The sequence below is a fragment of the Microcebus murinus genome, chromosome 11 (genome assembly GCF_040939455.1).
Source record: "Microcebus murinus isolate Inina chromosome 11, M.murinus_Inina_mat1.0, whole genome shotgun sequence".
Classification (NCBI taxonomy): domain Eukaryota; kingdom Metazoa; phylum Chordata; class Mammalia; order Primates; family Cheirogaleidae; genus Microcebus; species Microcebus murinus.
Window position 1 is genome coordinate 41,575,180 of NC_134114.1, and position 420,456 is coordinate 41,995,635.

The 420,456-nt window shown below is 38.7% G+C and overlaps 3 protein-coding genes and 1 long non-coding RNA gene across 10 annotated transcripts; 3 read left to right on the top strand and 1 right to left on the bottom strand.

The window, feature by feature from the left end:
• Positions 1 to 11,989: 11,989 nt before the first annotated feature.
• PLK2 (polo like kinase 2) lies at positions 11,990 to 18,029 on the bottom strand. Its single transcript, XM_012775643.2, has 14 exons — positions 17,629 to 18,029; positions 16,926 to 17,033; positions 16,666 to 16,782; positions 16,350 to 16,479; positions 16,032 to 16,119; positions 15,460 to 15,555; positions 15,153 to 15,351; positions 14,916 to 15,063; positions 14,480 to 14,577; positions 14,032 to 14,161; positions 13,539 to 13,779; positions 13,280 to 13,409; positions 12,909 to 13,019; positions 11,990 to 12,776 (listed from the first exon to the last, which is right to left on the bottom strand). Exons 1-14 carry the CDS (start codon positions 17,896 to 17,898, stop codon positions 12,585 to 12,587), a joined length of 2,058 nt encoding a protein of 685 aa, XP_012631097.1. The 5' UTR covers positions 17,899 to 18,029; the 3' UTR covers positions 11,990 to 12,584.
• A 23,425-nt stretch (positions 18,030 to 41,454) lies between these two features.
• LOC142873791 (uncharacterized) lies at positions 41,455 to 80,711 on the top strand. Its single transcript, XR_012921766.1, has 3 exons — positions 41,455 to 41,499; positions 74,708 to 74,861; positions 79,951 to 80,711. It is a non-coding gene; the product is annotated as an uncharacterized LOC142873791 (long non-coding RNA).
• GAPT (GRB2 binding adaptor protein, transmembrane) lies at positions 42,029 to 46,768 on the top strand. Of its 6 annotated transcripts, none has more exons than XM_076008037.1 (3): positions 42,038 to 42,134; positions 44,359 to 44,457; positions 44,795 to 46,768. In XM_076008037.1, exon 3 carries the CDS (start codon positions 44,806 to 44,808, stop codon positions 45,667 to 45,669), a length of 864 nt encoding a protein of 287 aa, XP_075864152.1. In that variant the 5' UTR covers positions 42,038 to 42,134; positions 44,359 to 44,457; positions 44,795 to 44,805; the 3' UTR covers positions 45,670 to 46,768. The 6 variants fall into 6 exon arrangements, with proteins under 6 accessions (XP_075864151.1, XP_075864152.1, XP_075864153.1 ...); XM_076008038.1 differs by having other exon boundaries at positions 44,798 to 46,768; XM_076008041.1 differs by having other exon boundaries at positions 44,897 to 46,768.
• An 11,066-nt stretch (positions 80,712 to 91,777) lies between the features above and the next one.
• RAB3C (RAB3C, member RAS oncogene family) lies at positions 91,778 to 329,384 on the top strand. 2 transcript variants are annotated; one of them, XM_012775641.3, is made up of 5 exons: positions 91,778 to 92,028; positions 116,820 to 117,047; positions 218,100 to 218,218; positions 301,630 to 301,754; positions 321,621 to 329,384. In XM_012775641.3, the coding sequence occupies exons 1-5, from the start codon at positions 92,011 to 92,013 to the stop codon at positions 321,806 to 321,808; spliced, it is 678 nt and encodes a 225-aa protein (XP_012631095.2). In that variant the 5' UTR covers positions 91,778 to 92,010; the 3' UTR covers positions 321,809 to 329,384. The 2 variants fall into 2 exon arrangements, with proteins under 2 accessions (XP_012631095.2, XP_012631096.2); XM_012775642.3 differs by lacking the exon at positions 91,778 to 92,028 and adding an exon at positions 92,652 to 92,844.
• Positions 329,385 to 420,456: the final 91,072 nt, after the last annotated feature.

Consider the following 420,456-nt stretch of genomic DNA (forward strand, 5'->3'; position numbering starts at 1 on the left):
ACAGTTTGAGTCAAAGTTATAAGTGTGCCTATCACCCAGATAGATGGTGTGTATTGTACCTGTTAGATGTGAATTTACTCAACCTCTCCTCTCCCTCCCATCTGCTTGATTTCTAATGAGTTTTATTCCCATCTGTGCATATAAGTGTTGTTTGATTAGTTCCAATTTAACGGTAAAGTAGTATGGAGATGCCTCAAAGAATTAAAAGTAGAAATACAAGTTGAACCAGCTATCCCACTACTGGGTATTTAACCAAAGAAAAAAGGACATTTTGTAAAAAGGATACCTGCACCCAAATGTGTATAGCAGCACAATTCACAATTGCAAAGCTGTGGAAGCAACCCAAGTGCCCACCAATACATGAGAGGATTAATAAAATGCATATGTGTATACCGTGGAGTACTACTCAGCCATAAAAAAATGGTGAACTAATACCTCATGTATTAACCTGGATGGAACTGGAGACTATTCTTCTAAGTGAAGTATTATATGAACGGAAAAATAAACACCACATGTGTCAATTTGTTTCAAATGGTCCAATATTGTTGGAATAGTAACATCAAACCTTGCTGCTAATTCATGTGTGGGTTTAGATGAATTTGCTTCCACTAGATCTTTCAACTCATCATTATCCACCTTGGTCTCAGGTGGCACATGTGGCTTATTTTCAATATTAAATAACCATAACAGAACATCTCAAACCATCGATGTTCTATGCATTCATTAGCCACATCCTTCCCAAACACTGTTGATATTTCTGGCTGTCTATGCAGCATTGGTTCCACGAGGGAAATCATATTTGAAAATGGCACGAATTTTTGACTTATCCATGGTTTCACAAATATTGCTCTAAAAATTTTTTGAAAGATAATCACAAGCCAAAATGTGCGCTTGAAAGAATGAGGATGTACCTTCACAATAAAAATAAAACAAGAATTATCGAAGTGAAATGTCAGAGATATCAACTATCAAACTTAGTACTTAAGGAAATTGGACATTTCATATTTAGTAACCTAATATCGCTAATAATAAACATTGAAATAGTGCAAGGATTACCATATTGTGACACAGAGACACAAAGTGAGCACATGCTGTTGGAAAAATGGCACCAATAGACTTGCTCCACACAAGGTTGCCACAAACAATTTTTGTGTACATATATATACATATATATTTGATATATATGTCTCCCCAATATTGTCCTTTGTAAACTGTCTGATAAATAATGTTTTAAACATTTCTCACTCTGCTTTTGATGCCTTTGTTTTTCAGTTTTCCATTATGTGTGGGTTCCTTGTGCATTATCAGTAGTAATTCATACTTTGATTAGCAAGGCCTGAGTTTATCTCCTTAATACAGCATGTAATTGTCTTTGGCCCAAGAAGTCAACTGACATTGTAATTACATTCAAGTTAATACATGGTTTAGGAAGCAATCCAAAGAAAACAGGTCAACACAATAGCAGCCACGTAGGTGCCAGGAAGGGGCTAGACAGGGGCTGTTACTCGGACCTTATCATTTGTTTTCTGTTTTGTTTTCTGTTTTGTTTTTTTAAGTGTTATGCTTCTGACATCTTTAGGCCTATAGATGAGAAAACTTTCTCATTGCTTCTTATGGCTATGACCATTCCAGGGATTCCTAATAGAGGGAAGAAAATATAGGCACAGGCAGAAGAATTTCATCGTCACAGCCAAAGCTGTAAGCTGATTGACAGGATATATTAAGGAGAATAGTCGTAGTATACACAAATGCACACATTCATACACACATACACGCATGTGTGTGTGTGTGTGTGGTTTTGTGTCCTTTGGAAGAGGGACAGGAAGCTTTCTTTGTTCAGTGTCAGCAGTACCAGAATTGTCATGTTGGTCATGATGGGCAGCTGAGACAAAGGAACCCAAAAGAGAGCCTTTTGAGTTCCCAGGAATGATGCCAAGGTTAGGACTCTCCCCAGGTGTAGAAGTCAGGCTCTGGGATTTACCCTAGACCCATCCCACCTACCCCTGTCCTGCCCTTGAATGAAAGCTGGCCAATGAAGAGTGGTCCAGCCCCTCTTGGCCCAGCCTTTCTTTGCCCCTAACAGAAGCATGAACTTTGAGTTCCTCATAGCTCCATATGGGTATCCTCCCCTCCCCAGGTCCCTCAATAGAAGAATCTTCTGCCTACCTTGGCTTTGCTATGACACCCATGACAATGATTATTAACTGTATCTCATTTTGGTAGAACACTTTGCATTCTACAAAAATATTTCAAGCCTGTAATCCAGTGTGATCCTCACAATACCCCCGACATTAGAGTTAGTGTGGTTTTATCCTGATTTGCAGATGAGGACCCGGACTTAGGAAAGGTCTTGTTTTAGATGAAACAGCTCATGGGTGGCAAAGCCAGCTCTGGGAATGTGCAGCAACTTCCCTTACCACAGCCTATGCTGCCCCTCTAGCTGTGGCCACGCTTCTGAAAAAACTTAACACCCACGCTGCTGGGGAGATTCATTTTTTAAGCTATGTTTATCCCAATGAATTCAGTGGAAGTGTGTCCTCTTTAAATTTTCAGATGAAGCGAACAAAGAGATAAACTCTCTCTATTTTATTTGCACTCTTTGTCTTCAGGGTCTGTTTACCACTAACTGTGCAATGATGAATAAATTGTTTACTTCTGTGATGATCGATTTCTGTCTTTAAAATGGAGAGGATAATACTTGCCGCCCACTACCATCACTAAATGAAGGAACTACTGCTTTTAAAGTGCTGCGAAAGAGCTGCTCTAGAAATAGAAATGTGAGATTTATATTGAATACATTTAAATGTGATTTTTAACTGAAATTAAGGTTTCACCAAAGATTCCTGCCACACTAAACTAACCACAATTTGTGTTATTACTATTACTATTTTTTTTTTCACTTGAAGTGCCAAGGTGGTAAATGGACTTTCTAAGTGCATAGATTGTGCCATTTTACAGCCCACTGCTGGTGGCTTCAATCCCCTTACCATGTATCTATCCTCCACCCAAGACTTCATCTTACTTGGTTTGTACCAACTATGGACATAAACATTGGCTATCTTGCTCTACATAGGTAACATCATGTTGTTTAGACACTGGCTGGCTCAGAACAGAGAGCAAAATGATGAAGCAGGCTTTGCTTTGACACTAAAAGCGCCACATTGCTACATAATCCATCAATGGCACAACAGTATTGCTGGGCCAGGCGACTGTCTTCATTAGTCAGGTTGGCAGGCCTTCTGCTCAGGGGGACTGCAGGATGTGCAACCTCTCCAAAGAGACCCTGAGGTGCAGCAGCCAGACAGCTGAGGCCTTTCTAATGAATGACTCTACTTTAACAAGCCAGTGTTACTAGGGATAAAACCATTAAGCCGTGGAGACAGCTATGGCTTACGAATTTGATGTGGTATGCTAATGCTTGAGAGGACATTTTGAGATAAGAAATGCAAACTTTCACACTGGATTGGATTGTCTAAAGCACCTGAACCAACAAAATGTTTTCCATAAAAGTGCTATTGACTATCAAGGTTGACTTTGAAATGATACAGAAGCACTGTAATCTGGGAAATCTGAATGAAAATTTTAAATTGCTATATAGTATATTACACCATATTATCTACTCCCCTAAAGCAAACCAGCTGTTATATGCCTTACATAAAGCACATTCATACTTTTAATTATTAGCTAAGCCCATAAAATATGTCCACTGAATTGCAGTTTTAAATGTATCAGTAAATGTTACTAAGTTAAAGGTGAAATTCTTTTGATATATCTAGAAACTCAGAAGACTATTATTTCATAACTTCCTTTCCTGGATAAATAACTATGACATCTTGTTATGTTTAGTTAGCATTGGCATTTCAGCTAATATTGACCAAAGAAGCTAGTGTGGCTATATTTAAACTCTTATCTCCTTAAGAGTTTCACTGCCACTCTCCACAGCATATTTTAGGTATTTTAAAATCAATGAGACCTATTATTCTCAGACCACAATTCAAATTCATTCATTTTTCCTCTCAAATTATTTTTCCAGTTGTGTTTACCTAAATTGAGGAAATCACTTTTATTTGAAACAAGGATTTTGTATTTCTATTTCAGTTCTTCCTCTCAAGGCCAGGATGAAATAATATTGCTGTTTAATACAACCAACCATATGCCTCTAAGTTGAAATAACAAGGAATTTTTTTTTAATTCAAAGTATTATGGGGGTAAAAATGGTTTTGGTTACATGGATTGCTTTTGTAATATTTGAGTCAGGGTTTTAAAAATGTGCCCATCACCCAAATAACATTCATTGTACCTGTTGGGTAGGTTTTCACCCATCCCTTTCTCCCCTCCTCCTCCCTGCTAGATTTTCATCGGGTTTTATTTCCCTCTGAGCACATGTGTGCTCATCAGTTAGTTCCTTTTGCAACAATTTGGATGAAACTGGAGACCATCATCCTAAGTAAAGTTATCTAAAGAATGGAAAAACAAACACCACATATACTCACTATTAAATTGGAACTAACTGATGAGCACACATGTGTGTACTCTTGAGGAAGGAAAAATCTGAGAGAAATATATCAGGTTCTACAAAACTCAAAATATTTTTTTTCTTTAATAATTTAAGTAGGAAGAAGTTTAATTTGGAGGAAGATTTAGTTGCCTCAACTCAAAGTATATTATTTCAATAAACCAAAAAGCCTGGTGCTTCTTTTGGGCCAATTTCAGTCACTGGCCCTTCCCTATGACTAATCTGTATTGAGAATATTCCTTGGAATTTAATCCTTAATCTCTCTGTAGCAGAACTCTCAGGCATACCTACAGAACAGTGAATAGAAACATGAAGATTTGTCACATTAAAGAATTCATGTTGCACCTGGAACGAAGGGCCAACAAAATTAAAAATAATAATAAAATAATAAAAGAATTCATGAAGTCAAGTCCACACATGGCAGGTGCAACTTGCTGCTACACAGCTGCCCCTTCACCATCCATACATGTTGCTTCACCGATAATGATTATGTTACTCTCTCTCTCTGTCGATATAGTCAAAGGAAGGAAGAGATTAGCCACACCAGCCCACACAGCTGATCCAGACATTTCAGATCAGTTAAGTGAGTCTATCAACAAGCCTAAAGATTATGGCAATTGCTAATGAGGTTTCTATTTGAACCATCAGAATAATTAAGCAAGGAACTATCTCTTGTTTCTAGTTTACTAAACTTACGAATTCACTTTTATCCTAAATTTCATCATGAATTTAAGAGAATGTTATGAGATGAATTTAGTAACCTTGGGAGTGGGGGCAAAAAAAAAAAAAGAATTTAATAACTTTATGTTGATTGGATGAGAATCCATGAAGAAAAAAAATCACCCATGTTTTGGGAGAACTTATGAAGACTGTGGTAGGTCTTCATTTGTCAGGCTTATTCTTTCTTTTCTCTTCAGGACTCCTTTAACACCTTTAACGCCACTTAAACCAGTAACACTTAAAATGCCCAGAAAGGAGCTTTTGATGAAGCCCACACTTTCCCTCAAATCATCCAAAATACACTTTGTAGAAATAAAGCCAGGTTTCATATAACAGAATTTGAAAACAGACAGTTCCCGTGAAAGTTTCACCTGACTCTGTGAAACGGGTTCACGTTCAAAGTCCAACCCAGTGAAGCAGTCAAGGGAAGCTCATGGAAAGGCCTTGCCCCTTCTCTGGGGATAGGTGCTTATTAGCTGCAACTGGTTGTTGATACATAGATATGCAAATTCAATATTGCCTGATCGTGAAGTTTTTCAAAAGAAGTTGGAAATTTTAATTTTTTTCTGAAAGTGCCCAGTGACTAAGGGATGACAGTTATTCGTTACTTGAAAGCATTTTAAAACCCTCTCTAAAACTTTCTGTACTCCAACCACATGTCTATTCTCTGGCAATATCCAATCTTGGCTCTAAATGTTTGCCTTATTCTTTATTTGGATTCCACCTTCCCCTTTCATTTCTACTCACTTTATGTTCTCAAAAGCATATTACTGGAATAAAATTACATGACCGTATCAGAATATTATATTGAAATTCATCTCCAAACACAAGTTCCTAGGAAAACAGTTTGCCAATAATATTTATTGGCAGAAATATATTTGGTTTTAAGAAACCTAGCATTCAGGATCCTTAAACATCTAGTTCTTCTTTGCACTTTTAAATTTAGTATTAAAAATTCACATTCTATTTTTATATTTCAACAAAAAATTTTAAGGAAACTTTAAGATATGATACTATTAATAAACTTAAACTTCCCTAAATATTTTATATTACATGTATAATATATTTTACTTTCTTTTAAAATACAGTATTGTAATTATCTGATATAGCAAATATTCTCAAGTATGTAAGCATCCTTATTAATTAAATAAATTATAATTATAGGCATGAGAAATTTAAATTCTTATATAGTATAATACTAAATATAAATTCATAAGATTTCAGCTTAAGATTCTAAATATGTATCAGCTACTAAAATTTCACTTTTTAATTTGGATTATAGTACAAATGCATTACTATGTATGAAGTATTAACATGCAGCTCTAATGTTGGGCCTAATATGTAGAGATTCTTTAACAAAAGTTATTAATTCCATTATTTTGAGTATCTTAAATACTTATGTGCTTAATGCCAAATCTTCTCGAGATTAAAAGGCACTTTACTAGTAAAGAAACTATTATGCCATCTAAACAATTTGTTTGTAACATAGGTTGGCTGAGATTTTATATATAACCAGAGCTATAGAGCAAGATACTTACTGCAGTACTGTCTGAGTTGTCTAAAGAATATATCAATCCCTATTAACTATTCAGAATCTAGGGGTGCTATCCTAGTCCACATCCTCAGTTTTGAGTTATTACTATTGCTGTGCTGCAGTCGGTGTACACAGGTTCATGAGAACTCATTGTTAAAATTTCAAGAATTGTGCAAGCCGGTTGTTAAACACACCCATTATACGAATTACATAAACTTACAATTAAATAAATTATATAAAACAAAGGCAATAAATGCTCAAAGCTCATCACTAATTGTTTCACTACATTTTATTATTATCTATTTCTTGAGGTAGCTTATGTCTGTTGCATCTGTGTAGTGGAAATACTTTATAATGGTGTACTGCTGGGCATCACTTTCCAACTCTTCGTTCAGTGACATCAATCTGGTAGCTTGAAATCAGTCACGGAAAAAGAATTTACACTATAGAAATTGGCAAATGCAACAAATCAGTGTTCTCGCCACCTCCAGAAGAACTGGTTGTAAGACATTTACCAGTTCACCACAAGTTATATTATTACCAAATTCTCTGTCTGCAATCCTTAACAGATGTTTGGATTTTAGGTTTCTTTAGCTCTTGAAATATTTAAACATTTTCCGTGTAGTTCCAAAGTTCTTTGAAATTCACATATTCCTACATTTTTCACATTTTTTTCTGTTTGGTAGGATCACACTAATCATAGAATAAATTGATATCTCAATAAAACTCTTGACATATCTGACTATGTGATCACAACTTTTAAGGTCATTCAGCTGACACTGATTTCAAGGGAGTACAAAAGAAAGTCATTGTTTACTTTATTTCTTTTAGGCCTATTGCCCGATTTCTCACAGTCTAATTTTTTACAGGCCTAAAAGAGAGAATTTGTTCTAACTTGCATGGTTGGGTTAAAATATCTAATCATTCAGTGTTTCATAACAGAAATAGATCAGTAACTTTATCTCAACTTGGAAGTGAAGTCACTGCACCTCAGTCATTTAAGTCAAATTTGTTTTATATATAAAGGTATTATAAGGCTAATCCCAGAGGCAAAATCCATATATTTTATTCAATTGAATTCCAAACATTGATGAACCATGATATTGTATTCTAACACTGCATATGGAAGCTTAATTTTTTAATTTGAGTTCACTAATATAATTAAATTGTGGCAATTCAAAAAGATGCTTTCCATTACAAAAGTTAATAAGGCATAATAAAGAAGTGCTAGAACAAAGTATGAATCTAAGCATGTATCGGCTAGAATCTTTTCCAAGTCAAAGAAAAAAAAAGTAGAATCTACAGGTTTCTGTTCATAGAAAGGTTTATTACAAGCTTTAGAAATGTACTGACTCTCTCATGTGTGGAATTGGCATAAAATACCAACATTGATTTTTCTGTGTACTTTGTAAAAATGCATCTATTTTCATTAGATTAGGATGCTACAAATCACAGAGGCCTAAAGTGAGAAGCGAGAATGACTCTGGTCTTAATGTCTCTCCACCCTACTTAATTTGTTCCTTCTCCAACTTTCCACTTCCTGTCATCCTTCTGCCGAGCAAACTATAGCTCTTAGCAATCATATCACTTTAAGATTTAAGAGAAAGAGGAGATAGAAGAGGTACAAAATTAGGCTGGGCTCAGTGGCTCACACATCCTAATACTATTGGAGGCTGAGGCAGGAGGTTAGCATGAGCTCAGGAGTTTGAGACTAGGCAGATCAAGAGCAAGACCCTATCTCAACAAAAAAATAGAAAAATTAGATGGGTTTCCTAGTGTACGCCTGTAATCACAGCTACTCAGGAGGCTGAGGTAGGAGGATCTCTTGAGCCCTGGAATTTGAGGTTGCAGTGAGCGCTAATGACACCACTGCACTCTACTCAAGGTGACAGAGTGATAAAAAAAAAAAGAAAGAAAAAGAAAGAAAAGAAAAAAGAAAGTGGTATGAAATTAATGGAAGAGGAAAAATTAAGAAAGGAAGGTGGGCCATTCATTTGCCTGTTAAAGCTCAGAAATATTCTCTCCCCTTCTCTTGCTTTGTTCTGCAATATAAGAATAACCCTTGAAACTACATTTCTCAGGTTCCTTGCTACTGGCTTCTAGCTCACTTGGTCAGTGAAAGACGGGAAGACAAAGGAAGGAAGAATCCAGAATATTTTGTCCCCTTTCTTTCTCACCCAAATATGTACAGGGCCATCTCAAGCATTTGCTCTATAATCTCAAAATCCTGGTTAAGCAGTGACCACTATGATTCTAGCTTTTGCCAGAAGACCCCAGTTCTGGATTCTGGTAACACCACTTTTCCTCTGGGTCTCTCTAGCCATTGGGTGTGGCTTCCTGTGGCTGCAAATTTCTGGGTTGCCTCACCATCCAGCTCTATAATCAGTGATCTCCACTACCTTCCTTCTCTGTGAAAGTCCGCAACTGAGGCCTTGAGAGTCGAGGTATTTCCTGAAGATTGCATTGTTAACACATGGCTGAATAGGAGTTTGAACTCAGAACTAATTCCAAAGCTTTTCCACTGTAGCCTGCTTTCTCCCTTGTAGAAATAGTTACATGCAGAAATAGTTCTTGAAGGGTTGAGGGAACTAAGATATAAAAGTAGTAAGTATCAAATAACCTGAGATCCAGGTTACTGCCATGGCCACTCCATGCTTATCTGAAGATAGCTACTCCATCTTTTAAAGATTGCCCTCTTTTTCTCAGCCTATACCCTGTTAGAATTTATGAGGGCTAATGTAGAAACACTTTGGAAGATCAAAGATGTTCATTAAAGACATCTGTTATTTTGGAGTCTTTTTTTTTTTTTTTATTTCAGGATCCCTTCATTTCTAAGAGTCATTTATTTGGGGATTTATTATTCTCTTTCCCCCATGGTAAAAATTTATCGACACTGCTGTTTTATAAAGATGTCACCTATACCAAAAAAATGCTTTTGAGTAGAAAAGATGACAGGAATCCACCCTTATGTGCACTCATCTACTCCCATGATGTTATCCAAACCCTTACTCCCAAATCTTGCTCTGTCTTGAGATGTACACAGGTATATCCAACTGCTTTCAGAATCTATTTGGGTATCCTAAATTCAGGACATTTCCCTGACTATAAGGTTCCTCCATCTATATTCCTAATAACTGCAGCCAATGGCCCCACAGTATATACCTTTCCTCCACAAATCATTGCTCCAGTTAATCATCCTATGCCCCACACTTTTTCTCGGGCTCCACATTCAATCAGGCTCCAAATTCTATTAAAATCAACTTTCTAAGTCCTTGTCAAATGTACCCTTATTTATTCATTCAGTCAATATTTGCCCCATGCCAGGTCTTGCGCCCAGTACTGGGAACACCGAATGAACCAGATGGGCCAAAAGAGATGCTGCCTAACTCTTCCTTTGCCCCTTTTCATCAAGTCTCAGGTCCTTTCTCACCTGAATCATGGCATGAATTTCTTTACTGTGTGAGCTCTCTCCATCTTGCTTCCCCCACCTCTCACATGTAGTCCCAGAATGAATTTTATCAATTTTAAATGCTATGTCGCTCTCCTCCTCAAAATTTTTCACTAGCTGTGCAGAGCCTTCAAGATAACGACCTAAAAGCTTTGGGCAGCATCTCTTTCCTCTCTTCCAGCCTTTACCTATAGTACCGCAGACTAGCACACCCGCTTCTGCTGTGAACTCTTAACTCCTCAGGCTTCTGTACATGCTATTTCCACTGCTATAACTCTTCCCCAGCTCACACTTCCACTGAACACCCACTTATCTTTCAAAACCCAATAAAAAGAATTTCCTCCTCTAGAATCTGTTATGAGTCCACCCCATGCCTGGGGCTTCTTCCTCACGATTCCTTGCTGTCAGTTCCCACAACACCCAGTACATACCTTTACCATAAAATCACTGCACTTATCAGACTAATAGGTAAATGCACTGTCTCCTCCACTCCACTGTCACTTCCTTGAGGGAAAGGAGAGGCTTGGGTTTACTCTACATCTCCAATGCCAGGCCCTGGATCTGGCACGCGGCAGATGCTTAGTACATTTAAGAATGGATAAATCTGTGTATCTTACGAAACCATGGAGAAATCTACAGTCTTACACTGTGAAACTCCACAGTGATGGAATGTTTTTCACTATTTGCAAACTCTATTGTTCTCTTCTTATAAAAATTAGTTTCTACTTTTGCACCCCTCGCTGCCAATTATTCAGTTTTCTTGAGCTATTACTATTAGCCATTTAACAAAGACTGAATTTGTATACATGACCAGAGAATTCCAGTCAGCAAGACTTCATCAGGATCTTGTGAAATACCCATAACACTTTCCCCAGATTTGGTTTTTATTAATACAGTATACCAGGTAGAGTTTGTAAAAATTTTAGAAAAATGTAGTGTCTACACTACCACTGTACACGATCATAATGTAAACACAGCCTTAATAAATCCAAGCATTTTTCACAGGACAGTATTTTCCTTATAGTGGGATTATAACCAAAAAAACATTTATTTGCATCTTATACAGATCACTGTAAGTTCAGAATAACAGGATAGGCAGCTTTTCTTTACACCTGTCAAGAGTAGATCCCACTGAATGAGAAAACTTCAGATTTGACTCTGGGGTAATTTAGTATTAATAGTTTAAAAGATCGGCCCCAAACCATAGCTTGGTTTCCATACCACTCCTAAACCACCATGCATCAGAGGGAAAATAAAATGACTTATTTACAAAGTATTTCCCACTACTGGAATTATGTGCCAGTACTGCCAGAGGCACTGGAAGTGTTTAGGCAGGTTGGAGCTGAGTAATGCATTTAGGTGGTGCACATATTCTAATTCAGAGTTTTGCCCATATTAAGATAAACTTCCTGTACCTATTGACACTAAGTAACAGAGATCTGTTTACACAGGATTACTCTGGCTTTCAGCTCCAAGCTAAATGAATTTTAAGGAAATACTCCAGAGAGAAATTGGTTTTGAATTTTGTAGGATGACTATACTTTGGTTGTGACAGGAGTGGTCTTCTCAAGCTAGATTAGCCCAGAAAGTTTATGATTGGACTTTTGGTACAACACACGGACTTCCTAGAAACTACGATTAGAAAAATTAAAGACCTAACTTTCTAGTGTGCTTCTATATTCAATGTCATGCTAAACAGTGCCAAGAATCCATTATCGAAGAATGTCATGATGTGGTAACGCATGGTACTAAAGACAGGAGACAACCACCGTTTCTGCTTTTTCATACTCTTTATTGCCAACAGTTTAAAATGGTCAACATAAAAAAAAATTTCATAATAAATACTGCTCTTTGGGCTGTAATAAATAAAAAGTTTATTAACAAGGAATGCACTTTTCCAGCCACAAGTGTCTTCAAAAATTAACGAAAAAAAAATTATATATGGCCATAGTTCACAGTTAAGCAGCCAAAAGCTGCTCCAATTACAGCCTTTAAACAACATGGGAGCTTCCTCCCTTCTCCCTCCCCTTCAGGAAGTATATTCACAGTTCCAAGTCCTCTGGCTGAAATGCTCTCAACAGAGAGAAGTTAAGAGTCAATGCACCTTTCTGCGATATTGTCCGAAAAGCCTTTTAAAACAAGTATCTCAAGGAAAACTGCATTCTGGTTCACTCTCGGATTGTCCGAAGTCAATAATGTATGCCTCAGCCTGGTCTGGTTCCATCCAGTCCAGCAGGCCAGAGAGGAATTGTTTTCGTACCACCACCTGTCCATCTTCTTCAACATGCTCTAGATCATTCTACTGGCTTCCCTGTAGATCTCACAGTGGAAAAGAGGAGTCCCATAGGGTCCATTCAAAAAGTCTTTCAGTTACATCTCTGTAAGAGCATGTTCAGGGCATATTCCATTCGATTTTTTAATTCTAATGAACAGCCAGACATCAGTAGCGTCGTCAGTCTGAAAGTTGTAGATATCCTATCCTCATTGATGTAAGTGAGAAGGTATTCTTCATTTTGGCTACAGATGATTATTTTTGTATGATCATGGTAGAAATTCACCTTAAAAAATAAACATAGATATTAGATCTCTCTAAATATTCAAGAATAAGAAAAGTTCAATGACTAAACCATCTAAGTAAAAATAATTTTTTTTTAGAACCTAAACATGCACTTTCTGAAGAGTTCGTTTACCTGAAAGGTGCCATCATTAAAGAGCATCATTAGGGCCTTATCAGATTTTAGCCACTGAAGGAGGTAGAGCCGAGGTCTTCGAATATCAGTAACACTAGGTAAATCTCCACCCTGGAAGAGATGAGCAGATTGAGTCAGTGCCTATAAAGATTTTGCAATTCTATTCTTCAAAGCAAAGGCCTCTCAAACATAAGTAAGCATCAGAATAACATGGGGATTCCTAGCTCCACCTTCCAGATATTCTGATTCAGTAGCTACAGGGTAGAACATGAGAATCTGCACTTCTAACAAGCTTTAGAATCACGCAGATGCTATTGCTTTGTGGGCTACACTTTTTCAATATATCACCACTCTACAGCCATAGTACTTACATCCATGAGGTTCTCCTCCATGTAATGAGAAAAGTATTTCAGCACCGTCACTTGACTAATAAATTGCTCAGGGGCGTCCGTTGCTGGGAAAACAGAGCATTGGCCAAGCTCTGCGTAATAGTGAACTGTTCTAAAAAACAGGAATGGTAGAGAAAGAGGAGAAAAAAAAAAAAAAAAGAAACAGTTAGTCACTGTTTTTAGATTCCTTTAGTGTAAGATTTAGAAAATTGACAGTATTTCATTAATCAGATACACTTACTTTTTGTCTGGAAGGAGGCTCATGTGAGCACCGTTGTTGAAAAGGACACCGACAGTGTGGTCTGAGAGCTGGTACCCAAAGCCGTATTTGTTAGAGTAATCAACCCATTTGGTGACCCACTGAAATGATGTGCTCAGCTGCTCTTTGGGAATGGAGTCAGCTTCTGGCATGTTTTCTAGACATCCCCGAAGAACTCTTGCTACTGTGTCTGCAACGCTTCCCATGGTACTGTCTTCAAGGCCTGAAAAGTCAAACAGAGATGTAAGTTATAAAATATTTAGCAAGAAAACTTCAAGTTTTGGCAGATGCTAAGATTCCCTCTACTAATTCTAAAAACATAGAGCTCAGGATTATTCCTTATCTTTTTCGAATTCCTCTAATCTTGCTTCCTCTATGTCAAATTAAGCTTCAAAATAAATTTACTTCAATTACTTTGTATTTAGCACTGGAATTTATAGTTTCACTATTTAAAATATGATTGACAACCACTTACATTCGCTGCTACTGCTGCAGCTGCCAAGAGTCCCTCTGACAATCATTCGAATAGCATCTCCAATCTGCTGTTTGTTTTCTACTGCGGGTGTTCCAGATCTGGCAACGGTAGTGGCAGGTGGCTGGAGCTCCTAAGAAGAGAGAAAAGTCACGCAATGAGTCAAACATCTAAATTCATTTAAAGCTGAGAATTCCAGGTTATGGTGAGATTGGAACAATTGCTGGGAAAGCTTATCAAAAACGAATGGACACAAGCTAGACAAAAGATATCGCAGTAACTCAATTGAATGCATTTTAAAACTAAAAGGCATTATCTTTCCTTTCAAAGGGTTAAAAAAAGCTTTAAATACAACATGCTTGAAGCATGATAATCACAGTCCTCGTGTTTATCAACAAAGAACAGAAATGATATGAAGTGTTTATATCTGTTTTTTTCTTTCCCAACACACCTCATCTGTCCTGTGTTTGCTGGGTTGTTGAGTTATTGAAGTCTTTTTCAAATCATGCCTAAGCTTGTAAATTTCTTCATCTTCTTTAGACACTCTATCTATAAATCAAGGAAAAGAGTTATAAGTATTAGTCTATGACAACAAGGTAGGAACATAGCTAGCACATTTCCTCTTTTTTGCATTATTACCCAGTTTATGAGCATCCAAAGCAAAAATAGGATTTTATCCAATTGCAATTACCCAAAAAGCACACTTTGTTGTTTACAAAACAAAATACCATCAATCACAAATTAAAGGTGTGGGTTTATTATGCTATAAATGTCAAAATTCAACAGTATGCAAAAATACTGGCTAAGTTATAATAATATAAAATCTCTTTTCTTAAATTTAATTATAATATTAGGTACAGAAAAGGGGGAGAAGTCTTGTAACTTACTATGTGTGTCAATATATCTTGCTTTGTCTTTTTTGCCACCAAAGAGAGCAGCAGCTGCTTTCTTAAAGAAATTCTTAGCTGGGCTTGATAAATGGAAATCTGGAACCGTGTGACAACAGCTAGAAGAAAGTCTGTCTGGAGTGAAGCCCTGTGGAGTATACGAAAAGGCCTTCAGTAACCTGCCAAATAACTGGGATCAATGGTATGTAATAAAAAGATGTAAGATGGTACACCAACCTGCAAAAAGAAGTCATGTCGAATGATGTCATCCAAACTGGGACGATCCTCTGGGTTTTTGGACAACATGCTAGCTATTAAGTGCTTGGCAGGAGCTAGCAATGAAGATGGCATTGTATACCTTGCTTCTCTTATGCACCTGTAAGTTTCTTTCAGATTTGTAGTTTCAAACGGGGGCCTTCCTAGTAACATTGTATACCTGTGTGCAAAGAAACGTACCTTTAGCAATGGCCATAAAGCAACTCTTTTCGAGTGTTAAAATCTAAATTCAAATTTGATTTTTAATTATTGTGGTGCATTTACTTACATTACACAGCCTAACGCCCAAATATCTGATTCACAGCCATGTCCTTGTTTATTAAGAACTTCAGGAGAGAGATAATTTGGGGTACCACATATTGTTCTGGAAGACAAAATATCAAGAGCTCCTTAGGAACGATTCCAGTGTTTAAACTTAATTTTATTGATGTAACTTGATGGCCTTAAAAATACTATATTGAATTTCTGTTTGAAAACATTTGACTTTTAGCATTTGAACAACTGACATTTGACCAATTGACTTATGATAATTTTTTTAATGCATGTACAATACTTCAGCTCACATGATAAAGTATTTTTATCCAACTGAGATCAGGGACATTGTGATATTTTTATATATTTCAAACAAAGATAAGATTTATTTGACTGCTTTAATTATCAACTTAGAGGTATAAGGTGTTCTTTCTAGTCCACAGTAGGTACTTAATAAGTGTTTCTTTACATTAACATTGCTGTGGTTTACAGATTTTTAGTATCAACTGACCTCCAAAACATTAACTGCAAAATAAAGGTAACTGGTCTCCACAAAATCCTGGTAGGATGCATCTTTCTGACTCTTACCTCCTTCTGTGTTCCAAGGGTTCCAGCCTGGCTGCCAAACCGAAGTCCCCAACTTTTAGTTCCATGGCTTCATTAATAAAAAAATTCCCTAGACAGAAAACAAAACAAAATGTGAATCCCTTTGCAAAGGTGTTCTAACCAAGTACATACACATTCACTTGGAGGCAGACAGCCAGTTGGTATATTAAAGTCACCCATTTAAAAGCAAGATTGCATAGGCTAGATCCCAATTAAGAATATTAATATGTAAAAAGGAAGAGAGGAGAAAAGAACATTTCTCTCTAACACAAAACTCAGCATTTGACATCAAGGGCTTACCTAGTTTGAGATCTCTGTGCAAGATTTCTTGTTCATGAAGGTACTTTAGTCCAGACACAATCTGCCTGAGGTAGTATCGGACTTCTGGCTCTGTCAACACCTTCCTTGCCTTCAAGATATGAGCCATTGACTAGGAAGAGGAGATGGAAAAAAGAGAATCTGTCAAACAAAGTTACCAAAATTCAGGATGAGCCATGAAAGTTAATGTTGCCATATAGTAAGTACTGCCACAGTTAAAATCCCAGATTAAATGCTATTTAACTACGATGTTAAATTTGGGGGAAGCAAATGGTCTCGCACAGGAGTTAAGGCTTACCCTTCTACTGCAGTATTCCAAGAGAATGTAAATGTTTTCTTTGTCCTCAAAGTAGTGGTAAAACTGCACTACATGCTTATGATGAAGAATTCTGTGAAGCTCTATTTCTTTGTCAATCTATAAGAAAAAGCAAGATAAGGCTTATTAGCCTCCCATTCCCTCTGAAAAGCTAGTGCTTACACATGCAGAAGACATTTTCCCAACAGGGAAGGGCCATCCCTGCACACAAAGAAAATACTTTACTCAACAGTCATACACACCTTTTCCCTTTGATGAGGTTTAGCTACTCTGCTGTGAGGAATAATTTTTGCAGCGTAGACTTTGTTATTCGTCAAATCTGTCATCTCGTAACATTTGGCAAAGCCACCCTGAAAGGAAACAAAGCCAAGACAGAAACTGAGTATGGCAGAAACATGGACGGCAGAGATTTTAAATAAATAATTAAATAAATCAAGCCATCAAAAGAAAGAAGAAAAAAAAAAAATTGGGGGAATGGAGGGGTGGACCAAGGGATGCAGTCTACTTTGTAAAAAGCTCCTTCCTAAAGGGAAACGCATTCCTGAAAACAGCAAGTTCAAACAGTTTCTCTCCTTCCTTTTACAAAGGGGAGCTTTAAGGAGGGAGTTGGGGTAGGGGAGACACGAAAAATAATGTCTGAAGAGACTTGTCGAGAAAATTCCCCCGGGGAGCAGGTGGAGAGAGCCAGGTCTGGCACAGAAAGCCCCTGCTGCTGGACTCAGGACCAATTTCCCCGGGCGGCTGCGGGAGGCTCACGGCTCCGCGGCTGAGGATGGAGAGCTGATCCCCGGCTCTGCCAGCGCACAAAAGCCGGCGGGGCAGGTGCGGGGCCCACGCCGCGCCCGGACCGGAGCCCCGAGAAACCGAGCAGCGGCGGGCGCGGGCCCCCGGCTGGCCCCCGCAGCCCTCCCGCCCGCCCGGCCGCCGGCGCCCGCCGCTCGTCACCTTTCCCAGCACTTTGCCCCGGCAGTAGCGCTTCCCCGTCGTGGGGTCGACGATAATCCGCGAGATCTCGGGTCCCGAGTGCGAGTGGTGGTGGTGGTGGTGCGGGCCGGCCGGCTGCCCGTGCGCCTGGGGCTGCGGCGCCTGGGGCTCCTCGGGGGGCTGCTGTGGCCGCTTCTTCTTCGAGTCCCCCCCGCAATTCTTGCCCAGCGCCTGCTCGCACATCTTGGTGCTGGCCGCCGGCTGGTAGGTGATAGTCCGCAAGAGTTCCATCGCCTCCTCGCCGCCTGGCACCGCCTGCTGCCCCCTGCGAGGCGCGGACACACGTCCGAACCGGCCCTGGACCTCGAGCCGCGCCTCTGTCGCCAACCCGCGCCCGACACCCCAGTCCACTTGTGCGAGTGCGAACGCTCGGCGAAGCCTTATATACGCGCGGGCGGGCAGGGGGCGGGGACGCGAGGCGGAATGTCGCGTCACGGGCGACGCCCCGCCCACCGGCCGCCCGAGCGCGCTCGGCAGAGAGGGAGACCGCGCCCGGCCGGCCGCTCGGGTTCCGCTTCGGAGCGGCGAGGCTCAAACGCCCCCGGCCGGAGCGCTGGCCGCCACCCGGAGGCTGGCAGCGGCGTCGGGCCGTGCGCGGGCCCGCCGCCCCATTCTTCGAGTGCTCCGAGCCTCGGCGTTCAACTCGGAAACCCGAGGGCCGAAGCCTGGTCCCAGCCGTGCCCCGCCGCCTGGTGGCGGGGCCGCGGAGTGACCCGAGCCCGGTGGGCGCGGGTGTAAACGCAGGTCCATCCCCCCGCCCCCCGCACAGCCCTTTCTGACCGCCCGCGACCTGACGCGGGGACCAGGCGCGAGTGTGCCCGGAGCCCGCTCACGCCGGCGTGTGGAAGGGTCGGGCGCCGGCGTCGGTTACCGGACCCGCTCGCGTCTGGGGGGGCGGTGCGGAGACGCCGAGCCCGGGAAAGGCCAGGGTCCCCGAGCGCGGCGTCCGGGTTCACGCCGCCGCCGAATGAGGCGGACTTTCGCTCGCAGGGTGGCGCCCCGGGGGCGATCGCCCGACGGCGCCAGGATCCCACCTGAGCCCGTTACCCGAGCGTGAGCCGCTGCCCGAGGTGGGACCCTAAACCTTGGAGAGGGAGGCCGGCGCCCGGCACGCCTTCGTCCCCGGCTGCCAGAGATCGGAGAGCAAGGGCGCCATCTGGTGGAAGTCTCAGAAGTGCGGTTAGCTGTCTGAGGGGCAGTGGGGAATAATGTGGGCCCCCTTTGGGAGTCAGTGGTTTAAAGTCGATGCTAGTTATGATTTTTGCAATCGAAGTCATCCAGGACCACTTCCGAATACGTGTGTTCACATGGATCGGTAGATGCCCTGGTGCTGGGAGAGTCGATGCAAGACTTTCTGGGGTCGGGGAATTGGTAGGTGAGGAGGAGCTAGGCAGGTGAGCTAAAACATGGCTAGTCTCCCACTTCCAGATTTTACTGTGTGGTTTTACTTACCTGGGAGCACGGTTTTTTCTTGCTCGAATTACATTAGTGTAACATTTATTGAGCACTGTTCGGTAAGTGCCTTATTTAATCTTACAACAATTCTGAGTGGGAAATATTGTTATGTAAGGGAGGAAAAATAATTTTCTGTACTTTTAAATTTGGGCCTGGGTCCCTGTAACCAGGCAGATTAACAAGAGGAAAATAAACAGGTTCATTAACATGCATATTTCATATGTACATAGGAGATAACCAGGGAAATGAGTAACTCAAAAAAGATGGCTTAAAATTGGGGCTTAAACACCATTTTTAGCTAAACCAAAAGAAAAGAGTGTGGGGAAGGCAAGTTAAAGAAAGGTGACCAGGAAAAATATGGTAAATAGAAGTCTGGTTTGTTTTTCTCCATTGATAAGAGGCTCTAGTGATTTAGTATCACCCTTTCTTCCTGGTACAGAGGAGACGTTGTTACAATTGGAGATTTTTTCTTTCGGTGAATATCAGTTTCCCTTACAAAAGGGTAATATGCCATTTTCAGAGCTTCTGAACTGTGTCTTTTTTCTCAAAATAATCAGCTTAAAACAATCCTTATCCCAAAGCCATCTTTGGGGTGGCACACTCTCATCTCCTACATTATTATTTCCATTTAACAGATGAGGAAACCAGGGCTTGGAGAATTTAAGTAACTATTCATTCTATATTTTTTAGTAGATCATCCAAGTTATGTTAATTAGCAGCATACTTGAATCTTTTCACCTATGTTAACAAGATATATTAAACAGTTTTTGATACTAAGTTCCAGAGACATTTATAATATCGATTAATGAACCCCTGGAAGGTACTTAGAAAGATGTTTGCTACAATCCACTATCAAGTCTAGATCTGTGTGGTATCAGTTAACACATTGACTGCCATGTGAGTTGTGTTTAACTTAGGCTAGTTTTGAGCCTGGGGTCTTCTGAAGCAAAGCCCTGCAATTGGTCGTGAAAATCTTGCTTGTTGATGTTTTTACTGTTACAATTAATATTGACAGTTTAATTCCAAAAAATGTGGGTTGTGTTGCATATAACTCACACACAGAAAACAATACAAAAATAGTAAATTAGAAAGGATCGTTTTGTTTTAATAAAACACTCTGGCCCCAGGGAAAATTTTCTTTTCTAATGTGGCAGTCAATGTGTTAATCAAACATTTACAAAGACATTCTGTCTCACATACTTCCTACAAAATGTAGAAAGGCTTCATTAGCATTACAGAGTAGAAAGGGAAAGTGTTTTCAGTCTTCCTGCTTTTTTTTTTGATTCATTAAAGAGTTCAGGGCAAGTCCGGGCATGTTTCTCATAAGTGACAGTAGATTTTTAACCCCAAGATTATCAGGGCTAGACTAAGGGGTGGCGCTGAGGGGTGGAAATTAAGAATTACGTAATCCTCCCTTTTATTTATAAACCTAGGGAGGACCTTTGCTCCCCAGATTTATGCAAATCTATTCACCAGCCTGAAGAGGGCTTGCCAGTTTGGAAAATACTACCTGAATTTCCCAGAGCTAATTTTATACACCATGTCTTTTATTTTATTGGTTGATAATTATATACATATACATATATATAATTATATATGTGCATTTGCCTATGCCTGAAATAAAAGGATTTTGAAGAATAGATTGTCATGAATTTTTAAATATTTGATTATCATGTAATATGGTTTATATTATTACCAAATAGACTTCAATATTTAATAAACTATTGAACATTTCATATGAAATTCAGGTTTATGTTCCATAACATGCAGGTATTTTATAAAGCATTGACACTGCGGTAAGTCTTAAGGCACCTTCTCGCCAACTGTGAAAATGTGATTTTTCAGGTTGTGCTGCCATCATGTGGACAGAACCAAAATTGTAGTCCATAGACCAAAAAAGGAAATCAGTGTACTTTCTGTTGGTGATAAACCTTTTGCAAAATATTTCTCAGTAGATCTATAAATTTAATGCAGATGCAGTTGAAATCTTAATAGGATTTTTAGTGAAATTTGACAAGTTGATTGTAGGATTTATATGAAATTGTGTAGGGAACCAAAAATAGAGTTGCTTTAACTACTTCTGTACGGCGCTAACTGGCCGAGAAACCTTGCCCACAGCCAACACTCATAGTCCCCACAATAGTTTGTGCTCTGCATTGATGGCAAATTCATTTTGCTCTTGTGTGATGAGGAAAGCTTGAAAGCTTGTTTTACTTTACAGGCAGCTTTAGGAAAATAACTATAATAACTTCTACTAAGGGCTTGTTAAAAGGTCACAGATTTGTAGTAAATTATTAGCTGAACGTGCACACTGCATCTGCAGAGATAAAAGTAAAAGCTTTTGGCTGTTGACTAAAGTCGTCGCTTGGCTGTGAGCCTTCATATCATGGCTGTCGGCTAAAGTCCACGCTGGAGTTTATCTGTGGCTGTCGGCTAAAGTCAATGCTCAGCTGTGCGCGTTCATCTGTGGCTATCAACTATAGTTGACACTGGTAAAGAAGTGGTTAGAGAAGAATAAAAGGGGGAGGATCTCTCTACTACGTATCCAGACTTATAATGAAGGTAAAGGAATTAAGAAAATTTGGTCCTCCCGTAGAGATTGACAACCTGACCAGAGGAATAGAATAAAGAGCCTGGAAGTAGGTCCACATGTATATGGAACTTTGATATATGACAGATAGAGGCATGATAGATTAGTGAGGGGAGGAGGGACTGTTCAGGAAATGGAATCAGAATCAAATTGGTTTTTGTTTCTCCTGATGCCCTCTGTGTGTTCAAATTTTATCTTACACAGACAGCAGTCAGACTGCATTAGGGCCTACCCCTATGACATCATTTAACCTTAATTATCTCTTTTAAAGCCCTAACTTCAAAACAGTCCTCTTCTGAGGTACTGGGGATTAGAACATATGAATATGAGAGGTGCACAGTTCAACCCATAACACACACCATATGTAAAAAAAACTTACAGATGGAGTAAGGACTTAAATGTCAAGAGTTAAACTTGAAAATATTAGTAGAAAATATAGGCAATTAATTTTTGACCATAAAAGAAAGATTTCTTAACATGTAAAAAGCACTAACTCTATAACAAGAATGATAAATTTGACCAAGTTAAAATTAATAGCTTTGATTCATCAAAAGACACCTAAAATGACCAAAGATAGGCTATAACTTAGTGGAAGGCATATCTGTTAAAGGATAAACTTGGGCACATTAAAATGTTAACGTTTATTTGAACATTCAATGATTCATGAATCAAGCACCATCAGACTGCAAGCAGTTTTGCACTCCACTGAGGAGTGAGAGGAAATTTACAAGTGGGCAAGGAAGGAGACAAAAAAATATGCCTGATTGGTTAAAGTGGAAAGTCCCTCCTTAAAGGTTGGTCGGTGGTTTCTGATTGGTTAAGTATAAGTTTCATTTTACTGTTTACATTGGGCTTTGGTTTGCTTCTATAAGAACCCAAGGTGCTGAAGCCCTATTATTAGAGGAGGTTAGCTTAATAACCTCCAAATTTAATTTTATTTTTAGTACCTATAGTCATCAAAGAATTAGTACAAGAATATACAAAGGTCTCCTTTTTTATTAGGTCAAAAACAACCCAATAGAGAAATGATTGAAAGACATAAACAAGCATTTCATAGAAGAATACCTACTTACAGTCAATAAACAGGAAGATATTCTCAAAGCCATTAATAATCAGAGAAATGCAAATCAAGACCATTTAAACTCATTCTATTGGTGAAAATTAGGAATCCTAATAATATCAAGTGTTGGAGAAAAAGTGCATCAAGAATTAACTTATACAGTTATGCCAAGAGAGTAAATTGATCATTCTCACATTCTATAAGAGAAATGTTTACACACGTACACCAGAGACATGTACAAGCATAGTCAGGGCATCACTTTAGTAATCCTCAAAATGGACACAACACAAATGCTCATAGATAGGAGAATGCATAAACAAATTATGGTACATACACATAATGGGATATTATGTGAAAATCAATGAATTATAGATATTCATGTCAATATGGATGAATCTTAATAATGTTGCATTAAAAAGGCAAATCAAGAATTCTTTTCATAAAATGCAAGAACTAAATCAATTTTGTCTAGACATACATATATATCTAATTTAAAATGCTACTTTAAAAAGACATTTTAAGCACAAAATTTAGGATTCTGCTACCATGTATAGATGAGGCAAGGGAAAAGGAAAGGGAAAGAACATACAAGTCCATGTATATTGTTGGTGATTTAGCTCTAGGGTTGGATTTTGGGAATACTCAAAAGGGGCATGCATACATGTAGAGACCAGTGATAACTATGTGATTAGCTAAGGAGTATAGTTAATTCAATTTTGTGTGCCTTAAATATGGATTTAAAAAGTAATTATTTCTGATGAACACATGATGGAGGGAAGTGACCCAATGAGACAAACACTTTGATTTATGAGTATGTTGCCAAGAAGTTGGGTTGGCAAATTCGGGTAGATTAAGTCTGAGTTGAAATATATATCCTGGGTGTCTTAATCCATTCCTGCTGCTATAATAAAATACCTTAGACTGGGAAATTTATGAGCAAAAGAAATTTATTACTCAAAGTTCTGGGAGCTAGGAAGTCCAAAATCAGGGTGCCAGCAGATTTGGTGTCTGGTAAGGGCCTCATAGATGGCACCTTCTCACTGCATCCACACATGGTAGAAGGGGCAGTGCACTCCCTTCAACTTCTTTTATAAGAACAGTAATCCCATTCATGACAGCACAACGTTTATGACTTAGTCACTTATGGAAAGGCCATACCTCTTTATACTATGACATTGGGTATTAGTTTCCAACATATGAATTTTTTTTGTATTTATTCAGACCATTGAACTGGGCATCTACAGCTTCAATATGTGTCACCAAGCATCTGTGGTTCAGTGGTAAAATTCTCTAAAGCTTCAATCTGAAATGTGAAAAGAGCCCAAACCTCATTTTATATTTATCACAGTATTTGTAATTGATTGGACGTTTCAATTTAATATCTAACTCTTTGAAAAATAGCATAACAAAAATAAAGCAAAGAGTTAATTTTAGGATTTACACTTAAATATTAAATATGTTTAATACCTTTTATGTGATGCTGGTATTTTGACATACTAGTATTTTGTAAAAGAATAAAACCTTGTGGCAAATCCTACCATTAATCTTTGATGGAGGCTTATATTGTACAGTTATCAAAATATTTGGCCAAAATTTATCTTCTTTATTACTTTTATTCATTCATCCAGCTATCTTCTATCTCTAATTTCTAGACATAGTATAATGCTATTTAAGAGCAACTTTTTCCACTATTCATTTTTTCACAAACTACTAATTTATTGCAGTAGACTTAGATCTCCCTCTGCTGGTGAAAAATGAATATAACATAAAGGAAAACAAGCCATAAAGGTGTTTTAGCTTTTCTTCATTCTTGGAAGTGAAAATCTTTTGTAAGTATTAATATGAAGACCTTGACATCTTAAAAATATTTTCTACATAACATCCTCATCTCTATTCCTTTTGGATTCTTATAGTTTGTTACCTACATACTTCTGAATTTTCTCTTCTTTTAAGACCATGTCTTCAACTGTATGCTTGAACAATAATAGAGAATTTTTTCCTTAACAATTATCTGAGCCTAGACTTTTCAGCGTATTAGCCCTATCTTCACAATAAAATCCCATTCAACTGGAATTTTATGCGCAAATCAATATCAAACTATAGACCCTTAAAAACAATTCTTGAAAGTAAAGAACTCGCTTTTGTTAATTCTATTTTAGTACTGACCTTTTATGATAGCATGCTTTAATATATTAAAAACTATTTTTTAAAAATTGATCAATTATTGTTCATTAACCTTGAAAAGTTATTTTATTGGGAAACATATGAGTGTGGTAAGCGGTAAGTCACAAACCAGAGGGGAAAAATATCTGGCTAGATTTGGTTTTAGCTTCCCACCAAAGTTTTCAACATAACACAAAGACACAGGTGGACATTATTAGAATTATTGCAAAACACTGCTCCACACAAAAGAATTAAAGTAATTATGCTTATAAATGTACAGTAGCAAACTCAAACTTTTATTAAACACAGGATACTGAGCACATGCTAACAAAGTGCATGCCATCTCTTTCAATGGATGGATGTTTTGTTAACTAGTTCAACTCAAAGAGTCCCCACTTTGGTGGCTGCTGTTAACCTCAGGGACTTTTTCCCCACTAGAGGAAGTGTTTTCACAAAGGAGGGTTGGCATATGTACCTGTGAAGCTGGTTTTTGTTTCAAATGTCCTACTCTGAGGTGCTGTTTTGTTCCTCCTGGGGAAGCATCTTCCATAGGAGGCAAGGAGAATTACGACTCAAATTTGCTGAAATGCTTCAGACACAGGTCACTGTGGAGCAACCAGAGTTAACAAAGAAAGAATCCACCTTGTGCTTGCCTCCCTCACCGAACCTAACATTGACCTTACATTCTTATCCTTTCTGTGGGAACTGAGCTGTTTTTTTAACTAAAGGCTTTCTTAAGAAATATGTATGTTCTCCCTGTTATCTATGGGATCTTTGGCAAGGTATTTTGATCCTGTCTAGAAATTGGAAATAATAATACCTGCCAAACAGGGTTGTTAGGAAGATTAAATAGTCTTTATAAAATGCTTTGAAAATGCTTGGAATATATTATGTACAGCAAATATTAACTATGAGAAACTTTCTATAGCAATGGCTATGTAATGTAGCCTTTTTCATTTCTAATCCAGGGAACCGTCTAAAAGAAGAATGCATAATAAAACAACAAACTCCATTTTTAGTAAAACTAGGGATTAAGACTCCAAAATATGTATATGGACTGTTGAAAACAACCATAGCTTTTCCAGAATCTGTATTTGAAAGTCTATCTTAAATAACAAATGGATCACATAAAAAAATTTAAACCCAAATCTAAATTTTAGAACACATAGAAAAAATAATGAAAAGTCACTATCACAGCAGTGGTTCTCAACTGAGAATCATGCCCCTCCCTGCCCCCAGGACCTTCACCAATATCCAAAGACATTTTTGATTGTCACAACTGGGGAGGCAATTACTGTTAACATCTAACAGGTAAAGACCAGGGATGCTACTCGACATTCTGGAATGTACAAGAAAGCCCCCCAAACCATCAATTACCTGGCCCAAAATGTCAGTACTAAGGATGAGAAGCCCTGAGCTAAAATAATGCTCAGAGGCAAGTCCCTGGCCTTAAATACTTATAAGTAAATAAAAAAGAATCCACATATTATGTTTATTTAGGAAACAGTAAAACAGACAAACTGTTAGCTAATCCTGACTCCCCTGCCTCCTATCCACCATCAAAATAAGTGGGTGGCAGAGAAAGAACATGTATTTAAATAGAATAAACATAGAAGAAATTTAAAGAATAATTGGAAACTATCACCGGCCAGGCGTGGTGGCTCACGCCTGTAATCCTAGCACTCTGGGAGGCTGAGGCGGGTGGATTGCTCGAGGTCAGGAGTTCAAAACCAGCCTGAGAAAGAGTGAGACCCCATCTCTACTATAAATAGAAAGAAATTAACGGGCCAACTAACAAATATATAGAAAAAATTAGTCAAGCATGGTGGCACATGCCTGTAGTCCCAGCTACTCGGGAGGCTGAGGCAGTAGGATCGCTTGAGCCCAGGAGTCTGAGGTTGCTGTGAGCTAGGCTGATGCCATGGCACTCACTCTAGCCTGGGCAACAGAGTGTCTCAAAAATAAAAAAGAAATCTAGGCAAAGAGATTCTAAAGTTCATATAAAAGTTAGTAAAAATATCAAAACCATAAAATAAAGAAAGAGCATTGGAGGACATTAGTCCTACCAGGTACTGAAACATACCATAAAGTTCTAGTAATTAAAACAGTGCCATCCTGGCACATGGCTGGTCAGGTAGATCAATGGAACATACTTGAAAGTCCAAATATAGGCCCAAATATATAGAACATTTTAATATTTTATAAAGGTATCAACTGAAATCAGGGAAGTTTATCTCACTGTTTAGGCAAAACATTTACTAAACATTACGGGGTCAATTTGGAAACCAGTGGGAAAGCAAGAAAAATAGATGCATACTTTATATCTGACCTAATTGTAAACAGATGAAAGCTTGAAATGATACAGTGTGAGAGAGTTGTTTTATAATAGCCTTTGAGTGTGGTACATATTTAAACTATTTCACAAAATCCAGAATCCTTAAATTGATCAATGTGACTATATAAAAACAAAACCTTTTCATTGATTAAAATAAAACCCACCATAAACAAAGTTAAAGTACAAATAGAATAACAAACTAGAAAAATTATTTTCAACTCATATCACATAGAATGGGCTTATTTTCACTTTATGTAAAGAGCTCCTACCAGTTGATAAAAAAAAAAAAAAAATTAGCTGATGGAAAAGTAACTTCATTTGTAAGAAGAGAAATTGAAATTAAAACTACCCTGAGATACTCTTTTCTACCTACAAATTGGCAAAACCCCAGAAGTTAGTGTGAAGATACTGTGTTGGTGAAGTGTAAGGAAGCAGTACTCCATATATTGCTGTTGGGAATGGAAATTGATACTATCTCAGTGAAAGGTAGTTTGACAGAATTTATCAAAATTAGAAATTCATGTATTCTCTTAATTATGGAATTTATTCCATGGATATCATATATATATATATATATATATATATATATATATATAAAATAATGTATGACAGGCATCAACAAACCACAAAACCCTGGCCGAATCAAGCCAAATGTCTGCTTTTATAAATAAGGTTTTATTGAAAAACAACCACACCCATTTGCTTACATAGACATTGTCTATGGCTGCTTTTATGCTACAATAGCAGCGTGTAGTTGTGACAGAGACCATGTGGCCTGTAAAGCCTAAAATATTTACTAGCTTGCCCTTTACAGAAACAGTTTGCTGACTCTGATGTATAAGGTTATTCATTGCACATTTGCTTGTAATAACTAAAGGCTAGAAACAGCCTAAGTGCCTAGCAATAGAGGACTGGTTAAATAAATGATGATACATTCATACACTGAAAATGTAGGCAGTTGTGAAAATAAAATGAAGAAGATTTTAAAGTATTGATATGGAAAAATCTCCAAAATAATTATTGTCAAAGGCAAATATAGGACAGTGTATGGTATACATACATGCATATTCCTTTGAGTAAAAAGGAAGGGAAAATAATATGTTTTATAGTCCTTAATATGCATAAAGCATAAAATTTCAGGAAAGATTAATAGGAAATGGATAAAAAGTAGGATTTTTCCACTTACTTGTTCACATATTTATTTTTGCAAGTAGACTGTTTTCTGATCATTTTTATATGTTTACTATTTGAACCAAGAGAATAAATTACTATTCAAAAATACATATACAAATATTTTTTAATAACAGGGTTCAGTTCCTTAAAGGTGTCTTCTCATTCTACCTCTGTTATTCTCTATCATCTTATCAAGATCTGTGATATATACCTTGCTTTATATTACTTAATTACTTGGTTATTATTTTTTTTCTGCACAGGTATAAAAGCTCCAGGAGGACAGGTACATTGTTTAGTTCAGTGCTATATTCCCCATGTCTAGAAGAGTACACAGAATAAGAACTCAATTATGTGTTGGATAAGCACACATAAATATAAAACTATTGAAAAGACTATATACCTCCTGGATTTGATATTGCACAAATTATTGAACCTCTCTGTGCCTCAGTTTCCTCTTTTGTAACAAAAAGGTTACAATATTTTATAAGGTTGTTGCAATAGTCTGAATACTTTTGTGCCCCCAAAATTTATATGTTGAAATCTTCACACACCCCCAGGTGTGAAGGATTTTAAATTGGCATTTATTAATTGAAATTTGGCTTATAGGGTTTTATTTAACTATTTTGATTTTATACTGATCTCATGAGATGAAAATTTTATTTTATAATGATAATGACAATCATTTATTTTCATTATCGCTATAAAACACATAAAATGATTTCAAAATAGCAATGCTAATATTACTATTAACAAAAAAAACTACTGAATTTGAAGCTTATTTTGTCCTGAGAATGTATTTTTCGAAGGGCTGTCAGCAAGAATACTACATTTTAAAATCAACTAAAATAATTCTTTCCTCTGTATAGTTAGGTTAAATTTTGATATATGTATATATAGTTAGTGTCTTTTTTAATAAATTCAAATTTAGGGATTACTTTTTTGAATGTGTAAAATATTTTCATGATTAAAAAGTCAAAATTGCATAAAACTACACTCCAAGAAGGTTTACTTCAATTTCTGTTCACTTAACCCTGTTTATGTCCCCATCCCCATCTCAAACCAGTAAGTATTTTCATTAGTTTCTGGTCTATCTTCTAGTGTTTTGTTTTGAAAATATAAGCAGATCTATCTATTTACCTCTACTTACCTACCTACCAACCTACATGCATGTATTTAATATCTTATATGTGTATCCCTATATTTTCCTTCCCTTCCTTTCTCACACAAATTGTAGCATGCCTACTGGTTACTCTGCACCCACATGATGGTCTGGAATATGATGGTTTCTAATGATGAGCTGTGTAGAAGTCATGTTTTTAACAAAGACAGTAATAACTGGGTAAGCATACAAAAAATTGGGTGTAAGAAACACACACACACACACACACACACACACACACACGCACATGCACATTACCAAACCAAGATTTTACACCAGTAGAGGGAAGCCTTCTCTAGATTTTTGGTTTTAGAACATTTGTTTCTGAAACGTACTGGCACTTAACTTCTACAGTAATTTCTTTTTTATCTTTTTTTATCCTAGGTGATATCGGTGTCAGAGATAAACAAAGCTAAAGTGATAAAGACAAACTGTAATCAGGTTTTTGTCAGGCCTATTTTAATAATATTGCAATAGGGAAAAGAGCCCAGCATGGACTGAACTCAACTTTCATGTGTACAAAGGTGACTGGGCACTTTAGAGAGAAAGAAGGAGGGAGCGGGGACTCAGTAGAGTCAGGGAGAGTTGGTCCTGGTGAAACCCATCTGAGTTTGCTGTTGGTGCTTATTGAAGTTAGTCTCCTACTCTCTCACAGAGACTGGGAGACTGAATTTTAGTGTTTGTTCTTGTCTTCATAGGTTGAAGTTGATGCCTCATTGAGAAAATGCCCAGAGAAGCCTGGCTAGAGTTTGGTCAAGAAAAACGTCTTGGTATGAATGTCCGGCTTGGGAAAATTGCAGATTAGTGGTGGCCTCCAGGCTCTCTGCTCCCAGAGAGGGAGGTGAAGAACTGGGATGGCTACACATGAGTGGATCAATCCCTCCCCCTACCACCCCAAGGACAGCGTTGGGAATCTGCACAGAAACAGCATGGGACACACAGCACAGGAAAAAAGGTGAAAGGGAGATACATTCTCAAAGACTGCAGAGTGTAAGAAATACAATAGGGAACAGAGTGCAGTGTGGGAGGACACCCGGCTCCCCCACAGACCTCCACACCCATCAGATGGGATGTGCCTGAAGTCAGTGCAAAGTCATGGCTTGGGATGACAGGCTCTGTGGAGAGGAGAAAATTTCAGGAAACATTTTAAACATTCTGGTGCTATGTGCTAGGACCACACTGGGCAGAGGAAGGACTGGTCTGAGTGGTTACTCCATGTGACCACAACCACAGGAGGGAGTTTGGAGACAGGCACCTTTCCTCTGGTGGGCACCGGGACCAGCACACAGGAGGTGAATGCTGAAAAGAAGACTCTGCCCTTGGAAACCACTGATGATTCTGCTGCCTCAGGGCAGGACAAAAAGAGCTGTGCTGTCTATGTGACAGATGTGAGACTATGGGACTGTGATGCAAAAGTAACAGCTGGCAGCCTATTAATTCAGCCCACTGGACTGGCCTCTGCCAATTCTTGAGTGGCTGCCCCCAATGCTAGCTGTCCAGGGGAAGATGGCCTCCATCTTTTGAATCCCCAGCCAGGAGATACAGCTGCATAGAGCAATTTTGGACAACACCCCTCCCATAGCCCAGGGGCTTTTGTGCTGGGCATGGCAGACTCCACCTTTGGAGGTAGGGAGAATAGAGAAAAGCCACTTACTCTGTGTGGTTGGCATAAATCTGTGGGACTTTGGAACTGAAAAATAGTTGGCACCCTGTTGATTCTGCCCACTGGACCAGCTTAGGTCATCTAATAAGAACATAACTCCAGGTTGCTTTCTGGGTTCTGGTGGTCACCAACATTGGGGATTACAGGCAGGGAAGGAAAAACCTGGCCAGAGACCTCAGCAATTATATCAATTGACCCCTCCCATCAGGAGCAGCTTCCCAAGTGTGGTGAAAGAGCCTTGAATAACATATTGGTGACTTGCCCTAGTGGAAGGTCAAGCAACCATAGAAGCACACATACGCAGGCTTGCAGACACTAGCTGCAATCTATCTTTTCCCTACTGCCATCTTAAGGGGAAGCAGGGTCCAAGCAACCCTCTGGAGTAGCAAGGCCTCTCCCAGAGATTGGGGCATTCATACACCTCATGTGGGGGATCAGGGCCTACCACAAAGAGATCAGATTACCTCTATAATTGGCTCCTCCATGCAAATTACAATCAATGACAGAGAGTGTAATCCAATAATTTAACCACAGTGTCTTTCATCTCAAGCTATTAGAGGGTAGTGGAGTCATACCCACAAGAGCAATCCACCAGCGTGGAGCTTAAGCTGGGGGACCAAACTCACTAGCTTCCATTGGCAAGAAGTGAAAACAACAGATGAGAGGTAACTCAACTTGCTAAAATATCCCTAAGGCAATACAGGACCATTGTGCCTCTTCCCAGCACTGTCAAAGAAAGTCCCTTTGGGAAGTTAGAGATAGGGCCATAAATCAGTCCTAGCACCCGCAGTTCATGATGAAGAAGCCTGATGAGAAAGAATCAGTGAAATAATGCAGGAAACATGAAAGACCAGAGAGAAAAGTCATCTCTAAAAGAAATCATTAGATCCTCAACAGTGGATACCAACATAACCAAAATTATTAAAATGACAGAGAAAGAATTCTGAATATGGAATGTAAGAAAACTCAATGGAATTGAAGAGAAAATAGAAACTCAACACAAAGAAACCACAAGAACAGTTCAGGAAATAAATGAAAAATTCTCTAAAGAAATCGAAGAATTATGAAAGAAACAAACAGAAATACTGGAAATGAAAGAGGCATTCAAGGAACTACAAAACACCATGGAAAGCCTCAAGAATAGGTTGGATGATGCAGAGGAAAGAACCTCAGAGCCTGAAGATAATGCCTATATGCTAAACAAATCAGATGAAGAAAAAGAACACAGAAGCAAGAGACATGAACAAAACATACAAGAAATGTGAGATTATGTAAAGAAACCAAATATAAAAATATAGGCATCTCAGAGAGAGAAGAAGAAAATACACAAGGGCTGGAAAATCTATTTCTTGGAATAATGGAAGAAAACTTACCTGACCTGGCCAGAAATCTATATATCCAGCTACAAGAAGCACACAGAACTGGGAGACTCACTGTGAAAAGGCAATCACCATGTCACATAGTTATTAGGCTGACCAAAGTAAACATAAAAGAGGCATTCCTTCAAGTAGTAAGACAGAAACAGCAGATAACATACAAGTGAAAACCTGTCAGACTAACTGAAGACTTCTCAACTGAAACCTTACAAGCCAAAAGGAACTGGGGAGCTATCCTCAATCTTCTAAAACAGAATAATGGTCAACCTAGAATTCTTTATCTGGCAAAACTAAGCTTCATATATGAGGGAGAAATAAAGACTTTCCCAGACAAGCAATCACTGATGGAATTTGCAAAGACCAGACCTGTCCCGCAGGAAGTACTCAGAAATGCATTATACACTGAACACCTACCAGTGTAAAATCACTCAAGAGTTAAAGTCCAGAACCCTGATTCCGCAGTGGCTTGAGAGGTAAAATAAAACAATAAGAATTTATCCAACAGTATGAACAGAAATCTACCCCAAATATTAATTATCTCAATAAATGTGAGTGGCTTGAATTGTCCACTGAAGAAACATAGACTGGCTGAGTGGATTAAAAAAAAAAACACAAGCCAATTATCTGCTGTCTGTAGGAAACACATCTTACCCACAAAGGCACTTTCAGACTCAAGGTGAAGGGTTAGAAAACAATCTTCCAGGCAAATGAAAACCAAAAGAAATTTGGAGCAGCTATTCTTATATCAGATAACAAAAACTTTAAAACAACAAAAGTAAAGAAAGACAAAGATGGTCACTAAATAGTGGTGGAGAGAAAAATCCAACAAGAAGACTTAACAATTCTTAATGTTTATACACTCAACACAGAAGTACCCAGATACATAAAGCAAATCCTCTTTCATCTAAATAACACAATAAACAGTAATGGCATAGTAGCTGGGGATTTCAATAACCCACTGACTGAACTGGACAGATCCTCCAAGCAGAAAATAAGCAAAGAAACAATGGACTTAAACAGAGCTCTAGAACAAATGGGTTTAACAGACATCCACAGAACATTCTACTCAAATAAAACTGTATATACATTCTTCTCATCAGCTCATGAAATTTTTTCTAAAATTGACCACATCCTAGGCCACAAATCAGATCTCAACAAATTTTAAAAAAATATAAAATATACCATGTATCTTCTCAGACAGAGTAAAATTAGAGATCAATTCTGCTGCCTAATATCCATCCCCATACTTCTAGTCAAAACCCTACAATTTCTGTTGTCAAACCATGCATAGGAGAAGGAAGAGGAGTAGTTAGACTCCTTCTTTAGCTCAGGGTGGGTGTGTGAGCCTGGTCTAACCCATCAGAGCACCACACACCTCTAGCCACAGGGCGCTATAAGAATTGGCTTAGATCCTGACTCAGTCCTATGGCCCATTCAGGAACTTCTGAAACTGGAGGAGACAAGCTTTCTTCCACTGTCCTACCAGTGGATCAAGCCTGGAACTGAAGGGGCTTTCTGGAGGAAAGAGAACCAACCAAGAAAAGGAGAGACCAAGTCTGGTGACAATTCTCACACCCTGGGATCCACACTTCACATTTGTTCTATTTTGTTTTGTTTTATTTCATTATTAAACATTTCATATAGTCAAGAGGATTATTATAATGAGCATCTATGTACCCACCAGGAAGTTGAAGCAATAAAATTAGGCCCATAGACTCTTCAGTTATGTAGGTCAAATAAATCCACTTTGTGTAAATCCTTTTGAGTTGCAGCTCTGCCCCTTGAAACAAGAGTTCAAATGGAATTTATCCTTATCCAATAAAGTCTGTTTTAGGTCGGCCCAAAGGCACAATGTAAAAATAAATAAATATTACATGATAAATAAATAAATATATATATATATATAGGGTACCAGTCACAGCTTGGATTCTATTCAAGTGATTTTGTATCCTTTTTAAGCATAAGGACAGAATGCCCCAGTGAGCTTGGCCTCTATACTTGCCTACACTTGGCTTGTCTTACAATATGCTGTTTAGATCACCATAGGGCCTTTTTCACCTCACTGAAATGTTGTGGGTTTTTTTGACCAATCCTGGAGGCCATATTTAGAAGCAAAAAATACAAAGCAACCCCTGGCTCTGACCTTGTCTCCACTGGCCATGAAGTATCTGGTTCACACAAGAGCCCTGCCTGGTGCCTGATGCACTGTGCATTTCTAATGGCACTTTCCAGACCTATCCCACTGATCCTGATTCTCCCAGACATGGCTTTGTAAGGTCTCAGCAAGCTGGGGCAGCCTGTGTTCCCCTGGCTCAACATGGCTTTTCTTCTGAGAGCCTCATCTAAGAGCCAGATCTCACCATTTCTGCTCCAGTTTTCCAAAACAATTTACAGCACATATTTAGGTGCACAAGTATATATATAAAAGGTGAGAATGATTAACAAAAAATCTTGATGGTGGTTACTCTGGAGATGAGGGATAATAATGTCATGGGGTGGGCAAATTGGTTCTTCAAAAATAGTGGCGATTTTCAATTTTTTACCTGAGGGTTAATACATTGGCACTTACTTTAAGATTCTCTAAACTACATGTATGTATGTTTGTGTATAAATATTTGATATATACAAATGTTTTGTATACTTTCTGATGTGTATTTATGCTTAACACCAAAAAATCTATTGTTTTAGCCCAACGGTTACTCTCCCAGAATAATCCCTGTCTCTTTCATTTATCAATAAACATTTATTGAACCCCTTCCACCTGATATTCCAGACACTGGTGAAAAATAGAGCAGTGAACAAGAAAGACATGGTCTCTGTTCTCATGAACTAAGTTCATGAGAGATAAAAGAGTAAACACAAAATATCCAAGTACTAGATACATACTATTATGAAAATAAAACAAATAGTATGAAAGTGAGTATCAGCACATATGGGGTAACAGTAAGTGACAATGTGTGTCTGTGTGACAGTGAGTGAGAATGTATGTAGGGGTGATAGTGATAATGTGTGTGTGACAGTGAGTAACATACATAGAGATGACAGAAGGTGACAATGTGTGTCAGGGTGACAGTGAAAGACAATTTGTGTAAGGGTGATAGTGGAAGCATGTGTAAAGGTGACAGTGCATAACAACACGTATGGGGTGACAGCAAATGAGTGTGTGTAGGGCTGAGAGTGAGTAACAAGGTGTGTGTGATAATAACATGTATTATAAAGATGACAACAAGTGACAACATACATAAGGGTGGCAGTGAGTGACAATGTGTAGAAATGATAGTAACAGTATGTGTAGAGGTGACAGTGAGTAGCAATATGTATGAAGTGACAACAAATGAGAGTGTGTGTAGGGTTGACAGTGTGAACATGGTGTACGAGTAATAGTGATTGACAGTGTGTGTAAGGGTGACAGTGAGTGACTGTGTGTGGGGATGCTAGTGAGTGACAGTATGTATAGGGGTGACAGTGAGAACAAGTGTAGGGTGAAGAATGTTTGTGGGGGCGAGAGTGAATGACAATGTGAAGGGTTGACAGCAAGTGAGAGCATGTGTTGGGGTGTACCTCAAACTGCAGTGGTCAAGGAAATCCTCCCTGTGGAGGGGACATGGAAGACAGACGCAGGCCTGGAGGAGCTGGGAGAAGAACATCAGGGCAAAGGGCACAGCTAGTGCAGGGCCCAAGGCAGGAGAGAGCGGGCACACTGGCAGAGCAGAGAGCGGCAGGTGTCTGGAAGCTAGTAAGCTAGGGGAGAAGCAGGAGGAAATAATAGCAAGAGGCCAGGGCCAGACCACGGGGAGCATTATAGGCTGTCGTAAGGGTTGGAGTTGAATTCTAAGACGATAGGAAGCCACTAAAGGATCTTAACACATTAACTGCCATGTGAGTTGTGTTTAACTCATGCTAGTTTTGAGCTGGGGGCCTCATGAAGCATACACAACAGCAGTTGATTCATGAAAATCTTTGATGTCCTTATTGTTACAATTAATATTGATAATTTAATTGCATATAACTCACAGAAAACAATAAAAAATAACAAATGTTTTATTCAATTAGGATCGCTTTGGTTTCCAAGTTTTTACTCTATTTTCATAAGAAAACACTCCAAGGAAATTTTTTGGCAATCAATGTGTTAAGCAGGCAGGGGGCTGATGTGATATGACTTACAGTTTGAGAAATATCACTCTGTCACCTTAAGGATGACCAGGGTAGAACAGGAAGACCAGTAAGAGGCTAAAACAGTTGTTCAGACAAGAGATGGTGTGGTCTGGGGTAGGGACATGTCTTTGCATATGCAGAGAAGAGGGCAGCCTCTATTTGGAGCAGCTTTGTAAGGCCAGTCAAAGCTCAACCTGAGATGATTTCCATCATTCTCCATAGTAGTAAAAAAGGTTACAATAATCCAGCCCCAGTTAGAACACACCACCCTCAACTGTGAGCTGGACAGAAGAGAGATTCTTAATAATGAGCTTTATGATCTTACATCTCAGCCTCTCATTTTTATATCTCCTCTATTACCTACTGAAACTCTTCATACTTCCTTAAAACCCAGGCTAGAGTTCTGCTCTAGTCTGTCAAACTGTAACCTTTCACAGTCAGGGCTATTGTCTTTAGCTCAGGCCAAATATTCTGAAATAGGTAGGGATTCAACTGTACACTCTTTGGAATAAAGTGGATTTTAATCTGGACTTCATCACAGGAATCTGGATATATCATTTAAAAGAAAGAGAGAAATTCATAGTACTGCAGAGTTTAAAAGCACAGGCTCTAGACTCCAGTCACATGGTCTACATTTGAATTCGATCTCTGACATCGGCTATAATTAACCTGTCTATGCCTCAGTTTCTCATCTCCAAACTAGAAAATAGTACTCTCCCTTTGCGTGGTGTAGGAATTCAAAAAGATAACTCATTCTAAGGGATTAGAAAAATGTCTGATATGTTCAAATGCTTAATAAGTGTGAATTATTAGTGCTACTTTAGCCAGTATGCAAATTCCTGGGGTTTTTTTTTTTTAGTAGTGCATATTCCTCTGATGAACTTTAGGCACTTTACAGATTATTTTCTTTCTGTTGCAAAACTGTCTCTCAAGTTCCCTTTTCATGGTGAAGAAAACCAAAGTAAAGAGTTAAGTGGTTTGCTGAAAATGATTCAGCAGAGAGTCATAGAATATTCATTCAAAAGAGCCTTTGGTGCTCAATACGGGTTTGCTGGAGACTTTTAAATGTCTGGGGAACTTTTAAAAATAATATTAATACTCAAGTTACGCCCTCAGAGATTGTGCTTTAATTTTATTTTTAAAAGATTCCCCGAAAATTCCAATGAGCAACTAGACTTAAGAATCATTGACCGATTAAAATCCATTTTACAGATGAGGAAGTTGAGCTGCTCCGTGACTGAATGACTGGACCAAATTTGTTAATACCAGAGATAGGGATAGACTCAGGACAAGGGACAAGGCGGTAGACTTAAAATTCTAATAAAGTTACTTATACAAGGAGCATGTCATGGTGAGAGATATGCCTCTTAAGAGAAGAAAGAACAGTGTCACTTTAGCCTAATCTATCGTTGGTGTATCTATACAGAAGGTGGGGGTCTACATGGATGGACAAAAGCAGGTGTAGCAGGAGCATCACACTGGCTTCCTCAAGACTACTAACCATTTAGAGCCCACACTGACACTCTTGAGTTCTGGGTGAATGTTTACCAATGCTCATCAGAAGGTGTATTGGCTTCCCAAGCATGTTTGCCACAGGGAGATTAAAGGGGACTATGATTATCAGGGCTGTTTTAGACAGGTCCCTTGCCCTACCCACTCTGTTTGTATTTGTTTTCTTGTTTCCTTTACCCTCTGCTACCCTCCATGGGAACAGAGTTACACAGGGCGCCATCTCATTTTGTAAAAAGAGTGGATCTAAAGCAGCTACTGCTTTCTGCCTCCCTTTCACTGATTCTCACTCAGAATCAGTTTACAGCTCACGGAGATCGCTCAAGGTCTTAGAGTAAAGGGCTTAGATTAGTGCTTTCCCCTGACAAGCAAGCCCCCTACTCAGTCTGAAATGATAATAGTGTTTGACATTGTCCAGGGGAGGGAGGTCTCTGAATCTAGCAGCTCTCACATCTGGTCTTCCTATAGTGTGCAGTTTCAAAATATGCCTAGTCATTTTAAAATTATGGCATGTTAAAGTATGCCTTTCAACAAACACCAAAAGAGTTGGCAGAATCTAATGATGACTGATTTGGTATCTATTATGAATCCTAGTTTACAGTACTTTTTTCCTCAAAATAAAAAAATCTGTCATAATAGTGTAAAAATTATATAACTTGTGAAGTTGTATACACAGTCTGAGATGAATGGTGTATCTGCTATAATAATACTAAATTGTGTAATTTTCAATTTTATTCATGAAGAAGTAAATTGTTTCAAATTTTTTTTTCATATTCAATGGTTATTCAATGTTTTAATGTCTACTTATTTTTAACTTAAGGAATAAAAAGAGAAAGAATGGGGGAAGAAGAGGGTGTGTTAGCTGAAGTTGAAGCAAGCCTCATGTTTTGTTATCTGATCTGCATAGCAATTAGGAAAGACTTATCATGAAAAAAAGGGAGTTGGACTAAAAGGAACTATATATTAAATATGAAAACCAATTTCAAACATTCTCTTCCAAAGAGCCATGTTTATATTGGTCATTTTGATGTAGCAGAATTTGAAAGAATCTCAGGGACAACCCCATCCATTGTTGTCTTATGGATGAAGAAAGATTCAGAGGAGTTGCGCTACTTGACCAAGATGCCAAAAAAAATTTTTTTTTAGGTAAAATTGCTTTATACCTATGTGTTTTTAGGTTATATATTATTTTAGGAGAACACATCCCTTGAGTAAGTTAAGGTATGCCAATGAGAGACCATATTCATGATCTCAGAAAGTAGAAACCCCCTGCTTTGCCTGGGCTGAAGCCCAAAATTCATTAATAACTCCCATCTTCCTTAACACCAGCCTCACTAAGCTTCAGGCCCAAGAGATTCCATATAAAGTTAGAAATAATTCAGCTCAAAACCTACCTACAGTTTAGTAAAGAATTCCTTCACTCAAACTAATAGACTACCCTTAATAAGTAACACGGGGTCTGAGAGCTCCTTCCAGAGTATCCAGGAAGATGCTTTTAGCCTCCAAGTTTTCAAATAAAGTCCACATGCAGAAACATTTCTCCATGTCTACTATCATTGATATTACTCGGTTCAAGTATCTGAAGGACATGTTTAAAATAAATAGATACTAACCAACAAATTGCTAGGAATTTAATTCGCAAGTAAAGTGGTTACTATCATCAGTGAATAGGAGAGGAAGGTTTACTTGAATAAACTATCCAGTCTAAATTATCGTATAGAATATAAATTACTTCCTAGGCCTTTTACCATCAACACTATATAATGGTAGAAGAAAAAGCAGGAAAAGAAAACCTAGACATAGTTGCTGTGATTAAAAAGGAACTACAAGACAAAAAAAAATGTGCCTTGCTAAACCAAAGATTAGAAAGTAAGAAAACATAGAATTCAAGACATAAAACCTAATCCATACAAATGGTAATTATATAGTAATTGTATTTTGAATTTATACAGCATTTCTTCTATAAACTAAAAGAATGGTCATATTTATTACCTTAAAAATCTCCTATTCGAGTAAAGTACCAGCCAATATCCCTCCATTTTATTTATCCATAGAAAAACTTAAGTAATAAGGGGGTTGGACAACTTTCTTAAATTCAAAGGGCAAAACTGGATGAACACCCAGTTGTCCTGACTTCTAGAATAAATCCCATAATTTTACACAAATATTATATTTATTGTATTATGTGTGGGTTGTGTGCATGGGCAGGGGTGTGTGTGTATTATTCAGAGGGTGGTTAATATTGCAGTTAAATATACTGGTGAGACTGTACAGCACATCAAGTTCATAGCTTCATAACTTCCTTCACTACGAGATATTTTCCTGGAACATTCCTATTCTGTCTTGGTCACCTTATTACATGAGGCTTAGCTTGGGTCTCACCTTCCCTGAGCTCCCTCAGCTGGATGCCTCTTTTCCTTGCTCCCACTGTCCCTGTCCATAACCATGTCCTCCTTAGCCACAGTGATCTGAAATGATCTGTGGGTGCAGCAACCCCTCTGCTAGACTAATTGCTTCAGGGAGCTTATTCACTGTTGCAGCCATGTCACTTAGCACAATCCCTGCCTCAGTGTCAATGCTCAATATGTATTGATAACATATGCCGTTCTTCCAATGCCCAGTAGGTATTTCAGTAACTAAATCCTTTTATTTTAAGCCACCTATCCAAAGTTAATCCTCTATGGCTAAAAATGTTCCAGTACAATTTAGAAAGGCAAAATTTCCATTGCTTCTTCATCTCATCTGTCCAATTCATCTACACTCTAAGTTAGCATCTCCCTCTTTTGTATTCCATGGAGCTTGATTCTGAGAGATGCTGTCAATATGTTCTATTTGGTTCTATGTGGAAAACATGTTATTCAATCTAGCAAGGCAGGAAATATAGTGGTTTGGGACACAGGTGCTGGGGGCAGACTGCAGGCCGTGAGAGGGAAGTGATTATTTTATTTCTCTGTTCTTCCATTTCTTCCCCTGTAAAATAGGACTAATAACAGAGTTTCTCCCTCCTAGTGTTGTTGTCAAGATTTACTGAGTATTCCACAAAAGGCTTAGAATAGGTATTAAGTGCTAAGTACCAGCTGACTAGTATTATGATGCAAAATTGAACAGTTTTTCTTTCTTATTTAGCTTTATTTTGTTTGCTTGCTGTAGGACTGCTGGGACTTTAATATACTGATAAGCCTATGAATCTCCAGGTAAGCAGAATTTCCGAATTTATTTAATGGAAAGCCTACTATCATATCCCAGAAGTAGTGAATCTCAGAATACACTTTAGGCAACTCCTATTTAATAAATTTGAAATAATACTAACATTTTCTAAACCAAAATTAGGACATTGATTTGACAGACAAGTATGAATGTAACATGATATTTGAAGTGAGGACTGTTCTAGCAATCATACTAACAAACAAATAAAAAAAACAAGACCTATGTGTGACTACACTTAAAAATATTTCTTTACTAAAAAATTTGAAGTACAAGTGAAATGACTTTTATTGATTCGAGGGTGAAGACTGCAAATATTGCTCAAATAAAAACCCATCTAGACCTTATGCACCATTTTCTGATCTAGTTGAAAAATTATTACTTGTTAAAACATAAAGGGCCAAACTTCCTTATTCAAAGACTCCTGCTAGTTTTCTTACTTCTGGTGCATCTGATAAGAACTTCCTCTAGAGCCAGGAAACTTTGCAAGTATTAAAAAACCTGAAAGAAGGAGTAAAGAAGGAAGTGACTGACCAAGTGAAAAAGAGGAACAAGTTCTCAACCAGAGCAAGTTTAAAACATAAGCAAAAGAACAAAACAGCGAGCTTGGCACATCAATCTTGAGGTAAGTTACAACCTGATTTAAGGTGTTTGGGCAATGAAAAACTTTAAGAAACATGTTTGTTTTTGATTGATCAATGATTTTTTTTTTATCTTGTCAAATACAGTTTTCAGAAAAATTACCTTAGGTAGCCATAAGGGGAAAAGCTGATTTGCAAACTGAGAATGATGTTATTGTTTCTTTATGAGTATATATGCTCACAAGTATATGATTATGCTGTGCTGTCACCTTGTTCACAGACAGAAAGCCATTATCTTATTTGAAAGTTTATCAATAATTTGTGATTTTAAGAAAAATTATTTCTTATTTCAGGTTATCAGGTAACCTGTTGGAAATGTTTTCCAATATTAAAATAGAGTCTTACTTGACATTGGACAAAGTGAAACTTACTGAGATGTTAAGCCATATCTGAAGGGCTATTGTTTAAAATATACTTTTCATTATAGTAGGTCTTTGTTTATGTCTTGCAGGGTTTTCCCTATAATGTTATTTTCAAGAAAGGGAAACGATATATTTCCTTTCTTGTAAAAAGTCTTCTTGTCTTTATCTCATTGAATACCTCTGAGATAAATAATTTTAACTTTTAATGTCTTCTCTACATAGGATAACATAGATAGTAAAAGTAAATTCTCCTCTTGGAAATTAAGAGGGCAATTTATTACCTTATCCTCAGTTGCAGAGGGGCCCATAGTTAGACTTCTCCATCTCTCATTCCCACTTCTGCTGCAGGCCTAGTGCTTCTTAAAAAGTTCATTAATTTCCATTAATATTTGAAATTTATTTTATAAGTTTATTTCAAATATTCTGGTAAATAATTGCTGAAGTGAATAATCATTTATACCATGAAAGTTCTTATATAGTATTCATTCTTATCTGTTGCAGAAAGCAAATGGGTCCTAAGGGTTAAAATCATTTGCCAGAGTTTTGCCCTTGAACGCAAGCATAGTGTCTGGCCTTCTAGAGGAGGGAACTCTCCTGATTGTAAATCTTATGTGGTAGACGATACAGTTCTCAACCCCAACATTACTCCCAAAAGTTTCAAGGAAACTAAAAGGTATCTAGATCTGGGCTGTATGTGCCAATATTTTTATCAAATAAATTTTATAAATTAACCATATTTCATATTCAGTTTGGTTATATGAAATGCCAAACTGAAAATTCGCACATTGATATATTCTAATCTTGAGCAAATGTGTAAAAGTTCACTATTGTAAATGAATACTCAGTGAGACCAGGGCACCACTTTGTGGGTTTTTGTTTTTTCTCTTTATCATTACTATCGTTATCCTATGAGCAGATTGCTCCATTCATTAACAAATATTCAATAAATTAGTTATTCTGTGCCTAGTGTTGGTGTTGGTTACACAACGATGAATAATATATGGTTCCCAGCCCTCAAGAACCTCAGAGCTAATCACACTATACAAATTTAGTGATAGATGCACCTGATGGCCATTTACAGATATTTGGGTAAATATCACCTTGGGGAAAATTTTACTTGAATCCTCATTCAGTCACATCTTAATTGTTGAGAAAGTTACTTAACCTTTTTAATCCTCTCTTCTCCTCTATAAAATGAGGATAACAATTGTACTCACTTCATATGGCAGCTGTAAGATTAAATGAGATAACCCATAAAACAGTTTTTAGAAGTTGGCCCCAAATAAGCTCTTAACTAAATATTATTGATGACAACATTCAATAGATGGTAATAACCATTCCACAAGCACTATTAACACTATTTATTGTAACCATTTCCGTGTCTAGGCTAAAAACATACAGTAATATACTTTTGTTGATAAAATTATAGTAGAACATTCAACCTAGTTGAATATTCTCCTTTCTTCCTCCTTGCTATTTTAAAGCATCATCAGAAAACAATCTAAAATAATCTTGAATGAAAGTAAGTTGCTGAAAGTTGTGAGAAGACCTGTGCTAGAAAAGCTTTCAAAAATATTTAGTTTTACTTTAAAATTCTCTTTCCGTGTTTTAGTTATAAACTATATGCTTTAGAAGATATAGCTTGAGTTTTAAACTAGAGTCTTAAGAATTAGATGCTGAAATTTGGAGTCATTTTTAAATCTAATCCTTTATTCAACAAATATTGAGTGATTGAAAGCCTTTTCTGTGCTAGGTGTTATGCTATCTTCTAAAAATATAAAGATGAAAAGGTCTGATCTTTGCCCATTTAACCAAGTAAGAAGACATACAATTCTCTGTCATTTAGGTTATCATGTTATAAGACAGAATGGACTCATTCATATGGGATTACAGAGGAAGGAGTGATTAAGAAAAAGACATCAGTTTCTGTCCACTCCAACAAAGGGTAAGGAAGGCTTCACAGAGGAGATACTAGGTAACAGAAATGTTTCCACATGTATGCACTTGTCCCATTCTTTCTATTGCATTCAGAACATTATCTTTCACTTGAAAAATTGTTATTCTTATTGTCAAAAACCACGTTGAGATCTAAGTAATAAAACCACTGAGACTTGGGCAGGGACAGGTTCTTCTAACTCTTTTTCATCCTTCACAATAGCTAGTGTATTCTATATTGAAAGCAGGAACTCACTGAATGCTAGTGTTTAATGTATTGGTGGAAATTGGTAGATCTTTAGTTATGCTGTTTAATAAATATGTAATTAATATATTTTTAATTTTAGCAGGTTTCTGAATGGCAGATTATTCAATCTCCCTTTTCTTGGGTTTTCTACTCTGCTATTATCTTCCACTCATTTCTGCTTCATTTTGTGATTCATTGACAGAAAAGGAAGTGCAATGGAATAAAATCCCCCCTGATACGGTACAATTATACATTAATGGTTGTAAGGTGAATAGCATCACATACAAAGAGAGCCAGCCTCCAAAAACAAGTTTACACAATCTCTCCTCCAATTGCATCAGGACTTTACCGTATAATGTTCTTCCAAATCTGGAAACGAAATGCCTAAAAGAGCTTCCAAATTCATTTCTGAACAATACTAGTCTACAAGGAATTACATTGGTCTGTACCTGTGAATTCATTAAGGGAAACACCAAACTGTTAAACATAACTGCTTGCTCAGAAATGTTGAAAAGCTGTGGAAATAGTTCAGTGGCCATTACTGTAGGAATTTCCCTTCTTTTACTCATGATCATTTGTGGAATTGGGTGTGTTTGGCACTGGAAACACCAAGAGACCACACGATTTACCTTACCGAGGTTTTTGCAAAGAAGAAGCAGCAGGAGAAAAGACTATACTAAAACATTCTCCTGGAGTCACCACATTATTGGCTTATGGCGTAAAAGCCCAACTGAAGCCCGAGACCAGAGATCTACTGCTGCAGGAACTGACATGCAGGAGAACTATGAAAATGTGGAAGCAGGTCCCCCCAAAGCTGACATAGAAACTGATAAGGAACTGTATGAAAACACACGGCAATCTAACTTCGAGGAACATATCTATGGAAATGAGACATCCTCGGACTATTATGACTTCCGGAAGCCTCATACTTCTGAAATTCCTCAAGATGAAGATATATACATTCTCCCAGATTAATGGTAGCTTTTCAAAATGCCGAGTGTTGTTATTAGAAGATAAATATTCACTGTGACTTTTATTGTACTGATGCCATTATCAATCAAGCTCTGATGAAATCAGATGGTCTCTCCTTTCTCTGCACCTTTTTGAATTCTCTCTGTATGTATCTCTCCTTCCTTGCCCTGGACTAAATCTGCATTATGCTATATTGATTCTTCCTTCTAAATGTTGCCTGTTATCTCTTTCTTTTATTTCTACCTTTACTATCTTTTTCTGACTCAGAATTATTGTCACAGTCCCCTAAGTGGTCATCCTGTCTCTAGTTTCTACTTAATTAATTTCCCATGATACTGGCAGATTTATCTTCAGAAAAATAGCCACATTACTTTATTGCTTAAAACCTTTTAATACCTCATCTTTGCAAAAGACATAACACTTATAACTCTAACTCCATAATTCACAATTTTCCACAATTGGTTCCAATTCATTTTTCCAGTGATTTCTCCTACTAATCCCGCACTTCTCTGCTTTCGTCAGAATCATCTCGAGACCTGTCAAAGCCATCCCTCCTCTACAGCTTTGCTCATCTGCTCCTCTTTCAAATCTGCCTCAGATCATAGCTTCTTCAGCAAGTTTTCTGAATCATTCCAAACATGCATTTACCTTTTTCTTTTCTGATGACTTATAGTTTTACTGCCTCTTCAATCCTTAGTACATTTAAACATACGAATATCTTTGTCATGACATTTTATTACTTAACTTCATATGTCTTAAATAACCACCTAAACAGAAAGGAATTGCCTCATAGTCATATTGTTAGCCCAAATGCCTACAATATTTCATGAGGCACTAAATACTTTATCCATTGACAAGAATTGAATTGTACATTGTCCTAAGTAGTTTTGAGAAAAAAAAATCTAATAAATCTATCCATTATCATCCATCCCAGGAATAGTTACTGAGTACCTTCTATCTGCTTGTGCACATGGGGGACAGAGGTTGGGGGCACTAAAAGGCAAAAGGAGAGACATGGTCCTGAACACATACTGTCCAGTGGGAATTAAAAGACAATAAACAAATGAACGAACAAATAAATACTATGCTTTTTATGAAGCTATGATATGTCCTCTTTAAATCCACGCTTTTATATACAGCTCTGAATTGCTCTGCCTGAAACTGCAAACATTCCTCTTTTGCCAGGTGGATCCATTTTAGGCTCTACCAATAGGGGGCGCTAAGTAAGATCCGAAGACAATAAGGAGCAGAAGGGACTTGTTCCTTCTTGTTCCTTTCGTCTCCAGCAGGTGCTGTTGCCATGTAATTCACCCCAGTATCACTGGTTATTTGCAGTTTTCTAGTTTCTCCCTTCACTCCCAAAACCAGCTTCGCTGCATCCTGCCAGAAGTGCCAGCACGACCCAGGCAGCGCCCTCCCTTAGACTCCTCCAAGCTCTCGAGGTGCCAGCAGGAGACAAGAGTCCTGCCAGCTCCGCAGGGCTCCTCCTGTGAGGTCTGATATCCCCCGCCCTAAGGATGGCAGCTGCTTCCTACAATAACTATCTCTGGGGTACCTGTGTCCCCTTTTGGTTTGTCGATACCCATTTAGCTAATTTTCTATATGAAATTATCTCTGTTAAAACAAACAGATGGTTTCTATTTCCCTAAGTGGGCCCTGTATGGCACACATAAAAATGGTAGTAGGTGCTTTAAAAAAAAGAAAAAAGCTTTCAGCTTTTGAGAGTAGTGGGGTTGTGTAGTGAATAGGATTTTAATTTAATAAGATAGTCAATGGAGGCCTCTCTAAAGACACACATAAGCTGAGACTTGAGGGTTAAAAAGGAGCTATTCATGTTAATGAGATGGGCTGAGTGTTAAGGATGGGACCACCATGTAAAAGAACCTGAGGCACAAACAAATTTATGATGCTCTGGGAACAAACTGAAAGAAAGCCATCGTGGCTGGAGCTTCCCAAGAGAGGATCGGAGTGACTCCTGATGGGTTGGTGAAGGAAGGCGTAGAAGACCATGTAACTAGTATGTAGAAGGAAAAGCACACGAGGAAGGAAGTACCTTTGAGGAAAAGTCAGATAATATAGGGCTTTATATAGTAAGTTAGGGAGTTTGGACTTTATCCTAATAAATCTGATTTTCATGTCAGAATATGATCTTAGAAGGCAGAAAAGATGCTGATTTTTTTCCGAAAACTACAAGGTATTGCAAGCAAAGAATTTCTAAGCTGCAATAGGATATGGGATGCAAGATTCTGAAGTTCAGGATACAGGGCTGGATTTTAAGAAGCACATGTCAATGAATTATAAGATAAACAGTGCTCTCCAGCATTTTATTAAAGGCTTCACAGCTTTTAATTTAAATTCAGTTCCTGTAGTTTTGCATTTTGAGAGTCTCCCAATAGAGAAGGGAATTAGGCAAATGAGAGAGACTCAAACAAAAGGAAGCACAGGAGATGGTACATTGCTGAATGCAATCAAGGCTGGTGGAGGTGTAACAGTAGCTATTGACCTGTGTTGTTGCCATGGAAACCAAAGCTCGGTGGTCTTGGAGTGCTTTCCCTTTTTAAGGACATAGACTGGCTTTAGTGAATAGCTCAGACTCTGCACGTTATGGAAGTTGCATCATCCATTGGCACACGTATTCTAAATTCTTGTTAGTGACAGAGACAATGGCTCCCTGGGTCTGAGGTAAACTCCCCAGAAGCTGAGGGGCTGTCAAAGACATAACATTGAAGCTCAGTGAAGGGCAGGATTTGGCTATTGCCTCAGGCCCACTTCCCCAGCTCCACTCTAGGCCACACTGACATATTAATTGTAAGTGATAGCCAGAATTTAGGAGGAGGAATACAGTGAACTAGGTTTGATCTAGTAACATATGATTTTTTTTTTGAGACAGGGTCTTTCTCTATCACCCAGGCTAGAGTACAGTGGCATCATCATAGCTCAGCACAACCTCCAATTCCTGGGCTCAAGTGATCCCCCTACCTTAGCCTACTACAGGTGGGCACCACCATGCCTGACTAATTTTTAAAAAAAATTTTTTTGTAGAAATGGGATCTTGTTATATTGCTCAGGCTGGTCTTGAACTCCTGGCCTCAAGCAATCATCCCGTCTTGGCCTCCCAAAGTGCTCAGACTACAGGCATGAGCCACCACTTCCTGGCCAACAGATGATTTTTTAAAAAATATCATATTAGGAGATTTGAAACTTATCAAACAAATAAATACAAGTTTATGTTTGGGTTTTCTCCCTAGGTATTTCTGAGAAGACTGTGGTCCACATTAAATGCTCGCATTATAGTGCCTTCTGAGCACCATGCATCAGACTCAGGCTTTATGCAAATTGTCTTTCTTAGTTCACCAAAAACCCCAGTCTCATAGATATTGTTAATATCCCCATGTTACAGATGAGGTGATTGGGACTTAGAGAAGTTAAAATTTGATCAAAGATCTTAAAGTTAATAAAAAAAATTTGAACCCAGTAATCCTGATGAGAGTGATCTGCTCAGATTATGTTATTGCAGCATTATTGGTAGATGATAATATCTCCTGGCTTAGTACCATGGAATTTCAGATCTACAAAATAACTTGGAAGCCTCTAGGCTGACTTCCATATTTTGAAAATGGGAACAATGAGCCCCAGAAAGTTTAAGTGACTTTCCTAAGGTCACACAGTGAGTTAGAGATGTTAACCAAGATCAGAACTGAGCGCTCCTGGCTCCAAGGTGATTTTCAATATATTCCTCTGCCTCCATATTGACTGGGAAAACACAAAGTGTTTTTGATTTTTGTTTCCATTTGTTTTTATTTTTGTTTGTTTTTTAACCCAAGTCTTCCTCATAGCATCCCTTTGAGTCCCATTTTATAGGACTTTTGCTTTTTCTCTGTTCTGTTTTAGCTGGATATTCTCTTCTTTGTATCTAGAAATGACTCTGATTCTTCCAAATATTATGCAAAGATAGGCCTAAGAGAGCAGAGTATACAGATTTCTTAATGCCTGTGGCTTTTGTGTGGCTGGAGCTAAGTAATGAAGGCAATTAATCAGGAGTGGACTGGTGTACAATATGTCCTCTTCTGGTCATTATTTCTTAAAATGTACTCCTTTGTCATCTTGTCTCATCTGGCAGAATTTGTCTAGACTATATACGCTTTTAACTCAATTATCTGATGTGAGAAAAACATAATCAAAAGAAGAGGAACATTCCTGGTGAGAGGCAGAGGGAGGGAGTGGGGGTATGTCGGTGACAACCACATTGCAATAAGAATATTCAAACAGCTAGTGACAAAGTAAGTATCCTCTTTGGCCTGACATCGAAGGGGTCTAGAAGCTATCTTAAGTCTCTTTGTTCCAGAAGAAGATCAAGAAGAATATTTTGAAGTACCTAGGCAAGAACAAATCTGACATTGCATTTCAGGGAGAGTCTCTTTTTAAAATCAAATGATGAAAACACAATAGCAAAGTAATAATTACTTTTTAACTTGCTAGAACAGCCAATTAAAGCTTAGAGCAAAATGACCGGAAAAATGCATGGGAGAAACAAAATTTAGATAAAGGACAAATGAAGAGATGCACAATAAAACAAGGTTTTGATAGAGTTAATAGAGTCTCTTTGGTGGTAATCAAAAGAAAGAAAGTTCCATCAAAAGTTGAAAACTCAGACATCTACAAGGGCTAGGTGGAGCACATATAGTTATGAAACAGGCCTACAGAAAGGCCGTGGTGCCAAGACACTTGTATGTTGAGCAAGCAGAAAAGTCACCATAGTTGAACTATCTTTTCAGATATGACGCAAGCCAAACAATAACCAAACATATATGCACCTTTGCTCTAAACCAAGATGTAGTTGCTTGTTTCTTCTATTTCTAATGCATCATGCAGGGCTGTAATGAGGCTTTAATTTTACCTTTTACTAAAAGTCACTTCTAAAGAAACATTTGTAATTCAAAGATGCATAGTATTAAAGGAAACCAAAGGGGAAGTGGAACTTTGCTCATTTAAGAATGATTTTCATTTCCTCTTTTAATTAGCTGTGTTGCTTAATATACCAATACTTTCTCCCACACATGTTGAAAAGAAAGCTGTAAAGCTTAAATTAAGATGCATCATCTTGGTTGCACGTGGTGGAAAGAAATTAAGTCTATAATAAAGTTTATATGTTTTCAATATACAGCCTGAGATCTGACTCTTGCTTCCTTTTCAGAGCCCAGATTAAATCCCAGCTCTTTCATGAAGTCTTTCTCAATACAGCAGTCCAAATGATCTATTCATTTCCTGATTTCTTGCCTTATTTTCTCTATCCATTTATTTATATGTCTAGTTATCTACCCACCCAGCAAATATTTATCAAGGGCCTATTTATTCATTGTTAGGTACTGTGATAGGGACTCAGCAGTGAATAAACACGTACCATGGCCACAGCCTAGATGAAATACCAAAAAAATTCACACAATAAATGTATAATTGGAAGTACAAATTAAAAAAACCACGGTGGTATGAAAGCTTTTAATAGAGGAACCTGAACTTGACTTATGCAAGTAGTCAGGGCAGGCTACTTAAAATGGATTACTAATGTAAATTATATAAGCAGAATTTACCTAGAAAGAAAACAAGAATTAGTGACTACCTTTCCACAAAAGAGGCTCATTATTGCAGAACATTATTATTTCTGTTAGCTTGTTTACTTAAAAGAAATGGCAAAATCTCAAATTGCTTTGAAGGGTTTTTAAACTGCTATTAATAATAATTGGAAAGAAACATGAAAATATTAGTCAAGAAAATTTCATAGAGATTAGTGTTCTACATAGGTCTGGTATGAACTTAAATATTTCTGGGCAATGTAATAGAGTGGAAAAAATAAATGCTGTAACATATAGCAGACATATTTTAATCACAGCTTTGGTGGATGTTAGTTACGTGACTTTGCAAAAGTTATTTATCTTCTCTGAATGAGAAAGTCCACAGATGACAAATGGTAATACAAGAACCATGAGAGGTTACTGTGAAAATTGAATGAGGTAAGGTATGAAAATGCCTCAAACATTACAGTTATTCAGAAAGTAAGATGCATGTAAAACATTAATCTATATTATTTGTCTCGGTTGTGCTTCCTACATATTGTTGCTACACTTATCACTACTCAAGACTACCTTTTGTGATTTTTATTTGTCAAAGACTTTATGCTTTCAAATATTTTGGTCAATAAAATAACTTTAGTGAATATATAATAGTTTTTTAGAATCATTCCATTGTATTCAATAATAAGAACTTCTGATCAACAACAGAGCTTCTGATTACACTGACCTTATGAAATTTCACATTAAAAAAAAGAACTGCTTGTACCATTTTTTTTTTCTAATTCAAAATAGCTACTCCTCATGTGAACAATGCCTTCAAAGCAGTTCTTGCCCAAATTCCTTTTCAGGAAAATCAAGGCAAGAATGCTGATCCAAGAGCAAAGATAAGGGGGGCTAGGGTGGAGATAGATGCGATATTATAACTGCCCTTATTTGGACCACAATGTGATGGCATGAGGTGACCTCTCTTTAATCACCAAGATTGATGATAAGCCATGGAGTTATTAATATTTCCCCCCATGATGACATGCTAGTGTGAGTGTGTTCACTTGCCTATGGGTAACATTGGCAGAAGAGGTTGTTTGTTACCTGAGCCTAGGTAATTCGGTGTGTCAAAAGTCTCACCCATCCCTCCTGCCTGTCATAGAATCTGAAAAGCACGCCATGACAGAGTTTTCCTCTGCCACCAGGAGTCTCTAGGATTTCTTTATTTAAATGTGCACATCTTCATATGATAAGCTCTTAAACCATTATCCACTACTTAATACATTCAAGAGTTAGTGTTTCAGGTTGGTAACTAGGGTTTGGACAAGAAATACCAAACATCTGAGCCACTAATTAATTGCTTTCTTCTAAAACAAGTGGTAACTTAGTGTAGGAGTTCTGGGAGTCTGGTCTGGGTTCAGTGGGAGGATTCAAGATTAGAGGGGTTGGGGTAAAAGGATGCCATTGCGGCAGTTAATGGAATGTCCTCATACTGCTTTGAAATTTCAGCCTTTTTAATTCCTTACTTTTTTTTTTATCATGTCTGCTTAATTGACAGAATTAGTCCCTGAAATCCCTCTGCACAATATTGAGCTGAGCATACAGACATGAAGTGCTAATCTCTGCCCTTGAGGAGTTTACAGTCTGCTGAACCTTATATTATGGGCTAATATTGCCACCCACCTGGTAATTTGCATTATTAAGCCTGCAAATTCTTGGAGCTTAATATCATTCTAAGTATAACATTCATTGCTTTATGTTAAAAAATAATAGTTTACATATACCAAGGACCACTCTAGTCTACTGTGACAGAACAATAATGTCAAGTAACTCATAACTGACTACAAAGCCACATACATAAACTAACAGTCTAGTTCGATATAATAAAATATGAGCAAAGAATGATCAGGAAACCTAATTCTGCCTGAAAGAGTCAAATGTATCTTCAGAAGGAAAGTCATGATGAGCTGAGTTTGGGGGACAACACAAGACTTTATGACCTTGAAAGTCCCTGGAGATGTTAGATAAAAGGTAAATATATTTGACATGAAAGATAACCTGAGCATGGCCCCTATGGGGACCCATCAAGGCATCATGAGCAATAAAGAGCAAATTCTGAGCAGCCAGAGATCAGAGGGAGTTTTGATGTTTGGAGAACACTGAAAGTGAGAAAGAAATCCAAGAAAGAGAGGTAGGAACCTGGTAAAAGGTAAATACATGCCTTTTCTAAGTGTTTTGTAGAAAATATATGTGTGAGTGAATATAGGCAATTTAAGTAGAGGGGGTTTAATAAAGAAATTGGTTTCAAAGGTGAGGACTGCAGGAAGAAAAAGAAGGTAAGTTTACTCAAAAGATCAGAGCTGTAAAAATCCAGTCCCTTCTGTACAGCAGAGAGATCTAGCGAAATGGAACTGCCAAGAGCCCACAATTACCGTGACCCTGAACCTGCTGCTCACGAAATCAAGCTGTGTGAGCTGGCGCTCAGGAAGTGACACTCATCAACCACTATTATTGCTGCCATCACTGCAGGGGCACCCACAGAAAGCAGAACTCATGGCTTCTTACTTCATCCCTCTTTCTAATCTAACTAAAAGCCAGCTGGCAAGTGAGTTTGAGAAATATAGTGTGCAGGTTCCTATCCCCAGTAGTAGAGAGGAGACTATAGAAAAATGACTGTAGAGCCAAGAGGCAAAAGACACCAACTAGCAACCACGTGTCTTCTGACTTAAGAATCTCTTGCCCTTACCTCCCTTCTCTCCTCTCTCTAGGCCTCTATCAATGAAGAACAACACAGAAGACACACAAACACACACACACACGTTTTTATTCTTATCATCGCCTACGTACATAGTCATATCTACTTACAGGAAATTGAAATTGTTCTAAGTATGTACTGGAAATAAATAAAGGAAAGTTTGAATATATAGCAGCAATATAGGCTAAGAAGTAAACCTTTCAACCAAGCAAAGGCTAGTAATGATTATCTCAGAAAAAAAAATAGTCTCCTCCATTCCCAATTTCTCTTTCACCAACACAAATAAAAAACATATCCACTTATTTGGCAAATTTATCTTCTGTCTCTCTTTATTTTTAATTTTCTAGGTCACTGTATCTACTTAGCTCCCACCATTAAAGACTTGAGTAGGAAATAAGTTGTATTTTTCCAACCCAACAGTCTCCATTAATGAAATGTGACAAAGCTAAACCTAATAAGAAGCTATTCAAGTTGTTTAAATGTGCTCTATTGTACATATTTAGATAGAAAAAATAAGATGTAGCTGCTTCAAAAGAAGATTAAATGGCTAAAGATTAAAGAACAATGACAACTGGAAAACACAGTTGGAGAACAACAATAGATACAGAGCCAAAGAAAGAAGTCTGGGTTTTCAATTTAATTTATGAAAGAGTTCTGCTTTTAGGAATAAATAATTGCATTTCTTGCTATTTAAAAGATTAATTTTTAGAAAGAAATTAAACTAAAAACAGCAATATTATTTTCTGTTTTTGCTTTTACATTTTTATTTCCTCAGTGTAACATTAATTTTTAAAGGTATAGCATGTTAGTGGTATACAATGATACAATATTCTTTAGGGTATATTTTAAATGGTAATTGGTGCCACTTGATTGAAAATCTTGTTTGAGGAATCAGATGATGAAAGTACTTAGAGTATAAGGCAAAGTTCTTACCCTTACAATGACTTTGCATTATTATAAAAGCATCCTATAACTACTGGATATTTGGGAAGAGGCAATTTTCATGGCATTGATTCTTAATAGACATATTCAAAGAATAGTAAGAATCTTATCTTAATCTCATCTCTAAAGGTAATTTCACAAATCCAAGATTAGTGTCTTCCAGAACTTTTCTCTACCTATTTCCTCTTCCTGGTACGCTCTTCCCTCAAGTATTCATTTGGACTATTCCACTTGTTCATAGCCAGTGGCCCATTGGCTAGACTATTTCATTCATTTTATAATAGTAACTAACAATTATGTAACACAGCCAAGAATCATAGAACATCAGTTGACTAAAAGGGGCGATTTAATAAGTAAATTTTAAAATTTTAATTGTTATATACTTACAGGGTTCAAAATTCAAAAGGTACAAGAGTATGCATAGTGAGATTTTTCTTCTAGCCCCACTCCACTCCCTGCCATCTCTTGACACTAGCAAAACCAGTGAGCTTAGGGGGCATAACTCATACATTAGTGGCGGATCATATTAGTGAAGGAGGAAGCTTACAGATTGTTTCTTTTTAAATAAAAATATGGAGAATTTACACTATTACATTCCCTTGAGACATGTTACACAATTTAACAGACTAAGATATCTCATTTTCTCGCTCATGTGAAAATTATTTAAAAGAAGTCTCTGGAGCACCAAGATGCTACATTGCGATGTAGCAGGAATGTTATTTCTTTCGGGAGCAGTGTGACTGTTACTCACATATTCTCCTCCATTCCCAATCTTTCTTTTACCATCACAAATAAAAAACATATCCACTTATTTGATAAATTTATGTTCTGTCTCCTTTTTTTTTAAATTTTCTAGGTCACTGTGTCTACTTAGCTCCCACCATTAAAGACTTGAGTAGAAAATAAGTTGTATGTCCAGATATCCAGATATTCTCTATGGCATGTAATCTAGTACCTTCCAATAATATCCTGGTCCTCTTAGTTGAGAACCATAATAAAATGAAAAAACTGGGTGCTGAGATTGCACGAGAATATTGATGGTGGCCAAAAGTTTCTTCTGCATCTGATTCATCTTCATTAGTGACACAGGTAAAATTTATGTGTGTGTATATATATATACATGTATGCATACATACACTTCTTTTTAAGGCAGGAGTTCACACTACATTTTCTAATTTAAATGTGTGAAGTTTCATCAACACTAAGACTTTCTTCTACACAAAAAGGATATTTTGATGGTCAAAACCTGATAGATATCATATACTAGATAAGAAAATGTTTAAGCTAATGATAATTTTAAGCAATTTACAATGTCTCTGCTAAATGATTATGTCTAACTTTAATCCTACAAGCAATTCAATTTTCAAAGCTGATGAATTTACAGAATGCATTTTCCCAGAATCTCAATTTCCCTCATCAAGGCACACATGGGTGGCCCCTGAGCAGTTGCACCAGGCCTTACAATCAGAAGAGCCCCACACTTGGTTTAATCTCTTTTGCAGCTGTTTTGAAAATCTAAATCATTTTTGAAAAAGAGGTTCCTCATTTTCATTTTATACTACTTGGCTCTGCATATTTATCCCGCGTCCTGCCTATAACGCATAAACTGTTAGATTAGAATTTAAGGTCCTGATTCCTTCACCTTTTTGTGCATCCCAAGTAACAGACAAATTCTTAGCAAGTCCCCTTCCAAGAATTACAAATTATATTAAATCCCAAAGACACAATTTTCCACTGTGATTCAAACCCTTTATAAAATGTCTCATTGCAGACTGAGGAAAATTAGCCGATAATGAATACTTTAAACATTTGATCATTAAAAGTCTCTGGTAGGCTTAAAACTGTGAATTTCAGGCTCCTCCGCAGACTGAATCCAAATCTTTTAAGGCTGTAACAGAGAAATCTGTATTTTTTAAAAAGAATCTCTAGCTTTTTTTTTCTTTGTTTGTTTTTAACTGGTTGGGAGCATGAAGCAAAAGGCTTAATTAGGCTGTTGAAAGTCATAGTGTGAGAGGCTTGTGCTACCAAATTTAGTTTCTATTAGGTATTAACCTGATATAGCTTCTGCCTGTTTCTAATCAACCAGCAGGGTACCCACCAGGAAGAAACTGATTAAGTACCACCCTATCCACTGTGGATGTGACACCTCTTAGTGCTTGGAATCATGCTCATCTAGCACTTATAGGGAAATGTTGGCAGGATAAATAATTGCTGAGTTCTAATTTTATTACACCTTTTCCCACTTGTTTCTCTATTTCCTATAGTGATTATTTGGGCTCAGTTCATTATAAGGTATTCCCCTTTCTCTTTCCTGCATCTTATCTTAATTACAGCTGATACTGTCTTCTGCTCAGTCTTGTCATTTTTGTGAAAGAGACAGAAGGTAATAGCCAAGCAGAAGCAAAGTACCAACTTTATACGGACACCTGTGAAGTTTCTGGTTCTCTGCTGACACTCTGCATACTCACCACACAAGGGGTGGATTATTTCCTCCTGTGCACTTTCATTTAGGTAGAAAGCCTAGGGTATGTGAGCTTTTCAAGGAACCATGGCCTTTAGACAAACAGTGAAGAAAAGAAACTTTGACTCTAAAATGCACCAAATAAAACTACAAAATCAAAATTAGTAAGGACTAATTTAGTGTATAGTACATTTACTTGTTAGTATTAATAATCACAAAAATTACATTGTCTTCAGAAATAATTTGTAGAGTAGCTTTTCCTCACTTTCCAACTCCTAAGTTTACATGATGATTACTGAGAAATCATAGCCAAATGTCAAATGCGTTATCCATAGCCAAATAATTTCAAAAACAAAAATTCTAAAATTCATTTCAATTTTTTTAATTAAAAAAATTTATTTAGGGACACAGGAACCAATTGAAAGAGCTTCAGTGGCAAAACAAGAAATTTGAACAAAATAAAGTAGTATAAGATTATAATCTAAAGTATAAAATAAATAGCCACTCATCAATTCATGAGTGGATTAACAAAATGTGGTATATATCTGCCATGGAATACTACTCAGCCATAAAAAGAAATGAATTAATGTCCTTTTCAGCAATATGGATGGAACCAGAGACCATTATCTTAAGTGAAGTATCTCAGAAAGGGTAAAACAAACACCACATGCACTCTCTGATAAGCTGGAACTAATTGATGGTCACAGAGGGAAGTAAAAGTAATTGGAAATCAAGAAGGGGGTGGGGGAGGAGGGCAGTAAAAACCTACTTAACAGGTACAATGAACATTATTCAGGTGACGGGCACACAAATAGCCTGGACTCGAGCATTATAAAAGCTATCCATGTAACCAAAACAATTGTACCCTTTTGATATTTTGAAAAAATATTTCAAATGACTAGCCATGAATCCATACTGACATAAATAAGTCATTGAATAAAAAATTTAAATATATTTAATGTGGGATGTCAGTAATTTTAACATGTATAGTGTAATATGTGGATACCACTAAACTGTTGAATGTCAAAAGTCCACTAAGGTCTTAAAACATCACCGTTAGGGCAAATTTCTATTAGGATCACCCTAAGGCTTTAATACAATTCTGGAAAGTCAGATTATAGTTGACGTAGTAAACAATTATCACAACCTGCTACGTTATAGGGGTAATTCCAAAAGTTTTGCTAAAACAAAATCTTATGCAATACCCAATAGTTTAATTTTTAGTATTAAAAATATGTCAATGGATAGACAGAAAAATTGAGAAAAAGAGAGAAAGGGAGAAAGAGAAAGAGAAGAAGAAAGGAAGGAAAGATGAGATGAAAGGTAGCAGAAATTCTCTGCCCCTTACCTGCCTCAACAGCCCTAAGCAGCTCTGCAGAATTCTGATCTCCTGTGGAACTCAGTTTGTAATTTTTTGATGTAGTGGGAAAAGCTGAACTTTTGAAGGCAAGCCATAGGGTTGGAGATACTAATATAGCACAGTATCCGAGATATATAATAAAATCTTACAACTCAATAAGAAGACAAAAATCCCAAATAAAAAATGGCACAAGATGTGAAGAGACATGTCACCAGAGAAGATATATGGAGGACAAATAAGCATATGAAAAATGTCTCAACATCATTAGTCACTAGGAAATGCAAATCAAAACAAGTTTCCATTGTACGCCTACTAGAATGGACACAATTAAAACGACTCCATGCCAAGTGTTGAAGAGGTTGCAGGGCAACTGGAACTCTCATATGTTGCAGGAATGGGAAATGGTATAGCCACTTTTGAAAAGAGCTTGGCAGCTTCTTATAAACATACACTTACTATAAGATGCAACAGTATCACTCCTAGGTATTTCCTGAAGATAAATGAAAACCTATGGCCATACAGTGACCTGTAGATGAAAGTTTATAGCAGTTTTACTCATAGTAGCCAAAAGTGAAAACAGCCCAAATATCCATCAACTGCTGAAAGGATTAAAAATGTATGGTCCATCCATACAATGGAATATTACGAAGCAATAAAATATAAGAAACTATTGATTTATCCAACAATATTAATAAATCTCAAAAGAATCATGTTAAGTGATAAAAGCATATTTGAGTCCATCTATGAAATCTGGAAAAAGGCAAAAGCAATAGAGACAGAATTCAAATCAATGGTTGCCAGGGACTGGGATGGGGCAGGGGATTGAGGGCAAATGCATGTGAGAGGACTTTGGGGAATGATAAAACTGTTCTATATCATGATTGTAGTGATGGTGAAATGACTACATATATTTGCCAAAGAAGGGTAACATTTACTAACTATAAATTACACCTCAATAAATCTGACCGCACCCAAATAGAATGACATATTGAAAAGGATGTGGCACGTGATAAATGCCTAATAAATGTCAATTTACTTTAAGAATATCTTTAGAAGATGTAACAAATTTTTTCCATTCTAAGAATCATACATATTCTTTTTTCTCTCCTGTATAGTTTATTTATTTATTTTTCCAGAATATTACAGAGGCACAGTTTGGTTACATAAATTGCTTTTGTACCGTTTGAGTCAAAATTATAAGCATGCAAACCCCCCAGATAGTGTGAATTATACCCCTAGTTAGGTGTGAATTTACCCATCCCCAGCTCACCTCTCCTACCTAAAAGATTTTTTTTAAAAACTGGAACTACTTCTAGCTTTTTATCAGTGTTAACCTGACAAATAGAGTTAAATAAAGGAATAGTCCTGTATTACTCCTCTTTTTACCAGGTTTGTTCTGTCTTTCCCATCACCACCTCTATAGATTTTACCCCGAGAGATAGAAACAGAGATTATAATTCCATTATGACTCTTTAGGTTAGCAGGAAAAACCTGATTTATTCCAGGTATAAGTCATGTTCCAATTGCTTCCCTTTGGAGGAGAAGACAAGCTATCCCACATCTGAATATTTATTTATTAGAAAAAAGAAACTCAAAAACAAACACGATGTTCACAAGTTGCCTTTGCTGCAAAATTAGAGATTCAAAAATCTGAATTGACTACAGAATGTTGGTTAAAAATAAAATATTTCTTCCCAAACAAAATATCATGGACACTTTAATACACAGTTTAGGCTTTTAAACATCACAAACTCATTGCTTAATGTATTCAATGGGATAGGAAATGCTAGCTGATTCCATGTGTGTTTTCTTAAAAAAAAAAAAAAAAGACGTAACTTGTTAATAGCATTTTTTCAAGTTACATTAATATTATCTATCTAAAGTTATATAGATAATCTATCTATTATTATCTATAATAATATCTATCTAAAGTTGTATAGAATTCATATTTTAAAAATTAATATCATTAGATTTAGATGACCACGTTAACATGGATAAAAGACAAAGTGAGCTGACATGTTGGGTAATAATGGATTTATACCTACCGGGACTTATACATGGCAGAATGTTTTCTTTTTACACTTCAGGCACCAGGAGAGAAATGATAGTGCAAAGCCTTTAGGAGGCAGTTTCCTAGCAGGAATTTTTAAAGTCTTCTCATGGTAGAGCTTCCCCATTAGTATTTACTTAGAATGAAATTGTTAAACATTTGTTAAGTAAGCACTTTTATATTTCCTGTTTTCTATATCTTCAGCTACAACTGGAAATGTTTTCACAGTTCCTTTGGGATGGATTTTTAAAATTCTCCTGCATTTCTTTTAAGTGATATAGTGGAATCATTTAAGCATGAGAATTATTTGTTGTTCTTCTAGGAATTTTAATTTATCCACCATGTACCCAAGTGAGTTTGCAGCCCAGTGTTTGTGCCTTTCTTCTCCTCACTATGTATTCTGTTTTCCTCAGCTAACTGAATTCTGAGTAACTTTTCTTGCTTCCTACCTAAAAAGTTATCTGTGGGAGTTTTGAGGGTCTCAAAGAAAGGGAAAGTGTGTTGTTTTATAGCCATATATAAATATCTTGCGCAAAATTATGGAAAGAAGCAAGTGATTTTATATTTGACATTTCTTATCTTCCCTTTCAGCGCAGGTCATCCCCCCCCTCCCCCTTTCCTGGAGTCTTTTCTCTTCTCTTCTCCATCTCTAGCTCCTGGGCCCAAATATCAGCTCCCTCAGTACAAATTAATGTGCTTGCTTGTCACCAAGAAAGACAAACTGCATTGGAAAGGAACTCCAACAACCAATTGTAGAATTCAAACATCTTTGGTTACTTGATAGGGAGCTAAAAAGGGAAGGAAGAAGGAAAGGGGTGGGAACAGGGAAAAAGATTCTCAGTTTTCTTCCCCAGTTAAAATGTACAGATTACTAACTACTTCATTGATGCATTATGCAGGGCCAATGATGCCTTGCTAGATTCATTGGAAAAAGGATTGAGGTCATCACTATAATGAAAATGTGCCTAGAACACCATGTAAATATTTAATGTAAAAGCCCACAATTTAATTTATATAATGTAAAAAGAAAATCCTTGAAAAATTATGGTGAGGCTGTGCTATCTTGATTTGTTTCTTGTACATTTCTTTCACTTCTCAAAATAAACTGAAACTCAATATATTTCTCTCTCTACCACCTCCATTTCTCTCTTGTCCACATTTACTACAGGGTTCCACTAGGAGGTGATAGCATATGTCTTCTAATTCTCTCTAATCTATATGTATATCATGTGTATATATGCAGGTGTGTGTATGTGGGGAGAAATAAAAACTGTACTGTGTGTCTGTGTCAAGAAAGGTAGAGGAGAATAGGAAAAATTCTGTGACCTCTTAATATATAATTAACTACTCTTGTAGCTCTTATCGTATCATTGGTGCAACATAGAAGCCCTGATGATGCCAATCTTAGTGCTTCATCCTGGGTACATTTGATGAGAGATTGATTGTTGTTGGGTTTTGAGGGGATCTGATAAATATTAATCCCTATCCTTACTCAAGTTCTGAATTGAATAAGAAAGTCAGAAGAATAAGGAAGATGGAGAGTAGCGTCCAGCATTTATTACTGATATTGATCTGTTGGAGAAGTGGTTTGGGGTCCATTAGGCAGGTGGGTTTGCTAATACTGCACCCACAAATTTGAAGATTTACACTGTCAGCTACAAGCACAACCGGATGTCCACCACCCTTCCTTGTGGGAGCTTGCCCTTATAAAACACTGGGCTTGAAGTAAAATGTGTGGGTCTCTGTGAGCAACTGGATCATGAAAGAGGAAAGAGAAGGAAAGTGCCTGAGACATGTATGCCCAGTGTCTCTTTCCCAGGTCAGCAATATCCCTGGAAGAGTGACTGGGAGGGTGGAAGGGAAGAGCTAAGGAATGTACAACCACAGGAAAGAAAAAATAAGTGGGATATAAAGGTACCCCATTAAGTGACCAACATAAGCCTTGAAGTCAATAGAAAGGCAATATCACATTGGCCTTATTGGAGTAGATGCTATGTATGTATGCTGTGAATATATTTGAAGACTCTTCTGTTGACCCCATTAAAGGTACCTTGAGTTTTGCTTAACATCATGATTATACCTCAGTATCATGTGGAAGCTCTGTGGCCTAAAAAAGAGAAGATATCCCAGAAGTATACTTTCCTTGAGCCTGTTTAGAAGCTAGATTTAACTTTTGGTTCAGGATAATTCAATCGATGCTTCAGAAGAGGATTGTTTCCATTTATTGATTGTGGTTTTGGGAGAGTGTTTAAAATTCCAATAGATATTCCTGGCATGAGAGCTTTTACTATCTATCATTATTTCAGCATATATTGTCAAAATGATTTATTATTTTGATATTTGCCTCAAAGATTCTGCAGTCATGGTTAAGAATCGAGGAATACATTCTTTCATAGTGATAGTTGGCCATTACATTGTTATCTTGTCCTGTGATGTCTCCCTGACTTTCAGCATTAGCTGTGTTGATAATTTGTCACATCAAGGGATATTACCTTCCTTTGAATTCTTATAGTACTATATTTGCACCTTTCTTGTGGTATTTATTCCATGGCTTGTCTTATGCATACTGGGATCTATTTGTACCAATACTATAAAATTGTGAGTTTCCAAAGGGCTGGGATCATATCTAGGTCAATTTTTTTTTTTTTTTATCACAGTGCCTGACACAGAGTAAATACTCAATAAATGTTTCTTGAATGCATGAGTAATCATGCGGCAAAAAGAATTTCCTATCTTTTTCTACTCAGATTGTTTGCTGTGTTTTTCTCTTACTATTATTCTTTCCTATGCAAACCTTTCTGCCACAAAAGGTTCTTTGTTTTCACATATTTTCTCTAACATAATCTTTGTTGACTAGTATGTGATTTCGTTCTATCTATTTCTATATCCTCTAATCTCCAGATTTTCTAGGCTTAAAATATAGCAACAAAGAAAAAAGGATTAGTCAGAGAAAATATACTAAGTTAAAATATTTTTGTACTGCTTTAAAATACCTGCTTTATCACAATAATACATGCATAGTAGTTTTAAAAAAATCAAATTGTATAGAAGAGCCTATAGTAAAAAGAAATAACTGGCACCACATGTTTGTCACAGCCCCATTTCCCTCCCTATTTGCAACCATTTTTAACAGTTTTTAGATCTTTTTATAGATACTATCACATTTCTAAATATGCTTATATCACAATTTGTTGGCTCTTCATATGATCGATGAGGTGCTATCTCACTTTGACAATCACCCCAATCTCTCCTCTATCTCCTACATGTATATATGTATTTTACATCAATTACCATTGCAACATTAAATGCATGCTTGAACCTTTTATTCTCTCACCTATAAATAGTATCTCTTAACTTTTCAAATTTAGTGCCCCTATCATAACTTTCCCCTAAGGCCACCTATGATTATGAATAACATGTTTGTGTCAAATAGGAAAAGATATTCTTTCAGGTAGACTCAATCCATGTAGGCATGGCTGATAGCTCTTTTGTACAAAGAAAACATGCCCCTTCTCCCAGGTGTTGGCCTTCAATCCTCCATGCACCATTAGCTGGGCATCTTGGTGCAGTGCACAAACTGTACAACCACACACTGAGCCCTGATGTCACCCCTCCTTTCTCTCTTTCTCCTTTAATTTCCCACTATTATCAAATGCGCTTTACTTTTCAACCTTTACATTCTATTTTATAACCATAATCATCTTTATTTTATATATAGGTTGAATATTAGTGTAAAACATTTATATTACTATATTAATATATAGGGGAAAAGTTGTGATTATATATCCTTTCTTTTGTTTTCTCGAACTTGCCATTTTAAAATTGCCTGTCTCCCTTTCTTCTTCTCATTTGGAGCTCTGTAGCCCTTGCTTCAACCTTGAGTAATTAATTGATCTTGGCACCTGCTGCATGTGGGTGTTTCCTAATTGTTTTCATAGGTTGACGCCGTTATTTCCTGGATCTTGTGATTTTAAAAACATTACTGTCTAGTTCTGCCAGGTTGGAGCAGAGTCTCAAGTAACTACTTACAAGAAGAGATAAAATTTCTCATTTCTCACACATGTAAATTTTTCTGTTGTCTTCAGATTTTGTTGATAATTTGACTGAGAACAGAATTCTTCATTGAACCCCACCCACTTCTCTCAGAATCCTAAGTCATGGCTCCACTATTTCCTAGCATTCAATATAGTAAATGAGATGTCTGTTCTCTGTCAAATCTCATTTTGTCTGTTTTTTTTTCCTGCCTTGTTTCATCATCATAGTTTGACCCCCAATAGAAATTTGTTCTCATTTTTGCTCTAAAATTTCACAGTGCTATGTCTAGGTGTTGTTCTTTTAAAAATCAGGTTCCATGGCATTCTAGTAAGCCTTTTCAATATGAAATTTTGTGTCTTCCTTTGGCTAGGGAACTTACCTTTTAAAATTTATTTGATAATTTCTTCACTTCTATTTTCTCTGCTCTTCATTTTTGAAACTCCTGGAAGTCAGGTATTAAATTGCTTGGTTGCAAACCTTATCTTTCTTTTCATATTTTTACTCCCTTGTATTTTAGAAGCATAATGGATTCTGAAACAAGACTGCATGGATTCAAATCTCATCTCCCACTTACCATCTGTATGACTCAGGGCAGTTTCTCAACCTTTCTTGCTTGTATATCCTCATCTATGGAATGGACTAATAGTGACGTGTTCCACGGGGTTGTTCAGACGACTAAATGAGTTACTACATTTATCACAGGGCCTACCACATAGTAAGCACTTAATAAATGTTAGTTATTACTGGAAATAGTGTAGCATGCTAATTAAGTTCATGGACTCTAGAGGTAAACTATCTGGGTTCTAATATTGGCTCCATAGCTAAGTGACCTTGGGACAGTTGCTTTATGCCTCAGCTATAAATAAAAACAATATACTATTATCTAACATGATAGGCTTGCATGTCAATAAAGTACTTAGAACAGTTTCTGGCTATTTGGAAAATGTAAACTGGCCAGGCGTGGTGGCTCACGCCTGTAATCCTAGCACTCTGTGAGGCTGAGGTGGGAGGATTGCTCAAGGTCAGGAGTTCAAAACCAGCCTGAGCAAGAGTGAGACCCCTGTCTCCACTATAAATAGAAAGAAATTAATTGGCCAACTAATATATCTAGAAAAAATTAGCCGGGCATGGTGGCGCATGCCTGTAGTCCCAGCTACTCGGGAGGCTGAGGTAGTAGGGTCGCTTGAGCCCAGGAGATTGAGGTTGCTGTGAGCGAGGCTGATGCCACAGCTCTCACTCTAGCCTGGGCAACAAAGTGAGACTCTGTCTCAAAAAAAAAAAAAAAAAAAGAAAAGAAAGAAAATGTAAACTATTTGGAAAAGTTCTTTGATCTTATCTTTAATACCTGATAATAATTTTTATATTTTTAATCATATTTTTTCAATGATATTTTTAATTTCTAAGATCTCTTTCATATTCTCTGACAGTTCCTTCTTCATAGCATCCTGTTCATGCTTTGTGAATATGTATCTTCTCAAATCTCTCTGTAAATATTGATTCGACATTCTATTCCCAGAATAATCTTAATTCCTTTCTGAGCAATTCTTAAAATGTGTTTGTTGTCTACTTTTTCTGTCATTTAGAAGTCTGTCCTAAAAGGCCTGGTAAGCTTTAATCGGTCATTTTGTGTTTCAGAACCAGGTCAGATGAAGGCTGACCTGGGGTTCTGTGGACTGGAGTGATGTATGTTAATAATTACTATTGCTTTGGAGGGAGTGGGTGAGAAGCTAGACATTATGTTGGGTAGGCCCCAAATTCCAGGAAGCGGTGTATTTTTCTTTATTATGACAATATTCACACTGTCTGCCATGGTTCTCCCAGACAGTTTTTGTTCCCTTTCTTTAGAGAAGACCCCTCATGTCTCCCCTCTGGGATAAATGCCTGGCTTCTGGCTGTCAGGATTGATGGGTTGAGGAAATCAGCTATTCTGTATTCAGATCCTCCATTAGGCCCCCATTTTTCACTCCTACTTCTGGGTCTTGAGTCTGCAGCCTTGCCAGTGCTCCCCTGGCAGGCTGTGTGCTTCTTTGGTAGCAGCACCTGTAGCGTGGATGGATTCAGCTTCCTCCCATTCAGCCTCTGTAATAACCATCACCTTTATCTTTCTGCCTTCCAGAAACTTACTGAAATATCTATTCAGTTGAAAGCCTCTCTCCCATTCTATGTGTTGTTATGGGCAAACATATTTTTTATTTTTTTCCTACTGATCGAATCGGGACTTGGGACGGAGAGGAGATAAATGCATAAGTCCAGTCTGCCGTATATAATGAGCACTGTTAGAGATGCGTTTCAAAAGGATTCCTTGGTTGACCTCAGCCACATTTTGACACACTTTGGTTTCAATGAGTTAGTCCCCGAAATAAATCATTCCCCCAAATAAAATATGGTATGTAAAGAGGTATAATCAACTGTAAAGGCATTTTGTCCTAAGTTTGTAAATACTGAGTATAGTGGCCTCTCTCTGACTCTTGGTAACTCCTCGGTGTAAGGAAACTCTCCCTTGCTGGTTTCATGCTTTATTCAGTCTTCTTTTGATTATTGCAGTAACTCCAAGAAGACATAGTTCCAGGGATATTGGCAATATGCACATTTCTATTGCTAACTAACATTTCTCTTCTCCCTTCCCCAAATCCCTATCTAGTCTCTTATCCTGATGATATGGGCTAGATAACAAAGAACTTTCTAGAAACACATTTCATATAGCCTGGAAAAGAACTAGTTCTAAGAAACACAATAATTTTTTATTCTTTTATTGGAAAAAATGTTTTGGATATTTATTATGTATGAAGCATAGGAGACACAGTGGAGAACAGGATAGATATATTCCCTCCATGACATGGCTTCATTCTATACAATCCTTTTTAGTCCAGACTCAACTAGTTCTTACCAGCTTTTCTGACTTGAGCACCTCCCAGACGAATGTACTTCCAATCCCACCTTCTATTCTGAGAGGAAAAAGGAGCCAGTAAGAGTCCAACAGGAAAAAGCTTGGGTGCATTTTGCTGCTCCCACCAAAGGCTGTGTTATTTGTTCTCTTGCACATTCGTAGGGGCTTTCTGAGTGGCGGTTGATGAGAGGTAAGCAGAGTGTGTTCCCAGCTGAACTAAATGTCTTTAAAAGCTTTTAAAAACACTTTACCCAGCATTTAAAACTGGGCGTGAGAGGAAGGTAAAAATCACATTTTCTGGAACAGTATATATTAACCATCTCAGTTTCATCAGGGAACCTCTTGTGGTACTAACTCAATAATAGATACAAATAAAGTCAAGAAGTACCAACGTCACTGTTTCTTTATTATAGAATCCACTCACCTTTGAGTCACTCCAAAACTCCCTGTCACAAAAAGGAGGCAGCCTTAGAACATCACGTTTTAAATTCTGAGCACAGAGCTCTTCGGATGAGATAGCAGTTGTTTCTTCTTTTCCCAATGAGGCTGGCGGCCACTAGAGGCCCTCCGAGTCCAGAACTCAACAATGGAATGGGCATGCTAACCAGCAGCCGGCAGTGCAGTGAGTTGGCCCAGAGGTAACTGTGGGGCCGATTAATCAGTATGAAAGCACACATTTGCCCATCGTGCCCACAAGTGGCATGTTATTTATCTGCGACTTGCCATGTAGTCTTTAAAGGCTTCTTTTCCGTAAAGCCCTGGCTAACATCAACACTCATTTCTGGGTTCATTGGTTCACTTTTTATCCCTTTCCTGAAATTTTTTTTTCCTGAATGTTCTTCTGCTTCAAAACAAATTCTCAGTGTTTGCTGTCTCTTGAGAGGGAAATCACATCCTGGCAAAGATGACTCTGCTTTTTCAGTGCTGATAATACTCATTGTTATTCCGGAAAGGTTTGGCGGAAGATGCTTCACTGTATGTCATGAATAATAATGCTGAGGTTTTGATTCACTGAGTCAGCCAGGCGATTGAGGCTGACAAGCCTGGGCCATCCTTCCACAGTCTACCTTGCCTGTGCCTGGGCACTCAGAGGTCTAGTTATGGAATAGTCCAGGACAGAACTTAATGGTCTGTTTCATTCTGCACATAGGCTCCAACAGCAGGAGAAGACAGCTGTGTACAGGCTTGATTCTTTCAAGGCTGGGAGCCAAACAACCTGCTGAACATGCCAATGTGGCGTAACTGTGGACTAGAGAAACACCTTCAACCTAAATGGTCGAGGCCAGGAGTAAGGAGGGCTGAAGACCTCCCTACAACCTACCACCTCAACATTGAGGGTTTGTAATAACTCATTCCTCACTAAACTTTATCTCACTTCCAGAGTGTCTCAGAGTTAGCTGCCGGTCAACTCCCCTTTCAACCCATCTTCATCATGGCATCATATTATCTTCCCTACAATCTTCCCATACAATCTTCCCGGCATTGTCGCATCACTCCTCTTCTCTGAGTACTTTGATGACTCTCTATCACTATTTGGATAAGTCCAGACATCTTTATCATATTCCAGGTTACCTTTTGCTGCTTTCCCCAATCATAACTTCTCTAGTATATTTTTCACATTTCCTTTTTTCATTGGCTTTTCTGTCCCCAGCTCCTCTTTGCCGATGTGGTTCAACTACGTGGAATTCTCTAACAGGTTTCTGCAACAAGAACTCTAGTCAGAAAGTTCTGTGATACTGGGTTCTATGAGTATCTCTTTGAGTGGGAGTAAACCTAAGCCAAGAGGGGTCTTCCAGAGTAATTCCATTCTTTTTTTTTCCTTTTATTTTATCATATTATGGGGTTGCAAATATTGTTAGGGTTACATATATTGCCCCTGCCATTCCTCCCCTCGTCCCCCACCTTGCCAAAATATCAAGCGTGTCCAACCCCCAGGTGGTGTGAACTGCATCTATTTTGTAAGTATATAAACTTCCCCTCCTCCCCCCTACCATCTGCCCATCACCCAATAAAAGTTTTTTTTTTTTTTCCTTTTTTGACCTTTTGGTTACATTGTATATTTTTGCCTCTCCCTACGAAGGGTTAGAGGTATTCCCTTCCCTGCCCACAATGCTTGCCACAACCCTAAGATGTGTATCTCCTCCCACCCCTCAAACCCTGGTGAACACTACCACCTTTTGAGCACCATAGCTTTAATCAGTCAGTACCAATTTGATGGAGAGTAGATGTGGAGCCCATTTTCTTGATCTTGTGTCACCTCACTTTGGATAACAGGCTTAAGCTTAATCCAAGATAGCATAAATGGTGCTAGCTCACTGTCATTTCTTAGAATTGAGTAGTATTCCATTGTGAGCATATACCAAATTGTAATTATCCACTCATGGATTGACGGACACTTGGGTTGTTTCCATGATCTTGCAATAGTGAATTGTGCTGCCATAAACATTCGGGTGCAGATGTCTTTATAATAGAATGTCTTATGCTCTTTTGGGTAGATGCCCAACAATGCTATTGCTGGGTTGAATGGTATTCCTAACATGCTTCCCTGGTGAGGCTCTAAGAGCCCCAGGACATGGCAAATACACTTGGCTTCTAGGGAGCTGGGCTGCCACGTTTACATAAGGGTGTTTGTCCTTTGCAAGATACCCTAGAGCACTGAAACATTTCACCTTGCCTTATTACAGTGGAACTGAGGAGTATGGCTTGTAAACCTCAATGTTGAGAAATTTAAATATTAGTTTATTTTAACTTCCCTAAAAGGGCATAAAATTGTGATCATCTCAAGAAAGGAGAGTACTGGTAGATAGCTCCTTCTTTGACATTAATTGGAACTATTGATTCTATGATTGAACACATTATTCATGTCGTGTTTTGGATTTGCACTGCTGTCTAAGTTGCTTAGAAGAATAAAATTTTAAGAGCTTTTCAAGAGAAGAAGGTTTTTCAGATTTTTTATCATATTAGCCTGATTTATAATAGGATATCAAAATATCAAGGTTCTGATCTTAATCAAATGACCTTACTTCATCCTAGGGAAAAAATTTGGAAGTACCTGGTTCAGTTCTTCTCAAAACTTTTATTTCTAGTATGATGCTTTATAAGTTCATGGGCAAGTAGTCATTTTCAGGAATTTGATCTTGATTTGTATAGAAATGACCCAGCCATTATGACTTCCCAAATCTGCAAGAACATGTCTTGCACATTAACTTTGGTGAACTGTTCCCTATAATTGATTCCTTGTGCCTTGTTTCAGAGGGTCATTGACTACTTGCTATGTTTCTTTATTTTTATTTTAGCAGTCAAAGATTAAAATGAGCTATTGCTTACCACATTCAGATATGGGGATTGTAACAGAGCATAGTATTAATAGTTTGCTTCTGTTGTGCAACCTCTGATGCTGCACATCTAATGACCACTGAAAAGAGTCTGAGAATGAAATTTGTAATGATTACCACTGGCTGCTGTTTTTGTGAGGCTGCTGGGAAACTAAGTGGAAGGGAAGAGAGAAAACTAAAGCTTTTACATTTGCAAATTTAACATATGTATAGGGAAGACTTGTTTCAAGGCATCTATATACCAGCTTTTAACAATAATAGCAATATTTAGTGATATTTTAGGTGAGGATTTATATTTGGAGCTGATAATCTCAGGAATTATTTAGAGAAACACACACAGAGTATGAGATAGAAAACATGTAGCATTTGCCAGAAAGCTATAACTATATAACTATAACTCAGTAAAATGAGTTGGCTATCCCACATGAAAAGTCTTGGTTACTAAAGCTAGGATGTACTTATAAATCCAAAGAAGCCCTGAAGTGGACAAATCATTGCTGGAATTCATTACTTCTTTAGGCTTAATAGCTCAATTTCTTTTTATTATTTAGTGAAAGTCACCATGAGTTTATCAAGTGATTAGCTAAAAATCACAGATGTCATAGATTAATTTACATTTAAGGATAAGCCACATTGTTTCAAAAGCTTTCTATCTCCTTTATATAATACGTTTCTCCATCTTCTTAACTAGAACTCATTAGAGCCCAAATTAAAATCTCTTGGTAATTTGTATACTTAAAAATGGTTAAAATTTTATGTTATACATATTTTACCACAATAAATAATTTGTGACCGGGTGCGGTGGCTCACGCCTGTAATCCTAGCACTCTGAGAGGCCGAGGCAGGCGGATTGCTCGAGGTCAGGAGTTTGAAACCAGCCTGAGCAAGAGCGAGATCCTGTCTCTGCTATAAATAGAAAGAAATTAATTGGCCAACTAATACATATATAGAAAAAATTAGCTGGGCATGGTGGCACATGCCTGTAGTCCCAGCTACTTGGGAGGCTGAGGCAGGAGGATTGCTTGAGCCCAGGAGTTTGAGGTTGCTGTGAGCTAGGCTGACGCCACGGCACTCACTCTAGCCTGGGCAACAAAGTGAGACTCTGTCTCAAAAAAAAAAAAAAAAAAAAAAATTGTGAAATCACCTGGAGAGTATTAATATAAATAAAACCTAAACATCCAAGCTTTACCTGTAGACGATGGGATTTAATTACTCCTGCCTGCAAAGCCTACACATTCATTAAACATTCTACAAATGTTTCAGATGCCCCCACGGTTACTAATGTTTGACTCAGCTGATTCCTCTCTTTGCCGGCCGCTTTCCCTTGCAACTTATCCTGCACAGTGATGTCATGTTAAAACCCCAAACGTCTTTTTATAACATCACTCCCCTGTTCCAATTCTTTCACTTGCTCCCCATTACTGGACAGTTATCAACTGTTTAAACCAGGGGTCCTCAAACTTTTTAAACAGGGCGCCAGTTCACTGTCCCTCAGGCTGTTGGAGGGCTGTTGGAAAGTGTGGCACACATTCCACACATGCACACTGTGGGCCCAGGACTAGTCGGCTGCTAAGCAGGACAGGCAGCAGTGGCAAAAAACCCAGCAGGCCACATGTGGCCTGCAGGCCATAGTTTGAGGACGCCTGGTTTAAACAGTAACTTCTGTGAATGCTTAAGGCTCCATTGTACATAATTGTCAGAATTTAGTATCAATTTTAATGCTGGGAAAATATTTTAAATCTTCAAAACTGATACATAGCATGATATATGAGCCTGGATTTCCTGGGTCAGAGCTAGGTCCATGGTTTGTGAAATATATAGTTATCCATGGGGGATGAAAAATTTCTCACTTGGTGGTTCAAGTCTAGAAAACTGAAATTCCAGCATCAAGACTTCGTTTCTTTGGGTTAAAGAAGTAGATAATATTAAAATGCAAATATCCATGAGAGAGAAGTCTGACATGAATTGTCTTTCCTTTCTAGCTGGACCACTAACTGAAAGGAAGATGTGATGAGGCATTGGTAGAGAGACGGAGAACACTGGGCATCTCCAAGAACTCCCAGCATGAGAAGCCCATGCAAGAGAAGGAGTTGAAATGCTGGAAACCAGCTCTCTCTCCATCACCCTTTTCCTACAACAGCTTGGCTTTGAAGTATGTGTATATGTGTGTGCCTGCACTTGTGAAATCTGCGTAAGAGAGTGTGGAAAATATCATTTAAAACCACAACTCTCTTCTAAAAGTAGATAGTTGTCAAATAATAATACTCTAGTTCAAAATTTTAAAAATGAGCAATAAAGGGGAACCTCCTCAATCAAACATTAAAAAATACTATAAAGTTTCTAAAACTGAAGTATCATGGAAATAGTGTTGACATATACAGCAAGATAAAGGACCAGAGAATGTCAAAAGGCAGATTCAAGTATACAAAGATATATGTATATCTGTCTGAAAGGTCTGTCTGAAAAGCATCCAGCCATGTAATATGAAAAATAGAGACATTGTACATAGGACAATAACATCTCAGTCCCCTTCAAAGTAGGCACCTTGGGACTTCACACAGTTCTCCCAGCGTCTCTTAACCTAACCCGTACAGCATTCTCAGGTGTTCTGCTTGTTGCAGGCCTTCCAGAACATGGATCATTTTCAACAGATTCTCGACCACCTTTGAAGCCTTTGTGCCACACTTTTATGTACTGCATTCATTACATCATCCCCGAAAGCCTTCTGAATCATCTGAATAATTTTCACCGAGGAATGTTTAAGCTTAACGCAAAATTTGATGCAGATTCTCCTCTACTTGCTCAGTCATTCTGGCCACTCTCCTTGGCTGCCAGGCTACATTGATATAGTGCTAACCATTCTTGTTATATTAACAATGGCTGGGTACTTTCCCGACAGGACTCGTGTGTGTGTGTGTGTGTGTGTGTGTGTGTGTGTGTGTGTGTGTGTGTGTGTGAGAGTGTGTGTGTGTGTGTGTGTATGTATTATTTAGTAGATGATAAAGATGGCATAAAATCATGAAGCCATTAGAATGTAGAAATTATTTGTTGGCATAGGAAGTTAAAGTAGGAGTCTCTTCATTTACACATATAGATAGATATACAGATAATTCTAAAAAAAAAAAAACAATAAAAAAGGAATTATCTCCAGGTGGTGGTACTTTAGATAATTTTAATTTAATTATTTTATTTATATGGATTTTTAAAATATAAGTTATACTCATGTAACTTGTATAAAAATGCTTTATCATTTAAATGGCTGAAACTGAAAAGATTTTCTTTTTATATCAGAAGCTTATAACACAGTGATAATTTATTCTGATACTATTTTATAATTACTGCAGGGTTTGCTGGAGCTTAGACTGCTTATAAAAATAGAAGCCCAAGGAATATAGATCCACATCTAAAAAATGTGTTTCTAAAATCTCAAAGGAAGATTGTATAAATGAAGTAAATACTAGGTTTATAGAATAATATGAACAAAGGGATTATCCTCCAGTAAAGCAGGCACCGTAGGCGAGACTTACACAACTTTTATTGAGGCACAGGAACTATAAGCTAGGTTGGAAGAACTTATTTTATCAATATTTCAAGATCAAAGAGGTCAGAACAAGGGGAAAATAAAATTATTTTTTTGCCTGTAATTCTTTCTGTCCTTTTTCAGGAGCAACCAGGAATGATTGAAAATGTGCAGAGAATACTGTTGTTGAGGGTGGTGGCAAGGTGTCCGCAGGAGTGAAATGGCCTGAGAGCCCACACGAGGATTAAGGCAGCAATATTTCCCTGCAAGCCTGTGCTTCTATTGCTAAGGGGACTGTGTAAGTCAGATAAATGTTAAACTCGTAATTCACCCAGACACAGCTCTTATACCAGCCAGGCCAATCTAATTATCTCAGAGCAGGGATGATGGGAACAGTGCATGAGTGTGTGTTAGACAGTTTTCTACTAGCAAATGAGGCGAGGAATACAGAAATTCTTCATTCCCACGCATAGGGCAACCACATAGCTGTTAGCCAAGAGAGTTTCTAGCTTTTATCCCTCAGCCCAAATCCACCTTCCTGACTATGGGAACACTCTCCTTCTAGAGCAAGACCAAACTCAAATTAAGTTTTGCATATGCTACATCTTGAATCAAAATAAATGCCCTCCTATGTGTCACAATGGCTCTAAATAATAACAGCTAGCACTTCTTAAGAGCTTACAGCATTATTCTGAGCCATGCACAATTGTGAACTTACTTAATGCTCATAACTCAATGCTGTAGATACTGTTCTCATCTCCATTCCAAGTATAAGGACACACGGGCACAGAGAGATGAGGTAACGTGATTAAGATCTCACAGCTAGTAAGTGGCAGAGCTGGGAGACCAACAGGCAAAGCCTTCTCTTTAACCTTCACAACTGTATTTTGAGAGAAAAAATTGGCTTAGTATAAGCATATTTCTATTCACAAAGCTCACACCACAAAAGAAGATCAAATTAGCATCCTCCAATCTGCCCCAAATAGAGCAGAGGTTCACCTCCTTGAGTGTGGAGAGGGCAATGAGCAGGAAAAGAGAAGCAAGGATTGAGGAAGAATGAAGAGAGGAATGAAGGATTGAGTAATCAGGGCCCACATTTGAGAAACACACTGAGACATCCACACGATGGAATACTACCAAGCAAGAAAAAGGAACATATTAGACCAATACTTGAGATGAAAGCTCAAGTGTGTTCTGCCGAGCGTTAGAAGCCAGGCACAAATGGCTACATTCTGTATGATTCCATTTAAATGACATTCTGGAAAAAGCAAAACCTTAGGGATGGTAAACACTCCTTGCTAGGGTATGAGTTGGAGAGGGTGGGATGAATATAAAAGTGTATCAGGTAACTTTTTGGACAATAAACCAGTGTATGCATTTGTCAGAAGTCTCAGAAATGTATACTAAAAAGTTGACTTTTGCTGTCTCTAAATTATACCTTAATTTAAAAAAATACACACAGAGAGAACCCAGAACAGCTTCAAAAATACTGATTCTCTCATTTGGCATTCAGTAACCATTCAGGTTAGAACATAGCCCTGTTTGTGATGTATAGTGGGATGAAGCTTCTTTTCTTTTGACATTGGGTTCATTAGGAATTTCCTTTGAAAATTATGGCCTTGAAAATTGATTCTAGGATAAGGATAATAAAGTAAATAATGACGATAAGGAACTATAGCCTATTGAATAAATAAGAATATTAAGTCCCTACTGATACTAAATAAATGAATACCTAAATGGGGAGAAGAGAAAGCTCTTCTTTAACCATATAATTCAGTTAAAAATGTAAAAACAATAATGAATTTTTTAAAAAAAATCATCATTTAAAAAAAAATCACCATTTTGTTGCTGCCATAGTTATAATTGATACAACAAGAATCACCAATGGATTGTAAACGTAGTTGGTAAATGTTGGATGAGAAACAAGATATCTCCACATAGCCAAAAAAAGTATATTGCCACATACGACTTTTTAATTACAAATGGGAAGACAGTAACTATAAAATGTAAAAACCTTAATCAATGTTCAGTTAATATCACCAATACTGACACAAATTGACTTCACACACCCCTTGACATGATGTCAGGAGTACATATCACTAGGTAGTATTCTTGCTCAAAATGCATAACCTGAATCTAATCATAAGTAGAGCTCAGACAAACCCAAACTGAGGGACATTTGACAAAATAATTGGCCTGTACTCTTCAAAAATGTCAAGTTCAAAAAGTTAATAAAAGTCTGATTGAAAAAGAGGAAAGAGACATGACTACTCATAAAATGTGTGAATCCTGTGACTGGATTCAGGGCTGGGAAAAGAGCAACAAACGACATTATTAGGACAATTGGTGAAGTTTGAATATGGTCTGCCAATTAGGTAATAGAATTATATCAATGCTAAATTTCCTAAACTGGATAAATGTATTCTTGTTATATAAGAGACTATTCTTATCTACTTTCAAAAGATTCAGAAAAAATAATCTATAAATTTATGAATATATATATATACACACGCCAAGAATGATAAAGCAAAAGTGAAAGTGTTAACAATCAGCGCACTGAGGTAAAGAGTACATGAGATTTTTTTGGTATCCCCTTGCAATTTTTTTGCAAGTTCCAAGTTGTGACAAACAAAAAAGTTACCTCAAAATTCAAGATTCAGAGAAGTTAAATAATTTATTCAAGGTCGCAAAGCTGGTGCATGGATAGCATTAGGATTTCAACTCTGGGTGGTCTGATTACAAAGACCACACTCTGTCCCCTGAATTCATGCTGTTCCACACCATTAGTCAAACAGTCTGTCCCTGTGCCTCAAGTTTCACTTAGAGAGTAAACAGCAAAATGTAATGCTGTAGATAATTCATGTAACAGTTCTAGTGAAAGCAGCTTGGCCAACATTGGGAAAACGTGACAAAAATATTGAGATTTAAGAAGCTAAGGGGGAGGCAATAACAATAATCTGCTATTTTCATAATCATGGCTTGGTCAAATGAATTCATCTTCTGCATTCCCAGCAGGAAATAGCACAATAGCAGCTAGCTGTGGTAGGAGCGGTTCTATGTGGTCAGGTTTGAGGAAGCCAGTTATTCCTCACTAGTCTGTGTATGTGAAGGTTACAATAGCAACATCAGAAAAGGGAAAAATTATTTTCTTGAAGTTCTTCAACCTCTCTGAAAACCAACAACGATACTAAATAAAAGCTGGCATTTATTGGTACATACTATGTATCAGACACTTTCTGAGCACATTACCCATGTAAACTCATCAATTCATCATATAATGTGAATAATGTACTGTCATCCCCATTTTCCAGACGAGGAAACCAAGGCACAGAGAGAATAGTTAATTTATAGCTAGAAAGAAAGAACTAAGATTTGTTGGTCTGGCTGTAGAGTCTCTGCTTTAGACCACTACTCTTTGCAACCTCCCAGGAAAGAAAATGCATGTTAATCGCCCTGAAACAAAATGTGCCTTCAATGCTGTGGGCAAGTTTATCGCCTAGCAACAATTATATCTAACTTCAAAGATAGAATGATATATCCCTTGGAAATTACTTAAAATATATATAGTCGCTATTGAAAAAAATAACCATGTGATGAACATAATTTGATGAAACTCAATTTGCTTTTTTGTTCTACTTAGGACAAAGTGAAGCAGGTACCCAATTATCACTCTGATGGGACATGGTTACTACGATTTAGTATAATATGTCACATTTCATTGATTCTGGGATGCAGTTTTTTATGTTTTTTTTACCTTTTAACATATTTGAACTTGGAATGCAATTTATAGTTGATAATAAGTCATGGTTGTTTAGCAGAGATTTTTTCTTTTGTTATTAACAGTAAATAAAAGAATGGTCTATCTTGCACTCAATTGATGGCATCTTAGAACTGATGAAATACGCTAACCTTCCTTCTTCCTGCCTCTGATCAAACTGAAGAATATGTACTGTTAAAAACATTTTATATTCTAGCTTATTTTTGATGACTATCACATTGTATTCACAGTATTGCTATATGTGTATATGTATTTATAAAAGAAAAACTAGTGAACTTAGACTGATTTTTAGATAAAGTGAGAGAAAATATGACTACATTAAGCATTTCTTCACAATTACTTATTATACTGTGTGATCTTGTATTGCACTGATGCTGAAGAAAAATTTTTTCGTTTACTCCCAAATGTATACTTTTACTGCTTTTAAGGCATTTACTCTAATGAGTCCAAGATCATTTGAAAGTATATATGTATGCAATATAAAATGCTATAAATCCATCTTTTAAAAAAATCCTAGTAGGTTAATTTAGTTTCTTCAACAGCAGTGTATTGAACAGTTACTGCACACATATGCTGTGGTAGGCTGAGAAGCTATTAGCATCATTCCGATTTTACATACAAGCTCATTGAGGCTTAGAGAAGTTCAGTAACTTGTCCAAACTAACTCAGCTCCATACCAGACCCTTTGACCGTCAATCCTATTATTAATATTATTAATAGTATAGCTCCTTACAGTGGACATAAATTCAAAATCAGCTCGCATGCTATGGTTGACCCTGTATTAAAGAAGAAAAATAAAAGCTTACAGAAGCTAAGAGACTAATCAACATTTCTTGCTCTTTAAATGGAGTAGCTGGACTTGCATTCAGGCCTTTTGATGCTATAGAATCAGCTTTCCAATACCTGCAGACTCATAGTAACTACTTAGGAAATTTTTTGATCTATGACTTCAGGGATATTTTGGTTTCTTTATATTGGTTTGTCTGAATATGAAACTGGGTCTTTGACTATCCACAACAAGAGTCATGATTTTTCTAGGAATTCACTAACTTTTTGTCAGAAGATGTATAGTTCCTTCTGAAAACAAAGCAATAAATTTATGTTAACCTAGTGATTTTTTTTCTACTTTAGTTCCAGACTCTCTTAGTACCATAAAGTTCAAGTATGGGGATATTATTTTAAAACATTTAAGTTACTAAATTTTATCACCAGGATTATAATAATCAGTTACAAGGGAATTAATGAGAAACAGCATGATAATTCAGAGGTAAATACAGTAATACTGAAACACCTTTGCATATTTATATATATAAATTTATGAATTATTACAGGAAGAATCTTCCTATACATGTCTCATTGGCCTCCTCCCAACAATGGAAGTACAAAATATAATTTAAAACAGCATATCTTTCACCTCAAAGTTTGTTTGGAGATGTATGACCTAATCAATATGAAAGTGATTCACAAATAGCAAATACCCCCATAATAAGAGGGTATTATTATTATTTTATTAATATTAACAATTGTAATTCTATTTTAATCATTCTGCCACAAGCCATATCACTCTATTTAAAAATTCTTCATGACAAATATTTTTTTTCTTATCCAGATGAACTAAATCAACCAAGGATAATTTCAGCATCATGAAAACAACGTGCAGATTTAGGATTGACGAGAGAAGGCTGATGTTACTAAGGAAAAAGCCTCAGGGAGAATGCTCCAGGTTACATGCGTGACTTCCTATTTAGTGGTGACATTTATTTCTCTAAGATTCTAAATGCTAAGTTCCCGTAGCAATGCAAGTGCTACAGTGCTGACCCAGGGAATCACCTTGTATTAATATTTTCTTGCATGGCTAGGAAACTGGGTTCCAGTTTGGAGTCTTTCATTTGCTTGCCATGTGACCCTAAGAAATTCACTTGATCTTCGGTTTTGTTTCCTCATCTATAAAATGAAAATTATAATATTTATATCACAGTTATTACAAATATGTAAGGAATTGTTACTTTATTACTTTACCTTTTTTCCTGAAGTTTTATGATACATATTTCATTTTGAAATGATTTGAATGCAATGTTACATAATGATTAAAAGGAAAGTATTTTATTTAGCCATAATACAAAGCCAGGTGTGGTGGTTCACACTTATAATCCCAGCACTTTCAGAGATAGAGGCAGAAAGATCACTTGAGGCCAGGAGTTTAAGACCAGCCTGAGCAACACAGTGAGACTCCATCTTTACAAAAAAGAAAATAATTATCCAAGTGTGGTGGGTTATAGTCCCAGCTACATGGAAGGCTAAGGGGGGGAGGATTGTTTGAGCCCAGGAGTTCGAGGTTGCAGCGAGCTGTGATCATGCCACTGTACTCTAGCCTGACAGAATGAGACCTTGTCTCTGAAAAAATCAAAACAAACGAACAAATAAAAAACAGAAATAAAGAAACATAAAAAATGAATGGAATATATGGGCTCTGTATATAAGACCATGAACCTAAGAAATCTCAGAAAATATTAACTTTCTAAATAAATAAATGAATATTTTCTCCATTAAAACACTTATCTGACATTAAATTTCTATTTTCATTATCTTTTCATTGATTATTTTTTAATTCAAAATTTATGTTGTGGAAGGTAGAATTGAGGTTCTTGGGCAGGAAAACTCTATTAGATTTCATTTCTGAGTATGAGCTTAATTAAAACAATTGGCAATTTTTGCACTGATTTGGGGGTAATTTTGTAAAAATTCAGAAACTGACAAATTCTAAAGTTCCAGAACAAAGTGCTAAACCTATCTCTCTGATGTTACAAGGAATCATCTAAGAGCTTCAGAAACTATCCTGCAGACTATGTCTCTTTATAACGGGGTGGGGATACTAGTTCACCCCTATACAAGGCCTGTGTTATGGTGAATAAGCACTTAGCTCTTGATTTTCTCACCTATACATAAGGACCATTAAATATCGACCTTGTGGATTTTATGTGAGAAGAAAATGATAAATAGGCACATGTAAAAAGCTTAGCAAACTCTCCTGAAAAGCCAGCTATTAAGCGCACTGGTAGACTTCTGCCTAAAAAGATTGACTTAGATTTGCCTCTTTCTGAGTTATACTTGTGACCCATAACAATGAGGCAACTTGTAAATGAGCAGTCTGAGCCTCAATTATTTGTGAGCAGATAAAACGTTAAGTTCACAGATGGCAAAACTTTTTCTTGTGTATCCTTATCCCCATGCTCCAGAAAATCATTTGTGCTGCATGAATGAAATTTATAATCATTTCTTGGATTTCAAGCTAATGAAATAACCAAGTAGCTGCCACCCTCCTGGCTTTGCATGTTAGACTGGAAAGTACTTCCAACATTCTATTATATAGTCCATCCACTTCATTGGCTGAATAAGAAAATCAATTCCTTAAAATCTTGTATCACTTTTTATCATTGTTGTATCACCCACCAACCCCTTTTTCTAGACACAAAAACAAGAAACACAATAAGTAGATGGAGTGAGTTGAACAAAAATTCAATTCATTTTGGTTCAATTCAAATAGTGCTGAAGTGCTTGGGTCTGAATACTATGCTTTAACCCAGTATCTCCTCTTGAGGGATGAAAGTAATTCTCAATCAAGTAGCTTCTGAGGGTTAAGAACCAACAACTGCCACCCACAAAAACACTTCGTATGAATCCATCTGTAATGAAACATCTAAAGGGAAAGCTTCCTTACTTGAAAGTTCTTGCAGTCAGTTATATCACAGGCATAAAGGTTGACTTGGAGAGAACCAATTATTGTGGTATGCCGAAAGCAACATAAATTGACAAAGTCTAAGAATTCTCCACCTCGACTGGCTACTATTCACAGGGCGAGTGCTTTCCTACCAGGACAGGATGTTCCATTAGCCAAGGGATGAAAATGTGAGATCAGAAAGTACATTTTGTGGCATAATAACCTTGGCTAATATTTACAGGTATAGCATAGTGCATAGAGGAAGCTTATTATTATTTGTTTTTCATTTTCTTATAGGGTAGGATCAACTTGCCCTGGTTGGCCTCATACTTTCCAGGATTTAACACTGAAAATCCTGATTCCCAAAACTCCTCAGGCCTTGTTAAATCAAGATGGTTGGTTGGTTATCCTATTTCCCAAACCAAGTTAGCTAGTTTTAACTTCAACGTAATTTTCAAGGTTCCAAAAACCCCTTCACCAAAAAAAATCTTCATCAGCTTGAAATACAGCATTTGAGAAGAGATACGTAGAGTCATATTTATAAAATGACTTAAAATCCTTCCTATCTTATGGCTTATTGGTAACACAGTTGTTCGTACATCACATGGCAATGGTGAGATAGTCTCAGATCTCTTGCCTGTTACCATGGGGAGAGAGGCTAAAATACAAACCACCTCAGTACACCCCAATAAGTGTTGTCATTGCAGAAGCTCTGAGCATTATAGGAACACAGAATGGAATACACCTAGAGTCCAGGGGAGTGACAGCTAGACTGAGATCTTAAAACAAACAAATTCTTATTTTAGTGCTAAACGCCGCCAAACAAAGCCTTATGCTGAGAGGGGCAGTTAGACAGGTAGGTTTTCCTGAATATAATATTACCTAGAACTGCAGACATTGCTGTGGGAAGGAGGCAGTCCATAGTGGGAGGAGGAGAGGGAATGAAGGAGGGACCAGTGAAGGCACCGGAAGGGGCATAGTCATTTCCTCCAGAACAAACGTTTCCCTTTATCATGTTTGCCTTGATTTCCTGTGGGAAAAATATAGTCACTTGAGCCATTTCCCCTCTTGAGCCTTACAAACTGGAATGCTCTTCTCATATACAAATATATCTTTTAAGTTCCATTCATCCTACAAAGCTCTTCTGGATGCCTCCATTTTTGACAACACTTCCTTTGTCTTTGGTAATTATTCCTGATCTTCATCCTCTCAAGACTCTTAACCCTTTACCATGCATGTCACATATTTATAAGCTTCGTCATATTTGATTCCCATATTTTATGTCTCTATCATTCATTAATTTATCAATATGTGTTGAACACCTACTATGTGTTAGGTACTCTTCAAGGTACTGATTAAAAAGTGGTGAACAACTCAGAAATGATCCCGGGTCTCCTGTAGCATATACAGCCTTAGGAAAAAAAAAGAGCTTGTAAGCACTTAAAGGTACAGACTATGCCATATATATCAGTTGTATCCTGTACAGTATCAGTGAACAGCTGTAGTATATATTGGTCAATTAATAAATATTTGTTGACTTGATTAACTGAAAAACTTGGTAGTGGAATTATTCAATTAGGAAACAGTAATCAAAGCAGATGAAAGAGAAATGGTGTTTAGAGGTAACTCAAGGGTCCAGCTAAAATGTGATGATAAAAAAGTACCCATCTCTCACTCTGTGACCTACAAAAGTTATTTCTTCTGGCTCTCAATTTGCTCATCTTTAACATAGTGGGACAAGAGGGTTGTACTGATATTTCCTGTTCTCTTCTGCACCCTTCTCCAGTGGGCTCCGCCTTAGGAGGCTGAGTGCCTGGACTGCATCACAGGCTCCAGGCTCTGCATTCTGATTGGATTCAGCCAGTGGGGAGCTGGCATGAGGCAGAGGGTGGAAGGGTTGGTTATTTCCTTCCGCTATGGACTCCATTTTCAGCAGCAACTTCTCCTGGTTCCAGTCAATGCTCTTTTCCTAGGCCTTGACCCTTCTGGCTAGAACTTTTCACTGGTTCCCTACTGCTTATATTCCCAGGGCACTGTGCTCTGCCTCTGTTGGTTTCCACTAACACTGTCCACGGTTCTGTAAATAGTCCCTTTATTAAATTCTCTACAAATTACCCCATTTGACCATGCCTCTTTTCCTGTCAATACAGAAGACAATCATATTTACCTCTTGCTAGTGTAAACATTAATCTTTACTACGTGAAGTATCTAGCACAGTCCCTAGCATAAAGTAAGTCTTAGATAAACACGTCTCTCTCACACTCTTCCTTCTACTCTGGCCCTCTTAAAGACATGGGATTCATCTATGCTACTGTGGAATTTGTAGTAAATGTGACTTTCAATAGTTTAACAAGCTTTTACTTAAAGAAGGCCTTTGCTATTTTAAAGGAAAACTATTGTTTATGTAAGGGTCATTAACAAATAAAATCAAGAAAATGCATCTTCCAAAAAATCATGGCAATATAAAGAAAAGTGCACTTCAACTATAATTGTTTCAACTAGAGTTAAATACGTGCTTAAAAATGATATGCTATCTCTCCTTCTAGGAACACATATATACTCAGACTATGAAGGGGCTAAAGGAACAAACAGAAGAAAAAATAAGTTGTGAGGGGTCAGATTTATCTGACATTGATAATGCCTTTGTGGACAAAAGATTGCTTACAAAAATTTGTTTTAGAAATGATTGATGATAATTCTAGCTTAAGTTTCTTACCAATTTTGGGACAAGGAGATTAACCAAGAATTTACTGTGATAGAATAGCTATTATGAAATGATTGAGTCTTTTTTTCTGAGGGTGATTTTAGAGGAATAAAAGGTGTTCTCACTTAGCAGTAGGGGTGGCTAGGCCTGTGAGTCCTTGTGTCCAGGAAGCCTTCCCTTCTCTTACCTTTCTGGGGTGCTTAGCCAGCCAGAAGGAGAAGAAATCAGCCATTGATGGGATGCTGGAGGGAATTTTCTGAACATGTCTTTGTTATTAAAGGTTTAGGTCCACGTAAATAATTAAACTGGATTTCTCAGAGAAAACTGATCAGCAAAGATACTGTGATTGAAGATTGAAGAGGTACCCTGTGAGGTTGATAGAAGCCCTGAAACCAGGAACGGGGTGGGATTTATGGTCTTCAGAACAGCAGAGGCAGAGACTCAGGGAATGCACAGCCTCCGAAGTGGTAGGGCCTCCCTGAGGATCCTTGCCTGCGTGTGGTAGGTTGCAACAATGGCCACATGTTCCATTCCTTCCAAGTACTTTTGAAATATGCAGTTCCTCCCTTCAAGCAGTGGAGTCTATTGCTCTGCCTTTTGAATCTGAGCTGAACAGTGACTTCTTCTGGCCAATATAAAGCAGTGGAAATGATGCTATGCCAGTTCTGAATCTAGGCTTCAAGAACCCTTTGTATGTGTTTCTGCTTTTTCTCTTGGAACCTTACAAAGTTGCTAGGTGTTATAAACCTGAGATAGCCTGCTGGAAGATCAGAGACATGTGACCCTGTCCCTGTCCACCCTCTAACCAGCAGCCAGACAACCTACAAGAAGCAGAGCGCCTTTGCTGACTTGTAGCTGACTTGTAGCTGACCGCAGGGGCATACATGACCAAATCAAGACCAAAAAAAAAAAGACAAAAACTGCTTAGCAAAGCCCAGACACAATTGTCAACCCACAGAGTCATGAACTACAAATGGTTGTTGTTTAAATCACTAAGTTTTAAGGTTGTTTATTGCACAGCAAAACTAATTGATACACTATGTGCCTGTGACTTTGGGACTTTGATCAGGATCTCTGTGGCTTAGCTTAGCATGGGGAAAATGGAGCTACCTGCCTGAAAATGGGCCATATTGACTTGAAAAGAGCAATATTAGTTACCATCAAAGGTCCCGGAGATGCCCAGTGTCCACCATTTTCCTGTCCATACTATGCTTTAGGTTTCCTATGTGATCTAAGGGGGAAGAAGGGAGAACTTCTATGCTGTTTCTGCCAAATCATTGGATATTGGATTTTATGACCATCTTAACATATGGGAACTAGGGGCAAATTTAATTAGAAAAATAATAAAACTTTGGTTCTGTAGCTTAATTTGTCAAAATTTTTAGATAACAATATTTAAAATATTTTTAACCCCTTATCTGAAGGAGAAAGTATAATACTCTTAGAGAGTATTATAAGATCCTATACCCTGTTTCTCAATCAGCGAAGAAGCGAAAATGATCAGATCACTTATCTTTCTGAATGAGGTTTTTGACTTCTAATTCAATATGTGGTAATTTCATGATTTTTGAGCAAAAGTATGGTCAAGTTATGAGATAGCAAATAAGTGTTCAAGTCCAAAGTAGTGACTGTTAAAATATTGTGTATTTACAAAGAATTCTGGACTTGAAGTCACATAAAGTGTGTATGAGTCCTGGCTCTGTTACCTAATTAGTGTGAAATTGGGTGAGTCATTACTCATCTTTGGGTTTTCATTTCTTTATCTGCAAACTAAGAAAGAAGAACCAAATAATCTTTAAGTGACTTTCAAGGTCTACTAGTCAATGTCTTTCATTCTACATTTATAATTGGATGACCTTCTTAAAGGTATCTAGAGGTATAATTTACTTCCTTGTAGAATATCATTGCACTGATTACTCTCTCTTTAAAGCAGTTACTGGTAAGAGTGGGCAGGCAGCTAATCAGGCACCGCTTTGTATTACCTCTGCCACTCATGCCTTGTATTTTTATCTGTTACCTATTTATGTATCTGGTCTCCAGAACTAGTTTGCAGCCCCCTTCAGGATGGGCTTATCCTTTTTGACTCTTCATTTTATATTATAATAGCTAAACCTAAATATAATTTAATGAAAAGTATTGATACATGTAACATTTGATTACATTAATAAATTTCAATATACTTTAGAATAGCTGTCTTTTCTCCAATGTTTGTAACTCTGTCGGATGACCTGTGAGGTTTTATGCAGGCCGTTTCACTTTTCTGGGGGTTAATTTTGTACTCATAAAATGGAAGGGTATGGCTACATTATCTGTAAGATCCCTTTTTAGTGTACTGGTCTCTTTTACATGCTGTGGAAGTTCAGGACATATATGTTTATTATAAACCTAATTCTTTCTCCTAGCTAGACTTGGCTCTAGGAGGTAAGCTTAGCTTAGAGCTATAGATAGGCAACTCCGGGCACCCGTGCTGCAGAAGGCATGCAGGCTAACCGTCACTTGTACTCTGGCTGGGTGCCAACAGCATGGTCCCCCATCTTGCTGTGTCATCTCTCCCCTATTGCAGGTCTTCTGAGATATGCTGCCTAGGGCCACTCTCTGTTCTCAGAGCCAGTATGCTGAATTGCCTCTCTTTCGACAAGTCAAAGGCTGAGAGTGGGAGGGTTTAATGACTAAACTCCAAATAGTTAAGTCAGGTATCAATTACAAAAAAGTAATGATTTTTTAAAAGATAATGATAGCTGTCTCTTGGGAGATATATCATGGTTTAATAAAGATGTAGGGCACATGACCCTGGCCCAAGTATACCAGCATGAATTAGTACTTTATATAAAATGTGAGGATCTTTGTTTAGTACTCCTCTGTTTTTCTCATAATTTGCATAATTATAATCTGTTTGTTTCCAAAACTATCTTCTATGAACTAGAAATTTAGTATGTGCACTTAAACCAAAAGATCCAAATTTGATACAAAGCTCCTTAATAAAATTGCTAGTGAATCATATAAATTGATATTTATCTGAAATTATCGACAGTTTTCAAATAAAAGTGTTATTTTAAAAGATGCAAGCAAAACATTAAAATGTTTTAAAAGGTAAAAGATATAAGTAACCCTATAATTCCGTGAGAGAGCTATGTGTAGTATCCTTATTTCCAAGCAAGGTCAACAACAACAACTCCAGTAAAACTTCTTTGTAAGTGATTATAAAATAGTTATTTTTAATCAACTTTACCTTTCATGAGAAAAGCTATGGGTAGGAGTCTGAGTTTTGAAATCAGATAACCCTGGGCTTTAAATCTTGGCCCAGCATCTTACTATGTAGGATCCCATGGGCAAATTATTTAACCTCTTCTTAACCTCTCTATTAGTTTTCTTCTTTGTTAAATGAGATCAACAATACTACCTTGGGATATTATTGAGGATTAAATGGGATAATATAGACAAAGTACCTACCACAGTGGAGGTGTTAAAGAAAGGGTAGCTATCATTAATAGTATCATATTTATGTTATAGAAAGAAAGAATCATTTTCTTTTCTATGCAGTCTGAGTGCACTTACTTATTTTTTACAAAGCACCTTAATTATATTGATTATTTGTAATCTTGGAAACATCATAAGCAAGAATGAGTTAAAATAATTTTTCCATTTAATTTTTAAAACTCAGTACTCCCATGAGAATATTTAATTTCTTCCAAAGGGAACCTGAGACAATCAATAGAAGTTCCTGGTATGGATTCTGCACAAAGTTGAAAGCAAAGCCAATCCCAATATAGTGAGTCAGACAAAGGTAATGGGGTCAGGCTAGAAAAACCTCCCACTCGATTGGAGATGGTCCCAGAAATATCTAAGATTAGATACCCAGCCACATCCTTGAACTGTGGCTTTCAGTAAGGCTTGCATGAGGGAAAAAATAAATCCTCAGGGGCATCCTTATCCCTTATGCTAAGACTCAGTAATTTTATTTTTCAGCTTAGTAGAAAGATAGTGACAGTGGTGAAAACAGAATATCTATTGCTATTTTTTATTTAACTAACCTCATCATTATTAATTAATACTCAATTATCCTTGTTCTTGGCTCTGTTAAAGCCAAATAACCAAATGAAACAAATAAAGCTGACAAAGACATGTGCTGATAGCAAAGGCGACAATAGGTGAAGCAAATATATACAAACAACAAAGTGAATACTAGGAAATATTAGCTAAATGCAGGGTAGCAAAAAGCCAATTAATAATGAATAGCTATGTGGGGCAGTGAAAAGAAAAGTAGACGTAAAGGCAAAAATTTAAGAGTTCTCATCCCAGCTATGTCTCCCCAGGTCTATGTGACCCTCAGGAGGTCACTCAACTTCTCTGAACCTTAGGACCTTTGGGACTGCCCTATGTTCTAATATGCTAAGGTGTTCATGCCACATATTCTGTGACATTCCCTGGTGGCCCCTTTTTCTCCTATTAAATGTATTCTGTGTTTTTAAGTCTTTTAATATCAACTCCTAACCCCAGATTCACATGTAAGTGGAGAAGGCTTCCCTTTTTCCCTATTTCTTCAATGAGAGTCATAATATTCTAACTTTTTGGTGACCCCTTGATTTTAAGACTTTGATTGCTGTTAAATTACAAATATCCTTGGGAATAGATATTTTTAAAATAATTGAATATTTACATTTCACTACAATTGCAAAGGGGAAAAACATCAGTCTCTCTGATATTTTGTTACGAACTCCCAGGTGTCTCCCCAAACTTTTTCTTCCTTTCTCCCTTTATGTCAGAATTCCTGATTTTCAGCTGAGTACATATCTATTCATAATAAAGACTGTATTTCTTAGCATCCCTTGCAATAGGTATGGTCATAGATTACCTCCTAGGCACTGGAATATAAGAGCAGTGGCTTACATAAAGGGATAGAGAAATGCCTTTCTTCATCCTTTCCTCTTTCCTGCTGGCTGGAATGTAGATGAAAGATCTGGAACTACAGCAGCCATTCGTTGACCTTGGAAATGAAATTCATAGATGGTGGCCTGATTTCAAGCAAAGCTAAAATAATCCTGCTCTAACTTTAGGGAGATAGTCAGCTTATACTTTTGTTTGTTTAGCTGGCTTCTGACTAGATTTTTTTCCTCTTTCTACCCATTTAAATACTCAACTAAGACATTATGAACAGAACAGAATTAAGTTCCCCCAAATCTTTCACAGCTCTAGTTTTTTAAACTAAAATTTTGTAGGTTCTTCCACAAATAACATACTAAGCCAGGGGTCCTCAAACTTTTTAAACAGGGGGCCAGTTCACTGTCCCTCAGACAGTATAGTTTAAAAAGCTATGAACAAATTCCTATGCACATTGCACATATCTTATTTTGAAGTAAAAAAACAAATGGGCAAAAACACCCACATGTGGCCCTGGGGTGGTAGTTTGAGGACGCCTGTAAGACGTCTGAGGATGTATGCCATTTTAGCAAAATGTTAAGAAGGGATGAACTTTTTAAAGAACAGCAAATTTGTAAGTTAAATATTTATAATGTTTAAATATGTTCTATATCAGACTCTGAATTTGGAGAATTCTAGAGAATGATGATAGTACAAAAATTACAGGAAATTATTCTGTGGAAAATCAGGCTCTAAGCTGTGCAAATATTATTAAATGCCAAACAACTTTATACATTTAAGTGTCAGTATTATTTTGTTAGTATTTATCTTTAAAACAATTTATAAAGATATGCACTTTTACATACATCTAATTTAAAAAATTGCAGAACTTGTTCTTTAATTAGCTGCTAATATGACACATTGATATTGATTACCTTTTACCTTTTAATTTTATTTTTTAGCTAATTTAAATGAAATTTCTGTATCACATGACTCAACGATGAGGTGAGCATTTTTAAATGTATTTTCTTTCTTTTTTATTTTTTTGAGATAGATGTCTTGCTATGTTGCCCAGGCTGGCCTCAAACTCCTGGGCTCAAGTGATCCTCTATCCTCAGCCTTCTCAGTAGCTAGGTGCCATGGTGCCTGGCTTAAATGTATTTTCTGAATAATTATAAAAACTATTTACCTAGGCGATATCATATTACATTCTCACTAGTTTCAAGGTTAGAAGACAGATTGTAGATTTGTTAATTAAACAAAATCTAAAATTAATTGGACACTATGAATATGGTAGGTTTTCAATACATAACTGTTGCATTATTGAGTCCATACTGTGAAATTTTCAAGGTTTGTATTTTTAAAAAAGTCTTATATATAAATTATTTTAAGGTAGTGTTTCTCAAATTATGGCAAAGGAACCACTTGCATCAGAATTACTGAAGTGTTTAAAAGGCTAATTCCCAGACCTCTCTTCAGATCTAATGAATCAGAATCTCCACACATGGCTTGAGAACATGAGTTTTAATCCCCGTCCAAGCACATTTTAAGTTTCAGAACCTCTGTTCTGCTTTGTCTAATGCAATGAAATTTAAAGCTGATCCAAGTTATTCCTTATATACCAATATCACGATCATTCCTTTTCCACTCTGCCTCCAGTGTAGTAATTTTGACTTCGTGCCAAGGCCAGAAGGCTCATTGCTGGATGATCAACGTTTACTCTTAAGCGGAGAGAGCTGTCTACAGATAGGTACAGAGGACATACATATTAGTGTAGTCATACATATTAGTCAACTGAGGGGGAAAGATCAGGGTAACAAAAGTACAGTTCCGAGATTTCAAAGACCATTTTTTTGAGCTAGTCTGGGAGGAGTACGATTGTAATATAAGGAATGAGTCTGTGTTAAAGAAAGGACAGGATAACTTAATAGAGGTCTCCCATCTCATTCTCTGACGGTGCTTCTGGGCTTCGGTGATGAATGTGTTCATTTTATGTGACTTGCGCTGGGTAAATAACCCAGTGTCCTATCAGCTCTCCAGCCCGCGGCCAGCGGGGGCTATGTGTGCGCGCTAATGACGGTGGAAGGTGCCTGGGGGAGGGCCGGGGAGGGGCTGCCCGGCGCAATCGCGCCCCTGGCACTTCCTAAGAGACTCTCAGCCCTTTCTCTGCAGCTGCCACTTGGAGACTCCACGCTTCCCCCCTCCAGAGGAAAGAAGCTATCCATCTAAATCAGCTGTCCTCCCCACGTCCCTCGTTTTTCTTTCAGCCAGCCGCCACCCTTACCCCTTCTATTGTGTTGTGCCTTTCCGGTTTAGCCCCGCTTGCTACGTAAGACCCTTAACCTCCTTTGTAGCTAGGGGACTTGAGAATTTCCGAACCTCGAGTTGCAATGGAGCTGTATGGAAAGGTAAGCAGGGGAAGGGAGTTCCTCAGCGTGCTCAGCGAGAAATCTCGCTTTCACGCACTTGGGCGTGTGGGGTTGTGTGTGTGTGCGCGCCCGCGCCTTCTCTATGCAATTATGCGCATTAACCACTTTCCTCATGTATGTGCCATTCGCCGTCTTTCTCCCCTGGGTTTGGTGAATGAGATTGTCAAATCATCCCACTGTGCCTATGGAAAATGTATAAACTTTCCCGATTCGGGATGGGGAGGGGTAAGGCAGACAGTCCCAGAACGCAGCTCCGGCTTCGTTTGTATTGGAAATCAGCACAAGGTAATGCGTTTCTTAGCCGGGAAACCACAGTCTGCTCCTGAAGGCGACAGTTAGCAAAGAAAAGTCTCCAGCTGAGATAAGCCGGGGTCACTCTCGCTTGCCCCCTGCGAGCAAAAGGGCAGGGGCGGCAGAGAGAGGTAACAGCCAGGAGCTTTTCGAAAAGAGAAGGGAGGCTCGGCGGCCGAGTCCGACTGGCGGAGCGAGCGGGTCTAAGCGCTTGTTTGCTTGCCGGGAGATGTAGTTCGTAGCTCGCCCGTTCGCCGGGAAGCCCTGCAGGGCGAGACTACAACTCCCAGGAGCGCACGGGGCGCCCAGCCAGTACGCGTGTGCGGCGCCAGGAGAGGACAGCTCCGGTGCTGATGTTGGAGCCGGTTAGCGAACCCCGAGAGTGCAGAGTGTGGAGCGAGGAGCGCGCGGGCTGTGCACGCTTGACCGGGCGCCCGGGCCAGCTCTGTCCTATCCGGAGAGAAAGGACATTTGCCAACAATGAGACACGAAGCGCCCATGCAGGTGGGTCTGTAAATAAAGAGTGGCCTCGGGAGGAATCGAAAGAGATGCTTTCCCCTCTTTCTGGGCACAAACTGTGCCCGACTTAAGGGAAGGTCTAGGCGGCCACCGCGGAGATGCGACTCTGTGACTAGATCCTAGGGACCGAGTCGGGTTCCTCTACGCTCCAGGTGGCTGTGATTGGGGCTGTCTTGATGAGGGATAGGGGTATTCATTATCTTTCCGGGCTCCTCGGGGAGGGGTAAGAGTGGCTGTCTAAAATGAGAACCCGAGCAAACAAAAGTCAGAGGAACAAGCGATCTCGTGTTGGCATTGCTCTTCCCTCTTGGCTTCCGCGGTTTGTGATGCCAGGGCAAACTCACGGATCTAAGGCAGATCAGTCAGGGTTTGAGGTTGCCAGCTCTTTACTGGAGTCGGGTTAGGGCTAATTCCGCTTGGTTAAGGGCGCATTAAGAAAGGGAAAGCCAATGCTCGGGTTCCCAAGTCCCTTTTCTTCAATGAGGGTCCCGGTATCAGCAGAAAATAGCAGACACGCTGGGACTTGGCTTATCCCAGAGCTATGCCAGCCATTTATCACTGCCCGCACAATCGGTGTACTACGTTTCAGAGAACTACAAGCTGCCCGGTACGTGCCCGTTTGTTGTGCGTTTGGACTACCCGTTTCAGTCACATTCTTAGGTTTGCTTCCTTCCAGAAACGCAAATGAGTCCGGTGCAAAAGTCCTCTGCCTAAGCATCTCTCTTAAGTTTTGTGTTTGAGTAAAGATGACTGGTGGTTCTCCTTTCTACGTACTAGTTAACGCTAAACACCAGCCTGTGTTCATTAACCTAGTAGTGATCCCATTGCGTAACAGACATTTTATGAATGGGGTTGAGAGGAGAATAGAACACACCATTTGGAATGTGTTGTCTCTCTTGAGAACGCACCCCTGCTGCCAAACCCAACAATATAAATATTTGACGTTAATTTGGGCTTAAACGTTTTCCAACTGGTTTCTTCATGAATCAAGGACTTTAAACATATGCTTTGATTCACTGTTAATTTATTTTATGGGTTATGTATATTATGTATACCTTGGCTGGACTGTTAAATGAAACAAATCTATAGAATTTAATTGTTTGTTGAAGGATTACATAATGGAAGCCCTCAAATTACCTTATGAGTTATTGAAATTTTGATATGTTCCAGGGAACAGTGACCCCATTGTGTGTCTTCTAATACCACTGTTGTGACTTAGCTTTTCGTTACAGACCTGATGTGAAAAAAAAATCTGGACAGACAATAAAGGTACAGGCTATTGCAATCAAGATATATTGGCTTTTGATCATTTTTCATTACTGGAGGTACTCTCAAGAGCCAACTGGCTAAATTAACCATATTTGATTATAAATAAAGATTAAAAGTAGATGTTAAAAGTAGATTGTCACACTTCACTATGTATGTGTATTTCAAAACGTCATTTGTACATCTGTAATTTATACAATGAAAAATATTTCCAAAGTTAAAAAAAATAAAAAGTAGATTGTTAGTCTTTAAAATCAACTCCATATATGCACTGAAATGTTTCTGTCAAAATAAACTACTAAAAAATTAACCACATGGCATATTGACTTTTGTTTTCTTACCAACATCTGCTTAGAATGTTCAGAATTGTCATTAAAATATTACACAACTGTATGAAATTAATGCTTAGGGAATATTTTAAATTATTTTGTGTGTTCACCAATTATGTTGTAGGCACTGTAAGTCCCTCTTTCAGTCAGAACTTTAATGAAATATTAATATAAAAATTAGATAAAGTGAAATTAAGTTGCTTGTGCATGGAGTTATTTTCATATTAATGGTATATTTATTCATTGGACTAAATTTTTGAAATTTAAAAATTTAAATTTCCAAATATTATTATGAATGATATGCTCATGTTAAGAAATAAAAAACTATTTTAGTATAATTAATTAAAGTACATACACTGATTCAATTTAGCTAGTAAATTGTTGTTATGGTGACTCCTGTCCATTATTATCAGGTTTTTAAAAATTTATGATAGGAAGAAAAAAACTATAAAAATGTTTAAAATTTTTTAAGTGACAAGTAATGTCTCAGCACCCATACTTCTGAATCATAAATTACATTTTAGTTGCCTTTCATATATGAAAATACAGCAAGATAAATGGTTGACTTTTTTTTCATTTAAAGACTGAACCACATCATCATTTTAAATATATGCCCGAAATATTTTTAACTTAGGTTTCTAGAAGATGAGTCATAGTCAAAACCTCACTTTTTAGTTTCATTATCATAAGGGATTTTTGTCTCTCCTTTTAAAAATGTTTAGTTCATTTATTGTGAAAGAAAATGAGCTTTTTAATTTATTTGATGATTTTCTAATTTACTTACGATATTTTCTTTAATCAAAGAAGGCTTTTAAAAAATTATATAACATCTTTTAAAAAGCATTCGATGTATCTATATCAATAGCTTGGTCTTCTGTCCAAGGTAGTCGTCTTTGATATGTGCATATTTTATGAAGAATATTTCTGTCTGAATTGATGTAAAATGAAGAATAATTGTTTTTATAGTGACTACTAAAATAATATACAGTGATAGTCTCTGATGTCTGTATTCCCTTTCTAACTAAATAACCAGGAATAATGTTTTTTAAGTACTCCAAGTGGCGAGCTTAGAATTTTAATGCAGGAGGTGGTCATTTGTGTCTTCTCATTCAATCATACATAGATCCTAAGGGCCACGTGACATGAAGAATAGCAGTTCTAATGACTTGAGGACAAGACTGTAGTGAACAAATTGTCACTTGATTCGGGAATAAGACTGAAAAAACATCTCAGTTTATCTAGTGCCTTGTCTGTGCAAAGCATGTGACCTACATTCAAGTGTCATATGTGTGTGTGTGTATGTATATAAAACAATTGTATGTATACTTTTTATAAATATTTAATAAATATAAATAATACTTAAAAATCCTAGAGGTCATCATTACCCTAATTACAGGCAAGGTAACTGGAGCTTATTAAGATTAAATAACTTTCCCAACATGGCAGAGTAAAAATTCTGTCAGATCACTCTGTCTAGAAAACCCCTATTCTTCCCTCTATTATTTTGGATTGCTCAAGAAGACATAAATGGATGGTGTAAAGAATGAAATCACTATTGATATAATTTGATTCATTCATTTGGTTTAGAAGAAAGAAAAATTGGCCCTATCTTCCTTTTATCAAATAAATTTGTGTAAACTAAACCCAATATTTCAAAAGGGCCAATGTTTTTTTAAAAAATGGCTTGCTTTCTGTCTCTTAGGCGTGTAATTTCTTGCAGATTTACTTATTCTTTTTCAGGACCAGAGTGGGATCTATTGTCTCTGACTAAATGCTTACTCTTCAATTTTGTCATCCATAAGCTTTCTGGGTCATCTCATAAATGCAGGGTCTTCTGAGTATTTAGGAACCTTCAGAGAAAAATATCTACCCAAAGCATTGAGCAGAGTGTCAGAAAAGATGGTTGGGTCAAAGATGAGGAGGATTGAAGAAAAGATATAGATGTAGATTGAAGATGAAATTGAGGTGAAAACTACTAGACAAATATTAAAAATAGCCATGATGTACATAAAACCAAATTATAAAGAATTAAAGTATGTGTATATATACACATACATACATATATCCCTGTTTTATTTTGCTATGGAAAGTACTTGGCACCCTTGCATTTCTTTATTGTTTAATGTTTTTCATTAATTTCTTAATTTTTAGCACTATCCATCCTCAATGATCATCTTCTATATGATAAATGGAAATTTAGTCTTCATCCTTTATAAAAGCACAGAAAATCCCTAGCTGATTTTGGAGACATGAGAAATTCTTCCCTACTTTATTTGGGCTAATTCCTCAAGTATCCACTTCTCTTCTATAGAGAGAAGTGGAGGATAGTAGGAGGAATTAATCTGTAGTAAAAATTAACTTTTTTGGTGTAAAAATGGTTTTCCATATCTACTGTTTTCAGTCCAAGAAGTTATGGATTTATCACATGATGTAACCACAATTTTTCACTGCCATTCTAAGCTTGCATTTGAACTTACTCCCTTCCTCACCATCATATTCCAAGAAGGAAATATATTTTTATGCTGAGAAATAGGTTTTCTTGGGACTACTCATACACACTCAGGTCACTGAGTACAAACAGCTGGTCCACTTCAAAAACTGTTTTTGTATAGATTAAAGGTTGTCCAACCATTTTTTAAAAATTTGGTCCAGAGATTCTGGAGTAACCATCTTAGGTCAGTCTATATTAATTAGGATACTATGACCTGTGAAGATTAAGTGTCTGAGAGTTATTTGGAATTGTATAGATCCTAAGCATTTTTCACTTGTTAGTTTATAGGGTTTGTTTTTTTTTTTAGATAATATTTATATACATTGAAATGTACAAATCTTAAGTAAACAACTTGATTAATTTTGGCAAATGGATACACCTGGGTACCACTATAAAGCTATAGAACATTTCCAATCACACAGGACAGTTCTTTCATAGTTTTTTCTAGTTGCTCTACTTATGCAATAAACTTTTTATTTTTTTCACCATAAAACAGTCCTGTTTGTTCCAGAACATCATATAGTTCTATATAACATATAGTATGAACATACTGTGGAACATATGTTCCAGATCCTTTTGAGTCTGGCTCAGTTTGTTTAGCATAATATGTATTAGCATAATATGTATTAGCATAATATGTATTAGCATAATATATATGCACATAATATGTATATACATGTTGTTCATGTATCAATAATTCATTCTATTTTGTTGTCGAATATCATACTGCTGTATCAATCTACTATACTTTTAAAATCTATTCTCCTGTCAATGGACTTTGAGGTAATTTCTAGTTTGGGGCTATTATGAATAAGGCTCTAAATATTTTTCTATTGGCCTTTTTTATAATATGTTTTCACTTCTCTTTGGCAAATACCTAAAAGTAGAATTGCTGAGATAAAGTATACGTGTGTATTTAACTTAATAAGAAAGAGTCAAATCTTTTGCTAAAGTGGTGGTACTATTTTACATTCTCAGCAGCAATGTATTAGAGTTCTAGTGGCTCCACATCTTAAGGAACGTGTAGTGTCAATTGTCTTTTTAATTTTGTCTGCTTTAATGGATGTTTTGTGGTATCTCATTGCATTTTAATTTGCATTTTCCTAATGATGAGTGGTGTTGAGTACATTTCTCACGTGCTTATTGGCCATTTATATATCTTCTCTTGTGAAGTGCCTATTCAAGGTTTCATCCATTTGAGGGCCTTATTTTTATTGTTTAGTTGCAGGAGATCTTTAATCTTCAAACTAGTCCTTTGTCTCCTATATGTACACATATATGAGTATATATATATATATATATATATATATATATATATATGCTTTTTCTCTCAGTTTGTGGCTCATTCTGTTCATATTCTACATAGTACCTTTTGTTGAGAAACTTTTGGATGTTGATAAAATCTAGGTTAATTAATTGTAGGTGGGGTCTTTATCTGGACTCTGTACTTCTTAGATCTGTTTGTCTCAACTCTGTATCCTGAGACCTTGCACTTATTGGTTATTTTTGGAAGGTTTTTTTGGGATCCTTTAGAAATTTCCACATAAACAGTCACATCATTTGTAAGTAGAGATAGTTTACTTCTTCCTTTCCAATAACCCTCTGTTTTTTCCATGCCTTGTTGCACAGAATAGAATATCCGGTATAATGTCAAACAGAAGTGATGACAGCAGACATCCTTATCTTGTTCCTAATCTTAGGAGAAAAGCCTCAGACTTTCACCATTATGTGTGAGGTTAGCTGGAAGGTTTTGTTATTTTGGTTTTGGTTTTGGTTTTTGTATAGATGTCCTTTATTATATTAAGGACATTTCTTTTGATTCTTAGTTTGCTGAGAGTATTTTTTTTAAACATAAATGTGTATTGAATTTTATCAAGTGCTTTTTCTACATATATTGATATGATTGTGTGGTTACCTACTTTATTCTGTTAGATTACATGGATTGATTTTTTTGGTTAATCTGGTGTTCCTTAAATAAACCCTAGTTGGCATGATGTATTATTGTCCTTTTTACATATTGCTAGATTAAGTTTGATTATATTTTGTTAGGTATTTTTGCATTTAAGTTCATGATGGATGTTGGCTGTGATTTTTTTCTTAATGCCTTTATGAGCTTATAATATTGGAGTTATGCTTATAAAACAAGTTGAGAACTATTTTTTTCCCTCAAATTTCTGAATTATTTTGTTGTGTAAGAGTGGTATATTTTGGTTTGTAAAGTATTTAATAGAGTTCATCAATGAATTAATTAGAGCCTGAAATTTTCTTTGGGGTATTTTTTTATAACAGATTTAATTTCTTTGATAAACTATTATCTCTATCTTCTATCTAGCTATCTGTCTATCTATTTATCATCTCCTTTTAGTATATTGTAGTAACCAGAAGAGCCCCCCAAAAGGTCTTCATGGCCTTAACCTGGAACTTGTGGATAAGTTACATTACATATCAAAAAAAGACTTAGTAGTTGTAATTAATATTATGGAATTTAAAGTAGAAAGATTATTCTGGGCCCAATCTAATCCCTTAAAAGCAGAGAAATTTTTCTGGTTGGAGTCAAAGAGATGTGGCTGAAGGAGAAGCTAGAGTTTCATAACATGAAAAGGCTTGTTGCCTTGAAAATGAAGAAGGCTGTTGTGTCCAGGAAGCAGGGATCTCAGTCCTACAACCACAAGCAACTGAATTATGCCAATAACTTGAATGAGTTTGGAAGTGCCATCTTTCTTAGAGCCTCCAGATAAAAAAAAAAACCCAGCCAACACATTGATTGTGGCCTTGTAAGGCCTGAGCAGAGTAAGCAAAGGACCCAGTTGAGTCCAGACTTCCAGCTCAATAAGTAATAAGTGGGTGTGATTTTAAACAAGCATTGTAGCATCAATAGAAAACTGATATATATATATATATATATAGTATATATAAAATTGTATGTCTTATTATAAGTCAGTTTTGATAAATAATGTTTTTCACCTATTTTTCTAATTTATTAACATAAAATTATTCAAAATATTATTATTCTTTTAATTTATCTAGGATCTATAATTATATTTGCCCTTTCATTCTTATTACTAATAATTTGAATTTTTTCCTTCTATCTCTTGCAGTCTTACTAAATATTTATCAATATTATTAACACCAACTTTTATCTTTGTTAACTTTTTTTATTTTATTGATTTTAGCTAGTTTCTTAAAAAGTAATTGTGTTTCTTATACTTACTTTAGTAGAACCTTTGCTTCTTAAGGTAGAAATTCAGATCACTAATTTTAAATATTTCTCTTCTTCCAATAGATATAAGCATTTAAAATGATAATTTTTCCCCTAAGTACTGCTTTAGCTGACTCATGTAAATTTCTAAATGTAGTATTTGCATTAAATTTTATTTCAAACTATTTACTCATTTCTTTGTGATTTTTTTAATCCATGGGTTTAAAAATGTGTTTAATTTCCAAATACTTGAGCATTTTCTAATATTTTATTGATATCAATGTCTAGCTAAATTCTATTGCCTCTAGAGAATATACCCTTTGAGACCTTAATCTTTTGAAATTTTTTCGACTTGTTTTTAGGCTGGCATGTTGTCTAACATGAACATTCCATCTACAGTCATGTGTGTTTGCAGTTATGCAATGTAGTGATCTATAAATATCAATTAGGGTATGGCATTGTGTAGTGTTACTAAGGTTTTCTATATCCTCTTATTGATTTTTGGTCTATTTATTATGTCAATTACTAAGAAAGAGCTTTTCAAATTTCCAACTGTGCTTATTAATTTGCCTATTTCTCCTTTTAGATCTTTTGAGTTTTTTTTTCATATACTTTAAGACTCTGTTATTAAGAGCACACATATTTTTAAATGTGTCTTCCTGATTATTTTTCCTTTTTATTATTATCCCTAGCAATACTTCTTGTCTTAAGGTTTATTTAGTCTGATATTAATATGGATACTCTTGCTTTCTTAATGGTATTTTCATGATATATATATTTTTCATATTTTTCCTTTCAACTTATGTGTGTCTTTATATTTAAAGTATGAATCTTATGAATCTTATATTTAAAGTATGAATCTATATCAATTCATATATTAAAGTATGAATCTATGTATCAGTATATAGTTGAGCCTTGCATTGTTTTCCAGTCTGGGAAATTGCTGCCTTTTAATTGGAATTTTGGTCCATTTTCATATATTGCAATTATCAATATGGTTGGATTTAAATCTGATATTTCATTTGTTTTATATTTATTCTACCTGTTTTGTTTTCCTCTGTTTCTTCTTTCCTGCTTTGTTTTTGCTTAATTAAATATTTTTAGTATTTTGACTCCTCTGCTGGCTTTTTAACTGTGTATCTTTGCATATTTTTAATGTTTATTCTAAGAATTAAAATATGCATCTTCAACTTGCTATGTAGTCTTACTTAGACTTGATACTGTATTATTTTACATAAAATATAGTCACTTTGCTATAATTTTATTTAACTCATCCTTTGTAAAATTGTTGTCTCATACATTACATCTGCCTTTGTTGCAAATTTCCAATAATGAATTATGACTTTAGCTTTAAACAGTACTATGTATTTTTTAATTGAGAGTAGAAAATATGCATACATTTATGTTTGCCTATCATCCATTTACTATTTCTAGTGCTCTTCCTGTTGATCTGAGTTTCTGTCTGGTGTCATTTTTCTTCAGCCTAAACAACTTCCTTTAGCATTTCCTGTAGTACAGGTCTGCTGGCAACACATTCAGTTTTTATCTGATGATGCTTTTTATATTGCCTTCATTTTTAAATGAGAGTTTTGCTGCACGTAAAGTTTTTGTTGATTTTTTTCAGTACTTTAAATGTGCTGTTTTATTGTCTGCTGACCTCTATTACGATGTGAGGTCAGCTGTTCTTCATATTATTGTGCCCTTGTTTGTAATATGTCATTTCTCTTCTGACTGTTTTCTAGATTTTCTAACTTTGAATTCGAACAGTTTGACTATAATAGGCCTAGATGTAGTTTTCTTTATATTTAGTCAACTTGAGGGGCTGAATGAACTTCTCAGATTTGTAAGTTTATAATTTTCACCAAATTTGAAAAAATATTTAGCCATTATATCTTCAAATATTTTTCCATCATGTTATTCCCTTCTTATTCCTTTGCCCAATTACATGTATGTTAGAGTTTTGATATTGCTCGACAAGTAACTTGAGGCTCTCTGTTCATTTTTGTTTTTTTTTCTGTTCGTCAGATTCTATGGTTTCTAATGATTTATCCTAAAGTTCGTGAATCTTTATTTTGCCATCTCTATGGTCTTTTGTTAAACCCATCCAAGAATTGTTCATTTTAGTTATTGTACTTTTCCTTTTAGGCTCAGTATTGCCTCTTTTTACACTAGAAACATGTTGCCAACTGAAGATAGATATTAGCTCTTAGGATGAGATATTTGAGTATTTGGAAGAGTTCAATAGAACTTATTTATAGTATTATGCAGAAACCAAGAAAGCATAATAATCAGTTGAGCTTTTGATATAAAATGTGATATAGAAATGTAAATAATAATATTAATGCTTTGATTATTCCTTGTAGATTTGGGGGAAAATATTTATGCTTATATTTCACTTTTTATCATTTAATTATACTTCTATTGATCATTGTTCCTGTGACACTATACTTTGTGTTTTTCAAATACAATTGTGGCCTTCAGTATACTTTTAAAATTTAAACAAGGTGAAAAATTGTAAAAATAAAATAATACTAACAGTTACTTTCTTTTGCCAATTTATATATTCCTTAATAGCATCAACTCAGCAGAAACAAAATGCCTTTTTCAACACCAGCATGTTTCACATTGATTTGAAGTGTCATGTCAGTTCTGTTAAGGTCTTGAAGTATTTTTCCATTCACTGAACAATGAAGCCATAGGGGTGAATGTTCTAGGTCCTCAGGCCACTAGTGAATGTTGAAAAGAAAAGGTCAGTAGTTCCCTGATGTATTTTCCAGCACGCTGATTGGATTGAGTATAGTATGAGGAACTTAGGTCTAGAAACTTTTAAAAAAAGTCACATTCTTTGTCTACTTGGCCTTATAACAGAGAAACCTGGAAACCTAGCCATTTAGCTCCCACACTCTCAGCTTTTTATGAAATTCAAATCATAATATAATCTAAAGAGATGAGGCCATAAGCTTCTCATCATTTGTCTGATTCCTTTAGATTAACTGTAGTCCCTCAAAGATCAATGGGTGTGACTCATTAGCCACCCACTGGCACAGGTGCCAGAGAAACTTGTAAGCCATCACTGATGAATAATTCTGCCCTAATGGCCATGGCTCAAGGAACCTTAAAGAGCTTGAAGAAAGGGTGTGTTAAGTACTAATTGGCAAATTATAATTCTCATGTGACATTCATCTATGGTGTTAGCAATAAAAGATGGTTTTTCTTTAGAATGTCTGATTCACTGAACACCTGTCTGAGTGAGTGGCAGAACTGATGAAAAGGGCCAACAGAAACATAGCACACCTGTGGATGTGAGCGTTCTTTTATAAATGTGCATGGGTAGGCTTGTTCTTTGTAGTAAATAATAGTAGCAGTAGCTTTTGAATGAAAAGCAGGGATAATTATAACTAGAAAATTGACTCTGTAAGTCATTCTAATTGGTAGAAAAATACAATCTGGAAACACAAATACGTAGACGGCAAAGATAGCAAGTTCCTCATGAATGGTCCAGTTAGTCCTTTTGTCTCATAAGTACATAGACAACGGGTGATTGTTCCTACACATGACCTACCCTGATGAATGGAATAGGGAAGAGAGATATCAAGAACCGGAAAAAATATTTATAGCAAATCTAGGGAGGCATTTTTTACAGGCTTACTTTTTAAAAATGTAATTTAATACTTTAACAATATTTAATGTTTTAAGAAATGTTTAATGATTAAAATTTATTGGGAAATAAATATATCAATATTAAAATTTAGGGTTTTTTCCCCCCAGTGGGAATTTTTAGAGTATTTTACCAGACATTTTTAAGAGAGGTTTTCCTTATACCACATAGCACTGGGTATGTCTATTCTGTTTTATTTTTTATTTTATTTTCAGGAAGAAATATTCTTGTAAGAGATAGTCATCATTTTGTGGTCTCGATTTGGACACCATCCTACTTTAGCTGTGGTGCTTTCTAATGGAGTGAGAGGAAGTAAAGGCCAATTGTGTGTTATTTTTAAAAATGACCAGTGGAGAAGGTCAAGGCCACCTTCTTCAGAATTAAACAGAGCAGGGTTGTGCATGCTCTGAGAACACGATTACTCTTTCTTCTAGGTTGTACCTCCTCATAGTCTGATAGGGTGCTTGCAGTGAGTCATCACCAGTCCCCAGAAGGTTCTTTTATCAGGGCAGAGATGATTGATGACACACATTTCTCAGAATTCAGCTTGCCTAGGCAGGCTGGGCATTGTAGGGTGTAGACCCTTGTGGACATGAGTCATTATGATGGTGAGATCTGCTGCACGGTACCACCAGGAGGGATGTCTGGTGAAGACAGCAAGCAGCTGGTGGAGAGCTCTAGGATCATATTTCCATGTCCCCAGGGATCTCAGCCTAAATGTCAGATTACTCAGTCTCTTCTTACATATATCCCGGAGGCCTTGACAACGTACACCTGCCCTGGCTTCCATATGGATGTTTGTTAATCCAATGATTTCCAAACATGACTGATCAAAAGTACCATACGAGGTGCTATAAAAATGACATATTCCTGGCCCCACTCTGAATATTCTAATTCTGCAGAATTTGAGTGAAGTTCCCATGTCTGGGAATCTTGGATCTACTACTGTACCCTCTAAGGATTTAGCTTTGTATTCCTAAATAAAAGTGTATCCAACTAGAGAGAAAAGGTGTTTGAAAACATGATACCTGGTATCTTTTGCTGCCAAGAAATGATGAGAAAGCTTATGTATATTTTATTATATCCATGAGAAAACATTTGTAAGACTCTACAAATTGTGCTGCTAAGAGAGGGCCTTTTATTTTTATATGTTGACATCTGCATGTAAAGAGTGTGCATATCAATACTGTTTGGGGATTTTTTATATTTTAAACTTAATTTTGTTTTATCAAAGTTGTGTATGGGATATGATTGCTTGGCTATTGGGAGGGCTTGGATGGACTTTCAACCATTTTTCCTCTTGGCACATCCCAGCCAGGGTGGTCACAGGGTGACCAACCACTTAGCTTTATGGTTTTAGCACTGAAAATCCTGCCACGTGCCATGAAATTTCTCGGTCTCAGGCAAACCAGAGCAGTTGATAACCCTAGCCATACCCCATAATCAAGACACCTAGTGTCTCCAATCCTAAGGCCATTCTAGGTCCTGCCAGGTAAGGGTTCTGAAGTGGGCATCCACAGCAGGCTTGGGGTTCTGCTTTCTCCAGTCTGTTCACTTCCAGATCCCAAACTTCTGCTGACCTCTCTTTTCTGCTGTTGTCTCCTGTCTACTTCTCTTTGTTTATGAGGATTTTTGCTTTTGTGAAAACCCTTTATTATTATTTTAGAGGGGTTCAGGAAAAGAATGGAGATAACCATCACATGTGTAAGATTATATATCTTAATGATTTCTAATTTTGAAATAATGATATTGTAGACTTTTGTGATTTGTTAATTTAGTATTAGAGGTTAGATTAAATTTTACCCAATAAACACTCCAAGGCCATGGGAGAGGACAGTTTCTCCACAGTGTTGTGTGTTTCTGTGGCTTTCTTATCCTTTTCTCAGCATGCATTAGTTGGATTCTGCCTCTTATTCCAGATATGAAACTCAGCTCCCTTCAAATTTCTACAAAATTTCACCCACACTCAAGGATGTAACAGGCCAGGCGTGGTGGCTCATGCCTGTAATCCTAGCACTCTGGGAGGCCGAGGTGGGAGGATCGCTCAAGGTCAAGAGATCAAAACCAGCCTGAGCAAGAGCAAGACCCCGTCTGTACTAAAAATAGAAAGAAAATTAATTGGCCAACTAAAATATATAGAAAAAATTAGCCAGGTTTGGTGGCGCATGCCTGTAGTCCCAGCTACTTAGGAGGCTGAGGCAGTAGGATTGCTTGAGCCCAGGAGTTTGAGGTTGCTGTGAACTAGGCTGACGCCACGGCACTCTAGCCCAGGCAACAGAGTAAGACTCTGTCTCAAAAAAAAAAAAAAAAAAAAAAAGGATGTAACGAATTCAGTAGGTTTTTAGAAGTAACTGGGTGGCAGGCGGTATAACAGGACAGGTACCATCAGAGGGAATATGGCCTTTGGCCATGCTGTCCTCTCCATAACCTCTCTGAGTCACAGAACACTTCTATCTGCACACTGATCCCTCAGTGTCTTAGCTTCTACTCCTAGCAGTGTATTAATGAGTGCTCTATGTTCCATGCCATAATATTTGAAATTAGGGAAGAAATTTTAGGTGTTTATTTCAGTAATTATGAAAGTCTACAGAGTGGAAGTGTTGAATATCAAAACCTCTTGCTCTCTGAAGTTAGGAAATGAGAGGGAGCATATTTTATAAAACTGACTATTTCCATTTCAGAGAATTGCATTGGTAGGTGTTGGGGAAGAAAAGGAATGGCTCATGTATCATTGCAGTACAACGGGGGAATGTCAAAGACAATGATGGAAGCTTCGATTGAGTATTTAATATATACTAAAGATTTTACTTCAGTGACCTCACTATTCCTATACATAGATAAAGAAACTACAGCTTATAATAGGTTAAAAACAAAACAAAACAAAACAAAACAAAAAAGTCTTGTTCAAGTTGACACAAGTTGCAAGTGGCAAGTAGCAGACCTGGGATTTCTTCTCAGGCAGTCTTACTCCAGAGCATGTACTCCATTCCCATGCTCACATCACAACAAGGACTGGAATACTCTTTTTCACAAATTTCAGAACTGCCAGAAAACAGATGGAATGGTATTTTCTGCCTCTCTTCACCCTGTGATTTATAAGGCCTGGATTTCCAGTAGCTGGGTGATCACTGGCATCCCAGGATAGCACTAAAGACCCTCTGGCTTCAGCATCTGTGAGTAGGGGTAGGAGCTGCTGGGTGTAGGGTCCTCATCACGACAGCTGTCAGGATTGCACTGCTGGAGTCAAGGGCTCTCCCAGCCACTGCGGTTCCCTTCCCAGCAGACATGATCACAGTCTGCTCTCTGTGGTCTGAGTGTGCCCTTTACCCTGACTGTTGCCCGGCCCTAGTGCAGTCTCCCCTCTGCGAACCCTCTGGAACCAGACCAGTAGTGAATTATTGTATGGACTGAGAGGAGAGCACTGGTCTTTGATGGTAATTGGAACAGTTTTCACATGGTTTGATAAACTTCATTTCCTTTTTCTTGACACTGTAGCAGTAAACATCTACACATTTCAAAGTAGAGTCAAAAACATTATATTGCATAAAATTTCAGTTCAGATTTTATTTATATATAATCATATATAATTGTATGCATAAAATCAAGTTGAGGTCATATCTCTCTTCGACAAAGGAATTAATGGTTTCTAGAAGCAAAGAGAAGCACTCCTACCTCCTCCAATATTCTGATTGAAGTTTCAGACTTGTTAGTTTGGTGAAGGGCAGAATGCACTCGCTGGGCCTGTCGTGTCCCTAGATCTGGAAGAGTACATGTGATCCAAGTAATGAGGGCTCAGTACCCAGGCGGAGAGAAATCAAGATAACCTCCTGAAAAACAAGAACCACTCCATTTTAGCTTTCTTTCAAATTCTCTTAATTTCTTTTTTAAAATAAGGATGGTGACTTTCAGTTCTGCATGTAAGGAGCTTAGCAGTTGTCACTCCCATCTTCATATACAAAATAGGTGAACAGACTGAAAATCAACAACTCTTCTTAAGTCTAGCTGAGAAGTAAGGTCACAAGGCAAGCTGCTGCCCCTCAGAATTGGAGAGAGAGACAGGCAGATACAGAGAATCACAGCTTAACAGAGCAGAAACTTCTGTGGGAGTCATTACTGGGGCAGGAAAACTTAACTATAATAGATGAATTGCTGGAGGTCCCAGGTGGACCAGTCTGAGAGAGGAAAATTCCAGGGGTCCCAGTCTTAGAGGGGGCCTCTTATACATTTGTAAATTTTACCTTCATGAGCTCTATCAGGTTTTCAGAGTGAAGATCAGAGAAAAAAATGTCCTCTTGCTTCCAGCAGGGGGAGGGGAAAAGTAGCCATTTTGAAATATACCATAGCATTCTGTTCCTCTAAAATGGGAATACTAATCGTTAGACCTCCTAAGGACAGTGAGAAGATTAGGTGTGATAATACATACAAAGCACATATGACAGAGCACATAAGAGCTGTGCTGCTGTTAATATTTAACCATTTTCTTATACATGAGTTGAAAGTTATCCACGTCTACTAAAGAAGCTATATATGTATAAGAGGGAGATCCAGAAAAAGGTGAAAGGAGAGCTGCAAAAATTAGCTTGAGTAATATCTTTAAAATATAAGGTGATTTGTGTCTTGGGAGCATTACCATAATTTGGCATACCATCATCTACCTTCTGTGAGTCCCACGAAATAGTTATTCATTGCCTGCTAATAAAGTCAAGGAAAGAGACAGAGAAGATTTCTGAATGCTGCTCTACTTTTCCCAGGGCCTTTCCTTCAGAGTCAGGGTTAGAGTTTAAATCTTCTAGTGCCTTGGCCACTTCCCATTCCCTGGACAGCATCCTCTCAACTCAATGGTGAATTATCAACAGTGACAAAAGGAGAGTAATGTCTTACTGCTTCTCAACTGGCTACTGCCAGAGCAAACAGTAGCAGACACTTGGAGAAATTGCTGGCAGGAGATTGCAAAGAGCATTACAATTCCCATCCATCCTGAAAGACAAACAGGGAGGCAGGCACCCTTGTGCACAGATGAGGACTTTCACCAGGAGAAACAGACTGGGGTCCAAAAGACAGATATTTGGCTATCCTGACTTTTAATATTTTCTTTCTTGGCTTTAAAATTTTAGTCTTTACTTTGGAGCTCTCAGAAATAATTATTTTTGTTTTTCTTTTTCCCTAGGTGACGATTGAGATTTGAAACTACTTTATGTACCTCTACCCTTACAATCCATTTGTTCCATCCTTACTTTCACCCCTCTAATTTCAAATATGAATTGCATTTCTCTTTTTTTTTTTTTCTGGATAATTTACCCTTGTTCCTGCTCCCACTGGCCCTTAGCCTGTTATCAGTAGTAGTAGCTGGAACACAGTAACTGTAAAGTAAGTTTTTTGTTTTTCTCATAAGTTCCTCAAAATGGCTTGGTGTAGTTTAGATTCTTAGGTGCTCAAGTAATTGCTGAAAATAATTTGTTTTCCCCATGTAGCATGCAAAACAAATGTCAACAATTCTGATGTGGTCTGTGGTTGCATGTCATTCCAAGTAATCTGTTTGGTCCCTGGCTAGTAGGACTTCTGGGAAAATTAGAATTGAGATTAAAACGGTACATCAATTAAATCCATGATTGGTTCACCTGCTATTGAACCAAGAACAGCAGAGTGGTTTTCCAAAGCATTAGCTCCCAAAAGTGAAGACTTTGCTTCAAACATTTTGAATTCCTTAGTGACATATTATGAAGGTCTCATCCATAGATTTATATGTTCAACAGGTTAAAAAGTTAATTGTTATTTGTCTATTAACTGATCACCATTTCGATCAATCACAGTATTAGATGAATATATAAAAGGCATGCTGATCAAATTTAGGAATGACACAAATCTGAAAAGTGTAACTGATATTTTTGATAAAGAGACAAAATTATCAGATAAGAATTGAATTGTAAATCAAAACAAACAAAAGAGAATTTAATAAGGTACATATAAAGGTTGATATGTCCATTAAAGAATTGCCATGTATAGAATAAGAATAGGCAAGATCTGTGTTCATAACAGTTAATGTGAGGAAAAGTGCTGAGCATTTTAGGGGACTTTACTATTAAATGTGATAGTATATAATCATTGCATTCTACTTCCCACTGACCAGATGAATACCTGGAATGTTGTGACTAATTATGAGATCTACACATGGGACTTTGACAATCTGAAGAGAGGTGTCAGTTTTAACCTAGCAGGATGTGTGGGATTTTTCAGATATGTCCCATGTGAGGAGAGGAGCTAAATCAGTTAGAATCCTTCAAGCAGGGGGAGAAAAGCTTATGGAGCCTTGGTGGGTTCCTTCAGATACCTGAGGTTCTCTTCCACAAGAGAGGAATCGACCCTCTTTAAATTTAGAAAGCAGAATGTAGAACACATGGACAAAGGCTGCAGGGAAGTGGATTTTAACTCAAGCCTATGAAAGAACTTTATAAAAATTGGAGTTGGGCAATGAAACAGGCTGAATCTTCTGTGTCTCAGTGTGAAGGGTGAGGCTAGGACACCATCCTGAGATGCTGGATGCTGCGAAATTGGCTCCTTGGATGGGTAGAAACTTGCACTGCTTTGAAGATTCTTTCCAATTCTATGATTCCTTCCTTTTGAAATTCAAGATTAATACCATTGGAAGAGTTACTTTTATAGATATTTTATGGAACCCAACTTGCTCTTTGGGAAGTTACTTCGTGACTGTTCATGTTTTCAAATTTCAGCTTTATTTCCCCAAGAAAATCTTGAGAACATTCACATGATTTAGCATTTAGAGATGTCGGTAAATTTGCATAGTGCCTGTCAATAAGCCACTTTAACATTTGCATGCTGTCAGATTGCTTCATTGTTGGCCTCAGCAAGATTAGGGCTGTCTCTTTCTCCATCTTCTGAGCCAGGACTTATTTCATTGTTCTAAAGTTTTATAAAACACACATGTATACATTCCCAATGCACATTTTAGGGCTCTTTGTGATTCTTATTAGAGATATAAATCAAGAAATAGTAAAAACAAAAAATAAACAAAAAAGACCCCAAAAAACAATAGTCTTAAGGAATAAGTGGGTTAGTAAATACTGCTAGTTAATCCTTCCAAAGCTCTTCCGGGAGGAGAATTGCACTGGGGACACATAACCACCAGCCCCACCTCCCTTGTCTTGGACACCGTCTTGTTCAACCATCACCTTCTTTACTACCAACACAACAAGGTAAATTGGCCCTTGAAATTGAAGGTATTTCCACCTCATTATGATTTTCTCCATCTAAATCTGTATAATTACATTTTAAAAGTCTATATGTTAGTGATGTCTATGTAATTGACCCTCTGTATCCATGGCTTCTGCATGTGTGGATTCAACCAATTGTGGATCAAAAATATTTATTTAAAAATTTGCATCTGTATTGAACATGTACAGATTTTTTCTTGTCATTATTTCCTAGAAAAGGCAGTATAACAACTATTTACATAGCATTTACATTGTATTAGTTATTTTCAGTAATCTTTAGATAAAGTATATGGGAGGATGTATGTAGGTTATATACAAATACCGTGCCGATTTACATCAGGGACTTGAGCATTCTCGGATTTTGGTATTGATGGGAGGTCCTGGAACCAATCCCTCATGGGTAATGAGGTATACCTGTATTTCTTAAGGTTTTGGAATCAACCTAATTTCAGAATAGGACCTGAGATTGATAGTCTTCATTGCAAAATTTTTGGGAGACAACCTAGAAATCCACAAGACTCAGTTTGAATACCTGAGGGTTAATGGGTGCAACAGATGGTAGGCTATCAGGCCAAGTAAATGAACAGCTTCAGGAAATGTATAGTGTCTCTTTTATGGCTGTGGCTTAGCTGAACATGTTTACCAAACCCCAGAATCCAGGCTGGTTCATATGAAAAATGGTAGAAGGATCTTCTTAATGAAGGCCATTTCCAGGCCTGTTTGAATGTAGCAGCTGATAGGAGGGGAGTATTAATTGGTGAAAGAGCAATATCTGCAGGAAAGCATTGCCAAATAAAACAATTACTTGGTTTTCTGGGGTATCGGAAGTTATCAGATATCTTTAACTTCTATGTATTTATATAGTTTTGAGAGTTTCTCTTGGAGTTGATTTCTAGCTTTAATCTACTGTGGTCTGAAAAGGTACTTGATATGATTTCTATTTTTAAAAAATTTAATGGAGACTTGCTTTGTGGCCTAACATATGGTCTATCTCAGAAAATAGTCCTTGTGCTTAAGAGAAGAATGTACATTCTGCATATTTTGGGTACAGCATTCTGTGAATGTCTTTTAGTTCCATTTGTTCTGGAGTCCAATTTAATTCTAGTGCTTCTTTTTTTGATTTTCTGCCTTAATCATGTGTCTAGTGCTGTCAGTGAAGGGTTGAAGTCCCCTACTCCTTTTGTATTGTTGTCTATCTCTTTTTTTTGGTCCAGTAGTATTTGTGAATCTAGGAGCTCTTCTTGTTGAACTGATCCCTTTGTCATTATATAGTGACCTTATGTTTTTTTTTTTACTATTATTGATTTAAAGTCTATCTTATCTGTTTGTAAGAATAGCTATTCCTGCTTGCTTTGGTTTACATTTGTATGGGATATTTTTTCTACCACTTAACCTTGAGTGTATAAAAATTTTTACAAGTTATATGTGTCTCTTAAAAGCAGTGGATATTGCACTGTGTTGTTGTTGTTGTTTTATCCATTCTGCCTAATTTATATTTTTTAAGTGGGGCATTTAGACCATTTACATTCAAAGTTAATATTGATACATGAGTCATCATTGTATCATCATTGTGTCATCATTTTGATTGTTACCTAGTTGTTTTGTTTTCTCAATTGTGTTACTGTTTGATAAGCACCGTTAATTTTATACTTTCAACTGTTTTTATACTAGCATGTAGCAGCCTTTTATTTTGATGTTTAGAACTCATTTGAGCATTTCTTATAGGGCTGGTGTAGTGGTGACAAAGTCCCTTAGCATTTGCTTTAGGGAACTTTATTTATACTTCATTTATGAAACTTAGTTTTGCAAGATTCAACATTCTTGGCTGACAGTTTTCTGTTTAAGAAAGCTAAAAATAGAACCTCAGTCCCATCTGGCTTGCATGGTTTCTGCTTTGAAGTCTGCCATTAGTCTGATAGGATTTCCTTTGTAAGTTATTTGATACTTTTGTCTCACTGCTCTCAGGATTTTTTTCTCCACATTGACTTTAAATAATCCGCTGACTTATGTGCCTTGGTGAAGCCCTTTTTGCAATAAATCTTCCACAAGTTCATTGAGCTTCTTGTATCTGGATGTCTAAATATCTAGGAAGTCCAGGGAGGTTTTCCTCAATGATTCCCTCAAATGGATTTTCTTTTTCTTTTTCTTCTTCTTTGCCAGAGATTTTGTTCATGTCTTTTAATTTTTTCTTTAGTCTTGTCTGCCTGGGTTAATTCTAAAGTCTTGTCTTCAAGCTCTGAAATTCTTCTTCTGCTTGGTCTAGTCTATTGTTAAAGCTTTCCACTATATTTCCACTAAATTAGTCTTTCATTTCCAGAAGTTCTGTTATGTTTTATTTTAAATACTTATCTCTTTAGTGAATTTTAATTTATGTCCTGATTATTTTTTTGTTTCTTTGTGTTAATTTTTAACTTTCTTGGATCTCATTGAGCTTACCTACAATCCATGTTTTGAATTCTTTATCTGTCATTTCAAAAATTTTCCTTTTCATTTAAATCCATTGCTAAAGAGCTAGTGTGATCCTCTGGGGGTGTTGAAACAGTCTGTTTTTATTTATTTATATTTTTTCATACTGCAGAGTTCTTATGCCAATAGTTCCTTCTCATCTGGAGACGTTCCCGCTTTTTAGTTTTGAGTTTACTTTTGTTTGGATGGGACTTTTTTATTCGTTTGCTATTTTATTTTATTTTCCCCCTTTGTGGGTGTGTGTTATATGTTGTATTTGGTTGTTTGGAGTTGATTTTGAGTGCTTTCAGGGGGCCGCAGCCTCTGTATGAGTTGTTTGGTTGCCTTTGCATGGTGGCTTTCTCAGAGGCTGACTGTGGTGGAGATGTATCGGTACCTTCTGCAGTATTGGAATTACATAGGTCTCAGGAAGCTTATCTCATTCTCCAGCATTATGCCCTTCTGACAAGCAGGTATTAAGTTGGGTTGTGTTGTTCAACCTCCAGGACCAGTAGGTGGCACTTTCAAGTAAGAGCCAGCTGTAGCAGAATCCAGTGGGTAGGTGTTTGAACTTTGTTTACAGTGAAGGGTTCTCTGTTGTCTCAGGTGATGGACTGGTCTATGGCAGGGAAGCAATCTACTTCCCCATTATGTCCTTGTCCTGACTCACAGTTCAGTCAAACCCCTTCATCTATCTCCAGGCAATGGTGTCTCTGAGAGGTGCAGAAAATGCCTTTCCCGCAGCTCTTTGCCTAAATAGTTTTGGAGTAGAACTTCTTTCCTCAACCCCAAACTGATAGCTTTGCAACTCGCCTGTTCTCTGTGGGGAACACTGCTTCTCTGTGTAGAGACAGAGGTGTACTTCCTTTTGGCAAGTGCAGGTGAGTACCCACTGGGGTGTTGCTTGACAATTTGGGTCTGCTTGACCTCAGACCTCTGGGAGAGTGTTCAGGTGCCAGAGATGGTAGACAGGGTTAGGTAATCCCCAGGCCCCAGGCCCTTGGACAGCATGCTTGAGTCCTAGGGGGACCAGACCAAGACTGGGCTGGTGAACTTGTCCTCAGGCCTCCTTGGGTTCAGGCACTGGCTGGATAGAGAGGGGTGGGGTGATCTGGTCCAGAAGAATGCTCAGGTAGCGGAAGGACAGATGCATTGCCAACCTGCCACTTTGCAGGGTGAACCCCTCCCATGGGATTAGCAAAGGCAGGCAGCTGTGGGGCCCACAGGCTGCTCACAACTCCCTCCCTCCCTCCGCAGTGCCAGAGGCCTTTGTCTTTCAGGGCCACAAAAGTGCCCGGATTCCCAGCTCCTTCCTTGCAGCAGGGGTGGTGGTGGAGGCAGCTCAAACCATTGGGAACTGAACTCTTAGAATGGTTGTGGGCGGTAACTAGAATGCTCAGGCGGGGAGAGGAAGTTGTGCCACAGACTTGCCTCTATGGAGGGCAGGTTCCTCTCAGTAGAGGCAGGCAGCTAGGGATGCAGACTGCTCACCTTGCTTTCCCTCAGCAGTGGCAGCACTGAAAATGTGCAAAAATGCTACAAAAGTGCCTGCCCCTCCGCCCACTCCCTCAATGGCCCTGGGGTTGTGGTGGCAGCCACATAGGTGGCAGCCCCAGAGCTGAGTAGAGACCTCTGGGGACTGGGCTCTCTGAATGCCTCAGGGCTCAAAAGCCTGTGGGGCTCACTCTGCAGCAATGCTTTTGCATTCTTTCTAGGAAACTCCTTGCTTTAGTCTCATGGCCTGCAAAGGCCTAGGGGGTTCTCCTGTAGCTGGGATTTTAAAAGTTCCTGGCAGGAGTGCAGAAACCCAAGAATCTCTCACTCACACTTTCCCCACATCAGGGATCTTCTCTTGTCTTCCTACCAGTGTCTGGCTTTGCTCTTCTCCGCTTTTCCAATCTGTGTCACTTCTCTGGTGGATTTCTCTATTGTCTCTTAGACTGTCTATTCAAAGCACGAATATCTACTCACTAATTTGGATCCTTCTCTGTGGGAGAGGTACGCACTAGTTGCATCTTGAACTGAGTGTTCTAAATGTAAATTTAAGTAGCCATATGTGACTGGTAGCTATTGGACAGCACATATTGGACAACACAATTGCTGAAGAATTTATAGCATCAGAAAAGGTACCAAGTAAATGCACTAACTCATGGGATTCAACATTCTAAGTATCTCCTTTCTATAATGGGCCAAATGGTGCTTAGAAGCAATATAGTATCATTTTGATAGATGTTAAGATAGTCATCAAAAAAGATGAGAAAAAAAATCAACATCCACCCAAAACATTTATAATTAATAATAGGGATTATTCTCTATTCTATGCTATGTTATTCATGTATCTGCTTTACAGATATATCATCTATTATTTTCACAAGCATTCCAAGTTACATTTTTATTTCCATTTCATGTAAGACAAACCAATTTAACATAACAAACCCAAGGTCACACAGCAAGTAAGTAGTGGCACTAGGTTCTGAACCCAGGGAGGGTTCTTCCCTGAGGCATCTCTCAATGAACCTTTCCCACACAGTCTCCCAGAGCACTGTGCATGTTTCCCTAGTTATCACTGGGAGATAGGGTAGGACCCAGAACATGAACCCTGGCACCACATTGCCTGATTTGAATCCTGCCTGCCTCTACTACTGACTACCTGTACACATTTGAGGAAGTTATTTAATATCTCTGGGACTCAATTTCCTCATGTTAAGGTGAAAATTATAAACATACCCATTTCATCAGCTTGTTGTAAAGATTAAATAAGTTAAAGATGCCTGGCACACTGTTTGAACTATCTGTATTTGCCAACATCATCATTTCTAATTTGAAAGGCACTGCCATGTATTAGGGTGTTAATTTGATATGATGTTAATAAATGAAATAGGGACATACTTTAGGTGTGCTTCCCTGGAAAAGAAGAGAGGCTCAAATAACGCAGATAATTCAGGAAGAAACACCCTGATGTTCAGCCACTTTGGTGTCTCCATCACTAGGATTATAAAGTTTCAGAGCCCAAGAGCCCTGGCAAATTCCTCCTATCTTTGCTTTTCATGTTACCCTCATAGACATCTCCTTTGGTGTCTTTGATTGGTTCTGAATGCTGAGCAGTGACAAGCACCAACACAGCTGGAAAGGGCTGTAAGATTCGCTGTTCTGTCTTCCAGCAGGGAATTATTGCCATGGATACCAGTATCAGAGGAAGACTGGGGAGCACTCTTCACTTGCCTCCTGAGTGTCTGACAGCTGTTTCTGGCAAGGCCAATAATGAGTGTGCTACTGGCTTTATATGAGATGAGAGACTGATCTACACTTCTTTTGTTTTGTTTTGTTTTTTGTTTTAACACAGATGGCCTCTGCCCAAGATGCCAGGTATGGCCAGAAAGACTCCTCTGATCAGAATTTCGACTACATGTTCAAATTGCTCATCATCGGCAACAGCAGTGTGGGGAAAACATCTTTTCTGTTCCGTTATGCAGATGACTCCTTTACATCTGCATTCGTCAGCACAGTTGGGATCGACTTCAAAGTAAAAACTGTATTCAAAAATGAAAAGAGAATCAAGCTTCAGATTTGGGTAAGTGGCTTTGAACTAGCAGTGTTCTTCAGTCCAGGGTAGTGATCATGGAAGGGTGGAAGGGAAAAACTTTCTGCCTTGCTCTGTGCCCATGGGGCTCACAAGCCTCAGTTTGCAGCTTCTCTGCTGCAGAATAGCACGTTTCAAAGATAGTGGGAGTGATAGCTCTTTAAGATGTGGAGACTGAATTACTATGTCTTGTTGTCAAGTTATGCTTTTTAAGAGTCTTCAGCAGAAAGAAAATCCAACCTCTATTTCTTTGGTGATGGAAGAAACACTGAATGAGATGTCTGTTTCTGCCTTCTGTGATCTGTGTGACCCGGAGCAAGTCTGTGAATCTTTCTATAACATTTTTTTTTTATAATCTATACAATAGGCAAAGAAGATCTGGCTTTTCAGGTTACAGGAAGCAACCTGCCATGGGCATTTTAAAAAAGAAGGTGAACAACCAAATATAGGGAAAGCTTAGGTTTAGACCCTTCATATGCCCCAGATACAACTTAGAACATGGTCTATTTATACTTTGCAGATTTTGTGTTTTCAGCTCTAAGAGCTATGTTTATCTATACACTTAAATAAATAAATAAAACAAAAAATAATATCTATACACTTAAATAAATAAATAAAACAAACAAAAAATGCCACAAAATATTTATTTGAAACATGGTCTTCCCTTATAGAAGATTCCCCATAAGTTTTGAGACCATTTGGCTAGTTCTCTGCCTTGCCCTACCCCCAGAAGAAGAAGATCAGAGGTTCCCTAACTAAATGATTGGGGTAAATGTAAAAGACTAGTAAGAAAGAAACAGAAGAAAAATGTATGTGGACAATAGATCCAAGGCAATATAAGAGATGAAGTAACCAAAAAGAATTGGTTACAAGAAGAGAGAGTTATGTAGTCAATATTTTATGGACATTTTAATATGTACATAGAATGTTTCAACTGTCAGTTTTGGCCCCTTTTTCTGTTCATTTGTACCCTGCCACTCAGATTGATTTGACCTGTAATTAGGCATTTCTCAAGAGATATTTCTTACCTCCTTCTGAGTTATTTCCAACAGCTACTTTCGTTTGGTGCTGAAGCCAGGACTAATTTCTAGGACTGATGATAAACCTCCCTTCTTAGATATGGAATGTTGAAAGACAAATCCCAGAGTACACCATTTAAACTTGTCTAAAAAATAAAAGAGCCCTTTACTAAAATATCTACATAAACTGATGACCTTTAAACCTTTTACAGGTCTTATTAAAATAGATATTTAAAGTAAAATGTAAAGATGTAGGCATATACATAGATAAGTGACCTCTTATGTAGTTTACAATAGATTGTTATTGTTTTACTTTTTCTAACTCTGGAGTCTTCCAAGTCACATAAAAATTTGGACAAGTAGGCCCTGGCTGAGCATCTTCACTGCACCACCATTCCTCAAAGCCATGTTTGTGGGAGGGGCCCTCTTTAGAAACTTGATGTCAATCAATGTGGATACCAGTCACACACTCTTGTGTATGGAGACAGGAGTCTTGTCCATTGCTTCACATCTGGGTCCTGGTTCACTCTCTTTCTTTTGAGCTTCAGGTAACCAATTGTCTTATGATAAATTTCTTATTAAGGTTTAAGAAAGGGCCCTTAAATCTCAGGGGCTTCAGTGAATTGAAAATTAAATTAATTTGGTAACTACACATCTCTTAACTCTATGACAATGTTCTTTCTGCTAATATGAAAGAACAATCACTCGGGTAAATGATAGCTCCTAGTTTCTCCTCTCTTCTTTGTGTCTTAGAGATATTTAAAAATGGTTGTTGTAGTCATTTAGATAAAACGTCAACATGATGTGATGATGTGTTGAGCCAATCTTATAATTTCTAGCAATTTTTCAATTTAGGTTTTTGATAGTTTTTGGAGTACAAATCATGTGTCCTTAATGCAAACCAGATATATTTCAAACAACAAATTATTTATCATATTTAAAACATATTTTCCTTATAACACCCAATGCAGATTACTAGGCCAGAGCTAATTTAGTCACCTTTTTTGGGCACTGAAATAAGTTGTTTCTGTCTATGTGTTGCTTCTGGATGAATGTGGCTCTTCCTTTAAGCAACCAAACCCTCTGGCATACCGTTCTTTTTAGGTTTGCCTCTAATCTTCCATAATCCACCATTTTTCTAAAACCTTGAAGGCTCTTCACAGCCAGTCCAGCCTGGGACCTCATTCCAGGGCCTCCATTCTCCTGCTCTGTGGACACCCCACTCCCGTCAGAGGTCAGACACTGGGGATCCATAACTTTCCATCTCCTTAGTCACAGCAGTAGTTTAATGGCCATTAATATCTTCATAAAACATAATCTCATTTCTTTCTCTTTAGGTACATTAGGAGCTCTTAAGGCACATATGATTTGGGGGTGTGAAAATTAGTTTTACACAACTGTATAACACCTGGCCTAGAAGATTGTGAAACATTCAGAAGAAGCACTATACAAAGATTTTATGCCTGTTGAACTTGTAGTATAGTTGGAGAAAGAAATTAACACTCATCATTAAGTACTTCTGTAAGAAAATGCCAAATTATAAAAATATCATACATAGCTAGCATTTATTAAATAGATATTAAAATACCATATGCTAGGCCTTGTCTATACCTTACCTCTAATTCTCACAATCATCCAACTTTGTATTTTTATTATTTCTATTTTACCTGAGAAATCTGAAGAGGGACAAGTTAAATAACTCATTCAGGGTCACACAAGGGAAGAGGCTAATAGGACATTTCCAGGCTAGGTCTAATGATTCTAATGCTGAGCTTCTACCCCTTCACTATGCTGCTATAATTAAGAAGAAGTCTTGAATATGGTAGTGGTTTTGTGAAGATGGCAATCTTGGGTGATGCATTTGGGATGTTGAAAATGTTTTTGAAAGAGGCAATCATCACAATGAATTCAGCCTTGTGGGGGGTATAATGAGGAGTGGTATGGTTAAGTGTAGGCATTCCTATAGTAATTCTATGATAATAGCTTTATGCTATAAGATATTTAGTTGTATATAGTTATGTGCTAGAAAATATTTAGTTGTATATAGTTATGATTGTTTAACAGCTTTGACAAGCAATTTATTTGGGAATATATTTAACACCAATGGTCGGTCATCTCATTGTGTTTTAATAACCAGTTAACTGTTCTCCCTAACTTATAGTATTCTTATGCACTTCTATTAATGTGTAATTAATTAATTAAGATGTCCACATCACCTTGGGCTATTATATATATCAAAACAAAAGAGCAAAATGGTTTCATGGTATGAAAACCATCAAGGATTAGTACACTACACCATTACCTTTACCAAGACAGGTTTCAGATAATGATGTGATTTGGATTGCTCTATTAATTTTAAGCTGCCCATAAATAGAACTGTTTTCATGTTAGGAAATGAAGACCTAGAGAAGTTAAGTGATTTGACCTTACCTTATAGTTAGAAACCAGAGCAGAGCCTAAAATCCAGGTCTGCTGCTAGCTGGCCAGTCTGATTTCTACTACATAGTCCGTGCTCCAGGTAAGTGTTGTGTTACAAAAATTGTGATAAATCTCACATCTGTGTTGCCAGTGGAATCCACTAGGCATAGAAAGATCAAACTTGAGGCCAGATGTCAAGTAGTAAGTATGTCTAATATCAGCAGGTAAGAGCGTGGGTGGGAAGGCTCTCTGTTTTTTACTTGATGATTTCCTTTTTTTCCCATGTGCTGCATAGGGATTTTCTAACTCCACAAACTGAATTACTGAATTTGCGACAGTCCATATTCAAATAAAGCATTTTAACAGCTACTAGACACAATGACATCTCTTTCTGGACATATTATACCTCCTCTTTGTAGAAGTTCATTGCTGCCTTGGAATGAACTTGTTTAGAGAAATATCATTCATTTATACTTAGTTATAAACTTTGCATTCCATTGGTATAAATTTGTAAATCCTTCTATCTTTTATTATATCACTATTTCTGATTGCATTTTTATTTATTATCATTTTTATGGTTCTCAAATCAAAAATTTTCAGAACTTTAGATATTCTAAACATTTGGGCTGGTTCTCTTATTTTTTTCTATTAATGCTATTATGAATATATTGCAGAGACATTTGGAGTGGTTTTTCACTTTAAATGAAAAATATTTTACAGCTGGGATCTATAATATTTTGCTTCTAATTTAGAAAACAGTTTAGTCTTGAGAAAGGCTATGTTAAATGGATTTTTTTTCCCAAGGAGAAGATTGAAAAATAGTATAGTATCCATTACTGAGAAGAATACCACCAGTATTTATTTTCAGTGTCTAGATTACTAGTATAAGAACTTTGAGGTGCATAGAAATATTTACAAACTAAAGAATCCTAGCAGTTGTTGAAATTAGACTGTCTAGATGGCCAGATTTGACAGTGTGTTTCCTCTGAATAAATGACAATTTTCTTTGCTTAAAGAAAGGGCAGGAGTTTTCTTGTTCAGTTTGGTTTACACTTTTCAAATCCAAAACTTAGGATTGACTCTAACATAAGCCTCTCCAAGAAAACCCACAGCTCAATTAAAGAACAGAGGTTTAAAATGGTCAGAGGCAAGCCAGATGTGGTGGCTCACACCTGTAATTCCAGCACTTTGGGAGACAGAGGCAGAAGTATTGCTTGAGACCAGAAGTTTGAGACCAGCCTGGGCAACATAGTAAGACCCAGTCTCTACAAAAAGTAAAAGAAATTTAGATGGGCATGGTGGTACATGCCTGTAGTCCCAGCTACTTGGGAAGCTGAGGCAGGAGGATCACCTGAGGCCAGGAGTTTCAGGCTACAATAAGCTGCTGCTCTCTAGCCTGGGTGATGGATAAGACCCTGTCTCTAAAATGATAATAATAATGATGATGATGAGAAGGGCAGGGGCAAGTTGGCAGAGGGGATTCTTACTGTTTCCTTAAGAATTAGAATAAACTTTATTATTTTTATTCTCTCTTTTTCCTTATTTTTCCTCTCCCTCCATCCCTCTTTCCCCCTTTTTCTTCCATTTATGAGCGCTGGCCTGGCTGAGTGGGTGTTCAGGGTCAGGGCTGCCACACAGACATGTACACATCGTGCACTGGACAAGGAGCCAGCCAACAGGTCAAGATGGGCTACTGTCAGCCGGGGTGCCACTTGCCGAGTCCTGTGCTCTCAGTCAGAGCTGCGCCCAGCTGTAGGAAGGGAAAACTTTTCCTTTCCATAAAGATGCCGCCTGCTCATCAATTATGTGCCTACTGTTCTGCCTATAGCCAAAGGGGATTCTGGTTCCCATACAGCAGCGGTATATGCAGGCAGTCGGCATGTCAGGATCTAATGAGGGAGATGGGGTAAACCAAGTGAAGGATGGAAGCCCTTCCTCCATCGTGGGTGCCTAGAGGAAAAGGGCATTTTAAAATAGAAGTTTTATTGTCATTCAGATATGGCAAGATCAACAGATAGGGAGACGAATGTCATTGAAAAGATAGTTATACTAGCAGATCCCATGAGAAGAGAACATGGTTGAGTGTAAGTGAGGCACATGAGGACCAGGGAAGTTACCACCAGAATCCATCAGGAGGCTGAGGGAGGGGAGGAGCAGAGGGCAAGAGCCTCTAGTGTGGTTTTTGCAGGAAAGAAGGGGAGAGGCAGGGTAGCAGGTCTAGGATTGGCTGGTGTGAAAAATTTCGGCAGGCTCTGGGACATAGGAGCTACCCCTAGTTGTCTGGTCCATGGCTGTGGCGTGATTAGGGGAAGTAGACAGTAGCCCAGAGTGTGAGAGCCCAATAAGGGAGATGTTTGGGGGTATGGGCTCTGGATTGGTTGGGTTTGCTTTGGAAAAAAGCACTCCTGTAAGTCGTTTACTGTCTCCAGGAATTGGCTAGCCCTGGGAGGAGCCAGGATCAGCAAGTCCCCAGATGGCAAAGCATCAAAATACAAAAAACAAATAAACAAACAAGCATAAACCAGAGTTAGTATGGAGGACAGGTTCTTGGAGCCCTAGGAGTGGCCTTTGTCACTAATCCCACACTGACAAATGCTGATTCCAACCCTTTCACCACAGGCTCAGTTCATTTTTGGGTTTCAGTATTTGGAGGCCTAGAACATTGACTCAGGAAAAGATCTTATGGATTTTCTGGCCCAACCTCCTCATTTGTGAATGCTACTAGTAATAGCAACATTTCATCAAGCCCAGCGCTAACCTATAAAGTAAGCACTTTGTGTTTATATGTATTTAAGAATTTATTTTTTTGCAACAACCCATTGAGGGAAGGTGGTATTATTAGTCCTATTTTATAAATGAGCAAACAGAGAATTAGAAAGACAAAGTGGCTTGCCCAAGATCACATCTAGAATAATTAACTAGTGGGGTTCCCACCCAGATATTGAGTCCAAATCCCATGTGCTTGACCCATGGTATGAGGTCTGGGGTGGCCAAGTGATTTGTGTGAATCTTCAGGGATCCAATATTAAATCCCACATATCTTAATTTCTACCACATACTTCCACACTATGTCATTGTTCAATATCTTTAGTATTCCCTTATTACCTGCCCAAGATATTATTTCTAGTTACAGGAAAGAAACAGTTGTTTTGCTTAGAAGTTACTATGTACTGGCATTAGCACTTCATACATTATCTGTCTTGTGTTTAAAACATATAAATATGTGCAGGAGGGACTAGAACACATGCAATTAACTTCTTCCTGCACATTTCTGGAACATCCATCTTTACTGTTGTGGAACATGATTGCAAAGAAGTGTGTGCGGAAGAAGAAATCTGAGTAAAATGGAATGAATCCCTGTGGGAAAATATTTCTGTCTGTACTACTTGCATGTGGTGCTCACGTGGTCTAGTTGCCCTTGAAGATGGTGTTCGAGTCCTCTGGTCTATTTGTAAGGAACCAACATTCTCTGCCCAGGCGAGCGCCTCAAGAAAACCAGCTAAGCCAGTGACAGCTGCCAAGCCCATTCTTGGTGCTGTCATTTGTATGCTCTTTTCCCCCATCACATTTCTTTTAACTTAGCATCTGCTTTTCCTGAGAGATTGAGGGAGGCAAGATTGAGTTTCACTCCTGAGAGGAAGCTGCTACTGTGTGTGAAATGTCAAGATGCATGAAAACATTCACTCCGTCAGGCAGCCGAAAGCAGCAGCTCCCACGTCCCACTGTGTTTAAACCGCTCTTCACAGCACTGACAAAATACAAAGGATGGTAACGACTTTGTTCCTGGCCTGGAAGAGCTTACCGGCTGCGTAGGAAGACAGGAAAACAAACACGGAAGACAGGATCTCCCTGTGGATCCGTAACTGTACTCTGCTGAGGGGCAGAGTGGCCCTGTGGCTCGAGCAGGGACTTGGAGTCTGGTGATCCAGGTCCAAATGCCGCTTCTGATTCTTGCTAGTGGGGTGACCTCAAGCCCTAACTTCTCTGTGCTTCCACTCACTCATTTGCGAAACGGGGAGAAATAATACCTACCCCTTAGCCATTAAGTATTTGCTATTATAAATACTTATACTTAGTTCAATACTGGGCACAAAACAGGCATTCAATAAATGGTAGTTTTCTTCTTTTCTAAGAATAGTGTACTCACATTTAGATTTTTGTACTTAAGTAATTTAATTGAATCAAATACTTGTTGAGTGCCTACCATGTGCCAGGCACTGTGCTAGGTGTTGGGGACAGAAGGGTGAAGGATGAACAGGGTCTGCCATAGGAAGCCAACCATCTGATGGCTGATAGAACCCCATTGCTGTTATAAGTGGTCCAAAAGCCCTGAGCACGGACGGGATACCCAGGAAAGATACCTAACCCGGTCTTGGGGACTCTGGAAAAGTTTCCTGGGAGCATCTATCTCTGAGCTGAGAACTGACAAATGAAAAAAGTTATTTGTTCATTCAGTCACTCACTCATTCAGTATTTATAGAGTTTTACTATGTGCCAGACACTACCAAGGAATCTGAGGTTGAAAGTAAATGTATACCAAAAATACATAGATTATGATAAGCACCATGGAGAAACAGCAGGCTCTGGTAAATGAAACACAAGAACAGGGAAGGGGAAACCTATTTTATAGGTTAGGTGATCAAGGAGGATTTTTGCAAGATAATAGCTAAGCTGAGCCCTGGGGGAAAGAGGGAAGCCACGTGAAGGATAAGGGTGAGCTTTCACTTTTGACAGGGGAGAGAGAGAGGTATGTGTTTTGCTTGCTTTTTCCACCACAGCTTCTACATACAGCATTGACTGCCTACTGTTTCTTTCTCAGATCCAGGTTTTCCTCCCATTTTGCCCTCTATTTGAGCAGGGATGGGTTGAGACTATCAGGGCCTGAAGCTTTTACTGTTTGCTGATCCTTTCTAAGGAAAAATACTTTTAGTACAAAAATATCTCACCGGCCAGGCGTGGTGGCTCACGCCTGTAATTCTAGCACTCTGGGAGGCTGAAGCGGGTGGATTGCTCAAGGTCAGGAGTTCAAAACCAGCCTGAGCAAGAGTGAGACCCCATCTCTACTATAAATAGAAAGAAATTAATTGGCCAACTAACATATATATAGAAAAAATTAGGCATGGTGGCACATGCCTGTAGTCTCAGCTACTCTGGAGGCTGAGGCAGTAGGATCGCTTGAGCCCAGGAGTTTGAGGTTGCTGTGAGCTAGGCTGATGCCATGGCACTCACTCTAGCCTGGGCAACAAAACAAGATTCTGTCTCAAAAAAAAAAAAAAAAAAAGTAAAAAGAAAAAGAAAGAAATTAATTGGCCAACTAAAAATATATATACAAAAAAAAAAAAAATTAGCCAGGCATGGTGGTGCATGCCTGTAGTCCCAGCTACTCGGGAGGCTGAGGCAGAAGTATTGCTTGAGCCCAGGAGTTTGAGGTTGTAGTGAGCTAGGCTGACGCCACGGCACTCACTCTAGCCTGGGCAACAAAGCGAGACTCTCTCTCTGTCTTAAAAAAAAAAAAAATATATATATATATATATATATATATATATATATATATATATATATATCTTACTTATGCAACAGTGACAGAAAGCAGATGGCCATGTGAATACATGGCTGGGGTCACTTGGAAGGAACCTAAAGCCTAATCTTCAATCAGCTTCATGGTTGTTCACCTCTACTTTTGTGGCAAATTTACCTATATGACCATAGGGACTGAAGGTCATATGTGGAGGAGGAGAAGCAGCTATATAGTGCAAAAGGGCAATGCACAGTGGGAACTTGTGGGCAAGGTGTGTCAAGGCACTGGGATATAGGGCATCAGGGCAGGAGACTGAATTCCAGGCTTCTTTGTGTAATCTTGGTGCAAATAACTTAATCTCTGTGGGCATCAGTTATCTGATCTGCAAAATGAAGGGAATGAATTCAACTAAAAAAAAACCCCAAAACTGGCATTCGATGATCTGTAGTGTGTAATGTGGCAGGGATAGCTGTGTATGCTTTACAGGTAGTAAATCATAAAATCTCACAAACACCTTATAAGACAGATGCTGTTCTTTTCTTCAGTTTACAGAGGAGGAAAGGGAGGCACAGAGAGCTTGAATACCTTGCCCTAGGTCATCTAGCTAACAAGTAGTTCACAGGTCTGAGCATGGAGTTTTATCTCTTACCCCATTCTGCTACGCCCTTTCTCTACAACTGCTATGTTTGAGCAATTGCTCTGGACCAGCCACTGTGCATATTTTATTTGTGATGCTTACAACCTTGGAATGTCAGCATTAATATCACTCTTTTTAAAGATATGAGGAAACCAAGTCTCAAAGAGGTTAAATGATTTCCCCTGGTCACATAGCTCCCTCCACTGCTTTAAAATGATGAAAATAAAAAGTCAGAGTGTAGCCAACAATCCATGGAGAAAAAAAGCTTTTCCAGAAATATGGAAAGTAAAAATGGACAAAACATGACATTGTATTCCATCCAGATTGATATCTATGATCCTCCAATCAGCCTGGCGCCTACAGGATTTTGATCCCAAGACTGCTAAGCACCTCTCAAACCTTCTAAAAATTGAAGGTTTGATGCCACCAGAAAGAACGGCATAACTGAAGTTCCAGAAGCTTCAAACTGCCAAAACTTTAAACAAATTAAATTTTTTTAATGAAAATCCTTCTAACATGTATTGCACATTTGTTCACCTTAGGAGGACAAAAAGAAAATAAGACCATGAAAGATAAGCCAACCTGACTCTTAGCATTATCAGTATGAATCCCTTGAGGAGGACTACTTCACTTTGTGGTCATCCAGTGATGTTTTCTGTGTTCTTAGGTTTACTTGTATTCTTTTCTTTTCTTTCTTTAGTGTCTGTCACCCTTTATGTGTCTAGCTGCTTTCCTCTCCTGTTATAACTGTTTACTTTTATTATATTGTTTCTTATAAGCCATATTCATTGATTTTATTAACTAAATTGGAAAAAAAAAGTGGCACAGAGTGTCAATGTGAAAATAAGTTTATTAATATTCATGAGCTTTGGTGTATGGGTACTGGGAAGTCCAAGCGGATCTCACAGAAGCCTCCCTTTGCTACTGTATTATAGTCTCCATGTATTTACTATCCAACATGTTTAACCTGCCTGAACACATTGGTGTTAGTTTGACATTAAACCTATTCCAGACTTACTTGGTGTTAAATTCCCCTAAGACAACAATATCACATAGTGGTTTAGTGATTAAGAATGGGCTTCAAGGCCAGGCTGTCTGAGTTCAAATCTTTGTCCTAAGACTTACAGATGTTGTGACCTCGGGTAAGTTAATTAACTTCTCTATGCCTCAGTTTTTTCACCTGTAAACTGGGGGTAATAATAATACTTTTCTTATTATCTTATTGCAAAGAGCAAACAAAATGATAAAGTTATTAGCACAGTACCTAACACATAGAAAGTGCTTGATAGATCAGTCATTATTATTTCTCTTAACATCCTTTATTTTACCAATATGGACCTCACCTGTCTAATACCATACCTTTTGGAACTGCAAGTGGATTTTTTGGGGCCCCAAATTGTCAGTTCTAATACATACAAACATCTATCTGAAGAACTTTAATTTTGGTTTTGTGGCATAAGGATATGTACAAGCCTCCCTGAGTTCCCCTCACAAACTGCTGGTAAATGTTAATGTGCCCAAGCACAGTCAGCTGTGTTGTTGAGGTGTTTCCTGGTGTTTTGGAGCCATCTGTGCATTTAAATAGAGCCATCAACTGCACGGGGAAGGCAAACCCATACGGCATGTGTATTAAATGCTCATAAAATTGATGTCCTGCCCTAGAACAAAATAATTATAAATCATTGGATTCATAGAGAGCTGTTATTCAAATCCTGGAATATAATTTCCTCGGGATACTGCTCAGTGATGCCAGCAGCTGCTGGCCTAAGATGTGAGCTGCATCAGCTGCATCGGTGCCACCAAGTCACCTGTTGCTATTTTTCTACCGAATCATTTAAAGTTACATTGAACTGACCAGTTGTTCTGGCATTATATAAATGCAGCTGAAATCAGGTACAAATTAAGCATTTAATGACTACATATTTGTTTCTCAAGTCATATTTAAGGAAAAAGCACAGCATTTTCCTAGCTTCTTTTCAGGAATGTTCTTTCTTACCCTTCTGCTTTTGCACCCATAACACTAACTTTGCTAGTCCTGGACATTGTCATCGTGGCAGCTTAATTAGCAAGATGAAAGTGATAGCAAATGTGAGCATCAATTGATAAAAATCACTTTGCTCAAGCTGCTGATGGATATGAAGAAATGAAAAGCAAGGTCTCCACCTTCAAGGAGTTTACAATCTCTGCAAACAACTAAATCAATTTTAGAATCTTTGCAAAGTATCCTGTGCAAAACAATGGCAAATAAACTAAATATAAAAGGACAAATGAGATATAAAATTGAAAACAATTGAAGTATGTAAAGTATCAGTGTTTGCAGAAGAAACAAAGGGGTAATTTAGAAGAATTTAATGACTTACAAAGATGTGTGCAGGATTCAGGGAGGTAATAAAGGATGGTGTAGACCTGAGCTAGCATCGTAGAATCATTACCAATCCTCCACCCCCACCCAATGAAGGGAGCAGGGAGAAAGTAGTTACTAGGCCCAGGAGCCAACTGTAGCTTTAGCAGTAGGAGACAGACATTAGATTGCAGCCTTGGCCTTTTAGAACACACCCTCTACCAATCAATGGTTCATCAGGGAAGTACAAGGGCATGCACCTGACCTCTCATACAGCCTGTCCTCTGATCTTTTACCTGTGCCTCTCATTGGCTGAACCCACCTGGAGGTTAGCCAATAAGGGCGGGAACTTCTCTATTTTAGCAGTCCACAAAAGTTAGCCTCCTGGAGCACGGAATGGGGTGAGATTGGGTAAAGAGTGGATCTGGAAGGCAAAGAAATACATCCAGCACAGTGAGAAAGGTAATGTTTGATGAATATTTCCTATAGAAAAGAATTTGATTTCAAATGAGAAGGCATAGAGCCCAAATACATGTTTTAGGGAAATTTAATTAGATATTATATGGCATTGTCTTCTGATGTTCATACCCCTAATAATCTGAATAATATAGCAATTTTTACAACTTCTGTTTTGTTTTGCTTCAGCTGTCCATGTGGTCCTCCTTAATTATTATAGTGAGTATTTACTGGATAATTTTATTGAAGGCCCAAGCAATTGCTAATGACTTGGCACTTTGAACACATATGTGGCCATTAATGTCTGGTTTATAAAGAAATACATTAATTTTCAGTTAAAACTGGGTGAATGTGTGCATGGAAAAAATGTCAAGGAACCTGGGCCCTTTATCTAACCCTCCCTGAGATGTTCCAATATCTTCTGAAAAGGACAAAAATTTTTAAAAAAGGTCTGAGAACTTCAGCAACAAAAGCCAATGAGGCTTATGTCTCAGTCCCAGAGAGCCCAGGGGAGCCTGTGTGCATGCAAGGGAGGGACTCAGAGCCGCCTCTGTTCTGCGAGGCTGAGCGCACTCCCCGCTGTACGAGCAACATTCCCGAACGCCAACCGCTGACTTTCTGCCTCTGACAAGTGTGCCACCAAAGGAAGGTCGAGGCAATGCGCTGTTTAATAAGATTAAATTTATTCAATTTTAAGAAACATTTTAAATTAAGATATTATTATAGTTAATTCATTCTTTTGGTAATCTGGTGGATGGTAGATTTTTTTTTAAAACCTTTCTTGGGAAGAAAAGGGCAATCCTCTTTCAATTACCCATTTGTATCTATTTTTTAATATTATTTTGGTCTTAGAGGCCCAAAATATCTGGGAACCAGTGATGCGAGAGAGAGAGTGGTATAGACCCCCCTGGGTCTGGACAGCAAATAGCTGGAGAGCCAGGCAGCGGCTGTGCTTTAGTCTAACAACCCCTGATGCAGCTTTGCCTTAAAGCATCAGATGTTTATGAGTGATTTCTGTGTGCTATGCAAAGTTCTCAGCTCTGAAAACAAGAGAGTCAAGGGTTTTTAAGCTTTCTATCTTCCAGTGACTTACAGGATAATAACAGGAAACAAGTGAGGAAATGAACGAAGACCAACTAGATGAGAGCAAGTGTAGCTATAGCAAGGGAGTCAGTCCCTGTTACTTGCATTTTGGCAGAGACTCAAAGGCAGGCAGAGGAGTGGGAAAGCTTTATACTGGAAAAAAGGAGAGCCTTCGGGTATGCCCTAGTTGGAGGTTGTTGGTGTGGAAAGGCTGCAGGCACGCTAACTAGATGCAGGCCATGCTATGATTGCCTATGAAGGGTGCACGTTTGGCATGTCTTGATTGGTCCTAAATTGGAGGCAAGGATGAAAATTAGGGAAGCTGTTAGTTATTAATCAAGTCTTGGCTCTTTGGGGCCGATTGTTACAGAAGTTTTTCTTTAGCTTCCACAATTGTCACTAGTTAGAGCAGTCTGGCTTCCTGTAAGTCTCACTTCTGGCAGGCCGGCTTCCTGGTTTTTACTATAGATAAGGAGATTGGTTTCCTAGGCAGGTTGCTGCAGGTTGTGGATCAAAGTTCTGTTTTTATATACAATCTGGCTGTTGTCCATTTATATCTTTAGTCTCTTACAAGTAAGCCCAACACAGGGCCAACTTTAATAAGAGAAATGAGAGAGACAGCACAAGAAAAAACAATGGGTTTTGGGTGTCTGATAGTTCAACTCTGGGCAAATTATTTAACTCTGTAATGTACTGACTTTCATTTTCTGTAAAATGGGGATGATAATATTTGCCTTGTAGGGTAGTTTTAAGAAATACAATAATATGTGTAATATGCCTCTTATAGTGTTTTCACATTTTTTGGACCCATTTATACCCTTAGAAATGATTGAGGACACTAAAGACCTTGTGTGTATGTGGGTTATACCTATTGATATTTACTGTATTATAAATATGAAAAAATGTAAAATATTTATTTAAAATAACAATGATAAACTCATCGCATGTACGCCTAGATATAATTTTAATGAAAAATAACTACATTTTGAAAAACAACAAAATTAGAGGAGTGATGTTATTTTACATCTTTGCAAATCTCATTAATATCTGGCTTAATAGAGGACAGGTAGGTTTTCAAATCTGCTTTCTCATTCAATCTGTCGCAGTATCACACACCAGGTAACCTCTGGAAAACTCCACTGTACACTAGTGAGAGAGAATGAGAATGAAGAAAGCAAATAAAAACCTAGTAGTATTGTGAAAGTAGTTTTGACCTCAGAGATTCTCTGAAAGGGTTTAGAGACCCTCAGACAACATTTTTTTAGAACTACTGTTTTAGGCTGCAGAATGTGCTCAGATAAATTATTAATAACATCAGCCAAGGATTATGGTAGTGTTGGCATATATCACAAGGGGCATTTCTTTATAGAGAGGTCCATCTTTATAAAGAGGCCTTAAACTCGATGGTTAGAAAACTTCCATATGCTGGCAAATTAAAGACAGGAGGTCTTCTGACAATAGGTGGCTAATATGGTTTGGATGTTTTTCTCCTCCAAATCTCAAGTTGAAATTTGATCCCCAGTGTAGACTGTGAGCCTGGTGGGAGGTGTTTGGGGCATGGGGTTGGATCTCTCATGAATGGCTTGGTGCTCTCCCACAATAATGAGTGAGTTCTCACTTTATTAGTTCTCAGGAGAGCTGGTTGTTTAAGGAGCATGAGCACACGCTCCTCCCTCTTTTGCTCCTTCTCCTGCCATGAGACACGCCTGCTCCCCCTTCACCTTCCATCTTGATTGGAATCTCCCTGAAGCCCTCACCAGAAACAGATGCTGGTGCCACGCTTCTTGTACAGCCTGCAGAACCTGGAGCCAGATAAACCTCTTTTCTTTATTAATTACCCTGCCTTAAGTGCTTCTTTATATTGATAGCAGCACAAAATGAGCCAACCCAGTAGCTTTCCTGTAAGCTAGGTTTGAGGCTCAGGGCAAAGAGTGCAAGTCTTACAATTGGGGACTGAACCAGAAAAAATTTTTATTTTTCAGCAGTAGGTGAATGAGAGAATGAGTAAATAAAAGCACAAACGCATGCCCTATATACCTAGATATTTTCAACCATATGGCAACAAGTACAGAGGACTGGAAAGTAGGTCCCATGGCCTCACCTCACTGCTCAAATCTGGCTCACTGGAGCAGCAGTTTCCCCGTTTCTGGGAAGGGAGGAAGGTGATGTATGTGATGAACCCTCCTTCCCCCAACCTCTACTTAGTTTGCATACTGGGCAACTGAGTGGAGCAGCCATTGGGATTTCTGGCAAAATTTTGAGAAAGAGGGAGCATAGCTGGTGAAAAGATGCCCCTGGATTCTGAAGTCATAGTCTTTCAAAATTTATCAGGAGCTAAATGTTGATTTATATCAAGTTATGCATGACTGATAGACTAATGTCTCAAATATTCCAATGGTCTTTGAAATTTTAAAATAGTAGCTTGTTGACCAAAAGAATGAATGAAATTTCAGCAGCATGTTGAATGGTGGAGTCACCTTCCCTGGACTCTTCAAATTAGACTCCTCTCCCCACCCCACCCCACATGTGGAAGGCTGACCCACACTCATGAAGCATATCATCGACACTTTAACTGAGGGAGAGAAATGAACTGGTTATATAAATAATTTCATTTTAGTTAAGCCAATAGATCTGTTCTTCTATTTTAAGAAAAAGTACTGAAGTTCTCCCTGCCACCCCCATTCAAATTTTACAAAGCAATTAACCTTTGGATCAAGACAAAGCTCAGAAGACTTTTATCTCTATCATTTAATTTATCACAAATTTATAATCAGTTGGAAACAAAGTGAAAATTAAAAGCATTTTTCTCATTTTGCTGGTTTCCTTGAATGTTGTAACAAGGTCTGTGTGTGGTTTTGAGAGTAAAATTCTAAATTGAGTCTTGTAATGACAAAGGCTGAAAGCAGAGACTAGAGGAGAGAGGCTCCCGTACTCAGAGACTGGTGAAAAATCAAGACCTGCTAAGACCATTTAGCCTGGCCTTGTTGATGACAAGCCTCTGGCAACATGAAGGCAAATCTATACTTGGGAGGCACTCAAGTTTGCAGATGGGCTGATCTCAGAATGTGGGTGAGATTCACGTATGAAAGCAACCAGACAAAGAAGGCTATAGAAAGTGGAGGCTTGCGTGAGCAGTTTTTTATACTGGGGTTTATCAACACCATTGTTTATAAATGAGAACATGGAAGCAGAGTGCAGAATGATGGATTATAGAGAATTGGAGGGGTCACCGAGAGAGGGTGGTTGATGAGAGGTAACTTGGTGGGTACAGTGTGAGATACTCCAGTAATGGAGGCACTGAAGGCCCCTACTTCACCACAGTGTAATACAACAATATAGAAAAATTGCATTTATACCCTGTGAGTATATACAAATAAAAAAGGGGAAAAAAACCATAAATATTTAATCACAAAGTTGGATTGTACTCCTACATTTTATTCACATATTTTTAGTTCTCATAATCATCACCATACTTCCTTGCTATTATTGCAGTTGTTCAGGTTGAGGGATATTTATTCATTCCTTTGAAAAGTTGGAGGAAATATTACACAAAGAAAGAGGATCACCTGGAAGAACTTTGCCTCCCAGAAGCCAGGATAGCATTCTGATTAGAACCATAGGCCCTGATGTCAAATTGTCTGGGTTCAAATCCTAAATCGGCTTCATTCTAGAGGTTTCCTAAATTCCCTCAACTCCAATTTCATCTGCAAGAAGAGTGCAATGAAATATCTACCTCATATTATGAATATGAGGAATAACAAGGGTAAAACATGTACTTCATTTAACACAGAACCTTCTAGAAAGACTCAGGAAATATTAGTTCTTATTTGTGGCTTGGACCAAGGAAAAAAACTTAACACCCAATCTTAGAAAGTTGTGCTTTGCCATTTTGAAACTTTCCCCTGTTAATATAAGATTGCTACATCAGAATTCCCCACCATCACCACGTAGGGACATACCTTTCTGACACCCTACCTGAAAAACACTGAAAGTCTGCAAGATGCTGCACTCCCCCCAGAAAAATTGTGTACACTTCAGGCTCCACAGAACCTGAGTCCACCCTTGTTCCCAGGTCAGTGGGAAGAAATGCTGAGGCAGTTTAGTAACAATATATTGGAGGTTAATGATCTTCTTTGCAGAGGAAATAGTCATTCAAGAGAAAGACTTACAGTTGTCTTAAAATAAGAATGGTAGAGATAGTGAAGAAGGGACACAATGTGAGAATTTATGCTAGGGAGCAACACTTTTTGTTGCAATTTCATTGTTGAATTCAGTTAAATTTGGGTGCCACAGTAAGGTTTATGTTTGATGTAAAAACACTCCAAGAGGTTACAAAGAAATTTATTGTCTCTATGTTGAGTATGAAGTGCAGGAATGAGACGCTCAAGCTCTCATGTGTCCAGAGACACAACAGTAGAATACTCGTCTGTGTGTAAAGGTCATCAACTCTTCTCCATCAACTCTTCTCCATTTCCCTGAGAACAAATTAAGAAGAGATGTGCTAAAGTAACAGAGTGAAAAAGCTATGGTCAAATGCCTGAGGAAGAATGTCTTGTTTTGCCAAACATGGGGAGTTATATGGGGAAGGTCACAATTCATCCCTAATGAATGCAAATTAATATGGGTGCAATGGTTTAAAGAATGCAGAGTAGTGAATTGATCACGTATTAATACAAAGGCTCCTGCCTCCAAGAAAACCTTTTTTTAAGTTGCATCATCTGTCATGCAGAATAGATCTCTGAGCTTGCAGGAATGGTTTCTACAGAATTGGATATTTTTAAGCCAAGCAGAATTGTCAACCTGTGAATCAAAATCAGACTAATTGCACCTGGACCTAGAAACCCCTTGGGACTTGGCTGGGACAAGTGCCTGTTGGGACCAGAGTGTGTACATCTGGGGTTCTCCCTGACTTCCTCCTCTAGCCCCTGAGGCTGTGCTCTAGGACATACCTTACCCTTAGAACAGTTGTCCCCTTGTGTTCTTTCCTGAAACAGGTTGCCTCAAACCTGCAAATTTATGACAGCTGAAATAATTACTTATTATTTTGCCTCCACCCCTACTTGAAGACCAGTTCTTCTTTGGTGGAGGGAATATACAAAATCAAAACATACTTATTCGCCTACTAAGTTTCAAATAGATCTTCTACCTGGTCTTCCCGGTATCGCAATTTCCTATAACTGAGTTCCTTTATATTCCATCCCAACTCTCTGGTAGATGGGTTCAATGTTTGGACTCTATCCACATCCACCAAATTCTTCCACCAGTCTATTTTCAATTATGTTAAGATCATTGTGTCAGCCACCTCTAATGAGGAAAGATCAAACAAAGAGAACAAAATGTGCTAGTCCAGGATGAAAAATGAATCACCCATAAAAACGTGAATCATACTCTTTGAAGTTGTCTCCTTTTCAGTTTCCAGGGGAACATTGTTGTAGTGAGAAGGCAATGACAGACCACCAAAAAAAGAGAAGAGCGTATGAGAATTTCCACCTCCTTATTTGGGGTTATGTCAAAGCCATTCAAACACATTCATCTCAAGTTTATGCCTTTGTATAATTTTTGAACATTGAATATATCACATTAAAATTTTGGACAAACTGATGAGGTACATATGAAAATCAGAAGCATGATTAGGAAAGAAACTTTTGGCAACATAATTAGTTTTTTTTTTTTTTTTTTTTTTTTTTGCCAAATTCATAATTAATGGATAGTAACCATGGAAAGAACTTGGGCATATTGAAAATCATTAACATCCACTTTTTTTAATTCAAAGAATTTTTTTAATTTTTACTTTCTAGTTTTGAGTGGATTTTAATATTTCTCTTGTAATTCCCCAATCCTGATGTCACAAAAGCATCATATTTGGAAAACCAAATCATTTTTTAGTAGCCTTTCTGATTTTTAGGACTCAAGAAGGGAAATAAGACAAATACTAAACATCCAAGCTATATTCTGTAATTCCATATCTGCTTTTCTTTCTCTTCAGTGGTACTTCTGTCTTCCTCTTTTCCTTTTGCTTTCCTGCTATCTCCCTCTCCCTCTTTCTCTCTCTCTCCTCTCAATGACTAATCATTATCCTTGTATATTCTAGTGCTTAGAACCACAAAAGATCTATGATGTCTGTTTCTGATGCTGAAATAAAAAAAAAAATAGACAGAATTTAGCTCCACTCTTTAAATTTTGGTATACAGTAAAGTCCAAAATTAATATGTTCCTTTAAGAGATAAAAAAAAATTAAAGAAAATGTAGAAAGACAGAAAAAATAGTTGGAGCCACCACTCAAGGTGTAGTCATAATTTATTTTAATACTGAAGCAGATTTTTTGAAAAATAATTAGATTTTATTAGTATTTTAAGTATATATGTTCATTGTAGAAAATCTGCAAATACAGAAAAATAGAAAAATCATCAGAAATGTTACTACCCAAAGATAACTATTTGGCATATTATTTTCCAATTTCTATCTATATATATTCCATATTTTAAAGACAAAATACATGCTATATCACCAACTGTGTTTTCACTTATGTGTTATGAATCTTTTCTAAAATATTTCAATATTCTTGAAAACCTGGTTATAAACCTGGTTATAATTTTTGGGAAACCTAGTGTTTCCCTGAAAATAAGACAGGGTCTTATATTTATTTTTCCTCAGGAAGACCCCCTAGGGCTTATTTTCAGGGGATATGTTATTTTTTTTTTAAGTACAGTACAACAATCTACATTTATTCAAATACAGTTAACTCATCATCTTCTGGAACATCAACATAACTCTCCAAACCCCAAATTCCATCCTGAATTTCTTGCAACTCTTATTTCGTTTAGAACCATTGGCCCTACTCTCTCATGTTGAGCAATAGAGCTCTCATGGGGCAGATGAGAAGAGCTGCTTGTCGTCTTTACCACTCCATGATGAAATGCATGGGCTGTGCAGATATGCTGTGTAGCCACGCCCATCACTAGGTCTTATTTTCGGGATGGGGCTTATATTGTGCAAATGCTTAGAAATCCTGCTAGGCCTTATTTTATGGGTAGGTCTTATTTTCCGGGAAACACGGTAGCAACATAGGAATAATTTATTTAATTCCTTATTGCCGGCTTTTCTATTATTTTCTGATTATTTTTGCCATTATAAATAAGAATTTTCAATGGTATAAGTCCTCTTTACGTAGATAAATACGAGAAAATATAATTTGGGGGTTCTTAACAGCTATGTTCCCAAGTGGACATCCTGATTACTATGATTTTACACTTCCAACAAAAGCGAATGAAATGCCTATTTCATTACAACCTGCAATACTTGTCATGATCATTCTTTTGGTTGCCAGTTGTAAATTCATTTTATTTTCCCATTTATCTCTTGCATTGTCTTTGTCAAACGTTTATCACTTGCGTTTTTTCTTACATAAGTGACTTTTCTGTTGTCCTGTGCACTTTTATTTTTATTGATTTGTGACACTTTTGCCTCCAACAAATAAGCTCGTTTTCCTGAAAATACATTTTTCTAATTATTTGCCTTGAATTTTGTTTATGGCATGTTTTGGGAATACTTATTTTTTTCATTTTTATAGAGTCACATCTATCAATTACTTCCTTAAAAATAAAGTGATTCCAAAAGACAAGCCATACTAATGTCAAAATCATTATAAAATAAAAAATATTTCCTTGTTCTTTTGATATTATAACCTACTTTACAACTCACATAGGTGTGTTAGGTACAAATATAATGGAAACTTCAGCAAAGACTATGAACCTACAGAAAAATAATATCAGAGCAGAGACACAAAGTTCAAAATTGAAAATAGCAGGAATAAGATATTGTGATATACGTCACCTTGGGCATCAAATATGTACAAACTTTTAAAAGGAAAAATATGGAACACTTTTGGAAGCTCTCAAAGCAATTGGTATCATTTGTAAATTATCTTTCGTAACTCGGTTATGTGTGTATCCACTGGTTCTAGTCCTCTATGAATTGAGGGTTCCCTCTGAGGTACCTACACAGCTCCTTGGCCTGCTTCTGATATTTAGCCCCAGCTGCAGTGGACAGACCTGTGTATGCTCAGCGTCCCACCTCAAGCACACCACACTTGCCCCTCTGCACCTTCTAGGGCTTTCTCAACAGCACAGTTCACCAGGTCTACACTTGCAAGCATGGCCTGAAAACACAGTGCCTTGAGTAACCCCTACCCTTACAACAGCCCCCAATTAATTGAGGAGTAGAACCAGTGGATAAATCCTCCAGCCTTCTGTCTTTCAGGTGGACAAGTCTGGAAAGCTTTCTGTATGCTTTTCAGGATACTATAGCAGTATTGAGACACCTTTGCTCACCAAAATGAGATAGGAAAGGAGAAAAAGATAATGTAAAGAAATACTGTCCAGGACTTCAGTATTCTTTTATAATGATGTGTCATCAAGGTCATGGATAATGTATCTTTATGTTGTCTTTTTCTCCTGTCCTGTCTCATTCTCCCTGTCTTAGTCTATTAGGGCTGCCATAACAACTTACCAAAGACTGAGTGCTTAAACAATAAAAATTTATTTTCTCAAAGTTCTGGAGAGTCTGGAGAGTTCTACAAAGTCCAGGATAAAGGTGCAGCAGATTCGGTTTCTGGTGAAGGCTCTCTTCCTGGTTTGCAGATGGCTGCCTTCTTGCTATGTCATTACATGCCAGAGAAAGGGAAAGAGCTCTGCTGTTATAGTGTCCTTATAACTTTTTATAAGGACACTAACCCCATTGTGGGGGCCACCTCCTCATGACTTCATCTAAACCTAATTATTTCCCAAAGGTACCACCTCCAAATACCATCACAGTGGGAATTAGGGCTTCAGTATATCAATTGTGGGGGGGGATGCAGATTTTCGATCTTTAGCACACCCTGTTACTTTTCTCCTATTTCCCAGAATCACTTCTCAAATAAGCCACTACCACCAAATTCTCTTCTCAGCTTTTGAAGGAACTCAAATCAAACAATATCTTCTTAGTAATATATAAATTATGCTTAGATGATATAAAATCATATTGTATCAAAGATCTATTTTATAATTGTAAAGATGTTACTTATCTCTTCTTTCCCCAATGATGTTTCATTGTCAGGAATTCCTAACATTTCCAATCTCTTTATGCACAGGGTCTGTTAAATAATCAATGATTTTTAAATGTACAAGAGAAACTCATTACATAAAGGGAATCTACTGAACACATGGGTACAATAGAAAAGTCCAATCATGCCATGTATTCCTTTTGAAACGACACATTATATTCCTAGTCCCCTTTTAAAGTGTTCTTGATTTCTTTCCCACCCCCCTTCCAGCCTATAGTGAATGAAGAGGGGAAAAGGGGAGCAGGCTTTCCTGATTCCTTCCCGAAGTCAAGCTCATTCCTGGCTCTTAGATTGAATAAATGTCCAGCTGCTGGCAGTCAATTTGTCTGCCTACCCTGGAGCTATTTTGCATGACTTATATCTCTGCCAGGAAGATGAATATCAAGAATTGCTCCATGCACATCAGAACTTGCAAAGTAGGATAGTCATCCCTTCTCCCTTTTCCCCAAACCCTATGAATTTAAAATGACCTGGAGTGTGGAATGAGGAAGGGAAGATTCAGGCTGGTTATGAAATTACTCAGACTGTATTATTCCTATTTGGATAAACATTTATCTTACAAATGCCAGGAAAGTTGGCAATCACCATTGCAGAGAGCACTCCATTAAAATTTATGAGCCAACACACTGTGAGGAAGTAATTATAAATAATAATTACTTCCATAATGTTCTGTGCTGTTTTTATTTGAGGCTGCCTTGCTTCAGGTGGTATGTAAGATGCAGCTGAAATATCTGACTCTAAAAATATTCTCATAAGCATGGCCAAAGGATACTGAAATGGAAAAACAGAATAGAAAAATAAGATGTCTTTCAGGGTAGTGTTGTGAGGCAAGGAACCTTCTTTTGCAGGATGCGAGCCACATTTAACTACATTATACAATGAGGACAGCAATTGTTTTGCTATAAACTAGGGCTCTAATATGATAGTATAATTATACTAACTTTCCAATCATGTGACAGCAGAGGCTTCCAAAAGACAATTTTAACTGAGTTACGTTGTTGGTATTTTGTATTCTTGCTGTAGGAAAAAGGAAATATTTTCTTCATCAGATCATTCCTTGGATTGTGATTTATCCCATCACATCAGCCATCCTGGAGTCATGTCGGTGAATAACTGCTTTTGCTGCTTTTGATCTCTCCTGCAGGCTGGCTGTCATCACCTGCAGTCTACTTCGTATAATAGAATCTGGTGTGCTTTGTCAAATTTTTATCAGAGCAAGGTTAATGTGTAAGTGGAAAATGTGTTGACCCTGAAAGAATGGAGGGCTGGTATGTTGCCGGTGCAGGCTGTACTCTGTAGTTAATAGAGTGCAGCGTGCCCTGTGCATGTGGTGTTTAAGGAAACAGGCTGTCCTCACTGTGTGCTCCTGTTTAGCTTTCCCAATCCTCCTGCTGTGGCCCACTTATGAATGTGAAAAAGAGAGCACAGGAGACTACAACAATGGTAGCTCCTTGTAACAATTTCTCTTCCTATGGGTCAAAATATTCTAATGTTAGCAGCAGAAATAGCATGAAAATGGAAAACTAAATTATAAACAAAGAGCCAGGAGAAATGGTTGGGATAGAAACATTTCTTCCTGATTCCTGATTTTTCCTTCCAACTAGGGGGCCATTAGTGAGTGGAGTGTTCCTGGCCTCTCTCTACTCCTCAGTCAACACTGCCAGGAGTAAGTCATCTGATTAGTGAGTTGGGGGAGAAGACAAACAAAAAAGCAAACAACCCAAAAACCTTCCTGCAGGAGTTCACTCTCTGGCCCCGTCCACAGGTGCGCAGCTTTCACAGGTCCTGACCCTTCTGTGCCTGGGGAAGGAGTCTGAGTTTTTCACGTCTAAGTTGATATTGGAGACATCCAATATCAACTTTAGAATTAAAAAAGGTGATTTTTTTTTTAACTCCATCTGTTAACTATTTTGTTCCTTATTTTTTTCAAAACTCAAATAGAGAAGAGTTATCATTTATGTTATGTTGTCAAAATTTCTGGACTATATCTGACTAATGTTGGCTTGCAGGATGTGTGCTTATTAGGGGCATAGGATTCCTAGATCCATATCTTGGCTCTACCATTTATCAGCTGTATGTTTTTGGGCACATAACTCCTCTGTGCCTCAGTTCCCCTCTACAAAATGGGGACAATAACAGTCATGTCTACTCACAGGGCCATTGCGAGCACTCTGCACCTGGTCTAGCCTGACCTTTTTTCTATGAGCCATTTCTGTTATCAAAGCCATGTCACTTGCTTGAAGGGGTGCTTTGGCTATTAACCTAATGTTGATTCTAAACACGGTGAAGTGGTTTTGAGCTATTGCTGAATCATAAAATACCAGAACCAAAAGGGTCTTGAGAAATATTAATGGAAGATGAAACTGAGTCACAGAGACCTGAAGTAGTTCACACAAGGTTGTATACATGGTAGTACTAAGGCTGGACATTCCATCTGACCAGACTCGCCACCCATTGATTTTCCCTCTACCTTAGCTTCTTGTCTCAAAACTATGATTTCTGCTAAAGGCTCTTCTCACATTCACTTTATTTGCCCCATTAATGCAGTTAGCAAGTCTAGCCACCAATCACATTGTACTTATCAGGATTCAATACCAGGCCTAAATAAAATTCTAAGCATTAAAATGACGACAATGATAACAGACATTACTCCCTGAGCTTCTCAGTGTGTTTTTCCTGTTAGAAAAAGTTGAAGTATGGCTTGCCTGAAATAATTGTGTACAAAAATGTCTTAGAAAAATGTGCTATTGACTTGCTAGCATCCCTTATATTGCTTTGTTCTTTACAACCAAGTACATTTTTAAATCCAGATATGTATTTCTTGATTTTTCATCTAACCCCAGTGCTTTCTCCATAGGAAACTCACTCTTTTCTTTGCAACATCCCAGGGAGTGCAAACTAAATATAGTATTGACGTAAAATCCCTGCAAAGCTAATGTACTATTTTATAGAAAGTGAGGCAGGAAACCTTTTCAATAGTGGTGTAGTAATTAATTGGATGTGGTTACACAAAGGCATGATTTCAGAAACAGGCAATTTGCAATAGTGAATTTAGAAGGTCACACGTGATGGCTTGAAAGGTAGAAAATCATTACTTTCAATCATGCATCAACCTGGAAGCCAAATCAGATGCTTTAATGTATGTTTTCAGCTGAGTGCAATTTGCCTAAATTTCCAAAAAGAAAATGTGGTACATTTGCCAATAGTCTGCCTGTACAGCTAATTACCAATTACATATCATCGAGAATCTGATACCTGTCATGTCTTAACAGATTTCCCAAGTATGGAGCATGTGGTTGAGCACACTAGCAGATACTTAGAGTTATAATAGCTAAAAGAGCATCATTCTTTTAAAATCCCCAATCTTACTTCAATATGGAATAATCCTTTTTCACTGAATTTGGGATACATGACACAAATATCAGTTGGCCAGTTTTTTATGCATGTTCAGTTATTCTGCTTCTGGTGACACCTGTGGCTACTTTTTCGACCAAGTAAAAAATAGCTTTTCTTTACCCCTTTCTATATATCTTTAGAAATTATTCTTCTATTTAATTATTTAGAGAAGTTGGAAGCCAAGTTAAGTTGACCACCATGATGCCAAGTCATAGAGTTAACTAAATGCAGATTACAAAATATTAAGACAATTATCACCAATTTGCATGGATATCTAAGTGTGTTTAAATTGTCAGAATGGTACTGTTTTTACTTTCCATAAATTACTAGCCTCCTACGACATAATGTATGTGAAATAATAGAACAAAAGATCCTATTAATTATTTTATGACAAACTGAGTCAGTCACCAAAGATTAAGAGTATGAGTTCTATGAATTGGATTTAAATCCTAATGCTGCCACTTATTAGCTGGGTGATTGTAAGGGAATTACTTCTCTGAGCTTCAGTTGTCCCTTATGGGTACAGTGTTATTGAATTTACAGGGTACTGTGAGGATTTAGTGGTATGATGGGTGTACGATGCCTAGCCCAGTGCCTGTCTGGTAGGTGGAAGATACTAATAAGTCAAAATTATGACATCTGAGGACATCAGAAGCAAGGAGAAAGTCATTTTTTAGACAGTCCCATTTTAGACTGTGACGTTTGAATGTCTGTGGAATGGAGTTGTATAGTGAGTCTCGAGAGGTCAAGATCAGAGTTTAAGATTTTGGATGAAAAGGTAAGGTGGAGGAGTTTAAAAAAAAAAGATTTTGGAGATATGAATAGATCAAATCAGAAATTGAGAAGAAATATTTCCATCCTAATAGTTTCTAATTTAGCTCCTCATTTTCATGCTATTTCTGGCATTAATGTTTAGTATTTTGACCAATATGAAAAGTGATCATTACAATGCATATGCTAGCAGAGCTACTCTCATTGCAGGATTCTGTGCTCTCTCTTTTTCACGTTCCTAAGTGGGCCAGAGGAGGAGAATTGGAAAAGCTAAACAGAAGCACACGGTGAGGACAGCCTGTTCCTTCAAAACTGAAGTTACACAGCACAAATGAAGTGCTGATTTGGCTATTTGTTGGTTAATTCCCAATCTTAGTAGTTTGAGAGTCAAGTAACATTAATGAGAAAGTGATTTATGATCAAAAGCAGCTGTCATTTGGGAAACTTTAATTTCCCAGAGTGTCCGAAGCAGGGGAGACATTAGGAAAAGAAAGGAGATGTGATTCAGATGAAACCTCTTGAATATGGCTACAAGGCAGGCAGTAGACATATGAGGATCATTCAGGCTTGAGTGAAATCGAACAGGTTTCTATGAAGTTTATTAGGCTGCAGTGCATCAGTAAGTGCCATGGCTGATTATTAACACCACGAATACAAATTAAGAGATCATTGGATTCTAATTTTCTTTTGTAGCTCTCCTAAATGAACGTGTAGTGCATATATTTCCATGACCAATCATGTGTCTTGCTTCTAATAGAAAAAAATATGCTTCAGATTTACAGGGATGCATCAAATGTAAGGAAGGAGAAATGTAGCACAAATTACACTGTGAGTAGGATAATTACTGGAAATTTTAGGGTTTCTTTAATGGGGATGAAAAAATAAGGGCACAATATTCTTTCATCCATCCATCCACCCATGTAGCTACCCTTCCATCCATCCATCTAGTCTAGAAATGTGTTATGAACAGCCACTATTGCCAGGCACTGTGTCCAAAGAATAAGATAAAGATCTGTCTTAAATCAGACAAGAGTGAAGAAGATATGAGACAGGGTCACTAGTGTAATTTGTGAAAGACTGGAAGAAACCAAGCAGTGTTATCATAGAAACACCTTTACGGATGAGTGCAGGAATGTTTTCTGGAGGAACTGGTAGCTTCCCTGAGGTCAAGAAGGAATTAATTGACGGTGAAGGGGTGGGGTTGGGGATTAGGGCTTTTCAGGCAGAAGGAGCAGAATGAGGTTGAGGTGGGCCTGGGGCTCCAAGTAGCAGATACTGTGAACATGACCATTCAGGCAAGACCTAAAGGTGAGCAACCAAGGCTCTTCTCTGCTCCTAGAGAGGAGAGAGTGGTTCCGGAAACAAACTTCATTCACCTTCGCTTTTGCCTATTGTGATTTGGGGAAAGCATAGCTGGTCTCTGCAGCCTAAGGGACATTCTACCAGCACAGAATCTCATCAATGACCCTTTGTTATAGATTTCACAGGAAGGGTGAATCCTAATGACTTTTCCCCCTTGGGGGTATGTTTGATTACTATTTAGGCATTTTTTTCTTTGAGTGCTAGGAAGCCTCTAGGGCACTACCTATCCCCACCCTAGGGCTGGGTTAGGGCCCCTCTCTGTTCTCATAGCACCTTCTCACACCCAGCATAATATGTCAGAACTGATACACTGTAAAAACAACCTCTGTCTCAATTTCTTAAAGGACTAAAACAATGTATTTATTCAACACTTTTGGATCCTTAACACCTGGCACAGTGCCTGATACATATTAGCACTTGATAAAAGTTCATTGAAACAATTACAAATACATGGATTAGCTCTTTTGGTGAATTTTAAGAAAATCTGTTATATGTGAGGTTTCCTGGGGTTGGGGGGGGCCCCCGTTAACAGGGCAAGCAGTAACCCATCAAGCAAAGCACTATGTTCTCTCATGGGCACTTGGCAGCCTTCCAGGCCTGCTGTGGCATTACAGAACAAGAAGGAAGAGCAAAACTTTTCCTGGTGTGCACCACGCTCACATGGGCAGGGAGTGCTGTAAGTGCAATGAAAATAGAAGGCATCAAAAGCAATTTTGCCTGCTTTCCAGTTTTTCCTCCAGCTTCCTGTGGTCATCCGCCTCATCAGTTGTGGGGGCAGGGAAGCTGGGCCCCATGCGTCACTAGCCTGGGTTTCAGTGTGCATCAAATAGCGAGACCAGTGATCAGTCATAGTCGACACATTCAATTAGGAGCCGTGCAAATAATTCTCCTCAAGCTGCCCCCTGGGGCCCTCTGCTATATCATTTTCAAGTGTGTAGAATCAGCTAAGGAGAACAGTGATCATACTCTATATTGCCCATCCTGTATTACAGGCTGTGATTATTAGCTCCAGGTCCACCCAGAAAGAATCCAGATATGAAGGGTCAGTGTGTTACTTGGTCCAACATTCCTACTTAGAAACTGTATCTCAAATCAAATGTAGATTCCCTATTTTAAACAGCTATTAGATAAGGCACTTAAGCCAATTAAAAGAAAAGTCAACCCTCAGGACTATAAAAACCCAACCCCCCCACACCAGCTTTTTAGCTAATAAGACACTTTAGCTATTTTTTGATGAACAGAATAATTGTTTCCTCATCCCCAAACTTTGAGTTCTATACTTTAGCTGACAATTCATGCCTTCAGGCAACCTCACAAGAATATCTGAGAGCAGATGGTATTGTGTTGAGTCCAGGATAAATAAGTACCATAGGATTTTTTTAATGACATGCTGAAGTTAAAGATAATGTGAGCCCTCAGATTTAATCATGTACACAGCCTCACGTGTGCCTGAATTGACCAAATAGGCCTCCAGATTGAAGATTGCCATATTCCTTTGAGAGTGAATGCAATATAGCACTCTGATAGTGCCTCATATTCTTGTTATAAAAACTATTTCAGGTTAAATCAATGTGTTTATCTGTGTTTTGAAGAAAAAACAACTGAGAGTCAAAAATAAGTGACATAGTAGAGGGAATATAGTACCATTTCTAGGTTATGAAAACCAGAGTTTTCATCTAACTTTTGATATGAAATAGTTCCATGGATATGAGCCAATTGCTGTACTTCCCTGGGCCACAGTTCCCTCACTAGAAGATGAGAGCTAAAACTTAAAAAGTCACCAAAGTCCTTCTAAGAAATAAAAGTCCAGAAAGTCCACTGGTTTGTGGAGATTTCTACAACATAGAGTTAATTAGCAGAAGACCCCAGGTTGGTCTCCATAATTGCCTTTTAATTTAATTTTTCTCAGCACATTGCTTTTTTAGTAGCAATGACTTTATCCATCAATCCATCCATGTGTTCATTCAACACTTACTGGATGAGTCCTATGGATTATGTGCTGTGGGTACAAAGATGAATAAGACTGTCCCCTGAGAATCTCCCTGCAGCAAGATCACAATCTAATATGTGATTGTATGGGTTTTAGATTTGTGAGATGAGCTTCTCAAAATAAATGAAAACCACTCATAATTTTCTATAACCTAAAGGGAAATCATGCTCCAAAATGTAAGAAGTTAGCAAATAAAAATAAGCAAAATCTATTTCTTAAAGATTTTACCACATGATCCAAAAACTTGTTTCTTTAAATGATAACCTAAAAGTCTTTATAAAATGTTTGACAGCCTCTTAGGGAGACAAGTGAACCTAGAATATGCTCATAGTCACCAGTGTAAAATAGATGCATTAAAATGCTAATGTATTTTTATGCCATATTTTTATCAGAGTAAGCTAACTGCTATAAAAATCTCTAAATCTAAGTAAGTTAATGCAATAAATTTTAATTTCTCAGTCATGTAAAGTCCAATTCTGATTTTCCTGGTGGGTGGTTCTCCTGAGAAGCCTTTTTGCAAGTAGTGCGTGTTACTTGTATCTTATGGCTTCAGCATCCTGTAGCTTCAAGATTTCCCCGTCATTGTTGGGAAAATGATTTTACACCCAATGCTTAATCGCCCAGGCTGTAAACCAAACATTACTTTCCTTAAGATTCCTTTGGCAACAACTAATCTTGCTTAAAAGGGAGACTAGAAATGTCCTGGCTAGACAGCCACTTCCTGGCATACATTTTAGTTGTTCAACCATATTGCCATGGTAAATAGTTGGTGTCTCAAGTTCCCCAAGTGCCCTACTACCAGCTGGACCACTGGAAGCTCCTGAGCCTACCTACAGTCCAGTCACTAAATACCTAAAAGGAGGTGGGCTGTAGGACATTGTTTCAAAGTACTGCCTTTAATCCCTTCTGATTGGTTTGGTGCCCATTTGGTTCTGGTTGTTAAATATTTTGCATATCCCATCTGCATCCTAGTGTGTTTACAAGGTCTATTTTCCAAAGTCACTGTGTTCTAACTTGGCTTGTTGTGGTCACTGACCTCTAATTTCACATTGCGTTCTCCCTATGAGAGCTGCTTTGGATTTGATCACTGGTATCTTCCTGCAATTGTCTGTCTTCTCTTGCCATGACATAGATCTGTTTCTCTCAGACCCTCACTCAGCAGCCATAGGGCATTCCCACGCTAGTCCCTGACCATTCCCCTCCTGAGCCTCTTCACCACCTGCGAAGAGCCCCACATCACTCCATGGCTCACAGAATCTTCACAATCTCCCTTGGCTTTCTGGGTCCCTCACTGTTATGCCTCACCAAGGCTGACAGGCTCCTGGCCTGTCTTCCCTACCAACTCTCTGTTGGCTTCCCTTCAACAAAGAGATATTTCCATCTCCACCTCATGAAAATCTGTCTGGCCATTATTAGGTTTCCTGGGAACTCTGAACTCTATTAGCCAAAGTAATGAACACATCTCTGCTAATGTTTTAATGACCTGCCCATCCCAGACAGCACATTTGCCTGACAACTGGAGACTGCTGAAGATAAAGCCTTAGCTCAAAACACAGCTCTCTCTGTTTTTCTTTCAGGCACAATAGCAACATCAAACTATACTGTCCCTCCCCTGTCATGACAGGCTCTAATTTATTCTTTTTTTTCCTGAACTTCTGACTTTCTGCCTTTCTGTTTATAATTTATAATTTACATGCAAGGAACTTTCAGCATCTGACCATTACAATTAAAAAAATTGCATAATGTTGTTCTTGGACCTCTAATTGCATGAGTTTAAAATTTCAAGTGATGTAGCCAGTGACATTTTAAATGAACAAACATTAAAAACTGGCTTTGGACCAGTTCACATTTTCTTATTGTGACATGGGGTTTCTAACTGTGGTCTCCATTCAAATTTAAGATGCAAGATATATCTTGTGCTGCTGATTTAGTAATAACATGTAAGAGAGCAGAGATCGGAGTCTAGGAAGAGAAAGAGGACATGAGGGGAATAAAGTGAGAGAGGAAGAGGGAGGGAATGGAGAAAGAAGTTCTCTATTTACCGAACTTCTGGTTTAGCTAGAGAACAGAGTAGTAATCAAGAAAGATTAAAAGAACTACATGTAAAATTCTGGTTTTTGAATGAAGAATGAGGAATAATGAAGAGTGAATTTACCAAGTAAGACAGTAACTCCAGTTGGGTAAGGAGAAACACCGAGTTTCTGATAAATGTGATAATTGGCATATGTGAGCTAATAAACATTATCAACTGGGCATAATAGAGTCCTTTCATATCTCAGTTTATCAGCTTTTCATAATTCTAATTCTAAATTATGACTAGGGAGCTACTGCTGGAAAAATAAATATGGTCACATTTGCTAAGCTTCTATTTATCCTCATCTCTGAATGTAGCTGTGTGTCTGCAGATGGTTTGAGTACAGGCATTAACATCCATGATTCCCCTAGGAATTACTGAGAATTGGCTAGAAAATCCCTGAGACACATTTGGAAAACAACTTCCATAATGTTCTTGTACATAACTAGTATGAAAAAGACTAATCTCAAAGGCTAAGAAAAAAAACTCAGAACTGAAATATAAAACATCTTGAATAAGGTTTTATTAAGCAAGATCACTCATGATCTGAAGAAATCACTTTCTCTGAGCCTAGATTAAAGTGGGCATTTTATTCCATGGTTATGTCAACATTTGGAGTCTGTAATATGTTATGTGGGGCTGTTGAATTTGGGCATATTCAGACCCTATTTGAAATCAGGTTATTTTCAGTTACCATGTTAACCTGCAACATTAGCAGCAACCCCAATACTTTCACATAAACTATGTCACGTCACAAAGTTGTGAGGTGGAAATGTTGATCTCCACTCACTGTGACCACAGTACCATTGACTGCTTCCTTAATTGTGACTGACACTGACTGCATTTTTCTAACTTCCTATATCTCTTGCACATTTTCTGTCGCCATTAAATAAGTCAGTGTATGAGACTCTTAGTGATTCTTTGGATCAGTTGTCTTCAAAATGACAAGGATGGTGGAGGTGATGAAAATTGTAGAGGTGGTGTTCATTCCAGCGGGTGCACAAGACAATGCTTTAGCACTAACTATTAGAAAATCTATTAATACTTTTAAAATCTCTTTTATGTATTTTCCATGTTTCCAATATCACATATATAATTTACTATATATGGGCATATGTGCAATCTAAATAAAACTAAGGATCATAAAGACTTGATTTCTTTTTTTAAATTTCAAAGTATTATGGGGCACAAATAGTTGTGGTGTTTTTGTTACATGAATCACTTAGAATGCTTGAGTCATGTTTATAAGAGTACCCCTGACCAGATAGTGTTCATTGTACCAATTAGGTAGGTTTTTGCCTGTCCCCTTTCCCCCTCTACCCCCAGTGTGATTTCTGTTGAGTTTTACTTCTCTCCATGTACATGTGTGCTCATCAATTAGTTCCAACTTAGTAATGAGTACATGTGGTGGTTTTTTTTTCCATTCTTTGTTTGTTTCACTTAGGATAATGGTCTCCAGTCCCATCCATATTGCTGCAGAAGGTATTAATTCATCCTTTTATATGGCTGAATTAGTACTCCATGGTATACATATACCATATTTTGTTAATCCACTCATGACTTGATAGGCACTTATGTTGATTCCACATCTTTGCAATTGTGAATTGTGCTGCAATGAACATTTGTGTGTAGGTGTCCTTTTGATAACATGTCTTCTTTTTCTTTGGGCATATACCCAGAAGTGGGATTGATGGATCAAATGGTAGGTTGCCTTTTAGCTCTTTGAGGAATCTCCATACTGTTTTCCACAGAGGCTGGATTTATTCACCCTGCTTCCCTTGGTCTCTCCCTGTGTGCCAGTACCTTGGCTTTACATACTCCAGCTTTAAAATATGTGTCAATATTCGGAAGGATACTTTCTCTCTCCAAATATTTATTGTTAGAATTTTTCCTCCATTATACTTCCAGATAAACTTTAGGAACATTATAACTTCCAAATAAAAATCTACTGGGACTTTATCTTTATCACATTGAATTTACAAAGCGATTTAGGAAAAAAATTGACATTTTCAAAATATTATGAGAGATGTTGATAAGATATTTAGTTGCTGATGACTATTGAAGCACATGAGAGAGTAGGAATTGGTGGCAAAGATTTGGACATCGTTGGCCTTTAGATGGTAGTTAAAGCCATAGAAAGATGCATTTTATACCACTTAAAAATATTTCATAGAGTTTTATACATACTAAGTCCCAGAATCTTCCATTCATATAAAATCTACTCTGGGTTCCTATTATTTATATCTTAACAGCAGCCTAAAGAATAGACAAAGTGTTCTAGATTAAATAAACCCAGAAATCAAACCCCAAACTGTAAAAATTTATATTTCGTCACTTAAATAGCTAATTTAATGTTTTCTGCATTTGTTTCTCTCTCACCGTCCTCTTTCTGGCTTCATTTCTTACAGTGGTCCTTTTGTTAGATTAACTGGCTTGGTCTGAGCATTTGATTTTTAAGGCTTAGAGCAATTTGAGGGTTTCCATAGCATTCTTAGATCCATCGGGCTATAACATGCCATGTAGGTAATGAAGTATTGCTTGGAGAGTGCAATTTACCCTAAGGAAATCATTTTTAAAGGCAGATAATAAAAGGGCTTTTCATGGTCAAGGATTTATGGGTTCTTTCCGGAGAGCTCAGCAAGTTGCAATATGTTTTAAACTGAGAAATAAGAAAAATTTCCAGTTTTATTTTAGCCTATAAGATTAAAACTCAGCTTTTTCAATGGGCTATATGGCAGAGTATATATCTGATTATGCCATTTACACTTATAATTTAAATGTTTTAAATCACAGGAATAATTTCCACTACAGAGGGTACATAAATAATTATGTGGTTTTCCAAATTTTCAATAAAATCTTCAAACCTAGATATGAAAGCATTTCAGGAAATTTTGATTGTCATGAAAAACCATTAAAAGGCAAACTGTATAAAGCAAGAGAATTTAAGTCCTTGTCATATTCTCTCTTTAATGTATCTCAAAAATGAATTTAAAATTTTTTGAGTGCATGGCTGTCATTTCAAAAATGCTTAATTGTGTTTCACAGAAATGATTCAGAAGCATTTGTTCATTTACTTTTCAATCAACATTTCTTGAGTGCTTATTGTGTCCCAGGCACTGTCCCTGGTGGTGGGGACATAATGTAAAAATGCCTCAGTGAGCTTATACTTTTATGGTATAACAAATAATAATCAAATTTAGAAATATGCACATATTTTATTTAGTGGCAAGAAATTACATATATACACGCTTCGTGTGTGTATATACATAATTTCATTTATGATGGGTATTATACATAAATAAATCAAGATAAAGGGGACAAAGAAAGACCTATAGGTCTATATAGGATCAAGGTTGCTTTCTAAATCCAAAACTCTCCTCTTATACTTCCAAAGCTATGCAGAGCAATAGGACGAACAAATAAAACCATCTACAACTCAAGCTGACATACTTAGGATACAGAGATACAAAACCTCTGGGAATACTACAGTCAAGTTTTCTCCCTGTGTTACAGACTAAAGATGAGCCTCATCTAGTCCAGAGATGAGTGAAGGGTTCTTTGGCAAAGGGATTGGCAGTTACTATTGAAATACATCAAAAGGAAAGGTGGGGCAAGGGGGAATAATTGCGTGTAAAAGTTATGTGTTCTGATAAAATGGAAATATGGAGAGGGGCCAGAGAAAGGTAAAACTAGAATAAGTTCTTTGATTGCCACGTAAGTAATAGATGGGAGATGGAGGATGTAGTTCAAGGCTTACAAACTAAACCATAGAATGTTAAGGGCATTGTGAAAGGTAGAGAATAAAACTAATGACTACAACAAAAATGCAAACCCTCCTAATTACCGACATTTGTTTAATAAACAAGAGCAAAGAAACAGATTATTTGGAGAATGAAGCCTAGTAAATAAAATACCACAGTAAAAATAACCCAAAATACTATGACAGATTTCAGATTAAACAAATTCATCATATCAATACTATATTGTCATATCACTTGTTAGGTTTTACTTTGGCAGCTATTCTGGAAATACTTCTAACTCTTATGTGGTCTATAAGAGACACACCAAACAGAGAGATTTAGAAAGGCTAAAACAAAGAGATCAGCAGAGATATGTAAGGCAGATGCAGACAAAAGGAAACTAGAGGTTTTGATATGGTTCTCACAAAGTAGAATTCAAGCCCAAACCAACAAAATGAGATAAAGAAAACATTTTATAATGCTAAAGACCTCTATTGTGCAGCATGGTGACTATAGCCAACAATAAGTTATTGTATATTTGAAAATTGCTGAGGGAATAGATCTTAAGGGTTCTCACCAGAAAAAAATGGAAAGTATGTGAGATGATGGCTATGTTAATTATCTTGAATTAATCACTCTACAATGTACGCATATAGCAAAACACCACATTGTATCCCATAAATATATAAAATTTTTATTTGGCAACTAAAAATAAAAACATTTTTAACATTAAACTTTATGCTAAAGACCATAATTCACAATACAGTTTATATTAGTCTTTAATATCTCTGCCTCAAATAACACAACTGCCTTTATAAAGTAGAAATGGGCAGAAATACACTAGTAATACTCTAAGATAGGAGTGGACAAAAATTAAACAAGTATATGAATGATAAAAAAAACAACACAAAGGTGGGAAAAATGAACAGAGTGACTGTGAGATTTCCTTTAGAAAGTATGGTTGGGGAAGAACTTTCTGAAGAGATGACATTTAAAAGAGAAGATGTGTGCACCTTGTGAAGATTAGAACATTCAGACTTAGAGAACAGCAAGTGCAATAGCTCTCAGGTGAGAAAAAGCCTTGAATTCCCACAGATCAGCAAGGTCACTAGCATTCACGCAAAGTTAGAACAGGGAAGAATATTAGATGATGAGGTGGGAGAGGTAGCTGGCAACCGCACCACATTGTGGGTCTCATATATAGGCTGTGGGGAGGAGTTCAGATTTTATTCTAAGGGTCAAAGGAAGCTTCCAGAGGATTTCAAGGCAAAGAGTGAGTGACATGATTGCCCTTCCAGAATGTAGTTTCACACAAGATAAAGACTTTTTATTCTGCTTTTTCCCTCATTTGACACCCTCCCCAATTTTTATTTGTTCATGCCATGCTTTTTCTCTAACTGCTAGTTTTATTTTTATCATAAATTATGGAAAGTATTCAATGTAATAAAGCTAGTTTGTGAAAAGACCTGTGAAAAATATTTTTTAAAAAAATGCAAGGAAGAAACCACTAGAATGAAAATTAGCTAGCTCTTTATCTCAGAAAGACAGCTCCAGAATTAATTAGTGATAGAGGGAAACACTGAATATCATTGCACACTTAAAAATAAAGAGAAAGGAAAAGAAAATTTGGGAAGAATAAAACTTCTGTAAACAGCTATTATGTTGCATTATAGTAGGCAATTTAACTACATCAGCTCATTTAATCCAACAAAATTCTGTGAAATACAATTTATTCATCCATCTTATAGTAGGACAAACTGAAACCTAAAGAGGCTGAGTGACTTTCACAAGGTCCACCTCACAAATAAGTGGAATGTTTGGGATTTAAACCCAGACCTGCTTCTGCATTCACCAAGGTGAGTGTGGGAGGAAAGAAGAATTGTGGTTTAGGAATGAGAAAGGAGAACTTTACTTTTAAAAAACAAGTAGAATGTTATTTGGCAGCCTACTCAAAATTATGCCTTAATGCAAAGATTAAAATATCCCTTATTGTTTATATCAGTTATCTCTTGCAGCCTAGCAAGCCATACCAAAACTTACTGGCCTAAAACTACCACAATTTATTTAGCCTGTTGTTCTTTGGGTCAGTAATTTGGACTAGGTTCAGCTGGATGCCTCTTCTGGTCTTGATCAAACTCTCTGGTCATAGTGTATCTGTAATCAGCAGCAGGGTGGCTCTACTTCTAAGACTTTTGGCTGTGCAATGTGACAATGAGGCTATGGAACCATGTCTATTTCCTCATCTAGCAGACTATCCTGGGTTTGTTTACATGAAGTCTTTCCTAAATTATGAGAGAGAGGGGAAGCATGTAAGCCTTTTCGAGACCTAGAGTCAAAACTGGCAGACAATACCTTTAGTCAGATCTATTGGCCAACACAAGACACAAGTCCAGCCCAGATTCAAAGGAGTAGAGAAATAGCCATCACCTTTTGATGGGAGAAGCTGCAGTGTCACATCACAGAATGGGTATGCAGAAAGGTGGGTTTAAAAATTGTGGCTATTTTTGAAATCTACCATACAAGGTAAAAAAAGCCTTTTTTTACTCACATAGTAAGTTAATCACATAGTAAATTCTCAATATTGCTATTTGAGATACACATATATGAACATGTATGTATAGATATAAGTATGTATATACACACACGTACCAATTGTATTTCCAGCTAATGTATTCTTATTTAAATTAATAAATACACAGAATGGAAATTATGCCTCTCCCTCTATAAGAGGTAGTACCTTCACTATATATATTTTCTTCAGTCCCTTTTGAAATTGATGCCTGTTACATAGTAAACTCTCAACAAATATAGGCAACTGATCCTTTGCAGACTTTATATGATCTTTTTCTTCCTTTAGCCTCTGAAACATTCTTTTATTCTTATATAACTCACTTGCCAATGAAAGAAATAGAAATGGTTGTTTTTCTAGATGACAGATACTGTACCCCTCCAGAGCCTAGGGTAGGCAGGAATATTCAGTTATATGCTAATACTCATACCAGGATAACTATTAGTCTTTAACTTTCCTCCAGCAGAACCAAGCTTCATTTCTCCAGCTGGTTTTCTCAGAGAAAAGAAAATAAAGCTTAAAACTTGCCAAATATTAAACTTTTTTAAAGAATTAATAAAATTTCATTCTTTCGGAAGCAGCTGATAAAATGGTTCTAATGCACTGGCCATTGACTTCATAATGATTGCCTTTTTCCTTAAGTTCTCAAACACTAGTTACCTTGAGATGCAAAAAACAAAAAGCAAACAAAAAATTTAATACTGTCTCTATAAAAGGTGGATAAATGTAAAACTTATTAGATGGTTGCCTAAACCCATGATATTTTAGCAGTCCATTATGGAAACTGTTATGTCTTACCTGGGTTTTGGTTTTCTGTGAAGCCAGCTTGTTTCTCTGCCACCATTTTGGAACCAGATATCTCATCACCTGGGATTTGAAAAGTAAGAGATGAAATAATCCCTGAGACTGACTTACTCTGTGGCATAAATTTCCCTCATGAGAAGCGAAATATTTATCTTTAATCCCATTCACCCCTACTCCACCTCATGCAGAAACAATAGCAAGAGAAGGACATAAATTGATCCACAAAGAGATTTCATCCTGTTGCTGTAGTTGGAAGAATAACTTATCTCTTATATATTTCCCCATACCATCTTGCATTTTTTTAAGAAGAAAAAGTTGGCAAATGTTCTTTATTTTGATCTGTCAACACTGACCCTATTTTATAATATCACATAAATCAGATATGGAGAAGAGCCCACATTAGTCAGCATAATTAATACTAACAAGATAGACCAACCCTGATTGGTGACTTAATACAATTCAGTTATTTCTTTCCCTGAGGCAGGTTGGGTAGCTCTTTTGTGTGGTCTTGAAGCTCAAATCCTCAGGCCACTGTCATCTTACGAGTCTACCATTTTAGATTTCCTTATTTTAATCATAAGGAAAAAAGAGAGCATGGAGAAGGCACACTGTTACTTGCCATGGATTGAGTGTGAAACCTCACTTCTCTCAAATTCCACTGGTAAGAGTGAGCATCTAGAATGGATGCCTCAGAGTGGAGGAATACAGATCAGCACATGGATATTAGATGAGCACTAACAACCCTGGCAGAGGTGTTCACAGAAACTTAATTAACACGGACTTTATCAAAATCAAGACATGATAATGTTTATGCCTCTCCAAAATGTATCTCTTATTTTAAGGTCCCATAAAGTCTTAATTGTCAGTATTTCTAATATACATGTTCTTGTTAATAATTTGCCATTCATAGCAGAATAGGTTGTGTTAACCCAAAGGAATTGTTAATTTCCAAACATGGCTGTTTAAAGATATTCTCTGTGTGCATTTTTTTTTCATATTTGCCATTGTATGCCTGACTAAGCAACTCCAATAATTTAAGTGTTAAAGACCTGTCTGAGCAACAGAGCTGCAGCAGATTGATTAGAGAAGACCTAGATGAGACCTATCTACCTTTGATCAAACACCCAAGATCTGTCTTTCAATTGATGGCCTGCCTGTGCCCAGTGTGGTGGCCATGCTTGAGCAGGCAGGAGCAGTAGAAAGAGAGAGGTCGTTTAGAAGGTTACATCAAGGCTAGTTTACTGAATCCATTAATCCTATTCCTGAGTGTTGCTAGTTGCTGGAACTATTAATCCCACTATACTTCTCCTCCCCTTAGCTTCCTCTGAAAAGAGGTCCACATTATAATATCTTGGATGCACTACAGAGGAAGAGATGGACAGAGGGATAAAAGAACATATGCAAAATCAGACGAACAGCAGTAAAAATAAAAAGAAGCCAGACTATCAATCATTTTTCAACATGAGCAGGAAAAGATTTGGCAGAGGTGCACAATCAGGGAGGAGATATTTGACCTTTCCTGCTGCTCTTTCCTGCTCACATCCCAGCTCCACGTTTGACGGAATCAGGTCAGGACTGATGAAATCTTTTTTAGAAGAAGGAAACACCTTTTTTATTTAGCCTTTTATGCTGACCCTTGTGGGAGGGCTCCTTTAAGCCTTTGCCCCTCTTCTCTCTCTGTCTCTTTTTCTGGGGAGGGGGAAGAGAATATTGTGCACTTTTCTTGGAAATCATTTGATTCTGGAAAGGGCAGACTGGTACCTAGGGCAGAGAAAGCAGAGCTGACTGCTGTCAATTTGCTCAAACCCAAAGGAGACAGGGAATAAAGAGGCACAAATTCAGGGTGTGCCTTTGTTCAATTAATAAAAAAAATTGATTATAGAGTTTTCTTTGTGCTGATTCCTCTCCTAAAACACATTGAACTTGAATTAGGCTTGAAGCAACTTCAGAATTATTCTTTTTCCTTTGGTGAGAAGAAGGGGTAAAAGAAAAAATCCATAGTGATATAAATTACATTATTTATATCCATACTTACACAATTATTAAGCACCAAGCCAGGTACCTTGATATTGTCATAGTAATTCCATGGGGAAGGTATTAATATGACCTTTTTTCCAGCTGAGAAAACATAGGTTAAATAATTGGCCCAAATGTCATAAAGCTTATAAAGAAGATCTGGGATTCAAATCCAATGAGCTGGATGAATCTCAGAAAACATTATGCAGAGCAAACGAAGCCAGGCACAAAAGAGAACATACTGTATGATTCCATTTATATGAAATTCTAAAACAGACAAGAAACTAAGCAATAGTGATATAAATCAGAACAGTGGTTGACTGAGTGAGGGGCAGGAGGTGATTGAATTCAAAGAGGGAATTCTTTTGGGATGATAGGTATGCTCTATTATTTGTGATCGTAGTTAAGCTAATGAATATTGGTCAAAACTCATTGAACTATATGTAAAAATAGATGTCTTTTATTGTATGTAAATGTTACCATAATGAAGTTTATTTTTTAAAACCAATGATCCTATCAGTGTTTCACATTCTTCCCTTAAAATGATGCTACCACCAAGACAGTAACTGTATGTGTCCACATAGAGAAGATGGAATGGAGAGTGTAAGCACAGAATTGCTATTAAAGAAAGAGCCGTTTAGGTTTCTTTTGTGTGAATCATCCAAATTGTAATTCTCCATTTCTCTAGTTAACTACTGAATGTTTCAGTATATTTAAGGGACACTTACTAAAGTTATGTCTAAATATACAAAGTATGCAAAGTGAAAAATCGACATACTTTTGCTTAATTATGTCTTTTCACATTAAAAAGAAAGCATATTTTAGAGAATTAAGATATTCAGATTATGGCTTTCATTTTTACTTATATCTGTAGACATTCTATATGTAAAGATAAGGCTATGTTGATCACCGTCTAGCTTGATGCCAGTAGGAAATGTAGGTTATAAAATTAATATCAGTTCAGATCAAAGGAGTAGAATTAGTAGAACCATCCTTGGCTCAGACATTCTATCCCATAAAAATATTTCACAAAGAGATTTTGGATGAAAATTCTTTACCATTTGTTGAAAAACTAATTTTGAAAGAGATTAGTCATCTTTCTCCTCAAGGATTTCAAATTAAAACTAATAAAATGTAACTAAACTTATTTCTATGAAATAGAATGGAAAAGATTTACTCAAATGTAACTATTAGCTACATTCAGTGTAGTCCCAGCAATCGCATTCCTGAACATTTATCCAAGAGGAATAAAAAACTTACATTTATGTACTAATCTGTACACAAATATTCATAGCATTATTCTTAATAGCTTCAAACTAGATTTCCTTCAATGGGTGAGTCATTAAACAAATGTGTTGAATCTATACCATGGAATACAACTAAGCAATAAAAAGAAATGCACTATTAATACAACAACCTGGATGAATCTCTAGAGAATTATACTAAGTAAAAAAGCCAATCTCCCAAGGTCATATACATTATGATTCTATTAATTCTCAAAATAACAAAGTTATAGAAATGGAGAATTGTTTCAGAACAGTGGTTGCTAGGGGTCAGGGACAGAGGAGGAGGTGGGAAATAGATGTGGCTATTAAAGGCAACATGAAATTTCAACATAAGGATGAAAGAGATATTCTGTAACATTTGGCTGCATCAATGTCAATACACAGGTTGTGATGGTGTACACATTTATAAGATGTTAGTATTGGGGGGCACTAGGAAAAGGGTACAAATGTCTCTATTTCCTACAACTGCATGTCAATCTATAATTATTTTCAAATAAAAACTTTAATTTTTAAATAGTACATCAAATCATGATCCTCTTCTCCTCAAACTCATCCAATAGGTTTCCATCTTCTCAGAATCCCAAAACTTCTCACCATTGCCTAATAAAACTTACAGGATCTGGCTCCTGACACCCCCAACACATTTCTTATTATTCTCCAGCTGACTTTGTACCTAATCACACTTCGCTTTTTTACATTTCTTAACTACTCCAAGGCCATTCCCACCTCAGGACTTTTGCACTTGATGTTTTCAGCCTTTGGAATATTCTTTTCCCAGACCTTAGCATAATTTACTCCCTTCCTTAATAAAGTCGCTGAAATGTTACTTTCTTAATCTCACTCATTTCACTTAACATTTTCTAAAATATTACCTCCTGAAAGAGTCCTCTTCATCTAAATCAGCACACATCTCATTTCCACATACTTCTCTATTGTCTGATGAACAAAAGCAAGTTGAAAAAGCACACATACCTATGAGAGCATTTGTGTGTAAAATTTAATGCACATTAAAAATCATAATAGATTGTTTAGTCCTAACTAGGCAGGACTAGGTCAGAAATAAATAAAAAGATCAGAACAGAACTAAATGAATTGGAAAATAAAAAAATAATACAAAGGATCAATGAAACAAAAAGTTGGTTCTTTGAAAAGATAAACAAAATTAACAGACATCTTGGTAGATTAAAACAAGAAAAGACCCAAATAAGCTTGATCAGAAATGAAAAAGGTGGCATTACAAGTGAAATAAAATAATAAAAATAATAAAAAATTTGTTTATTTTTATTTTGTTAGACCTGTTTTGTGCCCTAAGATATGCTCAATCTTGGAGAATGTCCCATGTGCTGCTGAGAAGAATGTGTATGTAGTTTTGGGTGGAATGTTCTGTAAATATCTATTAGGTCCATTTGATTTAGAATTAGGTTTAAGTCCATTGTTTCCTTATTTATTTTCTACTTTGATGATTTGTTGAACTTAGAAAGTGGGGTGTTGAGGTCCCAGGCAATTACAACGGTGCTATTTATTTCTTTGCTTAGCTCTGGTAAAATTTGCTTTATGTATCTGGGAGCTCCTGTATCAGGCATGTATATATTTAGGATTGCTATGTCTTCTTGTTGAATTACTCCCTTTGCCATTATATAATCACCCTCTTTGTCTTTCTTTACCTTTGTTGGCTTAAAGTCAATTTTATCTGATATGAGAATGACTACACCTGTTCTCTTTTGATTTCTATTTGCATGGAATTTTTTTTTCCATTCTTTCGTGTTGAGTCTGTGTGCATCCTTGTTGTTTAAATCTGTGTCCTGGAGACAGCACATAGTTGAGTTTTGGTTTTTCATCCATTCAGCCTATGTCTTTTGAGAGGAACATTCAGTCCATTAATGTTAATTGATAGCATTGATATGTGGGATGTTGATCTGTTCATTCTGTTGGGTATTCCCGAATTGCTTTGTTTTCCTTCTTGTTCTATTGTTTTATAAGAGTTGTGAGTTTGGGGGTTTTATGTGATTTTTATACTGGTGGGTATCTGTTTTGCTGATTTGTGTATAATGCTATTCTGAATATTTTGTAGGGCAGGTCTGGTCATGGCAAATCCCCTCACTGTTTGCTTGTTGGAAAAGACTTAATTTCCCAGTCAATTGTGAAACTTAGTTTTTCAGGATACAAAATTCTAGGCAGCAGTTGTTCTGTTTAAGTTGATTGAAGGTGGGACTCCAACCCCTCCCAGCTTGTAGGGTTTCCACTGAGAAGTCTACAGTTAGCCTGATAGGTTTTCTTTTATAGGTTATTTGATGCTTTGCTCTTCATTTTCTCCTTCATTTCTGACTTTGTCCAGACTGATTACTATGTGTCTTAGAGATGACCTATTTGCTATGAGTCTTTCCAGTGTTTGCTGTCCAATTTGTATCTGTATGTCTGAATTTATGGCAATACCAGGGAAGATTTCTTCAATAATTTCCTCAAATAGATTTTCCATGCTTTTAGCTCTTTCTTCTCCCTCAGGGATAACTATAATTTGAATGTTAGTTTGCTTCACATAGTCCCATATCTTTCTCAGTGAATGCTCAGATTTTTAAATATTCTTTCCTGCGTCTTTGAATGACTGGGTTATCTCAAGAGCTTTGTCATCAAGCTCTGAAATTTTTTCTTCTCCTTGGTTTGGCCTATTGTTGAAGCTTTCTGCTGTGTTTTGAAATTCTCTAAATGACTCTTTCATATCTTTAAGTTCTGTTATATCCTTTCTTATGTTGTCTAGCTCTCTAGTGACTTTTTTTGTTTTTTCATTGATTTCCTAAAGAATTTTTTGGCTTCTTTTTGTTGGTTTTCAACTTTCTCTTCAATTCCTTGTATCTTACTTGCCATCCATACTCTGCATTACATTTCTGTCATCTCAGTGATATTCTTGTGTGTCCAGCCCACTACTCTAGCTCCATTTTGTTCCTTTGGGGGTGCCAAATTATTTTGTTTTCTCATGTTGTAGGGTTCTTTTGCTGGGATCCTCTCATCTGGCTCCTCTACTCTGAGTCTGGGATAATAGGATTGCAGGGCACCTGTTCTCCTTTGCTTTAATCTTATCCAGGAGTGACACCAGCTCAGGGATGGGAGGTCCCGAATGAAATACTGGACCCTAAGGAGGTTCTTCCAGCCCAGTGGTAGTGGTGGGGACTCAGTGTTGGCATCTTGGGGTCCAGGTACAACTCTGGAGTTTTAAGGGTAGAGTTGCAGGCCTAGCAGGAGCCCTGAAGCTACAGGAGCAGAGCCTCAGACTCAGGCACAGCAAGAGCTTCAGAGCTGGCTCTGGAAATTTCAAGGAAAAAGCTGCCCATATGAGGGCTGTTCCACCAGCATGGGGACTGCTGATACCCAGTTGTGTAGGCAGGGCTTTGCCCAGGGTCTGTGTAGGTGGGCTGGAGCTGCTGGTCAGCCAACGTTTTCCTCTCACACTTAGGACACACTGATGCAGTTGCCCCAGGCTTCCTAAGTGCTGCCTGTGACGTCTGGAGCTTTTCCTCTGTTCAGCTCCATTACCAGGGAGAAGGTGTGCTCAGACCTCAGTTACAGGGCACAGCATGGGAAAGCATCTGTTCTCTCCCCAGCTCAGGGGAGATGATGCAAAAGCTATTGCTGGCACCACAGGCTGGGATCTTCTCTGCTGGAGTACCTGCCCTAGGTTGATAGCATGGCTTTCCTGTTGAGAGAATGGGTGCTCCCCCAGATTGCTGCATCTTGGATCCCCACTGTATTCTCCCATCAGTTTTGCCAAGGTGGGCTCCCTAGCCTCCCAAATCTAGCTCAAATCTCCCCTCTGTGTCCGCTAGTAACCCACTCTATTCCCGATGGCATGGGATCCAGCCTGCATGTCTAACCCACTGGTGTATGTCTATGGAAAAGTGCCAGTGGGTAGGGAGCTTCTAGACCAGGCACCCATGTCCACTGCAGGTCCTCAAAAGGGAAAGGCCTCTGAGCCCCACTCTCTGTGGATACCTCAGACTAAAAGACACTCCAGCTGGGGAGAGGTGGCCTCTGCCAAATTCTTGGCTCAAACTGTCCCAGCTGTAGTGGGTTGGGGTGGGGTGAGGGAGTATAAGAGTCTGAATGGAAGAAAGCTGACTGGCCTCTCAGGTCACCCTCTTTGGAAGGAAACCCTGCATGGAATGTCCAAGCTCTGGGATCATACAAGTTCTCCCCACAGTTCCATGGTTGCTGCAGTGTTTGGGCTCATAGGAGTAGAAAAGCTTCCAAGTAACTTGGTAGCCTGATGATCACTGAAGGAGTATGGAAAGAAGAAAGGGATCTCCTCTTACCCCTTCACTGGGCTCTGAGCCTCTCTGGGTTCGATCCTCACCAATATCTTTTCTCTTTCTCCTTTTCCTTCTCTGCTTTGCAACTTTCCTCTGTGAGGTCTCCAGCAGTCTCTGGGACTTCTTCCTCTGAACTACACCTGAGCTGTGCCCTTTCTCCCCTCTCCTTTATCTGGAACACTCTTTCCCTCCAGGATAATCTGGCAAGCAATGTCTCTAGTCAGCCATCTTGCCCCTAGTCATTAATATTTCTTGTAAATTCTCCTACTGAGAAATTGGCTACTATGGGCCCATCCTTATCAGAATACCCTGAAGCTTAGGCCCCACCAGGAGACAGAATGATGTTTATTATTTTCAAAGAATGGTACTGGTGATTGCAAATGGAAGTAGTACAATAAGTGGTCCATTAAATGCTCTTGAATTTATATGCTTTCATTTTTATTCTTATTTGATTAATTCCTTGATGGGTTCTCATTTTGGAAAAATCATCTTCTCAATGTAAGTACTGAGACTGCTTCTCCTTGAGGTCAATCTCTGCATTACTCATTTTGTATCTTTGTGGTAGCATCCTAGCACCTTCCATAAATGTATTTTAGAATAAAGAAGGACTAAACCAAGGACATTTAATTCTATTTCACATATTCAGAAATAGGCCTTTGATAAGGTTATGTTCTCTGAAGCCACATCAAGTCATGTAATACTAAACTTCTAGAAATTATTTTTTTTCTTTTTTGAGATAGTCTCACTCTGTTGCTCAGGCCAGATTGCCGTGGCGTGAGCCTAGCTCACAGCAACCACAAATTCCTGGGCTCAAGCAATCCTCCTGCCTTAGGCTCCTAAGTAACTGGGACCACAGGCACATGCCACCGCACCTGGTTAATTTTACTCTATTTTTGGTAGAGACAGGGTCTTGCTGTTGCTCAGGCTAGTCTTGAACTCCTAAGCTCAAGCGATCCTCCTGCCTCGGCCTCCTAGAGTGCTAGGATTACAGGCCACTTCTAGAAACTTTTTTTTTCCAACATATTACAAGGATACAAATATTTAGGTTACATATATTGCCTTTGCCTCACTTGAGTCAGAGCTTCAAGCGTGTCCATTTGCCAGATGGTGCACATGGTAGAAATTCTTGAAGGAGTTAATGGGAAATCTGCATATCTACTGAGGACCATGAAGACCAACACCCTTCACTAATTCTTGAATACAAAACGCTTTTCGTTGCTGCATTGTAAATTCTTCTATGTTTGCTGCAGTAGATTTTTATGAATATGTAATGGCTATACTGTATTTTAATTCGATGCTTCTGGCAGGTTCCAACACACAGGGGTGAGAGGGTGAATCAATATGTAGGCAGCTATGATTATTTGGTTAGGGATTGTGTAGTGTGATATTCATTGTCCCTGAGGTAATCAGTACAGCCCAATATAATTGAATTCATTTTATTATGTTTGTAATATGCATGTTTCCCCAAATCAGCTATGCTTTATCCGTTTGCAATTAAACCAAAAATATTTAAAGCATTTTCTGCTTGTAGGTTGTTTAACAGAGAAGGTGAACAAGCTGTTACTCTGTATGAGTGGGTAGCCTGAAGTGTGCATGTCTCTAGTTCTACCAAGTGTTTAAGTTATAGATATACTGAAAACCGCTGGGGGACAAGAACAGTCTTTCCCAAACTTGAGTATGAATGATAATTGCATGGGGCATTTGTTAAAATATATGATCCTTAAGCCTTGCTCCTGCAGATTCTGATTCTACAGGACCAAGGCAGGGATGCATAATAAATTGAGTTTCTAACAAGCTCCCAGATTATGCTGGTCTACATTCCACAGTCTTTGGAGCATCACACTAGGCTGACCAAGTAGCTATATAACCACATCTAGAAATAGGGTCTGCTGGTAATGCACTTGGCTGGTATTTAAGTGGAAATCAGCTGAAGGCCTGAACTAAGAAGCAGGAAGCCCTGCATTTCCCCCAGGAACAAACTCCGACTTCTCTGAAGACATGATGAATGTGAAGCTAATTACGTGGGAGCTGACTCAGAGGATAATGGAGATGATCTATGGAAAGTGGTGCTGCAAAACTGAGCAGAGACATGAAAACAGCAGTGAGGGGATGACGTGCATAGAACGTCAGACCAAAGCTTTCTTTGACTGCATCTGAACCTTTTAGCATTTTGTCCTAGGGAAACAAGCAATTGGCATTAGTATTAGAAAACAAAATTATCTGATGCTTTTAGATAGACCATGTGATGTGTAAATGCATTGTCATGATAGTTGTGGCAGACCTCCTGGGTTGCTAGCCCAATATACTTTCATCCTCCTCTTTACCATTAGAACCACAATATTGATTGGGAACAAATGAGAATTGGTTTTATACACCAATGGCAGTAACACTGGGGGCATATTTAATTGAGTGTAGCTATGTGCCCAGTTATAAAGTTTGATTTCCCAGCCTCCTTTACAGTGATGGAGATCCATGTGACTGAGTTCTAGCAAGTGACACATAACCAGAAGTCTATGAATCAGACTTCTGGGAATCCTATTGTTTTCCTGGCTTAAAGAAATAAAAGGGCAGACTTAGCTGCATTGCACCCCTTGACATTACTTTGTTCTCTTTTCCTCGAGTGTAGTTATGAGGCCTGAATGTGTAGGAGCCATCCTTGAAAGCAGTAGGCCAAAGCCAAATGGAAAGATGGAAGGAACCCGGCACTTCCATCCAGCCCTGGGCTGCCTACCCTAAATTTCTGTTGCCTAAGAAAAGTAGTATATTCATTTGGTTAAGCAGCTGCTTTTGTGTGCTTGTTGCATAGAGCCAACAAATTCCTAACAGATGAAATAGGTGTCATTTACTAAGAATTTGCTATATGCTGGCCACTTCTCTAAGAATTTTATATGTATTATATTATTTAATTCTGAAAGTAGCCCCATTAGGTATATTGTTCCATATTAGCAAAAGCTTTAAGGAGAATCAATAGCATTTTAAAAATGGACTTTTAATAATGCCAGGGTAAATTTCCTTGGGTAAATTTGAGTTTTATTTATTTTAACCTGGCTTAATACCTCTCCTAGATAGCCTCTCGACACCTACTTTATAGAGATAATATTCTACACATATTATATGGATTTTTAATTATCAGTCTTCATCTCCTAAAATCAGGTGAAGTTTATTACAAAGAAACAGTTTTCATTCCTGTAAAATGGATGTAGACTATGGAGAGAGACTGCCTTCAGTAGAAACAGCCCCATTATAGGTGCTGTCAGTACATAACATAGTTTACCCATGCATGGCCTGAAATTAATGTTATTTATATTCCAGTGGCATGGATAGTTTCATTACTTTTTTATTGCAATTGCATATCTTAAAAGTCTGACTGTACAAAGTCATGTTTCTTCCTTTCCTCTTTAGAGAAAAGTGATTAGAACATTAAGTGGAACAAATTGACCTGAACCTCAGAGATAAATAAAGGGAGAAATTAGCTTGCAAAGAAATGGTTCACACCATCTAGAATTTATTTGCAGCTTGAATATGGGGGGTAGGAGGTTAGAATCATGGGAGACAAATTCAGAATCTGGTTTTAAATTAGATTTTAATATCCGACTGGAATTCTAGTTAATTATCTTCAAAATAAGTTAAAATTTCTTTGGCACTTAGGGTTTCCAGAAAATCATTATTAAAACTCAACTAACAGTCTTAATAAATCCCACAGTCCTCAGTATGGAGAGGATTACAAGAGTTTACAAAATCATATCGTTTGAGTCCACATAGAATCATCAAATTTTAAAGACCTCCGAGGATCTAGTTCAATATAGTAGTTTACAAATAAAAACAATATAGCTGAGAGGTGGAAGTCACCCCCGCTAGTATCTAACCCAGAACTGGATTTAGGGGCTCCTACTTCTCAGTTTAAGATTTTTTTCTTTTATAGACTGGGTGGCTTAAACAACAGATATTTCTTCTTACAGTTCTGAAGGCTTGGAAGTCCAAGATCAAGATGTCCCCTGATTCAATTCTTGCAGAGGGCGCTCTTCCTGGTGTACAGTTGCAGGTGGCCATCTTCTTGCTATGTATTTACATAGCAGGGAAAGAGCAAGAAAGTCTCTTCGGATTGTGGCATTAATCCCATCCTGAGGGATCTACTTTTAGGACCTAATTACCTTCCAAAGACCTCCATCTCCAAATACTATTACATTGGGAATTAGAATTAGGACTTCAACATGTGAATTTGAGGGGGACATAATTTAGACAATAGCAATTTACCTAGTATATTTTTCACATTCTGTCTGACACTGTGAGACTTAACCATATAGTTAAGACATTATTCACCTAATTAACAAGCAACTGATGACTTTCAAATGTCTCCTTTATTGTTGTTGAAGTCAAACCCCCATTCAAATGTGGTCACATACATTATCATTTCCCCTTGAAAGAAATAGAAGAAATTCCCCTGTTGGGATACAACCCTATGTTCATAGATCCCACTGCCCTGGTCACACCAGACCACACCCAGCGGCTACTATGACATGAGTCAGCACAGGGAGAACAAGCAGCACAGAGGGATGGGCTCGGCTCACATCCAACCCACTTGCCGTCAACCTCCCTCAGGCCCAAATATAAAACTAATGGCAATGGTATAAATCCCAGTTCCAAGGCCAGCCAGTGCCTTCATGGAGGCAGGAGACTTATCAGTTTAGGTGCACTGGTGCAGTTGGGGTCACATGTCAGCTCCATTGGTGACTAGTTTTTTAAATTGATCTTGAGCAAGTCAATTATCTTCTCTGTGCCTTGATCTTTTCATTTGGAAAACAGATCTAACAGTATTAACTCCATAGAGCTAAAAGGATCAAATGAATGACTCATGTAAATGTGATCTGTGCATGGTACTAGCACTGGAGTCTGTCACGATTCTAAACACTACCCAAATGGGAAAGACCAAAGCCCAAGCCAACCAAAGACTCATCATCCAGTTCTTATCAAAGATGAACTCTTCAAATTTCTTTTCTTTAATCAGTGCCTTTTCCATGGGTTGATTTGGAGATTTCTGAATAGTTTAAGATTTTTTTTTGCCCACATTCCCTTTTGTTTTGAAGATTTGGAGAAGAGGCAACGCTCAGCCACTTTCACCATCTGCATGACTATTTCCCCATGAAGGCACATGTCTACAAATCATCTTTACACCTCTCTCCTTATTCTCAAAATGGTTTTATAGGGGAGAGGAGGATGTTCATTGAACCTTTTGAGAATCTGGTAATAGCTATTCTCATTTTTTCTCCTACCAACACTGCTACCACATACATATCCAAACAATTGACATGTGATTTTAGAGGCCTGAGCAATACCCCCACCCCCTCCTGCCTATTCGTGTACTCTCTGGAAAAGTCAGCAGTGATAAAGCCCTCTATTCTATGCCTACATACACTTCTTAAAATAAGGATGTTTTCCATAGGATGGATTTAAAAAAAAATTTAAGCCTTGGCTCAGATATAATTAAAGAAAAAAAATTGCAAAAGAACATAAGTGATTTGTGCTCAACATCTAAGGAAAAGACACATTTCTCTTCAACTATCATTCCCTTTTTGGTGATTTTGGACTTCCTGAATGTGATAATATTCTAAGCCAAATCTCTTAAGAATCTGCCAAATTTCAAAGCAGAGTTATGTAAGTATGCATTTCTAGCATAAAAAGTTAAGGTGCACATGAAAACATGCTTTAAAAATGTGGAAATGTTATCAAAGACAAATTATGTATCTATCACCTCAAAATCCAGATAATGTAGAACTGCAGTTCTTATTTGTATAAACTGTCTGCCTGATGTGTAACTGTTAAAGTAAGTTAAGCAGAGGCCTCATGCCTGCTTGATGTGACATCTGCGGCATTTTTATTTCATTGATGTTATAGAACCTGGCCAACTTCAAGGTCAAAGTCAGAAATCATTATCTCATTTTCACTACTGACTCAGCCCAACCTTGCCCTGATAATTTACAGAGTTCACTCCATATGTCATACCTAGTCAATATGAAATGACATCTATGAAATTGAACTCATGTCAAAGCATTAGCAATTGTACATTTTTCAGGTGGGCAGTTGAAGCAGAGGAGAACTGGATGCCTGTTTCTATTTGGGCAAGACTTAAGCTCTCTAGGCCCTACTTTATTCTTTCAAGCGGCCAGGTTGAATCACTTGCATCTAAGTTCCCAATAAGTGCTCATCCTGTTCTTCCTCGTGATGTATCATCTGTGGGCTGCTGCTCGATGATATGTTGTTCCTTTTCCTGAAGATAACAATTGTCAAAAGCCTGAGATTACCAATACCAGGCACTGATCTAGGTGCTTTCTAATTTTTAAAAAAATTCTCACAATAACCTTATGTTTCAGGTTCTCTTATTAACCCCCCTTGGCACTCAGAGCAAGAATAATAGCCTTAGGCCGACAAACCAAAACTCTATACCCCCTTTGAAAGATGAAGAAACTGCTGATGAGGAAAGTTCAGTAACTTGCTCAAGGTTGCATGGTTTTCAAGAGACAGAGTGAGGATGCAAAACAGAGGCTTGTCTGGTTCCAGAGCCGGCACAAATAATGACTCTATGACTCCACTGTTGGAGCACAGCAGTACATGTTTCTAATTAGGATCCCTACAGCAAGTTGCTTTTAAGTCAGTGAGTGCTCTGAGAAAACACAACCCACTTAATTTTTGGTAATGCTCTGTGGTTCTCTCCCTCATCAGCCACATTTATATGCTAGGAAAAGATTAAGCTATGTAGTTGTCATTTGTTGTCCTCTACCTCCATTCAGTTATTTAGTTGTTCTAGTGTTTACTTTTCTCCCTAAGGATATATCAAGAATATGTGTTAGTATTGAATATTAGTAAATATATCAGGTTCTTAGAGTTGATATTTTTTAGGGGTTAGGGGAATGAGGAAGAAGGGATCACTAAAATACAATAGAAACCTCTAGGAGTATTTATTACAGGCATTAGGCAAAGTACTCTGCTTTGAGAAACCTATTTAGTGAATAGACCAGACTTGGTAGAACACACAGCTCTTGAAACATGTTCTATTTGCGTCCCTTGCCCTGTTCCTGGGTAATATTTTGGCAGGTCCCACAGATTCTCTGGTTAGTTTTAAGTAATTTCACTTTCAAGTATTAGAAAGCTACCCTAATCCAAAATAAAATTTTCCTTGGAGACCCAATTCAAAGTTTCTCCCCCCATCAAGCTTGATCCAATTTGGAAAACTGTAGACAGAAAGTGGGAGTGATTTTCTTCTTTTCCACAAACCATATTATTTCCAATCTTCATGACAATTCCTTAAAGTAGACCTGACTATTCCCATTTTATAAAAACCAAAACTCAAAAGACACACATTTCATAGGATTTGACCCAAGGATGAATGATTTGAGAGCAGATTGTTTCCACTGCCCTATGCTACCTCTTAACACATTGTTTACCCACATGGTTGGCAGGTGTTTGTGGCATTGAATTTGTTTCTCTTAAATTATGTTAATTATGTTCTCTTAAAATATGTTTCCAAATGAAAGATGATCAACAATTTCAGTTATGTTCAGATACTTTTTGTTTATCTGCATGTTTGGTGAGGTACAAGGGTATCACACTCTGAGCATGTCTCGCGTAAGTCAGAGGTATTTAGGGCTAATGCAAAGGTGGGGGGCATGATTCCTGCTGTAAAATAGAGATACTTGATTCCACTGGCATGCAGACACAAACATGTAACAAAAATATGTACTGTATTTAGAAACCATTTTATAGATGACCTAGATTAAGGAATTGTTAAAATACATTTAGTAGATTAGGGAATCGGTCAGTGATAGTACAGGCAAGTTGCAGAATAGATAACAATAGTAAGTTTGGGAATATTTAGAGCGTTTGCACTTTTAAGAATGAAATACTACTCTTAAATATTTGAGGGAATCTAGACAGAGAATATATAAATGGTATATTAAGATCCAAATTAAAAGTGAAGTGATGTGATGTGATGTGCATTATTCACATTTAGTGAGAGTGATGGATATCTATTTCAATGTTCTCTGTGAACTGTCCCTCTGAATATTACACAAAGGTTCAGACCTGATGGCATAATGTCTCTCACTCTTCAAGAAATAACTTTAGAGCTTGAGTTGTTGCTTTGTCTTTTTAAAGTATATATTAATGTGTGTGTTTTTGGTTTTTTTTTTTTTGTAAATCCAGTGATACCTGGGCTTTTAATTGAAAGCTAAAAATTGTGGTTGGATGTAAACCAACCAATTTCTAATGGTTGCTACTTGGATAGTTTTTTTTCTCTCTCCTACACAAGAGAAAGCAATGAGGAATGGTACCGACTGGCAAAAAATCATGTTTTCTGCTCAATCCATGTGAAAAAGACATGGATAACAGTCGAAAAGGTCTGCACAACTAAGAAATAATAATACAAGAGACAATGTGGGCAACACAATATAATATAAAGCAATATTTGACACTATAATCCAGTTTCCAGTAGCATGAAGCTCAGCATACATGTTAAGATGCTTTCTGTTGAATAAAGCAGTATATTTTATATGCATAGAGGTCTTTCTCATGGGTTACAATGTGTTAGAAAATGTGAAAGTGCATTGAAAACCTAAGATTGCCCTTGTGTTGGTCTTTAGAAATTTGAATTCTCTTTGAAGTTAGGGCAAGTATTGAGAGGAAATGTGCACATAAAGGAATAAAGTTCTTCATAAACCTGAAGTCTAACTCAATCCTGAGTCACCTGCTAAACAACCCAAAGCACCATGACTCTGTGCACCTCCATGTTTCCCTGAGGCTCAGAGGATCCCTCTGAGTGTATTCCTCAGAACTAGTGATGATTCTGACACCTTCAGGATCATATTGAGGTTTAAGTTTAGCTAAAAACTCTATCACCACTGTTAGTACATGTCCTCTTACTAAGTAGCTTTCTCATGCTCATCCCAAGCAAGGTTTGCTTCAACCGCAAACCCGTTTCAGGCTCCATACCTAACTTTCTAGAAGACTTTTTTATGAAAATGGCTTTGTGTCCATCCCATATCCCGTTCATTTAGTCTCTTTGAGACTAACTTTCACATGGCATTAAATATATTTCTTAAAAAGAGAAATATATTTTTTTCTCCAAACCTAATTTTCTTCATCTCTGTCAATGCTTCCTTGGCAATACCTTACTTAACTCCCATTCCTAAAATAACATTTTCAGTTAAACACTTTTTAAGATTCCTTTGTAAAGATACATTTTAAAAATTCTGCATATCACAAATTTAAGTTTTCTGTTTCTTTCTCCCATCTGCTATTCAAATTTTTCTTCTCAGCAGAAAACCTCACCATTGCTTCAGTTCCACACATGGCAGGCATTCAAACACAGCAAATGGAGTCACAGTTAGAGCGAAATGAGAAAGAAACGTGCTTACCAACACACTGGCAGTGTCTCCCACCGCAGGCCATTTGTCTTTTCTGCCTTTCTTTTTTTTTTCTTAGCTTTTCAGAAAATGAGTGCTGAAAGAAAGTATCAAAATCCAAATTTGTAGCACCCCAACCATTGTTGCACAAATCATTGGATTTGATCATTTAAGGCTTAGGATTTCTATTAAAATATTTCTTCATAAATTATTTCCCTAGGCTGATGTCTATAAGAGTTTTTCCAACATTTTCTTCTAGAATTCTTAAGTTTCATGCCTTAGGTTTAAGTCTGTTATCCATTGTGAGTTGATTTTTGTAAGAGGTGAGAGGTGTGGATCCTGTTTCAAGCTTTTGCATGTGGCTATCCAGTTCTCTCAGCACCATTTATTGAATAAGGATTCTTTTCCCCAGTGTATGTTTTTGTCTGTCAAAGATTAGATGGCTATATGAGGATGGTTTTATATTTGGGCTCTCAGTTCTGTTCCATTGGTCTATATCTCTGTTCTTGTGCCAATACTATACTCTTTTGGTTACTGTAGCCTTGTAGTATAGCTTGAAGTTCCACAAAAAACAGTGGTGATCTAACACCTCTTATATTATCCTGCACGGAGCTGGAGCCCATTCTACTAAATGAAGTATCACAAGAATGGAAAAATAAGCACCACATGTGCTCACCATCAAATTGGTATTAGTTGATCAACACTTAAGTACACATATAGTTGTGACATTCACTGGGTGTAGGTGGTACACCTACAGGTGGCAGCAGGGGGTGGAGAGGAGGGATGGGTACATTCACACCTAATGAGTGCAATGCATACCGTTTAGGAATGGACACGCTCGAGGCTCAGACTCAGGTGGGGCAAAGGCAATATATGTAACCTAAACATTTGTGCCCCTGTAATTTTCTGAAATACATAAATATAAATCTCATGGTGAATCTGAGGTGAATGTCTCTTCTAGGCCTGCCCTGAGTCTTACCCAGCCTTCTAGTTTCCTACTTCAGTGACTGCTCTGCTGGCATCAGCTATCCCCTCCAGGTGCTTCCCTGGGGCAGGTTTCTTGCCATTCAGCTCAAGTCTAGCTCTTTCAGCAGGTCTCCAGCTGGCCATGGAATTCCTAGTATGTCCTCACCCCAGGCCAGGTTGGAAGGACAGGCCTTTCCCCACTTAGCTCTTCCAGGCAGCTTCCTCTAATCAGCATTTCCCCTTCTGACTCATTTCAAACAAAAAGTTCCTGTGTCCCAAGCCCCAGAGGACATAAGCCACTCTCTCTGAGGGGTACTCCGAAGCCTCCCTCTCTCAAACTCTGTCAAGGACCAAGGAAATTCCACAACAATTAGACAACTTTCTCTCTAAACTCTAAAGAACCTATTGCTGCCCTGAATTCTCAGCCCTTGCTAGACTGGACTGGCAAGAGTTGAGAATTCAGCCTGGAGCAGCAGGCGGGTTCATCTTGGCAGAACTTGGCAGAACTCAGCTGTGATCTCCCCTTTGCAAGTCCCGTGTAGATGACCCAGCACAATGATAAGTGTGGGAAGATAGTGACATCTATGTTCCTCAGCTTTGGGACCTCAGCTGAAGTTCCATAAAGGAAGTTTTAATTTTGTTTTATTTTACATTCTGTTTTGTTTTTTTTGTGTGTTCCTTTGTCATACAGATTTTAAAAAAAATTTTATGTACTCAAAATTATTTGTTTTTTATGGCTCCTAGATTTTATGTTTGTTTAGAATAGCCTTTCTCACTCTTTTAGTTCACTGGGGCTACTATAATAAAGTACCAAAGGCTTGGGTTGCTTGAGCAATGGAAATTTATCATCTCTCACAGTTCTGGAGGCCAGAAGTCTGAAATTATGGTGTCGTCAGGGCCATGCTCCCTCTGCAGGCTTGAGGGAAGTATCTCTTCCAGGCCTGTCTGCCGGCTTCTGGTGGTTCATTGGCTTGTGGCAGCATAAATCCAGCCTTCACATGGAGTTTACGCTGTGTTCATGTCTCTGTCCAAATTTCCCCTTTTTATAAAGACACCAGACATATTGGATTAGGGGCCCACCCTACATCAGAATGACATCATTCTTAACTAATTACATCTGTAACAACCCCATTTCCAAGTAAGTTCACATTTGTGGCACAGGAGACTAGGATTTAAGCATATGAATTTGTGGGGGGCCAAGATAGCACATAACACACTGCAGTGTTTGTTTAAACCGTCTCAGCTTTCTTTAGTACTTTCAGAGAACTAGCTGACTGAATATTTCTTGTTATTTTGGTTTGTGTGCTTGTTATTCTCATCTGTGGTCTACCTGAAATTTAATGTGGTCTAAGGAATAAGATAGGGGTAAGGACGCATCCCTAGATTTTACTAAAGAGTTAGTGCTAATTTCAGTGTCTTATCCAGTGTAGTATTCTCTCTAGAGCCTAGCAAAATGCTTGATACTCAATAAATAAAAGTACTCATACAAAATATCCAGTAAATGTCTTTAAAATTGAATCATATCACTTACCAGAAAACTGAATTAAGTTTTTAACTAGATGATAGCTTATCTATTTGACTTGATAGATGCTATCTAGAAATTTGATCAGAAGTGGTGAAGAAATTTTACGGAAGTGAAAAAACCCATAGCTGCAGTGATCCAAAAGGATATTGGGCAAAAGAAACACTAACATCATTCTTTTTATTGAAAGAAACAAACAGTTCCTGTGACATATCTTTTGTACTAGCCTAGAGGATAAGGTAATGACCTAGAATCGAAGACTAATTTGTAGAACAGCTCTCTACTTTTACTGGGAGGTAGTAGCTAGATTATTTAAGGTGTATGTGTGTATGTTTTCAACATACATGTGTGGGGGGAGTAAGCAAAGGAAGGAGGCCTAGAAGTACAATGGAAGCTCATGAAAATATAAGCAACATTTTAAGGCAATGATAGGAAATCATTACTTCAGATCCATTCTAAATTATAAGTTTTAGAGAGTAATCCTATTTATGGTGCTAAATGCATAAGTATTTTTCATATAAGATAAAAGGTATAGAAAATATTGAAAACAAAGTTTTGATGGCTATTCATGAAACTTATGTGGGTCCATGTTTGACATTTGATAACACATAGATATGTACTTGGACATTCTACAAATAGCTGAAATTTTTATAGTACAATTTATATTCATGTTCATATTGATTATAGATGATTTGTATCATGAAGGTAGCATATGGAGTTAGGCAAGCAATTGGTTACCTTTTTTAAGTGAAGATGTTTCATGTGACAAGCTGATAAAATAAGTCACTGACTTCATGAAAGTGATTAGGAAAAAATGTCCAAAGGTCATCTCTCAGCAAAAGTGGTTCTTTTTTTCTTTTTTGTATTTTAACACAATCTTCTTTGCATGTCTCAGAGAAAAGTATTAATGTGCTAGCTTTTAGAAATAAATGCTTCTTCTATTACTAGCAAATATTTTTTCCTAATTCTGCCTAAGAGATTTATTTTAAACTGAATAAAATTTTAAATGCCATTCTCTTTTTCTACATTTAACAATAACCTAACTGCAAGTTATTCCAATTCCAGTGTAATTGTAACTTCATTTTAAAAAGCTTAGCATTATATGAATCATGCTAAGTTTCTTTATCATTGACTCAAAGGGGTTATTCTGATTAAAAAATATCTTTTGCTGTCTTTGCTGACTGTGGGGTATAAATAGTAAAACCATGTATAGCCAGGGAAAAGGCTGTTTTGTTATGTGTCCGAATAAGCCTTTTTTCCCCTTCTAGCTTAAGGAAAATTGTCATTTTAGATTCTGGCTAATATATGCTTCCTGACCTGATGAACTTTAAGCTGGCTATATTTGGTCCATGCCATCGTCTTCCACCCCAATCACACAAACCAGAACAAAGAGACATGGAGTCAGGTGCTGTGAACAAGGACCCTGTGTGGTCGTGTAAGCACAAAGCCAGTCCGCAGTGGAGGGAAGGAGGAGGCAGGGAGGGATCTTACAAAGGAGGAGAAGCAGTGTGAGTGGGTGATACGAGTAAGAACAGATAATGAGGGGTTCTGTGAATGTCATGGTCCAGAATTGGGACTTGGCTCATTTTCTTTCTCGTATTGAATGGATTCCTTAATCACTGTGAGACTTGTTTCACGTTTTGAACTAGATATTCTCCACAGCCTCTTTCATCTCCAGAATGATATTCTAGATCTTCTCTGCAGCCCCTTTCATCTCCAGGTTTCTCTTCATCTTAACTGTGACTCCCCCGAAAGGGGAATCTTTGTTCTGATGGAAGACACAATATTTGGAGCATTTCAATCTTGATAATTTTGAGGCAGACAATTCTGTTACAGCATGAGCTCTTGTTCTTATCCAGAACACGTTAGTTTCCCAAATTCTGGACTTTCACCTTATCGTTTCCCACATGGAACGATACACTCAGGTTCTTTATAGTCTCATTGCAAAGGCAATTTTTCTTTTTAATACATTTTTGGTAATTGACTCCCTGAAAAGAATGGCTTCATATGATCTTTATTGGAATACTGCTCATTAGTTCAAAAAATCAGAATCAGATCCAGAGAATCCAAATGTGAATTAGTTAGCAAATTCATGCAGGCTTTTCTTTGCACAGTGAAATATGCAGAGGCAATATATTCTTCAGAGTCAGTGAACAGCAAATATATCCTTTAGAAAATGTTATGTTTGATTTTCACTCCAGAAATGTGTACTGAGCTCATTCTTTTAGAGGTTCAGTTTGTCAGCAGATTTTTGTGTCTTTTAAATTTTTGCTTGTTTCATTAGGAATTTAAAATTTCTCTATCTGAATAATTTAAATAGTTGATGACTGCAACTTTGTACCTGAAAGAAATGGAAAAATAAGCCTTGTTTATGAATAGTAAGGAAAATGTGGCACTAATTCATAGCAAAGAAAGGAATAAAAAAAAATGGAAGGAGTCATTTAATATTTGAACACAGGGTTCAGAAGTTTCCCATTTAAAGAAAATGGAATACCCAAGAAAAAATACTAACAGTTTAGCTGCTTATCAATCTGGACTTGAACTTTCCTTTGTGATTCTAGCATCTAAGGAAATAATTAACTCTGCCAAGTCCTTTAACCAAATAGAAAAACTTACAATGCCTAAAAACTAGATGAAGAATGATTCAGAAAGCTATACATTTTGAATGTGGCATTACTGAAGTGAATTGTGAAAACAAAAGACCTAGATACTGGTATGATGTCCAAAAACAAAAATGAAACAAAAAATAATTGCTAAGCAACTAATTAAGGAAAAAAATGAGTTATTCCCTGTATTAGTATAGTTTCCTATTAGTGTTATAATAAATTACCACATATTTATGGCTTAAAACAACACAAATTCATTATCTTACATTTCCCAAGGTTAGGAGTCCAAAATCAATCTCACTGGGCTAATGTCAGGGTGTTGGCAGGGCTTCATCCCTGGGTGATTTAGAAGAGAATCAGTTTCCTTACCTTTTTCAGCTTGTGGAGACTCCCTGCCCTCCTAGGCATGTGGCCTTTTCCTCCCTTCATCATCACATGTGCTTCTCCTCTGACCTTCCTGTGTCTCTCTTATAAGGATTTGTGATTACACTGGGCCCATTCAGATAATCCAGGATAATCGCCCCATCTCAATATCCTTAACTTAATCACATCTTCTAAATTCCTTTTGCCCTATGAATTAACACATTCGCAGGTTCAGGGGATTTGGATGTGGACATCACTGGAGGGCTGTTGTTCAGCCTACCACGTCCCCGTGCTTCACTTCACTGTTTAAAAAGCAATTACATAAATCTTAAGGGGATAAGCGCTAATTTTTTTAAAAAAATGTTTATGAATCCATCAAGAGAGAACTGAGAGAAATGTTTTCCGGGAAAATGTATGCTGTTTACATAAACATGGTTTGTATCATGCTTGGCTTGTTTCTAAACCTTAAGGCAGATTAAAAATATCAGAAAAGAAATTATCACAGAAATAGATAGTGTGGCGCTACATCCCATATTTATTTTTATTATTTTTAAAAATATTTAATTGACAAATAAAAATTGCATGTATTCAAGGTGTACAGCGTGTTGAGTTAAGAACATTCACTACTACTATAGCATGAATGTTGGGGTCTTGCCAACACAATGATCTGCTTTACTCTTGAAGAGAAAGAAATGAAACTGGCACTAAACTAGGAAAACATTTTGGAAAATTGGACAATTGGACCACAAGAAAATTTGTATTGTGATGAGATATTTTTATTTCCCATGAAAAAACTATACATTTAAGTAGCTACTACTATGCGTTCTCCACGTAAATTAAGATAAAGTAGCTTAGGACACCCGAGTAGAGAAATGCTTTTTACTTTTGTTGCTCTGTTTCCTGAAAGAACAAGATCATGGCTGTCAGAACAAATGTTTAGTGTGAATTGCCATGAACCAAGGTGAAGAGAGAGGAAGCATATGTACTGTATGAGGGGACTTCAAAAAGTTTATGAAAAATGTATATTATGAAAAACTATGCACAGATTTCAAAATGTTTTTGCACCAAAATAAACTTTTACTAACTTGTTATAATGTATCTAGTTTGAGGCCCTAATAAGCATATGATACCAGTTTGAAAAGAGCCCTTATCAGAGCAACATAAATTCTGCTAAAATTCAAGCAAGAACAAACGTCCAATTTATGGTGAAGCTTGGGTGGAAGAATGGTGAAGTCATTGATGCTTTATTAAAAGTTTTCTTTGGGGGCATTGTCCCTACAATCAGTAGTTTACAAATGGATAACTCATTTTAAGAAGGGACAAGGCAGTGTTGAAGACGAAACTTGCAGTGGCAGACCATCCATAGCCCTTTACAAGGAAAAAAATTTATCATGTCCATGCCCTAGTTGAAGAGGACTGACAAATACCAGCAGAAATGATAGCCAACACTATAGACATCTCATTTAGTTCAGCTTACGTAATTCTGACTGAAAATTTAAAGTTAAACTTTTTACTCCACCAATGCCAAAACCATTGCACCCAGATCTGCTACAGAAAAGTGCAGGGCTTTCAATGGAAACTTTAAACAAGTGGAATCAAAATCCAAAAGCATTTTTTTGAAGAGTTGTAACAGGAGATGAAACATGGCTTAACCAGTACCATCCTGAAGACAAAGCACAATCAAAGCAGTAGCTACCAGGAGGGGGAAGTGGTCCAGACAAAGCAAAAGTGGACTGGTCAACAGCAAAGGTCATGACAACAGTTTTGAAGGATGCTCAAGGCATTTTGCTCATTGACTTTCTAGAGGGCCAAAGAACAATAACATCTGCTTATTATGAGGGTGTTTTGAGAAAGTTAGCCAAAGCTTTAACATAAAAACATCCAAGAAATCTTTACCAGAGACTCCTTCACTATGACAATGCTCCTGCTCATTCATCTCATCAAATAAGGGCAATTTTGTGAGAGTTTTGATGGGAAATCATAAGGCATGCACCTAACAGGCCTGATTTGGCTCCTTTGGACTTCTTTTTGTTTCCTAATCTTAAAATATCTGTAAAGTGTACCCATTTTTCTTCCGTTAATGTTGTAAAAAAGACTGCATTGACATGGTTAAACTCCCAGGACCCTCAGTTCTTTAGGGATCAACTAAAGGTCTGGTGTCATCCCTTACAAAATTATTGTGACCTTGATGGAGCTTATGTTGAGAAATAAAATTTATCTTTTTTACTTTTTAATTCCATTTTGTCCCCTTCAACATCTTGAAGTCCCCTTAAATTTGAGAATAGTGGTTGGAGTTGAGGATACATTAAAAAAAACAAAACAAAAAAAAACTAGAGATGTAACTTTTGAAGCCATAATACAGAGTTATTAAATGCCAGACTAGAAACTGATAATTATTTCAATAGGAAATGGAGAGTGATTAGGTAGTCTAAGCAAGATTGAGATGTTTTAGGGACATTGATATAACAAAGTCTGTTAGAATGCAGGTTGAGTTGATTAAGAAAAGAAATTAATGAGGAGCTGAGCAAATTGTAGCTGAAGTCATGCTAGAAGAGGGGAGGAAACAGGCTTGGGGCCCTGCAAGGGAAGCATCTTCATGATTTAGCAGCTAATTAATAGTGGGTACCAGGGAAGAGGGTGACTAAAAGATAAGAAAATGGTTTCCAAGGTTCAGGCTTTGGTAACTGATGACACTGAGATGTCATGAAGAGAAACGTTTGTATGTGTGAGGTGGGGGCATGTGAAGGTTCAGTTTGGAAGATGTTGAGTTTAAGGTGTCTGCATACATGCCAGTGGTGATGTCAAGTGAGCTAGACAGAGAGAGGTCAGGGTTAGAAAGTAAAAATGAGTCAACAACTTAGAGATTGTATGCTTATGTCACCAAATTCAAGAGTGGCTGTAAGGTAGACTCTGTTATTCATTTTACAATCAAATAGCTTTTTTGAACATAGGTCATTTTGCCACTGCAGCTATATTAAAATAGATAGAAAAAACTGAAGTATTATTATTTAAAGACAGTTTTTAAGACTATTTCAGAAATATCGAGAAAGCCCAACAGTTATTGATTTCTGTCATATTAATGAAGTTTGGTTCTCAGCAAATCAAGCTGCATGCTATGTGAAGCATTACTATTAAGAAGTATAAGGAAGGGAATTTAAGTGAGTGGGAGTATTTGAGATTATTTCATTGAAGGATTACATTTCCATGAGTCCATATATTTTGTCAAAAGATCCTTATAAGAACTTACTTGTATACCATGGGTGTACAATTTTTTTTGCAACAAAGTTAAATTTTCTGCAAGCAGTTGGGGAAGAAGAGGTCAGAAATCTTGTTAATGAAAGACCATGATCTAAGTGACTACCTTGTTTTCAAAAAGTAGAAAAAAAATTAAGAGGGAATGAAGGAAAAATAGAAGAAAAAAAGGAAAGAAGGAAAGAAAGGGAGGGAGGAAGGGAGGAAGGAGAAAAAGTAAGTTCTGGTGAGGACAAGGATGGGAAGGAAAAGGGAATCGGGTTCTACCAGCTTCTTACCAGATAATAGACTTCTCTCTCATTCAGATATGGGCTCTGCTCTCTCTGTATCCCCATGTCTATTACTTCCTCTCATAATTGATCATGCGATAAGGTCATTATTGATGATAATTTGCAGAATATTTCCATGTGAGATGACAAGTTGCTCCTAAGCCATTTTTGTATCTAGCTTATTCATAATAACCACATTTAAGTCACCAAGGTCCCACAAATCTATTAATTCCTGAGGATGGGAATGTAGTTTTTGCATCCCTATATTCTCTATTTGTGTGGTGCTTGAGAAGTTGTAGGTTATCAATAAACTGTTGATAAAACTGAACAAAATTCAATGTTACATTTCTTATTCTCAATTTTCTTTTCCCATTCCCAAAATTGAATGTCATCATGGGTGATTTTTGCTTGAGGACTTAAGCCTAACAATATATTTAATGGAATTTTGTCTAAAAATGAAAGCTATAGGAAAACTGAATTATTTATATAATTTATGTTAAAAAAATTAGCTATCTATGTTATGCAAATTACCTGTATTGTGTACAAAATTGCAAAGACAAATACCCAAACAATACATATATTATAGTAATTAGCAACAGTTGCTTCTAAATGTCTCCCATTTTAGGGATAATGAACAAAAATAATAACAGCTACTATAAGTCCTGTTGTCGCTTGTGCTCCCCTTTTCTTTGTTCTATGTCTTGTCTCTCATTCTGATGCTCGCTCGCTCGCTCGCGCTCTCTCTCTCTCTCTCTCTCTCTCACACACACACACACACACACACACACACACACACACACACATATTTAATTCTCAGGACCAGCTGTCCTAATCAAATCAAAGTGAAGAAGGAGGACTCTTACCAATACCTTTTATCTTGAAATATAAATAGCAGAGGTGTCTCTTGGTCTCTCCAATGTGCGTCCCAATGACCAGTAACACAGTCAGTTGGGGGAGGTTAGAAGCCTTTATCTACTTAACAGGATTCCCCCAAATACAAGCCCAATACCCTTTAAAATAGAGTTGAAAAAAAAAAAAAACCCTTTCAGTTTTAAATCTCAAAGTGATTTCAACCAGTGACCTAGAGCTCAAGAACTTTTTCCATTGCCAACAACTTTAACCACCTAGCTCTCCCCCCGGGAATTATAAAGACAATATAATCATCTTTGTTTTCCTTTGTGGTTAATTGGGAACACGATCACTCTTGGTCTTCATGAGTTGCAGTCCTTCTAGAAACGATTGTGGTTCATTTTGCCCACCCACCAGATACCAAAATAACCTACTGTCTTCACAAAATGTGCATTCACTCCCCAAATAATATTTGATGCCAAGTTTTAAAAGAGAGGGAACCATGCCAGAATTCATTTTAAAGCAAGTTTTTTTTTTTCTATTTCTAGTGCTAGCTCATGGTAGACAGCTGGAGGATAGTTTCATTTAAGTTGATTTATTCCTTGACATTGTTTCTTTTCAGATATGAATTAGCCAGAACAGTGCTTAAAAATGAAGTAATTGTGAACTAAAAACAATAGCAAAAGTAATTGCAGGTAAATAAAACCTAGTAAACATTTCAGTAATAATATGTTTGATGGGGAAATTACCATTTTTACTTTTGATTAAGAAATATTAATTACATGAATGTTAGCAAACCACATCTAATAAATTCTGGCCTATATGAATGTGGTGTATATTGAAATAATAGGGTAAAAAAGAAGACCCAATCCAACTAAAGAGAAAAAGGCTTAATATTGGTGCAAATTACATTTAATATGAGCCTAACTCAAATGTTAGTGTGGTTAATCCTACATATAAGGATCACTCAAAATACACTAAAAAAAAGAATATGTCTTGGCATTTAGATATCCTTTCTAGTCACTACTCTGTTATCTTGCATTCTTCAGTTTATGAAGCCTTAGACTTTTACCACTGAAAACACTTATGACCTAAGTCCCTGAATATATTTGTTAGTTTCATTTGGTTTATAATCTCAGTTTATTCCACATTTCCTCACCTATCAACCGTCTTTGACACTTGCGTTAACTATACTATTCTTAACATATCACTTATTTTAATTAATCCTGATAAAAAGCTTTAGAAAGTCCAGAATGTTTGTTTCTATAGAAATGCCAAAAATCATTTTTCTTGGTGCTAAATGCTATGGATTTTTAATAACTTTTTTGTTTTCTTGTAAAACTTGGAATTTCCCGACTATAAGTTGGGAGCTCAGCATTCTTGTGGTTTCTACAGAGCACCCATAAAGAAAAATTTCATAAAGATGTTAATCAACTTTGTTGACTTTTCACCATTCACTTCTCTCTCTTCTAATGATGAGATGTTGCTCATAGCTCTGAGCTTGGCTGGCTGAAGTTTCTTTATGGTAGCTGTGTGCACCACAAAAAACCCTATCTCCTCCTACTTTACTCTTTAAGATAAATAGTAGGATTTCCAGGACCCAGACTAAGTCAAAGACAACACTGAATTGCATACTTCAGTCTTTGGCGATGAGTTTACCTCTATCAAATCTATAGGCAATAGTCTCTTCTGATTGTATTCCGAGTACAGTCTATTCCATTTTTTAAAAGGAAACCTTTTAAATGTCACTAAATTATGAAGCTATTAACTAAAGTAACAATCCACTCAAAAGGTTTAGCTCCTCCACTCTCCTAAGAACATGTCAATACTACAAAGATTGTATAGAAAGACCAGGAAACATTATGTCCTTAACCACTTTGCAATCCACTTTAATTACTTTGGGTGATTTACTGCTATTTCTTTGGCCTTTGATTCTGTGAACAGGAATTGATTACAGATTAAACTCTATAAGCATATTGTACATCTTTGGTTATTAATGCTGATAACATAATGCTACTCAGAAAATCAAAGAAATGGTCTCCAATGAATCCAGTAGTGATTTATGTGAAGTCAAACATGTATTTGATTTGATTTCACCTTTTTTGTAGTTTTTACCTTGATAATTTGTTAGCACTCATTAGCAAGTTGGATATACATCTTCCTAAATAAGAAATAGAAATAGCTGACATTTATTGACTTTTTATTATATGACAGGCATTGTGGCATAGTTTATTTTCATTTAATCCCCACAGAAGGTTTTTTTTAAATAAGAAAACTAAAGCCTAGTGAGATAGAAGGAACTTTTCCAAGATAACACAGCTACAATGAGGTGAAACCAGAATTTAGGTCAGGAAATCTGACTCTAGAACCTGAACTCTTAATCATTATTATATAATGCCTCTTATGTGAAGATAATATTGCTTTCTTAATTCAAATTTGGTATGGACAACTTATGTTCCCTAGTGGCAAAATAATATTTTGCAACAGTCAATAAAACTAAAAGTAATTTTGACAACCACTTCCTAACATTTAACTGGATTTGGGTTGAGATCTTATTGCAACTTATATCTTTCAGTGCCATAGATGTCTATTTTGCAGCCAGTAAATTTAGAGGGCACCCCATGAAGTGAAACTGCTCAAGATAAGTTTTTTTAAATACTGTAGGTATTTTGTTAAAGAAATAAATGTATGACCCAGAGAATTTCTGGTTGTGACTGTTCTAAGATTTGGGTTGTGGGGGTGGTTAGAATCAATGTAGCCATGCCTCGTGGTGAAGACAACAAGGCCTTGATTAGCCACTTATCTATGTGATGAAGCAGATGCAAAGCTATTTCTTAAGGAGAATCATGGTCTTGCCTCCTGGTATTCTCTAGACACCAGGTGGGATAGAAATGTCCTCTTTTCAAGCTATCACTCTGAGCAGCCTCATCAAAGCAGTAGGAGAAGGCGCCCCTTCTCCTAGCTTGGATGACTATTAAAGTATATTACTTAGTGTTTAGGTGGCCTATTAGACCAATTGCACTAAGGATTAGGTTCTTATCTAATTTTCAGTCACTCAATATTTAGCAGAAGCTCAATGTGTAAATCAAGAACTAAGGGAAGATATCCTGAAGTTTATATGGTCTTCTCATTCCTCTAACATATTTTACAACTTATTTCTTGAAAAATAAGTTGAATTCTTAAAAAATAAGTTTTGCTTTTTCTAGCAAAAAAAAAGATATATGTACATCCAGCCAAACTGCCTCCCCTTATTAGAATGACTTTTCTGAATTTATACCTTCTCTAGAAGAGGCAGAAATAACATTATTGAAAAGCAACAGGAAAATTATATAGACCTACATAGCCCCATCCTCTGCATTAAAAATAAATCTAGTTAAATAATTCTATATTCATTTGAGTTTGTCTGAACATTTCTTAACTTTAACATAATTATTTTTTTAAATGAAGCAATGATAAATATATTCCTGTTTTTGTTATCTATTACTGTGTAACAAACTATTACTATATTAAAACTGAGTGGTATGAAACATTTTACTATTACTCATGATTTCAGGGGTCAGAAAATCGGGCAGGGCACAGTGTAGACAGCCCCTTCTCTCTCCATATTTGTACTCACATCTGCCACCTCAGCTAGGATGGCTCCCATAGCTGGGGTTGGCTAAAATAACCCAACTGGGGTCGTATATGTGGGGCCACAGATTTCTCTGTCATCTAGCTTCTTTAATTATTCTCCGTGCAGTATCTGACTCTTTCCTTGTTTCTGTGATCTTTCCACATGATCTCTCCAACGGGGCAACCGAGCTTCTTACTTCTTACATGGCAGCCTAGGCCTATCCAAAACCCAAAAGTTGAAGCTTCCAGGCCTGCCTCATGTTTAGGCTGAGAAATGGCATCAGGTTACTTTGCTACATTTGCAGTGAAAGCAAGTCACAGGCCCAGGCTGTCTAGTGAACTATAGAAGGGCATGAATGCCAGGAAGTGTAAAATTAATTGGAGACCACCAATATTACTGATTACTTAGTTCCATTAGGTTATAATATGGTGATGTAACTAATAAGATTTGTAATAGCTAATAAATCTAGTTGCCATATTAAAAAGTCTAGCACTCGTTCACCCATATTGATGATATAATAATTTACAAAAGATTTCCTTGTTAAATGATAAATTGCTCTTAAAACATTTCTGTTTCTACCTTATTAATAATAATAACTCTATATTTAAGTCACACACCACAAATTATGATAGTTCATACCATTTACACTAAAAAAAATTTAACCTAAAAACCTTTGATAAGCAGCCTGGATATGCTTGGAAAGCCCTATACATCAGCTAGAGTGTGAAGAAAGAAAGAAAAGATGCTTTTTGCCATGGTGTGCTTAATTTCTGTAATCACTTTTGTTAAATGTAATTTTGTGTGTGGTTTTAAAACCAGAATTTCTGGTTATAAGGCATGCTATCTGTATATTTTGGAAGATTAAGGTAAAGACTGGCCATCACTCTGATAGACAGTAAGGCCATTATTATTATTATTATCATTATCTATTAAAAGTATTAAAGAAAAGAGAGAACTAACATTCTGAAGGGTAGCTATAAGCTTAACAAAAATCTTTTCATGGAAATATGAGCTTGAAAAATCCAATTTTTGGTCCAGATAGAAAAAAATCCTTAGTAACATGATAGAAGAAATAAAACCAGAAAAATCATTGAAGAGAATGTGTCTGTATAGGCAGTTTCTTCACCTGAAAATTCATCATCTGACTGTAGGATAATTTCATAAAAGTATCCATAGTTCTTTACCAGCTATTGATGACCACTTACGTTACCATTTCCCAGGCAATTTAGAGGAAATATTGTGAGCCACTCAGTGAATGATAATAAACCTACACAACTCTCCATTAATCTGATGAAACTGCCATGGAAACACAGAGAAAAGAGTGAATGGTGAATTCCCCATTACTGGGTGGCAAAGAGTAGACCAGGTCAGAGGAGTCTTAACACAGAAACTACTACATTCACACTGAATGTTGAAATATAGATAAATCCTAAAGGATGCTGTTGTTGATTCCAAAGTCACATCCAGGATCTCACAACTCTCAACCTACTAGTCTACTCTGTTTCTCCTCCTGCATGTTCCAAAAAAGATGCCCACTATATTCAGGAATAAGAAGATCTTGTGAAACCTAATGGTCACATGCATCTTTGTTCCCTCTTCCACCACCTCAGTGCCCATTAGTGGAGATGACATAGCAGGAGGCATGAGGGAAGACCCGCACAGGATAAATGATCCAACCCTTGGGAAATAATCTGTGTCCTGCCCCTGGGAAGTAAGCAGGAAAATGACCCAGGTATCTGAAGCACATCTGAGACACATGGCCATTCCATTTTTAAAAGATTGTCAAGTTTTAAGATTTCATAACTTCCCTTGAGATATATAGATCTAGCAACTGTTGACCTTTTAGAATCAGTTAACTTCTTCCACACAAGTGAAGTAATTATTGAGAACCCATTATGTGCTAAACACTGGGTTTTTAGACTTGAAAGGGCCAGTCCTTGGCCTGAACAACTCATGGTAAAGTGTTTAATATAAGCATGAGTATAAATGGAGTCTTTTCATAAATGATATGTATGTACCTACTACATAAACCAAATTATAGTCTGTTTTTTAGTTTTCTTTAATAGGATGTGCACATTAAAGATTCATAAGTCTTTTAATGTTTTATTTTTCATTCATAAGTCTTTTAATACATGGCTAGTCTTTATTATCTAGTTGTTATATATATGTTTTATGATGGAATTCTAAAATGAAACCAAAGCTGAAGGAGTAAAGATGAATCAAATTTAGTTTTTTTTCTCTCCTAGTACTATGTTTCTACATTTGTTTTTATTCTTTCCTTGAACTATATCTTTACTAAGATCACAGGTCATGAGGCTTGCATAAGATTGATCCCCTTTATAGTTGCAGTGGAAAGAGGTAAATGTGGGCAACATTTGGATTTTATGGTCTGGAAGGGACATAGAAGCAGGAATAGTTACAATAGATCTTTGCAGTGAAATAGCATCTTGTGGCTTCTGGATTGGCCCATCCAGGCAATGAAGTAACACCTGTGGAGAGTAGTCATATCATCTTTTCTTTAGCACTTCTTGTGAAGGATTCTGGAACAATAACACAAATGTGTGTTATTGTCAGGCAGAAACCTTTGTTTCATGACTCCCCCAAGCAAATGAAAATGGATTCATGGGAGGAAACCTGTTTGGTTTGATGATCTTGTCTTCAAAGGTGAAATGTTATATCAATCCCAGCTGTTTAGTTGAAACATGTGAGGGAGCGATGCGAGTAGGCAAGGGGAAAAGGCCTCAGTGGATGCAGGGCTCTCCCCCTGCTGTGCTGGAGGGAAGTGTTTGGGGCTACCACTCCCCATTTAGCCATTGTGTGGTCCCCTCCATCTGCCAGCCCCATGCCTTCTCTAACAAGCTGACACACGGCCACCACAGCGCGTCTGTTTGTGGCGAGTAGACCTGGTATGATCAAAATAATTAGTGAAGTGGCTGAAACACAAATTACCTGAATGAGGTAATTTTTCTATTTTAGTAAAGTACTTGTGATATTTACTCTGTTCAAAGCCAGAACTATGAGTTAGCCTTTAAAAATGACATCTCTTATTTCTTTCACTTTTCACAGTTTTATCACGTTTCATTTCTTACAGTCGAATTCATTCTTCCTGTACATACCCTAGAAACTGGGTGGTCACCTGACCCTCACTATTCCCTTTTCCTTTCCCCACCCACCCCTGTGCCTATGCTGTTGATTCTGAGTGTTTCTGTATATGGTGTCTGCATATACTCCAGCAAGAGTTTGCAGTTCCTTCATTTAATAATAAAGTATTTACTGAATACTTTCCATGTGTCTGGCACTCTTCTGTGTATGAACTGGGGATAAATTTGTGCAGAGGACAGACTGGGTCCCTGCTCTCTTTGAATTTGCCTTCTAGTAGAAAGTGATCATTCTAAGTAAATGAATAAATACATAAGTTTAGATTGTATTATGAGCCAGGGTATTACGATAGCAAGTGGGTTCAGGACATGGGTTCTCTTATATGGCTGTCTTTGAAGAGGTCTAAGTTGAAATCTAAATTATAATGGGAAATCAGCCTTGTGAAATTCTGGGAGAAGAATGCATCAGGCATAGGAAACGGTGAGAACTGTTCTTGGGCTCTGTTCAAAGAGAGGCTGTGATAGTGTTGTTCAAAGAGAGAAAGAAGGTCAGTACAACAGAAAGGAAAGAGTGAGGGGCAGAAGAGAAGATGGAAAGAGTAGGTAAGAAGAATCACATATGTCCTTAGAGATCATGTTAAAGAGTGTGGATTGTATTTTTAAGTTCAATGGGAAGGTGTTGGAGAGCTTTAAGTTTTAGGAGAGTGTAGGCTGTGGGTGAATGCATAGTGGAATTTGTTCTGCATGTGTTCATAAATGGACTGAGTTTTCTTTCTCCAAATAGAAAAGAGCTTAACAGCCAGAGAGTGTTGGAGACATACAGATGGGGTGTCTGCTTGGTGAATATTGGTCAAGTCCACAGGAAATGGAAAGCCAAGGAAAGAAGCAAGGAAGGGTGGAAGAGGTGTTCCTCCCTCGGCACTGACACAGATGTAAGAGGAAGCCAGCCAAAACACATTTACAGTCTTTAAATCCACTGACTACGAGATCTAGCTGGGAGGGGAAAATGTGAGTAATTACCAGACATAACAGACTGTCTGAGAGACTTTGAGTGGCATTGAGAAGGAGCCGTCTTGGTACGAAATGTCTTTTCAGGGAATATGTTACTGAAAACTTCTGGTAGGCGGGGGAGCACAGCTTAGGGTTCCTTTATTATGCATTGTATCTAGAACCCAGACACACAGTGAATACAAGTGGGCATTTGATCTCAAAATATATATATTTTTGCATAATGTGCCTTTATCCTAGACTTTATCTGTTTTCTGCTCATCTATGATGTCACTGATATCATACATTAGATAAATCTCATTTATATCATGATTTGATTAGTGTATGGAATTGGTCATCTTGTTCTTTAATCACAAATGAATCATAGGGCATCACAGTCTAGGCTGCAGCTAAAGCAATAAAGTGGTTCTTTTCCTTCAGGGTCAGAACACCCAAGAATGAGTAGGCCTACTGTGCAATAGTTCTTTTCTGTTGTGGCTGGCGTGAAAAGGGCTCCAAATGGTTGGATACTTAAAAACCCAAAGTATGTTTAATACAGCAATGAAAGAATAACATTGTATATATAATTTAAACACATCCCAAAACATGGACACTTCCCTTTTTATTGCAGTGTTTATAAATTCAAAGTTTATATAATAGAATATTCAATATGTGCTTAAATGTTTAGATAATACATTTGTCAAAAACAATGAATTAGTATACCATTAACCAGAAATGTGGATACCTATTTGCTAGGAAAAAAATGATGTTCAGAGAAAAAACAAAGAATAGACAGATCTCATATTTATAAATGAATAGGAAGTTTAGATAATATCTTTTGCCAATAGTTGGGATTTTGACATTTAGTGTAAAGTTTAGCCAACTACCACCAACATACACTAAAGTAGGGGAAACATTATGACAATTAGAAAATGTTACATTTGCTTTTGGGTTTTGACTCACATGTATGATTTTTATTGTATTAAACATTGAGGCGACAATAGCACTCCATTCAAATATAAGTAGCATAAACCCTCATAGTTCCCTACCGTCACATGTTCAATGAGACTTTTCTTGGGCCAAGTTTTCTGAAATTGCTTTTTCATTTCTATTCTTTTTGCAACTACTTTCTCCAAAATAAAATATTTAGACAATGGTTGTAAGTCTTAAAACACCTGTAATTTTATGATTCTTTAGAAACTCAAAATATAATTTCTTAAAACCATGCAATATACCTGGACTAGGAATTTAAATTGTAATATAACCTGGGAATAAACATTTTTGGCTTCCAATTGTGAGCGGCAGGCATAATATATCTTGCTTAATACAAACCATCAAGTTTTCCTCCTTTTTACCCAAATGTATCAAAGGACTTCAATATTGTGTTCACTGTTTTTGATTTAAAGTATTAATTCAGCAAATTGGTAGAGATAAGAAAATGAAAAGTGAATCCTAGTGACTACTTCAACTTGGCAAAAGCTACCCTAAATGGTCCAGCATAAAGTTGCCCAAGCATTCCCCTATTAGACTGTAGGCCCTTGAGTGCAATATCTTGTCTCATACATATGTCTGTGTAACCCCAGTGCCCAACACAGTGGCCAGAACATGGAGGGCTCAAGAAACACTTGCCCAGTGGTATGTCAATTCTAGGCTACCTACAGGGCAGGATGCCTTGATGAAAAGCAGGAGTCACAGGCATCTGGAGGCTTTCCTGGATGAGCTCTACACCCTAGGCTCCCCCACTAAACCATAAGTTCCTTGAAAGAAGAGCTTCATCTATTCATTTTTAAAAATTATTTCTAGGGTCAGCACGATACATGGCATTTGGTAGTAAGTGCTCAGAAAGTGTTTTATGAATATATTTTAAAAATTAATGGAAATACTTTAAAAGGCAAAAGCAATGTCTTTCCATGTGTTTTATATTATTATGAAACTTCCAGGTAATATTAAAATTCAAAGCATCCAGATTATTATACATATTTATGTTCTGTGATGTGAGAGATGGACAGAAAGAGTGCCTTTTTTTTTGTTTGTGACATTAATTCCACGAATGCAATGCAAACTATTCAGAATACTTTAGAAACAGAAAATTAACTTTCAGTTCCAATGGATAACCTTAAGAATGTGCCCCCAACCTCTGAGCCTTAACTTGCTTACCTACAAAGCAGGGATGATATTCATTGTGCATTCCTTTGCAAAGTTAGTCTGAGATCAAGTGATATGATATATGTGACTGCACTTCAAATAGCTGAAAGGAGACACCTTTTGTTATACCTCACTTAAAAACCTCTAGTTAATTTTTCATCACACTCCAAATTCAGTTGTTCTTTGGGTCTTAACAATTTTACCTTTGAAATATGTTCAGAATCTTTCACATTCTGAAGATTTCCTTTCCCATTATACTTTAGTTCACTTTATCATTTCTCCCCAGGATATTGCAATTGCTTCTCTTTTTTATTAAGCTTCTAGCTTCCTGCTAGACATCCATCCTTATAGAACTTTTATTAGTTTCCTACTGCTATAACAAATTACAACAAATTTAGTGCCCTGAAACCACACAAATTTATTATCTTACAGTTCTGGAGGTCACAAGTCCAAAATGAGTCTGCAGAGCTGTGTTCTTTCTAGAAGCTCCAGCTTCAGCATCTTGCTGCTTCAGCATCTTGAGGCCACACATTCCTGGGCTCATGGCCCTTCCCTCCACCCTCAAAGCCAATAGCATAACTTCTTCAAATCTCTTTCTCCTCTCTCTGTCACTTTTGCTTTTATTATCATTTCTTCTCTGACTTCCCTACCTCTCTTTCCCTTGTAAGAACTTTTGTGATTACATCGAGTCTACCCAGAAAGCCAGAATAAGCTTCTGGTCTGGAGTTTATAAATTTAATCACACCTGCAAAGTCCTTTTGGCCATGTAAGGTAATATATTTACAATTTCAGGGATTGGGAAGGACACATCTTAGAGAGCCATCATTCTGCCCACCATAAAACTCAAGTGATTTCTTTTCCAAAGATGCATATCTGGTCCTACCATTGTCCTTCACAGAGCACCCATGACTTCCTAGGCCTCAGCAGAAGCTTCAGAAATTTTCAGATCTCAGCCCTCAGTAAAAAATATATTTTACATCATGATCTCATTTACACACACACTCACAGACACACATGAAAATCTTCACAAAATGATACTTGTTCTTATGTGTGATGCACTGTGATATTTTCTGTTTATAACCTTTTTTAAAATGTTTTTTTAACCTTTTAATTTTTAAAATGCTGTCCATGCCCTATTTCATTGAGTTTCTGGTCCATTAGCAAGCAGGTTGCAAGCCACAGTTTAAACATCACGGTCACATAGGCTGTGCCTGCTCCATCCGTGCAAACTATTTGTAGATCCCCAGTGGGCTATTCTCTCCCAGGCCCGTGCACTTTAGGCTGTCCTTGCCCTGCAAAGCTTACTTGCTATTGTCTACCGACAGGCTCAGCTCAAAGCATTACTTCCTTTGGGAAGACTTCCTTGATTTCTTCCAGGCAGTCAGGAGACCACACCAAGACACCTATGTCTTTCCAGCTTCCCATGATGTCTCTGTTATAACATTTGCCAGGGAGTCTCTTGCTTTCTCTCTTTTCTCTCTCTCTTTTCTCTCTCTCTCTCTCTCTCTCTTTCTCTCTCTCTCTCCCCCCCCCTGCTCTCCCCCTCTCTGTCTTGGGCACACACATACCATTTCATTATCTTCTTTCTACTCCTCTTTTCCCTTACTCCTTTCCTCCTTATCTCCTTTCTTTTTTTTAATCTGAAAGGAAGATTATAACAGATATATGAACCTTTGTAGGAAAATTTGAAAATACAGAAGAATAAGCAGAAAATGAATCTCACCTCTAAACCAATTGTCCAGAGATAACTACTAATATTTATACATTTTCAGTTAATCTTTTTTGATACCTGGATCTATGTATTTTATTAAAAAAAAAATAGGTTCACACTATAGAATTTTGTAACCTCCTGGGGAATAGACTTGACATTAATCTGGACACTAAGTAGAAGTTATAACCATGAAGTTTTGACAGAAAAATCCAGGGCAACCTATATGTTGGTTTAATGTAGTCTTAGGCTGTGTGGTAATATTAATGATGACTTCTATGAGGAGGAGAAACGTAAAGAACTTTTAAAGAAAGAAGAAAGAATGATACCGAAATTGTACGTGGCGGCCAAATTTGAACTTTCCTAATGAATAACATTGTTTATTCTTTCATGATAATATTTCTGAGGGAAAAAGTTTGTATTTGGGGATTATTGTACCTTAATAACCTATTGAGACAGTCTACAAGGGACTAAGCCAGGATTGGCAGAAATTGCTTTACTTCTTTCAGGCCACTAGTTCATTGTCAAAGTGTAGTCCACAGTGCCTCTCCATCAGCATTTCCTGGAGGGCCACCCCTGTCCTGCTACATCAGTCTTTCATTATGAAGCCCAGGAATTTCCACTTTTAACAAGTTTTTATGCATAATAAAATTTGAGCGTCACTGCATTGAAAATTGTAAAAATCAATGCACTGAAGAGCTCTTTAGGGGCCCTGTAGTGTGGAGGAATGTAAATTCTCCCTATAAAGCAGGACCTTTAAAAAGACTTCACATTAAGGAGTCTCTATAACTAAAAGTGACCTTGAAAAATATATTTGACTCAAACTGTATAAAAGCAATGTATGTAACCAAAACATTTGTACCACCGTAATATTCTGAAATAAATAAGAAAAAAATATATAATTCAATCACATCTTTATATGAGTAAGAAAGCTAAAAAGATGAAATGACCTCCCCCAAGTCTCAGATCTGGTTTTCAGAAGAAGTGAGCCTTTTACCCAGAATGAACCTCTTACTCCAAGTCCAAAGCCCTTCCCCCAACCCCCTCCCAGACTGCTTTACTGTGTCTGCTGGCTTACCTATTTTAAGCTACTATTTCATCACAGTAAATGCCATTTTAATCCTTGCTTATTTACTTTCTAATTACAAATCCTGAAATCGATTTCTTTATAAAAACACATTTTAGTGTTTAAAGAGAAACATTCTTGGCTTTAATGTAATTATGAAAACTGCAGAGCCATGAAATCTCCTTTGTTAACTGCTTACTGCTTGGAGTTTGCATATCATTTGTGGTCCATGATGCTTCAGTTTCCCTGCTGGTGTACCCAGATAAGAGAAAGCAGCAAGACCTCCAAATTAAAGGACTCTGATAGAATAAACTGCATAGATATCTCTATTTCCTGAAAAGGGGGGGAAAAGTCTACTTGTTTAGTGAGGTGAAAAGTAATATAAATAGCTGAATATAATCTCAAACACAGAATTCCTGAAAGCATTGAGAATCTTTTAGTAAAAGATACACAAAAAAACAATGCTGCAATGTATCTGCTGCAGAGATTCTATTGTATTCCAGAACTATAGTCATAAAAAATGTGATGAGCAGGTTAAATGGCTTTTCCTTTATCTGAATTATTTTGGTTGCCATATTCTCAGAGGTCTAAAGTGGCTCTAGGTTTTTCTCTTTTTCATTCTTGCAACCTTCATGCAATCTGTGGTTCGACATTTAGCTCGGGTTTGACTTAGGGGTTGATCCCAACGCTAAACAGCAGAAAGCTAATTTGTTGGACAATGCTGTGCTCACCATTACTTAGCACAACAAGAAAACTCAGGTTACCAAATAAGAGAGAACTTTAAGCAAGTAACTAACTGTACGTATTTCCTTTTACTTCATTTTATGGATGGTGGGTTCAAAATGAAAGGCAATGCAGTGCTATATTCATAGCCAAGGCTCTTGAAACTGGGTTTATGGAATAAAAGTAGATGACACCCAGATTTCCAATTGGAATTACTCCCTGAATAAATGATCTGTTCCCGAGCATTTTTGTGTCCCTCTCCCCATTTACACTCTCTCCTTCGCCCGCCCTTCCTCCCTCCCTCTCCTTCTCTTGGAAAGGGGCCCTCTGGTTCCTAAGCTAATTTAACTTGTTTCTGGAAATGTAGCAAATTAAATTTTACACATTAATGTGCTTATGGCTGAAGTATCCATCTTCCTGCAATGGGGAGATGAGGCTGCATTTGCTCCTGTGTTGCCCAGTGTACCTCTTCAAACGTTCACATTGCTCATGGTAGCCTTGCAGTTCGCTTAATCATATGAGACATTGGGAATTCCATCTTTGGTTCCTCCAATATGAATTATGATTTTATAATTCTCATGATTTTTCTCTGATGGTTTTGGGGATACTTTAGGACAATTTTATAAAAAGACAAAAATAGTACCAAGAACCACCGAATGATCTAGGAATGGGTGCAAAGGAGATACGTTTTTTTGTTTAGGAGTAGCTTATGGTGGCCATCTTGAACTGTGAGCTTTATTATTCCACTAATTGAGAAGAGAGATCTATCAGCTCCTGCTGCAAATCATGGACAATAGCTTTGGAAATCAGACAGTTTGAGCACCTCTGGATAAGCTCATTTTTCAACTGCTGCTTTGGGCATCTGTGCCAAATGTGTATCTTTATGTAGCAATAAATGGCTATTTCCCCTCATGGACTCCTTGAAATTTTTAGTATAGGAAAAGCAGCAGGGGCCAGGCACAGTGGCTCACACCTGTAATCTTAGCACTGTGGGAAGCCGAGGTAGGAGGATCGCTTGAGCTCAGGAGTTCGAGACCAACCTGACCAAAAGCTAGACCCCCTCTCTACTAAAAATAGAAAAAAGTAGCCAGGCATGGTGGTGCATGCCTATAATCCCAACTACTTAGGAGGCTGAGGCAGGAGGATCGCGTGAGCCCCAGGCATCTTGAGGTTACTATGAGCTAGGCTGACACCATGGCACTCTAGCCTGTGTGACAGAACTAGACTGTGTCTCCAAAAAAAAAAAGGAAAGAAAAGCAGCAAAACATCAATAAAAGGGTTATTAGAAAGTAGATGTGTAATATGAGAATATATCTATTTATAGATTGTTGGTTTCAGAACATCTCTGCTTAGAAGTTTCCACCTAGTATTAAAAAGTATGTCTAATATTTAAACTCCTTATCTTTCCATGTTGAGTAACTTCTCTATTTGTTATCAATAACATTGACTTTCTACTACCTTGTGTTTGCAACTTTGCTACCACTACAGCTTGCCTTTTGGAACTCTGATTGTGTAGTCTAACCCCTTACAGAATGCATAACTCTCTTCCGCAACATCCTCAACACTGCTCATCCTTGACATTGTTATGTTCAAACAGCTCCAGTGATAAAGTACTCACCAATTCATGAGGCAATGCATTTTTTATTAGTAGGTTTCTCTATATTTTGAGTTAAAATCTAAACATCTCCAATCGTTTTCACCAGTGAAACAAAAGGTTTTCATCCCTTTGCAAAAGCCAACTTGGAGAAAAGCCCAGGCAACATTTTAGTCATTTTTCTGTTTTTCTTTCCTTGGCAGTTTCCAGTTTTTATTAGCTTGTCTCTATTTGTTGTTTAATTGCCTTGGACATTTCATATTGAAGTAGGTCCTCTGGCAGAAAGAAGTTTTAAAGCTCACAGGTTTTTGCCTGTCAACTTTAAACAAACTGAAAGACCATAGCGGTAATATCATTTCCATCTGAGGAAAAAAGATCTTTTAGCAAAGAATAACCACTTATAGGACATATTTGCTCCTTGTAAAATACTCACCAACGTGTTCAAATAAGAATGATTAACGGTGGTGTGTAGTCACATCTTGAAAAAAGAAGACATCCAAAAAGTAGATAGCACAACAATATTTTGATAATTCTATAAAGATTCTAGAAAACCTAACCCTAAGTGTGAAATATATTGATGTATGAAACTTTGCATGTGAAAAAGAAACTAAAAAAAATGAAAGAGCATCTGGGAGTTGTAACAGCTGACATGTATTGCTTACTTCCTATGTCTGAGGTCTTACACTGACCCAGTTACCTGTGTGAGCTCATTTAATTTTCATAACCTCATTTTACAGTCGAGAAAACTGAGGTACAGAGAGGTTAATTGATGTGCCCAAGGTCACCCAGTTAGTAAGCAGTGGAGCCAGAATGTGAACACAAGTCATCTAACCCTAGAGTCCGCTCTCAGCAGTTAACTGATATCGGTCGGACTGCCAGCATCAGAATGACCAGTGGTTGTTGGAGAAAGTACAAATTCCCAGAGTCAACTGCCAGATCCCCTAAGGAAGAACTGAGAGTGAGGCACTATGTTAAACTGCCAAATGTAATTTATCAACAAACCAATGAGAAAGAATAGGTCTCCTTAAACTTCCCTAAAAATGAGCACTAGGAGAACTCTCCCTTCTATTTGTCCCTGCAGGCCAACTCTGAGCTACATTAGAACTTATTACTTGGCTCTAAAAGGGGAGAAACCCTGCCCCACCTGGTCATGTTCCCCAGCAGCTAGCAGCAGTCTTTGGGTTCCAAGAATCTTCCATTTGCCTTTCTATGAAGAATGACGGATCACGGCAAATCCAGCCACGCACCCTTGCCCATCTGCCTACCTCTCGCATTTGTGAAATAACTCACCAGGTTGAGCGTGTCCCTAGGCGGCTTGGAGCAGAGAGAAGAACACACAGGGATCAGACCTTGACCTTATTAGCACAGCATGATCATCAGGCCTGGCATAATCCAGCCAGAGTGGTGCCCAGCTGGAGAAGTTTCTGTCTTTCCTGTAGAAGGATCGGTACATGCCAGTGCATCTGCTCTCTGACTCTCCTATCCTGCTATTCAAGCACTAGAGTCTGTTTACCGGCTAAGAAAAATACATTTGTCTGGCACACAAGCCCTAAAAGAACTTTTTGCATTGAAAGTAGGAATTTGAATTATAGTCGGAATACTAACGCCCTTTCAGGCTTCTCCTGCCAGCAGCCATGTTGTCAGTGAAATTTAAATGTGGGAAAAATGCTTTTATGGGCTGCCAGATTGTTTGGCAAATGATTTAGGTCTATTTGGTTTATTTTTAATGCAGTGATTTTTGTAACTTTTTACTATGAGAAATAAAGAACTAAATCTTGCTTTATGCATGGGTTTTATTTCCCCATAAAAAATAATTTTCTTAGTCCTAGCTAACCTTTCCTCTGATATTTAAAATGTTAACGTATGGGGGTTTTATATGCTATAGAGCATGTATTTGCCTGCCTGCTTTCTTTTTCACACATAAATCAGTACAGGTTCTTTATCATTTGTGACTTCTTACTCTTTATTTTCTGTTGATGTGAAAATAATGTGGCTGGTTCATTTGTAATGACTTCTGTAAATTTGCATTTTCTGACTTGGCAGAGAATTTAACCCCTCACTAGGATTCCGATTGAATAAATTCTGTAGATGTTGTTCTAGAGTTAGATTGTGTCAGGTTTTAATATGAGTTTGGCCTCTATTTTACATGGTGCTTTCTTCTGCCCTCACGGTCAGGTTTTATCCCTTTTAAACGCAGCACCCATAATAGCATTAAAGGGGTCCTGTGTGCCCACAGGGCTCACTCTCCCCGTCCCACCCTGGCCCCTCCAGCTCCCCAGAAAGGTGACACCCCTCCCCAAAGGACAGTCCACGCCACGCAGTCCAGTCCTCGCACTGGGATGCCAGCTTTTCTGGCTTCCCCAACCCTTGCACCAGCGATCAGGCCCCATTTCCCCCCGTAAATTCTAGCTCTTTATTAATGAAGGTGTATAAAGAGAAAAATCTGCTTCCCCTGCTCTATCAAAAAGACTTTTGTATCCTCAAAGTTGGTAGGAAGTCACTCTTTTGGCTTCTGAGGCTTAGTGAAAAACCTCCTTGAGTTTTCCATGAGTGCATTGCTCAACCCTTTGTCATTTTTGCAGCTGGCCTCTGCCCCCTGCCTCTGATTTCCGTCCCACCAATCTCAGCTCTATGCTGGTGTCTGATTGGAACAAAACAGAAAATGGGAGAATTGCCCAAACAGCCACTGAAGCCATCTCTAGATAGTTTCAACATAACCAAAAAGTGTCAGCAAAAAAACCCAGGATTGTCATCTAATTAGCTGTGCGATCTTGAGGCATCATTTGTAATTACCATTGATCTTAGGAGGCCATGGGTAACTTTGTACCTTGTAAAGTTTGAGATTATATAATCTCATACACACATGCAAGGTCACTAAATTCACACATGAAAGTGCCCCAGGCTGTCTGAGGCCTTGGTCTATCACTGTTTTCCGAATTCCAGGAAAATGGGCTTGATATTTTTCACCAACTTAACAACTTATGAGACAGTACTAAGCAACTCAAAATTGCCTTTGATGTTTAGATGCTCCATTTGGATGTAATATCATCTCACTATATTTTTAGAACTATTTAAGATGGAAGGTTATTGTAAAAAGCAAACGAATTGGACCCACTTATAAAGAGAAGCGTATATCATTATTAGTAGTAGTGCTATTTCAGGTGACATCAAGAAGCCTTTCCAAAGTGGACACCCTTTCCCTGAGGGCTCTTCTCCCTAGTGGCCCTGTCTTCTTCACAGAATCAATTATGATCCTCTTGTCACCCAGCCAGCTGCCTGCTGCTTGTGGGCTCTCTCTGTATGAAGCATGTAACGAGGTGCTGTGGCAGCTTCTATTTCTCCAGCATCTGATTTCTACATTTTCATTTCACTTTTTCTCTCTATTTTAGAAGCTTCATCATTGGACATAATACTTATTTTTAAACGATTCTTACCAACCAAAGTACTCTGAGATGTGGGAATCACAACTTTAATTTTGAAACACCCTTGTATTTCATTAGATCTTTTGTTTCAATGAGGGCCAAAGCAATCATAAAGATAAAAATGTGCAGAAGACCTTAAAGCAATCAGTAAACATAATCAAGTGATGGTCATGATGGGAATTTAATTGTGTATTTCATCTTTGAATTCTGTTCCCTTTTTATGTAAGGGGGCATGGAGAGAGAAAATGAGAGAGTGTGGATTCTGGCTGATCCTGAAGAACAAATGTCTTGATTTTTCTCTTCTCCCCTGGAGGTGGGATGAATAAGAAACAATGTTCCACTGAGCAATCTTAACAGACACTTTCTATTGGGATCTGACAGGCTAGCTTAGATTCTTTATTCTCATTTACATGATCAATAATGATGACACTGCCTATAGCATTTTACAATTTACAGATAACTTTTCTCATTTGTGGCTCAACAATTCAACTCAGGTTTAGGTATTGATTTCATTTTGGAAATCAGGAAACTTATGCTCAGCGAGGTTAGGTGATATCTCTAAAGCCACCTAGCATGTGAGTTTCAGAGCCAGGGTAAGAACCCAGGTGTTCTAACTCCAAAGCCCTGTTCCTCCCCCCACACATTGCTGCTACTGGGGGAAAAAAAGGAAAGTCTTATTTATCATGTTAGTCTGTTTTGCACTGCCGTAAATAAATTCCTGAGGCTGGGCAATGTATAAAGAACAGAGGTTTATCATGGTTCTGCAGGCCGTGCAAGAATCATGGGGCTAGCATCTGCTTCTGGTGAGGGCTTCAGGAAGCTTCCAGTCAAGATGGAAGGTGAAGGGGGAGCAGGTGTGTCTCATGGAGAGAGAGAGGGAGAAAGAGGGAGAAAGAGGGAGGAGGTGGTGCCAGGCTGTTTTAAACATCTAGTTCTTCATCTTGAAGAGACCCGACATAAATACATAAATAATAAATATCCAGTTCTACCATGAACTCATAAAGTAAGAATGCAGTCACTATATTAGGAAGGACACAAAGCCATTCATGAGGGACCTGACCCCATGTCCCAAATACCTCCCATCGGGCCCCACTTTCTACACTGGGAATCAAATTTTTCAACATGAGATTTGGAGTGTCCAAACATCTAAACCATATCATTGAGCAACTAGTGTGCCCAAGAAACCTTTATAATATGCTATTTAACCCTCACAACAACATTGAGAAGGTGGATAATTTTATTGCTCTTTTAGCTTGAAAGTGAAAAATCAGAGGGATTTAATTACTCACCCAGGGTCATATAACTGGTATCACAGATTACAATTTTCTCTTTCATTCCAGATTATGGATCCTGATCTAGAATAAACAAGAATTTATTTATTTACACACACCTCACCCTCTTCTCAGATATTATAGTTTAGAAGGGAGAGAGAGTGTGATCATACTGCCCATCTACAGCACCTGGTGAATTTTCAGATGCCAGACAGAAGCATCTGCAATATTTAAAGGTAAATGTTGTTTTGGTCCCTGCAAAGGAAAAGTGGTAGCAGAATGCACAAAGGACACACATCAGTGTTCCTCACTCCCTGACCCATTTGCATGGTCTTTCCCAGCACCCGACTGTGATGTGGTAGCCCATCAAAATCTGCCCTTGCTGGGAACCTGCACCAAATGCACCCTCTCCTAGAGCTTATTTCAGCTCACATTCATTTGTCCCGTCTCTAATTTCTCTAGCCCTTACATCATACAATAAACACTTCACACACAACCAGGCTCCCAGATTGCTTTATGTGCTTCATTTTGCTAGTATATGGGAAATACAAATTCCTTGATTGGAAGATAGCATCTCATAGATGTTTATTTTGTATTTTTCTCAGTGCCCCACACAATGCTAAGAATATAGATTTTCAGTGTTTGGCTAGTTTTTAATAAGAAGTTAACCCAGACAGGATATTGATTAGTTAAAACAACCTGACATTTGCTTTGTATAAATTTTGAGCCCCAAAGTAAATTTCACCTAGGCACTAAATCAGTTGGGCGAAGTTAAGAATTAGTTTTATTCTTGGTTAGATGGTCCAGAAGACTAAAAAGAATAGCCATTGGGTAGAATAGTTTTTGAAGGTGTATGTGGATTCTCTTGAACATGAAAGCACAAGGCCAAAAAAGGATAAGTGTTTAGAGAAAGGTACTCACATGAAGAAGACACAGGTATTAGAAACATAGAGAGAAAGGCTAGGAAACATGGTTAAATTCTGACATGAAGGGATTAAAAAAATAAACACATAATAAATGTAAATTTAAATACAATATTGTATAAGAATGTTGGGGGCAAATGAAAAAGACCCTAAGGAATTTGGACTTTATTCCCTGGCCAATAGGAAGACACAGAATGGTTTTGAATGGGGGTAAATGGTAGTATGGATGGTGATGGAGGTGGCAGGGTCGTCTGAAGCTTCAATACCTCAGGGGCCAGTCAACAACATAAACAAGACAGGATAGCCAGATGAGAGAATTATGGTGGCAGCTGCTACTAGCCGCATTCTGTGGCCAGATAGCACTGCAGACATCATTGTTACTATTTCTTGAAATTTTTCAAAATAAATTGGAAATCTTTTGTGTAAAAACATTCACATTTTTAAATGCTAGCTGAAGAAATTTTTGAACACTATGTCATCCAAACAGAGCACTTCTGTGAGTCAGATACCAGGCTGTGATCTTGACCTACACAAGTGACACAATCGCTTTTCAAAATAGGTAACAGAGCAAGCTGATCAGAATCAAAGGGGAGCTGGGCTGCTAACCTAATGATTCCACGGGGCAAGGACGGCACCAGCCACAACAGCACTCCTATTCTAGAGGCAAACTCATGCCTCAGCCCTGTATTTTATTCCCAGTTCTGATTTTATTTTTAAAATAAAACATTTGCAATGTATGCCTGACTCAGCTGACTCTTAGATCTTTTTAAAATTTTTTTAACTCTTTAGAACTGACAGTGGTAATATGACAAGAATCTATAAACTATGTCAGAAATTATGGACTTCTTTGGTCAAACCCACACCTGGTTTCAAATACGAATTAAATTGAATAAGTTCTAGAGGACTTTTGAGACAGTTAATTATTCATTGATCAACAATAGGCATGGCCTAAAACTGGGTATTCCTGGGTAAACCAGTATGTATGGTCAACCTATCTACCTGACATATAATTGGAATTCCAAAATAAAAAGAATGAGATAGAAGTAGCTTGTAGGGTTAATACTGATTTTTTTTCTGGAATTGTTAAAAGACAAAGAAAAATGATCTCCCAGCAGTCTATACAAAGGAATTGTATTAAATGAATATAGCCACATCACAGTGAAACTACATAACACCAACAATGAAGGGAACCTCCTAAAAGGAACTTCAGAAAAGTTTCAGACAGTTGTTGAACAATAATTAGACTATGAGCAGATTTTTCAGTGGTATCCATTGAAGCCTAAAAACAAAGGAATAATGCTATAAAGTAAAGATAGAATATATAAATGGAATTGTATGCTCAGCTAAACATAATTTATAAATAAGGGTTAAACAAAAAATATATTCGGACATACAAAAGGAGAATATTTACTCCCAGCAGATCTTCACCAGTAGGATTTCTAAAGAATGCACTTTAGAAACACAAAGGCCATTATTCTGTCGTCTTTGGAAAAGTTTGTTCATTTCTATTGCCCATTTCTTGATGGGGTTGTTTGATTTTTTTCTTGTTAAATCTTTTGAGTTCTAGATAGATTCTTGTTATCAGACCTTTATCAGAAGTGTAGAGAGCAAATATTTTCTCCCATTCTGTAGGTTGTCTATTCGCTCTAATGATAGTATCTTTGGCTGAGCAGAAGCGTTTTAGTTTGATTAGATCCCATTTGTTTGTTTTTGTTGCTGCGGTGATTGCTTTGGGGGTCGTCTTCAACAATTCTTTGCCTAGGCCAATGTCAGAAAGGGTTTTCCCAACATCATCTTTTAGGATTCTTAGGGTTTCATGCCTTAGGTTTAAGTCTGTTATCCATCTTGAGTGGATTTTTGAGAGGTGAGAGGTAGGGATCCTGATTCATTCTTCTGCATGTAGCTAACCAGTTTTCCCAGCACCATTTATTGAAGATAGATTCATTTCCCCAATGAATATTTTTGTCTGCTTTATCAAAGAGTAGGTTGCCATATGCAGATGGTTTCATCTCTGAGATCTCAGACCTAGAAACTTTTCCATAGAAGACAGAATAAATGGCCAGCAAACATATAAAAAAATGCTCAACATCTCTAATGATTAGAGAAATGCAAATCAAAACCACAATGAGATATCATCTAACCCCAGTAAAATTGGCCCGTATAAAGAAATCCCAAAACAACAAATGCTGGCGAGGATGTGGAGAGACAGAAACACTCTTACACTGCTGGTGGGACTGCAAATTAGTGCAACCTTTGTGGAAAAGAATTTGGAGATATCTCAAACAGCTAGAAATAGAAATACCATTCAACCCAGCAATAGCATTATTAGACATCTAACCAAAAGAGCATAAGACATTCTATTATAAAGACATCTGCACCCGAATGTTTATGGCAGCACAATTCACTATTGCAAGGACATGGAAACAACCCAAGTGCCCATCAATTCATGACTGGATTATTAAAATTTGGTATATATTTACAATGGAATATTACTCAATTCTAAGAAACGACAGCGAGCTAGCACCACTTATATTATCCTGGGTTGAGCTTAAGCCCATTATCCAAAGTGAGGTGACACAAGATCAGAAAAATGGGCTCCACATGTACTCACCATCACATTGGTACTGACCAATTATCAATAAGGTGCTCAAAGCGTGGTGGTGTTCACCAGAGATTCAGGGGGTGGGAGATAGACCCATACTTGAAGGATGTGACAAACAGTGTGGAGAGGGGAAGGGCATACCTCTAACCTTTGCTAGGTAAAGGCAAAGTTATAAAATCTAACCAAAATGTTAAAAAAAAAAACATATTTATTGGGTGTCAGGCAGGTAGGGGAGAGGGGATGGGTTTATATATATATACATTATAAGTGCGATGTGCATTGTCACGGGGAGGGACACACCTGAAGCTCTGACTGAGCGGGGAGGGAAGGCAATAGCAATGTATGTAACCTTAACATTTGTACCCCCATATTATGCTGAAATAAAAAATCAAAATAAAAAAAGAAAACATGGAAGGATGGTTTGACACTCAAATTGTGAATAGGCAAGCTGGAAAACACATGGATAAATATAAACAAATAAGGTCTGTGTGAAAATAACATCTACTTAAGGGGTAAAAAGTCAAGGTAGGGCCTGGCATGGTGGCTCACACCTGTAATCCTAGCACTTTGGAAGGCTGAGACAGGAGGATCACTTCAGGCCAGGAGTTTGAGACTAGCCTGAGCAAGGGCAAGACCCTGTCTCTACAAAAAATAGAAAAACTAGCTGGGCGTGGTGGTGCATGCCTGTAGTCCCAGCTATTGGGGAGGCTGAGACAGAAGGATTGCTGGAGCCCGGAGTTTGAGGTGGTTGTGAGCTATGATGATGCTACTGTACTCTGGCCCAGGCAACAGAATGAGACACTGTCTCAAAAAAAAATAATCAAAATAATATTAAAATATAGAACATGTACAACATTAAGGTGGGAAGGGGTGACCGAGAAATTATTCTAAATATTTGAATTTTGGACAATGAAATTAAAGATATTAACAAAATTTTTATTTTCAATATAAATTTTAACATTCTAACAATCACTTTGTATATAACTGGCATAATTTCCAAACTGATAAAGGGAATGATAAGATTGGAAAAAATAAACAGTACTCAACCAGTCAAAGAGAAAGCAGGATATGAATAAAAAAGAAACAAAAAATTAGATCAAATATCATAGACTAAGACACTAAATATACAAGCAAATATAGTGGTAATCACAATAAATATCAATGAGTCTTTTGCCTTGACCTAAGATTAGGAAAGATAATTTCTTGTTTAATTGTAAATCTTTAAAAGTATGGAAGGAAAGTCAATGAAAGGTGAGGAAATTTGGTAAAATTTATTAATATAAGTTTTGATGTTGTGATTAAAAGATTTTAATTGCTGATGACAATAGATTTGGAATAATTATGTTGACTTCAGTTTTTTTGCATGAGTTAAATGTGAGGTGACTATGATTCACACTGATGAAAATATGGTTCTAGAATACAGGTATGTGGTTATGTGGTCAAGGTTTCCTTGTAAGATGGAGCTGTTTATAGATTACATTTGAAACTATGAAGGTAGAGCAGTTATCTTGTAGCATAGTACAAAAACAATGAGAGGGGATGAAGATCAGAAGTGTGTGTAGCACCTTTAAGAGGTGAGCAGAAAAGAGAAGCTTGCACAGGTAACTGAAGAAGAAAATTTACACAGCCTAAATAATCAAGACAGAGTCATACCCTTAAAGAGTAGACTTAAAGAAATAAGGGACTATCATCTATTCCACATGTTTCAGAAAAAACAACTAGGATGGGAACCAAATATTAAACCACTGGATATGACAATCAGGAGGTCACTGATTACTTTAGCATGAACAATTTCAGTGGAGTATTAGGACTGGACACAGCTATGGTTGGTTAAAGAATGAATGTGATTTGAAACAGTGAAGCTGAAAAAGACTTAAAGCACATACATGGAGTAAATGTTAGTAGCCAAATGATAACATCAAATGTAGAGCCAGAGTGAGAAAAAGATAACCTAAATTTCTCAATATTCAGCTTCATATTCAGAAAGAGGACTAGACTTTGGCTGTTTGAGGAAAGCTGGACTTCTGTATGTTCTGTGTCTTTTGCTGGTGCAATGACTTAACCTCTTTCTCAGTTTAACCTCTGCATCTCACCTCTTTCTCAGTTTTGTCATTTATAAAATGGGCTATGACCTCAGAATAAGTAAATGAAATGATATATGTGAATATGCTTTAAAATGTATAATGTCCTGTTTAAGTCTGCTTTCTTGATATTGTTTCTGTAATATTTCATTTGTGACTAGTTTGGTGAAAAGTCTAAAATTATTGGTGTACTTTGGTATTACCTTTATCTAAACCTTGTTTTCAGTCTGCCCAATCAGCCATGCCCAATTCCCAAACCACGACTTGAACAGATCCCATGAGTTCCAGTCATTTTTCTCTTATATACAAAAAGCTCACACAGAGCAGAGAGGATTTTTACAGCAATGAAACTACTCTGTATGACTCTCTAATGGTGGATACATGACATGACAAATTTGTCCAAACTCATAGACTACACTATCCAAAAGTGAACCCTAATGTAAACTATGGTCTTTGGGTGAATATGATGTGAATATGAACATGAAGTGTCAATGTAGGTTCATCAGATGTAACAAATGCACACTGGTGGCGACATTGATAACGGATGAGGCTATGCATGTGTGCAGGTCAGGGGTAGAAGGGATATCTCTGTACTTTTTGCTGTGAACCTAAAACTGCTCTAAAAAATAAAGTATTTAAAAAACACACACACACAACAGGAAACCAAAGCTCAGTACTGTTGAGCCTAGCTTAAAATGTCCTTATATCCAATTTAACACTAGCGCTCTTCCCTTACCGTAAATCTGGCTGACTTCCCAGAGGCTGCTAGTGCAATAAGAAGAAAAGTTTCATCCGCTCTTTTTGTCACTTCTTTCTCTACCTCTTGTTCTTTCAATATCAGAGATGGAAGGAGAACTTGGAGATAAAGAGAGGGCAGATGACTCTACTTAACTGGACATGCAATTACAGTTCTCTCGGCTTCTTCAGGGAAGCCTGTCCTGCTGTCCACATCTTCTGTGTGACGAACATCTGAATGCTGGTTCCCGTATGCAGGATCTTTAGGGAGCCCTGCAGGGATTTCCTACTGCACAGCACCATGACGTGAAAGATTTGCTCAGATTCCTTCCCCTTTAGCATTCCTTCAGTTTCCTCCTGCCCCTGTTAATGCACCTCATAGCATTCTACACCTCTTCTGGGAGACAGCTCTCTTAAAAGTAGGTTAATGACAAAATATCTGAAGTGCATGTACCTGTTATGGTGTTTATTGGTCCATGGGAAACTCACTTAAGCTAGCCATGCGAACCTGTGGAAAATCAGGCTTCTCCACTTTCTGCACCTCCTCAACCCTACTATTTCTCTCTAGGTATCAAATACCCCTGCACAAAAGCAGATCAATAATTCTGTTGCTTAAGCAGACACCATCCAACCACCCAACTGGCACATGGCTTGTGTGAGTAAAATCTCCCATCCCTCTGTAAGGAGTCTGGTCTGAGTCTTAGTTGCTAATTTTAGGGCAAGAGTAAAAATTCTACTCAAAAACATGTTATCTTTTAAAATACACTGTATTGGATCTGATTGCAAGCATTTCCTACTGTGTCTTGTGAATAAAAACAATTCACAACCTTGACTAAAAGCTCCAAGCTGCCTGCATTTATATATTTATGCCCCAGGTTTTGAAAATAAGCATAATCAAAATCCCACTGGGAAGAAGTATGTCAAAAAGAGTAATTAGAAAGAAAGCAAAAATGGTGTCTTCCCCTGCCTTTGTGTTAAACATTCTTAGAAAACAAGTTGTTAAATAAAGTAAGTAAAGATGTCTTTACATGGTTTGGGTTGTAAATTTTACTAAGGTCTTGAAGAGGGTTCATCTGAGTGTTTAAATAGTGTTTACTGAAAAGTGTCTGCAACTTTCATGATCAGAAGTATACAATGAGTAGATATGTCAGGGTAGTACTGACAAGGGAGTCAAAGGCCCCCTATAAAAAAGCTATATATGGCTGTTTCTCTCTTCCAGGAAAGATGAATTGCCATGGTAACACTGCCATGAAATAATAGGTCAAGTTTTATCCTTCTGCCTCAGGCTTATTTTATTAGGTTTTACTTAGATGTGGATGCCATTGTAAAATGAAGATTTTGGTATTTCAAAGCTAAACATCATGACAAGAAAAATCTGATCAATAAAATCCGCTGGTGTGAAGATGATGGATAAAGGACCATAGGTAGGGAGAACATTTAAATTGATGGAAGAGCTATTTAGAGGCTAGTTTATTAGTACTCTTCTAAAATGTAGGTTTGTTTTACAGATGCTTGTATAACTCAGTGTGTGTAAATGAATTCAAACTGACTGTTTGCATAAGATCAGTAGGGAAAAGAGGTTTGTAAATTTTATTTTAATGGAAGATTAACTGCTCTAAGGGAAAAAATATCTTATTACATTCTAAAAATATGAAACAAGAAAGCATGAAATATTTAAGTTTCCTATTTAATTACTATTTTTGTAAGACTAAATTCAATGCTGCTTTATACTTATTTATGGAAATAAATACAATTTGGAGGAAAGTAACATCATACAAAGTAATGTATAATAATCATCATTTTGTCATTTCCATTGTTTGGGAGACATGTATCAGTATACATCATGGCTTTAAATTTTTCTGCAACAGTATCTTACTCATTTGGTAATGAAATTCCAACAGGAAGCAATATATCATTTTTGTCACATCAAGCGACATTGTTCTGTCCTTCTAATAGGACATATGTTGGAACAGATAGATGATAGGCAAATAGATATATAGATAGAGATCTAGTTTTTAAGTGACAATATATATCAAACCAACTGTTTTTTAAACAAAATTAATTTTACATAGTGGAATATGGTAGTGCTTTTTAGCATAACATCTTTCCTGAATTTACACAGTGAGATTTTGTTAGACTTCTCCATGGACTATCTCTACCTTTAATTTTCTTTATTTTTCCTTCTGTGAGTAAAGGGGTATGTGAGTAGCTCTGAAATTTATATTGCTTTCACCCTGATCATGAAGATTGCAGGCTAGGGTAAGAGACTGTATGAGTTTTCTAGGGCTGCTATACCAAATTGGCACAAATCGGGTTGTTTAACACAACAGAAATCTATTGTCTCACAATTCTAGAGGCTAGAAGTCCTAAATTAAGGAATCAGCAGTGCTGTGCTGTCTCCAAAGGCTCTAGGGGAGAATGTGTTCCATGTCTGTCTCCTAGCTTCTGATGGTTGCTGGCAATCCTTGGCCCTCCTTGTCTTGTAAATGCATCATTCCAATCTCTGCCTCTGCCTTTGCATGGCCTTCTCCTAGGTGTGTCCCCTGTTTTCTCTTTTTATAAAGATTAGGGTTCACCTTAATCTGGTATGACCTTATCTTGACTTGATTACATCTGCAAAGACCCTATTTCCAAATAAAGTCATGTTCACAGGTTCTGTGGTAAGGATTTCAACATTTCTTTTGAGGGGAACACATTACAACCCATAATAGTAACAATGAATTGGAGGACTTCACCAATGGAGCAAATCACCTCCATTAAAATTTGAAATTGCTGTACTGTCTTGTTCTTTAGAACAAGTTTTGTCACAGCTTTAATATTTTGTAGACATGTAGGGAATGTGGTATTCTCATTAATGAAATGCTCTCAATATGTAGAATTTTAAAATATACAAAATATACCTAGAAAAGATAAAATAAATTTAATATATACCTATCACAGTTTCTAACTTGTAATAAGAGTTCACTAAATGTTATTGACTGAATTAATCAATCAATCTGTGTTAATATTAAACTATGATGAGTTTGATTTAATCCCCCTTTGATGATTCAAAACAATTCCTTCAGGTAAAAGATAAAAACGTATAAGTTTAGAGATCTCCACTTGCTTGAATGCTCAATGACTGACTCCATTCCACATCTTTGTGTCCATTTGGAAACTCACTAGTTAAAGCTTGTTTTATGTCTTGTATTACAATGTTGCCAGTCCCCATTTCTGTTGTACTAACCCTTTTGGGTTAGTACATATTATTTTCCATAGCTTAATTAAATTACTTTTGTTGATCAATTAACACTGAACTGTTTTGATTTGGTTCCTCTACATATAAAATTACCTACTTTATCAAATGCCAGGATTGTCTGTCCTTCAATCTATTTTTCTCTGTCTAGACATTCAATAAATGTATTTTGATTGTGGTGATATTATTTGAATTATGTTTCCTTACTGAGGGTTCCTTCCATTTTCCTTTTAATTCAATACAGAGAGAAGTAACCACCAAAATACAAACCAAATTACAATATACCTTACAAATGAAAGCTATTTCCCCAATCTTAAAACTACGTATTCTTTCTGAAGTATGTACACTTAAAAAAAAGGTTTCATCAGGAAAAGAAATTTTAAGGCAAAAACAAAGATAATAATGCCAAAATTTAAATTGAAAAAGTTTCTAGCTACTACTTATCAAGCTGCTAATGTTTTCCATTTTATAGCTTTTTTCTTGACAGATATTCAAGTATTTCCTAATCAAACCTACCACAAATGCCAAAAATATCTCCTAAAAACATGATTGGGAAATCAAAATATTTAAACTACCTAAATGATTTTTTCTTTAAAAAGAGAAAAATGAAAGCTATCACCCATGGAAGAAAGTTTTCGTCTATTAACATTTTTACCCCTCATTTTCTCTGTAAGAGATTTCCAGTTGTGTTTTTCAATCATCAGAAGCCTACATCTGTAGAAAATCAGCAGGTATACCCAGTTATTAGAGTCAACTGGGGAGAGTAACAACACAAAGCCAGGGTTTGAAACCAGTTTCCTGAACACATTGAGAAAAGAGGTACCATTGTAGTCAGTTACCTGAGACCGCTCAAGTTTAATTATACAGGGCACTTGACATTATAAAATGTTCTTTTCTTTCAAATATAACCTTCTATCATCATTAGTAAATGTCAAATATAATGAAGTGTTTTTCATTTTTTTTGCTGAGATAGCGCAAAAAGATGTTAATGAGTTTGTAATACTGAAATTATTTTCAAATCCAAGACAGACTCAACTTGGTGTCTGTTTATTAGCTTAGTTTTTATTTCTTATATTTTCTTTGCATTAAGAGAAGAAATTTACTCTGTATTTCTCACTACACTTCCCCTACTTGGTGTACAATTTCTTATTCTCCTTGAGAGCTTTTAGGTGATAAATTATCTCCAATTAAAGTGTGTTTCTGAATTCAAATCAGAATGGTGTTGAAGATCCTGCCCCTTGCTGTTACTTAAGCACTATCTGAAACTTCTATTTTTTTCTTGAAAGCTGGTCCCCACACCAGACCAGCTCTATTTTTGATTTCGATACATAATGACTAGACAACCCTGTGGTTTCTAGCAGTTTCCTGTAACATTTCAATCATAATATAATGGAGCTTTTATTTCTGTTCTCTCAAAGATTAAATACACCCACAATATGAAATTGATGCATTTCAGAACACTAGAAACTAGTTTCTTTACTGTCAAAATAAAATTAACATCTTATGAAAAGGCAGCACCAGCACTGGAAGAGGTCAAGAAGAAAGAGATTAAAGTCACAGTTTTCCAACACAACATTATTCAGTGTCTGGGTTGAAAACATGCTTGACAGAAAAGGTCTGGATCACCTTTTAGCAATGTCTGGGTATATCGGCTATTTTCCTCTACTGAGAGATTTGGGGAAAGCTATCTCTTGCAGGACAGAGAAGACAGCAGTTATGGGGTCCTCAACCTGTAAGAATGCTTCTCAATCAATGCCAGAAAGATATTTTACCAAGAGAAAAAGAAAGCTTTTTTAAAGTTGCTTCACAATAGACAAAAAAAAAAAAAAAAAAGATACATTTATAGATAACATGTTCTGGAAAACATGAGCCTAAGCCAAATGTGGGAAAATTTTAAAATATACTGACTAGTTTTAAGGGATTCTTTCAAAGAGCTAAAACATTACAAAGTCTCTGATTATGCCTTGCATTTTTTTTTTTTTTTTTTTTTTTTTTTGAGACAGAGTCTCGCTTGTTGCCCAGGCTAGAGTGAGTGCCATGGTGTCAGCCTAGCTCACAGCAACCTCAAACTCCTGGGCTCAAGCAATCCTGCTGCCTCAGCCTCCCGAGTAGCTGGGACTACAGGCATGCACCACCATGCCCGGCTAATTTTATATATATATTAGTTGGCCAATTAATTTCTTTCTATTTATAGTAGAGACGGGGTCTCGCTCTTGCTCAGGCTGCTTTCGAACTCCTGACCTTGAGCAATCCGCCCGCCTCAGCCTCCCAGAGTGCTAGGATTACAGGCGTGAGCCACCGCGCCCGGCTTATGCCTTGCATTTTAAACACAGTCTTTAGGAGTTTGGTTCTGGCATTTATCCATGTTTTCTAACTTTCATCTTTGTTTTGTAGTTGGATACTATTAGCTGAATTAAATCCAATGAATATTTAAGAATATCCAGATAAGCTCAAGATTGACTTCTTTCTTCCTAATTAATTTGTATAGTTGTTCCAATGATATGTAGTTTATGATATCTATGTTTATCTCTAGCATCTATACTTTGCTTACTATTTTATTCATATTAAGAATAAAAGTATAATAAAATATTCAAAGAAACAACAGGAAATTTCTACTATATAGTCGTGCAACTATGCAGCATTGCATTGCCATTATTATGACTGGGATTCAACTCTTTTTAAAAATTAACTAGCCATTTGTGTGCATATTTGTAAATAATTTTTACAATTAGAATATATAACATTTTTCCTAACAATTTATAATATCACTTTATGTATTAAAGATATTAACCTTTGGTCTCTCTGGTACAATGCAAATACATTTTCTTGTTTATTTGATTTTCTACCACTTCAATTTTTTTAATATTTAAATTGTCAAATTTTCACACAGTGAAATCTATACTTTTTTGTTTTCTGTCTTTGGTAGTATATTCTGAAAGATCTTACCCACTAGTTTTCCTTTATTTTTGCTCTTTTTGGTACTGTAATCTGTTTTCATTCTGTTTTTGAAAATTTATTTTCCCTAATAATACCTAATAAACTTCTAATTAGGCCAGCCTTATCCTTGCTCCAAGAGTAAAATATAATTGTTGCCTTCATGAAAAGTCACACCCTTAACTAATTTCTTGTTCCATTTTATACCCCACATTCTCCTGGAATCATTCACTGATCCCCAACTTTCTTTGCTCCCATTCTCTACACTTACAGAAGCCAAATAGAACGTGCCACATGAATTAGGGGAGAGATGAAGCAATCTTGAGTTTCTCACTGTTGTCCGTGGTAAGGCATAAGCATCCACGCAGGAGTGCACCTATGGGGGAAGAACAGCACATCCAACATGAGCCTGACTCAACAGTGACCCCAGAAGATGATAATTTCATTTTGATGGTAAAGGGAGCTATTCTGGTGTCACGCAATACATTAGCTTTTCATCCAAGGCCTCTTAAGTCTTAGGAGGAGCTGCGATGCACTCCGCATTCAAAGGAGGCATCTCTGGGATGAGGGTAGAAAGAAGTTTCAAACTGAGATCAGAAAAAAGATAACATTTCTGTCCACAATGCTAAGTGCCTAAAGACTATTGGGAAAGAGAAGTCAGACTGCAGTCTCCAGGGAAAGTGTCAGAGATGGAAAATGAAGAGCAATTGGATTATAAAAGTGATACCATATCCTGAGGAAGGGGTGAGAATTGGTTGAATTGAACAACTTCTTCAGCTATGGTTGTGGTGGTATATGTGATATATGCAGGGCAATTTTGGTGATGTATCTGCCTCTGACTTCCAGAATTAACAGTTATATGCCATCCCTTTTGCAGGCATTGAACCCCTGTATTTGTAAACTACTATTTCCATCTCATGTTAGGCTCGCCTCCCCACATTTCACAAATAACAGCAAGTACTTGCCATTTATTGACCACTTTTTGTGTTCTGCTCTTTGTGGGAAGCACTTTACATAAGTAATTCATGTAACTCTAACATGCATGCTAAACTTTAAAGATATTTAGCTTACAGAGGTTCAGTAACTAGTTCATGTTATCCAGTTGTCTAACAAGTAAACAGGACTTCAAATCCAGGTCTGTCTGACTAAACATTCACACAAAGCCAGATGTCATTTTTTCCCCCATTTTATAGTTTAATAGACTGAGAATAAACTGCAACCTCCTTAAAAACAGGGATCTTTTTATAAACTTCCTTTTCCCCATTCCCACAGTGGCTTATACTTAATAGATGGACAAAAAATACATACTGATAGAGCTAATATACTCCTCTGGTTTTAGACTATGCAAAAAATCATATTTTAAACATGTATAATATTTTTCATTTCATTTTCTACAGTTAGTTGCTGCTTAATGGAAGTGAACATATGTAGAGGATACTTTGAGCTAGGTGTTTACCAAAAAAACAATTTCACCAGAATAAAAAAAAAAATTTTGTAGAGCCACCATATAAAACTCATTAGGATATAGCAAGTTATTTTAACGAGATGGCACCTTAGATCACAAAGAAAAGAAAAAGAATACAAAGAAGAAATTTAAAGAAGAACTCTATACTTGAATGCCATACCCCCCATATTTTAGCTTTATGTTGTCTCAATTTATATATGTTTATATTGCCTATCTCTTAACAGGTTGTTTTTGATAGGTTTGTATTTGAGTTTCATACTAAAGTTATAAATGGATTGTCACCACAATTACAGTATTAGAGTAGTCTCAATTTGTTATGCATTTACTTTTACCAGTGGGTTTTATACCCTCAAATGTTTTCTTTCAGCACATTAGTGTGTTTTTTTTTCTTTCAGGTTGAAGAACTCTCTTTCCTATTTCTTATAGGAAGGGTCTGGTGATGGCAAATTCTCTCAGCTTTTGTTTGTATGGGGAAAACTTTATACCTCCTTCATATTTGAAAGACAACTTTGCTGGATGTAGTACTCTTAGATGGCAGTTTTTTCTTTCAACATTGAAAGTGTTGTCCCACTCCATCCTGGCCTGTATGGTTTCCATTGAGAAGTCTGTTGCCAGATGAATTGGAGCCCTTCTATATGCTACTTGTATCTTTTCTCTTGCTGTCTTTAGGATCCTCTTTGTCCTTGACCTTTGACAATTTGATTATCATATGTCTTGGGGTAGTCTTATTTGGGTGAATCTGGTGTGCTCTGAACTACTTGTGCTTGGATATTTATCTTTTTCTCAAGTTTTGGAAAGTTTTGTGGTACTTTTTTTTTAGTAAGTTTTTAACCACTTGCTCTTGCTCAAATCCCTTTCGAACACCAGTAATCCTTAGATTTGCTCTTTTGATGTACAAATATACAGTTTGATAGAAAAAATAAAACTTAGTGCTTGATAGATTAGTAGGTGACTATAGTTTACAATAATTTATTGTATATTTCAAAATAGCTAGAAAAGAATAATTCAAATATTTCTAGCATAAATAAAAAACAAATATTTAACGGGATGGATATCCTAATTACACTGATTTGATCCTTACAAATTCTATGAATGTATTCAATTATCATATGTATGCTGAAAATATGTGTGTTTATTATGTATCAATAAAAGTAAAATTATAAAAAAATTATTAACAGAAATAAAACTAAAGAGATAAATTATTTTTAAAAGTAGAAGATAGCTGTACCTTGTAAATACAGTTTAGATTCTATTGTGACTGTTTTTAGAATTATTAATCACTTCCCAAAAAATGCATTGCTTTATTTCTGACCGATTATCATTTTTATTTTTTAGGACACAGCAGGCCAGGAAAGATACAGGACTATCACCACAGCTTATTATCGTGGGGCCATGGGCTTTATTTTAATGTATGACATTACAAATGAAGAATCCTTCAATGCAGTACAAGATTGGTAAGTTAGAACAAATACTCCCATTACTAATGAGATGGTTCTCCATTCAACTGTTTCTTTCTCTGCAAAGCAATGACCATAGCATAATGTAATTTGCATGTTTCTCATATAATACAATTCTACTTGTGCTGCATAAATCAAAAAAAATATGATGTTTGTGTTCAGAAAGATTATTTAGGGGTTGATGAGAAATCATTTTGGTGATTTTTATTCGTTTTGTTCATCCCAGTGCTTTGTATCCTGTCATCCTTACATCTGCAAAAACTAGTGCATTGCTTTTGATTTTTTAAAATATAAATAATGAACAGCTTGGAAGTTCGACCTAAAATAGGGATCTAGAAATCATGGTCCATGAACCATGGCCAAAATCTGGACCACCACTTGTTTAGTAAATAAACTTTTATTGGAACCCAGCCAGGCTCACTTGTTTATTGTCTGTGACTGCTTTTACACTGCACTAGCAGAGTGAAGTAGTCGCAACAAAAACTATATGGCCTGTAAAGCCCACAGCATTTTCTATGTGGCTACTTACAGAAAAAGTTTGCAGACCTCTTGTCTAGAAGAGTTGTTAGATTGGTTATTCAAACTGAAGAGTGTCAAAGAACTCGGATGAGGGAAAAAATAAAACCAAAACCCTTTCTGACTCAAGAGCTACAAAAAGCCACCTCAAAATGCCTCTGTCCCTGGCGAGTGTGATTTGCATTAGCAGACCTAACTGAACAGACACCACATTTTAACTCTAAATAGTCACAGTTTATCTTATGTAAGAAAATTTTGGCAATATACAGGAAAAACAAAAAGCATTTAGAGTGTTTGTTTTCTATCATATTATCCAAAATGACTTTTTTTTACATGTATGCCAGCTCAGTGAAGGTCATATGCTATTAAAAATTTCATTTGCTTTAGGTTGTTTCTTTTAAATTTTACTTGTTCAACTGACTTATTTACACACACACACACACACACACACACACACACACACACTCTCTCACCCAATGAATGAAATAATACCATTGATGATAACCGCTCAAAAGAGATATGCAGAGTTATAAACAGAAAAGGGCAAGTTTAGGATGTATATAAAAAAAATAACTTGAGGAATATAGAAGAAGCCTTAAGTAAACTTCTTTTCAGTAAACTGAATATTGTAAAAAAATGTCAGTTCATCTCAAATTCATTCATAAATGCAAGGCAATCACAATTAAATACCAGCAAATTTGATACAAAAGGAAATAAAAGAGTCCAAAGATAGACACAAATCTGTATGAGGATTTAGTCATGACAAAAGTAGTTTTCAAATTAGTGACAAAAAGGCCTGTTCAATTAATATTGTTGTGCCATCTAGTTAATTGCCACACATGGCTCTGGCACACATGCTGCCATGCGATATGGTTATGTTAACCTTGGCTATTTCCTCTCTGGAAATGCGGAGACCCCGCACTTCCAGGCTAGAAGAGTTCCTGAATGAGGTTTCAGACTTCAGGTTCTTACCCATAGTTTTTCTTGCCCTATTGTTTCAGTGACAATTATTTGGCTACTGAGAGTACATGGAAGCTTACAGTTAGCTCATTGTACCTTGGTGGTGACACCAGCAGCCATGCTACAGCCACCCCCAACTCTAGCGTCAAAAATTATGTGGAAACCTACTTCTTCATGCTCTCCTCACACTGTCGCTCTGCAGCCCCAGTCAATCCGGGCTCAACCCCACTGACGCTTCCTCCCATGTCCACAGACCCATCGGCCCTATCTTGGTCTTCCTCCACCTCAAATCCCCTATTTGACTTGATTTACCCACTCTGTCCTTTTGAGGCTCTGCACCCTATCTTCTGAGGGGCACAATTATCCAGATTATTCTTACCTCTCTCTGCCACTCGTCTTTCTCCCCCCAGCCGAGGGTAAGTGTGCCCCCATGACACTGACCTTCAAGCTTGTTCTCTGTTTCTTTGGCCATCTTATCCACTCACACAACTTCATCTGTCACCTATACCAGATGGCTCCCAAATTTAGATTTCTGGCCCCAGTCTCTAAACTGCAAGTGTTGCATTTCCAGGTGCCCAAAATATTTCTCCACCTGGACACCCTGCTGGTGCCTCAGAATCACCTGAAACTGCTCACCTTTCTCACACTATTTTCCCCTTTTGAAGTGTTTCTCAAATGAGTTGTGACCAGAAAGTTTACTGCTTCTCAGTTGGAACGTGACCTTAAGTACATGGCCAGGCTCTTTCTGGTGCTGTGACTCCAAGTGTGTATACATATTGCAGGACATCTTAACTTTTTTTTCAGCATATTTTGGGGGTACAAATGTTAAGGTTACCTATATTGCCCTTGCCACGCCTACCCCCTTGAGTCAGAGCTTCAAAAGTGTCTATCCCCCAGTTGGTGCCCATTGCATTCATTATGTATGTATATACCCATCCCCTCCCCCCAACCTGCCTGACACCTGATAAATGTTATTTCTATGTGTCCACTTAGGTGTTGATCAGTTAATATCAATTTGCTGGTGAGTATGTGTGGTGTTTGTTTTTCCATTCTTGGGATACTTCACTTAATAGAATGGATTCCAGCTCTAGCCAGGAAAATAGAAGAGGTGCTATATCACCATTGTTTCTTAAAGCTGAATAGTACTCCATGGTATACATATACCACATTTTATTAATCCACTCATGTATTGATGGGCACTTCGGTTGTTTCCACATCTTTGCAATTGTGAATTATACTGCTATAAACATTTGAGTGCAGGTGTCTTTTTCATAGAGTGACTTTTGTTCTTTGGGGTAGATGCCCAGTAATGGGATTGCTGGATCAAATACAAGTAGATCTACTTGTATCGCTTTGAGGTATCTCCATATTACTTTCCAGAGAGGCTGAACTAGTTTGCAGTCCCATCAGCAATGTAGGACTCTCCACATCCACACCACACCAACATTTATTGTTTTGGGACTTGTTAATAAGGGCCATTCTCACTGGAGATAAGTGATATCTCATTGTGGTTTTGATTTGCATTTCCCTGATGATTAGAGATGTTGAGCATTTTTTCATATGTTTTTTGGCCATTACTCTGTTTTCTTTTGAAAAGTTTCTGTTCATGTCCTTTGCCCACTTTTTGATAGGGTTGTTTGATTTTTCCTTGCTGATTTCCAGGGCAGCTGAACTTGATTTAAGATCTTACCCATCTCGGACTTCAGCATCTTGCTGTTCTACATGTGGCTTGGCTACAGGCTGCTGCATTTCCTGTAGAAGACTGTCATCAGCTCATCTCCCCCATCTTATTTATTTACATTCTACTTTTGATGACACAATGAAGAACTATAAATATAATGTTCTTTTTTAAAGCAGGAAATCTGGTGAGCAGATTGATATTTAAGAAAAAAAAAAAAAAACCACTAGACTGAGGATAAAAGTCTAACCAGCATCTTCCCACCAGTTTTAAATAATTCATTTCTGTGACGTCCAGGCTACCATTGCAGATGTGCCAGAACTGGAATGAAATTTCACCTTCAAATGTTCTCTTCCTCTGCAATTTTCTCTTTTTCTTTCTCCTCCGAAAATAAATTAAGGTGACCTCGTGTTAAGCATGAAAGAATTTCAGCCTGCTAAATACTAAGATAGGATGAGCAATTGCGATGTCTTTGTTCAGAGCTTTCTAATCTGGTTCAAGGCTCCTGTCAACTATAAAGCTGGTTTTGTCACAGCTCAGAGGAGGCAGTGGTGGGATGAGAGCACAGAAGTCTGCCCCCAGACATTCGCCACCACTCTACACTGGACCCCATGGAGTCTCTTCTCTCTCCCTGCATGTTAATGGGTACATTTCTTATTGCTGGTCTGACCCAACCATAAAACCTGTTTTCTGTGCAGATAACCACTTTAAACTCAAGTTTATAAAGATAGAAGGCTCTTAATCTTCCACCCCTTCACAAACTAAAACTGTTTCCTCCATTGTCATTTGCATCTCAATTAATGACACCTTTATCTTTCTAATTTATCAGGCCAAAAACTTTGGAGTGACCCTTAATTCCTCCTTTTCTCAGACCCCCATCCAGTCCTTCAAAAAATACTTTTATATCTTGGATCTAATTTCATATCCACAGCAGTTATGTCTGGATAACCTTGCCACAAATACTGAATTAGCAAATACTGAATCCTTGCTCCATAAGAGACATTCAGGGTTGGGTTCCTGCAAGCCTCTGGACACATTTCACCAACCGATTAACAAATAACCATATTTTATTTATGCTCTGCCGAAAGACACCTTCTTTTAATACATACCTTTGATTCATTATCTTGATTATCTTTGAACTCAGGGCCAACGGTGCCATGACATGCCTGAAAAAGGCTTACCTAACAGTTGTATTTTCTCGGTGGGGCACATCACAGCCGCCTTCTGCTCAGGAACATGAAACAGCACTTCAGTACTACTTTAAACAGCAAGATTACCAACAAAGAGTACAAACATGCGGAAAGTATAGCACTTAAATATACTGTGAAAAGGGTGCTTGTTTGTAGTATGACAGCTGAAACAAGCATGGCAGTGCATGGCCTTGTTCAACCTTAGCTGGGAACAGGTGTGTCAAGAGTCTCAGATTTTCCACTGCTCTGAGCATGTCTGCCACTATCTGTGAAAGCACCGTGAGTATTGACTTTGACGTTACAAATACATTTTAGCAACTGGACGAATTAAAAAATATGGAATCCATGAGTAATGAAGACCAACTGTACATTCATAATCCTGCCACTTTCCACCATTTCTACTGTGTATGAGTTTGCCAGGGCCGCTGTAAGTAAGTGCCACGAACTGTGTAGCTTAAAAAACAGAAATGTTTTATGTCACAGTTCTGAAGGGTAGAAGTCCCAGATCAAAGTGTCCACAGGGTTTATTATTTCTGAGGGCTGTGGGAGCATCTGGACCCCTCTCCTAGCTTCTGGTAGCTTCAGGGTTTGTTGACCATTAGAGTGGACTTGGTCATTTATCTTTGTAGTTCAGTTAATTAAAATAACTATCCTAATTGTAAGTTGTAAACCAACTCCCCTACATACCCACTTCTTTAAAAACAAAAAATAAAGAGACATTAAAGGAAACTATTCAAAAGAGAAAATTAGAAAAATAGCACAACATTAGTGATGGGAGGATTATATTTGGTCACCAGAGAAGATACGTCATGGTATATGATATGAGGTTCCATTAATATTAACAGAACCCATATTCAGTATTCTCGAATACTTTTCCCTTTCTGGACCACCAATTTCCAAAGCAAGAGTAGGAATTATAGTGTAAGTAAAGGAGTTTATAAGCTGTCCAACCATATGTCACAGTTTTATGACCTCAATTTCATGTTCTCTACTCTCAGAATAACACTTAGTTCTCATTTAAAGTCCACTGTATCATATAGCCTAATTTTCATACATGAATATAAAACAAAATTTTAAATAGTTTTTCCTGGCCGGGCACAGTGGCTCATGCCTATAATCCTAGCACTTTAGAGGCTAAAGTGGGAAAATTGCTTGGGTTTAGGAGTTGAAGACCAGCCTGAGCAAGAGTGAGACCTTTCTCTACTAAAAAATAGATTTTAAAAAAAGTTAGCTAGGCAACTAAAAATAGACAACATTAGCTGAGCATGGTGGCATGTGGTTTTAGTCCCAGCTACTTGGGAGGCTGAGGAAAGAGGATAACTTGAGCCCAGGAGTTTGAGGTTGCTGTGAGGTAGACTGACACCATAGCACTCTAGCCTGGGCAACAGAGTGAGACACTGTCTCAAAAAAAAAAGTTTTTCCTCCCATAGCATAGTGAATGCAATAACTATTGGAAGGCAGGAGAGAGAATAAATATCAAAAGGCCTGAATAGTTTCTTAGGCAGTTTCCAAACTTCTTTTTATCCATAGCAATTAAAACTTTTTAAGTAGTTCTCCCAATATGTCTACTTAGAGTTGACCAAATTCAAGGTTAAAGGCACAATTCTCTACAAGATTGGCCTCACTTTAGACACCAGCTGCAAGTTTGGGAGTCCCCAAGGCCACCCTCACTTCTGACCAGCTGGCTACAAATTTGGGGTTTTCCATGACCACGCTTGGGTTTGGTAACTCACTAGAATGACTCAACTCAGGAAAGTGCTATAGTTTTGATTACAATTTTATTATAACAATTAGATATATATCAGAACCAGCCCAAAACAGGGATACTTAGGATGAGATCTGGGAACATTCCAAATGCAAAGCTTCTGACATCCTCAGGGATATGTCACCCTCCTGGCCCATTGATGTGTGACAATATGCATAGTATTGACAACCAGGGAAGTTCACCTAAGCTATGGTATCCAGAAGTTTTATTGGGGTCTCATTACATAGGCATGATTGGTTGAATTATTGCCCAAATGCTTGAACTCAGTTTTCAACCCACCTTCCCTCTTTGGAAGGTGTCACGTGACTCAAAGTTCCAACCATCTAAGCACATAGTTGGTCTCTCTGGCGTGGCCAGCCCCCATCCTGTGCCATCTCATTTGCATAAACTATCAGATATGATCTAAGGGACCATGAAAAACATGGACACTCCAATCACTCAGGAAATCCTAAGGTTTTGAGAGGCTACCTCCCAGGAACTAGAAACAAAGGCAAGCCAAATTCTTTATTATACAATAATAAACAATTATTATTTATGAATAATCACATACCACTATGTCACTCTACAGTGAACATTATAAAACACAGAAAACTAGATGTTTAAAAAGAACAAGTTAAATATAAAGTTTCTAATGTTGTTTTCCAGCATCCTTGTGTAAAACCAGTAGAAAACTGCCCCAAATAACCCCCTTAAAGGAGATCTGTAAGGCTGACAACCCGGTGCCCGCCAGCTGCAGCAGTGCCAGCTGTTCTCCCCTGGCTCTCGCAATGCTCTTATTTGCATCTCACTTTCCCCTTGACATTCCTTCCCATTCTTGTCCTTGTTGGCTCCTCAAACTTTGCTATTCAAATCAGTGGCTTCATTGCCAGTGAAGCAAAACACAGTGCTATGGCCAATATGACAGGGTCATTTTGATATGGCCCTCATCAAAATGCCCATGTCAAAATGTCAGAATGTTCATTTTTATTAGCAAATAGTGAAACAACAAATATTTTGACCTCCTATTCTATCCATAACCCCATCTCTGATCAAAACCTTTCCCTCAATTTCACACCCTCTCTGAATTTCACAGTGCTTGATCCTAATCATGACTTTTTGATAGATTTGCTACCTGGCGTTCAAGGAGTTAACTATAATAACTAGCTGGGCCCCCACCCCCATCCCAAACTCAACACTTTCTAATTGCATATCAAATATTTCAGCAACTTGAAAACATAAATACTTTGTTACGATTTAAATTATTTCCTTATCATTCCATTTTTTATAAACTGTGAATTTTAAATATGTATATTAATATGGTAATTTATGTAAATCTTTGCCTTCATATTTTATATGCTGGAGATGAGTCCTGCCTGAATTGATAGAGCACAGAGCTTTATATCCTATGACCTTATAACATGCATTGCAAAGTACCAAATACGACTTCATTTATATAGCTGATAGGACAGCTTACTGGAGAAAAAAACTTCCTTAAACTGGGAAGAAAGCTTCCTATTTTCAAATTCCCTCAATTTTAAAACCAACAGAGATAGGAATCTAGGGAGGGAATGAGACAGGCAGAAAGAAAGGAGTCCATGTGAGAGCAAGGTTATTAATTAAAGCTCCATGTTGAGAAGGAGAGAGGTGCCAGGCTGGGAATCGCGAGTGGAAGGAGAGCTGTGAAGCTTTTCCAAACCCGTCACTGAAGTCCCTTGTCTCAAAGTCAGGGAGAGAAATCTAACAGACCCAAGTACTGTGTGACCTTGGAAAGGTACCTAACTTTTCTCAGCCTTATTTGACTATTTTATTTTATTAATTTATTTATTTTGAGACAGAGTCTCACTCTGTTGCCCAGGCTAGAGTGCTGTGGTGTTAGCCTAGCTCACAGCAACCTCAAACTTCTGGGCTCAAGTTATCCTCTTGCCTCAGCCTCCCGAGTAGCGGAGCCTACAGGTATGTGCCACCATGCCCAGCTAATTTCTTCTCTTTTTAGTAGAGATGAGGGTCTCGCTCTTGCTCAGGCTGGTCTCGAACTCCTGAGCTCAAGCAGTCCTCCCACCTTGGTCTCCCAGAGTGCTAGGATTACAGGCATGAGCCACCACACTGGGCCTATTTGACTATTTTAAAAATGAGGAAAGAATCCCTAATAAGATGGCCATGAGGAATAGAGGAGAAAAATCTAAAGTACCTGGCATAGTATGGACACTAATGGGCTTGTGTGTGTGTGTGTGTGTGTGTATTTCAGATAGTTCTCAGTCCAGACTGCACATTAAAATGCAAATTTATCCTCTGTACCAATTCAAGCACAATCTCTGCTATTGTAACCCCAGCATCAGGATTTTTTTAAAAAAATCTCTCCAAGTGATTGTTCTATGAGGTCACATTGAAAAATAAGAGCTTTACCCAAGGCAATTTTTTGGTCACATATTATTGGAATTGAACCTTCATGTACAGTATTAATAATAACATTCTGGGGAAATATACAACTATATATATTATAGATTCTTAACCTTTCATATAGCTAGATTTTGCAGAATGAGTTTTATACCCCTACCTCTACAGCCAATGCATCAACACTGGCATTGGATCTTTGTGCTAATTGTTTGCCAGTGTTTTTCCAGATATTCTATGATTCAGACAGACACATGACGTAGAGTCTGGGCATGGACCAGGAATTCAAACCAGAGTGTTTAGCCCAGCAGGATCCAGATAACAAGTCCTGGATATCATCAGCAAGGACAGGACCTGCCATGGAGCCACCTGCTTTCTGAGGCAGGGGCTTGCTCTAGACTTTCTCCCAACAGGAGAAACATATACTCGAACTCATGGGTTGAATCACATAGTTTCCCCTGGAAGGGGTAACAGATGCCATGATGAGATGTAAGTTGTTTATATCAAAGATTTATCATCCATGCTGCCTCTGCAAATGTTCCCAGGACTTGTTGACTCTCTTATTAATGGAAATGGGCAAAGGAGGACTGATCTGGACAAGGCTCCCGCAGGCATAGGGTGAATATATCCATAAACCTGCAGTGGCCACTTTGTGTACCAGCAGTGCATGGCATCTCCAGCTAATTCTGTCTACAGTAGGATTCTTATCAGAGCCAGCAGCACCTGGGGAGCTCGTTTGAAATGAGATGACAGCACGGATTGGGCCTCCTGCATGGTTTTGTCTTTCTCTTTGATGAGATGACTATGTAGAAAAGAGACAAGGCCAGAATTTCTGAACCTTGGAGGCTTCTGAATTGACAGGATAGGAAAATCATCATGTATGTGGCTTTTCAAATATAATTTTTTTTAAAACATGGATATGAAGTCTACAGTATGCTGAAGATAGCATACAAAATTCTATTCAACCAACAAGTATTTTTCCCCTCTTTTTGCAATTAAGGGAGTTTTGCATGACAATTGCTAAAAAGGTAACAAAATGAATTGCATCCTGTTCTCTCCAATATTGGTCTTTCAGGGAAAATAAGACATGTAGTATCCTGGGCACCAGCCCACTATTGCAGAATCAATCTTTGTCCCTAGGATTGCCTTTTTGTCCCCTCTCTCAGCTCTTGCCTTCCCTCTCTCCCTTTACGTTGCCAGGGTTCTCATGCCACTCTGATTTTTAAATGTCCCATTCTCCAGGCCAACAGTTTGGAAAGTAGGTGGATGTAAATAACCCCAGTACCTTTCTTCACTCCATCCACGAGCTGTCACTCAAATGTGCGAGGCTCCTTCCTACTTCTATTCTTCTGTCAGAACAAGGGGCTCCTCTCCCTATCCTGACCTCTGTAGTCCTCCTCCTCCCCTAAAGTGAATTTCAAATATATCCCTCTCCTCGATAACGGGATAAAGTCCTGGCTGAGGCCAGCCATGAGACAGGTATTCAGTAAATGTTCATTATCTTTCCTTCCTCTCAGCACTGTCACTTACTTATTTTGCAAGTACTTACTTCATTCTACCTCATATTATCAATGTTTACTTGTCCGTTTCTTCTACTTTGCTATAAAGTTTTTAACAGTTGAATATGAATTAGACTTACACTATATTACACAGGGATCTCTCAAAGAACCTTATACTTAGTGGGCTCGATATTCAGTTGATGAATGAATGAATCCGCCCAAACTTACAGTAGCCTCTGTATCTGTAAGGTTTCTCCCGATTTAAACACCTCCTTTTCTGATCACTTTGGTACTTTCTAGAGACTAATCAGATTAAAATAATTCACAGAATGTGCATATAGACTGTACTGATTTGATAAGGTAGATGGGAACACTTGCACTTTAAAATGAGAGTCTTATATCTTCAAATCCTTCCATTTCTGAAGGATTTATGATGAATGTAAACAGAAGAGGCTTTTTGGTCTTTGCTGAGAGGCTAAAAAAGAACAAAACAACAAAAAACAACCTCCCATTCTAGGCAAGTCAGGGACCTCCCTGTGACTAGTCTGTCAGTGAGCAAACCCTTAGAGCCAGAGTATTTTGTGCATTCTCAGACCACCCTTTTCATCACCTTTCTAAAGAGCTCAGCTACACGTGGGACTTAAGGAAAACAAAGACGCCACTCGAGGGAGAAAGGTGGGTTGTATGCTGCATATTTTAACTAGGAATCAGGAAACAGCTAAAGGAGAAGGCTCTGCACATATATGCACACACACGTAGCCAGCCTTGTGATATTTCAAGAGAACTACACATGGTAGCTTGAGCTTCACATTCAGGACTTTGATTTATGACTTCTCATTAGCAGCCACTACACATCGATGTGATTCAGTTCCATCTTGCATAATAATTAACCCATCCATAAAGTGCATATTTGACAGCTAGGCTGGAGAGCAATATTTGTTTCATTCTACCTCTGCAGCTGCAGAGGGAGTGCACATGATTTTTTCTGAAATCGAAGATCTCACATGTATCTTTCTGAAATAGGAGTTTCACAAAATTATTTTGCAAATCAAATATGCTAACAGGGTCTGCAAAATTTTAAAGCTACAACACTCTCAAAAGGTAAAGATTTTGGCCGGGCGCTGTGGCTCACACCTGTAATCCTAGCTCTTGGGAGGCCGAGGCGGGCGGATTGCTCAAGGTCAGGAGTTCAAAACCAGCCTGAGCAAGAGTGAGACCCCGTCTCTACTATAAATAGAAAGAAATTAATTGGCCAATTGATATATATATAAAAAAAAAAAATTAGCCGGGCATGGTGGCGCATGCCTGTAGTCCCAGCTACTCGGGAGGCTGAGGCAGAAGGATCGCTCGAGCCCAGGAGTTTGAGGTTGCTGTGAGCTAGGCTGACGCCATGGCACTCACTCTAGCCTGGACAACAAAGGGAGACTCTGTCTCAAAAAAAAAAAAAAAAAAAAAAAAAAAAAAAAAAAAAAAAAAAAAAAAAAAAAAAAAAAAAAAAAAAAAAAAAAAAAAAAAAAAGTAAAGATTTTTATTTATTTTAATAATTACTGTTGATATTTATTTCATCAATTTCTGTTCTTAGATCAGAAAACTGTTTGATTGGTTCCTCAATCTTGATAGCTAAGTTGTCTATCAAGAGATATATACCAAAGCTGACTAGAAAGCAGTGCAAATGAGGACTGAAGCAGTAGATTTTTAATGTTTTTAATTATTCTGACAGAGATTTCAAGCCCTCCATTTCCTCTGAGGAATTGAAACATGCCCTGAGTGGAAACAACCCTCATTGATTCAGCGTTGAAAACAAAACCTTCTATCTACATTTTCTTCTTGTTTCAGACCAAATCTGTTTTTAATGTGATTATAAACATAGATTATGATATATTTGAAGGATCTTTAATAGAACTTTTAGGAAGGTTGCTAGATGTAGCAAATAAAAATATAAACTGTCCTGTTAAATGCAAATTTCAGATAAATATTGAATAAATTTTTAGTATAAGTATTCCCGTGCTATATTTGGGACAAACTAAAAATTATGCACCCTTCATCTGAAATTGAAATGTAACTGGGCATCCTACATTTAGTCTGGTTATCCTACCTTTTAGGGACCTATAGACAACCTGAGTATCTTAGAACATTTTCGAAAACATTCATACTCTAATATTCCTCTATTAAACTTCCCTTTCACTTATTCCTGCCATCTGTCTCTTCCATTTTCTGGAGGTCACAGCTGGTAACCAAAAACATGCTATTATTTAGTCAAAATATTTATTATTCTGTAAGAGCATGTGAGCTTCTAAAGGCTGTAGTGGGAAACTGCCACAAAGAAAACAGCATAATGGGGGTTCACTAGTTTCCATACCAGCGCGCACAGACACCTACGTTATCATTCTCTCTGTGTCTGTCTATCTCTGTCTCTTGTCTGTGTCTCTCTACAAGAGATATATGTGTACACACACATACATATATCATCAATAGAATCATAAAATTCTTTAGCTTGGGAAAACAAAGTGAAACTCTGCAAATCTTAACAATACTTAACACTAAGTCATTTACTTTGTAAATACTCAGGAAATATTTATTTTAGATGAAATAAGTATTACAATCAAGACCTTAAAAAAAGGAAGAAAAACTTCTAGGGCATGAATGTGTCCAAATGAGATTTGATATTGCCTATGTCCGGCACCTCTCCTCATTAAATATGAATCCTTTAATTTTTTCAGGCATTTAAATAATACATTTAGAGTCGTCTTTGGGGAAAAACAAAAAAAAGAACCTATATTGTTACTGCAGGTGGCCACAATGAGAACTGCCCTATGAATGAAAGAGTGGAACAACAGTAACAAAACATGTGTCAGGGTGGTGGAAAACTTCTCTGCTGTCTTTCTGACCCCCACCCTCATAGCTGTTAATATAGTGGAGATGAGAGAATTCTTTAAAAGGCACATAGGCTATTCCACATTATCCAGAAAGAATTTCAAAGGGGAAATGACCTATCAATCCAGAAAGAATACTAGGGAAACACTAAGAACAAGAAAGATAAGCTTAAAATCTGTGCATATATTCTCATTGTGTCTGTCCTTGATATTTTAATTATGTACCTGCTTTTGTCTTTCCCTCCACTAGGCTGAGAATTCCCAGATCAGAAGAACCCTGCCTCATTTTTGAGTGATACTATCATCTAGCATAGTGCCTGATTCTTAGTGTTTGTAGTAATTATTTCAAAAAGTCTGAGAACCATTGCTATAAAGTAGGATGTAATTGAGTTGGGGGAGAAATGAGGCTACTCAACTCTAATCTGGGGTAGAACCCCTAATTTTGTTGGCTTGTTTATAGCCCCAACTTTATATTTCCTCAACAATTGATAAAGTATGTATATATGTGTGAGTGTATCTTCCAAAACTTAAATATATGCATATGAAATAATATATCTTAGTTATTAATTTAGAAATAATTTAGAAGAAGGTATAAGAAATCGTGAGGTAGAGATGTCTAACTCTGCATCTAACCCCCTTCCATAACATAGTTGCTGGGAAGTGGCTCTAGTTAGGGGCTACAATTCTCAGCTTCTCCTGAATCTAGGTGGGCCATGAGATTAGTTCTCATGCAGAGAAGCCAAGCCAAACTGAGTATTCCATTACTTCCAGGCCATGGTGGTTAAGAAGCGAATTTGTTTTCTCCATCCCTGTTTTCCTCTTTTAGTGGGCTTAGTGCAGAATCTTTGAGACCAAATATTGAAGATGGCAGAGCCAGAGATGGACAGTGCCCAAGTTTCTATAATCACCCCTGAACAGACAGCCCCCCCTCACCCTGTCAATCAGAAACATTCATTTTGGACATTATATGCACAGGAAGTAAACCTCTATCATGTTTGAGCCATAGGTTTGTTTGCTCCAGAAAATAGCCTCATTCCTAATACACTTTTTTTTTTTTTTTTTTGAGACAGAGTCTTGCTTTGTTTTCCCAGGCTAGGGTGAGTGCCGTGGCGTCAGCCTAGCTCACAGCAACCTCAAACTCCTGGGCTCAAACGATCCTTCTGCCTCAGCCTCCCAAGTAGCTGGGACTACAGGCATGCGTCACCATGCCCGGCTAAGTTTTTCTATATATATTAGTTGGCCAATTAATTTCTTTCTGTTTATAGTAGAGACGGGGTCTCACTCTTGCTCAGGCTGGTTTCGAACTCCTGACCTCGAGCAATCCACCCGCCTCAGCCTCCCAGAGTGCTAGGATTACAGGCGAGAGCCACCACGCCCGGCTCCTAATATACTTTATAAGTAGAATTTTACCTTGCCTCTATTTACTTTTTCTTCTATTATGTCATCTCCAGAAGCAGTAGTTCAGACTATGCATTCTTATAATTTGCCCTTCCCCATCTTTCTTTCACAGTGTTTAGAAAAGTCCTCATATTCAGAAACCATGATTCTTAAAAAATGTCAAAGTGCTTTTTCTTTTACATTTTCTTTTTCACTTAACAAACACTTATCTAACACCCATTATGTGGAGCACACATTCTGCTAGGGCTTGGGGATAAAAAGAAATGATTAGCTGATAAATTCAGAAAACAGACACATAAAAGATAAATTACAAGCTAATGCAATAAAGAATATTACACAGTATGAATGAGTCTCTAGGAGCAAGTAAAGAATATTATTGTCTTTACTTGAAGCAGAAGAAAAAGGCTTCACAGAGAAGGTGACATTGAGTTAGGTCTTACAGGATAAACGGGAGGTTTGTCAAAGGATATGAATCACTGTTTACAACTTTTAACCATTTATACAATAGAGATAGATTATTGCTTTTGATATAACTATGTAGGTTTTTCATATTGAAATTTATCATATTCATCAAGAATAACTTTCCATTGTTTTACTTTTAGCCTTTTGTTGAACAAAGTTTTCAGTTACTAACTTTGTTATTAACCGTTTATTCTTTTGCTTCAATACTTACGATCTAATTTACATTCTAATTTTTATTGTCTGAGAGTTTCTTAAACAGCCAAGCACATTGGCTCATGCCTGTAATTTTAGCACTTTGGGAGGCTGAAGCAGGAGGATTGCTTAAGCCCAGAGGTTTGAGACCAACCTGGGCAATATTGAGACCATGACTCTACAAAAAATAACAAAAATTAGCCAGGCGTCATGGTGCATGCCTATAGCCCCAGCTACTGAGGAGACTGAGGCAGAAGGATTTTTTGAGCCCAGGATTTTGAGGTTGCAGTGAACTGTGATGACACCATATCACTAGACCCCAGGCTACAAAGAGAGTCTCTGTCTCAAAAAATAAAAAATTATTCTTTAGTCCATCTGGATTGTATGGTTGTACATGATAACAAATTATTTGACTTGCTATTCATCTGTGTTTATTAGTCATTATTTATTTCTCCATTATTTTATATCATACTATATTATAATTTATTAAATTTATAGGCTTGATTACATTCCAAGGATCTCTATTCGGTTTCATCATTCTAGTCTTGTATTTTTACATATATCACACACTTCTGACAACTAGTGCTTTACAATATATTTTTATATATGCTAGGGCATGCTCCTCAACGTTAGTCCTCTCTCACTCTTCTCAACTTAATGCAGTGTTCACTCTGGCAAGGGACCAATTCCCAAAAGTCAGAAGTTTAGAAGCTGATAAAATGAACAAGCAGGAATTGAGAGGTTTAGAAAATAAGGATATAGTATGATATATATTAAAATAGTTGCTACGTCTTTCTTGTTATTGTGAGTGTTTCAAGGGCAGCAATCTCATTATTCTTTTTGACTCTCTATAAGACTTTGGAGAATAAATGCATTATGTATGTGTTGAATTGAATTGAATCATTGCTTGGTCTTGCCCCATTTCTTTGCATGCCAGTTACTCTATTTAAGAATCAGCTGGGGAAGAGTTGCATTCAACAACGATTTATGATAGATACAGAAACTCTAAGAAATATTTATTAGAAAACATTGAAACTCTTCGGTTAAAAAAGGTTTTGAAAAAGAAGAGAAGAAATTGGGTCTCTGACTCTCTTAAAAACGATTGAGTATAAGATTTCACTCTGGAGTCTTTCAATTTATATGGAAATTATTCCATCAGTCAGCGGAGTCTTCTTAATCAGATTGCAAATCTTTCGCTTTTCACCTTATGCAGCTTATTGTAACTCATGTCTTCATTTTAGAAGAAAGATTTACATTAGGTTAGATTTGGAAAGGGTGCTATACTCATAAAAACAAAACAAATTTGTGCTGTTAATGAACAGCTCTTGACCATTACCCTGTTTGTGGGTCTGCTACTAGAATCATCCATAGCCAAGAAAACAACGTGTCTGAATCAAAGTTATCATAGTTGAGATAGGAATCCAAAGGTAGAATTGAGAAGTGTCTATTCTGTTCACTGCCATACCTTCAGGACCAGAGCAGAGCTTGAAGACACATACTAGGCACTCAAAGAACATCTGTTGAGTAATTGAAGTGGAGTCAAGCAGAAGGCATAATCAGCAAAGCAGCTCACTGAGGAGCAGTAGTTATGGGCCCATGTTAGGGAGATCAAGAGGAGGTCAGGACACAGGTTAGATTAAGGCAAGAGATTTGGAAAAACACATGCATGGTGGTATGTAGGGAAGAGGGAGGTAGACTTCCTGGCTTTAAAAAGACTGGATGACACCTGGACATGAAGAGTATTCATGATTCCCTTGTTTCTTCCATTGTCATATGGGTAAAGTCCCTTTTTGAAAATGAAGTCATAAAATAACTGCTTAGTGTAATAGTAACCACTTCTAGTCAAGTTAGTTATATTTCGTAAATGAAGAGCTTATTTTGACTGACTTGACTTTTTATTTGATGAAATAAAATATTTACTCGTTTTTCAGAATGCTGAATTAAACCTGCTCCTTCAGTATTTTTAAGTTAAACTGTGAATGAATGATTTAAATGTAGGTCAGAGCTGTAATATTTGATATTCCTTAATTTGAAGCTTTTCAAACTCTGCCTTTTGAGCTATATATCAAAAGAAAATGGCCAAGTCTAGTGTAATAAAATGTGAAAGTAGATCTGGAAATCAACTTTTCAGACTCAGTATGATTTTTTTTTCTGACTAGAGACGTTAAATGTATTTAGAACTCTAGACTTTCTTAAATTGGTAATAAAATTATTGCAGACATGCAAGAAAAATTTTTTCTTTAACTCAAATTGTGGCATATGAGCTAATGTCAAGATAACTGCCTGATGAAATCATTTCTCGAAATTACTTAGTAATTTTCAATTTCCTGAACTCTGTAAATATTTGGCAACAAAACTGTCAACTAAGCAATATCCCTTACCACAAGATATATTGGCCCCAAGTCACAAATACCACTGCTATAATTTAACACTAGAATTGCAATTCAGTGTTTGGAAAAGACCTCGATATCAGCTCCTAATGACATATAAGGGATTTGGGAACATAGTCAACCATGAAAACTCCCAACAGGACTATGTCCCAAGGGATTACCCTTGAAAAGAAGTTCTGGGCTTGCTTTGGGCAGAATAGATCAAGAATCCCAATGCAAAAACTCATTGAATCAACTACAGAAAAAGCTATTTGCAAAAAAGTGACATATTCTGTGTGGAACATTTTCGTGCACTCATCTTAAACTCTTATCCTTAAGGTTTTCTGATGTATTACCAGTGATTCTAGTCAATGGAAATTCTCAATAGTTGTCTTTTTTTCTCAATTACAAATGGTCCTCTGATTGCTGATGGCCTTTCTCCAGCCATTAAGTGAAGTATCAAATAAGAAAGAGATATTATAGCTTTGGGAGAACATATAGAGATCTGAAATTCCTTTACTTTGCTAAATTTTATTACTTTTCATCTAGCACCTAAAATGCAGATTTATTCATCAGTTTAAAATAGAATATGCTATTTGAATAATGTAATCATACATCAGCTTGCCAAAAGATTAAATTATGGAAATTCACTCCCAATCTGAAAATAGTTATTGATGATCTAACTACTTGTAAGGAATTAGGCTAAATACTTTTTTATGACAGTTGCAATGAAAGCCATTATTTCAGGATCCTAGGGAGGTTCAGTTTTAACAGAGACCTTAAAGAATGAAAAGGGATCATTAAAAAAAAAAAATCTACATTGCTCTTGGAAAAGTGGTTAATAGGATGTTTTGAGCCTGTTTAAACTTCCTTCAAGATTCATAAATATTCATTGAATCAATTAGTTATTTGAAGTTTAATGTTTTCCTGCTGAACGAAAATAATTATCTGCTAAGGTGGGTGTCCTGTCTGGAGCAGCCTGCATTTATTTTTAAATGTGTGAAAGAATGTAGTGGGGACTATCAATTTGATTCTTCTCAATGTAGAGGCTTCTTTTAGCTAAACTATAGAATTAACTTTTTCTGACCCCTAAAAAACAAGAAAAAAGGACAGAGATCTCAGTGAGGCACATTCTGTTTTCTAGTTGTGGAATCCTGGATCTTAAGAAGCGGCCCTTAAGAAATGCCCAGTAAATTCCCCTCCATGTAGACAGAGCAGCAGACAAGGGACAGTTCTGCAGTTTGGTGGCGTCTGGGATAAAATGGCTGTCTGGGGCAGACAGTTGTACACAGGGGGATGGGGAAGACAGAATTGCTCAGCTCATAGGTGGGAGCCTTGACTTCCCACATCTCCAAATGTAGCCTTTTAAATATCCCAACTTTGAAAGGTTTTATTTTCTTTGTTGAGAGGATAATAAGAATAACTGCTTGCCAACAGTAGTGGCCAGGGCTTGCTAGATGCTGCATTTCAGCTGGGGGGTGAGGGGGTTAGAGGCTGGGGATGGGATTAGGTAGAGGTGGGAGATTCTTCAATTTGAAAGAAGAGAGAAATGTACAGACATTTCTATTGCAAAAGCTTTAAATTGGGGTATGTACAGGGTTACCCCTCATCTCTGTTATACTATGAACTGTACAATATACTCTTCTCTCTGGTTGAGACTTGCACTTTAAAACACAATTAACACTTTAAAACACAGTTATTATACTGCCCAAGGCATCAACAAAGTTTCTTATAGAAACTGTCACTAAATAATTTATGTAACCAAAACAATATGACGATTGTCACATAGATATCATTGTCATAGGGGCAAGCTCCTTATTATGGAACCACGTCTTATTTTTATTTCTAGTTCAGCCTTTCCTAACCCAGGTACCCTATATACATTAAGTGTTAGATAAATGCTCACCAAAACAAAAAGAGGTCAAGGTCAGTGTCACACTTAGCATGAAAGTGTACGCAGCCCAGGGCCAGTTTAGTAAGGAAGACACTAAGCAGAGGTAATTTTTACTTCTGGGAGGCAAAATCCACTCCTCAACGCACTGAAAGTGGGAATTACCTCAGACCAAGTATAGACAGGACAAAAGGTCATACACTGTACTCAGCCACAGAGAGCCACAGCAAAAAGGAGGAACCACAAATAAATATCATGTTCAATCTATTAACATCATGTACTTTCCTTGAAATACAGGAAACTGAGGCACAAAAAAACCAGAATAAAGCAAGTTGTGCAAACACAGTAATCCTACCCTGTATTTATTACGCTGATCACCCCTAGTGACCACCTCGATCTTGCGTCACCAGCGTTATCCAGAGAGCTAAGTTTAAATCTCCTGGTTGGTTTAGTTTTCTTGGCTTTTTCTTCTCTCTCTTTTTTTATTTGCTTCTGCACAAATCGTTAAAGCTTTCTGTTAGCCCAAGTTAAATTCCAATTCCAAGCAACATGGATAAGGAAACAGAAAAAAAATTTTATATTGGCTTTAAGATGCTAAATTTAAGACATGCGGTTGGAGCTGACATCTGACAGGTTATCAACTGCAAATCATTCTCTGATCATTTACACAACCCCAAAAGAATTGCAGCCACATAAGACTTGTGGCAAAGAGAGCTGTATTTCTGAGGAGGACAACAGAAGGGCATATGTGGATAATTTCCAGAGGAAACTGAGTGGCAGTGCTGGTTTCTGACTTCTTATTCTATGGCAATGTTTTTTGATGTCCCAATTTAATGCGGTTGTAAACCTAAACTAATCTCACGTAGTAAAGCTTAATTGGCTGCTTCCAATTAACATTTCCCTTTAATCTGGTGATATGTTTTCATCTGAGATGGAGTGCTATTCTTTAGGGCAGGATGTGCTTTATGTATTGTGTATTATGAAATGATGTCTGTGATTTGAGTATAATTATACACTGTAAGTCACTCCTAATAATCACGTGTCTCAATACTGGAGTGACTGTATCTCCATGGGCTAGTGCAAGACAGTACTGGGAGCTGGACAAGACTGCACATCAGGATTGGGAGTGGACGGGAGCGGGCAGGAGTAGCCAAGGCCATCTGGAGGGGAGCGCTGGCTGCCAGGGCTTGTGCTGCAGGAAGGAGTCATTTCTCCTTGATGATGGTGTTGTCCAGGCAGGGGCAGCTGGGAGTCTTTCAACCTAAAAATCACCACTGGGCAGCATTTTGGAACCAAAAAAATTGCTAAGCGTGTAGACTGCTGAGTCCTAGGCAATAGTTTGCAAACTTTGACATTATCACTAGCCTTATTATGCTCTCACCTTTTAATTTAAACCAGTTTTTAGTGTGCAAAATAAGACAGTTTGAAAATTTATAATGCAAAAGAATATGACATTTTTAGCTAAAATATTAAAACTCACAAGTGTTTTTTAATGCAATTATTTTTGTTTATTGTGATTGTTGGTACATTTTGATGTATTCATGCCCTCTTTTTTACTTTTTATTTGGAAATAGTTTACATTTCATAGATAAGTTGCAAAAATAAAAATATTGTAAAGAACATCCATATACCCTTTTCCCAGAATTGCTTATTGTTAGCATTTTATGAAATCTGCTTTGTGATTTATTTCTTCCCCCTACCTTTATTCTCTCTTCCCATATGTTATATACACATTGTTATATACATAATTTTTTCTGAACAAATTGAGGGTAAGTCACATACAACATGGCCCCTTACCCCGAACAGTGCGTATTTCCTAACAGTGCGGCTATTCTCTTACCCCAGTAGAATTAACAGCTTCAATATATTTGACATTGACAGAGTACTTTTATCTTGTCTACCTTTCATTCTTCAGTGATCTTCGGTTGATCCTTTGTAGCATTGTCCCCTGTGGTACAGGATCCAGTCTATGGTCAGATATTAAATTAAATTGCCATGTCTCTTTAGTCTCTTTTAGTATAGAATATTCCTATAAACTTTCTTCGTCTTTTCTCACATTGGCATTTGGGAAGAATGGAGTAGCACCACCAACACCACATGAACATTTTTTCAATAGAACAGTTTTCGTTTGTTATCTGTCTGATAGTTCCTCATGATCACTCGGAAGTTACAGATTCTTCCTGGGAATGTTGCGTAGCACATGTTGTGTCCTTCTCAGGGTACCATATCTGGAGGTACACAATGTCCATCTGTCCCTCACTGGTGATGATGACTTTAATCAGCCAGCCAAGTGTTTTCTGATTTCCCCACCAGGCAATTATTGTGCAATTTTCTCCCCTGCCACTAATAAATAGTCTGTGAGAGACACTTTAAAGCCATGCTAATATCCAGTTTCTCATCAAGATTTCCCTCTAGATTTAGCAGCCATGCATGAATCTTGTCTGATATAATCTTTAATGAAATAGCTGCAAAATTATGATTTTCCAATTTCAGCATTCCCTCCACATCTGCCATTAGCTCTCAGAATTCTACTTCAAGCCAAAGCGCCCCCATTTATTTGTTTATTATAGGTATGGACTATGAATTTTCTCCTAATAGTTTATAATTAGAAGTGGAATTTTAATTAAATGGTTTATTTACTCATTTATTCAGTGAATATTGAGTACCTACAGTATACCAGATACTCTCATACATTCTGAAGATACAACTGTGAGCAAAATAAATGCAACCTGTCTTCTCCCATATAGAGAGACATATTGTTTATATATGTATGTACAGAGGTTTGAGGATAGCTACAATCCAAAAGAATTTTTTCAATATTAAAAAGTTAAACCCATTTATTTATTCAGTAGATTTATCGAACACCTATGTGTTGAGAACTGTTCTAGGAGCTGAGAGTACAGATAGGGTCCCTATCCTTAGGGAGTTTATAATCAAATAGGAAAGATGATCAACAAACAAGTACATAAATAAGTTGTCAAAAGAATTACAGGTTTTGAAAAGTGCTACAAGAGGAAAATAGAAAACATAAACACAAGAGCTAAGACAGAGGATGATTACCAAGGTAGCGTAGAGACCAGTCATTAAAAAGAAATCTAGAAGGATAGATTCACCATGATCTCTCTGAATGGTCGGGCAGATATTCACTGGATTTTGAGGGGGTTCTTTTCCATAGTCTTCCAGCTGGTTTGCCGCAGCCTCACGACTGAGATCAGAGCACACCCCTGCTGTTGCCACTTCCATGAGTCTAGTTTTCAAACCAGTGACTGCATGTCAGCAACTTCTACACCAGGATACAAACCAAAACACTTTGTACTAAAGTCTCCGTCTCCATCATTCAATAAATATCTGATAAGAATGCACTGTGCAAAACAATGATGAACAAGGCATTCATTGGCTGTCGATTTCAGTGAAGGATACAAACAAGTCATTAGGTAAGACGCTGTGACAAGCATAACCACAGTGGTTAGCAGGTCCTGAGGGAAGTTATATAAGGTTATACAAGGGATTCTAACCCAGATGTGGTAGGGGCTGGGCAAGTAGGCAGAAAATGCTTTCTAGAGGAAGGGAAGCTGATATTAAAGATTGGTACAAGTTAATGAGAGACAACAAACTGTTCCCTACGTCCAGGTACAGCATGTGCCAAGTCACAAAGAAAGTAGGCACATGTTCTAGGAGTCCCAGGTTCACCACTGTCTCCCAGTGCAGGCACGTAGTTGACATTCAGTGAGTATTTTAGAACAAGTGAGTGGGTACCTGCCTAAGGGATATTTTGTCCTCAGAAGAGAAGATAATCATGACAAAATCCAATATAAAATTCTTTATAACATCTAGTGTATGGGATTCTGCTTTCTGTACTATCTACTTTACATCCATACTCTAGCTTTAATTATATATTGCAGAGCAGGATGGAGCAGTTTCAGAGTCTGCTGGCATTAAAATATTTTTGCTGATGCCTTTAAATAGATGGGGTATAAAGCACATTATTTATACTTGGAAGAACTGTCTTCTCTCACCCATTTAATTTTTCCAATTAACTGAAAGCTAGGTTCACTTGGCTTTGGTTCACTGTTGTGGTCAAAATTTAGCATCATGAGTATTGATTAATTAGTGATGAGTCATTTAGCATATAAGAGCATAAACTACATCATGGCAAATTTAAAGGGTAAAAATGAGGCCACAGGGCAGTAATGCATTTAAGTGCTGTTCTTTGTTACTAAAAAATGTCACTGCTAGAGTAGAAGCAGCTGAGGCAATCTAAGGCAAGGGTTCCTTCCTCTCTGACCTAGGTAAGAGACCTTATCCAATCCTAACTCCCAGCCCCTAACTTCCACCCTCATTTGGGGCCCTCCCCCTTAGGGTCCACAGGCATTCACTAGATTGTGATGGATATGACCCAGTGAATGCCAACATACTCAACAGGATAAATGTGCAATGGATATTTGCCATCAATAGGATTTCGGTGTTTATATTATATATATAAATATTTGGGTGTTTATTTATATTATATATTTATTTATTTATATATTTATTAATTTTATATTTATATATAAAATTTAGCCTGTTACTTGTTGACTACCATGGCCACATGGAAAAGTCATGAAAGTTTTGGAATATAAGCTCCCTGATATAACATGGGAGTATGAGCTCTGAAGGCAGATGCCTGCCAGTGCCACTACATAATGCTTTGAGTGCCTCAGATTCTTCTTTGTGACATGGGAATTTAAAAGGTGTCTATACCAAAGGATCATTGGTGATGATCAAATGAGTTCATATATGTTAAGCACTTGCCATGGTGTCTCACTGATGTTCTGTAAGCCTCATTTAAGCATCATAATTCCCACAAATGGGATCACCAAAAGCCCAGACTAAACTGAATATCATACCTGATAGAAAGCACATCCACTTCATGTAAGCAGATTTTATTAACCAAACAAGTAGTCTGTGTTCTCTCTTCTTCTTTGGCATTCAGGACCTGTAATATCTTGTATGATTCTTTAATATACACTGATAAAAATAAGAAGTATTACTATCAAGAAAGTTTTTTTGAGAGCCCACTACAGTTATATCTCTGTGCTAGATGCTGTGTTGCTCTTAAATATGACTTGATTTCTGCCTTGGAAGAATTTCCAGTCTAGTTAATGGAGACATGTCACGGACACATGTGTCTGACAACAACAGACAGCACGTTGGCTAATTCGCCCTGCAGGCAGTGGAGGCATCTGTTGGTGTCAAGCCTCCCAGTTAGATAGATATGAGTGTTACTTAAACATTTTGATTTTCTAAAGGAAGACAGTCATGCTTTTTAAAAGCAATTTTTAGAACAACATGAGTTATATATATATATATATATATATATATATGATCCCATTCTCTCTCTCTTTCTCTCTCACACACACATACACACATATACACAGAGTGTACAAATTTAGAAGGCCAAATGGTTTACTGTGGACACCTCTTACTGAGGGATTGCGACTGGAAGTAGAAAGGGAGAGGCTACTTTTCACATTTTATTCCTCAGTCTTTTGTATTGATTGCTTTTTTTTTTTTTAGCAATAGACATTACATATTTTTTATTCAGAAAAACAAATGGAAGTATTTAGTAAAATTATATTGAAGATAATTCCGTGAAGAAGCTCAATTTATCACATATTAATGACTTTTTACCCGTTAGTTATATAATTTGTTCTTTCTTTGCAGATGAAAATCATATAATTAGTTAAAGTAAACATTTGCTATACCCAAATTTGAATTTTTTATTGAATTTTGGGGTGATAAACATCTTAAATCCATATGTTATTTGCTCTGAAAAAAAAAATAGGTCAACATCCAGGATCTTGTTTGATGTAAGAATCTAAACTGTTTCCAAGGTAACCAATCATATCTCTAGAAAGCTCAGCTAAGCTTGTGTGTCTTTCTTCATTTTGAATGCTCAGCTCTTTTCATTTTCTCATTGAAACCTTGAACTTTGACACACACACACACACACACACTCCTGACTTTGCTTGCTTTCTATCAAGGATAAAAGGTACAACAAAACTAAATATATGCTAATTGATCTTTAAACTGCTTAGTGCAGCTGTTTTATTATCTTTTCTGTCTATATATCCTATAAATAATGACAACCAAATGTTGTATGACTGTTCATAAAAGGAAGCATATTAATTTTATGTGAATCCCCAGGTAACTGTTCCTCAATTTATGATCTTTCTTTGTTCTTTGTGTTGTTTATCTTCAAGATAGATATTGAAGACCAAGAATATATCAGTACTGTTTAGCAAAATAATAGTAATTTTTTTAATTTACTAGAGCAGCATTGCCCAATAAAAATATAATGTGACCTATATATGCAATTTTTAATTCCCTAGTAGCCACATTTAAAAGCAAATGAAATGGGCAATTAATTTTAAGTGTATTTCGTTTAACCCAATTTATGTAAAATATTCTTTCAACATATAATATAAAAATTATTAATGAGATATTTTACATTCTTTTTTTAAACTAAGTCCTCAAAATGTGGTATGCATTTTATAAGTACAGCACATAGCAATTTGGACAAGCTACAGAGCAAATCCTCAATAGTTATTTGTGGCTGACAGTGACCATGTTAGACAGTGAAGATCTAGACAAGACAATGGTGATTACTTCCTTAAAACCATTATTATCATCTCATCAGTAGGATAATATTTATAGAGGTAAAATATCATTTTGCAGGATTTTCTTTCCTTCCGGAAGCTTAGTTCATCAACAAAATGTTCAGTTGACTTCCTTAATGGAAAATATTTTATTTTCACTTTTCATCACTTTTTTATCCTTTTGATTATTTTTTCCTACCAGTAAATAGCCATCTGAGGAAATGACAATATAAATATATCCTACTTTGTATCTCTTAAAAGACAATTTTTAGGAAAAGGTAAAATCATGACTCTCATACACATATGAAATGAACACATGTTAAAAGAACTTTCTTTACTCCTAATATGAGAGATCAGGCAGCTGGTATAACTGATTCAAAGAAAAAGTCAAAACAATATAAATTTACATGAAGTAGAACAGTGTGGAGATGAATTGCAAATGAGGACAAAACTTTTTACTACAAGGAGGAGGAAGTCAATTAAATCAGAACCAGGTAGGACAGAATTTACATAGCTATCAATTATCTACAGCTTGTGAAGAGTTATAAAATAGCTCAAAAATAATGAGTAGAGCTATAATCCCATTACCCAAAAGACTATGCTATAGATGACAAAAGGTTTTCCAGTGAAATACAAAGTTCTTTGTACATAATCTCAAAAATTCATTTAGAGCCACTTAAGCATCAAGTCTCAGCTTTGCCCCCAAATTATAATTTTATTGATAAATCAAGGAGTGGTATTCCATGTTCTCTAAGCCTCTTTCCAGCAATATGATATTTTTGAAAGGAAGGACTCCAAAAGTGCAAACCCCATTCAGAAGTAAGTCTCCCTACTCTAGGTAAGTAGATCTGGTTCTTTTCAAGCTGTGTCCCCACCCACTAGTGATGTCATCAGACACTTATTGTAAGATTTTGCAGGTTGTCACAAAGGAACAGGATGACCAAGCTCCCCACACATTTCATTGCTTACCACTCTGTTTCCACTCCCAGCAAATAAGCAGTTTCCTACTCCTCGGTTTGCAAGATAGACATATGATAATAAAATTTGCCTTCCCCACAATTTAGAAGAGAAGAGCACAGTGATTTAGAGTAAGAAGTCATTTGCTTTCACTCTAGCAAAGCAGAAAAGATAATAGAGTAATGTGGCTAACCTATGCAGAGAGAAATGGCTGGTGGCATCCTAATTGGATGCATGGGACTATTGAGAAAGCCCTTGTAGGACAGGGAGATATATGGAAGGGCAATGGATTAGAAGCCAGGAACTCAGTCTTTAACTCTTCCTTGGGAAGCCTTTCAGCTTGCCCTAAATGAAGCCATGTCCCTCTGATTGTATAACACTTACTTTTAATTATTTCCTTTAAAAGAAAGAAGAAAAACCATCACGTAGCATTAAAATAAGCTTGAATTGGGGGAAATATATCAAACTTTGGAGTCTCTTTGTAGAACCCAACTCACAAATCTGTGCTGGAAGGATGCAGAAGGACAGCATCAAAATTCAGAGAGGGGGCCAATCTCCTTCAGTAACTCCTTCAACCTGAGGACTAGGGGTCTCACCTTCATGTAAATTTTCAAAGGACTAACCACCTGAGGATGTTTCTGAATCTAGCCTCCATCTTGTGTGTCCATGGTCATGAGCCTTTACAGCCTAATGCATGACGGTATGCTAAGCCAGGCCATGACATCTAGAAAGCAGTTGCTCTGTACGGACAGAGCCTTGTGCTGGAGGCAAGAAGCCAACGTGCTCACTTGTGCAACACCCAGTCCTCCATGTGGGAGATAGCTCTGCTAGAAGGCAGGCACCGGAAGACTTGTTTTCTTCAGAGTGAGGGGTTTTAACTCACTGAGAGACACGTGGCTGCCAGTCCATGAGCCATTTTCAATTAGACAAATTACTCAAGTGGTATCCAGAACACACTCTAACATTTAATATTAAAGATTCACTTGAACTAGGAAAATCTTCAGAGCTAAAGGGCATAAACATCTCATTTTTAAATGAATATACAACTTGCTCCACTTTTTAATGGAGTATTCCATTTTATTGGACTGTTCTCTTGATTTAAAAAAAATTCTTCTCATAATAACTTGGAACATTTGAGCTATCTTTTCTCCTGTAACTGGGGAAAGTAGCTTATATCTGGAGCTATGAATTTGGACACTTTTAGGAAGAACAGAGCTATTTTCATGAAGTGGTTAAATCTACTATTTTTCTTCTCATTATACCACCTCCTATTATCTAATAACAGAAAGGAACATTAAGAAGAATACTAGCCGTCAGACTTCCTTTTTTGCCATACACATCATAGTTATTATTTTCAAGCACTGGCTTTTTTTAAAAAACGTATTTGTGAAATATGGTATTTTAAAATTCAATTGACTTTCTTCAAAACTCTTAAGAAAAACAACTAGGGAACAGGAAATTTCTTACAAAAATAAAAAGATGGCAAGATAATCGATCAAACAACTGAGGATCATGCACTGCTCAGGAAAAGTAAGGTTTGCAGTGAATATATCCCTAACTTTCTAGCCAGCACCTCCTGCTCCTAAAGTGGGATAGACTTGGAGGCCCCATGTGTCTTTAGAGACCTGAATCTACTAAGATTAAACTATGACTGTCCCAGTTTTTTCCATTTCTATCTCCCTCAACTTACACTTTCCTTTGATTTGCTTTAGGACAGATGAGAGAAGGAATGTTCATGTAATGGGTCCTTAGCATAAGATTTTTATTGTGTTGCTTCTTTATAAAAATAACACTCATTTTAGAAAGTATAATAAATACATCATGTATAAAGAAGAAAGCCCAAATACTCTTAATCTTGCCACCATCAATATTTATTGAGTGACTTTCCTTGCCTCTTTTTATATGTGAATACATAATTGGATGTGAACGAAATCATATTAAGCATATTGTTTTGTTACGTACCATTTATTATTGTGTAGAATATATCATGGAGATATTTCTATGTCAATATAGTCATTCATTATCTTTCTATTGGCCATGTAATATTCTGTATAGAAGCATCATCTATCATTTATCTAATCACATTGATGAACATGATATCCAGAGATAATGCTGAAATAAAATCCGGAAATCAGACTGTTGATCAAAGGAACAAAGCTGCTGTATAGCAACAGATGGAAATTTGAGAAATGATAATGTTAAGTCCTTTCAAGGCAGCAAATGGCCAAGTAAGGAGGTGGAATACCCAGAGGTTCTGCCATTTCTAGAATATGGGGTGTGTTATTGTCATGAATATAATAGTGAAGCTCAAATGTAAACCAGAGGTCACTGGTGGGGCTCTGAGTCTGGGAGGTAGACAGAGCTCAGCTGCAGCAGTAGTCAGAACCTTCAGCCCACAGGCTTGGTGCAGAAACACAAAGTCAACCAGACATACCTGTTAGGGTGTGCAGAATAATACAGGCTGCAATGTACAGTCTGATATGTCAAAGGCCACAGCAGCCAGGAGCCATCAGACAGGAGCTGATTCCACACATCCAGGTGAGGAGTCCAGGTACCATGGGGTTTTAGGGGAGAAGTGGGGAACAGACTTCAGGAGACTGAGGACCCAGGACAGGGACCGTCATAACTTTGCCATGGAAATCATCACCCTGTGGACAGACCAGTACCAGTACATGTATTCCGGCTCCCAGGGTAAGCTAATTCTGCTGCTGCTACTGCTGCTGCTTATTTCAGAGAAAATTGAGTTATCTGTGGAATCTTCACAGTTTCTACAACAGTCCAACACTTTGTAAAGAGGGCGAGCAGTGTTCTAGTGAGTTGAAGTGATGCAGGAAGCCAAACCTCAGAAAGTGGGCCAAAGTAATTCACTTGATAATTCTCAGCTCTGAAAGGTGGGCTGAAAAACAAGCACTCCTGTTTTTTTCCATAACACAGTGCTGGCAGCCACCCAGCCCCCAGATCCTTAGCTTTATTCTAGACACTTATTTCATTCATTCATTCTTTGAATAAATATTTATTGAACACCTGCTCTGGGTCAGACACTCTGCTGTGCATTGCAAAGGGATAAATAAAAAACAGTCCTTGCTCATTTCAAATAAGAGAAATAATACCCCACCATAACTGCATGAGAAAGAGGCTGCAGAGATATTTAGGTTAAAAGATAAACATTTCTTTTTGTTGGCAAAGAAGGATCAACGTCATTTTATAAATCAATTGAAGACTTAGGGGGGCCAGGCGTGGTGGCTCAAGCCTGTAATCCCAGCATTCTGGGAGGCTGAGGCAGGAAAATTGCTTGAGGTCAGGAGTTTGAGACCAGCCTAAGCAAGAGCAAGACGCCATCTCTACTAAAAAAAGAAAAAATCAGCCAAGTGTGGTGGCTCATGCCTATAGTCCCAGCTACTCAGTAGGCTGAGGCAGGAGGATTGTTTGAGCCTAGGAGTTGGAGGTTGCAGTGAGCTAGGTTGATGCCATGCCACACTAGCCCAGGCAACAGAGAGACTCTATCTCAAAAAATATAATAATACTAAATTTATAAAAAGACTTGGGGCCGAAAGGAGATAAGCCTTCTGCTGATATTTCAACTAGCACTTCATATATACTCAGTGGATTCAAAGCACTGAGCTAAAAAGGGGCCATATTCATATTCACCAAATATTTACTAATCACCTACTATAGGCCCTGGAGATAAAGCAGAGAACAAGGGAGACATTGAAACTTACAGCCTAGTGATAGGGGAGGAAATAGACAAGAATATGAGTGATAGGAGCTATGCCAAAAATTAAAATGGAAATGTGATAGAGTGCCTGGGAGGTGGCTGTGGATTAAGTGGTCATGGACGGCCTCTCTGAGGGATTGAAGTTGTGCTGAATTCTGAGTGGCAAGAAGGAGCCAGCTCCTGAGACAGAGGACTCCAGCTCACAGTTTGTGCAAGACCCCCAAGGGTAAGCCATAGGTAGTGAGCCTGCAGAACAACAAGAAGAGGAGGAGCATGGCTGGATTAGAGGGGTGGGAGGAGGCAGCTCAGAGAGGAAGGCAGGAGCCTGTCATGAACATGCTGACTTTGAAATGCGAGTGAGCAGGTAGAGCACCTAAACTGCTCAAAACAAAAGGAGGAATGACTCTTAATCCCAGTACTATTTCCCTATAACAATCACCATGGCACCACTGAGAAAATTATAATCCTGCTTTGTCTGAACCTGATTTCATAAATGTGTTTGCTATATTTCTATATAGGTGGCTGGGTCGGTTAGTCATTCATTTAACAAAAATTGTTGAGTGCTTACTATGCACCATCCACAAACAGCTGTAGCTAGGAGACAGATGGCAATTAAGGACACAAAAAACGAATAAATAATACAGTCTCAAATGGTGATATAAGCTATGAAGAAAATAAGGCTGAATAATGAGGTGTGGCCCAGGCACTGTTTTAGATAAGATGCTTGGAGGAGAGACACTGCAGCAGAGATTTGAGCAATGAGAAGGAGCTGATCATGTGAAGACCCTGGGGGATGGGAGGAACATTCCGGGAGGAAGGAACAGTGAGAACCGCAGCCAGGAGCTTGCTGAGTCCAAGGCAAAAAGGCCACAGTGGCTGGTGCACAGAGAGTAAGGGCACGAGTGTCAGAGGTGACAAAGGCAATTTCTAAATGTAATTGGATGTGCAAGCAGAGATGTTGAGTTGGCAGTAAGATATCTGAGTGTGTAGTTCAGGAAAGAGGTCAGGGTTAGAGATGCAATGCAAAGAGTCATCAGCATTAAAGTATGCGCACGGCGGTTCTTCCTTCTTAGCCTAGACTTCAGGACTGGGCAGGGCGTGCTAAACATTCGCTCTTCCTTTCCTCGTGCTTATTCTCCTCTGGGACAGTATGTGGTACTGGGAAAACTACATCTGCTGGGGGAAAAAAAAAGAATCCTGACAAGCCCATCTTTAACAAAAGAAAAAAAAAGGAGCATTGTTAGAGTTTGACTTGATCTGAGGAAACTTCTGAAATTCTGGCTTAATCTTTCAGCGCATAATTTTTATCAGATTTGGACCTTTTCTTTCTTTCTGCTTTAATGAATCTGCTATTCCACTGCATCCTCATATATAACTTCTGTCGGGAAGTGAAGTAGTTTATTCATGTTTCCTTAAGAGCAATGTAATCATCTGCAAGATTCTTGGAGATATGCATTTACATTTAATATTTTCCACCAGAGAATACTGGTAATACAGTGTTTTGATCAGATTATTTCTGATAAAATACGAAGCTCTGAAGAGTGTTAATGAAAAACAATAACTAAATCGCATGTAAAAAGGTTCCCATACCTTAGAATCACATTCCATGAAAATAAATCTAGACACACAGAGTTTAGAAAAGTGTAGTGTGCAATGATGTTGCAATCCATTCCATCATGATAATTGTAATTATCTGAGCTGGGTTGTTTCTATGTAATTTAATTATTCACTTCAATATAGGATAATATTATTAAAGAATAAGGATGGTAATTATTAGTCTGTTCTGCCCCGGGGTGAGAGTAGGATGTTTAATTAATGAACCCCCCTTCTCTCTTACCTTCCGGTTGACTCATTGATAAGATGTGTGCAGTATATAGCAGGCTGTTAGGTATTCTCCCCTGCTGATGGGTTATCCACATCATTTTCCCAACCAGAGTGGAAAAGAATCTATAACTCAGAAATTATATTGACAAAGAAACTAGATAACCCCTAGAACATCTTGGGAACGAACATAGTGTTCATTCTGGACAACTGACAAAGTGCAAAGGGGAAGTATGGCTGCTCAGGGCTTGGTGTGAGGCTGCATCCACTTCAGGTTTTCTTTGAAATGGCCTACTTCTTCCCCAGATGCTTCTTATTTTTGAAGGTTTCTAAAAATAAGGTTTCCTGAATGTGTCATGAAAAATATCTTTAATAAACAGCATCTTGTTATAATTTGCCTTCTTTAAAAACCATGGGATCTCTTTAAACCTTCAGCAAGAAGAAAGAAAGTTTAAAGAGCTAGCACAAATTTTACTATATTCCACAGCCTAGCCCACAGATGGTCCATAATTAATATTAATTATAATTAAACGTAACATTTTCCTTTAAATATGTCATTTTCATGCCTTCATAGTATTTATCCCAAATTCATGGAAAGCAGTTAAAGACAAACCCCAATAGTTTAGGAATAGACTGGACCCTGAAACAGAGAGACTCATATACACAGAAATGGACACATCACAGAATAATTTAAAAATTCACACTTTTGGATTAGAGAAGAATGGTTTTAAAATATTTAAAGAATAATTCAAATATTTTAGAAAAGACTAAAAATGTTTCACTATATATGTGATCTGGATATTTGATGATGTGGTTTAGATATTTGGCCCCTCCAAATCTCATCTCTCTTAAAATGTGATCCCCAGTGCTGGAGGTGGGGCCTGGTGGGAGGTGTTTGGGTCGTGAGCACAGATCCCTTGTGAATGGCTTGGTGTCTCCCTGAGATTATGTGCTCACGCCAGAGCTGGTTGTTTGAAGAGCCTGGCACCACCTCCTCCCTCTCTTGCCATGAGACACGGCTGCTCTCCCTTCACCTTCCATCTTGTCTGGAAGTTCCCCGAAGCCCTCCAGAAGATGATATGGCATGATGCTTATACAGCCTGCAGAGCCATGAGCCAAACAAACTTCTTTTCTTTATAAATTGCCAAGCCTCAGATATTTCTTTATAGCAATACAAGATGGATGAACACATAATCTGGTCTACAAAGCAATAAATATTTCCCTATTTTATCTGAACATATAAAGGACAAACTTCTAACTCTGGCATCACTAGCTTCTGCTCTACCAATATCAATTAGACAAAATTCATATATCCTCATAAGGACAAAACTCATGAGTAAGCTATTAAAAAATTCATTTAGCAATTGCTTATTTATGAAAGGTATGATGCTAGGTACTGGATTACTAGAGTAATTATGATGAAGTATACATATATATTCAATAATTTATATACATGTAAATATATATAAATATTAAAAATCCTGCTTTAAAAGAGATTCAATTTTGTCAGGGAAGAAATAAACATTGAACTAGTAATTTAAATGAGACCAAAAAAAAAAACCTCTTAAAACTCTTGGTTTGAATAAAGAATCCACCAAAATCATAGGCTTATACCTTAATGCAGGAAAGAAAAAGTGGAACATTCAAAAAGCCCCTCTTCTTGGTTGGTTAGAAAAAATTCACAAGTATTTATATCTTTAAATATTGTTTGGCAAAAGATTAATAGGCAAAGGAAGCAATTAGACGTTCAAAGTTTCAGAAGTTAAAGGTTAGAATTTTTAGGACAGAGCAATCCTTTCCAGAGTCTAGATGTTGTCAGTAACTTTTGTTGTCAGTAACACTTGCAAGAACATGTTGTAAAGTAGCGGAAATCAGAAGAGTGGTTATATTATAGTTACACAAGTCTCTGCATCAGAGCAGAGATTAATACAGAGGTTGATACTCCCATGAACGTCTAAAGTTCAGAATTCTTCGTGAAGCAAAATAATGTTTGAATATATGTGTCTGTAGGAGAATTGAAAACATCTTTTTTTCTTTACTTTTTAAAATTTAGATTCTTTTTCCAGGAAGATGTTAATGACAGAGTCAGCCATTGCTACACTGCAATCCGATTTGTTAGCACCAAGAGATAAGAGAGGCTTGGGAAACTCAAAACCTGTAACATAGAAATAAAAAAGCACAATAATGGAACACTGCTTGAGTGGAGCAGGAGAGGTGTGCTAGTTGGTTGCACTGGAATCCCCAATAAATAGTGCCTGCTGGTATTCACAGCCCCCTACAGCCCTCTCACACTGACTCCAGGCGTGCCCACATGAAATGTGCTGGCCAATGGGCAGTGAGCAAGCAGGATGCAAACAGAGGCTTGAAAGGTGCAGCTTTGAATGGCAGAAACAGGAAAATTGACTTATTGGGTTAATCATAGGGAACCAGTGAAAGTTTCTAAGCAGAGCACTGACAGGATCAAAGTAGTGCTTTAAGACTATGAACCCAATTATGGTATGTAAAATAGAGTAGCATGAGACAGAGCGGTTGGAGATCTGGGTAGAGTGAACATTTGAGGGGTTATTGTTATCTAAGTGGGCCTTTCCATTAGAAGAGAAGAGCAGAAAATTATTAATAATACTGGAAATAGGCTGTGTATTAAGAAAGAACTTCAAGAAGAAAGGGACAAATCACCACAATGATGCAGCTACTCCCTCAGACCACTAGGGGCAGAGGTAGACTGCCCTAGCCAAGCCCTCAGAGAATGTTCTCCAAGGTTCTTTCTAGGTTATAGATTACTAGTGTATAGAAATAGATTTCTGTGTATTGGTGTTCTATGACTTAGATGTATTTTTTTGCTAGCTCAAATAATTTTTTTTAATTCCTTAGGATTTTCTATATTTAAGATCATGTGATTTGGCATCTGTGAATAGTTTTATTTTCCTTTCACATATGGATGCCTTTTATTTCCAGTTCTTATCCAAATTTTCTGGATAGAACTTTCAGTACAATGTTATTTTTTTATTTCAAAATACTAATTAAGGTGGTAGAAGTGTTTTTGTTACATGGATGTCTTGTAATTTTAACCAAAATGTGAATAATCTGTACATTAATGTAAGAACTTTAGGAAGTCAAAATAAATGGAAAGATGTCTCTTAAAAAAAAATAAGTCCTTTCATTGTCACGAGAACAAAGACGACAAGAGGGCAAGCTCATCATATTTGCTTTTTGATTTTATCTCAGTTCTTGGCATGCCATGAAAGCACACTCCAACTTATTCCCTTGAATTCTAGACATTCCTAACTAACCCAGATGACTGTTTCAAAATAATCTAAATCTTTGCATTCTCAAGTTTCCAGCATTCATATTATCAAAAATGCTAAACTGCTGTAGATCTGGCCCAAAACAGAGTACATACTAGTTAGTATCCAAAGTTATGGCAATGGAGATTTGTGTAGGGAAAGACATGCAAAAAAGTCACTTCCATTAGTAAAAGCATGCCGTTGAGAACCCAAATAAGGGACTCTCCTAAATGAACTAGGAATTGGATTAGAATCATTCTCCCTCAAAGGACTGCACCTGCCTATTCCAGAAGCAAAACAAGGATTCACCACAGATTGGGCCAGAAATGTCCATTGGATAGTGAAGAATCGGCTTTCAAGGTGTCTTTGTGTGGAAGTTAGACGGGTGCTCCTTTTGAATAATTCATGGGGAGCGAGGAGGGAAGAGCCCCAAGGAGTATTTATCAACATTTCCATTATTCAGAGGTTGTGCAGCAATTCACACGAGGCACCTTGACTGAGGCCAGTTCGGATTGACGGGCTCTGGGGGAAGTAGGCACAGCTGTCAATCAGTGGCATGCCCCCAGATGAGGTGAGTAGCATCAGGTGAAGAGGCAATGGACCATTAGGTTTAGGGCCCAATCAGCTGATCCCCTCACTCCCTGGTCCTCCCACAACATTCTCTCCTAGCAATTCCCAGGACCAATTTATTCCAGCCATCTGCTTTTCTCTGCTTCTGCTCCCAGGCTGCAATTGCTGCTGGAGAAACTCGGATACCTGTGCCAATTGGCACCACGACAGCCTCAGCTGGGCCCTCCATACTACTCAGCAGTCTTTTCACGTGTCCTAACCACCTTCCATTACGGTGCCAGAGCAGCTGTTCCAAACTCGTTACGCTCTTCCCAAGCTTCCTGTAGCTCTCCTCTCCCCTCATTCTCAGGTACTAACCTTGCTCCTACCTTGCCAAAAAAATAGAAGGCATCATCTTGGCACCACTGGTCCTTAGTGTAGTGCCTGAGGGATGCAATGAATCGATGAATGAATAAATTAATTCATCAGTGAATGCCATTGGTGAGTATCAGTGTCTCTTCCTCTAACCTAGTATCAAACCCACCCTGGCTTCCTTCACGTGTACCTGAGAGAGAGAGAATTATCTTTCTGCCTTTCCAAGGCCAGTGCCTCCACCTAAGCTCTCAATTCTGCCTGCTCCCTTCTGTTCCAGGATCATTTGTATGCTCTATCTTTTGTACCTTTCTTTCCGTCTCCTACACTTCAACCCACAGACATGCTGAAGTCTCTCTCTCATCCAGTCAGTAGGTGCTAAGCTCTGTTATATGCTAGGCTCTGGTCTCAGCACTACCAAGATGTGAGTTGGGCTAAACAAATAAAACTTCCGTCCTTAAATGGAAGGGAAGAGATAATATCCTAATGAAAGAGACAAATTAAAAAATAGGTGTTTATAAATACCTTAAGAAAAATATAAACAGGGAATGCGGGCAGAGTCTACTGGGGAAAAAGTGAAGATACTACTTTATTTATTTATTTATTTATTTTTGAGGCAGAGTCTCGCTCTGTTGCCCTGGCTAGCATGCCATGGTGTCAGTCTAGCTCACAGCAACCTCAAACTCCTGGGCTCAAGCGATCCTCCTGCCTCAGCTTCCTGAGTAGCTGGAACTACAGGCATGTGCCACCATGCCCGGCTAATTTCTATTTTTTTTTTTTTTTTGAGATAGAGTCTCGCTTTGTTGCCCAGGCTAGAGTGCCATGGCGTCAGCCTAGCTCACAGCAACCTCAAACTCCTGGGCTCAAGCGATCCTCCTGCCTCAGCCTCCCAAGTAGCTGGGGCTACAGGCACGCGCCACCATGCCTGGCTAATTTTTTCTATATATACTAGTTGGCCAATTAATTTCTTTCTATTTATAGTAGACGAGGGGTCTCACTCTTGCTCAGGCTGGTTTTGAACTCCTGACCTTGAGCGAGTGCTAGGATTACAAGTGTGAGCCACCGCTCCCGGCCAAGATACTACTTTAAATAGAGCAGACACATACAGGTGCCTTTTAGGCCAGGATCTGAGGGAGGGAAAGGAAGGAGTAAGCCAGGTGGAAAATCTGCAGTCAAACGAGAGGAAATAGCAGCGCGAAGGTCCTGCAGCAGGAGAGAGTGTCATTAGTGAGAATCCAGGAGCTACAAGGAAGACCATGCAGCTGGAGTTGAGTGAGGGTTGGAACTGTAGGAGGGTCTGAGGCCAGGGGACCAGGCCTGGAGGACTTTGGCTTCTACTCTGGGGAAACCCGGAAGCTTGTGGGAAGGTTATGAGCAGAGGAGTGACATGATCCAACACACTTAAAAGGATCCCTCTGGCTGCTGTGTTAAGTATTGAGTAGAGGGGGCGAAGCAAGGAGCAGGAAGCCTGATTAGGAGGTGATCGCAATCAGGGAGAGAGAGGACTATGCACTATTGTGTCCTCAGTTGCCACCACATGTATGAAAAGGGCAGTGTCACTCGTTGCATCCGTCCTCATCCAGTCCCTTGTGGTTCCTGTCCCCACTGAAAAATACTCTTGGCTGAGGGCACAAATGACCTAAGTACCAAAGCCAAACCCAGGGGCTGTGCTTAGTGTCTGCGGCTCCTTTGTGAAACCTTGGGGCTAAAGCAAACCCTCCTGTGTCTTGACCTATTAAAAGTAGCAGCAAGCAAGAAGATCCACATGGCAGGTTTAGTGAAGTCATGACTGCCATAGAGGCTGGAGTTTCCGTTTCTGGTTTACTTTGAGCAGGGTTTGGGTACTGGAATCCGACAAAGGCTGACAGGTGATGAGAGTGAGTGAAGGTGACTGGAGAGGGGACAGCCCCTCTAAGGTGGCAGAGGCTTCTCACCTCCACATGATTGATGCCATGTGGAAAGGGGGCTCGGAGCTGCTAGGCCTTTGAATTTTTCAAAAGAATCCTGAAATTGGAAGTTTTATATGATGTGTCTTTATTTTTAAATATTGGTAACCAACTTAAAGTTTTAAAAATACATATGGACAAAACAGAATCTGTGAGTCATATACAAGCGCAGGCCACCAGTTTTCCAATCTTCTCAGGGAAATTGCTAAATGTAGTTAGCGATGAAGCCCCCAGGCTTTGGACTGGCCCAGGCCTGGCTCTCTGTAAGTGCTGCATTAGTGCTATTTTTGTTACCTGTTATTTCCCCAATTTTCAGCCTTAAACTCCTGCATGCAACTCTAGGTTTTGGCACTTTCCTTACTCACTTCTTGTTCTCTCTTTGACTTCTTGGCCTCATCGCCTTGCCTGTCTCACGATCTTGCATCCTCAACCACACACTCATTGCTCATTGCTCCCTGGTGTCGACTCTTCTCCACTTCTGTTCTGCCCGCCCCACCTCCCCCCAGACAGAGTGGATTCTTTCCTAATTCTCCCTGGAGGAGCTCAGTCCCTCAGCCACTATTTAGGAATGTTCTAGTTTTCTGGAGCAGACAAGTCCAGACTCAAATCTCTCCTCTCTTGCTCATGAGACATACAAGTTTAAGGATGTCACACAACCACTCAATGCCTCAATGTTCTAAATCTCAAATTGAGATGTGTCCATTTCACTGGGTTTTCAAGGATCATATCTGGCACCCAGTGCGCTAGCTATATGGCAAGAAGAAACCACCTTAAATTAAAAAAAAATTTCCTTCCCCTTCTCCCCAGTCCCCTCTACCACTCTTTTGAGTTTCCCAGACGCTTTTGATCAATCTTCCTCTTCTTTCCACTACTTAAATATTGGTGTTGCCCCTAGAATTCTGCCTTTGTGTTCTCGTCTCAGCCTATGTGCATCAAGTGGTTCTTTTTACTCCTTTAACTTCAAAGAATATCTATATTCCAAGGACTTATAACAAGGCTAGTCTTAGCCCTTTTGTTAAGCTTTAAATCCATTTTTATACTGATCTCTTGAACACCTGGGTGCCCCTGCACGTACCTCAAATTCAACAGAGGTAAAAGTAAGCCTGTCATTTTCTTCTTAATCTTCCATTTTATTCATTACCACTCCCCTTTTTCCCCTCAGTATTGCTCACAGTAGTAACACTAGCTGTTTAAACAGATAAACCACAAAATCATAATAGCTTATGATTAAACCTGATTTAATCATTGAACTGATTCCTTCCCAGACCACTGGACATCACAGTCTGCTGTAATCCTACGGGGGTGTGGTGGTGGGAGGTTCTTCTCCATGTAGTCTCAGGGTCAAACTCCTCCCAGCCTGTGACGGAACCATCTTCAGCACCTTACCTGCAAGGTTACTGCAGATAGGGAAGAGAACGAATGGATAGGTCTATAAGTAGTGTGTATATCACTTCTGCCCACATTCTATTAATAAGGCAAAACTCAGATACTTAACCTCAAATAACTGCAAAAGTTTGGGAAATTAATATAATTTCCCTCCTTCAATCCCTTCTGTAACTCACTCTATGGTATATACCAAACTTCCTTCTTTCTTCAATTAGCTGCCAAGTTGTGTGTGTGATAGGGGTGCTCTTTTGTTCTGGAATGCCCAGCCCAGTCTTCCCCACTTCAAAAGCTGCCTTTGAGCATCAAGAACCATTTCAACTATTACTTTTTCTTAGAAGCCTGCCCGAATCCATTAGTCAGAATTAATGCATCTATATGTTCATAATAATTCATACAATACTATAGCATTTGGGCACATTTAATTATATCTAATTTTATATGTCTATGTCTCCCATAAAACTGAGAATTTCTTGAGGGGAAGGACCATGTATTACATATAATTCTATTGGCCATATTTATGATCTCTAAGTCTTATTCAAAGCTTGTATATTGTGTGTGCTCATTGATGTTTGATGAATAAATGAATCACTATAATGCAAAATTAGAACCCTTTATTTTTAGAAAATAGTCCATCTTTATTTGGTACTTTGGAGTTTTATTTATGCTGTAGGAGCTATTATCTCAAAATTTCATTGGGTTTAGGAAGAGAAATTATCAAAAGCAGCATTCTTCATTAGCCAGGTTAGCAGATTTTTCTCTGAAGACTATATAGAATCTTAAAATAAATCCTGAGTTACATCTCAACAAGAGGCAAAGCTTTCTAGGATTTTTAGCCTCTAATAATCTGTCTGATCAGTTTTATAAATCATCAACATTAGAACCATTAAAGTCCTGCTAAAGGAGGGCCATCAGTTTTTGGTTATCTGGGAGCTGGTTGTTTCTTTCCACTTTCTCTTATGTAGAGTCATGCACAATAAAAAAAGGGAATGAAAGCAGGCAAAGCTGCAAACCTCAATTAATCTAGTTCTTCCTGAATTTGAAACCTAGATGAAGGCTAGAATGGGCTCCAGCCCTGCCTAGTAATTTCAGACTTCCTTTCTTTTCTTGTCTTCCCTATCATGAATAATTAGGAATGAGCTTCATCATTGAGATATGTCAATACCCTATCTTGCTTGCCAGCTTCTCTCCCTCCCATACCCAACCAGAGTGTCCAGGTAGTGAATGCCTAGAATGAATAATTTGGATGGAGCTTCCAAATTTGGTCACAGCATTGTGACTTGGAAGAGCTCTGACAGACGATGTGTTTGTTTCACTGATAAGGCCCAGGCTTAATAGTTTATATATTTAAGTATAAGAAATTATTTAAAACATTCCTTGGGTAGCAATAGCTCTTCAAGTCCTCCTCTCTAAGGCAATTACAGTGGTCTGGTCTGGATCCTTCTTTGTAACTTACATACAATTTCTGTCCCCAGATCATCTAAATCTAACCTTACTCGTTTCTGACTCCAGGGTCCTTAATATCCAAGTTTTGCTTAGGCACTTGCTAAAAGTATTCCTTTATGGCGCAGTGGCTTGCTCCTATAATCCTATTACTCTGGGAGGTTGAGGAGAGAGAGCCGCTTGAGGTTAGGAATTTGAGACCAGCCTGAGCAAGAGCAAGACTATCTCTACTAAAAACAGGAAAAATTAGGTGGATGTGGTGGCCAGTGCCTGTAGTTCTAGCTACTTAGGAGGCTGAGGCAGGAGGATTGCTTGAGCCCAGGAGTTTGAGGTTGCTGAGAGCTAAGCTGACACCACGGCACTCTACCTGGGCAACAGAGCAAGACTCCGTCTCTGAATATATTAGAGTGCTTCCAATATATTCAGCAAAATCCAGGCTGTGGCTGTGTGATTCTGCAGCTCTCTATCTCCCTGGACAGAATGAACCTGTGTCTGTTTCAGATCTCTTTTGTGGCCAAGTGTCACTGGCATACTCAGTGTTCTGGAATTTCCTGAGGTCTTAGATAGGGCTTTTTAAACCCTCCCTTTGAAAGGAAGAGGACTAAAAATGGGCACCCCATTGTAAAAAAAAGAAAATTGTGAATACCATGATATATCTAATATCTATGTCTATATTTTATTATTAATCACCTATTTTTTAGCCTTAAACTATATACTGGCTATAATTTCTTTCAGATACTCTTGACTTATCTCTAGGATTCCAAATGTGTTTTTCTCTGTATTAGACTCTAGCCTTATCTTTGGATAGTAACTAGAACTGCATCTTTTCTCTAGGCAAGAAGAAACTCCTCTAAAAATAAGTAAATAAATGAAATATTTTAAAAAATTTAAACCTCCATCAAAAATACTCATAGCTACTCATCAGTGTCACACCTGACTCCATGCAGTGTGGCCCTCTAGCATTTACTGTTCATGCATAGCCCTTTGGCCAGTGGAATGGTCTTCTGCTGGCAAGATATGATTGATTAACATCAGTCTTATGTATTTCTTTCTCTGCTATTACCTTAGGTTATTTTTCTCACTTAGACTTGCAAAGGTCTCCTAATTTAGTTTGTATATTTCCAATCACTTCCTTTCTTAACCAGTGTTCTTCATCTAAATATGATTTGAGTAACTATTTTTTCAGTTTCCCCAAGCATGGTTCTTAACCACAATAGTAGCATTCTTGATGAGTAGGATACAAGTTAATTTATTGCATAAAATGTATACTTTGAAAGCATTAAGGCCTAACTCTTAGTTGAAAAAAAAATGGAGGATGGAAATTCTCACTAGCTTAATCTTAAATCACTCTGCTATTCATAGCATCATCACCCTTCTCAGAATCAGTGTCTCTCTGGGACCTATAAAATTAGGTTTAAATTCTTTAGCACTTGGGTCCCCTATAATCTGGACTCAACCTACATCCTGTCTCATCTCCCACTTACCTAGCCACTGGGCTTTTCTCCATTCCTCCAGCTCACCCTGTGCCAGCCACGATGTGGTCCTTCTCCCCGCCTCCACACCACCCCAGGCCCTGACTACCATCTCCCTGTGTCTTTCACTCATTTTTCAAGGCCAAGCTCACATGTTACCTTCAACATTAAATCTTTTCTGGACTCTTACTCCTGGATAATCTCTACACGTTTTACTTTTTTAAATTTTGTGGCAATTTTTATTGCTTTTTATTTGAGTGCGTATCTTGATTCCTATGGCCTGAAAACTTCCTGGAGGAAAACTGTGTCGTAGGTGTATATATACATCCTCTTTTACCCCTTAGCTCCATGACTAAAAAAAAGTCATAATGTCAATAAAACTTCGGTGACAGAATAAATGAAGGGGCATCCTCAAACTACAGCCTATGGGCCACATGCGGGTGTTTTTGCCCATTTGTTTTACTTCAAAATAAGATATGTGCAGTGTGCATAGGAATTTGTTCATAGTTTTTTTTTTTTAACTATAGTTCGGCCCTCCAGCGGTCTGAGGGACAGTGAACTGGCCCCCTGTTTAAAAAGTTTGAGGACCCCTGAGTCCTAGCCACTTATCTACTGATGCACCACAGGTTCAAATTTCAACTTGTTAAACAGGAGAGGTTTGGAAGAGGAAAGCATCACTGGAGTGAGTCTTCTCTCTCTACATGCTTGTGTGTGAAGAAATGGCATGATGCCTTAAACTCCTGTTAAAAGTCTACACGCCCCCAACTTCCTCTAAACGCCCTAACCCAAATCTCCTATCTTAGATTGTCCTCCAGAATTTCTCACTGCGTGCTTTAACACCTTCTACATGATATTTAAGTAGCATCTCCAAATGTGAATACTCTTTATGCCCACTCTTATTATATATATAATTGCTAGTCTTTGACAGTAAATGTTAAATATTTATTCCTGTACTTAAACATAATGTACAGGTATTACTTTTTTAGTGACTGCTATAACCTACTTTTTCCTAAATCAGCCCAAACATGAAAACTAAGCATTTTTCCCTGCTCAGAAATCATTTCAATGATAATAGCAATTTTTAAAACTTTGCATTTCTAAAATACATTATATTTGAGAATTCTAAAGTAGCGTTGGACCCTAAGTCATGCAAAGGTAACAATCGGTGCACACTTGGCTAGGAATATCAGCTTTACACCCAGAAAGCACTCAATGCTTTTGAAACCTGAACAAAAGATAGAAAGATAAGAATTATTTCTCAAGAGCCAGGTTCTAGGACCACATTTGCCTTTCAAATTTAAAATGTGAAGGCTTTTTCTTTGTTACAGCCCTCAATTGTATTATGTCCCACAATGTTATTTATTTCAATTGCTTCAGTTCTTTCCTGGTAGGACACTGCCACGTAATCCCTTTTGATTTCTAAGAGATGTGAAACGTGGATCTGTAACACTACATATTCATTACTCTTCCTTTTTCCTTTAGATATTTTTGTCACTAGTGTAGTACTGGCATGTCTCAATGTGTTTTTCTAACCTTATTCCATGCTCTTTGTTAGAAATTAATTTAGTGAGAGCCTAATACATATGCTTATAGTACATGAATATCCCCGAATCATATCTATTGCAGAGATAAGATTTTTAAGAAAATGCCCCATGAGATGCTCATCCAAGGGACTTTTTTCAAATTAAAGGTTAAAAGATATTGTTACCTCAAGCTTAGCAGAGGAAAAAGTATGTTACCTTATTTTCAGATGGTGAGAAAATTCAAACTGACATTGCAATCATTCAGAATAATGAATATCTGAAGAGCAGAAATAAAGACAACATTATGTGTATCATTTAGATACACATATTTACAAAAATACTTTCTCCTGTGCATGCACACCAAAAATAAATTTGCATTTCCTCCCAAAGAATCATGATCTTTTTATTAATTATACTTCAAATAAGTAATTTGTGTTTCTGTTGCAGCTGATAAGAGAACTCAGAAAACTATTATTTGTATTTTAACTAGTTCTCTTACAAAGTACTGAGGGGGCAAAGGCAAAGTGTTTTCCATATGGCGCTTGCTTTGGATCAAATGCTTTTAAGGTAGATGCATTAATAAGCCTGGATCCCACGAAGGCACTTACCCTACAAGCCTGTCCGGGCATGTGGCCAGGCGTCGCCTGAGAATGCACTGGGGGGATTAGACATAAAAAATTCTCCTTTCTTCTCCTCTTCCCCTTTATCCCCTAACAATTTCCTGAGCAAACCAGGAACCTTGAGAAGTTTGTTTTTGACTTAAATGTTGGCTGGCTTAAATCCTTTAATGGTAAACAGAGCATCTCCATGCCACTTTAGACTAAAAGTCTGCTGGGAGACTCAAAAGTAGAAATGGGGACTATATTCTGGTGTGAGACATGAGTCTGTGGGTGAGCATGTGAGAAGGCACTTTTGTTAGTAACTCTGGGATGTTGTGCTCGGTTCTCATCTTGGGAAGAGGGATGAAGGATGCACAGGGCCACAGTGACAGACCCTGTCCAGCCTTCCTTGATCAGGTGAAGGTCCACCTTCTCTTTGCCTGTTTCAAAGTGTATCTTAAAAATAAATGAGTAGGAAAGTCTCACCTACGTCAACAAGGAGGCATGCAACATACAGTCCTTCATATTTTCGGGCAGCCTTTTGCAAAGAAACAGAATCTCTCCTAGAGCCTCCAAAAGGGAACTGGCTGAGGACACATTGATTTTTGCCCAGAGAAATTTGTATCAAACTTCTGACCTATAGAATAGTAAGGTAATAGACTTGCATTGCTTTACGTCTTTATAGTTAAATGTCAGCAATAGGAGAATTATACAAGTATGATATTAATCTGCAATTCAGATTACAGTGCAATAAACACATTTTCATTTTTCATTACATCAGGTTCTCACTCTTAGTCCTCATTCTCCCAGACCTCAGCTCTTTCTGGGGTTTGGAACTGCCACCACCCCCACCTCTGAGATGGGCTACAGTTCTGGGTTCAGGGATGCACTGGGAGAAGCTGGCTGACTCACCACCCTCTTCCCTAATGGCCCCTGTGCAGGTGGAATCTTGGCAGGGCTGCCCATGGTGGAACTAGCAACCCCCAGACTGCAGGAGGGGTGCGTGGTCCCCACCCTGTCTGCCACTTCCCCTGCCTTACTGCCATAGCCCAGGAGAACACGGCTTGTGTCAGCTCCTCTCCCTTCGTGGTTCTCGATGGCTCTCTGAGTGCATCTGTAGGAGTCCCCTAAATGCTCCCAGGTTTAGGCTTTGGAAAACCAAATTCAGAAAAACATGCAGGGTATTTTTATTTTCTTCCAGACTGCATGGCTCCCTCCAGGCACTGAGCCCAGCTGGCTCCACAGCACAGGGGGCGGGGAAAAGCAGAAAAAAAGGGAACAGACTAAAAACATGACTCAGTTTGTCAAAATATTAACCGTCTACTTATGTGTGAGGAGTAAGCACATTAGGTTTATTTTATGACACCCCGCCCTCCACCTCCCAAACAGGAAAGAGCCTACTGCTATAAATGTGCCACACCTGCCTGGTACATCAAGAAATAGAGGAGCATCCAGGCTTTCTGAGAATATTGGCAGCGAGCTGAAAGGAAATGAAGGAACCCAAGAGACAGGAGATCAGCTCAGAGATAAGACAGCAAAAGCCGGAAAGTTCAGTGCATCATTTCAAGATTTGATGTTTTGGAAACTAGACTCCTTCTAGGGTCCTGAGGGGTGAAGCAAGTGGCCAGGACTGCTGGGGCCACGGCAGCATGCATTAGCCTGTAGACCTGAGCTCCGCACGCCCGTGGGCGACCCTCCTGCCCCACTGGGAAGGCCTGGGAGCTCAGAGCTGAAAACATTTCCACCTGGATCTGCTGCTTCGCTGGCCCTGGCTTCTTTCTGAGCCTGACAACTGAGTTCCACACAATTTCCACAGCAGGGAAACACTCTGTGTAAACTGTAAGCATTTTATCTATGGGTTTCAGTCATAGTGCTTTTGTAGATGACTATCCAGTAGATTATAATAAAATCCAGATGCATTAGAAGGCAACTGAGACTCAAAGACACTGCATAAGAAGTCTCCTGAGAAGGAGACACAGAAAATTGTTGATTTGGGAATGGAATTGTGAGTAATTTGGGGTTTTATTTGATGTCTGTATTTTTTAATTTTCTAGAAAAATAGGTCTTGTTTATATAATTTGTAAAATAAGTTTTTAATTTTTGAAGAATTATGGAGAGTTTCAGTTCTTCAGCTTGAACTGGAAAAGATAATAGTCCAGAAAAGTCTATTTGCCCTACGTGTAGACCTCAGAGCAATAGATCTGCCAACCTCACTGGGCTGGGACTACAGTCACCTTTAAATACCATGAATAATAAACACAGTAACAGTAACACTAATGACACCAGGCCATTTTTGTGTTCTTTGAAGTGCACCATCCCATTTGCATCTAGGGACTGTGGAGAGTTCTGTGCCTCATCAGCAGGAATGACTTCCTCATTCTTCAGGTTATGAGGGTAGAGTCAGTGCTAATAAGTTCTCAGTTGCCCCAACTCCTTTCCAGGGTGCTGCACCCTTCCCTCTGCTGTCATTGGTTGGGCACCAAACAGAAATCAAAACTTTTTTTTTTTCCGCACAAGAATAGGTGCTATAGATAAAGCCCCAAATAAAGAGAGAATGATGGAACAGAAATGCAGGTTGGAGGAGGACAGAGCCAGAGGAGAAGAGCAGCTCTCCCCTGCCTTCCGTCAGGCCCAGGTCACTGTTTATTTTTTTGCCAAGCCTGCTATTAGCAGCAGGCCAGAAAGCTTTGAACTTAACTGTTGTACATAAAGCAAGCTGTTCATTTAATCTGCACATTTAATTCAGCTCGCTCTGCATGCTGCTCCAGTCTGGCTTCTTTCCATATAAGGAGTTCACGGTATCTTTCTGCAGCACCCCTGCCTCTGTCTTGAAAAACAGCCAAAGATGGCTTTGTGTTTAATGCATGTGCTGTAGGCCGAAAACCCCAGCTGCCCTGCGCCACCTTGCCCCCTACTCCTGCCAGGTAAGTCCTGTGCATTCCATTTTTGTTTCTCCCTCACATAAGAACCTGCTGAAGTCGCTTATTTTGTGCTTATTTTTCATGCAAATGAATGGGAAGAAAATCAGTATTAATTCTGCTTGTCTATCAGATTATATTGGGAACAAATGTATTTATGTGTATATAATTTTCTGCATGTGAAAATGTTGCTGGACTCTGTCTGCTTCAGTGTGCCTTAAGGCAGATTTGGTAAAAAAGCTGTAGGTACACCTTTCAGTAAAATATGCATTTCAGATGCATTAATAAGGTGTCTAGGATTGAACAGTGGGTATTAGGAAAAGGAGGAACATTTTCCCACATGGGTATAATGTTTGTTCTAAATAAATGCTATCAAGTCTGTATATAATCACAGTTTTATTAAAAGGTGCCAAGAGGTTATAAATAGATAGTTGCATTTTGGTATTATCATGGCTAAGCAATATTTGCTATAGAAATGTCACATTTTGGATAATGGTATGCAAATGTATCGTATTCCCTGTTCTCCACATGGCTTCTATAGCTTACTGCCTGTCAAGGTTCTGTGAAATATCTGCGAACCCAGATGATGCCACTGGAGTGAATGGAAGAGTTAGGAGATTAAAAACAGAGGCTAGCTTTGGGAGTTTATGCTGAGAAACGTGGAAACATGCATGGTGGGGGTGGGGGTAAAAATGCATGCAGCGTGGGGAAAAGGAATAGTAAAAGGCATGAGAGAAGGAAAATACTCTATAAATATAATATTGGGAAAATGAAAATTAGATGCTAAGCCAGGCCTTGGTGGGATAAATAAGCAAGGAAGCACTGCCTTGTTTTGTTATGCCTCATGGCCACTGCTCCACTCTGGGCACCAGCTGCCTCATTTAGGGTCCGTTCTTCTCACAACATTAACCAAGGTGAAAATATTACAAAAGCCTGACAGTGAATGAAAGAAGCTTGAGATAGAGTGTGTATATCTACTCAGGGATGGCTGTGGACCCTAAATCAGAGGCCCTTAAGACTATTATCTGCAGAATAACAGAAATTTGCTCCTGCCATTATATATTCAAACTGTGTTCCTCATTTCAACAGTTATCATCAATATATTAAATAGCTACAAAGTAACTGGCCCTGTGTTGGGTGTTTTATTTGAATCATATCACTTATTGCCTACAGTCTGCTGAAGGTTAGTACTAGTCTCATTTTTACCAAGAAGATAAACTAAGGCTCCAGGGAGCTAAGTGTCTCAGCCAGACCACACAGCTAACAAGTAGAGGAGACAGGATTAGAACTCAGATTTACCTACCTGGGAAAGTCCATGTTCTTTCACTTTTATACAGCTTCTCTTTTTTGTAGAATTATAAGATAGGAGTAGGTGGGAAAATAAAATCATTTTCTTGGGAAAATTGGAATGACACCTTATGGTCAATAATTAAATCCTACAGTTTTCTGATTTACCAGTAGTGGAAATATTAGCCAGACACACTGAGTCATTATTTCTCAATGTTAGTTACACATTATACTAATCTGAAGGGCTTTAAAAAAAATACTGATTTCTGGCCTCCACTCCCAGAGCTTCTTATTAAATTGGTCTGAGATGTGGCCTGGACATTATGGGTTTTGAAAGCTCCCCAGGTGATCCTAATGTGTCACCAAATAGATATTTCCCCTACAGCTTCTCCTAAAGTCTAGACCCATTAATTCAACCGACTGTTAGCTATCACTACCTTCATACCTCACAGGCATCTCAAACTCAACATTTCCCAAACAGAACTTTCTGTCTTTTCACTTAAACCTGACCCTCCTCTTATATGTCTTTTTTTCTAATGTGAAACACTAGTAGTGGTATTTGTTGGAATATACTTATTATTCTAAGTTACTCATATCTTTGATCTCAATCCTGAAATCAAAATAAGCATGCCTGATCACTGAATGGCTGCTATATAAATACACAAATATTTGCTTCTGTGGGATTTCAAAAGCCTAGCAAACGGAGACACCTATCAGTATTGGAAATGTTGTGATAGCTTCCTCCTGAATGCCAAAGAAAGATAATGCTCAAATTAAATGCTCTACATCAGAAAGTTATAAGTATTTATAGATTGTTTACTTCTCCAAGGTACAGTACTTGTGGAATATTTACACAGCCAAGGAATGCCAGGTTCCACAGGGAAACAGAGCAATAGATCCAGTGGTCTGCCTACAGGTAAAAACTCCACATGACAGACCATGGCACGTGGCCTAAGTGAAGAATAAATGGATGTGTTTGCAGTAGCTAGGGCTATTTCTATTATAATTATTAGATCAAAACTCAACTTAGTTTTCTCGAAGGGAAAAAAAAAATCAAGAAACCATTAGCTCACATAACCGAAGAGTCCTGAGGCAGTCTAGCATCAGGCATAAATAAATCCAGATGTTCAGTGGTGACGACAAAGGTCTCTTCTCCCTGGATCAATTTCTCCCTTTCTCTTTTCACCTTCTCCCCTCCCTGGCCCTTCCCTGTTCTGCTCTGCCTGAAAGCTGGCTTTACCCTCAAATTTTTTCCCCATGGTACCTCCCACAAATCTGAGTTCCTATCCCCCCAGCTCTTAGTCCACCAAAGTCATTTCCTTTCTTGCAGCAGTCGTACAAGCCTTGCAACTGAGGCTCACTGGACCCACTCCTGAACTAGTAACTATAGCCAAGGGGATTTGCTTGACTAGTCTTTTACTTGGGGCTCACCCCTGGAATCAAGGAAAAGTCCCCCTCAGACCACCTGGGACTCACACTGGCAGATGTGGGTTCTGTTGTAAGATAAAGAGTTCCATGCTGGGCTGGACAAAGTAGGAAATCTCCAGTGCATCATCTGCAGGTGCAGAAAGAGCTCATCCATCTGGAGGTATAAGAGGATGTTCAAGAAGGTATGATTAGGGATGAGTCTTGCAGATGGGCAGAGTAAGAAGGGATATGAAAGAAATTTTAAGTACTTAATCTCCAATAACAATGCTTTTGTTGAAACATAATTCACATCCCCCACTACTCCCTCCACTGTTAGGAACCTAAGAAGCCACTTAATCTCTCTCATGCTTAAATTAAGATGTTTGAGTTCCATAAATAAAGATTCTATTTATAATGAAAGAGATTATATCATTATTTTTCTTTACCTGAGCATTGAACTGTTTTCATGAAACTCTAAAAAGTGAGAACTTATTTAAAGTGTTTAAACCGAAAGTTGTGTGAGCTCCTCCTCTGGGTTATGAACCTTTCCAGCACAGCGACCCTTCCTGTCCTGCGACTTCCTTTGTATCTTTCTTCAACTACAAAATCGGAATGAAAAGAAATAGTCACTAAATTTTGCTTACCAAAGACTCAGAGCTATCTTACTCTAATTAATGAAGGGAAGGCTTACGAGGATACTTAGAAGCAGTTTCGTGTCAGAAAAATTTTTCTTTCTGCCACTGACCTCCCATGTAATTTCAGGCAAGCCACTTAAACGGTTGACTCCTAAAACAGATGATACTGGTGCCTAATAACAATGACTGATAGTAAGATTGTTGTAAATAGCAAATGAAATAATGTAAATGAAATAGCAAGCACTATACGAATACGTGTGAGATATTGTTATTGTACAGTTTTCAAAGTAATATCTTCTGTGAGAGAATTAGATGATAATGGGAGTGCTTTGTTTTTTCTTTTTTTATTGTAAGCCACCTCTATTTTATGTTCATTAAATTCACCACCAGAGCTTATTATAGTAATTTAGCATTAGGAGTAAAATTCTGTTGCTGTTTACCTTGGAAATATATAAACCTGGTTACTTCTACATCTGGAAAACTGCCAGGAATTAAAGAAAAAGCAAAAGGAGCAGCTTGCAAAGGACGAACCATAACAACCCCAGGGGCAGAAACTCTTCCCTCGTGGGTATTTCAGGCAGAAGTAAAGGGCATTCCCCCTGGCTGGCTAAGGCAGCATCTGATGAGGAAGCCAAGTGCACAGAAAAAAGCAAGAAATTTTACAAAAGGAAAAGAGAAAGTGGAAACTGAAGAGAAGAGAGCACCAAATACAAATGCAAGGACAATAACAGTGGGGTGGAGATTAGAGCTGTAAACAAAAGCTAAGAATGGGGAAATAGATCTTAGTGAGAGGGGAAATGAAAGGGAGCTACAGCATACCTAGGATATTTGGCACCAGGGCACACTGTTTCTTTACAACGCTTCCTGTGTATGGCAGAAGTATTTTCATTAATAATTATGATGTGGAATGAATAATAATAATAGCCTGAAATAAACACAATAAAAATCTCTTCTTACTGAAGTTGGTATGTATATAATAATGCCAGTACAAATTAATAATAAGTGTAACATCTTAATCTAAAACAATTTTGGTAACTATTAAATGGTTTATGAAATATTTTTTCTGAAATTATTTAGTTTTTAAAGAATTCAAAATGAAGTATAAACTTTAATTTTTAAAGATACCTTCAAATTCCACAAAATATTTTATGCATGAACTAAAATTTGTACTTAACCAAACAAAAATATTACCCTCTGGAGTTCACATTCAGTTTCACTGTTTAAATTATAGCACAAATAAAAACTCCAAGAAGATACTGTTTTCATATTACAGCATATGTTAAAAACTCCATATAGAATAACAGATTGAAGGAATTCAGGTTCTGAGTCTTTGTTTATGTAAACACTGCACTATGAAGTATATGTACATATATATTTGTGTGTATGTGTGTGTATCTATATGCTATTGAAACTCAACAGCAGGCCGGGTGCAGTGGCTCACGCCTGTAATCCTAGCACTCTGGGAGGCAGAGGCGGGTGGATTGCTCAAGGTCAGGAGTTCGAAACCAGCCTGAGCAAGAGCGAGACCCTGTCTCTACTAAAAATAGAAAAAAATTAATTGGCCAATTAATATATATACAAAAAATTAGCCAGGCATGGTGGCGCATGCCTGTAGTCCCAGCTACTCGGGAGGCTGAGGCAGGAGGATTGCTTGACCTCAGGGGTTTGAGGTTGCTATGAGCTAGGCTGATGCCACAATACTCACTCTAGCCTGGGCAACAAAGTGAGACTCTGTCTCAAAAAAAAAGAAACTCAACAGCAATTATTAGAATTTAGACTAACAAAAGAATTTCTGAGAGCAGGAGTATTTTATCATTGATATTGGGTTTTTTTTTTTTTTTTTGGTCATATTTTGTGGCACATCACAATAATAGAAAAATATTTAGAAAGTTTTATTGTTTTAAAATTATGTGTGACACATACTCTTATTGCTTACACTTGAGGGAAACCTCTCCCATCACTGGAAGAGAGCCAGTACTTTGCACAGAAAAATATCTGGATCACTCTGCAGAGAAGGGACACAACTTCCAGCCTCACAGTGGCCCGGCCCTAAGGGCTTTGCCAAATTATAGTACCAGACAAAATGAGCACTTACAATTGATCCCATTGTCTTGATCCCTCAGAGCCCTGTGTATACAATACCAAAAGAGAAATTTCTTTCAGAATTCACTCATAGAGAAAGTATGGCTTCTCTTATATTTCCTACTGTAAGAATTCCCGTTATCAGAGTTATGGGATTCCTCTTTTCATTTTTGCATTAGTGACGGAGTTCAGAATAAGTAAATATACATATATACATATAAATATGTCATTGCACACACTTATATACCCTACAGTCCCAAAGTGGGGAGCTTTTAAAAGTCCAATTTCTGGTTCTCACCTCTGGAGAGGTTGACTCATTCTCTCTTGGATGAGGCCCAAGAATCTACAAATTTTGAAAGCATCCCTGTGTTTCTGATGGCCATCCAGGTAGAGGAATCACTGGTGATGGATTTGGATTTTTCTAGTCCTATATTCATAATATTCTACTTCAATTAAATTTCTATGGTCCTGATTATACATTTCTACTTTGTCATTTTATTATCTACATTCTTATTTCATCCTAGAGATCACCTTAATGTAAAATTGAAATCTAATTCTTAAAGAAAAATCCTCCTTTCCCCTTTCCTGCAAAGCTTCAGATTTGATCGGCTGCAAGTTTCTCAGTAGGGTACATATTCAGATGGACAGCCCTCAATTCTTATAGCAGGATCGCTAAAGAACATTTTATACCAGCAAATGCAGTGAAAAAAATTACAGTGCTTTTCATATCTTCATATATAGTATATTACTAGATTCTCAGAAGTGTACAAAACTGTTTCCTCTACTAAAACGAAAGGGGGGGGCATTATTTTTTTTTGGAGGGGGGGTGGAGTGTTTTTTTGTTTTTTGTTCTACAGACAAAATTCACAATTTAAAAGGAAAGAGAAAAAGGAAAGCAGGCAAAAAGAGAAAAAAGACAAGCAAAACAGAGAAGGTTCTGGGAAGCATGATAAGTTATTACTTGATTTTTCTAGCTGCAAGATGGTATAAAACAGAAAGTAAAAATATAATATGCTTCTTGTGGTTTCTCCATTGAAGTAGGCATGATCCAGCTTGTGGTCCAGATTGTCTAATTGATTATGCTTTTAAAATCCATGCTTTTGTTGTCTGTCTTTATTAAATAGCAAATGCTAGTCAGTATGAACAGTCACTAATCTATTTAGTTTTATTATGTAAGAATTATTGATTTTAATTATTTAAAAACAACCATTTATTAAGTGTTACGCTATTAAGTATTAGAAAGGACTAAATGGTACTTTCATTTTTAGAACACTTCCATGAAAGAGGTTTTTCTCCCCATTTTACAGATGAAGGAAATGAGACTCAGATGAGTTCAGTTACTTGCTCAAATTATTCAGCAAATTAATGTAGTTCTTGTATTTTGGTGAGCATAAGAATCTTCTCTAAGAACTTGTCTAAAATGTTGATTTCTCCCTAGGGAATCCCCCTGTGTAGGTTCCAGAAAGCCCAGGAATCTACATTGTTAACAAGCACCAGATCAAACCAATGCAGGTAGTTTTCAGGCCACAATTAGAGAAAGCTGGTATTATGGGTCTCCCAACTCTGGACGACAGCTCAGAGTTCAGGACATGAAGGAAGTCCCCGCCCTGTGCTAGTTCCATGACACCACCTGGCCTTCAGTCCCTTAGAACTTGGGCCATGGAAAGCCATACTCCAACCGACCCACCCTGGCCCGCTGAGTAACTTTCAGCCAGAAACCTTCTTAATCATAATTTTTTCACTTAAAAAGGGAGTACTGAAAATGTATATTGAACTCCATTTAGGAGGAAGGGTCAAAAGGAGTGTGGTAAAGATTATTGAGAAAGTGGGAGTTGATAGAAAAGACTGAGGGGAAAAGAAGACAGGTGTAGGGCTTTATCTGTGTCCTTGGGCTTCTCAACCCACAGACCTTCCACTCTGCACTCGTGGGATTTGTACTAAACAACAGCACATGCATGGGGAACTGATGCAGCTTTGAGATAAGAAGGAAAATTCCACAGTAGTGATGGAAAGATAATCGGTAGGGCAGAAGTGTGGGCATAAGATATAGAGAAAGAGAAAAAAGCAGGGAAAAGGGAGAAGAGGAAAAGGCAGCAGCAGCTATGGAAATCGGGGACATTGCTAATAGAACAAACCGTGGTTAAGGTTAACAGCCTATCAGTTTAGTCCACCAAACGCCTTCTCTTTATAACTCCTAGGGCGACTGCAAATTACTAGCTCCAGGAAAATCACTCCTCTCAGATCTGCGTCTCCTCCAATCAGGTTCACTGATGTAATAGGTTTGCCCAGCAGATGACCTTTCCTGTGAATTTGAGATGAAGTGATTGGAAAGAGAGAAATAAAAATCTAACAGGGTCTAGGGAACTCCAAAACCTTTAGTATTAGATTCCATGGTGTTTGTTCCAAGTGACATAAATACCTTTAGGCAACTCGTCACCAGTGAAATTATAAACTTCTTGGACCATATTTGAAGAAGGTGTTATGCAGGTTACAGAAACACTGTATGTCCAGAAGTGGACACGTCTGCAAAAAATAAAAAAAGAAACAAACACTGTATGGGCAAGACAAGATTTGGGACTAGTTTTCACTCCACTACAACATCACACTGAGGTGTTAGCTTCTGGAACATAGGATAAAATAATAATTATCACAAATAAAAACTGTCACTTGTGAAATGCCTTGTATGATACAGGCATGTGCCAAGAGCTTTAGATACCTTTGTTCTAATCCTACAATTTTTAAGGTGGGTATTATTAGATTACAACACATAAAATTTTTTAGAGGCTTTAATATACATTATTAATATTGCCTATTTTTTATTTCAAAGTATTATGGGGGTACAAATGTTTTTGGTTACAAGGTTATGAGGGTTTTATAATGCTTGAGTCATGTTAAATGTAAAAAGGAATAATTCATAATGAAACTCAGTGGCGGACAGGAGGCTTTTCACAGAAGAACATCATCTAATGTCGGGAAAAGTAAAAATAGAAATTCACAATGTTTCAGCCATGAATGTAATAACTGATTCAGGCATAGGTTATCAATGGATGTTAAAACATGTTGGTTAAAAGGTTGTTGAGGATAGAATATTAGCACAGTCTCAAAGCATCATGCCTCAAATAAGATATTAATTGCAAAGAGAATATAAGGTATCTTTACAGTAGAAAAATCTGGCTTAAAATACGCTAACCAAGTCAGCAAAGTTACCACCACCAGTAATGAGACAAACTGACATTACGTGCCTTGTGGTGGTATATAATTTGAAGTACTCGATATCGTGTATATACGGGTTGAGCATCTCTAATTTGAAGCCTAAAATCCAAAATCCAAACTTTTTGAGTGCTGACATGACACCACAGTGGAAATTTCATACCCGATCTCATATGACAGGTTGCAGTCAAAATGCAGTCAAAACTTTTTATGAACAAAATTATTAAAAATAATGTATAAAATTATCTTCCTGCTATGTGTATAAGGTGTATATGAAATTCAAAACACTTCTGGTCGCAAGCATTTCAGATAAGGGGTACTGAACCTGTGGTATTCTTCTTGAAATGTTTAACTTGAATCCAGTTGTAAGGAAATGTGAACTCAGATTTGGGGACATTCTACAACTGCCCACAACTGGCTTGGACTATTTAAAAATGTTAACAAAAAAGGGAGGATTCTAAACTGTAACAGACTACAGAGATGATAGCTAAATGTAATATGTGCTCCTTAACAGGTTCCTGAATTAGGAAAAAAAAAAATCAGCTATGAAGATATTATGGGAATAATTGGGAAAATTTGAATATCGAGTAGTATTGTATTGGGGTCAGATTTCTTAGTTGATTTTAATGCAACTGTGGTAATGGAAGAGTTGGTTTTCTATTCTTAGTAGATATCTGTGAAGTATTTAAGTGTCATCAAGTCTACAACTTAGTTTCAAATAAGGCAACAACCACCACAAAGTGCTATGTGAAGAGAGAGAAAGCAAATGTGGCAAAATGTGAACAATTGAGAAAGGAGTGAAAACCAGATGTGTGACAACTTCTTCTTGTCTACAGGCTTGAAATGTTTTTAAAATGAAGAGTTGGGGGGAATAAAAGAGTGGTGTCATTGATCCTGTTTTTTCAAAAATGGAAACTGAGTTTGAGGTCACCCAGCTAGTATATGGTAGAGCTAATAATTGTGAACTAAAATAAAATCTTAAGCCCTCCCAGCCAGCTGAATGGACCACCTCTTGGCCAGAGGGACCCCAGGAAAAGCTTAAAGCTGGGTTGCATGCCATGAGGGAAAGAAAGGTTATGCCCCCTCCCTTTTGGAGTGACTCTTTTAACAGGAAAATATTAAATCATTAACAGGCCTAAGGGCATGCAAGACAAAGGTTAAACCATACTTGCAGGCCATTAATTTACTTGACAGATCACTTAAGTCTCAGTATATGTCTGGTGGTGGCTTGTCTCTGATTAACAGACTTCCTTCTTTTAACTTAAAACATTACCAGGCTTTAGGCAAAGCTTCATTTATTTAATCAATTACTAATCAAAGAATCTTTAAAACCACCTATAACCTGCAAGCCTCCCCACCTTTGAGATGTCCTGTCTTTTCTGGTCAAACCAACGCACAACTTCCACCTATTGATTTATGATTTTGCTTGTCATTCTCGTCGCCATGAATGCCCCACACCAAACTGTAACCCAGCCACCTATGTTTTCTCAAGACCTCTTGAGGGCATGTTTTCCTAAGCCATGGTCACACACACTAGGCTCAAAATAATCCTCTTTAAATTATTTTACAGAGTTTGGGGTTTTTTATGTTAACATAGTCAAGCTCTGGCCTTTCTGTCTCTACTAAGCTCTTCAATATATCTGGCCCTAGAATGATCAATGTGAGTACCACCCATGTGAAAAGGTCTTTAAAAAGAATGTCGTTTATTTCTCTAAGTTCCTCCTGACTGAAACGGACAAGGGCCTCACCCTGGGAGACAAGGACTTGGATGTGGTTTGCAAGGGTGCCATCCTCTTCCTCACATGCCCACTCCCCTCCCCCTCTCCCCTGTTAAGGAGCAGACACTTCCTCCTTCTGTGACTATTACAGAACATGGTTTTGGATTCATTCCATGTCAGTCATTAAGGCCTAATATAAACTCTTGTGGGATGCCGGGATTTAAATTAATCCTGACTTTCCATCATCTCAGGACACAAAATCTGGCAGACAACAGATGGCAACTTTAAAGACAGCTTTAACAGAGGTCAACATAATATACAGTTATCATGGGCCTATTTTGCACAGATAACACTTGAACGAAAAAGATTGTGGAAAGAAGCATTCCTTTCAAACCAGTTGACCCCTTTCTTCAAAGACATTATCAGCTATTTATGAAAATAATATTTTATCTGGTCTATATGAAATGATTAATCATATAACCATGTACTCAATTGATTTCAATAGTATCCATCTCAGGTAATGCCTGAGTAATGCTCCAAGTCTGAACTCCCTTGTGAACTGTGCTTGGAAGTTTAAATTTTCTTGTAACACCTCATGTTGCTCCATAACAACATTCCTTGGCTTTTCAGTAGCATTCTCATTTAAATGTCTTCAATCACTCTAACTTGGTACAAAGGAAACTCATCCTTTGGTGGTTCATGGGCCGTGGTCTCACTTCTCCCATGTGTGGGTGCCGTCTGTTTGTACCCTACATTTAGTTTTCATATTTTATAAGTTACTGACAGGAGCCAGATCTTTTTTTAGAAAGTGTTTTGTGCAGACAGGAGGGAAAAACTCACAGTAGGCTACTGGTATCATTAGCAATTTTGTTCTTTATAGAGCAGGAAAATATAATCAGTGGTTTTAAGCTATTAATTCTATAGGCTAGTACTTCCCTCCCACTAGGAAAGGCTTATTTTCTCCACCCCAGAAGATGAGTGTTTTTTAATGTTTAAGCAAATCCCTGCAGTGTCTTTGTCTCTGTGAGTGTAATGAAAACACAGCGCTCCAGTGCCTCCCGTGGCGAGCCCGTGAGGGCATCAGGGTACACAGCTTTGTGCTGCCTCTCAGCTGCCACACATGGAGGGCGAAGGGCATGAAAAATCACTTATTGTCGGGGATCCTCCGTGCTTTTTTAAAAATGGAATTCTTTAGCAAGCTTGAAGAAAAGAAAAATAAATAAAGACAATGTGGACGAGGGGACAGAGTCAGGGTCCCCAGGGTACTGAGCGAGCCTAGCTTGGAGTGATCATTGATGAATCCCTTCATCTCCCTGTGGAACTAAATGCAACTAAATGATTTTTTTAGGTTTTCCCCAGTCATTCGTAGTGAAAATATGGACTTACTGTATCAGTTCACTGTCATTTTCTTCCCACCTGGAATGATGACCGTTGTTCTCAAAGCCAATGTATTTAGCAGCACAGACCCTCATGTGTCTTTGGGTGCATTCCCAAGGGTCAGGACACACTGCAGAGTGTCAGTGGGGCTGCAGAAGCCCCTGGCAGAGACTTACGTAGAAATATCCTACCCCTGTGAGGCAATTGGCTGTGTGTCTCTTTTTCCCCTAGAACTCTCACTTCTTTTTAATTGGGGTGTTTTCTCTCTCTTGCACTTTAGAGGGTTTCTAGCAAACAAATACACAAGCACATGCTTGAGTTAAGAAGCTGCAAGGTTAGGACTCTCAATTAGTGTGCCAAGGATCACCTCTGCAGTCCTGAGCAAGGCCAAGTTTGCATGAAATGATGAACACTGATGAGGAATTACAGCGTGCAGTATTTCGTCATGTGGTCTAGGAATCTGATGCACATGCCAGGGTGACACAGGAGGCCTCAGGCTGTGTGGCGCCAGCATGGCATGAGAACTATGGGAGTCAGAAGCATGAGTCAACCTGATACGTAGATAGCTAGGGATTCCAGGTCTCCTAGGGACAAAAGTGGGTGCTATTGCTTTGGTAAAATTTCCCTACATGGGAAGAAGGCCCCCATTTTGGTCCTGCCCCACCCTAATCTCCCCAGTAACTGCCATACCTGGGGAGGAGGGAATACCCTTCAAATCTGCCAATCAACTTAGCATGCCAGCTGCAAAAGAATGCAGAGGACTCAATAGCCTATGGGCCAAGCCGGGTAGGTGCCATAGAGTCCAGAAATTGACCTAGAACAACCCACATGCAACTCCCAACTGTCCCATCAAAGTGGTTCCATGATGATGTCTGAGCCACTAAGGGAGGTCCCAATCTGGTCACTATAAAACAAGATGCAGACCATATAAGCCATTTCCTCTTTTTGTACCCTTTCTTTTGCTCTCCCTTTGCTGTGACAATGGGTCTGGTAGTCATCTGTGGCATATGTACCATGCTCTGTCACCCTATATCTTGCTCTTGCTCTGTATTCTTATCTTTTTCTCCTCAATAAACTGCATTTTCATTCTTGCCTTATTTTGGCACATCTGGTCATTCTTTGGCCATGGGTGTGCCAAGAACTGACATATCAGACTGAAACCTGACAAACCTAAAGGAAAAAGCTGAGGCAAAATAAAGTAGAGAGTTTATTTGGGCCAAGCTTAAGGATTGTAACCCCAGAGCAGAGATTCAAGTATATACTCCAGTTAGCAGCAAGTAGGCTTTTAAAGGAAAAGAAGAGACAGTTTCTAAGTTGTTTACCCAGAATTTATATTAAAATAACAATCTATTGATTGGCCACACAGTGATTGTTCTTTGTATCACAGATTCCAGGGACATGAAAATAATATGTAAGGCAGCTGGTCAGTAAGAAAACACTTTAAACAACTGCTCCGCTTCTCATGGGTGTGAGCAGTCCTTACTCCTGTCTGTCTGGGCCTGATGAATTTTCCATACCTCACAAAGCTCAGACTGCTCTGAGCTATTTTTCTTTTCTCACATGTAGCATCTGGAGAACCTTAGAGGCAGAGTTAAAATTAAAATCCAGCCAATCACTAAAGACTGGGTTCCTGTGAGGATTTTGAAATTCTAAAACCCTGATGTTCTTTTTCATGAGACTACAGCATAGATCATCTCCCACTCATAGTGCATATAATGATAAAAATTATGAGATTTGAAATTAATATCTCAGTCTCAGAAAGGAGATCTTCTATTTTCTGGCCAGAGACCAACCTTCTAGAGAGGTAAGAAGACCAGCAGTTCAGGGGACCCCCATTGCTTTGCCCAGAGCTGAGTCTTAAAATGGTACAATGTAGCAACTATAACATCAGGGACGCTGTTTCAGGGGCCGGCAAAGCCTGCCTGGGGACACAGTGAATCTGCTCCTCAGGTAAATCCTGAGAAGTCTGATGGCTTCCAAGCTTTCAACTTTCCAGCTGTCAGTCCTGTAGTGACTGTTACTGACCTCATGCCACCGCAAAGAAAACATGGAGCTGCACTCTATTTTATTCTCCAGGCATCTGAACTGATGTACATGATTCCTTTTGAGAGAAGCATTATATAATGCTTTTTCTCTATGAATCATTAGAATAATAAAAGTAAAAAAGCATAATATAAATTTAGTAGATTTTTAAAATCTAAGTCATTAAAAAATACTGCTTTTGAAAGTTAAAGAAAAAACAAAACCTGCATTTAGTTATACCAAATCAATCTGACTTTTAGCCACTCTCCCAAACTCCCTTCCCCTCAATATTATGAATTAGAGAGCTTCTTTTTCTTATTTGTTATGAAACCCATTTTCCATACTAATGGACCAACCCACAATAGTTCCTAGTTCAAAGAGATGACAAATAGGCCCTCTGCCAGTTTCTTTATTGTTTGTACTTATGAGCAAATGCATTTATAGTGCAGTGACTATGTGTGCACACTCCCAAAGGACAGAGAAATCATGCAGAAACCTCACATGCAGAGCTTGCAGGAAGAAATATCAGCTCATACCTAACTACTGTGGCTGTTAACATAAGAATGTTAATAACTAGACTGGTTCATATTAGAAATTACAACTGTTCTTAGAAGTCAGTAATTAGTTAATGACTTGATTCAATTAGCTATTAAAAGATGAGTCCTAAAAAGTATTTTACAGCCTTCTTTGATGGGCTAAGAATCTGAACAAAGGGATTGTTCCAGGAGTGGAATACAGCAGTGAGTGGGTACTTATAAAGGTACATGCTGAATTCACATAGGTTTAGACAAGAATCCTGCATTAGGTAATACAATGTCTAAGCTGCTCTAACAAAAACGACCCTAAAATACAAGGCTAAATGACACAAGACACTACATTCTATCTCACTTAATAGCATGACTGGACTAAGCCAGGAGATATTCCACAAGGTCATTCAGGGGCACAGGCTTCTTCTAATTTGCTACCACAGTCTTTACTAGGGTGTTAACCTCATCTGCATGGTAGAAGCTGAGTTATAGCCTTAGCCACATGCCTGAAAACTTGGGCACACAAGGTAGTTCAGGTCACTTTCCTCCTTTGGAGAAAGTGAGACAAAAGTAGTGTACCCATCCATTCTGCTCTTATTCCATTGACCGGAGCCTAGTTACTGTAGCCATATCTAGTGCGGAGGCTGAGACATGGTGTCTCTAGCTCATGGCCATGTCCCAGGAAGAAGAAGAAAACTGGCTTGGAAGAAATATCTAGCAGTCTGCTGTCTGACTTGCACTTCTCACTGTTGAGTCTTATTCTTTTGTACTATTTTCAACTGGGCTTCTGAGGCCAGAAGCATTAAGCAGACAAACTCCACTTTTGGGAAAAGTTGTTAATGAAGTAAAATAGATTTGTTGCACTAGGCTAAGGGTTTAGGTTTTTTGTTTTCTCTGATAAGATTACAAATGACTTTTCATTTTTATTTCAGAGACTGTCAAAAGTGAAAGGTGTTTTTTGGTATCCTAGAATCAAAGTTGGACTTCCACTGAGGTATTCAACAGACTTACCAGATAAGCCTGTACTATTCACTATCAGAAATAAATTAATTTTCTTATAAAACCAGCTCTATATCTATAAAAATAAAAATGGATACTGATGGTCTATGTCATTCCATTTTCTCATGGTCAGCCTTTTCTACAAATGGGCCAGAACCTTGTTAGTGTCATATCTGTTACACCACCTGAGGTGGGGTGATTTATGATACAGTCGGGTTGAAAAGAATAAATGATTGACAGAAGATAGCTGGAGGACCAGGAAAGTAAAGGCATCTGGAACAACGAGTTTTAAAAGCATTCAGCCTGTTCTTTGGGTTTCTTAAAAACATGAAATTCTTATAAACTGTCAGGAGCTTTAGTTAATTGTTCTTTCTCTAATTCCCATTATCTGTTAGTAGATTTCTTCAATGGAAATTATTAGTGGCATGTCTTAACACGATCGACTTTTTTTCTTTCCTTTCTAGGATGGCTGGCAATAAACAATTGACCGGCCGTTTTTCTTGTCACCGTATTCAGGTGCCAGGAGCCCCATGGGTTTTAATCAGGATTTAAAATCAGGTTTCATTTGTTATGTGCTTGCTTTCCTATTGCCTCCCCCAGACCTCTGATCTTGCATAGTCCCTAGGAATTGCCCTTGTTCCTTTCAGATTTCTTCCTTTGCAGACAAATTCCCAACCCAGGAAGGGATAGGAACAAGCTACTCAGGACTGAGCATCCAGTCACATGAGTTCACAGTTGCATTCTTACCCCCAAAGAGGTTTTTGTCTTAGTTAGCACCATTGCTAACACATCTTTAGCACCTTATTTGTAATAAGGGCAAGTTTAGGAAAGAATGTTAATATAAAGCTGGTTTGGCCTGAATGCTAGAGAATAAAAGTACTCAGTGGGGTGTGTGTATGCACATTACACATACCAAGAAAACGCTAGCAGCTTTTCTTCAGAGCGATGTTCATACACAAGTCCTCAAATAAGTTAGCATCCCTTCTTGCAGGAGGTACTAAGATGAATACCCACAATACATGAACTATGAATCCTGTATGAAAAAAATAAAATACAAATAAATTTTATCAGTTTTTGATGCTAATCAATGTCTAAAGATAATGTTTTGGAGTGGTTATTTCCCTGTTTTTAATCATAATCCAATGACCTATACCTGATATTCCATGTTGTTTATATATACTAAAGATTGCAATTAATAAAAAGTTCAAAATTAGGAATAGGCAAAGGTATTTCTAAATTTATCTAGGTTTTAATTTATGCAGATATCTAGCTTTTATTTCAGAACAGAATGGTCCATTTTCGCCAAACTACACTCATTCATTCAGTCATTTATTTAATCATTTGCTAAATACCGATTGGCTGCTGTTAAATGCTTTAGAAAATACAGAGAATCTAAGATACCCTCCGTATTTTCAAGAATCCAACTCCATAACTCAGAAATAAAAATATACTCATGTATAATACTTTTATACCAATACAAAATAATATTTTTTAGAATTGAAAGCTAAATGAGCAGTATAGATAGCAAGTGCTGTAAAAACCAAGATGGTGGGAACTATCACTTGAGCAAGGTGAAACTTGATAGATGGACCAATTTTGAATATGAGGGAAGAAAAGAGATGGTATTCCAGGTGGAGAACATAGAAAAATGTGCCCAGTTGGGCTTCTTTGAGGAAGCATGAGTAACTGGGAGAGCAGGGGAGCAGCAAGAAGCATTCCTAGGAAGGTAATGTGAGCATTAAGCCTGAGCAGAAAAAGGTGTGGAAGGTATGTGTAGTGTACCACAAAGCCTATCACCCCAAGAAATGATTCTGCTCTGAGAGTGTATGGAGGTGAGTATGGCCATGGAAGAGGGAGAGTCTATATATGAAGCCCATATATAACCAGGTTCCTAACTTCTAAAATTTAATTTCAAACACATAAATGTTTTTCTAGTAAATGGATTATCTAGCTCCCTTCTTATTTTCTTTTCCTGTCCCTTTAATCATCCTGATGGGAGATAAATTCTCTGTATCCTACAAAAATTTTAATATATCAGGAGAGACAGAGGGAGTATCTAATCCTCCATACCAAACGTTAGCATAAAAATGAAGATGCTGAATTTGGAGCTAAATTCCCTAGGTTTGTACCCCACACTTCTACTTACTGTCTTGCAATTCTAGACAAGATGCTTAAACTTCTTATTTCTTGTTTTACTCAGCAGTCAAATCTCATAGGGTTATTCTGAGTATTGAGACCAAATAGGTAAAATTCTTGGAAAAATCTCCTGGTAGCATATATTGAGCACATAGTAAGTGCTCAATAAATGTTAGCTATTGGTATTATTGTAAGGAGGAGAAAGAACTTAGGCAACCAATAAGTGAATTTTAGGATGAGAAAAGGAAGAAAGGACTGAGTGAAAATCTGATTATGGTGGACACATTTAGTGATAAAAGGATATGGAAAATTGATTAAACCACAGGAAGGAAATTGTAAAGTTTAAACCTATTCTATATGGTTGCAGGCATGTGTGGTCCCAGGAAAAAAAAGGTTAACATGTTTTTGTTGTTGTTCTTGTTTAATCTGAAAAATATCTCTCCCCCCAAAATTCATCCTACCTTTTAAAAACTCTAGTCACTATGATATTTTGAATGTAAGTCTTTTTTACTTGCGAAATGAGCAATAGCTATAAGTGTTCATTTATTGCTTGCTGGTTTGTGCCTCTTTAAGACAACCTAAGTAGCTACCTTGAATTCATTTGAACTAGTGAAACTCTATCACTCCTACTTCATACCAAGGTGGAGCACAAGCTCGCTAGATACATGATTATTTAAGAAAAGAAATCCCTTGGTTCTGTTGGAACCAGGTTTCTCAAGCATGGCATTATTGACATTTGGGGCCAGATAATTTTTTGTTGGGAAAAGTGGGCAGATGTCCTGTGTACTGAAGGATATTTAGCAGCATCTCTGGCCTCTATCTACTACGTGCCGGTAGCATCTCCATCCCCCAGTCATCACAATAAAAAATGTCTGCAGACAATGCCAGATGTCACCTCGGACACAAAATCACCCCCAGTCAAGAACCACTGTGTTAGAATCAGTGGATGGGAACCCATTGCTTGTATTTGCCAAATAGAAGAATGTGGCCAAAATCAATACTGCTACCTTTGGCCCAAACCCACTCAAATAAACCACAGCTTCCATTGCAAGGGACTCGCTGGGCAGAAACCAACCACCTTGTATGCCAGTGTCAATGTCACATAGGTGGTGGAGTGAAGAGGCACCAACAGAGAGGAGGAACTGGCAATGCATGGATGTCTTAGCAAGATTTGAATAGTGATATTTTCTAACCAGCCAGAATGACCTACTAGTAATATCATCATCTCTTTTCTTCTGCAGAATGGGAAAATAAAGGGAATTCATGTTTGGCTATTAGAGTGGTCACTTTCCTTTCAGAAAAACTTACTTTAATTTGTATCTCAAATGTTCATGGAAAATAGGCATGCGAATCCACTAGACACTTGCGGCTTCTTTCTTTTTCTGGGGTGACATATGTTTTTAAGACAGCAAGCAGCATGTCAGACAAAAAGGCATCATGCCCTGAAAGGTCACTGCAGGTGGGAATGGGACCCTTCTGAGTGAGGGTGATCTGTCTCCGTACAGAGAGTTCATATAAAAGGAGGTTATCTCATTGTAATCTATCTACTTCAGAAAGATCAGTTTTAACTAAATGGATATATATTTATTGTAAGCCACGAGAATACTGAAAGCTGCATACTAAGTTGTAGTTAAGATGCAGTGCATCTTAGCTCAGGTTGCTATAACAAAATATTGTAGACTGGGTGGCTTCAGCAACAGAAATTTATTTCTCTCAGTTTGGAGTCTGGGGAGTCTAAGATCAAGGTGCCTGTTGATTCATTCTTGGGGAGGGCTGTCTTCTGAGTTTGCAGAGAAATGCCTTTTTGCATCCTTACATGGTAGAGAGGTTTCTCTTGTGTCTCTTCTTATAAGAGTACTACTAATCCCACAATGGTTGGGGCTCACTCACATGACCTCATCTAAACCTAATTACCTCCAAAGGCTCACCTCCACATACTATCACACTGGGGATTAGGGCTTCAACATATGCATTTGGGGAAGAGGAACATAAAATTCAGTCCATAGCACAATAGGTACTGTCCAATGAAATAAATGAAAAAAGAAGACAAAAATAAAATTTTAAGAAGATATAAATAATGATAAATGCAGAAAATTATGCACTCTGTTAAGCAAAATAAATATCTTCAAAATTCTAAAACTTTAGTGTTAACTGACATATCTGAAATGACTTTAGTTGGGTACAAGCAAAACAAATGAGTTGTGAAATGACAAAACATTATACAGCATTTCTTGAGAATTTGACATAGTACACAGAGGAAAGCTGCAGAAAGAATAAATATTCTTGCCTGACTCCAAAGGAGAAAACCAACTCCTCAAACATAAAATTAAAGACAAGAAAAGTAGATATTTGTTTCAGGAAATAAAACTAACATTTTCAATCAGATTATTGAACTATCTACCCCCACTCATTATTTTAGGTTGATCTAATAAGTAAACCCATTGGGCAAATCTTATGCAGACAGGCAGCTAAATTAAATGGCCAAAGAGTTCTTTTCAATTTCCAATTTCTTTGATTTGTAACACCATTAAGTAATTTATAATGAGATGAATAGAATTACTTTGATGAGATGTTACTCATATTTATTTAATTTGTATTTGATTCAAACTTAAACCTAACGGTTTTGAAAACCTTTGTGTTCACTGAATTATTCTCTGCTACATGGTAGATACTCTTTCTTATTTGTTCCATGTGGTTTGCTTTTATTTGAACTATTATGACATTTAATAACATGTCTAGCCATAACCACGGAGGATGTTATAGCTTCCCTTACTATTAGCAACATAATTAACTCCCTTGCTCTCTTGACTTAGCATTTCAACAATGAGGTTCATAAAATTCTATTTGCAGAGCAAACATCTGGCTAATTCTAATTCCATGTACCAAATTTGGTGGTCATGGCTTTCTTTATCCTCTGTGCACTTTCTTTAATATGAGATGGATAATGCTTCTAGCTTCTCTAGCAAAAGACATTCTAGCATTAGTGGCCCCAAGGGCAAAAACTCAGAAAACTCAAGGTATGGGATGTACCCAAGGAATGCTGATGTTCAGTGTAGCTGGAAAACTCTATGAATGAAAGGGAATATTAAATTTTGTGGGCAAAATAACTTATTTTGCGTTTAAAATAAGTAATTATGACCAAAAACTACTACTTCTCAGATAGGAATAGAAGGACATCCCTGGAGATCTATGGCTGTCCCCGAAAAATATACTTTGACTTTAAAATATCCCTGAAGAATTTGTGCCTGAAGCCCCCTTGGAGGCAGAACGTCAATAAAAGAAAAATGGATTTCTAGGTTTGAAAGCTCTTTTACTCAGGAAAAAAACTTAGTAGAAACACAAACTAAAAAAATAAGAAATAGATGATCTTTGATTCTTAGCATTTTTTAAAGTTAGTTCTAGGTAGGAAAAAGCAATATAAAAATTTTAGACTTTATGGGAAATTTCTCAAATTCTTAACTGCCTCTCACTGACCTTGAAAATGAGTTCAGGGTTATACCTCCCTCCCCTGCCCAATTCATATGTCGAAACCATAATTCCCAGTGTTTTGGTAGGAGGAGGTGAGCCTGGGGGAGGTGATTAGGTTTAGTTGAGGTCATGTGGGTGGGCCCCAACCATTGTGGGGTTAGTACCCTTATAAGAAAACACACAAGAGAAATCTCTCTACCATGTGAGGATGCAAGAAGGCATTTCTCTCCAAACCAGGCAGAGAGCCCTCACTAAGAATGAATAGGCAGACACCTTGATCTTAGACTCCCCAGACTCCAAACTGAGAAAAATAAATTTCTGTTGCTTAAGCCACCCAGTGTATGATATTTTGTTATAGCAACCTGAGATGACTAAGACATACTGCATCTTAACTACAGCCTAGTTATGCAACCTTATACATTCCCATAACTGACAGCATATATCCATTTAGCTAAAATTGATCTTTCTGGAGTAAATTATAATGGGAGACCCTCTAGTTATATGAACTTTGTTATTTACTATTCTTCCATTTTAAACTGCTTGTGACAGATGAAGCCCCTGCAATAGGTGGAGAAATAAACAACCTAGATGTTCGTAGTGTTCCTAGAGCCCACAGGCTGTTGCAGCCTCCTAGCAAAAGCCAAAATGACAGAGCTGTTGCCCCTCCTGGAGAGGAGCTGAAAGCCAAGCAGGGCGAGAAACACTCAGCTTCTCCCCCTCCTTCCTTTCTCCCGTCCCCTGCCTGTCTGCCATCAGAAACCAGCAAGACAGCCAGGAAAACACGGGCCAGCTTCCTGCCACACAGCAAGGGGAGGATGAAAATCATACTGAGGAGCAAATAGACAAACGACCGAGATCTAGACAGCACTGATCAAGAAGCAAAAGTGCTTCTGTTGGTACAAAAGGCCTCTGTGTGCTTTCTCCCTGTGTGATTTCTTAGAAGTTACTTTGTTTTTGTTTAGTTTGGTTTTGTCTTAATTTGAGATGTGATCACTACTAGTTAATATGATCTTCTCAACAGCTTGGTAATATATTGGATAGTTTCTTCTAAAGCAGTAATAAAAGGGCACATGTGTACTTCAAGAACGGATGGTGGCCGGCATGGTGGCTCACGCCTGTAATCCTAGCTCTCTGGGAGGCCGAGGTGGGCAGATTGCTCGAGGTCAGGAGTTCAAAACCAGCCTGAGCAAGAGCAAGACCCCGTCTCTACTATAAATAGAAAGAAATTAATTGGCCAACTGATATATATATATATAAAAAATTAGCCGGGCATGGTGGCACATGCCTGTAGTCCCAGCTACTCGGGAGGCTGAGGCAGTAGGATCGCTTGAGCCCAGGAGTTTGAGGTTGCTGTGAGCTAGGCTGAAGCCACGGCACTCACTCTAGCCTGGACAACAAAGTGAGACTCTGTCTCAAAAAAAGAATGGATGGTAATATATGCATGGCATGCATCTCCTGTTAGTTGATGTACTGCCCTTAGACATCAGTTGTAGACTGCCTTCCTCACTGATTTTAAGGGTTGACTTCTAGAATGTCCCCTCTCCAAAATGGTACATATTTTACAGCATTTTAGCCTCATCTGCCTTTAAGGAATGTGGTGTGAACATGGATCATTCTGATCACACAGAGGCATGAGACCAGAACTTAATTTGAGCATCTGAACTGAGCATGAGGTTTAATGAACCGCTTGTCCACTGAGCAATAAGGTGTATTAGCAGAAGTGCTGCGGCTTGCACGCACAACCCACAGCTGATCCCATCACAGATGCACTATTTGATGTGAGACCTGAAAGACTGAACAGCAATTACTTTCTGCAACCAAGGGCAAATGGCAACTGTCGAGCTTGGCCTTTTCGTACTTTCTGGTTTCCTGAGGCCAGAATTCTCTGCAATGACAGAACCTCTTTGCTCTGGTTCATTTGAAAAACACTGTCATTTTAAAGGTTAGAATGTGTGTGTGTGTGAGAGAGAGAGACAGAGAGAAAGATGATTTTACAGTGATTTTTATGACAATCAATAGAAAAATGCTGCAGAAACACTTAACAGGAGGGATTAAAAGGCAAATGTAGTGTTGAAAGACAGTAGGTAGCTCTGGCTCTTCCAAACCTGTTGTACCAAAACCTAAGGCCTAGGAAAGGACAGTGAGTCCATTGCTTGGCCCTGAGGATAATCTTTCCTTGCCTCCCTGCTAATCATTCTCCTCCCCTCCTCTCCTTTCCCAGACACAACACTGGCTGGGACAGCCCCTACCTACACCTGCCCCTTTCCTCACCTTACCCCAGGGCCGGCTGAGCCAAACTCACAGAAGGGGAGCACTGAGATGCAGGCCCCAAGACCAAACCTCAGAGCTGCCCACTCTCCGTTGCCAGGCAGGAGGCATCGCAGTTGCCAGATACAATGCCCCAACCTGGCCTAACCCTTCAGCCCCTCTGAAAGCCTCCAGCTCTTCCCCACCCCCTGAGACCCCCAGCCCCACGCCAACACCCACAATCTTCTGTGGCAGTCTACACATCTCCCTGACATGGAGATTAAACCTGACCTGAGACTTACGAATACTTGAAGACTCATGATTATGTTTTCTCATTTCAAATGACTGACTTTCTGGGCCCAGCAAAAACAAGTAGTAAGAGGGTCATAGAGAGGAAGCTTTACTACTTCTATCCTTCTTTTGTAGCAAACAGGGGGGAAAAAAAAGCTGCCTCTTAAAAAACCTATATATGACCATTTGTTTAGGCAAAGAGAAAGAGCCTGGAGTCATAAAATGGGGTGGAAGGAGTTGCACAGCCTAAAGCCCTGCCCCCTTCACTGCCCCTCATCCCTTCCCTGTCCCACTCCCCAGGTGGTTGGAATGTCACCACAAGTTTCTAACTGAAAGCGACCCCTTGCTTACTCTGCCCATTTACCATCAACTTTTCAAATTAGACTCTCTCTCTAGTGAGCACAGCAGCCTGAAGACAGGGGCCACGCCCTGCTTGCTTCTGTCCCTATTGGATGCCACTTGAAGAGAGGTCTGAAAATCAGCTGCATCGTCATGACCTGCGTGCTTGTTACAAAAGCAGAATCTCAGGCCCACCCCAGACTTCCTCACTCAGAATTTCTAGGGGTGGAGTGCAAGAATCTGTTTGAGTAAACTTTCCAGGTGATTCAAATGCCTGCTGAAGTTTGAAAGCAATACCATATGGTGTGGACACCTGTGTCTTGTGCAGAGTATTTGTTTAATAAACACTTGCTGAATTGAATGGAGCATATTTGCAACATCAGAGTGTGCAGCCAGACGGCAAGCTCCCTGAGAGCAGAGAACGGATCTTTCTTCTTTACTGCTGTCTTCCCCGCTCCTTGAAGAAAGCCTGACAATGCATTTGTTCAGTTGAAATAGAATCAGATAGCGTTCTGTTTTGGGTCTGTTCCCACTTCAAACTTTTTCTAATTAAGGATTACAAAACAGCAAGGAAAAAATCACAATGAGAATTGTTTAGGGAATGGTTTTGAAATAATGTGTGTCACTGCCACTTGGATACCTAATGATATCAGTTTACCAGTAATACTAATGTCTTCCATTCATGTAATGCTCTGTGGTTTTCAAAACTCTTCAATGGACATTTTCTCATTTGATCCTCAAAAAAATCTGGCCAGATGATGTGTAGGCTTTGTTGTTTTCTCTCATAGCAAAGGAAGCAGAGATTCAGAAAAGCTGAGAAAATAGCTCTGGTTTTCCTCATTAGGTACAAAATCTAGAACTCCGGACTTTGAGCTCCTACTCCATTGTAATGGTTTGTATTCCAATTCCATTATATATTACCTCAGTGTTTCTGGTAACTTATCCTAAATAAGTCTTCATTTTATAGTGTCTTTATCTGCAAAATGGGAAAACAATAGTCTCTACCTTACAAGATTATTGTAAGAATTAAATAAAATAATAAAAGTAAAGCACTTAGCACATTGCCTGGCACAAAGCAAGGGTTTAATAAATGAAGCTACTGTTTTATTATTATTTATTATATGTTTGCATTTACATACTATATATGTAATTATTATATATTTGATTATTTCTCCACACTGACTCCAACCAGGGTGACAAGTACTCCATTATGTCAGGTGTGGGTCAGCAAGGGTGAGGGGCTTCCTAACCTCAGAAGGTACTCCTTGCTAATGTGACAGGACACTTCAGGCATCCAGTGTGACATTCATGACTGGAAGTGTTTGTCACTGCTGTCCTCTGGGAGGTCTGTACCCGTGCTGATGATTGGCATCTCTACTGTGGTCACAGTGCCTAACTGCCCTTTCTCATAGAAAGGTTGCCTCATCATTCCAAACACATGCCTTCTTTCCATCAGATGGTATTGTTAAGTTGTTATGGCTAATTTTTTAAAATGTAAGGTAGAATGCAACTTTTATCCAAATATAAAATAAACCCATGTCAAAGATACTATTTAACTCAGGACTTAAAGATGGAACCAGTAAGATGTTGCACAGGCTCAAGGGAATATTCAATGAATGCACACTTAGAGGCAATCAGAAATACTGAGACATTCACAAGAGTTGCAAAACGGGTTAATATCCATGGGGCAATAATCAATTGCATCCCACCAGACACAATCATTTGCATTTCTTTCTATCAGCAAGAGCTCGTTTGTGTTATTATTACTTTTCTACCTCTTATGGAGTTGTAAAATAGCAAAGATAATGAAAAGCAGAAATAACCTCGAAAGGTGTGTGCTAGACAGGACTCCCAGGCATCTTTCTTGCCCACTTTAAAAGAGTAGTCTAATGTTAGAAGAATAGAGGATATAACTTTATCCAATGTACTTATTTCCTTGCCTAGAAGGGAGGCTTCACAGTCCTAGGCTTCAAAAGGCCTGAGTGGTATTTCTCTTTTTGTTCTCTTTACCTCCTCTTAATACCCTCTTCTCCTTTTCCTGAACTTTTCCAAAGTTCCACAAACTCATGATCCTACTTCTTCTCCTTGGAAACTATAGAAGGAGGAGGAGGAAGCTCCTTCCTCCTTGGTTCTGTCTTAATATCTTACAAACCTCAGTGCTTAACCATTGGCTGAATGTGTATGGAGCTTCTCCTCTGCTTAGCCAGTAGGATTATGAAGGAAAGGAGAAGATTCTGGTACCTGGGTGAGGACAATGCCAGTTCTGTATTCTAAGTTCAGCTTCCCTTTCAGCAAGTCTGATTACCTTACCATTAATCCAAGAAGCAAGCCCATCTTGCCAGAAACCATTACTTCCCCTGGGGACAATACAATCTTGTCTGACTTGAGGAACAGATATTTCTATTAACATGCCTTTGGCCTTGCCCTTCGTAGAAGAATAATCCAGGCGTTGTTCAGTGAGGAACATCTTACCCTTTTCTAGGTCAGACTTCCATTCCTCTCTCTTTGTTGTCCAGAAGGCTGATCCTTACTTAACCTAGTTGTAGCTGATTTTTCTTCTCTTGCATAGAAGAAAAGAGATGTCCAATTGTTTCCATCACACATATGGTTTCAAAAAATAGAATTTGACATTTTATGAAATTAAAATGAGAACAGAAGTTATAAAAAAAGGCATGATGGAAATGGGTCTAAGGTTAGATTTAGGCTAACAACGCAGAATCAAAAGTGCTGCAAGGTAGTTTCAGGACCATGTGGATCGAGAAGACTACTTCTTGGCTGGGTGTGGTGGTTCACGCCTGTAATCCTAGCACTCTGGGAGGCTGAGGCAGGCGGATAGCTCAAGGTCAGGAGTTCAGAACCAGCCTGAGCAAGAGTGACACCCTGTCTCTACTAAAAATAGAAAGTTAATTGGCCAACTAAAAATATATAGAAAAATTAGCCGGGCATGGTGGCGCATGCCTGTAGTCCCAGCTACTTGGGAGGCTGAGGCAGGAGGATCGCTTGAGCCCAGGAGTTTGAGGTTGCTGTGAGCTAGGCTGATGCCACAGCATTCTAGCCGGGCAACAGAGTGAGACTATCCCAAAAAAAATAAAAAAAATAAGATGAAGAGAAGGCAACTTCTTGAATTCTTTAAATAAATTCTCAGTATTGGCTCTCAGCAACAGACTTATTGCAGAAAGGCAGCTCAAACAGATTCTTCCAGCACATCCAGTTCTACTCATTCCCAATTCAATGATTTTTTTTTTCATTTTTCTAGGAGATACATTATTTTTTATTTTAAAGATAACCAAATATTTAGGATATGAATTTCTTACCAAGTTCCACATTCAGTAAAATGTAGTCATTTTCCCTCCCTATGAAAGCAGACAGCATGTTGTAGAAGAGCATTGCTGGGGAGCCTTGGGATGTGACCCACATTGGCTACAAGGTAGTTGTGCCACCTAAGTCAAGTCACTTCACATTTGGAATCTCAGATTTGTCTGCAAAATAAAGAAGTTAGACTAGGGCACCTCCAAAGCAACTACCCCACTATGCTGAGGTGCTAAGTTGCTCCTGAGGTGTCCTCATCCGACTATTGGTGCTGGATCCGTAAGGACTTCTCCAGGCTGTAATGAATAGCTGGTCACCCCAGTGGCCTTTGCAGCTCTTGGGTAGGGGGTGGCACACTTGCCTTCCCTTACCATGGACACTGTCAGGTATAAAAGGTTCTATGGAAGAACCTGCCAGCACCTCATCCTAAAAGTGGGGCATTGATATCACAAAAGATGGTGGTTTTCCTCCTGTGCTATTTTTGTTTTTATGCTTATGTTCTGAATTACCTAACCTTCTTAGACATTTTTGTCGCATTCAGTCTATCATTCACTCCCTTATTCCATCACTAATTCAAAGTTACTGTTTGAGTACCTTCTATATGCCACATATTTTGCTGAATGCTGGAGACATGATAGAGAACAAACACTTGAAGGATCTACCCGCATAGTCCCTATAGTCTAGGAGAATAGAGATAAGAGAAGAAGCCATAGTGAGTGATGTGGGCCATAGGTGGGCCCACACGAGGGCACCTAACCCAGAGAGGTATGTGTGCTGAGACCAGCTGGAAGAGAATGAGAGCCTGACACATGGGGCCATAAATGGCACAGGTGATGGCTACAGGTGATTTCGTACGAAGCCAATGAAGCTTAAATTCAGTGGTGTACAAGTAAACTGGCTCTTTGAAGAAAGGAAAAAATTATTTATCAATCAATGCTTTTGAGCTGCAAGCTCCAGACCACTGTTAAACTTGGGCCCCTTACTAGGACAAACTTCTCTAAGTGCCTTAGCAGGACTCCCCAGAGCAGGCTCTGAGACAGGAATTTGCACACAAATAGTTTATTTGGAAAATGCAAGAAATATCCAGGGAGAGGGGAGGTGAGCTGTGAAAGGGAAGATAGCCTGCAGTTGGAGGGAATCAACCCAGGAATGATTGGCCCTGATTACACATACAAATCACCTGGAGAAAGTGTTTTTCATACCGGCTCCTGGAATCCCTAGAGATTCTAATTGAATTGTTCTAAATTGTGATAATTGTTAAAAGCTCTCTGAAGGTTGAGAAAAATGGAGTAAATAAATGATTGGATTACATGAAAAAAATAACAGCCGGGTCATTCCTATGTGATCAACAATAGCAAGTTGGGAAGATTCCTTACAAACTTGAAAAGGTGTGTTTTCAAGCCAACCACCATTATGGTAACTAGAGCTTAATCCTGCTTAAAAACTCTGGGAATTGGTGTGGTAACAACCTGAGGAGAAAGGGAGCTGGGGTATTTATACACCAACTCTTGTTATTCATTGTCTCAGGTCTGCTCCTGGGCATGTCATTTCCCTATTATATTTGACCTTCCCTGATGACTTTCCATTGCTTTGGGAAAAGCTGTAGAGCAAAGAGATGCCAATACTGGCAGTTGGAAGTCAGCCAGTAGGCACAGAAGTGGTAAGTCCTGGGGAATATGCACAACATCTGCCACAGAATACCCTGTACCTCATTCTGTATTTGTAATTTGCAGTATTTTCTTAAATCGGGCCCTCAGATTTTTATTAATTTTAAGGCTCACAAAACCTGACACCACCCCGTTGTGATATTCCCTTATTTGCTGAAAAATACAGCATGTATGGGAAAATCAAAGAAATTCATAAGCGCATATCAGAATTGGAGGGAGGGAGGGAGGAGAGCCAGAGATGAAGCTAGAAGCTAAAAAGGTGGAGCTAGAAGCCAGAAAGGTAAGCCAAGGCCACAAGAAGGGCTTTATGGTAAACTGGGCTTTTCTAGGTTTGGCTAAGAACTTAGCTGGGCTCCTCACAGCTTCTCATTGCTGACAGAGCAACCCTTTCTGGGATGGGCTCTTCCCATGATGAAGCACAAGAGCAAAAGAGGGTTGATAGAAACTCATGGTACCTCTGATCCCTATTGCATATCGTGGCACATATCAAATCTCCTTATACTCCATTGGCCAAAGCAATTCACTCAGCCAAGTCCAAAGTCAGTGGGGCAGGGAAATGTAGTCCACCCACAGGGAAGAAAGTAATGACTAAGTGAGGACTGTAATCCACTGGATTTTCACCAATATGTTAATAGTGGGAACAGTGAGATTTCTGATCATTTATGGTTTTTCCTTATCTCTATTGTTAGAAGTTTTAATGAGAATGTAGCAATTTTACCAAAAAATGTAAACCTATTTCTTTAATAGAAGATTAAATGACTTAATGTATGTAGAAAGGACCTAGCTCTTCAACTTCCTAAAACTACCTATTGTTAGCATTTATAGCATATGTAAATAATCAGGTTTTACTGCATTCCTATTTCTGGTTCTTGGCTTTACTACAGCTCTTCCATTTTAAATTATTTTTAATTTTATGTGTCTCTTTGTAAACCACCCACAAATACTTTGTGTTGTTAGATGGGAAATAAAAAAAATAGATTATATAAAAACTAAAAAAGAAAAGCAGTTGGAGGGGAGCATCCCAATAATGCTCAGCCCTGATTACACATACAAATCACCTGGGGAGAGTGTTTTTAATACCGTTCATGAAATTCCTAGAAATTTTAATTTAATTGTTCTAAATTGGAATAATTTTTAAAAGCTCTCTGAAGGTTGAGAAAAATGGAGTAAATAAAGGATTGGATTAAGTGAAAAAAATAACAGCCGGGCCAATCCTATGTGATCGACAATAGCAGGCTGGGAAGCTTCCTTACAAACTTGAAGCATGCTGTGACACCAAAAAGCCAAGGTTCCTAAATGTTGATGGGAGTAAGGGAAATGGGTGCAGTGGAGAAACACTAACCTCCAGAATTAGAGACGGGCTGCTCTTAAGATCCACCCAAGCTTTACTGGCTGAGGAAGAGTGCGTCAGTCTCTCTCATATCTCATTTTCCCCACGTGCAGCCCACATCAGACACAGGAGACAATAGCTCTGTGGGGCACTGAGGTGTGCTTTGAGGACTGTTTCCCAGAACATCGTGACTAGCAAGAGTCCATCACTCTCTATGAGAAGGGGTCGAACTCATAGAAAATTACTTATATGCCCAGAACAGGAGAGAAGGAATTCTAGAGATATGATAGGAATTTGATTTATTTGTCTATAGCTCTCCAGACTTAAATCATTGTAGTCTGTGAAGAGTATAGTTATTATGTGTAAAATATCATAATATATCAAAAACTCTTTTCATCTCCATCTCACTCCACCCTTTTTGAAACACTCCACTTTCATATTTGACAAGAACTGAAATGGGTGTAAATTATTCTTCCTCCTCTCTCTCTCTCTCTCTCGAGATTATATATAAACATTGAGAGAAGGTTTGGGGTGTTTGTTTCATTTTATTTTGTTTGAGTGAAATAGTTAAATAACAGGTTTTTTAGTAAGTATGGTCTGGTACTGGGGTAAGGTCTGAGTTAACTGCCGTTTGAAGAGTAACCATGGTGACCAGCATATGGCTCCTGATTCCATTAATCTTGTGGAAATTAACAGAGAATCCCAAAGGATCTTCTGCAGAGATTCAGAAATAAATCATCTTTTTACATGTATATTACGTGGCGACACCACTCTCTATAAGTGATAGTCCCTCTAATGTGGTGATTGGAAACTCATCCCCCCATAAGAAATTTTTACAAAATACAGAAAATGGTCAAAAAAGTAAACACATATAAATACCACATGAAAGAAGGATTTATTCAACAAACATGTGCTCTACCACTAATAGATATACCAGAGGAAGGCCATTTTCTCCCAGTTAAAAATTTACTTATGTAAAACTTCAGTCTGGAGGTATGAACTAAAGACAAAATCTGAGATTCTTTTATGAAAACATTCCAATTATTGTTTAGATTATAGGTATTAGAAAGGATGAGTTGAGCTAAATTTGGGGAGAGGAGCAGCTTTCTGCCCCAGCTAAGACTAATGTGTTTTATTTGTGAAAAGATGTCAGCCCTACCTAAAATCCTCTTTGGCCTACAACAGCCCTAGAGTAAGTAAAAAATATGGTAGCCTCATGTTACATATGAAGATACTAATGCTAAAGAATTCAGAATGACTCCCCCATAATTCACTTAGCATTAGAACCTTCTCTCAAACTGGGTGAATAAATTGTTATGATTCTGAGTTGGAAGGGATGGGAATTGAATTACTATCCCAACATTCTTCTGACCTTAAAGTGTAGATGAAAAATGCACAATTCTGAGTCTTTCTAAACTTTTGGGGTTTATACTTCCTTATCTCGAAATTCTCCTGAGTTAAGAGAATAATTCAAGCTCTTACTTATTTCAACTTAGATCTTCATACATAAAAGAAATCAAGAACACAATAGCATTGTACAGATTCTAAAAAGCACAAGTTTTCATATTTTAAATCTTTGACATTGCTATGTGTCTTATTGCCAATGGCTTATGATCACTGCAGCAGAACAAAATGTAGATTTCATTGCTTGTACATGCACTAACTTGGTCATAGCTGCTCATATTGGCTTTACCTCAATTGAGTAATGCAATTGTTGATACATGCATAGAAAGTTATTGTGTATGCAGAAAGAGGTATAAATTTGATATTACTGATGTGAATACTCTTTTTATAGTAATGACCTTCATTTTATATTTTCTTACAAAGCAACAGCCTGCTGCTCTACAGGACCTAAGAAAAAAGATATGAGCAGATAAAGTATGTTAACTTTTATTATTGAAATAGGCATGACATGATTATCATGCACTAAGCAAAGCAACTAAAGGCAAAAAAGAGTTCTAAATCTTTCAGAATACATGAAAGAAATTTCAAAGCAACAAGAAGCTGAAGTGATTGGCATGTGTCAAGCAGGGCTATTGTTAAGATATTATGACGTAGTTTAATTTGCTACCTTCTTTTTGTTCTTGACTGACATAAACTAATTTTTATATTATAATTTATGTCATCTAGATTCTATGGTACGTGGTAATTCATGAATCAACCAGGGTTGTTCTGATCCCTTGTTTTTGAAGGTGGTACTGTGCCTAAAGTTACCTTCTCTGCTCTGTTGATGGAGAACAACATCAGGAAGTCCAAAGCAATCAAAACTAAAGCCAAACACTGAGCATTTGCAACTCTGATTTCAATCATAAAATTAACCAACTCTGATGTCAAATCAATCTTTTGTTCACCTCAGCACAGATGCCCCAGGACTGCAATTTTTATTTCATTAAAAAGAAAGCTGGTCTCCCTTGGCTCTCTAAGCTTTCAAGATAATGATTCTTTATAATTCCCTGGTAATTGTAGAAAGTGTTCATTTTATGTCATTTTCTTGACAATTTAGAACATTAGAGGAAGTTACATTAAAATATTTCTCATATAAAAACAAATGGGAAGAGGAATGGTTCTGATATTGTCATGGCCAAAAAAACCATGTTCTTCTTTTCATATGTTTTTATAAATTGTTGAGGAAAATGTTGTATATGCATAAATATGTAATCTATCACAGTAGCCTAAGACCCCCTGACTTATCATGGTAATAGAACTAATATAGTCCAATGTGTTGAATGGTAAAAGTATGCATTCCATTAACTTGGCTAATGGACCCTAATCAGCTAGTGGATGCTGAGTTATGTACCTTCCTGACCTTCACAAAAGTACATACAAGAATGGAAAAACAAGCACCACATGTACTTACCATTAAATTGGTACTAATTTATCAACACTCATCTGCACATATGGGAAGTAACATTCTTCAGGTGCCGGGCAGGTGGGAGGGGGGAGGAGGGCATGGGTAAATCCACACCTAACGGATGCAGCACACGTGGTCTGGGGGATGGGCATGCTTGTCAGGCAGTGCAAAGGCAATTTATGTAACCAAAGTGTCTATACTCCTATAATATTCTGAAATATAAATAAATAAGCAGAACATGCTGGGTTGAGTTTATACAGCCAGGGCTACAGCAAGATGAGTTAGCCCAGGTCAGAGGAATGCTAAATTTCCTCAAGTAAGTCTTTGTCCTCAGGAAACTCAGTAAGCCCTATCATTTGCACTCTGGCCCCAGCTCCTTCCTTACACAGCTGTGACACTCTTTTGTGAACTTCCATCACTAATCTCTTTCTGGGTATCTGATTTCTGGCTGTGCGATCAGGATTAGAACTTTCTCCATTAATATAAGGACTCTCTTCCAAGGGCCCTTCCAAGTTCAGGCTAGCCGTTGGCTTGTAAAGCCTATAGGAACAGAGGGATAAGGGAAAGAAAATTATATAAGGAAATATCAGATTTGAGATTCTTTAAAAGAAACTTTGGACTTTCTTTGTGAAAATATACAACATTTGAGATTCAAGGTATGTCCAAGTGTGGGATTTTTTTTACACCTTAATTCACTATGAGTTCATCATTGGTTCACATACTCCACACATAAGATGCAGTGAGGAAGAGATACAGAGCTTAGAATTTCTATCTTTATTTCTCCAGGCCATGGATACATGCTGAATCTCACTGTTGCTAAATGAATATAATATTAACTTAGGTATCAGAATTAGAAAGGTCATATCTCCCCGATTTTTCTAAAATAATATACTGTGTCTCTGAGATGTCCAGATAAAATCAACAGTATATTTCAGGCCGGGTGTGGTGGCTCATGCCTGTAATCCTAGCACTCTGGGAGGCCAAGGAGGGTGGATCGTTTGAGCTCAGGAGTTGGAGACCAGCCTGAGCAAGAGCAAGACCCTGTCTCTACTAAAAAAATAGAAGGAAATTAGCTGGACAACTAAAAATATATGTATATAAAAATTAGCTGGGCATGGAGGCACATGCCTGTAGTTCCAGCTACTACTCAGGAGGCTGAGGCAGAAGGATTGCTTGAGCCCAGTAGTTTGAGGTTGCTGTGAGCTAAGCTAATGCCATGGCACTCTAGCCTGAGCAATAGAGTGAGACTCTGTCTCAAAAAAAAAAAAAAAAAAAGTATATTTCATCAGACACTTGAATCTCATTTGAAAACCTGTATGTACTTGGTTCAGGGGAATATTCTGGAATAAAACCCTACGTGCCTCTTAGCTCTTTCCTTTTTTCTCAGGAGGGAGAAGCAGTGATTATATCTCATTGAAAGTTCTCCTGCTGCAGTTTAAAGCTGTTTTTTATTCTGTCTTCAAACTGAGAATAGCTCATCACTATTTTCTATTCAAAAATCCTGAAGGACTTGACAATTGTTCTCTTTTAATACTGCAAATATATTCCTTCAAACTTTAATCATGTGTTTGGATTTCCAACATTTCAGTATTCCTCTTCTGACCACTCACTGGGCCATGTGTCTTTTCCACTTATCTTAGACTATTGTTCTCAAATAAGAACATGGCCAACATGAAGGGAGGATCAAAGAATTGGCTTCCTCTTAGCTTTCTCTCTGGATGACAGTAAATGCACTAGACTAGAACCTCGCTTCTCAAACTTTTAATGAATAGTATGGAAACATGTTTAGGAGCACAGGCTTGAGAGCCGTATTGCCCAGGTGTCATTCCCAGATCTGCCACTTCACCAGCTGAATGATCTTGGGCAAATTATTTACTTAATTCCTCAACTGTAAAATGGGGGTGCTCATATGTCCCTTGAGTTAGTATAAAGATTAAATTAATGTAGCATATGTAAAGCTTTTAGGACAATACCTACAAATATAAACTATTTTAATTATCATCTAATTTTCAAAATCAAAAGTTGGTTTTTTGCATCATTATCCATACTGGAGGCTTATTCTAAATTCAACATACCCCATTTATAGCAACTTAAAATGCCAGCTCATTGTATTATTATCTTGCTTCTAGTCAACATGGCATTTTTCTCTTAGAAATGTAAGGTATGAGTATATCATTGCTCATGCTTCCTTTTTCTTAAAATTATCATTCCCCGGAGTTCCTAAGCCCTAATTGCCTTAGCTCTTCGAGTAGTTATTATGATAAAGGAAAATAATGTTTTTGTGTGAGGGGTTGTAAATAGATTTACTTGTTACCTAAGTTTTCCTGGAACCGAGGAGTTTCTTAGGACATGGGACTGTTACTGCTGAAACTTGGAAAGTCTTGGGCAAACCAGAATGGTTGGCTACCCTAGCTGTAAAGGTATAACCTAAGGTGGGCATATAGGAGAGAAAAGAAGAAGCAGTAGTAGTATTAATCTCATCAAATACAAAAGAGTTCTTAGTACACCACCAGCATTCCCTTGATTTTTGACTCATGCAATCTCTGATGAGTATCTGAAAGGTGAAATTGCACTGAACTAATTAATTCTAAATGTCAAGCATTTATTTGGGCTTCATTTTTTTTTTTTTTTTTTTGCTGTTATGATCATCTGTGGAATATATTTCTTCTTCATTTTATGCTGTTCTTCTTCTGATTATTTTGTGCTTGTTCCTTTTCTTTTAGGTCAACTCAAATCAAAACATACTCTTGGGATAATGCCCAGGTTATTCTGGTTGGGAACAAGTGTGACATGGAAGACGAGCGGGTCATCTCAACCGAGAGAGGCCGACATTTAGGAGAACAGCTTGGTAAGAAACAAAGTAACAAATTAACCAGAAAGAGAGCTTGGTTCTTAGTTGTAACTCTGTACAGAGTCTCAGCTAATTGTCAGGATGAGATTAATGAAAAGTTTGTCAACCTGACAGTTGGAAGCAACACATCCTCTATAGACAGATAGTGCATTTCTTCCCATTTACTGTGGCATCACTAGAATTCAAGCACAATTACACAACCAAAAATGATTCCTAGAATTTTGGCCTTAATGCAAGGTATTCAAATTCTTACTCCATAAGAAACAGAGTTTATGCATTGAGACTATTTCTTTGGCTTTCTTCTCCATACACAATATTTTGCATGGAGCCAGCCCCTTGTTTTATTGTGTGATTATTGTTGTCAAGTTTACATTGGAAGAGGATGATGGCACAGAATAGGATATATCCTGGGTTCTGGTCCTGGGGACATCACTGATAAGCCACATCACTGCTGTGAACCTCTTTAAGACTCAATCATCTCATCTCTCAAGAATGAGTACCATAACCCATGCCTACTTAACCAAATCCTTGTAGATAAGATCAAATGAGGTAATAAATATGAGAGAGCTTTAGAAAAGCAAAGTCATTTCAGACACAAAATATTGCATCTAAGAGAAAAATCCTGGAGTGAATATGGTAGAGTTTCAGTGGAAAGGAGGGATTGATGATTGACTGATTGATTCAAGACATTTTTACTGAGCACCTATTAGATGCCTTTCACTGTGCCAAACATCATGGGGATATTTGAGTCCCTGGGCTCGAGTTGCTTTCAGTCAAGTGGGGAGACTAGAGATACATACAAGAAACCAGAAGAAACAAAACAAAAGCAGGCCAATGAGAAGATGATGAGCTAGAAGGCAGATGCCAAGAGGAAAGTAACAGGGAGAGGGAGGCAGACACAGGGAGGGAGAAGACATTGCTGAAAACGTAGGAGTGGAGTGTGATAGGAGGCAGATATGGAGAAGAGACAATTGGAGAGCTAAGAAATGGAAATGGGTGGTATCACAAGGAAGAGGTGAGTGATGGGAAGAGATGGAGAACCTATGGGTGAAAAGGCTTGAATGGTCTCTGAAGGAGAGCAGATCTTGAAACTACAAAAGACAGGAGGCATTAGGAGTAAAGGGTACCGTGGAGCATGTGCATCGAGATGAGCGAAAGTTGAGAGGACAGTAAGTTGAAAAGTTACAGCCTAGCATAAAGTTGCAGAAGTGAATTGTAGATTTGGGGAACAATCCCAGCCCTAGATGTGAAAGAGTTGGAATTCTTTGTTAATTTTTTTCTGTAGACCACTGAGAACATTGAACAATTCTTAGTAGAGAAGAGTCTGACTTTCCAACCTTTTTGGCCAGGACCTAGAGTAAGAAATATATTCAGTCTAGCAACTCAGTGCATAAATATGTAGAGATAGAGACTGAAACAAGTTTCACAAAACACATTTTTAACTTTTGCTGAGATTCACTGTATTTTCTATCTTAATCTCTTCCTTAATCTTAATTTCTATCTTAATCTCTTCTTGGTTTAATGATGGTCTCAACCCTCTAAGTTTATCCCCAAACCCAATAATGTGTCTCAAATTTGAAAAACACTGCTCTGAAGGGGGTGATTTGGGATTAATCTGCTAGTGGTATACAGCATAAATAGGAAAAGCAAAGACACTCTCAGTGGGTCACTCTTTCCCTTGGTAACCTCATAACTGAACTATGTACAGTCCACTCTGAAAGCCTGACCATTTCCTCATGAGATTAATGAGCTCACTAGACTAAAAGCTATCACTGGATGAGCACAAGAACCCTTCCACCAAATGTTCTTAGAGCACCCATGGTGACCTAGAGCTGATGTGTGGTCTTGATGTGGCTGTTCTTGAGCCTTTATCTTCTCTGTCATATTGCCTCTTCCCATTCCAGCAATTAAACAATATTTTAAGAAGAGTTTGAAAAACTTGGAAATCTTTCTTTAGTCCTCTTAGTACCTCAGAAAGATAGGAATGGAGAATAGTAGATCCCAAAGGAAAGAGAGAAAAAAGACATGGGAGAGGGTTGGCAGGATGGCTTCCTCGTCCCCCCCCCCCTGTTTTCTTAACCAGCCAGGTGCATACCACATGTGGGAAGAAACTGCTACTGAGATGTAGGCTGTCTGTATAAATACAAATGAAAACTCTTTTGTTCAAAGACAAATAGATCAGAGCCAAAAATTGTTTAATGGCATTGGTACAAAAGGGGCAAGTAACCAGCTACATATTTTACTACTCTAATAAGTTACTTGGGTATTGAGAAGAGCAGGTTATAAAAGGGGGTGTTAGAATGATGGCAATGCATCAAGAGTGACTTTCCTTATGGCTCCACTGGGGGGCACATGCAAACCCGTGTCATTCAGTACACAGACGTGGCAAAGTTCCTGAAACTGTGAGGCGGAGTGTTTTATGCTCCTCTGCAAGTTCTTCCAATGGTTTCTAATTGATTTTTTTGCTCCCGATTCAATTTAAAAACAAAAAAAAACCACCAGCTGTTGTCATAGCAACCAACACATGTGCTTTCTTGGAGAGTCATTTACCTTCTTTAATGTGGTTTGTTCTCCTCATGACTACACACGCTTCTACAAACGATCATGAGAGAGCATTTTGTACAAAAAAAAAAAAAACTCTTACAATCTAAATTTAAAGATTTTAAAGGTCTTTGCTTTTTTTTTTAAAATTACTGGTAAAATTCCTTTCTCTAGAATACCATCACGTACACACGAGGATTAGGCACTGTTTTGTTTTTAAATGTGATTACCACACCTTGGCAAATGGGTTTAAATAACTGCTTTATCGATCTGGTTACAATTAATTCTCCATTGTAGATTGCTATATCTGTTAATTTGCTCATTCTAATGAGAGTTCCTGATGGAACCAAGTTGCAGCTTAGTTCTTTAAAATTCTTGTATGGCAGCTGCCCTTGATGATCCAATTTAGTTCCCCAAACATTTATCAAGTGTTTACAATTTGCCAGGTACTGGGAATGCAATGAAAAATAACCCTACCTTCTAGGAGCAAACAATGAGCATTTTTCTGGCCCTACCTTTCCTGCCCATTTTGTTTTATTGGGTCCTGTTGAGCACCCTCTCTGCCACCTTGGCTTCTATGACATATGCACTCTGTTCTCTTGTGTCTCCAGACACACATTCTGTTTCCTTGGTAGACCCCTCCTCCTCTTTCTGTCTCTTGCACTTTGACTTTCTGCCCTTGGCCCACCACTCCTCTCTCTACATCCTTCCTTGGGTACTTTCATCCATTCTAAGGTCTTAATTCCACCTACAAACTGATGACTGCTGTGGCCTCACGCCAGACACCTACATCCACCTGCCAGCTGTGTGTATTCACTGCTGATTCAGGGTGGTCGTCTCATCACCTGCAGCTGAATCAGCTGAGGTTCTTTTCCAAACTCACATTCTCAACCTAAACTGAGGCCTGCTGCATCAGAGTTGTTGAAGCTGAAGCCTAGCTTATACATTTTAAACAAACACTTTTGTGACTTTTATACAATAGTCAACTTTTATAACATTGGTTTCCATGTTAGTGAGTTTTTGGAGAGGGTAAGGAATTGTTGCCAAAGCTCATCATTTTCCTAGTGCTGGTATTATTTTCCCATGCATGTTTCTAACATTTAGTCTATATGTAGGTACCTATAATAATATATAAGAATGCTTTGTGGTTTCTATTTTATATTAAATTTATAATATGCCAATTATATGTGTATAATCTCATAATTTAAGTTTTAAATGCAAAACTGTAAATGTTACATGAGAATTGGGGATATATAATTAGAGATATGAGTTTTTCTAAAATAGAAGTAATTTATCTGGGAATAAGAACAAAGAAACAAATCTATGGAGGGGAATGGATTTGTATTGCCTTAAAATGACAGGTGGAAGAATACTTGATTCGTTTCTATAATCTCTGAATGGGCAGAAAGTATAGAAACTCCTAACCTTCCCAAAGATGTAGTTAGAGAAACAAAGACTACAGATAAACTAAAATTGCTTCTGAGAAGTGGTTATTAATAATTTGTAAGGAGCCAGTTTTGAAGTGTTTTAAATTTGCATTAATATTTCTTCCTAAAGCAAATAAGAGGTAATATTTCCTATTACTCTTCCTTCAAATAAATGTCATAGTATCATGTGGATAAATGTACTAATCCCCTCATTTTGCTTCCTTGTCTAGCACACAAACCCCATGAGAATGTCTGACAACCACAAAACATTCTTACTCTGCCATTTCTCCAAGCTGTACAATTTGCCTCGCCTTCTTTTCCCACTTAATGACTTTTTTGTTTTGATTATTTGTCTAATAAATATTAAACACCTACAGTGATATTGGGAAGTCATAAAACATGTATCTTCTGTCTTACAGAGCTTAAAGTGCAGTCGATCTATTAGTGTATAGGTACATACAAATATTACAGACACATAAGCAGGGCTGGGAAACATTAATACCAGTGCAACTTGAAGAACGAAAGAGGGGCATAGAGCTATGAGTGGGTAGTTGCTTCTGTTTTAGGAATATGAAGACTGACAAAAAGACACATTCTATATCTATGACATTTCTATTCCATAAGGGTAAGAGTTTGAGCATCTTGGAAGCAAGATGATGGAAGTGAATGAAACATTATAGCCCAGCCAGAAGAGCTGCCTCCTTGGATTTTAGTAACCATGCTTCTGATTTCTGCGGAGTCTGAGTGACCCCTAGGTGCCTGACTTGGAACTCTGACCCTGGGATTCTCTGATTTGTTCCCATGAACGTTTTAGTGTAAACCACCCTGGTCTCCCACTGCCAACCCAGACAAGAGAGAGAAAGGCCATGACTGCAGTGTGAATTTGTATAGTCCTGGGAACCCTCAACTTTTGGATTCATGTGGTCTGACCCTAACCTAAGCAGCCAGATTCTCTTTATACATTTTGTACCAAGGGAAATTAAAATAGCAGCATCATACCTTCCCTGACTGCTAAGCCATACTTCAATCAGCACACTTCAACTGACACATCTTGAGTTACACAATAAGTCTTAACTGAATTTAGTTTTCTGTCTTAAAGTCCACAAGAAAATTAGGGCATATGTAGCTGGTAAATCTATTTAAACTCTGATCTTGGGCCCTGCAATCTTCCAGTGATCCACATAATTCAGTGGAAGATGCCAGAAAATAACCAGGTCGTTAGTAAGGATAAATTTTCTTAAATGCATTCTTAGTCAAATACATAATTTCTCTTTCAAAATGTGCCCAGATTTCTGGAATTTCACCAACTAATAAACTGGAAAACTCCTTAGCCACCTGTGATGTGCTTTATAAGAAACCTCTGGAAATTCTTAGTGCCTCATTTTATGGGCCTTAAAAATTACACTGAGATACTGTAAGGCAATTTCTAAGTGCCTTTAGGGCACCACTTCAGAGAAGCTATAATCAGGCAGTTCCCTTCTAAATAACTGAAAGTCAAGGTATTAGGAAGTATGCTGTTTTATTTGTTTGTTGCATTGAGACCATTGAGATTGAGAAGAACACAGATGTCTGGAGCCATAGCTGGGCCTTAGAAAATTGAGGGGACCTGACTTCTTTCTATAAAATTCAAATCAAGCAAGACCAAGGCAGGGGCAGGGAAACAAATCTAGAAGGAAGATTTGATCTAGAGTAAGGATTCTCAACCTTGGCTGCTTGTGTTAATAACTTGGGAAGCTTTTTAAAAATCCTAGTGCCCAAGTGGCATTCCCAAGCCAATTAAATTGTAATGTCTGAGATAAGAACTAGTCAATATACTTTTTCTTAAAGTCCTAGGTTATTCCAAGGTGTAGACATGATTGAGAGCCACTGATCTACAGGAAAAATGAGGCAAATTAGCCCAGAGAGCCAGCAGAAGGCAACTGTATTGGTGCGACCCTTCAAGGCTGGGCACCTGCTCTTCAGCCCCAGCGAGCTGGTCTCCCAGCAGGCGCCAGGCTGGCCGTAGCCTGGTTCCTATGTGGTCAGCAGGTACACACATTCTTAAGAAGGCTTTTGGAGATCAGAAGAGAAGGGTGAAGTTGGGTAACAGAGCATATTTAGTAGGTGCAATGTGAATTTAGCAAAGTCTGCTTGGAATTGCATAATAATTCTTTGAGCTGAAATAAGTCATTACAAAGGGAGAATTTGGAAGTGAAATCAGCATATTAGCAAGCAGTATGGAAGACACCCAGAAAAGGCAGAGAGTAGAGAATCAGGAAGAATGGAGATACTTGATGGACAGTCATAAGCGCAGATGGGACAAGATCTAGAAAACAAGTGGAAAGAATTAGCCTTACACCACAGCACTGGAATTCTGAAATCTGTACTTTTAAATATGACAATGAATTACTGTTTAAATGCTTTGATAAGCATTGACCCACAAATGGTAGGAGGACAATGGGAGTTTAGAAGTTCTTTAGTAAGAGGAGGACTTTTCATAGCACAAGTGCCCACCCTTTTCCTTTTTATGAAATTAGATTAGTTTTTAAGAGTTGCTTCCATTAAATGCATTTTTGTGTAACACAAGAAATTGGTATGAAAAAATAAAGCAAGTTGTAAGAACTGGCTGTCGTGGCTACCTGTATCCCCGCATCGTGAGCCTTCCCTGTAGCAAAAGGCCACAGCTGATTTAATGGTTTGATGGCACACACATTTTTTATAGCTAATTTCATTTCATAGGCTTCAGCCTGTCATTAGAGTGTCAGTTCAGCCTGCCAGGGACTATTTAGTTAGCTGGGGCACCAAAGCTAGAGAAGCGCAAACAGCCCTGGTGGACACTCTTCCCTTGGCCACTGTAAAGCCTTCTCTCGAACTCATACCCACATTGTTGCCTCCAGCCACCCCACTTTAATGAAGGATGATGGTGGTTTTTTCCTTCGGTTTTAATCCTTCTCCCCTTATCCCTGCAAAAACAATTCCATAATAAAGCCAGGCTGAGCAGCCAGAAACTCTAAGGAGGATGGCATTGCCCTGAAGTCTATTTTTAAAACTTAAGCCGCCTGCTCCCAATCTGCATTGACTCTGTTCTTCAGCAGCTTTGAGAGATTTAAATCATAATTGTAGTATTTATAAAAGAATGGGGACTGCCAACTTCTGGGTTCAGCAGGGAGTCTCAGCAATGCTACTTAAATGCTCTAAGTACCTGTGTGCATGTAACCTCTGAGGAGAAGCAATTGCCACCTTTCCCCTGGCTCACGTTCTTTTCGACTAAGTATTCCCAGGAGGCATAAAATAAACCAATAAGGTACAATTTAATGTGCAGCCACATTATTCAGATGTGGTCATACCCATGAGGTAGGAAGGGAAGGGACTCTTACTTCTGCCTGGTTCTTGTCTTCCTCAAGCTCCCCAATTCCTGTTAACTTCGTCTTTGGTTCATTATCAATGGTAATAGTAATGGGTCTCCACTCTCTCTACTGGCCACTGAAATTCACTCCTCAGGCCCCTTATGAATAAAGTGACCATGCACCCCAGTTTGCTTAGGAAAGTCCCATTTTATGCTTATTTCCCAGTACAAAAGCATCCCCTTCCAATCTCAAAGGCGACTCAGTTTGGAGGACAAATAACATGGTCGTCCAACCCATGAAACCCCAGCCAGGCACCTTTGAGTGGTACACTCATCTTCCTCTTTGACATCGAGGTTCTGCACGCTGCCATTCTTCCAAACCTCTACTCTGCTTATATTCTCACATTCTCCAGTGAATGAATTCTCAAGACCCTGACAAATCCCTATTTTACTGGTTGCCTTCTCAGTCAACTCCACTAATCTGGGCGGGCTTTCCTGTACTCCTCCTTACTAATCCAGCTCTCTACCCGCATTGACTCCTGGGGTGTCACTATTCCCATGAACCCAGCAGCTCTAAGGACAAGCAGTATGTGAAGCCTCTTCTTGCTAAGGAGCTTCCAAACCCCCATTGTCTTTCTGCCACTTGTGGATCAAAGCTTATCCCTAACAAACCTCACATTTACATGACTCTTGCTCCATTTCACAAAATTGTCCATCCCCCATTTTTCTTTCACTGGACTTGGCCCAGAATCCCACCTTTGCTCCTTCTCTTAGGATGATCTTTCAAGCTATGCCCTCTTTCCATTCACACAAACTTGCAAACCTGTTTTGTGAAATGTCTAAAAATGAAACCAGTTCCACATAATAGAGTCTGTGTAAACTGATAGTCTCATTTTTTATTTGGTTTTTAAAAACAACTGAGAAGTGCCATATCAATGTTACTAAAATTAAAATTAGATATAAGAAATATAAACTCGGCATCTGGATAGAGTTCAAGCTGCTAAGTGTAGAGAGTTGAAAGAGATCAAAACGGGGACTGTTTGCTCACATCCAATTGTGAAATGTGGACTTGGGTGCAGCTGGCAGAGGTATAGCTCTTGGGTGCAGCATTGCACACTGCCTAGTGTGATTTGCTTTCTCTCAGCATAAAATGATTAGAGCTGGGAGCAGTAGGGGAACAACTCACAATAACAAAACTCACAAAGGACTGATTTCTAATTAAAATGCCTTTTTATCATTTATCCTGGGAAATGCAAATGCCACATAGTTGGTAATATTCCTGTCAGATAATCAGTGCATGCTTTTATCAATGGAAAAAATACCCTTAGGAAAGGCAATCAATTTCATAAGATTTCAGAGTGGCTCTAGATCAAAAAAAAAGAGAACCCAATGATGTGTACTCATTTATTTCTTATTCTATTGAGTGTTGATTATGTGCCAGGCCTGTGATAGTATGGGATACTGCTAACTGAGGACAATGCTCCCTTAGCCCGATGGAGCTGAACAGGCAGGCAAACCTGCAACTCTCTCTGCTCAGTCCAGGAACCCTCTCCTTTCTCTGTGACCACACTGGGCAGTAAATACCCTCAATGCTTGACTCTGCTTTTCCTTGATTCCATGCAGACCAACTCTATTCTCATTTGATGATTATAAGAAATTTTATAATTCACTAGACCACAGCTAATTGAGAGCTCTTGCCCTCCATGTAGGAGATTTGGAAGACATCTGGTCCTTTGATGGATTGGGGGAAGTGTTCTGTTCTCACCAGAAAAATCATCTGTTAATCCTGTCTTGGAGGGAGGGAGTTACTTCTACAGATGGCTATTGTCATGGACCTTGTAGCACTTACTTAGCAACTTTATTCTCAGTAGGTGACTTTTTATTTCCTCAATCCCGAATTCCAAACACACACTCTATTTGGTGCCTGTAGGCACCTCACCCCATCCATGTGCAGACTGAACCATGATATTTCATCCATAAAAGCCATCAGAATACTTTTCCCCCGCTAAATCTAGGTACTACACCCTATTCTGTCTCTCTCTTTTGCCTTTAATTTTAATTGGCATTCACGTGGATTGGCTCTATTTGACAAGGAAATAGCCATCCAAAGAAAGATTCATCATCCTCTCATCCCCTGCCTCGAGGGTTCAGTGAACAAAAGAGCTGCTGCTGAAGAGAGAGTTCCTTTTCCAGTTACAGGTTACCAAGAGAAGGGATGACTTAATTATAACTTTCAGGATTTATCACTATATGAAGGAAAATCATTTGCATGAAGCTTCACGTAGCTTTCTGTGTCTGTCTGGAAAAGAGAACTAGGCTGTGTTACTACTGAAAGGAACTAGATTTAGACTTTGAGAAGAATTTCCTGATTTTAAGAATTGGTAGACATTAAAACATATTACTCAGGATGCGTAAGAAACCCCAAAAACTTTTTCAGGAAGCCAACAGCTATAATTCTATAATATTTGAGTGGGGCACTGTCAGAATATAAGAAGGTGGAATTAGGGATGTGCAGAGGTTAAGAGAGTGGGCTTTGAATCAGGCCTTAGTTTTTGCCCTGGTTTAACAAATATGTGATACAACCACTTTTCTCAAGTATAAAATGAGCATTGTGAAGATACCTCCCCCCCTTCATGGGAGCTGATCCCCGGATTAGGAAATAAATGCAAGATGCTCGACATAGTATCTGCACAAAGTATGTGCTCAATAAATGTTAGTTACATTTAAGATACCACATCCTTGAATGACACAATGAAATCTCATTAGTTTAGGTCCTGCTAATTAAAAATGTATTATATTTAATATGCCTCCCTTGCAGCAAATATAACCTTCTGTTTGATAATGCATATAATGCTATTGTAAACTGAAAATCCTATACAAGTAAAAGTTATTGATGTTTTGATCGACAATTCATAAATAGGCTGGGCTGGATATTGTCTCTTTTATCATTGAAATCCTGTTGAAATGTTAAGTTACAAAGGCAATATTTAATCCATTTAAGAAAGCAAACTTTTAAAACACTTGGCACTGTTTGCACATAAGGATTATTTATGATTGGCAGAGGAGGATGCTTATCTCTTTATAAAAACCGATCTGACAGAACCTTGACTTCTCAACACTTCAGTAGTTGTTAGTGCAGCGACCATGCATTTCTTCGGATTTTTCAGAAATGTGTTTTTTCTCGAGGGCGAACAGAGTTGGTTTCATTTGTTTGATATCATAAATTTCCCATAGGGCAAAACCAAAATGATACTATGTGGCATTCCGTGCTTGGTAAATGCCATCTAAAAATAATGTGGTGGACAAAATTGCTTATAGGTTTAGTCACTTCATAACCAGGAACAAAGGAAAAAGTGATTCTTTCCTTCCATTTCTCCATTCCCACTCCCCCACTTCTCCCAGCCAATTAACAGTAATCAGTCCTGTAATTAGCCAGCATCTGCTGGACACCTGCTCGTGCTGGGCACTGTGTTAAATATTTGGAAGGATGTGGAGAAGCCTTTATGGAATCTGCATTCTAATTGGGGAGCAAAATACACCTAGGATGGGGGTGGTCAGGGAATGGGGAGTGACTGCTTAAAGGAGTTTATTTTGGGGGTGATGAAGATGTTCTGGAATTAGATAGTGGTGGTTGCACAACATTGTGAGTTTACTAAAATCCACTGAATTGGACCCCTTGAAATGGTTAAAACAATGAGTTTTATGTTATGTAAATGTTATACTTAGCACAAAACAGCAACTAAGTTCCAAATACGTGGTAGAAAAAGAATTGGTTGAGAGCCGATAATGCTCCATGTGGGCTGGAATCCCACAAGACCTCGGAGCTGAGTGGGAGCCCAGATAGATTGGGAAGGGTTCACGCTCAAACAGCTCCAGGGGACAGGCAGGTGATGTAAATACTTAAATGAGCAAAGCAGCCAGGTGTAGGCTTCAAACACACTTTGTTTGCAGATGAAATGCATAGAAAAAATTTTTCACAGAAGGAAAGGCATGCTTTCTCCTTTCTCTTCGAACAAGCAGCTTTCATTTCCCCTGTTAATAGATACGTGGATGCCAAGAAATGTAACAGCACATGCAAAGAGAACTGACAATGAAAACATGGACTTCACATCAGAGAGATAACCAGAGGTGATAGGGACCCGCGGCCGCTGGAAGGCCCAGCTGAAGAGTGCCAGCCACAGCCTCTGCCAGCGTGTGCCCTCGCACACCCACCGATGATGCCAATGTCGAAAGATAATTCAGAAATGTGCTTTTTTATGTTTAAAAAAACTGATTTTTTTTTTAAAAAAAAAAAGATTGGCTCAAGATTAAGTTTCTCCCATCTGAGGGCCAGATGTGACACACAGCGAACTTCTAGCTGGAAGGTTAAGTCGGATTGGGAGGCAAGAGGGTGAGGGAGATTGCTTCAAGGGGAGGCTTGTGCCGAGTCCACTCTCGAGACGGAGGGGACAAGCCCGGCTGAAGCGAGGGTCTGGGGCGTGGGGGTCTAGGGGTGGATTAGTCATGGGGAGTCAATAAAGGTGGTGGGAAGCGAGTAACAGGCTGTGGAGCCGGATTTAACCCTGCGGAGAATGACGACTCGTAGCCTGTGCAGCCTTTACAGCAGCAAGCTCAGCTCCTTCCTCTGCAGCGCTGAATGGAGCTTTCCCAGCTATGGAGCGGGCAAGCGCACGTCTAGAAGGGAGGGCAGAGAGGAACCTTCTCTATGTGGACCAGGATTTGTGAAGGCCATGGAATGACCCTTGCTTGCACAGTTTCAGAATCCTGACAGAGAAGCAAGACAAAGCTGCCATCTGGTCGTGCCTGGCTAAAGGCAAGAACTCAGGGACTGAAATACTTGACTTTTTTATTTTTTTATTTTTTTTAGCAACGCTAGCCTTTGGCTGAGCTCCTGGTTCTTGCTTTTCTCTGGCTTTAGTCTGCTTTCTTTGGCCCTTCTTCAGGCAAGTGGATCAAAAGCCTTACCACCACCCCTCCTCCTCCTAAAGCCTGTCTCTGGGCTGGGGCCCAGCACAGGACACGCTATTAATAACATGACAGTTTGCCCTGCTGCTCAGCACTCCCTACTTCTGGCCCAAATGTCACCCACCCAGCAGCAGAAGAGCCTTTCCTTGCAGCTCCGGTTCATCCAATTCCACAGGAAAAGGGAGACAAGACATCAGAACTGCAACTAGAATCTGGAAATAAAAGATCTTCCCATTTGGGAGTCTGGGAATAGAAACTTAAGGACAGATTATAGATTTTTATCAATTAGAGATGTAAATTGTTTACTGCCATTTTGATTTTAGTAGCTACTTTCCCTCCACAGAAAAAAAAAATGGCAGTATCATTTTTCTTTCAGAATAAGTTGAAAAGATCAGAGTGCCCCAAACTGTGCTTAAGAGTTTCCTGGCATGAAAAAAGGAGCAACAATGTGACAGAACATCTTATGAAAACAAGCAGCCTTCACAACGTGGTATAGCTATTGACCTAGGCGAACGAATCAAGTGTTGCCTACGAGATTGTTTCAATGCACTGGAGAAAGGGGCAGGACCAGGTGGTTAAATGCTTGATATTGGAATTGTGATTATTCCCGTTAACACAGGCTAAGCACAAGTGTAATGGAGTCTCTGTGGGGTGCTGTGACATTTCAGTGCTCTTCAAGTGCCAGAGTGACAGCCTGAACCCTGCCACCTCAGTGAGCAGCGTGCTTCAGGCCCAAGGCCCTGCCGGCTGCCGACTCCTCCAGGGCCTCCTTTGCTCCAAGGACCTTCCTTCTGGGAGCAAAGTGGAGGGGAGAGTGCCAGGGTGCCAGGCAGTGCGGGTACATGTTCTTCACATGCACAGAACATATTCGGCTGCCCTCCAGGAGAAGCAGCTGCTCTTTCCCTCCACTGAGGCCAGAGGAGAAAAGCTCTGGATTTAAACACCTGTATGAAGGGTTCTTGTTGGGCACAGGGAGACATTTTCAGGTAGAGGATGTTGTCTGTGTCTGTCACTGGCATGGTTTCCCCAATCAGCCGTGGGCTTTCCTTCTGCGGAGAATCTTTAAGGGCAGCAAACATTCTCATTTATTTAGGATAGTGATTCTTTCTTTTTAAAAATACAATAGCTTTATTGAGATATAATTCACATACCATACAATTCACCCATCTGAAGTGTACCATTCAGTGGTTTTTAGTATATTCACAAAGCTATGCAACCTTCATCACATTCAATTTTGGAACATTTTCATTATCCCAGAAAGAAGCCTCATGCCCATTAGCGTTCACTGTCCCTCTCCCCTCATTCCCCACCCCAGCCCTACGTTCTATAGATTTGCTAACTCTGGACATTTCATATAAATGAAATCATGTATTACTAATGTACGGTCCTTTATGTGTGGCTTCCTTCGCTCAGCATACTGTTTTTTGGATTTATCCATGTGGTAGCATGTGTCAGTTTTCATTACTTTTTATGACTGAATAATAGTTATATGGCTATATCACATTTTATTTATGCATTCATCAGTGGATGGACGTTTAGACTGTTTCTACTTTTTGGCTATTATGATTAATGCTGCTGTAAACATTTATGTACAGGATTTTGTGTGGACATATGTGTTCATTTCTCTTGAGTATCTAGTAGTGAAATTTCTGGGTCATTTGGTAACTCTGCGTTTAACCATTTGAGGAAATGCCAGACTGTTTTCCAAAGAGGTTGATGTCATTCTAAATTCTAATACTATGTAAGGATAGTGAATCTTTTTTAAAATTGTGGTAAAATATACATAATATCAAATCTACTTTCTTAACCATCTTTAAGTCTACAGTTAAGTACATTCACATTGTTGTGCAACCTATCTCTAGGACACTTCTCATCCTGCAAAGCCGAAACTCTATACACCCATTAAACAACTCCCCAGGACCCCATCCCCACAGCCTCTGGCAACCAACATTCTACTTTCTGTCTCTGTGACTTTACCTACTCTAGGTACCTCCTGTGAGAGGAACTATACAGTATCTGTCTTTCTGTGACTGACTTATTTCACATAGCATAATGTCCTCATGCTTCCTCCATGTTGTAGCATAGCATGTGTCCAAATTTCCTTTAAGGCTGGATAATATTACATTGTATGTGTATACTCCATTTTGTTTCTCCACTCATAGGTGGATGGGCACTTGATTGGTTCTGCCTTTTGGCTATTGTGGATAATGCTGCACTGAACATGGGTGTACAGAGGAGGGTGAATATTAACCTTTCATGTGCATAAGAAACCTCCTAAGCAGCCTATTAAAAATGCATATTCTGAGGACCCATCTGCCCCTTTTGATTCCGGTTCAGTATGTGTGGGGTGGAGTTTAGAAGCTTTTAAGTACTTCAGGTGATTCTAACGTGGGTGGACCTCCACTACTATGAAGTCACGACACAGGATCACACCCCTTGGGCACTAGAGTGAAATCTGGTTTGCACTACCTCTCTCTGCCACCTCCTTTAGTGACACACACATCATGAAGAGGACAGAGGTTGGCTTTGTGCTTCTTCCCTTCTTTCCTCAGCATAGCTAACACGTTTTTCCAAAAAAAATCTTTCAAAGCTTAAGTCCCTAACATCAAGTGGATGTAAGTGGTAATATATAGTGTCCAGCCATGCCTAAAATGGCTTTTGGAAAAAGCAGGAAGAATCTTTTCAGGATCAGGCATGAGAAGTCCTAAAACAAGTATGTGCTGGACCACAGTGCAAAGCTCATCCAACTTGGGAAATGTTTTGCCTCTGCGAGAAAGAAATTATTTGAAAGGTTTTATTAAGGGAAGAATGAGAAAGAATGATCAGAGTTTCTACAATTAAATGAAAGTGTTCAGTGATTTTCTGATGAAGAAATACGCATGTGCTACAATTGTTAGCACCAGATGATGTAGGCAGAGACAGGTGTCCAATGCTGGAAGCTAAATCAGTAACCTATTTATCAGGAGACCTTTGTCAGACATAGCAGTTGGCTTGCTGTGTGACCCTGGGCTACTTATTTGATCTTGCTGAGCCACAGTTTGCTACCCAGTAAACTGGAAGTGATCTTCAAACTGTTAGAAGACCGTTTCTGAAGCATCATTCACTGCAGTGCTGGCTGCCCACTGAGGTTGGTGTGTACAGATGGGAGGTTAAAGATTTCTGAGGACAAGCTCAGTTACTGCAGTTGATGTTAAAATACTGAGATACTGGAAGGTAATGACCAAAAAATCTAACCACTTACTAGAAGGACAAAGCCTGTAGTGGTTGGATGTATGGTTATTTATTTAGGCCATGAGCTGTAAGTGCCCGTGGGCACATACAGCTGTGGGCACGAGCAGCTCACAGGCAGGTAATGAATGAAAATGCTGATGCACCTGGATAGAAAAGTGTGTATTACACCCTGAACGCTCACCCTTCCTGAATCCAAAGAACTACATGATTAAAGAACTAATGATTTTGATTTTGATCCTAAGTATCTCATTTTATGACAAACTTATGAGAAGAGAGCTCTGCATATTTGGTCAATGAGAGGCAGCCTAATTTCCAGAACCTTTTATATCTCTAATTCTATAATTCTGTGTAGAGAGAGAGCTGTCATGATGGCCATCTTGATGAGTCTTAAGCAGCACAAGATGTCAGAGTACTTTTGGAATCATTGGAAAAGATCGTTTCATTTGATTCACTAATAGTGTTAAATCTAGTTAATTACTTCCTAATTATTTAAATTGATGAACATTTATGGTATATATAGTGATTATTAATTAACATAGAGCTTGCAATTCAATGGGAACAAAATAATAGCTTGCTTCTGCAGGGCAACTGGAGAAGCAGGAGAGCATACAAGTCCACAGTATCTTGTGCCTCCATTTCCCAATCGGTAAATTACAAAAATAATGGCCCCTGCTAATGGACGAGTTCAAATGTATAACACGCTTTGAATAGTAACAGTTATATAGTAATTGCTCAAAAAGTGTTAGTTTATTATTACTATTGTTATCATAGCATTTTCCAGGTTACTTAGTACTTTTATCTACATTTTTTCATTTCAGCCTCATGACAACTATGTAAGTTAAGTAAGGCAAATGTCATACAGAAAGTGAGGATAAAAAGAGTTACTGGCTCATGGTCTCAACACTAGTAAGTGATCATAGTAGCACTAGATCCCACATCTTTTGACTGACAATCCATCTCACCATATCCTGGTGTCTCTTTCTCAACCATGCCAAATAAATGGATGATATTATAGCATGCTGTTCTCTCCCTGGGACACTGTCTCCTTAGCCATGTATTCTTAGGGTTCCAGGTTAAAGTCAAGAAGCTGAGAGCATTCTAGTTTTGAGATCAAGGATCATTTTACTGACCTCAAGTTGTACAACAGCCTCATAGCATGTCCCAGTGCCCAGATCAAAGGAGTCACATCTGACAAAGGTTTCTGTGGACCACCATTTTTTCATAATGGCTAAATCTTTTATGACACCTTTCAAGTTCAGTGCCTTCCCAAATCACGCTAATAAGTAAAAGAAGTGCAGAAAGCATGAGAGAATTGAACCTGTAAATGAGACCTTTGTAGCAAATTCTGGGATTTTTTTTTTTTTCCAAATTCTCATCCGAGGATCTTGAATTCTTCTTCAGTGGGTTCTTGGTATCATAATGGCGCAAAGCACCCTCCTGTTAGCTCTGGGAAAACCCTCTCAAGCATGCAAATAGTTCTGATGTCTTAGCAATAGGATATTGTTTAGATCCGCACTTGCCCTCCCCTGAATCTGGATCAAATTATTGGAAGCTGAATGATCCAGCTCTATAGACCGTACAAACATTAGAAAAGAGAGCTCTGTTAACACCAGATGGTCTTATCTATAGATAAAGAAATGCAGGGCCAGCTCGGTGCCTCACACCTGAGCTCACAAGTTTGAGACTAGCCTGAGCAAGAGTGAGATCCCGTCTCTACAAAAAATAGAAAAATTAGCCAGGCATCATCATAGCACGTGCCTGTAGTCCCAGAGACTCAGGAGGCTGAGGCAGGAGGATTGCTTGAGCCCAGGAGTTTGAGGTTGCTGTGAATTAGGCTGACGCCACAGCAACTCCAGCCCAGAAAACAGAGCAAGACTGTCTCAAAAAAAAAAAAAAAAAAAATTGCAAACTATAAGAGAGCTCCATGAGCATTGTCCAGAGAGATAAAATGAAAGAGAAATACAAGGCAACAATGGTTTAAAATATCCACTTCTATTTTACAGAACCTGGATCTACTAATATTCTTTCAGCTCACATCTTGCAATTATTTACTTGGATTTTAACAATAGAGTATCTAGTGAAATTCAACTTTCAAATGTTGTCATCTCACCAAATAGTATCATAACTAAATTAGATATTTTAACTCATGAGAATTGCCTTTTGTTGTCTACCCTTTCAAAACTATTTAAGAAAATAAGTATTTCTAGGTTATCTGAGGGATTTTGAAATGGATGCAAAATATTAGTCTGTGCTTTGTCCTTTGGCCCTAGGAGCTAGGATGAAACCACATGCTTTAATCATTCTGAATCCATGTGGCTCCTCTGAGATAGGGCCAGATGTAACCAGAAGGATTTATAGGGTGTAAAATTTAGAATGGATTAGAAAAGCCTTTCTGTGTTCAGGCCAGCACATCCTAAATCAACGTCCCCTGAATGGACCAGAGCAATCCCCGGCTAGCCTATGGGGAGGTTGTCATGGCAACTGACTGGCAAGCTCAGCCAGTGGAATGTGAATGCAAACAATAGAGTGATAAGATTGTGTACAGAGCAGCATGCTAAGGCTGCTTCTGCCCAGGTACAGTGACATCAGTAGAAGTGTAAAACTGTCACTGATTTTTGTACCTTCACACAATTCTGGCAGCTCATCTAAAATGTATCAAGTGTCCTTCCCAGATGTTGGTAAAAACATTACTGCTGATGGATAATAGAAGCTATGGGAAAATCAGCACCCAGTTGGGAAGTGCAGTGGTATAAAAAGCCCTGGAGGGCTGTTACGATAACAGTACTCAGAAATGTCCTAAAGGAGGTTGAAGCAGGCTTACGGTAAAGCCTATGATTCTTTAGTGCCACCTTGTGTCCTCAGATTCTGAAAATTTACCACTGTCAGACCCCATCACTGGGCAACAGCAAGGCAGACATGGAAAAAGTTACAGCTGGATTATGTTGGAGCTTGGTAGTCTCTTTTGCAGAAAAATATGCACATGAAATCTTCTGAGCCTCCAGTTAATGAAAAAAAGAAAATTAATAATTTTTATAGAATCTAGAAGTTGGAAAAGAATAGAATGCCACATAATACCAGTCCTAGAAAAGGATTGCAAGAGGCTATATGATGGGCTGGGGGTGGGAGAAAGGTAACAAAGATGGAGAATTCTTAATGTTGTCATTACTAACTCTTGCAAAGGATTTTTTTTCCAATTCTATTCAGGCATGCTGAATAGAATTGAAATAAATTAATTGATAGAGAAAAAATGTGAACATCACTGATTCCACTTTATAACTCTCATTCATGGTTAACGGGTAGGGAGATGGTAGGTGGCTTTGCTCAAATGGTACCTCATGCCCACTTCTTATCTCTTACCCACACCAAACTCACGCCCACTGCTGGCTGGCCCACGCTCAACTTATCACCATTCTAAATGATCCAATGACACTCTACAAAAAAGACACCTGCACTTGAATGTTCATAGCAGCACAATTTATAATTGCAAGGCTGTGGAAACAGCCCAAGTGCCCATCAATTCAAGAATGGATTAATAAAATGTGGTATATGTATACCATGGAGTACTCTTCAGCTCTAAGAAACAATGGTGATATAGCACATCTTATATTTTCCTGGTTAGAGCTGGAACCCATATTACTAAGTGAAGTATCCCAAGAATGGAAAAACAAGCACCAGATATATTCTCCAGCAAACTGGTATTAACTGAGTAGCACCTAAGTGGACACATAGGTACTACAGTAATAGGGTATTGGGGAGGGGGGGTGGGGGGGTGGGTATATACATACATAACGAGTGATAGGCACACCATCTGAGGGATGGTCACGCTGGAGACTCAGACTTGTGGGGGGAGGGGGGGAAGGGCATTTATTGAAACTTTAAAATCTGTACCCCCCCCCACGGGCCGGGCGCGGTGGCTCACGCCTGTAATCCTAGCTCTCTGGGAGGCCGAGGCGGGCGGATTGCTCAAGGTCAGGAGTTCAAAACCAGCCTGAGCAAGAGCGAGACCCCGTCTCTACTATAAATAGAGCAGTTGGCCAAATAATTGGCCAACTGATATATATATAAAAAATTAGCCAGGCATGGTGGCGCATGCCTGTAGTCCCAGCTACTCGGGAGGCTGAGGCAGAAGGATCGCTCGAGCCCAGGAGTGTGAGGTTGCTGTGAGCTAGGCTGATGCCACGGCACTCACTCTAGCCTGGACAACAAAGCGAGACTCTGTCTCAAAAAAAAAAAAAAAAAAAAATCTGTACCCCCATAATATGCCAAAATAAAAAAAAAATAAAATAAAATAAAATAAAAAAAAACCATCATCAAGTCCTAATTAATTTCAGAAACATGAAATGACCAAGCCGTGTTTCTGTGTGTTTCTTCCAGGGTTTGAGTTTTTTGAAACAAGTGCCAAGGATAACATTAATGTCAAGCAGACATTTGAGCGCCTTGTGGATATCATCTGTGACAAAATGTCAGAGAGTTTGGAGACCGATCCTGCCATCACTGCCGCAAAGCAGAACACAAGACTCAAGGATACTCCCCCTCCACCTCAGCCCAACTGCAGCTGCTAATGTCCCCAGACACACGGGCAGCTCCCGGGGGGGCTCTGGTTGCTAACAAACAGCATTTATAATTGGTCTATTAGCCTTTGTTTATACTGCCTAATAATTATTTGAAGGAAGTCTTTGATTCGATGGCTCATACATGCATTCAATTCTTGGGAGATTTCCTGTGTTAATATGTGGCAAATATGTGATCTTAAATTTGTAAGGACTATCCACCTATATAAACATCTGGTACTTGCATGTGACTTGTTATTTGTCTTCTAGGCTCTTTTTGTTTCAAATTTCTTCTCAGGCTACTGCTGGGGGCCTCAGACTGTAATTTCACTACAACTGACTTTTGTGCCATGGATTCAAATTATGCTATTCACTTGTAGGGATGATGATCAAGGAATTGCTTGTGTGTGTGTGAGTGAGCAAGGGAAGATGTCAGGAGACTTCATTTGCTTTACTCTTAACTGAAAATCAGTGGAAACTTTGCTCATGGTTAGGGACACCGTCATGGGTCTGGTTAGTTTGCTGTTAGGTAATGTGTTTATTTTTCACTGTTATTAATACCTGAAGAGATACTGACTATAAAGAAGTTGAAATATTGTTTTTAAGTCCCTTGCAAGTTTCCTAAGTTAATTAATATTAACTTGATTGGAACTAGATTTAAAAAATAATCTTAACTTACATGTTTATATACGTAGATACTCTATCCCAGGACTGCTCTTTCTGCTGATTCTATCCAACTCTGAATATTTGAGAGCATTGAACAGATTGAGAGGTATCTACTGCATGCCAGTTATTCAGCAAGCATTTTAACCAAGTAGGAGGGTATGGGTAGTGGTAGAATTCCAGGATCCCCTCATTTCCACAATGACTTGCCCCCATAATATACCACCACCACCATCACTTTCTAGAACCATCACCAACTCTTGGAATAGAGGTTATGGTGAAGCTCATTAGGGCTCCTCTTCCCATAGGATGTGGACTTGCTTCCCCAGCCATTGCCTTTTGCTCAAATCTCAGCTAAGTTTTTTACCTATTTAGAATCTATTTAAATAATATCTCAACGGTCCCAAGTTGAGGAAAAGATACTTTTCATCTTTCATCTTTTGTAATCCATATGTTCATAAATTCTAAAGCATATCCCCATATATGCATGCTTAGGTTACACAGAAAACACTCTTTGTAGCTGAAAGTTACAGAAACACTTAGAATCTATAGCAATTTGAGAGAGGGAGAAAACCATTTGGACATCCTGATTTTTTATCCCAGATTTCCTGAATATATAGATGAATAACAAGCAAACAACAAATCCTACTGGTTGTGTTGAGCAACAGGAAAACTTAGTAGCTGTATCAGTGCCCAGCACTATTTACAGCTATGATTTTAGTAAGGCAGTGGGCACAGTTTAGCATATTCAAAAAGACAATTCCATTAGGTGAACTTTCTCTTTTTTTGGTGTTATGTTAAAGGTTTTTTAATTCCTCTTTTCAAGATTAGAGAAGCTTCACATCAAAGTAGTGGGTGCAAGTATATTGTACCAGCGTATTGATAGGAAAATATGCATACATCTAAAGATATCTCTGAAGAATAAAAGCCTATAAGGCAGGGAATCAGCTCACACACATTATCAGTAAGTTAAAAGATAAAAATTAAAAGAGAAAGCATTTGGGAAGTTTTAAGCATATCCATGTTATTTGTCACCTTCTTAGTTTAAGATCCACTAATTGGCAGTAAATTTCCACTTTGGCACCCTGCAAGGCAAGCCTTAGCTTAGTGAATACAGATAACATTAATGCTTCATTAGATTTTAATGGGGCAACCAGCTTCAAAATCACAGAATTTACAGTAAAAGGAAAGAGAGGAATTGGGACATAAAAACAGATTTGTTTGCAACTATAGCCTGTTTGCATGATGTTGTAATATTTCTATAACTCAGGCCAGAATGTGGCCCTGTTAAATGATATAGCTATTAAGCTCACTTTATGATCTAATAGGAAGTAGTAAAGCCAGGATAATCTTCCCATCCTCGCTTGCAACCCTCATCCCTCACATCCATACAGATGTGAAAGGCCTAGATAGGATATTTCAGATGGCTTTTGCAGAAGGACCTTAATATGTATCTTGTCATAAAATGGAAAGCAAAATGAGGCAGGGTAGAAAAGGGAACGAGCTGACTTTTGCTCTCTTGAAAATCTCTTCCCTGAAGAACTGATTGTTACTGAAATTCATTGGCTCTTAGACCAGACACAAGCCAAGTGCCCACTTACACAGCGTCAAATGTGCCAAAGCCGAGACATTTTATGCCAGTCAGAGGAAAGTGATGCAACAACAGCCGAAGCTTCATGGCCAATGAACATTTGATACTTTCTATTTTCCAAACCCTCGTGGAAGTGAATGAACCCTTTTTCATTGATTCTCGGTTCTGAAACTCCCACTCTGTTGTGAATTCAACTCCAAATAATTCATTGAGAAGTTTCTGGAGAGAGTGGCACAGAGCTCAAAAGAAAGAATACCTGTGTTCCTGCTGTCAAGCATATAGGAAGAGGGAATATTCTCTATTCCTAATCTCCAGAAATCCTGGTTTAAAATCAAATCTGGCAAATAGAGGAACTGGCCCAGGGTTAACTGATATTTTATTGACATTGAGCTATGCTATTTATAAATTATAGCACTGTAGACCCAAAGTATTTTGACCTTTTGGTCACTACATACACACACACACACACACACACACACACACAATCTCCATCTACTAACAGTCTAAAAATATGCAGGTCATTTTTACCAATGGCCTAACTAAATTTGTATTTAAAATAGCAACACACATTAAAACGTATATTATTTATGTTAGTTTGTAAATCTTAGACACCCATCTAAGACAAGAGTCTTTTATGCAATTAGTGTTTTAAGTTTCACTACTGCTACTCATTACCTGACCACCCTCACCTGTCCAAATCCTTTTAGGAATAACCTTTATTTCAAGCAGATGCTTTCAGGAGCTTTGATGTTGGTCCCTTTTTCCTTTCCTTTCTTAATGCAGTTGAAAAATTGGGCTGAAAATTATTTCATCCAAATAGCCATCCTCAGAGTCAATCAGCATTTGAGCTTTTGGGCATATGGATGGATGTAGAAGGTACACGCAGTGTCTTAAGTCCTAAGATGGCAGTTTAAGCATCACATCTATAGGCTCAGAAGATGTATTGTTTCAGGACAATGAATCAGTTCATTGTTGCTGCTCCCACTGAACATATTCTACTGCCTTGATGAACTTTTAATGGCTATGAGAACCAGGAGGTTATTGCAGTTGCTTTTTTAGGGTCTCTTCCTTTGTTGCCTGGTAAACAAGTGCTAGAATTTTTCTTTGGAAAGGGAGTTATGCTGGTGGCTCCAGCATAGCAAAAAGCTGCAGCACTGTGATGATCAATGTGAAATATATGTTCTACAAAATTACAACCGAAGCCAGGTGCGGTGGCTCATGCCTATAATCCCAGTGCTCTGGCAGGCCAAGGCAGGAGGATCACTTGAGCTCAGAAGTTCAGGACCAGCCTGATCAAGAGCAAGACTCATCTCTACTAAAAATAGAAAAATTAGCCAGGCTTGGTGGCACGTGCCTGTAGTCCCAGCTACTCAGGAGGCTGAGGCAGGAGGATGGCTTGAGCACAAGACTTTGAGGTTGCTGTGAGCTATGATGACACCACTGTACTCTACCCAGGATGACAGAGTGAGACTCTGTCTCAAAACAAAACAAAAAGATACAACCCAAATTATGCAAGACATCAAGGCACTCAATAAACACCTACTTAACTCTTACCCAGATTAATTATAGGCCTTTTGTTTAGCACATTGGTGATGTTTTAGAAACCAATTTAAACATTGTTTTAACTATATCTATATTAACAATAGACTTTCAGGTATACAACATTCTTCTTCTTTTTTAAAAGTAAAATACATACCCCTATTAACAGAATTTCCATGAAGCAACATTAATTTTAGAGCGTGGTAGTCCATAATCAGTGATTCATTGTGATGTGCTTTATCCAACATGTATCTTAGTGCATGTACGATGTGATCCTTTTAGTTAACTATGTGATGTTTGTGGGACTATATTAAAAACATATCCAAACTCTACCAAGCTGTACCAAGCTGAGGTAGCATCTGCATGTGAAAAACTGTGATACAACTTCTATTTTAAAGTCACGACTAGACCAAAAAAGTTATTGTGTGTTTGTTAATAACCTTCATAGTACTATTGGAGTGCTCAATCAGGTGTTTTTGGTGTGGTATACTTGGGAGCTGGCCCGTCTGTCCGAAGAACCCTTTCTCTCTAAATTACAGTTTGCATGATGAGAACCTGAAGCTCTGTTCCCGTGTGTGCATGCTCACTCAGCATGCTATGTCTGCAATGTCGAGGTGCCCCAGGAGCAACTAGACCCATGTGGCCTTTCTAATCCCTCCCTGAAAAATGAAATATCTATAGCTCTGCTCAGCTCTTCCTGTTTGCATATGCTACCTGCGTTTTAGTAGTTTGCCAGTAAAGTGGTGAAGACTTTCTGATGTGCTGAACTTTTTAGTATTAGAGTCAGATTTTTGGAGTTCTTTATAGTTTAGGTGAATTTTTGACCAAAGTCAGTTAAAAACATAAACCTATTTTATATCCTGGAATTAATTGGGACAAATTGGGTGAAAGATGAAGTTTAGGACCAGGAAGAAAAAAAAAAACTTTACCCCTAGACTGCACTTAAAGGGCTCTAGGTTCTAGAATCTAGAGCCCTAAGGCTCTAGATTCCCTAAGGGGGCAAAAACAAGTTGGGGGGATTTATCTAAAATGTATCTACCTATTGTTACTGATATTTCATAAACAAATGTAATTTTTTCTTAAAAACCTTTACTGAAATGCTTGATACTCCAAATAATATTTCCCCTTGGTAGATTGAAATACTTACTCTTAGGCTACATACATATAGCACTGCCCTTCCCAACACACACTTACTTACCTGGTACAGAGGCATCAGGCTAACACTGATACCTTTTTTTAATGAAGGGAAAATTCTATCTATGGTGCTTTCTCAGTGCTAGGGCAAAGCGAGCTTTTGCTATGTTCCAACTATAATTCATATCTTATTTAAAAAGGTCCATGAAATAAGTTTGGTTTGATTTGATTTGATTAGTCAGTGTATCTGTGCACATAATTAATGCCCACTAAACAGAGTGGAGAGAAAATACACTTTGCAAACATTCTAGATAACAGAAATGAATTATTTAAAAACCTCATTCAGAGCTCAAATATTAAGAGCAGACCATCTAGCTAGTGGACAAGTTGAGCTTTCTATTTACAGTTCTCTCTTTTACTTTCTCATTTTTTATCATTTCAGTTTTTTAAAGCACTATCCTCATAGAATGCAGGACCCACACTAGGAAATGAGACTCAAGTTTCACCATTTACCTTTCATCAGCAACTATTATTGGTGGAGTTTCAACCAGTCATGACTTGCTGAAATGAGGTTTGGGGTTACCTGTGTGTTTCATTCACCTGTGTTCATACTTTCCTTCATCGTAAACAAATGAGAGTTGGCTGTGGCTTTGTTTCTTAATGTGAATGTTTTTGCATTCATGTTGTTTGGGGCTAGGGAATGCTTAGGTTTGTGAATGCTGTTCTTATAGACACAGATGGTACACGAGCCACTCAGACACCTGGCTTTTCAGGGACGTGAGCATGACCTACATCTGTCTAGTGGTTCCGTACTTCCTCTTGTAAAATTGAAGTTTGGGTATTGTTTTCTGTGCCAACATGATGGTCTTTCCATGCATTATCTCATCATCCCTAGGATGTGTGCTGAATGACAACTGTCCTGTAATTCCTGTTAATATATTGTTAATGTCAGCCGTGATGTGATACTGTTGGACTGTCCAAATGTACAACTATTTAAAGGTGTTTGTAGAACTGAAATGTCTTAAATGTTGCATGAAATATGTTATAAAAATAGATTTGTTTTCTATTTTTCAACACCTCAGAATTGAGGGTTCATGGGCCAATAAGTGCAATATTTAATGACTTACTCAGTGTATATAAACTAGTGTGAAAGAGTGAATTATAATGAATGTGTGAGATGCTTGACAGCTGTGTGACTTATTCAAATGATTTTCTTGTAGCTGTATTTGTCTTGTGGTGCAATTTATACAGTAAATATCTTATTGGTGTCATGTAAAACTCCTCTGTGCCTACTTCAACGTACTTTTTTTCCTATAAGACCAAACATTTAGTATCTGCAAATATATGTCAATTTTATCTTTCAGAATTGTGGATTTTATTTTCAAGACAGAAAAATATTTGTTTATTTTATAAAAATCATTCCCTTCTGTAATTCAGAATTCTCCTTAAGTGGCATGTAATAGTGTGCATTTTACTTTCAAGCAACTGATTTAGATACCTAAGAAAAAATATGTGCATAAGAAAAAGTCACTTTTTTTCTTCTCGGAAAGGCTGATCACGTGCTCTGTCTACTAAGAATTTTTACTTCTATATTTCTATGTACATTTTATTGTTATCCAACCTTGTATTCTGTTTGCAAATTTAACACTGTCAACCCTGGGAACCCTAAAATACCAATATCTTTTCATGTTGTATCTAATGTTATATTCACTTTCAGTTCTCAATTGTCCACACTGGTGATGTAAGAGAAACAAAAATCAGAATCCAAAATCCTTAATTACCTTTTATTGCCATCATACACTCATATTCATCCTCAAATCCTTTTGCTTAGTCCCCCAGTTGGTGGCCTAGAACTTCACTGAGATGCAAAAATCAAGAAATTGTCTGGTTGCTAGATAACTAAAAGCTATAAATGTTAATATATATGAAGTTTAAAGTAAGTTAACTACTTTAAATTCCTATTTGAATTTTGCTTTTTGAGGGAAAGCATTCATTTTAATATTGTACTTTGCCTTTTTATTCAGTGAGTTGGGTAAGTCATGATACCCCTAGAAGGAAAATAAGGTATGAGTTAGTCACGAAAAATAATGGAGGGCAGTTAGTTTTAGATGACCATGGCCATCTGTTCATTATATAAAGCCCTCAGTTCTCTATGGCACTTGGCTGGAAATTGACATATGAGGATGTACCAATCATATTAAATGGATTTGGACTATGTGTGTGATGTGTGGCATGAATTTAACTGTGATAGACTGAAATTTGTATTCACCTCTCAAAACCCACTGACGAAGTCAAGTAAAGATGGATAAAGGAGGGAGATTAGTGACAACTTTGTGCCAAACTTTAAAAAAAAAATAAAAAAGGAAAATGGAAGCAGGTAACCAACACTGGGAAGATAATTTAAGTGTGTGGTCGAATGTTTAGTTGGTTGTCACATAGTTACTGAACCCTAGATGCTCAGGGCTGTGGGATTCAAACATGGAAGTGCTACAGCTCCTGCCCCTAATGAGAATGAGGAAAAAATGCCAGCTGTAACCTGAATGCTGGGTTCTGTTGGGATATATGAGCACAGAGAATGGGGGCCTGGTAAGAACTGCAAGAGTCAGGGATGGCACCATTGAAGAGGTCAAACATAATCCCCAAAAGAATCAGATAGTGAGGAGATTGTGCCAGGCAAGCAATGGGAAAGGCCATGGCATTCTCCCTCTGGATGGAAGAGTGACAGAGCAGGCAGCTATAGATCATGTTTCCTCCTGAGACAGCCCTACTGGCCCTCTGAACCCCTTCCAGTGACCCCAGTTTAGCTCCTTACCTTTCGGTCACCATGAGGAAGACGAGCTGCTGTATTATCATATCCATCTGTGCTGAGCAGCCCCAGACTCAGCCACAAAACACAAGTTGCTTTAAAGCCATGTTAGAGCAGTTGATTTAGACATTAGCCAAACCACAAGACACTGTCTAACTGAATGTCACCCAGGTAGATGTGTACCCAGAGATTTTTCTGTAGCTCTGTTTCCCATAAAGGGCGCTGGAAAATGCACAGGTGAAAACCTTCCTTTGGAACTGGGCACTTTTGACTCCTTCTCAGTGACTGCACTGTGGAACTCTTCTTGAGAGAGTACTGAAAACAGCTTGACGCTTTCGTATAGTGGCCGTGACGTTTAGTTGAAAACTACTGCTGTATAGCAACTATTGTGACTCTTCCTGTGTCCACAGGAGCTCTTGTGTGGGTTTAAAGCTATGAAGTGTATTCACCTTGTGAAGTTTTCATTATCTTTATTGAAATTAATTGTGTAAAAACAGTATGTGCTCTATTAGGTATTCAGTTTGTATGTGAATTCTGTATAGAAAGTGGGTTTTGTTCTTTGAGTTTATATTGTTTTATTTCTTGAAGATGACAATAAATATCTAAGAGACTATATTCCTGAATTTCTCAGCCTTAGTCTGATCGATGTTTTCTTCAATATCCTTCCAGTTTTTATTATTATTTTCCTAGGATGCCTATTTGCATTTCTTATTATCTTCCTCTTAAACAATCTCAGGCACGACACTGAGCCGCAACTGAAGACAGAAAGAAAATACTTTTTTATTTAGGACTATGGGTGTCCAACACATGAATTTGGACTTAGGCATAGGAGTGAATTCTAATACCTTTAAGGTAGATAACTTTTCATCTGACCTGAATGACTGTGAGTTGTAGGATTGAGAATAACTGCTAACGTATTAAAAGTTGCCTCTGCTACATGAAGACCATGTGTCTTCATATATCAGAAGTTTAAGGTCTAGTGATCACCTGAGCACTCTCTCAGCACAGCCTAGGACAGGAGGAGTCAACAGGGACAATGTGTGGATGGGATGTGTGAATGGCGTGGGTGTCATTTAATGCACAGCACTTGGTGCAGTTGTTAGGCTTAAAGAATTCACTTTCCCCAAACTTCCATCCAAACCTCCTATAAAACCCACTGCTCTCCCCTTCCTAGGGGTGTATTAGGCATGCAGCCTTTGCAAGACCGCTAGGGAGATAAAGGAACGGAATGCAAGAGGAAGACTTACTTTCCTTATCCCTCCCTGGTTGTTTGGAAAGAATTTGTTTACTCCTCTAAGAAAAACCCTCTATAAAATCCAAGGCTCTCCCCTTCTCTCTCCTGGATGTCTTTTTAAGCCTCCACCTATCTGCACTCAGATGTTCAAAATAAACAGCAATTTGCTACACATGCGGTTTCATGCGTCTGTCTCTGAGCATTGAGGAGGAGGATTAAGCACAGGCTCTCGGGGTGAGGGCCTCAGGCGAAGCACCCAGCTACCAATCTATTTGCATCACAGCAGACCCACTACTAATCTTGAGAGCCCTTAGAATTCTACTTGTGCCAAAAGCACTAATCTACAAACTTTCTTGCCAATATGGCTCTCTGGGTCATTTCCAGGACTCTGCCATGAAAATAAGCCAACGTGGGTCAAATTAGCTTCCTGATCTGAACTCAGTGGTAGGAGGGTCACCTATCTGGGTAGACAAAGCAGGTAATATTCAAGGAATAAAAAAATAAAGAAAAATAATAATAAATGAAGGAACTTCAAGTTATATTATCAAAACAAACATTTACAAAATGCCTTCTGTATGCCAGTTTCTCTGTATACATGAAAATACATAAAGTCCTAACCTTCAATGAACTCAAACAATTGTGATGGAGGGAAATATGTAAGTTAATATCAATAAATCACCACAGTTGATAAATTAATATTCCCTAATGTGTGTCGAATAAATATTTGAATGCTGAAAATGTTTAATTTCAAAAAAGCTCAAAAAAAATTATTTGAAATGTTATATACTTTTTAGACTATAGTCCCCTCCCCCCAGATAAATTTATAAAAATCAATTCAAGATTCAAAAAGTTAAAGAGCCTCAAAGGACTATTCATATTTCCTGATCATTCTCAGTTGCTATGGCTGAACCAGTTTCAACTGGTCTTAGCAGGAATCTGCCTCTACCCTCACCCCTCAAGTAATATCCCCATAGCTTGGAATTAATTTTTAAAAATGAAGTTATTATATGGCTACAGTATTTCTTTCTCTATGGCATTGAAACAGTAGATATGAAACAGAACCCATCTGTCACTCTCAGACAACTCTAATTCATTCTTTCCTCAGCTTCCTATTAGACTTCAAAAAGACTCCTTCCAAATAAAAGGCCACAAGGTGTTTGAACACTTCTCAGGGACACCCTACCTCTTGGTTCTTCTGTTTCTCCTCTAACGTCTCACTCTCTCACCTAGTCTAAAGTTTCTTTAGTCTGGTACAGCCATCTGTTCTTCCTTATCTATTTAACTTCCCTGAGTCCTTTAGGGCTAGTTTCTTACTATATTTATTAATTCTATATCTCAGGCAATTTCAACTAAAAATTGCATTTTGTATGTTAATGTATTTCTTCCCCCTTAAAGCAAGTCTGCTAACTACATGGAAAAAAACCAAAGGGTATAGAAAATATATAGAAGGTGGTATGGAGGAAAATCTGGATTAATGTTTCAAAACAATATCTTAACCAAGCAATTACAATATAATCTGATTAGTGCCAATATAAAGGTTAAATATTAAATACTAGCTACTGTGAAAGCACAGAGAGGAGCAATTATTAACCCAGATTGGAGGCAAGGTCTGGGATGTTCCAAAAAGGCCTACCAGAGGGAAGGAGGTCTGAGCTAAAGCATACAGGAGATGTAGGAGTTATGTAGGGAGAGGGTTGCTCCAAGCATGGGAAGCAGCAAATGCAAACCACAGAAAGATAGCAGAGCATGGTGTATTTATAGAATTTCAAAGCCGTTCATGCAGGGTGATACCAGGGTGGAACAAAAGGAGAAAGAGCCCAGGGCTGAGATCATGACATATGTCAGAAATGCTTTAGAAGTCTGGATTTCATCCTCCAGTTGTGGGGAATTTATGAGCAAATTTAAGCAAGGAAGTGGTTTGATCAGATTTTAATTTTGAAAGATCACAAAATTGGCAATATGAGAAACGGACTAAAAGGAGGCAACAGTAGAAACACGCAGAGTGTTAGAAAGCTGTTCTAGTAATGTAGCAGTTTTATCCCCTAATTAAACGTGGGGCAGTAGCAACAGAGAGAATAGAGAATACATGAACATTTACTTTAGAAGGTAGGAAATGGTGACTGATAAGATTCAGGAAAAGTAATAGGAAGAAATCAAGGATGAGCCTCCGGCTTGTGGCTCAGTTGATTTTGCCATTAAATAAGAGAGAAAGCACGACAGTAGCAGCAGGTTTCAGGAAGACGACAATGAGTTCCATATCCAAAATGTTGCAATTGATGTTTCCAGGGCCCAGGATGCTTTCCAAGGAGCATCCAGGGGTGCAGGTATAAAGCTTAGAAAAGAGCTATGCACTAATGACACTTCTGGGAAATGTCAGTACACAAATGAGAACCACAAGTCTTAGAGAGGAGAAGGTGACACGCAGGAGAATGTTTGAGATGAGAAGAGCAGGCTGAGATCTAGAGTACGCTACATTTGCATGCAGTCCAGGAAAACAAGTTCACAAAGGAAACTTATAGGAAAAGTGGCCAAAGAAAGGGATAGAGAGTCAATTGAGAGTGGGACACAAGAAGCCAAGAGAGGAGGAAGTTTTGAGAAAGAAGGAGTGATCCACATTTTCGGTTGATGTAAAGTGAAATCAAGATTGCCAGTTGGGGGAGGAGGGGATGAGTATATTCACACCTAATGGGTGTGGTGCACCCTCTGGGGGATGGACAAGCTTGAAGCTCTGACTCGGGCAGGGCAAAGGCAATATATGTAACCTAAACATTTGTACCCCCATACTATGCTAAAAAAAAAAAAAAAAAAAGATTGCCAACCAACTTGATTGAAGTAGTCTTAAAACAGCTATGAGGGAGAAAGACAGGTTGCATTGAGTGGAGAAGTAAATGGTGGTGATGAAGACAAGGCACCATTCTTTCAGGTACTTGAAAAGAAGGTCAAAGAGAAGGTTATTAAATGAGGATAGTCTAAGGACTGTTTTATTTCCAAATGAATTCTTATACATCATTGTATGTTAAAGAAAAAGCCAACAAAGGTGGAGATTGAAGATATAAGCAAAAATTGATATCTTCTCCATCCAGGTTTCATTCTCCCATTTCTACTCTTGTTCCTATCACGTCAACTCCCTCCCTCTCCACCCTATTAAGATTTTCTATGCAACAATCTCAAGCTAATTGATATTGTCCTCTCCTAATATTTTTACTTTTCCATAGCACACAGAGCTCCCAACAACTACTAGTGGTGAAATCAACAAAGCTATCTTCTGTGAGGTCCATACTGTAACAGACATTTTAAATTATCTTTTGTTCTTATAATTTGCAAACTAACCAAGAAAAGGATTACCTCATCTTAAAAGTGATGGATACATAGTTAATGTAATAAAATCCAGAAAGCAGTCAGTCAGTTAAGTGGGTGGCAAGCCCAACTGAGCTGAGGTTTTAAATTGCTCACCAAATCACAAAACTGTTTTCAGGAAGGCCATCATGTTTCTGCAAAGTTGGCAGCTACTCCTTTATACTTTTTTCCCCCTCATTGGGATGCACCAGGTGTGATGCATTCCCTGTGACCAACATCACTTTGGAGGAAGTATAAATTAGCATATCTCTCAGCATCTTTTTGCCTTTGGCTCTATTCATAGAACTGAAAAGTCATCAGACAGGGGTCACCTAATGGAGAAGAAGTCAAAATTAAAAGGACATTTAAAAATAGAAACTTGGAGGGAGGGGTTGTGTTGGTAATGGAAATTCTGGAAACAACACATAACCATAGGCTTAACAAGAAAAAGATGGCTTTCACAAAAGACCATCTGTTGACACTTGAGCTAAAAAGGAAGTCAGGCTTTGCAATGGGAGGTGGGAGGGGAAGGAGAGAGTAGTTCTTACTGTTGGAGATTTGAAAGTATGAGCAAGAAGCTCTGACTTGAGGGAGGGAGGGGGGACAAGGGCAATATACGTAACCTTAACATTTGTACCCCCATAATATGCTGAAATAAAAAAAAAGAAGTGAAAAGCTGATTTTTTTTAAAAGTCTTAAAAATTGCATTAGATTCTCAAGTGCCATGGATTCAAATCCTAGAGCTACAAATTAGGGTTTTGACAAAAATAATCTCAAGATTTTTTAAATATATTGTCTAAAATTGAATGGGACCAGAAGAAGACATCCAGAAAATTCCTCTTTTCCCCTTTTTCTAGTTTAAAAATACAATGACACACTTACAGGTTACTACAACTTTGTAAAAAGTATTTTAATGTTTCTCTTAAATAATGTGTCTGTCCATAAGTAGGGTCTAGAAGGTGTTTTTAGTATCATTAGTAGAAAAGACAAAAGACTCTTCAAAGAGCAGTGTAATATAGAAAAATGTAATAACAAGTATTTGGGATTATTATTTGTTAATTCCATTTGATCTCTAGGCTATCCCCATAAATATAATTATTTTAGCCTGAAAGAACCTACCCTTGGATTTAAAATGTAAATCGTTCAGTATTAAGACTACTCTCAAGTCACTTCATGATTTGATTATTAGAACCAAGTACAGTTGATAAAGTAGCTAAATGGATTTTAAAAAATAAAACAAGACCCTGTCTGGTCTACATATGCTATCTACAAGAGATTCACTTCACCTTTAAGGGCACACATAGATTGAAAGTAAAATGAAGCAAAAAATATTCTATGCAAATAGAAAACGAAAGAGAATGGAAGTAGCTGTATTCAAATCAGATAAAATAGACTTTCAGTCAAAACTGTCAAGTGAGACAAAGAAGGTCATTATATAATGATAAAAGGATCAATTCATCAAGAAGATAACAGTTGTAAATAGGTATGCACCCAATATCAGAGCATCTAAATATATAAAGCAACTAATAATAGGTCTGAAAAGAGTGATAGATTACAATAACAGTAATAGTAGATGACTTGAATACCCCACTTTCAACAATGGACAGATCACCCAGACAGAAAGTCAATAAGGAAACACTGGATTTGAACTACTCTTTAAATGGATCTAACATACGTATACAGAACATTTCATCCAACAGCAGTAGCATACACATTCTTCTCAAGTGCACAGAAAAGATTCTCCAGATCATATGTCCGGCAACAAAATAAGCTTTAACAAATTTAAGAAGATTGAAATTATTATATCAAGTATCTTTTCCAATCACAATGATATGAACCAGAAATCAATAATAGGAGACATTTTGGAAAATTCACAAATTTGTGGAAAATTAAACAACATCTTCCTAAACAACCAATGGGTCAAAGAAGAAATGGAAAGGGAAATTACAAAAATATATTGAAACAAACAAAAATGAAAACACAACCTATGAGATACAGCAAAAGCTGTACTACAAGGGAAGTTTATACCAATAAATGCCTATATCAAAAAAAGAAAAAGAAAAGTATCCTAACTTTATACCTCAAAGAACTAGAAAAAGAAGAAAAATCCCAAAATTAATAAAAGGGAGGGAAAGATCAGAGCAGAAATGAATGAAATAGAGACTAGAAAAAGAAAAGATAAACAAAACTAAGGGTTGGCTTTTGAAAAGATAAAGAAAATTGACAAACCTTTAACTGGACTAAGAAAAAAGAGAAGACAAAATCAAAACTGAAAGAGGAAACATTACAACTGATACCATGGAGATTCATAGCATCACAAGAAACTACTATAAACAATTATACACCAACAAATTGGATACCATAGGAGAAATGGATATATTCCCAAGCAAATATGACTCAATCATGAAGAAATAGAAATCTGAAGACCAATAATAATGAGATTTGAATCACTAGTAAAGTCTTCCCACAGAGAAAAGCTTAGAACCTGATGGTTTAATTGCTGAATTCTAACAAACATTTAAAGAAGAATTAAAACCAATCTTTCTCAACCTTTTTAAAAAAGTGAAAAAGGTGTACAGGTGTTCCCCAAGTTATAGATGAGATATATTCCTGAGAATATCTTTAGGTTGGATTTATATGTAACTCATATCCCTGATGAATGGTGCATATAGAGTAATAATAACAACAAAACTATCATGGTTCATATGTGGTAATAATTATAATACAATGTAATACTGTAATAATAATATTCCTGTCCTGTAATAATAAGTTACAGAAAGTATTGCGCTCTTTCTTTTAATTCAAACAGAACATAAAAATAAATTCATGCAGAAAGTTTAGATAGGAGACAGGAGAAATTTCAAAACAGAATATTTTTTTTTTTTTTTTTTTTTTTTGAGACAGAGTCTCGCTTTGTTGCCCGGGCTAGAGTGAGTGCCGTGGCGTCAGCCTAGCTCACAGCAACCTCAAACTCCTGGGCTCGAGTGATCCTACTGCCTCAGCCTCCCGGGTAGCTGGGACTACAGGCATGCGCCACCATGCCCGGCTAATTTTTTTTTTTATATATATATATCAGTTGGCCAATTAATTTCTTTCTATTTATAGTAGAGACGGGGTCTCGCTCAGGCTGGTTTTGAACTCCTGACCTTGAGCAATCCGCCCGCCTCGGCCTCCCAAGAGCTAGGATTACAGGCGTGAGCCACAGCGCCCGGCCCAAAACAGAATATTAAAGGTTAACACTCACCTAATGTTGCCTCAACACTAGGCTAATAGGAATGTTACACTTACTTTGATCTTCTAATCAATATTTCCATTTCAATAATTAATCCACTACACTATTTAGTAATAATTGATGCTGCATTGGAGCACTGCCTTTCACATGTTTCATTATTCTCACTTTATCCTTTACAATTTTTCCAGTAGTTAAGAGACTGAAACCAATGTTTTCCCAATGAATGATGGCAGCTGGTCTTTCTCCAAAGGCTTAATTATTTCTACTTTCACTTTCATTGTAATCATCTTTCTCTTAACTGCAGGCTTACCTGGACTTGCAGTGGACTTTAGCGTTGGAGGTGTGGTCATAAGGATAAGCACAACTCCCAAAATTGAGTAAAAATTTAGATGAAAATGATGCCATGCATAGGTGAATGTATAAACAATGAGACTAGCTGCTAGCATAAATATGCTGTGCCAATGCACCACTTGTGCCATATGAATTTGTTTACATGTATGGAAGAAACTATTCCCAAATTATCTGTTTAATTATTTAATTATAAATTATCCTTATGGGGAGACTTTGGAGCCCATTCATAAGTACAGAATGCCAAAGGTCAGGTTGTCTGTAACCTGGGGATGGCCTGAATTTTCAAACTCATTTTCCAAGGCCAGCATCACCCTGATACCAAAGCCACACAAGGACATTACAAGAAAAGAAAGTTACAGGCCAATATCCCTGATGAACACAGATGCAAAAGCCTTCAACAAAATACAACCCCTCCCCCTCAGTATTTGTGGGGGATTGGTTCCTGGATCCCCCGAAGATACCAAAATCCTAGGATATTCAAATTCCTTATATAAAAAGGCATACTATTTGCATATAAATAATGTACATTCTCCTATATCACTCTAAGCCATCTCTAGATCATTTATAATACCTAATTCATTGCCTACACATCACTGCATTTGCATGGACTCAACATAGTATTCTGTCCTCAACAAATTCAAGTTTTGCCTTTTGAAACTTTGTGGAATTGTTTTTTCATCTGAGGTTGGTTGAATCTACAAATGCGGACCCCACGAATACAGAGGGCTGAATGAACTAGCAGACCAAATTCAATAGCATAATAAAGAATCATTCACCATAATCAAGTGGGGTTTATCCCAGGGATGCAAGGATATGAAAATCTATAAATGTGATATGGCACATTTACAGAATTAAGGACAAAAACAATATGATCATTACAAAAAATGAGAAGCAAGCATTTGATGAAATTCTACATCCTATCATGATAAAAAGCTCTCCACAAATCAGGTATAAGAGGAATGTACCTCAACACAATAAAGGCCATATATGACAACTCGACAGCTAACATCATACTCAATAGTGAAAAAAGTTTTTCCTCTAAGATCAAGAACAAGACAAGAACTTTTGCCATTTCTATTCAACACAGTACTGAAAGTAGCTGGAGCGATTAGGCAAAAGAAAGAAATAAAAGACATCCAAATCAGAAAAGAAGTTAAATTGTCTGTTTGTAGATGACATAATCTTATACAGAGAACATCCTAAAAACTCTACCATGCAATGAGAACAAACTAAATCAGTAAAGTAACAGGTACAAAATCAACATACAAAAATCAGTAGTGTTTCTATACACTAACAATGAACTATCTGAAAAAGAAATCAAAAAAATCTCATTTATAATAGCTACCAAACAAACAAACAAAACCCTTAGGAATAAATTTAACCAAGGAGGTGAGAGATCTGTACACTGAAAATTATAAAATGCTAATTAAAGAAATTGAAGAAGATACAAATAAATGGAAAAATATCTCATGCTTATGGATTAAAAGAATTAATTTTGTTAAAATGCTTATGCTACCCAAAGTGATCTATAGATTCAATGCAATCCCTACAAAAATTCCAGTGAAATTTTTCACAGAAATAAGAAACCTGAAATTTGAATTGCAAAAGACCTGGAATAGTCAAAACAATCTTGAGCAAAAAGAGTAAAGCTAGAGGCATCACACTACCTGACTACAGGTACTACAAAGATAAAATAATCAAAATGTCATGGAACTGACATAAAAAGAGACACATACTGTGTTTCCCTGGAAATAAGACCTACCCATAAAATAAGCCCTAGCAGGATTCTAAGCATTTGCACAATATAGGCCCTACCCCAAAAATAAGACCTGGTGATGGGCGTGGCTACGCAGTGTATCTGCACAACCCATGCATTTTGTGGTGGTGCAGTAAAGAAGATGAGCAGCCCTTCTCCTCTGCCCCATTGTGACAGCTACTATCCCAGAGGTGACCAGAAAGGTGCGGGCAGCCCCACTAACAAGGTCAGCTCCCCCTGTCAGGTCCCCACCATCCTGTGCGTGCTGCAAGCTGAGGTTTTGAGAGAAAGATAACATCCCCCGAAAATAAGCCCTAGGGTGTCTTCTTGAGGAAAAATAAATATAAGACCCTGTCTTATTTTGGGGAAAACACGGTAGACCAATGAAAGAGAATCAGTAGCCCAGAAATAAATTCATGCATTTATGGTCAATGATTTTCAACAAAGATAATAAAAGTATACAAATTGGAAAGGACAATTTCTTCAGTAAATGGTGCTGGGAAAATTGAAGATCCACATGCAGAAGAATGAAATTAGACACTTATCTCTCAGGATCTTTTCCATGGGCACATCACATTGCCCAGTGGTCAGCCTGAGCCCTGTAGTCATAAGAATGCCCCAGCCCAAACCAATCCTGGAAGAAAAATCCCAGCAATGCAGGCTTTTAACTTGATTCTCTGTCTCCTCTTTGACCAATTAAATCAGAAGCTCTGGTGAGGAGGCATGAGAATAAGTATTTTTTTTTTAATTTCTTGAATGTTTTTCATGTGGTCCAATTTTGTGAAGCACTGGAATAAACAAAACAAAATAGGAGATAGCACAGTTTGGAACAGCTTTCCTAAATACCAAGGAAAGTAGAGCTTTCTTTGCCATCAAAAGGGCTATGCAGCTCTTCAACAGTCATTGCAGTTGCCCTTCCACCTGTTCCTTATTCTTTATCCAACAGGAATTATCAAGTCCAAAAGCAGCAGCTTATTTACATTAGGCTTAACATCTGAGTGTGCATATTCAACCCTGGGCAGAACTAGTTAAGCTATGGCAGCATCATGAGAAACAACCCACCAAACAAACCCACAAACAATGAATGATGAAATGAAAACCTTCAAAGTGGCTTTATTAATGCAAGAATTGTCTCCCTATCTATTTCTTCTTTTCAGGCCATTTCTAATTTCTAGTGGTGGTGAGTTTGCCCACTCCTTTTGTCGTAACAGTGCGGGAACATCACATTAATTTACCATTGTTGGTATTGGCAGAGGGAGCTCTTTATTCCCAGATAAACCCACATGCTACAGGATGTGCTGTGTTTCTATGAGAAAGTCATTCATTCTTTGCACAGACTTAATGTGGTTCCCATCCCCTAATGATCTCACCTCCTGGTGCCATGGACTGAATGTCTGTGTCCCCCCAAAATTAATAGGCTCAAATCCTAACTCCCACTGTGATGGTATTAGGAGATGGGGCATTTGGGGGTAATTAGGTCATGAGGGTGGAGCCCTCGTAAGTGGGGGATTAGTTCTCTTTAAAAAAGGGGCCCATGGGACTCCCTCACCCTCTATCCACCATGTGAGGATACAATGAGAACACAGCAGTCTGCAAACCTCAAGATGGCCCTCAACAGAACCCACCCACACTGGCACCCTGATCTCAGACTTCCAGTCTCCAGAGCTGTGAGCAATAAATTTCTGTTGTTTATAAACCACCTAGTGTGTGATAACTTTGTTATAGCAGCCCCAAATAGGACACCTGGCATTCATGCTGGTATTAGTTTTATACTGCTGCCATAACAAATTACAGCAAATTTAGCAGCTTTAAAAAACCCCAATTTATCATCTCACAGTTCTGTAGGTCAGAAGTTCTCCTGATCCCACCAGGCTAAAATTAGCATGTTGGCAGGGATGCATTCCTTCCCGGAGGCTCTGCGGATTAACCCAATTCTAGGCTCTTTCAGTTTATTGGCTGAATTCAGCTCCCTGTGGTAGTAGGAATGAGATCCCTAGTTCCTTGCTGGCTGTGGCGGAGGGACCAGTCCTTGTTCCTAGAGCCTGTCTGTGCATTTTCTTGTGCTTTCGATGAGCTCCGAGAGACCTCTCTCCAGTCATTGCAGTTGGCCCTTACACCTGAGAGCCTGCAAGAGCTCATTGAATTCCTTTTATCTTGGAATCTTCCTAATTGTCCCTTCTGTTCTCTTCTGATTTCTTTTGCTGCTTCTAAGGGCTCATATGATTACATTGAACCCTCCTGGATAACCCAGAATAGTCACCATATTTTAAGGTCCATAATCTTAATCACATCTGCAAAGTCCCTTTTCCATGTAATGTAACTTATCCACAGGTTCCAGCGATTAAAGAGTAAACATCTTTAGGTGTTATTACGCCTACCACACACCTTTATATAATTCCCTCCACTTTGGGGTAGAATGGATTTAGCAAATAGAATGCAACAGAGGTTATGAGATGTTATTTGTAAGATTAAGTTATGAAAAAATTGCAGTTTCTATTTTGGGGCACTCTTTCATACTATCTTGACCACTCATTCTGGGAAAGTCAGTTGCCACATACCGAAGCAGAGAGTGGAGAAATCCATGGGATTCAGCTTGAAAGCAGATCTTAGGCCTAGCAATAGGTAAATGAGTAAATTCGCAAGTAGATCTAACCTGAATTGAGCTTTGAGATATCTGCAAGTCCAGCCAACATCTTAATTGCATCCTCATAAGGAGCCTGAAATACCTTATTGAGGGAGTATTTGGCTCTTTTTAAGATGATAATGTGCATTGAAGCCGTGTATAGAACTGCATTTTTAGTGAAACAGATGAAAAAATATTACAGAAAAGAATAATGTTACTATATTAACTACACATGAGAAACAAACACGCAGCCATAATTGTTGCGCTCATACTGCTGTTGGTTGCCAAGATCTTTTCCTTAGTCAGCTCAACAGCCCGTAATAGGGTAAAATGAAAATGTGAACACTGAACAATTTCTGTCTAACAGTAGTGGAGATGCTTTAATTAAGTACAATCCATTTCTGATTATACTAATGGAGGCAAGAAATAGCTCTCTAATAACACCGAAAATTCTGTTAGATTTTGAAGGAGGAGACTGGCATGGGAAAGAAATACTGTAGTTCTAATGCCATGCATATGAGTATAATTTAAATGCTGAGAGACAGAGACAGCGACAGCAAGAGACAGAGAGCACCAGGCAGGCAGAGACACAGAAAGAGAGAGCACACACACTAGAGAGAGCAATAGACAGAGACAGCAAGAGACAGAGAGCAATAGAGAGAGAGAGAGAGACAGAGAAAGCACATGCACTAGAGATGGCAGTAGACAGAGACAGCAATAGAGAGATAAAGAAACATGGATAGTTTATAGTATAGTTTTGTATTTTAGTTTTCTTATCCTACCTGTCACTGTATTGTAAGTATATTTTCAAGTTATCTCCTACACTACTATTTTTAATGGCTATATTGCAGTGATTTTAGGATAGATACCATAATTTTATAAACAATTCCCTATTTTTCATGTTTTGGTTGTTTCTAACATTTTTGGTCATCAATATTGAGCTGGGAACATCTCTTTGGTCATCAGTATTGAGCTGGGATCAATTCTCAAGCTTTTCTTGTATCTCTCTTTCTTTAGGACAGATTTCTAAAAGTGAAAGGTCGATGTATATAAACATTTTAAAGCTCTTATTACAAATTAACAATTGCTTTCCAAAAGACACCATGCCAATTCACAGACTCATTGGCATTATGTAAAAACTCTCATCTCTCCACATTCTTACCAGCACTGTGGAATTTAAATTTTGTGCCATTTATTTTTCATGAGTCTTTGAAGCATTTTAAAAGAGTTTTTACCACCTCCATAACTACTCCACACCATTTTGTTTCCTTCATTGAAAACATTTCATGGTAACTCCTTTATTCATTTGATGGTAACTCCTTTATTCAACCATGGTAAGGTCTTTTAGTCTGCAAGATTAACATTGAATTCCTGTGATTTGTCATCAACTAGAATTTAGTGACTAAATCTCAAATAAACCATTGAATTAATAAACTTTTCTTACTAAAAGATAAATTCTAAAATGGCTTTGAATAGAATAACATGCCAAAAAAATGACCACATTCTTCAAGGACCAAATTCTCATTTGAATCTAAGTATTTAATGAAGTCAAAGGTAACTCATAAACTAGACTCACTGAGGAAAAGGACAGTTTCCAGTGCTAGTTCTATGAAATGCCAAAAGACCATAAACCCCTTTTTACTGGGAAAATTGCATTTAAAATTTAAGAGTCAGTCACACGAAAGACAAGAACCAAAAGAAAGTGCGCCCAAGAAACTTGAGTTTGGGGGACGCACAATATTTTTAGCAAGATTATGGTCATCAGACCTATCATATGTTAGTTACTTACATTGTGATTTATGTGAATTATTTCATTCAGTGCTCACCAAACTCTGCTATCCTCCTGGATAATAGCAGATGAGAAAACGAAGCATAGGGATGATAAATAACTTGCCCAAAGTGACAGACACAGTAAGTGTCACAGACAGATTTTAAAGCCAGGTCTTTCTGACACCAAATCCTGTACTCTTAGCTGCCCGTAGGTATCAGAGACCTAATGTCTAGTTTTCATAGATTGTTTCCTTTGTTTCAGATATTGGATAGGAGACAGCATGTCATCATCATAGAATGAGTGTAGTAGGCTTTGAATTTGGACATCCTTGGATTTGAATCTGGTAGGCTAGATTCTAATGTCTATGATCTTCAATTTCCTTATAAGAGCACCCAAAATTGTTGTGAGGATTAAATGATACAATGCCCAGAAAGTGCTCAATGCAATGCTCAGTATGTGTTAGGTATTATTTATGTATGTATTATTTGTATGCCACCAAGTGGACAAGGCTGAAAAGGAAACATTTGTAACCAATTACCACCACCAGAGGGCAGAGTAAGAATTTTTGTGACTTACTATGTCAATTTTGATTTGGGAAACTAAAATGTGATGTGAGTGCATAATTTAAATACCACTTACTAATCCTGAAATCTTGAGAGGGGGCTGTAATAGACTAAAAAAAAGAGAAGAAACAAAAATATACAAAAGAAATACATTAAGAATAATCTAAATATTACATAAATTCAATTTATATAATTAATTATACGATTGATGCATTTGATTATGTAAATATTGATGAAGCTGGAAAGTTTAACAGTGAGGAAAAATGTAAATTATGAGGATTTTTAAAGTTGGAAAAGTAATCAGTAATATCCTCATACATTCTAATATAGTACATAAGGGTAAAGAAAAGAACTGAAAGATGGAAAAATTACACAACTAGTACAGTTCTCTCTGTTAAGCAGTTCAAGCGGCAAAATGTGTTTCAGAAACAATTGTTAAGTCTGAAAATCTCAGAAGTAAGAGTATGCTGGAGGGATGGAGGTCAGGCAAAACTATTTTGCACAATTCCTTGAATACAGCTATTCCTGAGTTACCAAAGACTGCCCAGGGACTATGCTTGCCAAAGAAAATAAAATCAATCATTTCTAACTCCCTGCCAGTGTCTCCCTCAATGGTAACCACTTGACATTAACCACTTTCCTCCAGAAAGGCAGCGTACACTGTGGGTTGGGTATATCAGCGGCCAGTCTAGTGTATAGATCACTTTCAGAAATATCAAATTCATCATTGGTTGAAAGGAACCAGTAGCCAGTTGCTGTTAAAGAAGCTTGTTTTCATGATGCTTGACATGTATATTGATACTCCACAAAGTGTGCTTTGCTCCTTAATTACTTGATCTTTCAAACAAAATTCAAGTCCTGGGTAACTTTTCTACCTTATTAGCTAATAACGACTTCCCTAGTCTATACAATAGACAAATCCCCATACCCACAAAGCTCAGGACCTCAATGAGGCCAAAGGGAAAACTGCCATGGAGACAGAGCTTCCATTAGGTGGTGTGCCCTCGCTTCTCCCACAACCCCTCTCAGGTGTGCAGACACTCTGACACCCTCTGATGCCTGTAGGCTTTGGAAGGGGAGCTTCCCCAACTGCCAATTATGAAGCAGAAATCAATTCAATGAACCTTACTGCCCAAGGGCTCATGTCCCCTAGGGATCTTCTCAGTGGATCCCAAATGGCCATCTGTGACTCCATCTGATGCATCAGAATCACCTGTGTTTGTAGAGGTCGGCAAGGGCTGGGGACCATTATAATTACACACTCCCAGATCCAACCTCAGACCTACTAGTAGAATCTTCCAAACTGGATGTGAAGACTCCATATTTTAACTGTTACATGACTCTCATAAATATCAGATTTCAGAACTGCTAAGCTAGATGAGAGTAGAAAGGTGGGTATAATAATAACAATACCAAATTTTATACAGGGTTTATTGTGTGCAAAGCAACTTAACATGTGTTTTCATACTGAATCATCACAGCTGTGAAATTAACCATAACATTAAGACTCTACTTGTATTGCTTACTTTGCATGCCTTACCTTGTGTCTTTAGGAGGTAAGTTCTGTTAGGATCCATTTCTAGACAAGGAACCAAGGCTTTTTAAAGAATAATGTGGTTGTTTAAGATGAGATTTGGGAAGGGAGTCAAAGGTTTGAATCCAGACCCTCCAATGGCCCAAATCATGATCTTTCTACCACACAACACTGTCTTGCTAATTTCTTAGGGGGGTCAGAGCTAGGCTTTACCTTTCAGAGTGAGGAAATTTAGATGCAGAAGGTCTAAGACAACATCTGAATCCAGCTCATTTCTGAATATCTCATGTTTAATTACCTGGCTCTTACCTACTCGCCATAAATAAGGAATCTGAATCATGAGGCTCTCTAAGGCTCTACGATTCCAGGGCCCGGACTTTGCCTTCACTGAAGCAGTAACAAGACCGGCACAGTCCCAAGGAGACCTCATTAGAAAATTCTTTTCTGACTTTAAGCCAGGAATGAATTATCTTTCACTGTATCATTTAGAGTATATTTGTCTAAAAACAACAAAATCTAACTCAAAGTGGCTTTAAATATAGATCCAACATAACAAAAATCCCAGAGGTAGGATAAGCTCCAGGGCTGGTTGATATAGTGGCATCAATCAAATAGCATCTTCTGAGCTTTGATGTCTACTTCATCCATAAGCAGGTAGCCAGAGAGCTTCAGCAGAATAAAGCATCACATCCAGACAAAATAGCACAAAGAAGAAAAGAGAATATCTCCTTCTGGCACTTTCTCTCAAGTGAGAGACCTTTCCCAGAATGACACCCCTGACCCCCAGCCAGCAATGCAGCAGCAGATTTCTCCTTATGTCTCATTGCCTAGAGTTTGATCATATGCCCCACCCTGAACCTGTCACTGGCCAACAGAACAGGGGTACCCTGGTTGGCTCAGACTATGCATCTAGAGTGACATGGACACTGGGAGTCAGTCACCATGCCCACTACGTTCCCCCTCCAGCTGTGCCTTCATCTCTCATATAAGCAATGGATATCCCAGCCTCTGCTTCCATTACACAGCAGCTGACAGCTGATAGTACTATTGTTGCTCACAATGGCTCTCCACCCTTGGTACCCAGTGGAATCACCTGGGAAGCTGAGTTTAAAAAACAAAAACAAAAAACCCTAGCCCTCACCACAGATCAGTTACAATGGAATCTCTGAGAGTGAGGACAGGTGATCTTAGTTTGCCCACGACAGTAGCAAGTCAGAAACGGAATTGAATCTCCTGATTCCTGGTTCACTGTTCCTTCCACTCCCAGCTTCTCTCTTATTCCATGCAATTCTATGTGTGTAAAAATGACTTGACTAGCTTAACATTCTACAAATATTCCTTTTTATGAAAACTGCAACAACAAAAAGCTCAAGTTTTATATCAACATTTGCCTTTCCCAACTTCTCCTCTTTATTAGATTTCTTCAGAAATAACTAAAGAAAAAGACAGCTACCCAGTTCTGACTTGCGCTTGGTAGCCCCCTAACGTGGTTTTGCAGTAAATGCATCTTTTACAACATAATTTAGCAGAAAGTTCATGTTTTACCATAATCTGACATATTATGACATGCATGGGTTCATTACTTTGCAGTTTTTAAAAAGTGTTCGTTCCTTAGTGTGCTTTAAAATGGATCTCAGAACTTTTCAATGTAAGCTCCTCCAGGACAAAGAAAGAAGGCACCCAGCCCCTCTCCCACTATCTCCTCATGGGGGAAAAAAGAAAAGAGCATTTTATGTCTTAATTTCACTCTAAAATCAAAGCTGGTTAAAAAAAAAAATGAAAAGTCAACAATGTTCTGCCTACAACATCCTAAATTTTTGGCAAATTGTTTATTTCAACTCCTGTTTGTTATCCCACCTCAAAATAGGTATATAGTTTGCATGAAGATGTTGAAAAAGAAGGAAATAAGATCAAATCTTTAAATGAAAGTGAAAATGCTGCGCCAAATGAGGAAGAACAACATAAATAATATAGAACTAAGCCAGGGCAAAGGGGAGCTGTTCGGTCCATCTAGAAACCACATCAGGCCCAGAATCCCTTCCGCCCGCGGAAGGCCTTGCAAAAGCAAAGGACAAATCACCTTTCGCACAGGGGGCCCAGCCAAAGTGGGAGGAAGAAGCACACTTAAGTAAAAAGCCTACTGAATATTTAATGACAAAGTTTATAAAACCGTTTCTATCTGCACAGTTTTGATTGCTTCCTGCCTTTCCCTTTTCTTTCTTCCTTTTCTCTGCAAATAAGTCACCCTTTAACTCTCACCGCCCAAAGCGGCTGCTCCTCAGACCATTTCACAACCACCTGCTTTGGCCTGAGGCTCCTCTAACATCACTTGTCTTATTAGCCAACTATTCAATCCAGCTGTTCCTCCTGATTTTTAACTTTCTCTCTGTGCTCATAATACCTTCTGGTCACCCACGGGTGAAACCACCGCTTCTCCAGCGCCCATTTCTCCCTCATCTTCTGCACACAGATCTCCTCCCTTCTATTAGGTCATTAAATCTGAGATGTCTGATTTTAATCAAAAGCTTATTATATCTCAAACAAGAAGCAGTACAATTAATCAAAGTATGTGCCTAAACTATTGACACGGCTTTGCCATCTTCACTTAGCTTGTTTATGCCAACAGCAAAGAAGCCTGGAGAGCGAGTGGCGATGAAAGCATGACAGTCATTTCCCACAGCTTGTTGAGAATTGAATATTTTTCCTTGCAAGAAGTGGTCCAAAGCCTGAAAGAAGTGGTAGTCAGTTGGTGCAAGATATGGTGAATACTGTGGATGACAGAGTTTCCAAGTCCAGCTTCTGTAGTTTGAGCAGCGTTGTTTGTGTGACATGTGGTTGAGTGTTGTGTTGCAAGAGGATCGGCCTGTCTCTACTGACCAATCTCGGCTGCTTCATCACAAGCATCCTCATCATGTCATCCAGCTGGTTGCAGAGGACACCCGCTGTGATGGATTGACCAGGTTTCATGAAGCTGTAGTGAATAATACCAGCGCTGGACCACCAAGCAGACACCATTAGTTTTTTTGATGAATATTCGGTTTTGGACTGTGTTTCAACACTTCAGCTTAATCCAACCATTGTGCTGAATGCTTGTGGTTGTCAAAAATAAGCCATTTTTCATCACACATAAAAATACAGTATAGAAATGTTCACCTTTATGTCGTGACAGCAAAGAAAGGCAAGCTTTGAGATGATTTCTCTGCTGATGCTCGTTTAATTCATGCGGAACATATATACCTGGCTTCTTTACCTTGCTGATTTGTTTGAAATGGTCCAATATTGTTAGAATAGTAATGTCAAACCTTGCTGCTGATTCCCACATAGGTTGAGATGGATTCATTTCCACTACTGCTTTCAGCTCATAACTATCCACCTTAGTCTCAGGTGCTCATGTGGCTCATTTTCAAGATTAAAATCACCAGAATGGAATTTCTCAAACATCAATTTACTGTGCATCCATTAGCCACACCCTTCCCAAACACTCCATTGATATCTTGAGCTGTCTGTACTGCATTGGTTCCCCAACATAACTCATATTCAAAAATAACATGCTTTTTTGACTTATCCATGGTTTCATAAATATTGCTCTAAAATCTAAAAAAAAATGTAAAAGATAATCACAAGCCAAAACATGCATTTGAAAGACTAAGGATATGCCTTCATAATAAAAATAAAACAAGACATGTCAAAGTGAAATGTCAGAGATACCAACTCCAAACTTAGTACTTAAGGAAATGGACATTTCATGCTTAATAGCTTAATGCTAAGGCCCTGGGGTGGGAACAGACACACACTTTAGGTGAATGTGCCCTGTAGGAAGCCACTCAAGTGCCAGCAGTTTTCCAGATTTGTGACTCTGGGGAAGTTATTCAACCTCTCTGTGGCTCAGTTACTTTATCTGCAAAAGAGAGATGGTGCTAATAATACTACCTCAACAGGTTGTTGTGAGGATTAAATTAGATACTCAGAGCACTGGAAGAGTGAGCACTCAATAAGTGTTTCTACCATTTTAAATTCAGAGCCTCATATTTACACATGTATACCTCTTTCACCACCCTCCTAGCTGAGTTGATGCCTTAATTCTCCTTCGGTGCAACTATTATGCTTCCCAAAAGGGATATGGAACTGTCAGGCATTGCCTTGGGCATTGCTTAATTATGCAGGCATTAGTTAACTGAGTCAGGAAGTCTCAAAACAAAGTTTCAAACTACCCTGATCAAGACAAGAGGGACACAGGACAAATTCCAACCAGTTAGAACCAAGATGGTGGACACATTTACCACCTCTTGACCTTACAGCTTCATTATATACTTTATTATCATAAAAGTTTCTAAGAAAACCTCCTGCTCCCATCATGCACCCAATGCCATGATGTAACAGAGAAAATGGCCTGAAAAAAAGATAAAAATATTTTCTGTATCTTCAAAACGTCCCCACCCTTCTTGAAAACTAAAACCTACACCCCTGCCTCAGGCCAGTGGTTGGGACGGGCAGGAGAGTATCCTTTGTTCTTTGTGCCACAGGAGATGGCTCAGGGGAATTGCCTAGGTGGAGGTCACAAGATTTTCTTAGCCAAAAATGAGATTAGGGGATGGATCAGAACCTTTAAAAGCTCCATATTTCTACTCAAAGGGAGGCCATTGTCAATTTGAGACAGGAGTCTGCCAACCTCCTCATTTGCTGGCAAATTAATAAACTCCTCTTTCCTTCTCCTCAAACCACTTGTCCTCATTCTTCTGCTGCATCTTGGGGACAAGGGCTGATCTTCCAGTAACAATGACCTGTTTGACCATATTTAGTCAAAAGGAGGACGTCACTTCAGTTCTAGGAAAATACTGCCCCTTTCCAACAAATAACATGAATATTCTTTCCCTTGTTTAGCCTATAATTGAGATTTTGCTTAGAAGGAATAAAGGAACCATGGGGTCAGTTCTCTTCTGCAGGGAGAACTAGCCTCCACTTTGTCTGTGGAGTAGATTTTCTATACTTTCTAAGTAAAAGTCGCTTTCACTTGATACTGTCAGCTCATTCCTGAATTCTTTCTTGCATGAAGCCAAGGACCCACTGGGACTTCAAGTGATTCCCAGCATTGGGAGTCATTTTCCTGCATTACAAAGAATAACCACCTACTCCTACTCCATTTCTCAAAAGTTGTCAGTGATTCTCAGTTGATGAAGAGGTTTGATCTAGCCTTGGTCATCCACACCCACAATAGGCTGATGGTCTGTGTTTCCAGCCTTGTGTCCCACAACCAGCTTCTGCCAACTCAGTGCTCCAGCTCCCAGGTCATGGCCCTTCCTTGTTAGACTGCAGCCACCTTATTCTGTGTGTAAAAGGCTGATCTCCCAGCCCTGAGCCACAGGCTCCTTGGCCCTCTGGCTTCTGATTGGGTTCAGCCACTGGGAAGTAGCAGTAGGAGACTGAAAGGTAGGAGGAGAAAAAGACCAGCTCACCAGCTGCCAGGCCACGAGTTAGAAGTGGCTACCTTCCCCTCATGATGTCACAGCTTCTAGAGCTACAGGTTCACCACATTTCACTAATAACTTCTTAGTCTGTGGGAGTGGTAATGGCTTCCTGCAGTTGCTGGCTCTGGAGAGCTTCACCATTCCTTGTTGGTTTTCCACATTCCTATTTATACCTTTATACTTAACAGTAGTGTTTCATGGAAACTATTTTAAATTATCCAACTTGAGGGTGCCATCTATTTCCTGCCAAGAATCCAACTAATAAATTAGATTTGGAGAATTTCCCTTAGGAGGCAGAGACAGATTTCTTTATAAAAGCCCAGTGCTCACTTGCACAGCTTTCCTTGTAGCTGGGCTCCACCCATGGAGTGCATCCATCTGAGAGTTTAAACCTGAAGCTAGAAAAGCACCCTTCTGCTCAACCCCTTGACTTTTGATGGCTGGATGATTCAACCAACTTATTCTCTTATCTTAGATTAAGTTTGATTTTATGCTTTCTTTATAGTTTTTATTTTATTTTTAACTGACAAGTTATAATTGTGTACATTTATTGGGTACAATGGGATGTTTAGATACATATATGCATTGCAGAAAGATCAAATCAACCTAACTGGCATAACCATTATCTCAAATATTTACCATTTCTTTGTGGTGAGAACATTTAAAATTCTCTCTTTTAGCTATTTTGAAATATATAATATGTTATTATTATTAACTAAAGTCATTTTGCTGTGCAATAGAACACCAGGACCTGTTTCACTTAACTAGAACTTTGTACCCATTGACCAATGTCTCTTTTCCCTATGCACTTCCCCCTGCCCGAGCCTCTGGTAACTACCATTCTACTCTCTACTTCGATCAACTTTTTTAGATCCCACATAGAATTGAGATTATATGGTATTTGTCCCTGTGTGCCTGGCTTATTTCACTTAACATAATGTCTTCTAGGTTCATCCACATTATCAAAAATGACAGAATTTCCTTTTTTTAAAATACTGAATTGTATTCCATTGTGTAAACACCCAGTAGTGAGATTGCTGGATCATATGGTAGTTCTATTTTTAATTTTTTGAGGAACCTCCACACTGTTTTCCAAAACAGCTGTACTAATTTACAATACCACCAACAGTACATAAGGGTTCCCTTTTCTCCACATCCTTGCCAAAACTTGCCTTTCATCATTTAGAAAATAGTCAATCTAACCCGTGTGAGGTGATGATATCTCATTGTGGTTTTAATTTGCATTTCTCTGATGATTAAAGATGCTGAATGTTTCAGTTATCTGTTGGCCACTTGTATGTCTTCTTTTGAGAACTGTCTATTCAAGTCCTTTGCCCATTTTTATTATAATAGGGTTATTTGTTTTCTGGTTACTGAGCAGTTCGAGTTCCTCATGTGTTTTGGATATTAGCCCCGTATCTGATGTATAATTTGCAACTATTTTCTCTCAATCTGTGGGGCTTTTACATTCTATTGTTTCCTTTGCTATGCAGAAGCTTTTTAGTTTTATGAAATTTCACTTTTCCATTTTTACTTTTGTTGCCTGTGCTTTGGGGTCATATTCAAGAAATCTCTGCTCAGACCAATGTCATGGAGCTTTTACTCTGTTTTCTTCCAGTTGTTTTATAGTTTCAGGTCTCACATTTAAGTCTTTAATTTATTGAGCTGATCCATGTATAAGGGGTGAGATAAGCATCCATTTTCATTCTTCTGCATATAGACATCCAGTTTTTCGAGAACAATTTATCAAGGAGTCTTTCCTTATTGTGCGTTCTTGGCACCTTTGCTAAAAATCAATTGACCATGGATGTGTGGGTTTATTTCTGAGCTTCCTTTCCTATTTAATGTGTTTGTTTTTATGCCCATACCATACTGTTTTGGTTACTATAGCTTTGTTATTTATTTTGAAATTTGGATCCCTCCAGCTGTGTTCTTTTTGGTCAAGATTGCTTTGGCTATTTGGGGATTTTGTGATTCCATACAAATTTTAGGACTGTATATTTTTGTGAAGAATGGCATTGGAATTTTGTTAGGGATTGCACTTAATGGGTAGATTACCTTAGATAATAGGGACATTTTAACAATATTAATTTTTTCAATCCATAAACATAGAATATCTTTCCATTTATGTGTTCTCTTTAATTTTTTCATTAATGTTTTATAGTTTTCATCACTTCCTTGGTTAAATTTACTACTAAATATTTTGTTTATTTTGTGATGCTATTGTAAATGGGATTTTCTTAATTTCTTTTTCAGACAGTTGTAAGTGTACAGAAATGCTACTGATTTTTGTAAGTTGATGTTGTAGCCTGCAATTTTACTGAATTTATCAGTTCTAGTGGTGCTTTTGGTGGAGTCTTTAGGATTTTATATATATAAGATCATGTTGTCAGCATACAGAAACAATTTCACTTCATCCTTTCCTATTTGGATGTCTTTTATTTCTTTCTCTTGCCTAATTGTTCTGGTCAGGACTTCCAGTACTATGCTGACCAGAAATGGTTAAGAGAGAGTGGGCATACTTGTCTTATGGAAAAGCCTTCAACTTCTCAAACTGAGTATGATGTTAGCTATGGAGTTGTTGTTTATGACCTATATTGTGTTGAGGAACATTCATTCCTTCATACCTAATTTGTTGAGAGTTAAGTTTGATGTTAATACCTCCCACTGCTACAGCAAAAATTGTTTGCTTTGCTTCCAATGACTAAGACTGGTCTTATATAACTTGACTTAAAAATAATCACGACTTGGAAATTAGAAAATAAAGTTGCTCACCATGTGGTTTGCAAGAGGTCCTAAATCCAAACATCCCTTTTCTTCTCCCATTAACCCTAGCCTAAGTTTGCTCATTAGTGGTTTTAGGGGAAACTCTATTCCTAACTTCTTGCCCTTCCATTCTATAAAGGTTAACCATGAACAGTTACACTGACAGGACTGTTTTGGACCCTAGCCTTCGCTGCTTTTCAGGGGAGGCTGAGTATGACCCAAATTAAGAAAAAGGAGAAAACTCTCTTCTAAATAACAAATGTCACCTATGTTAGTACACACATTCTGTGGGTTTCCACTGTACACAATAGAACAATATATGTGGCTATGTGCAGATCCATGTGTTAGTTCAAAAGACTGGAGAATATACCTAAATTTCATTTTGTTTTAATGAACTGCTCAGAGACTGGACATTGGAGGATTTCATTTTCAATTTGGTATGCCTTGCTGTGGATCCCAAGCCAGTCATCCCATTTCACACAAGATCTCAGTAATAAGCTTAATTTTTCCATATCTAGAAGGTAGACTATGTGGGGCATAATCGCATGAGGGCAGTCATCAACACTGCTAATCATTACTGCATTTTTTCATATATTTTCTCTCACAACCTGCCAACACCTAATATTCTAGCTAGTAGGAGGCTTAAAATTCATCTGGTTAAATTCCTCCATTTTGTAGATAAGGGAACTGGAATCTAGAAATGTTCAGTGCCTGCTTAGGTCAGACAGCTGCTAAAAGGCAGTACCAGAAGCCAGCCAGATTCATTTTTGGCTTCCAAACCAGTGTTTCCAAATAACAGGAAAAAAAATAGCTTCAAGTTTTTATTTAATAGAGGTCTTTCAAAAAACCAAAGATCCATTAAATTTGTCTACAGAACTAGTTATCTGCAGGAGGGAAAAAAGAAGGAATAATGTGCTATTTACATTTTAGATATAAAGAAATTTAAAAATGGAAAATACTTTGCTTACTTTTTTATTTGTTTTGCTATAGTATCAAAATCAAACTTAGAACCTTGTCAAGGGAGCTCACCTTGCAAAGTGAACCACCCCTAAATGTGGTTACAAGTTAGTCTAAAATAATAGTTCACACAGAAATCTCAGTGGTAGTTGCAGAATGAGTTGTGTGCCCTGTTTCAGGCCAAGTCACTAAGACAGTGGTTGGGGCAGACGGGGGCTCTGTGCAGGGCACAGGAGGGGGAAAGGCCCGTGCTGGGGACATGGGCCTAGACTATGGCTGGTCTATTAGATCTTGATTCATGACTCACTGTCTGTGTGATCATGGGACATCAGGGAACTTCACTCCCCGCTTTGCAAATGAGAAAACAATTATACCTACCTCCCTTAGTTATTGTGAGAATCGATACATTTAGAATCTTGTATGCAATAAATGTTCTTATTAAATAAAGTTAGCAATTATCATTATCCACAAAAGAATCTAGGCAGAGATCTAGGAGCTTACACAGGGTTTGTCTTTGGAATTACCTATTTCAAAATTTGGTGGAAGGGAAATGAAAAGAACATGCTCCGAAGAGCCACTGGAGGGAGCTCTCTGGTCGGCCTGGAATGGCAGCCCCACAGCCAGACATTCTCAGCGGGTGCCCAAAACACGGGGCCTTGGAACCCCAACACCCTATGGTGAGACCCGTAGGATTTCTAGATCAGATCTCCTCCTGGAGCTGAGGTTTCTATGGGAATTCAGAGTTTGTCTCTGAATTGTCTCTCCTTTTTAATTCAAGTGGCCTGAAGCTGCTGTTCTTCACTATGAAGTAAGTGTGTGTGTGTGTGTGTGTGTGTGTGTGTGTGTGTGTGTGTGTGTGTGTGTGTGTGTGCGTGTGCGCGCGCGCGCGCATGCGGACGCCTGCCTACTCTGGATGATAGATAAATGATAGAAGAGTCATGGTTGCACCTGTTTATAATGTCACCCCAACTGTGCATTTCTGAGTGGGAGAGAAAAAGAGAGAGCTGCTGGGAGTGTGGAAACTCCTGGGAACCTCACCCATGTTGTTCCTCTAGAACCGCAGGGCAGGGCTGGGGCGGGGAGAGCAGTGCTCACCCTCAAATGGCGCAGCACCTGCAGCCTGCTCAGGTTCGCCTCAGGCAAAACATGCATGTTCTCTTCAGGGTGGGGCTGAAGGAGGCACCTGCCCTGGCCCAGCCCCATGTCCCTGCCCAACTGTGCCACCTCACCCCCAGCCCTTCTCAGGCAGAATCAACATAGTCCCTCCCTCCCCTTATCAAATCCAAAATGTTGGAAAAGAATACGAGTTCATCGTTCACTCCCCAGTTTGATTTCAGGACATCATTGGCTCCTGCAGAAGCATTTATGTCTTAAAACCTAGCTGTCATTTCTGACTTGCAGGCTTTCTTTTTCCTGTCTCCGTTCAATCCCCACCTTCCAGCATCTTAAAGTGATTCCAAGTGTCACCCCAAGCCCAAAGCAGTCATCATCAGACTGAAGTGTCGTGATCATTGCTTCTGTGAATTTCCAAGGGCAAAAATACAGGGAGTTTCTTCACTGAAGGCAGTCTCCCCGGCTGCCTGTTCCGAGCCATCCTGTCACTAACCACCTGTCCTAGCTGGTTTAATCACGGTAGGTACTTCTGATTCCAGGGGAGGAGAAAGACTGGTAGCAGCAGAGGAAGGTCATAGGCCAACTCCCAGTCGGGGCTCAGAGCACTGAGCAGCCCCTGAGAGAGGCTGTCTGTTGTCATTTCTCTCTGTGAAGGTCCAGGCCTTGCCAGGAGGGGACATCCCGTGGTCCACTGAGGTTTTCTCTCTCTAATGTGAGGCCAGGCCTTTGTTCTGGCCCCTTTGCCTCTAGAGTGGCTGAAACATTTCTCTGCTGTCCTCATATCCAAGCTCTTTGACTTCCGGGTGCCTATGATGTCTGGACAGCTGCTGGCCTTAACTTGGCGGCCAGTCCTCTGGGCTCTGCCCACGGGAAGTCTGACTCACTCTGCTCCGGTTGTCTTTCCTGTTTGCTCTCCATCTTCTCTTCCCCCTTTCCTCCTTTTCCTCTGATGCTGGGTGGCCCCCAGCCCCTGCCGCTCGGCCCACCACCTGTTCAGCCTCTCTTTGCCTTAGAAAAATCAGTTTTATAAAAGCCCATTAACACCCTGACAAGAAACCCTTCCAAGCTACCAGCATTCCTGATTAGAGTGCCCACCTCCTAGTCATACAGCTGCTCTGTGGGGATTTCAGTAGAAATTGGTGGAAATGTGTGTAGCAGAAATGCATGTGGACAGAACCGTCATCTTTCCCTGGGAAGCTCTGATGATCTCCCCTTAATGTTCTAAAAATGCTGGAGCCTACAATTGCTCCTTGAGTTGGGGGCATTGTTGGCTGCTTGTTTATTTTTCAACCACAGGTCCCTTTTCCCTCCTTCAAAAACCATACCAGAAAATGAAACAACAACAACAAAAAAACACATAGGCCATCCTGTTTTGGATATGCCTCCCTGGGCTAGTCCAGTGCTGGTGTCTATGTGTCTGCAAAACACCTACCCTCAATTCTGACCTCATTCCTGGCCACTCAGGGATCTACACACTGAGACCAGGAGACCAGCATGGTTGGGAGAGAAGAAAGAGTTTTCTTTTGAAAGTATGCTTAGCTCTGAGAAAAGAAAAGCACATACATAGAGCAAAGAGGGCTTTATGGTTTTTGCCACTTGCCTCAAGTAATAGTGTGTGATTATTGCTCTCGGGGCATACAGAGTATATAATTTTGCCAGGCTTTAAACCACAGTTTTAGTAAATGGGATAAAATCGAGCAAATTAAGGGAAAAAAAAAAGTTCTATGATATCTCTCTAAGGCAACCCCAAAATCCAGTGGCACAACTCACCCATGCTCAATGCACGACATTTGTGTGTTCACTTCCAGTCACCAACAGGAGAATGATGGCTGGGAGACTATGGAGCTGCAGAGAATAGAAAATGTCTCTGCCTCTGTGTTCTGTGCACACAAACACGACCTGGACACGGGTGCTTGGGAGTAAAGCCCTGGTGCAAGCAGTTCTTCCTAAAACCTAGAACACGGAGTGGTGGACTCATTAAATCTTAAGGATAGAGGCAACCTCTGTGGTCAAACGTCTCCATTTTCCAGGCAAAACCACAAGCCTGTGATTCCAGAAGCAGAGTGCAAGGTGGGAGATTGGACTCAGGCGCCAGGTTGCCTGGGTTGAGATGCAGCCTCTCCAACTCCTGGCTGCTGTGTGACCTTGGGTGTGGTACCTAACAATCCTGTGCTCTGCTTCTCTACCGGAGAAATGGAGATAATGACAGCATTTACCACATGGGCTTGACTAAGTGAGTCAATAGCTACCTTTGCAGCACCTGGGGCTGGGGAGCTCATTGCTGAGCGTGTGGTTGCTGCTCAGTAAGTGTATCATGAACGAATGAATAATTAAACGAGGACCAGTGTGCCCGCTTAGATGAAGAAATGAGGCTGGAGAAGGTATGGGATGCACTCAGGATTACAAAGCTAATGGGAGGTGCCGTGGGGCCCCACGCCCAGACCCTGGCCCCACACCACACCATCCCTGCATCGCTGATGCCAAGAGCAAAGCTCGGCAAGCCCACCGGTGAGGTCGCCTCAGCCCTGTATCACGCGGCCCACCCACACTCAGCAGAGCGGTGACCTGGCCTCCCGCGCCAACAGGAGGCGCTGCCACAAAGGCCAGCTCTGCCGCAGCCCCTGCAGCCGCTCCCCTCCCGGGGGCGATTCACTGTCCGGTCTTCTCAGTGACACTCCAAGTAGGAACCCCGCACCGCCACCCCCAGCCTCCCCTCCTCTTTTAGACAGAATCGCCCCACCCCGCCTGCCTCTGCGCCCCACCGTGGCAGACTCCCACCGTGCTGCCACCTAGGCGTGCGGATGCCGGGATCCTCGCGCTCCCTTTGTTCTGACGGCGACTGTTCCTGCAGGGCCGCCTCCCAGCCCGCTCGGCTGGCCATTCCGCTGACGTCATCGCTGCGGAGCGGGGACTCCCGCCGCGTGGCCCCGCCCCTCTCCCGCCCCTCCCCTGTCTGCGTGCCTTCGCCCGTTCCTGGGGACCTATTTTATGTCCTTTGCGCTCTGAAGGCGGAGGGAGGGGACACGCCCGGCGAGGAGCCCCCAGCCCCGGCCCCCAGCGCCCCTAACCTAGGCGGGACCGTTCTGACACCTCATCCTGGCACCGTAAAAATGCCCCTTTTGTCGCTTGCCTCCGCAGCAGGCAGATTAAGGACGCTGGCGTCTGCTGGGAAGCGTAACTGTCGCCACCGCTCAGCCCTATTATCCCAAGGAGAAGCCTCTTCTGACGTTACAGCGAGTGACCTTGAGCCGCCCAGGAAAAATGCTGCGTCTGTGCTGATGTTCTTGGCGACCAGAATTCCCGCAGGGGCGGCCGCGTCAGGGAGGAACTAGACCGGGGCAGCAGAGCCGCTCCGTTCTTGTGGGGCAGGGCGGGGAGTTCAGGCTGCGTCGCACGCGGTTGGGTGCCAAGTTTCTGGTTTTTTGCAGATAATGTCTTTCCCAGGGAGGTGAAGTTCAGCCTTAAAGTATCATTGTTCTGTGACGACACTCCGGCCGGGGAGAAAGCCCAAGGGAGAGCTCAGGCAGCCCTCCCTCCTCCTCCTGGCCCTTTTTTTTTAAGTGGTGACCGTAGACGTGCAGAACCCACGAGGCACCGTCTCCTTTGCCCTGTGTCTCTGCCTCTGTTGGCGCCGTGCCCTTTCGGTGCAGATTTGGATTTCACTTTCCCTGTGTACACCCACCTGTCTCCCTCTTCCCTCTGCCCCCCGGCCCCCGCCGTGGTTCTGTCCCCACCTCCACCCCTGTGTTTCCTTCGCGCCCTCGAGTTTCACTCGCTCCTTCAGCCGTGGCCACGCCACGCGCGTACCTTTCTCGCCTCCCCGCGGTGCCCGCAGCCTAAGGGGACGCCCGCGAGGCTGTGGCCTGGGGCAGCCAACAGATGGCACTGCAGGTGGGAGGGGTGACCACCAGATGGCGCTCTCTGAACCTCTGCCGAGCTCAGCTCTGATGAGAAATTCCTCACTGGGTAGAAAAACGGATCATTGGAAAGCACTATTGAGAGAACTCTCAGCCCAGTGACCTCCAGATTTTTTTTTTTTATTATTTCTTACCCAAACGTTTTGATCATGCACACCCGGATATACTTATTTGTAAATATATATGTACTACGATTAATCCATCTTAAATATAAGCAAAAGATAATTAAAATGTTTAGATAAAAATGAAGTATTACCCAAATGATCCAGTGACACTCTACAAAAAAGACACCTGCACTCGAATGTTTATAGCAGCACAATTCATAATTGCAAGGCTGTGGAAACAGCCCAAGTGCCCATCAATCCAAGAATGGATTAATAAAATGTGGTATATGTATACCATGGAGTACTATTCAGCTCTAAGAAACAATGGTGATATAGCACATCTTATATTTTCCTGGTTAGAGCTGGAACCCATACTACTAAGTGAAGTATCCCAAGAATGGAAAAACAAGCACCAGATATATTCTCCAGAAAACTGGTATTAACTGACTAGCACCTAAGTGGACACATAGGTACTATAGTAATAGGGTATTGGGCAGGTGGGAGGGGGGAGGGGGGTGGGTATATACATACATAATGAGTGAGATGTGCACCATCTGGGGGATGGTCATGATGGAGACTCAGACTTTTGGGGGGAGGGAGGAAATGGGCATTTATTGAAACTTTAAAATCTGTACCCCCATAATATGCCAAAAGAAAAAAAAAAGAAAAAAAAAATGAAGTATTAGACATTCTAATATTTTCTTCCTGTACTACAATAAATCATTGTATGTACCTGCCAGGGAGAGCATTGATCTAGTTCATATTTCCCTTCTCTAAAAGGACCATATTTTTTCAATGAAACAAGCATTTTTTTTCCCCAGCATGTATATTCAGCACTGTGGAAGGGGAAAAAAATGGCTCAAAAAGGAATAATTAAAAAAAGTTTTTTTCTACAAGGTTCTTATACTATAGCTGTTGAGGCAAGATTTAACAATGGATGTAAAAGATTCAAATACATATAAAACAATATGCATATAATCTACTCTTACTATTTTAAGCAAAAAGGAATTTATTAGGTGACTTACAGAATCTCTTTCAGGACGAGTACACCAGGGTTAGACAATGTGCAGCAGCCAGGGGAAATAATCCCACCCAACGGATGTTCTGGTGTTACCTGTTACTCTGCACCAGTGACCAGACAGTACAAGCTCTACCAGAGAGGCCGAGGGGAAACACGCTTCAGCTACCCTGCTGCAAAGAAAGCTGAGCTTCCTGAAGACAGACACTTCTTTGCATAGGTCACTTCCTACTGCACAGTAGCAAGTGGTGGCTGCATCTGCTCACAGAACATCGACTATATCCAGAACCAGTCCCCAAGGGTATCTCTCTAACGTCTACCTCTGCTGTGGCAAAAGGAACAAGAGACCGGAAAGGATGCTGAGGGAATCGGGGCATAGGATCTGTCACATTACAATTGTGTCAATTTGAGGAGAAAGGCCAAGGTAGGCTCTGCACTCTCACGTGGAGAATTCTGGGAAGCTAGTTTTGGACCTGACCTACACCGGCTCTAGGTAGATGTCAGCCTGAGTCAGCCATGGATTTCTGCTACAAGAGGTAAGCTCTAAGGTGTTTCCCATCTGAGGCAATTTCTCCAAAGTCCCAAAGGTTCCTGCATTTTTCTTCTGTGACTATTTTTCCTCTCCCAATTGCACATGCTGCATTTTAACTTCCAAATTTTCCTTTGTCTGTCTTTTTATGTATCTGCCTGACTTTTGAGCTCAATTTTGCATTGACTCCCCTTGCTTCCTGTTCCCTGGCTACTCCCTGCAAACAAATATTTGCTTATCTGGCATTTGGCTTTTATCCTCTCCCTTGTCTTGCTCAGCATCACGCCTGGACTGTGCCTGAATCTCAGCTTCCTCCTCATCTCAGTGCACATGTTCAGCCTCAGCCAGAGACCAAAGGGAGTGGGGCTCTGGGAATTGGAGTATATGGGGAATTGGAAGGTAGACATTCTCAACAGGGACAACTAAGGACAGAGATGCTCTTTGGCTGGCCTGAAGGGACAGGAGAGCAGCTGGTATCAGAAGCATGAAAGAGCCTATGTGAGCAGAAAACAAGATTGTTGTAAGGAAGGCAAGGTCAATGCTATGATGTACCAAAATCCAAGTAGCTCTCGATGTCTTAGTTAGACTTAGGCACTATAACAGAGTTTTAAAAATACTTTAGACCAACTCAAAGTTGATTTTTTCCCCCACAAAATCCAAGCTAATATTGTAAGTCTGCTCCTCAAGGCTGTCAGGAGTCCAGGCTTCAGTGCATGTCTTCCAACTCACCATTTCCACCATTGTGTCCAGTAAAAAGAAAGAAATGGAAAGGAGACAGTACATGCTTCCTTTTGGAGGTACAACCCAGGAATTGCACACTTCATCTCTTCTCATGTCCCTGGGCCTGAAGTAGTCACCTGGCCACACCAAGCTGCAAGGGAGGCTGGAAAATAAGCCTTTCCCTAGCCATGTACCCAGATAGAACTTCTGTTACATGTAAAAAGAAAAGAGTGAATATTAGAGGCTACACCTAGCACTCTCTGCCACACCGAGTATGGTATAACTAGGATACTAGAGAAGTTCTCAGGGAAAGATTGCTACTATCTCACAGGATGAGATTGACCAAGAGAGTCTTCCCTGGAGGAAATTTGAGGCAATTAATACCTAAAACCTTGTTAGCAAACATCATAGTTACTGATATACACAGTGCCCTCATATGTGATTAGATAAAGGTATCTGAGAGAACCCAAGGTGACCTTGCACCACCACTCTCTATTCACCTAACCTCTGCCCCCGTCCACAGCCTAGGGTGAGAGGCCAGTGGAGCACTTCAGACCTCTGCATCTGGTCACACGGATCTAGGTTCAAATCCCAGCTCTCCCATCAACCACTTGTGTACTCCTGAGCAATTTGCCCTTCCTCCCTATGCTGCTATTTCCTCGTCTTAAAAGAGACAGTAATAGTACCTACCCCATAAGCCTGTTCTGAACATTAAATGAACTCAAGCATATGTATGTTAGAAGATAGTTGAAAATAAATTTGGATAGATCAATACATGCTCTCATCAATAAACACTGATAAAATATAAAAACCATCTAACAATAGAACTCTCCAATTATTTAAAACCCAGCTGAGAAAGATTTTCAGGTCCACCAATGGCAGTGGAAGCCCTTGCTATAGTGGTTGCAATTAGCATCATCAGGAGCTAATAAACCTGCTCTCCACAACCCAAACTGCTCTTGATACCCTGGCTGACACTTCCATCTCCCCACCCAAAGTATTTGAATAAAACCTTGAAAAATTTAGCACCTGTGTCTCTTATACCTGTCCCCCAAACCCCAGCAGCTGGCTGCATTTGTTAAGTATCTACAAAGATGATTCTCAGAGGTAGGTGAGGAGTAGAGAACACCCCTCCAAGGAATGTCTCAGAATTGTCTGGGGAGCTTTCAAATTGCATACTACGCACACTGCCCCAGAGATGCAATCCCCATTTCCTCCTCACTAATCACCTGTTGGAGCTGGCTCCTACCAGCTCACAAGAGCAGGTTGTACATGCCTTTTTCCAACTTTATGTTCAGTGACATCCCACTGGTAGCTTGAAATCAGAGGCAGTGGGAATATTTATACCATGGGAATTAGCAATCACTATAAACCAGGGCATCCTCACCCCTCTCCAAAGAGCTGCTTTTAAAACATCTATCACAGACCACCATGCCCCACCACTGAGAAGCACCAAAGTAAGGCCATGTTACTAAGGATAACGTGTTGTATTTCTGCCTCGTGCTATGCTGGAAAAAAGTTGAGAATTCAATGCTCTACAATATGTGGGGAATGACGCTGGGTTCTGCTAAGTCTGTGTCCTCCAAGGGTCACACATGTGATGCCTCCAGGCACAGTGATGAGCTCGCTCTGTTTCTGTGAAGAAGCACTATGGAAAGCCCTGTTGGGTGGAGACACCAGGAGTATTGGACACACTCTCTGCCCTTGGGATGCTTCTGACTTGGATAATAGATAAGATATAGACCGCAAAGCAGTGAGTGATATGTAATATACAATAATAATAATATATGGAGAAGTGACAAATGACTGGTGCAGATAATAAGTACTCAAAGGAATTGGAAGAGAATTGTTCGACTATTGTGTGCCAGGCACCGTGCTAGGTTCTGCAGACACCAGTGACCAAGATAGACCTGATCACCGGGTGACCTTGAAGCACTCTCTATCTAGTGCAGGCAGCACCTCTCAAGGTGTGATCTGGCAACTACTTGTGTCAAAGTCATCATGGATAATAATAGCTGACATGTATTAAGGGCATGCTATATGCCAGCCACTAAACTAAGTGCTCTACCTGGATTATAATTTCATTCTTGGACCAACCCCATATTTGATCTATTATTTTTGTCACCATTTTACAGATGAGAAAACTGAGACAACACAATTACCTTGCCCAAGGTCATGCCATTATGAAACACCAGAGCCATGACTCAAACCTGGAAGTCTAGGCTCGTAACCTACATGAAAAAGACTGATTCCTAGGGCCCAGAGCAACTGAGGCAGAATCTCTGGGACTGGATCCCCAAAATTTTACATTTTTAATTGGATCCTTAAGTGATTTTGATTCCTACAAGTATTGAGACCAATGGCCTAGAGATGTAATCAGATAATTCAACAAGCAATGATAATAAAAATAACATTTGATAAGTGTTGTGAAAGGGAACAGAACAGGATGCTAAGGGGGTGCGCCTAGCTTACACGTGGTTGGGGAACGCCTCCTAGAGGAATTGCTTACACCTGCTCAAAGGTTGGCATTCTCCAGGTACCAAGGAAGTGAGAAAGCTTCCAGATAGAGATAAAAGATCAGAAAAACAGGGCCAGAGGAAGGAATGCTGCCAGGCCTTTGAAGCAGCAGAAGAAATCCACTGTGGCTAGATGGTAGGAAGGTGGGGCCCCTGCTTAAGAGAAGAGGCCGGAGAGACAGCAGAGGTGAGTTAGGACTTATGCATAAGGTTGTACTGATTGTGCATTGTAAAAGTTTCTGGATCCACCTAGGAAAGGGCTTTCTTGTAATTCAGTCCCTCCCTTTACATACTTTATGAAATACGTAGAAAGACACCATATGGGCTAGCAGTGGCCCTGGGTCAGATCTGAAAAGCCTTTGTTTATAACCTATGTTCAGAAATTTGGACAATGAGTAGTAAAGGATTTTAAAAAGCAAAGGAACATGGTTGGATTAGGTGTTTGAAGGTCACAAATTTCTACAGAACATGCTTTCTGTGAGCACAAAGGTTGTAAATTGATCTATTATTGTCACCATTTTACAGATGAGAAAACTGAGACAACACAACACTCTATGTTGAGGTCACCACTGTGGCCCCTCCTGTCCTATGAGGCCACAGATTCCTTCCCACCCATTAGGACACTGAGTTTCTTCTCATATACCCCCAGATTGTCACCCCCTAGCCCCGACCCCCTGCTTGCTACATCCTTTACACAGCATCACACTTAATCCTTACAATATTTATGTTTATATTTACACATAAACAAGCTAAGGGTCAGAGAGGTTAAGTAATGTGCCCAAGGTCACACAGCTGCAGACATAGAACTTGAAAATAGATTTTTTTTTTTGTTCCCAAAGCTCTTTGTCTTACCAGTTCTTAATTGCCTCCAAATCTATATAACCAAGGTACAACCAGCCTCTCCTAGGGTTCCTAGATAATAAAACTGACATGGGGAGTTCAGAAGCACTCAATTCCCCACTCTTCCTTCTTAATCTTCCATGCCACAGATAGCTATGGATGAATCAAAGCTACCTGTAACAAATAGGACTAGTTCAGCTCCCAGGGATAGAAACACAACTCACACTGGTTTAAGCACAAGAACAGTGGAACAGAACCGAGAACCCAGATATAAAACCATCCTCATATAGCCAACTAATCTTCAACAAAGCAGACAAAAACATACACTGGGGAAAAGAATCCTTATTCACATAAATGGTGCTGGAAAATCTGGATAGCCACATGTAGAAGACTGAAACAAGACCTACACCTTTCACCTCTCACAAAAATCAACTCATGCTGGGTAACAGACTTGAACCTTGGGTGTGAAACTATTAGAATTCTAGAGGAAAACATTGGAAATACTCTTCTAGACATTGGCCTAGGCAAAAAATTTATGAAGAAAACCCCAAAGGCAATCACAGCAGCAACAAAAATAAATAAATGGGACCTGATCAAATTAAAAAGCTTCTGCACAGCCAAAGAAACTGTCAAGAGAGTAAACAGACAACTCACAGAATGGGAGAAAATTTTCGCAAGCTACACATCTGATAAAGGGATGACAACTAGAATCTATTTAGAACTCAGGAAAATCAGCAAGAAAAAAATCAAACAACCCTATCCGAAAATGGGCAAAGGACATGAACAGAAACTTCTCAAAAGAAGACAGAATGGCCAACAAACATGAAAAAATGCTCAACATCTCTAATCATCAGGGAAGTGCAAATCAAAACCACAATGGGATATCACTTAACTCCAGTGAGAATGGCCTTTATCAAAAAGTTCCCAAATAACAAATTTTGGCATGGATGTGGAGAGATAGGAACACTCCTAATGCTGGTGGGACTGTAAACTAGTTCAACCTCTGTGGAAAGCAATATGGAGATACCTTAAAGCGATACAAGTAGATCTACCATTTGATCCAGCAATTCCGCTACTGGGCATCTACCCAAAAGATCAAAAGTCACTTTATGAAAAACACACCTGCACTCAAATGTTTATAGCAGCACAATTCACAATTGCAAAATTATGGACACAACCTAAATGCCCATCAATTCATGAGTGAATTAATAAAATGTGGTATATGTATACCATGGAATACTACTCAGCTTTAAGAAACAATGGTGATATAGCACCTCTTGTATTTTCCTGGATAGAGCTGGAACTCATTCTACTAAGTGAAGTATCTCAAGAATGGAAAAACAAGCACCACATGTACTCACCAGAAAATTGGCATTAACAGATCAACACCCTCAGTGGACATATAGGAATAACATTTATCAGGTGGTGGGCAGGTGGGAGGGGGAGGAGGGGGAGGAGGGGATGGGTACATACAAACGCAATGAGTGAGATGTGCAACGTTTCGGGGATGGACACGCTTGAGGCTCTGACTCGAGGAGGGAGGGGGGTATGGGAAATATATGTAACCTTAACACTTGTACCCCCATAATATGCTAAAATAAATAAATAATAGTAATAAAAAATAAAGTGAATACCTCAGTGGCATTTAGTATATTCAAAAAAAAAGAAAGAAAGAAAGAAACACAACTCACACTGGCTTAAGCAAGGAATTCAAATGGCTCACATAAATTAAAAGTTTGATTTTGAGCCCAACAGGTCATAAGGCTTTGGTCACTCTCACTCCATCCTGCTTTCCTTCCATGTGGCTTCCTCTAGACGATAGCAGCTTCAGCTTGCAGCTTAACTGTTTCAGCCACCTCAGCTGGAAACATGCCTTTCACCAGTGATCCAAAGAAAGTTCTGTCCAGGGACCCCATCAGTCAGGTCTGGGCCATAGACCAGCCCCTGGTCACTCTCCCTTGATTACACGGTCTGAGTGAGACAATAACACTCCCCAAAGGAAAATAAGATGCCGTTAACAAAGAAAGAACTCTATAGCAGGCAGGAGAAAAAAAAGTTTCCAGAACCCTACTGAATTTTCTCATCCCACCTACTTAGACCCAGTAAGGTCACACTGGCTTCACTTTTCCAAGAACTTTCTGGGTTTCTCCAGTGGCAGTGATAATTTGAGACCCTCGTTGATAAGAATTGACTGCAAAAATATCTGATTCCTCTTTTCAATTTTGTGTACTTTAACATAAGCTGCAAGTTGAAGAAAGCCCAAAGGGAAGTGGAGTCATTAATTTCATGGGAAATATAAAATTTTATAAAATATAAAATTACTTAAATAGTGGGCAATTTAATAATGAAATAACAAATATGAAAGATAAGAAGATGACTTGGTTTACCAAAGATCTGAAGCCAAAGAAAATAAGCACAGTTGTAGGACAGAAAATAGAAGGAAAATTTTAAAAATTGAAATATCAAAGAAGGCAGGACTAGTCAATGATGAATGGTTCAAGAAAGTAGAAATCCATTAACTTAATCAAGATTTCTTTGTTAAAGTTGCTGAGCTAACAAACATGCTGTTTTTTCAAACATGATAGGTGACAGAACAAGCCAAGCAAGAAGGAAAAAGATTTTGCTTTGCTCACTGTTGCCTCCATCACTATGACAACGTCACAAGGGGAAAACAGTGATATTGATAACATTATAATCTGTATTTTCGCCTCCACCTTTCTTATTTTTCAGTGTTCAAAATGATGGCAATAAACTGTCTTGATTTACTTTATTCCATGTGTATTTTTCTTACTTTAAATTTGTTGGAAAATGTAGATGCTATTCAGTGGAAGAGGAAAATAATTATTTTTCCATGTTTGGGTTAATATAGTGCTTTATCATTGGGAATAATTCTGTCCTCCAATTGCATGTCCACTACTGGCCAACACAGAAGATGAGCATTGAACACTGCAGGTTCAGATACAATCTTGGGATCTGGTGGTTTAAATTTTTTTAGGATAATAAAACAGATGTTCATATTAATACAGTCACAATTATTATCTGTGAAATCATCAAAATAGTTATATTTATTAAGTGTTTTCTATGTGCCAGACACTATGCAAATTGCTTATGTCCCATTTTATTATATGAAAAACTGAGAGGGGGTAGCAGCTCAGGTGAGCACCCTATGAGTAAAACAAGCCATAATTTGAAGAAAAGCATAAAATAGCTATACAGCAAATGTTACAGGCATTCAAAGAGAGAGACGAACCCCATGTATTTGTGGAAAGGCTTCCCAAAGAATATATTATTTGATATGGTGCTGATACATTGGGCAGGATATCAGCACCCCCAGAGGACAGGAAAGAAGGTAGGGCCCAGACAGAAAGGACAGCATAAGAAGAGGCAAGTGCTTTGTGAAGGTGTGGTCTGGCACAGACACTCACAGCTTGAATGAAATAGCCCAGTCTGGCTGGAGAGCAATGTACGCGTCTGGGGAGTAATGAGAGGCCAAGCTAGAAACAGAAGTTGGAGATACTGCGTTCAGACATTATGGCCAAGCTGAAAAGTCGGTTGGTCTGACTTTGGTTGGTCCAGCAGACCAACAAGCAAGGAGCAATTGGACTGAATAACAAACAATCCGACTGGAATGAGGTGATCAGTTTGCTAAGACAACAACTAACAAAGTAGTTAGGCCAGGGCTTCTCAAACTTAAACTAGACATCTTGATAAGACACAGATTCAGATTCAGTAATTTTGAGGGAGAACCTGAGATTCCGCATTTGCGACAAGCTCCCACCTTAGGCTGAGGCTGCTGGTCCACAGACCACGCTGGGAGCAGCAAGGGAGTGCAGTTTATATAATCCGCTTGAGTGCTATGAAAAAGTTAAAGTAATTTCATATTTTAAAGTTATTTTTAAAAATAAATTTGCTCTAATACTTCCTTATTTTTAAACCTGAATTCAAAAACATAAGTCTATATAAAATGATTTGTAAGATATGCTTGGGCATTTTGCCAGCATTTGTTATTCCGAGTTCTCTGTCCTGATACTTTTTCATTGTTTTGTGATTTCAATTGCAAAACTGAAATTTCCACCTGCATCTCCTCCTGTCCTCCCATTTTACAAACTCTTTAAGTGCAATCTTAAAGAACAGGGAGAAACAAACAGATTGAATGAGGTCATTTAAGCAATTTGTGGTTTCTGCTTGCAGATTTTTGTTATCTTAAAGGGAAGCAGAAAACATGTGAATGTATAAATAGAGGTGTAGAGCACAAGTTCACAGAAATTTATTCTCTCACTGTATAAGGATGAGCTCACATTTAGAATGCAGGGCTCAAAGCTGGTCGCTTTCATGAGAAGTGGGATTCTGGTTACACTAAGGACAAGTTGAGCAATTTAGGTCTTTCTGTCACTGGCTGTGGATCAGATGCTGGGGCTTTGGCCTCTGGAGCAAATTAAAACTGAAAGCATTTAATAGCAACCTAAATCTTAAAGGCTGAAATAGGAAACACAGCAGAGGACTTAAAACTGGGTCAAGGAGGAAACTCTAGAAAACCTCCTAAAATGGCTGACTTTTCAAACATTGTAAGTATCATTCTTCAGATCAGTCATTTTCAAAAGAAAAGCACATTTTTTCCCCAAATGTATCTTTCCTAAAACAAGATATATAAGCAGTTATGCATAGAAAACTGTAGGAATAAAATCCAAGCCCGTCACATATGCCTAACCTCTGCCATGCCCAACCTTCCCTTCCTGCCCCTTTCTGTTATGCGGCATCCCAGACACATGGTGTAACGAAGGTGGGAGCGAGTTGCCTGGGAATGAGAAGCGCCCACATCCACAAGGAAACAGACTCATCTACACCTTGGAGTCATTACAATTTCAGCCATTTTGGATGGATCGCTCGGCTGACCTGACTGGCTGAGCAGACGGTGGCAGTGCCCACGCATAAGCCCCGGTCAGTTCCCTGCTCAATGTCCACTCACACACCAAAGAAGAGATTAGCTAAGCACAGTTGTCAATCTAGAGTAAGGCTCACACTTTCTAAAATCACATTAACATTTGCTTTCTTGTGATGTGTATCATTGTGAGTAAAAAAATAAAATCTTGCCTATCCCACCTGAACATTTCATTTAAACGAACTTAAATGGGTCACAAAAAGAAAATATCCTAAAGTGAATGAGCAATCATTCTTACGTCCAATGAAAAATATGGGACAAGACATTGTTGGAGCCATGGGTGTTTATATTGAAAACGGTGATTGTGGCAGACAGTCATTGTGTGAGTCCTTCAGTCTCTCTGAGCAAAACTGCCCCAATGAAGAAAGGAGCCCCAAGCAGTAATTCCAGCCAGACCAGCAATGTTCAAGCCGTGGAACCTGCTCTAGCACAAAATCTACCAAGCCCCAGACTATCCTGGACTTGTGATGTGGCTTTACACAAAATGCTCTGTGAAAAGAGAGATATGATAATTAGGTGGCATGTCAAGAATTTGGACTGGAAAAAATGTAGGGAGAATTAGCAATGGGGAAAAAATGCAAGAGGACACAAAGATAAACAGAAACAGAGTAATAGAACCACAAGAAAGGCAGAGTGAAGAGACACCAGTCCTGCCACTGGAGTGCTTACAGGTGCCTGGAGATTGCCAAGTCCCCTCCAACCTCCATCACCAGCCCTCCTGTCAGTGGAGCCTGTTGATTCAACTCTTTGTGCATTTTCATAGACTCAGTTATAGGCTGAGATTCCCACTGACAACACTAGAGTCTCCATTTCCAATTCATATTAATGAAAGTGATCAAATGCTTACCTAATAAGACAAAGAAAGCAATGAACAAAACACTGGAGTGAGAAAGGAAAGAAAGGAAGATTCAAGTAGTTTAAAGATCTTGGTCATAAGTAGATAGATGTTCTACCAACATCTCTGTCAGGTAAGACTCTTGAATTTGAGACCCCTCACTAAAAATAGTCAAGAGTAATGGAAGACAAAGAATAAAAAGATGAGGGTATGCTATTTTTCTTTTAATTATTCCAAAATAACAACTATTTTTAATACATTGCATTGTTAATTTTAGGATAGCAAAAATTCTTTGGCCTTCTCTATCTCCTTTATTGAACTCACACATAAGTTTTATTCTATTTTGTCATGTCTTGTCATCCAGAGAAAATGGAGAGTCTCTCAGATGAAAGATCCTATTTTTCACAATTTGATTAAAATTTTGAAAAACATTAAAAGAAGTGTGCATTTGTTTCATGCCTCAGCACTCTTTCCCACTCAATCCATCCCCAAACTGGGAGCTCAGGGCAGATTTTTTTTTTCTTCAATACCTTGGAGATATGATTATAGTGAGGATATAAAGTTCTCTCACACCCCAGGGTCATTTCTAGTTCAAAAAACATTTTTCATTACAAAATTCCTTTTTTCTTTCCTTTTTGGTCACTCTGTGATAGCTACTCTTGTCATTCAAAGACTTTATGCTATCATTTGGAATGCAGCCGGCATCGCCGGTGAGCACTGCTGTCTGGACTCTCTCTAGTGGGTTGTCAGGAGGAGAGGATCCTCAGTAAGTCTCAGCACAATTGTCTCAGGCTACAGTGAGTGCAGAGATCACCATGGCAACATAAACAGAGTAAGGTAGAACAGCATTATTGTTTCCCTCATGGAGTGATGCTTCACAAAGGGCCTTGACTTCTCAGATTCATCCTCTTCTGCATTCTGTTAGGTCTCTCACCACCTTTAGCTGATGGAAGCTACCTTCATCCTCCTAATATTTAGACTGCATTCAACGCACTGAGAAATGCTATTTATAAAATAGATATATCCATGAGTCACCAGCTACGCATTTGAGCATTCCTAAAACACAATATATGACTCAAATGGAGCCTGAGGGAAAGGGGAAATCCAACAACCCTAAATCACTTTCTCAAGTGCCAATCTTTCAATCAGTAAAACAAATAAATGAAAGGTAGCAAGACCTTAAATTTTGTGTAACATAGCATCATGCTCTTAATACATCTCAATAGTTTTATTTATGCCATTATCATTCTAAAGGCTACTACAATTTCTTATTAATAGTAAAGAATGAACTGTTATTAGATTTACCAGTGCCTCCCACTTGAGATGAAATCTTCAAAAACCAACATGTTTTGCTTTCTTCATAAAAGCTATACCCTTCCCTTTACCTCAGAAAAAGCAAAAAATGCCTAAATTGTTAAATTTAACTCAAAATAAATAACCAGTTGTTGTTATTTGTTGTCAACCTTCTAGCTTGATATGAAACATGGTGCAATATTATATTAACACCTAGCTGTGTAACCATGGTCAAGTTAATAGCTTATCAACTCAAGAGAACTGGGCAAGTTTGGCCAAGTTACCAACCTCTCTAGCCAGGAGAACTGGGTTGTAACTATACTACAGCATTATCACTAACTCGCCATAGGAGCATGAGCAAATCAATCACCACACCTCATTTTCCCCAAATGTCAAATTAAACTAACATTCTTGCTTCCTTGTTTACTATATGGCAGTGGTACTCAGCATTTTGTTCCTTTTTGTGGCTATAGACAATGCCACATTCTGGATACACTGCCACAAGTCAAGATGGTGCACCAAAGGGTACAAGTTAGATTGCAGGTTACACTCAATTCTCCCAACTGCCACCAACTCTTTTCTTGCTGGTGTCAGATTTACCAGTGTGGTAGGCAGCCTCTAAGATGGTCCCCAGTAACCCCCACATCCTACTACTCACATCACTGCACAATCCTCTCCCCCTAGGTGCCAGCTAGACCTAGTGACTCTCTTCCAACAAACAAAATACAGCAAGAGAGATGGAATATCACCTGTGAGACTACATTACAGAAAAATCTTTGCATCCTGCTCACCCTTTCTTACTCTCTCTTACTCACTCTGAGGAAGTCAACAATCATATTGTTAGTTGCCCTGTGGAGAAGTCCACATGGAAATGAATGGAGGGATTTCTCCACCTAACAGCCAGCAAAGAATTAAAGCCCTCAAAATCCACTGGAAGCCGAATCCTGCCAACCAGCATATGAGTGAACTTGGAAGTGAATCCTCCTGCTCCTGTTGAGCCTTCAGATGAGACCACAGCTCTAGCCAATACCCTTAATTTAAGCTTTGAGAAAAATCTTGAGACAGATGCACTCAAATAAGTAATGCCAGAATTCCTGAGCCATAGAACCTGTGAGATTTTATTGGGTGTGGTTTTTAAAACACTTAGTTTGGGGATAATTTGTTAATCCAGTAATAGATGACTAATAGCAAGTATGGTCAGAAACCACAATAGAGAGTATTTGCCTTGAAGTGGCATTTTTTCAAATGTCCATGTCTCAATCTACTCTAATGACTATGATTCAATTTAGTAATCTAGTGAGCCTCAATCAGAATTTTTTAATGACATAATAGAATTTTTAAAATGAAAACTCATTATACATATTAAGTATATTAATACTAATATATTATTTATACAATTAAATAATATTGTCTTATAAAGCTTTTATTTCATATGAATATTACATATACTAGGTCATGATGTAAAATGTATTTTTACTATGAGTTGGCCAAAAATGTTTGAAAGATACAACCCTAAATGACAGTTGTACAAATCGAATGAGAAAATCAGTTCAATTCTCTTCCTCTCTGTCTGACCAAATTCAACCAAACTTTAAGTCCCAATAAGACTTGGCTCAAATCTTACCTTTCTCTAAATCCTCCCTTCACCACTCTAGCCCACTGGTTTTTCTCCACCTCTTCTTGGAATGTAAGATCCACAAGAATTCAATGTCAGTGGTGCACCGCTTTGTGATAAATTATGGTAATCTGCATTGTTGTTTGTGGCTGAGGATGGCATATGTATTCATCCAGTGATAGATGGCATGATCCTTGAGATAAAGGGCTGTGATTTTATTTATCTATATGCCACACAGGGTATATTATGCAAGTATTAAATGGGTAAATAAAAGGCATTTGGATCACCTTTCATGATGGAGGTTTATTGCAAAGGAGCACAGGAATGCAGAATAGAACTGTCATTGTCCCTTTGTGGTAGGCTGATAAATGGTCCCCAAAAAGATACCCTGCCCTACTCCCTAGAACTTGCGAATGTGACTTTATATGGAAACAAGATCTTTCTATATGAGATTAAGCTGAAGATTTTGAGATGGGAAGATTATCCTGGATTACTGGGGTGGGCCCTAAATATGATTCCATGTATCTGTTAAGAGGAAGGCGAATAGAGATATAACACCAACAGAAGAGGTAGAGATCAGAGTAAGGCTGCTCAAGCCAAAAAATGCTGGCAGCCACCAGAAGCTGGAAGAGGAAACTGTTTCTCCCCTAGAGCCTCAGGAGAAGCGAATTCCTGTCCTTGGTTTTGACCTAGTGATACTCATTTCAGCAATCTGGTTACAAAACCGTGAGAGAATAAATGTCTGTAGTTTTATACCACTAAATTTGTGGTAAGTTGTTACAGTAGCCATAAGAAATGAATACAACCCTCAATACCAGTTTTACCTTTGATTTCTAGAATGTCTAACATTATGATGTAACCTGTGCCTTATTGATATTCAACAATGCTTCTTGACACCTTTTAGGAAAATAATGTGAAATGCAGTGCCCACCTTTCTCCCTAAGGAGATTAAGCTGAGTTGGCTTGTCACTGTATAATATGGAGTAGCCCTCGTGACAGTACTCTTGACAACTTATCTTGTAGGTAACTGGACTCTTTTATACCCATACCATTGGTGGTAACTTTGGAGTCATGCCGGTCTTGATCACATTTCCTAGAAGCAGAGCCTGAGGCAGGGATTTTTGTTCAAATAATTGACTGGAGAATGCTCTCAGGAGTCAGAGCAAAAAAACTAAGCCAGATATAATCTCAACCAAAGACAAAGTTCAGTCTGATCCTAGGAAAGGCTTTGCACCACAAAATTAATCCCACCTTGAGGCAAGGGGGCTAGCCTTTGCATACTCACCCTATCACTTAGGGATTTGGAGATGGGAGTGGGGGTGGGAACTGGGGGAGGGAGGACAGGAAATTATTGCCTCACAGGCAAAGAACAACCTTAAAAGGCTTCATATAAGGAATAATTAATAAAACCACATACGTAAATCATTATATAAACAATTAATGAGTTTAACCATTATAAGGTATTGTCAGGATAAATTTAAATTAATTCTAATGTGTTAGCCAAATGATAAGCAATGAATATGACTTACCAACTCTGATTTGAACTCTGCATTCCTTTAGCTGGTAGCATAGCATGGCAGCCTTGAAAATCTCAATCAGGTTGCAAAAACAAACATGACCCTCAACAGAGTAACAGTAGAATGATACTCAGCTCACATAATGCCTTCAAAAGGCATCATACAAAGGTGGAGGTGGCCACGTGGTCTTACAGGCCCATGGAGGGACCTCTCTACAGCAGGTAAAGTCTACAAACCAAGCAAAGCAGCATCTGTGGAGATTTGTGACCACACTGAAGTCCTTGTTTGAGCCACAAATGAAAGAGATGATCCAAACATAGCCTAGATGGAACTGGGCTGTTTTGTTTGTTTTTCAGGGAGACAGAGTGAAAGAGCAAAGTATCCAAAGAGGTGTCAATTCCACCCTTTATGTGGGAAAGGTGTGACCCTCAAAGCCTAGATTTTGATCATTTAAATCCAACACTTCTGAGCAAGTCCTTGAAACTTAGGAAATGCCTCATGAATTTCCAAAACATTGCTGAAACATGCTAGACTGCTGCATTTGCTCCTAGTCAGCTAGGAGCAAAAGCCTAAGCAGAGATCGGGGACAGGGAAGAAGGGAAACCATGGCCACAGGGAGGGGAGCCACACATGCCCAACATCCCCCACCCCAGCACGAAACCCACTCTGCTCTTAACCAGTGTTTACCACATACATGCCTGTGTTTCCTTGATAGGTAAAAGATAAATGACAGAGAGACAAAGAGGGAGAAAGAGACAGATGGACAGAGAATGACTGAAATGGCATTGCAGATTTTTTTTTAAAGACATGTAAAAACAAAAGGTAAAACAATCATTTACTATCATTTCATAAACAAAATCCATTTGAATATCATAAAAAAGAAAGCACATAATGCCAGAATAAAGGGCAGTCCTTTAACTTCAATGGATTTAGTTTTAGAAAAAATTCATTATCTTATACTTACTTTTTCATTTTCCCTCAAATCAGCACTCTAAGTGTTCTGACGGCCACAATTTCAGACTTTAAACTCCTTCCTCCTGTCCTTCCCACAGAAATTGAAAAGAGCTGGGTTCCTTCTGGCCCAGCTTAAATCAAGAACAAATTAAATTCCTGCCCCAAATAAAGGATAACCAAAGGTTGCGGGAACTTTTAAATTATCATTCCCAACTCTAGCTTTTCAAATACCCTAGGGAATTTCTCATTATCAATAGAGCTGCTAGGGACGGTTCAAGAACCTACAAACTAATTAAAGTTTAACTTTTGTTTTAGGCGTTTGTGTCATTTAAGACTTTAAACAATAAAGATGCAGGGAGTGTTTGTTCAACATTTATTGAGTGCCAGACTATAGGTTAGGTGCTGTGCTAAAATATGGGGATATATTTATGCATTTTTCCCAGTTTTTCAACTTAAAGTATTATTTACATGCAATAATTTATTTTTTCTGTTGCCTGGGCTAGACTGCCGTGGCGTCAGCCTAGCTCACAGCAACCTCAACCTTCTGGGGTCAAGCAATCCTACTGTCTGAGCCCCCCAAGTAGATGGGACTACAGGCATATGCCACCATGCCTGGCTAAATTTTTCTATATGTGTTTTTAATTGTCCATCTAATTTCTTTCTATTTTTTTTAGTAGAGACGGGGTCTTGCTTTGCTCAGGCTGGTCTCGAACTCCTGAGTTCAAATGATCCACCAGCCTCGGCCTCCCAGATTGCTAGGATCACAGGCGTGAGCCACCGCGCCTGACCAATAAAATTTATTCTTTTTCAATGTACAATTCTAGAAGTTTTGGCAAACACTGAAATTGTGTAACCACCACCACCATCGAGACAGAACAGTTCACTCAGCCCCAGAGTTCTGCTCACCCTGTTGCAGTCAACCTGTTCCTACCTCAAAGCCCCTGGAAACCACTGATCTATTTTCTGTTTTCTGTTACTATAGACTAGTCCTGCCTCTTCCAGAGTACATATTTATAATTATACTTATATTTATAATTATTTACATAATAATTTTCCAGATTTTTGTATAAGTGGAATCATACAGTGGGTAGCCTTTAGGGTCTGGGTCCTTTCACCCTGTATAGTGTTTCCAGCATTCTTCTGTGATTGCTTGGAGCAATAGTTCCTTTCTTACTGCTGAGTGTAGCCAATTTGTTTAGCCATCCGCTGGTTGAGGCACATTTGGGTTGTTTCCATTCAGGGAGTAGAGATAATATAAACAAAACTACTCTAAGCATTCACAGACAGGTTTTTGTGTGAATGCAAGTTTTCATTTCTTTTGAGTAAATGTCTAGGAATGGAATATCTGACTCTTATATATGTAAGTGAATGTTTAACTTTATAAGAAATTGCCAAACTGCTTTCCAAAATGACTATCATTTTGCATTCCCAACCACACTGTATAAATGTTATGGTTGCTGTATATCTCTGCCAGCACTTGGTATTGTCAAATTTTTTCGTCTTTATTTCTGCATATATGTATATGCATGTGTATGTTTGTACATGTGTGTGGAGAGAGGGAGACTTTCTAGTAGGTGCCAGTTAAGCAGTCGCTCCCCAACCCACCTCCCAAACCCCTCCCCTTTGATCTGTTTTCTGTTTCTATGGATTTATCTATTCTAGATATTTTATGTAGAAGGAATTATACAATGTGTCACCTTTGTGTCTGGTTTCTTTCATTTAGCATAATGTTTTTCTGAGATTCATCTATGTTGTATCCTGTATCAGTACTTCATTCCTTTTTGTGGCTGAAATAATGTCCCATTGCATGGATATGCTGCATTTTGCTTATGCCCTCATCTGTTAGTAGCCGTTGGGTTGTTTCCATCTTTTGACTATTGTGAATAGTGTTGCAATAAACCTTCCTGTACAAGTTTGTGTTTGAATATCTGTTTTCAATTCTTGTCAGTATAAGTGGAATTACTGAATCATATGGTAATTCTTGTTTAACTTTTTGAGGAGATGCCAAATTGGTTTCCCCAATAGCTGGACAATTTCACATTCCCACCAACAATCTGCAAAGGTTCTAACTTTTTCATATCCTCACCAACATTTGTGATTTGGGGAGTTTTATAATTTTTTTATTATTATTATAGCTATCCAAGTGGGTATGAAGTGGTATCTCACTGTTTTGATTTGGCATTTTGTTTAATGAGTAACTGAAGCTTAACATCTTTTCACATGCTTGTTGGCCATTTGTCTATCTTTGTTGGAGACTTGAAGTCATTTGCCTGGAAACATTTTAAGGGTCTCCAAAAGCACAAGTGAAAAAGCTCATGGTAAAATAACTCCTTAAAGATCTGGAAAACTCTATCCAGTGGATCTATCAGGTTTCAGTCTGAAACGTTGCTTCTTGAAGTGCCCATGGCCGAAGAATGACCAGATGCACCAAAGTAAGGCAAGCATGAAAGTTAGGTTTATAGAAGAGAGAAAGATAGGATTATAGGCACGAGCAAGATATAGGTTTACAGAGCACGGTACATACGCCACAGATGACAACTGGACCCATTGTTGCAGCAAAGGGAGAACAAAAGGGAGGGGCCAAAAAGGAGTTGGTTAGGGTCTCAGTCTTGTTTTATAGTGCCTAGGTTGAGACCTCCCTATGGCTTAGACATCACCATGAAACCAATTTGATCAGACAGTTGGGAGGTGCTTGACCTGAGTCTTACTATGCATGTGAGATGCTCTAGGTCAATTTCCAGACTCTATAGTCGTATGGAGCTGCTTGGCTTATGGGCTAGAGAGTCCTCTGCATTCTTTTACAGCTGGTTTGCTAAGTCATGATTGGCAGATTCATAGGGTATTCCCTCCTCCCCAGGTATGGCAGTCACTCAGGGAAGGATTAAGGTAAGGTAGGACCAAGATGGAGGCCTGGGGCCCACCCTTGTCCTTCTTCCCAGGTGGGACAATTACATCAAGGAAAGACACTCACTTTTGTCCCTAGGAGACCCGGAATGCCTTGCTATCTGCCTAACAGATCTGGACAGATTTGAAAGGGAAGGCTAGAAAGAGCCATGTGAAGTATCCGAAGCACAACATGATAGATTAAAAGTTTCCAGCCACTGGTGCATCACCTGTGCCTTAAGAAAGTATGCTCCAGAAATTTGTAGAATTAAGATTCCAAAAGAAAGCATAGAAAAGACGAAAAGGCCGGGCGCTGTGGCTCACGCCTGTAATCCTAGCTCTTGGGAGGCCGAGGCGGGCGGATTGCTCAAGGTCAGGAGTTCAAAACCAGCCTGAGCAAGAGCGAGACCCCGTCTCTACTATAAACAGAAAGAAATTAATTGGCCAACTGATATATATATATAAAAAAAATTAGCCGGGCATAGTGGCACATGCCTGTAGTCCCAGCTACTCGGGAGGCTGAGGCAGAAGGATCACTGGAGCCCAGGAGTTTGAGGTTGCTGTGAGCTAGGCTGACGCCATGGCACTCACTCTAGCCTGGGCAACAAAGTGAGACTCTGTCTCAAAAAGAAAAGAAAAGACGAAAGAAGAGCCAGGAAAGACAAGTATAGACTGAGACCAGGCCTGAGACAAATTCTGGTCCAGTGAGAGAGTATCTCCCAAGAGGGATTACCCAACACAAGCAGGAGAGGATGGACAAGATTCAGTTAAACACAAAGGATGTTTTTGACAGACCTAGAACTTATTGATTTATTTTTAATGGATTATCCCACAATGCAAAATTCAGAAGAGTACAATTGAGAACAAATGCCTAGGCCAGAAGGCAAATCAAGTGTGAATGGAAGGCAGGCACTTAATCCAGCAAGTGGTACTGACACAAAAGGGGACCAGCTTAGGAACAGAGTAAGCTGTTAGAGGGCAGTTGCATCTTGCAGGGAATGGGCAAGAGGAGAAGGATGAAACACAAGAGACATACGTCAGGACTACACCAAAGGAGGTTGCAGAAAAAATGCTACTCAGGATCTGGAATCTCCAAAAGCAGAGAAGGTGCCTGTAGGTGCACGAGGCAAGAGCATTGCAGTCCCTAAGTCCCAAGAACATGGCTTCAGAATTATCAATAGCAACTTTGGTTCAGGAATCTGTTGAATGAGCTTCTCCAAATACAAACATGAGGAGAAAGAAGAATCTCCTTAGGAGACAGGTTTTCAGATGAGATGGGGAGTGTTCAGGGTGGTATGGCCGTAGAAAGGTTTTCAGACATAAGCAATTTCATAGCAAAAGGCCATGGAAAAAGGATATTTAGCAAAGAATAGAAAATTCCTACGTTACGAGAGACAGTATAGGCAAGGAAACGAGACAGGTTTCCATCCTCACTCAGCTCTGGGTGAGGGAAAGGGGAGCAGAGAGAGAACAGGAACACTAGGCTCGAAGAAGAGGAAATGAAAATAGAGAGATTTTGGTTTTGCCAGATAGGACGGAAGTGGTGGCTAGAGCTGTGTTGGGGCACAGAAAACAATACCTCAAAATATGGCACGTTGGCATGCTGAGTGCTTTGAATTGAAGAAAACTGAAAGGCCTCAGAAATAAGCCTCAGAATCAAGGCCTCTCTGCCCTCCTCCACCCGTCTTTCTGATCCTCTTCCTCTCCAAAAACTCCAGGAGGGACTCTGAAATTTCCTTATGTGTCTAAGGATGTTCCGTTCACCTCCCCTCACAAAGAATGCAATTGTCTTAAGATCCCTTCCCTAGGAATCTCATCAAATAACCAGGAAAGATAAACCACCAGAGAAAAGATAGGGAGTTGTCACTGTGCCCAGACAGACTTTTCATCTACTCTTCTGAGAGCAGATGTGCTGAGAGATTACCTGGCAGGATTCACCTGCATAAAGCAACCTTTGTTCACAGTTAAGTTCCACCCCTCACCTTCCCACCACCTCCCCCAGAGCTCAGAGGAACTTTATCCCAAGCCATCGTTCTTTGGGCTTATTCATTCCCCTTGAAATCTTTTATTCCTAAACGACCCCCATCCCCTCTTTCCCTATGAAGAACAGTATATAAATAAGCATGTGGACCTCACTGGATTATTGGGTAATCACACTCCTGCAATTTTATATAAAAATTTGTATATGCTTTTTTTCCTGCTATTAAGCAGTCTTTTGTAGTTTTTTTCCACCAAACCTTTGGTGGGTGGAGAAGTAACTGTCCCTCTGCCCCCACAGCTGCCTCCATTGACTATCGCTAAGTTCTCAAAGAAGACAGCAATATCTCAAAAGCCGTCTTCAGAGAGAAGAGGGTATACATGGATGGATTTTATCTCTGACACAAGGCAGTGTATAGTGCCGAAAAGATTAAATTCACCCCAGTGGATTCAAGCATATGGGTCATGGATTCCAAACAACTGACATGACTGACGAGCATCCTAATAAGACTAACATCAAAATCTCTCTCTCTGCCTTTTTTGCATCACTTGGAAGCCACTGGGGCTCTGAGTGAAACAGAGCAGAGTAAGACATCTGGTTTCTGGACTTCAGTTTAACTTTAAAATTTTGCACTTTGGATTTTCAATTCATAAAAAGGAGATTTGAGTTTAGATTTTGAAACTTCATTGAGTAGGTATCACCAAGTAACTTTTGGATTTTAACTTTTCCTCAAGAATTTGACAATCTGATGGGATTTATATTGAAATTCATAGGAAGTCCACATGGCTAGCACTTCAGTGTTATGGCTGTTTTATGAATTTTATATCACTATTTCTGCTTGCACTCTTGGCAGGTCCTCTGAGGCTGTGATAAACCAAGTAGCAGAATCAGGAAGAGGAGAGCAGGTAAATTCTTTGTTGGCATGAAGTGACCTTGGATTTAATTTGATTAATGTGCTGACCTGTCTAAAAGAGCCTTCTATAAGTAAACTCTGTGCTGCCCAGGAGTGGCCCCAGGAGAACTCCCACAGGAGCAGTGCTGGGAGTGGGGAGCCAGGTAGGATTGCCCGGATGCACACCTGATCACTTCTCCGGAGAGAGCGCCACACCTCTGGTTGGTCAGAGGCTATGGTTAAGTCCAGTAAGTTAAGGTGGAAGGAAGATAATATTATGGTATAGGAAACAAATATTGTTTCTTCCCCACTCCTAATATTTACTCCCAAGAGGAAGAAAGTTCAATGAAATGATACTTCTTATCCTTCATCTCTGTACCCCTTTATTTCTTTTTTCTGAAAAGACAGGACAACTTGCCTGCGTGGGAAATTGGTGAAGAATAACGGCCCACCTCAGCCTCACTGGGCTTCTTTGAAGTGAGCTGAACACAGAGATTCCCTCCAGTCCTCCAGATTGTAAGTCTTACACTGGGAAACCTTCCACCATCATTAATTTGTCTGCTCTCGACTTGGAGATCCCACAGAGACCCCAACCAGAACGAGCAAAGAAGGACTTCCATTTCAATTTCGTAAGGCCTTGTGGAGGAACTGATATCTGGGCCTTGAAGCCTAAAGAGTGCAAGTAAGATTTCCAGGTTGAAGCAGCAGCCTGAGCACAGGTGGGAAAAAATTGAATGTGCTCAGCCAGCAATGTGCGACTACGATTTGCAGCAGGGCCAGAAAGAGGGTGAAACAAGCAAGGCACGTAGGATGCAAAATTTAAGGAGCTGTTCTCTGGGTTGTGTAAGTGCCAACTTTGCATTTGAAGCCCTGAAAGCAAGTGTCTCCTTAAATTTTGTGCCCCATGTGTCCTATTTGCTCCACCCTGACCCTGGCCCATGAGTGCATTCTCAGTGTGCAAAGGGAGATGGAGGGCAGAGCCCGGGGGCTAAAACCTCAGGCTCTGGAGTTCTCACTTTATTGGGAGACCATGAATTCACACGAGTTCATGACAAATGAGGTAAACACTGATTTGCATTAACTATTTGTGGCAGGCCTTGATAATGGCCTTCAAAGATACCCAGGTCCTAATCCCTGGAATTTCTGAATCTTACCTTATACGGAAACAGGGTCTTTGAAGAAGTTTAAATTAAGGATTTTAGATGAGGAGATTATCCAGGATTATCAGAGTAGGCCCCAAATGCAATCACAAGCATCCTTACAAGAGAGAGGCAGATGGCGATTTGACTGCAGAATAGAAGCGCATGTGATAGAAGCAGAGCCAGAGAGAAGCTGCTGCAGCCTGGCCTTGATGATGGAGGAGGTGGCAGTAAGCCAAGGAATGTAGCTCTAGAAGCTGGAAAAGGCTCCAAAACAGATTCTCCCCTGGAGTCTCTGGAAAGAGCACAACCCTGCTCACACCTTGATTTCAGCACAGAGAAACCCCTATTGGACCTGTGACCTCCTGAACTGGGAGAGAATAAATGTATTGTTTTAAACCACTAAGTGCGTGGGTGATTTGTTACATTGCAATAGGAAACTAATTGCTATCAAAAGGAATAAAGTTAGTGTATATTGGGTCTGTAGATAGAGTAAATCCAAGAGGCGCAAAGCAGCTGCACAGGAGGAGAAAGACTGAGATGGAGAAAGACAGTGGAGAAGGTACTGAATATGGGGTGGGCTGGGCAGTTTCTTCAATTCAGAAACAAAAGACAGAAGATTGAAATTCACCAATGACAGACAGCATCCACCACAATCACAAATGGAAGTCTTACTAGTAGTGAAGATGGAAAAGCTCAACAGAAAAAAAAAAAAGTGAGTGGAAATTCCTTGAGAGGTATTCAAACTCTTAATGAGCAGTTTACACCTGTTAGGCTTAAAGAATTCACCCTCCCCAAACTTCCATCCAAACCTCCTATAAAACCCACCATTCTCCCCTTCCTATGGGGTGTATTAGGCACATAGCCTTTGCCAAACCCCTAGGGAGATAAGGAATGGAATGCAAGAGGGGAATTTACTTTCCTTATCCCTTCTGATAAGGATGATGCTTCTCTCTCCCCCTTGTTCCCTAGGAAGATAAAGGAGTAGAATACAAGAGGGGAACTTACTTTCCTTATTCCTCCTGATTGTTTAGAAAGAATTTATTGCAGTGGCTGTTCTGGCCCAGTTGCTCACTCCCCCAACTGTCTATAAAACCCAAAGCTCTCTCCTTTTCTCTCTCTCATGGATGCCTTTTTCGGCCTCCACCCATCTGCATCCAGATGCTCAAAGTAAACAGCATTTTGGTACACATGTGGCTTACTGTGTCTCCCTTTCGTCTCCAGATCTAACAACATCCAAGGTTATGTTCACATTATTCCTACTATTCGATTTATTTATATACTGCTTTTCGTCCAAAGATTGAAATGGAAGAAAGCAGTCCAATCTTTTTATTTTCTTCTCCCTCTTCCTAGACATATAAATGTAAAACAGAAAAATAACACAAAAAAAGAGAAAGTAGAAAAACCTTTTTTGCTAAAGGCAGTGGAGCCAAACAGGAAGTGAGAGGCTTCTTTGTGCAGGGCAACGTGGCCCCAAAGATAAGTACCAGGAAAGGACTAACTAGACATAGTGTTGCTGATAAAATGAAGTGTGCAAGAAAGAGGATCAAATATTAAGTGTTCCAAATACAATTCTTGCATTGAAAATTAATAATATTAAAATAAAAAAAAAAGCCATTTCTGACTTTGGACTCAGAGAAGGTCTCTGTGCAAGTCCAGGACCTTCTCTGTGTACGTCCCTCAACCTTGGAAATCATCATTGCTCTCAGAAAGCGGGGATTCCCCTTGCTGCTTTGCCTCTATTACAACAGAAAGGGAATCCTATTAAATGGGGACACCCAAGCACTGTGATTAGACATTTTTCTGAATAGATTATAAAAATCTAAAACATTTGCCATTCTGTCAAACCAGAATTCATTACTTCCATAGGTCACAATAACAGATTTTAATGTATGAGTTTGCTAGTGAATAAAAACATAACAGGGTAATATTGCTCTTTCCCTTTTTTATTAATCAAAACCTTGATTCTTGCTGGGGGGGCTATATTTCATTTTGAACCATACTTGGATGCTCTATTGAGCTAAAAGAGACTCTTTTGAGCAAAGCATTCATCTTTTTTTTTTTTTGCTGAAATCTTCCCTTTTGTTAAAAGGTAAAGTGCTTCAAGAAGAGGTCACTGAACTTTAGAGCCTCTGGCTAGAGCAACCATAACATTTTTTGTCAAACTGAAATGTGGGATGTGACAGGGAGGAATGGGTATAAACTAAGACTTCCAGGTAAACCTGGTCACCACATGAAGGACACTTCCTCACAGTGACCTTGCTGTGTTTATGGCATGTTTTATGAGACTCACATGCTGTTAATTATCCTTTTGAGTGTAAGTTCTAAGTCAAATTTTTCTGATTGAAAAATAACTGAAACAACTTAAACAAGCTTAAGCCAAAAAACAAAGGAGTAAGAAGATTTATTTAAAGGCTAGGGACAATCCCATGGCATCCAAGAGCTGAGAGCACAACAGGTCTCATGAGATCCTTGTGGAGCCAGGGACTGGGAAAGCATGGGAAGAAAGGATCTTCACTAGTTGGTGGTCAGGGTATTCTCTCTGCTTGAGTCTTTTCTTCCTTTGAAACCACAAATAAAGGAATTCGTGGGAAACTGTGGGGTGCATCATCATGCTTCCTTAGAAGACACCTCATGCAAACTGGCCATGTGGTATCTAATTCAACTCTTCATAGTTATCTATGTAAGAGGGTTAAGTTTTTATTACCACCTTCTGTGTAATATAGTTTCTTAATTGCATTTTTCCTTCCTAAGGGGACTTTTGGAAATGTTTATAGGGTGAGGGTGGGGTGGACAAGCTAATTATTCTTTATTGCAAAGGACAACCCTATATAATGAATTGCCTATCCGCTCCCCCCCCACACACACACACACAATGCCAAAATAGGCCTTCCACTGAGAGATGCTTCAACATAGCGTGCTGCCTGCAGGAGCCTGGATGGCTGGGTGTGGCCTGAGATGAAGCATAGTTCTCTGGTGTCCAGAGTCTGTAAGCAGGCTCTGACGGCAGAGAAGTACCTTCCATGATCCTGGGTGGGGAAATAATTACATTAGAAGAGTGATTTCTGTGGTTGCTTGCCTTTATACAATAGCTAAGCCAGATGTCACTAGGAAACATTTGTGGTTCTGGCCACACTAAATGTAGGCCACTGTTACAAAACGCGAACTAATAGCACTAACACAGACGTCACTCACACACCCTCAGGACGTGCCGACCTTCTTCAGAAAGCAAATGCTAGAACTCCCCAGACTAAGGTGATTGCCCTGCATTTGGTGACAAGGCACTGGGTGTTAAAAATAACCTATTTTGATCCCTGACATATTTCAACCAATCTAATCAAAGCATTTTCCAAATGTCAGACCCTCTGTCACCTGATTTTCACTGGCTTCCCAAACTGCTATTTCCCACTCTGATTTTAGGGGACGTTTAATATATAAACTACAAGGCTTTTCACCCCAAAATCTAGACAGTTGAACAGGCTCAGTTAGGGGGTCTGCAATCACTTCCAACATGGGATTTTGGGCTTGTCATGTCATAGATTCTCCACCTGAGGCGCTACTAAGCTAGAGGCCAAATGGGAGCTTGAAGCCCAGCTCCCAGCACCCTTCCCCCACACCTCCAGGCACATCACGGGGCCTCTTCCTCACTTCTGGGCCGTGACTCAGCCACCACGGGTGATGGGTGGATGGGTGGAAACTTGGCTCCCATCCTGCCCCCGGCCCTCCTCCTTTCCCTCCCCATCCCCAGCTGATCCCTTGGAGAATACTTCAAACTGCTCATATCTAGTATCAGGAGACAGGGAGGAGGTTTACATTGACGTCTTCCGCTGTTATCTAATAGCTTTCCTGAATGGCAGAGGAACAAGAAATCCTGAAGTGCAAAAATAAAATTCATCAGCGTCATCAAACTTCACAGCAGAATAGCCTCTTCATTCTTCTTCATTATTAATGAAGTCAAAAGAGTCTGAAGTTTCGATCCAGGAAGCACCAAGGGTAAACACGCTTAACCCTCTTTGCCTCTCAGGCTCAGGGCGGACATGGTCCACGGCAGGCAGGTCAGTGGGTGGGCGTCTGGCCTGTGGTCCAGGTGTGCGTGGGCTTGTAGTGGGGACAGGCAGGGGCCTAGGGCACAAGCCTGACATGGGTGGATGGCAGGTCACTGGCACATTTTCCTAGGCAGAATTCAGGGCAAGAACCACAGACAGATCTGCATGGTCATGGAATTTCCTGCAATATAATTGTTAGTGTCTTCCTCCCCCCAACCAGACGAGCAACTTTTAATTTTCTGGAACACTGAATTAAACCGTCTTTATCTTTATCCTATGAACTCATGTCATTTGAACGCCAATTGCAGTCACTGACATTCAGTTCATCGAATTGAGATCTCTTGGCCTGCTTTAAGATGTAATCTCTGAGAATAAAGATCATGGCAGGTATTCAAATTGATTTTAGCTGAAGTCGTGTCTTGTTTTTAGCTTTTCATTCTTTTACATGGAGTCAGACATCAGAAAAGTTTTTTTAATTGCTTTAATTTGAAATGTCTAATATTAAACCAATGGTGTGTGAAGTGTCAAGCCGATAAAAGGAAATCTGATGGTGGCTGCTCAGCTGGCTCGTTACGTGGTAGTTAGAACTAGAATTGAAGCTGGACTGCTTCTGTAAGACACAAGCACATTCTAAGGTGCACAAATTCCTTGTTCCAAAAGTGTCATCCCCAGTCAGAGACGATCTCCCATTGTCTCCCCGTGACATCTGTCTTTCCTGTCCTGACGACGTGTTGGTTGCGCCTCCCACGTTTTGTGTCTGCACCTTCTCCCAACCAGCTGTTATTGAGATGACTCACTGACGTTGGGATACGATCTAGCTGTGGAATGCAATTTTTCTGAGTGAAGCTGGACCATCTAAAGGGGATTTTTATTGACACACATGGCATAATTAACACTAGTGATCTAATTTATATAGACTTTACTTGCTATTTATATGAAAATCTCACCTTTACTTTTAGAGTTGACCATGTGAAAGGCCTTGCTTCAGTTTCTCTTCTTGGATATATTAATAGCAAAAATTGATCAGCAGGATTATTTTGAGCCAAGGCAGTATAATTTAGGAAATTATAATCTAAGCGATGTTGTCTATATTCTCATAAATCTTTGTAGAAAAATATTTATTCATGCTGTATAAGGGACCATTTGGGTAGTTTTACTGGTTCTAAAATACAAGAAAGGTGTATTTGGAGCAAAAGGTTTTTAATCATACTGTCTTTGCCCTGTGTCTTCAAAATTACTGCTCTTCCCAGCATGGGTCTGACAGTGTATCCAGTGAGGGCTAGAGCTGCACTAATTGGCCTTAGAATGGTGACCCAGTCACAGTCTCTGAGCAAGGCTCTGGTGTGTGTGGGCACATCGTATGTCCACTGGGAAGCCAGGCAGTAGAGCAAGGGTAGCTTTGGCTATGTGTCTAGAGGAAGACCCCAAGACACCAAGGCTGTGGTCCCAGGAACCTGAAGAGGTCTGTGGCTGTAGCTGCTTCTATATTGTACAGAAATTACTTGCTAGCCCTTCCCTGGCTTTCCAGCCCATTTGGATGTAAAGGGTTTTTTAGCTAGTCACTGGCCAGTCCACCTCATTGTCAGTATATTTTCCCAGGAAAGTCTTTATTAAATATGGAAGGGGCTGGGTACTAGTACAAATCAATAATTTAGGATAAATATCTTGACACTAAGATAGGAATAATAAACTTCGCCAACTGAGTTAGGATGAAAGGAATATTACACAAAATAAAAACGGTATAAATATGAACAGGAGAAACCACCAGCAAAATGCCAACCTTTGTCCTAGTACACAACTTTTCCACTCCCTCCGTACCCTCTCCAGAGGGCCTGGGTCCCAGACCTTGCTAGCCAAGTGTGGGCACATCGAGCATTTCAGAGGGAGCCTCAGCATGAACTCTTTCAGTTTTGTGTTGAACCTTCAAAATATTGAGTCTGGGGTTGGTGACATCATGCTCATGACCACAACGTTGTCTTTCATCAGCTCACCCCCTCAACTCCCCTCCTGTCTCAAAACATAGATGCTGAGCCTTTTAAATAATTTGAGGGTTCACAAACTTATGGCACTTTGTGTGGGAATAGGAGAGTCTAGAACTCTAGGGTAAATTTGGGTTCTTGGTATGGAAGAAAAAATTCACTTGAGGAAATTTACCTCCTTGGCACTTTAACAAGGACCTAAAACCATGACTTTTCAGTGGCTGATTTCTATTGCCTATAGATGAAATTAAATACTATTAAAATAGGATTTGGGAGGAGGTGACAGTCCATGGTCACAGCCTAGCCTGGGAGCATCATGCCTACAGCTACAGCTAATGTTGATACCAATGTGTATGTTAAGGGACATAAATCCCAGCCTAAAGGTGGGTTCTGTGAGTCAGCCCTGTGCCCGGGGTATGGGAGGGCAGGGAGTCAGGGGCCTTGACCAGGAACCTTGGCAGCAGGCAGGTGGCAGAGCCAACTCCAAGCCCCACAGCTGTCCTAGGAAGGGAAGGGAAACCTCTTCACCAGACTCTTCACTTACTCTCCCCCTCTTCATCCTGCCAACCCCTGCCCTCAAAGCCACCTGGTCCCCCACAACCTGTTATAATACTGCACTGCCCATATCAAAGATTCACTTTTTAGTGTATCAAGGCATAAAAGATGTCCAGTTTTCTCTGGGAGTGTAATGGAGACCAAAAGTATTACCAGTTGAATGGTTATTTCCCCCTCCAGCCTTGTCGGAAAGACCCCTCCTTCCCTCTGCTCTGCAGCCTTAAGTTCTGATGACGAAAAGTTCAAGAGTCTGGGGAATCTGGAAAGGCAGAGTCCAGAAGATCTGGAAAGGGTAGATCTAAAATATACGTTCGTGAAAAAAAACTGGAGGAGGGAGAGAGAGGAAAGAGCCTGAGTAAACAAACTGGGGGACAATTCTTGAGGATCAGTTTTTAGCTATTTTGCTATTTTATCACAAAATGTTTCCTGACACCCAATTTGTCACCTTATTTGAGTTTTCGGAGAAAAAGTGTTTTTTCAAGGTTTTCTTGTTGGATTTTTCTTTCTTTTGAGATAAATGCTAAGGATAGAGCACAAAGTCTCAGATTTACTTGCACTCTGTCTACACCTTAGCATGAACTGTGAGGGCCAGCCAAGTCCGAGCAAGGTTTTGCTGAGATGGGCTACAGCATGAAGTGGGCAGAGGGGTCTAGAAAGAAGCATATGTAGCAAGACATCGTGATACATTTTCTGTCTCCAGTCTACCCTGGGCTAGTGCCACTAGCGTCCTTGTTTTTGGCCCTCTGCGTGCCCTTGCTGTGTCAGAGGAGTACCCAGGCAGCTGCCCCAGGGAGCGGAGCCGCGGCAGCTGGGCACCGGGCATGAGTCCAGCTACCCTTGGCTGCCAGCACTCCAGGCCCTGTGCCCCCTCCCAGCCCACGAGGAAGTCAAGGGCAGATCCCCTCCATTTCCTCCCCAGCCCCACCATTGTCCTAAGTGTGACCTTGTAGAATGGTCCCAGGCAGGAGCACACTGCTGCCAGCTTCTCTCCTGAAGTCAGCCTCGGGCCATACGCTCCACGAGGCTCTTCTGGGCCCAGCCTGCGAGGCACGGACAGAGGAAACTCGGGTAGAGGAAGCTGGCACTTCATTGCAAATCTGGCTCCCAACAAAGAGATTTATAACGAGGCAATTCGCTTCCTCTGCAGTGCTTTTAGAAAACAGTTCCTGGCTTGACAGGGGAAGAAAAACTTTTGTGGAAAATGCCTGTCATTCATGTTCCTGGCAGATCTGCAAGTATTTTTATGGCGCAAGTGTAGCTTTGACTGCTCACTCAACAAACACAGACAGAACCTTTGTCAGGACACTGGCTGGAGTGTGTGCCAATCATCAGACGGGCCTCAGACAAGGAGCATGGGTGATGCTCCCTGCTGAGTAGCAGAGGAGTGAGGACCTGTGCTCTCTCCAGCATGATCCCACCCTAACAATGCACCCCCCACTCTAAGGGTGAAATGATTTCCCTCATATCTAAGGGGACCTGGGAAGCATTAGCTAAACTGATCCCAAATGTTATAGGTTGAATAATGTCCACCCCAAGAGAGATATGTTGAAGTCCCAAGCCCTAGTACTTCATAATGTGACCTTATACTTGGAAATAGGGCTACTGAAGATGTAATTAGTTAAAATGAGGTCACACTAGAATAGATTGGCCATTGATCTAATATGACTGGTGTCCTTATAAGAGGGGAATGCCGTGGGAAGAGACAGACACACAGGGAAAAGACGACCATGTGTCAGGTGGAGGTGGAGATTGGAGTGATGCATCTACAAACCAAGGAATGCCAAGAACTGCCAAAAGCTAGAAAGACGTCAAGAAGGAGTCTCCTCTACAGCCTTCAGAGATCACAGCTTTGTCCCTTTGATTGCACACTTCTAGACTCCAGAACTCTGAGCAAATACATTTATGTTGTTTTAAGTCACCCAGTTTGGGGTACTTTGTCATGGCAGCACTAGGAAACTAATATACCAATCAAATATGGCTTGCTAAGTGTCACCCTGAGCTGGCAAGAGTGCAAAGGTAAATTAGCAGTGCTTCTAATCAAACTTCCTATCAGGAGCACCAGGCAAAGGGCATGTACCGCAAAAAAAAAAAAAAAATGCTTTTTTTGTTTGTTTTGCTTTGCTTTTCCTAGCTGAAGATGCTTCTCCTTCACTGGCCTTTGGGGAATTTGTAATCTTTTTTATATCAAACAGACCAAAAGTGTCAATGGTTGTCACCTAGTCCAATAATAAACATACTAACTCCTTGAGCTTTTGCCCTGTGTTTAGACTTGTGGGGTAAGAAAACATTGCTTAGGAGTAAAAACTCAATGATCTCTGTTTGGTTTCAAAAGGAAAAGTCCTAATTATTCCAGAAGGAAAAACCTGGTGAGGCATAAGGGCCTGGGAAACTGGTCATATCATCCATGGGCTTTATTCATCCACTTCCAATTAAAGTTTGGGACTGAATGAACATACCTTTAGCTTTTAGCCACAGCAGTGAACTACTGAAGAGACCTTGAGTTGTCTATAAAGAAGGTCGATTTGGCATCACTTTGGAGATTAAGTAGATTAAATGGAGGGGAAAATTGGCTGGAGAGGGTGGCAGGATGGAGACTGTAATCTAGGCACGATAAAGTCGCTGCTGGAGCCAGGACGGGATGATGAAGGTGAAGGGGATAGTGCAGCTTGCAGAGAAGGAAGCAACTCAAACATCAGGAGAAAAATAGGCTCTAAACACTGTGTCAAAGTTCTGGATCAGGCAAGGGAATATTTAAGGGAATTTGCCTCGTCTCATCCAGGGAAGAGAGGGTTTCTTTGATTTAAAAACATCTAAGATACCCAGAATTATTCCAGGCATCTCATAAAATTAAGTGTTATATAAAATAGGACAATTAAAATTTGAAGAATAGGAAAAGAGATTATATAAAAGAGACCAAGGAGTAAGTGCTACCAGCCTCCTGCACAAAAGGAACTGCTACAATTAGAAACTAAGGCACAAAAAGAAAAAATCTGTAGTTTTCACTATATACACATACAGACTCATCTAAAGACAAACTTGTTCCTAGAAGTGAGCTAGAAAAGTTTTTATCCCATTAATCTATGAAGACTTTTAATGAGGAAATATTTATATACATATATATCTTGTTATAGGTATATATGTATATTATACATATGTGTATATACATATGTGCACATATATACATATATAAAGTTTCTTCCAAACTCACTGGGCTGAAATGAGTTTCAGTTTAAAGTTTGTGAATGGATTTACTGATTTCTGTGATTATTATCCTATCTCTAAGAAATACAGGCATATGATAAGGAGCCAGATAAAACACAGACATGATTTTACAGGCAAATAGATTCTCCCTTCCACAATGTCAAGTGGTTGAGCCAGAGAAGCAGCTATGGGTGGTAATCGAAAGACAATCAGTTCCATGGTCTTACGCAGCAGGAAACAAAGATGATACCTTTAATCCTCCCAGGGTGTAATTATTCCATGAAAATCTCAGCTAGTAGAGAAGTTTCCTTGCTATTATTAGATTTCTTTCAGTTTAGGATGTAAGTATATACTGAAAGTCATTCACTGAAAATTACTGGTTTCTCTATCAGTGTGTTTGAAATCTGAGCTCTGTGGTGGTTAATTTGGTCCCTGAGCTATGTGAAACTTCACTTTGGCTCTTCCTTAGTGCAAAGCCTCATTCTGAATGAACCAGCACATTACCCCTTATTCTACTTTTGTGTATGTTCCCAGAAAACAGCAGGACTGTTCTCTTGGACTGCTGAGATGTCTCTAAGTTCAAGAACTTGTTCCATTAATTGTTTTTTCCACCTCAACAGTTTCAAAGATTCCTAGTGGCTTTTCTTTTTTAATGTCATAACCACTGATGTGAATGTCACCCAATAACCTGGTCAAAAGAAAGCCTTCTCATCATGCCACTTGATTTCATGTATCTCTCTGCCCCAGGCTCTATGTGGACAATGTTGTTATGTTTCCCAAAATCAACTATGTTTGAACAATGGGCAAAATTACTGACCTGCAGGTCCAAAAGGACGAATAAAATAGTGAGAATTTTTATATGTAAATGAATTATATAGAGCAGTGTTAATTCTCTCTCTCTCTCTCCCTCCACATGTACAAACACATATTTGTTGGTTAGAAATATATCAAACTTCCACATTATCCAAATAACAAACTAAAAAAATACAGGAAAATACCTATTCCTATTCCAATATTCAGTGAATAATGTTAATATTTTTTGGACTCTGTAAACCAGGCATTGTAGACACTTTATGCAATTTTACCTGTGGTATCCTAAGTTACTCTGCTAGGCAACTACTGTTCCATTCATTTTACCAATGAGGACAGGAAGGCTTTGCAAGGTCAAGTGATTTGCCCAAGATTGTATGCCTACAGTACTAAAGCAAAAAATGTGAACTTGCATCTGTATCATTTCTAAGCTATTCTTTTATTCTCTTTCTATTCCATCATTGATATTGACAGCAATTGGCTAAATATAAACTAGCCTCTAAAATACATATGTATTAGCCTGTAAGTTAATAATATTCACTCTAGCCACTTCAGAATTAACTAATAGCACAATCATTATTGAGTCCTTTTGTCTCCTTTGCACATGCCAAATGAGATTTGGCCAAATTCTTAATCTAAGTTGGTGCTTTCCAGCAAAGAGTCTTCAGACCTGGTGAACCTGTTGCTGCTTCTTTTTTTTTTTCCCCAGAAGCGTGGCAGCTTCAGGGCTTGCTTTACCCATCATATAGTTTTTCTCAGCATTTGTAAAAGAGGATTTGGGTATCTCACCAACCCACAGGACACTTAGCCTTGGAAAACCTTGCCCTTTGGTCTCCCCTGTAATTGGTTCTTTGTGTACTCGAGCAATTGGAATTCCTCAGTGACCAGAAAAGAAAATGGTAGCTAAGTTGACCTATGACATCAGAGGCCAACTCTGCTTCTCTTTGGTGGTTTCATCAGACTACTGAAAAAAATCACCTTCCAGTTTTGGAACAACTAGAAACCCACCTGCAGGTATCATCACTCTCCTCATTGCTCTCCTGAGAACCCCCATAGTACCATAACCTCTGCCGTCTTTCTTTTTCTCCTTCCTTTTTTCTTCCTCCTTTTCTTTTATTTTTTAATAAAATAAAATAATCTGTTTAAGACACACTGTATCAGGATGAATCTACCCAGGAACTCTTTCTTGTTTTGTCTAATTCCTCCCCTTTCATTCTGATGCCCACGATCATTCCTTCCTCCTCAGGATCCCACCTTAGTGTGTTTACTGTGTCTTCCTTGAAGATGCATGTGTTTGTGGCAGGCACTGCTCCTTGTATTTGTACTTATGCAGCAATAGAATTTGTAGCTAGGCATTAAGCATGACTACATGACTTAATTTTGACCAATGGGATATGAACAAAAGTGATGTGTGTGGCTTCTAGAGTTGCACCTTTACAGGGCAGAAGTGTGTCCCTGCCTTTCTTTTTCCCCCTTCCCACTGGCTGTGCTGTGACTGTGGTAGTAAAAGATCAAGCAGTCATGACAGAAACCATGAGTCAAGGGTAGCAAGGAAAAATGACAGAAGCAGCTGGTGTCCCTGATGACTTTGAACCACCATATGCCCCGGATTGCCTACCTGAATTTTTATTAAAAGAAGAAAATCTTGGAGAGGAAAAATGGCAGACTAGAGTTAGTCTGCCAGGATGCTGCTCCCAAGGAAAGAAGTGAAAGGTGCAGGCAGCTGCTTACATACAAATCGCTTATCTCTGAAGCAGCATTGTGAAATCACAGAGAAACAACGTGGTACACTTAGTGTGGAAGAAAAGGTGATGGGGTGGTACATATAACAAGATCAGAGAAGGCAAGGGGAACAATAGGAGAATAGAGCACAGGAGTGCCGTGCTCGCCCTGATGCTACAGTGTGGACTGAATGACAAGACGGCTCTCGCCACCCCTACAGACCTCCTACCTGCTCAGACAAGGACCTGCCTGGAGTCTGTGCAGAGCCATTGCACTAGACAACAGGCGCCATGAGGATCAGGCAACAGTTAAAGTCACCCTGAACTCTTGGCTGCATTGCACCAGGTCTACACCAAGCTGGGGAGGGAGTGAATTGACTTATGGCTTCCCTGAGCTATATCCTGGAACTAGAAGCCAGGCACTTCACTCCTAGAGTGCAGGGGGACCTCAGCACAGGAATTGACCAGAGCATAGCAGGCTCTGATCTGAGAGGCTTTGGATGAATGCTTTGGTGAATTCTGGGTGGGGTAGGAGAGCTACAACCTCTGCATGTCTGACCTGGCATCTGCAGGACCCTTGTGCCTGAGAAGTAGAATCTGCCCTCCAGATCAGATTGGCCCACTATCTGCACACTGTCCTGCTCAGAGGCTTTGCTTCACTCTTCTTAAATAAAAAACTCTGCCAGCCTAGATTTTTGTATCCTGCAAAACTAAGTTTCACATTTGACGGAGAAATTATGTCTTTTCCACACCAGCAAACACTGAGGGAATTAACTAAGTCCAGATCTACCCTGCAGAAAGTACTCATATCTGCACTATACACGCATCAGCACAATAGATGCCCACCTCTGTAAAAACCCCCCAAAGCTAATTAATGGTCAAAGCCCAGTCACCACAATCGCTCAACAGGTAAAAAAGAGCAATAAAGTTATACTCTACAGGAAGAACAGAAATCCACCCCACTTACCAATTCTTTCAATATATGTGAATGGCTTGAACTCCCCACTCAAGAGACATAGGCAGGCTGAATAGATAAAAAAAAAATACAAGTCAAGTATTTGCTATCTCCAGGTAATACATCTAACCCACAAGGACTCATTCAGACTCAAGGCAAAGAGATGGAAAACAATATTCCATGCAAATGGAAACCAAAAGAAAAGCAGTTCTCATATTAGATCACATAGACTTCCAATCAACAAAAGTAAAGTAAGACAAAGATGGTCATTATATAATGGCAAAGGTAACAATTCAACAAGAAGATATAATAATTCTAAATATTTATGCACCTAACAAATATGCACCCAGATTCATAAAGCAAATCCTACTTAATCTAAACAAAATGAGAAACAGCAACACTATAATAGCTGGGGACTTTAACACCCCACTGAAAGAACTAGACAGATCCTCCAAACAGAAAATTAAACAAAGAAACAATGGCCTTAAGCAGAACTCTAGAACAAACAGGCCTAATAGACATTTATAGAACATTCTACTCCAAAATCACTGAATATGTATTCTTCTCATCAGCTCGTGGAACATTCTCTAAGATTGATCACATCCTAGGCCACAAAGCATGTCTCAACAAATTTACAAAAACAGAAATTATACCATACATCTTCTCAGACCACAGTGGAATAAAATTAGAAATCAACTCCAACAAAAACACTCATCTCTACACAAAGTCATGGAAACCAAGCAACATATTGCGGAATGACAATTATTTCAAGGAGGAAATTAAGATGGAAACTGAAAAATTCTTTAATGGTAAAGGAGACAAGTTATGAAAATTTGTGGGATACAGCTTTTCTCCTTATAGGAAAATTTATAGCCTATAAATTTATAGGCTATAAATTATAGCCTAATAAATGCCTACATCCAAAATCCAGAAAGATCACAAATCAACAATCTAATGAATCATCTCAGATATCTGGGAAAGGATAAGTAAACCAATCTCAAATCTAGGAGAATATCAGAAAAGAACTAAATGAAATCAACAATAAAAGAATTATAGAGAAGATTAATGAAAAAAAAGTTGGTTCTTTGAAAAGATAAACAAAATTGACAGGCCTCTTACTTTATTAAGCTGAAGCAGAAAAGAAAGGACTCAGATAAGCTCAATCAGGAATTAAAAAGGAGAAATCACAACTGATACCATGGAAATACAAAATATCATCTCTGGCCGGGCGCTGTGGCTCACGTCTGTAATCCTAGCTCTTGGGAGGCCGAGGCGGGCGGATTGCTCAAGGTCAGCAGTTCAAAACCAGCCTGAGCAAGAGCGAGACCCCGTCTCTACTATAAATAGAAAGAAATTAATTGGCCAACTGATATATATATAAAAAATTAGCCGGGCATGGTGGCGCATGCCTGTAGTCCCAGCTACTCGGGAGGCTGAGGCAGAAGGATCGCTCGAGCCCAGGAGTTTGAGGTTGCTGTGAGCTAGGCTGACGCCACGGCACTCACTCTAGCCTGGACAACAAAGCGAGACTCTGTCTCAAAAAAAAAAAAAAAAAAAAAAAAAAAAAAAAAAAATCATCTCTGAATAATATAAAAACCCCTATTCAAATAAACTTGAAAATGTGGAGGAAATGGACAAATTCTTAGAAACACACAGCCTCCCAAGGCTCAATCAGGAAGAAATAGAATTCCTGAACAGACCAATATCAAGTACCAAAATTGAAGCAACAATAAAAAAATCATCCAACAAAAAAGTCCTGGACCAGATGGTTTCACCCCCAAATTTTACCAGACCTACAAAAAAGAACTGGTATCTATCCTACAAAAATTATTTCATAACATCGAGAAGGAAGGAGTCTTCCCCACTTTTTAAGAAACCAATATCACCTTGATATCAAAGCAAGGAAAGGACTCAATAAAAAAAGAATACTGCAGACTAATATCCCTTATGAATATAGATGCAAAAATTCTCAAGAAAAATCCTATCAAACCAATTTTAGCTACACATCAAAAACCGAATCCATCATGACCAAGTGGACTTCTCCCCAGACATGCAAGGATGGTTCGACATCCACAAATATATAAATGTAATTCATCACAAAAATAGAAGTTAAAAAAGATTAAATGATCCTTTCAAGTGATGCAGAAAAAGCATTTGACAAAATTCTTTTTATAAGAACACTTAACAAAACAGGCATAGACAGGACTTACCTCAAAATTATGAATGCCATATAAGACAAACCCATAGCCAACATCATATTGAATGGGGAAAAATTAAAAGCATTTCCACTTAGAACTAGAACCAGACAAGGTTGTCCACCATCACCACTTCTACTCAATATAGTTCTAGACGTTCTAGCCAGAGCAATCAGACAAGAGAAGGAAATCAAGGGCACCCAAATGGGAGCAAAAGAACTAAAACTATCATTCTTTGCTGACGATATGATCATATATCTAGAAAACTCCAAAGATTCTGCCAAGAAACTCCTGGAATTGATAAATAAATTCAGCAAAGTTTCAGGTTATAAAATCAATGTACACAAATCAGTAGCATTCATACATGCCAACAGCAGTCAACCTTAAAACCAAATCAAAGACAATACCTTTCACAATAGCAACAAAGAAAATAAAATACCTAGGAATATTTTTAACTAAGGAAGTGAAAGACCTCTATAGGGAGAACTATGAAACACTGAGGAATGAAATAGAAGGGGACATAAACAGATAGAAAAACATATCATGCTTATTTTTTTTTTTTTTTTTTTTTTTTGAGACAGAGTCTCACTTTGTTGCCCAGGCTAGAGTGAGTGCCGTGGCGTCAGCCTGGCTCACAGCAACCTCAATCTCCGGGGCTCAGCGATCCTACTGCTTCAGCCTCCCGAGTAGCTGGGACTACAGGCATGCGCCACCATGCCCGGCTAATTTTTTGTATATATATTTTTAGTTGGTCAATTAATTTATTTCTATTTTTGGTAGAGACGGGGTCTCGCTCAGGCTGGTGTCGAACTCCTGACCTTGAGCAATCCGCCCGCCTCGGCCTCCCAAAGTGCTAGGATTACAGGCGTGAGCCACCGCGCCCGGCCCATATCATGCTTATTAATGGACCGAATAAACATTGTTAAAATGTCTATATTACCCAAAGTGATCTACAGATTCAATGCAATCTCTATCAAAATACCAACATCATATTTTGTAGATCTAGAAAGAAATAATTTTATGCTTCTTATGGAACCAGAGAAGACCCCATAGCCAAAGCAACCTTAAGCAAAAAGAACAAATCAAGAGGCCTCACTTTACCAGACTTCAAACTATACTGCAAGGCTATAATAACCAAAACAGCATGGTATAGGCCCAAGAACAGAGACGTTGACTAATGAATGGATTAGAACCAAGAACCCAGATATAAAACCATCCTTATATTGCCATCTAATCTTTGACAAAGCAGACAAAAACATACACTGGAGAAAAGAATCCATAGTTAATAAACGATGCTGGGAACATTAGATGACCACATGTAGAAGAATGAAACAGGATCTGTACCTTTCACTATTCACAAAAACTCACTCATGATGGATAACAGACTTAAACCCAAGGCATAAAATTATAAGAATTCTGGAAGAAAATGTTGGAAAAACTCCAGCAAAGTTGGAAAAACTTTGACCTAGGCAAAGAATTTATGGAGAAGACCCCAAAAGGCATCACAGCAACAACAAAAATAAATGGGACTTCATCAAATTAAAAAGCTTCTGCAGAGCCACAAAAACAATCATTAGAACAAATAGATAACCTACAGAATAGCAAATCAACTATTTGCTATCCTCCAGATAGCCAATCAACAAGAAAATAAATCAAACAACACCATTAAAAAGTGGACAAAAGACATGAACAGAAACTTTTCAAAATAAGATAATGGCCAAGAAACATATGAAAAAATGCTCAATATCTCTAATCATCAGGAAAATGCAAATGAAAATCTCAATGAGATATCACTTAACTCCAGTGAGAATGGCTTTTATCAAAAAGTCCTAAAACAACAAATGCTGGCCTGGCATGGATGCAAAGACATAGGAACACTCATACACTGTTGTTGGAACTGCAAGCTAATACAACCTCTATACAAAGTAGCATGAAGATACTGCAAAAACTAAAAGTACAACTACCATTTGATCCAGCATTCCCACTACTAGGTATTTATTCAAAGGAAGAAAAGATTTTTTATTAAAAAGACACCTGCACTCAAATGTTTATAGCAAAACAATTCACAATTGCAAAGACATGGAATCAACCCCGTGCCCATCAACACATGAGTAGATTAATAAAATGTGGTATATATATACACCATGGAGTACTACTCAGCCAAAAAAAATGGTGAACTAATACATTTTGTAGCAACCTGGATTGAACTGGAGACCATTCTTCCTAGTGAAGCATCACAAGAATGGAAAAACAAACACTGCATATACTCGCCATTAAATTAGAGCTAATCAATCAACACTTACATGCACATATGGAAATAATACTCATCAGAAACCAAACAGATGAGAAGGGGGAGCAGGGGATGAGTAAATTCATACCTAACAGATACAATGCACATTATCTGGGTGCTAGGCACACTTATAACTTTGACTCAAGCTGTATGAAAGCAATTTATGTAACCAAAACATTTGTACCCCCATGATATTCTGAAATTAAATTAAAAAAAGAAAATATCTCCAGTTTAACCCATAATTTTGAGTGCTTCTTTTATAGCTATTGATCCAATTTTCTAAACAAGTATAGCATCTTTGCAAAATACATAGGGGCATTTAATATGTCTGCAAGTGTTTCAAATTTTAAATAGTATTGTTCCGTTTCTTAGGTTTTTCACTCACCACTATCTTTAAAAAAAATAAAAAAATCTATGCCCACTGCAATGAGCACATCTAGTTCTTGCTTCTAAATGCTGCAGGGCAGATCATTGTGGGCATCTACCACACTTTTCTCACATACTCACCTAGTGATAGCAGCTATTGCTTCCAACTTCCCTCTACCACAAACACCACCACGATGACATCTTGGTGATGTCCTTTATGAACTTTTAGAATACTTTCTCTTCAGTAAGTATGCAAGAGTACAGTTGCCAGTCATAGAGTTTTCTCACATTTAATTCTATAAAGTTCTGCCAAATTGTTTTTCAGAATGGTTGTACCAGTCTGCACCTCCAATAGCAAAGCCCAAGTGTTCGTATTTCTCAACATTCTTGCCAATGCTATGCATTGTGTAAGTTTTCAAGTTTTGCCAACCTCAAGTGATTCATTTTTGTTTGCACTTCTGTGATGATTAGTGTTTATGGAACTGTTCATATACTTGTCATTTGAGTTTTCCCTTATGTAAATTGCCTCTTTCTACCTTTTTCCTACTTCATGGTATACTCTTGACATGAATTCTTATTGTTTTAGTCACTTCTATCCCTGATCTTGCAAGGCATATCTCTTTTGCACCTTATTCATTGAAGTGCTGTAGCCATTTGCTATCAGATTCCAAATTGGTTTCAACCCATATCCTATTCCCACATGGGTGTGCACCCCCACCCCAAGCCCAGCTACCTCCCTGACATTTCCAATGTCACTGAACTGCCACGTGTTCCCAGCTCGCAACAGCTCTTCTGGTGAGCCAACATCCCCTCTCTCTCCTCCTCTCTATAAGACACTGGCCCTATTCCTTTCCTGTTTTCTCCTTTGCTTCCTCTGCAGTTAAGGAGCAAAGGAGAACAGGAAGAGATTTGTATTACGCAACCAGCAGCTAACACTCATGACTTCGATATTTGGAAAAGGAAATACGAATGAAAATTTAGATGAGAAACTCTTAAGGTCCCTTCTGATTCTAAATAGTCTGATTCTTCAGAGTACATAAGGGAACTTATATAGGGCTTAAAAAACAAACAAACAAAAAAACCCCCAAGAGGTTTCCATTGGTTATTTCAGCTTAGATTTTCTTTAGACAGAGTCCTGGGAGAATGTCAGCCCATGAAAACAGTACAAAAATTTTTATGCAGGTGAACAGAGGAAGATCTTTTAAGAAAGAAGAAGGCTGTACCACTGCTGGAGATCCCTGGGGTTGACCAGGGCCAAAAAGGGAAGGGCCGTTTATGATATGACAACAGTCTCCTAAGTGTCACTTTTGGTCCTAATCATGGTTCACTGCTTAAACCACTTTCGGTCTGGCAGTCAATCTTCTAAATGTCTCAACCCTTTACTCTTCTGCTACTCCTGCTTAGGAAAACTCTAGCTCTAGATTCATCCAGCCATCCTCCTCCTCTTCCATAGCGTTGATTGAGGCTCTTGACAAATCCGTGGTCTCTAACCTCAGCTGGGCTTTCCACGTTGCCTGGCAATCTTCTCATGGTCTCCCCACAGTGCCCACCCACTAGAGTGGCTCTTTCAGACTTTCTCTCTCTTTCTCTTTCTTATGTTCTTTCTCCAAGTCTGCTTCTTCCTTCATTCTCCGTATACCTTAACTTCCTATTTGACAGAGAATGAGGAACAGGATAACTCATTCAAGTCCACGTTCCCTCTCCTTCAACTTACTTGCATGTCATCTGCCTTACCCCTTTCTCTATAGCCGTGTCTACTAGCTTCTCCTGCTAAATGCCTCCACCTTTGCTAGTGATTCTCAGTTGGATAAAACCTAATGCTCCCTTTTTATAAAAAATATATTATGATCCTCCTCTACTTTGCTATTGAGATATGAATATAAACTAATTAGACATAGAATTATTTTTATTTAATATTATAATTATAAAATAAAGAGGAAGTTAAAGAAAAATAATGTGCATGTCAATATGTAAATGCTCAGGCACAACTATGCTACAATACATAATCAGGAAGACAAATGCCTTCACCTAATGAAGAATCACTATGTGATAGCTATGTATGTGTAAACTGATACAGGTACTTGGTATTGGAGCTCAAATAATAGGAGCAAAAATGCCATCTCAAAATCAAACAATCCTTGGTAAAACATCCAACAAGACACAGTATAATCTTCCCTTGATTTATACAAGGGTTGCATCCTTGGAAAATTTAGTCTGTATTAAAGCTATATAAAAACTACTTGTAGTTTATATGAAAAACAAAGTTAAGTTCTAAACTAATTCTAAATAGGTTTTCACCTTCCTGATTGCCTGTAGGATCATTTGGAAGCTGCTTGGGATGTGGAAGCTTTCTTCATTATGCTGCCCATTGCAAGATATAACATACCCTTGGAACTTGGCCCACTCAGTGCCTTTAATACCCCCAAATCACTGTGACAACCCAAATGGTCCCACACATTTCCAAAATGCCTCGTGGGACAGCCACAACATTTGTGCAGAGAACTGCTGATCTGTGTTCAAAACCTCTCTTCGGCGACTTGGTTTTATTAGTGATCCCTTTGTTTCAACCTTCAACCTCACCTTCTCTGCTTGCTATTTGCCCTCAATTCTGTGTTGTAGTAAAATCAAAAACAAACACCCTGTTCCCTGTAACACCAGATCCTCCTCTGGCCAGTGCACTATCTCACTTCTCCTTTTCACAGTTGAACAGCAAAGCAGCTCACCCTTGCCATTCCTTTCCTCTTGCTTCCCATTCAATCCCTAACCCACTGCTCTCTCTCTCTTTGGCCTCTACCATGCCAGTGAATTTGCTTTTGACTGGATGACGTGTAATCTCCTACTTCCTGGTTTTCCTTCTCTTTGGTTGGCTGTTATTGTTTTCTCTTCCCTCCATAGCTCCTCTTTTTCTTCCCATCTTTTAAGTGAACACCGCTACCAGTATTATCTGTCTCAATGAATATCAGCAGGCACCCAAATGTCCATTGTCTAATCAGAGACCAAGGAGTCATTCCTCCCTTGATCCCCAAGCACTCAGCCAGCCATGAACCTCTATTGCTTCTCCTTTCTTAGCATCTCTCAAATCTTTTTTACCTCTGCTAGGCCTATCTCTCTCTCTCGGATTGCTATAAAATCTTCCTCTTTCCCACTTTCTCCATATTATGCATTGATTTTTGTCACTGCCTTTGAAAAATAAAAAAAAGCTTTCAGCCATTGAATAGCTGCAGGACAGAGTTGAAGCTTTTAAGCACAGTAGAGACAAGCCCTTGTAAGTCCGACATCAATCCCACTTGCCCAGCTTCATAGCTCACTATTTCCTCCACTGCAAACTTATCCAGCCATAAAGAATCACTGCTTGTTCTCTCCGGTTTACCAGGCTCTCTAACACCTCATGGCATTAGCAGAAGCTATTTCTTTTTGAATGACTACCCTACCTTTCACCTGCTTCTATTCAAGCTTCCAGGTATAGCTCAGACCTCTATTCATCCAGAAAGCCTTCTCTGAACTACCTGTCCCCAGACTGAAGCAACGTCGAGTCACCATCCTTTGGTTCTTCAAAAGCCTCTGTCAGAGCACTTAGCATGCTGCGTCTCCCCTCTACTAGAGGGAGGGTTTCTCTGCTGTGCATCCCTGCAACTCCAGGTCTAGCACAGTGATTTGTATTCAATAAAATTTGTGAAATAAGTGAATAAGTGAATAAAGAAATGAACAGATTAAGAGTGCAGCTGACACCAGCAGGACATAGCCAAGTGTGTTTATAGTAACACAAGGACTAGTCCAGTAATTTGCTAGCTTAAAAGAAAAACCACCACAAGAAAATTTAAAATTTCCTGTATTTGTCAGTCATGGACTCCACCATAAATCCTTGTCAGTTCCAAAAGGATGTAGTCAGTGGTTAAATGTTCAGCCGGACAAATGTTCACACCAACCCCACATGTAGACTTTCTCTACGTCCTTTCATTTCCTTCAAATACTTCTGATTGTAAAAGGAATTATAAAAGGCATACATGCTCATTGGAAGTTTGGATAGAACCAAAAAGCATAAAATGGCAGGGAAAAAAATAGACTCAGACTACTACACCCAGAGCCAACCAATGTTAATACTTTATTGTGTTACCAATCAAGGATTTAATAATTCATCACATATTTATTGAGTACTTATTGGGCATTATTTTAATGGCTGCAAATATAGGGTTGGACAAATGAGATCCTTGCTCTTCTGAAAACATGTCCCATCCCCCTTTCCCAGTATTTTCACCTCCCCCCTCTGTAACACCTTCCCCATTCTGTATTTAGTAGACCCTGGCTATGAAAGAGTGTTAATGTAGGCCCTGTCTGAGATGTTTCCTGATATTCTACCTGCACTATTTCTCTTTCTCCTCCCTCTCTTTCCACTTCCCACTCCTCTCCATTTCTCTCTCTTTCACATAGAGCAAAGAACTGTGTGGGCTGCATGTGAAGAGGGTGCAGAGACAGGAAAATGATAGGGGTTTTCCATGCATTCACAAAACTGTGTGGGAATCAGCTCTTTTCAAATCAAATGAAAAGCTATTTAAAAGCCAAGCTGTGTTGTGAACCATGCATTGGGGCGGTTCTCTTAGGACGTTTCTAGTGTGTACAAAGGAAAGCACTGCATAGCTTGAAGATTCCCCCAGTGCCTTGGCACTAAAAGCAGATTTAAATGTCTCTGAGTTCCGATGATAACTGCTCCCTCGCTCCCCCTGCCTCCCCCAAACAACAATATCACCAAACACTTCACATGCTTGCCAATGAGAAAACAATCACCAAGGATAATATTAAGAACAAATGGAGCCACAAATTAAGGGGTATGGATAATGGAGGAAAATAAATGCTTTCAGCTGGCATTTGAGAGGAACTGGAGCTGATGGGCAAATGAATCAGAGAGGGAGAGGGAGGGAGGGGGAAAGAGGGGAGAGAGAGAGAGGGAAGAGAGGGGGAGAGGGGGGGAGAGAGAGAGAGAGAGAGAGAGAGAGAGAGAGAGAGAGAGAGAGAGAGAGAGAGAGAGAGAGAGAGAGAGAGAGAGAGAGAGAAATCATAAGGGAAATTATTAGGTAAACGAGCAAATAGTCCATCTACATTTGGGCACAAGTTCAAAACCATTCCAATCCATTAAGATCCTCTGGTTTTGCCTTGCAAGAAGCTAACAATAATGACATCATTTTCTAAGGTAAAGTCTCTCAGGAGGTGGGAAAAAAAATCCCTCTGTTCACAAATACTGAACCTGTTTGCCCAACTATTCAAGAAACACAGATCATCTGTGACTCTTAGGTCATTATTGCCATCACTGTCTGCCATTGGCTTCCAAGTACACTTGTTATTAAAAATGTGTAAGTTTCCTGATGTTAGGTTTGGGAGGCATCTCCTTCTATCCAATTCCATTCCAAAATCATTGAATTTACCCACATCCTTGACCACAACCAAATCTAAATCCTATTTCCCCACTTATTCTTTTTGGCTTCTGTCCAGGTATGTCATCAATAAAACACTATTTCATTATCTAACCTATGGGGGAATGCAGAGTACAGTTCCCTCCTCATTCTTTCCCCCTAATTTCTCTGGCCAATTCTTTAGGCTGTTGACACAAAAGAGGCTCAAGAAACACTGTGAATTGATTTAATTGAAAATAACTATTTTGCTTTTTCTTTCCCCCTTAACTTTTGGCATCTCCCTTTGATTTCTTACTTTCTCTTAGCGTAGCAAGTAGTAAATATTATAGAACTCTCATTGTTTTAATTATCAATCTTTATAAATGAGAACAGCAAATCATGGCGGTGAACATCATCATTTGAACATCATCAGCCAGTTTGTCTCTAAAATGCCCTGTATTCTCTGAGGAAGAGGGTATGGCACCTGATTGTTACTTCAAGTCTTTATTTTATGTCACCTGTCAGTATTCAAGGCATTAGGGGATCTTTTTTGTATTTGTTTTTTAAATCCCAAATCTCCCCCTCCTTTTAGAACCATCATCCCAGTGAATAACATGTTGGGCAAAATACTTTCCTTACATTATTACCAGATTTCCCTACAAACTTACTATTATAGATAGGTCGTCTTCTCATTTTGTAAGTTAGAAATAAAAGTGCAGAGAACTTAAAAAACCAACCAACCAAGCTGTGCCCTCAGTGTGGCAGAGCAGGGCTTCTGTGTACACATGGACATATGGTGGTCAGATCATAACCAGAACCTACCTATTCTCATCATTCCCAGTGCTGTGAGGATGAATTAAGAGCCAAATGTCAACTTTGCCATTTCAAAATTTCACAAAGAGGAATAAGTCTGAAATCATGTATACCAAAAAAGATAGAAAGAAAAGAAAATTTGATAGAAAAAAATAAAGTGCTAAAATACATTTTATTCTCATAAATCAAACATCAATGTATATTTTTCTGTATTTCTCCATGAAAATGACAGCAAAAGGTTTTTTTTTAAAAGGCAAAACCCTGCAAGGACAAAGGGAGTACGAAAGGGGTTGACACGACGATTTAGAAGCTGGAAGCAGTCAGATAGGTGGTGGCTGATGGGAGCAGAGTGAGCAGAAACCTAAGCATAGCGTAAGGGAAGCACATTGGTAAGCTGATTTACTCTGCAGAATCCCAGAAAGACTCAGAAACTGAAGGATCCAGGGACTTATGAAAGTGAGGGCACTGGTGGGTTCCAAAAACACTAGGATCATGGGGAAATCTATATATTAAACAGTTAAAATCTTTTCACTTACCTCATGTAATTGAATGCTGGTTCTAAAAATTCACTCTCTGTAGAGGTTGATTCCAATGGGATTCTGGACTTGAAATGGTGGCCACTGCTGAGAAAAGGGCTGCCATATCAGAACCAGGGAACGTATGTGAAAGATCATATCCTGAACTGAGAAATCCCAGCCCCTTCCCATACTCAGCTGGTAAAATGGTGGCACCAAAGAGATTGGAGATTGATCACTAGGAAAACCAACAATCCAAGAGAAAAACATCTAAAAATAGCAAGAGTTTTTGCATGTTTTTCGGTGAAACGGCCAAGCAAGAATAGCTCCATGAAGCTCTCATTCCACAAGCTCTGTATATGCACAGGCGGCTTTCTAATGTCTAACTCTTCAAAATGAACTGACTGCAACAATCATCAGACAGCATGAGGAAACCCTTTAGCATAAAAGATAGACCAAACAGAAACGAGAAACTAAAATGCAACAAGAACTATTCTGAAGTGAGCAAAAGAAACTGTAAAGCAAATTATAATGAATGTCAGAGACCTTACACCCATGAAATGGATGGGAGTTAGCTATGTAAGAATTTGACTTTTTAAACAATGTTCTTGTATTATCCTAAACATTTTTATTTTTATAATTTAAAAATAACTAATAAATAAAAAAGCCATGTGAAGTAGTTCTTATAAGAGAGAAAATTGGAGGCCGGGCGCGGTGGCTCACGCCTGTAATCCTAGCTCTTGGGAGGCCGAGGCGGGCGGATTGCTCAAGGTCAGGAGTTCAAAACCAGCCTGAGCAAGAGCGAGACCCCGTCTCTACTATAAATAGAAAGAAATTAATTGGCCAACTGATATATATATAAAAAATTAGCCGGGCATGGTGGCGCATGCCTGTAGTCCCAGCTACTCGGGAGGCTGAGGCAGAAGGATCGCTCGAGCCCAGGAGATTGAGGTTGCTGTGAGCTAGGCTGACGCCACGGCACTCACTCTAGCCTGGACAACAAACCGAGACTCTGTCTCAAAAAAAAAAAAAAAAAAAAAAGAAAATTGGAGCTTAGTGACAGAATATGCCCAGTGTGACACATCTGAAGCCAGACATGTCTCATTGCAGGGCCAGACATTTCCAGGTTTGTCCTGGAGTCCATGGAGCACAATAGTGGACCCGAGAAGTTTAGAACAATATCTGGGATTGCTCTTGGGAAAAAACTCTATGCAGAGAGTTACTCATTCACTCATTACTTTTACACCCTTCACTCACTACTACAGATCTTTCTTAAGCAGCATTTCAGGCTGGGGTTGTACGTTAAAGAATTGCAACTCTTTCTTAAAAACCACTTCAGTACCAGCATCAACTGTAGTCAATAGCCACAGATTAACATGCACAGCTGAGTGTCGACTATATCTGACAGCCGTGATATGAAGGCCAAGCAGTGACTTTAGTCTGTAATTTTGAATTGACTTTTCTAATTTTTCATTTATCAAAATAAAATTGTGAACATTTAAAAATAATGTAATGAAGTGAAGTATCCCAAGAATGGAAAAACAATCACCACATATACTCACCAGCAAACTGGTATTAATTGAGCAGCACCTAAGTGGACACATAGGTACTACAGTAATAGGGTATTGGGCAAGTTGGAAGGGGGGGGGTGGGTATATACATACATAATGAGTGAGATGTGCACCATCTGGGGGATGATCATGCTGGAAACTCAGACTTGTGGGGGGAGGGGGGAAAGGGCATTTATTGAAACCTTAAAATCTGTATCCCCATAATATGCTGAAATAAAAAATATAGAAAAAAAATTAAAACATATGTATATGTTACCTATTCTGATTTACAAGTAAAGCTGCCTGTAAAGTAAAATAAGCCTTCAGTGCTTTAAAGCTTTTCTCATCACACAAGAGCAAAACGATTGTCGTCACTGCACAGCACAAACTATCGTGCGGACTATGAGTGCCGGCTGTGGGCAAGGTTTTCCTGCCGGTGAGCGCGGTACCGAAGTTGAAGTGGTTAAGAGGGAGAAAGCAATCCCATCAATATACCTTTTGAATGCCAATGCCTAACTTAAAGTCAGGCCTGGGAATGATTCTGGCAGAAACACTTGGCCCTTCTACCATGAGATTTGAATCCAGCAGTTCTCTTGAGGTCTTCATTGATAGAAGAAACACTTTTTTCCTTATTCAAGGAAAAGAGTTACAAAGGTCACAGTTACACTAACCTTAGCAAAACAAGAGAAAGGGATGGAATTACAAAATGTTCCTGGGTAACTTTCCCCTTCTCCTTCATCTCAAATAACTCTAAGGCTATCGGGGGGTAGAGAAGAGGCTACATACTGAACAATGAGAACTTTTTCTTTGCAAGATGAGTTCATGTTTCGAATTCAGCTCGTTAGATGTGTAAATTATAGAAAAATTAAAAATGTTCACAGGAGCCAAAACCTGTTCTCCTCTTCCTCTTTCTCATTATTAGTTCTAGGGCTGGAAAACATTGCAGTATATTCTAATAAGCCACACTTCAACTCTTAGTTAAAAATACTAATCCATCGTGAGAATCATTTCATGAGTGCTGAACACATTTGATCTTCATTAGCTTTTTGGCTGCTACAGAAAGGCACCTGCAAAGCATTTGCATTTAGGAGTGCAAAGAGTGAATTGCTAGGGTTAACCCTTATTCAGCTGGCCTCAAACATGAGGATAAAAATGTTTTAAACACACATGCTCATATACATATATGTGTACACAGAAGCCCTGCTCTGCCACTCTCTGAGGACACGGCTTGGTTAGTTGGTTTCTTAAGTTCTCTGAGTTTTTATTTCTAACTTATAAAATGAGAAGGCAACGACCTATCTCTATAGTAAGTTTGTAGTGAGATTTGGTAATAATGTAAGGAAAGTATTTTGTCCAACATATTAGGCAGTGAGTTGGTGGTTATAAAGGAGAGGGAGATTTGGGATTTAAAAACACACACACAAAAGAGATCCCCTAATGCCTTGAATATTGACAGGTGACATAAAATAAAGACTTGAAGTAACAATCAGGTGCCATACCCTCTTCCTCAGAGAGTACAGGGCATTTTAGAGACAATCTGGCTGATGTTCAAATATCAGCTCTGACATTTTTAACAGGTGACCTTTTCCTTCTCAGCCTCCTGTGAACTTTCTGTCAAATGGAGGGAGTTCTGGGCTGGTGGGAAGTTGAAACGCAAATGCAGGAGTGACCCAGTCTTAGCGTGCATCATTCTCCTCCCCGACTCCTTCCCACCCCATTCCTTTTCCAACCACAGTGAAAGCTCCTCAAAAGCAAGAATCAAGTCCTAGCCTTTGGCGGCCCCCAGCACAGCGCTCAGTAGACTAGGCTATTCTGGCTCAGTTGATTTCGAGTTCACCATTTTCTCAGCATGCTTGAAGTCCCTACCCTCCTCCCAGAGGACTGCAAGTTATCCAAGTCATAATATTTTTCTGGCCTTCTTACCTTGCCTAGTGAAAGAACAAGAACAATCCACAGCAGAACCTGCATATTTCAAAGCGTTGTGGTATATTCTTTTCTTTGAGCAGGAGGGCAGTTGTTCCTGGCGTGGCACTTCGGGTGGGCGGACGCAGAGGGAAGGAGTGGGTGGTGAAAATTTTAAAGGCAAGGGCCCCATGGTCACGTGAGCCCCATGATGCTTAAAGGTGATGGAGAACCCGCTCTGCCTTTACCCAGGTGTCTCCTGTCTCTAGGCAGTTAGTAGAATTGCAAAGTTCATTCTCCTTTCTCTTACCCACATCCTTACAGGATGTACACTGGTAACAAGGGAGTATGAAAATAAGGCAGTATCCTGTGCTCACAAAACAGAGCAAAGTTACCTGTCCCCTGAAACAGCCAACTTTTCCATGGGAAGGACGTGGAGGGGAAGGAGCCTTCCATATCCTAGGGGTTCTGGTACATCCCATTGTTCTCCCTCTCTTCCTATCAATGTCACTACAATTCATCTGAGAACTAGTCTAATGATTTAGCAGAGGACTAAAACAAGGAAAAGGGAATACATATTAGTTTGAAAATTGTGCAATAGAATAACTGCACAAAAATGAATGGCTTACGTATCTATCTAGCATTGCACTAGGCACAATTGGAGACACAGGCAAATCTAATATTATGTACCTAACCCCGGCCAGCACGCCCACCACCGGCAAAGGAGTTTACAATCCGGTTGTTAATTTTCAGCCAACTCTTCCCAGTAGTATTCCCGAGTGTTGGTATTGCCTTTTTCCTCTAACATAGATAAGCTTACATGTTACATCTTCAATTTACTTTCAGAACAAGGCTCTAGAAACCACAGGTTCTCAAAAGCCCTGAAATCATTTCTTTGTCTCTGTGTTTTCCTTTCCAGGCAATCTGAAACACCAGTGTTGAGCTAGTTACTTAACCACTGCTTCCTCATACCACCCTAAAACTATCAAATTTTCTATTATGTTGCTCATTAGGCCTCCCTGTTGGATCAGTTTTTATTTCTCTTTAGAAACCACTGTGGAGTCATGAAAGGCTGGTAAATTGGCAGGAGGAGGAATTGATGAGAGACCTGGGTTCCTCTAGCCATCTCTGGTGGTTGAGTTTGTTCTAAATCAGTGCTTCATATACTTTGAGTATGACCTTAAAAGGAAATTATATTTTACCTGACAACTAGGCACATACATGTGCATATGTGTGCAAGGGCTCAAGTGTACCCACACATGTGTGTAAATAAGACAATTTCAGAAAACCAAACTTACTGTTGCTATGTGTGGTACACTGTTATATTTTCTATTCTATTTTAGTTCTTTTAATTTTGCTCATTGCAACCATCTTTTGACTACAACCCACTAATGGGTCATAAAGCTGTAGTTTGAAAAATTTTATCTAAAGTTTATAGTGAGATTAACATTTATTAATTCATATGCTCTCATAACGCTATGAAGAATGTATTAGAGAAGATTCTAGTGTCATAACTCCCACATTTAAAATTGGCAGAATCGTGAGATGAATTAACATGCCCAAGATCACTCAGCTAATTTGGGGCCAGAGCCCCAACATTTGCACGGTGCCAGCCCCTTCTATCTCCAAGCCCAGCCCGGACTCAGCGGCACGTTGTTGGAACAGATAGTGGATATGTTAGTTAGGATCGTTTCAGGGGCAAGTAACGGAGGTTCAACCAAAATGGCTTAAAATCATAGCTAATCATCTTACATAATTAATTTCGAAGTAGGGCTGATTATTTCAGCAAGTCAAACACATCTTCAAAGACAGGTTCTTTCTATCTTCTGCTCTGCCATCCTCAGCATGCTGTGTATTCCAATAGTTCCTTTCACGATCTCAAGATAACAGTCCAACTACAACATCCTCAAAAACAATTCCAAAGCCCAGAAGAAAACAATGCTCCTTCGTCTCCTCCCTTTGTGAGAGCAAAGGATATTTTCCCGGAAGTCACCCATGTCTCACCGTCTACAACTGCAGCGCTGAGTGCCTGTCCTAACCTAAGCCCTGGCAACAGGAGAGGAATTACCATAAAAGGCTCAGAATCGGCCTGTGGAGAGGCTGACTCTCCCAGAAATACTTAACTTCATAAGAGTTAAGCAGAATCCAACTTCTTTATGTCAGGAAGAAAGTGGGGGTGCAAGGTCAGCCACAATCAAGTTGGCGGCCAAGAGTGTCTTATGCAGTGGATAAAACTTCCCAGATGGTGAAGCGTCTCTCTCTCACCCTTCCCATACCGTTTGTGTTTCTAGTTCGAATGCCTGATGCCTTCAACTTCTGTTCCGGTTCCATGTTCTCCTCCAGCTACGTCTGGCTCCTTAACTGTCTCAACACCTGCTTACCTGATCTCTAATCCATTCTAGGCCAATTCCCACCTTCCCACCCATTCTTCACCGTCAATCACAGTCATTCATTCAGGCCATTACTCACCTACTTGTCATTCTTTTCCTGTTTAATGAATACCTGCTAAGAGGCAGACAATGCACCATGCCCTGAGAAAACAGTGATGCATAAGGCTTCGTCCCTGCCTGTAAGGCCCACGGGCCCTATTTTAAATAGTGAACACACATGTGTACACAGAAGTTTGGCATCTGCTGTTCTGAAGGTGCAGGTGGTGTGTAACTCAGCATCTCTAAGAACAGAGAGGATCAAAGCCTGAGCCTGAGGGAGGATCCAAGTGACATACTTCATTTGGGAGGCACAAGCCTTTGGAGAGTGGGGGTGAGAATAAAAAGATTCAGGCAGAATGAAGCAAGTGAAGTATGAAGGAGGAAAGGGAGAGGAGCAGGAAAGCCGTGGGGCATTGTGTTGTGATGGAACATGTGCCCAACATGTCCACACTGGCTGCTGCCCCACCACGAGCAGCCAGGAGGCACGGCAGGTGGCTTGGTCGGCACTCTTGCCTGCAGAGAAAGGCAGGGACCGAACTGACGGGCTTCAAGGCGGGGGTGGGGGGGAGCTTGGCTCAAAGTAGTCCGGGGAGTGAAGGAGAAGTTAATGTGTCTGGCTCCTGCTCATCTCTGGTTTCCCAGTGGTCAAAGTTAACCCCCTGGGGAGTTACCTCCCTTGCACTTCTAGGTTGTGTCATTTGCCCCTTTGGTGGGCTCTTTCGGTGCCAAATCCCAAGCCCTGGGGTGTGTGGTTTCACCAATTACAAAAGCAGAGAGGCCTCAGCTGTGTGATTAAGAATGGAGTATCTAAAGAATGGAAAAACAAACGCCTCATGTATTCACTATTAAATTGGAACTAAGCGACGAGCACGCCTGTGCACAGAGGGAAGAAAAACTCAATGGAAATCAAGCCGGGGGGAGGGCAGAGGAGAGGAAGGGTGAAAACCTACCTAATGGGTACAGTGAACACTATCTGGGTGACAAGCACACTTTTAACCGTGACTCAAGTATTACAAAAGCAATCTGTGTAACCAAAAACATTTGTACCCCTGCAATACTTTGAAATAAAAAAAGAAAATGAACCTGAATGGGACAGCTGAAGACTGAAAAGGTGCTCAGTTTCTGTTCATTAAATGAATGATCTCGCGGAGAGACTACGATGTAATTTTCTTCTAGTTCTCTCCTTTTCATGACATTTTAATCTTCATACCTTTAACCTGTGCCCACTTGCAATGCTGTATGTTGCCTGTTGGTAATGGCCAATCTCAGGTTTCTTCTGTTGCTGAGGGGAGCTGATAGCCTCTCCATTCCTTCCTTGCTTGTTGGAGATTGGCCAAACATGTGATCCTACTGTTCCTAAGATGGCCATGGTCCTCACTAGGTCACATGTTACCATTTCTGTAGTAATACGTATCCCTTTGATTAAATGGAATAAATTAGAAATAGAGTTGAGATATTACCTTTGCCTTTTTGCAAAACCAAAACAGAAAAAACAACTCCGTGAGGTCTTGAATAGTGTTTCTCAAACTTTACAGCATGTAACGATCACCTGCAGTACTTGTTGAAACACAGATCCCAGGGCCCATTCCTAGAGATTTTTTTTCCGGAGGACTGGTTTGGGACTTGATAATTTGCTTTTCTTTTTTTTTTTTTTTTGTCTTTCTTTTTTTATGGAACATCAAGGAACTGAAGATAATTTGCTTTTCTAACAAGATCCTAGTTGGTGCTGATGTCAGCTCAAGAACCGCATTTCAAGAAAGTGCTGGTGTTAGAGGAAAAAAAAAATAGTCAAATAATATTCTGGTTTAATTCCTTACTTGCCAGGCAAAAGGGAGTACATTGCCTTTACAAAACAATCTAGTGGGAGAGACAGAAAATACAAAAGAGAATGAAACGTATTAGGAGAAAGCTCCATTACAGGGGTGTGCACATAATGCTAATAGAAAGGCTTTCCAGACAAAGACATATTTAAACTGGATCTAGAGTGATGAGCTGTTTTTCCAGGAGGAGAGATGATTCTATGCAAGACGTAGAAGCATCATTTAGCAGAGGCACAGGTACCTAGCCATGGTAGTCGGGAGGGGTTGAGGGTGATTTAGCTTAATTAGATCCTTTAGGGCTTTGTGCATCAAGTTAGGGACTATGAACTTGGTCCTGTGGGAAAAAGAAGGTACCGTCACTGTTCTTGGATGCTGTGGCAGTGGAGGGTCCACTGTCCTTCACTTTCTCCCCTTTATTCCTTAGTTTTTTTTCCTCTCACCCTTGCTTGTTTTCACCTTTTCCAGTGCATCCATTAGGCATTTCAATCAAGGATCCCAGCTATTATTTTTAGAATATAAGTTTTCAAAGATACTCTTTGACTAGTGCATAAAGCCAAGTGCCACCAAACATGGCTTTAAAAAGCAAGAGTAGTTGCTTCCTAAGCAGTCTTCTGCTGTGGACAGATGCCTGGACTGCAGCAGCTGTGCGTGGCTTTCTTTCCCACTCCTTGAACCATCAACTTTTGCTAGGGTGGCGAGGGGCGTCTGCAACTATCCTCAGTCTGGCCTACTGTGGCAGGGGTGGGGTGGCCCAGCAGTTTCTGTCTCTCTTCCTGGATGCTGTAAATGAACAGTAAGAAACAGAAACAACTATCAGCGTTAGGGAGAAAATGAGTCAAGTGTTAAGAAGCCACAAGGTGAGAGACTGCTTGGTTCTCTAATTAGCCAGCCTGGTGGTAAAAGCAGTGCTTTGCACAGCCTGGGCACTGTGTTTTTGCCTCTGTACACTTAGTCTGCTTTTTGGTTCAAAAACAAGGAGCAAAGGAAAACAACTCTCAGACGATAGAGCTTTTCAGACAATACACTTACACGATGCTATTTCTGAAACCATGTCTGTTGGCCCAGGATGTGTAAGCACCTGGCAAACAGCTGCTCAGCAGGTGTGATGGGGGAAGGGGATTGGCCCTTTGCTGGTGCTGGCCAAGCTCCAACCCCTCATTGAGGCCGAAGCCCCCAGGAGTCCCACTAAAATCTCCTCATTCCATGTTGTGAGTCTTCACCAGGCAGAGGCACATTCATCTATGCTCTTTACTTTCTTGGCAGCTTCTTTCATTTGCTTTCTTTAAATTTTTTTTAAGAGAGTCTGCGGCTGTCTACCCCAGGGCTCCTCCTCACTATAGAGAGGTGAGTCAATGAATTAATATGCACTGATATTTGCCATCTAGCTTTGGAACATGAAAATGATCATTAACACCTGCAATGAAGGATGGTCCAAGGAGATCAAAGGCAATCCATGGTCCATTTTGTTCCTTGTTAGTGAGTCAACATAAAAAAGGTGAAGAGAGAGCGACAGAAATTCTGTCAAATCTGTCATTGGAAAATTATCATTCTTAGCATTTAGCTTGTGAATAATTTTAGCCAAGTCAATTAACCTTCTTGGGTCTCATTTTTCCTACCTATGAAACAGAGTAAATCATGATGCCACTTGTGGACCAGAGCAGGGTACTGGGGTAGGAATGTGTGGGCATGTGGCAGGGATCAAATATGAATTTCACTATATAAAAATCCTAAAGTTCTGTCTCTTGTAATGGAAACAGCTGGGTGAGAACTAGGATTAGACATCAGAGATAGAATTGGAGCAGAGATTTCAGGAGAAAGTGTTCTTTCCCTACTTCCTTGGATAGGGAGTTTAGGAAGTCCTGATAACTTCCACCTGCAGACAACTTTCTCAACTTCCAAAATGTTCAGTGTACATGTTGGATATGAATGTTGCCAACCATCTGTAGAAGGTCAATGGGCTGAACTTTTACTTAATGCATGCTATTCCTATATCTACTTTCTTTTCCATATTTCAAGTAATAGCAAAGAGTTTTTGCAGAGTGGAGAGCAGAAGCAGACAGAAGTCATATCACCTCTGGTCTCTGTTTTTTGTTTTGTTTTATTTTTTAAAGCCTAATCTCATTGAATAGCCGAAGGAGGGAAGGGTGGGAGGAGAGAATGTGTCCAGGGTTAGGAAAGAGACAATGCTACTTTTTTTTTTTTTTTTTACAGTAACTTAAGTAGATATGTCTTAGTCTGCTCAGGCTGCTATAAGAAAATACCATGAACTGGGTGGCTTATAAACAATAGACATTTCTTTCTCAGTTTGGAGGCTGGGAGGTCCAAGATCAAGGCTCCAGCAGATTTGATGTCTGGTAAAAGCCTGCTTTCAGGTTCATAAATGGCACCTTCTAGCTGTGTCCACACATTATGGCAGGGTTGAATGAGCTCCCTTGGGCTATTTTATAAGGGTATTGAGGTATCCTATTCATGAGGACTCTATCTTCTTACCTAATCATCTCCTGAAAGGGCCCATCTCTTAATACCATCACCTAGGGGTTGGGATTTCAACATTTGAATCTGAACAGACACATTCAGACCATAGCAAGGTACTAATTAGAAGGGAAGGCTTTTTTTATACACATACTCTGCCATGAGCCTAACCAGGGGCCAAGCCAGAGTTCCTAGCCTCAGCATCTGTTCCTGTAGACCAGTGTTCCCCAACCTTTTGGACACTAGAGACTGGTTTCATGGGAGACAATTTTTCCACGGATTGGGGTGGGGGGGAATGGTTTCAGGATGATTCAAGGGCATTACATTCATTGTGTATTTTATTTCTATTATTATTACATTGTCACTTGCCACCCACTGATAGGGTTTTGACATGATTCTGCAAGCAATTGATTCATTACGGTCTCTGTGCAGGCAAACCTCTCTGCTAATGATAATCTGTATTTGCAGCTGCTCCCCTGCACTAGCATCACCGCCTCGGCTCTACTTCAGATCATCAGGCATTAGATTCTGATACGGAGTGCACAACCTAGATCCCTCACATGCGCAGTTTACAGTAGGGCTCACGTGCCTATTAGAATCTGATGCCGCTGCTGGTCTGACAGGAAGCAGAGCTCAGGTGGTGATGTGAGCAATGGGGAGCAGCTGTAATTAAAAATGAAGCTTCACTCACTGGCTGGCCCACCACTCACCTCCTGCTGTGCAGCCCACTTCCTAACAGGCTACGGACTGGTATGAGTCCATGGCCTGGGGCTTGGGGACTGTAGTCGTAGACCACCAGGATATGTGGGGACAAGGAAGCAAAGAACTGAGCGACTGTAAGGAACCACTACAGCTGGAACAACACAGAGATCTGGTGCTCAAGTTAGGCTGGAGTTAAGAGAACTTTTGAGAAGTTTTATGTTGGGACAGAGAGGGGATGTGCCAATAAATATAGATGGAAATTCCAACAGTAGGATAGGATGGGGACACAGAGTCCAGGTTAATTCCTTTAAAGGAAATAAAGAAAGCAGTAGTTCCTCCACACACAAGTTCATGGACTAAGATTTACACCCACTACACTGAGTTGACATTTAGTATTTGGAGATAATGCAGCTGTGAGGAGAACAGTACCTGGATCAGAGAGATGGTACGGCACAGGTATGATTCCACTGAAACATGGTTATCATCTCCCTGGGGGAGCTGGTGGGGCTCTCTGACAACAGGGAAGAGGTTTTGTTTTCTGGTTTTTTTTGGGGGGTGGGGTGGGGAATATTTTGCCATTGTGCTTCTAAAACTGTGAGCCTGAGGAAAAGTTTCCAGGTTAGAGATCTGAACTTGAACTGACTCAACACACCCAAATTAGCCTAAATCAACGTGAGGGGCTAGTTTGGAAAAGGGAGTTGGTTCTTTAGTCCCATAGTCTCCCTTTGGGGTCATGGCTGTGGGAAAGGGAATTTGAGATTAAATCAAGAATTTCCTGGAAGGCACAAATTGGGCACCTCTCGGCTATAGTGACATTCTTTGTCATGGTAAG

Coding starts and splice junctions, on each gene's coding strand:
- GAPT (XM_076008036.1), top strand. CDS start 44,806: ATGGCAGATTATTCAATCTCCCTTTTCTTGGGTTTTCTACTCTGCTAT.
- RAB3C (XM_012775642.3), top strand. CDS start 92,821: ATGAGACACGAAGCGCCCATGCAG. Junction 117,048..218,099: donor GAATCAAGCTTCAGATTTGG/GTAAGTGGCTTT, acceptor TTTATTTTTTAG/GACACAGCAGGCCAGGAAAG. Junction 218,219..301,629: donor TTCAATGCAGTACAAGATTG/GTAAGTTAGAAC, acceptor CTTTTCTTTTAG/GTCAACTCAAATCAAAACAT.
- PLK2 (XM_012775643.2), bottom strand. CDS start 17,898: ATGGAACTCTTGCGGACTATCACCTACCAGCCGGCGGCCAGCACCAAG. Junction 15,352..15,459: donor TGGGCGTTAGGCTGTGTAAT/GTAAGTAAATGC, acceptor CTTTGCACACAG/GTATACAATGTTACTAGGAA. Junction 15,064..15,152: donor GACATGACTTCTTTTTGCAG/GTTGGTGTACCA, acceptor TATACTCCACAG/GGCTTCACTCCAGACAGACT.